The sequence below is a fragment of the Giraffa tippelskirchi genome, chromosome 11, assembly GCF_054371585.1.
Source record: "Giraffa tippelskirchi isolate mGirTip1 chromosome 11, T2T-mGirTip1v1.2.pri, whole genome shotgun sequence".
Lineage (NCBI taxonomy): Eukaryota > Metazoa > Chordata > Mammalia > Artiodactyla > Giraffidae > Giraffa > Giraffa tippelskirchi.
The window spans coordinates 101932854-102370702 of NC_137285.1; the positions used below are offsets into that span (position 1 = coordinate 101932854).

General features: G+C 46.4%; 5 protein-coding genes, 5 long non-coding RNA genes, 1 other non-coding gene and 1 pseudogene across 34 annotated transcripts; 6 read left to right on the plus strand and 6 right to left on the minus strand.

The window, feature by feature from the left end:
* Nucleotides 1–47500: 47500 nt before the first annotated feature.
* On the minus strand, nucleotides 47501–78883 carry LOC145527945 (uncharacterized). Of its 2 annotated transcripts, XM_081546428.1 has the most exons (6): nucleotides 77201–78883; nucleotides 76979–77113; nucleotides 53827–53987; nucleotides 50984–51055; nucleotides 47962–48027; nucleotides 47501–47714 (listed from the first exon to the last, which is right to left on the minus strand). In XM_081546428.1, exons 2-6 carry the CDS (start codon nucleotides 76983–76985, stop codon nucleotides 47688–47690), a joined length of 333 nt encoding a protein of 110 aa, XP_081402554.1. In that variant the 5' UTR covers nucleotides 76986–77113; nucleotides 77201–78883; the 3' UTR covers nucleotides 47501–47687. The 2 variants fall into 2 exon arrangements, with proteins under 2 accessions (XP_081402554.1, XP_081402555.1); XM_081546429.1 differs by lacking the exon at nucleotides 47962–48027.
* Nucleotides 78884–79714: 831 nt separating this feature from the next.
* LOC145527948 (uncharacterized) lies at nucleotides 79715–90510 on the plus strand. Its single transcript, XR_014070028.1, has 5 exons — nucleotides 79715–81857; nucleotides 84792–84902; nucleotides 86973–87042; nucleotides 88742–88804; nucleotides 90312–90510. It is a non-coding gene; the product is annotated as an uncharacterized LOC145527948 (long non-coding RNA).
* On the minus strand, nucleotides 83167–393294 carry BUD13 (BUD13 spliceosome associated protein). Of its 8 annotated transcripts, XR_014070012.1 has the most exons (13): nucleotides 393125–393294; nucleotides 388009–388102; nucleotides 386033–386117; nucleotides 381186–381989; nucleotides 379267–379571; nucleotides 377300–377405; nucleotides 376801–376939; nucleotides 376298–376482; nucleotides 375975–376056; nucleotides 226084–226193; nucleotides 183904–183984; nucleotides 181032–181138; nucleotides 83167–83730 (listed from the first exon to the last, which is right to left on the minus strand). XR_014070012.1 is itself a non-coding variant. In XM_081546416.1 (11 exons), the coding sequence occupies exons 1-11, from the start codon at nucleotides 393265–393267 to the stop codon at nucleotides 107826–107828; spliced, it is 2079 nt and encodes a 692-aa protein (XP_081402542.1). In that variant the 5' UTR covers nucleotides 393268–393294; the 3' UTR covers nucleotides 107611–107825. The 8 variants fall into 8 exon arrangements, 7 of the variants coding, with proteins under 7 accessions (XP_081402542.1, XP_081402540.1, XP_081402543.1 ...); XM_081546416.1 differs by lacking the exons at nucleotides 83167–83730; nucleotides 181032–181138; nucleotides 183904–183984 and adding an exon at nucleotides 107611–107851; XM_081546414.1 differs by lacking the exons at nucleotides 83167–83730; nucleotides 181032–181138; nucleotides 183904–183984 and adding an exon at nucleotides 224112–225724.
* Nucleotides 118012–165406, plus strand: LOC145527946 (uncharacterized). The gene is made up of 2 exons (XR_014070026.1): nucleotides 118012–118223; nucleotides 165029–165406. It is a non-coding gene; the product is annotated as an uncharacterized LOC145527946 (long non-coding RNA).
* On the plus strand, nucleotides 128123–128787 carry LOC145527949 (uncharacterized). The gene is made up of 2 exons (XR_014070029.1): nucleotides 128123–128200; nucleotides 128671–128787. It is a non-coding gene; the product is annotated as an uncharacterized LOC145527949 (long non-coding RNA).
* TRNAW-CCA (transfer RNA tryptophan (anticodon CCA)) lies at nucleotides 247971–248042 on the plus strand. Its single transcript has one exon. It is a non-coding gene; the product is annotated as a tRNA-Trp (tRNA).
* LOC145527947 (uncharacterized) lies at nucleotides 251178–269588 on the minus strand. Its single transcript, XR_014070027.1, has 4 exons — nucleotides 269524–269588; nucleotides 256396–256434; nucleotides 255105–255357; nucleotides 251178–252674 (listed from the first exon to the last, which is right to left on the minus strand). It is a non-coding gene; the product is annotated as an uncharacterized LOC145527947 (long non-coding RNA).
* LOC145525618 (uncharacterized) lies at nucleotides 323475–325113 on the plus strand. The gene is made up of 2 exons (XR_014068326.1): nucleotides 323475–323656; nucleotides 324618–325113. It is a non-coding gene; the product is annotated as an uncharacterized LOC145525618 (long non-coding RNA).
* On the plus strand, nucleotides 348154–359161 carry LOC145527944 (uncharacterized). Of its 14 annotated transcripts, none has more exons than XR_014070017.1 (8): nucleotides 348154–348240; nucleotides 353524–353601; nucleotides 355168–355301; nucleotides 357046–357190; nucleotides 357354–357394; nucleotides 357508–357696; nucleotides 358031–358216; nucleotides 358317–359161. XR_014070017.1 is itself a non-coding variant. In XM_081546426.1 (6 exons), exons 2-6 carry the CDS (start codon nucleotides 357134–357136, stop codon nucleotides 358379–358381), a joined length of 447 nt encoding a protein of 148 aa, XP_081402552.1. In that variant the 5' UTR covers nucleotides 348154–348240; nucleotides 357046–357133; the 3' UTR covers nucleotides 358382–358843. The 14 variants fall into 14 exon arrangements, 1 of the variants encoding a protein (XP_081402552.1); XR_014070019.1 differs by having other exon boundaries at nucleotides 357570–357696; nucleotides 358317–358843; XR_014070014.1 differs by lacking the exon at nucleotides 353524–353601.
* Nucleotides 393295–395261: 1967 nt separating the features above from the next.
* ZPR1 (ZPR1 zinc finger) lies at nucleotides 395262–404259 on the minus strand. Of its 3 annotated transcripts, none has more exons than XM_081546422.1 (14): nucleotides 404060–404259; nucleotides 403716–403877; nucleotides 403223–403313; nucleotides 402776–402846; nucleotides 401708–401794; nucleotides 401440–401562; nucleotides 401173–401220; nucleotides 400936–401002; nucleotides 400455–400525; nucleotides 399676–399765; nucleotides 399098–399208; nucleotides 398341–398427; nucleotides 396662–396727; nucleotides 395262–395879 (listed from the first exon to the last, which is right to left on the minus strand). In XM_081546422.1, the coding sequence occupies exons 1-14, from the start codon at nucleotides 404228–404230 to the stop codon at nucleotides 395745–395747; spliced, it is 1380 nt and encodes a 459-aa protein (XP_081402548.1). In that variant the 5' UTR covers nucleotides 404231–404259; the 3' UTR covers nucleotides 395262–395744. The 3 variants fall into 3 exon arrangements, with proteins under 3 accessions (XP_081402548.1, XP_081402549.1, XP_081402550.1); XM_081546423.1 differs by having other exon boundaries at nucleotides 401173–401216; nucleotides 401436–401562; XM_081546424.1 differs by lacking the exon at nucleotides 403716–403877.
* Nucleotides 404260–406592: 2333 nt separating this feature from the next.
* On the minus strand, nucleotides 406593–408524 carry APOA5 (apolipoprotein A5). Its single transcript, XM_081546425.1, has 3 exons — nucleotides 408473–408524; nucleotides 408235–408340; nucleotides 406593–407544 (listed from the first exon to the last, which is right to left on the minus strand). The coding sequence occupies exons 1-3, from the start codon at nucleotides 408519–408521 to the stop codon at nucleotides 406593–406595; spliced, it is 1107 nt and encodes a 368-aa protein (XP_081402551.1). The 5' UTR covers nucleotides 408522–408524.
* Nucleotides 408525–414784: 6260 nt separating this feature from the next.
* On the minus strand, nucleotides 414785–422951 carry LOC145525243 (splicing factor 3B subunit 4 pseudogene; annotated as a pseudogene).
* Between the last annotated feature and the right edge of the window lie 14898 nt (nucleotides 422952–437849).

Genomic DNA, 437849 nt, shown 5'->3' on the forward strand with positions numbered 1-437849 from the left:
TGAGTTCAAAGTTGCTTGTTTTCTTGCTTAACCTAGAAAGAAGAAGCAATGCTCCCTAGGAGATCTGGCATGTAGATAGGAGGCCCAGGCCTCAAACCCAGGAGCCCCACTTCAGCTGTGAGGTCAGGCTACTAAAACAGAGGGTGGAGGGGAGGGTTACCAGATTTAGCAATGAAAAATACACATGGCCTGATTACATTTGAATTTCAGGTAAACAAAAATAAAATAATTTTGTAATATAAGCGTGTCCCAAATACTCCATGAAACAGACATATCAATACTAAAAACAGTATCCACTATTATCTAAAATTTAAATTTGAATGGGCATTCTGTGTTTTATCTGGGAGCTCTACAGGGATGGGAGAGAAAACCACTTGGAAATTAGATACACTGTGATTCGGATGAGAGATGGTGAGAGATGCTGGGCCTGGGAGCCAGGAGAGGCTGCTGGAGCCCAGTGAGTGTCTCCTCCACTCCCAAGGGAGGCTGCCCCCACTCCCCCAGCCCAACGGCAACTTGAGCAGCCTCTGCAGCTGTGCTAACGAGAAGCCTCTTCCCCAAACAACAGATTAATTGATTTAAAACTTTTAATGCCAGATGCTTGGTGGAAGCATTTTAATAATCCTCGAGTCAGAATTAATCATGTCTCCTGATCTTTGAGGAGGGCAGTTATTAAATCCTTCAGAGGCAGGGGATGGGCCCAGGAAGGGGGGGGCCTGCTTCTCCTGGGTCCTCTCTCCTGCTGTGCTCTAACCTTAAGCTCTGGGGCCCCCTTGGTGGGATGGGGTGGGACCGGGAGCAGTGGCAGGCTGTGGTCTGGATCAGCCCCAGAGGGGCAGGAAGTTGGCCCGCTAGGCTCAATGGGTAAGGAGTCCGCCTGCCAACGCAGGAGACATAGGAGACGGGGGTCTGATCCCTGGGTTGGGAAGATCCCCTGGAGGAGGAAATGGCAACCCACTCCAGTATTCTTGCCTGGAGAATCCCATGCACAGAGGAGTCTGACGGGCTACAGTCTGGAGGGTCACAAAGAGTCAGACAAGACTGAGCGACTGAGCACACACATACCAAGGCCAAGGGGGACACGTGCAGGGGAGGCCTGCTCCAGAGGTTCCCCCACGACCTGGCCACAGTTAACTGCAGAGCCAGACACACTTGCTCAGGCCCGGGACAGGGCTGTCTTTCTCCCTGAATCCCTCTCCCTCCCTCCCTTCTTACTTCCAAGGAACCTTAAACGATTCTACTTCTCTGAGTCTAGGGATGAAGAAAAGGAAACCAGCGGCTCCTCTATCCCACTTACTGCAGACTATCTTCCTGCTTCTCAGCAACTTCTCCCCATACAAACTGCCCCTCCATGGGCCCCGATGCCCTTTCTCCTTCGCCTCTCTGCTCTCTCTGCCTGTGGGCTTGAACCTGTCCCTCCTCCATCCAGAAGCCACTTGAATTCCTCCCCTGTGTCACCAGACTTCCACCTTCCACCCCTCTCTCCTGCCCATCCAGTTGCTCTTCTCTGCCCCTAGCTTGTGCTCAGTTGTGTCCGACTCCTTGCAACCTCATGGACTGTAGCCCACCAGGCTCCTCTGTCCATGGAATTTTCCAGGCAAGAATATTGGAGTGGGTTGCCATTTCCTGCTCCAGGAGGTCTTCCCAACCCAGGGATGGAACCCACGTCTCCTGCAGCACCTCCATTGGCAGGTGGATTCTTTACCACGGAGACACCTGGGAAGCCCCCTTTTCTGCCCCTAATTCCTCTCAGTTCAGCCTCCTAAACTTACCGTATGCTAAGCCCATCACCAACACATGTTCCAGTGTTTATGATCCTCTATTCAGTAGATTATTACCACCCTTTGTTTGCAGAGGGATAAACTGAGGTTGGTTATGTTATGGGGCTTGTCCACAGCCACACAGCTGCATTAGCCTTGAGCCCCACCCCACCCAGAAGGCTTCTTGGTCCCCATTTTGTTCTTGGTTTCAGAGTTCTTAACATCGTAGTCAGAGAGACGTGATTTTGCATATCATGATATCAAATGCTTTGCCTATTCAAAGCTCCTAAAGGTTCAAAGCCATGTTGTGTGCTCCTGTGCAGAGCGGCAGCATGTCAGCTCATCTGGAAAGACTTGTTCAGTGACAACAGGAAGCTTTTGCCTGGGGGAAGATGTGTGGGCATGGGCTTCCCTGGTGGCTTAGTAGTGAAGAATCTGCTTGCAATCCAGGAGACTTGGGTTCAGTCCCTGGGTCGGGAAGATCCCCTGGAGGAGGAAATGACAACCCACTCCAGTATTCTTGTCTGGAGAATCTCATGGACAGAGGAACCTGGCGGGCTACAGTCCATAGGGTCCCAAAAGAGTCGGATAGGACTTAGAGACTAAACAACAACAATAGCAGGATGTGTGGACACTTGGGCTTTCCACTAACTGAACCAAACAACTCCACTTCTCTTGAGAGTTATACCATGGATGGTAGCCTCACTCCGTCACTCCCCCCTTACCTGAAACCCTCACACGGCCCTCAGCACTATCATGTAGATCCTATGCCCTGAGCAGGCAGGGTCTTGCCAATGGTCTCCACCACGTATGAAGTCCAGTGCCAAACAACACAGCCTAGAGGGTGACACAGTCTGCCCCTATTAATGCTGAGCACCCTTGGGCTCCCCTGGTCCCCTGCTGGCCCCCTGTCAAAGCTAAATCAATACTCCCTTTTTTCTCTGCAAGAACATCTCAGTAATCCTAATTGGTCACTATGGCAACCCCATCTGCAGCTCTTCGTGGCCTCAATGAAGAGACAGAAGGATGAGAGGGGGTGAGATGGAGGTTAAGCCTACTTATTGTATAATGCTCTGCCTTTGATATCACCTAGATCCACATGCTAAGTACCTGGAAAGAAACAAAATCCCGTGTAAATTAGAATGATACCATCCAATCCCCTGCTTATACCCTCACTAGTAGCAGCCGATAAGGCCATTGTCTGCAGCCGCTGGGCCCGACCTCCTCTGCCTGGCAACAGAAGGGGTTTCGGTGGAGGGTCACATTCATCAGAGAGGGTGGATGAGGCGGTGAATCCTGCAGGGCAAAATGGCCCTGCCGGCCACTGCCTGTAGCATCCCCACCCCACCTCCACCAGGAGGGCGTCCGAGGGAAAAGGAGAGACAGGAAGACCACTGCCCAGAGCTGGGTCCCGAGTCTCTTCCTTGGCAGAATCTTGACCCTGCTACTCCATTTCCTCGGTGGATGGATCCTCCCTTGCTTGATTGAGGTGCCTTCAAAACTCCAATCCTGCCTCAGGCTCTGGGGTGAGGTGTTCCCATTACACACACACATGCACACACACATGCACACACACACATGCACACACACATACACACTTCCTGCCTGCAAATGTATCTTCCCATCCAGCCACTCTCAGAAAAAGCCTCTGCTCTCTTCACTCCTCAAGGCTTCCTCCTTCCTCTCCCTTCAGCGTCACTGCCCCACACGGGCTGGGCTTTCCCTCTGTGGCCCAGTGATGTCACTCTCACCAGGGTGGGGATTGGCTCTGCAATTACCCACATTCACCAGTGACCTCCATCTCCCCACCTTGGCCCTCTGAATGGTCTTCTCGGAGCCAGACGCCTTCCCCATCCCAGGAGAGGTGGGTTTCAGCTTTCCTTCCTGACACACGTTGGGCTGATTCTCCTCCTGCCCCATGGAACTTTCATCCCATTTCCCACTTGCTTCAGCAGAAGACTCCCGTGGTCATAGTCCACCCTGGCTGGCACCAGAGCCAGATCAATCCTGCTATGAAGGATGGGGTGCATTGCAGTACAGCTTCTTTTCTTGGCCCAGCTGCCCCAGGTCCATTCAAGCAGAACTTTGTAATCCTATCCTGTGAACCCCAGAGAGACCTTTTTGCTGGGAGTTCCTCTGAGTTTTTCTAGGGTCCTCTCCCCCTAGGAAACCCATGGCTGGACACTGGATTTTTTTTAATTAATCAATTTATTTTAATTGGAGGCTAATTATTTTACAATATCGTAGTGGTTTTTGCCATACATTGACATGAATCAGCCATGGGTGTACATGTGTTCCCCATCCTGAACCCCCCTCTCACCTCCCTCCCCATCCCATCCCTCAGGGTCATCCCAGTGGACACTGGATTTTTCTTAATGTTAAACAGAAGGAGAGAAAGAAGTCTCGTCCATTCTGCCCTCCTTCTGTCTGCCCCTTTTATAACTTCTCCTCACTCCGTACATGCATCTGTGATCGACCAGCCATGTCTGAATTCTGATCAGCACCTATGGCTCTACCAGCCGCCTGCCAATTCACGGTCAACCATCTGTTGTAGGACAATTTAGGGGGCATTTTGCCACATCCCAGGCACAGTTAGAGACACGGAGAACCCAGAAGTTCCCATTTTCCAATCCAAAGAGGACTAGAGGGCTCACATTGTCCATATCTAGTCTGGAGAAGATAAGGCATTTCTCTCTGTATCTGGGAATGAGAGAAAGAACAGCTGTGGTGTGTGGGGAGGAGACACTACTTTGGAATCAGATCTTATTATGAAAACCTTGAACAAATTACTCACAGTCTCTGAGCCTAGGACACGTGGAGATCATAATGCCTGGCTTGGAAGGTTACTATGAGGAGTGAATGTGATACAGCCTGGAAGAAGGCTTTGTGGATGATGAAATATGGTACAAATGTAAGAAGGTATCATTATCATGGCAGTGATATGGGACCATAGTTCTTCTGACCTTGAGTGGATGATCTTCTGTGTCTCCCCTCATGGAGCCTGTTCTGGGATCCATGTCAGGCTGTGACCTGGGTCTTCTTGCCCTTCTCCCCCCAGGTTGCTCCAGGATAGATGATTGTTCCTAGAGAATATAAGGGGCTTCCCAGGTGGTGTTAGTGGTAAAGAACCTGCCTGCTAATGCAGGAGATGTGAGAGACACAGGTTCGATCCCTGAATCAGGAAGATTCCCTGGAGGAGGACATGACAACCCACTCCAGTATTCTTGCTTGGAAAAATCCCATAGACAGAGGAGCCTAGCAGGATACAGTCCATAGGGTCACAAAGAGTCAGACACGACTGATGCAACTTAGCAAGCAATCATGTGGGTGTAGGCACATTTCAGATATGTCCCTCGGGCCCCAACACCTCCTGTGACGCAGATAAAGAAAGCACTGTGCTTATCCTCCTTATGCCAATGAGGAAACTGAGGCAAGAGAGGTGAAATGACTTTTCCAAGGCCACAGAGCTAGCAAACTGCCGATCTGAGATGTCTGATTCCCAAACACAAAACCTGCCCTCTCTTCCACTGCGCAGCTGGCTGCCTCCTGGAAGCTGCTCCCCATGGCCCGCTCATCTGCTATTCTGGCAGGGTAAACACTTGAAGGAGGGCCTTTGCTCAGAGGGCATGTTGAGTGGAATATCAGGTCAGGGTTCATCTGCATTTTTGGCGACAGAAGGCTGCTGAGATAATAGTAGCCCCTTTGTGCTCTGTGGGCTGGATGGGAGCAAGCGGATGTCTGAAGGCGATTACAAGCAGTTATGGATATTGCTTGTCATGCTACCATCAGCAGACGCCTTTTTCAATTGACTAGTTGCTTGTATTTCCAGAATAGGGAATGCCAGATGTATTTACTGCGCCGAAAGAGAGTGCTGAAGGCCCTTGGAAAGATACCCAGCTGTTGGGTGTCAGTGGAGGTAGTTTAACCCCTCGTGGCCAGGTGATCAGAACTCCTGGAATGCCAAGGACAAACAGACAAGACAGCCCACATCTAACAAATGAATGGAGACTTGAAAGTCCTTTCTAAGTTGCTTGTTTGGAATTCAAAATTTACTTTCCCATGTAAACAGTGTTATTAGAACTAACGTTTATTGAGTCCTGTATGCACTGCATATGGGGTTCCCTGGTGGCTCAGTGGTAAAGAATCCACTTGCCAGTGTAGGAGACGTGGGTTCAATCCCTGGGTCAAGAAGATCCCCTAGAGAAGGAAATAGCAACCCACTCCAGTGTTCTTGCCTGGAGAACCCCATGAACAGAGGAGCTTGGGGGGCTACAGTCCATGGGGTTGCAAAGGAGTCAAAGATGACTTAGGGGCTACACAACAACAGCACTATATAGGATCAAGACATTCTATCTGCTTTCTTTTTTTTCTCATTACATCTTTACCTCCTCACCACCTTACAAGTTAGGAGTGGCAGACACTGACCTGTTCACCATATCAGTAACCCTTTCTTCTTAGAGACACAATGAGTCCTTCTTCAGTCTTCCTTATAGTAGGGACAGCCCTGTGACAACAGAGTGCAGATGGAAATCATGTGTACCACCTCTTCATCTAGGAGGTAAAAATACCTCCTGCCCAACCCTTTCTGTGATCTCTCCTCCTTCATCTGTCTACCGAATGCACAGATCCAGTGAAAGGCTCCCAAGCTCTGGAGAATTATGCAGTCCACTAAATGGAATGATTTATGGTCCCTAAATGACTGCATGGAGCCTACTACTGACCTGTGTTGGACTGTGACATGAGTGTGAATAAAACTTTACTGTGTTAAGCAACTGAGATTTGGTGGGTTTTGTTACTGAAGTTCACCTACCCAAATGAAATCAGTATCAGACTCTATCAATAGCCTTCATTTTACAAATTAGAAAACAGAGGCTCAGAGAAGGAGTATGATATGCCCAAAGCCACATAGCAAGTGATCTGTAGAGCGAAGATTAAAACCCAGATATCTCAGACTTTAAAGAATCCGTCTGCCAACATAGGAGATGCAAGAGACTCTGGTTTGATCCCTGGGTCGGGAAGATCCCTGGAGGAGGAAATGACAACCCACTCCAGTATTCTTGCCTGGGAAATCCCATGGACAGAGGAACCTGGTGGGCTATAGTACATGGGGTTGCAAAGAGTTGGACATGACTGAAGCAACTGAGCATGCACACATATGTATGTCAGACTCCAAAGTCAGTAATTCTCCATGTTGCCTGCCACAATAGGTGGCCAGGATCCTAAGCCGTCACAAAAATCTATTTAACCAATGAAATACCCAATGTACTTTCCAACTATTTTAGCCATTGCCCATAGCAATTTCTGTGGGACAATGATTCGGGTGCCAAACCTGACTCTGAGAACACATCTCATCACCATCACCTCATCCCTATTAATTTTGGACCACACTTCTGGGCCTGCATAAAATAAGATGCTTCTATAGATGTGGAGGCTTCTCAGTTAGTTGTTCCCTAAAGACTCTGAATCAGAGTTAAAGAGCATGTGTCTCCATGGGAATGAGGGGCCCATACCCAACCTTCGCCCGTGTATTCCATGTAACCCTTGCTGGGGCATTTGTTGGTAGATGAGAAGTTTGCTTATGACCTAGGACAAGTAGGTCAGTATAGTATACCAGTACTTAACAGGTATATTCTGAACTGATACATATATAGGTATATTCCTATATTGGTCCTAGAAGCATGGATCCTAGAACCATCTTTTTCTGAGCCTGAGATCCAAATGCATGGTCTAACCAGCTGAGGTACAATTATGGTGACAAAGGGAAGGAATATTTTAAATTGTAAATGACCTTGAAACCCTGAGAACTCTGACTGCTGTAGGCACAGGAAAACTCAAGCTTCTTTGCTGAATGGTGTTCAGCCAGAGGAAACAAACCATCTCTGCAGTATAGCCTGGGTGTGCAGTATGGCCCACCAAGGTACCAGTCCAAGGGAGGGCAGGAGGGAGAGAGGCAGAGGAGGCACCATGCCTTCCCCACAAAGGATGATAAACTGACTGGGGAGACCAAGCTGAAACACAGGAGACAAACTCTGGGCTCTCTCCCCTACCACAGCCAGGGAGAAAACTCTCCAGCCAGTTAACATTAATTTGCATGTGTTCACATGTGGAACACAGATCTCTGTCCCTTTCAGCCTTCTCTTCAAACCTCAGATAAATCCAGCTGTGTTTAGGTCTATAGTATGGGATTACTGAGTATTTGGAAGGGAAGATGGAGACCTACTTCACATGCTCCACTGAAACTTTTAAAAATGTTTTCCTAGTTCTTCTCTCTCTTTACCCCAAATCTCCTCTCTTCCTTGCCCACACTTGGGACCTCTCCTTTCTTACTACCCATATACTTGCTCACTCCTGAATCCAATTTATGCTGGGAAAGATTGAAGGCAGAAGGTGAAGAGGGTGACAGAGGATAAGACAGTTAGATAGCATCACCAACTCAATGGACATGAACTTGAGCAAACTCCAGGAGATAGTGAAAGACAGGGAAGCCTGGTGAGCTGCAGTGCATGGGATCACAAAGAGTCAAACATGACTTAGCGACTGAACAACAGCAAATTCAACTTAGTTTCTAAATCTCTCGCTCCTGCTATACTATGCAGAGAAATGGGACCCTTTCCCAGATCATGTCGTCAAATCTTCACCTTCAAAGATACCTCCCTTGCCCCAGCATTTGCATACTGTCCAGTCTTTAGCTAGTAGTTAACTAGTATTTTCTAGTTATCAGAATATATTCTAGGGGGAGAGGTGGGCATGTTGCAAATAACCCACTCAAAACATTTCCATACTAACAAGTTCCACTCCAGGAGCGGGTTCATAAGTCCAATTTGTTCGTAAGTCCAATGTGTTCGTAAGTCCAACAAAGTTAGCCTAGGTACTCAAGTAACACAATTGACTATATAGTCCTGCACTGTAATAGTCTTTTTGTAACACTTTTCACACAAATAACACATAAAAAAAGAACACAAAAAATAAAGAAAACATTTTTAATCTTACAGGACAACACCTTGAAAAGTACGGTAGTACAGTATACCAGCTGGCACACAGGGACATCTTGGAAAGTTCGCAACTTAAAGGCTTGTATGTAAGGGACTTACTGTATTCTGCTTGTGGAATTTCACCCACCAGAATCTTACTCAGGGTTTTTCCTGAAAGTGAGTTTTCTCTCCATGGTGCTAACCTGGGAGGCTAAAAATACAAACAAACAAAAAATTCAAAAATAATAATTCGTTTTTGACTCATCATTCAGCCAGAGAATTGGATGGTCTTGCTGCCTGCTCTGAGCCTCACTCCACTCATCTCTAAAATGGGATTATTCACAGCACTTACCACATGCAAAGCATTTAGCATCCTACCTGACACAGGAGATCCATAAATGGTAGTATTTATTATTGGTGTTATTATTATGTTATTATCCTACTGGCTCCTATATATGCACTGCCACCTTCCAGATATATTCTTTCCTCAAAAACCCAGCAAAATAGAACTTGGGTAAGTGATTCCAAACTTTTCTCCCCACACTTTGCTTCAGAATGAACACAATTTTCCCAAGATATTTTGCTTTCACAGTGAAAGAGAAGCAGAAGTTAATAAAACAACTATCTGGCTTCACTGGTTGAAATATGAGTGGAGCTAACTCCAGAATTTTTTCAGCTTCGGTTTTGTCCCTTCATTGATTCATCTCCTGGCTCCTCACATGGGAATAAAACCCACTCAAATGCTCCCTTTCTTACTGCCGTTCTTGAAAGCATGTGTTCCCAAGATTCTCTGTGCTTGCCTCTCTCATAGTTCATCTCATGCTCTGCTGAGATTGCCTCTTTACAGAGATTATGTTATTCACCTTTGTACCCTCAATAACTTGCAGGATGCCAGGTACATTGTTTGGACTTGAATGAAAAAATATATTAATAACCAAATAAAGAAGAGAACAAAGGGAGGGTGGTGGTTTGCAGCTGTTTGCCCCAATCTTTCACTCCTCCCTATGTCCACACACCCTTTTTCATGCGTCTTTGCAATTCTTCCCATTGAAGGAGTGGAGTAAATAATAGTGGGCCAGTTCTAAGCCCAAGCTTTAAGAGGTCTTGCACCTCTCACATCATTATTGAAAAGCATGCCCTGCAGAGCCCATGGTACCAGGCGGAAGATAAGAGACCTACCAGAGCTGCCACAACCCAAAGCAGAGGTGCCTCAGCCACTCATCCATCTGAAGCTCCGAAGTGAAACCATCTAGCTGAGCCCATTCTAAATGAGCCATATCTCAGCTGACCTTCAGAAGCGTAAGCAATAATGATTATAGTTTTAAGCCACTAAGTCTAAGGATTAATTTGTTACATAGCTTTGTTTAGGCAATAGCTAACAATACATAGAGAAAACACACAATGGATTTAAAAAAACAGAAGACCATAGCTGATGACGTTCAGCAGCTCACCGTCTCTGAGCTTTAATTCTTCTTCTATGAAGTTTGGATTACAATTTCCAACCAAACTAGTTTACACGGTCATGGTTAGTTGAAAATGATATAAGAGTGGGAGAGCACAGCAGTGAATCAACAGAACAGAGACAATGGAGTATTATGATTAGGGGCTGGTTTTCATAAGTCTTTTTAATATCTTGGTACAGCCATAGTCTCTAACCCTGGGTCCTGTAAACCCAATTGAAATGAAACACCAGATGGCTAACGATGAGTATCTGGGTCCACAAAAATACTGGTAAAATTAATTCTCTTCCAAGAGGCAACTTGAGACTGCCTCTTTCAAGTTCAACTGGAAATTCAACTGAATTTCTACATTTTTGCATTGGGAAATTCCCATTCTATCTACCCTGTGCTTAATGCACTTTACTATACCCCAACCAGGGTTTCCCAGCCTCCACTTAAATGCTTCAGTCAAAGGAAACTCAGCTGCAAACCACCTATTTCAACTTTGGACAGCTATGGTGATAAGAAATCTTTTCCTTATCTTCCTTAACCCCTAGCTTCTCATAGCACTCTATTCCTTCAGAGCGTATATTAAAGATTATAATTTGAAAGTTACTTGTATAATAATTTCTTCAGTGCCCATCTCCCACATGGCACAGTAAACTTCTCTGCAGGGCAGAGATTGTGTCTTCTTTGTTCACTGCTGTATCTTCAGTATCTAGCATGATAATAGTAAATTAATAAGCATTCAATAAACATTTAGTGACCAGATATACAAACAAATTGTTTTTAATCTTATTTAATAATATTATATGCATGCATGCTTGCGTGCTCAGTTGCTTCAGTCATGTCCAACTGCAACTCCATGGACTGTAGCCCACCAAGCTCCTCAGTCCACAGGCTTCTCCAGGCAAGAATACTGGAGTGGGTTGCCATGCCCTCCTCCAGGGGATCTTTCTGACCCAGGGATCAAACCTAGGGATCGAACCTACATCTCCTGTGGCTTCTGCACTGCAAGCAGATTCTTTACTGCTGAGCCATGGGGGAAGGCAATAATCTTATAGAGAACTTAATAATAAGGATTAAATCAACAATGAAGGAATGAATGAATAGAAGACAGTATCTTCCTAAACTTCCTCCTCACCAAATAGTATGAATTCTGTCTTTCAAGGGTCTAACAGAGCAGTTTATTTCCTGGGTCATCCCCTCACATTTCATGGTAGTAGAGCTGAATCCTGGGAGATTTCTGATTAGAAGAGATAAAGGATTAAGAGTGAAGAATTTATAATTTATATAACAAATATTTATAATTCATAACAAATATTAGATGCCAAACACATTTATGGGTATTGGAGATAGAGCAGTAAGAATAATAGACCAAAAAAATTCTTCCTTTATAGTTTTATGTCCTAAGGGGAGGAGAGAGATAACCAACAAATAAGAAAGTAAAACATATAGCCTACCAGATGGTGATAAGTGCAATGGTGAAAAATAAAACTGAGAAGGAGAATAAGGAACCCAAGGGAAAATTGCTATTTTAAATGAAATGGTCAGGGAAGGTCTTTTGGAGGAGCTATTTGCACAATAGATCCAAAGATGGTGAGGGAGTGAGCCATGCAGTAAGAAGGCTCTGGGCAGAAAAGAATAGCCAATGGGAAAGGTCCTGAGTAGGGAGCCTGCCTGGCGGGATATGAGAAAAGTACAGAGGCCAGTGTACCAAGGGAGAGAACAGCATGAGATGAAGTCTCGGGGGTCATGAGGAGCCTTGTAGCCATTGTAAGGACCTTGGTCCTCACTCTGAAGAAAATAAGAAGCTATTGAGTGATTTTGAGCAGAGCATTGAAACATGACTCAATTCACCTGGTTGGTTAGGTGGGTCTAGCGTGTAGACAAACAAGGGTAGATGCAGGTCACTTAGAAGGATCTGACCGTAATCCAGTCCGATGCTGACGGTCTGGCCCAGGGTGGGGTTTTCCCCAGCACCTCACATTTGCATCCTGCGTGCTCAGCCACTCAGTCATGTCTGACTCTTTGTGACCCCATGGACTGTAGCCCGCCAGGTTCCTCTGTCTATGAGATTTTCCTGGCAAGAATACTGGAATGAGTTGCCATTTCCTCCTCCAGGGGGGCTTCCCAGATGACACAGTGGTAAAGAAGCACCTGCCAATACAGGAGACGCAGGTTGGATCCCTGGGTCAGGAAGATGCCCTGGAGGAGGAAATGGCAACCCACTCCAGTGTTCTTGTCTGGAGAATCCCATGGACAGAGGAGCTTGACAGGCTACAGTTCATGGGGTTGCAAAGAGTCAGACGTGACTGAGTGACTGAGCACATACAACCTTGCATTTAGACGATGCTGAATAAATCAGTGAAAGAGTGGATAGACGGAGAGATGGAAAATGCTCTGGTTTTGGAGTCAAAACAACTAGTTTTGGGCTCAGGATTCCAGTTAAGTCTTGCCAATGTCATCTGAATAATTATCCCTAGAATCCTGTCTTCAGTCCAAGGATAAGAATTAAAGTTATTAAAGCATGTATAAAAGTAGCCAGCCCAGCCAGACACAAGAAATCACATCTTACAGGATTCCATTTACCTGAAATATCCAGAACAGGCAAATCGATAGAAAGTAGATCAGTGGTTGAAAGGGACAGGGGAAAAGGAGTCCTGGACAGAAAAAGGGCAATAGGCCAAAACTAAGGAAATGTGAATCAAGTATAGACTTTAGTTAATAACAGTGTATCAATATTGGTTCATTAACTGTAACAAGTGTACAGACTAATACAGAAGGTGAATAATAGGAGAAACTGGATATGGGGGTTATGGGAGCTCTCGGTATTATTTTCATAATTTTTTAATAAAATGGAAGTTATCTAAAATAGAAAGCTTAATTTTTAAAAAATGAGTGGCCATTCAGGCCTGGGAAATGGAAGAAAGAGTCTCAGTGGTTTACCAGCCAGGGAGGATGGGGTGTCCCATCCCATGTGCAGAAATGACCCTTCCCTGGAGGCCTGAGGGTACAGGGAGGCAGCCTGCCTTGCCCGTTCTTCCATAATCCATTCTTAGAGCTGTTCCTTTCGGTGTGCGCCCTGGGCAGTCACTGATTGCTTAAAATAATAATAATAAGATAAGAAAAGCTTGATACAGAAAATATTTCTAAATGACTTTAACTAATGTCCTCAGGGCTTCAGGGTGGGTAATCAGGCCCCTTCTGTGTACAGGCAAATGTGATTACAGCGGGGCCTATATTGGTGGGTCTCTGAGCTCCCAGGCCCCCAGGCCACTGCTGCCCTAACCACGTTAGCAGCACTAGAGCCATCCATCAGACTAATAGGGGGCCTGGGACTGGGCCTGGCCCTCCTGCAAGCAGCTAGGCTCTGCCATCAAGAGACATCCGGCTCCTACTTCTTCCTCATCGTTAGCAGATCAAAGCTGTGGCTATGGATGGACCCGCCTGTCTTGCCCCTTCCTCCTTCCCATCTTGGCCATGACACTGCATCCTCAGAGCTGCTTGGCGGGGGCTGGGGTGGGGGCTCCTTGCTGCCTGTGGACAGACCAAATTCGGCAGGGGTGAGAGACCACACTTCTAGCCACCATCTGCCTCTCACCCCCAGTTCAGGAGGCTCCCCCCCTCTTCTGCCCCCGCCATCAACTCTCCCAGTCTCCCTGGCCCAAGCCTGTCAAAAATAGAACTCGCTGGCAGCAGGAGCAGGAGAGTGGAAGGGGCAGGGGGTCTTGTTTACCTAACACCGTGCTAGTTGCTACAAAGGTCAAGGCCCATCTGCCAGGCAGCAGGTGCCAGGAAACCAGCTGCCTTCATGGCATGGGCACTAAACATTAGTGAGGGGCAGGTGGGCAGGCCGAGTAACACACACACACGCACACACTTCAGGCCTAGAACTGACTCGGTAAGCCATGGGTAATGCATTTGCTGTATGACTCGTGGCAAATGTTGAGACCTGCGTTGGCTTCTTCTTGTCATTTAAAATGCCCACATGCCACCATCCCGCTTCTTGGGCAAGTTCAGGGAACCTGTTTTAATATGAGACTAAATTCAGTGTAATTAAGAAGCCTAATCAGCTTTCGTGTTGGGGGAAAATAACCAACAACACTCTGACTCATTTTAAATCTGAACAGAATTTAAAAATTTGGGAGCACTTTGGCTTTGGCGATAAACTTCAGTCAACTGAGAGTTGCCTTTTCAGGAACCCATATGCCCTGACTCCCAGTTCTGCCCTTCCTCCCCACTGTGCTGCCTCAGTCCCTGTGGGAAGTCTGCTGAGACAGCTGATGTTGGGCAAGAATGGAGCCACGGCCTCCGGGAGCACGCAGAGGGCAGGTGAGGGCGGTGTTAACCAAGAGGAGTGGGCTGCTTCCAGCCTCAGTGTCTCCAGCAGAGAAACGGGTGGGATATCCCAGCCTGACCCTAAGAGGAAGAACTGGCTTTGAGGAACTTAAGGATGAGTCACCAGCGCATGTCCCCTGCCAGCCCCCACTTCCCAGGACCTCACCTATGGGCTCAGGGAGCCAGGAATTCGCGTGATGTCCCAGCAGGATCGCCCATTTTGGGGGTGTTTTATCTATACATAGGAAGGCTGAAGAGCCTATTGTTGTTGTTTAGTCACTGAGTTGTATCTGACTCTTTTATGACCCTATGGAGTGTAGCCCACCAGGCTCCTCTGTCCATGGGATTCTCCAGGCAAGAATACTGGAGTGGGTTGCCATGCCCTCCTCCAGGGGATCTTCCCAACCCAGGGTTCAAACCCAGGTCTCCTGCATTGCAGGCAGATTCTTTACCACTGAGCTACCTGGGAAGCCCTAAGTGCACATATTCCAGGCAAACAGGCCTTGTGTTGACAGCAAGGGTGGTTGCTCACTGCCCTGAAGGAAGTACTTAAAGGTGGACAAAGGCTCACCAGGGTGGACACACAGGTGGGTGCCTGCTGGAAGCTGCCAAAACCCACTCATATCCAGAAACATTAGCAACTTCAGGGGGAGGGAACTAGGGGCTCTGGGAAGGCTTGTGCCAGCTATGTGACCCTAACAAGCCTCTTCCCTTCTCTGAATGTGCTTCTAATCTGTAAACTGTCAGACTTTTCCCCGGAGTGTCAACCTTCACGGTGCAGCAGAATCACTTGGAAAGCATTTTAAAAGTATACATGTGCAAGTAAGTCCAGAGATCTGGGGTTCATTGGTGGTAGGAGGGTACCAGTAGTTTTTAAAACTCACCAGATGACTCTAAAGTTCAGCCAGGTCTAAGATACACCACTTAGCTTGTATTGGCCCAACTGGAGGGCATATTAAAACACAGATTCCTATGCTTCCCTGGTGGTCTAGTGGTTAAGAACCTCCTGCCGATGCTGGGGACATGGGCTCGATCCCTGGCCCAGGAAGACCCCATATGCCATAGGGCAACCAAGCCTGTGAACTGCAACTATACTGGATCCCCCACGCCAAAGCCTGAGACCCGCAACAACAGAAGCCACTGCAGTGAGAAGCCCGTGCCCCACAATGAAGAGTAATCCTGCTCATCGCAACTGGAGACAGCCCATACAAAGCAGCAAAGACCCAGAACCCAATAACTCATAAATACATAAATATTTAAAATAAAATAAAACACAGATTCCTGGGCTCTGCCCTGAGAACTTACATTTCTAACAGGTTCCCAGATGATACTGAGGATGCTGGCCCAGGGACCATACTTTGAGAACCACTGTCCTGGACCAACATCACTCAAAGTGTGGTCCCAGAGTGGCAGCAACATTATTCTTGGCAAGTTTATCAGGAATGCAAATTCAGATGCCTTATTACAAATTTTAAGATAATATGTCCTTTTAGGATGAAAAAGGGCTTCCCTCATAGCTCAGTTGGTAAAGAATCTGCCTGCAATGCAGGAGACTCCAGTTCGATTCCTGAGTCAGGAATATCCCCTGGAGAAGGGATAGGCTACCCATTCCAGTATTCTTGGGCTTCCCTTGTGGCTCAGCTGGTAAAGAATCTGCCTGCATGAGAGACCTGGGTTCGATTCCTTGGTTGGGAAGATCCCCTGGAGTAGGGAAAGGCTACCCACTCCAGTATTTGTTGGAGAAGACTCCTGAGAGTCCTTTGGACTGCAAGAAGATCAAACCAGTCCATCCTAAAGGAAATCAGTCCTGAATATTCATTGGAAGGACTGATGCTGAAGCTGAAACTCCAATACTTTGGCCACCTGATGTGAAGAACTGACTCATTAGAAAAGACCCTGATGCTGGAAAGATTGAAGGTAGGAGGAGAAGGGGACGACAGAGGATGAGATGGTTGGATGGCATCACCAACTGGATGGACATGAGTTTGAGAAAGCTCTGGGAGCTGGTGATGGACAGGGAAGCCTGGCATGCTACAATCCATGGGGTTGCAAAGAGTCGGACACAGCTGAGTGACTGAACTGAACTGAGGGTGAAGAAAAGAATGGTGATGATGATGGTGCCGATAAAGGAGCTGCAGAGAGGTCAAGGAGCAGGGAGCCTGGATGAGAGAAGGAAGCAGCTGACCTGAGCCAGCCCTGGGTTAATGTCTATGGAGTGACTGTTGCTCTTCTCAGAGGTCTCTTCTCTCCTCTTGCCTTTCCATACTATTGTGAAAAGCTTTCATAAGAGCTTCCCTTTGCCCTCAGGTATTAAATTTGCATAAATCACTGCTCAGCCCATACCCCCATCATCAACCATTATATCCAAGTCCATCACCTAGCTTGCATTACAAATAAAAAACATATATATATACATATATATGTATGTGTGTGTGTATATATATATATGATTTGAATGACTGCCTGAAGACCCCAGGGCAAGGCTTTAATTCACGTTTGATCCTGGCTGGTTGCTCTGTGCTGCAGCAGCAGATCCTCTCCATCAACAAGGACGGAGTCACAGACTGAGCATGCTGTGACTGACCCACCTTCCTTGGCCTGCTGCCTGATATCTAGCAACAGCCCTTCCTCAAACCCTGAGCTTCATAAGTGTTGTGAGATGCTAAGAAGAGAAGTAGTACAGATTGGTTGGGAGAACCCTGGCCTGGGAGACAAGAACCCTCAGGTTGCCGTGGGCTTAACTCCAATCTACTATGACCTTGACCCAGCCTACTCTCTCCAGATCTTAACATCACTCTCAGCAAAGTAGAAAAAGGCATCCTTGCTGGGTTCCTTCTGATGGGCTTGCAAGCTATCTCCTATACACCAGACTACCCTTTGTTTGAAGTCTTCCCCTCCAGTCACTATTGGGTTTCCTGTATTTAAAGAATATAGAGCAGACATCACTTGCAATGCCCCAAAGTCCCATTCCTTATATCTTCACTCTGTGGAATGAAGCTTGGCCATGTGACTGATCTTGACGACATAAACATCAAAGTGAGAATAAGACCTTCTTCCAAGTGTGGTTCCATTACTTACACATCATTCAGTTCATTCTGGGAACTGCCAGAAGAACCTGCTACATGTTACTTTAAATAGCCTCCTTGGTGGCAAATCTTCATCCTAGGAGGGTGGATCTGCTTGTTGGAAACAGCCCAAAGCTATCCAGAGCCAAGAATGGTGGATAGAGTGAGAGATTAAGGCTGGGAAATATCATTTTAGTCTAAAACAAGGTGTAACTGTAATTAAATCGATCCGGGGGTTGGTCTGAATGGCCTCTAATGTCTCTTCCAGCTCCAATACACTGTGATTTTCTTGTATAGATAGAAAATGGATTCTGAAGGCAAATGAAAACATTCCACAGGTGTCTTGAAGGAAGTACCTTCAAAGGAATCTGTATAAATTTACTCCTCCCAAGATGACTCTTTTAAGAGGCAGTTCTGCTTTAGATGCATACTTTATTTCATGGCTTCAGAGGTTGTTTTACTCTCACATTCTATCTCTGAAATCAGGATACAGAAGATGTTTAGGGGAGGGTCACCTTCTTAGTGGTACATAAAGTAATTTCTATCAATGGCATCTTGGATTCAGTGAAACACTGTAAATTTAAAACTACACTGATTTTCAGTTACAGCTGCTTTAGAATCATACTTCTTATATCTTTCTCCCTTCTCAGATAGTCTTGATTCTCAACTTTGAATGCACCAAAGACCAATTAAATCAAAATCTCTGGCGACAGAAGTCAGGCATTATTAGTTTTTAAAGTTCTCCAGGTGTAAAGGCCTATGACACCTTAAGGTAACTACAGCTCTCTTGTAGCTCCATAGGAATCCAGGCTTGTAGGGAAGTGAAGATCATGGCTGGTCAATCAGAGAAATGGAAGGTTTTAGGAATAAATAGTGTTGAGCTCCTGGGTTGAGCTATGCCTAAAGTCTTCCTCTAAACTTTGCAGTTTAGTAAGCAATAGATCTTCCGAATTGTTTAAGCTGGTTCAACTTCTATGTATGTCTTGCAACATCCATAAAACGAGGGATGTGTTAAAGGCAATTGATTGGGCTGAGAAAGTAAAGCCCTGGGCAATGAAAGTTCTAGTATCCTGGGCCAGGAGGTTAGTAATCCTTGTTCTGAGGTTGCAAATAGCTGATTAAATGATGACCTTTTTGGTTTTTTTTTCCTTAAGACTCTTACCATCTATTTGCCAAGTTTTCAGCACCCCAGAATTTGTTAGCTAAATTTCAAAATGTTATAGACTGAAAGCTGACTTTTGAAGACTTCATAAAGTCTTACAACTAGCTCATCTGAAAATGGCTCTAGAGAAGAAAATATAGATTTGCTAAGAGAAGCCCTTTTTAGCTTGTGGTCTGCAATATATATTTCTCAGGAGTCTGGCAATTAATAATTAGTCTTGCAGAGTTGCAAAAGCCACACTGTCTACTTTGAGCTCAATTTCCTACAGGTTGAGGCAAGAAGTAAGAAACTATTCAGCAAAAGACAGATTAGGGCCCCAAAGAAACTTAATCCCCCAGGTGTCTCTCAGATACTTTTGCTAAGTATTTCCCCAAGGAAAGGATTTATCACTTCCCTGGCTAAAATGTAGCTGTAAGCCAGACAACTTAGTGAGACGTTCTCACCCCAGTCGGAGGTTTCCAATTGCCCCAAAGTACAGAAAAGCAAAGCACTGATGCCAGGGCTGGTTGATCAGGGATAGAAATTTACAGAGGCTGTTCTCAAAAATAATTTCTCTCATTTTAATAGTCCATGGTCCAAAAACAACAGGACCTGTTAGGATTGAGTTTAGTTGCCTCTCTAAAAGACTGACTAGTGACTTCACCAAAATTTGTGTTTGCTTTTCCTATTATTCCCCTGAAATAAAAGATGCATCCCAGGCATAGAGCTAATGTTTGACATATGATGAATAAATGAGTGAATGAATCGGCCCCAAGCACTACCAACAGTATACAGCAAATAACACAATGCTTTCGAATTGAATTGTGGTGCTGGAGAAGAGTCTTGAGAGTCCCTTGCAAGGAGATCAAAGGAGTCCCCTGCAGTCAATCCTAAAGGAAATCCACCCTGAATATTCATTGGAAGGCCTGTTGCTGAAGCTGAAGCTCCAATACTTGGGCCACCTGATATGAAGAACTGACTCATTGGAAAAAACCCTGTTGCTACGAAAGATGTAAGGCAAAAGAAAGAAGTGGCAGAGGATGAGATAGTTAGATAGCGTCACCGATCCAAAGGACATGAATTTAAGCAAACTCCAGGAGATAGTGGAGAACAAGGGAGTCTGGCATGTTACAGTCCGTGGGGTCACAAAGAGTCAGACATGACTTAGCAATTGAATAGCAACAACATAACTCAAAATGAAGCAAAGGGACAGACAGTGGGAGTGGAGACCCTCATTTTAGCTTGTGAAAAAGGAACCCAGAATGAAAGATTTGGAACTTAATCCTATAGACCTCAGCTGGCCTCTTCTTCATCTCTCACAGGGATCTCCATTTTGCCAGGTAACAAACACCAGGGTCTTCCCTGGGGGTGTGGGTCTATGCTGAGGACCAGGACAGAGTCCTTTTTCCTAGGAATCTTTAATGTATTGGGTGATGGACAAGATGAATACGTCCAAAGTCATTCTCTACGGGTGATAAAAGGAAACAGGGTATCAAATTCATATGAAAACCCAAAGGATTCAAAATGACCAAACCAATCTTGAAAAAGAACAAAGAGGATTTACATTTACCAATTTCAAAACTTCATACATGACTACAGTAATCAAGATTGTGTGGTACAGGCATAAAGATAGACATATAGATTTTTGGAATAGAGCTGAGAGTCCAGATATAAACCTCTACTGTTATGGTCAATTGACTTTGGTAAAGGTGCCAAGACAATTCAATGGGGGAAAGAATAATTTCTTAAACAAATGGTGTTTGACCAATTGGATATCCAGGTATTAAAGTACAAATCTGTACACTTAACTCACACTGTAGTACAAAAATTAAATCAAAACCCATCATAGATATAAACGTAAGAACTAAAACTATAAAACTCTTAGAAGAAATCACAGGAGTAAATCTTTCTGACCTTGGGTTAGACAATGATTTCTTAGATATGACATCAAAAGCACAAATGATAAAATAAAAAAATTGGTTAATTGGACTACGTCAAAATTAAAAATTCTTTCTTTTCAAAAGACACCAAAAAAAGTGATAAGACAAACCATAGATTGGGAGAACATTTGTAAATATATTTACAAATCATTCATCTGACAGGGACTTGCATCCCTATGTGGTAGACAGAATTATGACCAGCCAAATATGCCCACATTTCAAACCCTAAAATCATGTATATGTTACCTCACATGGCAAAGTTAGCTTTGCAGATGTGATTAAGGTTAAGGATCTTAGATGGAGAGGTTATCCTGGATTATCCAGGTGGCGTCACTCTTAATCACATGATTCTTTAACATCAGAGACTATTTCTAGGTTGTGGTTAGAAAAAGATATGATCATAGAAAAATGACAACAGAAATGACATGTTTCTGGCTTTGAAGACCGAGGAAGGGGCCACAACCCAAGAAATGCAAACCTCTAGAAGCCAGAAAAGACAAGAAATAGATCATCCTCTAGAGCCTACCACCACTTCGATTTTAGCTCAGTGAAACCAGTGTCAAACTTCTGACCTTCAGAACTATTAAATGATAAATTTCTGTTTAAGCCACTGAATCTGTGGTAATTTTTACAGCAGCAATATAAAACTAACACATCAGAATACACAAAAAATTACTCCAACTCAATATTAAGACTAAAAATCCAATATAAAAATGGGCAAAAAATATAAATAGACATTTCACCAAAGATACATGAATGATCAGTAAGTACAAGGAAGAATGCTCAACATCATTAGCAATTAGGCAAATGCAAATCAATACAGTCTTCCCTCTGTATCCATGGGGTGTTGGTTCCAGAACCCCTGTGGATACCAAAATCCAAGGATGCTCAAGTCTTTATATAAAATGTCATAGTACAATCATCCCTCTGTACTCACATATATAGGACCCACAGATGCATAGGGCCAGCTGTACCATAATGAGATACTGCTGTACACCCACTAGGATGGCTATAATTAGAAAGACATACTGTAACAAGTCCTGGTGAGGATATAAACTGGAAAGCCGTACATTGCTGGTGAGAATGTAAAAGAGGGTGAAATGGCTTGGCATTTTCTTCAAATGTTTAATATAGATTATATGATAAATATAAATATAGAGCATAAAAATATGTGGACCAGTAATCCCACTCCTCAGTATCAACCCATGAGAAATGAAGCCATATGCATGTGAATATTGCATGTGAACATTTATGACGCATATTGTTATTTTTATTGAAGTATAGTTTATTTACAATGTTGAGTTAGTTTCAGGTATACAGCAAGGTGATGCAGATATATATATACATATATAGTCTTTTTCAAATTCTTTTCCATTCTAGGTTATTACAAGTTACTGAATAGCTCCCTGTGCTGTACAGTAAGTCCTTGGTTTTTTTAATCTATTTTATATATGGTAATATATGTCTTTAATCTCAAGTTATTTATTTATCCTCCCCTTCTTCCCCTTTAGTAACACTAAGTTTGCTTTCTATGTCTATGAATCTGTTTCTGTTTCATAAATAAGTTCATTTGTATAACTTTTTTTAGATTCCACATATAAGAGATATCATATGATATTTATCTTTCTCTGTCTGACTTCACTTAGTATGCAAATCTCTAAATTCACCCATGTTGCTGCAAATTTCATTCTTTTTTATGGCTGAGTAATATCCCACTATGTATATATACCACATCTTCTTTATCCACTCATCTGTTGATAAACACTTAGGTTGCTTCCGTGGTTTTGACTATTGTAAATAGTGCTGTTATGAACACTGGCACACATATATCTCTTCAAATTAGAGTTTTCATCTATTTTCCAGATATATGCCCACGAATGAGATTGCTGAATCATATGGTAACTCTACTTTTAGTCTTTTAGGGACCCTCCATACTGTTCTTCATAGTAGCTTCACTGATTTACATTCCCACCAACAGTGTAGGAGGGCTCCCTTTTCTCTACACGCTTCCATTTTGGGGTAATTAAAATGTTATAAAATTAGATTGTGAGAACGTAGCACAATTCTGTAAATAGACTAAAAATCATTGAATTGTACACTCAAAACAAGTGAAGCTTATGGCATATAAATTATGTCTCAATAAAGCTAAGGAGAAAGAGAAGGAACCAAACTTGGCACTGTGGAGCTGCCAAATTCCACCTTGTGAGCGCTTCCTGGAGGTAGCTTGTGGCGGGGATGGGTTGAGAATTCACATCCATGGAGAATTACCTGGGTTCCTCATTGTACTGATTAAATATAGAGTTTAATTTCATTTCAGGAGCCTATAGCATTGGGCAGGCTGGCCAGAACTTTCCAGTGAAAGAAAGGTATCTTTTGGGGGGAGCACTCACTGAGAGAGAAGAGATTGGGGAGTGAATTTGGCCAGAGGGAAGGTTGGCTACAGTACCCACAATTTCCAACCAGAAAATAAGTCATAGGCAAACATATTCAGAAGACACGAGACAAATTTTACAAAACCAGGCTGACCCAGAGGGTCCCCAGCCTCTGGGTAGAGCCATATTAACCTCGGTCTGCAGTCTGTCCCCTGAGGGCACAGGGAAGAAAGGCCAGGGCTGGGCTCCAGGGAAAGAATGCAGAGTTGCAGCCAGCATAATGAATGGCACCAACTGACCAGGCAGGAGACTCTTGCAGGAATCAGCCTGCTCTAAAAGCAAGACCTGGGCTGCTGCGTTCTGAGTACGTGAAGCTCATCCTCATCCATCTATCTTCACACCTGAGAGAGAGGTGCAATAACAAGCATCTTGATATATATGCGTCTACAATCTGGTTATGAGGTTATCAAGCAAGAAAGACACCCCCAGGGAATGCATATGCTTTTTTCATGGAGGAATTGGAGAGTAAATAGCTGAAATTTATCTTGAGAGAGATAATAGAAGCACTTTTTTAAATTGTGGAAAAAACAATATTTTTCCCCAGAGCATTCAAGCCCTTCCAGGTTTTGATCATGTTTCTCATTAATGGGCCTTCACGCCAGATTCATCTTAGGTTCATGGGAAAAAGAAAGGAAGTGGATCTGCTTTGGCCAGTGGTTTGAATCCAAGCCAGGTATAGGGAGGGGAGAGAAGAGAAGTCCAGCCACTCCGAACCAGGCCTCCGTTTTGCCCAACCTCAGGGAGTCTAAGAAGGTGGCCCAAGAGCGTACACTGCCAGTGACCTCAGGGCCACTGTACATTTCTGGAAGAAGGCATGGCTTCTAAGTCTGTCTGTCTGCTGTGATCTCTGTATGCCATCACTGCCTTGGTGAGGGACATTGGTCTCTTTGCCTGCATAAATGTAAATACTAAATGTATTTACTTTACTGACCTATTTGTGTAAGAACTATCTTTGCTGGCTGAAACAGTCAATGAGATCATCATTATGGAAGCTTTCGTGAACCAAGAAGAACTGGTGGCGGGGGAAGCTGGGGGTAGTGGTTACAAAGGAGGTGGTAGGGATAAGCATTTTATTGAATATGTTCAGGCACCAAGCTCTTTCCTTTTGTTTATTTTATAAATACTTATTTTTTAAAAAGCTCACAAGGTACCACTTACACAGAGAGAAACTGAGGCTTAAAAATTACACATGGCATGTCTGACCCAGTCTATAATTGGCAGTGCGAGATTTGAACCCCAGGTCTGTAGGACTCCAAATCCATAGCTGGTCCTGAAGACTGGCCATGTATGTTATTAGACTAAAAGTACCCTTGGGACCATGACTGGCACTGGACCCCTGTTTGGAGTTTCAAGCAAACCACAGTGCTGCCTGGGATGCAAAAATATCTTCTGAGTCACTAGCACAGCAATCCTGGTATCTCAGACTTGTCATTTAGAAATCCTCTTTGATCTCTTCTTCCTCTGTTTAGTGAGCAAGTCCCTAACTCAAAGCACTCAGATGGTCTCTTCCCCAGGAGAGGTAAGAACAGGGTGAGGGGGTGGGGGTGATTCCTGTCCCTGGCTTAGCCATCATCTTTTTTTGGGGATGGCAGATGCTTGTCCAGGCTCAGCACTCAACCTCTCTGAGTCTTGATCACCAAATTGAAAGGTTGGACCAGGTTGATGATTTTCAAACTTAGGTCACCACAAGTCTCAGTAAGAAATATATATTCTCTGACAACCCAGTTCAAGTGCAGGCATTTTTCTTTCCACAAAACAAAGCTAATCCATGCTGCACATGCACTCTACAATTTTTCTATTTTACTCTATTTTTTTAATCCTGGTCACAGTCCATTAATTGGTTTGATTTCACTTCCCGAAGGGAGCGAGACCCACAGTTTGGAAGATCCCATTCTAGACACTCTCTAATGACCATTCCAGCTGTGACGCTTGATGAATCTTTACCCAGCCTTCCCCTCCTTTGGAGGGGATCCTTCTGAGCTGATGAGCTACTGTGGAGCCAGCCAGGGCTCTGCCCCTCTCCCTGTCCTTGGGAATGCTTCTCCTGCCAACCTGTTTCTTGTGTACATGTTACCTTCATGAATTCCTCAAGGTAAAGAGACTCACTCAAGGTCACAGCACCAGTAGCTGGAGCAAAGACTTTAACCTGCACAACCTGATTGTATGTCCCAGCTTTTCACAACTGCCTTCTGACATGCACCCTGTGGCCTGGTAGCACCCAGGCCTTCCAGGAAGAAGTCCTCTACCCTCTGACTTGCATGCCATCAGACTCCCTTGTGACTCCCATCAGACTCCCTTTGGAAACCATGTGACTCAGATTGAGACTTGAACCTATGGCATTTTAACTGAGATCACACACCTGGTTCAGGAATTAATGAAGCTTGGGTTCTTGATGTCTCATCACAGAAAGAATTCAGTGAGAGACAAAGTGATAGGTAAGAAGTGGATTTATTTAGAGAGACACACACTCCACAGACAGAGTGTGAGCCATTTCAGAAGATGAGAGCAGCCCCAGGGTACAAGGTTGTCAGCTTTTATTGTTGTTCAATTGCTAAATTGTGTCCGACTTTTTGCAACTCCATGGACTGTAGCCCGCCAGGCTCCATGGGGTTCTCCCAGCAAGAATACTAGATTTGGTTGCCATTTCCTTCTTCAGGGGATCTTCCTGGACCAGGCATCAAACCCGTGTCTCCTGCACTGGCAGGTGGATTCTTCACCAACGAGCCACCAAGGAAACTCTTTTTATAGAGATGGGTAATTTCATAGGCTAATGACTGGGAAGAGTATTCCAACTATGTTGGGGAATGGGTTGGGATTTCCAGGAATTAGGCCATCACCCATATTTTGTCCTTTATGGTTGGCCTTGGAACTGTCATGGTGCCTGTGGGTGTGTTATGAAGAGCATATACTGAGGCTCAAGATCTAGTGGAAGTTGACTCATCTGCCATCTTGGATCTCTTTAGTTCTAATTAGTTTATGTTCTTGGGCTATGTAATCCTTTTAAAGGTTGTGTCCTGCCCCCTTCCCTCCTGTTTCACTTCTGCATCCAGCTCTTGTCGTTCTACATCCAGCATCCTCAGCTTTTTGATGCCTCTCAGCACACACTCTCCATCCTGTCTCTGATATCTGTCAGGGTACACCTGGGTCGTGTGTGCATGTTTAGAGATGAGGGACAGGTAAGTCAGCCCATTTTGATTTATCTTGTCCATGGGCGTATTTCTGAATTAGTCCCATGGGATAAGACATTCTGCCTTATGCAGGTTTTAATTGGTCAAATAGAATGTGTGTCATTAAAGTTGTATCTTCTAGTTCCCAAGTGGACCTTTGACTCCTCCTATCAAAGACTGACCCCATGCCATTTGTGATGTGGCCAGATTTTATTTTCTTGGAGTCCAAAATCACTATGGATGCTGACTACAGCCACAAAATTAAAGGACACTTGCTCCTTGGAAGGAAAGCTATGACACACCCAGACAGCATATTAAAAAGCAGAGACATCACTTTGCCAACAAAAGTCCATATATTCAAAGCTATGGTTTTCTGGTAGTCATGTACAGATGTGAGACTTGAACTATATAGAAGGCTGAGCACTGAAGAACTGATGCTTTCAAATTGTGGTGCTTGAGAAGACTCTTGAGAGTCCCTTGGACAGCAGAGACCAAACCAGTCAATCTTAAAGGAAGTTCTGAATACTCATTGGAAGGACTAATGCTAAAGCTGAAGCTCCGATACTTTGGCCACCTGATGTGAAGAGCCGACTCATTGGAAAAGACCCTGATGCTGGAAAGATTGAAGGTAGGGGAAGGGGATGACAGAGGATGAGATGGTTGGATGGCATCACCAACTAGATGGACATGAGTTTGAGAAAGCTCTGGGAGTTGGTGATGGACAGGGAAGCCTGGCATGCTGCATGCAGTCCATGGAGTTGCAAAGAGTTGAACATGACTTAGCGACTGAACAATAACAAGCCAGGAGTCTCACAGAGGCAGAGCTAGGGATGCTGGGAGAGGTGGAGAGATGCCATGTATGGCATCCTGGCTGTGAATACACAGGAGGCCATCATGGACATTGCCACTCATAACTTCACATGGCACGGATTTCCCTGATGGTCCAGTGACTAAGACTTTGCACTCCCAATGCAGTGGGCCCAGGTTTGATCCCTAGTCAGGGAACTAAATCCCAGATGCTGAAAGTAAGAGTTCACAGAGTGCAACTAAAGATCCCAGAAGCCACAGTGAAGATGGAAGACCCCAAGTGTCACAAACAAGACTTGGCACAGTCAAATAAATATATAAATAAAATATTTTTTAAAAAAGAACTTACATGGCAGACATGAGTCTCTCACCCCAGAAGGACATCTGTAAGCAAAGTTCTGGCTTGAGATTTTTAATGGCTATTAATTACTGTGTATGAGAGCTTAGATATCAAGGACAGATGGAGAAGGATAGCTAGATGACAGTTGGTGGCTGTTAAATAATAGATAGTAGCGGCTAGATGGTAGGTAACTATAGATAGTAGAGAATAAAAAGTAGCTGATAGATTAGAGCACATAGCAGATAATAGATAGTAGCCAATAGTAGATCACAGATAACAAATGGAAGATACTGGATAATGGTTTAAGATAATAGAAGCTGATAGTGGATAATAGTGGATGGTTGATAAGAGTAGCTAATAATGGATAATAGGAGCTGGGTGATAATAGTGGCTAATGGTGGCTAATAGTCGGTAAGTGATAATGGTTGCTAATAGAGGGCAGTGCTAATAGCAGATAATAGTGGCCGGCTGTAGATCACAGCTGATAGCTCACAGGTAGTGGCCTGAAAGATCACTGAATACCAAGCAGCGTGGAGTTCCATTTATAATCCTAAAAGGCTTTAGGACTCTTGTGGACATTCTTGGGTAAGCCTGTTCTGATGTCTCTGTAACTAAGATAGGGGTGGGATGGTCGGAGATACTCAGCCCCGTTAGCCACAAAAACTGGATTCCAGTTTAAGTTCCTTCATTAACCAGCTGCAGGATCTTGGACCCACCATGTAACCCCTATGATTTCTCATGTCTAAAGGAGGAGGCGGTTCCTATTCCTTGTCTATCCACTGCAGAGGACAAAATGAGGGTAAATGGTAGCTGTAAGGACACATCATCATTTCATAGTAAGATGCAGAATCAAACAGTTGGCAGAGCTGGCAAAGGCCCAGCTACAAGAGGCCAACCACTGGGCCCTGGTTTGTGGGCAGGAGGATAACAATGTTTTCCATCCTCACAGTGAGCAGGTTCACAGCCAGGGGCAAGGATGGCACATGATTGACAGGCTAACCCAACCACAGGAGGGCCAGAGATGCCCTCCCCTGGCCTTTCACCAATGCTCACATTCTGCATGTTCTCCTAACACTGCCCAGTGGTTTCTGTCACTTGCTGACGCCTTCCTCCATTCTACTTCATACAAAATCCAGACACTTCATCACGACCTACAAGGTCCTTTCTTTTCTACTTTTTTTTTTATTTTTGACTGTGCTGGGTCTTCATTGCTGTGTTCAAGCTTCTCTTGTTGCAGAGCACAGGCTCTAGAGTGCACGGGCTCAGTAATTGCAGCCCATGGCTTAGCTACTCTGTGGCAAGTGGGATCTTAGTTCCGCAGTCAAGGATCAAACCCACATCCCTTGCATTGGAAGGCAGATTCTTAACCACTGGACCAGCAGAGGAGTCCCAGGACCGATCAGGTCCTTTCTGATCTGGTCCTTTCCTAACCTTCTGACCTCAGTCTAGCCTTCTCCCTCATCCCTCACACTAGCTCAAGGGCTTCTGCTTGTCCCTCAAACAAGTCAGACTCATTCCCATGGGGCCTTTGAACTTGGTGGTCCCTCCTCCTGGAAAGTTCTCCTCTCACATCCACATCCCTGAGCTCTGAGCATGGCAGATTCCTTCTCAACTGCTGCCCCTCAGAGAAGACTTCCCACTTGGAATCACACTCTATCATATCACCCCATTTTATTTCCTCTGTAGCACTTAATCTCCATCTCAGATTAAATCCCCATCATCTTCTTTGCTGCTGTTGTTTAGTTGCTAAGTCATATCTGACTATTTGCAACCCCATGGACTGTAGCCCACCAGGCTCCTCTGTCCATGAGATTTACCAGTTAAGAATACTGGAGTGGGTTGCCACTGGAGTGGGTATCTTCCCAACCCAGGGATTGAATCCAGGTCTCTTGCATTGCTCCTGCTTTGCAGATGGATTCTTTACTGATGAGTCACCAGGGAAGCCCAGCATCTCCTTTATTTACTTGTTAAGTCACTCAATGTCTCTCTACCCCATTCAAATGCAACTTTTAAAGTCAAAGCCCTAGGTATCTCTTCATTGAAATCTCCTAGCACCTAGAACAGTTCCTGGCACAAAGCAGTGTATTAAGCAGAGTATTTATTGAATGAATCAGTGAATGAAGAAAAGGCCATTGCAACCGCAACAAGATGGCAGCTTTGGAGCCAGAGGGGCTGGGGTTCTGAGAGTGTTCCACTTTAAACTGGTGTTGAGATGTTGAACAAGTTACTTAACCCCTCCTAGTATCTTTAGTTTACTCAACTACGAACATCAAGATGATATTGACAATGTTGAACTTGATCTGAGCCTTGTGCTCCCTAAGATTGAGGAAGTCCTGCCACCCTTCTGTGTTTCTAGACATGACTAACCACAAAGGACCACCCTGCTCTCCTAATTCTGAGATAAGCCACACTTCTATCCTTCCTTATGACTCCTGTGAAATTTGCTGATGTCTCCCTTGTATACCTGCCCCCATAAAACCATAGGCCCCATGTCATTGCTTTGAAACTCTCCTCACTAATGTGCATTTTCCCCATTGCAAATAGTCTTAGTGCACTTAATTATCCAGTGCATTCTGTCTTCCACAAAATTTCTTCCCCTTGCAGAGTTAATATGAGGATTAAATGGAATAACATGTGTGAAAGTTGTATTGCACAGCACCTTCAGCATAATTTTCCCTCAGTGGGATTCAAATGATCTCCAGCCTTCTCTAGATTGAGGCAGAGTATTGGTCCACTCACAGGTCAGAGAAGAATTAACCATAAAGCATATTCAGTTACTCGGGATTCTAATCCTCATTATCTCTGCTCCCATGAAAAGGATGAGTGCAAAATTCTTACCCTGTTTTATATATATATGTGTATATGTCTATACATATACACATATCAATATATATCTATATATATAATTTCCAAATATGTATTTTCATATGTATATACAATCTTATGCATTAATATACAAATATAATACATAGTACATATTAAATATTAGGAGCCATTTTGGTGTCAATTATGTGCTGTGTGACAAGCACTATGTACTAATCATTATTATTCCCATTTTGAAGGTCTTAAAGAAGGTAAGGAATTTGTCCAAGATCTTACAACTAATTAATGATAAAACTGGGAACTGAACCCAGGTCTAGCTAACCCCCAAACGCATGCATTTTTCCACTACATCATCATCTATTACTCATTTAACATGTATCTTGAGTGCCTGCTCTGGATTTGTCATAAGTAGAATGTAGAAGAGTTGTTTATCCAGGTGTTTCCCTAACAAAGCTCCCGATCTGCTCCCAAGGCAAGACAGACTCTGGGAACTGTGAGACCACACAAGACAGAGTTAGCAAGGCTTGAGGGAGAGGTCCAGAGAAGAGTAAGGTCAGTGGGCACCAGGGAGGCTAGAGGGGCACCGCTTTGTGTGTGTGCTCAGACTGGAGGAACGCATGATCTAATTAAAGTTAAGGGGCATGATGGGATTTAATTTGATCTGTAAATATTACTCCCCCCACTACCTCTGGTCCTTTCATTGCCATAAAGATGGACACGAGGAGAATCATCCTGACCTCAGTGGACTTCTGTGTGTTTTCCACCTGCCAAGGCTCCCAGGAGAACCGGCTTTACCTCCCTGGGGAGAAGACTGTCAGTTAGGGACCCCAGTCCTCTCGGGGGCAGCACTGTTTCTCCTAGAAACACGTGACCATCTCCTAAGAGCCTCCTCCCTCCCGCTGAATATTTTTAAGTTATGGAAATGAAGGAACAGGCATATTCTTCAATTCCCTGCATGGCATGGTGGCCATTAACCAATTAATGGCTGGGCAGGTGCCAGCCAGTAGGGTAATTATTAGATGGTAATTACCGTATCATTACAAGGTAAATATAGGATCGGACTGTCATCCACCCCAAAGAGGGCAACTGGGAATTCATTTTATTCCTATTAAGCATAATTATTCCCTAGTCTCTGGGAACCTGTGATTTCCAATATAATTATATAGTATTTGCCAATTCTATCCACGTGGGAAGGGGGTTCAAAAGCAGACAATGAGGGGCGGCCTGGGGAGGCATTGGAGCAGGAGCTGGAAGCTCACAGCAGTGTCAGGGTTTAGAAGCTAAATCAGTTGGGCATATCTGAAGACAAAGGGGCACAGTAAGGAAAGAGAAAAAGAGATTTCATTGAGGTTTAATAGAATGCTCTTCTCTGAACTTCCAGAAAACACATAATAAAGGTCTTCATTACCCCCAATCTCCCATCCATGGGACCATTCACTCATCTCTTCCATCCAAAGCTGATGAGGGAATATGACCAAATGTCAGAGAGGATGCATAGCCCTGGAGATAGAGAGGAATACAGAGCAGGAAACCTTTTTTTTTGTGGCTATATCAGGTCTTGGGGCACTTGGGATCTTCATTGCCACTCGCAGGCTCTGTAGCTGTGGCAAGTGTGCTTGCCACATGGCATGTGGGATCTTAATTCCCTGACCAGGGGTCGAACCTGCATCCTCTCCATTGGAAGGCAAATTCTTAACCACCGGACCACCAGGGAAGTCCCCAGAAACCTGTTTTGTTTTGTTCTGTTTTGGGTATTCTTTTTTTTTTTTTACATTTTTTAAAACTTATTTTTAATTGGAGGATAATTGCTTTACAATGTTGTGTTGGTTTCTGCTGTACAACAACATGAATCAGTCATAAGTACACACATATCTGCTCCCTCTTGAACCTTCCTCCCACACCCCCTTCTCACCCCTTTATGTTGTCACAGAGCACTAGGTTGAGCTCCCTGTTTTACACAGCAACTTTCCACTAGCTGTTTTACGTATGGTAATGCAGATGTTTCATTGTTACTCTCTCAATTTGTGCCACCCTCTCCTACCCTGCAGTGTCCATAAGTCTGTTCTCTATGTCTGCATCTCTATTTCTGCCCTGCAAATAGGTTCATCAGCACCATTTGTCTAGATTCCATATATATATGTGTTAATATACTATGTTTGCTTCTCTCTTTCTGACTTACTTTCATTCTGTATAACAGGCTCTAGGTTCACCCACCTCAATTCAACTGACTCACATTCATTCCAGGAAGCCTGTTTTTAAGGAGCCAAGTAGAGGCAGAGCTCATGCTATCTTCATTTCTCAATTTACAGGTAGGGAAACTGAGGTTCCCTGGTTGGCTACACATGCTCAGCTCTCTCTAAGAAATAGAATTAAAAATCCAAAGAGCAGAAGGTTGTCTACAATGCCCAAAAGTGCAAACTGAGAACTTTTAATGCTTGACAGGAGCTGCGCAGGTGTGACAATTGAGACATAAAGTTGATAAAGCATCCTAGGTGCTGCAGAGTAAGGTGCTGGAGGCCAGGGTTCCCGGGCATGGAAGATGTGAAGCTCTGACCCGGAGTAATGTGGGAGCGATCCGGAGACACCACTTTTCATGCTAATGTGGAATAAGGCCATATATCACCTTTAAAGAGAACCTGACTGTAATAAACATTTACACCAAAACTATTTCCTATAAATCAAGCAACAAATCCCTAGTCTATCTGAGACATGCTTTGTGTCTGGGAGTCTCGCTTTTAAATCAAGCGTTATAATTTGCTTCAGAAATGTTTTGCCAAAAGGTTAAAATATACATAGTCATAGCTCATCAATCTCATGGGTGGGTAGGAAAACCCTTTAGGTTTTATTATTCAAGACTTCTTTTGATCTCCTAACTGGTTACCCTGTAGATTTCTACTGGTTATACTGCAGACTCTAGGGCACCAGACTGGGCATTACGGGTTGCTGGTTGAGTAGAAGAGGAGGCAGGAGAATTAACTAGATCAAAGGCTTTTCAGTACCTACCAGTGATATACCAACAGCAGCAAAGAGTTATAACAGCAACAAAAAGATTATGGGGTTGGCTGAAAAGTTCATTTGAATTTTTCCAAAAGATGTTACAGAAAAAATTCTGAACGAACTTTTTGGCCAACCCAATACAATGATCATTACAGTCATAAACCTATTACAAATGAGGCACCGAGGTGGCACAAGGAATAAAGTGGAGAACAAGATGGACAGGGTCCTGCCTTCATGGAATCTATAGTTGAGCAATTTATGAGAACGTTTACATTTTGTGTCACATTGAATCTCTGCAACCCGGTAGAATTATCCCCATTGTACTGATGAGGCCACATGAACTGCTCCACTCTGCACAGCTAGAAATGGGCAGAGCAGGGATTTCAACCCAGATCTGTCTGCTTTCAGTGTTTTTCTTATGCACTTCCTACCCCACCCCACCCCCCAGCACTCTCTGTGTACAGAGAAGCACACACAGTTCTTAGAGCACTAAAAACCCCCTCATCTCTGCTCCCAGGCAGCCCTGCAAGTGTGACATGTTGTCTCCTGTCTACTCCACCTGCCGATAACCGCTCTTCAATTGTGTTTATTAGCTTTGTGGCACACAGTTACCGTAGCGGTAAATTTATCCTCAACAATACAGTACTCCTATGATTTTTGACTACTAATGGAATTACTATTTTTGTTTGTTTTAAAGCTATAGGCATAAAATAGGCTCCCAACAATACTCTTGCAGTTTTTTTTAAATGTCTTTAAAATTTACTGGAAGTGATAACTGTAATAACAGAATGCCTGTAAACACACAAATGGTCTTCTCGGAAAAAGAGGGGTGGGGGGCTTTGGTTTCTATCACGAAAGATGAATGGTTGGGAGCATACGAAGAAAAGATGGAGGTGCCCTTAGAGGTTTAAAGAGGTCTGTGATGTTTGATGAGCCACCCCTTCTCCTTGCCAGGGGCATCCAAGAGGGTGATTCATAAAGAGAAAGGAAGCTGAAGGACAATTGAATATGCCAGTTCTGGCTCCTCCTTGGGAAGGTGGGTGTGAACAATGTTGGCCACAGCCCCTGTAGTTTCTAGGCACTGAACCCTAGTTTTAGTCCAGAGTCTGAGGACAAATTGCAAGGCAAAGGCAGACAAAAGCAGAAACCAAGATGGTAGACCTAATCTGCAACCTTCTGTAAGATTAAAGTGCTAATTGCCCAGTAGTGTCCGACTCTTTGTGACCCCATGGAGTGTAGCTCGCCAGGCTCCTCTATCCATGGGATTCTCCAGGCAAACATAGCCAAAAATGGGTAGCCATTTCCTTCTCCAGGGGATCTTCTCAACCCAGGGATCAAACCTGGGTCTCCTGCAGAGCAGGCAGATTTTTTTTTTACCACCTGAGCCACCAGGGAAGCCCCTCTAAGCTTAAAGGCATGTGAAACATGAGTTGTTTCAGAGAGATGTGCTTCCCAAGAATCTGAATACATGGTTTTGAAATTTTGGCTGGAGTGCTGACCAATTTATGGGTTAAGTCACAGCTTTAGAAGGGCCATGCCAGGACTTCTCTCATGGCCAATGGTTAAGAATCCACCTTACAATACAAGGGACATGGGTTTGATTTCTGGTTGGGGTTGCTCTGGGATGTCAAGTTTCATCAAGCTGGGCTTGACGTTTTAAGAGTGAGCCATTGTGTCAGCTGCTCAAAAGTGAGTGATTTTGTATTTGGTCTGCTACAGGCTTCCAAAGAAAACAAGGCCCACAATTCAAAAAGACATATGTACCCCAATGTTCACTGCAGTACTATTTACAATAGCCAGGACATGGATGCAACCTAGATGTCCACTGACAGGTGAATAGATGAAGAAGATGTGACATTTATATACAATGGAATATTACTCAGCCATAAAAAGGAGTGGATTTGAGTCAGTTATAGTAAGGTGGATGAACCTAGAGACAGAGTGAAGTAAGTCAGAAAGATAAATATTGCATACTAATGCATACATATATGGAATCTGGTAAAACAGTACTGATGAAACTACAGGGAAAGAATGGAGATGCAGATGTAGAGAACAGACTTATGGACACAGTGGGCAAAGGAGAGGGTAGGATAAATTGAGAAAGTAGCATTGACTTATATCATTATCATGTGTAAAACAGATAAGTAGTGGGAAACTGCCATATAACACAGGGATCCCAGCCTGGTGCTCTGTGATGACCTAGAGGGGTGGGATGGGAGCAGGGAGGGAGGCTCACAAGGAAAGGGATATATGTATATAATTATGGCTGATTCATGTTGTTGTACAACAGAAACCAATACAACACTGTAAAGCAATTTTCCTCCAATTAAAAAATTAACAATAAAAAAAGAAAATGAAGCAAACTGGGGCCATTGGGTGCATGTTTGAATACACTGGGGTACACATTTGCATCCACTACCAAGCTGATTCATGCAAGTAATAGCCAACCCCTCCTGCCCTTTGCCACCATTCAGCACATTTCTCAGGCTCTCTCCAGATGGTCCAAGTCCCTGCCAGGATTGCCCACCCACAATCTGTTTCTTCAAACTCCACTCATTCCTTTAAAGCCTACTCCAAGCCTTCCCACCTTCCATGAAACCGTCTCTAAAGGCCCCAGCGTGGGAAGAAGCCCCTTCTAAACTCAGGCTGCCTGTCTCCATACCAAGTTTTCTTCATACCCTCCCCCGTCTTTGAGACTGGTTCACTTTTCACAGAATGTAAGTTCGTTGAGGTCAAGGAAGACCCCATCACATACTGCTTTAATGTTCCCTATGCGCAACAAAAAACTTCCTTTAGAATCTATATCAATAAAAACAGTGACTTCCTTGGTGGTCAGTGATTAAGAATCTGCCTACCAATGCAGGGGACACGGTTCGATCCCTGGTCCAGGAAGACCCCACATGCCTTGGAACAGCTATGCCCGTGTGCCACACCTACTGAACCCATGCTCTAGAGCCCTTGCTCTGCAACAAGAGAAGTCACAGCAATGAGAAGCCTGCGCGCCACAACTGGAAATTAGTCCCCACTCAGCACAACTAGAAAAAGCCAGCACACAGCCACAAAGGCCCAGTGCAGCCAAAAATAAATAAACAAATAAAAAGAACAGTGATCTCTAACAGGTTCTTATAGAGAAGCAGTTGATTCAGCCCAAGTTCTGGCTCTTTCTCGCTAGGTGAGCTCAGGAAATAGGTTTAGCTTTTCTGAGCCTCTATTTCCCTATAGGGACAATGAAGAAATTAAACCCTACCTCACAGTGTTTTGAATCCAATGAAATAATGTGTGTTCAGTCTTGAAAACAAAAATGGATGTGTTATAGATACTCGAACAGGATTTGCCTGGTGCCAACCCCCGCTCCAATTTTTGTTCAATGCATTTAATAAAACTCTTTCTATACAGGGGCTTCTCAGGTGGCACTAGTGGTAAAGAACCACCCTGAAAAAGCAGGAGACATAAGAGATGTTAGTTTGATCACTGGGTCAAGAGATCTCCTGGAAGAAGGCATGGCAACCCACTCCAATATTCTTGCCTGGAAAATCACATGGACAGAGGAGCCTGGTGGGCTACAGTCCACAGGATTGCACAGATTCAGACACAACTGAAATGACTTAGCATAAATGAACACACACTTCCTATATATCACTTCCAAAAGCCTCACAACTACCCATGAAGTAGATTCTATTATATTGCTGTTGTTCAGTCGCTCAGGCGCGTTGACTCTTTGTGCCCTCATGGACTGCAGCAGGCCAGGCTTCCCTGTCCTTCACTGTCTCCTGAAGTTTGCTCAGATTCATGTCCATTGAGTTGATGATGCCATATTTTATTAGTGTGTTTGTTTTACAGATGAAGAAGCTGAGGTCTGGGAAGTTTGTGTAACTATAACCCAAGGCAGCACCACTAATGAATACTAGAAATAGCCTTCTAATGGGGTCCATCTGACTTTAAAGTCCAGGCAGCCTGGCTGGGGTATGGCACCTAGAGGCAATGCCAGTTAGGTCCAGGCACCTAGAGGTAATGCCAGTTAGGATGGGGGCTCAGGTCAGTGTGCAGTGAAAATGAAGATGGGGAGACAGGTGGGGTTCCAGGGGCTGTGGTGGGGCTCCCTGACCCACCACCCCATGACAGGAAGGGTAAAAGGCCAGAAGGACCCAGGCATGGCAGCACTCTGCATGATCAGCTTTGCCTCCATCAAGATGCTGAGGAATTCAGGTTATAGACAGTTACCATGGCGATGGCGGTGGAGAAGGCATCAAGCAGAGAGCTCCTCCTAACCCAGCCCTTCTTTTAGGGAAAGAGCAACAAGATTCTCCAGGTACTTCCTGATCCCCAAGCCTCAGCCCACCCCACCCCAGGCCCAGAGTCCAAGCCCTCTGTGGAATAGCATCATCACAAGACTATGGGAAGGGGGACAAAGTAAGGGAGGAAAATTCAGGAGAGCCAAGAAGGTCTCTGCTGACCCAGTGTCTCCCCCACCATTATGAATGCCACCAGCAGATGTTCAAGGTAAGGTTTCAAGGAGGTGAGGAGGGGGCAGGGGTGGGGAAGGAAAGTCGCGTTGGTGTCAAGCATTGTGTTACACCCTTGAGGTCCGTGATTTGCTTTGATTGCACAATATTCCTGATGAGGAAGGTATTAGTATCTCCACTTTTGTTGTTGTTCAGTCACTTGGTCATGTCCAACTCTTTGCGACCCCATGGACTGCAACACTCCAGGTTTCCCTGTCCTTCACCATCTTCCAGAGCTTGCTCAAACTCATGTCCATTGAGTTGGAGATGCCATCCAACCATCTCATCCTCTGTCATCCTCCACTTTACAGATAAAGAAACTGAGACTCAGAGAGGTCAAACATAAGTCAGGGCTTAGCTCAGCCAAACTTTGAGCCCAGCAGACCTGTCTGATTCAAAGTCTATGATTTTGAAGGGGTATCACATTCATGTTTGGGGAATGGGGCTATGATGGCTGTTGCCAAAAAACCAGCCTCTGTTCACCAAGGCAGAATATAAATACAGAGTTTTAGGGGAGTAGAAAGGAGTAGCTTTATTATCAGGCAAAAGGGGGACCACAGCAAGTTAATGCTTTCAAGACTGTGCCTCCCTTCCTGGGAAGTTGGAAGAGGTCTTATAGTTTTAGAATGGAAAACGGGGCTGAAGGTAAGGATCAGGGTTGATGCTGTCTTGTATCATTAGGGCTGGCATCAGGTGATTCCAGGACAGGTTCCTCAAGGTCATCATCCCATGACATTCTCTCTAGAACAAAGAATGTTACCAGAGGGAAGGAGTGTTAGAGTGTTGTCTTGAAAGGGTAAGCGTCAGGTGCAGCTAGAGGGCATCATCTTCAGAGTGCAATTAAGCCAGAAAGAGAGGGAGAACAAACATCTGCAGGTTAACTGGGTGGAGAGAACAGGGGCTGGATAAAGGCTAACATAATGGGGTGCCTCAATTAGTTTCTGCTACAGCATGGCTGGTTGAGAGGAAGGCAGAGGAAATGGAATATAATTCAGGGCAGGGCAGGTGGAAGACAGGTTGCTGGGGTGGGAGTGGGGGAGTCCTACAGCCAAAACTCAACTAAAGGAGCCTGTCCTTAAATCTAAAGCCTCTCCTTCTCCTTTCCTCTGTCCCCTGACTCTCCCTATCATATCCCTCCCCTGGGAATATGACAGGAAAAAGGAGGAGGGTGAAGGAGTTTAGAACACTGGTGTATATGCCCTGGTACCCACTTGGAGATGGCAGCTGGTGGGGGTGGGGCAGGGATGGGAGGGGGAAGACCCCCCCACAAATAGAGACTGTCCCTGACCCTCCTGCAGACTTGTATTAAAAAGAATCCAGGAAATAATTACAGGATGGAGAGGATTTATTAAATTGGATAAGTCCTGGCTACAGCCTTCTTTTTAGGCTTTGAGTAGTGTATGCATTTTTTTTTCATTAAGGCTGCATAATAAAATAATTGCATAATTAGTAAGGAATTTGTTTCCTCTCAAGGAAGAGTCTTTAATCCCCCTAAAGAACACCTCCCCTCCCCCAGGCTCTGCCTTTATGATGACTGAGGAAGACATAAGGTGAGAAGGAAGGAGGTTACCCTTCCAATGAACAACCCCTGGAGGTGAGAAACAAAGGTCACTCCCCACCCCTACCCTAACTCTAAACTTGAATCACTGCTGGCTCAGGCTGGCAGAATCTCCTGGGGGTCATTATGTCCATCCTCCTTCTCGACCTGGACCACTCCCATGGCCCAACTCGTGTTCCCCAAGTGTGTGGTTCTCAGAATCATCATCAAATGCAGATCCCTGGGTTCCAGTCCTGTATAACCCAGGAGAGTAGTAGAGTTTCAGTTTTCTACATTGAGTGTCACCTAACAATTGCTATTCATATTAAAGTTTGATAACTACTGGTCCATTTGTAACCCAGGGAACGAGATAGGGAGTCAGGAAGAGAGGTAGGGAGTCACGAAGAGGAGGACTTGATGCTGATGGAAAAGAGCTTGTGGAAGAGTTATGTGCCCTCGTCATTCTCTCTATACCATGAAGAGTTAGGGAAAGCCTCATTTACTGTCACGTCTAGCTACTGTCCCTTCTCCTATTTGGTCCTCACTTTTTCCATCTGTACAAGGGGGGGTTGTGCCAGATATTTTAAGCTCCCTTCCAACTATGAGATTCTTTGATTCAAAGACCTGTTATCAACCCACACCTTATGATCTGCCCTCTACTCTGATCTATTATCCCTCCCAGGTGCAGGCAGAAGTGACCCGATGATTCTGATGAAAGAAAACAGATGTCAGGACAGTTTAATCCTGGAAAGGACTCTCTTCTTCAGATTCCAAAATTAAAACTCTGGTCCCTAGTTGAACACAAACATCCCTGGGAAAGGTTGAGTTGTCACGAGCTTTTTTATTCCACACAGCAGGTTTTACTAGGAGGAAAATGGAGAGAAAAAATGTAAGACTGCTCAGCTAAGAAGGAGGTAAGAAGATGCAGAAATGAAGTGACATCAGTGGTCTGGGAGTTCAGGGTCCTGAATTCCAGTCCTAACCCTGCAGTGTCTAACTGTGTGATGATAATGTTGGACTTCACCTGGGCCTGTGAGCCTGGAAATCAGTGAAGACTAAGAAATCCCCCTTCCTTTGTGTTCCAAAACAAAGCAAGCTGTAAAAACTCCCACTTCCCCATGTGACTTAGAAAAAATTCACAGATGCCCTCTTGTTTCCCTATCACAAGGCCAGACACAGACCCACCAAATTCCCTTTCTTTGCTCCATCAATGATTATCTGAACTGCTCACTGCACTCATCAATCAGAACTAAATGCTGCTTAACCAAGCTTTGGTTCTGCCTTTCGCCTTCTGCCACGCCTTGAACTTGGCCCCAGTCTTCCTGAGACAGCCGCTCCTGAGGACCCAATGGCCTCAGGGTGAGCCACCCCCTGGTCTACTGTCCACACACCCCCTTTCCGCTGCATCCCCGTCATCCCCCTCCCATACCTGGCTCTTCTAGTTTGTTCGTTGCCGTTGTTTAGTCACTAAGTCGTGTCCGACTCTTTGTGACTCCACGGACTACAGCACGCCTGGCTTCCCTATCCTTCACTATATCCCAGAGTTTGCTCAAATTCATGTCCATTGAGTTGGTGATGCTATCTGACCATTTCATCCTCTGTCATCCCCTTCTCCTCCTGCCTTTGATCTTCCCCAGCATTAGGGTCTTTCCAATGAGTTGGCTCTTTGCATCAGGTGACTGAAGCATTGGAGCTCCAGCTTCTGTATCAATCCTTCCAATGAGTATTCAGGGTTGATTTCCTTTAGGATTGACTGGTTTGATCTCCTTGCAGTCCAAGGGACTCTCAAGAGTCTTCTCCAGCACTACAATTCGAAAGCATCAATTCTTTGGCACTCAGCCTTCTTTATGGTCCAATTCTCCCATCCATTCGTGACTACTGAAAAAGCCATAGCTTTGACTATACAGACCTTTGTTGGCAAAGTGATGTCTTTGCTTCTCTCTATTAAAAAAAACCCTGTTTGCCCCACTTTTGTGGCGCTTGCAGATCTCATGGACAGATCACCCTCCCTCCCGCAATGGCCCTCTCCCTGCCTCCCAGTCATCCTTTGGAAAGGCTCCAAACTCTCCCCCTATCAAATCTGGATCTGTTTTCATTTGACTATGATCATGGTGGGAAATTTATATCACTAGACTTCTGCGAAGTAAGAAAAATATGTTACAAAGTTATAAAATCAAAGACATAATATATGGGGACTTCCCTGGTGGTCCAGTGGCTAAGACTCCACACTCCTAATGCAAGGAGCCAGGGTTCAATCCCTGGTCAGGGAACTATATCCTGCAAGATGCTACTAGATTCCACGTGCTGCAACTAACACCCAACACAGTCAAATAAATAAATAAACAAAAAATAAGTTTGTTTTTTTTTTTAACAGCATAATGTATGTAAAAGTACTTTTCGCCATAAGAAAAGAAAATACAGGTCAAGGGGTGCTCAAGTCCCCCACTCTGGATTCCCCTCCAAGGACGTCCTCCAGCACCCACTCCCCTTATGCTCCACCCCTGCTCAGTCCATCTCTGCCCCCAGATCATTCCAGGTTCCCGCCCAAGTTTCCTGGGGCAGTTCAGCTCCTCAATCTCCATCCAGAAAGCCACCCCTCCCTCCCTTCCCCAGGCGCAACCATCCCTCATTCATCACTGTCACATCCCACAGAGGACTTTTATTTAACAACCAATTTATTTCCAATTTAACTAATCTAGGGATGGGCCATCTCTCTTGCACGCAAACCAACGATGCCTGGGTTGTAAATAGACTTACAAATGGGTGTGCTGGATAATAGAAACTCTCATCACAGCTACATCAGGAGAGAGGGAAGAGGAGGGAGGAGGGGTCACGAGATGGCACGGTGATAAAATATGCAAACCCCCAAGGCAAACAACCCTGGCCACCCTCCCTCCTGGCCTCTGCTCTCAGTGCCACCTGGAATTATTTATTTATTTGTCTCACTGATTCCACGGCTCACCTTGAGCCCAGACAAATGCTTCATAAACAATGCATGAGATGCCAACTCGGGGTTGGGTGGGAGCACACAGGTGCTCAAGGAGGTGGCCAGGATGTGGCCCGAAACCCAGCTCCCCTGACTCACCCTCAGCCCTGCTGGCAAAGCTGCTTGTACTTAGGTGAGACAGTGGCCCCAGACGAGGGGAAACTTGCTCTTGGAATGGGACAGCTCATCAGTAATCTACAAGGCCCAGCCTGCCCAAGGAACACGTATTGATCCACTGGACGTATCTGAGGGCAGAAGGGCTGTGTTTACAAGGCCAATGAAGCTGGATCAAGGCTCAGGGTATCTCCCGGGCTGGGTGGGCTGCAGTAGGTCACCAAATGGCCTGAGGTTGCCTCCATGCCTCAGCTCCCCTGATGTCCTGGTCTGCCTCTCTCCAGATTCTCAGCTTGTGTGTAGACCCCTGGAGTCCCATCCAGGACTGGCCCTAGCTGGGGGAAGAGGCATTAGGCCAGGAAACTGGATTTCAGAAAGAGTGGAGCCACTTTCTTATCTGGGCAATTTGGGGTAAATCGTCTCACCTCCCACGTCAGCTACCTTCCCTGAAATGAAGGCCTTAAACCAGACCATCTCTGAGGTCTTTCCAGCTCACCCTCTAAGAGGTGGAGACACAGAGAAGGTGGCTAGAACGATTCCTCTTCCACCTGGGAGACCGTCCAACACGACTCTAAACTACACCTCCTAAGACTCTGCTTAACTCAGCACTTTCCAGAGCTACCTTGGAGGACTGAGCGAGTTTATGCTAAACAAACAGCACTTGGTTATTAGAAACATATATATAGTGGTTGTGCAGCTGTGGGAATGGAGAGTCCATCCCAGGCCGGGGCTTTCGGGAGGATGTCCCCACTGAGCAGCCTCTCCAGCCCCCAGGACAGACTCCCTTGCCCATGCCAACCCTCAGTTCTTCTCTCTGCAGCTGCCATAATTCCAGGCCTGTATCATGCTCCCAGTGCCTGGGGAAAACCAGACTGGCAGGCCTACCGATTCCATTTAAAAGGATGATGCATGTGGAAACGATTTTTAGTTGGGTGTCCAACTCAATCCTAAAGAAATTAGGAGAGGGTGTGTTTATTAGGAGGGCCAGGGGCATCTGTTGAGAGCTTACTTCAGGGTGCTGGCTGTGTGTTAGAGATACAGGGGTGTGTTAGGTGGGAACCCTCTTTCTCGAGAGCAGGGAAAACCTGGGAGCAAGAGAGCAGGGAGAGGGCCCTTCTGGCAGAGCCATCATTCTCTGAGAAGGATGCCGAGGACCAAAAGGAGAAAGAAGCAGTAAGGCTTCCTTCCCCTCCCTTTCCCCACATCCACTGTTACATGGCTGGATGCCTCTAGCGGCCAGAAATATTTAATCGAATACTTTTGTTTGGATCTTGCATCCCTGGTAACCTGAAGATGTTACCATGGCAATCACTGAGTAATACATCTCGATTATTTATGGCCTTGCAAATAGGGTGGAGGACCTCTCCAGGCCCCACAGAAACAGCAGGGAGTTAGAGCCTCATTTCCTCCTTTCTCTGTTCCCCATCAGCCCCAGAGAAAGGGGATAAAGAAGATGCCAGCTTGGTTGGTTGGAAATAGCTCGAGGCAGTTTGGAATGGAAAATCTCTATCACCACCCCAACACCATTTCCCTTTTATGGCCTTTAGATCTTTCCTGTTCCCCAGCCCTTTCATTCTGGAGTCCCCACAGTTCTTCCAGGTCACCCACTCCCCAGGGAATAGCCAAAGATGGAGGAGAGTAGTTAGGAGTATCTAGTGACTTGGGCCCCCAGTGCTAGCAGAAGCTGGGCTAGAATCCTAGTCACACCATCTATTACATCTGTGACCTCAGACACAGAACGTGGCCTTCAGAAGCCTCTGGTTCTTAAGTGGTCAAATGAAGATAAGGATGGGTCTTATACTCACACAGTTATTGAGAGGGTTAAATGAAATAAGGCATGTAAAGCTCTTTGTACGGCACTTGGCGTTTAGTAAGGGCTCAATAAATCATAGCTATTCTATGGCCTTTACATTATCAACCATCCTAGCACACGTGTGTTCGTGGATAGATGTTGGGGCCATCAAAAGGGCAACAAGGGCAAGAGAACAAAGCTGGGAGCTGACAGGTATTGGGGTGGGGTGGGGAAGATAATTTTTAATTCTCTTGTCTGGAAAGAGTAACAGTAGGATTCTCAGTGGCCAAATTAAACCTGGACGCCCTTGCCAGGTCTCAGCAAGCCATCACTCTGCTCCTAACAACCAAATCCCTCTTCTCACAAGGTCAACCTCATATTGGGTTGAATTGTGTCCCGACACAATCCATGTCCACTCTGCCAACAGAACCTTATTTAAAAGTATGGTCTCTCTTTGCTGTCTACCTGATGCTGTCACAACATTGTTAATCGTGGGCTTCCCTGGTGGTTCAGTGGTAAAGAATCTGCCTGCTAATGTAGGAGACTCCGATTCAATCCCTGGGTCAGGAAGATCCCCTGGAGAAGGAAATGGCAACCCACTCCAGTATTCTTGCCTGGGAAATTCCATGGACAGAGGAGACTGATGGGCTACAGTCCATGGGGTCGCAAGAGTCGAACACGACTTGGCAACTAAACAACAAATACTCCAATACAAAATAAAAAGTTAAATAAAAATAAAAAAGTAGGGTTTTTGCAGGTTAAGATGAGATCATACTGGTTCATACTGACTCATTGGAAAAGACCCTGATGCTGGGGAAAGACTGAGGGCAAGAGAAGAGGATGAGATGGTTGGATGCGACTCAATGGACATGAGTTTGAGCAAACTTCAAGATATAGTGAAGGACAGGGAAGCCTGGTGTCGAAAAGAGTTGGATACCACTTAGCAATGGAACAACAAAGACAATACTGGGTTAGAGGACATCCACCCTAATCCAGTGACTGGTGTCCTTACAAGAAGAGGGAACCTGGGACACAGGCACACCACGTATTACACAATGTGACAAGAGACAGAGGCTGGAGTGATGCTGGAAGGGGACTATTTATGAGATCACATCCCTGATGGTGTTGGTGGTACAGTGGTCATGATGAGTATGTGTGCACACGTGTAACTGAGTTCATGCGTGTGTATGTGTTTGTGTGTCCTGGAGGACTGGAAGGAGTGTCAGGCTACTTATTCTGTCCCTGGCAGTGGTGGAGTTCGTGGGCAGAGGGGTGTCTGCAGCCCCCTCAGTGGGGGAAAGCTGCCTGAGAAGGTCACAGAGACACCGAGGCCTGAGCAGAGCAGATAAGCAGGGTCTGCAAGATCCACACCAGTGGCTCCAATCTGCAGTCCTCAGACCCCTACAGGTTCCCACAGGTAGTAATGGGGCCTCAGGAGCTATTTTTAATATTTTTGTATGCCTAGCAGAAATGACACATTTACCAAAGATAAGGCTGCACAGACTGCTAACTGAGACATCATTTCTTTGCTTTTGGCTGGAATCATATCAACTCGGTGTGATAACACTGCTAATCTCACACTGATCTGAACCCCTGATTGGCAGTCATACATGGCTTTGATTAATAAAAAATGGGAAAACAAATTATTACTTGATAAATGCAGTTTGTTTGGTAGACAAAAATCTTTAAAAATACGGGGTGCAAGGTGCAGAGGGAGGGAGAGATGACATGACTGTTAAGAATACAGGCTCTGGAGCCAGATGCTCAGAACCAAATCCTGGCTCAATCACCTGTCACAGCAAGTTATACTAGTCTTTGAACTCTCTAAGCCTCAGTTTCTTCATCTACAAAATGGGAGTCATAATAATATCCATCTTCTAGGATTAGTGTGCGGATTAAATGAGATAATATAGAGGCAGCACTTAGGTCCTTTTTTGGCACATCGAAAGTATGCATGAAATATCAGGTCTTTTTATTGTAATCACTATTACTAGTCTTACTATTAGTAGGGGACATCCCTGGTGGCTTAGGCAGTAAAGAATCTGCCTGCAATGCAAGAGACCCAGGATGGAGCCCTGGGTTGAGAATCTCCCCTGGAATAGGAAATGGCTACCCACTCCAGTATCCTTGCCTAGAGAATTCCACAGACAGAGGAGGCAGATGGGCTATACAGTCCATGGGGTAGCAAAGAGTCAGACATGATTGAGTGACTAGCATTTCACTTTAACTATTAGTGGGGTGAAAAAGTTGGGAACCACTAGCCCAGGTTTTTCTTGAGATGCAAGACACATCTGTCATCAATGTTCCCACAAAGAGGGAAGAACTGGAGGAAATGGACCCTCAGTTCATAGGTCAGAACTCACTCTGAGTGCAGGAGGTCTCTCGGGGGGACTAAAAGATTTGAAGAAGATGGGCACCCAGTTGACCTGTTCCCCACTGATAGGGAATCAGATTTTATCTGCCACCTAAGGCCTGAAATTAGGAAGGATGGAGTCCAGGCCAGGATGGACTTACTGTATTATTTTGTGTTGCTGGATAACAAATTGCCACACATTTAGCGACTCAGAAGCACACCACATTTACTACTGTCTCACAGCTTGTAGGCCCAAACTCCAGGCAGGCTCAACTGAGTTCTCTGGTCAGAATCTCACAAAGCTGAAATCAAAATGTTGGCCAGCCCGTCCCCTTACCTGGAGGCTCTGGGGAAGAATTCACTTGTAAGTTTCTTCAGGTTGTTGGCCAAATTCAGTTCCTGTGGTTGTAGGACTGAGGCCTCAGCTCCCCTTCTGGCCACCAGACAGGTCTGTTCTCCATTCCTACAGGCTGCCCACAACCCTTCTCCAGGGGCCCCTCTATCTTCAAATTGGCATACTCATCAATTCTTCTCTCAACTTTCACTGCTGCCACCAGCCAGAGAACACTCTACTTTTAAAGGAATTGCTTGATTAGATGGGGCCCACCCCAATCATCTCCCAATCTTAAGGTCAAATGTGTTGTAACATAATCATAAGAGTGATAGCACGTTCACAGGTGAGGCTGAGGGTCACTGGGGGTCTCGGGCGGTCATCCGTAGAATTCTGTCTGCTTTACACAGGATGCCAGACAGAGGGCAGCTTGCTTAGGATAAGGCACTGAGGGCTGAGTAAGTCACTGTTTGCCCCATGGAGGGATTGTGTATGTCTTTCCATTCAAGGGCAGCATAGCCATCATGAAGGAATATTATTAACACAGGTGAGCACTCACCATTGCCAGTTTGCTCCAACAACTGTTGGGTGCCTAGGGTTTCAGGGAGCAGGGCTGGTTTGTGTTCATGTCACCCAGAACCACATACTCTGAAAGCAGATGCTCATTTGCCTCCTGACTTCATTCTCCTCCCTTTGTTTTCCCCCAGCTTGGGCTGAGCCACTCTTGTCAGCTCCCCATCTCGCCTGGAGGAGGAAGGCCTTTTGTAATTCAGCCAGGTTCTTCCTCTTCTCTGCCTGCTTCTGTTCAAAACCTGATGACTCCTCTGAGGCCGTGACTCCAGCTCTGTCTTAGGAGAATGCTTCTGTCCCCTTAACCTGTGGAGTAAACCTCACATCAACCCTTAGTGGTCCAAGACCCCCATCTTTGGCTGGTCAATCTTGTTCTAGGGCCCTTTGTCCCCAGTGTGCGCTTCCATCCCACCTGCGCCCTGCGTGCTCAGCCAACCAGTAGGCCTTCCACACGGGGATCCCTGAAGGTGCTCCAGCTCCCCACGGTCCCCTGGGCCAGGTGCCCTCTGTGTAGTCAGCATCACCTACACAGCACCCAAAACCCTCCCAGCACCTGTTCTGCAGGTCCCCAGCACTTGGAAATGACCCGCTCCATCACACTCCACCTTACTCTCTGCATCTGTAACACAGAGGTATGCAGTTAGATCAGCAGTCTGAGTTCTGACTAGGCAGAAAATCACCTGTGGAACTGTTGAAATACAGATTTCTGAGCCTAACTTCTGAGAGGTGATGTGAAGCTCTGGGGTGGGCCCAGGGCATCCCCCTAGGCCATTCTCGGTGACCAGTTCAGGAGCCCTGGTCCTTCCAAGTCCTAAATTCCTGCGCTTCTGAAAATCTCTAGGCCACACATGAGCTAGACAGCTCACAGCCCTCCCTCTGCGAGGCCCTTAGCAGGGCACAAGCCCTCTTGAGGACGAGGCAGGGGCATTCTACAACATTTTAGGTCACTTCCAATGGCTGTTCGATCTGGGCGACGAGAATGCCTGAGTCCAGAAACATCCTCATTGTTCTCAGGATAAAGGAAAGGGTCCTGCACCATCCTTGATGGGGCAGTGTGTGTGTGCGCTTGGTCGCTCAGTCGTGTCCGACTCTTTGCAACTCAATGGACTGTAGCCCACCAGGCTCCTCTGTCCATGGGATTCTCCAGGCAAGGATACTGGAGCAGGTTGCCATTTCCTTCTCCAGGGGATCTTCCCAACCCAGGGATCGAACCCGTGTCTCCTGCACTGGCAGGCTTGTTCTATACCGTCTGAGCCATCAGGGAAGCCCTGATGGGGAGGGACGGGGGCCATTCCACTGGAGCCAGCCCCCAGGACCAGCCCCCTGCCTGTTCCCAGGGTTCCGGGAAGCAGCGACTTGACGCCAAAGTGCTCAGAGCAGCAATTGTCTCGTTTGCCCGGTTGTTATGGAGAGAACCGACACACAGGCAATCAAACCCCTTAGCTCACCTGCCAGAGGAAGAGAGAGAGCGACAAGTGTAAGAGCGGGGGTAGAGAACAGATCTCCCATGTCACTCGGCTCACATTATCCCCCGTAATGAGCTCTGCCCGACAGACAGCTGCTCACAGGGCTCACACAGGTACAGCGCTCACTCGCGGCTGCGTGGTGCCAAGGAACCCAGAGAAGGCTTCTCGGCACCCCAGCAAGTCTGGGGGGCTGTGCCAGGCTCCCTCCGGGGTCTCAGCCTCCCTGCACCCCCCCATCCCAGCTCGCTGAGTGGGCAGGAAACCAAACCTTCCTCAAGGCCGAGGCTTAGCTCCCTGTGAAGCAGACAGATCACAAGAGCCTTAAGTTCTCGTAGCCCTTCATTTCAGATGGGTAGAAACTGAGGCGCCTTGATGGGTCAGATAGGGGCTGTAAAGGACGTGGCTTGAGCCATGTGTGTGTGTCAGGGAGGGAAAGACAGACAGAGAAAGAGAGGAGGCTATAGAATGTTGTTCTCTGTGAGTTTCCACTGTGGTGGGGAGGGAGGGTGATAATCAAGCTCCCTGACCTTACAGCCCGTGATGAACAATACACAGTAGTTTAGAAACTGTACTGTGATGGGCTAAACGATCAGGCAGGACCAAGGCCTGAGTGGAGGCTGAAGGGAGGAAATGAGAGTCACACTAGGCTCTGGAGGAGAGACCAGAGGAAGCGACAGGTGTTAGGTGAGGTCAGAAGGGCGTGGGAAATAAAGGGACCCTGGGCTTCCCCTCTGGCTGGGGAAAGGGCAGCCCAGATCTCCAAAATGAGCTGTTCCCCCACTTAGGACAGGTGAGGGGAAGGAGCAAGATGGACTTGGAATCAGGTCTCTAAGTTCTCGGAGACCTTGAGATTTTCTAAAAGCCTCGTTGGTGGAATCAGGAGGGGCGGGTTCCAGGCCCAGCTTCTGACCAGGACGTGGCAGTGGGTGACCCTCTCAGTCTCTCTCCTCTAGCCCTTTCTAAGCCTTAACTTTGTGGGGCTGGGTATGAGCCAAGGGTGAGGAAGCAGGCGGGGAGAGGCAGGGGAGTGTCCCTCCTGCATTAATACAGGGTGGACTCAACAGAACTCTGTGTCCCGGAGAAGAGGAACCTCAGCTCACACACAGGGTTTCCCCAGAAGACCTCCCCAGGAGCCTGCAGGCAGCAAAATAAAACAAAACTATCAATTCTTTGATTTTTTTTTCTCCCCAGGGCATAGTAACCGCATTTTCAGTTAACACTGGGCCTCCTTCCCGCCTCCCGGCTCTCTCTGTTGCTGCTGGCAGCCTGAGAAGCCTAGATGTCTGAGGGATGCTCGGGAGGGGAGAACGTAGGCAGGGAAGGGTCGGGCCTGGAGGGGAAGCCAGCCGCCAATTCTTCCCAGCAGCGGCTCAAGATCTGTCCGCTGCCCTCTCCTCATTGGCTCCTCTCTCTGCTACAGCCAATGGGTGGGCTCCTCGGCCCAGGCTGGACCCAATGAGGCTGAGCCGCAGTCCGGCAGCCTGTCCAGCCCGACCAGTGGCAGGATGCAGGGAGGAGAGGGGAGAGGGAGGGAGAGAAACAACCTGGGGAGAGCAAGAAGCAGGGGGGCTTGGAAGAAACCTCAGTGGTTCCTGAGCAGTAAATGAGTTGGTGTTTAAATGAGATGCAAATGACATGCAAATGAGCCGCTTGTACTTTTGAAGAGAGGCATCGCAGTTTGGCTAAGAGAATAGCAGTTAATCTCGCAGCCCACCAGAGACATCCAGAGTGACCCTCTCCTCTCCTGGGGACTCTCCACTGCCTTTAGGAGCTGCCTGAGCTCCCCAAAGCGGTCCTCACCGTGTTAGAGCCACCCCAACATTGGCTGCCCACCTCTCCCGTGCTGGGTGCCTGCCACACAGCATCTTCCCGAGACTCCGCTTTCTTCCTTTTTCACAAGCTAAATGGGTAAAGGGTGAAAAAGTATTCCCAGATCTAGAATTCACAGCACCAGAGAAGTCCAGTGACTGCTGGGGCCCTGCTATCAATGCCTCCCCCATTCACACGTGAGGGGCCTGACCCATGCCACACAGCAGTTTGTGGCAAAGCCACACCTGGAATTCAGGGCCCCAAGACCCACCAATCCCCTGCTCCAGTTCACCAGCTCACCTGTGAGTGCAGCTTCCCTTCTGAGGCCTGCGAGCTGGGAAACTGCTCATAGGAGAGAGGGCCCAGCAGCATCTGAAAGAAAAAGCACCTGTCTCCTGTCTGGAAACTCAGCCCGAGTTTCCTCCCAACTCCAGAGCCCAGTTCAGAGAAAGTGGGACCACACTGCCCCAAGGATTCCACGCAGTTCTCAGAGTCTCTCCAGTCTCTGTGGACCCCCACCAACAGTCCCTTCCACTTTCCCCATCTTTGCCCAGACTGCTGACATTCCTGGCCCCGGGGCCTCCTCCTCCAACTGGGCCCCTCAGTGGGCCACACTGGGGTGTGGGGACACCAGAGGGAAAAAAGTAGGCAAATGGCAGAGCACAGTGTCACATTTGCAGATTGGATCAGGGGCTTGAGATGTCAGAAACGACCTCCAGAGGGCAAAGGGGAGCTGGCTGAGCACCCCCCACAAAAGGCAAACAGCTTGAGGAGGAGAGGGGAGTGGGTGAGGGGTGTGGTCCACAGGCTCTCCAGACCACAGAGTGCCAGGTGCCCAGAGGAGGAGTCAGCCCCCCACTCACATCCCTCAGCCCTTGGCAGGCTTTGGAGCCCAACTTCCCACCCTCAGCGGGCCTGGCCCAGCCCATCTCTACAGGGCACCCCCCCCCCCGCCACGTGCGCAAACCCAGGGGCTGGGGGGAAACAAGGAAGCAAGCCTGACATATACTCCCTGACAGGAACCCCTGTAGTTCAGAGGCCAGCCCCCTGTGCATAGTAAGTCTGATAAATAGACATGTTAATTGATTGGCTAATAAATTGATTCATGTTGGAGACAGCCAGTGACTTCTCACCCCCTCCCCAAACCTTTTCAGATTCAGATAGAGGACCCAAACCTCAGATCACAAGGTCACAGCTGGCCAGGGACCAGATCTGACAAGACACTTGCCCTCCCACAGGGGGCAGTGATTATCCCCGGCCCAGGAAGGGTCAAGGTATTTCCCAGATGGCTCAGCAGGTAAAGTGCATGCATGCTCTATGGACTGTGACCCTACCAGGCTCCTCTGTCCATGGGATTTTTCTCAGGCAAGAATACTGGAGTGTGTTGCTATTTCTTTCTCCAGAGGCTCTTCCTGACACAGAGATCGAACCCACATCTCCTGCACTGGCAGGCAGATTCTTTACCACTGAGCCACCAGGGAAGCCTCACTCTGAGCCTTAGTTTCCTCACTTGTAAAAGGAGAGTGATTATTTATTTTCAGATAAACAAAATAAAATTAGGTAATAAAATGTGTGAAATGCTCTCCACAGTGTCTGGCACAAGACAGGTACTCAACAAATCTTAATCCTTTTTTCTTTTATTTCTATAGAAAATAATATTTGGCTTTTACTCCTGCCAAATATTCTTTCCTTCCCATTGTCTATGTGGCAAACTCCTATTCATCCTTCAGTGTCCAGCACAGCAGCATGAAAGCCAACAAAAAGTAGCAGTTAGGATGATACAGTGATGCAGCAGATAAGAATCCACCTGCCATTACAGGGGACATGGGTTTGATCCCTTGTCCAGGACGATTCCACATGCCTTGGAGCAACCAAGCCTATGCCCCACGACTACTGAGCCGGTGCACTGCAGCTACTGAAGCCTGCATGCCTAGAGCCCAGGCTCTGCAACAAGAAAAGTCATCACAATGAGAAGCCTGAGCGCCTCAGTGAAGAGTAGTCCCCTTTCGCTGCAACTAGAGAAAAGACTTCGCACAGCAATGAAGACCCAGTGCAACCAAATATAAACATTTAAATAAATAGATTATTTTTTCAAGTAGTAGTTAAACAAGTACAAACTTTTGACCCACTGTTCCTGGGTTTGAGTTCTGATTCTGCCAATTACTGTGTGACCTGAGATAAATCACTTAACTTCTCTGTCCTTTAGTTTCCTCCCCTGTTCTACGGGATTATTATGGGGATATGATGTGCATGATGTACTTAGACCAGTGTCTACTACTTAGTAGGTGTGCTGGTGGTGCTAGTGATAAAGAACCTGCCTGTCAATACAGGAGATATAAGAGATGCAGATTCGATCCCTGGGTGGAGAAGATCCCCCGGAGGAGGGCATGGCAACCCACTCCAGTATTCTTGCCTGGAGAATCCCATGGGCAGAGGAGCCTGGGGGGGGCTACAGTCCATAGGGTCACAAAGAGTCAGGCATGACTGAAGTGACTTAACACACACAGGCTGTGAATTTTTTAAAATTAAATGGCCAGCTCAGATGTCATCTGGAAAATCTGATATGTTACTGATTGAAGCTGAGCTTGTGACACTGCTCTTAGATGTAAATAATCCTAGGCGTGGGCTCCCCTCCACATTGCCCAGGGTGGCCTGTGCATCGTAGAGCAGAGTGAAGGTCAACAACGAACTATAAACTAAGTGGAGGAACCAGGGCACGAGCTGACCTGGGCACCAGGAGTCTAGAACCAATCCAAACCCCAGACCTAACTACCTCTCACTTCTACAAGTACATTTCTGAGGAACTTAAAAACCAGACAGATTCTCCTCTCAAATGGCTGAGGCACTGTTCTTTCAGAGATGGTTTCTCAAGGTCATTGCAGACACAGGATCTAGCAGCCCCTCCCTGCAGCCTTCCTCTCTGGGAACATAGTGCCACCGAGACCTAACTCTTAGCTTCACAAATGCAAGATGTGTTCTGATCATTTTCAGGCTCCCTCCCACCCACCACCAGCTCTCTATCCCCTGAGCCAGGCAGCAGCGTAGCCACAGTCAGGAAATCCTATCTAGCCTTAGCTTGACATTTCAACAGTCCAAGACCTGGAGATAAAAGTTGTCACTGAACAAAGTTCATTTCCCCCCACCTTCTCCTTTTCAGAGGCTTGATAGGCATCAGTGTGGGTGCCGAGATGGTCCTCTGCCTCTTGCTGCCGCTGCTGCAATTCCTGCTTTTTAGGGAGGGAGCCTTCACAATTGATGATTACAAAGAAGCAGTTTATCACCTGTGCTTTTATGATTGCTGCAACTAAGGGGAAAAAGATGTCCTTTCAGATAAGCATTTGAAAGAGGGGGGAGAAAGATTTTCAAAGCTCCCTTTGTTCTCTTGAAGAGCCTTGCCATAGAGTTCTGGCAGGCAGCCCAGGAGAAAGGAGAATTTTAAAAACACAATCTGAGCTGACTTCCAAGCCACTACACCATCCCTGTCATCAATTAGGGATGTTACTTTACAAGGGGTATGGACCATTGTCTCATCTAGCCTACTCTCCCTAATTGGATGCGAACTTGTGATGAATTCTCCCAGGAAGGGCTCTGTGCTTAGAGGTCCTCTCTTGCCCCTTGGCACTCAAGGCCAGCTTGGACTGGGCTGGCACAGGCCTCTGGGGCATGTTGCTGGCAGGCAGATAAGAGAAGGACCTTTCTGAGACCCTTCAGTGCAGACAGAGAGCATAGACCCAGAATTCAGAGAAGGGCAGGCTGCCTGTCCATGCTGGGAACTGAACTTGGGTAGCCAGCGAAAGGATGGAAGGTCGATTCCGTGCCTCCTGCCAATTACATCCCTGCCCAGTTACAGCCTGAGGTCCTTCCCACCCAGCCCCAAACCCAGGTTCTGAATATGGGCCTCATCAGGGTGCAGAGAGCTTTCAGGGCCTCAGTCTTCAAAGGAATGGATTGAGCTGTTGCAGATCCAATAAATACTGTGCTCAAGAAGCCTGTATACCCTGAGTCACAACCTTGCCACTACTGACGATCAAGGAACAACCATCTTCCTCAGCAAAGTGAAAATCCAATCTGCCACAGTTTGTGATGAAGGAAACTGCTGGGGTGAAAGGGAAGTGGGATCTTGAAGTGTACGGGACCACCTAGGCCTTTGGAGAAGATGGGGCCTGGAGATCAGAGAGCCCTGGACCACCAACCCATCTGGAGAAGATGGAGCCTAGGGACCACCTAGCATCTTGAGAAAGTAAAGCCCAGGGCACAGGTGATCCCATTTCACCTTGCAACCCCAAATGTAGGAAGAACCATTTTCTTATTCTCTATAGTATAGTGAGATCAAGGTAGAAAGGTATAGAAAACTTTCCCAAAGCTTCAGGAAGAGCAAAAAGGGAATAAACACAGAATAATACAAAACCAGATCGCTGGTTCAAGACCTACTCCTGGCTCATGTTCAACATGGCACCCTCCTGAGGTTGCTGCCCACCAGGATGGACCCTGGATTGAACCCTTGCCAGAGGCTGCCTTTCTCTCAGCCAGGGTCCTGGAGGTCATATCCAAGCAATTGAGATGGGGTTTACACTACATCCCACCTTAGATCTGCCTTTTGAGTTCTAGGTTCTGTCCCAGAACCCACCTCTTGCCAGGATAATTAAGGCAAGGAATATCCAGCAAATATCTCCAGGAGGAGACCTCAGCAGGCCTTGGCATCATGAGCATCAAGAAATGCAATCCTATAGCCTCTCCTGTGAGCAAGAAACACAGAATTCAAAAGCAAAGGGCTGTTTTCCTAGTCTAAGAAGGTCTAGCCCACTTGAAAACTTGGTCTTCAGCCTAGGTTTCCTGCTCATCCCTCCAGTTCTCTCTGGCATTAAAGCCATGCCCTGCATGGCTGGAGTATTAATGCACCCCTGCCTAGCTCTTGCCAACTCCCTGTCCTATACACAGTTCTGGATGCAATTCCCTAGAACTCTTATTTGCCAGTTGGATCCCTATATTGACCAGATGGATCATCCATATCCATGATAAAACAACAAACTGACTTCCAGCACTAACTCCTGACCCCACCCTACTGCTGACCTACTCTCTGATGCCAACTTGAATAAATGCTAAAAATCATCCCACATTTACTTAGAACTTATGAATGGAGGGTCTAGTGGCTCTTTTACCAGCAGTCAGCCATATTGCTGAGTGGGATGATAACCATCAGGACACCAGAGATAAGAAAACGAGTACCCCAAGAGATCTGGAAATGAACAGAACTGTTCTATATGAGGCAGGAATTTACTTGATACTCTGAAGAGGGAAGATAAAAAAGAAAAGAAACAGAAAGAGCTGGCAAGATGGCCAATGGTTGTATGTCACCCAGTGAACTGAACCATCTCTTCAATCCCTGCCTTCTCTAATCTCCAACAAGTCGACAAAAACTCAGTAAATCTGGAAGTGATTACATGGTGGAAGTGATTACATGGTATATGGAAACCAGCAAAGGAGAGGATACAGACATGTCTGGGAGTGGAGCGCCTGAAGTATGAAATACTAAGTGAAGGAGCTCAAGAAATCACGGGGTAATATCACAGGCCACAGAATTGAGGCTCTTGCCAACTTCAATAAATCTCTTAAGTGTCAGGAGGTTTCAGTTCATACCTTAAAGTGTAAACATCACAGCTGCCATTTTATTAAGTACCTACTATGTGGCAAATTTTGCATAATTTGCTCTCTTAAGCCTATATAACCCTGTGAGGTAGGTATTATACCTATTGTAGTGATGAGGACACTGAGGTTCAAAGTGGTTAAATAAAGTCCCCGAGATCACACAACTATTTTGTCAGAACCAGTCTTTTGGGCAGATGAGTCCAAAACCCATGCTCTTTCCACCATGATATGTTGGACTCCAGAAGTGTCCTGATTCTCTTCCATCTTCGTCTCAGTCTCATCTCACTTTTCTTCAGTCTGCTCCTGAAAGCCCAGCTTGGGTCTGTGGCAACATCCACCGAGTTAGACCACAATCAGTCAGCCATTTAACAAAGATTTCTTAAACTCTTTCCATTTGCCAGGAATTGTGCAAGAGACTGAGAATTCCAACACAAGTACGATACAAGCAATGACCAAGTGCTGGGTGCCATGATAGATATGTACCTATGGTCCTATGGGAGAGTGCGGGCGGAGCCCAGGTCCTGGTTTGGGGCAAGTAGTGGAGATCAGGACATTGGAAGTGCCAGGAGGTTCTTTGACTGAAATGGTGAAATGGACCACACGCAGTCTCCCAGTGTCAAACAGCTGAGCCTAGAGATCCCTAGGGACTGTGACTCCCCCCCGCCCCACTTCATTCCTTTGCCAATCAGGAATAACCAGAAAACACAGAGGGTCTTAACAGACCCAACTCTACCTTGAAGGAAAGGAAAAATCAAGCTAACATTTTCTGAGTATCTATGTTCCAGGTACCCCTTCAGTCTACACAACTTCATTTTGCTATGAGAGTAACAGAGTGGTTGACTTAACTCAACCTAGGGTATCCAGCTGGAGAAGGCAGAGCCAGGATTCCAGACCCAGCCTTGCCTACTCCAAAGTCCATGAATGATCTTTACACTATGTCTGGCCTCACTGCCTCTGGGAAGAAGCTGCTGGATGTCCACTTGAATCTACTGGTAGATTAAATGCGAGCACAGCCGGTAGCACGTGCTGTGTGGGTCTGTGCCAACCTGCCCTGCCTGGACCCTCCCCATGTCAAAGGACACAAAATAATAAAATAAAAGGACCCAAGCGCTTGGGTCCATGCTTGTCCATGCTCTTCAGCCTCTTCTGCTCCAAAGACCCGTCCCCTGAGCTGCCATGATTCCCTACATCTCCACCTCCCCTGCCCAGCTGGGAGTCCTGAGCATCAGCCTCAGGAAAATGTCAGCCAGGCCTGGCCAAGCATATGCCTGTGTCATTGGCACTGCAGGGAGCTCCAGCAGTCGGGAGGTGGAAGAACCCGTGCCAGGGGCGGGGCAGATGGCTTCTCATCGGCCCCGCCACGGTTCTGAGAACCCTCCAACCTACTCTTGGCTTCCTCTCTGATACAAGGGCTGCCCACGAGCCTTCTTCCCCCCTGCTCATGGCAACCCACCCAGCCCTCAGTGCCCTGCCAGCCCACGAGCTGGCAGAGACTCCTGCGGTGCGATCCCCTCTGCCACCTGCTGGTTGTCACTCTTCATTGAGCATCGCTGCCCTTCCACGGGGCTGCGCTCCCAGGCTCCAGGCTCCCAATCTGCTCTCTGGGAGGCTGACAGAGGACGAGCAGGGCCAGGGGAGGCCTCCCTATCTCACTCCCGCCAGCTCCTTGCCCAGGGCTTGGATGCTGGAACAAGAGCTAGGAACCCAGATGGTGATTGCTGCCATCTAATTATGCATGCATATGATATTAGCCAAAAGCATTTGACAGTCTCCTGCAGGCTCAGGCAGATCAAATGGAGAGGCACACGGGTTCGAGGATTACTCCAGCAGGGCAAAGGCTGACAAGACTGCCTGCTGCCACTCGAGCGGCCACTGGCAGCCCATCTCCTCCCAGCAGACTCCTCACTCTTCACCCGAGGGAAGAGGAAAATCTGGGGCCAACAGCGGCTGGAGTCCCTGGAGGTGCCTGGTTCTTGGCCTTTCCCTAACCATGACCTGCCAGTCCCAATACTAAAAACCTTGAACTTCACCAGGAGAGAAGTGAAGGGTTGTTGTGTCCCCCAAGGGGCAGCTATGGAGAATTCTTGGTAATCAGGAAGCAGTCTCACGTTCTTTTGAGATAACCACCTCTGTCTCACCTGTTGATGACCCCTTATCTAGAGGGAAACTTCAACTCTTGTGGCACTTTTTAAAAATGGTATTTATTTATTTGTTTATTTTTGGCTGCACTGACTTCATTGCTGCGTGCGGGCTTCCTCTAGTTGCAGCGAGCCAGGGTTCCTCTTGGTTGCAGTGCACAGGCTCTAGGAACTTGGGCTCAATAGTTGTGACGCACGGGCTTCATTGCTCCCCAGCATGTGGAATCTTACTGGATCAGGGATCAAACCCAGGTCCCCTGCATTGGTAGACGGATTCTTATCCACTGTATCACCAAGGAATTTCACATGTGGCACTTTTTGCAATTAATCAAGAACTATTATTGCCTTGGCCTGGCCCAGTTTGCTGAAGGTTAGATACCGTTTGATTTTATTTTCTTTCTGGAACCTAAGAAATGTGCTAGTGTATACTTAGCACATACTTTGTATACACTAGGGGCTTAAGATGAGTTTCTTGAGCTCAGTTTTACAATTCCAGTCAGCTGTTTTCTGGTTATCTGCAATGATGGGTACCACGCCAGACACTGGGAGACAGACATGAACAAACTGCAGTTCCTGCCCTATAAAATTCTCATCTAGCCTGCTAAGATTTAATTGTGAATGACAGCAAGGGAAGAGGGATCCTCAAGAAGGAAAAAGACAGGTGGGAGCTGAAAGCAGAGATTGGAGTGAATCATGGGAACAGAAAGCGTTTAGGCAAAGTAAAGAAGGACTTGCTGACGATATCAACATTTACATTGCCAGTGTACATTCACTGTACCCACTGTGTATGAGGTGGGGGGTTCACAGAGGGTCTCCTATGTCAAGGGATGTACAAGGATGTCAAGGGAACAGGACATGTCTGTACAAAGATGGCATTGCCTCCTGTACTCATCATTTAAGAAGCAAGAGAATGGCATGGAGAAAGACCTGTAGACCACAGCAATCAGACTCATCAGCTGTTGGGAGTTACCAGAGCACAGCAGAGAAGAGCCAATCCCTGACAGCAGGATAGGGAAGGCAGGATGGAGCAGGAAGCCAGCATTCAGGTGCCCCTGGGTGGGCTAGATGCGATGGAAGCTGACCTAGCTGAAGATAATGACATTTGAGGCTCAGTCCGGTGAATAAGCACATACGAAGGGACACAGCTGTCTCTGTCTGGACCAGGGTGAGAGTTCCAAGATGTAGAGGTTCATGTTAAAGGACTGAGATTCAACTGAATCCTGGAACAAGGATTTGTGGACACACAGGACAGAGCGCTAAGGCCCTGCCAGAACTAGAATGCAGGCACATAACCAATGTCATCAGAACTGGCACATGGCATCGAGGTGAGGCCAGCAAAGAGGACTGCAGGCGTTCTCACTGGGTCCCCTTGGAGTAGCCCTCCTCACTCACTGATTCCCTCTGGCCTGGGCACAGGGTGAGACTTCCTTTCACAGGAAGGAACAGCTCTCCAGCTGTGGGCAGGATCAGCTCAAGGCTGGGCTCAGGAAAGTTCTTCCTAGAATAGGTAGGATTTGACTTGGGTTCTAAAGGAGGCAGAAAGAGAGAAGGGCAGTAAAGGCAGAGGCATGGAGTTAGAAAAAACATGGAAGTGGAACATTTGTTTAGCATGCTTCTGGTCCAGTTGGAAAATGTGTTCTACTGGAGTTTAATATTCAGATTAAAGAATATTGCTTATTTCATTGGGGAGGGTGGATTGTGGAGAGACTGTAGGAGGGAGTGCCCTGCTCACATCATCCATGGAAAAATTCAAGAAGAGAATAGCAAATCCTTTCGTATGTTGCTGGGAACCCCAGAGGAGAGTTCTAGGTAGGAAGCAAGGAAAGAGATTGACCCGGGTTGGGTGTGTGTGTGTGTGTGTGTGTGTGTGTGTAGGACTAGGTCCTGCATGAGCATGGCCACGTTTGCATTGTGCTTGCTGGGTTCACTCCACACCCGGCTTTGGGTCCAGGACTAAGCTTCAGAATTAGACGTGGGATAAAGATAAGGCAACACCAGCAGCGGGTCCCCACCTTTCCCTCCAGCAGCTTCCTTCTCCTTTCCCTCCCCTTCCCTCACTCTTCATCTCCAGGCAGAATTCCTCCATCTCCCCCACCAGCAGCCTGACTGCCTTCCAGCCACAGGGAAGCTGGTGTGTCGGGCTGTGGATCACCACAGAAGGGTTGATACCTCGTGGGTAATGAAGAGAGAAAATGCATCAAGGGTGTTTAGGGGAGATGACAGCTGATCACAGAGGCCTCCTCCTTGCCCAGATGTATTTTGTCAACTGATCACTCAGCAGACTGGAGAGGGAGCTCAGTCAAGACCCCTGGGTGCTCGGGAGAGACGGGGACTCTTTTGATCCCAGATGCGCTTAACTGTGGTCTGAGCCACACTCCTGCTGCTCCCCTGGTGGGGCAGAATGAGGAGGGGACAGACTCCCTTTGAAGCTCATTCTGGGACAGGGCAGAGCTTCCTCTCCCTGTAGAAAAATGAGAGCGGCAAGCTGTGATGTGCTTGGAAGTCAAATCCCCTGAGAGTAGAGAGGATGTTCTGGCCTGAGGTACTGTGGCTTTTTGCATAGTCCTGACTTTCTCACAGCTCCTGCATCCTGCGTAGACAACAATAGAGACGTGTGACCTTGAAAAGCCACCAAATCTCTCTGAACTTCAACCTCATTATCAACAAAACAGGAATGACTCTGTATCTTCTTAACTCTGAGATACCATCATTGTTTTATTTATCACTAAGCAAAAAAATAAACGCTACCAATTAAACTGTGACATGCCATCAATTGTAAGACACGTCCTGGTGTCAGAGATGTTAAAGTGAGAAAAAATGTCAGTGTGAAAAATTATGAAATAAGATAATAATGACTCTCACTGCACCGGGTTTTGGAGAGATCAAGTGAGTTAAGGAGCCGTGATTTACTTTGTAAACTCTGAAACCCTGTGACTGGCAGTGAAGAGACCCAAGATAGACCTGGGTTATGTGCTCCTGGGAGCATTTCTTGGCCTCTCAAATTGGGCGGGCTCATCCTTCATGGGTGGTCATGAGGCTTACACATAAAGCATGTCACCTAGTACCTGATCATTATTACATTCTACCCAGAATGGTTCTTTATCTGGCAAGGGGAGAGTAAAAGCACCTCCTAGGGTTGTCATGAAGATAACCTTTGTCGGACTTCCCTGGTGGTCCAGTGGAGTGGTTAAGAATCCACCTGTCAATGCAGGGGACACGGGTTTGCTCCCTGGTCTGGGAAGATTCCACATGCTATGGGGCAACTAAGCCCAAGTGCCACAACCACTGAAGCCCAGGTGCCTAGCGCCCATGGTCCACAACAAGAGAAGCCACCACAAGGAGAAGCCCGTACATTGCAACTAAAAAGTAGCCCCCACTCACCACAACTAGAGAAAGCTTGCATGCACCAACACAGTCAAAAATAAATAAACAAATTTTTTTTAAAGAGAGATAATCCATTAATATATTTGTATTGTAGGTATTCAAACATATTAGTTCCTTCAAGTTCTTTTTTGGGGCTTCCTATGTGGCTCAGTGGTAAAGAATCCGCCTATCAATGCAGGAGACCCAGGTTTGATCCCTGGGTTGGGAAGATCCCCTGGAGAGGGAAATGGCAACCCACTCCAGTATTCTTGTCTGGAGAATCCGATGGACAGAGGAGCCTCAAGGGCTGCAGTCCATGGGGTCACAAAGTCAGAAACGACTGAGCATGAAAACAATAATTCCTTTTTAGAACTTATTCTACAGGATCAAGTCTAGTTAGTACTTGGATGGGAGAACTTATTCTGCCATTTAGTATATTTATTGTGTACTTACCTCTTTTGTTCTCCATGGTGGAAGGACTGTGATTTATGCTCATTAAGTAGAGGCAGGATGGAACTGTGGCAATGGAATGGGTTTTAGGGTTGGACGAAAAGATCTAGATTCAAATCCAAGCCCACCACTTACACAGCAGTGATGTGACCTTGGCTAAATTGCTTCACTTTGTTAAGTCTCCATTTCCTCATCTAAAAGTATCATCTCTAAAAATACTCCCATGGACTTGCCTGGCTCATTCAACATGATTAGTACTATTTGTTGAGTATATGAATGAAGAGGCAAGAAGGAAGCTGCCTCCAACTGGACTCCTGTCCAGTTGCCCAAGTGAAACCCTGGTCACCCTTGACTCATCTGCTCTCCTATCTCCTCATCTGATTATCACCAAGTTCTGGTTTGCTGTCTCCTTAATAGTTTAGAATCTTTCTGTCTTGCTGGTAAACTCTCACCCCAGGCCACCAGCCTTCCTAGGCTGAGTTCCCACAAGAGTCATTAAACCACCTTCTGTAACAGACTGTGCTGGTTGCCTAGACAGAGTTTCTGTTCAGGCGTCCACCTCTCTCCCACATGGAGAAAAGGGAAGTCTGGATTCGTCAGAGCCAATCATGTAAATTCATTCCCCATGTCAGTGATTCATTTAGGACCAGGCAGGGGACCCACATCCGGCCAATGAGGAAGAAGAGGACGTCTGCTGGGGTCATCAAGGAAAGGCTTCCTTGTTGATAAAGAGAGACACCCAGGAAGGGACATGTCCTTCTGTTCCACCAGAGGCTATCCTGTCTGTGCAGGAAGCCAACTCCCGTTGAGAGGGGTCACAGCCAACATACCGAGGACTGTGGAGCAGGAAGATGAGAAGGACCTGGGTTCTCCATGGCAGGATGGAGCTGCCCAATGGGCCAAGCCCAGACGTCCCCTGATACCCTGTTGCTCTCCACGTGAGATGAATGTTTGCTGGCAGTCTTGGGCAATGAATATAAGTACACATCTTACAACAGTATCAGAACCAGAGTTGGAACATAATCAATGTTTGTGGAAGGTCCATCCACATCTCTACAAATGACCCAATTTCATTCCTTTTCATGTTTGAGTAATAGTCCAATAAAATAGATAACTAGTGAGAACCTAGTTAGCTCAGGCAACTAACTCTACTCAATACTCTGTGGTGACCTAGATGAGAAGGAAATTCAAAAAAAGAAGGGATACATGTAAACATACAGCTGATTCACTTTGCTGTACAGTAGAAACTAACACAGCATTGCAAAGCAACTATACTCCAAAAAGTTAATTTTAAAGGAGAAAGCAAGTTTTCTATATTTTTCAAAAAAATATTTGTGGAAGGAAGGGAGGAAAGAAAGAAGGAAAGAGGGAAAGGGAAAAGAAGGAAGAAAAGAAAACTGCCTTTTTACCCCAAGCTCTCCTCCAGACAGTTGTCAGTGGGGTTTAGGCTCTGGATATGGGGAGAGAGGGCTTCCCCAGCGGCTCAGTGGTAAAGAATCTGCCTGCCAATGTAGGAGACATGAGTTTGGCCCCTCAGCCAGGAGGATCCCCTGGAGAAGGAAATGGCAACCCACTCCAATATTCTTGCGTTGAGAATCCCATGGACAGAGGAGCCTGGCAGGCTATAGTCCACAGGGTCGCAAAAGAATCGGACACGACTTAGCGACTAAACAACGAAAAGAGAAGACTCCTTCCAGAGAGTGTTATAAACGTGTGCTTGATGCTTCCTCCTGAAAGAGAAAGTGAGTGAAGCCAAGGAATCATTTCCTTCTGAAAACAAAATAACATGAGGCTATAAAGGTAGAGTATCCCAAAGGTCTCATAAGCTCAGAGAGAGAATGAAATAGTTTAAAAAAAAATTAGAAGAGTCAGCCTGGTATAATTTTTCTTAAGTGTCTTCTGGGCACCAATAGGCTATAAATAGATGGTGCATCTGGTGTGGAAACTGTCTTGGTGGGGAGGGTAAAGAATAGGGTGATGCTCACTACTTTCCTTTCCTTGCTCCCTTTTCTCCACAAATACTGATCAAGTTCCAATCTGATACTATGGCTACAGGCTCTGCACCTTTCCAGATTGGTCCAGACCGTAGAGGTGGGGACAGGCTGTGTCAATGAGCTGAGCGCTGTGCTGAGCACCCTGGGAAGGGAGCTGCTGGGGCAGCGGGGAGCAGAGGCTGGATGCTGGGCTGGCTGACCTGCGGGGCGGCTGGAAAACAACAATCCCTCCCCCGAAGGCAGTGAGGCAGCTGATGGTTCACTGCTCCCCACTGGGAGAGAATTGTATTAGCTTCCTATGGCTGCTGTAACAAATGACCACAAATATAGCGGCTTACTGGAGAAGGCAATGGCACCCCACTCCAGTACTCTTGCCTGGAAAATCCCATGGACGGAGGAGCCTGGTAGGCTACAGTCCATGGGGTCGCTAAGAGTCGGACGACTGAGCGACTTCACTTTCACTTTTCCCTTTCATGCACTGGAGAAGGAAACAGCAACCCACTCCAGTATTCTTGCCTGGAGAATCCCAGGGACGGCGGAGCCTGGTGGGCTGCCATCTATGGGGTCGCACAGAGTCGGACACGACTGAAGAGACTTAGCAGCAGCAGCAGCAGCAGCATAGCGGCTTACGCAGACTTATCATCTTACTGTTCTGGATGTCAGATGGTCAAAATGGGTTTCAGTGGGCTAAACTCAAGGTGTCAGCAGAGGTGCGTTCCCTCCTGGGAGGTCTAGGGGAGGATCCATTCCCTGGCTTCTTGGCAGCTTCTAGAAGATGCCCACTTTCCCTAGCTCCTCTACCTTCACAACAAGTAATATTGGGCCAAGTCCTTCTCATGCTGCCATCTCTCTGGTTCTTCCCTTTCTGCTCTTTCTTCTACCTTTAAGAACCCTGATGGGGGCTTCTCTGGTGGTCTGCAGTTAAGAATCTGCCTGCCAATGCAGGGTACATGGGTCTGATCCCTGGGCTGGGAGGATCCCACGTGCTGCTGGGCAACAAACCTCCTACATCACAATTACTGAGCCCACGCACCCTAGAGCCCATGCTTCAGAACAAGAGAAGCCATTGCAACTAAGAGTAGCCCTCACTCACTGCAACTAGAGAAAGAAAGCGTGCAGCAACAAAGACCTGGTGCAGCCAAAAATCAATCAATCAGTAAACAAATATTTTTAAAGAGTCCTGATGATTGCATTGGACCCACTTGGATAATCCAGAATAATCTTCCTATTCTAAGGCCAGCTGATTAATCCCATGTGTAATTTTATTTCCCCTTTGCCATGTTAGATAGCATATTCACAGGCTCCAGGGATTAGAGTGTGGACAACTGTCACGTGAGTGTATGCTCCTTGGTTCTTGTCTCGTCACAACAAAGATTTGGAGTGACAGACATTAGAGCCCTCAGCCCTCGGCGGGTCACAGCTCTTGGGTCTTGGACAGACCGTGTTATAGCTCTTAGATGAATCAGTGTTACAGCTCTTTTATTTAGAAGATAGCAAGAGAATCCATCCTCGAAGCACGAGGGCATGCCGACCGTCAACCCAAAGACGTGGAGAGAAGAACATCCCAGCGTGTGGGAGAGAGAGAGAGAGAGCTTTGGCTCCTCTTTTTATATGTTTTTTCCCTACCCCTGGGCCTGCCCTATGCAAATCGGGCTTAGCCAGGAGTGCTGTTCTACCTGAAGTTCTCACTCCGGTCCTTGGACCTTCCTTTGACCTTCCTTTGTTCCATTTTCACGTGCTTTTCCCTTCCTTGTCTTTTAGCCACCGCCATGTTGGACTCCTGTTTCCTATTCTAACTACCTAACACAACTTTGGTGGCAGTTGGGGGACATTATTCTACCTACTTTTCTGCCTTCTGATGCCCAAAGATACACATCCATCCTACAAGCGAAACACAAATACATTCACTCCACTTTTGGTACCAAACTCTATATTGCGTGGATGTGTGCCAAGTCACCTCAGTTGTATCCGACTCTGCAACCCTATGGACTGTAGCTCGCCAGACTCCTCTGTCCAAGGGACTCTCTAGGCAAGAACTGGAATGGGCTGCCATACCATCCTCCAGGGGATCTCCCTGACCCAGGGATGGAACCTGCTTCTCTATGTCTCCTGCTTGGCAGGTGGGTTCTTTACCACTAGCACCACCCAGGAAGCCCACAAAACTCAAACACAAGTCAAGGCTTAAACAGAGAAGCAGAACAAGTAGGAGGTATGTGTATATTAAGAGATTTATTGCAAGGAATTGGCTTTTAAGACTGTAGAGCATGGCTAGGCTAGTCTGAAATCAGACCAGAACTCTGGGGCATGGCCTGAAGTTGCTGCCCATGGGTGGGATGCCTTCCTCTCTAAGAGAATCCTCAGCTCTGGCTTAAGTGCCTTTCAACAGACTGAATCAAACCTGCCCAAATTATCTAGGATAACCTCCCCTCCTTAAAGTCACCTGATCATAAATTTTAATCATATCTACATTAGACCCCCACAGCAACACACAGATTAGTGTTTGATTGAATAACTGGGGACGGTAGCCTAGCCAAGCTGACACGTGAAAGAGACCATCACATGGATGGAGGTAGCTTCTTAAGGTCCCTGTCCTCTGCCTGAGACTGTTCACCACAAGCCCCTATAAACCTGGAATGGATGCTCAGTCCTGAGGATGGTTTTCTCCATGAAGATAAATGGGCCCAGGGAATTCTAAAAGTTCATGCTGCTCTGCTCCACTGTTCCCTGAGATTAGAAGTTCCTAAGGACAAAGGCCGGGGTTTTGTATTTATATCTGTATCTAGCAGGACCTAAGCTAATGCTCCTTGTATAGGTGACACTCAGGGAATGCTGGTTGGAAGAATCTTGTCTTTGTTGAATAAATATTCTCCCCTGTTTCTAACCAGACAGCCCACTATGGCAGATATGAATCCGACTGCATTTTCAGCTACTAATTCAGATGATAGTATAGTGTCATATATACCCAGGTGGCATTGGTAATAATGGAAACTTATCCTAGGAATAGCAGTGGGGTGGGTGATGCTGAAACACACAAGTAGAGAAAGAGGCCATGGTATCTTTGTAGAGACATTTATAAGCAGGAAAGAGCCCAGTCTGGTGGCATCAGAATGAATACTGACTTATCCAGAGACAAGCTCCAACAGTTTGCCCACCTGATGCCAAAAGCCGACTAATTGTAAAAGACCAAAAAGTGGGCGATGACCCAACCTCTGGGAATTCCTGCCCCTTTCCCAAAATAGTTGTAATAATCCTCCCACTCATTAGCCTATGAAGTTACCCAGCCCATAAAAGCTAACCACACATTCCGAGGTTGCCCTTGCCATCTGCAATGGCCCACACTCTGTCTCTGTCTGTGGAGTGTGTTTCTCTCTGAATAAATCCACTTCTTACCTATCACCTTGTCTCTCACCAAGTCATGAACAAGGTTTGTAATCTCAGCTTAAAAGACCGCCAGTTCAAGTCCCAATATGAGCTACATGGTTTCATAAGGATTCTGGAGGCTGGGGGCCTAGACATCTTCAACCTCTGTTCCCACACTGCTTAGGTGTGATTATGGAGGACGCAAGCCTTTCTCTCGGTGGTCAGGCAGCCACCCTTCTCCTTGGGACTCCCCAAGCCTGTCTGGGCTCCTGTCAACCCTGCAACCTGGGCCCAGTGGATGGCGTGTAAACCCCTTGCCAGGGACCCACTAGTTTTGGTTTAAACTTTAATCAAGTTCCCTCCAAACCTCCCTCCTCTATTCCTCCCCAACCTCTGGTTGAAATCTTTATCTTTTTGGGGGCTGAGAAAGAGACTGTTATTCTCCACAGTCTGGTTTATGATATAAAATCTGTGCTCTGAGCCCTCTGGCTTTGGCTTTTGATATTTAAAGCCAAGCTTTTGAAATTCAAAAATACCCTTTTTTCTCTCAAGCACCTTGCCCTTAGAATTGAAATCCGTGGCTCTCAATACCGTTGCCTCTACAATAGGTTTACAAAAGGCTACTTAAGAGCTCAAAAGCCAGGAAAGGGACTCTTTGTTCTCTCTGTATGGTCCCTACCCTAAGGGCAATGCAGAAAAAGCACTGCTGCCACTGGAAAGGTGAGGTGGAGAAGTGAGGGGGTTAAAGGATTGGAAAAGCACCAGTTTAATATCAAAATTTTACTGTGAGGCATTTATAAAATGCTGAGGTGTGTTTCCCCAAGGCTTAGCTAAGTGTGGTTTTCATGACTCATTCCAGCAAAAGTACTTAGAAAAGCAAGCAATAGTGCCTTTATAAATATTGACACAGATCGTTGACAGGTAAATTTATTGTGTTCATTTATGAGCATTTGTTAACTTGAACTTTTTGAAGATAATCTTAGAATTTCTATAATGTGCAATTTTAAATTCATCACTTATTTTATACTTGGGAGAGTACATTAAAGTATTTATAAAAATTCACACATCTATGGTCAACTAATTCTTGACAAAGGTGCAAAGACACTCCAGTGAAAAAAGGATAGTCTTTTCAACAAATAGTGCTGGGATAATTTGATATCCATATTTTAAAACATTAACTTCTATTCATACACCCACCATTTATAAAAATTAACTCCAAATGAATCATAGTCCTAAATGTAAGACTAAAGCAATAAAACTTCTGGAAGAAATTATGAGAAATTATAAGTGAACTTAGAGTAGGCAAAAACTTTTTTGACACAACATCAAAAACACCTTTAATAAAAAAATGATAATCTGAACGTCATTAAAATTAAAAATTTCTGCTCTTTACAAGATACTGTTGGATGAAAAGACAAGCAAGGGACAGGGAGAAAATCTTAGAATATATCCTATAAAGGACTTGGATCCAGGGTGAATAAGGAGCTTTAAAAATTCAACAATACAAACAACACAATTTTTCCTCATGAACAAAAGATTTGAAGACATTTCACCAAAGGAGATATACGAATGGCAAATAAGCACATGAAAAGGTGCTCAACTTCGTTAGTCACTGTTGTTGTTCAGCCCTCAAGTCATGTCTCACTTTTTGTGTATCACAGCACGCCAGGCTTCCCTGTTCTTCTTCCTAACCCAGGGGTCAAACCCAGATTTTCCACATTGCAGGTGGATTCTTTACCAGCTGAGCCACAAGGGAAGCCCAAGAATACTGAAGCGGGTAGCCTATCCCTTCTCCAGTGGATTGTCCTGACCCAGGAATCAAACCAGGGTCTCCTGCATTGCAAGGTGGATTCTTTACCAGCTGAGCTACCAGGGAAGCTCTCTATCTCCCAGAGTTTGCTCAAATTCATGTCCATTGAGTTGGTGATGCCATCCAACCATCTCATCCTCTGTCGTCCCCTTCTCCTCCTGCCCTCAATCTTTCCCAGCATCAGGGTCTTTTCCAATGAGCTGACTCTTGGCATCAGGTGGCCGAAGTATTGGAGCTTCAGCACCAGTCCTTCCAATGAATATTCAAGGTTCATTTCCTTTAGGATTGACTGATTTGATCTCCCCTTACAGAAATGTAAATTAAAACCATGATGAGATACCACCAGCAGAATGATTAACAATGAGAAAGGCTGACCATGTTTAAAGTATTGGCGGGGAATTCTCATACATTGCTGTTGGGAATATAAAATGGTAGAACCACTGGGAAAAATAGTTTGACAGTTTCTTAAAAAATTTATACATTTGTTGTTGTGTAGTCCCTGCTGCTGCTGCTGCTAAGTCGCTTCAGTCGTGTCCGACTCTGTGCGACCCCATAGACGGCAGCCCACCAGGCTCCGCCGTCCCTGGGATTCTCCAGGCAAGAACACTGGAGTGGGTTGCCATTTCCTTCCCCAATGCATGAAAGTAAAAGTGAAAGGGAAGTCGCTCAGTCTTAGCGACCCCATGGACTGCAGCCTACCAGGCTCCTCTGTCCATGGGATTTTCCAGGCTAGAGTACTGGAGTGGGTTGCCATTCCAATTCTTTGCTATCCCATGGACTGTAGCCCACCAGGCTTCTGTGCGTGGGATTTCTCAGGCAAGAATACTGGAGTGGGTTACCATTTTCTTCTCCAGGGGACCTCCCCAATCCAGGAATCAAACCCACGTCTCCTGCTTTGCAGGTGGATTCTTTATCAGTGACCCACCAGGGAAGCCCCAAAATTTATACATTCACCTACCATATGGCCCAGCCATTTCCCTCTTAGATATTTGTCCAAGAGAAATGAAAGTAGATATCCATACGAAGACTCTCACATGAATGTTCAGAGCAGTTTATTTGTACTAGCCTCAAACTGGAAACTATCCAAATGTTCATCATCTAGGAAATGAATAAACAAAGGGTGGTAGAGCCATACAATGGAATACTACTCAGTAATAAAAAGGAATGAACGATTGACACTGTGGATGAATATGATGTTGAGTGAAAGACACTGGACAAAAAAGAATACCTTCTGTATTTAAAGAAAATCATAAAATTTCAGACTGATCTCCCGTAATAGAAAGCAGATCCATGGCTTGCCTGTGGGGAGAATGGGCAAGAAGGGATAGAGAGAGACAGATATGGGCAGGAGGAATGAGTCACAAATGGGCATAAGGAAGTCAGGGGTATGGGTGATGGATATGTTTATTATCCAATTATGGACAGGTAGATAGGTATGTCAAAACTTTCCAAATTGGACATTTTAAATATATGCAGTTTCTTGCATGTCATTATACTGCAATAAAGCTGTGAAAAAATTATGTTTATAAAAACAACGTGTGTTTCTGGGTCTGTCACTGTTAGAAGTGACAGACTTCCAACAATTAGTGACAGACTTCTAAGATAATTCAAGCATACCTTCCAAAGCCTAAACTTAGTCACACTCAGCTACTTATGGATCTCAAGGATTCACTCATTACTCTCATTAAATTTTGTACAAAAACTAAACAGTTTTATATGTGCTTTAAATAAAACCCACCTGCCAATGCAGGAGACGCAGGTTCGATATCTGGGTTGGGAAGATCCTCTGGAGAAGGAAATGGCAACCCACCCCAGTATTCTTGTCTGGAAGATTCCATGGACAGAGAAGCCTGGCAGGCTACAGTCTATGGGGTCTCAGAAGAATTGGACACAACTTAGCGACTAAACAACAACAACAAAATAAAATAGATAACTAATTTTAAAACGTTCATAACTTGTTAATAACTGAAATAAAGCAGGACCCTGTGGGGCCCTCCCAGGTACAGATGCTTTCCACTTTCTCCATTTTTTGTTTTCAGGAAAGTCTTCAGCCTCCTAGACCTTCCTGAATACCAAAGTGAAGATTCACCCTGTTAGCTCACTACCAACCAATGAGAAGAAAGTCACACACCCTGCAGCCCTCATCCCACATTTTGCCTATAAAACTCCCTAAAAACCATCCGGGAGTTCAGGTTTTTTGAGCGCGAGCCACCCATTCTCTTTGATCGGCCCCGTGATAAACCTTTCTCTGCTTCAAACTCCAGTGTTTCAGTTTGTTGAGCCTCCCTGTGTGTCATGCACACAAACTTGTGTTTGATAACACCCCAAGTCACAGAGCTACATGCATAGGGCTGTTAGGGAACCACTGACTAAGATCATTCACCCTTTCCAGGCAGGATGATAACCACTTGCATGAGTTATCTCACAACAAGAGTTCCTGATAAGGAACGCAGAACTGACAAGCTACCACCAGACAGAAGAATTCAGGGGGTGCCAAAAGAAGGAAGGAGATGCCAGCCCATAATATGTCCTGCCAACCTCCCAGAAATCCTCACACTGGAAACAATCTTGACTGAGAGATGCACATGCCACCAGGAAGTCTTGAATTGGACCAATGTGAGCACAGGTAAGATGACTGGCCAGAGACAATCTGCAAAGCTAACCCCATTACAGTAAAATCTGAGACTGTAGGTTATGTGGCAGAGCAGGTCTCCTGGGTCCCCTTCCCTGCGGCTCTGCATCCCGGCACCCCTTCCCAATAAAGTCTTCTGCTTTATCAGCATATGTGTCTCCTTGGACAATTCATTTCCAAGTGTTAGATACGAGTCTACTGTCAGACCCTGGAAGAGGTCCCCCTCCCAGTAACAGAGCCACAGAAGGAGAGAGTGATAAAGGAGAAAAACCGTACTAAAAATAGGTCAGGGTGGGGAGACGAAGGGAAGGTGAGAGTGGGTTACAGAGCCCCACATAGCCTGCTGGAATAATAATCCTAACATGCTGAGCAGGTGTGGGTGCTTCACTTGTTAAAATCCTATGAGTTGGACTTACCTGGCAGTCAAGTGGTTAAGAATCCACCTGCCATTGCAGGGGACATGGGTTCGATCCCTGGTCCAGGAAGATTCCACTTGCCTCAGATAAACTAAGCCTGTGCACCGCCACTACTGAGCCTGCAGCTGCATCTACTGGAGCCCATGCACCTGGAGCCACTGCAATGAGAAGCCTGAGCACTGCAACAAAGAGTAGCCCCCACTGGCCGCAACTAGCGAAAGGCTGCTCACAGAAACAATGATCCAGCACAACCAGAAATAAAGTTAATTTTTAAAAAAGAAATTTGAGCACTGTAGACTATTTCTTTAAAATAAAAAAATCCTATGAGTTAAGACTACTGTTAAACTTCTTAAAAGGTGAGGGGACTGGCATCTGATAGAAAATTTTAAAAACTTGCCTTAGGTTAGAAATCAAACAGCTGAGAGAGTTTCCAACTGTGTTAGTTTCCTAATATTGATTGGTGCCTGTACCAATCTCGTGGCTTAAACCAAAACAAATTTATTCTTTCACAGTTCTAGAGGTCAGGAGTTCAAAATGAGTCTTACGGGGCTAAAATCAAGGTGGTGGCTGTGTGCCTTGTGGAGGTTCCAGGGGAGAATCTGGTTCTCCTCACTTTGAGCTTCTCAAGGCTGCCATCATTCCTTGGTTTGTGGCTGCATCACTCCAATTTCTGCTTCCATGCATGGCCTTCTCCTCCCTTTGACTCTCTCTTATGAAGACCTGTGTCCTTCTTATGAGGACCATTGTGACTACATTGAGGAAAAGAAACAGCAGGCCCCCAAAAGAGTCATCCACACTCATGACAGCCAAAAAAGTCAAAGTGTTAGTCGCTCAGTGTGTCCGACTCTTTGAGACCCCGTGGACTGTAGCCCACCAGGGTCTTCTGTCCGGGGGATTCTCTAGGCAAAAATACCGGAGTGGGTTGCCATTCCCTTCTCCAGAGGATCTTCCCAACCCAGGGGTCGAACCCAGATCTTCCCCATTGCAGGCAGATTCTTTACCGGCTGAGTCACAAGGAAGCCCATGACAGCCAACCAAGACTTAATTGCAGAGTCAATTTCTCCAGGGATGTAGCCTTTAAACAGATGACCTTTTTTCCTTAAATTTTTTTAAATTGGAGGATAATTGCTTTACAATGTTGTGTTAGTTGCTGCTGTACAACAATGTCACAATCTGAAATTTCCTGATCAGCACTAGCACTAGTGAAGTAATATGCAGAATAAGGCCCCTGTCATTCCCTTCACCTCAATAAAGGTGACCTGGCCTGAAACAACTCTTTCTTTTCTCTTGATAATAGCTTCCTTGCCCCATCTTCCTTCTGTCTATAAAAAAATCTTCCATTTTATACAGCCCCTTGGAATCTCTCTCTACAACTTGCTAGATGAGATGCTACCTGATTCATGACTTGCATAACAAAGCCAATTAAACCTTCAAATTTACTCTGTTGAATTTTGTTTGTTTTTTTTTAACAGAGAGCACCTGGATAATCTCTCCATCTCAAATGTTTGATTTAATCACAGCTGCACAGTCCCTTTTACCATGTGAGGTAAGATAGTCCCAGGTTCTGGGGATTAGGACGCAGACATCTTCAGAATCATTGTCTGTCTACCACACCATGGTTGACATTCTTCCCTCACTCAAGAGGGAAGGCCCTTGCTGAAAGTGAAGTCACTCAGTCGTGTCCAACTCTTTGTGACCCCGTGGACTGTAGCCTATCAGACTCCTCTGTCCATAGGATTCTCCAGGCAAGAATACTGGAGTGGGTTGCCATTTCCTTCTCCAGGGGATCTTCCCAACCCAGGGATTGAACCCGGATCTCCCGCATTGGAGGCAGATGCTTTAACCTCTGAGCTACCAGGGAAACTCTTGCTGACCAGTCCCCAATCCCCCTTCCCCATCCTACCTTCTCTCACTTCCTTCCTATAGTTGGCACTGTAGCCAGACCTCACAACCTGCAAGCCTGTGGCATTTGGGTACCACATTCAGCCCTATGCTAGGTTTGTGAAAGCTTTTTAGGCTGGAATCATGTCTCATTCATCTGTGTAGCACTATAGCCCATAACACAGAGCCCTGCACACAGGGGGACTCTGTATTTATTCAGCACCTCAGTGGATCAATGGAGGGATGTAAGCCAGGACCCAGGTAAGTCATCCTCCGAACACATTGGTTCCAGAATGTACTGGTCATCTCAGAGTCCCCAAGCCTGGGGCCAAGGCAGTAGCCCTGCCCCAGAGCAGTACTGACTACCCCTGATGCCCACGGCCAGGCTCGGGGTATTTTCTTGGAGCTGCCTTAACTTGGCAGGTAACATAAATAGGGCTTTTGATAGCTCAGTTGGTGAAGAACCCGCCTGCAGCGCAGGAGACCCTGGTTTGATTCCTGGGTTGGGAAGATCCCCTGGAGAAGGGATAGGCTACCCACTCCAGTATTCTTGGACTTCCCTTGTGGCTCAGCTGGCAAAGAATCTGCCTGCAATGTGGGAGACCTGGGTTCAATCCCGGGGTTGAGCAGATCCCCTGGAGAAGGGAAAGGCTACCTACTCCAGTATTCTGACCTGGAGAATTCCATGGTCTGTATATTCCATGGGGTTGCAAAGAGTCTGACATGACCGAGTAACTTTCACTTTCTTTCACTTTGGAGAATTAAAGGAAGAAAGCAAATGCATCCCCATGGCTGAGAAAGGCAGGGCACAGAGGCACAGTTTGGGGATGTATTTTCTCTGACTGATTCAGGCTCCTGGTTAGCCTTCTGCCATTTGGGGCCTGAGGAGTGCCTCTGTAGCTGGAGCCACCAGCCCCCACCCCCACCCGGGAATATGCTGGACACTTACCCAGAATGGTTCTCAAGATCACTGGGGTCAGAACAGGCAGTGACACCACACTGCTATAGACTGAATGTTTGTCTCTATCTCCCCACCCAATTTATATGTTGAAATCCTAACCCCTCAGTGTGATAGCATTTGGAGGTGGGGCCTTTTAGAGGTGATTAGGTCATGAAGGTGGAGCCCTCATGAACAGGATTAATTCCCTTATGATGGAGGCCCCAGAGAGCTCCCTGACTCCTTCTGCCACATGAGAATACGGCAAGAAAACAGCCATCTATGAACCAGGAATTAAGCTCTCACCAGACACTAAATCTGCCAGCACCTTGACCTTGTACTTCTCAGCCTCCAGAACTGTGAGAAATAAATGCTTGTTGTATAAGCCACCCAGTCTAGGATATTTTTGTTATAGCATTCAAAACAGAGCTGACTATACCATACAGAGATAACACCTTTATTTTACCTACAAGCAACCCCAAGCTCAGGGAAGGGAAGCCTCCAGGCATTAGAACCACCACCACCAATTTCATCAACCAACATTTTTTTTTTAATTCATTTATTTATATTTCTTTTTGGCTGTGCTAGGTCTTAGTTGCTGAACTCAGGTTTTCTCTAGTTGCAGAGCACTTGGCCTACTCTAGTTGTGATGCGCAGGCCTCTAATTGCAGTGGCTTCTCACTGCAGAGCATGTGCTCTAGGTGTTTGGGCTTCAGTAGTTGAGACACAGAGGCTCATTAGTTGTGGCTCAAGGACGCTAGAGCACGCAGGCTTCAGTAGTTGTGGCACAAGGGCTCAGTAGTTTCAGCTTTCAGGCTCTAGAGCACAGGCTCAATAGTTGTGGCATACAGGCTTAGTTGCTCTGTGGCATGTGGGATCTTCCTGGATCAGGGATCAACCCCATGTCTCCTGTACTGGCAAGTGGATTTTCACCTACTGCTCCACCAGGCAAGTCCAGCCAACATTTATTGACACAGTGGGCAAAAGCCACAGAGTTAGATACTGGTTCATCTCCTCCTGTGTGTGTATCCTGCACACATAGGTACAGACAAGTGCGTACATGTCTGTGTGTATGTGTGTGTGTGTGCTGTGGCCCCTATGGGATTGGAAATAGAGGCCCTGAATATTCTTCAAGGCAGCCCTGCCTTTCCATTTCTTGTTAATTAAATCCATTACTTTGCTTATTTACCTCCTCTGGAGACAGAGAGATTTGAGGCCGAAGATTTACCCTTTAACTTAAACTGTAAGGCAGTGACTCTTAAACAAAAATATTCCAAGAGTTCCTCCAAATGTGTGAGCATTGAAATTTCCTGGTTGCCCAGTGGCTAAGACTCCAAGCTCCCAATGCAGGGGGTTCTAGGTTCAATCCCTGGTCGGGGAACTAGATTCCATATGTCACAACTAAGACCTGGTGCAGCCAAATAAATTTTTAAAAAGGAACTTGTGAGTATTGGGAACCAAGGAATTGGAAATCAATCGGGCCAAGTGTTTGGCACTTGCCCGAGTGGTGATGCTTTCTGTGCCCAGGATGAAGTAGAGAAAGAAATGGATAAGGAAGAGGAAAAAGGAAATGAGCTGCTCTTAGATTACCTTCCAAATCCTCCTTAGTCAGATTCTCACATGTATAATAGTATTATATAGTAGTATAATAGTATTAATCTCACTCACCCTCCATTAGAACTTTAGAAAAATATACTAAAACAAAAAAAAAAAGATGGCTTTTGGCATCTCAGGAGTTTGGAACCTGATAGAGCACGGCGTCTTTGTCTTGAGATGTTTGATGGTAGCCACTGTCCTGTGGATCTGCAACATCATTCACACAATAAACAATAGACCATGACCACGTTGTAGGCAAGGGGAGTGCTGAACAAAACTTAGGGCACCATTTACCGTCATCATGCAGAGTCCTACATTCACTGTGACAGTTTTCCAGCAGATGGCAGTGACGTGTCTTGAGGAAGGAGTCCTGGTCAATACCTTACACCAGGCACCATAGGAGCTGGGGACGGTGCTGCAAGACCCAGAGGGTCTGGTTCACCTACTTGACCTTGGGTTCTCTTCTTTAGAGATATGGTGCTGGGGATACAAAGCTGGTCAGAGGGCCAGACCATCCCCACCTGTGTCCCCACATGAAGTGGCACCCCACTCCAGTATTCCTGCCTGGAGAATCCCATGGACAGAGGAACCTGGCGGGCTACAATCCATAGGGTCAAAAAGAGTCAGACACAATGGAGCACGCATGCCCAGAAAGTAGAGCCTGTTATGTGACAATGTCCACTGTGCTAGCCTCTGTTTGGGGTCTGATGAAGGCAAACTGAGCAGCTAAGGGGATGCTAAGCTCCATCCTGGGCCATGACCATCCCCAGGTGTGGAATGAATGTCCTTCTCACTGCTGTGTCCCCAGAAGCCAGCCTTGTGCCTGATTCACATAGAGTGCACATGAAAAGTTAGTTGAGGGAATGAATGAATGAATGAAATCTTCCCAGCCATCCATGCAGTACCTGGTCTGGTGCATTCTCTCCCTTGTGTCCTCAGAGAGAGACAGCAGAAGCAATGCCCAGGGACTTCTCTGAGAGAAGGCAGAAACTACTGAAATGAATTCACTAAAAAGACCTCTCACCAGGAGGCAGCCCCCCGAGAAAGGGAGCAAATCTCGTCCTTCATCACCCTGTGCTGCCCTCGCTGCTATAGCTCACTCTGTCCAGCTGTCTGTCCAGCTCTCATCAGAGCTGACTCACTCGATCCATTTGCAAGTCTGAGATGTAATCACTGGCTTCCTTCTCAGAAAACCTCAGAAAACAATGTTCCAACAGGTCTTCCCAGAGCTGGCTGGAGCCCCCAGCTGGCCTGGCTGGGGGTGTCCCTGCCTCTCTCCTCCCATGCTGTCCCCGATCCCCACAAGAAATCCATAACTATGGCAGAAATAGAAATCAGGTGAAAGTCTGGGCTGGGGCCAAGAGACTCCTGCTGGGAATTGCCAAGGGCAGACTGGCCTTGGAACCATCAGCTTGCTGGCTTTAGGGAGGAAGGCTGGGGTGCCCCGGGGTCAGGCTTCAGGTGCACAGGGCTCCATCTTGCTTGACTCCCTAACAAGTCAAAATTCAGACTGGCAAGAACTGTGAATGGGAGAATAATGACAAGAGAGGAGGATCCCCAAGAGACTTCCTTGTTGACCAGCATGGAGTCTGCAATTGCCCCAGGGCTGGGGTGTCTGCAGGCAACAGCAACAGGGTTTGCAGGAATTTATGAGGCCAAAACAAGTTAGGGATGGGACAAGGGCATTGGCAAGGGAGGGACAATGAGGGATTTTGGCAGCCTGGAAACCATTTTTGAGCATTTAAGGCAAAATTCTATCCTATTCCTTCTCCCCAAAGTGACAGACACACTTGGGTATAAAAGGCTACAAATAATTCTTCATACTTCCCACTTCAGAAAGGATTTTCACATCCATCTCCTCGTGTGATCCTATAATAAAGTGGCAAGTAAGATCATTTTATTCTACTTTACAGATGAGGAAACTGAGACCCAGGAGGTAAAACGACTTATTGAAAATAGCACAATAAATATAGATGCATCAAGAGCTTTCTATTTTCCTAACACTAAGTTTTAACATAAATTCTGTGACACTCTAAGGTTAGGAAATGTGCTTGGGGCTCACTAGCGTAGATCTGAGCATCTTTTCACCACATCTCCCCCTCTGCCCAGAAGGAGCAAATGCCAAGTCAGGGGTGGACCCCAGGGTCCGAGAGCTGGCCCAGTGCCCTTGGCTTGGCAGACCACACAATGCAAGAGAGACCTCAGAAACCTCCTCCGGAGTCTGGGGGAAACAAGCAGAGCCCACATAACACATAAAACACTGGGGTCTGACATGAGCAGGTGTGGGCATAACATGCCAAGCTGTTAGTATCACACAGAGACCCCTGGAAAGTCTCAAACCCGCCCTGGTTTCCCACCCTCCCCACTCACTGCCTCCCAGCCCTGTGTTTTCAGATCCTGAGGGTGTTCACTTCCGGAGCCTCTCTTCTGGAAGCTGAGCCTGTCCTGCTGTTGGACACCCTGCTTCCCGTGTCATACCAGGGGCAGGAGCCAGTGCTCTTGGGCACGCCGCTTAAACAGGAAAATAAATAATCCCATTTGGAACAGCAGTGGCAAGCAGAGCCCTCTGTCTGAGGACCTTTCTGCCATTCTCTCCACTCCTGGGTACCTTCTCCACTAGAGATGTTTTTCTGGGGAGGAGGAAGGGACAGGGGTGTGGAAATGGACTCTATCCTTCTCTTAAGAGGGTCTTTGTTGCTGTTATTTCCAGCTTCTTCTGAGGACGGAGGGCCCCCGCAGAGTCATGAGGGTTGCTCAGTGCCATGGAGACAATTGTGATATCAAAGGGAGAGGATTATGGCTCCAGCGGGGAGGGAGGAGTGGAAGCTCCAGCCGGAGCCGGCGACTGACAAGAGACGATGACAAGTCACTTAGGCCCCAGGTTGAGAGCTGGTGGCAGAGTGTGAGATGCAGAGACAGGCCTTGTCAATTCTGAAGGATTGCTGGTGTCACAGGAAACAAGGCTCTCCATAAAGAGGAGCCGTCCCCCTGAAGCAGGGACACCTGGAAAGCAGCAGCCGGCGGTGGAGCTGGGGGTGGGGGCAGGACCAACAGCAAGAGGACATCCTGAAAATGCAGCACTGATGGCGGTGGGACCGGAAACAGACAAAGACGGGGGGAGGGGAGAGGCAGGTCTGGCCAAGGCAGAAGAGTGGAAATGAGGCCCCCAAAACGTGGATGTTCGGTGGCCAGAAGGTTTGGATAGACATGCATGTAGTTTGGGTTCAACAAGCAATTGCCAGAGAGGATGGTGACCCTGGAGACAAGTCCCTGGGCTCAATCAATTGATCAAGATGAGTTGTGAGCTTGCCCTATGCCCAGTGACATACTAGACAACTTGTGTGTGTGTGTGTGTGTGTTAGTCGCTCCATCGTGTCCAACTCTTTGCGACCCCATGGACCGTAGCCCACCCGGCTCCTCTGTCCATCCATGGGATTCTTCAGACAAGAATACTGGAGTGGGTTGCTATTCTCTTCTCCAGGGGATCTTCCTGACCCAGGGTTCGAACCCAGGTCTCCTACATTGCAGACAGATTCTTTACTACTGAGCCACCTGGAAGCCCTAGGCAACTTGGAGGACACAGCAAATATTAGCCATGTCCCTGCCTTCCTGATTGGCAGCAAGTACTTGTCAATGACACATCCATGCCTGAGTGCCCAGGGCTCGTGGTGAGTGGGTGGGCAGGGAATGGGTAAGTGGAGGCACTCTCAGGAGAACTGGCAGCGGTAAAGAAGACAGAAGGGACAGCAGGGTGGTCCCATGGGGAAAAAAATTCTACTTAATTTCCCTGGGCCTCAGTTTCCTTATCTGTACAATGGAGCACCATGAACTGAAGGTGCTGCTGCATTAAAGGCTCTCTCCCACTTTTCCACCAAGATCCAGCTTCTCCTCTGTGGCAGCAGGGAACAGTCCCTGATGTCCATATCTCTCAGAACAGAAATAACTCAGGCCATGATTTACTACCAAACAGAAGAAAGAAAATCATGGTGGTATCTTTGAGGCAGTGGGTAACACCTCCTAGGAGCGCCCCCTCCCACCAATACCCCACCCCATCACACCCAAAATAAATGGGGGAGACACATATTCCAAGCTCTCCCTGACACATCTAACGGATATCAGATGGGACCGTCCGCAAAGCAAATAGGAATCTAATCTATCCCCTCGTTCAGCCAAATGGAAACAGCAGGATATCCATGGCTGAGCCTCTAGCTTCTGGCAGAGGACACGAAGAAGGAAAATGGAAACAGATTACAGTCAGTCTGATATCCAAATAACAAATAGGTATCCTGGAGAGAAATTTGTTTTATTGATGTTCGGGAAAAGATCCACTGATTTCTTTGTCTGCTCTGCCTTGCCACTTTAATTGAGGAAGGTGCTAGTTAAAAGTCAAAGTAAAAATAAAATGAAAGAAAGTGTTTCAAGCCTTGCAGTCATCTGCTCCCAGGCACATCCAATCACACGTATGCACTGCACACGCTCTATAATGAATTCTCCCAACAACACAAAGTGTCCATTGGAACTGACCAGGGATTCAGCACAGTTCATTTTCCCAGGGGTTGACAGCTGTCTGGGCTTCAAGGAAGAAGGATTGCACAGGAAGGAATTAGCTTTGGGCCTGGCACTGGGGGGCTGGGGCCTGGGGATGTAGGTTTCTATAGGGAGGAGCTGAAATTGGCCTGGGGTTCAAGCAGAAAGGGGATGTGCCCTCCCAGAGGCCAGGGAGGGCAACGGGATCTTAACAACAACCCTCAGAAAAATCTCAGCTCTGGAGCCAAAAAATTGTAGAAGGAAAGGAAAACGAAGCAAAATCATGGCAGGAAGGCAAATAGTTCAAAGGGAAGGAAAGAAGAAAAGGTATTTAAAAGGGGCAAAGTGACTAAAGCCCTAGTGCCACTCCAGCTCTGGATGCTTCATTATCATCAGGACCACAGTCTACCTCTGAAGACGCCAGGTAGGAGGGAGATTTTTGTGATACTATAGATATAGTTTATAGACTTTGGTTTATCTTTATGACAGATCCAATAAATAATTTACTGGTCAGTAAAAAATCAAAGAAACTGCTAGAACTGCAGCCCGAAACATCAAAACCTCTAATGTTTATACGGAAGAGATACCGACCCTGCAAATTTACTGTTTGATGGGATAAGTTTATGGTCCTATGCCCAGGGCCCCAAAAGCTAAAAACTTTTAAGAAAACAGAATAAACACAACACTGGGCCAAATAGACATGGGAACAGACATAATAAGGAGAGAGTTAGAATAAAGCACCCGACATCACCACATCACTGTTACCATGGAAAGTTACAGTGATCCAGTCCCACCCTGTCTCCTCAGCTGCCACAAAGAACCTCAGAGGGATGTGGATACTTGCAACAGCCAACAAAATATATGTGATCAACCTTCTGAGGAATCACTGGAGACAAACCCCAGATCTGAGTGAGTGACGAGTGAATGGTCCCAAGCTAGGGAGACTGGATATGATTGTAGTTAAGGTCTGGAAATCCCAGGAGGGGAAGGCTGGACTAAGAGAAGATGCCAGACCTGCCTGAAATCCTTCTGCCTGAAAGCCCAGACACCCATCAACCCCCAGGATGCCAGACCTGGTTCCTGGAAGAGAAAGCCCCAAACAAGTCCCACCCCTTTCCTTCCCATCGCAGCTCTGTCCTAGAGCTCAAGCCATGGGTCCAAGTTCTGTCTCCCCATCTCCTGCAGAACAGTTGCTCCTTGGCCATCCTTTGTCTTAGACATCCACCCAGCCAATGGATCTGGGGTCAAGGTCCTGGGAGCCGGCTTGCAGCTGTTGGGACAGGAAATCCAAAGGCTCAGGTAGGGGACCTCTCTGCTGGTTCAGTGGATAAGACTCCGTGCTCCCAATGCAAATATGTATTGTGTTAGTTGTTCAGTCATGTCTGACTCTTTGCCATCCCATGGACTGTAGCCTGCCAGGCTCTTCTGTCCATGGAATTCTCCAGGCAAGAATACTGGAGTGGGTTGCCATGTCCTTCTCCAGGGGATCTTCCTGACCCAGGGATCAAACCTGGGTCTCTTGCATTGCAGGCAGATTCTTTACCATCTGAACCACCAATGCAGGTGACCCCCAGTGTAGGTGGTCTGGGTTCAATCCATGGTGGGGGAATTAAGATCTCATGTACTGCAACTAAGTCCACGTGCTGCAACTACTGAGCCCGGATGCCTCTAGGGTCCACGTGCTGCAACTAGACAAGCCTGTGTGTGGCAACAAATACCCAGTGCAGCCAAAATACATTTTTTAAAGGAATTTATTTATTTTAATTGGAGGCTAATTACTTTACAATATTGTAGTGGTTTTTGCCATACATTGACATGAATCAGCCATGAGTGTACTTTTTTTTTTTTAAGTCACACATAGGAGGAGGGCTGGACTAGGGCTCCCTGAAGCACAAGCTCAGGGCAAGGTCTATGGGTGGCAGGAGCCCCAGAAGCAAGTGTTTGTTGTGATTTATCCAGCATGGGCTGAAAGGGAGAGACACAGACGCCCATGAGTATTCCAGGCTCTAGAGAGGCATTTGTGACAGTGATGAGAGATGATTGGTTCATAGGGTCTCACGGTACACTGGCTTCCACTAGCTCCCAGTCCACGCTCACCTTTGGCCTGGTGGATCACTTTCCGTATCATCCTGGAACAAGAAGGAGCTCCAAAGAGCAGAGAGAAGTCTCCATCCACGGAAAAGGAACATCTGCTCTGTAAATTGTTCCAGGGGCAATTCTTAACTCTTGTGAGTTAGCATGAGTCAGCCCCCTTGAGCCCAGTTACCCTGGAGTATCTTTGATCCTCTTGCCCTAGACTTTTAAAAAAAAATTTTTATTGGAGTATAGTTGATTTACAATGTTGTGTTAGTTTCTGCTGTACATCAAAGTGAATCAGTTATATATACACATATATCCCCTCTTTTCTAGATTCTTTCCTCATATAGGTCATTACAGAGTATTAAGTAGACAGAGTTCCCTGTGCTATTACAGTAAGTCCTTAGTTATCTATTTTAGATACAGTGTATATATGTCAATCCCAATCTCCCAATTTATCCTCCTCCCCTCCCCCCTTGGTAACCATAAGTTTGTTTGATACATCTGTGACTCTATTTCTGTTTTATAAATTGGTTCATTTGTACCATTTTTTTTAGATTCTACATACAAGCAATGTCATAAAATATTTGGCTTTCTCTGTCTGACTTACTTCACTCAGTATGACAATCTCTAGGTCCATCCCTGTTGCTGCAAATGGCATTATTTAAGTCTTTTTTATGGCTGAGTAATATTCCATTGTATACATTAGGGTGGCCAAGAGGTTCATTCAGGTTTTTCCCTAACATCTTATGGAAAAACACAAATGAACTTATTGGTCAAACCAGGATATACACATCTTTATTATCCATTCCTCCATGGATGACATTTAGGCTGTTTCCATGTCCTAGCTATTCTAAATAGAGCTGCAATGAACCCTGGGGTGCATGCCCCTAGACTTTTGCCTTAGACTTTTAACAGGACCACTATTGGCTTTTGTGGGATGAGCCTTCTTGTGCAGGACTGTCCTACTCATTGCAGGATGTTTAGATGAGCCCTGGTCCAGACCCACAGATTCTTGAGAACTAGGAGCAGCCCTTAGTCATGAAGACAACCAAAGCCCCCTTTCCCATGTGCAACAATGTCTTTCTAGTTGGGAACCATGGCTCACACAGCCAATCGGGAGATGCAGACATGAGAATAGACAGATACAACAGATCAGACAGAGAAAGAGGCAGATAAACCATCCTGGGGGGCAGCCAGGACAGTTTATGATAAACCTGACATACTTCTGCAAATTGATACAATCAGCAAAAATGGCATTCGATTCTTTTCTTTCCATAAGAGAAGTGAAGACGCCTTTGAACCCAGCTGCCACCTTGAAAGAGACAATCAGCCGTTGCCCAGTCTACCAAGCCACCTGTCCCCGCCTCCCGCCCCTGAACAACACTCTGAGGTTTGGAAATCTGATGAGATGAAACAGACAGAGCTGTCTTTCTCTTAAGTTCTTTCCCCTAGCTGTCCCCCACCCCGCCTCACCACCCACCTCATGGGTTATCTTATCCCTAATGGAAGCCAATTGCTGACAGATTGGTGGCAGGTTGCTCTGCTGTCTTCCTAAGTGGCTTCCCCTCACTTAGAGTAGGAGGTGGCCGCTGGCAGGGCCAGCAAGCATGTCAGGCCGTAAACGAGCTGGCCAGCAGCTCCATTCATTAGAGCCACTCAATGCCATGTTTCAGGCCCGGACTGCAGCCCAGGCTGGAGCACATCAAAGTGGAGGTCTCTGTGCCCCCAACTCACCCCTTTCCACCTGGCAGGGGAAAGGTCCCTGAGGATGATGCCAGCACTCCAGTCCATCCCCCACCCACCTATTCACCCAGGACTCAGCCTCAGGAGAGCCCTGCTCAAGACAGGTGCTGAGGCAGGTGTGCTCTGGGGCCCCAGGAAGGACTCTTTCCTTCCACTGCAGAGATGAGACACAGAGCTGCAGAAGGAGAACCCATCTATCTGCACCCTGCTTCACTAGCTTTGTCCTCCTGTAGCACAAACCCAGAGTGGTCTCCATACATATCATAGGCTCCCATCCCTGCATCCCAGCACACATATCTGATCTCAGCAATCTGCTGAAGGGTCAAGCGGCCCAGAATTCCCCAAGGATGCTGAGTGGAGGCCCCAGGTGGGGTTTGGCGTGTGATCAGCACATTAGTTGTCTGGTCCCTTCCCCAATGTCACCTAAAATTTAGAGGGAAAAGTTTTTCTTTGGGACCATGGGAACACAGCTCTGCTTCCAGATCTGGCCTCTATTCCCCTCCTCTGCTCCAAAACAAATCAACTCTGGCATTCCGTGAAGCTATTGAGTGCAACAAACCAGTTCACTGACTCACTGGAACCTTGGGGTATGAACTACATATACATATAGAGCACGGAGATCAACAATTACTATCTTTACCATTTGCTGAGCACCTACCACCTGTGTGAGCATCTGAACCAAGCTCTTCATATACATTAATTTATTTGATGCTAATCACAATCCCATGCTCTCTGTACTTTTATTCTTCTTCCTTTTTAAAGTCAAGGCAACTGAGGCTTGGAGAGGCTAAATAACTTGCCGAGGGCCACATGTGTGCCATGCCCTACTCCATGGAGCGCCGCACACAGAACAGACACTTAATAAATACTTGACAAACCAAAGAGTGAATTAATTACTCGATTTTGTCTTCAGTGACTCAACTTTCTAACCCCACCCTGCAGCCAAACCCTGGCCAGCTAAGCTATTTGTTTACTCAGTAAAGACTTATTGAGCACTTCCTCAATTTTGTTCACTGCTGTGAGTGGGTACCAAAAAGCAGCCACTGGAAAAGTTAATGGAAACATTCAACTAATAAAAAGTTAGCAACATGTAACATTAACTTGAATTCATTTCAAGGTTATCTGTTTCCACTTTAAGCTAATTAAATGTTAGTGAAATGGTGCAGAACTATTGACTACAGAGTAATGTAGTAAAAAGAACTCTGGATCTGATGTCAGGGGTCTGGGGTTCCCAAACCTCACCAGCCCCCTTGGCACCTGAACAGAGCAAGACACCACCTTTCCGAGCCTCTATCTGCATTTTCAACCTGAGACCAAGAAGACTTCCCACATCACACAGTCACCATCAGGACTCGGGGAAAATGCACAGCAGCAAGATTTATAAATCTGAAAGCTCCAGAAACACATGAGATGGCATTCTTTTTTTTTGAAGGTTGAAAATTAGTCCATTGACAGTGTTTAAAAATGTTTTTCAAAAGCAATAATGAGCAATTTGTCCATAAGCTCATAAATTTACTTGAAACTTTCCCTGAAAACAATTTGTTCTTTCCACATGATTTGCAGAATTGCACTATAACAATGCAGCTAGACTACCATGTGAAGGATTTTTTAATTTGATGATAGCAGAGAAGGGAAACCATAATTAAAATAAGGCAGGATAGTAACTCGGGTTAGTGCCAACAACCTGATCACTGGTTTTGCATCTCATTTTTGACAGTTTTCACACTTGGTGACGATTTATAGGAATTGGGCACCTTCTTTCTGACTGGATGACAAGCTCCCTAAAGGCAAGAACAGTGTCTTCACTACCTTTTCATGCCCAAACCTCCTACCATCTAGCACAGCTCCTCTCTGGAAGGTGACAGGGTGGGAATGTCTGTTGCACAAACCAGAATAACAAAGGAAGCATCCAACCCCCAATCAAGGGTCACATTCAACAGGAGATGCTAAAAACTTCACGGTGAGGTTTGAGTTTTTATTAAGGAATTGATCCTTCAGGGGAGAAAAAGGAAAGGAAGGAAGCTGATGTCCTTGGAGTGAGGTAGTCACAGCAGGTTAGTTGAACCTGTCAAATCCCTACGGGCAGTTGTGATTCTAATCATAGATGATACCCATGGAGGGCTTCCCTTGTCCAGCACTAGGTGCAGCTCATCTAACTCTTTGGACAACTGTGATGTGCAGTGATCAGTCCTGCTTTACAGATGAGGAAGCAAAATACAGCAAGGTCAGGAAGCCTGATCACATCAGCAAAACAATACCCACAGCTCAAGAGTGGGCTGAGTTCCCGCTGGCCCTGGAGCCTTGAACTCTGGACCACTGTGTAAACTGCTGCTTCTTGATGCAGCAAGCAGAGCAAAAGTCATTTTGGTTTTCACTCCAAATGAGATCATTCTCCAACTTTCCAAAAAATGAGAGAGCCAAAGAGAACGATGATTTTTTTTCCTCATTCAGGTTAAGATCCAGATTTGTGCAGAGACTGACAGAGCAGCCCTTGGCTCTTGGCCAGAGTCAGCACGGTTGTCTTTCTACGGGCTGTGACTGATCCAAGTTGGGGCCTTGCTGACTTAATTTTGCAAACTTAACAAGTGAACTAGAGATCAGGGCCAGCACTGCTGTGCAAACTGGCAAGAGGTATTCCTTGATTGGGAATGTCTCTCCCTCCCAGTCATAAACAGGTACAACGTAGGAGTTAGGAGTTGAATGTGGGAGAAATTACTTGGCTGGTTACCAAGTATTTTTAACAGCAGCATCCTTCAATTTCTCTCCCTTGGCTTGACCTAACCATGGAGGAGATGGATGCTTGGCAAATCTTGGAGCTTGCTAAGAAAGTCACTCTCTGTAGCCCTGGTTGGAACCATGGGACTCAGGACTCTAGTACAGTGACTAGTAAACATGAAAATGCAGCAAATGGGGCACGTGTGTGCACACACATGACCTGGCAGTCTTTTATTTTTTTTTACTGGCTGCACTGGGCCTTCAATGCAACATGCAGGCTTAGTTGCCACAAGACCTATGGGATCTTAGTTCCTCAGTGAGAGATGGAATCCATGTCTCCTGCATTGGAAGGTGGATTCTTAACCAGTGGCCACCAGGGAAGTCCCCTGGCAGTCTTAACAGTGCTAAGGACCTGAGGCATTGCACTTTCTGATAGACTCAATCTCAGGATGGGGGACAGGGAAGTGGAGTCTAGTGCCCTCAAGCTCTCTCAAACAAGGTTTTCAGGAAAAAAAAAATTATTCCACACTGAGAATATTGAATGAATGATGAACATTAATCATTTATGAACTCCAAAACAACCTAATTCTTAAAACATTTTAGGTCTCTAACATACTTTTAAGCAAGTTCAAGCGAAGTCCTTTCAAACTGTTGAAAGTAGACATTGACCATTATTTAACTACAATGATGTCACCGATAAGACATTAATCTTTTAGCTCTTTTAAATCTTTTACTTCTAAATCTTTTACTGATTTATTCCTATACTCACAGGTGTGAAGGAGCACCTCTGTCCACAATGAGCTTGTGCCCTACTGGGAAAGAAGAGACATGTACGTAAGTAATCTCAATTCAAGCCTCCATGTGATCAGTGCCACATGTAAGTCAAAAGAGGCAACGTTTGCTTCTAGATGGGCAATCCCGGGAGACTTCATGGAGGAGTTACCTGGGAAAGAACTGAAGCACGAGCAGGATTTTTACTAAGAAGATTTGGAGGGAAAGGGGATGACAGGAGAAAAACACAAAATTGGGTTTGTGGAATGAAAAGTGGACCAGTTTAACCCCAGCATGAAGTTTATGCAGGGTGATGGGTGGGGCCTGGGATTGAGAATGAAAATGGGGACCAGACTGTGCTGAGCTGTGAATGTCAAGATAAGGTTTACAGGGTTTATTTGGGATACAATGGGGAGCCATTGAAGGTTACTGAGCAGCGAAGACAAATGATCAAATTAGTTTGTTCCCAGTCCCTGTTTTCTGAGAACATATGATATTCTCTGGCAGACACTATGTACAGCCTATACTGAAGCCAAAACTCCTCTCTGAGGCAGCGGTGAACCTGGCCATGCTCCCTGCCTGCTCTCCGTGCCCAGAAATCTCTTGAACGCACCCTCTTTCTGGGCATGCGGCCGGGGTCAGCTTCCCTGAGCTGCTCCCTCTTACTCCTGCTTTACTGAACACACTCCATGGTTCTTACACGAGGCTCCAGATTCTTCTGCAATGACAGCAAATCTTTCTCTATGCCTGGAAAAATAAGTTAATTGATGATTGCCTTAATTACAAATTTTTCAAGTACAAAATTATTTTTAAATGTTGGCCTCTGCTACAGCTTGCCTTTAATAGAATCTAGCATGAGATGCTACTTGATTTAGTACAAAATTGTGTTTTTAATTAGCCTGGGCTTTGAAGTTGGGCCCGTCTGAATAGGAATCCTTGGTCCACTACTTAACCAGCTCTGTGACCTTCAGCAAATCAATTGGCTTTTCTGAGCCTCGATACACTCATCTGCAAAATGTGGGCAATTATGCCTTTCCCACTCAGTGTCAGGAGAACAAAATGAGATTAAACCCAGGTGGAGTGCTGATCCAAGTGGCAGGGCTTGGAAGGACTCAATAAGAGCTCTGTCCCTCAATCCATTGCCCACTCCTTCCCACTTCCCCTGCCCTTGGGGGTGAGATGTGTGCTTCACGCCAAGGCTGGACTTGGCAGCATTTTCAGATGCTCTACAAAGAGGGAGGCAGTGCCAGCATGGCCTTAAGGTATAGAACAGTGTGTAGGCATACTAAGTCACATCAGCCATGTCTGACTCTTTGTGACCGCATGGACTTATCCCACCAGACTCCTCTGCCCATGGGATTCTCCAGGCAAGAATCCTGGAGCAGGTTGCCATTTTTCTCCTCCAGGGGATCTTCCAGATCCAGGGATCGAACCCACATCTCCTGCATTGGCAGGCAGATTCTTTACCACTGCACCACCTGGAAAGCCCAAGGTATGGGGCAGAACTAGGTTCAAATTCTAGCAGTTCTCACTGGCGGTGTAACTTGGACCAAATGTTTGTCCTTTCCAGGTTTCATGTTCTCCTCTGAGAAATAACAGCTCTGCAGTTACTGTGAGGATTCAATGAGCAGGTACATACAATGCCCCTCAGCCTCTCACTTAGTAGGGCTTACTGTTAGCACTAGAAGCTCTTGCAGCCAACCCTGGCAAGTTTGAGGAGTATTGGGCTCAGCGGCCTCCCCTCATAAATCCACTGATCTTGGCTCCAATTTCCTTCTCTTTTCTCTCTATTTTACATCCCCAGGCAATTCCATTTGCCCTAGAGGAGTATAATGAGTAATCAGGTTGTCATGCAAGACAGACAGACCCGCACAGAAATCCTGGCTTCATTATTCAGAAGCCCAGGGACCTGAACCAGAGGCTTTAGATCAAATGAGAAAACGCAGGGAAAGCACCTAGAACAGCGCCCCCTTGCGGCAGCCCTGTTGAGGGGCAGCCCTCTCAGCATGCCTGTGCCGTGTGTCTTGCTCCTGTGGGCACCCAGCTTCATCAGCTCTGCCATCACCGCCTCTTCCCGGTTCCCTGGGCTCCTGTCCAAATTCCCATTTACAAGCCCACAGCAGTATTGATTCTCTTATCTGCAACAGCAAAAATCAGGGTCCCACATATATACACAACTGGAGTGGGGGCCTCATTTCCTGGGGGAGATTGGAGGAGCCGGCAGCCAATACAGATGAAGGCCAGTGGGCCCAGCAAACTGGATGATTTCCTAGTCCTTCTCTGTCCCTTGTGCTTAAAGCAAAGCTCATAGCCACTTCCCCGCCTTAGTCAAAGCAACTGTTACTTCTGCCAACTTGCTCTGCAGATGTTAATTAACTCCCTGCCAGACATAGCCAGAGCCCGCAGAAGTCAGTGCCCCAGGAGACAGAAGGGGACCCTAGTGGTACCTCATCTCCCCTGCATGCACCGGGGAGGGGTGACTGTTTGTCCTCTGTCCCTGCTGACCCAGGAGAGCTGGGGACTTTAGCCCCAGAAATTCGGCTTCTGAGAAGGGAGTTAACCTGTCTTCCTAAAAAGTCAGAGATATGTCCTTGCTCCAGGAAGGATCTAAAGTATTAAAATAATCACTTCCATTTATATTTGCTCTGCTGTTTACAACTCGTTGACCCACTATATCACCTTACCTCTGAGAGTTGGAAAGACCTTAGGAAAAAAAAAGTCATCTGACTTTTTCATTTCACTGTGAGGAAATGAGGTTGGAGAGGCCGTGAGACTTCCAAGGTCATCAGAACTGCATTCGGCTGAGCCCAAATGAGGTCACAGCCCCAGGGTTCCTTCCACAGCTCCCCACGGTAGGACACAGTCGCTGCTCTGGAAGCAAGCTTGGGGGCACAGTAAACACAAAGTCTATCCACTTCTCAGTTAGCATTTATATTATATTGAGCACCTACTATGTACCAAACACTGTGCTAGTCACTCTCATGTATATTATTTCATGGGATTATCTCACCCAGTTCTGGACCCCTGCCCAGTACTGACTGGCAGAGAGTAGTTGCTCAATGAATGTGATTTTTCTTGTTTGCCTTGGGAGCTGTGTTGGGAGTAGAAAGAGACTGGGTTTGGAGTCAGTCTGGGTTTGAATCTCTTCTCTGCCACTTGTCAGCTTTTTGGCCTCTACCCCTGTAAGTCTCAGTTTCCATATCTGTAAAATGGAAATAACAACTAGATTTGAATATGGTGATAAGTTATTGCATGGGAAGGACTCATAATAAGTGCTCAATCAATTGTAGTCATCCTTGTCACTTAGTGTGGTGTTACTGATACTGTTACCTGCTTTTAAGGATTTCATGACCTCAGAAGATGCATATATACATAACCACAAAGCAAAGCAGAGTGGGGATCAGCAGTGGGCTATAAAGGTTCCAGGGATGCCCTTTTGTCTGGGGATGATGGAAGGGTTCCTAGAGCAGGTGCCATTGTAGTTGAAGGAGCTTAACAGATGGGAGGGGTGGGCAATGATGCTGGGGAACTTAACTAGAAAGCCTCCAGTTCCTTGCCCACCCAGCCCATTCATGATACCAGTTCAGGATCACTCTCCAGGTGGTTCTCTGGGAGACAGCCTCAGACCACAGTTGGAGAAACTGAACTAGAAGCTTGCAAGAGTTTGTTGGGTCAGAGCTGAGATCCCAAATTTGCAGAGGACCCAGGCTACATCCTTCATAGTCATCCTAGAAGTATGGGCATGAGGCAGTAGTGGGGCTCACCCATCATTGGGATGAACAAGGAAATAGCAGGGGAAGATAAGCGGGTGATTGTAGGAGTCACTAGGGAAACATTGCATATGGCCCAACTCTAATCTCCATTAGGCTTTGCACCCCCCACAATTCTGACTTCATCTTCCAACTATTCCCAACTCCTTAAAAACCTTTCTGGGAGTTCCAGAGAACTAGACTCCTAAGGTTTCTAGGCTTCCTTCAGCTCTGATATTTAATTACAGTTATACTTAACACATATCAGATCTGTTCAAAGGAGGAGACAATCTTCATGATAATGCCTAATGTTTGTGATGATTGTCACAGTTTTCAGAGCAATTTTATGCCTATTACTGTACATGATATTACATCAGCTTTCCTCCAAGTGTGATCCATAGACCACCAGCGTCAACATCACTTGGGAGCATGGTAAGCATGCAGATTTGTAGGTCTCTGCCCAGACTTGCGGAGAAGGCAATGGCACCCCACTCCAGTACTCTGGCTTGGAAAATCCCCTGGATGGAGGAGCCTGGTAGGCTGCAGTCCATGGGGTCGCTAGGAGTCAGACACGACTGAACGACTTCACTTTCACTTTTCCCTTTCATGCACTGGAGAAGGAAATGGCAACCCACTCCAGTATTCTTGCCTGGAGAATCCCAGGGACAAGGGAGCCTGGTGGGCTGCCGTCTATGGGGTCGCACAGAGTCGGACATGACTGAAGCGACTTAGCAGCAGCAGCAGCAGCCCAGACTTGGTATATCACTCACTGGAAAGCCAGTTCCCTGAGAGCTGAACTTGTAATATGTTCTGGGGTGATTCTAAAGAAAATGATAAACTGGCAATTTATAATCTGGTCTCCGTCCCTAAGTACTGGTACAGAGCTTCAGAGATCCTTGGAATTTTCTTTTGTTACTCATAGTGAGCATCTTTTGATCATCCCTGAGTTTATGCTAATTGTGAGCCCTTAGATAGTTCTAAGGGAGGGGCTGGCCATGCTGGAATGACCAAGAACTGGGCCCTCAGTCTCACCCCCTAACCTCTGAGGAGGGAGAGTGACTGGAGACTGGGGTCCATCCCGTAGCCATTGATTTAATCAAATGTGCCTACATAATAAAATTCATAAAAACCCTGGACACAAGCTCAGTGGACCTTCCTGGTTGATGAACATATTATGTGTTGGGAGGTGACTCAACCTGATTCCATAAGAAGAGAGCATGGAAACTCTGGCCAGCGCCCCCCACGTCCCCCCCGTAACCCGAGACCATTTGGAAATTCCTGAGCTGTATTCTTTACAGTAAAAGTGTAATTGCAAGCATAGCACTTTGAGAGAGTTCTAGCAAATTAGTCAACCTAAAGGGAGGTTGTAGGAACACCTGAATTTATAGCCAAGTCAGACAGAAGTGCAGCTAGGATGCCGCCCCATTTGTGGCTGGCATCTGGGGTAAGGGCAGTCTTGCTGAGGTCTTCAACTCTGAAACCTGACCTAATTCCAGGGAGTGTCAGAATTGAATTGGATTGCAGGACACTCAGCTGGTGTCAGAGAATTGTTGTCACAACATAGGTCCTATATATAAGTCAAACCACAATCTTGTAAGTTACAATCAATATCCCATGTTGCAGCTGAGAAGACTGAGACACAGGGAGGGTAAGTGACTCCCCCATAGGCAGGAATCCGTTCTGGAGAAAAGCAGGAATGTGAAGTTAGGTCCTTGGCCACAGGTCATGCCTCTTCCCTCCAGGGAACAACTGCCTTGTAGTCCACCATGCTCCCAGGATGGCAGTAAAATCACAAAGCTTGGGGGCTGGAACCAGCCTTGGGTTTGGGGTGGAAGGTAGATCACTTAACGCGGCTCAACAGAGCCAACTGCCAGGGAGGTAATGAAAAAGAGCTGAGGCTTTGAGACCTTTGAAAATTTAAGTCCTACCTTTCTGACTCTGTGTGTCTTGTGTAATCCTTGAAGATTTGTAATTGTGACAGCCTTGGAAAATTACAGGTGACTTGAAGCAATTTCATGATAATAAAAATAAAATAAAAACAGTAAACAGCACTGCTGCTCCCTCTAATTTCTCAGCATCTTTATCATTTAAATGCCTCCCATTCTTTTCCCCACAGACGATTAATGAATCTGCAATTGCCATACTGGATTCTGTGCTCACATCACTTTAATTCTCTTTCTGCTCTAGCTCTAGCACCTTCAGTGCCAGGGACGCCCCTCCCAGCTCCAATGCCAGGATGCTCACAGGGCCAGCCAGGCTGCAGAGGCAGCCCTTGGAGAGGCACCCAGGCCGCCTCCATGGACCAGACCTTCCTCCCTTGCTCCTCACCCCAGTGGCCCAGGGCTGGCTTCTCTCCAGCCAACTTTCTCCAGGAGCCCTGGTGATCTGAACAGCCACAAATTGACCTTCTCTCTGGGTGTCTCCTTGCCTCACTCCTGGTGTTAATATGCCCCTTAAAGAGCTGCAAACTCAACAAGTCTCTCTTATGCAGGTTAATTCAGAGGCAGCCAAGCTGTGATCAAATGACCTTTACTCACTTCCCTGCTAATTTTGATGGGCAGCTCCATTTTCCTTCTTGCTCCCGGTCCCCCCTTGCTCTAAATTGGAAATCTACCAATTTTCTAGGTAAATGGAAAATAAAGACACACAGGCACAAGTAACACACACTCACCCACACATACACTGACACTAACATACTCTTGTTGAGATGGGGCTAGATTCGGCTTGTTTTAAAAACAAAACAAAACACTGAATTTCCAGATCGTAGAAGAATGCTATAGCTAGATCCTGAGTTGATGTCAAAAGAAAAGGTTCCAAAAGAGTATTCCTTTTCCACAATGTTATCTCTTGCTTCATCAGTGGGGTACAATAACAATCATAAATAGGGAGAATAATAACAATAAAAAGTAACATTTAGCAAGTGCTTCCTGCTTGCCAGTCACTTCCCAAAGACTATCTTATTTTTTCAATACCTCTATGAAATGCGAACTGTTATTATCCTCATGTTATGGAAAAAAGAAATCGAGGCTTCAAAAGATAATGCAAAAGCTTAAAGATACACATACAGAAAGAGGCAGAGTGAGCATCTGAACCTGGATGGTCTGATTCCAAGGTCAAGTTCTTGCTTTGTTAATCCGCAGTGTGACCTGGGACTATCACATAATCACATTTACCTTCAATTTCCTCATCTGCAACATGAGGATAATAAGACTGACTCCATAAGGCTCCTGGAGGGTCAATTAAGTGAGTGGCACTAGTGATAAAGAAGCCACCTGTCAATGCAGGAGATTTAAGAGATGCGGGTTTGATTCCTGGGTTGGGAAGATTCCCTGGAGGAGGGCATGGCAGTCCACTCCAGTATTTGTGCCTGGAGAATCCCAGGGACAGAGGAGCCTGGGGGGCTAAGGTCCATGGGGTTGCAAAGAGTCGGACATGACGGAGCAACTTAGCACACACACATCCTTTAAAAGCTGCAAATCACTATCAGTTCACCATTAGAATTACGATTATTAATTCAGTTGGTGAATTCCTTGTACAAATATTTCCTGATCGCCTACCATGCATCAACCCTGTCCCAGGCCTGGGGATGCAGCAGTGATTGAAACAGAGAATGTCCTGTCTCCAAGGAACATGCATTCAAGTGAGGGAAACGGACTCACAAGAAACAAGTAAAATACGTGCTTTATCAGATGAAATTTAATGCGAAAGGGAAAAAAGGTGAGGAAGGGAGGACAAAAAGTGAGGGTAGGGGACTTCCCTGGTGGTCCAGTGGTTAAGACTCCACCTCTGCTACAGGGGACATAGGTTCAATCCCTGGCAGGGAAACAAAGAGCCCACCTGCCACACAGAACAGCCAAAAAAAAAAAAAAATTAATAATAATAAAATAAAATATAGCATGGCCAAAAGTTTTTTTAAAAATAATAAAATAAGGAAGTGAAGGTAAGGGGGCTGCTCAGGGCTGACCACAGAGAGAAGGTGATATTTGCACAAGGTTCTCAGGAAATGAGGGGAGCAAGCAGGGCAGTTATCCAGAGAAAGGGTGTTCTGAGCAGTGGGAAGAGCAAGTGCAAAGATCCTGAGGCAGAACCAGCAAGGAGGCCAGCGTGGATGCAGCAGGGGGGTGGAGGAGGGGGTAGCAAGGGATGAGTCCAGAGGCGTGAAGCAGGTGGTGGGTCCTGTAAGGCCTTGAGGGTCGTTAGCTTTTACTCTACATGCTGTGTCAGGGGTGCAGGCAGAGGACATGGGAAGGTTTTGAGCAGGGCCACGTGAACTAAAAGATGCACAGCGTGAGAGTCATGTGTTAGGTTTTATTTGGGGCAAAATGAGGATGGTAGCCCAGGAGACAGCACCTCAAATGGCTCTCAGAGACTGCTCCAAAGAGGCGGTGGGGGGAAGGTCAATACATAAGATTACCTCAAATGGCTCTCAGAGACTGCTCCAAAGAGGCGTTGGGGGAAGGTCAATATATAAGATTCTCCTAAAGGGGGAGTTCAGTGCAATCAAGCGCTTACTTTACAAAAGGTTTTCTGCAACACGAGGAGCTGATGTCACCATGAAGGGATTTAATGCTTTTCTAGAAATGAGGAGATACAAGGATTGGGATCGTGAAATCAATTCCTGAAAATTTCTAACTATGTGAAGACCTGCTCCGCCAGTTTCCCTGGAGCACAGAGTGCCTCACTCTCCACCCGGAATTCCCCTCAGAGGGTGTTGAAGTTTGGTAGCTGCAGCAGCACAGGGTTCAGCCTCCACAGAGGCAGATGGCAAATGGTCTTGTTGTTCAGTCCCTGGCAAATACTGTTGGCAAGTGCCAATTTGTCACTGACAGCCATGACGAAGTCTTAACACTTTTAAAGAGTTATTCTGGCTACCAAAGGAGGGCAAGTGCAGAAGCAAGGAGACAGTGAGGATGCTGTTGCCTCTAATGCAGATGACAGAAGACAGCGGTTTGGATCAGGGAGGCAGCAATGGAGGTGATGATATGTATTTGGATTCTGGATCTATTCTGAAGGCAGAACCAACCAAATATGCTGATGGATTCGATGTCAGTGGATAAGGAAGCAAGGTGTCGCCGATGATGCCAAAGTCTTGGACCTGAGCAGCAGGAAGAATGGAGTTTCCATTTAGTGAAATGGGATAAAGTAGAAGGAAGAGGTGTCATGGATTAAATTGTGTTCCTCAAGAATGATAGGTTGAAGTCTTAACCCCCAGAATTCTGAATGCGACCTCATTTGGAAGGAGGGTCTTTACAGATGTAGTCAAGCTAAGGTGAGGTCATTAAGATGGGCCCTAATCCAGTATGACTGGTATCCATATAAAATCAGGAAATTTGGACACAGATTCACGCAGCAGGGAAAATGTCATGAAAACTGGAGTATGCTGCCACAAGTCAAGGAAATACCAGAAGCTAGGAGAGAGGCCTGGGACAGAGTCTTTCCTGGTGCCTTCAGAGGGAGCAGGGTCCTGCCAATCCCTTGATTTGGACCATGGGACAACAAAAACTTTCTGTTGTTTAGGCCCTGCAGTCTCGTGGCACTTTGTCATGGCAGGTTTGGAGGGTAGAATCATTTCTAGACGTCCAAGTGGAGATGTTAACTAAGCAGCTGGGTGTGAGTCTGGAGTTCAGGAAGGTAACTGAACTGGACATACACATTTGCCAGTCTTATCTGCTCTGAACTTACAGCTGTGGGACCAGCTGAGGTCACTTAGGGTAGAGAGAAAAGAGATCCAAGAATGGAACTCTAGCATGTTCCACCATTAAGAGAACAGGGAGTTAAAAAGCAGTTGGTGAGTAAAACAGGTAAGATGTCCTGAAAGACAAATGAAGAAAATGTTCTGGGCAGGAAAGGGTCAGATGTCAAATTGCTGTCAGATGTCAGCGACAAGTCAAGTTGGATGAAGATGAAGAACTGACCATTGGATTTAGCGACTCAGAGCTCATTTGTGACCTTGACAATGGCAGTGTCAGAGGCAGGCATGCTGTTTAATTGGAATGAGTTGGAGAGAGAATGAGAGGAGAGATTGGAGGCACAGGCACAGATATCTCTTTGGAGGAATCTGCTAAACGGAGACATGGGGTCAAGAGAGGGCCTTTCTAAAGGTAAGAGAAATAACAGTCTGTTTTATGCAAAGATAAATGATGCTGCAGATTGGAGGAAACTGATGAGATGAGGAGACCAGGAAAAACTGCAGAGAGATGTCCTTAGGAATCTGGTGGGAGTGGGACGGAGTACACACTTGTCCAGGAGAATGGGTGATGCATCTGTGGTCACAGGAGAGAGGTAGGTGTAAACATGGGCACAGGTGCCCAGGTGGGTAGATGTGGTGGTAGATGTAGGAGGTTAAGTCATCAGCTGAGAGGGGAGGAGGTGCTGCAGCTTTGAGGAGGGAAAAAGGGAGAGACAGTGATGGGGGAGTGACTGGTGGGGAAACACGATAGGGTTGTCAGGCAGAACTCAGGGCATTTGGTTCATGAATGTGGAATAAAATCAGGTAAGAGTGCATTTTTCTCCAGCAGTGTTGAGCTGCCCATGTGTAAGCTCAAAGTCAACAGAGAGTCAGGGTTCATCTGAGCTGGGGTTTTGCTCCTAGAATGCAAAGACAGGGTGAACAGAGGAGGGATGATCATGAAGGATAGGGGAATTTAAGCTGAACATGGATAAAAGGGAGGATCTGAGAAGGGCATTTGGATCAACGGACTGTGGGTTCCCAGAAGGGGAAGGATTGTTAGAGTCAGGGTACTAGAGCTTAGGAGCTAGAAGAATAAGGGGGGATCCTTATCATGTACATCCTGGAGTGGTGGCAGTGGTCTCCAATAACAAAGTTTAGGGTGTGGCCATGGAGAGGGTGGTAGTGGGTAGGATGGAGAACATTGGAGGAAGTCAAAGAACTAAGAGGTCAAAGTACTGGAAAGATCATGGATACTGAAACCAGCAAGAATTTTGAGAAGGTCGTATTGGAGAGAGTGACCTTGAGCCAGAAGCTGAAATCTTAAAGGGACGAGAACAAGTCACCCAGAGTTGTTAGGCACCCACAGAGACTCCTGATGACGTATTTCAAAGCTGGGGGTGCTCAGAGAGGGGACTGAGAATAGCCTGAAAGCAGCAAAGACAAACCAGGGACTGCAGAAAGAAGAGACTGAAGAAAGTGGGGGTTGCTGACGGCTGGCCGTGTGTTGTACAGGGCAAGAGTGAAGGCTGGGAGGGGCCAGACAAGTCAGAAAAAGAGACATGCACCGCCTAATGGAAGGCAGGGCCCGGGGGTGACGGGGCTTCTCTTGTGATTGGCATAAAGGAGGATGAAAGGCATAGGAAGGGTCCAGAGACTAAGCCAGTGCAAGGTGGTGGGGCTGGGGCATGGAGAGGAGAGAAGGGTGGGAACACTTCCTGGGAGCTCCATGCATTCTAGAATCCTCCATCACTTCTGCCAAAGGGGATGCAGAGAGGTTTATAGCTATCCTAACATGAACATTACCATGACCATTCCTACAGTATCCGTCAGCCTCCTTAGGTGTAAAGAACCCAACCCACTTTGGCTAGTTCTCACACATACACACACACACCTTTCTATTAAAAACCTATTTATTAATGCATATTAATACTATTAGTGGACCCAGAGCTCCTAGCAATGCAGACCTGGCATCTAAGGCCATGCAGACAGGATCATGGTGGGTGGTCTGTGAGGCCTCCATCAGCTCAGGACTAAATGCCAGATGCTCTGCCACTGCCACCCTCAGGGTCAGAGACCCAAACGAGTCTACTCCTGGGCCATCCCAAAAACCAACTCCACCTCCTGACCACTACCACCTCCCACCTCCACTTGCTGCTTATTCTTTGGGGACCACTCTGGTCAACCCAACCTCAATCGTGACCCAGGCCTCAGCTGCATGGGAGGCTGACAATGAAGCTTCCTGGCCTCCACCTTAGGAAGAATTACAAAGTGTTAGCCTCTCAGTCATGTCCAACTCTGCAACTCTATGGATTGTAGCCCTCCAAGCTCCTCTGTCCATGGGATTCTCCAGGCAAGAATACTGGAATGGGTTGCCATTTCCTTCTCCAAGGAACCTTCCCAACCCTGGATAGAATCCGGGTCTCCTGCATGGCAGGCAGATTATTTACCATTTGAGCCAACAGGGAAGCCCCAAGAATTACAAAAACTTGGTGCAAATCACCCAGATCTAAGGAGGGTATTCAGAGATTTTAGTAAACTTCCAATGTCAAAAATTTATTAAGTGAAAGCAATAATAATAATTTTATTATCAGTTTGTCTAAGCTTTGCAAGAAAGATCTGGGAGGATTCTGCACAGCAATGTCACCCTTCAGCTCTCAGAGGAGGTTTCTAAGCTTTCAGAGGGCTTCCCTGGTGGTTCAGATGGTAAAGAATCTGCCTGCAGTGCAGAAGGCCCGGGTTCAATCCCTGGGTCGGGAAGATCCCCTGGAGAAGGAAATGGCAACTCACTCCAGTATTCTTGCCTGGAGAATCCCATGGACAGAGGAGCCTGGCAGGCTATACAGTCCATGGGGTCACAACAAGTCAGACACAACTGAGCGACTAACACACAAGCTTTCACCAGCAGTCAAGAACACTATTCCTATCGATTAGAGCCAAGGCCTCAATAAAACACACGCATGTTCTCAGGTAGGACCATGGGCCTGAGCCTTCTCAGATAAGATCAGCCCCATTTAGAGCTCACTCCACAGCAAAGCACACTCTTGACCCTGAAAAGACAAGATGTTAGTGGCTGCTATTTACTCAGCAGCCCCTGTGTGCCGGATCCTGTAATCTTCACTTAGCATGCATGATCTCGTTTAATCCTCAAGGTGACTCTGTGAGGAAGGGAGTGGGATTACCATATTGCGGATAAGGAAATAGAATTTTAAAGAAAATGTTAGTAACTTATTGTGATTACCACCCCTGCTCCCCACCCTCAGCAGCCACAAGATTGCTGAGTGCCATTGTACAGGTCGTGCACTGCACAAGTCCACAGTGTACAACTGTATCCGATGCGGATGGCACCACCTGGAGTTTCACAGTGTGCAACCCACGTGCTCAGTGTAGAGCCTTTGCTCACTGTTCCAAAGTCAATTTCCTCTATCTTACAGTGTCCAGTAATCAAAGTCTTTTAAGTCAGAGCCCCTTCAGGTCAGGGAAGATTTCTTCTTTGGATGAACAGAGAGTAGCACAATGCCTGGCACTTAGCAGGTGCACAATAAATGGCTGCAAGATTAAAGGCTATCAGAGACGAGCATGAATGGGCTCATCAACTTCTGAATCACTGGATCTACAGAGGCACCACTTGAAGCCTGAAATAGGTAGTTTAAAACAAATGAAAGGAAGAACTACTGCTTGGCACAGCTGGTTGTCGGCTTGTAAAACTCATTAACCCAAGAGGTGGTGTAGGCAGCAAACACTAATGGACTCCAGGTGCGTCTAGGAAAGTTCAAGCCTTCTACAACCACAGTGTTCTATTGAGAAGATTAGCCAAGGAGGGGCCTAACGTTTGACCATCCACTATATCCCAAGCACTGGGCTAGATTGAACCTGCTCTATTACTAATCTCTCGGAGTTTATTTCCTTTTATGTGAAATGGAGCTAATACTTACCTATGGGGGTGGGGGTGGGGTGGCTCTTGTGATCATTAAACAATAGATGTAAAACCCCTTAGCACAGACTTGCCACAGTGTTAATGCACAACAAATGTTCACTATTATTCCTAGAAATAATAATAACAAATGAAGTTGTGTGGACATTTCATTGGTAGGAAAGAATTTCACAAAACTTGCCTCTCATACCAAGAAACCAAGTTCAATTACTTTCTTCTATGGACACTTCAATGATCCAGACTTTAAAAAAAACCTAACCTTTAGCCTTTGGGATTTCATATAAGGAGAAGAACAATTTGATTTTCTTTCTCCATTGTGACTTGCAGCCAGGGCAATCTTTAACTAAAGCAGCAACCTAATGACAAACTCCTGCTTAGGGCATCCCCCACCTCCTATAATTTCTACCAAGAGCTTTCAGGGGACCAATACCGTGTCGGGCACCAAATACAATATTCAAATGAGACTTCTACCTTTCTATGTAGAGATTTGTGGGCAGAGCTTTGTGGATATTGCTGTACACAGACAAGGTGAAAACAGATTAACAGTACTTGAAGCCAGATCACAGAGAGAATCGGCTCAAATTTTCCTGCTTAAAACCAGCTTCCTTTCCTATAAATCTGAATGTAGTCCCTGGAGACCTGTGCAGCCCTTGGTCATTCAGTTATGTGCTATTTATTCTCTGGATCCACAAGCCCATCATGGTGCCTGGCACAAACTAGATCTTGCCAGAAAGAGAGAGGAAGACAGACAGAGAAAGAGAGAGAGAGAGAGAGGCTGGAAAGTTGGATGGAAGAAGCAGCATGGCATAAGTGACTGTAGCATCAGTTCTAAAATAATATTGTTCCAAAATCACCTCTACCATTGTTTGGTTGTGTGGCCTTGAAAGTTGCTTAATCTCTCTGGACCTCTGTTTCCTTAACTGAAGGATAAGGTGGGGATAATAATACTACCGACTCTGTAGGTTTATTACATATTAAGAGAATACACTTAAAGCACTTACCTAACCATCAACACATGTTTATTGAGCTCCTGCTGTGTGCCAGATGCTGGCCCAAGCACTGGGATGGCCTCAATAAACAAAACATAAAAATTCCTGCTCTGGGCTTCCCTGGTGGTACAGTGGATAAGAATCTGCCTGCCAATGCAGAGGACACAGATTCGAACCCTGATCCAGGAAGATTCCACATGCTGCAGGGCAACTAAGCCCCTGTGCCTCAGCTACTGAGCCCCTGCTCTAGAGCCCATACTCTGCAACAAGAGAAGCCACTGCAATGAAGAGTAGCCCCAACTCGCCACAACTAGAGAAAGGCTGCAAGCAGCAACAAAGACCCAGTATAGACAAAAATAAATAATTTTTAAAAAAATTCCTGCCTTCATAGAGTTTGCATTCTAATTGGGGAATCAGGCAAAACATAATAATTAGACAAAGGAAATCAACCCTAAATATTCATTGGAAGGAATGATGCTGACACTGAGGCTCCAATACTTTGGTCAGCTGATGCGAAGAGCCGACTCATTGAAAAAGACCCTGATGCTGGGAAAGATGGAGGGCAGGGGGAGAAGGGGATGACAGAGGATGAGATGGTTGGATGACATCACTGACTCGATGGACATGAGTTTGAGCGAACGCCAGGAGATTGTAGACAGGGAAGCCTGGCATGCTGCAGTCCATGGGGTCGCAAAGAATCAGACACAACTGAGCGACTGAACAACATTCATTATATTAGAAGGCAAGAGTTTCTAAGGAAAAAGAACAAAGTAAGGGCATGGGGAAGGATTTACAATTTAAATTAAAATGGTCAGGGTAGCCCTGACAGAGATGGGAATCTTTGGACAATGACTGAAAGGAGTGAGGGACTAAGCCAAGGGGGTGTGTGGAGGACAGCACTCCAGGAAGAGAAAACAGATGGTGCAAAGGCCCTGAGGTGAGAGGGAACCTCTTGTATCTACAGTACAAAGAAGGTCAGTATGGCTGGAGCAGAGAGTGGGGGAGAAGAGTAACAAGAGGTCCGAGAGGGAAGGAGGTCAGATTCCATAGGATTTTAGGGGCCACTGTAAGGTTTTGGCTCTTTTTTATGTTTTAGTGAAATGGAGATCCCTCTGGAGCAGCAAACAGACATGGTCTGATTTATCCTTTAACAGGATCACTCTGACTGTTTTGCAGAGGACCTGACACCTAATTGGGACACAATGGTAGCTATTATGAATGCCTGGCAGGAACAGTTACCTTCTTGGATCTTAGCAAAGCTGTTTGGCTTTCTAATTGCTTATACCATCTGTTTTCATAGATTGAAGCAAAGAGATCTGCAGGGTTGAATAGAAGGAGTTGGAAGCCGGCACTGCGACTTCGCGTGGCTCTCTGTCAAGATGCTTCCAGAGCAGAGGGCCAGTGCGCATGTATGTGGACACGCTGACCCCCACGAGGGGAACACTTTGAAATTGCTCCTCTTTTTCTACATCTGCTAAGGAGTGCTTCCTCTTCTGGGCCAGAGAGATGAGCATATTCTCCCCAAAGTTGGTGGCGAGGACATTTATAAAGTCTTTCACATGAGACTTGACCCCTTCTCCTCTTCCACCTTCTTCATCAACATCATCTTCATTATGTCCATTCTTATGATCTTCATCAGCATCATCATCACCACTATTCATTCACTGCTTATTCTACCCGCAGCTGCAATAAGCACTTTATATGCCTTATCTAACTCCATCGCCTCAATAACTACATGAGACAGATACTACTGCTATCTCCATTTAGCCTAGGGGGAAATCAAGGCCTGAAGAGGTGAGTTGCCCAAGGTCCCACAGCTTGTCCGTGGCAGAGAAGGCCTGTGACACAGACAGGTAGGCTCCAGAGCCTAAGCCTGCAGCCATTATGCTGCCTGCCTACAACTGCTTTTTTACTAGAGGCTACCATTCTTCTTTCAGCATATTTGAAGACGCTGTTCACTTGCTCCTCCATACGTACAGAAGAGGGAATGGCAATGTAGAGTGGACAGGACAAACAGTCATGGAAAGACAAATCAGCATCCCACTGCAGGGTATATGACTTCAAGCCCAGCTATGTCCTGATTTCCATCCAGGTGTGAGCATATGAGGAAAATGAGAGAGAGAAGGTAGATTAGGTTTGGGTATAGCCATGGATCTGGCCATAGGCAAGGCTTACACTGTCCTGGGAGGGGAAGATAGTTAAAAACATCAGCTCTAGGGCTTCACTGGTGGCTCAGTGGTAAAGAATCTACCTGCCAAAGTGGGAGACACAGGTTCGATCCCTGGTCCAGCAAGATTCCACATGCTATGGAGCAACTAAGCTTGTGCACCATGACTACTGAGCCCAAGTGCCTAGAGCCCATGCTCCTCAACAAGAGAAGCCACTGGAATGAGAAGTCCACACACCACAACTAGAGAGTAGCCTGCATTCTCCACAACTAGAGAAAAGCCTAGCCTGCAGTGATGAAGACCCAGAACAGCCAAAAATAAATAAATTTTATTTATTTATATAAATGAGACAAGTATTAAATTTATTTTATTTAAATAAATGAGACAGGCACTACTGCTATCTCCATCTAACCTAGGGAGAAATTTTATTATTTTTAATAATACAATGTAATAATTACTTTAATAATATAATTTAAAAATAAAATTTATTATTATTAAATTTATTTAAATAAAATCTCATTTAAACAAGTAAATAAAATGACTTCTTTTAAAAAATCACCAGCTACAGAACCAGAGCTTAGCTCTGCCCTTCACCAGCCCAGGGACCTTCATCTCCCAGGAAAACATCATTCCTTCCCATCTCTGTTTTCTCATCTGTAAAATGAGAGTGATAAGAGTACTTATCTCATAAGCTTGCTATGAGGATTAAATGTGCTAAGACACAATGTAATAGGAAAACCACTAACAGTTCAAATTACGAAATTTGTAGGCACTGGCTAACTTCAGATATTCAGCCCAGACATGACCATTGACTGGTCAGCATCTTAAAGAGAATTTGCACTATGCATCAAAAGGAAAGGATCCCTTGGAAAAGCCTGGTACCTGGAATTAAAAGGCATAGATGTGGGTATAAGGCAAGTCCAGGATGCTGGCATCCCAAGTTAGGGGCTTGCAAATTCCCCTCAGTGCAGGCAAGCCCAGGCTTCTGCCCCTGTGTGAGCTCCTCAAGGGAAAGACCACCTGCTATACTGGAATTGAAATGGGGGTGATTCACTCTCCCCAACAAGATCTGTTCAATCAGGGGAGGCGCCTACCAATCGTTCAGCGTGGCTGCGTCTGCATTAGAGCTGAGTGGCTACAAAGTGGTCTGCAGTCATGGATCCTTGTTTTCTTCACACTAAGCATGAAGGAACAGGGTAAACAGAGCCACCATGCAAGCAAAGGACCAGAAGGGACATTTTTTTCCAAAGACATACAAATGGCCAACAGGTATATGAAGGTTTTCAACAACACAAATCATCAGGGAAACACAAATCAAAACCACAATGAGATATCCTCACATCTGTCAGGATGACTCATATCAAAAAGATAAGTGTTGGCCAGGTTGTGGGGTAAAGGGAACCCTTGTGCACTGTAGGTAGGATGGAAATAGGTGCAACCATTATGGAAAGCAGTATGGCAGTCCCTCAGAAAACTAAAAGTTGAACTACTGCATGATCCAGCAATCCTGTTTCTGGGTCTATTTCCAATGTAATTGAAATCAGTATCTCAAAGAAACATCTGCACACCCATATTCACTGCAGCATTATTTATATCAGCCAAGGCATAGAAACAACATAAGTATCTGTCGGTGGCTGAATGGATAAAGATGTGAGATATACACATACACATATTTAATATATATGCATGTATATACATACATAAAATAGAATATTATTCAGCCACATGAAAGAAAGAAATCCTGCCATTTGCAACAAAATGGCTTGAACTTGAAGGCATTATGCTAAGTGAGAGAAGTCGGACAGAGGAAAACAAATACTATATGATATCATTTACATGTGGAATCTAAAAAAGCTGAACTTATAAAAACAGAGAGTAGAATGGTGCTGGGGGCGAGAAAACGGGGGAGATGCTGCTGAAGGGTATACCCGACAACCAGTAGATAAATTAGTTCTAGGGATCTAATGCACAGCATAGTGACTTTAGTCTATCATACTGTATCATAAATTTTAAAAATGCTAACAGACTAAATCTTAACAGTTCTTAACACAAAAAGGAAATGAGAAATATGTGACTTGATAAAGATACGCTTTGGCAGCAATCATACTGCAAATATAAATGTATCAAAACAACACATTGTTCACCTTAAACTACACAAACATTAAATGTCGATTATATCTCAGTTTTTTTTAAAAAAAGCCCTTTTAGGGTTACCCCACTTCATGGAAGAGGGCCATTGATCTCTGAAAGCAAGGACTGTGTGTATGGGGTTCTCTGCTGGCCCCCCAGCACCTAACACAGTGCCCAGCCTGTAGACATTCAATATTTTAGAAGAAGAGAATAAAGAAATAATAGAAGAAAGAAGGAAAACCTGAATTTTTAATAAATAATACCTTTGGTTTTTCCACTCAACCAAACAAGTTTTCCAAGCAGAAGAGACACTGATTTCCTGGTCAGGGGAGGAGTGTGGAGTATACCTGGGGGAACAGGTGTAGCCTCAGGTCCCCTATCCAGGATGGCTCGTCTTCCCATCACATCGGTTATCCCAGCCCCTTCTTCAGACAGTTCCTGCATCCTCAGGCGCTCCTCCAGAAACCCACCACTGTCAATTACAAATACACCAAACCACATTACTGCATGCGCCTCCATCTGTTAATTAACAAATAAATCAGCCCCGTCTCACCAATTAAGAAACAATATCTGGGACTGCAAAACGTGCCTGATTCCTCTCGGTGACAATAAATGGCGTTTGTCACAGGCCTGGAGGTGATGGCTGTTTTCCCTACCGTTCCCTCCAGCCCCTGCCTCCTTCACACAGCCATGACTCTCTCCCTGGGACCTGACAGAAGAGCCTGGGCGGCATGCAAATTGGGGAGCCTCCCCTGCCTTGGGCTCTCGGTGTAGGACCATAACTAAAGCCCCTGACAGTGGATCCAAACTGCTGAGGGTCAAGTTCAGACAGCTCTTCCTCCAGCCCTCTAGCCCAGCATCTACATTCTACCTCTTAAGAGAGGGCCATACCTGAGTCTGGAACAAAAAGCAAAGCAGAGGGCCTCCCTGGTGGTCCAGTGGTTAAGAATCTGCCTGCCAATGCAGGGGACACGGGTTCAATCCCTGGCCCAGGAGGATCCCACATGCTACCAGGTGACTAAGTCCGTGGGCCACAACTACTGAAACTTGCAACCTGGAGCCCATGCTCTACGAGAAGAGAAGACACTGCAATGAGAAGCCTGCCTACAGCAATGAGGAGTAGCTCCCACTGACCACAATCAGACCGGCCCAAGCATAGCAGTGAAGACCCAGGGCAGCCAAAAATTAATAAAGTTTATTTAAAAAAAAAAAAAAAGAGGCAAAGCAGTATTTATCTTCCCCCAAGTTTATTGAGGTGTAATTGACAAATTAAAATTGTACATATTTAAGGTGTATGATGATGTTTTGATATACATATGTATCATGAAAGGTGAAATATCTTAAACTGAGGCCCAAGGACCATTGACATCAGAATTACAGGAAGCTTGTAAAAACACAGCCAGTCCTCCCGGATCAGACTCTCTGGGGGCAGGACCAAAATGCTGCCATGTTAACCTGCTCGACAGGAAAATCTTAACAATTTGACGATGACTGACGCAAACCCTTTCTTTCTCCCTGTTTGGGAATTTATACTTTCCTTTGTTTACATTGGCAAAAATGCAGGCATGTTTCTGGTGAGTGGTAAAGGATCAACAAAGGTCCATGGTACAGGTGTCTACTTCAACCTTCATTACACAGGTTAAACAGGCCAAGTTCCATATTTCAGGTTGAACTCAGTCAGTTCAGTTCAGTCGCTCAGTCGCGTCCAACTCTTTGCAACCCCATGAATTGAAGCACTCCAGGCCTCTCTGTCCATCACCAACTCCCAGAGTCTACCCAAACCCATGTCCATCGAGTTGGTGATGCCATCCAACCATCTCATCCTCTGTCATCCTCTTCTCCTCCCACCCCCAATCCTACCCAGCATTAGGGTCTTTTCCAATGAGTCAACTCTTCGCATGAGGTGGCCAAAGTATTGGAGTTTCAGCTTCAACATCAGTCCTTCCAATGAGTACCCAGGATTGATCTCTTCTAGGATGGATTGATTGGATCTCCTTACAGTCCAAGGGACTCTCAAGAGTCCTCTCCAACACCACAGTTCAAAAGCATCAATTCTGCGGCGCTCAGCTTTCTTCACCATCCAACTCTCATATCCATACATGACCACTGGAAAAACCATAGCCTTGACTAGACGGACTTTTGTTGGCAAAGTAATGTCTCTGCTTTTAAATATGCTATCTAGGTTGGCCATAACCTTCCTTCCAAGGAGTAAGCGTCTTTTAATTTCATGGCTGCAATCACCATCTGCAGTGATTTTGGAGCCCAAAAAAATAAAGCCTGGTGCTGTTTCCCCATCTATTTCCCATGAAGTGATGGGACCAGATGTCATGATCTTAGTTTTCTGAACGTTGAGCTTTAAGCCAACTTTTTTACTCTCCTCTTTCACCTTCATCAAGAGGCTCTTTAGTTCTTCTTCACTTTCTGCCATAAGGGTGGTGTCATCCGCATATCTGAGGTTATTGATATTTCTCCTGGCAATCCTGATTCCAGCTTGTGATTCTTCCAGCCCAGCATTTCTCATGATGTTCTCTGCATATAAGTTAAATAAGCAGGGTGACAATATACAGCCTTGACATACCCCTTTTCCTATTTGGAACCAGTCTGTTGTTCCATGTCCAGTTCTAACTGTTGCTTCCTGACCTGCATACAGCTTTCTCAAGAGACAGGTCAGATGGTCTGGTATTCCCATCTCTTCCAGGTTGAACCATGACCTCTCAAAAAGCTATATTCAACTTCTAACTCCCAGCAGGTGTTATTAGGACCTTATTTGGTGACCTTATTTGGAAATGAGCCTTTACAGCAGTGTTCAAGTTCAAATGAGGTCATTAGGGTGGGTCCTCATCTGATAAGACAGGTGTCCTCTCAAAAGGGGGACCTTTGGACACAGGGACAGACACACACAGAGGGAAGATGATGTAAAGAGACAGGTGGAATGCCATGTGAAGGTTGCAGCTGTGTTATAAAGGCCAAGGAATGTCCAGAGATACCATAAGCTAAAAGAGGCAAGGAGGGACACTCTCCAGGGTTTCAAAAGGCACATGGTTTTGCTGACACCTTGATTTCAAACCTCTAGTTCTCAGCTCTGTGAAACAACACATTTCTGTTGTTCTAAGCCAGGTACTCTGTTACAGTAGCCAGAGCCAACTAACAGCCCAAAAAAGGATAATAACATGTCCAAGGTCAGATGGCTAGACAGTGGCCCAGGCATGGCTCTAAGAGATTTCAGGGGACTTCCCCAGTGGTCCAGTGGTTAAGAATCCCACTTGCAATGCAGGGGATGTGGGTTCAGTCCCTGGTCAGGGAACTAAGATCCCATGTCACAGAGCAACAAAGCCCACTTGCCACAACCATGGCGCCCCGCATGATTCAACAAGATCTCGCGTGCTGCAACTAAGACCCAGTGCAGCCAAATAAATGAAAAGAGGTTTGAGGCCCCCTCCTGGGCTCCTTTCACTCCAGTATCCTGCCACAGAGACTAACTCTCCCCTCTTACCCCTATGAGGCCTGACCCCGAGCCCTCTAGAGAGGCAGAGCAGATGGCGTCTCCCAGGCATTCTCCCAGACAGAAAGCAGAGCCAGCCTGCTAGAGGGGAACATTCACCCAGTGTCCAATTCACAGATCCCAGAGTCCATTCGACCTTGTAAAGACCATCAGGCCAGGCAAGTGCCCACAGTGCAGTACACAAAGGGTGCCATTCTTAGCTGCCACATACTCCTATATTTCTAACCCCCTTGAAGTCTGAATTGGCAGTTAACAAACACACCAAGGACCTTTCCTGCATGGGAAAGTTCCCACCATGGAGTCTTCTCAGAAGGAAAGCACGTGACTGGCTTATCAGGTTGCCCGAGGAAGTCAGTGGCAGAACACAAGAGTTTGCCCAGAACTCAGAAAATTCCCCTCTTACCTTGCAGTCTCAGAGAGGCCATCTCTAGGAAGACAGTGACAAGAACCAAGGAGACCCCCACCCTTACTTACAGACCCTTCCCCATGAGGCCACTGGCAGAGGGTCCAAGGCCTCTGGCACATGGTGATCCCTGCCTCTACTGCCCCCCTACCATGGTATACAGGTTACCGCACAGCCCTGACAAGATTGTATCACAAATCTCTGGTCTATGAGAACTGGGTTGGATGGGACAGGAGTCTAGGACCAGGGCGAAGAATTTCCTGAGGCTTAAGAATTCTGCATCAGGGGATAAAGTAAGACTCTTCAGAACTATGGTCCCTAAATTTTGCTCTGGCTGATGGGAGCAGGACACGGGATTTCTTAGCTCTCTAGGGAGACACCACCAGACAGAAGGCTAGAAGCCTTTAATGATCCTCTCCGACTCAGTGCCCTGAGGGCAGGGAAGCCGGCATCCAGAAGGAGGAGGGCTCTGTAGCCAGCTCTGGGAGACCAGAAGCCCCTGCACATCGCTACCACTGCCTATGGGTCCCCATGCCTGGAGACTTCTCATACCTAGGGTAACAGAACCATGAGAAGAGTCATCTGTGATGAGGAAGGAGAGAGAGAAGAGGGAGCACACACGATCCAATTAATCCTAATGACATTGATAAGAAGATGTGGAAGCACAGCCAATGACTCCATTAAAGTAATGACTCTGGGTCTCTTCTGTCATCGCCTAGGGTCCTCTCCCCCTCCCTTGCCCTAGATCTCAAGAGCGCTGGCAATGAGTGTGGTGCTGGGAGACAGGAAGGACAACTGGGATGGAGATCGATACCACAGAGAAGGGAGACTGTCTTTCTGTCCACTAATTCTTTATAATCAGTGGTCAGTCCCCTTGGTTGGCAGCAAGGGGGAGGGAAATGAATCCCATGATGACTATGGGAGCCAAAGACACGGATGGAGGAAGCTGGCCTGGAACTTCCACCATACCCCTCTCTCGGCCAGAGGCCCAGCAGCACACTATGGTGAACACAAGCCCAGTATGCTCCGTCTGCATGGACCACCATGGCAATGGTGTCCCTTGGATTTGTGTAGAGGGACAGCCTGGTAAACATCTACACGTATACGTGGGCAGCTTCATGAAACAGTTCAGGATGATGAGAAAGACAACCAGCAGAATTTACCCAGATCCCCTAGAAATAAGCCTACAATCTCTTTTCTGTTTGCCTGTAATTTCTTATCTATATGAAATTCATATAACAAAATTAATCATTTTAAAGTGAACAATTGGGGAAAGCTGGAGGGGGGAAGGGATAAATTGGGAGTTTGGGACTGACATATACACACTATATTTAAAATAGATAACCAACAAAGACCTGCTGTATAGCACAGGGAACTCTGCTCAACATTCTGTAATAACTTAAATGGGAAAAGAATTGGAAAAAGAATAGATACATGTTTATGTGTAACTGAATTACTTTGCTGTACACCTGAAACTAACACAACATTGTTAACCAACTATACCTCAATATAAAATAAAAATTAAAAAAATAAAAAACACCACACACACACAAAGTAAAGTGAAGAATTTAGTACATTCACAGTGTTGGGCAACCACTACCTGTGTCCAGTTCCAAAGCATTTCCATAACTCCCAAAGGAAACCCCATACACACACTCCCTCCTCCCAATCCCTGGCACCCACTGACATCCTTTCTGTCTCTATAGATTCACTGTTCTGGGCATTTCATAGGAATGGAATCATGTATGACTTTTGTGACTGGTTTCTTTCTTTTTTTAAAATTTTTGGCTGTGTTGGGTCTTCATTGCCATGTCTGGACTTTCTCTAGTTGCAGCAGATGGGGGCTACCGTCTAGTTGTGGTGCACGGCCTTCTCATTGCAGTGGTTTCTCTTGTGGAGCACAGTCTCTAGAGCCTGCGGGCTTCCGTAGTTGTGGTACACAGGCTTAGCTGCATGTGGTATCTTCCTAGACCAGGAATCAAACCTGTGTCCCCTGCATTGGTAGGTGGATTCTTAACCACCGGATGACCAGGAAAGTCCTGATTTCTTTCATTTAGCATGTTTTTGAGGTTCATCACATTGTAGCATGTATCACAATTTGATTCCTTTTCATAGCTGAATACTACTCCATTGTACAGACATACTACAATTTGCTTATCCATTTATCTGTTGAGGAACATTTGGGCTAAACCCACAGTTCTGGTTGGACACAGAGCTCTCAAAGCCACCTTCCCTTTGAACTAGCACACCAGTCCTGTTTCCTGGCTCTGAATCTGCCTCCCAGGTAGGCCTGTCTAGTTCCCATGCATGCCCTACTCTAGCACAGCCCTCCCACTGCATGTTTGTACAGCCCAAAGTCAACATGTCCTCGCCAAGGACAGTCCCTCCTCAGCAGGTGTTCAAGCTGTCTTCAGATGAGAAAGGTGAAGATGCTTTAACCTGAGCCCTCACATTGGACCTCCAGGAAAGAGAAGAGGATGTCAGCAGAGCTTGTCTTCAATCTGGTCTCAATTTTGCAATCCCAATATCTTGATAAAGGAGAACTTGGACAAAATTATTATTTAGCTTAAACTACTGTATTAGTTTGAACTACTGAATTAAATGCTTGCTTCTTGGGAAAAAAGCTATGACAAACCCAGAAAGTGTATTTAAAAGCAGAGACATCACTTTGCCAACAAAGGTCCATATAATTAAAGCTATGATTTTTCCAGTAGTCACATATGGATATGAGAGTTGGACCATCAAGAAGGCCAAGCACCGAAGAATTGATGCTTCTGAATTGTGGTGCTGGAGGAGACTTCTGAGAGTCCCTTGGACAGCAAGGAGATCAAAACAGCCAATCCTAAAGGAAATAAACCCTGACTGTTCATTGGAAGGACGGATGCTGAAGGTGAAGTTCCAATACTTTGGCCACCTGATGGGAAGAGCCGACTCATTGGAAAAGACCCTGATGCTGGGAAAGAGTGAGGGCAAGAGGAGAAGAGGGTGACAGAGGATGAGATGGTTGGATGGCATCACTGACTTGATAGACATGAGTTTGAGTAAACTCTGAGAAAATGAAGGACAGGGAAGCCAGGCATGCTGTAGTCGATGGGGTCGCAAAGAGTTGGACATGACTTAGTGATTGAACAACAACAACTATACTTGGTGTATTTGTTGCATCTGGGCGGATAGATATATGTGCATGCATTCTGATTCTCTTAACCCCACAGTGAGCCAGGCACATCCCAGAAGGCCATGCCATGGGCCAGGATTCACGTTCACCTAATACATCCTCACTGGTTACCTGCTTCACGCCAGGTACCACAACATACCCAGGGACATAGAGAGATCAGTGAGACATGGCCTGAAGCACTCAGGGGCTGGAAAAGGAGATAGATAGGTGCAGGAACAGAGTAAAACAGGGAAGACAGACCCTGAGTCCTACAGGAGCCCGGGAACGCAGAGGAGGGGAGCTATCTTCTGGCAGAGCTGGGCAGGGCAGCGTTCTCAGAAGATGTGACATCAAGATTGAAGGAGGGTGAGTGGTGTTTGCGCAGGAGGAAAAGGGCTTCCTGAGGGCCCCGCAGGAGCAAGAGAGGGAGGAGGGTGTGGTCCTCCACTTCCCCACTCCCATCCCAATGAGAAGCAGGGGCTCAGAGCAGGTGTGATAGATGGGCTAAAAAGGCACTTGGGGCATCAGGTTAAGGCATCTGTCCTAAAGTATCTACAGGTTTGTGACCAGAGGAGGAGGGGTCAGAAGGGGCAAAGGCTGGAGGTGGGAGGCTATGGCAGTGGCCCCCAATCAGACCCAGGATGCTGACACAGCAGCACCTGCAATGTCTGCACAAAGCCGGCTGAGGGCGGTAATCTTGCTGAAAGGTGGGGAGCAGGCCCGGAGGGATTAACGTGGTAATTTATGCAAGATTAAGAAAATCAGTGGGGGGCTTCCTGATTAAGAATCCACCTTGCAATGCAGGGGACATATGTTTGACCCCTTGTCTGGGAGGATGCTGCGGGGCAACCAAGCCTGTGCTCCATAACTACTGAGCCGCATCCTAGAGCCCGTGCTACACAACGAAAGGAGCCACTGCGACAAAGAAGCCCATGTACCGCAACTAGAGAGAGCCTACATGCAGCCACAAAGACCCAGCATGGCCAGATTTATTTATTTATTTATTTTTAGTTTTAAAAAAGAAAAGAAAACCAGTGGGGAGTTGATGGAGACTGGGAGGCTAGAACCCTCCACCCACCTCCATCATACCACCTGAATTAGCATCACACCATCTGAATGAGGGCTTCCCCACTGTCTCAGCGGTAAAGAATCCACCTGCAGTGCAGGAGCCAAAGGAGACACGGGTTTGATCCTTGGGTTGGGAAGATCTCCTGGAGAAGGGCAACCCATTCCAGTATTCTTGCCTGGAGAATCCCCATGGACAGAGGAGCCTGGCAGGCTACAGTCCATAGGGTTGCAAAGATTCAGACACGACTGAAGTGACTTAGCAAGCACGCACATCTGAATTTAGGCTGCCGTAGGAAGTGAGGAAAGAAGGGACTATGACAGGAAGACCTATCAGAGGAGCATGACAGCGTGTTCAAAAATAAAGTGTTAGGGGTCTTCCCTGGCAGTCCAGCGGTTAGGACTCCGTACTTACACTGCAGGGGGCATGGGTTCAATCCCTGGTGAGGGAACTAACATCTGTATGAAATGCAAAGAAGCAAAAAAAAAAAAGAAAAAGAAAAAAGAAAAATCAAGTAAGTAAACTGTTGGATACCTTTAGTACCCAGTTTGAAAATTATCAAAAGAACAGTTTCCCACGAAATCCAGACCTGCGAGGGAAGCCCGCCCTGTTTGACATCCCTCTTCGTTGCCCTTCTGAGTTCGAGGAGAACCTCCCAACTCAAAACCCAGAGGAGACGGTGTCCACAGTTCCCGGCTGGAACCCCCCATGCCCTCCAGGTCCCATGCTGCTTGGTTCATCTCTTCCCAGACAGAGCAGCTGAACTGCTCGGACAGGGTCCAGCCACATCTCTACCTCCTGCCCGTGCTGCCACTTGTCAGCACCAGGCAAGAGAGATGCCAGCCTCATCCTTAGCCTGAAAGCCCATTCGGGGCTCTAGAAGATGAATTATGTTTCATTTATATCAAAGAAGCAATCTCGGAGCCCATTTGTGATCAAATTTGCTGTCAGAGAAACTTTGCTTTATCTCATTACATCTGATATCTCTTGGCTTCTTGTCCTTGAGACTATTAAAGTTTAATGTCAAATTCAAGATGAAATGAAATCTTTGCTGTATCATCTCATCAGGACCTGAATATTCCCCCTTCCATCTAAAAATTTTTGACAACTAATTACAATGGTGGCTGGGGGGGAGAGGGAAAGAGAAAGACCTGCTTCCCTCCCATTTGTTGAAAATACCATCATGTGAAGGGGTGGCCTGTGAGCACAGGGGCCACGTGGGAGTGGAGGACAAGGAGAGATGCCCCCCGCCATGCAACTCCCCTTGTCGTCCCTCCTCCCCAAACTCACCATCCCTAGGACTAATGACATCTGCTTTTCATCCCTGTTCAGACAAGGCATTCCTGCCCAGGGCACACATCTTGGTGCAGAAGGAAGTGCACTGGCTTCAGGCAGTGGGAATGAGTACCCGATTCCAGGCTCTATCAGTTACATGACCATGGGCAAGTCACCCCTTCTCCAGGTCTCAGTTTCCTCAACTATAAAATGATGGGGTAGGACTTGAAGCATGTGATTCCATCTAGGGACCAAGAGGGAAAGTGCGTGACTGTTAAACCGTAGCATAAGGGACTGTGGTAGAGGTGAGCACATTCCCACCAATAGGCATTCAACTTAAAAACAATTTAACAAACACCAGAAAATCATGTCTGTGGAGCTTATTTATCATGACAACTCCGAGACAAGTTGATTTCTGGGGCTTTTGATCACCTCTAACTGGGAAAAGTACCTACAGAAAATGAGCTTTGGGTGGAGAATATGCTTTCCCCAGACTAGAGCTGGTATCTTAATTAATAACACTGATTAAAATTCAGGGCTGTGCAATGCAGTGCTGTCAGAATCTCAGGAGCACACAGGTCAGAACTCCTAAAAAACAACGTGCTTTAAAAAAAATAAAGGAAGGTTTACAAAAAACAATGCACTTGTAAAACAAAAATAATGAAAAAAATATGTATATATATGTATAACTGAATCACTTTGCTATACACCAGAAACTAAGACATTTTTTTCCTAACACAACATTTTAAATCAACTATACGTCAATTAAAAATTTTATTAAATGCATTAATGTATTACAATGTATTAACAAGTTCATTTATTCAACAAACATTTATTAAGTATCTCTTATGCTCACTTCTGCTATTCTAGGTACTAGGGATTCAGCAATTAATAAAAAAGAAAAATTCTTCACCTCCCCAGGCCTAGACACTGGTGGAAAGAGGACAATGAATATGATAAGTAATTAATTCATTTGTACTAATCTTTGAATTCTTAAAGTGGGCAGAGTCAAGGAGTGCTGAGGCTGCTAGGAAATGAGGATGGCTCAAATCCTGGCTCCACCACTAACTAGCTGTGCAACTTTGGTCAATTTGCTTCCCTCTCTGGGCCTTTATTTCCTCACCCATAAAATGGGGCCATTATGGTACCCACCTCTAGAGTTAAGTGAGTAGGTTTGTGTGACATGACCAATTCTATTACATCATAATCATGTTTCTCTGGGAAAGCTTTTTGAGGAAGTTGAGGTTTGACCAGCAGGCTCCAGTTCCCAATGCCCAGAGGAGCATAGCTGGGGGTAGGCAGGGCCCACAACTCAGAAGAAGGTCCAACTGTCATCCAAATAGCTACCGTGCAGGAAGAAGTCAGGCATCACCTTCATGCATCCAGCCAAACAAGGATGCTGTTTCTCCAGAAATGATTTCCCTCACCCAACCTTCTCCTCAGGGTAAGTTCTTCATGAAATCCAGCCTGTATCATTTCTATAGCAACAAAATGCCAGGCTTCTCCTATTCTCTTCAGAGGAATCTGAGAAAAACTTAAAGCCCAGTCTTTATCTAAGTCTCCAAAAGTTTGAAGGCAACGTTTATTCCTCAGTCCTTTTATTCTCTGGGGGGCGGCAGGGGAGACTTATAATCCAAAACATGTATAGATGCTTTCTTTGAAATCAGAATATCTGGGTGCAATAGTCAACATTCTTCTTTACAACAGCCCTGTAACGTAGGCACCATCCACCATGAGACAGGTGAGAAATTACCAGACACTTTAAATGACTACCCAAGGCAGCCCCGCTGGTAGGCGACAGAGCAGGGACATAAACTGCATCCATTGGCTTCAAATGGAATAATCTAACCACATTGTATTGACTCATCATTAGTGAATGACATATACCAGAATGAGGTGTGACATAAGCCAGGGAGACTGAGTCCTTTTAACAAACACTCCAGAGCTTAGGTATCCAAGTTAATGCTGTCCTTTGCAAGCTGATACTTTTGGAGTCTCTGCATTTATTCCAGCAGTGTTACCACTCACTGTGTTTTGGTTTAAGTTTGGGTTTTTTCCTTTTTTTTTTTTTTTTTGCTGTTTTGTATTCTTTGCTTTCATTGTTGTGAGTCTGCTCCAAGGTAGTAAATCTTTAATGTTTTGAGGGTAGATTCGATTTCTGGAAAAAAATCAAACTTATTTGGAGCCAAATCTTGCCAATACGGTAGACAAGTCGTTTATATTAAATTTTAAAAAACAACTAGGTGCCTGGGGCTCAATAAATATTTGTTGACTAACAATGACAACAAAATGAAAATTAAATACACGTTGTTTGAGTCTACAGAAAAGAGACTAGTTTTATTCTTTGGCTCATAAAATTTCTCTGAGAGTAATTCCAGGAAAGAAATTCCCAAAATATTTTGAACACTGGTAGGGTCATTAGAACAAAAGCAGCATATCAAGGAAGACAAGCTATGGTTACAGAAGCTCTAGATTTCAAATTGACAGACATTTAAAGAACCCCAAATACTTGCTGGACAAGACCTAGACTCTTCTGTGTTCTGCTCCCCGAAATCCGACATGGGAATGGGGTATGGTACCTCAACAAATGACTCTTCAGACACCAGCTGGGTGTCCTACAATTCAACTCACATCTGACACCATCTACCCAGAGATAGCATAAGAATCCACAGGTTAAGGGCTCCATCACACACACACACACACACACACACACACACACACACACACACTCCCCAGTTGAGAAGCCAGTTGAAAGTCCAGGTTGCACCTGTGCTTCTGACTGACAGGCTATAAATCAGTTTGCCACAACCTCCTCCTTGAGTCTGATTAGTTCGCTAAAGTGGCTCACAGAGCTCAGAGTACATTTGACTTACTAGATTACCAGTTTATTATAAATGGGTACAAGTCAGGAACAGCCTGATAGAAGAGATAGATGCACAGGGCAAGATATGGCAAAGGACACAGAGCATCCATGCCCTCTCCTGCCAAGACACTCCCCAAATTTCCACGTTTTCATCAACCTGGAAGTCCAAACCCCATCCTTCTGGGTTTTTACAGAGGCTTTATTACATGGGCATGATTGATTAATTTATTGGTCATTGGCAGTTGATTCAGCCTCCAGCCCCTTTTTTCCACAGGAGGTGGGGGTGGAGAACTGAAAGTTCCAACCCTCAGGTTGGTTCCTCTGGCAACCAGCCCCTATCCCTGAAGGACCTAGGGGCATTCTAAACACCATTAACGTAACAAACATAACACTATTAACATAACAAAAGACACCTACACCACTGTTTCCAATCCATAGTTCCAACTGTGTGCCTAGTCCTGTCTGACTCTGTAACTCATGGACTGTAGGCAGCCAGGCTCTTCTATCCATGGGATTTTCCAGGCTAGTAATCCTGGAGTAGGTTGCCATTTCCTACTCCACGGAATCTCCCCAATGCAGGATCGAATCCATGTCTCTTGAGCATCACCTGCATTAGCAGGAGGATACTTTACCACTAGTACCACCACTAGCAAATTCCTAGGGTTTTAGGAGTTCTGTGCTAAAAATAGGCATTGAAGACCAAACATATATTTCTCCTTACAAATCACTGTGTGTAGCTAAACAAAAACAAAAATTGCAAGATTCTTCCAATCTCTTGTGGGAAGGGACACAGAGAGGATGCCTATAAAAAGCACTAAACATCCATGATACAGAGCAGACTGTAAGGATTGTAACTAAGATACAAAGTCAACCATAAGGATTGGGTGACGTATCTGGCGGAGGGGTGGAGCCTTCTGACCAGAGGGCCTGGAAGGGGGTTTCTGAAGGAGATTGCATTGAGCTGGCCTTTAAAGAAAGCTTCCCAGGCTTTTCACCATGTGGCACAAACAGAAAATGGGATCAGCTGGCTGGCTCATTGGGACAAGTGGGTAAGGCTGCCCTTGGATGGGAGCACAGGCCAGGAAGGATTCCAGTGGCCCCAGCCCCATCTGGCTGCAACTCGGGGCTAAGGGGAATTAGCACCTCACTACACACCACTTGGGAAGCCCTGCCTTGAAGGAGGGGCAACCTCAGCAGGTGGGTGGGAGAAGGAAAAAGTTCACAGGCACAGGGCAGACAGATCGAAGTATCCAAGTATCCGGTGTATTCTGACAACATGCTAATATCCTGTTTGGTAGCAGCCCAAGGGGCAATCAGGGAGTTGTGACTGAGAAGGCAAGCTGAGGCCAGGGAAGTAGGGGCCTTGCGCGGAATGTTACAGCATAAAGAATTGATTCCACAGTCAACTAAGTGCCTTTCAGAGTTACTGATAGGGAGCTGAACGGTGTGTTTGGGGGGAAAAAAATCCTCACATTTCTAATGGTTTACTTAAAAACAGGCATAAATAATAAAACTTTAAACAAACAGACACATCCCCAAAGCTAGATTTCAGGCCTCTCTCCTGCTTCGAGCTTAGCAGGGTGCCCTGCTTTCAGAAAAAGGCCCAGGTGATTCAGAAATAAGATGAAAACCTCTAATCCCCACTGTTTTTTTTTTTTTTTTTTAATGCTGTGAAGCTAAAAAGTAAACACCAATGTTTCCTTGGGGGCTCAGGGCCCCCAGGAACTAAAAGCAGGCAGGCTCCTTCATGTAATTTTCTGTTCATCCTACTAGTAGCCTGAGTTGCCACTGCTGTTGTCCACCCCAACTGAAATGAGAAAAAATACACACACGACTTGTAAGCAAGCAAACACCCAGCCGTGTTGGAGATGGCAGAGAATGGAAACGCGGCCTGGAGAGTCCTTCAAGATGGCTGCCGGTGTTGCTATGGAAATTTAATTCCCCGCTAGAAGCAAATCATTCAAAAGGCCAAGAATGGCCATGTTAGGTCAAAAACGAACATGAACTGGGGGAAAAGATTGCTTTTCAAGAGAACCAGATAATTAATTTAGCAGAGGAGCCACCCTACGAAGAGAAAATTACAGATACCTCATGTGAGGGATCTTTATTCTGTGAAAGTTCAATTTTTGAAAAAGCGCCTATGAGGGATATGGTGCAGAGGAGTGTTCTCCATTTCAGTAGAGGAGTTTACATGGCGGCCAGAGGGATGGAGGTGAGGGGGTCAGGAGAAACTTTCCCGGCAGAAGAGCTGTTAAGACACTGATCCATGTTCCCGAGGAGAGTCAAGAATCTGTTTCTCTAGGAATTCTAAAGAAAAGTGAAATTAGGTACATGTCCCAGGTGGTTCAGGTTAACACCTGCCAACATTTTTTAGTTTGAAACCTTTGGAAGAGTCCGAACACCATTTGCTCAGGTCTAACTCAAGGTTAGAGACCCATGGTCTCTCCCCCGCCCCCCCGCCCCCCCCCCCCCGCCTCCGCCCAATCTCGTAGGTGTGTACACATAAAACTAGTGTAAGCCACATAAGCTGACCCACGCATAGATGTGAAACAGGAGAGAAGCGGGCAGGGCACAACCTTTAAAGAATGACATGGCCGTAGCACATGACAAAAACCAGTTAGAACCAAGATGGTGAAAGATTCAACTTCTGACAGACCTTGAGCCTCATCATACACTCATAATACATAAGCATGCTAAATGACACACTCACCCATGACAGTTCCAAGGCCCACCATAAGAGGCCAAAAAGTGGGTGGTAGCCCAATTCCTGGAAATCTCCATCCCTTCCCCAAAACAATTGGAATAACACTCATTAACCTATGAAATTACCCAGCCCATAAAAACTAGGCACATCATATTTCCAAGCTCTCTCTCACGCACCTTCTGAGATGTCCTACACTCTGTCTGTGGAGTGTGTTTCTCTCCAAATAAATCCACTTCTTACCTGTCACTTCATCTCCAAATTCTTTCACAACAAAGCAAGAACTTACATTCACTGGGAACAGATGTAGCGGCCTAAACAATCAATCCACAGGCCATGTATGGACGTCATCCTCTGACCCAGGCACTCTCTTCTGCTTTTCTCCTCTGTGTTTGCTCTCACCTCTACTCATCACTCTCCTGCCCACTGTCCAAAACTTTATTAAGGAAACTGACAGTTCAATCGGCAAATATTAATTGGGTTGGGTTTGAGGCCCTGTGTTAGGTTCTGTGGGGAAAAATGAAGAGGTAAAGACTGTATTCTTGCCTTCAGAGAATTTGTCTGAGGGCTTCCCTGATGGCTCAGTGGTAAAGAATCCACCTGCCAATGCAGGGGGGACACAGGTTTGACCTTTGATCCGGGAAGATCCCACATGCTGCAGTAAGCCCGTGCGCCACAACTACTAAGCCTGTGCTCTAGCCTGGGAGCCACAACCACTGAGCCCACGTGCTGCAAGTCCTGAAGCCCACGTGCCCTGGAGCCTGTGCTCCACAGCGAGAGAAGCCACGGCAGTGAGAAGCCTGCACACCACAATCAGAGAATAGCCCTGCTTGCAGTAACTAGAAAAAAAGCCTGTGAAGCAACAAAGATCCAGCACAGACAAATAAAAAAATAAAATTTAAAAAAACTTATCTGAAAAGAAGCTGGAATGTGAACATATAAAAACATAACAGGTCAGTTTGAGAGGGTAGCTGAGAAAAGGTAAGCACATTCAGGGTTCTGTTAAAGGAGAGCTTCTTTCTTGCTGGGCTGGTCAGAGAAGGCAGGAAGAGCCTTCAGTTATGGTTAAAAAATAACATAAATTTTATCATAGTAACCATTTTTAAGTGTACAGTTCAGTAGTAAGTTTTTTTTTACATTAGTGTGCAATAGACCCCTGGAACAATTCATCTTACAAAACTATAAAACTCTATATGCATTAAAAAATAACTGTTTCCCTCACCTCCAAGCCCCTGGCCACCACCATTCTGTTTCTATGAATTTAACTACGTTAGATACCTCACATAAGTGGAATCATACTTTAATTGTCTCCTTGTGACTAGCTATGTCACTTAACATCCACATATCATGTATCAGAATTTCCTCCCTTTTTAAGGCTGAGTAATATTTAATTGTAGGTTTATAACACATTTTGCTTATCTATTCTTCCATCTGTGGCAGGAAGGGGGACCCCTTCAGGGGCCTAAGAATGGGCTCTTGTCTAACACTTGGAAATGAATTGCCTGATGAGACACACATGCTGACAAAGCAAGAGATTTTATTGGGAAGGGGCACCCAGGTAGAGAGCAGCTGCTGCTGCTGCTGCTAAGTCGCTTCAGTCGTGTCCGACTCTGTGCGACCCCATAGACGGCAGCCTACCAGGCTCCACCGTCCCTGGGATTCTCCAGGCAAGAATACTGGAGTGGGTTGCCATTTCCTTCTCCAGAGCATGAAAGGGAAAAGTGAAAGTGAAGTCGCTCAGTTGTGTCCGACTCTTAGCGACCCCATGGACTGTAGCCTACCAGGCTCCTCCATCCATGGGATTTTCCAGGCAAGAGTACTGGAGTGGGGTGCCATTGCCTTCTCCGTAGAGAGCAGCAAGGTAAGGGAATCAAGGAGAATTGCTCTGCCACATGGCTTGACATTTTGGGTTTTACAGTGATGGGATTATTAGTCTCTCGGTTGCCTCCAGCCAATCATTCTGACTCGGAGATCCCTCCTGGTGGTGTATACATCACTAAGCAGAGATGTTTTTCAGTGAAAAGGATTTTTGGAGTTTGGTAGGACACGTGGACTGGCATCTCCTCTCTCCTTTTGATCTTTCCTGGATTTTCTGGTTGGTAATAGCTTATTAACAGTTCCACATTCCTTACCAGGACCTCCTGTTTAAGATAACTCATGCAAGTGGTTCCCATCTGGTCTGGCTGAGGTGGTCAGCCAGTGGTTCCCCCATCAGTGAATATGAGTTGCTTCCCTCATGGATACTGTGAACAATCCTGCTGTGAATGTGGGTGTGCCAGTATGTCTTTGAGATCCAGCTTTCAATTCTTCTAGATGTATACCCAGAAGTGGAAAAGTGGAATTGCTGGATCACATGGTAGTTTTACGTTAACTTGTTTACTTTGGGAAACCACCATAGTGACTGGACCACTGTACAATCTCACTAAAAGTACATGAGGGTTCCCCTTTCTCTGTGTTCACCTCAACACTTGGGTTTTTTGTTTTTGACACTGGCCATCTGGGTGTGAGGTGATATCTCATTGGGGTTTTGTTTGTATTTCTCTGATTAGTTACGTTGACCATCTTTTCATGTGCTTGCCAGCCATCTGTATATCATCTATTCCTTTTCCCACACCTCTGCAAGAGACCCTCAAACACTCACAGGCAAGTCTGGCTCAGTCTGTGGGAGTCACTGCTTCTTTCCCCTGGGTCCTGGTATGCACAAGATTTTGTGCCCCCCAAGTGTCTCTGGCAGGTATGGGGTTTGATTTTAATATGATTGTGCCCCTCCTACCACCTCATTGTGACTTTTGTCCTTGGACGTGGTATCTTTTTTTGGTGGGTTTCAACATCCTCCTGTCAATGGTTGTTCAGCAACTAGTTGCAATTTTGATGTTCTCGCAGGGGAAGATGAGCTCACATCCTTCTCCTCCGCCATCTTAAATCAGAGTTTGGGGTTATGCCTGGGAGGTTGTTATTAAAGGAAGGACATCTTGAGCAGAGTTTGAAGAGGAAAAAAAGTCCAGACAGGTAGAAAGGAGACAGGCTTTGCCAATTCAGGGTGCATTAAAGAAGGTGAGTCAGTGGGCTGTGCTGAGTTAGAAGGACAGTGTGTTTGGGCAGGGTCTCCAAACCAAGATCCTGTAACCCTTTGTTCAGCATTTGGAGAGGCGGCAGGCACCAGATGCACACCTTACTTAGCTCAACTGAAATTCTGCAGTTAAACAGGACTGGCTCCCTTGTTACTCCATCTCTCAGGCACATGATTGGGCAGAAAGGACTCTGGGCTCCATCCTCATGCCAAGTGACTGCTGGTGCAGCCCTTTACATTTCTAGCCTTATTTTGAGCTTCCAAGTGACTGGCACTGTGGCCCGCTCCCTGCCCCCGGCTTGCCTGCTGTGTCTGAGGCAAGAACCCAGGCAAGAAAAAAGCTGATGCTGGGAAGGGATCTCAGGTGAGGTTACAGGATCAGCCTGGCACTGTCTGGTGACAACCGAGGGATACTGCGGGTTGCACACTGCCCTGCCTCTTGGGCCACCCCTCCAGCCAATGGATTTTAAGGTCCTCTGTCTTCACTGGGAGTGGGGGAGGAGCTGGATCTGTCAGTGCTGAGACCCCCCCACCCCCCACCTTCCCAGTGTTCCCAAACACCTGGCTACACTTTCTGTGTGGCATTTGCTGCATGGGGAAATGTTCCTCACACACTATAATGAAGCAGGTGACAAAAAGAAAAGTATTACTGCATGAGATTCCCATTGAAAGACAAAGAGCAGAGAGAAAGGGAAGGCCTGCGAGGTGACACACCTCCCATATTAATAGTGGCTGCTTCCGGCTAGTGGAATATGGATGAATTTTTTTTCTTTGTGCTTTGCTGTATTTTCCAAATTTTTGACCATGAATATGTATTCCTTTTGTAATCAGAGGAAAGGACAGCACATGGTAATTTTTAAAAGCCTTTGTTGGGCTTCATGCCCACTTGGGCTTGGTGCTGTTACAGATTCCACACAAAACTGTCAAGTCCTTGACCCCTAGTCGGGCTTCCCAGGTGATGCAGTGGTAAAGAACCTGCCTGCCAATGCAGGAGGCATAAGAGATCCATCCCTGGGTCAGGAAGATCCCCTGGAGGAGGGCATGGCAATCCACTCCAGTATTCTTGCCTGGAGAATCCCATGAACAGAAAAGACTGGAGGGCTACAGTCCACGGGCTCACAAAAAGTCGGACACGACTGAGCGACTAACACATTTCTGACCCCCAGAGCTCCTCAATCCAATCTGCCCAAGAGGCCAAAGACATTCGTGGAGAGCCACAAAACAGCCCTTGACACCAGACCAGTCAGGGAAGAGAAGATTGACCCGGGCACAGGACAAAACATGATGGATCCATAAAGAGAGGTGGGCTTCTCTGGGAACTAGGGTTACCTTCATCTCTCCTCGGATCAACCCAGAGCACCTTCCTGGAGGTGCTTCCTCCCTTCCTGGAGGAAGGGACAACGAGAAGGGCTCTTTCAGAAGCTAGAAGGAGATGGCCTTGCAGATGAGACTGAAGAAAACCAGGTATGCCCGGATCTCCCCAGCTCAGGAGAAATCACCACACTTTCAAGGACCAACTCTTTCTGGATGGAGATGGGCTCGGTAAGGAAACTGGAATGAGTTCAGCCAGACGGAGAGGAGACTGAAAGACAGTATCTTGATTTGAATCACCAGTACAAAAACATGGCAAGTCTCTGGATTCTAACATCAGCCATTTCTCTTCCTCCCCCATGGGTCCTAAAGATAGTCCAGAGTGAGAAAGGAACCCAGGAGACAGCACCAGACAGGGTGGAAATAAAAGTTCTCCCCCGGGTGATCCGCCTTAGAATATAAAGCTAGACTGCGGACTGCTTTCTTGTCTAAGAGATGAAAGCTGTAACTCCTGTCCCTGGTGTGTGCAGAACACCGCACCACCCCCCAGAGCTTTGGCACAATACCTCTTGCGAAACGGAAGGAGAAACTGAGGCTCAGAGGAACAAGTGACGCGCCCAAGGCAGCCCAGGGCTGGGATACAGCCGAGGGCTCCAGATTCTGGAATCAGCCTTCCCATCCCTCCACCCACCAACAGGAAGGGCTCTCCTGTGGTCTGGGACCTGCTCTCTGAGAAACCAGACCCCCTCTCAGTCTGCTCTCCCCGCAGAGCCCCAGCGCTTCCATGTTGCCCATCTTGGCACGTCAAGCTTGACCACAGCCATTCCTTATCATTGGAAAGACATCATTCCCGGGGTCGCAAGCAGGAAATCCGTGGCGAGGGTCCTGTTATCCACAAGCCCTGTAGGACAACGACGACCGGTCCGCACAAGCCTCCACGGCCTCAGCTTGTACCAGCTGCCTTTGTTAACTATAGAATAGGGCGCCCCCTCCTGGCAGATGAGTTAGAACACAAGGCTCTTCTGGTGCCCACGCCTCCCACCCAGGGGCCTGTGGATTTCAGCTCCTGTTCAGCGCAGAGAAGGGGGCGACCACTGCAGGGCAAGCTATGGACCACACCCTGAGGATCTAAACGCCCACCCACCCTGTCCCCGACACCCTCTCCCCCGGCAAGAGCACCGACCCGGTTTTCTCTCAAGCTTCCCACTCGGTGATCAGGAAGGCTCCTCATCCCGCCCCCGCCCCTTGCCAATGGTCTGGATTGGATTTCTAACTCCCTCCGTGGAGCTGATGAGATCTCATTCCCAGGAGGAACCCAGCACTTTCCTCATCCTCTGCCCACCCACCCCCACCCCCACCCCCAGCCCCCTTGGAGAGCTCCTTTATGCTCTATTTTTAGTTTCTTGATTGCAAGTGAGAAGCTGGAATCAGAGTATGCCAGGAAACTGCGGCAGAAACCAACCCAGGAAAAAAATGGTCAGCAACGGGGGGAGGGGGAGTTAGGGGAGTAGGATGCCAAACTTTCCGGGGTGGGAAGCCGGACGGTGGTGGGTGTGGCATCCACCCACCTCTAGGCCAGAGCACAGCAAAGTAGCTTTGGTAAAGTCACAGGGCTAGATGGACCCCTAGAGGCCACCGAGGGTAGCCCCCTTTCCAGAGTCGGACACCGAGTCCCACAGTTGGGTAAGACAAGGCCGAGAGAAACTCCCTGATTTCGGAGGCTTCCTGCTCTGGCCCTGTGCGAGGAGAGCCGAGCTTGATGCTTCGGAGGTTTAGCACCCTTATTCCGAGGTTCATTCTTCAGGCAGGTGCCATCAGCAAACCAGCCAGCCAGGTCCGAAAGAAACAGGCCGCCGGCGTAGCCCGCGGGCCAGCCCGGACCAGATCCATCCCGCAGCCGGCCGGGCCACCCTGAAGCAGACCAGGGCTCCTTTCCCTTTCCGCAGGAGTCAGCGGCGGTCCTCGGCCTCCACCAGCTGCCGCATCTCCTCCCGGAGAACAGACAGAAAGGATGCGGGGGCCAGAGCGCTTCCCCGATGTGCCGCCGCACTCCCTAAATGAATGAACTGGCAGTTCCAAACGGCGGCGCAATTGGCAGTTATTGCTGGCAGTTTATCAGCATTAACTGATTAGGCCTGGGGATGATGGATCCCCTGTCTCGCTCTGCCTGCCGCCCCGAGGCCCGTGCTCCACCCTCCGCCGTCCCTGGCAGCCCTGAGCTACCCAGCTCCTCGGAGACCCTCCTTGCCCGGTAGCGGCCTCCCGCCCGCCCCAGCCCCTCACTCACCGGCTCCCAATCCCCACTCTCCCTCCCCCAAAAGGAGACACATTTAAATAAATAAAACAAAATTCAAATGAGGACACTAAATCTCCCCGGCGTTTAATTGATGATCATTATGCTTGGGAACCTAAACTCTTTTAATTTCACTGCGGTGCAGGGAGATGAATTATAGAATTACAGTCGCCAATTATCAATCACGCCTTTGCTCTGAGTCTCCTGGCTACCCAGCCGGCTCGCCCTCCCTCTCACAGGCCAGTGGGGGAAGAGGTGGGATAATAGCACTGGAAACAGGAGTTCAGCCTAGGGAGGTGGGTTGAACTCCGAGTTTTGAGGTACCCTGGGTGTCTGTCTCTCTCTGCCATCACCCCATTTCTGGCATACCACCTTTCCACTTAGTTTTGTTTTTTTGGACGCAACAGAGAAAGAAAACCTTTTGCATTTAGAGCTTGGTGTTTAATTCATTTTGTTCAGGGTATGATGTGCTTGTAGCTTCTGTTTCCACAATGGGCAGGGTTCCAACAGCAACTTCTGCCCCAATCTCAGCAGCTGCTCAGCTGGGGCCCACCCTGTTGAGGATTTAAAGAGACTCCCAGGCAGGCTTGAGAGCACTGCCCACCGCAGGCTGCCCGAGCTTGGCTTCCACCACTAGGGATGACTCCGTTGCCCCCTCCTTCCTGTCCTCCTTCACAGTGAAAATAATAATAATAATCTGAATAATAATTTCCACCAAAGCTGTGAATGATTTGCATTTGTATAGAGCTCTGCAATTTTACAAAGTGCTTTCATGTGCATTATCTCATTTGATCCTCCCAATAATCCTGAGAGAGGTCCAGAGAGCAGGTATTTTTGTTATTCAAACGTTTATACATTCATTTGACTAACATTTATTGAGTTTCTACTTTGGGACCAGTCCCTTGGGATACAAAGGCATGGAAAAAAAATAAGAGAGAGGAGTCCTTCCCCTAAAAATTCAGTCTACCGGGGGAAACTTCTAAGTGAACAGAAAAGGAAAAGGCCAAGAAGATGAAGAATTCAGCTTCTTGAGGGGAGGAACCAGGGTTCAGAGAGGCAAGAATTGATGCTTCTGAATTGTGGTGCTGGAGAAGGCTCTTGAGAGTCTCTTGGACAGCAAGGAGGTCAAACCAGTCAATCCTAAAGGAAATCAGTCCTGAATATTCTTTGGAAGGACTGATGCTGAAGGTGAAGCTCCAATACTTTGGCTACCAGATGCGAAGAGCCAGCTCATTGTAAAAGACCCTGATGCTGGGAAAGATTGAAGGCAAAAGGAGAAGGGGACGACAGAGGAAGAGATGGTTAAATAGCATCACTGACTCAATGCATGAGAGTCTGAGGAAACTCCAGGAGATAGTGAAGGACAGGAAAGTTTGACGTACTACAGTCCATGGGGTCACAGAGTCAGATAGGACTTAGCGACTGAACAACAACAAAGCAGCAACCTACAGTCAGTCAAGTGACAAACCTGCTGCATTGGGCTCTAAGTATGTGCTCCCCTACCCCTCGCCAGTCACCCCCCCAACAACACACACATGACTATAGTGTCATCATTCTCTTTTTCTGATCTATTTTTTTTAAGTATCCATATGAATTCATTTCTAGCCTTGGATCCAAAACAATTATCCTCATAGGTAAACAGTATGGGAACCTTTGACACCCAGTCTCTCAAGGGCTTCCCTTGTGGCTCATGGTAAAGAATCTGCCTGCAATGCGAGAGACCTGGGTTTGATCCATGGGTTGGGAAGATCCTCTGTAGAAGGAAAAAGCTACCCACTCCAGTACTCTGGCCTGGAGAATTCCATGGACTGTATAGTCCATGGGGTCGCAAAGAGTCGGACATGACTAAGCAACTTTCACTTTCACTCTCAAGTATCCTGCTGCCCCATAAAGAGAGATGCCCAAGTCCTGTCCTCACTGGGCACCTGGCACCTGGGGCTCCTTCCTATGGGATATTCTATTTTAGCTTCTGGTCAAATTTTCACGATTGATTGGTTGGTTGGCTGACTCGTTGGTTGTTTATCATAACCTGTTGTGTTCCAAAAAGAATTTGAGGTGGACCATGGCAGTGTGTTCTCTCCTACATGGGTCAAAGGAATAAGCTTGGCCTGTCCACTAGTCACTCCTGTATTCATCTAATGGCCCCATCCCCAGCTTTAGTCCAAGGATGGAAGTCAAAGGCTGACTCTGATCCATGGATTCCTAACCACCCCAGGCCCACTGACTGCAGGATCTGAGGGAAGTGAAATTAATCTTGGCCAGGTCGCTTAGCTCAGATTCCCCCTGCAAAGAGGCTGGGCCCTCAGATTCCCAGAGGCAAGGGAAACAGAGCAAGGGGACCCTCTCAGCAGAGCCAGACCACCCTTCTTACCTCTTGGCTGAGCTAAATATATCCAAGAGGAGGTCCTGCAGGGATCATAGGCTGGATCAGAACACACCAGTTTGCCTGTCCAAAGCCAGGACAGCTCTATTCTGTCACCAGCTGGCTTCCCTGGGCTCTGGGCCACTGGCCTCCAGCCATGGGCCAGGCACCCAGCCACACCAAGGAGCCAGCAGCTTTGGCATGGAGTAGTCATGTAACATTCTCATAGGCCTTGGAAGGCTGAGATGGAACCTGGACACTGTGAAAATTATGTCTCCACCCTTAGGTAGGGAGGGCATCCCAGCTTCTCCCTGGTCCTAAGGACTTCCTTCTTCCCAGCCACATTCCACTCCCATCTTCATGCTACAGAACACGGAAAGTTTACCTTTCAGCTACTGCATCCTTTGGGCCTCCCATCCCCTCTACACACCCCAGCTTTTTTATATCTGTGTCTCCAGGGTCCTGCCTCTTGAGCTCCATCCCAACCCTCCCTCCACTCCATCTACCTTGCAAACATCTCTGCAGCCTTCAATACTTCAAATACTCCCTCCTCTGGGAAGGCTTCCTAGCTACACCCTCTTCACCACTAAATCAGAATTCACCCTCATCCTCCAAGCATCCTAAATTTTGCACAGACTGCAGTCTGCCCCCAAATCACATGCTGTAACTGCTCCTCCCCTGTGCTCTGAGCACCTTCAAGGCAAAGCTGGCTTCTGTCATTACTGTGCCCTTGTGCCTTGCCCATATCAGAGCTTCAACAAACATTTATAGAACTGAACTTAAGCTTTTCCATAAGCTGAAGGTCCAATACTTTGACCACCTGATGTGAAGAGCCTTATGCTGGGAAAGATTGAAGGCAAAAGGAGAAGGAGGTAGCAGAGAATGAGATGATTGGATAGCATCACCGACTCAATGGACATGAATCTGAGCAAACTCCAGGAGATAGTGGAGGACAGGGGAGCCTGGCGTGCTGCAGTCCATGGGGTCACAAAAAGTTGGACACAACTTAGCAACTGAACAACAACAACCCAATTCATCCCAGTTTTAGCACTGGAACTTCTGTATCCTGGGAAACTCAGCAGTCCCTGGCAAACCAAGTGGCCGATGGCCCTGCTCTGTGAGTCCTCACTGAGAGCTGAGGGCTGCAGTCCTCTATTGATGTGAGACCTGTTTGCAAGGCTGGGCTATCCAGCCCATACTGTCTGCAAGGGAGGGTGAAACAGCTCAGCTGTGAGGCCTCCCAGCTTGGTCTCCACCATCCAGGCCCAAGAATCCACAGATGGAGCCATGTGACTTGCACTTTGTAGAAATGGACCACCTTGGAAATCATCTAGGCTGAGGACAAATGGAGTGGCCCACCTGAAGGGGCTCCAGGAGACTGAGAGACACCAAGGGGGATAGAAGGGACCCTGGACTGGGAGTCCTGGGAGTCCTAGGGTGTCCTAGGCCTTCTCATCTTCTCATCATCTGCCACAGCCTACCCTGCTGAGTTCACACCTTTGACCCTGAACACAGAACGGGCCAGTCAGATGTTTTCCACTGCCTCACCCAAGCAGGGAGAGGGAGACCACCATGTACTGAGTCCCAGGCTCAGGGGCATAACTTTACACCCATTATTTATTTAATCCCAACAAGCCTGGGTCATTTTTCAGATGAGAAAACTGAGACTTGGAGAAGTCAAAGAATCTCCAAGCTCACCCATGATGGAAGTGCTGGATTTCAAATCTAGGTCTCTGGCTCCAAAGCCCAAGTCCTTTCTACTTCACCACCAAGCCCCTGGTCAATGTGGTCCAGGTTCCCCCAAATCTAGCTTTGTTTTGCATCTCAAGGTAGCAGATGTCCAGGGCTCCATTGCTGCAAAGTCAGGTGCTCACTGTTAGGGAGAAGAAAGGAGATCCTGAGTGGTGCTTGGCTGAGGGCATCCAACCTAGGAAAGACAGGAGTCTGAGCAGAGGGGAGGAGGCCACCGTCCTCAGCATGCCTCTGGATCTCTGGGGCAGAACAAAGGCAGGTAGCTGTTTAAAAATTAAATCTTCTTGTTCAGAATGACAGATAGAAATGGAAAAATAGACCATGCTCTTGGATTTTCCAGAGAAGACTCTAATTCAAAAAGATATACACAGCCCAGTGTTCATGGCAATGCTGTTTACAATAGCCAAGACACGGAAGCAAAGGTGAGTCGAAAAAGATGATGTGGTATATATAGATAGATAGATAGATAGATAGATAGATAATGGAATATTACTCAGCCATGAAAAAGAATGAAATAATGCCATTTGTAGCAACATGGATGGACCTAGAGATTATCATACTAAATGAAGTAAGTCAGACAAAGACTAATATCATATGATATCATTCATATTGTGGAATCTAAAACATTATATAAATGAACATATCTATTGTTAAAAACAGAAATAGACTCACAGAGGGGAAAGGGTGGGAGGGATAAATTAGGAACTTGGTATTAATAGATCCCCTGGAAAAGGAAATGGCAACCCATTCCAGTATTCTTGCCTGGAGAATTCCATGGACAGAGGAGCCTGGCAGACCCCAGTCCATGGGGTTGCAGAGTCGGACACAACTGAGTGACTAACACACACACACATTAATAGATACACACTGCTATATATAAAGTAAACAAGGATTTACTGTATAGTACAGGGAACTATATTCAATATCTTATAATAAACCCTAATGGAAAAGAAATATATATCTATTTCCCATGACTTTGCTGTACACCTGAAAAAATATAACAGAATGACATCCAAAGAAATATTGCTGGGGAGGAAAGCATTAAAGAAGGAAGCAAGGGCTTCCCTGGTGGCTCAGTGGTAAAGAATCCGCCAGCCAATGCGGGAGACACAGGTTCCATCCCTGATCTGGGAAGATCCCACATGCCTCGGAGCAACTAAGCCCATGCATGAATCACAACTCTTGGGCCTGCGCTCTTGAGTCCAGGGGCCACAACTACTGAGCCCAAGCACCCTAGAGCCTGTGCTCCACAACAAGAGAATCCACCGCAATGAGAAGCTGGCATACCGCAACTAGAGCCCGAACTCTCCACAATCAGAGAAAAGCCCAAGCAAAGCAACAAAGACCTAGCACAGCCAAAAATAAATGAATTTATTAAAGGAGACAAAGAAGGAATAGAACAGCCTTCACAGAGGGTTGGATGGAGACAAGGAGGGGCAGGAAGGTCATGGGTGTCCAGGAGGTGAACCACCAACTGCCTACGAATTTCTTCCACCCAACAGCCCTTCAACAGTCACCCTGCACGCTGCAGGTCTGCAGGTGAATTAGACACTGGCTCTGCCCTGAGGATGCCCCCACCCACTCAGAAGGAGCCAAGACCCGCCCTCATCCTTGGACCACTATTCTTTCTACAGCTAACTCTGTAAGCAGCACAGGACGAATATTTCCTTCTAGCTAAGCCTGTAGAACAGCCTCACCCCAGCTCCCGTCCTGGTCCCCGCAGATGGTCAGAGGCTTCTGCCGTCACAGAAGATCGCCGCCTGGACCCTCCCCTGCCCCCACCCCGGTAGCCTAGTGGGTCCACTGCCTGAATTCCCCACGCACCCACCCACCCCCGTTTCCGGTGAATACTGCGGTGGTGGCTGCTCAGCAAGGACAGGGGAGTGGAGAGCTGTGGGCTCTCCTCCAGCTCTGAGTCAGCTTCCAAAGTGACGAATGAGCTCATTAACCCCGGGAGCCACCAGGCTGGGCCCCGCCCCTATCTGGCCCAGCCCTACTCTTCTCAACCCTCCCTTCTGGCCCCACCCCACATCTTCCTTGCTGCCTCCAATTGCTGCCTTTACCAAAGGTAAACTGTCTTTTCCCTTCTAATTATAAAAATAACAGCTGACAACCACGTGCCAGGGGACCCTCCTTCCCTCCCAAGCTAACAGTCCCATTAGGACAGATCCTGTGATTTTCAATGCCCTCCGTATATTCCATGAAACAGCTTCCAAAGTGCTCTGCGTCTTGCCCTGCCTCCCTCTCTCTTTTTCAAGACGATGGTTTTGTGAAAGCTAAGGGGAAAAATAAAGCCTTTTACTAAAATGTCACTCTGGGAAAAAGGGGGGGAAATTTTCTAATAGGCCATCGAAGGCTTGCTTTTTTTTAAGTGTGATAAATTTGGCCTGTCTTAAAAAGACAGTTCAGTGTTGCTTATCAACCGTGATTTGACCAGATAGCTGTTTCAAAAAACAGACACTGGTCTTCTCATAATAAATGAAAGCAATAAAACCAAGAGCTGGTCCAGAACTATAATTAAGAATCAGGAACTGAAAGCAGTGGGTGTGTCCGTGGAGGGCAGAGTCCAGACTTAGGGCCGGCTGGAGGAGTGGACCCTGCGGCTGGGGGTCCTGGGGGCCAACACCCGGTAGGAAGGAGAGGTGTCTTCTCCTCCCTAGTTGTCCCCACCTTCCCCTTCTTTTTCTCCTCTCATTCGGGAGGCTTCCTTCATAGACAGATGGGCGCAGGGGTGGGAAGGGTGGCCAAGGAGGGGGCATATCATCCACCCCCAAAGCCAAAGCAAACGCCTGTTTGAAATTCAGCCAGAAACCCCTCCTCCTTGCTCTGTCTGTGCACAATAAACGTCCCAGACTCGGCTGCTCCTAAAGAGCTGTCTGTTTAACACAATCTCCATCTCAAGCGGCTGTTTTGCATTTCCTTTTGGCTTTATTAAAACTGATTTTCTATTTGCACTATAAAAACTGATCTGATTAAATTTCCATTTTTCCCCAAAGAAAAGACTCTCTCCTCTCTCTCTCTCCCTCTCTCTCTCTCCTCTCTCTCCACTCTGTCTCTCCTTGCCTCCTTCTCTTTTCTCCTTCCACTCTCTCCCTCCTTTTCCTTTTCCCCACACAAGTCATTGTTGATTATTTTTCCTCCTCATCCCTCTCTTACCACTCCCCCCACTGGGTGCCCATCACGGTTTCCATGGGGATGGCCATGGATGGTGCTCCCTGGGAAGGGAAAGGAGGGAGATCTCTCCCTGGACTCTGGAAGGGGAGGGGTCATCTGTGACTCCAGCCGTTTCCCAGGCACCCCTTGGGAAGGGTCTCATACTCAGGGAGGCCCATGTGACCAGATGATATCAAGGGTGCCCAGCCACCGATTCTGCAGACCAGGGTTCTAACATAGCCAAGATCATGGGTTCAATGATTCCTTAGCCACGTAGCCTCTTCATTGTGTTCAGGGCCCCAGGGCAAACCCATCACCCTGGCCAAACTGTGTGTGACTAAGGCCATTGGAGGATGAGCCAAAAAGGTGCAAAAAAGGGTATGTGAGCCCACTGCCCTCAGGAAAATGGCCCACAGCTCCTTCTTTGCCTTTGCATTTTTGCTTCTCTCTCCTTCCTGACAAGAGAACCCATCATCTTTCCCACTTCTGAATAATGACAATGAAGGCTATCACTTGTTACAGACTCACTATGGTGCGCATGTAGTCAGTGCAGGACACACCGTGTCCTGGTCATTGGTATACCCACTCCCTAAGGGAGATGCCAGCTCAGAGAGCATGAGTAATTCGCTTGTGGGGAGAGGCAAACCTGGGCACACCTCTCTCAGCCTGTGTTTGAACCACTCCACGGTGCTATTTCATGAAAAGAGAGGAGGACCCTATTAAAGATAAACCCAGAGCGCCCAGGAGCTTGGCAGAGAAGAGCTCAGGAAGCAGGGTCTCCGACTAGAGGGTGGGCTGATGAAGAGCTCACCTCTGTGTCCCTAAGGGCTGCTCCCCGACACGCAGTTCCCCAGTTCACTGCCACTTTCCTGCACATTGCGTGTGCGCGCGCTAAGTTGCTTCAGTCATGTCCAACTCTGTGCAGCCCCCTGGACTGTCGCATGCCAGGCTCCTCTGTCCTTGGGATTCTCCAAGCAAGAGTACTGGAGTGGGTTGCCATGCCCTCCTTCAAGGGATCTTTCCGACCCAGGAATAGAACCCACATCTCTTAATGTCTCCTGCATTGTCAGGCGGGGTCTTTACCACTAGCACCACCGAGGGAGCCCCACCATCTCCCTGCATCCACAGCCCTAAAACTCCAGCCAAATCTCCTCCCGGTGGGGCAGCTGAGGCAAGCTGGCATTTTTTTTTAAGACTTTCATAAATATTCAGGGAAAACAAACAGTCAATAAAGACAGCAAATATAAACAACAGACACCAGCTGATTTCCCCCTGCACCTCAGTGCCTGGATCATGAGTAATTAATTGTTGAAAGAATGAATGAAGAGCCTGCTTGCTTACTGGGCAAAATCAAAAGAGGAATGGAGCTCCAGCTCCACACAGCTGGAGCTGTTCCCTCCGTGCTGGATTCTAGTCTGAGAGGTCACCTGGGTCGCTCAGACAGGTGCAATGACAGGTGGAGAGCTCTCACCTGTCAGGTGAGACACACCTCATTTCCCCACACTGGAGCTGCCCACTCTAATATCTTACCCGTGCATTCACCAAGCGTGCATGTGTGTGTGCTAAGTCACTTCTGTTGTGTCCGACTCTTTGAGACCCCACGGACTGTAGCCTGACAGGCTCCCCTGCCTATGGGATTCTCCAGGCAAAAATACTGGAGTGGGTTGCCATGCCTTCCTCCAGAGGATCTTCCTGACCAGGAATCGAACCCGCATCTCTTACATCTTCTACATTGGCAGGCAGGTTCTTTACCACTAGTGCCACCTGGGAAGCCCTCATTCACCATTTACCATGCCAATAAGAAGAGCTTGTGTGAGTTTGTAATAATTCATCCTTGGTTGTGTCCCTCGCTTCCTTACTTCCCTCGGATCCAGATCTACCTAGTTTCCGCACACCAGCCTCAGCTCCCATCTCAGTCTCTCAGCTCAGTCTGGCCCCCAGCATCTCCTCTCTTTCAACCACCATTGGCTGCACACAGACTTCACACCAGGCCCAGGGAGTCACTGGGATGACTGGCAAAGGCCCTGCCCTGCAATCCAGCAGAAGAAGCAAGTTATGCTCGAGATAATTATGATACGTGGGAGCTGCAGAGAAGAGTCACAGTCATTAGAGAAAAGTGCTGCGGACACTCAGCCGGGAAGAGACTGCCTGGTGGGAGGGAGGGGAGGAAAGCCTTCACAGGGGGAAGAAGCCTGTGACTCCCTGATCTTGAAGAATAGTTATGATCTTGACATTTAGAAACATAGAGAAGGCTCTTCCAAGCGGAAGGTCCACCTGAGTGATCCATGGATGCTGGAAAGCTGCAAGCGGTCCTGTCTGCCTGGGGGCAGAGCATGCAAAGCAAAGGAGGATGGCAGGAGAGAAGCTAAGGATGGGCTGGAGCCAGAACATGGACAGCTGCACTGCCACGGCACCCAGGGTACTCCTGAGAGCTTAGTGCCTTCCTCCTCCATGTCACCGGTGCAAATCCTCCATGCCTGCAGTGTGTAGCTGAAAGCCCGCCTCTTCCAAGAAGCCTTTGCTGGTCTCTCCAGAAAGACTCCCTCTGCTGAATGCCTCTGCCCTTCTGGTCACTACCACTCACTGGACTTGGCCTTTCTATACACCAGCCTGGCAGAACCATTTGGTTACCAACGCTGCCAGCTCATACTCCCTGTGTATTGCATGTATGTTGTTCCCTCTGAAGCACCCCACCACCACTGCCAACTGCCCATCTTCCACCTGCTGACTGATGCCTGCTCATCCTCAGGGTCAGCTCGGCCAGTCCCTTCTCCAGGAAGCCTTCCTTGCCCTCAGCCCCTCAGCCCTGCCCCCAGAGCATCCATGCTTCCTGCCTCCATTGCCCACCCATGTTTCTCCTCCATCAGAGCATGGGCTCCTTGAGAGCAGGGGCTGTCTCTTTAATCTCCTCATGCACTGCAATCAGCACAGTGTTGGGCATCTGTGGGGTCTTCCATAAATATCCTTTAAATGAATGGACAAATGAATGAGCGAATCCTGCCTTGTGAATGAATATCCTGCATGGGTGTTTCAGTTGCTACTTAACTCCCTGTAGATTTTCCCTCCAGGTTGCAAGTTCCCTAAGGGTGGGGGCCCCACATTCAAACTCTCAGCATTCAGTACAGTACTATGCTTACACGTGTTTCCCACATTTTTGACACACACACAAAAAAACTGGATCATATGTTTTAGATTGAAACCCCTGCTTGAAGACTTGGGAAGCTTCCCAGGAGAAGCAAAGCACTGTGTCTATGTCTGTGGACAAGGCAGCCCAGTTGGAGACCGGTGGCAAAGAGAACCTAAGCCCACCAGAACCTAAGCCCCATGAGGGCACAGAGGCACGTGGGCTTTGTTCACTGCTGATTCCTGAATCTGGCAGATAATAACTGCTCAATACACTTGCTGAAAGAAATATGATCATGCACAGGAAAGTACCGTGAAAACTGTAAACACCATATAAAGGTTTCTTTTGATTACTGCCTGGACATATGAAACGAAAGAGAGAAAAATGCATTAAAAAGAAAGAATGCTTGGGTCTCGGGGGGAAGCAATGATCTGTGAGAGAAGATGTTGAATGTTTGAGACGTTTTATGGTGACAGAAGACATTTAAGGAGAAATGTCCTACAGGCTGCTGGATTTATGAGACTAGAGTTCTGGTAAGAGGTCAAGGCTGGAAATGAAAATTTGAGCATCTTAGAAAAAGAGAGAATAGCTCCAAAATGAGCTCATGTAGGAAGTAAATCTAGCAGCAGGACTAGGCAGCATCAGAAGGGGCCTGAGGGGACAGTCCTAAGGATGTGGAAGGAAGGGAAATGACGGAGACAGAGAAGGCACAGCCAGGGAGGGAAGAAGCAACCAGAGGACACTATGGATAAAGGAAAAGGAGGAGGAGCAAAATCCTACTCACCTTGGGAGATTTTTGGTCTCCTTTCTGACAGCTTTCACCTCTGCCTCTTCTTGGAACAGTGCAGTTATATCCTGTTCCAACTTCCGTCTTGGTCCTGGCCAGATTGCCCCTCCCACCACACATCCACTCACCTTTCCCACTCTTCCTCTCTACAATCAAACCATCAGTAGTGGGACCGCAGAGTATCATGGGCCCCTAGCCTATCACAGGTTTAAAAAAAAGGATTCACAAAGCATCACATCGTTTGCTCTCATGCAACAGAGGAAGCACAGAGAGGGAAAGCAACCTACTGGAAGTCACACAGCTAGGAAGTAGAGAGCAAGACTAGATGTCAGGCTACTGCTCCTGGGTCTCTCCCACAGTGTATCCTACAGAGAAGCAGAGACCCAGAGGAGAACATCACTTGCCCATGATTCAGGACAGAGACCTGGCCAGGCTTAGACCAGAATCCAGAGACTGAATTTCCTGTCCACACTCTTCCCATTCCACCACCTGGGAAAAAGCAATCTGCCTGCTGGTCTCCCAGGTCTTCAGGCCAGCCTTGGTACCCACAGTGCTTCCCAGAGCAAGCAGACACAACCTTGCAAGTTGACACTGTGGGGCAAAGATCTAGGGCTCAAACCCAGGCTGCTCCCTTCACGGGCAGCCCCCTCTGTTCAGAAAGCTGAAGACCAGTCACCTTTGAAGGCAAAGCAATTCTGCTCCCCGAGCAGTGACTGTTAACCTCCCTTCATCCATATCTAAAATCTGAGCCATTCTAAAGACACAATTACACACCCTTTACCATCCCGGAAGCCTGTGCTACTAGCTGTTTAGAAACCCCTGGCCCTCCTTGTCCTGAAGCTGCCAATTTCCTCATCAGTATTTTATTTGTCTGTTTTGCTCATTTTTAAGCTGGTGGCAATTGCTATTTAAATTGTTTTGTAAAGTGTCTTTGCATTTACAATGCCGGCTGTCAGCAGCCCCACAATAGGAAATGAGATTTGGCATCAAAGGCAAAGATGCTACTAAAATACATTTTAATAAATATGTAAATCAATTAATCAATCACCCATCCAGGGAAAGCGCTTCAGGAACACAGACAGGCTGGCTGAGAGAGAGGAGCTGGAGAGAGCACGGGGTCCAAGCAGGTGGAGGATGCTCTGTGGGCATTGAACCCAGAGGTTATGAGCACCTGATTATGGGTCCTGGAGCCCTGGCCCAGCCTTCCACCTCCCCACTCCTCCTAAAGAAGCCCATCCCTGCCAAGGTCTTGCCACAGCAGCTCCAACCAAGAAAGCGGACAGAGTCCCATCAAGGTAAAGACTGAAGTCAAATCCTGGCCTGAAGCTGAGAAACCAGCCTTCTGGCTGAAACTCCCACCTTCCCCATTATTTTCTCCACTGATGCTGTTTCCCAGAAAACTCAGAGATTAGAAAGTGCCTGCAAGGTTTATGTCTGAAAGTTGGACCAGCCTGGAGGATGAGCATCAGGAAACGTCAGGAAGAAATGACCAGCTGTTCCTCTTTCCTTGAGACGGCACCAAAGGAAAGGAGCTTAGGCTGTGACAGGCAGCTGGAGTCCGTGGGGAGAGGGAGGGCTCCTGTCCACTGGGAGAGGGTCCTGACCAGGAAAAGTAAATATGACTCAGGGGACAGTACTGAGGGGACAGAGAAGAGGTATACCAGTGAAGAGCTTTCAAAACAGGAGCCCAAATACACACTGTAGCTAATGAGCAAGGTCGGAGTGTCTGGTGGCAAGGGGTTGGCCACACGGTCATAGATCCTTCATTTGTACCAAGGTGTGTTATAAGTGACATCATTGTTATTGCCGTTTAGTCACTAAGTCATGTTCGACTCTTTGTGACCCCATGAACTATAGCCCACCAGGCTCCTCTGTCCATGGGATTTCCCATGAATACTGGGCAAGAATACTGGAGTGGGTTGCTATTTCCTTCTCCAAGGGATCTTCCTGATCCAGGGATCAAACCCACATCTCCTCCATTGGCAGGTGGATTCTTCACCTACTGAGCCACCAAGGAAGCCCTATAAGTTTCTGGCCAGCAAAATCTGAGCTTGAGCTGGCACATATCTCCAAGCCTCAGAGACCCTAAGACAGACCCTGCAGAGTTTCTTCCAGCTCCTGGCATGCGGTGTGCTAACGAGGGTGCATCCTCACTCAGCTTCAGTGCGACCTTGGGAAAGTCACTTGTTCCCTCTGGACCTCTGTCTGCTCATCTTGGGGACTGAGCAAAATAAACTCAAAAACTCAATGACTCTCTTTCCCCATAATTGCAGAGATGGAACCAATATCTTTACATTATAGCTGCCAGCCCTTGTGGTCATCAGCAAAGATTGTCCTGACCCTGACAGGGAAGGAACTGAACATCTGGAGCCTGAAGTCCAGGGTGGGCCCATCAGAGGGGTCTAAATGCCTCCCACATGAAACCAGGATGTGGGAAGACTGATGCACACCCACAGAGAAAGCCAAAGGACCAGCCATCACCGTCCCTCCCCCTTTCTCAGCACTCCCTCCCCACCCTATCCCCACACCCCCCTGGGAAGAGCTAAGCCCTCTGATTGAAGACCTGCCTGATGCCCAAATTACCTCATTTTTTAAACTGCTGCCACCTGGACCAGAGGGCAAATGTTCCCATTAGGGCTAAATGCATGCACACATGTCCACCCCGGGTGCCTACGGACACATGGGTGGTGTTTCAGTAAGCACATGAATGCATGACTTCAGGTATATTTGTGTGTACTGCTGTGTGCCTAGAAATGTGCAGACCTCTTGCTCAGCGTGTTCACAATCAGGCCCCTACGTATGTTACATACATGTTACATGCACATACACATATATGTTTCAGCAAGTCTGTGTGCCTGAATGGTGCCTAAGCAGACATGCTTTGAAACACACCTGGGGTCCATACATCCTGTGTGCCAGGCAGGGGCTGGTGGTCACTGTGGCCAGAGATCTCGCTCTTCTTGCTCTCTTCCCTGGGAGCGTCTATTTCACAGCGTTGCCCAAGACCAGTGCCCAGTTGGCTGCCTCTCTCCCCAGCCAGGTCCATCAACCTGCATCTGCATCTTCTCAACTCCACTGAAGCAGAGTCTTGAAGATGGCAGATCTGAGCATGGATCTGGGGGCTCATTCAGCCAGGGGCCAGCTTTCTGCTCAATTGCCCTGACCCTCTACCTAGGACCAGCCACAAGAATCGGAGGAGCATTTGTGCAAGGAGTCCCTCTAAGCTCTCTAGAAAGATCCAGGAACCATCCTTAGAGAGTGGCCAGGTGGCATGACCCTGAGCCCTCGCTGCTACCTCTGTCCCCGCCATGCCAACCTCACACAATTGTTAGGATGAACTAGCTCAAAAGCAAACTTGACACCTTCTGTGTTACCCTTACGTGGCTTCCCATTCCCGTCTTCAGATGGCTTTGCATGACTCAAATGCCCCAATGTGATGTGTGTCTGTCTCCCTCTCCAGACTCTTCTGTGGCACCTTCTGCTTTACCCTCTACACACTAGCAGCCCCTGCAACATGTCCCAAGACTTCACACCTCCATGCCCTTGCTCCTGTTGTGCTCCTCTGCCCAAGTGGGGACCCCCTGCAACCTCCCTCCAACCTCTAATTGCCCAACTTCTGCTCAGTCTTAAAGATGGGTCTCCAGGAATCCCTCTCTCCCCCACCAGGTCCTTTTCAGTGCTCTCATAACCCTGGCAGTGCTCTGACGTCATACTGTACTTTTCTATTCCCTGCTTATGGATCTCCCTCCCCTACTGGACTATAAAGCTCCCACAGCCAGGCACAACATTCTAGTCACTGTGGAGAAGCAGACAGGAATGTCCATGAAATGACCTGATGGCTCTCTCTAGCTGGCCTTTCACGACAAGCTGGTTGAGGTGGGTGGCTCCCCATGGTCTCTAGAAGCTCTAACTCTGGGCAGTTGGCAGGCCTGGCTCTGAGATGCATCCTTCAAGCAGCTAGCACCCCAGGCTTAAATGGTTTTGCAAAGTTGCTCACAAGTTCTCCCTCTAAAACAATGGAACAACTTTAGTGCATGGCATTCCTTTCCTAGAGCTAACCTGTGATGCATCCTGGATGTCCAGCCCAAGTATGTAATAAACATGTCTTTTTATTCTGATGCTTTGACATCCAATTATTTATTATTGTCTTGCTAACAGTGGAGGGACTTCCTCCTCCAAGGGCTAGTTAACTCCTAGAAATAGTCACCACGCACTGGTGTTAATCTTTCACATGCAGATGAACCAATCCAGAGACCATGCCCCAACCATTTCCTTTATTGGGTTCCCACAGGGCTCTTACACTCTCTACCTACCAGTCACCCCCAAGGCCAGGTACCATACAACTAAGGAAAACCCCTATGCCCAGGAGCCCACTGAAGTTATTTAAACTAGCAGTGCTCAGCCTGCTTACCCTGCCTTGTCCATCCTTTCCCTCAGAAATCATGGTTTCCCCATCACTCTCTCTGCCTCTTAACTGATCCTGGAGCTTCCCCTTGCAGCAGTGTGACATGGCACTCCCCCTCTTCTTGGGAACTGCAACAAACTGTCTTTTCAATGACAGTCATCTCCTGATCTGTTGGCCTCATCACACCTGAATAATAATAAAAGCAACATTTAAGACAAGGCATACCTCTCCATGGGATGCTGAGAGACGGGAGGCACATGGGTCCTATATGTGTTAACCCTCTGCCCACGGTACAATAGTAGCTGAGATCTGCCCATGACTTTCACTCAAAATCCATCTTTGTATCCCAAGGCACAAAGCAGGATGGCTGGTATCTGAAATGAATAATGAGCGGGGAGCATCCTCATGGTACAGTAACTTGAGGGGTCAGTACTGACATTCTGAACATCGCACCTTCCTCATCTCACTTCAGACTAGTCTGTAAAATGCTAAGTAGGTCCATGGACGCCAGCCCTGGGAGAGCCACACACAGAGGACCCCCACCCCCACCGCAGGACCCGAGCCCTCTGACCTCAGTCCAGAGCTCTGTCTGTATTTCCAGCTGCCTCTCTGAGGATCAGGAGCTTCAGGGAGAGATGAGGGAAGGGAAAGGTGGTGAACTCACTCCATGACCACCAGACCAATGCCATCCAACAACATAGATTGACTGTTATTCTGGATGAAAGATACAAAAGTCCCCATCCTTTGTGCTTGTGTGTGGGTCCATCTGGGACGATGTCTTCTATTTCTGTTCCCCTAGCATCTAGCACACAGTAGGTACTCTGTACTGTTTATGAATGAAAATATAAGTGTTCCAAAGTCATTTTGTGCATGCACATACATCATATTTTCCCAAATATATTGCAAGCATCTCAAGGGCATGAGTATATCGTATGTCCCTCTATGTTTTTGGTATGTTCCTCTCATCCATCCCTTACCCCCAGCTCAGTGCTGGCTGGGCACTCAGAGGACCAAACCAGTCACACCTGATGACAGCATGACTGTCCAGCTTACTGGTAACCCCACAGCCCCAAACAGGCTGTCCACCTTGCTCCCTGAGGTTCCATCATCCCCACCCTGAGGGCGACACTATCTCTGGGGAGACTCTGAAGCACCAACTTTATTAAGATTGACTTGGCCTGCCCGCCATTCTGACAGGTCCAAAAGCAAACACAGCAGGGCCATGGGGGAGATTTGGTCATAATTACCATCTTTAATTACTGCTAAAACATCAATTGCTCTTGTTCAATTAGCAGTGCGGTTTCAGGCATGGCAAACTTTGCAACAGAAAATAAGCTGAAAATTGATTTCTGAACACTTAATGCAGATCTGAAATTGCTAACCTGATAAGGTTGTCATAGAAGAGCCAACGTGGCCAAGGAGGAACTTTGCCGGGCTGTAATTGCCTTGGTAGGAAGATTAATAACTTGTATACTTACATCTTGTTCATCAAGTAGGAGGCACTCGTGGGTGGGGGAGGGTTCCCGGCGCGGAGGGTGGGTGTGAGGCAGGAGGCAGAGGGAGGGTGTTAACAAGGACAAGGGCAATTAGGCAGCAGAGAGCGGCAGCCTGCACCCAACGGTCCGTGAACGAGGACATGGCCCTCTGGGACGGGCCGCGGGAGGGGCCGGCTGCCTGGGATGGCTGCCAGGACACGTGGACTTCTGCAAGGCAGGCAGCCACCATCGCAGGCAGGTGGGGAGAGGCTGCCTAGGCCCCAGCCACCTCCACTTTCTCTCCGAGCCCAGGCTGAGGACCCTACGGTCAACCACCCCCGCCTTAAAAGTTCAGTTGGCCTTTGGACAAGCTTTCTCTGTTCAGGACTCCTTGCAAGGGAAAGAGTTGATGGACAGGAGGAGACGGTCAGGCTGCTGCCCCCCTACCCCGCCCCCGCCCTCACATTTCTCATTCGATGGTCTTCCTGCCACGGAGTCAAGTGGATTTCTGGGTGCATGTCACAGAACGGTGGGCGGGGAGCATTTTATGAGCTACCAGGCGCTCCACAGAGTGTGCGATTGCTATTATTATTATTCTCCCTCGGGCTTAAGGCTGATGTAGGGGCACAGGTCAAAAACCTGAACAGCCTTGGAAGAGACCCCCCCTCTCTCTGAGGGAAATGAGGACAACATTACACTCTCTCACCTTACAAAACTAACATCTACTGAGCACCAGTATGTGCCAGGAACCAGGCAAAGCACTAGATAGAAAGATGGATCGATGGATCAGTAGATTCATAGATGGATAGACAGACGTAGCTAGATAGATGAAAGAGAGCTTATCAGCATTTAATCCTTTCAATACCACTAGGGGGTATTATTATCCCCATTTGATGAATCAGAAAAGTAGAACGTGACAAGAATAAGTAACTTACTCCAAAGGCATTACTGATGGTAGAACTGGGATTCAAACCCATACCTCTTTAAAGAAAGAGACAATACTCCTTATCTCTACTCTCTGCCCCTGAAGCATCCTTTAACCTGTTTGGTTCTGTCACTAGACTATGCTGAGCCCCAGGGCAGACATGGCTACAAATCAGCACTGTCCTTGTCCCAAGTCACCTAAGCCATAGAAATAGAGACAGACTCTCATTCAGTGAGCTGCGCTGTGCATACAGCCAAGAAACACACCACAGCTGCAAGCCCCAGGCAGCCCATCAGACTCTTTAGGACACGTCCTTGCTAAGGCCAGGCTTAGTTGAAGTCAGGCCCCTCTCTTTTATTTTCTACAGGCCCCTGACCCCTGTAGATCCAAAAGTCAACCCAATTCAACAAAAGTTTATTGAGGGCGATCTTGTTTGGCCTGAACCCAAAGAAAAAAGAGTAAGACCTTCCAAACACTCATTCTCCAATAGCTGCTGCTGCTGCTAAGTCTCTTCAGTCATGTCCGACCCTGTGCGACCCCATAGACGGAAGCCCACCAGGCTCCCCCGTCCCTGGGATTCTCCAGACAAGAACACTGGAGTGGGTTGCCATTTCCTTCTCCAGTGCATGAAAGGGAAAAGTGAAAGTGAAGTCGCTCAGTCGTGTCCGACTCTCAGCGACCCCATGGACTGCAGCCCACCAGGCTCCTCCATCCATGGAATTTTCCAGGCAAGAGTACTCTCCAGTAGAGGGACAATCATATTGATGTGAGTCATGTAGAACAAATGAATAAGGTGCTGAATGCATGCAAGAGGGAGCAGTCAGAAAAAGCTACCCAGGGGAGGAGATGTATAAGCTGGCTTCGCAGCTGGCCACACACAAGTTAGCCAGGTAGACAAGAGAGCCAGAGGATCCTCCAGTCAGGGACATGGAGATGTGCAGGGGCATGGCTATTAGGAGAAGTAGGATCTGTTCGATATCTCCAGAGCCTAAAAGTCTGAGGCTGAGTTTAATGTATCAGGGAGAGAAGAGGCAAAGAGGGGGTCAGGGGCCAGATGATGACAGGGCGGCAGACCATGCTAGCCTTTATCTTGCAAGTGCTGAAGAGCAAGAGAACAGCTCTGTACTGCAGAAAGCTCTCTCCTGCTGGAGGGGGAAGAGGGTATATTAGTCTGCTAGGGTTCCCGGAGCCTGGCGGGCTATAGTCCATGGGATCGCAAAGAATCAGATACAACTAAGCACAGTCTAACTAGCCATACAAACTACCACAGATGGGGTGTCTGCAACAACAAAAACATATTTTCTCACCATTCTGGAAGTCCAAGGCCTGTGATCAAAGTGTTGGCAAGGGTGGTTTCTTCTGAGGCCTCTCTCCTGGACTTGTAGATGGCTTGCCTTCTCCCTGTGTCTTCACAGGGTCTCCCCTCTGGGCCTGTGTCCTAATCTCTTCTTATAAAGACATCAGTGATACTGGATTAGGGCCCACTCATATGACCTCATTTTAACTTAATTGGATCTTTAATGATCCTACCTCCAAATAAGGTCATATTCTGAGGTACAGGAGGTTAGGATGTCAACAGGTGAACCTCGCAAGGACACAGTTTGGCTCATAACAGAGAGACAACAGGTATCAAGCCTGGACAAAAAGAGACCAAAAAGAGGCTGTTGCTATAATCTGGGCAAGGAGGGGTAGGCCTGAGTCAGCGATGACTATAGTCACCCTCTCAGGAAGGGGCTGTGTGAAGAACTGGTATAGAGAGAGAATAAACAGGACATGTGAATAACTGGACGGAAGGACTTCTTTAAAGTTGCAGATGCTAAAGGATCAGAGGCTGGGCCACCTGCTGTAGCAAAGGCCCTCTAAAATGCTGCTTTTTAGGACTCCTTGAGACAATGTGATGAGCAAACCCACAAAGTTAACACGTATGCAGTGTAAATCACTGATGCTGAGAAAATCCTCCACGTTGATTAGACAGGTGGTCAAGCATAGCAGAAAGGACATCAGACCAGAAGTCAGAGGCCTGGGTTCTGCAGCCCCTTCTCTGTAACATTAGGAAAGTCATTCTCTTTGGGCCTCAGTTTTCTTTTCTATAAAAGGGGAGGGTTGAACTAGACTGTCTTTAGGTACCTTTCATCTCTGACACTTGGTAATTCTGTTATTGCATAATACGTAGGGTGGGAACAAGAATAGTACAAGTAAAGAGAGGCCAGAAGGAGTCTGGGGTCAAGTGAGAGAGAAACAAGTCCCTTATTCATCACATTGACCACCCTCCAGGGACAGTTTGCATAGGCTTGGGTTGGAAGCCACATCTCATCAGTGCCACACTCACCTGGCACACGTGTTTCAATTACTAGTCACTAAAGAGAAAATATTTGCTGTAAAAAGTAAAAACCTGTACAGCAAACCAATTCATCTTATAATCTTAGCTACTTCAACAATGATCCTAAAAGTTCTTCCCTGCACTGATACCAGGCCCTGTATTTCTCCCCTGCTCCAGTTCATCCCTTCCACTTTCTGGTTTGGGTTGGTGGTACCATCTTTGATCACCCTCCATTTTGCCCACATTACTAATTAGCACCTGAATTCTGTGGCTCTGATTTAGCAGAGGATCTTGCCTCCATCCCTCCTGTCTTCCCTTCCCATTCCATCTCAAGTCTTAGGATTTTCCAACCTTGCAACTGTTGTAGTTTTTTCTTCTTGATTTCAAGGACTTGCACCCTCATGTTGAGGGGCTACAGCCTCCTAACTGGACTTTTCCTCCAGTTTCACTTTGTTTAGTGCTCCTTGCATATTTCTATTCCTAAACAACATCCTTCCAGGGCCCTGCCAACTGCTGATTCAATGGGTGCCACCCAGGTCCTGATCCAGTAAGAGTTGCTGCTCCCAGGTAAGTTCTCAAGACAGGGAGAAGATGGGAGTGAGAGGCTTGAGGCCCAAGAGTACCCCGTGAGTATCAGACATCAGCCATCCCATCTATTCCCCATGAGGTGTGCAGAACCAGATCCAGGGGCTCCAGCCTGGATCTCTGGATTCTCCTCTGAGTCTCAGCTTGGCAAAATCTTAGACTTAAACCTTGGCTCAGTCAACCAGGAGCCCTAGAACTGCCTAATTGCCCTCACCCCTATCCCCCAGGGCCAGAGACATCTTCTGCTTATCTTTGCATCAATTTGTATGCGCTCCCCTAGTCCTGTACTGGTGCTCTCAGAAGCCTCTCCTCTAGGCGCACGACTCAGATTGAACCTCCTGAATATCAACATTGCCCAGAGCAGACATAAATTCGTTGTTTCCACCTGGATCTAGTGATCGAGACTCTACCTATTCGCAAATCCTGCAGAGAATAATCCCTTCTATCTTGGTTACCTCTCTTCCTCTTTTCAGCGTGGTGGTGTTCATGCTGAGTCGCTTCAGTCATGTCCAGCTGTTTGTGATCCTATGGACAGTAGCCCACCAGGTTCCTCTCCATGAAATTCTCCAGTCAAGAATACTGGAGTGGGTTGCCATGCCCTCCTCCAGGGGATCTTCCCAACCGAGGGGATCAAACCCATGTCTCCTGTGGCTTCTGCACTGCAGGTGGATTCTTTACCACTGACCCACCAGGGGAGCCTTCAGTGTGTTAAGGGTATAGCACCTCTTCTTGAAACCCTTACTTTTGTCACATCATTTTCTCCAGTTTCCAGTAACTCCCTATAGCCTTCGATTCAAGTCCAAACTGCCCAGCACTGAATGTGAGATCTTCCCTAGCCTGCCATGCCCCCAACATATTCAACCTCATCCAGTACTACTCCTCAACTTGTTTTATTCCATCCAGGCTTCATTTGAAGGCTCCACCCCAAACTTTCCCAACTCAGTTCTAATCCCAAGTCACTGCCAGGGCTATGCTTGCCCACAGAAACCCTCATGCTCATAACCCCGCTAGGAAGACAGTCCAAGAGCGCGTATCTTCTACTGTGTTGTTGAAGACCCCTGGTCCACAGCTATTTGATCAGTGAAAGGAAACTGACCAAGGGTTTTCCCAGGATCTCTGAGAACAAAAACTATCCAAACAATGATTATGATTATTAGTTGGACCAATCAAATTGTCTCAAAAAGTCTGAACAGGAAAACACAGAGAGAGCATGAGTCAACTGGTACCAAAAGTGAAAAAAAAAAAGACATGTAGGAATAGGTATTGAGGTAAAAGGGTTATTAGTGTGCTTTGAGTAAGTAGAAATTAAGGTAAATAGAAACTATAAATAAACAGACAACAAAAAATAAAGAAATAGTATGTGGAATCTCAGGTTGGTGTTTCTCCCTCTAAAAGACAGGAAAATCACCTAAATGCAAGAAGGAGAATAATAAACAAACCCTATCTTTGACAAAGCTAGCAAAGTTCGATAAACTCAGATACAATGCGTAACTAGGGTGCGGAAAGACACAAAGAGAAAACAGCCATGGCACAGAGGTCAGGTATCGCCGGCCAAACTCAGCTCTCCAAGGTAAGTACTACACCCCAGGAGCAGCAAAATACCACTCTTTTATTAGGAATAATAAGGGTAGGTATGTGGGCTGGGAGGGGGAGCTTTCCTGAATATATTTTGGCATGAAATAAAACAGCAAAGGAGGGGCCAATGATGAATCATACAGAAAAGTCATATTTGCAGAAAGCAGTCTCTCTGTGAGGCAAAACAGAGGAGAAAGGTGCCATGTTACGAGCATATACACAGCTGTCACTACCAACTGACTAGAGAGAAATAAAGCTTAAAAGATCTTACACTCATGTCCTCATAGGAACATTTCTTGCAGCCTAGTTCATGGCCATTCCCTCCTTCACTCCAGAAACTTATTCAAACAACTGGTCCAAGAAGTCACTTCATTCAGAGGTGAATTAATAATCAAAAAGGAACTACCAAGCAATCTATACAATGAAGACACTACAGTGCACAAAGGGGAGAAAGAGAAAGGAAAAATAAATAGAAGATAAAAGCCAGTCACCACAAAAATATTGCCATGGAGAAAATGAACAAATATATTATCATGAAAAACTTTTAAACTTTATGAAGCAATTAACTCTTTCAATCAAAAGCACAAAGAAGAGATACAAATACTCAAGAAAAATGTGGTAAGACATGCAAAGGATATAAGTTATGAGAGGATAACTGGAAGAATATGTAAAACCAACCAGAGACACTGCTGAAAGCGTGGGAAGTGTATCAAGGAAAGGATTGTAAAACATGAGAAAAAACTGGAAAAGTAATCAGAGGTTTTAAAAACAAGATGAGAGAGAAAATGGAAGGTATGAAAGGCGAATATTCATGCAATTCATGTTTGTACAAAGAGAATAGATATGTAAAAATATGATTTATAGGAACTTTCCAAAATAAAAAAGAACTAAAAAATAAATGAAGCAGCAATAAAACCAGAAAGTATACAACATAAAACATGATTTAAAAGAAAAAGAAAACTAAGAACAAATATGTTTATCATATTAATTTATGTGAATGGGATCATTTTATCTACTAAAATATATTTTCACTATGAATCACAATATAAGGCCCAAATTTAGTCTATAGATTAAAACACTGTGTCCCAGAAAAATATTTGGAAAGGATGATCAAACCTAGTAAAGATTCTGGACTTCAAAGACAAAGACTCCTTCGAAACACCTGGACTTAAAAGTCAAGATGCCTTAAAGAAGGAGAAAAAAAATCAAGGTGACCTCAGATATCACTACAACATTATCAATACAAAGACATAAAGAGTGTAATATAAGATGCTATATCTAGGCAAACCATCACTTAAGTATAAAGGCAACGTTGAGGAACATACAAGAACATAGGAACATAAGTCTCATGAGCCTGAAGAATCTACAAGAGGATAATTTTCAAGCCAATCCAGAAGATGGGTGGAGATCACACAGCAGAACCGGGTCACACTGGAACCATTTGCCTAAGACTAAGGCCAACACTACAGCAATGCGGCAGCTGTGTTGACAGAACCAAATGCAAAGGTTACAAACTCTAACAATGTCGACATTTTATGATGAACAAAATCTGGCTCAAGGAAGGGAACATAAGGTAAAAAACAGTGCAAGTATGCTGACAACATTTTTGTTTATAGCTATTTGTCAACGATATCATTTAAAGCTAATAAAGTGACAGACATACATGAACATTTAAAAATATAAAAGGGATACACTGAGAAAAACAGTAATAATATAATCAACTAAAATAAAGTGGTGGGGTAGGGAGTTTGGATTTACTGGAAATGTAGCAATTTTTTCATTCTTAGAGAAAGTAGTTAATAGAGTCTAAGGAAAAATATATATGTGTGTGTAAAAGGAACTACCAGGGGCAAAATAAAAGCCTTTCAAATTATTAGAAGAAATATACACATAAAAACCAAGCAAATGAAACAGAATATGGAGTAAAAGATTGAAAAAATAAATGAAGCGGCAATAAAATCAGGAAGTATATAACATAAAGTATGATTTAAAAGAAAACTAGGAACAAATATGTCTGTCATATTAATTTATGTGAATAGGATCATTTTAGCTACTGAAATATATTTACTCTCAGAATGAATCACAAAATGAGGCCAAAATTTCTCATAGATTTTAAAATAAAATATTAAGGTTAGACTTAGGTTGAAAATGAAAGAATGGGCAAAGACATAACATGCAGCACAAACATAAAGGAAGAAGCACAATTTAGTAGCTGGTAAGATTTAAATTGGGGGCAGGGAGTGTGATGCAGAGGCATATTTAACTAGAAAAAAGGAAATGGTGTAACAATAAACAAGACCTTATAGAACTAACACCCCAAAAAAGATGTCCTTTCCAGTATAGGGGACTGGAATGCAAAAGTAGGAAGTCAAGAAATACCTGGAGTAACAGGCAAATTTGGCCTTGGAGCACAGAATGAAGCAGGGCAAAGGCTAATAGAGTTTTGCCAAGAGAACGCACTGGTCATAGCAAACACCCTCTTCCAACAACACAAGAGATGACTCTACACATGGACATCACCAGATGGTCAATACCGAAATCAGACTGATTATATTCTTTGCAGCTGAAGATGGAGAAGTTTTATACAGTCAGCAAAAACTAGACCGGGAGCTGACTGTGGCACAGACCATGATCTCCTTATTGCCAAATTCAGACTTAAACTGAAGAAAGTAGGGAAAACCACTAGACCATTCAGGTATGACCTAAATCAAATCCCTTAACGACTATACAGTGGAAATGACAAATAGATTCAAGGGATTAGATCTGATAGAGTGTCTGAAGATCTATGGATGGAGGTTCATGACATTGTACACGAGGCAGGGATTAAGACCATCCCCAAGGAAAAGAAATGCAAAACGGCAAAATGGTTGTCTGAGGAGGCCTTACAAATAGCTGTGACAAGAAGAGAAGTGAAAGGCAAAGGAGAAAAGGAAAGATATACCCATTTCAATGCAGAGTTCCAAAGAATAACAAGGAGAGATAAGAAAGCCTTCCTCAGCAATCAGTGCAAAGAAATAGAGGAAAACAATAGAATGGGAAAGTCTAGAGATCTCTTCAAGAAAATCAGAGATACCAAGGAAACATTTCATGCAAAGATGGGCTCAATAAAGGACAGAAATAGTATGGATCTAACAGAAGCAGAAGATATTAAGAAGAGGTGGCAAGAATATACAGAGCTATATAAAAAAGATCGTCACAATCCAGATAATCACAATGGTGTGATCAGCAATCTAGAGCCAGACATCCTATAATACAAAGTCAAGTGGGCCTTAGGAAGTATCACTAAGAACAAAGCTAGTAGAGGTAATGGAATCCCAGTTGAGCTATTTCCAGTCCTAAAAGATGATGCTGTGAAAGTGCTGCACTCAATATGCCAGCAAATTTGGAAAACTCAGCAGTGGCCACAGGACTGGAAAAGGTCAGTTTTTATTCCAATCCCAAAGAAAGGCAACGCCAAAGAATGCTCAAACTACTGCACAATTGCATTCATCTCACACGCTAGTAAAGTAATGCTCAAAATTCTCCAAGCCAGGCTTCAACAGTATGTGAACCATGAACTTCCAGATGTTCAGTCTGAATTTAGAAAAGGCAGAGAAACCAGAGGTCAAATTGCCAACATCTGTTGGATCATCAAAAAAGCAAGAGAGTTCCAGAAAAACATCTACTTCTGCTTTATTGACTATGCCAAAGCCTTTGACAGTGTGGACCACAACAAACTGGAAAATTCTTCAAGAGCTGGGAATACCAGACCACTTGACCTGCCTCTTGAGAAATCTATATGCAGATCAGGAAGCAACAGTTAGAACTGGACATGGAAAAACAGACTGGTTCCAAATAGGAAAAGGAGTATGTCAAGGCTATATATTGTCACCCTGCTTATTTAACTTGTTTGCAGAATACATCATGAGAAACGCTGGGCTGGAGGAAGCACAAGCTAGAAGCAAGATTGCTGGGAGAAATATCAATAACCTCAGATATGCAGATGACACCACCCTTATGGCAGGAAGTGAAGAAGAACTAAAGAGCCTCTTGATGAAAGTGAAAGAGAAGAATGAAAAAGTTGGCTTAAAGCCCAACATTCAAAAAACTAAGATTGTGGCATCTGGTCCCATCACTTCATGGCAAATAGATGGGGAAACAATGACAGACTTTATTTTGGGGGGCTCCAAAATCACTGCAGATGGTGACTGCAGCCATGAAATTAAAAGATGCTTACTCCTTGGAAGAAAAGTTATGACCAAACTAGATGGCATATTAAAAAGCAGAGACATTACTTTGCCAACAAAGATCCTTCTAGTCAAAGCTATGGCTTTCCCAGTAGTCATGTATGGATGTGAGAGTTGGACTATAAAGAAAGCTGAGCGCTGAAGAATTGATGCTTTTGAACTGTGGTGTTGGAAAACTCTTGAGAGTCCCTTGGACTGCAAAGAGATCCAACCAGCCCTGAATATTCATTGGAAATCAGTCCTGAATATTCATTGGAAGGACTGATGCTGAAGCTGAAACTCCAACACTTTGGCCTCCTGATGTGAAGAGCTGACTCATTGGAAAAGACCCTGATTCTGGGAAAGATTGAAGGCAGGAGGAGAAGGGGACGACAGAGGATGAGATGGTCGGATGGCATCACTGAATCAATGGACATTAGTCTGAGTAAACTCTGGGAGTTGGTGATGGACAGGGAGGCCTGGCGTGCTGCGGTTCATGGGGTCCCAAAGAGTTGTACATGACTGACCAACTGAACTGACTAACTGACATTTTACATAAGATGAAATAGAAACATAATAATAGAGACTATAGTTGACACCCAGCCCATGATAGAGGAAGTAAACAAAGAAAAAGATAATTAATGCTATAAAGGAAAAAACAATCAAATTAATAATGTAATTCTAATTCATATTCTGAAAATAATACTTTAATATCTTTAAATAAGAAAATTTTAAAAACTGAAAATTTTAGGTTACAAACACTACCTCAATAAACTCTTACCCCAAAGAGAAAATAATCAAACAATGTTCTGGAATTATAATGTAATAAAATTAGAATTCTGAAATAAAATCCTTATTACTCAGAAATTTTCATTTTTTCTCTCAAACAGTACTTGGAACAAAGAGGAAATCAAAGTTGAAACTGGAAAATATCTTTAAATAATCCTAATGAAAATATTATATATCAGTTCTTGTTTAGTCACTAAGTCATGTCTGACGTTTTGCAGCCCCATGGACTGCCAGGCTTCCCCGTCCTTCACCATCTCCCGGAGTTTGCTCAAACTCATGTCCATTGAGTCGGTGATGCCATCCAACCATCTCATCCTCTGTCACCCACTTCTCCTCCTGCCTTCAATGTTTCCCAGCATCAGGGTCTTTTTATATGTCAGAACATGTGCTCAAAGAATGTTCATAGTTAAAAATAAAAATGAATAAGCAACCAACTAAAGAAGTTAGGAAAAAAATAACAAACTCAAGCTAAGGAAAGCAGAAAGAAGACATTAGTTATATGAAAGCAGAATACAATGAATTAAATTAAAGAGTTGGAGAATTAATATATACTATATCCAGGAGCTGATTCTATTTGAAAAAAAAAAAAGCTAATAAAAGAGACAAACCATTAGCTAACATTATCAAGTCAAAGGGAGAAAATAGAAATATCCAAAATAAATAATTGCAATGGGGAAGAAAATAGAAACTGATAAAATTTAAAACATAATATGACACTATTTTGCTTACTGTTATGCAAAATAATTTGAATACATGGATAAAAGGATAAACTTACAGGAAAATATAAATTGCCAAAACTAACCATAGTGAACTTAGACAATCTAATGGGCCAACTGCTATAGAAAACTAAAGACAACTGTCAAAAGAGCACCAAGTCCAGATTGTGTCACAGAAGAACTTGCACAGATCTTTAAGAAACAGGTAATTCTGATGCTTTGTAGATTCCTTCAGAGTATACAAAAAGAAAAAAAAAACTTTCAATTACTCTTGATGTTGCTGAAACTCGGCCCCTGTCCACTGGTGCTGAATAGAAACACGGAGACAGAGTTTTGGGTGAAGCTAAAAAGAGTAGATTCATTGCCTTGTCAGGCAAAGGGGGCCACAGTGGGCTAGCACCCGCAAGACCATGTCCCATGCTGGAGAGGACAGTGAGGAGCCATACAGTGTTCAAGGAGCAGGGCATGATCAGCTTGTGGACATTCTTCTGGTCGGTTGGTGGTGAGGTAATTGGGAGTCAGCATCATCAAACTGGTTCCAAGTGGTCTGGGTTCTCAGTGCCTGTGGGCAGCATGCAATCAACTTCTACCTGGTGGGGTTTTAGTATCTGCAAAACTGCTCAAAGGACATGTCTCAGAATATTATTGATAGTCCTTAAGAAGGAACTAAAGGTCCTTGAGTTTAATGGCTAAAGTGTCATTATTTTGTCTTGCTTGCTTGTTTTCCTTTCTGCATTTTTTTACTTCTCTGATTGAATTTATTTTTTATAATTTTTTATTTTTGTTTATTTATTTGTTGTGGCTGTGCTAGCTCTTCGTTGCTGCTCGGGTTTTTTCTCTAGTTGCAGCGAGCAGGAGCTACTCTGTACTTGTGGTGCACGGTTTTCTCATTGTGGTGGCCTCTCCTGTTGTGGAGCACAGGCTCTAGGGCATGTGGGCTTCAGCAGCTGCGGTGTGTGGGCTCAGTAGTTGTGACTCCCGGGCTCCAGAGCACAGGCTTGATAGTTGTGGCACACTGGCTTAGTTGCTCCACGGCATGTGGAATCTTCCCAGACCAGGGATAGAACCTGTCTTCTGCATTGGCAGGTAGATTCTTTACTACCGAGCCACCAGAGAAGCCTCTAAATTTATTCTTTGAAGTTTTTTACAGACAAAAAGCAGGTGGAGAACATAGGTGGGGGTCTATTTTGGGAAGGCTTCATAGGGTCCTACTCAATTGTATTTATGAAGGTAGTATAACAGTGACATCAAAACCTGACAAATAGCACATAAATAGCCCATGTCACTTTGAATATCACAACAAAAACTTCATTAGAAAACAGAAATCAGCAGCACATTAAAAAAAAAAAATAACCAAGTAGAGTTTACTCCAGGAATTCAAGAACGACTGATTATCAAGACATAATTTTGTAATTCAGTGTATTAGTAGATCAAAAGAAAAAAATCACATAGATCATTTCATAGAAGCTGAAAAGACATTTGAGAAGCTCATATCCATACTTGATTTTTGTAAAGTGTCTTATAAAATAATAATGAGATGGATACTTCCTTAATATGATAAAAGATATGCTTGGGCAAAAACCACAAACATGTTTAGGGTGGAAGCACTGCAAGCATTCTCATTAAAGTCGAGAACAAGACAATATACACAATATAGCCACCATTACTTTGCGATGTTCCAATGGTGTGAGAATTGGAAAAGAGATGGTAAAATTAGCATCATTTTCAGTTGATGTGATTATTTACTTGGAAAACTCATGATAATGAAAAAAAACATTACAAATGATAAGAAAGTTGACTAAGTTGGCTGGTTGTAAAATCAACATACCAAAACATATTATTCAAACAATAACCAGTTAGAAGATATAATGGAAGAAAAAATCCATTTATAATAGCCATGGAAGAAGATCAGACACAGAGAATTAAACCAAGAAATGTAGACAATCTAAGAAGAAAAAACCTTGAAAACAGCATGAAGCACCAATAGAAGACTGGCATATGATGACTCAATGTCAAAAATATGAAAACTCTTATGTTAATCTAATGCTAATGCTAAGTCACTTCAGTCATGTCCGACTCTGTGCGACCCCATAGACGGCAGCCCACCAGGCTCCGCCATCCCTGGGATTCTCCAGGCAAGAACACTGGAGTGGGTAGCCATTCCCTTCTCTAGGGGATCTTCCCAACTCAGGGATCGAACCCAGGTCTCCTGCATGGCAGGCAGATTCTTTACCATCTGAGCCCCCAGGGAAGAACTTCTTTATCCATATGAAATTTATTCTTCTTTTATAATATATGTATCTGAATGTATGTCTGTCTTCCTCTCCCTACCTCTAACAGCTATCTAATTTTCCCCAACATCTCTTATTTGTAATAAAGTGGATCATTTTGTATTAGCTTAACAGCTGGCTTCAGAATTCCTCTTAGGAAACAACTGTCAGCATTTAGAAGATTCTCTTGATAAATGTAGAATAAACGGTAAACCCCTGAAGGCCCAAATGACAGTGGCACAAAAATTTTGGATAAGGCCACTCTGAATGAGATTCAAAAGGAATTGAGGTTAATCACATAAATGAGAGGGTGAAAGAGAATGAAAAACAGGAAGAGAAGATGGTGAAAAAATAAGCCAGAAAGATGGGAGGAGGTTAGAATGAGTCAGGGGTCAGTGGAGTATGTTGGAAACGAGGTACCCATACTTTAGAAGGTGGTGCTTGTTGTGAAAACTGAATCTCTTTTCATTTCAGCAGCATAAACCCCTCCCTATTTTGTCAGACTACTGTTCAAAACTTCTTGTATAGGTGGATTTTTCCAACTGGAATTTCTTAGAAGATTGACAAACAAATTATAAAATGGAAGAACCAAAAGCCACAGAGAACTAGGTAAAATTTAAAAGAAGAACAGAAAGGCAGAACATGCTCTATCATCTTTTGGAAATGGCACAGCCGTGGTCATTGTTGTTGCCAGGACGGGCTAGATTTTGCTGCAGAGACAAAAACCTCCAAGTGCCATCATTTAAAACAACCAAAGTCTGTTCCTCATTCACACTGCACGTCCACCGAGGGTTGCCTGGGAGATCTGGGCTGACAGCACCTACCTAGCCAGAGCATTGCAGGTTGTCATGGCAGGGGGAAGGGAACACAGTGAATTAAACACTGGCTCTGAAAGCTGCCTCCCAGAAGTGACATGTGTCACTTATGCTCAATGCTGGATTTCATTGTCCAAATCTACTCATATAGCCACACTGAACTTCAGGTGGACAGGGAAATGCAACGCTACCATTTTCCTGAAAGAGAGAAGAACTTCACTATTTGTGAACAGAACTAATGACTACAGTAAACTGTAGCACTGGCACAGGAACCAACAAACCAGTGAAACCAGAGAGCCTAGAAAAAATATATATGTTATGTGTTTATGTGTATATTAGACTGGGCATATGATATGGTGAAATCAGAAAGCACTGGGAAGAAAGGTGGTTTGCTTAGTGGGCAGTGCTGGGAACACTGGCTTACCATTTAAATGAAAAACAACTTAAAATATCTCCTTCTACTATATAAAAACTTGAACTCCAGAGGATTGGGACCCTAATACGTGATCTGTAAAACTACAAAACTAATGGAAAAATATAAAAAGAATATCTTTGTGACCTTGGTGTGGGAAGATTTCTTTAATAAGACCCCAAAAGACTCAAACCATAAGGCAAAAGAGAAATGATGCATTTGACTAGAATAAAATTGAGCCTTTCTCTTCACTGACAGAACAGGTAGGCAGAGTTAACAGTAAGATGACCAGCCAGGAGACAATATTGAAACAACAAAATAGAGAATAGGGACTTCCCTGCTGGCTCAGCAGTAAAGAATCCACCTGCCAGTGAAAGAGATACGGGTTCAATCTCTGATCCAGAAAGATCGCATATGCCATGAAACAACTAAGCCCAGGCACCACAACTATTAATCTTGCACCCTAGAGCCTGTGCTCCACAACAAAGAGAAGCCACCACAACGAGAAGCCCAAGCACCAGAACTAGAGAAAGCCTGTGCTGCAACAAGGACCCAGCATGGCCAAAAATAAATAAATAAATTTTTAAAAAGTAAAATAGAGAATATATATATACATCTAGTATATATCGTATATATTTTAATTCCTTCAAATCTACAAGAAACAAAAAGGAGAAAACTGGAAAAAGAGCAAAACCTATGACTAGGCAATTTACATAAAATAAAATCTACAGAGTCCTTTCCTGTAACAAATACATGAAGAAATGTACATCTGCACAGTAATCAGAGAAATGCAAACACCAGTGAAGTCCCCCATAAACCCATCAGCCTGGCAACAGTTAGAAAGCCAGATAACATCAAGTGTTGGAAAAGAGGTGGGGAGACAGGAGCCCACAGGCACTGCAGGTGGGAGGGTTTGCTGATGGAGCTGATCTCAGGAGCCAGCTGGCAGTTCTAAGTGAAACTGAACATGCTCAGCAAGCCCTCCCCTGGGTATGTACCCCTGACATCCATTAGAAGACACGCTTGAAACTGTTCATCACAGCAAGGAATTGAGGCAACCTGGATGTTCATCACTAGGGAATCAAAAACAACACTTATTGGGTTCTTCAGTGTGAAAAACTATGTACCACTCAGAACACTGAGACAGGTGTGTATACAGAAGCAAGAATTAATATGAAAAAAAGAGCTGAATGAAACAGACCTATATATATATGTGTGTGTGTGTGTGTGTGTGTGTTGGAATCTGTGTACAAATGTACACAGATTATATATATATAAACACACACATATATATGTGTGTTTCCACACACATATATACACAGATATATGTATTTTTGTTGTTGTTCAGTCACTAAGTCATGTCTGACTCTTTTTGACCCCGTGGACTGCAGCACACCAGGCTTCCCTGTCCTTCACTACCTCCTGGAGTTTGCTCAAATTCATGTCTGTTGAGTCAGCGATGCTATCTAACATATGGTATCTATTGGAGATAGGGAGGTAAGGATGGGATGAGATGGAAAGAAATTATGAAACAAAACAAAATAGGGGCCTTTCACAGATGAATGATGACAATTGCCACATACTGCAGGATATGATTAACTCAATTCCACACATCTGCCATCTGATAAATAGAAGGAAAAAGAAACCAACCACTCAGAATCACTGGGCTCCTGGAGAGTGGCACTGCCACTCCTGTCGATTGCTTACAGCATCTTCTCACACTTTAACCTTCAGGTTTCTGGGTTTGGCCCCCAGAGACGGAGGTTCAGTAGGTCTGAGGTGGGGTTACAGAATGGGGTTCACTTGCCTGACAGGCAGCAAGTAAAACACAGAGACCCAGAGGTTGGCAGCAGAGAAACGGTTTATTCACGGGGTAGCCAAGTTAGGAGATGGGAGAACAAATCTCAGTTCTGCCTCCCGAAGGTGAGGGGCTTGAGGTATTTATGGGATAATGAAGCAGAGTGGTGTTAGGTGGAGGAAAGGGGATTGGAGTTGCGGGAAAGGTGAGTAATTGGGGTTCTGTGCAGGTGCATGAGTTACATGCTTGGGAAGCACATTCAAAAATGGAGGTGCTTAACATATCTGAGGATGGAATTTTCAGCCCTCTGACATCAAAAGGTCATTCATGGAACACCTGCGTAAGCCCAGTTTTACAGGTCCCAACCAGTCCTAGCCAGTTTTAACTGGACAGGAGCCAACCCCAAGTCTTTGGAAAGCAACTGAAGTCCCCCAATTACCATAGTGACCAATACATCAGAGGCATTATCTATATGGGTGGTTAAGGAGTCAAAAAGTAATCAAAGTGAGCCTGATCAGTGAAGGCAGGTTACAACGGAGAAATTTTAAACAACCTGTTCCCTTACCTGCTGTTCTGTAGAACAAGCTCAAGAACTTCTGTTAGTCACCAGCTTCTATTTACCCTGTGGGGCATGGTTTCAGGGTGGGTTTTTTAACCCGATGGGGCACAGTTTCAGTGGAGCCTGAGAGTTTGCATTCCTCACCAACTCCCAGGTAATACTGATGCTACTGCCTAAAGAAAAATACCTGAACAGCAAGTCAAGATAACCACAGACCCTCTGCAGCAGCTGAACTTCGCTCCAGCTCCTTCCCCTCACCTAAGTCTGGCCTTGCTACTAGATTATAAGCTCCACGAGGGCAGGGTCCTGCCTCCCCGTACCCCTTTCCCCTACTCCCTAAACCCAGCTCAATGTCTGAGCCTAGGTCAATGCCTAGCATGTGGCAGAGACTCCATAAGTGTTTGATGGTGCTAGGCTGGGCATTTAAAGTTTTTGAGCAAGAAAGTGACTGATAAGAATTAAGGAGTCAGAATAGAAACATCACCAGCAACAGGGGCAGAGTGGCTCAGAGTAGGAGTACAGTAAGTTTAAGGGGAGGAGGGTCTAGACAAGGGAGGCTGCCATGGAAGGGGAGGCTGCTGTCTGCGTCTACATCATCAACTGCTTACTCATCCGAGTCACTCTCATCTCTCCCTCTGCCACCCTCACCTCCCCTTCCACCTCAATTCATAAAGAGGACAGCAAGGGCAAAATCAGCGACCACCCCATGGACTAGCCCAAAACCATGGGAGAAGGGCACATGGGGGGAATCTGGTCTGGAATTCATCTCTGTCCTACAAGTCCAGAGTGGATTAACCACATAGGGATGAACAGCAAGTTGGCTGGAGGTAAGGCCGTGTGCTGCCTCATATCCAAAGGGTCAGGGCAGGACCATATCTGGGGATAGGGGAGGTTCAGTTGACATTTGTCTCAGCGGCTCTTTCTGCCCTTCCATCACTTTCCCTCTTCTTTTGGTGCCCTGCCCTTGTGCTTCTGCTTGGAGAAGAACACTGAAGCAAGGCCTGTTCTAAGGCCAAGCCACCACATCCACTTTGATCTCAGTCCCCATACCTGTGCTGTGAAACGTGAAATGCCTTAAGATACATCGAAATGCTGTGATTTACTCTGTTCCCCTTCCTTGGAGTAGGGGCAAATCAGTTACTCTAATGGTGCAGCAGTACACGTAGAGGGAAGGGTCTAGGGACTGATGTGTTGCCTACCTGACCTGGTCCTCCGGCCTTGGAAATCCAATCTGTTCAATTCAGTGGGACCCTCTGCCAGCTGCATGGATTGTTGCAGGCTGGACAGAGAGGAGACGCCACATCTAGACACTGCTCAAATTTTTCCAGTTGTCATCCAGGACCCAGGCAACGGGAAAAGATATCCTTTATTATGCCTGAGAACCTGGGGAAGGGGTGCCTGGATCTGGCAGGGGAGAGGGTCTGTGGTCCATCAGCCAGTCTATCTCTGGGGCTGCAGGCTCCCACACCCCCAGACTGAGAGACTGCTGAGGGCCCTAACTCTGGGGAGCCCCATTCCCAACCCCAGACTGACCTCTCCTGGCCAGATCCCCAAAAAGCAGTTTGAAAGAGAGGGTGAGAAGTCAGCGAGAGCTCGTTGTCTTTTCACTGCCTAAGCCCTGAAAAGAGGGGAGAGAGGCAACCAAGAGGAAGAAGCAAGTTGGCTCTCCCACCCTCCAACCTCCTGCCTCTCCCCCAGACTCCAGCTGTAGGCCTAAAATCACAAAGCCTTTTCCCTCAAAACCCAAAGGAAAAAAAGAGAGAGAGGGGGGAAAGCACAGGGAAGGGAAGAGGCAGCAGTGAATTTCAAAAGGAGGCTAATTTGTGCAGCACTGGACAGCCGTATTTGCATAATGAAATGTGCAGAGGATGTTTGGCTCATGTATTTTTTAGAAGGTTTAACTTTAATTTTATTTAGCCTAAGAAGGGCATGTCACTCAAACTCCACTGGTCATTTATAAAAATATTTCAATTGTGTTTCCAAGGAGCTGTCTTTCTGGCCTAAATGGCTGGTGCCGGAGGTTGTGAATGCTAATGCAGAGGTCGGGATCGAAGCGGAGGGCATGCGAGGGAGAGAAAAACAGGAGGGGCAGAGACACCAGGAAAGAGACACCACTGAAGATGCAGAGAAGAAAGGACAGGCAGGAAAACAAAGGAAGAAAGAGACAGAGTGTGGCGTGGGACAAGGCCCCCTGGACTCAAAGAAGCAGGTCAGGTAATCATCTACGGCGGGTGTGGGGACAAACGTTCCTAGTGAACCACACCTCACTCATGCAGGTGGCCCCAGCTCTCCCAGCCCATGGCATTTGGATTTTGAGTATCGCTACTCTAATTGCCAATATATACCATTTCCTAGAAAAGCACTCTAAGACCAAGCTGTCTTCCTTTCAACTCCGGGGGTCCTGCACTGGAAGCATTTTCTCCTTCTGAACTGGAGTGATGGAGCCTGACTGTGGGTTGTTTGCCTCGAAGGTGGGCAGGGGAGGGCAGGGCTGAGTTCGGCTGTGTAAACTTCTTTCCTCCTGCCATTACAGCAACAATTACAGTTCTCCTCCCCTCCCGAGTTTCCACCACAAACACCCCAGCCTCCCAAATAAAACACTCTTCGATTTTCAAACCACATGGTACAGCATCAGCGCACAGAATAGATGAGAAGTGGGAGAAAGGAGACTGTACCTGCAGAACCTCTCTCCTTCCCCGGCTGGCCTGAAAGCTCTTCAGAGAAACCTCAGACTCAAGCCAATCTGGGTCTCTGATTTACTGATATAGAAACTGAGCTCACCAGGAGGGGAAAACTCCACCCAAGAGGCATCCAGGATCCCCCCTTCCCAACCTCCACCCCACCCCCATAACACCCCCTACCCGGCTCCCCACTCCCATCCCCCATTAGAGCTCTCCCCACCACACCTCACTGCCTCTGTCCTCCCCTTAACCCACCCCTGGGTTCCTTCTGCTCCCTGTCTTGGTGTCAAAGGCCACAGAAGAGATTTCCAGTCACTTGCTCCACAAAATTCCACCCCAGCAAAGCCATTTAGATCTCCTTAAACAGTTTTCTTTGATGGTTGCCTCATTTGAATGTTCAGCTCTCAACTTGATCTGTGGACAAAATCTGGGGACCAGGCATTCTGTGTCTGGGGCCATCTCCAAAGGTGACAGTCTAGGAGTTCACAATACCTGATCCAAAACATGGAGCAGAGGGTCTAGACATCCCACCCCAAGAAGTGCCCCAATAACTCCTGCAAAAGAAAAAAGAAAAAAATGACACAGCCAAGGCAGTCTAGAGCTGGCAGCCCAACTCTCAGAGTCCATGGACTTGGTTGGGGTGGGGGGGTAGGTACAGAGTGTGGAAAATAGCTCATATGGACTTGGTAGGGGGTACAGGGTGTGGAAACAGCTCATATGGACTTGAGGGGTACAGGGTGGGGAAAATAGTTCATATGTGACATGCGATGGCAGCCGGAGGTGGGCAGGGGACTTGGAGTTGGGTCGTCTGGATTCAAGTTTGCTTGCCTTAATGATTTAAACAAGTCCCTTAACCTCTCTGATCCTCCAGTTCTTCATCTTAAAAAGGACCATCTACTTGTCAGATGGTCAGGAGGTTGGACATCCTGCCTTCTAGTACATGTGGCCCTGGTGGTAGGAGGCGTGGAGGGGCTGTCTGCCAGACACTCCCCTGGAGAGACCGCACGTGCAAAGCCACCAACCCTGGGTAGGTTAGGAGACAGGAACAGAGAGCTGAGAGCAGAGCCAGCTCTTGCCGTTGGAGGAGGCCTCATGCGGTCACTACAACTGATTTCCCATTATTGTGTTGCCCTTGTTGTCAACAAAAGAGCTTTGACAAAGACTAGAGAATCAGAGACAGCTGGAAGCAGAGAGGTAGAAACAATCAAAGGCAATACTCCATCATACTCTCATTTCCAAGACAAGCAGTCTACAGCCCAGAGAGGGGACTGAACAGCCCTGGGTCCCCGTGCTGGTCATGCAGAGCCTAGACCTGAACCCACTTCTCCAGGTCCTTAGAATCCTCACCCTTTCCAAAGACAAGACTAACAGCTTCTGGGAGGTGAAACTTCCCAGGCCCCAACACACTCACTCACACACACACACACATATGCCAGAAAACAGCATCCAGTGCACCAGTTCCTGATGTGCAAGGGCAGGGGCAGCAGAGACCAGTCGGGGTGGGAGAGGAGCTTGGGGAGGGGCCGGTGCTGGCTACCGCAGCCCCTCGGGAGGTGCGGGCATCTGGCCAGCCAGGCCTGGCAGCCCAAGCACACTAATCCTGCTGTCAGCCAGGCCGGGAGCCGGATTAGGAAATGTCACGTTTCAAAGGAAATTATTTCCATTTTCTCCCCAGGACAGGAAAAGGCAAAAAGACAAGCAAACTCCCAGTGTCGTGTAGTAGGAGACAGGCCAGCACATGGGCCTTTGACAGGCATGTCCTGTCCCCTCCCCCTCCTCCAGCCCCTCTCCCCCCCATGGATGCCCAGAAGTGACAGCCTGACTGAGCTCATCCCAGCCAAGGACAAATGCATTTCACAGCTTATCAAGGGAGGAAGGGGCATGTCATGGGCGCATCAACCATGACCCACCCCTGGTCCCTGCTCTCCCGGCTGGGTCTCATCCACAGCTCCACACTGGAGCCCCCACTCGGCTGGCTCCCTGGTCCCTGTCTCCTGGGATCAGCGAGTCTGAGACAGAGTCGCCCTTGACCTTCCATGCAGGCGCCAGAACCTCTGCCCCTGTGTGGCCTGAGACCCCCACCTCTTGTCTGGGGCTCCCCACTCGGCAGGCAAGACAGAAAACTCCACAACCAGAGAATGAAATCATACATTTTTCCCTCTCTAGATTTCTCTATTATTTCTCTGCTTCTCTACCTCCCCACCCCTCCCCCACCCCATCTCATCTGAGACAATAATAAACACTTCTCATTCTCACTGCCACTGAAAATTATGGGGCTTCTTAATTACAAAAGTAATGTCACAATATTAGCAGTTAATTAATTCTCATCTGGCCCAGAAGACAGGAGGTCGGGCAGACAATCGCCTCGAAGCCTCAGGAGCTGAGGACCACCCCGAAGGGTATTGTGATTGAAATATATTTGTATGGAGTTATTAGATACTATCTGCAATCAATCCATTACCATAAACTTAAGCTTCTACGTTCTTTCATATTAAATGAATTTTCATATCACATTTTCCAATAAGTACTGCCTCAAGTCAACCCTTATTTATCTAATAACGCCATGCAAATATTTTATTATATTTCAATGAAATGTGTCGAAAACCATTACCTTGTGCTGCCTTTGGGGTGGGGAGGGAGCAGTGCTGAGTAGGGGTGGGGAAGATTTCCCTCTGTGTCTGCTCAGAGAAAGGCAGTCCCCTCCCACCCATTCCTCAGCCCCACCCTGCTTCAGGGAGGAAAGTCTGCAAACAAAGTGCTTCTGAGCCCCAGACAAACTGAGGACCTACAGGGGCAAACACAAGCCCCTCAAGTAGAAAAGCAGGGACCCCTCCTCAACTCTAAGAACTCTTTGCCCCACCCCTCCGTCATGGACCAAGATCAAGGCTAGCTCCGTGGACAGATGACCCATGAAGTCACAAAGAGCCCTACCCTCAGAGGCCACTGCACTTTATTTAATGGTCCGAAATCTCATGGACAGAGGAGCCTGGTGGGCTACAGTCCATGGGATCGCAAAGAGTTGGGCACAACTTAGCAACTAAACAACAAGAACAACAAACAACAATCTCCATTTGGAAATTCTTAATCATTTCTTGAACAAAGGGCCCCACATTTTCATTTTCACAGAGGGATCCCACAAACAGTATAGCTAGTCCTGTCCATGGTACATTTCAGTTCCACTTCTTCACGCCCTGCACACTCTAGAGGGTTTCCCTACAGTCTAGCAGCCAAACCTTTCCACCCTTCCTGATACAAACCCACTCCCAGAGAGCTCTCCATGGTGCTGAGGCCCCAAAGGCTAGTGCCTGAGGCCCCGCATCCAACAAGTAGAGAATGCAGACTGCATCCCCACTCCTGGACCCCAGAGTTGGGATGACTCCCTGACATTGCATGGCTGGTCACACTGTCACAAGGCCATCCTGGGCGTGGGAACAGGTGGACCAGGTGACAGCCCTAACAGCATCCAGTTCCAGTTCTGCACTGTGTCTCCCAGGACCCAGCCTCTATCCCACATCCATCTGTGGCTACTCCATTGTGGCTGAGTTAGGGGTGAGTCTGTTCCCACTGTCCCTGCTGTTCACGTCTAACTAATCTTGGAAGGACCAGCATCTTGGTGGTGTCAAGGCAGGACCTGGCTCCCCAGGACAGCAGAGAGGTGAGAAGGTAGGCTGGGGTGTGAGAAGGTTGACTGGCCAGCCACAGAGTTCTCAAAGATTAAGCTTCCCTCTTTCCAGGCCCATTCCTGTTCAGGCTTCCAGCCTTCTTCTCTCACTCCCAGTGTACACATTCATTCAGTCTCTGTGAAGCCATTTAACAGATGAGGAAATTGAGGCCACACACTGAGGACCACAAACTTGAGGTTCTAACTAGGTAGGATCCATCTGACTCCACCTGGTGCTCTGCATCTCACCTAGGCATTTGCATAAAGCTCTTGCTTAAAAAATAAAACCTGGACTCTGAAATCCTGAAAGGTCTTCATTCATTCATCCAAACAATATTAACTCTGCATGGACAGAGTGCCAGGTACAGTTCTGGTCACAAAACAACCAGACATGAGTCTATGCTTCCAGACTAATGTTCTGGCCTTTGAGCACAGCCCTCCAGGTGATCTGGAAGTTGCCCTGGGCCCAGCTCTGAGTCCAGAGCAGCCACCCCTCAGCATCTCAGCTCTCAAATCAAAAGCCACAGGAAGAGGAGCCAGGGCCTGTGGCCTGCCCACCTCCCGATTAGGCCCCTGCTCTCTTGGGCATGGCCTTGCCCCTAAGTGGCCGACCTGAGATCTGAGGAGAGTCAGAGCCGCTGGTCAGGGGAGAGGAACTCCAGACACTAGGATAGAGGAGAGGTTTCGTGATGGAGAATCTTCCCAGAAGGCCCTAAATCATGCCCTGTAGGAAACCACTCACTGGTTGGGTTAGTTTGAACCCAAGCCTCGTGGGTGCATGTGTGTGTGTTGGGGGTGGGGGGCAGCGGGAGCAGAGAAACAGACAGATACCCATCACTCAGTCCTAAGCTCCCTGAAGGCAGAGATGCCAGCTCCTGTTACTCAGGCACCTCCACTCAGCCTCATTCAGGGGATCAAAGGCTCTCAAGTGCAGCAGGGGGAGTCACCACTGGACAATCTGCCAGCCTGCCTGACAGGGCGCAGACCAACCCCAGGCCCCCAGGAGGACAGGGCTCCTCCTCCCTGTGTTCCATCCCCTCCCCCTCCCCCTCCTTCCTCTAATCATTCATGGTGACAGATTGACAGAAGTGCCCCCACCAGATAAAACTGCCTCTGGGCACAAGTACAAAACATAAAACATTTAGGGAAAATGATCCAAGAACAGTTGGCACCACTAGTAAACTGCTTTAAACACTCAACTCTAAGCAACCAGTTTAAAACTTTGGCTCCGCTAAGTTCTGGCATCAGCCTGGCCTGCTCTGCAGGGTCCCCCATCCCCAGCCCCCAGGGCCCTCCTGATCATAGCTGCCTTCCCCCGGTCTTCCCCGCTGACCCCCACCGACCAGACCCTCCCTCCTGAAACTGAGCAGTAGCCCCTCTTCCCCCGCAGGCACGTCCCAGGAAGTCCCAACACCGGAGGGCACAAAAGGGGGGAAATTCCCTTTTTCGGAATCCTTTCTCACCACAGTCTCAGCATACACACCCTGCTATAGGGTTGAGGACGGAACACGTCTGCCCAGGATTCATTTTTTGACCAGTGCACTAATTCCACACAGGCTGTCACAAAGCCTGGCCTCTCTGATCATTCTGTCCATGTGCATAATATTTATGACCCACAGAGTCGTTCCACATCTCACTACAGCATACGTGGAGGGTTTGTAGCTCCATTCTTGAGACAGGAAAGGTCTAGAAGCAATTGCCCAGGCCATAGAGTTGGCAGATGCTGGAGCTGGGACAGGAAGACAGGTCTCTTTTTTTTTTTTCAAAGCCTTCCCACCATTTTTCTCTTCCTGACTTACTTCACTCTGTATGACAGACTCTAAGTCCAGTCACATCTCTACAAATAATCCAGTTTATTTCCTTTTTATGGCTAAGTAATATTCCGTTGTATATATGTATCATATCTTCTTTATCCATTCATCTGTTCTTGGATATTTAGGTTGTTTCCATATCCTGGCTACTGTAAATAGTGCTGCAATGAACACTGGGGTACATGTGTCCTTTTGAATTATGGTCTTCTCAGCATATATGCAAATATCATACATTAATGCATATATGTGGAATCTAGAAAAATGGGATAAGTGAACCTACTTATTTGGAGGGCAGGAATAGAGATGCAGACATAGAAAAAGGACATGTGGACACAGAGGGGGAAGGGGAGGTGGGATGAATTGGGAGATTAGGATTGACATATACACACTGCTGCTGCTGCTGCTGCTAAGTCACTTCAGTCGTGTCCGACTCTGTGTGACCCCATAGATGGCAGCCCACCAGGCTCCCTCGTCCCTGGGATTACCATGTGTAAAATATACAGCTAGTGGGAATCTGCTGTAAAGCACAAGGAATTCATCTGGCTGCTCCGTGATGACCTAGAAAGGTGGGATGGTGGGGGTAGGGGGACCAAAAGGGAGAGGATATATGTATGGTTTAGTCGCTCAGTCGTGTCCGACTCTTTGCGACCCTATAGACTGTAGCCTGTCAGGCTCCTCTGTCCATGGGATTTCCCTGGTAAGAGTCCTGGCGTGGGTTGCCATTTCCCTCTCCAGGGGATCTTCCCAACCCAGGATATATGTATACATACAGCTGATTCACAGTCTTCCCTGGTGGCTCAGCAGTAAACAATATGCCTGCAATGCAGGAGATGTGGGTTCGATCCCTGGGTCAGGAAGATCCCCTGGAGGAGGGCATGGCAACCCACTCCAGTATTCTTGCCTGGAGAACCCCATGGACAGAGGAGCCTGGAGGGCTACAATCCATAAGGCTGCAGAGACTTGGACATGACTGAGTGACTGAGCATGCATGCACATAGCTAATTCACTTCATTGTACAGCGAAATTAACACATTATAAAGTAATCATCCTTCAATTAAAAAAAAAGAAAGCCTTCCTGCCATATAGATCTGCCTCTCCATCCTCACTCGGCGGCTTGTTTAGGTTCAGAGGTGTTCTCCTTGGGACTTTGAGCCCAGGATCAAGGGAGGACAGGCGTATCTCCAGGGAGAAGCAGCATTGGGAGCCTGGCAGGCTCAGAGGGGGGCCTCCCACAGGGACCGGGCTCTCCTGCTTTCCATCACCTCAGGCCGTGGCCTCCTCCCAGGGGACCGAGGCTGGGGTCTGCTCCCAGACCAGAACTGAGTCCAGGCTGCCCCTCTCCCCGCTGTGGTGCTCTGAGACCCCGCCCCAGACCCTTGGGAATGCTGCCCTCCTGCCTGTGTCTGACCAAGCAGGGCTGCCTAAAGTTGCCCTCACCCATGTCCCTAGCAAAGCTCAAGGGACCCTCCTCACACTTGCAAAATCCCTAGCACTTCCCACGACTCTGATCTCACTTCACTCTGACCCCCACAGTATGAGAGGGCAAGAATGACACCACTCAACAAACAAGAAAACCAAGGGCGTGGCAACTCAGAGGAGACATCGTGACTTACCAGTAGCTAAGAAATGGCTGAAACAGGGACCTCCCTGGTGGCCCAGTGGTTAAGACTCTGCCTGACAATGCAGGGGGTGTGGGTTCGACCCCTGGTTGGGGAACTAAGATCCCACATGTTGCATAGTGCAGACAAAAAAAGAAACAGCTGAAACATAACCTGAATCCAGGTTCTCTGACCCCGAGTTCACTCCTGCTTCTACCATCACTGATGCTGTCAAACAAGTGCCAGGTAGCCGTCTCTTGATAGTGATGTCCTCATTGACTGCCAGACTCTCAGAGCCCTTCTTTGCCCCTAGATGACCTTGTCTACTGTGGTCCTGTTGGACCCTGGAGGAATTAAGGCATCACCTCTCTCCTTGCCTTACTCACTCTTTTACTCAACATATGTATATTGAACACCTACTGTACCAGGCACGATGTGACGTGCCCGGAATACAAATGATGACCAACACACAACGCCTTCCAAGAAGGAGCTTCATGGTTGGAGAAGGGAATAGTGGGTAAAGCAGCTGTGAAATCACATTGTGGACTTCCCTGGTGGTCTGGTGGTTGACAATCTGCCTGCCAATGCAGGAGACATGGGTTCAATCCCTGGTCTGGGAGGATTCCACATGCCACAGGGCAACTGAACCACTGCACCACAACTACGGAGCTAGGACTCTGAAACTCATAAGCCATAACTACAGAGCCTGCATGCTGCAACTATTGAAAACCATGCACCCTAGAGCCTGTGCTCCACAAGAGAAGTCACCACAATGAGAAGCCCACGACAACTAGAGAATAGCCCCCACTCACTGCAACTAGAGGAAGCCTGTATGCAGCAATGAAGACCCCGAGCAGCCATAAATGAATAGGTGAATAAATAAAACCACATTATTCTGGTTTCCATAACAAAGCAAGCATAGGGTACTCTGGAATAGCTAGGCTGGTCTTAGAAGATGAAAGTCTCCTTGAGAAAGGGAACATCTAAGACATTATCTGAACCAGATAAAGAGGTTTGCCAGGCAAAAAGAGGGAGTCAGGGCACTCCAGGCAAAGAAAACAGCATGGCACACTTGGGACAGCAAGTATTTCATCCTGATGTAGACAGACCAGGATGGAGGCAAACCAGGAGAGAGGAACCCAGAGAAACAGCAGAGGCCATGTCCTACAAAGGCAGGTGCCTGGGAGCCTGAGGGCAAAGGGGATCTACTAAAGGGTTTGGAGCAACCAAGTAGTGAGAACTCTCTGGTCCTAACAGAGATAAGGGATTACAGGGGGCAAGACTGGAAACCAGGAAATGAATTTGGGAGCTAAGGTAGTAATACAGGAAGAAGTAGGAGTGGAGTGACAGGGAAGCATTTAAAAGAGACTGCAGAGGTAAATTTGGCAGAAGTTGGCATCTTTAGAAGGTAGAAAGCAAAAGCAGTCACAGCTGACATCAGGGTTTCTGGCTCAGGCAGCCAGGGAGAGGGTGTCTAGAGCCTAGCGCACTGCCAGGCACATAGCAGGCACTCCATAAACATGTGTGAAATGAATGACTTCCCCAAGGGGAAGGAATACAGCAGGAAGAGCAGGTTTGTCAGACGCAGGGTAGGCGATGAGTTGAGTTTTCTCCAAAAACAAAGAAGAGGATACACAGGTGGGCTAAGCAGAGGAGGTAAGATGCCAGAGTCATCCCCTGAGTGATGACAACTGAATCCACAGGGCTGGGTTCCAACACCCAGAAAGAACTGTGGCACAAAAGTGAAGGAGGCAGAGAACAGAATATTAAGAAATATCAAAAAGGTATTTGATAAGGAAAGGGAGAGGAAGAGGAGTTTACAGTGGAGACCACAAAGAAGCAGTCAGAGAGGTAGGAAGAGGACTAAAGAAAAATGGCACTGTGAAACCCAGGAAAAGTGAGCATTTCCAGGGGTAGTCAACTCATGACCTAATGATCTGGAGAAGGCAAGGCCTGCCATCGTATTAGTGCCAATGCAGGTCACAGGTGACCTCAGCAGAGTGGTGGGGTGAAAGCCCAGTGATACCAATGGAGTGAATGAGATGAAAACAGGACATTATGACAATGTTTCAAGAAGTCTGGCTGTAAAGGGGAGAAAAGAGCCGGGGTAATAACCAGAGAGGTGTGTGAAATCAAAGAGGGGTGTGGGGGAACTCCCTGGTGGCTCAGCAGTAAAGAATCCACCTGCAATGCAAGAGACGCAGGAGACTTGGGTTCAATCCCTGAGTCAGGAAGCACAGATGTAGGATTTCAGAAGGGGCACAGTTCTGAACAATAAGAGCCACATGCCATTGTGGGAGTTGCTGCTGAAAGTAGAGAGAAGATAAAGACCAAAATACATGTGAAGAGATGTGAAGGCAGCGAGCCCAGGATTCTGGATGAGTCTCCCACGTGGATGACATTCCCAGGACCTCAGGAGGCCTTGGCAGGAGGATGAAGATGGAGATAGATGCCATGTGTTCAGTGAACGAGGGAGGGAGAGTTACCTTTTGTGACAAGCCGTAGGGATTTGGGGGTTTATCGTTGCTGCTGCCTAACCACTCTTAAGTGGTAACCAAGGGTGGCAAGTGAGAAGAGGAGGAACTACACTCACCCCCACCCCACTGCTGCGTGGATGCGTGGATGCGTGGCTTCCCCCAGAGATGGTTCGTTTGAGAAGGCTTTGAGCCTGAACAGCTCTGACCTCCCTGCCTCCCCAAACAAAGCCTAGAGGCACACCTCTGTGCCCAGAAGCAAGCTGGGGACTGGAGAGCGGAAGTGTGGAGGGATAGAGGTTTGCAAGTAATGACATTTTTACTCTTTGGGGCCCTAGCCTCTCGGGCACTGTTGCTGCCACCCTCCGGGGTCCCCAACCTGCCCCCATGCCTTCTGTCTATCATCTTCCCTTGCATCATCTCTGTCTTCTCCACTCCCGCCCTCTGGCACTCTCTATTCTCCGGCTTCCCCTGCTCCTCCTGCTTCACTCTATGTGTCCTCCCCTCTCTCTCCTCTCTCAGTCTCTAACTCAGGCTCTGCCTCTCTGCCCCTCTTTCTTTCCCCTCTCTCTCCTCTCAAATCCAATCAACAAGTCTTTATTGAGTCTGAGCCCTCCATTCTCTCGCTCCTCTTCCCCGACTCCATCTCCTCTTGACCTCCACTCTCCACTGGCCCCGCTGCCCCGTGGTCAGTTCCACTCAGCCCGGAGCCAGCCCGCATGAGGCTGTCAGGGGCTGGACCCAGGGGATGAGGGACTAAGTGTGTCCCTCACACATAAACTGAAAACCAAGCCAGAGTCCCCCCTGTCCCTCAGCTCCTCCTCCCTCCAGGCAGCCCGGGGAGCATACATTATTTAGAGAAATTATTTAGCATTCTGCTTCTGTCATTCCTTGCCATGGCGCCAGGCCCTGAGATGTGATAAAAATATCAACGTTAAATCGACTCTGACAACGGCTGCTTACTGGCAGTGTCACTAGAGCCTGGAGCCGGGGGCAGAGCCGACAGCTCCTGCAAGACCCGGAGCACCATCGGCGCCGGCAGCCACTCCTGGCACAGTCTCCAGGCCCCCTGTCTGGGACGAGCTCTGAGACAGGAAGCCCCCAGGGACAGGCTGCTGCCCACACACCACGCCACAGACAGTCCACCCCCCAATCATCCCACCTTGCTCAAACTCCTCACCCTGGAAAGTGTCTATTTCACCATCAGTAGAAAAGTTCTGATAAAAAACAACAAGAAGGGGAACACATATACACCCATGGTGGATTCATGTCAATGTATGGCAAAACAAATACAATACTGTAAAGTTAAAAAATAGATAAATAAACTAATTTAAAATTAAAAACAAACAAACAAATAAGAGAGTCAAGCCACTATGTGAGCAGTAGGTCACATGGTATCTTTTTAAACTTTTTCATCAGTTCTGGCAGATAGAAATTTCATCCCCACAGTACAAATTTTAACACCAAAGCTTGGAGATGTTAAGTAGCCTTCCTGAGGACACACAGCTAACAAGCATGGAGCCTGGGTTAGAACCTGAGTCTGTCTGACTCAAGCCCGGAGCACCACGACATAATGAGCTGGCAGAGAGTATCCGAAGTGCAGCAAAAAGAATCCAGCTTAGGAGACTTCTCAGATGGTCCAACGGTTAAGACTTTATGCTCCCAATGCCGGGGGCCTGGGTTTCATCCCTGGTCAGGGAACTAGATCCCACATGCAGCTAAGACCTAGAGCAGTCTAATAATAATAAATTTTAAAACCTGGCACTTACTGAGCCCTGGGTATGGATACAGATCTTAAAGAATCCAGCTTGGGCCACTGATGCTGGGAAAGATTGAAGGCAAAAGGAGAAGGGCAGTAGAGGAAGAGATGGTTAGATAGCATCACTGAGTCAATGGCTATGAACTTGAGCAAACTCCAGGAGAGAGTGGGGACAGGTAAGTCTGGCGTCCTGCAGTCCATGGGGTTGCAAAGAGTTGGACACAACTTAGTGACTGAACAACAATTAGGCTACTGATAGAGGCTGTGAATATCCTCTGAAGGTCAATAAAGGATAGATCCTTCTCCCTAGGCTTTGAGCATCAGCTTAGGATGAACTAAGCTGGATGGGGGGATGACTTGGAAGGGGGGATGACCATGACTTGCCTTGAGGATGTCAGATAACTCTCATCTTAGAACCCTCCCTACTCTTTACCCTGCATCACCACATGGGCTAAGCAAGGCTCCATTGGGCAACTGTGAAGGAGAAGAGAGAGTGGAACTGCAGGGAGTGAAGGGTGGGGCACCAGGGCGAGCCGAAGGAAGAAAGGACAGAATAAGAGACCTGGAACCAAAGGCAGGGAGAGCTCTGCCCTCACAGGATGCTCCCATGACCACCCTCGCTCTTCCTGAAGAGTGAGGTGGGTCTCCCTCTTCTTGAAGCAGAAGCCAATGTCTCCTCCTTCTTTTGAACCAGCCAAAGGCTGAGCACAGAAAGACCACACAGAAAATGCTTGCTAGTTGGGTTTTCTTCACAAAGGGCAAAGAGTAGAGGTGGTAACAGCTTCTAACAGTCATTTCCAGGGCCATGGAGGATGGTCCTGGGGTATGGTCTCACCTCGTCCTTGTGAAAAGGACTTAGGGTCTCCAGGCAACAGAAAGTCAGCGTTGAGAAGGGGGTTCCAGTCAAGTGAATGGATGTGGGCTGCTTCCATGGAGACAGGTTCAAAATGAAGGAGGCCATAGCCTTGTTTGTCTCTGCAGAGTAAGCCCCCCACCCCCACCAGCCCCTGCCCCGGAACAAGCCTTAGTGCTAAGTGCTTTAGAGAGATTCAGACAGAGAAGGATGACCAGGATGCAGACAGACCTCAAATGATAGCACAGGAGACGCAGTAAAGGAGCTGGGCATGTTTAGCCAATAGAGGACTTACAGGGACAAACTATCCAATATTTAAACAGCTGTTACAGATGGACTTGACCATTTGGCCCATAAAGTGTGAAATTCAGACTATTGTTGGAAATCACAGGGCTGGGGGGGGGGCGTGGGGATGATATAGGCCCCACATGAGGACCCAGAAGTGATGGCTTTGAATCGTATCATACAGCAGTGCTTCCTGACCTTGTTCACAGTGTGGCTCACACAGAAACTGACCACATCTGTGCCACTTACCATGCGAAAAGGAACAGAGGAGGCTGCCCAAAGCCACAGGTGACCAGTGATGGGACGGTGACCCATAGAGCTGGGTGGCAGCTCTATGGCTGAGAAGAATTCACAAAATGCACCCAGTGGGAGTACACTGGAGATGCTCTGCTGCGGGGTAGTGAGCTTCCAATCACTGGAGGTGTGCAAGGAAAGACAAGACGAGGTTTGGGCGAGAAAGGCTGCCGCAGAGGGGATTTCATTATTAGAAAGCAAGGAGGTCCCTTTCAGCTCAGAGCTTCCAAGATTCTAGGACTGCCGGGAGGAGCCGCGGTGGGAGGCATGGGTGCTCCACGCACATGCCCAGATCGGGGTCCTCCTTCCGCCCCTCGCAGAGCAGAGGGTTTCTACATCAGCCAGCCCCTCATGATGATGACCAGTGTCAGCCCACTGGCATGCTGTAGGAGACGCAGGTGACCCTGGGTTTCAACTATCCCATCAGTCCTCTCCAGATGGACTAATGAAAACCCCCAAATTGAGTTCAATTGAGCAGAAGAAAGGAGGATGGATCCCATTCATTATCTCTAGGCAGACCCTCATGCATCATCCCAAACACTGAGCGGGGCCACTGCAGACAGACAATAGCAGTTAGCAATACCAGGCTTGGATGTTGTCAAAATAAAGATCTATGCTCTGTTCAAAGTGTGAGATGACGAGATGGCTCTAGGTCTCCCTGGCAAGACTGTCCCAGCTCATGTGGTAGGAGGGCGCAGACTGCAGAGCCAGAGAGACCTGGGCTTCTCCACTTGCTGGCTGTGTGGCCTTGGGCCAGTTACTTGACCTCTCTGAGTCTCTACCTCCTCGGCTGTAAGGCAGGTTGGATAAAGCCCACTTCACAGGCTTGTTAAAGGATTACATGAGCTATTCTGTAGCATTGCCAGGGACACTTTATGTGACCTTGGGAAAGTCATTGTTCATGAAGGCCCAGTGCCTCCTGTAAAATAAGGAGTCTGTCCATAGATCACTAAGGTTCCTCAGGCCCTAAGGGTTTTCACTCTCTGATTTGGGAACTCACAGCCAAGAAAAGCCACCAGTCCCTGGTACCTGACCATTCTCCCTCCCTCAACTCCAAATTCACTCCCTCAGGATGAGGGCCCCCATGTCATCGCCTCCCACTCTTCACCCCCAGTCAAACCCAGACACCAACTCTGCAAATGTCCATCCATCCTACAAGACCCTGACATCACTAGCTTTTGACTCATGAAGCACTTCAGAGTCCCCAGGTGCCCTCCACTTCTGTTCTCCACAAAAGACTGCCCACCTTTTGGAAGATAGAAAGTCACTAATTGTTTCCCTCTCTACTCCAGTATTGATTAGGAGAGTACAGGGTTATTGGTGTCGCATTGACAGCCAGCTGACTCTGTTGCCTGGGCTAGATGGTTTTTAACAAGACAGAGAGAAAGAGAAAGACTGTTGGATCATGGAGTCAGAGGCCAGGATGGACAGGTGTGGGGCAGGCTGGGTGACTGGATGAGCTGGGTGTATAGTTCTGCATTTCTGGGACAGGGGCTCAGGGGTCACACCTCCCCACCTCCATGTTAGCCCAGCCAGTGTAGGAGGGGAGGCCTGTGGATTCACATATCTCTTTGAGCTGATGCTCTCAGCTCGCCCCATACCTCTGCTCTGGGTCTTATCCATTCCCTCCCCTAATCCCAGCTGCAGCCTTTTCCACCCTGCCATGTGACCCCAATGGTCCACCTCTATGAACTGCATCACCCAAAACTCCTGGCTCTCTGGCTTCCATTTGAGTTCATCAGAAGTAATTCTGGTGAGGGACTGAAGGGTGGAAGGAAAGGGGTTATTTATCCCTGGCTCCCTCCCCGACAGGCTCTACCTAAGGCCATGACTCCTACAGCTGCAGCTGCCTCTCAGGCCTGGGTGGTAATATCATACCTGCTGCCATTGCTATGCCCTGGAGTCCTTTAAATCTGCCTGTGCTCTGTCAATAGTCCCTGCCTTAGATCCCTTCTTTAGTTACCCCTCTGGAGCAGGGACCAGGACTTGGCCTGCTCCGTGGTCCAGACTCTGGTTGCTCAGACAGTAAAGTATCTGCCTGCAATGCAGGAGACCCAGGTTCAATCCCTGGGTCAGGAAGACCCCCTGTTTCCCAGTCCAGTTTTCTTGCCTGGAGAATTTCACAGACAGGGGAGCCTGGCAGGTTACAGTCTGTGGGGTTGCAGAGTCAGGCATGACTGAGCCACTAATATTTTCACATTTTCACTGAAGCATGGACTAGGACCTGGCCTGCACCACAGTCCAGACCAATCAGAGACCCTGTCCTCAGCCCTAAGCTGCTGCGAGGGTGCTGTAACAAGAGCACAGTGGGGAGCGCACTATAGAGGCGCTTTACAGAGGACAACTGGTATCTCATGTTTAAGAGGTCACTGTGCATACACCCCTGCTTACGTCGCAGAATCAAGGTTCTTTTGTCTGGTCCCTTTCTCCAACCAAAACTGTACCCCCAATCCACCCATTCTTTCTCTCATTCAGTATATGTTTAGAGATCTCAATCTATGTTCCAGGCACAATACTAGGTACTGAAATATAAAAATAAATTAGGCACAGTTCCTGCCCCAGGGAACTCACAGTCTGCTGGGAACTGGACATTCATAGAATTAGGGATGTAGAGTCTTGGAGGTGCTATGTGAAGGGTCATTGCAGGCACGGGCACATCATCCATTCTTCTCTGAGACCTGGAAATCAGATGGGAGGATGTTTCTTTAGGCTCCAAAGACAGCTAATTACAACAGCCAGACAACACTAAGTTGAGTGGTCTAGAGCATGGATATAAAGTTTCAGGAAGGTCTCCTAGTGCTACTGACAATACATATTAAATAAGTTTAAAAAAACACCCAAAATGATAAAAAATTGAATTCAATTGAATGCTGTTATGTAGATTCTACACTTGAATATAACCATATTATAAATCATACTCCAAAAACTTCAGAATCTACATACAACATGCCATCAAGAGAATTCATTTCTGGCAGTAAAAGTTATAGGAAGGTCATTCTCACATTCAACAAACATTTATCAGGAACCCACCATGGACCAAGCACTGTGTTGGACACCGAGATCCCAAGATGAGCTGAAGATCACCCCTGCCCTGTTTACTCACAAGGTAGAGAGAGCAGACATGGGAACAGGTAGTGACAATACAGTGGGCCAGCCCAGCAAAGGCAGTGTGCTAGGACACAGCACGGGACAGTGACTCTGCCTGGAAGAATTGGAGAGGGGTCAATAGACAAGGTGAGCACTGCGATGTATCATAACAGGAGGTGTTGACCAGATGGAGAAGGGATGAAGGCTTTCTAAGCAGAGGGAACAGCATATGAAAAGATGCAGAGATGTGAACAAGCATGGTGTGTTCAAAGAGCAGCAAGTTATTCCTGGGCTGAAGCACGGAGCAAGGGACACTGTCAGGAAGGAAGGCTACAAAGGTGAGTTGGGGCCATATCATGAAGGATTTTGACTGCCAGGCTAGAGAGTGTAGAAGTTGTTCAGTAGCAAGTGCCAAGACAACAAGGCTTTAAACAAGAACATGATAAATTAGAGCTGTGTTTTCAAAAGATACATGGGGGAGGAAATGACCATGGGGTCCTGGAAGCAGTGAGGGCCACGGAATACTCCTTCCACTACGGTGGAGTCAGACAGATGCCCTTCTATTGGGAGCTCCCATGAGTCAAGCGCCATAGGAAGTAGGGCCACAATTTCAGGGGTCCTGGTTGGAAATCACCCCTTTCCATTTCCATTAGTGGTATGCGCCAGGTAGGACTGATAGGCAAATGAGCCCTCAATGGAAAGGGTTTCTAGGTCTTGTAATAACTTGACTAACATGGGGCCTGATCCTCTCATATAGAATGGACAGCGGTGGAGGAGCCAGTGGTGGCCCTCAGGGAAAGGAGCCAGAGACCAAGATAAGCATGCAAATCTCCAAATCGGTTGTTTTGGGAAAAGGTCAGATCCAGAAGCTTGTGAGACACAAAACAGGTACAAAGTTCTTATAAAACTTAAGTTGTGCATGTGTGCATGCTCAGTCACTTCAGTCATGTCCGGCTCTTTGTAACCCTAGGGACTGTAGCCCATCAGGCTCCTCTGTCCATGGGATTCTCCAGGCAAGAGTACTGGAGTGGGTTGCCATGCCCTCCTCCAGCAGACACACTGATAAATCCAGGTCTCAAGAATCAAGGTAGTTTTCCAGTGCTAGTGGATTGCAGAGGCCACTGCATTCCACTAAGTCTCTTAGTAGAGAGACTTAGTAAGTAAGTCTCTTCCAGTAAGTCTCTTCCCAAAATCTGGGACAAAATAGTCAAAAACAAAGATAACCATTTGAGGGCTCTGGAAATCAACCAAAGGCAAAACAACAAATTGAGAAGGCTTTGTTCACCAAAAACTAAACTGTGGGTGAGAAAATTGGGAGTCTGGAAAGTTCTGCCTGGGACCACCCCCATTTCCACGCCCAGCTGTGGTTCTTCTTGGGCAGGGATGACCACAAAAAACAACAACCCTCACCACAGGAGAGGGCCGATTTGACTTGGAGAGAAGGTGAGGAGTCCGTGCCCAGCATTTGGCAGTAGAATGCTTGCTCAGTGTGAAAACAAATGGGCAAGACCTGCAGCTCTGCTAGACTGGGGTTGCCACCCCAGCTGGGGAAAGCAGGAGAGCGCACACTTGCCAGAAACTGAACAGGACGCCCCTAGAAGTTAGAGATCCATGGTAGGGCTGGAAGAGCATCCTTGTCCTGTATCCTTGGAGGCTGCATACTTTCAGGGAAGACCAGGATGGCCTCAGAAAGTAAAAAGCAAGCGAGACCTGAAAACTGCCTGGACTTGGATTATACACCTCCTCCCCAGAATCTGCACACAGAGCTGGGAGATACACCTCACACAGAGGTGAGATCTGGCTCACGGTGTTTCTATATACCTCTGGCTGATCACTGGCTGACCACTAAGCTATGCAGACATGGAGAAGATCCTCAGGAAGCCAGGCTAAAAATAAAAAGAATTTTAAAAAAATTGAGTAGAGATAGCAGTAGTATGTACCACTGGAGAGACAAATTCCCTAGATTAAGTCCAAATAAGTTACTTAAAACCTAGCAACAACAACCCTCAAGAGTGAAAAATCAGAATCCACAGTTTGTACAACATATTATCTAAAATGTCTAGTTTTCAACAAAAAATACAACATGGAAAGAAACAGACTCATAATCAGAAAAGAAAAAAGAAGAGACTAGAGCAACTCTGAGCAGGCACAGATATTGGGTTTGGTAGATGAAGACTTCAAAACAACTATTATAAATGTGTTTAAAAAATTCAAAAAAGCCATGTTTAAAAAATTAAAAGAATGAATATTGACAATGACTTAACAAATGGAGCATCTCAATGAATAGGAACTATGAAAAAGAGCATACTAGAAATTGTAGAATTAAAAAATATAGTAACAGAAATAAAAAACTCACCCTACGGGCTCAAGAGCAGATCTGAGATGTTAGAAGAAAGAATCAGTGAACTTGAAGATAAATCAATAGAAATTATTCAATCTGAAAAACAAAGAGAAAAATTATTGAAGAAGAATGAACAGAGCTTCAGAGGCCTGTGGGACGGATGAACTGTACCAGCGTATGTATAATGGGAGGCCCAGAGGAGGGGAGGCAAAGAAAGGGACAGAAAAAATATCAGAAGAATCAAGAGTGGTTCCAATTTTGAAGTCCCCTTCACCACTCTGCTTTGGATGTGGGAGGTCCAGGGACACTGGGCAGTGATGAGAGGCCCCATAAGCCTCAGCTCCGAGCTGCCCCTTGAGGAGGGGCAGTTGTACCAGCAGTGTACTGGGAACCCCCCTCTCGGGTACATCAGCCCCCTGGCTGTCAGCCAAAGTCCGTCAGCGGTTCCACAGCCACAGTCTCACAATGCAGAAAAGGTTCAGAGAGGTGAAGCAACTGCCCAGTCCACAAAGCTGGGGCTAGAACTCAGTTCCCTCTTCTGCTCGCCTTTGCCACTGCACTAGGGCACGCTCACACCCTCGTGGCCTGTGGACTCAGTCGTGGAGGAAGGACAGGTGTGACTGCAGGTAGAGAGCAGCATTGAGTGGGGGTCTGGGGCTCAGGAAGGGGCAGAAACAGGGTGAGCACAGAGGTGTCTCAAGCTTTCAGTACCCTCTCCTATTTTCACTGTGAGATGGGCCTCTTGCCAGGTGTTGATTGATTCACGGCCGGGTGGGGGTTGGGGGTGGGTGGAGGGCAAAGCTGGGCAGGATTCCCAAGACCTACAGCCTCCCTTGATTCACAACCTTGAGCGCCAGGCCAAGCAGGCTCCTTCCTGAACTTGGCCAGAAGTCAAGCTGGGCCTGGCCTTTAGAGGGTCAGCATCACTCCCTGAGTTCCTCCCTCTCAGCTCCACTCCTGCTCCCGTTCATCCTCCCAACTCTCCTGAAAAGAGGAGGCCAGATGAGCAGAGAGTTTGAAGCCATGCATCTGATGAGCCAGGATTTGTGCCCTGTGCACTGACTCCAAAGCCCTGCCCTCCTCTCTACCTCTCTCTTGGGATCTTGCCCCAAAGAGTTGCCCCCAACTCCTCTCCTGAGGGGCTGGGACCAGTAGGGCACATGCTCCATGTGCAAAGCTCAGCTCTGAGAAGAGGGGAAATCTCTCCATCACAAAACAAGCTCCCACATCAGCCTGGAGACCCTCGCCCACTCCAGTGCCCTTTGCTCATCCTGCATCCCTCAACTGGGGCCAAAACCCAAGGAAGAAGATGTAACTGCCCTTGGAGGCAGAGCCATTCAGAGTCAAATAGTGACCATTCAGGTGTCCCACCCACGGCCTCCTCTGGACCTCCTCACCCTGCCCCAGGGCCCTGTGAACAAGAGCTCAGGGGCACATCCCCAGCACTCCAGGGCACCACTGCTGTGGTTCTTTCATCCCCACGTCCCCAGAATGGAGCTCATGGAAGGCACTTGGGGACTGACTGTGGAACCACAATTACTGGCCTCCTTTCATGTCTTCTTTTATGTGAATCAGAAGATTTGATGTTTAGACTTTCGAGAGTTGGATTATAAAGAAAGCTGAGCGCCGAAGAATTGATGCTTTTGAACTGTGGTGTTGGAGAAGACTCTTGAGAGTCCCTTGGACTGCAAGGAGATCCAACCAGTCCATCCTAAAGGAGATCAGTCCTGGGTGTTCATTGGAAGGAATGATGTTGAAGCTGAAACTCCAATACTTTGGCCACCTGATGCGAAGAGTTGACTCATTGGAAAAGACCCTAATGCTGGGAAGGATTGGGGGCAGGAGGAGAAGGGGACGACAGAGGATGAGATGGCTGGATGGAATCACCTACTCGATGGACATGGGTTTGGGTGGACTTAGGGAGTTACTGATGGACAGGGAGGCCTGGCGTGCTGCGGTTCATGGGGTCGCAAGAGTCGGACACGACTGAGTGACTGAACTGAACTGAACTGAAGCTTCAACTTCCTTATCCTTGAAAGAAAGGAGAAATCATTTTTCCCTGGTGGCTCAGATGGTGAAGAATGTACCTGTGATGTAGGAGACCCAGGTTCAAATCCCTGGGTCAGGAAGATTCCCTGGAGAAGGAAATGGTAACAAGCATCAGTTCTTTGGCACTCATCTTTCTTTATAGTCCAACTCTCACATCCATACATGACCACTGGGAAAACCACAGCCTTGACTAGATGGACCTTTGTTGGCAAAGTAATGTCTCTGCTTTTTAATATGCTATCTAGGTTGGTCATAACTTTCCTTCCAAGGAGTAAGCGTCTTTTAATTTCATGGCTGCAGTCACCATCTGCAGTGATTTTGGAGCCCAGAAAAATAAAGTCAGCCACTGTTTCCCCATAATTCCCATAAATAATTAACATCAATAATATTGATTAATAGTAATAAGATCATTATTATTGATAGCAAAGATAAATAGTCATATTACAAATAACAAAGGTGCCAGAAGAAGGAAAGGCAGGGCAGTAGGAGAGAGAAAGGGGTGAAACCTCAGGACTCACTGAGGACAAAAGGTTGGGAAGGGGGCTTCCCTGGTGGTCCAGTGGTTAAGAACGCACCTGCCAACGCAGGTGATTTGGGTTCGATCCCTGGTCCAGGAAGATCCAGTGCTCCGCAACATGAGAGGCCACCGCAGTGAGAAGCCCGTGCGCCACGACAGAGCAGCCCTCACTCACCATAACTAGAGAAAGCCTACAAGTAGCAGCAAAGACCCAGCACAGCCAAAAATAAACAAATACTTTTTTTAAACAAAAAGTTGGGAAGGACCTGAAGATGATGAGAGTTGGGGTTTGAGAGGTGGAAGGAGGCACAAGTAAAGGCTGGGTGGGTGCTGGGCACCCAGGTGGGACATACGGGCTGGAGGGGAGAGGGCTGGAGGAAGGTGGGATCAGCAGGAGGCTAAAAACCAAGGGCAGGGGCTTGCCGGGTTTGGTGCCCCAGCAGCTGGGTAAACAGCAGCAAGTCCACAGGCCCAGCCTGTTGCCGGCATGCTCCAAATTAAATAACTGCAACTCCCCTTTTATTTCCTCTCTGACAGCAACTTATTGCAAAGGCAGCCGCTTCTGACATTCTAATATTCAGAGTCACATCCTGTGGGATAAACCCATCGCTGTTGTCTAAGCCAGTGATTTGTACCAGGAGAGGAGGATCCGCGAGGGAGGGGGAGGGGCCAGGAGAGGCTGGCCGGGGGCTGATGCTGGCAAGGGAGATCAAAAGCCAGACCAGCCCAGGTCCCCCTGCAACAGGCCTCTGGCCTTGGAGGAGGTGGGGCCATCTCACCACCCCTCCCCTACCCACCAGCTCACTCAAAATGTTTGGGGGCACTCAATACAAGCCAGCCCCTGTGAGGCATGTAGATCTCGCAAAAGGAAGCTCAGACCCCCCATGCCAGTATGGGCAGCAATTACCCAAGTACATGGCAGAGCCCAGAGGTTAGAGACAGGTGCTTTGGAGATACACAAGACTGCTTCACATCCTTACTCTGAGGCTCACAAGCACACTAACCTCAGGAAACTTTCCAAGCATCAGTCTCCACATCTATCATCAAAATGAGAATAGCAGTTAGGTTCATCTGTACCATTTTTCTACACTGCATATATATATATATATATATATATAAATGTATATATATATATAAATGTATACATATATGCATATATATATATTAACATATGATATTTTTCTCTTTCTGATTTATCTCACCCTGTTTGACAGACTTTAGGTCCATCTACATCTCTACAAATGACCTGATTTCGTTCCTTTTTATGGTTCAGTAATATTCCACTGTAGACATTCCACCTAGACAACATATTAAAAAGCAGAGACATTACTTTGCCAACAAAGGTCCATCTAGTCAAGGTATGGTCTTTTCAGTATTCATGTAAGAATGTAAGAGTTGTACCATAAAGAAAGCTGAGCGCCAAAGAATTGATACTTTTCAACTGTGGTGTTGGAGAAGACTCTTGAGAGTCCCTTGGACTGCAAGGAGATCAAACCAGTCAATCCTAAAGCAAATCAGTCCTGAATATTCATTGGAAGGACTGATGCTGAAGCTGAAGCTCCAATACTTTGGCCACCTGATGAAAAGAACTCAATCATTGGAAAAGACCCTGATGCTGGGAAAGATTGAAGGCAGGAGGAGAAGGGGATGACAGAGGATGAGATGGTTGGATGGCATCACCGACTCAATGGACATGAGTTTGAGCAAGCTCTGGGAGTTGGTGATGGACAAGGAAGCCTGGTGTGCTGCAGTCCACGGGGTTAGGTTCATCTGTACCATTTTTCTACGTTGTATATATATATATATATATATTAACATATGTATATATATGATGGAGCGACTCACTCCATCATGTCCGACTCTTTGCAGCATAGCAAAAAAACATAGCTTTGACTAGATGGACCTTTACCATTACTTTGTTGGCAAAGTAATGTCTCTGCTTTTTAATATGCTGTCTAGGTTAGTCATAGCTTTTCTCCCAAGGAACAAGCGTCTTTTAATTTCATGGCTGCAGTCACCATCTGCAGTGATTTTGGAGCCCCCAAAATAGTCTGTCACTGTTTTCATTGTTTCCCCTTCTATTTGCCTTGAAGTGATGGGACTGAACTGAATATTCTACTGTATATACGTATCACATTTTCTTTATCCATTCCTCTGTATTTGCAGGGCAGGAATAGAGGTGCAGACATAGAAAATGGAAGTGTGGACAGCATCGGGGAAGGGGAGGGTGGGATGAATTGCTAGAGGAGGACTGACATGCATACACTACCATGTGTAAAATAGACAGCTAGTGGGAAGCTGCTGTATAGCCCAGGGAGTTCAGCTCAGTGCTCTGTAATGATCTAGAGGGGTGGGATGGGGGTGGGGGTCGGACGGAGGTCCCAGAGGGAAGGGATATATGTACACATATAACTGATTCACTTCATTGTACAGCAGAAACTAACACAACATTGTAAAGCAATTATACTCCAATTTTAAAAAGTAAAATGCAATGAACTAAAAAAATAAAAAGTGGGAAGAGCAGTGTGATCTACCTCCCCATGTCAGCCAGAAGATCAAGAAAAAAGGCAATAAGGACTGACTGACCCCAATGCAGAGCAAGTGCTTACAGTGGCTGTGAAAGTGACACCTCAATGCAGTGCTGCTAAGTGTGGGCATCCCGCAGAATGCTGTGGCAATGTTGGGGAGCACCTGCTTCTACATCAGACAGTCCTGGGCAGCTAAGATCCCCCCACAGTCCACACATCCCTTGCCTGGCTTCAGATGCATGTGGGACCCCCCAGGCAGCTTTGTGTATAATGGGATGATTCGTGAATTTTCTATGCACACTCCAGCCGAGAACCAGATAGACAAGCTCGGGCAGGAGAGAAGCAGATGAGACAGCAGATCTCACTAATGGGAGCGGGTCACTTCCAGGGAAATAGGAACAAGAAAGACTGGTTGACACCAGTCACCAGGCTGGTCTTAAATCTGAAGAATAAGGCAGAAGGCTCCAAGCTAGGAACAGAGAAAAGGTCCTCCTGACAACTGCGGGCTTCCAGCCTGTAGCTGGTCTTGCCCGAAGGGGTTTCAGCAGGGAGAGGTGGGCTCCCTTAAAGGACCAGCAGCAGAGAAACCCCAGAGGTGGGGCTGGAGGCAGAGACAAGCCAAGAGCCTGGGGAAGAGGGAGAGTGGGGAGGGCAGAGAGACCTTGGGGCTTGTGGGAGTTGCGAACGGACACAGATTTGGGTCAAGTCTTCCCAATTAGGGACTTCCCTGATAGCTCAGTTGGTAAAGAATCCGCTTGCAATGCAGGTAGACCCCGGTTCAATTCCTGGGTTGGGAAGATCCCCTGGAGAAGGGATAGGCTAACCCACTCTAGTATTTTTGGGCTTCCCCTGTGGCTCAGCTGGTAAAGAATCCGCCTGCAATGCAGGACCTGGGTCTGATCCCTGGGTTGGGAAGATCCCCTGCAGAAGGGAAAGGCTACCTACTCTAGTATTCTGGCCTGGAGAATTCCATGGACTGTATAGTCCATGGGGTCGCAGCAAGTCAGACACGACTGAGCGACTTTCACTTTCACTTTTTCCCAATTAGCCTTGAAAGGAAAAAAAAAGATTCTCCAAGGCCCGAAAGGAAGAACCAAACCAAAGAAAAGAGAAGCTTTGTGCATACCCTGAAGAGTTGCTGAGGACCCCTCTGGCCTTTAAAATGCAGAGTATGGTAATCTAATAAACATGGCAACAAAGCATTTGTCACCAAGCTAATTTTATTAGAACATATCTCAAATGGCTAATTTCCTTTTACTAATGAGCAAATTAGTTGAATCTCTGATCTGCTTTTAAGGCACTTATACTAATAAAACATGAACGACAGCAAAATATGCTGTGAGATGTGGTGACACGCGGTGAGATGTGGTTCCCTTCCCTTGGGTTGAAGGGAATCTCCAAGAATGAAGGGTTGTTCTAACACGGCTTTGCCCCCAGGTGCCTCTGGTCTACACAGGCAGCTTGGAGCCTGGCCCCACCCCAGGGAGGCAGGTGGCAGCCAGAAGCATAGCCCAGAGCTCAGCCCAGGGAGGAGAAGTGGAGGAGGCGGGGTCTGGCCTGGCAGCAGAGTGCGTGAGGTTTCTGCAGAACCCCCACGGAGAGGGGGTCAAGATAGCTTCAGTGATTCTGCATGCTCCCTTGAGGAGGGGTCTGCCCCCTGCCTCCCCACATCCCTGCCCCTGTGTGTACTGAAGAACTTTCTAAGATATTTCCAGGCCAGCAGTGATCCAGGCTGGCTCTCTGAAACCCTTGCTGCCAGGCCATCTTTTCCAGCCCTTATTCCTTCAGGCTGAGTCTGGGGAGTTACTGCCCCTCATAGGCCATGCAGGAAGTGTGAGGACAGCCTTGAGGTGACAGAGACAGCAGGGGGTGGGAAGTCCCAGGTCACACACATGGGTGCCCACATAACTGAATGGCAGCCTCTAGAGAAGAGAGCATCTCATCACCAGCATCAATCAAGTGTCTGGCAGGGATGCAATTGCAGAGAGCCCTCCATCCCCTCTGGGGATGGCCGTGTGAGCCACCGTTGTCCAGCACCTGCCAGAAGTCATGGGGACCACAGCCACCCTCCTGGCTTATGTGGCTCTTCTCCAGATGCCCAGAAAAAGCCTCTGTCCTTCAGCTCTCATCTTAGGAAGGGCTCCCTGGACCCAGCCTACATCCAGTCCCACAGGTAGCTTTTCTTGGGAGAGGGGTTCAGGGTGGGGGAACGATCAGGATGGCACCAGGAGGTGAGATTGTGACCAGCTGGAGGTTTGAGACACAATCCATGTGCACACGCTCATGGCCACTGTCCTCTGTGTGAGTCACAGCTCTGACCTGCAGCAGAAGCCGCAGCCACAGTCCTCATCAGGGCTCCTGGTGTCTCTCCACCAGCCGCCTTCCCTCACCCCCCAAATCTGTCCATGCCCCTCCCCCTGCCGGCACTGTCCCCGGGGCCACTTCTCTGAAGTGCTCTGGCCTCATTCATTATTCAGCCACTTCCTCAGTTCAGAAGCCCAGGGGCCAGAGGGTTGACAGTCTGTGTGCTCTTTCATCTCCCAGGTTGCTCGGGGAATGCAGAAACGCCGGGCGGGCATCCAGGCTCTCAGTCCTGGGTCTGGGGGAGCCCTCGTGCTTTATGTCCTGGGACCCACCCTTCGCAGGGCCAACCCCTGGGATGACTCCACAGGACTTTTACTCCCATCCTGGGGAGCCACAAAGGATCCCCCACCCCATCCCTGCCTCCAAGTGCAGAGCTGGGACTTGTGAGTCTGAACGCCAGCTCTTTACAAGTTGCAAGCAGAGAGACTTGCCTGTTCTGTAAATAGCACACGAGTCACCTGAGAACATGCTTGGGGCTGAAGGCAACATAAAAGCCTCAGCAAATGCCTGGGCAGATGGAGAGAAACCCCTCCTGTGATGGTGCCCAGATACACACTAAGTCAAATCCTCCAGGAGGACCCGCTCCTGAGGTTGTCCCCAAGCCCTGCTTGGTGGGCTGTGTGCGGGGTGGGATGGAGGGCGGAGGCCTCTCTCACGGTACCACTTACCTGTGATGTGACGTGGGAGGGTGACATTGCTCTGCTCCCCACTTCAGACTGCAGGTTCTGCCCTAGTCACTCAGGTTCCCCTCCCAAGATGCATGGCCCAGGGGCTTAGTCTTCCGTTACTTGAATAAACCAAGAGTTAGGGGAAGAGGGGACTTCCCTGGTGGTCCAGTGGTTAAGACATCATGCTCCCAATGAAGGAGACATGGGTTCAATCCCTGGTCAGGGAACTAAGCTGAATGACATGGCTTAAAAAATTAAAACAAAAAAGAGTTGGGGGAAGAGGAGAGCTATAGGGTCACATTGTGCTAAAATGTGCTCAGTCAACTTCAGCCATGTCCAACTCTTTGCGACCGCATGAACTGTAGCCTGCCAGGCTCCTCTGTCCATGGGATTTTCCCAGTAAGAATACTGGAACGGGTTGCCACGTACCCCCTCCAGGGGATCTTCCTGACCCAGGGATCAAACCTGAGTATCCTGCACTACAGGCGGATTCTTTACTGCTGAGCCACTGGGGGCTTCCCCATAGGGTCACACTGCCTGGTCTTAAATATTTCTTATCTCTTTGCTCCTGGACCCATTTCCCCCACAGCTTTCACCCTCCCCCAGGTCAAAACTGGAATCTCCTCTACACACCTGCAGCTACCCAAGCCTAGTGTTGGGTTCCTAAGCCAGGCCAAAGGAGACAGCAGATCTGGATTCCCACCGACAGAGGGGAGGGTTAACAGGAAAGCACCACCCCCCACACACACACACATTGCTGTCGATGGAAGAAGGCAGTGAGGGAGCTGGCACCGTCAGGGATGGTTTCCATCTCTGCTGCCCCTGTGCCTGGCACTGCAGGATCAAGCCAGGAGCCCGGCAGTGAAATGAGTCTTGGTTGCCCCCTCCACAAAGTCCTATTTGAGAAACAACCAAAGGGAACGTCAAGGGAGAAGTCTCTAGCGAGGCCACCAAAGGCAGAGTGGAAAGGAAGCAAGATGCCTGGGACAGTGGCCTCCACGGGTTTTAAAATCTGAGGATGATGGCTGTTTAGTACCCAGGAAACCAAAGAACCGGTGAGAGGAAGAGACCAGATGTCAAAGTAATGACTTTTCATTGACTCCTACAACCCACGTGGCTTTTTAAATGTATTTTTCATTGAAGGATAATTACAATGTTGCATTGGTTTCTACATTAACATGGATCAGCCATAGGTATAGATATGTCCCCCCTCTCTCTGGGGCCTCCCTCCCACCTCCCACCCCATCCCACCACAGAGCCCTGGTTTGAGTTCCCTGAGTCATGCAGCAAATTCCCACTGCCTATCTATGTTACATATGGTAGTGTATATGTTTCCACGCTCCTCTCTCCATTTGTCCCACCCTCTCCTTCTTCCTCATGGCTTTTTTAAAGCCTGACTCCCAGGCCTGCACTCTTTCCCCATGCTCTCTGCCGTGGTTCCCACGGAAGGTACCAGCCTTCATGTAGAAGATGGGGTGAGAGTTCTAGACTGGCCAGAAGAGATAAGGCCAGCCTGTCCAAGACTCTGTGTAGGTCCTGGCCTTGGAGGGCTAGAGATCTATATCCTTCTAAGGAGCAGGGGCTGGAAATCCTCACCTGGGCCTTCCCAGCAACTCCAGCCTCCAAGCTCCAGAAAAAACAGAGTTTAATAACATGCTGCAGGGACTTCCCTGGCAAGTCGAGTGGCTAAGAATCCACCTTCTAAGGCAGGGCATGTGGGTTCGATCCCTGGATGGGGAACTAAGATCCTACATGCCACAGAGCAACTAAGCTGGCACCCCACAACTAGAGAAAAGCCTGAAAGCCACAACAGAGATCCCGTGTGCTGCAACTAAGACTTGACACAGCCAAATAAATAAATAAAAAATAAATAAATAAATAATATTCTGCAAACACAATGCCTTCTCCAGCTCACCTGACGACGATGGAGTAGGCATTGCTGGGAGCTGGGATACCTGAACTACAGCCTCCATTATGCACCAAGAGCATGGTCTCACTCCAGCTCCTGTACCTGTATGATGAGAGGAGCTGACTTTAATTCCTGTGGTCCTCTCCCACTCTCCCACTCTCACATCCTGTGTGTCCTAGACGGTCTGAAGTCCCAGCCTGCTGCCAAGGGTGGTTTGAGAACCAAATTCAGTGTGGCTGTGGAGGTGCAGGATGGCTGGGGAACAGAAAGGATGACCTTAGGAGCCCCACTAGGAAGGAGAGGACAGACTTGCCCAGGCACAGCCTCCAGTGGGACATCAAAGAGTCCTGGATGGCTGAGCCAGGCTTCTCTCAAGGGCCTGAGGCCACCAGCACTATCAGCTTTGTGAGTGAAGTCACTCAGTCGTGTCTGACTCTTTGTGACCCCATGAACTGTAGTCCACCAGGCTCCTCCGTCCATGGGATTTTCCAGGCAGAAATACTGGAGTGGGTTGCCATTTCCTTCTCCAGGAGATCTTCCCGACCCAAGGATTGAACCCAGGTCTCCCACACTGTAGGCAGATGCTTTACCATCTGAGCCACCAGGGAAGTCCTTTGTAGCTGTTTCCATCTGAGTTAGAAATGGTGGGCTTTTTGTAGTTTTGACTTTAAGATCTTCAGACCCCTCCCTCTGCTCTTTTCCTTATGAAAAGTTTCCCTCACCCAGCATATGTAATATCCAAAAATCAATTGCTTTTTTCCTGTCTGTTTAGAAATGAAAGTGGGATTAGAGGAGGAGCCTGCAAGCCAGGAGACAGCCCCAGGCTGAGCCAGAGGCACTGGAAGAGAGAAGGCCCAGGCAGCTGGCTTCTAAGCTAGGTTGTGAAGGAGCGGAGTGCTTGGGGTCTCCGAGAGCCTCGGGGTTGGAAAAGGCCCCAGAGCTGAGCTCTCAGTTGACAGGGCCGCCCACTTGCCTCCCCTGCGTCCCTCACCCCCAAACAGGGTCTGGAGCACCAAGCTCCCTTGAGGCCACAGCTGAACCAGTAGCATGGGGCTAGATCAGCCGGTTCCAGCAATGTGCGTGCGTGCTCAGTCACTTAGTCGTGTCCGACTCTTTGTGATCCTGTGGACTGTAGCCCACCAAGTTTCTCTGTCCATTGGATTCTCCAAGAGTGGATTGCCATGCCTTCCTCCAAGGGATCTTCTTGAACTCACGTGCATCTCTTATGTCTCCTGCATTGGCAGGCGGGTTCTTTACCACTAGGGCCACCTGGGAAGCCCAGTTCCAGCAATAGTTGGTCTTTAAAAGAAAGCAAATCAAACTCGTATGTAGGCTGCCCACACACCCTCAAACCAGTTCACCAGGAACACTGCATCCCAAGAAATCTCTATGACTGAGTATGGTTGGGTCTAGAGAGCCAAGAAGGGAGACTTCCAGAAAGTTCTAGAGAGAAGTAAATAAAAGAGCTCTGGAAAAACTGTGAGAACAGTTAAAAGATCAACGGTTGGCAGAGGCCAGGAGGAAGGGAGGGATGTATAGAGAGAGCACAGGGATTTTTAGGACACTGAAGCTATTCTATATGATGCTGACATACATTTGCCAAAACCCGGAGAAGGTTCAAAGCCAAAGGTGAACCTTACTGTAAACTGTGAACTTTAGTTAATAATAATAATGTATCTATATTGGTTCATTAATTGTAACAAATGGCCCACACTAATGCATTATGCTAATAATACAGGTAACTGGGTGAGAAGGAAGTATATGGGAACTGTCTGTACTTTCAACTCAATTTTCCTGTAAATCTAAAACCACTCTAAACAATTAAGTCTGTTAATTAATAACAATAATAGCCGGCAAATCTGGAAACAACCCAATCGTCTATTATCAGGTGGCTAACTAATGGAACACGCATACCATGGAACACTGCCCACGCAGAAAAAGACTAAACTGTCCCCTCCCCCTGGGGACACACACATAGCCCTGGGTTCTAGGACAGTGCCAGTAACATGCCACTAACATGCTGTGTGGCCCCAGTAGGCAAGTCAGTTGTTTCTGGGTCTCGTTGAGGCCCCATGCAAACCTCCTCACTCCTGCCCATGTCCCAGCCTCACTCAATGCGAGATGAAGGATGAGATAAAGCTACATTTGACCCCTCTCTTGTCCCCAAGAAGGAATAAGCTCTCCACAGCGCCTGGCTCCTTGGCAGCCCTGATGGCTGCACCCTCTCAGCGAATACCCAGGGTTGTCCTCAAGCCCGGCTCAGCCAGCACCTGGCTCAGCAGGACCACAGGCCTGGCGTCAGCAGTAGCAGCGCGTGCCCCTCCCCGCAGCCTCTCTGGAGTCCCAGCTCACCTCTCCCTCCCCCCCCAGCTCTCCTCCTGCTCTCCCGACTTGTCCATACATCACCAAGAATGCAATACTCTTTAAAAAACCCATTTTGCTCTGAACTAACAGAGTCAGGCCTCATTGTTCCCAATATCACCAAGCAATTTCTGAGCTAGGGGAGTGCTGAATTAGAGCAGGAAGATGGGCAATTGGGCAAGATCAGCTGACGGGGTGCTGAGTGGGGGTCGAGAGCCCCGGGGAGGTGGGAGGAGGGACTCAGCTTGGAAGGTGGGAAGAAGGACGCTGGGGTCCCCGGAGGTGGAGGCAGAAATGACACCCTCATATTTTCCATCTCTGCCCTTCCAACCCCACTCACTGTGCTCAACTACGGGTTCGCCTGGAAGGTAACTTCTTCACCAACCGACAAAATCTCCTTTAAATTATGCCCACTTGCCCTAATAGCGCGACTCTCCTCGCTGCCAGGTTTTATAGCAGAAATCCAGCCAAAGAACTATTTGAGCAACTCCAGATCCTGGAAAATACTATCCGGCTCTGCCTGCTCAAGGACTACAAGCATCCTTCAGGGAAAGTCCCCAGGGTCCCTCCTCTAACCCAACCTCCCACCCTGCCTCTCCTGACATTTGGCTCTTGCACAAATTCAGTGTCTCCCACATCCATTTAGTTCCTAGATCACATGCTACAAACACAGCATGAAGCTCTGCACGTTAACAATCTAATGCTATTACAAACTACACTTATGAACAGGGACCATATTTATCTTTATATCTTCAGTCCCAAATATGGTTCCAGATACATAGTAGGGTCTAAATAAATGTAAAATGAACAGAATACTCTAGAGGTTGTACAATTCAGGGCACAGAGTTGATTGAATGCCATCAATTATCTAAAGAGACATCCAAAAACTCATAAGGGGAAGAAATCCATTTCCCACATCACAGAGCAGTGCTGTCTAGCAGGATTCTCTGCAATGATGGGGATGCTCTATGTCTGAGCTGCCCCACTGCCTAGCCACCAACTACCCTGGGCTATTGAGTACTTGAAGTGTGGCAAGTGTGACCAAGGGACTGGATTCTACATTTTAAGTAATTCTAATTACTTAAAAGCCACAAGCTGGATAGTGCGATCCTAGAAAAAGTTATCTCTGGAAATGGGCTCACAAATGAAACGAATGTGAAAGCTCCTATTAAGAGCTTGGTGCCACGGCATGGTGTGTAATACAGAGCGTGGTCTAGGGTTCCAACCCCATTCTCATGTTTCTAGTAGGTTATTTAACTCTCTGCACTTCTGTTCCTTGTCAGAATAACAAGAAACACATTTAGCATATAGGATTCCTACGAGGGTCAAATGAGTTACTACATCTAAACAGTATCTTGAATATTATGAGTACTCCACAAATATGAACGGTTACTATTACTGGCATTAAAAATATTTGTTGAAGATACACACTACTGGGACCTCCTTGGTAGCCCAGTGGCTAAGACTCCATGTTCTAATGCATGGGGCTTGGGTTAGACCCCTGGTCAGGAAACTAGATCCACACACTGCAGCGAGGAGTTAGCATGACACAACTAAAGATCCTCCTGCATACTGCCATGAAGATCCAAGATCCTGCATACCGCAACTAAGACCCAGAGCAGCCAAATAAATAAATATTTTTTAAAAGATACACACGACTTACACACTATATATAATAAACAACAAGGACCTACTGTAAAGCACAGGGAACTATATTCAATATCTTATAATAACCTATAGTGGAAAAGAATCGAAAAAGAATAGATATAAATATATGTGTATATATCACTTTGCAATACACCTAAAACTAATACAACATGGTAAATCAACTATACATTGTAAATCTTTAGAAAGTGTGTTTGTCTGAACGTGCATCTAGCAGAGAATATTTGCTAACATTTATCAATCATTTACTAAGTGTCAAGCACTGTGCTAAGAACTTGACAATCACCCTAAGAGTGAGGTATGATTGTCAACACACTAAAGGTGAGAAACAGAAGCTAAAAGTAGGTCAAGCGAGGGTCCAGATTCCAAAGGACAATATGCCTGATTCCACAATCCCTACTCAATCTGTTTCCTCATCTACAGAATGAGTCTTAGACTAATATCTGTATCACAACTTCAGCAGGTAGATACATAGGATAATGCAAATGGCCTGTGCTTAGTATAAAGAACGGTCCCCAACTAGGGGCAGTTTGACTCCCAGTGTATGGAGATGTTTGCGGTTGTCACAACTGGGGGCATTTGAGGGGCGGGTGTTGTTACTGGTATCTAGTGGGTAGAGGCCAGGAATGCTGCTAAAATTCCTACAGTGTGTGGGACAGCCCCCACAACAAAGAGTTATCTGACCCAAAATGTCAGTAGTGCCAAAGATGATAAACACTGGGCTAGAGCCTCATAGTGTTTAAGACAGTGCTGTCAAGGAGTCGAGAGAAGGCAACTGAATCTGCAGATTTCAGAAGATGCACTTTTTGTTTGGATCCTGAAACAGCAGTGCTGTAGCAGGGTGCTGGGTTCTGGAAAATGGCTTTGTTCTTCAACTCACAGATGGTTACCACTGGCCACATGACCGAGCAATGTGCCTGGCACCATGGGGGCTTGTGCTTAAAAAACAAGATCCCCACTCTCCAGATACCTGTGGTGAAGTTTTACCAATGCAAGGTAAGGAAATAGAGGAGGAAGAACCAGGGAGCTCTCATCCAAGACTACCGGGGTGGGGGTGGGGGGTGAAACTGTTACTGAAAGGAGTATGTGGGGTCAGCTGCTACTCCATCCCATGCCCTCACTTCCCCAGTGAGGAGCACAGAGGGTAGAGAAAGGGTCCTGAACCACAGACAACATGGACCAAAAGCGTGGAGTTCCTGAAGAGGTCAATCACCCCCCCATACCCCAGTTTTTTTCTATATACAAAGTATGAATGATACATTCTGCCCCTCCATTTGACTGCAAGCTGCCCAGTCTCCAACCAGGTGAGCATGTCCACCAAACACCATCATCAACATCAGTACCTTTTACTAAGTGTTTACCAGGTGTTATGTATTGCACTGAGAGAAAAACCTCATTTAACCTCACAACAACCCTATTTTACAGATGAAATAACTGAGTCTGGCCCCCAGACTACCAGACTCTAGAGCAACAATCTTAAGGCTATATTTAATCTTTATGTTATACTTCCTCTCTTGGCATCAGACTGGAGTCTATAAACCATGGGTCCATTTCACGGTCTGCCCCTCCACACAACACACACTGGACCACCAGCCCTTGCTGTGCCCTGACCCACTGCAGAAATCATAAGGGTCTCCCAGGTCCCAACATATCTCCTGGCATCCAGGATTGACATGGGAACTTGGCTTCTTTGGTCCATGGATAAAAGCCAAAGTCACAGCTTCTCCCCACTGGGCACAGGACCTGTGCATGGCACTCAAAATCCAACCCATGGAGATAAGAGGTAATGAAACAATAACAGTGCATGGAAGCATAAACGCTGGAATTAATAAAACTCTGTGGAGTTTGGTGCTCTCAACTTAAGTGCTTAGAGATCAGGAGACAGGGAGAGAGCAGAGAGGGTTTCATCAAACCCACATACCTGCCCTGGAACTTGAAGGAAGGGGAGGAATTCTCTTGACAGAGTAAAAAGAGGGGGGAAAGGCATTCCCAGCAGAGCGACTGGTGTGAACAAAGGTGGACATGGGCAAGGCAGCGAAAGTGGACAAAGGAGGATTCCAGTTCGGTGGGAACAAGATAGGATGCTCTTGTGATGTAGACAAATGAAGAGGGGCTAGACAGTGGGCAGCCCAGGGCATCCTCTAGAGGGGGGCGGGTTAGTGTGAGTGATACTTCAAAAGGGATTTGCGAGTGAATTATTTATGGTGGTAACAAACAAGCACTCATTTAGCTTATATCCCACATTATACAAACATGGCATTGCGCTGTGCAAGTTAAGGCCCTAATGCCACTCTAAATTAAATTCATCAGTGTCTTAATTAAGATCTATATTTAGTTCTTAATTAAAGGGGAAAGAAAAATCCACGATGTTGCATAGCAGAGATTTGAAATGGAGATAAATCGTCTTTCTGTCAGTATACTGGGCACATGCCCACCCACTCTCAAGACTCAGCCCCCTACTGGGGGTTGCAAACCTTTAATCCTTCCTTCTTTCCCTCCTTCCTTTATTCCTCTTCCAGTTCTTTCTTCTTTTATCTCTTCTACATCTAATTATTGAGCACCTACTACATGTCAGGCACTGAGCTTTGATTGTAGGACATAGTAGGGAATAAACTAGAGACAGTCCCCGCCCTCATGAACTTGCATTCCAGAGAAGAATGCCAATGGATACATACATGTCCCAGCTTTGAAACCTACCTGGGTCTCCATTGCTCTCCAGGCTTTTAGCCAGGAGAATCCTGGTGTTCAGACACCCTAGGTGACGCCATGGCTGATGCCTTCATCCTATCAGCTAGAGAGAGCCTGAAGAATGGCCACATGGGTCCTCCAGTCCCCTGTCCCCACCATGCTGGCCAAGCTCCCATGTGGACCAGTGCCAGGGCAGACCTTCAGTACCGAATTCTGCTCTCCCATCTTCTCTAGCAAAGGATGAAGGCTTGTCAGAAGGATGAGGAAGGGGTCACGAGCCTCCCTTCAACCCTAAGATTCTAGGATTCCCTACACCGAATGGGGTACTGCCCCCTAGGAGTGGCTTCACTGGACAGGGTTTATGACGGAAGATCACAGAACACAGAACATTACAGCCACACAAACCCAGGCACCTTGGTGATCTGAGTTCCTGGGAGGTCAAGTGACTTGTTTAAGGAGACAGAGAGTTAGCCAAGGGCAAGAGCTAGAATTCACATCTGCTTTGAGGCAAGGACTGTATCCAGAGGGACATAAGAGTGGATAAGGTAGGGTTCCTGCCCTCAGCCACTCGATGAGGATGGCGGGAGCTAGTGTAAATTGGAAGGAGGAGACCTGAAGTTGGAGGGGCAGCCGTGTGGATCAGCAATCAAATTCATCCATCCTCATCCCCCAGAATAGGGCGGCCTGGGCCATCCTAGAGCACAGTGCAGGTCTGCTGGGGAAGGGGGGTCAGATCAGATCATGACAGCACAATGCCAGGATGCCAGGACACTGGCTCCCCTCGCTGGCTGAACCCACTGGAAGCATAAGGACAGGCTTTCACCAGGGCAAGAGGCACGTGGGCTGTGCTAAAGATGTCAAAGTTGGTTAGAGAAAAGAAAAGGGGCACAAGGGCATCCCAGTCGGGGAAACCGACTGCACAAAGGTACAGAATCAAGGAAGCGGGGCGAGCTAAGCAAACCTCAGCATTTTTCTGTTGCGGGAGGGGATGGGGCGGGCGAGGTGTAAAGGGTTGGCTGGAGCTGGCCTGGGGAAGGCCTTGAACGCCGGCATTTCACTCCTCGGCTCAGCCTCAGGGCAGCCTCGGAAGGACAGCTCACGGCTCACTCTTCACGGCTCACTCTCGGAGCAGAGATACCAGGAGAAGGGCGGTCCCTCGGCAGAGTCCGGCCCGGGTCCCGCGCGGGCAAGCCCCACAGCTCTCTGTGCCTCCAGAGCAGAAAATCGACAGGCAAGCACTCCGCTTCACAGCACAGCCTAGCGCTGTCGCGGAGAAAGGTGGCGGTGAATTACGTTAAAGCTAGCGACTTGCTACCCAGGAAACGGCGCTAAAACCCAGGGACTCGGCGGCGGGTGCAGCGGATCCAGGGAGAGGGGAGGGCGGGTGCCTAACGCGCAGGGAAAGTGAACTTGGCACAATCGGCGCATCAAAGCGGCGCAGCTGTGGCTTGCGGAGCCCGCGCAGCTTTCTTCTCTCAGCTCTCCTCTCCCCGATTAATCAGCGGCTACAGCGCGGCGCTTTGATCCCCGAAATCAAACCCTCCGTCTGATGGGTGACTTGATGTTATGCTAATCCGAGCTGATTGAGCTGAGATAATTACACTTCATCCAGGTTTCCTGGGAGTTCCAAATAAATATTGATGCACATCTGTCCCCGGCTCAGGTGTAGCGGGGAGCTTTGCGCTGGCAACAGTTTCGGCCGGTCGGGGAGCTCGCGCACTGCCGCCAGCCGCCCGCAGTCGCCAGCCTCCGCCGGCTTTCTCCGCTGCGCGGGTATGCTGCGAGCCAGGCGGGATTCCCAGAATCTCGCTGCGCCCGGCCCGCTAGGTGCCCGGGGAGAGGGGACGAAGGTCTGGCCCTTTGTGGTTCAGGGCCTGGTTTGAGTTTCAGCGCCTCCGTGTAGGCTGTGTGGTCTTGGACGTGTTACTTAACCTCGCTGAGCCCCAGAGCCTACGCATTTCTCTGGACTGCCAGGGAGACTAAATGAGATGCTTGCGAAGAGGCTGACCTGTGCCAAGTTAGACTTGGCCTGTCTGCAGGGCCCTGCCCACGGAGCGCCCGGAGGCGCTGGGAGGAGGCATCCCAACCTGGGTATCCTCCCCGACAACACTCGCGCGCCAAGGCTGCGCGCTCCAGACTATAGAAATGAATAATAAAGCAAGCGTTTCGGTGGCGCCGCTCCTCCCCGCGGGCTAATTAGGTCGTGTTTGTAAAGCACTTCGAAGACAAAACGCGCCCGAAGTGTTAATTATCGTTAGCCTCTTCCCAACACGCTTCCTGAGCAGCGCGGGGAGCCGGGAAAGACCCCTTTGCCAGATTGCTCTGAAGGAACAGATTGGTCAGGACCCGAGACCCCGATCGCGTCAACCACCGCCGTCCGCAGCTCCCACCCCTCTGAGCTTTAATCCCTTTCCCAGACCCTCCAGAGAGCTTGACGCAAGAAGAAAGACAGGAGGGTGGGCAGTGGGGGGATCAGGCCTGGTTGGGGGATGGGAAAGCTTCGGCTCCCCTCTATGGGAGTGGTTTGGGTGTCAGAAGCTGCGCTGAAGACGGGCCAAGCAGAGGCTAGGGACATGGCGGGAGCGATGCCCAGAGCTAACACAAGTTTCCTCTGAGAACTTCTGCAGGAAGGAGCAGCGCTAGGTCCACTGGACGCCCCCCGCCCCCCAACCGCCCAACCCCGACCCGGAGATCTGTCACTAGGTCGGTGGGTCAGTGAGTGAGGAGGTGTGCAGTCAAGAGCTCTGGTTGGGGGCGGCGGGGGCGGGGGGTGGTTATTGAGAGGGCTGCCTTATCCATTAGTCTCAGGGGGCACAGAGCCCATTATACTTTCAGGGGCCGGAGGAAATGTTTTAATTTCTTTTAAAATCAGAAGAGAACAAATGAACTTTCAGAATAAAATGTTCTAACACATAATATCAATTTTTTCATCTTTATACCAATACAGTTGTAAAATAGAATGGTTTTTTATTTCTTTTTAATGAAGGAAGAGACCCATGAAAGCAAGAGTGCCAGGGGTCATAAAAGTTGGAGCGCAGCCTGGCCAGGAGGATAAAGGATATGAGGAGGGAAGGTGATGACAGGGCAGAGCCTAGGATGCTTCCACCAGCAGATATGACTCCGGGGGCAGCCAGAGCCTGCAGCGCCCAGGGCCCTGTGGAAGCAGATAGCCTCTGAATCAGCCCTAGAGTTACCATGGTGATCATGATTGACACTGGGGCAATGCTCCTTAAAGAGATGGAGCCCCACAGGCTGGGCCCTGCCAGGAATTAGCTGCTGCTGCTAAGTCGCTTCAGTCGTGTCCGACTCTGTGCGACCCCACAGACGGCAGCCCACCAGGCTCCCCTGTCCCTGGGATTCTCCAGGCAAGAATGCTGGAGTGGGTTGCCATTTCCTTCTCCAATGCAGGAAAGTGAAAAGTGAAAGTGAAGTCACTCAGTCGTGTCCAGCTCTTAGTGACCCCATGGACTGCAGCCTACCAGGCTCCTCTGACCATGGTATTTTCCAGGCAAGAGTACTGGAGTGGGGTGCCATTGCCTTCACCGAGGAATTAGCTGGCTGGGCTCAAAATGGGAAAAGGGAAGAGGACCCGCCTCCTGTGCCTTTGGATAGAAGTAAATAAATGTAAATGAGATCCAGGTGACTGCATTTATTTTATAGCCAGTATTTGGGCACTTTTTGATCCCGAGTTGGGAATCTTTATTCTTGTCCAGAAGTGAAGAGGAAGAGAAGAAACAACAGGAGAAGGACCACTCTGGCCAAGGCTCACTCTTCTCTTGTCCTACCCCCCTGCCATTCAAATGTGCTACAAGGTCCCAGATTTTGTGTGTGGTGAGCAAACGGCCCCACCTGTAGTCAGAGGCCACGTTCACTAATCCAGAAATTAAAGCGCCCGGAGAAAACAGGCTAATCAAATTATACATTCCTGAGAACCATTTATAAGCCGGGTACATTCTTTAATCTTAATTAGAAATCTGAGCGGCTCCCACCGTCTCTGTAATCAACATTTAAACAGTGCTGACCCCCATGGCGCTAACCTTGAGAGCCACACACGGGTAGGTGAGGAGAGCTGGGGGCTGCTCCTGCCTGCTCTCTGGAGAACGGGTGTTTATGGGGCTGCAGGCAAGGTCGAATCACTTGGCTGCCCCCACAACACAGCATGTCTGTCCCCCAAGGACACACATACACAGATTCTCAATCCATTTCACCGCCAATCACCCCCACCCTGAATCAAGACCAGGTTAAATGTCTCACCTATCGATTACAATACCTTTCTAATTGACTTATATACTGGGCTCCAAGCCGATGATCTTTCTACAAAGCACACTTGACCATGGGAATTCCTTCAAAACTCCTCCGAGATTTCTTGGAGCCTTCAAAACACAATACAACACCTCTCCTTCCCCAGCATAGGCTTTGTGATCTAGCCCCTCCCTACCTCTCTATCCCCATGATACTGAAGGGGTTCAAAGCATACCACCCCAAAACATGCAACTCTGCCATAAGGATTATTTTGCGCCGAAGGTAATTTTTAAAAAGCAGACACAGACTTCCCTGGTGGTCCACTGGTTGGGAGACTGCCTGTAAACCCAGGAGACACAGGTTCAATCCCTGGTCTGAGAGGATTCCACATGCCACGGAACAATTAAGCCCATGTGTCACAAACCCTGAAGCCCACAGGCTCCAGAGCCCAGGAGGTGCAATTACTGAGCCCACATGCATCCTAGACTCTGTGCTCTGCAAAAAGAGAAGCCACCACAATGAGAAGCCCACACATAGCAGCTAGAGTGTAGTCCCTACTCGCCACAACTAGAGACCTGCACACAGCAGTGAAGACCCAGCACAGCCAAAAGTAAATAAACAAACAAACAAAAAAATTTAAAAACCAGACACAAGGTAAACTCTCTGGCCTCCCCTTCTCTACCATGAAAAGCAGGATGATTCTTAATCACTGGAGACAACTCTAGACTCTTATCAGCCCAGAGATGACACTCGAGGAATCTACATAAAAAATCTTGCTAACACAAGCTTTATCTTCTATTAGTTTCCTCCATCTATTTACCTTCCCACAGTTTCTGCCTTCAAAGGGCTAAACCCTTGTTTCTTTGTCTTAGCACTTCTCTACAAACTTATTGTCCCCTGTCAAGATGCTATATAAGTCCAAGTTCTAACCATCCCTTTGAGTTACTCATCACTGAGTTCTCCTACATGCGGGCATGATTAAAACATTAATAAGTTGTCTTTTGTCTCCTTAATCTGTCTTCTGTCAGTCTAATTTCCAGGGTCCCAGGCAATGAACCCAAGATGGGCAGAGGAAGAGAGAGTTGTTTTTCTTTCCCTACAATACTGAACTACCATCATTCTCTGTGTATACCAGGCACTTTAACTTTCTGAGCTTTTGCACATATTGTGCATCCCACCAAGAATATTTTCCTCCAGTTGTAACAATCTAGTCAGCTGCTACTTAGCCTTTAAAATCTTGCAAAGAAAACACGTATCCACACAAAAGCTTGCACAGGAAGGGTCACAGTAGCATGATTCATAATAGCCTCAAACTGGAAACAATCCAAGTGTCCATCAACCAGACACTGTATAAATGAAATGCGGTATATCCACCCAATGAAATACAATTCAGCAGTCAGAAGAAACAAACTACTGTCATATGTAACAAGAATGAGCCTCAACAACATTATGCTAAATGAAAGAAGCCAGACATACAAGACCATGTATTGCATGGCTCTGTTTACCCGAAATTTCCAACATCCTGGATCATAGTCACTACCATTATTATGAATTCTTTTCCAGGAAGGTTGCTTATCTCCATTTCATTTCATTGCTTTTCTGGGATTTTATTTTATTCCTTCATCTAGGACATCATCCTCTGCTTTTTCATTTTGTTTAACTGTCTGTGATTATGGTTTCCATTCTGAAGGCTGTAGGACTGTAGTTCTTCTTACTTCTGTGGTCTACCCTCTTACCTGAAATTTCCAGAAAAGGCAAACCCATAGAGGCAGAAAGCAGACTGGTGCCTACCTTGTCCCAAGAGAAGGAGTAGTCATAGACAGTGTACTGGGACCCCAGGGGCTGGTGGAAGTGTTCTAAATGGACTTGTAGAGAGAATTTCACAACTGCTTAAACTTACAAAAATCACTGAATTGCACACTTACAATGGAGGAGGCTTTATGGTATAAATAAAATTAACAGCAAAGCTGTTAATCAGTCAAGCTAATTGATGGATGGATGCAGAGATGAATGGATGGGTTTGTAATGAAACAAGTATAATACATGGTGAGAATCTAGGGGGTTGGTGGAGTGTTCACTGAATATTCTTTCAGCTTTTCTGTATGCTTAACATCTTCCATGATACAGTGTTGGGGATGAGGAGTCCTTGCTGAGGCCTCACTTTTCTAAAGCCTTTCTCCTTTGTCTCTCTTCACTTCACACACCCACCCTGGAAAGATCTCATCACTCACTCTCATTACTAACCTTGTTTCCCTTATGAGGTTCTATCCTTGTAAAATTGATCTTGGGGCCCAGGGTCACTGGAGGAATTTGCAAAGATGAAGCCAGAGGATTTCACTGCTTTAGAGATCAGAATATAACAAAACCTGTATTTGGGTGGGGAGTTGTTTTGTTTTAGTTGTTTAGCAAAATTTGCTTTACCCTTTCATTTCTGGGGCAGATGTTCAGTTTACATAACAAGGCAGCACCTCTTGGGAAGAAAGAGATCAGTGAACAGCTAAATGTCTACTCCCCAAGATGCAGCAATAGGAAGATCTGTGGCTGGACTCATAGCCTACAAAATCTAGGTCCCTAAAATAGAATTATATTAAGATTATCATAAACAGGTGTCCACATGAGTAACCTAGCCCCAAATCAAGGACACAGAAGTGCCCAAGAGAGGACTAGTTTGGGAAAATTATGTAAGTGGTGCAGAACTTCTTTGAGATCCTTGGGCAGTTTCTACTTCTGGTAACAATGGCAGTGTATGAGCTTGATCCATAAGCATGAAGGTTTGAAGACTAAGTCTGGGGTCACACTGTTTTCTGGCAGGGGCCTGAGGAGCAGAGGACAAGAGCCTGTGGGTTCTGCAGGGCACTGTCAGCTGTGAGAAGCCACAGAAAGTCACAGCAGCGCTGGGCCCCTGGGATGCAGCTCTCTGCACCTGGCACTGGAAAGAGGACAATTCAATTTAGACTGAGTATATCACCAGGATTACCGTACAGTTCAAGGAGCTTGAGAGGACCTCAAGACAGAGGTCTCAGACTAATTGCTAATCAGGAAAGTATACTCTTGGGCAACCAGATTTTAAATTGTGCCCCAATTTTATGCAGTGGTTGACATCAGTTGCAACAGTACAGATCCCATGCCTATGTTTCTTCATGTATCTGTCCAAATGGAGAGTAAGGCCTGTGAAGACAGGGACAGCATGTCATTGATCTCTACATTCTCAGCACAGGTCCTGGCACATGGCAGATGCCAGTCTGGAAGCCATGGAAGCCAATCTGTGGGCCCTGCTCAGATACTTGCCCACTGCATGGCATCAAACAAGTTCCTAGAGCCTGGGTTTTCTCTATCCTGTGTCAACCATGCCAAGAAGGGAGCAGGGACAGCATGCTTGTGAAGGATCTGACATCTCAGAATGCCACCACATCTTCCAAGCAGTCAAATTTGAAACTCGAGAGGTCCTCATGACACCTTACTCTTCCATGTTCTTCCCATCTAATCAGGAACCGAGCTTTTCAGTTCAGTTCAGTCCAGTTGCTCAGTTGTGTTCGACTCTTTGCAACCCCATGAACCGCAGCATGCCAAGTTTCCCCATCTATCACCATCTCCCGGAGCTTGCTCAAACTCTTGTCCATCGAGTCAGTGATGCCATCCAACCATCTCACCCTCTGTCATCCCCTTCTCCTCCTGCCTACAATCATTCCCAGCATCAAGGTCTTTTCCAATGAGTCAGGTCTTCACATCAGGTGGCCAAAGTATTGGAGTTTCAGCTTCAGCATCAGTCCTTCCAATTAATATTCAGGACTGATTTCCTTTAGGATTGACTGGTTAGATCTCTTTGCAGTCCAAGGGACTCTCAAGAGTCTTCTCCAATACCACAGTTCAAAAGCATCAATTCTTCAGCACTCAGCTTTCTTTATAGTCCAACTCTCACATCCATACATGACCACTGGAAAAACCACAGCTTTGACAAGATGGACTTGTCGGCAAGTAATGTCTCTGCTTTTTAATATGCTGTCTAGGTTGGTCATAACTTTCTTTCCAAAGAGCAAGCGTCTTTTAATTTCATGGCTGCAGTCACCATCGGCAGTGATTTTGGAGACCAAGAAAATAAAGTCTGTCACTGTTTCCATTGTTTCTCCATCTACTTGCCATGAAGTGATGGGGCCAGATGCCATGATCTTAGTTTTTTGAATGTTGAGTTTTAAGCCAGCTTTTTCACTCTCCTCTTTCACTTTCATCAAGAGGCTCTTCAGCTCTTCTTCACTTTTTGCCATAAGGGTGGTGTGTCATCTGCCTATGTGGGGTTATTGATATTTCTCCTGGCAATCTTGATTCCAGCTTGTGCTTCATCCAGCCCAGCATTTCACATGATGTACTCTATATATAAGTTAAATAAGCAGGGTGGCAATATACAGCCTTGACATACTCCTTCCCAATTTAGGACCAGTCTGTTGTTCCATGTCTGGTTCTAACTGTTGCTTCTTGACCTGCATACAGATTTCTCAGGAGGCAGGTCAGGTGGTCTGATGTTCCCATCTGTTGAAGAATTTTCCACAGTTTGTTGTAACCCACACAGTCAAACACTTTGGTGTAATCAATAAAGCAGAAGTAGATGTTTTTCTGGAACTCTCTTGCTTTTCTATGATCCAATGGATGTTGGCAATTTGATCTCTGGTTCCTCTGTCTTTTCTAAATCCAGCTTGAACATCTGGAAGTTCACAGTTCATGTACTACTGAAGCCTTGCTTGGAGAATTTTGAGTATTACTTTGCCAGTGTGTGAGATGAGTGCAATCATGCAGTAGTTTGAACATTCTTTGGCATTGTCTTTCTTTGGGAGTGGAATGAAAACTGACCTTGTCCAGTCCTGTGACCACTGTTGAGTTTTCTAAATTTGCTGGCATATTGAGTGCAGCATTATCTTTTAGAATTTGAAATCCTAAAAATCCTAAAATTTAAAAAATTTTAAATTTAAAAAATCCTATAAAGCCAAGCTTTTAAACTCTCACAATTCTAATATTTGTCATGTCTTGACATAAATATTAATGGTTCCCCATCTATCTGTCGATAAAGCTCAAATTCCCCAGCTTGGCATCCAAGGCCCTCTGTGGTCTTCCCTAGCCTCTCCTTTCAGCTTTGTTCACTAGCACTCTTCTCTGGGTACCTCTCCCACTTTGTTCCTGCCACCTTCTTCTCCTGAGTGGTTTCTCTCCCCTGAATCAATTTGTCTATCCCTTGCCGCCTGTTTCAAATATCAGTTCCCTCAATGGGAACACAAAGAGCCACCAGCTTTAGTGCTGAAAGACTGCATTGGAAACATAGCTTGAATCTGCATCCACGGGTGGGCTCTTAATACTTTTGCTTGAAGATGAACTTTGCCCTCCAAACCTAGGTCTTTTCCCTTTGCCTCACTGAGGAAGAGAGGAATGCAGGCTCCCTGCAGACAGGGCAACCCTGACAGCAGAGAGAGGGAGGGTGCCCAAGCCTGTCCTCCCATCTCATCAACTTACTGGCAGAGAGGGAGTGATTGTGAGCACAGAGGGAAGAACAGAAGCTACTCTTATCACTGCTGCTGAAAGAGTCACAGTTCCCACACTACAGGCTGGTAAAATGCTGAGTGAGGGAGAAAGTGATTCCTCCCACACTGCCATATGCTCGTTCCAGGGCAGTGAGCCAGAGCTGCAAGACACGTCAGTCTGTATGGAACTGGGTCCATGAACAGCTCCCTTGTGAGGGGCACATTCATCCATTCTTTGCATGTCATAAACAACAGCTTCATCTACATGCAAGCTTGGCCACCCTGTGCTATTTCTATAAAGGTTCTAACTATGACTCAGATCTTTCCCACTCATTCTCTCCCATATTCAAGTTTCCAGAAGAAGACAGCTAGTACCAGTGATTCTAGAACTGACTGATTTCCAGTATCTGGTCCTGAATCAGCAGCCAAGACCCAAGGGTCTGGCCTCAGATGGTGGTGTAGGACAAGAGCCAAGATGCTTCTGCATCTCTGCCCTGACCTCTTCTCCCCTTCAAAAAAAAATTAATAAACTTCCTAAGAAATTAGGTGTCCTCTGAAGGTACTCTTTTTTAAAAATTTTCCAGCTAATAATTTCATTTTTAAAAAATTTTAGGCCTTTTCTTTCTAGTGCTCTCATCTGAGAAGTTGGGCTCTTTGCCTGGATCACTCTTCCTTCCCAAACTGCAACGGCAGTCTCAATGTGGGTGTCCAAGTCCCTGTGACTTTCTGGGGGTGTTTTGTGGCTCATGCTGACTCTACCTCCACCCCTTCACCAAGTGCACCATTTAGGTAGTTATGGTGGAAACAGAAGCTCAGCCAAATGATGTTAATCTGCAGTGTGGAGGGGCACTGCACACTAGGGCAAAACTCAAAGATAGCTCCCTAATTGTTACTGTTAACTGTGATCTTACCAGCTGGAAGCAGAGGAAGGTCAACCCATTATCAGAAAAAAATCTTCTACGTAGAAACAACCTAAATATCCATCAACAGACAAATGGATAAAGAAGATATGGTACACATATACAATGGAATACTACTCAGTCACAGAAAATGAAACAATGCCATTTGCAACAACAGTGATGGACCTAGAGATTATTATACTAAGTGAAGTAAGTCAGAAAGAGAAAGACAAATACCATATGATACCACTTATATGTAGAATCTAAAATATGAGACAAATGAACATATGTATAAAACAGAAACAGACTCACAGACATAGAGATCAGACTTGTGGTTGCCAAGGGGAGAGGGTTGGGGAGATGGATAGATTGGGAGTTTGGGATTAGCAGATGCAAACTATTATAGGTAGAATGGATTAAAAAAAAAAGGTCCTACTGTATAGCACAGGGAACTATATTCAATATCCTGTTCAGTTCAGTTCAGCTGCAGAGTCGTGTCCGACTCTTTGCGACCCCATGGACTGCAGCACACCAGGCTTCCCTGTCCATCACCAACTCCCAGGGCCCACCCAAACTCATGTCCATCTAGTCAGCAATGCCATCCAACCATCTCATCCTCTGTCAGCCCCTTCTCCTCCTGCCCTCAATCTTTCCCAGCATCAGGGTCTTTTCCAAGGAGTCAGTTCTTCACATCAGGTGGCCAAAGTATTGGAGTTTCAGCTTCAGCATCAGTCCTTCCAATGAATATTCAGGATTGATTTCCTTTAGGATTGACTGGTTTGATCTTCTTGCAGTCCAAGGGTCTCGCAAGAATCTTCTCCAACACCACAGTTCAAAAGCATCAATTCTTCAGCGCTCAGCTTTCTCTATAGTCCAACACTCACATCCATTCATGACTACTGGAAAAACCAGTTTGACTAGGCAGACCTTTGTTGGCAAAGTAATGTTTCTGCTTTTTAATATGCTGTCTAGGTTGGTCATAGCATTTCTTCCAAGGAGCATGCGTCTTTTAATTTCATGGCTACAGTCACCATTGGCAGTGATTTTGGAGACCAAGAAAATAAAGTCTGTCACTGTTTCCATTGTTCCTCCACTACTTGCCATGAAGTGATGGGACCAGATGCCATGATCTTAGTTTTTTGAATGTTGAGTTTTAAACCAGCTTTTTCACTCTCCTCTTTCACTTTCATCAAGAGGCTAGTTGATGAAAGAACTAAGTTGAGGCTTAGTTCTTCTTCACTTTCTGCTATAAGGGTGTCATCTGCGTGTCTGAGGTTATTGACATTTCTCCCGAAAATCTTGATTCCAGCTTGGGCTTCATCCAGCCCGGCATTTTGCATGATGTACTCTGCATATAAGTTAAATAAGCAGGGTGACAATATACAGCCTTGACATACTCTTTTCCCAATTTGGAACCAGTCTGTTGTTCCATGTCTGGTTCTAACTGTTGCTTCTTGACCTGCATACAGATTTCTCAGGAGGCAGGTCAGGTGGTCTGGTATTCCCATCTGTTGAAGAATTTTCGAGTTTGTTGTGATCTACATAGTCAAGCACTTTGGTGTAATCAATAAAGCAGAAGTAGATGTTTTTCTAGAACTCTCTTGCTTTTTCTATGATCCAACCAATGTTGGCAATTTGATCTCTGGTTCCTCTGTCTTTTCTAAATCCAGCTTGAACATCTGAAAGTTCACGATTCACGTACTATTGAAGCCTGGCTAGGAGAATTTTGAGCATTACTTTGCTAGCGTGTGAGATGAGGAGAAAAGGAAAGATATACCCATTTGAATGCAGAGTTCCAAAGAATAGCAAGGAGAGATAAGAAAGCCTTCCTCAGGGATCAGTGCAAAGAAATAGAGGAAAACAATAGAGTGAGAAAGATTAGATATCTCTTCAAGAAAATTAGAGATACCAAGGGAACATTTCTTGCAAAGATGGGCACAATAAAGGACAGAAATGGTATGGACCTAACAGAAGCAGAAGATATTAAGAAGAGGTGGCAAGAATACATAGAAGAACTATACAAAAAAGATCTTCATGACCCAGATAACCATGATGGTGTGATCACTCACGTAGAGCCAGACATCCTGGAATGCAAAGTCAAGTGGGCCTTAGGAAGCATCATGATGAACAAAGCTAGTGGAGGTGATGGAATTCCAGTTGAGCTATTTCAAATCCTAAAAGATGATGCTGTGAAAGTGCTGCATTCAATATGCCAGCAAATTTGGAAAACTCAGCAGTGGCCACAGGACTGGAAAAGGTCAATTTTCATTCCAATCCCAAAGAAGGGCAATGCCAAAGAATGTTCAATGTCCTGTGATAAACCATAATGGAAACCAATATGAAAAGAATTTATAAATATGTATAATGGAATCATTTTGCTATATAGTAGAAATTAACACAACATTGTAAATCAACTATACTTCAATAAAATAATTTTTTTAAAAAGGAAAGAAACCCAGAAGACCCACTCTCCAGCACCACTCAGGGGAGGCCCAAGTCCTTCTGATCAAGGTCCCCCCCCAAAAAAGAAAGAAACCTCATCAGACAATCAAGCACACAGGCTAGAGGCGAGCATAAGGCAATTTTCTCCTTTGCTCCGTGCCAAGTCCCACTTGACTGACATCTGGGGTTCTGTCCTGCTTCCCTTCCCCCTCAGGATTCAGGCCTCTCTTCTTCCCTCTCAGAGCCCAGCTGCCTCTTCCTCTGACCTCTGGCTCAGAAACTCAGGTAATAGGTTCCATCCAGTTTTCCCCTAGATAGAAATCAAAAGGGGCTCCAGGTTCTGCAAGTCTTACATGTAGGATGAAGAAACCAGCCCTCCCAGAAGCAATACCCAAGAAGAGAAGGCTTCTCTAGCTCCACAGGTCTTAACCTTCACTATGACTCAAAACCATCCAGGTAGTGTTTCCAGAGCAAAAACGACTGAGGTCCAGGCACCACCTTCAGTATCCAGGTAATTCTGAAGGGCAACCAGGGTCGAGAACCACTGTGCTGATATTGATCATCATTCATAGTATAACTGCATAATGCAACTGAAATACACAATTATTTCTAACAGAGTCTCTGTCATTTTCCCCTCTCTAACCAAAGTCCCCTTCTTCTGCTGCGTATAGTCCAGGTGCCCAGGATGGAGATAGGTCTCCATCCCAGGAAAGGGGTCCAGATCATCATCAAACAGCCTTCCATGTCATGCAGCTATACTAACCTGGGGCTAGAGGACAAGAGTTGATGGGTTTGTTCTTTCCAGATCTCAGTGACAGAAAGTAATACAAGGCAGTGTACAATAAGATGGTAAAAAAGAGATCACCATTGCCGGCACCTCCTCTTGCCTCTTGGCCTGTTAGAATCTGGTCAAAGACATCCACTGATCTGGGGGTTTCAGCCCAGCAAAAGGGCTGCCCCTCTGCTGGAACTGGAAGATGGAAGAGGGAAAGGGAAGTAGTTTAGGGCCTGAACAAAAAGCTGAGGAGGCAGGCCTAGAAGGCTAGACTCTCACTCTTCAGAACTCTTCCAGGCCCCCAGGGGAACTCTGGATTGCCCGCTTGGCCCCAGGAGCTCAGAGTTCTCCCATAGAGGGTTCTCAAGCCAGCAGCCCTGCCAGGGGCCCCTGTGTCCTGGAAGAGAAGACTGAATGCAAGGCTGGTTTCCTTGGGACCAGCTCAGGCATCCTCCTCCATCCTTGCCATTTACCTCCTTGGTTCTCAGCATCATAAATCTGGCCCAAGCTCCTGCAAATACAATTTCTTCTCAGTTATTTGCTGACAGACTCTGCTCCAGGGCTGCAGCAAGAAGGAGACCAGTGTGGTGCAGGGGGGACCACAGTGTGTGAGATGAGTGTGTGTCTATCTAGGGATCAAAGTTAAATACAGATGCTCGGGTTGTGTTTCTTGGTGTACTGACGCTCTTGGGCTGCTTTTTTCTGTAGCACTTTTTGTTCTATTCCCCCAGTTACCTCTCCCCTCGTGGGGAGGCAGTTGTGATCAGCTCCACTCTACAGATGGAGACTCCAGGAGGCAAGGTCATTCTCCCAGTTAATGGCAGGGTTAGGATGATAATCTGAGCCTCCTGACTCCCATCCCCACACCCTCCTTAATCTTTTCCCTGGAATACTCTATTGGGAGTATTCTCAATATGTCCAAGTGGTGGACACCAACACCCAGTCCAGAAAGATGTTTTCCCAGAGGCATATCTCCCCATGCCCAACCCCAACTCCACCCCACCCCCCCATTCTAACTCAAGGAACTGCCAGACAAAGTCCTCCACCAAAAATCCTGGTCAAGAGATACAAGTCTTGGGTCTCTTTGCAAGAAGGCAGTCAGTGGCAGGCCCTGTCCTTTTCCTGCCCCACCAGTGGGAACAGTCACTGTGGCTTCTACAAACATCTAGTCAGTCTTAAGGAAGCTGCTCAAATGTCACCTCCTATGGGAAGTCCTCCATGCCTTCAAGCACCTTCCTCTCTGCTCCCTCTGCCCTGGATTCCTGCTTCTCAACATTTTATGATTTTTTTTCTCCAGTTATTTTTTTACATATTTACCTCCTCTACCAGACCATGAGCTCATCAGATAGGATACTGCCTTACTCACCCTGATGTCCACTGCCAGATAGGCCAGAAATATCCCCAAACCAGCTCAGACTGGAGTTCCTAGCAGCCCTCCTAGAACACTTGCCCTGGACCTGCCATGCCATATCCCTGGAAAGCTTAGGATATGGAAACTTCCCAGTGGGGAGGGTGACCCAGGTCTACCCTGAAGCCCTTCTCCATCACTAACGATCCCATCCAAAGCAGACATCCCCAAGTTGAGCCTGTTGGATCTCAGGGTTAAAGGACAACATGAGGCAGGAAGGTGCCACCCCCAGGGTCGGCCAGAGGGCCACCTCCTATGACAGATCGGGTAACTGTTCAGTTCAAGATGAAATGAGGGTAGAGGACCCTGATGGGCAGTGTTATGATGATGGGGTTCCATGCATGGTCAGAGGCACACAAAGAATCAACTTTTGCTATAAGTCTACCCAGAGCCTCCCTCTTCCCCTCCTCCCCCATAAGGTCAAGGGCAGGCTCGGTTTCTAGATGAAGATAGGGACTCAGCTATTGGCAGAGTGGCCTGTGTATAACAGATGCTGGACCCGTGCATGGTGAATAAATGAATGATGAATGAATGAAACCTCCAACCTCACTGAGATCCAGGCTGAGCGCCTCAGCAGGGAAAGGAGGTCCAACCGTGGGATCCAACCCTGAGGATGCCCCGCCTGGGCTGAGAACAAGAGCACCAAGCGGCTTATTGGGAAATCAATAAGGAGGCGGGCCCCGTCTAGGTGGCTGACGTGCTGTATACAGGCCTTGTGCAAACACAATCATCTCCTCCGTTATTAATGGGCCTGCTCGCTGCCTCTTCATTAGTGCTCAAATATCAACAGAAAACCGTTTACTTACCATGGGCTCCTGCTCGCGCCGAGCAAATTTGGACAGGGCTAGTCAAACAGGGAGCTTGTTGTTGGGCTAATGACAGAGCCCAGTGTAAAGTTTAGCAGCGGCAGGGGCAGGCAGAGAAGGCACTGGCCCACGCCTGCCCCTGGGGACCCCCACAGGAGCCAGCTTGGGGAGAGAGGTGGGCCGGGGAGAAGTGTGAGCCACACAGCTGTGACCCCACACGCCAACTCTCCTGAGCCCCTCACACCACGCGGTCAGTTGTGATCTCCTGGGATTGTCACCTTTATCCTGGGAACCAGACTTGGCAGGGATTGCAAGGCACCATGGAGCAGTGGCAGAGGGCATGGGCTTTACAGAGAGAGAGCAAAGCACAAATTCCAGCCCTGGCTAACAGCGTGGCTAATGTGTGGCTGTGCATGCGTGCATGCTCAGTCGCTCAGTCGTGTCTGACTCTTTGCAACCCCATGGACTGCAGCCCGCCAGGCTCCTCTGTCCATGGGATTCTCCAGGCAAGAATACTGGAGTGGGCTACCATTTCCTTCTCCAGGGGATCTTCCTGACCCAGGGATGGAACCACATCTCCTACGGCTCCTGCACTGGCAGGCAGATTCTTAACCACTGAACCACCTGGATGTGGCTAGAAGCGAGTTATTTTCCTGGGCCTGAGTTTCCTCATCTGTAAAATGGGAAATGTGACAGTGTTTTTCTCCCAGAGTTGCCATGAAGATTGTGATATGGTGCCCAGCCCAGTGCTCAAGCCCCAGCATCCCATTTTGAAGATAAGAAAACTGCGACTTGAATGAATTTGAGACTTACCCAACGTTGTGTGCCTAGGAAGTAGCAAAACCAGCCTAGGGACCACAAGTTTCTGAACTGTCCCCAGGTATCTCCCCCAGGCTCTCTGCTGTCGATATGCACCTGGAGCCCAATCCCAAGACTTCACCCCACCTTGGGTAGCCTGAGCTGCCCTGCGTACTCAGCATGGACCACTCTAAGCTGATCTTCCCGGAGAGCCCTGCTCCCTGTTCTTGCCCCCATTCTCTGTCTCCCTGCTGGAGCGTTGACTGAGAGTGGGGGTCTCTGAGACTCACCTTTCGTTCTGACTCAGCCCTGGCCTTTCAGCAAGTGTTATCTCTTCCCAGAATCTCCCCAGAACAGTCCACCTGGTTCCTATGAGGAAGGAGCCTTGCAAGTGTCCTGAGTGGCCTGAGTTCTGAGTCCCTCTGCCCAGTGGCCCAAGCACATGCTTAAGGTCACAGACACCCATTTAATGTCTTCCCCGGGGGCATCAGAGGCTCTCAAGCTCAACCCAGGAGTCACCAGAAGGATTAACCTCTAATGGTTGCAAAATTGGGGGGGGGGGTGGGCGTTGGTGAGAGGAGTGGGTAGGGAGCAGAAGAGTCTGTTCTTAGAGCTGCACTCTTTCCCCCTTCCTGCTGGACCTTGCATCACGTGCCTGCTCACACAGCTGCCGAGCATCTGTCTGCGATGTTTGGGTTTGTTCTGGGGGTATGCAAGCAAACAGGCCGAGTGATCAGAGCTATGAGGCCCACAGGAAGGGCCCAGGGGGCAGGGACAAAGCGGGGACTTGGTTCTGCCTAGGGAATTGAAGACGACTTCCTAGAGCTCAAAGGATGAGAATGAGTTTCCAGTCAAGGAGAGAATAACACCTCCCACCCCGCTGACCTGGTCACAACAGCAGTAGTGCTGATGAGAGGCACGAAAGAGTGTGACACAGACAGCTGTGAGGCTAGGGGAGTAAAATGGGACCAGTCTTCAACGACCCTCATGTCCCACTTGGGTGGTAACTCATAGGTGTACGAAGCTAACAGCATTCACTCGGGCTTGATTTGAATGCTTTCCATGACAAGGAACTCATCCTCTCACCTGCCAATTTGCTCCGAGTCAGTGTTTTTGCACTGAAGCAATATCCACCCCCACCAAGACCTAAATCAGCCCTGGGCAGTGCAAGGAAGCAAGTCCTCATTCGTTCTACAGAGCAACGACTGAGCGCCTGCTGCATACTGGTGCTGGGCACAGGGAGGTGAAGAAGAAAGACCAGCCCTGCTCTCAGGGAGCTGCATTCTGCAGGGGATGAAAGGAGACCATCCTCATGAACAGACACACAGCAGGATAATTTCCATCAGAGAGAACGCTGGAAAAGTAAGGAAGTTTGTGCTGCAGTGGAGAATGCTTGTCGAGGGGACGAGGGAGTGATTTTGGCTTTTGTGGTCATAAAAGGTCCCTGTGAAGAGGAGAAATCTAAATGTGAGATAAAAGGCAGTGAAAGTACTTCTGGGTTTGGGGGCTTGTCAGCTGGGTGTGGGGTGGTACCCAGTACAGAGATGGGAAGACAGTGGACAGGTAGGGATGAGCAGAAGGGTGAGTCAGTTACCACCCACACCTCAGACAGACCACCTGTCAACCCATCCACACACACCTGGGTGCTGATGGGTGCCTGCCTGCACACACACGTGCACATGCTCCCATGCACACCTGCTCACTTCTTTGCTCTATGCCCACACTCACAAACGGACCCAAGTGTGAGTCTCTATCTCTACAGTAAGGAACACGCTTGCAGGGCATGTGTGCAGCCCAGGGCTGGCCATCATCACAGAAACCAGGTGGCTCAGATGCACAGAACACAGACATGCACGTTTGGCCTCTTGCGTGTCCTCATGCACACTCCTTAGTCCTCGCCACGCTCACCAGTTCATCTGCTTTTTTAACCTCGGCTAATGTGAACGTCCACCCCAGGGTGATTGGACTGGGTTTCTCCTCCAGAGGGAAAGAAATCCCGTTGCCTGAGTCATTTGAATCTGTGGCAATGAAAGGTCTCCTGACCAGAAAGAACAAGAAAATGTCACTGGCTGATGGGAACAATTTTAATGCAAAATGCCACCTTCTAATGATTGCACCTCTTGCCGTGGCTGCCAGCAGAAAGACACTCCACTCTTTCCCAAGGGCCAGGCTCTGATCAAACAGTTTTGTACTTCCCTCTGCCTCCCCTTTCCCCAGAACTGTGTGTGTCTCCGGCCAATCCTGGCTCCTCCCAGCACCAGCCCAGGCCTCCACCCGGAGAAGGCAGAAGGATGCCCCCTGGATGGCCCGTCATGGGCCCTCTGTCACTGCTCCACCTTCAGATCCCCAGGCAGGGACAAGGGGCTCCGGCTCCATCTACTTTGACCCAGGACCCAGGATGAGGGGCTCTCCTTAGGGCTCTCACAGTCCCCCTACCTCCCCGGATACCACAGTCCCCTCTGGACTGAACCTCCTCTCTGCTTCCTCTCCAGACTCTAAGCTGCACTTAGAGAGGGGGGCTGCTTCCCATCTTGTTCACCACTGTGTCCTCAGAACAGAGCCAAGGTCTGGCACACATCATAGGTGCTCCATGATATTTACTAAATGGGTGAAGAATAATGGGATGAAGGAACAAAGGAACCACGCTCCTCTTACGCAGGGCAAGGGCGAACGCGTCCCCTTTTTCCCAGACTGCTCTGGTCCAATGGGGCCCGCAGGGTGCACTCGTCACTCCCTCTTCCTAAACCATCCCAGGTGGTCCCTCCCACCCTTAAACACCCTCAGAGCCCTCCCCTCGGCTCAGTAGGGAGCTTCATTTCCCCTGGTCCCCCGCAGCCCCACCTCACCTCTTATCACAGCAACTCCACTCCACAAACATTCACCCTTCTCATTCTGGGTTCTCTACCTGCAATGTCCTTCTTCACTCTGAGAAATCCTGTTTATCCTTCAATCCTCAGTTTAAGGATACCTCCCATGGTATGCAGAGTTCTAAAATGTGCCCCTTTGATATTTCAATAGCACTCCAACCTAAGTGTTGCTATAAGGAATTTTGCAGAGGTAGTTCAAGTCCCAAATCAGTGACCTTAAAATACAGAGATTATTCAGGTGGCCTAATCTAATCATTAAGCCCTGTAAAAGCACAGCTTCTTCCCACTCGTCCCAGGAGGAAAGTCAGAGAGATCGGAGGCATGAACCGTTGGCTTCAAGGCAGAAGAGGTCTCAAGGACTAGACCGGAGAGCAGCCCCTGGGAGCTGAAAGTGACCACCAGCCAATCGCCAGCAAGGAGGTGGGGGCCTAAGCCCTACAGCTGCTAACAACCTGAATGAGCTTAGAAGCGGATTTTTTTCCTAAATTCTCAGATGAGAACTCAGCCCGGCCAGCACCGTGAGTTCAGCCTTGTGGATACTCTGAGCCAAGTTGGGCTTCCGACCTCCAGATCTGGGGAATCATGAATAGGTAGGTGGGGGAGGTGCAAGCTTTTCATCATTTCTGTTAACTGTGGTAAAATACACATAACATAGAATACACCATCTTAGCCACTTTTTGATGTACAGTTCAGTGGTGTTAAGCATATTTACATTGCTGTGCTGCCAATTTCCAGAGCGCTTTCCATCTTGCAAATAGAAACTCTGCACCCATTAAACAATAACTCCTGGTTCCCCCTCCCGGCAGTCCCTGGTAAACCACCTTTCTCCTTTCTGTCTCTATGAATTCATTTGTGCTGTTTTAGAGGACTCAGCATGTGTGATTTATCTTGCAGCCAGAGAAGAGCAATCCACCTCCTCTTTGAAGCCACGCTGATCTCTTTGATGATGCTTATGACTTTCTCCTCCAGGCTCCCCAGCTATGCAGACACTAGTAGGGGCAGCATCTGTGTCCATGTCCAGGTGGGGAAAGAGAACTTGGGAGTCCCCTTGAGAGTGGGACCGAGAATGTATTCATCATTGGTTCCCCATGGTGCCCATTACCACATGTGTGCTTACCCACTCAGTTGTGTCCAGCTCTTATGGACGGTAGCCCACCAGGCTCCTCTGTCCATGGGATTTCCCAGGCAAGAATATTAGAGTAGGTTCTCACTTCCTTCTCCAGGGGATCTTTCCGACCCAGGAATCAAACCCACATCTCTTGCATTGGCAGGTGGATTCTTTACCTCTGCACCCACCATGGTGCTCATTACCATAATAGCTAATAAAAAAGACAGCTACCATTTTCCCATTTGTTAGCCATCTATTGTGTTTGGTAATAAGCTCTTATATAAACCTCACTAAAAAAACACCAAAGTGGTAGTATTCATAATGAAAATAATAATCACTGTAATTTACAGCACACTAGGTAAAATGTTATATATATATATATATATATATATATATACACACACACATACATATATTCTCATTTAACTCGTGCTGCCTTATAATGTCAAATTTATTATTATCCCATAACAGTAATAACTTGCCCAAGATGACACATAGCAAAACCAAGTAGTAACCAGCAGGTTGTGCTTCATGGAATTATACCTGTTGGGACCAAGAGAACAAGGCTGTGTGGATGGGTCTTGCGGAGTGTGATCAGAGATGCTCAGGGCTGGAAGAGACCTTGGAATTAATCTCTGGAGGTTGGGCAAGACCCAGTGAGAATGCCAGAGGCCTGAAATGGGCGGGGCCTATGGGGTCTTCCCAGGATAGAACCACAAGTTTCCCCATCCTCTGCCTGCCTCTAGTCTGCAGAAAAATTTTAGCCAAAGAATAAGTTTAATAAGAGAAGTATAAAAATGCAGAAGCAAACGAAAGCAGTCAAACAAGACCAAATAATAATAGTTTAGTCATTAAGCAAAGTCAAGGACCTTTAGTTCCTCCTCAAGGACTATAGATAACATTCTGAGTTATAGCCTTTGAGCTGTTTTGTAGATATTGAAACCCCTACTTGGTGAAAGAAGTTAACTACAAGATGACCAGACTGTAGCCATGACATACACTGCCACAATTCCAAGAGCTGGCCTCAAAAAATGAGCACAAACTGACCTTGAACTAAAGAATGTGTGCACGTGCTAAGTCACTTCAGTCGTGTCCAACTCTTTACAACCCTAAGGACTGTAGCCCGCCAGACTCCTCTGTCCACTGGATTCTCCAAGCAAGAATACTAGAGTGGGTTGTCATGCCCTCTTCCAGGGGATCCTCTTGACCCAGGGATCGAACCCATTTCTCTTGCATCTCCTGCATTGGCAGGCAGGTTCTTTACCAACAGCACCACCTTGGAAGCCCCAAAATGAAGATGAACTGTACTTAAAACAATCACAATGATGCTGATCAGACCACTGCATGGCTAACTTCAAAATGGTTGTTGGACCTGATTTGCCACTCTGCATGTAGCACCCCCCCCCATATATACACCCCTGAAACTCCCCTTTAAAAGCTCTTGCCCCCTGATCAACAGAAGGGTGGTTGGCCTTTGGACACAAGTCCGCCTTCTCCCCCAGTTGCCAGCTTCCAAAGTAAAGCAAACTTTCCTTTCTGCCAACACTTGTCTCTCTAACGTTGACTATCAAGTAGTGAGCAGCTGGGCCCAAGTTCAGTAACAAGACCTGTAGTTTCAAACCAGGTGGAGGAAGATGGAAGGAAACTGAGAGGAGGGCCATCCAACCTCCAATCCTCTTCTTCAGTCAGAGTAACTCCTTTTTAAACTCTCCCAGGTGGCACTAGCTGTCAAGAGTCTGCCTGCCCATGCAGAAGACATAAGACACTGGGTTCGATCCCTGGGTCAGGAAGATCCCCTGGAGCAGGAAATGGCAACCCACTCCAGTATTCTTGCCTGGAGAATCCCATGGACAGAGGAGCCTGGCGGGCTCCAGTCCACGGGGTTACAAAGAATCAGACATGACTGAGTGATTGAGCACAACAGCAACCAAATGTTAGAGTTCCAAATAAGGTTCTAAGACAGTTTGCACTGCTAAAACAGTCTGAAAACCACTGAACTGTTCAAAACCTTTTTACTATGAAGATATTATACTTAATTATCAAGGTTCAGATTGGTGAAGTCTCTTGCCTAAGCTTATAGCCTTTGTGTGTGATCAAACCAAGACTAGACCACAAGTCTTCTCTCATATCACCTTTTGAGTCACCAGGAAGACCTTGCAGTCGACAACCAATTTTCCTAAATTCCATGGGGTTCTGCCACTGGACTTGAAGCTGTCCTTAGCCAAAAAGACGGATAAGCCAAAAGGACCCCATGCAAAGAACGAGAAGTGGCCTGGGAGTGAGCACCTGAGGTGTCAGTCTCAACTCTGTCCCCATCCATTTGTGTGATCTAATGCAACTCACTTTTCTTCCTTGGACCTCAGTTTCCCCTTCTGTGAAATGAGGGCGTAGGCTGGGTATTCCTATAATTTTTCCAGCATCAATGTTATATGAGGCTGTGGTTCTGTGGTCATAGGAAGGCCAGCAAGGAAGAAGCTCAGACCAGCGGCAGTGACTCAGCACTCCCTTCCAGCTCTCTCCATTGCCACCCCGCCCCTACTGAAAAATGACGAGAGACATTAAAATACAAAGCAGCCTCAGAGAGGGAAGTGGAGCGAAAGTACACAGACCCAGGCAGGAGGTGTCAGCACCAAAGGAAGTAATTTAATAAGGGCCCGCTTGGAAATTATATCTCCCCAAATAATATAATAAACCCTAATTTACTCACATTTATCTCCCAGAGTTTTTTGGGGGAAGCATAATCTTGCCTGCTCTACAGTGATGGATTAGCACAATGGAAACTCCACTGGGAAATAAAAAAAATACATCTTGTAGTTTTTGACGCGTTATTATTCAGTGTTATCTCATATGCCTCATTCCAGGCCCATTACTCATATTCACGTTTTCCCTTCTGTTTTTTTTCCCCCTCCCTTCCTTGAAAATCGGGGCCAGAGGCATGGCTGTCAGCAAATGGCATCACTCAGCCATTCGCCTGAACATCCCAACAGGATTCCTGGGTTGGGCAAAGGGTGGTAGGAGAAAACCAGGGTGGCTTTCTGGAAGATTCTCCAGGGGATGAAGGACATTACTGGTGATCTGTGGTGACATGCGACTACATCTTTGCCCCCTTCTCCTAGCCTGGAATCAGAGCTGCACCCACAGTTCTCCAGGAGCCCAGCTGACCCCAGCAGTCTGAATGGACACTAAAGCCCTCTAATCTCCAGCTGACCACCAGGGCTGGCCTCAGATGGTTCTGTCTGAGCTCACTAAGGGATAGGAAACTACCTCAAGCAAGTGAGGGGATTTTATCAGAAAGATACAGAGGGAGCCAGAGGGGAGGAAGCAGAGTCAGGCCTTGTAAGGAAATTAACCAGGGTAAAGAACCAGGGATGTGGACCTTCTGCTGTTCCCCATGCTCTTTGCTGTGGCTTCACATTCATATTCTCTCTCTCTCTCTGCCTCTGTGAATCTATTTCTAGTGTCACTCTCTAGAAACTGGCTTTCTTTGTATACTATTCTAACTGGTCCACCCAGGTTCCTGGTTCTCCATCATATCTGTGTCCATCCAACCTCCTTCCCCATCTCCATTCAACTAACTGGGTCCCAGCTCTCCATTTCCAGGAAACAGCCTCTGGGCGGCCCAGCTTGGTCAGGAATCCAGCCTGGTACAGGCAGCTATGGAGGCAGAGAGAGGGGAGGGGTGGGGGAAAGGGAATATGGTCGTTTCATGGCAGTCAGCTCCAAGGTTTCAGTGGGCAGTCCTGTAAGAAGGAGATGCATACCAGCTGGGCATACTAAGAGGTGACTGCTATTACTTAATCTTTCTAAGGCTCACTTTCCTTATCTATAAAACGGAGCTGGTGATAGAAGGAAAGAGGTAATATTGACAGAAGGAAAAGAATATTGTAAGGGGAATTGTGCTGTGCAGTTTGCCCCACTCAGGTTTTCCCAGTATATGCTGGGAGGCCCTTCCCTTTCTGCCCTCCAAGAAGAAGCAGATGGCCCTCTTTTCTCCTAAGCAAGTCCAGGCTGGGCTTCCCAGGTGGTACAGTGGTAAAGAATCCACCTGCCAGTACAGGAGATGTAGGAGACATGGGTTCGATCCCTGGGTCAGGAAGATCCCCTGGAGAAGGAAATGGCTACCCACTCCAGTATTCTTGCCTGGGAAATCCCATGGACAGAGGAGCCTGGTGGGCTACAGTCCACGGGGTTGCAAAGAGTCAGACACGACTGAGCACGCAGGCAGGGAAAAGTCCAGGCTACGGAGGGAGCAACAGGAACCACCCGTGTGGTTAGTGCTGCTCTTGCGGGCTCCTGAAGGCAGCAGTCCACAAACCTGCTGTCCCCTGGAGAAGCAAGAAAAACGGGAAGGCCCACAGCACCCTGGGAGATGCCATGCATAATTGCTAATAAGCAGGCGTGACCGAGTCTTAACAATAATTAAAGTTACCAACTGAGAACTTGTCCATTTCGGGGTCTAATGGTTTTTCGGCACATTAAACATTAAAGGAGTAATCACCTCACACACACCGCTGCCTACCCAGCGGTCCTGTGTCTTGCCTGCTGATGGCAGGCAGGGCCCCAAGCAGAACTTGGTGTGGGGTGTCTCTTCACCTACCCTGGGGTTCCAGGAACAAAACACCATGAGACCACCCTGCAAGTCCTGGGCGCTGCCTCCGAGAGCTGGCCTCAGCTTGGACGGGACATCTCCATGTGGTCCTCTGAGGTCTGAAAGAAGTCAAGCCCCCAGGTCAGCAAAGACCCTCCAAAGTCCCCTTGCCACCACCTCTCGTCCACTCCCACCACCCCACTGACCCTCACAACCATCTGCCTGGCAGACCTCATCCCTCGTGGAACAGGACAGGGCCTCCTGGACATTCAGGTAAACAATCCTCTGTAACTCATGTGTTTCCTCTTATTTCATACAATTCGTGGGGTAGATTTTGTTATTCCCATCTTGCAGCTGAGAAAATGTTGGCTCAGGGAAGCTGATGAATTTGCCCAAGGTCACACAGCTACGGAGGAAGTACAAACATTCAAACCGAAGTGTAACTTCTCCAGGGTCTGTCCTCTTTAGAGAAATTCTCCCAAATGCACTGGCCAGACTCCCATTGGGCAGACTCTTCATGAGCCCTGAGAAGTTCTTATGGGCCATAGGGGTGAGGGTGGTGGAACTATTTATTGGCTTCATCTGAGATGCAGTAGAAGAGACTCTCGACATGGAATTAAAAGAACTTGGTCTCCCGAGTCCCAGTTGTGCTCCTATTAACACTACAACTCTGGGCAAGTTGTTTAACCCTACTCATGCCTCAGTTTTCTCATCTTAGAAATGGAAAGAATGTTTTCTGCCTCATAGGGTTTTCAGGCGGGATCAAAAGAGGAGCCTGGCATGCTGCAGTCCATGGCGTCGAAAGAGTGGGACACGACAATTACAGCAAAAAGAGATAGTACATAAGACCTAGAAAGCTGAAAATCATCACCACTCTTGGCCTTCAGACACCATCCTGTAAGGACCAGACAATAACATGTATGTGGATAAAAGTGCAAATAGGCCCGCCCTCCATACATTTCTGTGCATGTATGTACATGTGTGTTCTTCAGTTCTGCTGTCTCCTAGCATGTGTGTGTACACCCTTTGCCTTTTACAGAATTCCTGGGAATGGGGAATTCACTGACAAAGATTTCCATCCCACCCTGGCTCCAGCACAGCTTCCAGCCAGAGGCAAAATTCTTCCCCACCCACTCCTGACCTCCCACGCTGCTCCTCAGTTGCCACAGGACCCCTTACTCCAGCAGACCCCAGCCCACCCTCCCTGGGAGGTGGGTCTTCAGACCTTTCCTATTTACCTTCTAAGATGCACCTAACCTATCGTACTCTCTTAACATATTTGCAAGTTACAAGGTCTTTTAAGCTTCTCCCAGACTCTCAAAGGCAATATATCTTTGGGAAAATGGGGACAAAATAGCCTGGAATCCCTCAGAAACACTTTTTTTTATTATTTTTTGGCTCGCTACATGGCATGCGGGATCTTAGTTCTCTGACCAGGGATTGAATCCGAGCCACAACAGTGAAAATGCCGAATCTTAACCACTGGGCCACCAGGGAATTCCCAGAAACACATTTCTTAATCCCCTCTGCTTCAGCAGATCTGTACCCATACACCACAGTCACAGATCAGCCCAGTAGTCTGTGAGCTGATTCACTGGTACCCCCAAATTATATCATCTTAGAAATGATAGTGTCCATGCCATGGTCCCTGGGTTTTGGAAAGGTCCTGGCCATGGCCCTGGACTACATCAGCAGATAGCTGAGCTCTGGACCCTGACTGGGCCCTTGGCCCTGTCCAAGGTGCTGGCATTTTTCTTGGTTGCTACAGACCCTTTGTGGGAAATGAAAGCCCCTTTGGACAAGAAGACCTATTGTCATGAAGCTGTTTCAGACAGTGGATTGAGGTGGGAAAGCCACAATCCACATTTCCTTGTTAGTTAGGTATTTCCCTCTGTGAAATGGGGGCAAGAATGAAGACTCACAAGAGCCACGATGAGAACTGTATCTGATAACATATTGAAGCACACAGCAGACATTCCTTTCTTTTGGAAGAAAACTGACCTGTATCAACCCCCTAGAAATCAATCTCTCAACTCTCTATGGGAGCAGTTCCACCTCTTCTGTGAAGCTTTTCCTGGCACCTCTCCCATCATCAGGAAACTAATCAAGAGCTTTCCCCCGGGATTCCCACAGTGCCGTGCACATGCCTCCCCCAGCCCCCAGCGCTGCGTTATATTTATCCATGTGCTCTTGTGCTCATCTCTCTTCCCCTCTGAATTGCAAGGTCCTCAAGGGTGGGGACCATGCCTTACTACTCGGCATGCCCATGCTGCCAGGTACGTGAACACGTGAGTCCAGCCATACAGAGGACAGTGCTCTTTCTTTATGGAGAATTTCTCATCCGTGCCCCCTATCTGTCCCACTCAGCTTGCACTGTCCCTGCCTGCCCTAGCCTCTCTGTGCTGAGCCCACTCATCTCCCACCCTTGAAGCCTCAGCCTACCCCACTCACTCGCACTGAATTACTCCAGGGCAGTTTCTTCCGTCATAAGGTGCAACTGATAATAACCTTGGATAAAACCTCTTAGAGTTCTTGGGGATGTAATTTTCAGTTCAAAAATGGCATCCAGCATGGCACAGTGGTAAAAAATCTGCCTGCCAATGCAGGAGATGCAAGCAATGTGGGTTCAATCCCCGAGTCAGGAAGATCCCCTGGAGGAGGAAATGGCAATCCACTCCAGTATTCTTGCCTGGAGAATCCCAGGGACAGAGGAGCCTGGCAGGTTATAGTCCATGGGGTCGCAAAGAGTCGGACACAACCTAGCATGCACACGCTATATAAACACTAGGTGTCACCCCACCCTTTTCATTCTCTGTGTTTCCCCTTCATCCTGTTCTTGTCCTAATGCCTAGAACCCCCACTCCTTTGCCCTGGACATTATGCTTTCCCTGTGTCCGGATAGGCTGGATCCTGCTGGAAAAATTCTTGATCAGGCCTCTGCCACCATCCCCTCCACTTTCCCTGAAAGTGGGGCAGAATCTCTTAAGAAGTGCCTAGACTTACATTGACTTCTGTGCAGAGAGTGGCATGTCGAAGCTAGCTCCAGGGCAGCCTGAGCCTCTTGGTCTCTGGGAGGCAGAGGAGCTGAAATTGCCTAGCATCACATCCCCCGACTTTCTCAGCAAGCTGCATTCTCAGCCAGGCAGTGCCCCCCTCCAGCCTCACCCTTTCTGCCTTGGCTGCTTTCTGCCACTGCCATGGCCACTCCTGCCCAAGAAAGCCTTTAACAGGTCCGCCCTAGGTCCAAACAGCCTCAGCTCTCTCCCAGTCTCTGGCCTCATGCCTTCCTCCCCCTCTTTCTCTCTCCCTTTCCTCCACCTGTCCCTCCTTCTTATGCAAAATCCCAGTCTTGCTCTTAATGCAGAAATGGAATTATCTACCAGAATTTAAAAGGACAAAGGCATAGAGAGCCAAATGGCAGTAGGCTTTCCTCTCCTTCCCTTTGATAAATTCCCTGCCTGATCCAGCAGTTTTTCAATTAGGTGGATTAAACTGTAATGGAGAGCTCTAGGGGATGGGGAGGAGCTGCCTGGAGGAGGCTATAAGTTCTATCAGAGCGAGCTGATGGCTCCAAGGGGGCTGCCCCGCCCCCAGAAGGCCAGACAACTTCCTTCGTATCAGCATCTCATGCACCTCTTATTACCACCCAGCAATTTACAGCCTGCAACCTCTTTTTCATTCTCATTACCTCATTTGCTCTTAACAGGACACTCTGAAGTATCTATCATAATCCCTATTTTATCAATAATAAAGCAGACTTAGAAAGTAGTTGACCAGAAGTCACACTACAGAGCTTAATCCTGGGAAATCAGGGTGCTCCCCATTGCTCCCTGCCTTGTCCAGGCTCATAGCCACCCCACCACTTGGGCCACAAAGTCCCCAGGGAGCTGGGAGGGTAGAGAACTTAGAGCAGAGGCATCCTTGGACATGCATAACTGCAAGTTTGGGCAGGTGACTCCATGAGTCTTGAGAAAACAAGTAGAATTCAAAGGCAACAAAAAATTCTTTTCTGTAGAATTCAAAGGCAACAAAACCATAGACTCCACAGAGAAAGCATCCTTGGTTTTCCAGGCTCCAATACTAGGGTGAGGCTATAGCCGGCTGAAGGATGATACATGGGGTAAAGCTGAAGTAGGTTATGTTGCTATGGAGGAGGGTTTTTCTATGAGCTCCACCTAGGTCTTTTCTGATGAGACTTCTGCATGGAAAATGATTGCTTGGAAGCAGATGGTTGGCACAGATGAGAAAACAAGTCGTTACCTAGGTGGAGTGAGGTAACTGGGAAGTGACTTACCCAGGGTCAAACAACAGAACTATCAAAGATCTCAGAACAGGATCTAGCTCTCCCAGCATCCTGTCCTAAATCCTTCCCACAGCGTCTTATATTGGGTCAAACTGATGAGCTCTGGGGGGAGTGACTTAGCCAGGACCTAGGAGAAACTCTGAAAGATTGAGAAATCTTAGAAATGTAGATATTACTTAGTTAAGATCTTTTACGTATGCTCAATTATATAAAATGAAATACCTTCCAAAATTGCAGGGAAAGTTTGCACTTAAACTTATTATTAATTAACTTATATGCAGGGTACATCATGTGAAGAGCCAGGGTGGATGAATCGCAAGCTGGAATCAAGATTGCCGGGATCAATATCAACAACCTTAGATATGCAGGTGATACCACTCTAATGGCAGACAGCGAAGGGGAACTAAAGAACCTCCTGATGAAGGTGAAAGAGGAGCATGAAAAAGCTGGCTTAAAACTCAACATTCAAAAAATGAATATCATGGCATCCGGTCCCATCACTTCATGGCAAATAGATGGGGAAAAAATGGAAACAGTGGCAGACTTTATTTTCTTGGGCTCCAAAATCACTGTTGATGGTGACTGCAGCCATGAAATTAAAAGATGCTTCCTCTTTGGAAGAAAAGCTATGACACACCTTTGTTTTCAGTTGATAGTCATGTACAACTCTTTGCAACCCCATGGACTGCAGCACTCCAGGCCTCCCTGTCCCTCACTATATCCCAGAGTTTGCCCAAATTCATGTCCATTGAAATGGTGATGCCATCCAACAATCTCATCTTCTGTCACCCTATTCTCCTTGTGCCTTCAATCTTTCCAAGCATCAGAGTGTTTTCCAATGAGTTGACTGTTCCCATCAGGTAGCCAAAGTGACAAACCTAGACAGCATATTAAAAAGCAGAGATATCACTTTGCCAACAAATGCCCATATTGTCAAAGCTATAGTTTTTCCAGGAGTCATGTACAGATATGAGAGTTGAATCATAAAGAAGGCTGAGTGCCAAAGAATTGATGCTTTCCAACTGCAGTGCTGGAGAAGACGCTTGAGAATCCTTTGGACTGCAAAGAGATCAAACCAGTCAACCCTAAGGAAATCAATCCTGAACATTCATTGGATGGACTGATGCTAAAGCTGAAGCTCCAATACTTTGCCCACCTGATGAAAAGAGCTGATTCATTGGAAAAGACCCAGATGCTGGGAAAGATTGAAGGCAGGAGGAGAAGGGGGTGACAGAGAATGAGATGGTTGGATGGTATCATTGTATCAGTGGACATGAGTTTGAGCAAACTCTGGGAGATAGTGAAGGACAGGGAAGCCTGGAATGCTACAGTTCACCGGGTTGCAAAGAGTCAGACATGACAGTGACTGAACAACAAAAACAACTGTTGCATGCAGGGTGCTTTATAACAGATATTATGGGAGATAGGGAAAAAGAGAAAGACATTGTCCAGTCCTCACCAAGTATACTCTATAGATGCATACTTAGTCATTCCATAAGCATTCACTGGGATTCATCCCACTAGGGATGTTAAGAAGATCAGTATGGATAGGATCCCTGTCCTCTGGGTGTTTATATTCTGGTGGATAATCACAGTTTACTGGGGCTTCCCTTCCTTGGTGGCTCAGCAGTAAAGAATCCACCTGCCAATGCAGGAGATCCGGGTTCAATCTCTGGGTCAGAAAGATCCTCTGGAGAAGGGAATGGCTACCCACTCCAGTATTCTTGCCTGGAGAATCGATGGAGAGAGGAGTCTGGCGGGCTACAGTCCACAGGGCCACAAAGAGTTGGACACAACTAAGCAACTGAGCAACAACAATCATAGCTTAATAAGCATTTACTACACGCTGGAAACTCTGCTGAGTGCTTTACCTATAGCATCTTATATAATCTGCACAAGAGATCTGCCAATGCTCATTTTACAGATAATGAAATTTGAGATCCAGAAAACTGAAAAAACATGCTGGAGCGCAGTTACTAGTGAACTTAAACAACCTGGGATTTGAAGCCCGGCAGTTTATCGTCAGTGATCATACTTTTACTTGCCTTACTACTGTGTTTTATTAGTGTGAAAAAGCTCCAAGGAATGTGTATCCTCCCAAACACAGCCATGCAAACCACTTGGCCCCCAGGCTGACAATATTCCTGGTCATTGCTCCCCAGGGGTCTAATGAACATCATCACATCATCACTATAATTTCTAAGCCTATCATGTTCGCCTTTAGATTCATCCCTCTGCAGCCCCTTTATCCTGGTAATGATTTATTGTTTTAATTGAGACTTCACTTAGGTAGAACTCATTGCTGCAAGCATGAGGGATTCCAAGCCCCCCCCCCCCACATTCAAGGCCAAGGTTGGCCCAAGCCAGCCCTCTCTCCCTGGCTCTTCTGACTACAGCTACGGAGTGACAGAAAGCTGCAAGCAGTCCTGGGGCAGGGGGGCGGGGTGGGGGAGAGGTGTCCTTCCAGAAAGACAAATGGCTTTGTATTCTGTAGAGATGGCCCTGACGCCCAGTGGCCTTTGGCTTAGTGAGTGAGCACAGCACACAAATAGGTCAGTGCTGTCAGGAGGGAGGGTGGGGTGGCAAGTAAGTGGGGGGCCCAGGTAGGGAGAGGTGAACCTTGTCACTGCAGGGGAGTGAGCCTGTGACAGTAGTTTAGCAGATCTAATGAGCAGCCAAGCTACCCCCCATCAACCCTGACACCTCTGTTTCTGCAGGCAGCAGCACCTGTCTATCTGTCAGACCGGGCCCTACCCCAACTCGTCCCCCTCCCTGGATGCCAGTGCCAAAGAAGCAGCCGTGAGACAGTGAGACAGAGAGCCAAATCGGGAGCTGAGCCAGTCTCCCACCTCAGAAGGGCACTTCTGCACAGTTGCATGGGCCCTGGGCATGGCAGAGGCCAGAGATGGGGGGTGGGGGTCCCTTTGATAAGCCAACACTTACCAAGGACCTACTATGTGCAGGCCCTGGGCCAGTCTGTTTCAGGGATTTGAGACTGAACAAGACTCAATCCGGTCCTATTAGGGCTCCAGTATAGTCGAAAGGCGGACTTTGATAGCTACAATCTACCATGGGAGTGCAAGAGAGAGCCACCACTCCAAGTTCAGAGACATGGGGAAGGCTCCATGGAGGAAGCAGCTCTGAGATGAGCTTGAATAATGGGTAGGCTTTTGATAGAAAAACACCAGAGGAAGAGAAGTAGGAAAGCATGGGATGTCTAGGGATCCTAGGAAATCAGCTTGGTTAAACCACAGGACACAGGAGGTATAACTAGAAAGGTAAGTAGGAATCCAGTGACGGAAGGTCTTGTATACCAGGGGAGGTAATGTTTCTTTTTACAAGATAAAAGTATTTGACTTGGGTAATGACTTGGTGAGAACTGGGGGGAAGGACCAGATGCGACCAGGAGGTTGCAAGAGAGAGGTTTATTGGAGAAAGAGCCACTGGACTTTACTACTTCCCAGTAAGGGAGCAGAAAACAGAAAGAGCAGTGTATCACCTAGGATTCAGTTCAGTTCAGTTCAGTCGCTCAGTCACGTCCGACTCTGCGACCCCATGAATCGCAGCACGCCAGGCCTCCCTGTCCATCACCAACTCCTGCAGTCTACCCAAACTCATGTCCATCGAGTCGGTGATGCCATCCAGCCATCTCATCCTCTGTCGTCCCCTTCTCCTCCTGCCCCCAATCCTTCCCAGCATCAGGGTCTTTTCCAATGAGTCAACTCTTCACATGAAGTGGCCGAAGTATTGGAGTTTCAGCTTCAACATCAGTCCTTCCAATGAACACCCAGGACTGATCACCTAGGATTAGGTATGGCCAAATATAACAGAAACCCAAGATAAAGTGCTTGTCCCTAAAAGAAGTCTAGAGGAAGCCAGTCCGGGGTTGACAGGCAGCTCTAGATAACTATGGACCCAGGCTCCTTCTCTTTCTGTTCTAACATCCTAGCACACAGTGTTCATTTCTAAGGTTACTTCATGAACCTGAATAGCTGCTGAATCTTCTCCCGTTGTTTCTACATTTTAGGCAACAGGAAGAAGGAAACAGAGAAGGCAAAACTTTCCCTCTGAGCCAGTTCCCTTTAAAGAACCCTCACACTTTCTCTTACATCACTTCCTCCACTCTCATTGACCAGAATTTAGGCACATGGCCAATACTAGCTGGAAAGAAGGGTAGAAAGGGAGTCTTTTGGATGGGGCCACTGTGCCCTGAATACATTTATGATCTGTCACTAGGGAAAAAGGACAGAGGGCTATTGGAGGCCAAGCAGTAGCCTCTAGCACAGGAATCAGCGATATCTCTGAGACTGTCAGAGCAGGGACCTGGGAGGATGATGAGCCCAGGGGCAAAACAGGGGAAAGAATAAGCTTTGGAGTGAAGCCGGAGCCTGGTTTTGATACTAGAGAAAAGATAGTTGCTTCAGGGTCTCTGCTCTACCCTAGCAGCCAGGGTGTCCTACTGGGCTCCCCACTGTTCTTGGGGTCAAGCCTTGGAGATAACCCTCAGCTACAGAGGATGAGTGGAGGAGAATGGGTGGAAATGAGGGCTTGAGAGGACCTGAATCCCTTGTCCAGACCTGACAGGGAAAAGCATAGGCTCTGCATCATCATATGGGGGTTGGCATGTGGACAGGCTAATACCACATGTCAAGAGCCACCCAACTGCAGGAGGAAACCAGGTAAAAGGGACTCAGAACTAAGTCACAGAAGGAGGTAAATACAGTGCACAGGATGGGAGGCTACCTCCAGGAAGCCTGTCCTACAGGGAACTGCCACACAGGGTGCTCCCCTGCCCAGCAGATTTGCCCCAATGAGCTTGGGATAGACAAATTCCCCTGTCCCAGGACACCAGGCCGGGCTTCCAGCGCTTGACTTCTGGACTGAGTCACACCCCACGTGACATCCCTGGGGGAGACTTGGGACATGGGGAAGGGAAGGCCTGGAGAGCTGCCTTCAGTTTCCTCTCCCCTCCGTCACTTAGGCAAAGGACGTGGGGCCACAGGCTGAATGCCTTCTGGCATGTGTGTGTCCTTTATGTACAAATGCATGCGAGTATCACCCCTTCTTCCATTCCCATTGGGATCAGCTATTTTTTTTTCCAAATGCACTCTCACCTTGAAATATTTCTGTTCACCCCAACATAAATTTATATCTTACAACAGAAATCTCTGGGTTTCCCCAAATGTCTAACATAGGGACGAGAAACAGATTTCAAGTCACCTTCCAGTGCCAATAACTCCTTAGTCACTATCTGAGATGCTGTATTGAGAAGGCTTCTGAGGACTCTTCTTGACTCAGTGGGGAAACGTGCTGTAATCTAGTTTGATGTCTGCCATGGGAAAACTGGAGAGGATAGTGCGGCAGACTCCAGCTAACTACCATCCCTGGTGTAGCACCTAACAGGTACTTAATAAGTGTTTAGTCAATTAATGCATGAGCTCCAGAGGGTCAAAGGAAAGGGTCATCCTTTCTTTCTGTAACTGCCTCCCTCAACCTGGGTCTGGAGTGACCTCGTACTGTTTCGTCCCAAACCACAGTCAGGTGTCCAGGCAGAGTGACCTCTAGAAGGAATTTGTTGGACTATTAAGTGCAGGGTTCTTGATAGGCAGCTCAACTTTGTCTCTCTGAGAGACTTTCTTCCTGCATCCAGGGCTCAATACCTTGGCCCAGAAATCCATGTCAGTCTAGGGGCGTTCTGAGGCCAGAAATGGTTGTTACAGGAAGGGACAGCCAGGCCTCTGTTCCCTGAGACTCTAAGTGGAGTCAGACAATTCTCAGAAGCCCAAATCTTGAGGGTTCAAGAGGAAAGTTCAACTAAGCTGGCCCAATTCTCATGCCCAGATCCAGCCAGCAGGACTATTTGAAGAGGTCATCAGGTTGTCCCCCAGTCCTCTCCTAGCAGACACCCAGACGGACCTCTCTGCTGGCAGGGTTCTGTTCCCCAGCCTCACAGAGCTTCTCAGCACCCCTGGTTCCAGTCACCCCACCCTCCCTTCCCCTGTCCAGGCAGAGTGCAGCCTCACGCTCCACCGGGCAGGCTGGCGCGCTCTGCCTCAACTCTCCTGAGCCCTCCGACGTTAGCCAGCTAACGAGAACGGATCTGACAGAGCAGGATTACCCACTCGGAGGGAGCCGACTGATTGTGTTTACTCCCAAACCTGGCCCTATTTAGTGGTCTGTGTGCATCATTAATCTTCTTCCACAATCCGTTCCCCATCTGCTCCCACTTTTTAATGAACTGCCACTTGTCGCACTCAATAAAATCAGCACTTTGCGAGAATTTCAGCAACGATGGACGGACAGGGAAAGGCAGGAGGCAACCCGCAACAGGCAATGGGGGAGAGGGAGGGAAAGGAGGCGGCGACAGAGATATATCCCCGCGGGTTCGGAAACAGCGTCCGATCTGCATGGGCAAATGAATCACAGCACGCCTGGTGCTCTGGGCAGCCTTGCCCCCAAGCAAGGCTCTAATAACCACATCAGACCAGGGCACTGGCAATTCTTACACCACACCCTGTCAGGCTGGGTTTGAACTGAGCCAGCCTGCTTTACACAATTATTTTCCTGGTCGTGAATGGCGTAGGAGGCATGAGGATGGAGTTTTCCAGACGGGGCTGCCAGCTCTGGGGATTCATCTGATACCAGGCTATTACCTCCTGATTACCTGACTTGGCAGTCGACCCACTCTGAGCTGTGAATCAACAGCAGGAAGGGCACGTGGGGAAGCTTAGGCTGCAAATTGCACTTTTCAATCACGTGTTAGAGGTGTAATGAGAGCTCCATCCAGGGGCTCCTAGGGTGGGGAAGGGTGGGTGGGGAGAGTGAAGTTGGGTGTCCCTGTTCTACTTGGGAATCTCAGGGCTGGAGAAGTCACCACTGGGGTCATCTAGTTTGAGGTTCAAGAAGAAAACTGAGGTCTAAAGAGGTGCTCCCCAGGTGGCACTAGTGGTAAAGAACCCACCTGCCAATGCAGGAGACATAAGAGAAGCGAGTTCAATCCCTGGGTTGGGAAGATTTCCCTGGAAGAGGGCATGGCAATCCACTCCAGTGTTCTTGCCTGGAGTATTCCATAGGCAGAGGAGCCTGGTGGGCCACAGTCCATGGGGTCGCAAAGAATTGGACACAACTGAAGCAACTTAACACACAAAAAGGTGAAGGAACTTGCTCAAGGTCACTGCCTCAGTCCCTGGGGTGGCTCTAACAAACTACCAAAAACAGGTGCCTGAGAAACAACAGACATTTGTTTCTCACAGCTCTAGAGGCTTGGAAGTCCAAAATCAAGGTTCCAGCAGATTTGGTGTCTGGTGAGGGCCCACTTTCTGGTTCATAGATGGCCATTTTTTTCCCGTGCCCCTGAGTGGCTGAAGGAGCAAGTGAGCTCTCTGGGGCCTCTTTCATAAGGGCACTAATCCCTTCATGACCTAGTCACCACCCACCAAAGGCTCTGATACCATTACCTGCAATACCATCACATTTGTTGTTGTTGTTGTTCAGTCATGTCTGACTCTTTGCAACCCCATGGACTACAGCATGCCAGGCTTCTTTGTCCTCCACTATCTCCCAGAATTTGCTCAAATTCATGTCCATTGAGTCAGAAATGCTATCTATCTCATTCTCTGCCACCCTCTTCTCCTTCTGTCTTCAGTCTTTCCCAGCAACGGGGTCTTTTCCAATGAGTCAGCTCTTTGAATCAGGTGGCCAAACTATTAGAGCTTCAGCTTCAGCCTCAGTCCTTCCAATGAATATTTAGGGTTGATTTCTTTTAAGATTGACTGGTTTGATCTCCTTGCAGTCTCCATCACATTGGGCATTAGTATTTAACATGCTGGGCATTTAGAGTCAGGGAGTGACCCAAAGAGTCAGTCTATAGTGGGGACACAGTGGCAGTCAGCATGTGGACCATTTGGGGAGGGTTGGGTCCCAGGGCTGACCTTCTCTCACATGGGGAGTAAGGCCTAGGAGTCAGACTCTGCCTTCTTGGGGACCCTTTCCTTCAAGATCAGAAGCTCTAATACCCTCTTCCTGAAGGCTTTGTCCCAAATAGTTTCTGGATATTTTCCAAGCAGGACAGAGAAGTATTGGGATCTAGAAGCAGTCTTGGCCTCACTGGCCCAGGTGTCTAAGAAGCCTGGGCCTCATGTGCCCACCGAGTCAATGGCTGCCCCACCCTTTCAGTCTGGGCCACGGAGCTCCTGCCTCAGAGTTTGGTCAGTCAGTGGATCTGTGCCCAAGTATGAATACCTATCATACCACGAGGTACTGACAAATAGGCCAGATGTACAGTCTGCCCGAAGCTCAAGGGGCTTTGGGCTTGCAGTTCAAGGAGTTTCCCATCCAGCACTTGAGTTCCCCACCAGGACCCTGGTCATCCCCTCCCTGACAAATAGGGTTCTGCCCCTGAGGCCTGCCAACACTGCATGGCTCTGCACCCCACGTCCCACCACCACCACCACCACTGGACTGCCAGCTCCATCAGGCAGAGTCGTGACGTGTCCTGTTCATGCACTATCCTCAGCATCCCAAACAGTGCCCACCAGGTGCCCAAATAAATATTTATGGAGGAAGCAGATGACCAAGGGCTTCCCTGGTGGCTCAGTGGTTAAGAGTAAGCTGATTGCCACAACTAATGAAGAGTTCACATAGCAATGAGGGTCAGCACAGCCAAAAATAAATTATTAAGTTTAAAAAAAAAAAGCAGATGACCAAATAGATGGATGAAATGAAGGCCCAGAACCACCTCACTTTGCATGTCATCTGCCTTTGGGGTCTTAGAGGCTCCTTCCTCCTCTCTCATCTCCTTGGTCTCTCTAAGGCTACTCCCATAACCCTCTTAGTATTTAGCTGGGGAGGGCTGGAGCTTGGGGGTCCAGCCCAGAAGCTCCATCCTTCTCCTGAGCCCAGCCTGCCCCTGGACCACTTTCTCCCATCCCTTACCCACCAGTGCTCCCCAGGTCCCCCTCACTCAAGGTGGAGTCACCAGGAGTGTGAAAGGAAGATGATCCTACTCACAGTGTTTGCTCTGGTCCCCAGAGTCACTCTAGCCTGGTTGACACTGCACAGCCCTGTTTCTGCTCCAGCCACCCTCTCTCTTCAGCACGGATGCTCTGGGCTCAGAAATAGTGTGCCTACCCCCAGATTTTGCCCACATCTGTGAAAGGAAGTACCACTTGAGACAAAGAGTCTCTTGAAAGTCACAACTGAGAGGGAATAGAAAGGAAAGTCAGAGTGCCAACTTCCCATTTGCAGAAATGTAGGGAACGACCAGGGACCAATGGCTCCCTCGTCCTTCCCCAGCCCTGGGGACATCAGAGAAGTAAAAGGGAGAAACGAAGGCAAGAATGAAATAGTGAACATGAGACAGATGGAGAGTGCCCCACAGTGCCTTGGGAAGGAGGCCCCAGCTCGCCCCGTCATCACCATGGGGCAGAAAACCTCAGAGCAAGCCCAGGGTGGGCCATCAGTAGAGTTATATCCAGGTGGACATTGAGAGCCCCCCCAACCACACACACACACTCAAAGACACACAACCCCACACCCCCACACACACCCATACACACACACCATAAAGACGAGGATTAAAACTTAAGGCAGTTCCCTGAGGGTCAGGGTCACCTAACAGAGAAGGGGATGGTAGTGGTCCATAAACAGTGATTGGACACTGGCTATACTACCAGGGCTCTGCACATTGATGTTCACTTATCCATCCCCCCACCACCCCAACATACCCTAAAGTTACCTGAAGCTGCACCAGGTAGGGGCAAGATTCATCTGCTCCCTGCTCAGTATGTGTAACAGCCAAGATGACTGACACCTCTGGAGAATATCAGTTCACAGAGGATAATGATAAAGTATCTGAGGAAGGCAACCCTTTTTTATTAAAAAAAAAAAAAGATAAGGAAGTACAGCAGACAAAAGTTGAATTAAAAGAACAAACAGAACAAGAATTTAAAATAACTTTATAATAATGATTCTCTAAGAGATAAGGGAAGGTACTGGTGAATGAAGCAGGAACACACAGCTTCTAAAAAGAGGCAATTGAAAATTCCAGTAGGATAAACATCATGGTTGAAATAAAGAAGTCAGTAGATGAGTTGAACAGCAGAACAGATTCAGCTAAAGAACTAGAAGATTAGATCAATGCTAAACAGTACCATAAAGGGATAAAGAGTTGTAAAATATAAAAGAAAAGTAAAGATATATGAAACACAGAAGTAAAAATGTCAATATATATTTAACAGGAATCCTCCAAAGAGAGAAAAATGAACAGAGGGGAGAAATATTTCCAAGGAATAATGATTGAGAACTCATAATTACAGGAAGTTGAAACACCTCAGATTGAAAAGGCTTCTACAGTGTCTCATACAGGATGAATCTGGGGGGGCGGGGAACTCTAGACATTCTATTGAGTAACTTAAGATCAAAAGTAATAGGTAAAAGTTTAAAACCTTCCAAGAGAAAAGAGCAGATAAACTACATATGAACAAGAATCAAATCAATGTCAGACTTCTCAACAGTGATCCTAAATACAAAAGAAAAAAAGAGCAATATAGTAATATTTTCAGTGTTCAGGAAAAAAAAAAACACCTTTAAACCTATCATTACATACCCAAGTAACTCCTATTTAAAAATAAGATCAAAATTAAGGATAGTACCATGCAGGTGAGATCTCAGACTATTCTCTTTAGAAACTCTTGGAGAGGGTCAGTCAGTCAGTCAGTCAATTCAGTCACTCAGTCATATCCAACTCTCAGCGACCCCATGGACTGCAGCATGCTAGGCTTCCCTGTCCGTCATCAACTCCAGGAACGTGCTCAAACTCATGTCCATTGAGTTGGTGACGCCATCCTACCATCATATCCTCTGTCAACCCCTTCTCTCCTCCTGCCTTCAATCTTTCCCAGCATCAGGGTCTTTTCGCAGGCGGATACTTTACCACTGTGCCACCTGGGAAACCAGAGTGCAACCATCACAATCTAGAAGTAAAATTTTAAGCAAACCTAACATGGTAAGACAAGCTTCCCAGATGGCACTAATGTAAAGAACCCACCTGCCAATGCAGGAGACATAAGAGACAGAGGTTCGATCCCTGGATCAGGAAGATCCCCTGGAGGAGGACATGGCAACCCACTTCAGTATTCTTGCTTGAAGAATCCCATGGACAGAGGAGACTGGTGTGCTACAGTCCAAAGGGCTGCAAAGAATTGGACATGACTGAAGCGACGTAGCACGCACGCATGCAACATGGTGAAACAAGGTGAGAATCATCACTAAAGTGAGAGATACCTGTTAAGGACTATATTCAGGGGAAGAGAAAAATATGAATATACTTCAGAACTTAAGGGAAAAAAGGTCATCAGAAGTCTTAAAAGGGGATTTCCCTGGTAGCACAGTGGTAAAGAATCAGCCTTCAATGCAGGGGACGCAGGTTTGATCCCTGGTCCAGGAAGATTCCATGGGGTCCGAGATTTCACGTGTCATGGAGCAACTAAGCCCTCATGCTGCAACTAAGCCCTCATGCAAATTTTAAAAATAAATAAAGAAGTCTTAAAAGGGCAACCAACAGAAAAATTAAAAATAGAATGAATTACTTTTGACCACTCAGCTTTTACAAGGTTATGCTACAGTAACAAGCAACTCCATCTCAGTGGCTTGCAGCAATAAAGGTTTATTTCTCATTCAGGCGTTGGCTGCAGGCCAGCTACTGCAGGTGTGTTTGATATATCTCCCCATTCCAGAACCTGGCTGAAGGAACAAGCCTTATCTCAGCCTCAAGGCAGAGAAAAACATGCAGTAAGGGAACCACACTATGGTACTTAATGCTTCTGCTCAGAAATCATGGTCAGATCTTTCTGACTCATATCCCATTTGTCAAGTAAATCTCAAGCCATGCTTGATGTTAACAGAATAGGAAAGTATAATCAACTCATAGAGAAAGGCAGCAAGTCACAGCACAAAAGGCAGGAATGTATAATCTTCCTGAGGGAAGGATGATCACATCTTTAAAACCAGGAAAAGAAAATTCACTCTAATTTATATAAGGCATAAAATGGGAGAGGGGCTAGAAAATTATATAAGACATGATGTAAGACAGTAGAAATGAGTACTAAAATAAATAAAAATTATAACTAAGATAGGGGGCTTCCCTGGTGGCTCAGTGGTAAAGAATCCGCCTGCCAGTGCAGGAGACACAGGTTCAATGATCCATGGTCTGGGAAGATCCCACATGCTGTGGAGCAACAAAGCCAGTGTGCCACACCTATTAAGCCTGTCCTCTACAGCCCATGTGGAGAAGGCAATGGCACCCCACTCCAGTACTCTTGCCTGGAAAATACCATGGACTGGTAAAAATATGAATATACTTCATGAATATACTGCAGCCTAGTAGGCTGCAGTCCATGGGGTCTCTAAGAGTCGGACACGACTGAGTGACTTCACTTTCATGCATTGGAGAAGGAAATGGCAACCCACACCAGTGTTCTTGCCTGGAGAATCCCAGGGATGGGGGAGCCTGGTGGGCTGCCGTCTATGGGATCACACAGGGTCGGAAACGACTGAAGCGACTTAGCAGCAGCAGCAGCAGCTACAGCCCATGTGGAGAAGGAAATGGCAACCCACTCCAGTATTCTTGCCTAGAGAATGCAGTGGCCAGAGGAGCCTGGTGGGCTGCTGTCCATAGAGTCGCACAGAGTCGGACACGACTGAAGTGACTTAGCACGCACACATGCGTTGGAGAAGGAAATGGCAACCCACTCCAGTATTCTTGCCTGGAGAATCCCAGGGACAGAGGAGCCTGGTGGGCTGCTGTCTATGGGGTCGCACAGAGTCGGACACGACTGAAGCGACTTAGCAGCAGCAGCAGCTACAGCCCATGAGCCACAACTACTGAAGCGCATTCGCCCAAGAGCCCCTGCTCCTCAACAAGAGAAGTCACTGAAATGAGAAGCCCATGCACATCAACAAAGAGCAGCACTGCCCCTCCTCACCACCCACATGCAACAACAAAGACCCAGCACAGCCAAAAATAAATACATACTTTTTTAAAAAAAGAAGTAAGTGGTAACATTCAACTTTTTAAAAAAAATAACAAAGATATGGAATCACATATGTGTTGAATTTTCTTGAAAAAAGCAAAAGCCAGTAGTATATTTTCTATAAGAGATATGTTTAAAAACAAAATTTAGTTCTCCAGTCTGGATAAGATATTATAGATCCATTCTCCTGCTCTTCCCCAACTCAGTGCTATAAACCCTGGAAATAATGTCAGAGGCAAAGGTGCTGAAAGGCTGAGTTTACATAGGACCCTGAGACTCATAACATAATATATAAAATGTCCAAGAAACAATTTAAAAGTCAACCATCATACCAAGAATCAAGAAAAATCACAGTTTGAATTTTAAAAGGCAATCAACTATGCCAACACTGAGATGAATCAGATGTTGGAATTGTCTGACAACATATTGCTAAAGAACTATCATAAAATGCTTCAGTAATCAATTAGAAATTATCTTAAACAAATGAAAACGATAGACAATCTTAGTTAAGATTAAAGTTATTTTTTAAGAGAACCAAAGGACATTATAGAGTTTTAAAATAATAGAAATATTTTTAAAGAAAACCTCAGTGGATGAGCTCAGTGAAAGAGTAAAGATGATAGAGGATAAAATCAGTGAACTTGAGCACAGATATATAGATTTCACACAGTTGAAACAATGGAGAGAAAATACAAAAAAAAAAAAAAAAAAAAGAGCAGAGCCTCCAGGATGTGGGGGAATAATAACAAAAGATCCAACATTCAAATCATCAGAGCCCCGATATAAAAGAAGAGAGTGTGGCTGAAAGATTATTTAAAGAAATATGGCTGAAAACTCTTCAAACATGGCCAAGGAAACAAACCGACAGATTCAAGAAGCTGAGCAAACAGAATAAACTCAAAGAAATTCAGGCCAAGCAGCATCATAATTAAACTTCTGAAAACCAAAGACAAATCAAATTTTTGAAAGCAGTCAGAGAGAAATGACACATGACCTATAGGGGAACCAATTCAAATCCACCAAAAGACAGAGGATTTTTCATCTGAAACCATGGAGGTCAGAAGGATGTGGCACAACATTTTTCAAGTTCTCAAAGTAATGAACTACCAACTACAAATTCCATGTCCAGTGAAAATACTCCTTTAGAAATGAAGAGAAAATAAAGATATTCTCAGACAAGGAAAAACAAAAAGAACGTTTTGCTACCAGAGCTGAGACCTACACTTAGAGATTGACGAAAGAAATTTTTTCAAACAGAAAGGAAATTATTTTAAAAGAAGAAGAATCTTGGAGCATCAGGAAGGAAGAACAAAAAATAATGGTGCATACAAAATACTATCTTATTCCTCATACTTGACAACTGAAACAAAAATTGTAACATCACCTGATACTCAAGCTCCTGAAATTTGGAGAATTCATGCAAACACTTCAAAAATAATTAACACCACTTTTACACAGCTCTACTAAAAACAGAAAAGGAGGAAAATTTCCCCAATTCTACAAGGCCAGTTTTGGTAACAAAACTAGACAAAGAAAGTACAAAAAAAAAAAAAAGGAAAACTACAGACCAGTATCTCTCACAACTAGGAAAAATCCTCAATAAAGTGGCAAGCTGAATCCAACAACATATAAAAAGAATTATACATATGACTGAGTGGGATTTATTCTAGGTTTGCAAGGCTAGTTCAGTATTCAAAAATCAATGTAGTCCACTATCAATGAGCATACAGAAGCAGAAATTTAAAAGCACAATACCATTTACAATCACTCCAAAGAATGAAATATTTAGGCATAAGTTTAACAAAATATATGCAGAATCTGTATCCTGAAATATACAAAATGCTGATGAAATACATTAAAGAAGATCTAAATAACTGAAGAGACATACCAGGTTCACAGAGGGGGAAGACTCAACATAGTAGAGATGTTAATGCTCCCGAAATTGATCTATAGGTTGAATGCAATTCTTATCAACACGTTTTTTTGTAAACAAAGAAACAATAAGATGAGAGAGAGAGAGATTTATTATAAGGAATTGGCTCACATGATTATGGAGGCTGATAAGTCCCAAGATCCACAGCTGAGAGGGAAGCTGAGAGGGGGACTTCCCTGGTAGTCCAGTGGCTAAGACTCCACGCTTCCAGTGCAGGGACCAAGGTTTGATCACTAGTCAGGAACCTAGATCCCACATGCTTTTTCCCAACTTTGGTTTTCAGATGTTTAATTATGATGTTTCTTATATAGTTCCTGTCTGAGTCCTAGTCTAAAGACAGGGGAAGATTGATGTTTCAGCTTGAACACTGTCAGGCAGAGAGAGAACAAATTCTCCCTTACTCAGTCTCAGTTCTATTCAAGATTTCAGTGCTTTGGATGAGGCCAATCCGCTTTAGGGGAGGGCAATCTGCTTTATTTGCTCTAGGGATTCAAATGTTAATCTCATCTGGAATATCCACACACCCTCACAGACACACCCAGAATAATGGTTAGTCAAATATCTGGGCAAGGTGACATAGAAAAAAAAAAAACCAAAATAAATTTTAAAAATTAACCATCACAGTAGACAAGCTTATTCTAAAATCTATAGTTGGCCCTCTGTATGCACAGATGTGGAACCCACAGATATGGGGAGCTGACTGTACGACACCAGTTGATATAAGAGAGGAGCAGCTGAGGATTCGGTATCTGCTGCAGGGGTAGGGGGTGGGGGGGAGGGGCAGAACCAATGTCCTGTAGATTATAAGGGATGACTGTATGTGAAAGGGCATAGGCTCTTGAATTGCTAAAACAATTTTGACAAAGAAGAATAAAGTGAGAGAAATCACTCTTCCTGATATTAAAAATTACTTTATAGCCACAGCAATCAGGACAATGTGGTATTGACAAGGAGATAAACACATAGATGAATGGAACACAAGAGAGAACCCAGAAACAGATCTACACAAATACACTTAACCGATTTTTGACAAAAATACAAAAGCAACTCAATGGAAGAAGAATAATGTTCTCAACAAATGATGCTGGAACAATTGGATGTCCATAAGCAAAAAAATGAACTCTGACCTAAATCTAACAGCGTATACAAAATTAACTCAAAATGGATCACAAATTTAAGTGTACAGTTGTAAAACTATAAAACTTTTATTTAAAAAAAAGTATGAGAAAAATCTCCTGGTTCTAGAGCTGGGTAACGTGTTCTTAGATTTGATACCAAAAGCAAGATTTGTAAAGGAAAAACCTGATATATTAAATTTCATAGATATTAAAAACTTTTGTTCCATGAAACTCTATACGACAAGTTACACAATGGAAAGAATATTTGCAAACCACAACACAATAAAAGAATAGCATCTAGAAAATATAAAGAAAATACACATATACAATTAGAAACAACTAATGTTGGAGAAATCGGATGCCCATAAGCAAATATATAATTAGAAAATGAGCAAACTACATGAACAAACATTTCACCAAAGAGGACAAACAGATGGTAAATAGGCACAGGAAAAGATGTTTAACATCATTAACCATCAAACAAATGCAAATTAAAACCACAATGAGATGTCGCTGCATACCTCTCATTATGACTAAAATAAAAACAGGAACAACCCCAAATTCTGGGAAAGATGTGGAAAAACTGGGTCACTCATACATTGCTGATGAGAATGTAAAATGGTACCGCCACTCTGGAAAATAGTTTCTTATAAAACTAAACAAGCAATTACCATATAGGCCAGCAATTCCACTCTTGATCTCAGAGGGGAAAAAAAATGTATGTTTACCAAAAAAAAATTGTACACAAATAACAGCTTAGTTTATAATAGCCAAACAATGGACATTTCAGATGTCCTTCAATAGATGAAGAACAAACTGCAATGCAGACATACCATGGGACACTATACTTAGCAACTAAAAACAATGAACTATTGGGACTTCCCTGGGGGTCCAGTGGTTAAGACTCCCTACTTCCACTGCAGGGGGCACAGGTTCGATCCCTGGTTGGGGAACTAAGATCCCACATGCCACATGGTCTGGCCAAAAAACAAATTAGAATATCAGTATATCATTAAAAAAAAAAAAAAGAATGAACTATTGATACACACAACAACGTGGATAAATTCTCCTGAGAATTATGTCAAGTGAGAAAAGTCAATCTCAAAATTTTATGTATTACATGATTCCATTTAAATAACATCTCTTTCAACAACAAATTAGTAGTTGCCAGGGATTAAGAATAGTTGTGGAGGGAAGATGGACATGGATGTGACTATGAAAGGACAATAGGGATCTTTGTGGTAACAGAGCTGTTCAACATCTTGACTGTGATGGTGGTTACACAAACCGACAGGTGTGATAAAACTTTACAGAACTAAATGTGCACACACAAAGATTTAACCATCCACACTCACACAAATGAGTACAAGTAAAAGTGAGAACATCTGAATAAGGAATAAGATCAGTGGATTGTATCAATGTCAATATCTTGGTTGTGAAATTATACTACAGTTTTATATAACATATATAACATTATTATAACATTATTATATAACATTACCATTAGGACTTCCCTGGTGGCTCAGAGGTTAAAGCATCTGCCTCCAATGCAGGAGACCCGGGTTCGATCCCTGGGTCGGGAAGATCCCCTGGGGAAGGAAATGGCAACCCACTCCAGTATTCTTGCCTGGATAATCCCATGGACGGAGGAGCCTGGTAGGCTGCAGTCCATGGGGTCGCACAGAGTTGGACACGACTGAAGCGACAGCAGCAGCAGCAGGAGAAACTGGTTAAAGTATACACTGAATGGATCTCCCCATATCTCATGTAATGTATGTGAATCGACAATTATCTCAAAAATTTTTATTAAAAAAACAAAATCTATAGAAAAGTTGAAAAATAAAGACATGATATGGCAGAAATGGAACACTGTCAATTATATTCATTCTTCCCTTCTTCTATATAATACAGTTTCAACTGGACACATGGGCTTCCAGGAATAGACTACATTTCTCAACTTCTTTTGAAACTAAGAGTGGCCTGTAACTAAATTCCAATCTTGGGATGTAAGCAGTAATAATGTATTCAACTTCCAGAAAGTATTCTTTTTTCCTTTTTCCAGGAAGTATTCTTAAAGAAAGGGTGGTACTTCCCTGGTAGTCCAGTGGCTAAGATTCCATGCTCCCAATGCAGGGGACCCAGGTTCAATCCCTAGTTAGGGAACTAGATCCCACACACTGCAACAAAGATCAAAGATCTTGTGTGCCATAACTAAGACCCAGCACAGCCAAAAAAAACAAATAAACAGAAATTAAAAGAAAAAAAAAAGAAAGCAGGCATGCCCTTCTCCTTCCCCTTCTTACTAAATCATGAGCACAAAGGACATAATCTAGGAAGGACTATGTCCTTGCAGAAAGACTCTGGGTCCCTAAGGATTTTATGTAGTTGCCACAACTGGTCTCATCTGCCTATGTTTAATTAAAAAGAAATAAACATCTATCGTGTGCAGTACCAGCCTAATCTTCTTCTGGCTTTTATGAAATAAATTTCTACCTTATTGGGACACTGGTATTTTAGGCTTTCTCTGACTACAGTTGAATCTGAACCTAATTAATACAAATAAAAGATATTCCATGGAGAAATAAATCACAGGTTTATTTTAAGACCAGGTAGAATTCCAGGCCAAAAAGAAAACTGCAAGAGACAAAGAAGGAAGTTAGAAACTATAAAAGAACAATCAGTTCAGTTCAGTCACCCAGTCGTGTTTGACTCTTTGCAACCCCATGGACGGCAGCACGCCAGGCCTCCCTGTCCATCACCAACTCCCAGAACTCGCTCAAACTCATGTCCATCGAGTCAGTGATGCCATCCAACCATCTCATCCTCTGCCGTCCCCTTCTCCTCCTGCCTTCAATCTTTCCCAGCATCAAGGTCTTTTCTAGTGAGTCAGTTCTTCACATCAGGTAGCCAAAGAACTGAAGTTTCAGCTTCAGCATCAGTCCTTCCAATGAATGTTCAGAACTGATTTCCTTTAGGATGGACTGGTTGGATCTCCTTGCAGTCCAAGGGACTCTCAAGAGTCTTTTCCAACACCACAGTTCAAAAGCATCAGTTCTTCAGTGCTCAGCTTTCTTTATAGTCCAACTCTCACATCCATACATGACTAATGGAAAAATCATAGCCTTGACTAGATGGCCCTTTGTTGGCTAAGTAATGTCTCTACTTTTTAATATGCTGTCTAGGTTGGCCATGGCTTTTCTTCCAAGGAGCAAGCATCTTTTAATTTCATGGCTGCAATCACCATCTGCAGTGATTTTGGAGCCCCCAAAAATAAAGTCTCTCACGGTTTCCATTGTTTCCCCATCTACTTGCCGTGAAGTGATACGACCAGATGCCATGATCTTAGTTTTCTGAATGTCAAGTTTTAAACCTACTTTTTCACTCTCCTCTTTCACTTTCATTAAGAGGCTCTTTAGTTCTTCCTCACTTTCTGCAATAAGGGTGGTGTCATCTGCATATCTGACGCTATTGATATTTCTCCTGCAATCTTGATTCCAGCTTGTACTGCATCCAGCTCGGCATTTTGCATGATGTACTCTGTATATAAGTTAAATTAGCAGGGTGACAACATACAGACTTGATGTACTGCTTTCCTGATTTGGAACCAGTCTGTTGTTCCACGTCCATTTCTAACTGTTGCTTCTTGACCTGCATACAGATTTCTCGGACGGTAAGGTGGTATGGAATTCCCATCTCTTTCAGAATTTTCCACAGTTTGTTGTGATCCACACAGTCAAAGGCTTTGGCATAGTCAATAAACCAGAAGCAGATGTTTTTCTGGAATTCTCTTGCTTTTTCTATGATCCAACAGATGTTGGCAATTTGACCTCTGGTTCCTCTGCCTTTTCTAAATCCAGCTTGAACGTCTGAAAGTTCACGGTTCACATACTGTTGAAGCCTCACTTGGAGAATTTTGAGCATTACTTTGCTAGTATGTGAAATTGCGTGCAATTGTGTGGTAGTTTGAACATTCATTGGCCTTGCCCTTCTTTGGGATTGGAATGAACACTGACTTTTCCAGTCCTGTGGTCACTGCTGAGTTTTCCAAATTTGCTGGTATACTGAGTGCAGCACTTTAACAGCATCATCTTTTATGATTTGAAATAGCTGGAATTGCAACTGGAATTGCATCACTAGATCAGGACAATAAAGATCATGACTGTATGTGTGCTTAATAATATAGTCTCAAAGGCTATAAAGCAACAGCTGACAAGTACTATGGGAAAACGAGACACATCAGAAACTGCAGTTAAGGAATTTAACATAGTCCTCTCAGAAACCAATAGATCAAGAAGACAAAAATGACAAGACAGACCTGAATAATAGAACTGATCATTTTGAACTGAGATATAATGAAGAACTTTACACTCAAGACATGAGGAATGTATATTATTTTTTAGCTCACATGTGCGGTGCTGTGCTTAGTCACTCAGTCACGTCCAACTCTTTGTGAGCCCATGGACTGGAGCCTGCCAGTTTCCTCTGTCCATGGGATTCTCCAGGCACGAATACTGGAGTGGGTTGCCAAGCCCTCCTCCAGGGGATCTTCCCAACCCAGGGATCAAACCCAAGTCTCCTGCATTGCAGGCAGATTCTTTACCGTCTGAGCCACCAGTGAAGCCCTTAGCTCACATAGGACACTCCAAAAAATACACCCTGAGGTAGGCTACAAAGGATGATGATTCAACCATTTACAAAGACCATGGTAAAAAGAGGAATCAATACAAAAGACAGGCTTTTATTAATCTCAAAGGTATAGATACTGAAAAAGCAAGCTACTTAATAACACTTTATATTAAACAGGAAATAATAGGGGAAATTACAAAATACTTAGAACTGAATGACAATAAAAACACTACATGTCAAAATTTGTAAGACTAAAGAAAGACTTTAGGAAAATTAATGGCTTTAACTATATTTACCAGAAAACAACAAAGATGGAAATAATGAGCTAAGTAACTCAGGAAGTTAGGAAAAAAAGATTACAGAGTAAACTCAAAGAAGAAAACTATAAAAGAAAAAAAGGGATAGAGATCAATAAAAATGACTTAAGTTAAAATGTCACCTTATTGCAACTCCTAATGAATTAATTGATCTAGCCATTTATCATCAATGGCTCCTAAAACCAATAAAAGAGAGTCAACCAGACACTGTCATTATGTTCCTCTTAAAGGAAGAGCATAACCCACTTACAAGGCAGTCATGTAAAAAAATGTGTGTATATATAGATATCAATATGGATAGACAGGTTAAATGTAGATATAGACAGATTTAGATACACAGGCATAGACAGATAGGTCACATTTGACCGACTCTCTACTTCTAACTGCAAATTTGATGGAAATTTCATGAAAGCTCAATCATCTCTAAATTCAATGAAAGTTCAATCAAAATTCTAGCAATTTCTTAGAAAGCTGATAAATTGATTCCAAAATTAATATGTAGAAAAATGAAGGTTCAAAGTCCACAAATAGCTAAATCAATTTTTTGAAAGAGCAAAGCATGGCGATTTGCTGTATCAGATATTAGTACATAATATAGAGCTACATAATTTTTTAAATGTTTGCTTATAACTCAAGAACAGACATAAATCCAATGGAGAAGAAGAGAAAATGCCTACATATATATAGGAACTTGATATATGATCAAGATAACATCACAAATAAGTAGGAAAAGGATGACTTATTTAGTTGATAGTTTGCCCAAAAAAGCCTCTATCTCATACCGTACATAAAGGTGAATTCCAGGAAGTTAAAGACCTAAAATTGAAAGGCAAAATAATAGGTAAAATAGAAAAAAAACTCTTCCTGTGATCTTCATCAGGGATGAAACTTCATCATCAAAACCGAAATAGCAAAAATCATGAGGCAAAAACTGATTGACTTGACTATAACTAACAAAGATTTATATTAATTGAAAGGATGCTACATTCATTTCGAAGGGCTGCCGTAACAGAATACCACAACTTAACAGCTTAAAACAGAAATTTATCACCTCATCATTCTAGAGGCGAGAAGTCTGAAGGCAAGGTGTCATCCAGGCTTTTTCCCCCTGAAACTTTTAGGGGAGAATCTTCCCGTGCTTCTTGCTTCTGGTTTTTGGCAGCATTCCTTGGCATGCTTTGATTTGTAGGTGATCACTCCAACCTCTGCCTTTATCACCACAAGGCCATCTTCTCCCTGTGTGTCTCTGTTTTTGTATGGTATTTTCCTCTTCTTATAAGACAGAAGTCATAAAGGATTTATAATCACAAGACCTGATTTCCAAATAAGGTCACATTCACAGATACTAGGGGTTATGACTTCAACATGTCTTTCTGGGGAACACTATTCAACCCACTACTGTCTGCCCTATACCCTCCACCCCAAATTTACATCCTACCCACATACAAAATACATTCACCCCATCCTAACACTCACAAGTCTTAACTCATTCCAGCAACAATTCTAAGTCTAAAACCTTATCTAAACATTATCAACTCGTGGAGTTCCAAATCTCATCATCTAAATCAGGTATAGATGAGATTCTGGGTATGATTCATTTGGGGACAAAATTCCTCTCCATCTGTGGACCTGTGAAACTAGAAAACAAGTTATCTGCTTCCAAAATGCAATAATGGGACAGACATAGAATAGATATTTCCATTCTAAAAGGGAGGAATTTAAAAGAATAGAATGGAGTAGGAAATGACAACCCTTCCAGTATTCTTGCCTGGAAAAGTCCATGGACAGAGGACCCTGATCGGCTACAGTCCTTGTGGATCTCAAAGAGTTGGATACAACTAAGTACACACATACAAAGAAATAAGAAGGTCACCATTCTCAAACAAGCCTGAATCCCAGAAGAACAAATTCAAGGTCTGAAATTAATTCTCTATGGCTTGATGCTCTGTCATCTGGGCCTGTAATGATAGCTGTTGCCTCTTTGGTCTCTGCCTTTGTATCTGTGGATCTGTGATCTCAAAGTCACTCGTCTTTTTCTTCAAGAGTAGCATGTTTGTAGTTGAATAGCTCTATCACCTACTTTCCTCTCTTATTAACAGAATCCCAGAAGACTGACAGCTTTCTCTGTTTTATTTAGTCTTTGTCCCTTTCAGTGCAAGCGGACAGTGTTTCCGCTGGTGTAAATTTTCACGAACCTTGTGTGTCTCCTGTGTATGTCAGACATCTATGCCATTAGACACAACTGTTGCCCACAGATGCTCTTGCATAATCCTGCCTCTATTTCTGGCTTCTGCTGAGATCAAGTTTGACCCGTTAGTCACGTACCTAACTCTTTTCAGCAAAATGCTATCCAAGGCACACCCTTGGTGCTCTCTGCAGACTGTGCTTACTCAACATTGAATTTTCTAATTTTGACAATCAGGAGGAGCCAAGAAACTCCCAAACCATTAAGCTCCGGTTCCTTTATTTTAAATAACATCTTTCTCAATTTATCTCTTTCCTCTTTGAACTTGCTATCAGCAGTAAAGAGAAACCAGGCCACACCCTCCACACTTTGCTTGCAAATCTAAATACCTAAGTTGAGTCCTGATTTTTACCCAACAACAGAACATAAATCAGCCAAATTTTTTACTGCTTTATAATAAGAATTGCTCTTTTTCCAATTTCCAATAACATGTTCCTCGTTTTCTTCTCAGGCCTCACCAGAAACACCTTTAATGTTCCTCTTTCTTGCACCGTTCTATTCATGATGATGATTGTGTTCTCTAAAATGATAGAAGCTTTCTCAACTGTGCACTTCTGAGCCCTCACTAGAATAGCCTTTAACATTCATATTTCTGCCAACAATCTCTTCAATTTAATATAGGGTTTTTCTATAATGAACCCCAATGTCTTCCAGCCTCTGCCCATTACCTAATTCAAAAGCCACTTTCACATTTTTAGGCTTTTGTTATAGCAAATACCTCACTACCCAGTCCCAAAATCTGGACTAGTTTCCTAGGGCTGTCATAAAATAGTTAAGTAAATTAGGTAACTTAAAACAACATAAGTTTATCCTCTCACAGTTCTGGAGTCTAGAAGTCTGAAGTCAAAGTGTCAGCAGGACCATGCTATCTCTGAAGGTTATAGAAAATAATCCTTCTTTGTCCCTTTTAGATTCTAAGGGCCTCAGACATTCCCTGGCATATGGCAGCATAACTCCCATCTCTATCTCTATATTTATGTGGCTTTCTTTTACATGTCTTTCTGTGTCCTCTCCTCTATCTCTAACACATAAGAAGACTGTGAATCAACAAAATAGAAAACCCTATAGAAAGAGGCAAAGGATATGAGTAGGCAATCCATAGAAGCAGAAACTCAAATGAATAAAACTTTTATAAGCAGCTATTAGATCTCATTAATAATAGGAGAAATTAAAACAAGTAAATTCTACTTTATAATTTTGGGTAGAAAAATCAAGCTTGGTAATACGAAGTATTGGCAAGAATGTGGAGGAATGGGACCTACAAAATTTATACTGACTTTCAATCTTGCTCAGTGTAAGACCCACAAAGCCTTCCATTTCCTGGTCCAACTCCTTCTCCAGCCTCATCTCCAGCCATCTTCTGTCTTCCTCTCTCTGCTGCAGCCCACCAGCCTCCATGATGTTTCAAGTGTGCCCAGGGTCATGGCACTTGTTTCATATGCCTAGAATATACTTACCCATTCATGGCATGACTCCTCTTTTCCTTGAAGTTTATGCTCAAATGTCACTTTTGAGGGGGGAGGCTTCCTTGACCACTCTGGTAACAGAGGTCCGAGGTTCCCTCTTTGCCTGATGTATTTCTCTCCATCACAGTTCCAACTCTCTGACATTCTCTATGTTTTGCTTGTTTGTCTGTTTATTGTCTGTCTCACTTTACTAGAATGTTCATTCTGCTTTGCTCACTGCTGCATCCCAAGTCTGGAACAGCACCTGGCATATTATAGGTGCTCAATAAATGTGTTGAAGGAACAATGAACAATTAATATTTATTGAGTGATTACTGTGTATCAAATGCTTTCATTTAATCCTTTCAACAGCCATATAAGTTAGTCATTATTACTTCCATTTTACTGACTTGGAGACTGAGGTTTAGAGGGTTTAGGCAATCTATGAGAGTCAAAGAACTAGCAAATGACTGGGCTGGGACTTGATCCCAGCCTGGTTGATTCCAAAACCCAAGCTCTTAAACACTTCACTATACTTCTGTCAATCACCTGTGGGTTCAGAATTCTCACACGGTGGCTGTGAATGTCCCTGGCTCAGATCTCCTGCTGTGGGAGACACAGCTGCCATTCCTCTAGATCCAAAACCACATACATGCCGAGGGCCTGCCTCCCCCAGACTGCTCCCAGGCAAAGCCAAGCACAGCTGATGGGCTCTTCTCTTGGTAGTTTTGGCTGGGAACTCTCCATCAGCCTAGCCGACACCTTTTTAGAGCTGTGCTGGGTCTCAGATTCTTCCTATCCAATCCTCCTTCCTCCCCTGTCTCCTTTCCCACAGTCACACTGCCTACTCCTGCTCTCCCCTCTTTGTCCTTCACAAAGTATCCCCCAGCGAATCTCTTGCACCCCAAATCCCACCTTGGTTTTCACTCCTTGGAGGTCCCGACCTAACATACTCTTGGGGATGATCAGCAGTCAGCCAGCACAGTACCTACCATAGCTGGGACATGCACCCTCCCCCAATGACCCAGCAATTCCTTTCCCATGTGTATGCATATATATATATATATAGAGAGAGAGAGAGAGGAGAGAGAGAGTGTATATATATATATTGTGTGTATATATATATATATATATATATATATATATATATATATATATACACAAAAGAAATGCATAAGGTTTTTCAGAGCAACTGTCAGAAGTGACTGCAGGTAAATTTGCAGAGGCTGGAGAGTTTAGAGTGCCTGTGCTAGTTGCTACTTTCAGTGTGAAAAATGCTGGGTCTGGCGACCACAAGCCTTACCTGCCCCATCTGAGTCACAAGAGAAGCCACTGCACCTGCCTAGAAACCAAGAAAGCACACGATGAGGGCATCATTGAGAAAGAGGCGCACTGTGGACAATTAACCGAGGCCCACAAGGAGTGCATGAGAGCCCTGGGACTTAAGATGTAAAATGCTGGGACTTCCTTGGTGGTCCAGTGGTTCAGAATTTGCCTTCCAATGCAGAGGACATGAGTTCAATCCCTCACCAGGGAACTAAGATCCCACCTGCCGCATGACAACTAAGCCTGCGAGCTGCAACTAGAGGGCCCACATGTCCTAGAGCACACGCACAGCAATGAAAGATCCTGTGTGCCACAGCTGAGACTCGACACAGCCAAGTAAATACATGTTTCTTTAAAAATAAAGATATGAAATGGTGGTCTGCTCTGGAAATGAATTCCTGAAAAATGAAGAAGATTCAATATTTGGGGGTTCTTTGATCAACACTGATAAATGAAAAAGTACTTATAATTTATTTTTTTTTAAAAGGAAAATATCTCTGGTCAAAAAAAAAAAGAAAGAAATGCACATATATTATCACCAAAAGACATGCACAATAATGTTCACAGCAGCTCTATTCATAATAGCTCAAAACTGGAAACTATCCAAATGCTTATCAACAGTCAGATGGGTAAATAAATCATGGTATATTCACACAATACGACATTACACAGCAAGGAGAATGGATAATCTACAATTACTCACAACATGGATGGATCTCACAAACAGAATACTGAGTAAAGGAAGCCAATGCAAAAGAGTGCAAACCATGAGATTCCATTTATATAAAGTACAAAACCAAGCAAAAGTAATGCATGGTGTTAGAAGTCTGGACACTGCCTACCTTTAGGGGCTGGGTGGGGTGAAGACTAGAAGAAGAGTAACAGGGACTTCTGGGGTGCTGGGGATGTTTTGTTTCTTGACCGGGATAGTAGTTAAGTGGTTTGATTCATTTTTTTTTTGAGAATTCCCCACTTACAGTATGTGTGTTTTTCTCTATGTACATTATACTGCATTTTTAAAATATTAATGAAAAATAGAAGATAGGGCCAGTGTTGAATAACACTCACCAGAAAGACAAAATCACAAGCCTGCTGATAACCTCTAACCCTATTCCCTGTTCCTGTCAGGGCTCCACCATTCTTAGGTCACTTCTAGACTCAAAAATGTCCCTTTGTCTTATCCTTGATGGCCAGTCCGCCACCAAGTCCTGCTGCTTATTTCTTCGCAGCGTCTGTCGCTTTTGACCTGTTTTTTTGCGTGTTCCTGCTGTCACTGCTCCATCAGATGCCAAGGCTCAGCAGAAGTTAGCTTCTAACTAGTCTCCCAGCCAGGGCAGGGACTAGGTGAGGCCAGCAAAGCGCCCAGGGGGCAAAATTTAAGGAGGCATCATTCTCAAGGTGCTGCAAGCATGCAGTTGACAGCAGAAAGTGATGTTTCTTTAAATTCCCCACCCAGGCACCTGGCTCACCTCCCACTAGTCCCTGCTCTGTCATGCGAGATTAATTTTATTTTCATGTCCCGCCCCTGCCCAAAGATTTGCCATTGTCGCATCCTCATACTAAATTAAGGATGACCCTGGGCAGATCATACCATCTCCCTTAGCCTCAGTTTCTTTATGCATACAGTGAGGAGCCTGGATCTAGAGATAGCAAATAGATTTCCTTTTTGAGTACCAAATCAGATTAGTTGTAACAGCCATCTGGAGCATTTGGTCAATGTATGGCAAAAACCACTACAATACTGTTAAGTAATTAGTCCCCAACTAAAATAAATAAATTTATTTAAAAAATAAATAAATAAAAAGAAAGATTCTGAGGACAAGTACAGATTCAGTAAAGAAAGGTGCTGTGATCAAGTCCTGATATTTGGCAAGAGTGAAAAAGAGTACAGCCTTGAGGGGAACTTCTCCAGTGGCGCAGAGGTTAAGAATTCCCCAGGATGTGGGTTCGATCCCTGGTCGGGGAACTAAGATCCCACATGCCACAGGACAACTAAGCCTACAAATCACAGCTAGAGAGTTTGTGCCTCACAACTGCTGAGCCTGCACTCTAGTGCCCATGCTCCGCAACAAGAGAAGCCCGCAAGCACAACAACAAAAAGCCCACGGGTCTCAGCAAAGACCCAGTGAGCCAAAAAAAAAAAAAAAATGACTATACAGCTGTGATACACATATCAGGTGCTTGCCTTCAGTAACTAAGAACAAAGGTTTTATCCTGGCATTCTAGACCCTCCATAATCTTGTCTCATCAGACAATGGTCTTATTTCCTAGGGAATCAACTCTAAAATGTTCAGCCTAGTTTCAAAATACAGTCAAGAGAAGCGCCCGGGGCAGCTGCACTGTGCTGAGTTGCAGCACGGTCACCTGCGCTTGTCACATCACCCTCAGGTCCACGCGGGCAGAGCTCCCATTGGTCAGTCCTTGAGCTCCCGCTAGGCTCATCTCCATTCCCAGAACCTAATTCCAAAATATTGCTCTGAACTCCCTCCAGAGAGCTGATTTATGCCCTGGTTAAGGGAAAAGGACCCCAAAATATTGTGCCCATTTGTTTGAGCCACGGATGGTTAAACAGGGTCATCTCTCACCTGCTGGCCAGCCTGGCCCTCTTGGCTCCTCTGGTAGCTGGATTTGATAGCTCAGCCCGGAAGACAAAACCCAGCCCACAAGCCCAGAGAAATGTCAACCCAGGGCCTCTTGAAGGTGCTTCCCCCTGCCCAGGACTTGCTTACAGAGTTTTCTGCATTCAGAATGCATGTGCACACACACATGCAAGCCCAAAGCGCATAACTCACTGAATGGAGAAATCTCCCTAGTCCTAATTTTCTTTTCTTTTCCCCCCTCTTTCCACTCAAAATGGAGATGGCTGGGCTCTGCCTGGGCTGGCACACCCAGCACTCTCTGGTCAGAGAGAACCCAGCTCTCTCCAACCCCTCATCTCTCCTGAGTGGACACCTGCATGCAGCTACCCAGAAGGCAGATATACATATAGACACGTAATTCAGAGAGATCTGTGCTCTGCTTAGGCCATATACCAGGAAAATGCAAAACAGAAGTGGTTAATTCTCCAGTGAAGTCTGGATGGCTTCTCAGAGGCAGTGACTGAGGTGAGTCTTACAGGATAAGTAATAGCTGGCCTGGAAGAGCAGAAAAGGAAGGGAAAGCTTGTGCCGAAGATGTAAGTAGGAATGAAGTCAACATATTACCCAGCACCTACTGGAGCTCAAAACCCCAGGACAGGGATCTACAGTCCAGGACCTCATTTCACCTGCTTAGGCATGAAGGGCAGAAATCTTTGCTCTGCCTTCACCAATCAGGAAGCATTTCCAATTGTTCTAGGAGCTCCCTAGGGTCCACTGTCAGACCCTCTCAGGGACATTCCTAACATCCCTGTTCAGGGCAGACCCATGTGGTACAGCACGGTGGGTGAAACAGTAGGGATATAAGATTTCTAGAGGTTGGAGGTCCCAGAGGAGAATGAGCATATCTGCCTCCCTTTCCCCTGGCCATGCCCAGCAAGTGGTCCTGTCCCGTCTGTTTCCTGCTGAGCTCATCACTGTCCATTCATTCATGGGCCATTCCTGTCTGCTCCTTGGTTGAGACCAGGGGATGGACATGTGATGGAGGAAATAATGGGAAGGAAGAGTGATCCCCTCCTGAGGCCATGCAACTAGTGGGTAGGGGCCCATGGCCCTCCCAATAAATGAATTGAATAACCTGATTCTCAGGAAAGGATTTCATGTAATGGAGTCAGCTAGAAGGAGGAGAACTTGGAAACTGCATAAGCAGTGTCTGAGCAGAGAGGGCAAGAGGGACAGTGGGGAGGGATGAGGGAAGGGGAGAAGCAGAAAACTTCTTTACCACCATCCAAGAGTTTTAGCTACTGGCTCCCCACCCCCAGCACACAACTACAGGCACCCCTCAAAGCCCTCCTCCTCCATGGAGTCTTCCCAGAGTATCCTAGCCAGAAGTGCCAGAAGCACAGCCAAGGTTGAGGACCACTCCCTCTAGACAGGTATCTTAGGAAGCAGGACACTGCAGCGGAATTAACAAGCACTCAGGAGGCTCAGGAGGGTTTCATTTTCAGTTTCACCTCAACTAGATAGGTGACCTTGGGCAGCATACTCCTCCTGAACAAGGACGACCTCCGCATCTGCCAGATGAGAAGTGACCATGATACGTACATCTCTCAATATTGAGAGGATTACATAAGATATAGGTAAGGCCCCCAAACTCAGTAGATGCTTGATACTTGATACATGTATTTCTCTTGTAATATGCTTCATTTTCAAGCACACACCTCACATCCTCATCTAAACTGCAAGCTCCAGGAGGGCAGTTTTATAAAACACACACACACACACACACACACACACACACACACACAGTGTCAACACAATGCCTGGCATGTGGACGGCTCAATATATGCCTTTCAGAAATAACAACTTCCAGAGCAAGAGGGAGGAAAAGGAAGCAAGGAGGCAGAACCTTGAGAAGAGAGCTTTGCTCCCCCCAAGGGTGGACGAGGCTGAGTCCCATCCTTCTCATCTAGTTGTAAAGTGCCTGTGTTCATTATTTTAACAGTTATTCGTGATCAAACGATTTGGTGTTAATGTGGATCTAATGTATAAATCCATACGGGTCCCACAGTCATTTAGCATTAATTAAACGAGGCCATTATAAGGCTGGGATTCCGCTGAGTTTATTGCACTTAGCAATTAATGGCAGGAACCACTTGGCCACTCTGCTTTCTGTCTGTGTTTGCCTGTCCCTTTTACCTCCAGAGGGCGGGGCTGGAGCAGAGTCACAGCTGCCCTGGGATGGAGAGTGGTGCGCAGGAGGACCCTGGCCGGGGTGCAGAAAGATGGCTGACAGGTGGGGAGTTCACTAGAGGCCCAGCCTTGCCCTTGAGAAGCTGACATTTCATTAAGAAGAAATAAGGGCTGCATTGGCAGAGCACTGGCCTGGGAGTCTGGAGAACGGGGTTTCAGTCCTGCTCTAATGCTCTTGACTGGCTCTAATGCTGTGCAAACTTGTACAAGAAACTTTCCCTCTCTATTCTGCATCAGTTAATTCAGGAGCCTGCACAAGCCAAGCTCATTCCCTCTGCCTGGAACGTAGCTCCTTCTGTTTTTTCCTGGCTGCTTCATTTCACCACCATCCAGGTCTCAGCTCACATATCAGCTTATCCAAGAAGCCTCCCGACCACCTATTCCCAACCACCCCATTAATCTGCAGCATGTTTTCTCTGCTTTATTTCCTTCATGGGATCTGTACATGCGTGCTCAATCGCTTCAGTCATGTCCGACCCTTTGTGACCCCATGGACTGTAGCCCGCCAGGCTTCTCTGTCCGTGGGGATTCTCCAGGCAAGAATACTGGAGTGAGCTGCCATGCCCTCCTCCAGGGGACCTTCCTGACCTAGGGATCGAACCTGTATCTCTTGCCTCTCCTGCACTGACAGGGGGTGGGGGGAGGTGGTCCTTTACCTCTAGTGCTGCCTGGGAAGCCCCTATGGGGCCTATAACTATCTAAATTACCTCAGGGAACTTCCCTGGTGGTCCAGTGGCTAAGATGCCTCGCTCCCAGTGCAGGGGGCCCAGGTTCGATCCCTGGCAAGGGAACTAGATCCCACACGTCATAACTAAAGGGTTCACATGCCACAGCTAAAGATCCCACATGCCACAATGAAGACTGAAAACCTGCGTGCTGCAACTAAGATCAGATGCAGCCAAATAAAGATAAATATTTTTTAAAAATTGTCTCGGCATTTGTACTCATTTGTTTGCTTGTATATTATGTCTGTCTCCTCCCACTATAAGCTCCACAAACCAAGGACTTCATTGGTCTTATTTATCAGTCTAACACCAATTTTCCGAACAGCACCTATTCTGTACATGGCACATGTGTCTGGCACATGGCAGGGGCTCAGAAAATAATTTGTCCATTGAATGAATCGTTAGGTGACCACTAGGTGCCCTCCAAGATGGGCACTCAATGGCCCTTGACATCTGGGCCCAGGAAGCAAGGGAAGACTGAGGGGCAGATAGAGATGGGTTAGCCAGGAAGGCAGGTGGGGGAAGGGTGGTTGGGATAAGCCCGAAGGGGCTGAGCAAAGCCGGTCTGGAGGGGAGGAAAAGACGGGTGTTGCCTTCAGCAGAAGTGAGACAGGATCCATGATGGTGGATAGCGCTGAGTCTCAGCAGCTGCTACTCCTTTGGGCTTCCAGCCAAGACCATTTGGTAAAACTATATTCATAACCACAATATAAGAATCTTCTGTGTACAGGGACAGTTTCTCTTTAAGGCACCACCACACATATCACGTCACATTATTCTCCTGCCATCTTCTTATTTTCTGCTGCTTACAACACTTACAAAATTAAAAACATTAGTTATCCATTTGTATGTCCTGAGTCACTTCAGTCGTGTCCAGCTATTTGTGACCCATGGACTGTAGCCCACCAGGCTCCTCTGTCCATGGGATTTTCCAGGCAAGAATACTAGTGTGGGTTGCCATGCCCTCCTCCAAGGGATCTTCCTGACCCAGGGATTGAACCCGTGTCTCCTGCATCTCCTGCATTGGCAGGCGGGTTCTTTACCACTAGCACCACCTGGGAAGCACTTTCCAATTTCCAGAAGACCCTTCCCTACAAAAGAATTCAGTACATGTCCCATCTTGCAGAGGAGAAGATTCAGGGAGATGAAGTAACTTGTCCAAAGTCGCTCAGGGAATAATAGGGAGCCTGAAAAACTCAAACTCAAAACTCAAAAATTGTCTACAACTCAACAGCCTGTTTTCCAGATGAGGAAACCGAGGCAGAGAGTACCTGGTGAGATTATGACCACCCTCACATATGCCCAGGGAGGCTAAGCTATTTGGAGGGTCAGGTGAGGCCTGATGAGGACGGGGGAAGGGAACAATCTCCTTTCAAACTGTAGCATGGAGATGGGGATTAGCCCAAATGAAATATTTCATTATTCTAGTTCAGGGAGAGAGCATCAGAAAATCATGGTCTTACAGATTTCAAGAATTTTTAAGCTGAAAAGGATGATGGAGATGTCTCTTATCTCTTTATACTAAGATCAGATATAGGGCTCAGTTCCCTGTTCTAAGCTCTTTGACTTATCACTTCTGAAATGAAAAACGTGACACCATGCACAAAGTGGGCCGGTGAATATCTGATGCAGGGTCGAGTAGTGAATGGAGACGAGTAAGGCAGATCAGGGCTAACAAGTCAAATAGCCACCTCTACTCAGTCTCAGTGTTAGGGTCCGATAGGGAGTGGTGGGGACTGTGGTAGAGAATATAAACCTGTCTGAGGTGGGTATTCCTGTAGCCAATCATTGCTATATAGGCATGCAGGCTCAGTGTTACCAATTCTTTTTTTTTTTTTTTTTTAAGAAATGCCAGAAATAAAGATCTTTACAAGAAAGAATTTTACACGCAACATAGCCTAAAAAAATTGTTTTTTAAAGTCTAGAATTTTAAATGTTGGCATGGAAATGTAAAGCACTGTGTGGGCCAGACAAAATATGTCTAACAGCAAGTTCCATCCACTGACACTTGTAGTTAAGGGGATAAATCAACCCTGTTTAGCTCCTTCATTGTACAGAGGGGACAACTTCAAGACTTAAACCATGGTCCTGAGATCACAAGCAATTAGGGGCAAAGCTTAGACCCTAAGCCTCCAGATTTCTAATCCAGTTCTTAAACTGTGGACTCAGGGAGCAGACATCTGAGAATCCAGCGGGTTTGGAGACACATGACTATGTGGTTTGACGTCCTGAATCTACACATTTCCATCTAGCCCAGTTCCTGGTCCAGAAGTCAGGTCCACTCTCCCACCTGACCTGGAAAGCCCTGTCCGCAGAAGATGGGCAAGGGTTGGAGGCAGCATCTCCTGGTCTTCTTCCACCCTACACCTAGGGAGGGTCCCCCACCCTCTTCACAATGCCCCATTCTCAGGCCACTTAGGATGCAGCACTGTGGCACAAGCCAGCTGTCACTTAGGCACTTACAGGCAGAACCGTGGAAAACCAAACCACTGTTATTACACTTCATAACCAGTTTCCACATCATCAACTCATTGGAGTCTGAGAGGCACTGTTAGGGTGTCAGCTCCCTCAGCCTCACAAGTCAGCACTAGTGGGGGACACAAGCGGGCTGGGCACCAGCCTCTGGGAGTTATTCTGTCCCCCTCCCACCCGTGCACACAGAGGACACTCACCGAAGGGCAGCCTGAGACTCCACCCTGCCCTCTCCCCCCACCCACAGTGCTCAGGAGTTTAACAGCTATACCAACAGCACCCAGGGTTTTGGAGTAAGGCCAGAACCCCAGAGAAGGGGCCTCTGGGCCCTGACCAGGATCTGAACAGGAAGAAGGAGCTAGGCTTGGCACCCTGGGGCCCGGGGTCCAGAGGAAGAATGTGCAAGACTGGGACTCCTGGGGTGGGATCATGACTCTGTTATGTGGCCTTGAGTAAATTACTTCATCTTTCTGAGCTCCCATTCCCCCGTTTGTATAAGGTGGTGCCTCAAAGCTTCTTATAAGGGATCATTGAAATGTATGCATAGTGACCAGGATGATGTCCATACTCAGTAAATAGCAGGTGGCTTTGATGGTAAAGAATCTGCCTCCAATGTAGAAGACCCAGGTTTGATCCCTGGGTTGGGAAGATCCCCTGGAGAAGGGAATGGCAACCCACTCCAGTATTCTTGCCTGGAAAATTCCATGGACAGAGAAGCCTGGAGGACCACAGTCCATGGGGTCACATAGAGTTGGATACGACTGAGCAACTTTCACTACTACTGTCAAACTATGATTGAGCAGAAAGATGTAGAGTTTGGGTGTCCAGAACCAGGGGAAAAAGGACAAGCACAAGGATTAATTAGAAATAAGACCACTAAGAGATGTTTCTAAAAAAAAATTTATGTTTCTGAATTTCTAATATACTAAGGAGAGGAGGTCTTTTAGAGTTGTGATTTAAACAGCTAGCAATAATAAAACCTAACATTCTTCTCACTGCCTCCTTTCAGAGAGGAGAGAATCCCGAGAGGTTAATTTACTTATCTAAGGTAATCCAGCAAGCAAGTCGTAGACCTGGGCTTGGAGGCCTGCCAGTGAGACTGAAACTGAGATTGTAGCCATCCTTGCCCGGCCTCCTCCCCTCTCCCCTCCCAGTCCTGGTATCTACAGGGAAGACCTGTTGCGGTGTGGGGTTGGCAGAGGGAGAGGATGGCAGGTGGGCCAGGCTACAGTTATCTGGGGACTTGAGGTCCTAACCCCAGACTGTTCTGCACTGAAACAGTAAATGACCCCGGAGGTTTAGGGAACAATTCTGGGACAGAGGCCAGGGCAGAGGCCTCCAGAATGCAATGATCCTCCTGTCGCTCTGGGTCGAGGCCACATGAGCCAGACCTTCCGTGAGGCCCAGCCAAAGCAGTAGTCCCCACTGGGAGCCCTGGAGGACAAAGGACCAGCCCCCTTCCCAGACCCTGGTGCGCACACACACCCTGCTGCACGGGCCCTTCCAGCAGCCCTACTGTAGCGCGGGCCTGAGGCAGTGTAGTGCTGCCACCTGTTGGCCACACGCTGCACTGCAGCCCCGCTTGCCCCATGGGGTGAACCCAGCCAGAGCCGCAGGCCCCAAGGGCACAGGCCATCAGCCTGTCTTGCAGGATCCGCGTCTGGAGGGGGTCCTCCTCTGTGAGCCCTGGTAGGATGGCTTCTCAGCCTCAACCACGGCCCAAGACTCCAAACCAGCCCAGACAGCCACAACGGGGCCCTCTGCCCTAGGAGAGGGACCGTGTACCCAGGTCTCAAGGGGCCCAGGGCTACCTGAGGTTGCCCTCTGCCGGACCCGATGTCTGGGCTTGTGCTGGGAAAGGCTGAGAGGGAGAGAGAGCATCTCCGCAGACCGGGGGGGGGGGTTCATGGCAGCATCTGTGAAGTGCCCAGAGAGCCAGGCACCCTTACCTCTAGAGGAGGGACTGCGGGTAATTAATGAGTATGTTTTTGTTAGTTTTTTGCCTATTTATTTGTTGGGCTGTGTTTATTTCTTTTTCTTCTTTATACTTAACCGGAATTTTACATTTTTCTACAATGCCCAAGTAAGCCTCAAGAAATAATGTGATATGTTTATAAACTTGTATGTGTTAGTCACTCAGTGGTGTCTGACTCTGCAACCCCATGGACTGTAGACTGCCAGGTTCCTCTGTCCACGGGTTTCCCAGGCAAGAATACTGGTGTGGTTAGCCATTTCATTCTCCAGGAGATCTTCCGAACCCAGGGACTGAACCCATTCTTTACCATCTGAGCCACCAGGGAAGCTTGTTTATAAACTTACCTGAAAGTAAATTGGCTTTTAAGTGAAGACACAACAATTCTAAAGCAAAAAGCGATCTTTTTCCAAACCCCTTTCTTTCACAGATAAGAAAAATGAGCTCAGAAATGGTGACTTGCCTGAGGGCACACCACGAGTCAGTGGAGAGTCAGAACCAGAACTTCTCTCTCAGGACAGGCTCATTCCTCTTTGCGAGTGGACTGTGGCTTGCCTGACCCCTCCAGTCATGGTGTGATCCCCATTAGTCCCACAGCACCCATTTTCCTGTTTACTGTCTATTCCTCTCATGTAAGCTTTGTGCGGACAGGGACCTCACTTGCATTGCTCACTAAGGTATTCCCAGTGTCCATTTTGAGTGAATGGAGTTAATCAGGGAAGGCTTCCAGGAAGAGGTGAGTTATACATCCATTTTTTTTGCAAAGGCAATGGCAGGAGATCAACAGAGAAGATGGGAAGCATCCCAGGAGGTGGAGGATGGCTAGAGCTGGCACACAGTAACTGTGTGCTCCCGAGTTCTTGTGGGGGAGGAGGAATCTGGAGAAAGGCATGGACTGTCCTCCCCCACACACAGGCGGGCTAGGGATGTTTTTGCTCATTCTGGGAATCTGGGACGGAAGTTGGAAAGAGCTCCTCTCTGGAACCAGGAAGGACTCACTAAGAACTGAAGCCTCAGGGCAGCCTAGCTCGGGGCCTGATGGGTTCTGGCTGAGCCTGGTTGACAGCACTGGATGGGGTCTGACCAAGTCTGAGCAGCTGGGCCTGGCTGAGCTAGCAGCTTCCTCCTCGCTCCTGTGTTCAGGAGCGCCTAGCACCATCATCTCGGTCTCATCTCCCAGGGCTCTAGCTTACAGCAGGGGTCCCCAACCTCCGGCATCTGATGCCTGATGATCTGAGGTGGGGTCGAAGTAATAATAATAAAAATAAAGGGCACAATAAATGTAATGCACTTGAATCATCCTGAAACCACCCCCCCACCCACCCTACCTCTCGGTCCATGGGAAAACTGTCTACCACAAAGCCAGTCCCTGGTGCCAAAAAGGCTGGGGACCACTGGTTCAGAGACTCATGGGAGAAAAGACCAGAAATGCTGAAGCTAAGGGGAAAACATGAAGAGGTCCAAATTTATGCAAGGTCTTGTTTTTAGGGCCCTTTATGATATCACTATTAGTTTAGGAACACAGATGCATTAAGATGTAATGATCATGTTGAAATATAGAAGCCATTTACTGTGTTTTAGTACAGATATGAAAGTCTGAGAGAAAAATGGAAAATTTTCAACAGAAGGAAATGGACATTTCCCAAAGGAGAAAAAATTATTCTCTTAATTCTTCTGGAAAAGTCCCTCAACGGGTTCTTTTTTGGAAGAAAGAAGCTTTACTTCCCCCCTAGAATGTCACATGACACCTATAAACAAGGAGGCGGAGGTGCCATGCAAGTCCCTGCTCAGGAGACACAGGTAGTAGGCACTACCATGCACCCGGGCTCTGAGCCAGGCTCGTCCTGTGCACCCCCTGATGTGACAAAAGGGACACCTGCAGACTACAGGCACATGCATCCAGCCTCAGCCGAGGGACAGCAGCACGGGCACTGGGCCGGTGGGCCGGTCGCCTTCGCCTAGGTGTAGGTAAGTGCGCCTGAGGCTGCAGGTTCCTGCCCACGCCCCTCCCCTACTCGCCTGGGTCAACTCTGGGCTTCGGTATTACAGATCCTCCCGCAAAGCCCTGAAACACCAAAATCTGAAGAGATGGGGTGCTGGTAAGGGCCCCTCCAGGGGTGGGAGCAGGGGTACCTCTTTTTCTGTTTCTGATTCAAAACCGGAACTCAAGAGGAGGGTACAAAGCCCCAATGACAGAAAGAGACTCAAAGATACCCAGAGAGAGATGGAAAGTGAGACACGGGGAGAAAAGGAAAGATGGAGAGAAAAAAAAAAAGAAGTAGGGAAAAAAGGAGACAGAGGATGAGACAGAAACAGGAGAGAAGCTTACAAAGCAGGAGCGACTAGGAAGCTTCTTGCGGGGAGGGGGGGGGAGCGGCGGGGAGGTGGTAGGGAGGGCGGCAAGAGAGGCCAGAGAAGGAGACAAAGGGATGAACCAACAGTGAAAGGACCAGGGAGGAGGAAGCCCCCACATCTCTCCAGGAGGCCCCAGCCCCTCTTCCACCCTCCCCGCAGGCACAGTAAGAAACGGGAGGCGGGAAGAGGAAGCAGAGTCGGGCAAAGTCGCTGGGTAACCTTGGAGACGAGAACCAGTGAGCCAGGCACAGGGTGGGGCGCCGCAACAGGAGGGAGGCAGGAAGACCCGCCACGGGGCCGCGCGGAGGGGTGGGGCGGGGCGCAGAGCCTGCGGAGGGGCCCTTGGATGAGCTGCGGGAAGAGGAGCCGAAGCTCCGGGAACAACCCACAGAGGCCTGAGGAGTGGAACAAAGAGAGATTTGACTGAGAACCAATTTAGGGAAGAAAGCGCAAGGAGTTTTGGGAGCTGCAGTAATAGGAATGGAGGAACCGAATGGAGGAACCAGGGTGGAGATGAGGCCAGAAGAAGCCAGAGCAGATGGCTGTTGAGCTGGAGCCAGGGGGGCGGCCAGGGCCCTGGGGCTGGGCAGAGGGGCGCAGGCAAAAACACTCACAGCCAACTGGCCTGGAGGGGCTCCGATTTCTGACCCTTTCCGTGAGACTGACTGGGGGCATCCCTACACATCCACCCCCAGCTGGGGACGCAGGCTCGCTGAATCCCAGCTGGTTGGCTGGGGGACCATTCCACTCACCGTGTCCTAAATTCTTGCTGAGCTCCTACTATGTGCCAGGTGTGAGCCGGGCACTCTGGGGACACAAGGACCATTAGACAAACATATGCCCTCAAGCACTCTCATTGGCTAACAGACACGGGCGGGTACTGACAGCTGGGGGCACATCACAGAAAGCCTCGCCTGGATGTTGTGCTTGAGTCTGGCTTCAAAGGCTGGAAAGGGCCTAGATAGAGAGGAAGGGCTTGTCAGCTGGAGGAGCCGCAGGAGGCCCAGCCGGAGGCAGGAAAGAAAGGCCTGCTCTGAATCCACAGCTGCTGGCGAGCTGTGTGTTCTTGGGCAAGTTACCCAACTTTTCTGAACCTTTCTCCACCTTGCAGAATTGTTTAAGGATTATAGATAACATCTGTAGAGTGCCTGACACATAGATGCTCAATAAATGTCAGCTGTTATTGTTATAAAGAATAAATAGAAAACATAGCATCAGATTAAAAGGAAATGGCTAGAGGTGGGCTGGAAAGGCAGGTTTAAGATGTAGCAAGGAGGCCTTGAATACCAAGAATGAGGAGGCTGGATTGACTAGAGGATGAGGTTGCAGACCCTCCCAGCACTCAGAAGCCACTGGGAGCGACAATGGGGTGGAAGTTCTCCCCCAAAAGCGGTTTGGTGGAGCCCTGGTTGGTATCTGGTAAAAACTAGGTAGTTATCACCCAGTTTTTACCAGATAAGGGTGGGATGGGAGAGTGGGGGTGAGAGGGACTTCAAGAAGGGATATATGTATATATATAGCTGATTCACTTTGTTGTACAACAGAAACTATCACAACACTGTAAAGCAATTATACTCCAATAAAAAAGTAAAAAATAATTAATTTTCAAAAACTGGGTGGTTTATCTTTACCAACAAAAAAAGCAGTGGAGAGTGTGGTGATTTTAAAATATGTTCACAATCTTTTATAACTCTCCTCCCTTCTAAAACTGAAGTCCCCTCCACTCATATGGGCCAGACTTAGTGACTTGCTTCTAACAACAAAAATGTGGCTAAAGTGACAGTGTGACTTCTGATACTAGGCCACAAAAGATGCTGCAGCTTCCTCTTGGCTCTCCCTTGGGTCACTCACTCAGGCAGCAGCCACACTGTGAAGACCCTCAAGCAGTCCTATGGAGAGGTCCACAGAGCAGGGAATCGAGGCATGTGAGTAAGTCGTCTTGGAAGTGGCTTCTCCGCCCACAGTCAAGCCTTCAGACGATGCAGCCCAGCTTGTGTGCCAGTCTTGGTTTTCAGCCAAGAGACACTGGAGAGACCTGGAACCCAAACCATCCAGCTAAGCCTCTCCTGAGCTCCTGGCCCACAGAAAGTGTGAGATAACAAACCTGTATTGTAAGCTCCTGCATTATATGCTAATGTGTTACAAAGCAATGAGGCTAACAAATACAGGCTTACAAATACAGTTGGTCTAGAGCCACACTCCCCCAGTGGCCCCTGGGGACCTGGGTTATAAACCCGGGAAAAGCAGGTCTCCATCATCCCGTCTCTTCCCACATTGACACAGCCCCGTGGCTTGCCCAGGTTAGCAGGCAGGTCAGGGTAGAAATGAGAACAAAATGGCATTTGCCTCACCCGGCCTTACCTCAGTCTACCACTTACTACCTGGCTTATCCTGCATAAATGACCTTGAGTCTTTGCCTCTATTGCTCATCTGTAAAATAATGATAAGCCTGGCTTCTTCAGGTATTATTCTCATGGCATAGAAAAGAGTTTCATTACATGAAAACCAAATGAGAAATAAACACATGACATCAAGTTCAAAGCTGAAGTCCTGGAACACCTACCCCTTAAAGACAGGAGAGCAGGTCTGGCTGAAGCTCTCCCATTTTTTATTTACCTTCTGACTCCCAAGTTGCCCATTTCCTTTGGGGCTTGAAATAATTTGCAGGAGGAGCTTAAAAGGAAAGGTTAAAAAAAAAAAAGAGGACACGGGTCCCTCCTGTCCCATAACAATTTTGAGTTCAGGGCTTGTTTACAGAACAAACTTTGATCTTTGGCTTTGATCTCACTCATCTCACAACCCTGGGTTACTCATCAGCCACTTTTGCTCTGCTAACCTCTCTAAGCCTCAGTTTCCTTCTCTGAAAAATAGGGCTAATAACAGAATCAGATCCACAGTGTTCTGTGAGAGTTAAATGGGGTCACAGGGGAACAGGCCTGATGGGCCCTCCTCAAATGTGCAGGATGATTGAGATGAAGATGACACTGGCTCCAAGGGGTGCACGCATGCTAAGTCACTTCAGTCACGTCGACTCTTTGCAACCCTATGGACTATAGCCTGCCAAACTCCTCTGTCCATGGGATTCTCCAGGCAAGAATACAGGAGTGGATTGCCATGCCCTTCTCCAGGGATCTTCCTGACACAAGGATGGAACCCAGGTCTCCTGCATTACAGGCAGTCTCCTGCATTGCAAGTGGATTCTTTACTGACTGAGCCACCAGGGAAGTCCCAGCTATGATACCGAATCAGGCCATGTTCTTGTAGCACAGAATTTAAATAGCTCAGACGGAGGTCCAGTCTTCTGAAGTGTTCTCCTCAAGTAATAATTGTAGGGAACCTCAAGAAATTCTGACATTGGGTAGACTCTATCCTCCTCCCTACACACATATGGCCCTCACTTTCAAGCATTCATTCATCTCTGTACCCATGAATACACCTCCCACCATGGTGCCTGCACAGAGTAGGGTAAGGACATGTCTGATGGATGTGTGGGTGGGCAGATGAATGAATGGATGGGTGAATGAAGAAAAATGAGTGGATGAGTGGATGGATGGATGGACGAATGGATGGACAAAACAGATGGACAAAAAAATGAATGATTAGACAATGGATGGATGTATTGGTGAATGGGTGAATAAATGGATAGATGGATGGATGGATGGATAGATAAATGGATGGATGGGTGGATGGATGAATAGGCAGATACAAGGATGATTAGAGGATGTCCTTCACCCTAGGCTTCATGCCAGACCTCACCCTAGTCCTTTCTTGGTGCTCAGTGTGGACAGAGAGACTTCCTCTCTTGCAGAAAAGAGTCAGAGGAACATCAACCATCCCACAATTTGTTCTCAATCATAATTAAGCACATTTCTGATGAGTTCATCAACCTCACCTAATTAGGCTGTCTTGGCGCCATCTCTGCCCTAGGGCGTGCTGAGGGAGGCTGGGCACTTCTCGCTCAGGAGAGAGGGAGGAAGGACTCTAGCTGGATGTCCTGTGCCCTTCACAGTTCAGGGGGCCCAGCAGCCTGAGGGGAAGGCCCAGGCAGCAAAGTGGGAGACTTACACTGTGTCCTCAATCTCCGTGGAGTCTTAGGATCCCCTAGGGTAAAGGCTGGGAAACAGGAAGGGGAGCAAAGATTCCTCACTGGGTACCCCACCACTGCCCTCGACCCAGTGATGCCTAGAAGACACCCAGAGAAGAGGTGGAGCTGGTCAGTGGCTTCTGGTGTCATGGAAAGAACCTGAACTTGAGAGTCGGAGGCCTTGGCCTGAAGACTCAACCATGTAAGTACTGGCTGCGGGCAAGTCATAGGACCTCTTGGAGCCCCATTTTGGTGAGGATGTTGGACTAGCTAATCTCGTAAGATCCCTCCCACCTCTCAAGACTCATGAGTCCAGGAGATAAGCTTCAAGGTCACTCAGGAACTCGTGATCTGGACACCAGGAGGGAGTAAGGAGACTTCCACCCCCTGGCTGGCTGTCCGGGGCCTCAGTGATTCAGCCTTCTGAGCCCTTTCTCCAAACCTGTAACTAGTGTTGGGAAAGACACCCTAACAGAGCCTGCACCTCAGACCAATGGGGAGGTGGAGAAGGTGCGGGTTGGCAAGGAGGCTGTGACAGTGAGGGAGCCTCTGAACAGGCCACACACCCTGTTTTCCCTACAGAGGTGCTGCCCGGAGGGAGCCAGTACCCTCCCCTCCCAGCCCTGCACCTTCTGGGAGATGGAAAGGCGGGCCGCTGCCTAGCGCCAACAAGGAGCTCCTGGTCACCTCCTCCTCCACCAAGTCCTCAAGGGCCAGGCAGAAGCTCCAGCCACAGCAAAGGAGGGCTGAGCTGCCAATGTAACCCAGTCACCACCTTGAACCCTGAGCCCCGCCCTCCCTGCTGTGAGTGCCACCTGGCCAGCGCAGACAGCCCTGGGAAGGACATGGAGCCAGGCCAGATCCCCAGCATGGACAGCGGCTCAGAGCACTTCAGCTCCACAGGGTCAGACTCCACCAATCAGAGGATGAGTCTCTCTGAACCTTGGCCTCAACAGCTCTAAAACAGAGCCAGGGAGGCAGAACGAGCAATGCAAATGGCTATAGCCCTCACCTTCCACCAAGCCCAGGGAAGGACAACAGGAGGCCAGCATCACCCAGGCATTTCTGGGAAGGGTGGAGACAGTATGTGTTAGGATACTTTGCCTCCTTCTGCACGCCAACCCAGGCTTCTCACTCTGTGGCCGTGAGCACTCCCTGCTGGCCACAGGCACAGCTCCCAAAGCCTGGTCATTGCACAGAGAAAGGGCTGAATCCAGGGAGGGGCAATGGCTTTTTCCAAGAGGCAGCAGTGGAGAGTGGAGAGCTCTTCAAGGCCAACCAGGGTGTGAGCCTCAGGGACAGGGGCTGACATGCAGGCTGCAGGGCACCGCATCAGACTCGCCTTGGTTTTGCTGATCCACAGGAGGGTCTCTAGGCAGACAAGGGACGGTGGCTTGAGCTGTGTCTGGCTTGGGACTGGTGCCACCTGCCCTCGTCTTGCTCCTGCCATGAACCTGCCACGTGGTCTTCCACAGGGCAACGAGCCCCTCTGTGTCTAAGTTTCCTGGTCTAATTATGTGGGCATCATTTCTGTCCCACATTCCCCTCAGCTCATGGCTTCCTGGGAAGTAATGGCTCTATGTCAATCAGAGACAGCCAGAGCTGCCAATAAGCCAGGGGAACACCCGCCCCTCCTGGTTTTGCAGCTGTGGAAGAGGCTCAGATAAGTTAGGTGACTTCTCCAAGGTCACACAGTTGTTGTACTAGAATATAGATCCAAAAGCTCAGTTCAGTTCAGTTCAGTTGCTCAGTCATGTCTGACTCTTTGTGACCCCACGGACTGCAGCACGCCAGGCCTCCCTGTCCATCACCAACTCCTGGAGTTTACTCAAAGCACATGTCCATTGAGTCGGTGATGCCATCCAATCATCTCATCCTCTGTTGTCCCCTTCTCCTCCCTCCTTCAATCTTTCCCAGCATCAGGGTCTTTTCCAATGAGTCAGTTCTTCACATAAGGTGGCCAAAATATTGGAGTTCAGCTTCAATATCAGTCCTTCCAAAGAATATTCAGGACTGATTTCCTTTAGGATTGACTGGTTGGATCTCCTTGCAGTCCAAGGGACTCTCAAGAGTCTTCTCCAACATCACAGTTCAAAAGCATCAATTCTTCAGCACTCAGCTTTCTTTATAGTTCAACTCTCACATCCATACATGACTACTGGAAAAACCACAGGCTTGACCAAAAGCTCACCACTGTACAAATAACAGAAACGATGGTTCCATAACAGGTGTTTGCCCCAGTGGTCATCTGATGCAAGTTACAGACCCTTCCACTGAAAAATACTCATATGCACCAACATGCAGACTGCTCATGTGACCTAAGGAGGCTTGCTCCTAAAGCTCATTCAGGTATTAGCTGGTAGTTAAGGATTCCAGCTCTGCCACCGTGTGACCTTGGGAAATTTACTTAACCTCTCTGTGGACTGCAAGAAGATCCAACCAGTCCATCCTAAAGGAGATCAGTCCTGGGTGTTCATTGAAAGGACTGATGTTGAAGCTGAAACTCCAATACTTTGGCCACCTCATGCGAAGAGTTGACTCATTGGAAAAGACCCTAATGCTGGGAAGGATTGGGGGCAGGAGGAGAAGGAGACGACAGAGGATGAGATGGCTGGATGGCATCACCGACTTGAAGGACATGAGTTTGGGTAGACTCCGGGAGTTGGTGATGGACAGGGAGGCCTGGTGTGCTGCGATTCACGCGGTCGCAAAGAGTCAGACACGACTGAGCGACTGAACTGAACTGAACTGAACTCTGTGCCTCATTTTTTCATTTTTTTTATAATCAAAGGGGTCAGTAATAGTACATGCTTCCTGGGTTGTTTTGAGGATTGAATGAGTCCTATACATGTCAATACCTGGAACAATGCCTGGCTCATAATAAATGCTAAATGACTGTTTGCTATTATTACTCCCTGAATAGTCTCAGTTTCCCAGGAGCAGCCATCCTTCTTGGGGGTGGGGGGAGGGGGCTCCTTCAAATGTCCAAGCGTAGTTGCTCAGGTCTGTCCCAACTACCAGCCTCACCCAGGCTGGGTCAGTAAATTCTGAGGGGTAAGGATCCCTCCACCACCAGATAAATCCCACCCCCTCCCCCAGGCCTTGACCATCCCCCACTTGCCCAGTGCCTACCTGGGTAGCTGCTGCCAGCATTTCCAGGAACCCAGCCTTTTTCCTCCCCTGCCCTCCCCACTGCCCAGGAATCAATGCAATCCCCTAAAAGCTCATAACTCGGAGGTAATTATAAGAAGCATCAATTACCCAGCAATGTGGATTTCATGAATTCAATTAATTTGCATGGCGATCGATACAAGAGGGTTTGCTAGGGTTCCCGGGGGAAGTTAGGACATTGTTCTGCACGCTATTGATTTTACAATGTAAAACAAAACCTCTCTCCTCGAATTCATAGATGCCCATTCATCCATATTAACTTTCAGATCATTTATTTTTGTATGTCTTTCAACTCTGTTTGTTGCTATCACACAGATGCAGAGTATTACATTGTAGGGAATAATTGAATCAATATAGTCATGCTACGCCAGGCTTCCCTGATTTGAGGAGATGCCGGTTGGCAAGCTACTCTTCCTCATACTCCTGCCTTCTGCTGTCCCCAGCCATCCCTTCACCCCACCCCACCCCACCCCCACCAAACACTCCCTCTCCCAACAGGCCACTCCCCGAACCTCCATCAGACTTATCTGCTTGATGCAAAATAGAGTATAGCTAGAGGGATGCAGTCAGACAACAGGCAGAACTTCTCAAGCCCAAGAAGGGTTGGCAGGAATACAGGACTCCCCTTTTCCAAAGGATCTTCTGAACCAAAAACATTCAAGCAGGATGGTGGCCTCAGTCAGGGGTATAGATGCAGTAACCCCTCAGTGACCTGTGTCTCTGCTATTCAGAGGACAGGCATTTATACCCTGGGCTGGGGGAAGAGTATTTCGTCTCCTTCCCCAGAGGCACTGAGGTCGAGGAGATAGTATTTCCCCAAAAGTTATCCCACCCCCATCTCACAGAAGAGGCCAAGTTTAATAGGAGGGGTGGTCATCAAAAAAGTAACGGGCCAGCTTCCCTGGTGGCTCAGTGGTAAAGACTCCACCGGCCAATGCAGGAGACATGAGTTCCATCCCTGGTCTGGGAAGATCCCACATGCTGTGGAGCAATTAACTCCGTACACCACAGCTATTGAGCCTGTGCTCTAGAGCCTGGGAACCGCAACAATTGAAGCCTGCGGGCCCTAGAGTCCTTGCTCCACAAGAGAAGCTACCCCAGTGAGAAGCCCAAGCGCCACAATTACAGAGTAGCCCCGCTCGCTGCAGCTAGAGAAAATCCCACACAGCAACGAAGACCCAGCACAGCCAAAATACCAAATAAATAAAATTATAAAAAAAAAGTAAGGGGCCAATCAATCTTAGCCCCCCATTCTCCCCGACTCAGGCGTCCCCAGCCCTGCTGTGTTCCTGAGGCCCAGCCCCTCCCTACCCCATGGCCAGCCTCCCCCAGGCCTCCCTGAAAGAGGCCAGGCTGTGTTCTCAACAGCATCCAGAAACCGACATGAATACGCAGGTGTGCGCACGCGCAAACATGCACACACATACACACCAGTTCCAGATACAAGGCTGGGGGCCCCCAACCCAGCCACACCCTCACGGACAGTGTGAGCTGGGGCGACCCCATCTCCTTCCACAAAGCTCCAACTCAGCAAAGCACCCTCAGCACCCCATGTCTGGAGAAGGAGAGAAGGCTTTTTTTAATTTGTCTCTGTCCCCCGCCCCTGTCAGGATATTAGACAGCTAAACAGCCCGGCGCCTGTTTCCTTCAGATAACCAGTTCCTGACGAGCCCCCTAATTGTCCCCAGAATCTCAGCGCCAGTGTATAGAGTAGGTCATTTAACCAACAGTACACACAACTAAATAAAAATCCATTTTCCAAGAGAAAATTCTATTCTTATCAGAGTTTTGCAAGAGGGTTGCAAGCGGTCCATGTTAATTGAAGCTTTGATGTTTGTAGGAGGAGGCCTCTAATCAACGCCACAAAGGAGGCTGATTCACAGCAGTGGGCCCACAGCGAGGACCAGACTCCGGGGAGCCAGTGATGGGGCCAAGGGAGAGGGGAGAGGGCTCAGGTCAGTCACTGGACACCACAGGGACCAGATAGTGCCCCAGGCCCAGGGCCAGCATGAAGACAACAGGAGGCAGGAGGCTGGGTCAGGAAGACCACTGAGGTTGCAGGTGAGCCGGGGCCCAGGGTCAGACACCACCTTGGGATTGTTCACCTGTGGCCTGGGGTAAATCACTTGACCTTTCTGAACCCCAGTTTCCCCTCTGGATGATCAGAACCCTCTTTACCTGCCCTGAGACCCATTTGATGACGATCAAACAAAAATAAAATCCAGAAAAGGAAGTTTCCTCTTTGAGGATTCTGTCAGCCAGCTAACCACCACTTTACAATCTACAGCAGGGGTCCCCAACCTCTGGGCTCTGAGGCGGAGCTGATGTAATCATAATAAAGTGCACAACAAACATAATACACTTGAATAATCCTGAAACCATTCCCTCTTCCCTGGTCCGTGGGAAAACCGTCTTCCATGAAACCAGTCCCTGGTGCCTAAAAGGTTGGGGACTGCTCACCTACAGAGGACACAGTCACTCTACGCTCACTGCTGACTGCTCTGTATTACTCCTTATCTCCCTAAATCTTCAAGGTGGGGAATCTTAACCTTTTTTGCAGATAAGGAAACTGAGGCTCAGAACAGCTAAGTGTCTTGCCTAAAACCTCACAGTAGAAAGTGGCAGAGCTGGGATTCAAACCTGCTGTCTTCATCTCCAGAATCCAAGCAGGTTTCTCTTATCTGAGCTGCTTCTCCTTAGATGAGGTGGGAGAACCTGTCCACTCTTCCTCTGTCTCCCCACCACTGCCCTCTGCTAAACCTGGTAGTGATTTACATAAAGACAAGCACATACATCATTTCCCTCGCTCCTCACAGCAACCTCCAAAGGAGGCAGGAGGTACCTGGAAACAAGAAGAGGAGCCTTGCAGGAATGTGTGCAGGTTAACGAGGTAATATTCACAGGGAGTCAGCTTCATCTGGACCACGGCAAGCTCTCAAGGACTGGCAGCCCCGGCACTGTGATGAGGTGACGACACTGGTGATGATGCCAATTTTCATACCTAGTAACCCTGGTGGCTCAAGTGTAAAGAATCAGCCTGCCAGTGCAGCAGACACGGGTACGATCCCTGGGTCAGGAAGATCCCCTGGTGAAGGAAATGGCTACCCACTCCAGTGTTCTTGCCTGGAGAATCCCATGGACCAAGGAGCCTGGCAGGCTACAGTCCATGGGGTCACAAAAGAGTTGGATACGACTTAGTGACTAAACAACAGCCAAGCACACCCGGTACCTTCCACACAAGGCACAGTTAGCAGTAGTAGCTAAATCACCCCCCATTTTCTGCATGCAGAAACTGAGCGCAGAGGATGTCAGTGAGTTTTCCAGGCCACATTGGCAGTGAGTGGCAGCACTGAGATGGTTGGAACCTCAGATTTTAGCCACAAACCCATGACCAGTCCACCGTGGCCCTATTTTCCAGTGCCTTACAAGGCTGCTGCTAATTAGGGTTGAGGTGGGAGGGAGGAGGAAGAAACCCAAACACAGGGCTGCCTGGATGCCATGGATGAAATCATGTCCCCCCTCCAAGTTCACATGCTGAAGCTCCAGGCCCCCCAGGGTGATGGTATTTGGAGGTGGGGGTCTTCAGGAGGTGAACAGGTTCAGATGAGGTCATGAGGGTGGGACTTTCTTGATAGAATTAATGCCCTTGTAAGAAACACCAAATCTATAGCCACTTTGACCTTGGACTTCCAGTCTCCAGAACCACGAGAAATAAATGTCTGTTGTTTAAACCACCCCATCTATGGTATGTCAGCATCACAATTCATGCACATGAGATGTGACAACTGGTCCTGGGGACCAGCTGAGCAGTCAGGGGTACGGATGGGACAGAAGAGATGACTGTCATCCTCAGGGGCCTCAGGGGCTGGAAGAGGGCAGAGGGTACACTAGAGACCTCCAGTCATGCTCAGACCCAAGCCACAGAGGCAGTGGTCCCTGGGAGGAGAGAGGGTAGGAGAGAAGGAGGAGGCAGGCTGGGGGGAAACAAGCTCGAAGTGTCTTCAGAAGAGGAAGGAGGAGGGGATTGGATGAATTTCCCAGGCCAGATTCAGTGAACAAGAGTTAACACTCATTGCTTCAACATCGTTTACCTAGGCCCTGCCAGGTCTACACCAGGGGCCAGGGCCTCAGAGATGAATAAACGTTGATGAGCAGCATCCACTCTAGTGGGAGCCATGTTTAAAGCTGTAAGAGTTTAGCAGAGGTCTCCCTGGCCCTCAGGAAGAGGAGGTCATTTTAAGCTGTCATTTCAAGGCTATGTAAGGATGTGCTCGGCAGAGAATCAAGAGATGAGAGGTTGACCAGGAACCTCCACACCTATGACATCATTTAATGATTTTACCTGCTGGGGTAGACCAACCATGAGAAAACCCAGGCATAGAGAGCTCCTGTGACTTGTTCAAGGTCACAGGGCTTGCAAGGAGCTAGATTAAGTTCCCAATTCAGGTCTTTGGACCCTAAGTACAGAGTTTTTCTCTACTGCACCAAGGCTGTTAGGTATGGAGTACAAAATGTAATGTGGCTAGTTTATAATCAGGAGTTAAAACCAGGTGTCCAGACATGGGCACTGGCCTGAGCCTTCCCTACAGGGTCCTGGGACCCTAAATCTCCAGCAGGCAGTCCTGCGCCCAGCTGTGTCTACAGAGTGTTGTGACCCCAAAAGGGAAGGGATTGTAGGGTGAGCTGAGTGATTTGTATCAGGGTAGAGGCCTCTAGCTTCTGGCTGTCCAGTTGCTGGTGGAGCCTGGAGAAAGATGATGGAGATTCAGTGGATCAACTGCTCTGAGTCAAGACCAAGGTGGGTAGGATGCCTCAGGACACATAAACGTCCTTATGCTTAACCAATTCAGCCGATCCATTTGCCTTGGTAGCAGTGAGACTTTTTGCTACATGCTGATAAGCCGAGAGATAAAGATTGCCCCACCAGGGGCTTCCCTGGTGGCTCAAATGGTAAAGAATCTGCCTGCAATGCAGGAGATGCAGGTTCGATCCCTGGGCTGAGAAGATCCCCTGGAGTAGAAAATGTCAACCCACTCCAGTATTCTTGCCTGGAGAATTTCATGGACAGAGGAGCCTGGTAGGCTACAGTCCATGGGTTCACAAAGGGACGGACACAACTGAGCAACTGACACTTTCAAAGATTGCTAAGTACTTAGAAAAACATTTATAAAAGCAGTGGAGGGCTCACGACCTGGGTCGCCTGATTATGAGATCAACTCCCAAGGAAGCCTGAGCAACTCAAAGTCTCCTAACTGGTCTCCTGACCCTCTCCATGTGTCCCCTTCACTCTGTTTCCTGTTCTGAAGCCAGAGCAGAGAACTCTGGTCATGTCAGTCCCCACCTTAAAACCCATCAGTGCTTCCCTTCTGCCCAGGGGATAACATCCCCAAGCTTTGCTCACAGATAAGACCCTTCCTCATCTCCTCGAGGCCTTTCCAGGAGCCTCCAGTTTGTAAGCCCTCCTCATAATCAATGCCCCTACCAGACAGTTCAACGTGTGCCAAACCTGATCCCCTGCATGCTGTTCCCTGACCCCACAACAGCCCACCACCACCACCACCCTTCTCCACCCATGCCTGATAGATTGTATTAATGGCCACTATTCTAAAGAGGTAGAGCATGATGCGTGTGTGCGAAGTCACTTCAGTCATGTCTGACTCTTTGTGACCCTATGGACTGTACTGCCCAGCTCCTCTGTCCTAGGAATTCTCCAGGCAAGAATACTGAAGTGGGTTGCCATGCCCTCCTCCAGAGGATCTTCCCAACCCAGGGATCGAACCCGCACCTCTTATGTTTCCTGCACTGGCAGGTGGGTTCTTTACCATAAGCGCCACCTGGGAAGCCCAGAGTATAATATTACCCCACTAAAGAGGAAGAATATATTTCTTTTCCCCTTGATCTTGGATTCAGAAATATGACTTGCTTTGGCCAATGGAATGTTAAAGGGAATGACATGACTAAAGGCATGAAAAGCTCTTGTACAAGTGAGCTGACTCTCTTGTGCTTTCTCCATCATACCCAAGCTAGCCTGCTGGTCCCAGGAGGAAGATAAGAGACTCATGGAGTAGGACTGCCTGATCAGGTCCAGCCCAGATCAGCTGACTCTCAGCCAGTCCACAGAAGCATGAACTAAATAAATGGTAATTGTTATGTGCCATTGAGATATTATAGATGCTTGTTACACAGCAGATGGTAATAATAGCTAATTGATAACATCATTTTAACCTGAATCACTTCTATCCATTCATCAGACCTCAGCTGAGGTAGATGTCATTTCTTCTCAGAAGTCTGACCTGAACCCCTCACCAATTTAAGGTCAGGTGCTCCCCCTTGGGCACCTGGCATTTACCCTTTTTCCAGCACTGCAGCACAAACTGGGTGACCATTTCCATTTCACTTTCCTGTCTTTCTTCCTGAAGTCAGAGATTGCAAGATGTCCACAATTTCTGACACAGAGGAATTCAATGACTATTTGCTAAAAGAAAAGAAAAAAAAACAAACCTGGAGCTGGCCTTTTCTGAGTAGTGGAAACACAGACTTCTCACTTTTCCACCCTGCCCACATCCTCATGGAAAGACTCATGTTGAGTCCTCTGCTCCTCTGGACGGCCACTTGCCCACAGGGATGTGCATACTCGAGCCCCACAGTTACTATAGCTACATGTTTCTACCCCTCTGCTCGCTTAGTAACGAAGCGCTTTCTGAACCACTTTGCTCCATCTTTCTGCAATATCCTCCAGCAAATCAAGCATCCCCTTCTTGGGATGTTTTCAATCTGTTTTATGTTGATTTTAATTAAAGAATTCGAAACTGAACAAACAGTTCCTAGCAGGTGGCCATACAAGTGTGAAATAAGCAAACTGTTTTATCTGCCACAAACTCCGCTAGTAAATTTCTTCAAATTAATCCAAGCTTCCGAGAGTCTGCTGATTCCAAGGAGAAAACTAAGCAATCCCAGCCTCCAAATATTTGCTTTTGTTACAGCTCCTGGCCAACGAGTGTTGTCCACCTTTACTCCATCCTCATCCACCTTGTCTCCCAGGCCCATCACTGGCACTCCATTGGTCGGATCCATCTACCCACAACAAGGCTGGTTTTCCCACACCACTAGGTTCCATGGCCAGAGCTCCAGTAAGGGGTCAGATGCCCAGGGGAAAGCTCCAAGCCCTCTCTCTTCTGAGTACCACCACCTCCAACCAGCCACACCCCTGCTTACCCTCCCACTTGAACTTGGTCCATCTTATCAAAGCTTGCCCACCCCCAGGAGGAACAGACGTTGGGGCTCAGACAAGGCTTGCTTTCCTCCCCCTGGTATAGCCCAGGAATGAACGGAGCCCAGGGAAAATTATATTACCTAGTGCTGACAAGGGCATAAATAGATGGGCCCTCCCCTTCACCACTGATGGGAGTGTAAATTCACCCAGGCTGTCTGGAGACCAGTTTGTTTTTGTGTATCAAAACCAAAATTTTAGGCTTTTTTTTACTTTTGGATCAAAAAATTCCACATGTAGGACTTTATCCAAAAAAAAAAATCACCAATGTGCAGTGGCAAATGCTTACCTCCAGAGCTTTTTACAACAGCAAAAACTGGCAATAATTTCTTGTTCAACAATAAGAGATAGGTTAAACAAATGATAGTACGGCCATACAAAATAGTGCAAAATAATATTTAATAATATAGAAAATAATCTTGTGATTTTTGTGGGAAAAGCAGTTTACAAGGCAATATGTGCAGCATGAATTCATTTTCCTTTCAGTTTTTATGTATATATACATATATATGTTATACATATGGTATAAATATGTTGCATATATACTATTCCACATATGTAATGTGTGTGTGCACACATAAGAAAAAATGATGGAATGATATAATCTAAAGTGTTAACAGTGTCTAGGTGTGAGGATAAGAGGCATCTCTCTCTTATTTCTTTTATTTAATCAGTATATTGTTAATTTTCTAATTTGGAGAACCCTGGCTGTGGAGTCAGGAGACCTGGGCTGTGACCAGCAATGACACTAAAGCGTCATGCCATCTCCTAGTCTAAGTCTAAAGCGGATTCTACCGTCATTAACAGCTAACTCACTGTGTCAAATTCCTAATCCACATACAATGCGGAAAAGAAACCTGGTCATCTCCAAGGCTGCACAGCTTCCATCTTATAGTTCCACAGTCTGTCTGGCACTACATCTGGGAGAGAAAGACGGACGGCGGGCATAGAAGGTACAAGCTCAACAGCACTGCATCATGTGTAACCTGGTTTCCCTGGTCACACCAGCCTCAGAGCCATCAGCATCTACACTGAGAGGCATTCACTCTGTGCCAGGCACTATTCTATTACACACTTACTGCAAAGGGACAGCACTAGAGTGACAACCCCCATTTCTGCCCCACTGCAATTGCTAGACCACCCCGAGGAGACAGTGGTATTTCTGACCATCTCCAAGAAATATGTCACGTGTGCCGAGTACAAAGTACTGGTCCAGTCGGCCACCCACGGGCATCCTCTCTGCCAGGTGGTGCCAACCTTTCCCCTGGATTCCCCCCCACTGGCCAGTCCTTGGGACCGACACTTGTCCCCTCTGCCCACTCCAGGCTCTCAAGCCAGGAGGGGCCACATCCGCATGAAGTTGGCCAGCAAGGAGAGAAAAATCTCTGTATTAGTTGACAGTAGCTGCTATGCAGATAAATAGCTAAATCTCATGGACCAAACACAATAAAAGTTTATCTCTTGTTCACAGCACACTCCAAAAGGGAGTTGGCTCCCTGCCAATTCATAAACCCAGGCTCCTTCCATCTTGTGGTTCCACCCTCCTCTAGGACCCCAGAGTCTTCCCTGTTTTACAGCAAATGGAAGAAGAGAGCAAGGATTGCACAAGGGAGGTTCTAAGGGGCCCTGGCTAGAAGTGGCCGCATTACCCCTGTTCATATGCCATTGGCCAGGACTCAGCCACATGGTCACATCTAATCGCAGTTCAGTTCAGTCGCTTAGTCGTGTCTGGCGACCCCATGGACTGCAGCACGCCATGCTTCTCTGTCCATCACCAACTCCCAGAACTCGCTCAAACTCATGTCCATCGAGTCGGTGATGCCATCCAACCATCTCTTCCTCTGTCGTCCCCTTCTCCTCCTGCCTTCAATCTTTCCCAGCATCAGGGTCTTTTCTAGTGAGTCAGTTCTTCACATCAGATGGCCAAAGTATTGGAGTTTCAGCTTCAGCATCAATCCTTCCAATGAATATTCAGGACTGATTTCCTTTAGGATTGACTGGTTGGATCTCCTTGCATTCTAAGGGACTCTCAAGAATCTTCTCTGACACTACAGTTCAAAAGCATCAATTCTTCGGCGCTCAGCTTTCTTTAAAGTCCAACTCTCACATGCAAGGGAGGATCACATCTAACTGCAAGGGAGGCTGGGGAATGTGGTCCAGGCATGTAGCCCAGGGAAGAGTAGCTGTAGGCTCTGGTGAGCAATAGGCGGTTCTGCCCCTCTTCTGTCTCCACTTTCTGAGTGACACTCCTGGGGGCTTCCTAGCAGTGCAGTCTCACATTTCAATGTCATGTGGAGTTTCTCAAAAGCAGCTCTTTCTCACCAGTCTCTTCACTCTTCCCTGGGGCCCAGACACATCCTGGGGGGGAAGGGGAGACCAAGGATGCAACATATCACTGAGGATACAGTGGGCCCTCCAACCCGCCTACTGAGAAGAATTGAATAAAATGTCCCCCTTAGTCCCTCACATCCCAAATACTTAGAAACTGTAGGTCTCCAAGGACCACAAACAAGAGAAGGCAATGGCAACCCACTCCAGTGTTCTTGCCTGGAAAATCCCATGGATGGAGGAGCCTGGTGGGCTGCCGTCTATGGGGTCGCACAGAGTCAGACATGACTGAAGTGATTTAGCAGCAGCAGCAGCAGCAGCAAGGACCACAAAATTGCCAGGAGCAATGACTTTGCTTTAGTCTTTCTTCTGGGCTTCCCAGGTAGTGCTAGTGATAAAGAACCCGCCTGCTAAGGCAGGAGATGTAAAAGATGCAGATTCAATGCATGGGTCAGGAAGATCCCCTGGAGGAGGGCATGGCAACCCACTCCAGTATTCTTGCCTGGAGAATCCCATGGACAGAGGAGCCTGGCGGGCTATGGTCCACAGGGTCACAAAGAGTTGGACACAATTGAAGTGACTTAGCATGCACGCAGTTTTTCTTCCAGCCTTTCCTCTTCTCTTGGCTGCAGGACTTGTCCTCCCTGGTTTTCCTTCTGCTCCTCTGACCTCACCTCCTCTGCCTCCTGTCAGGGGTCCTTAGCCTCCTCCTTCAATGACAGTGTTTCACAGGCAGCAACTTCCACCCTCTCTCCCTTCCTTCTCCTCTTCCAGCTCTCCTTCCCTGACAGACTCACCCCCACCCCCACCTCAGGCACTGCCTGTCCTCAAGCTCTCATTTCTGGCCCGGACCTCTCTCCTAAAATCTGGACCTGAATTTCTAACCACCTGCTTGTCACATGCACCCGCACGTTCCAACACAGCATACCCAGAGCCAGCTCACTGTCACCTTCATGCGGTCTCCTGTCCCCCTCTCTTGGTTAAGGAGTCCACCACAGACCCTTGCACCTGGGAGAATCCTGGGAGCCCCCCAGAGTACAGCTCTGCCTGACCCCATGGCCAGGTGGCAACAAGCCCACCAGGCCTGGCTCCAGCTACCTCTAGGCACCATTTTCTCAATACCTTGGCCACACCTTGACCCAGAACATCCATGAGACTCCTGTCTGGTGTCTTCCCTACCAGCCTTCTCCCTCTAACCCACCCTCCTCAGAGAGACCAAAGCACAAATTTCACCATGCCACTCCTTCCAAATACGCAAGATGTGGGGACCTCCAGGAAAGGCCAAATTCTAGTGAGGCAGGAAACACAGTCACCATCTGGACACCCTCCCCACTTTCCGCTCCAGCTCACCTCTGTCAGCTTCTCCTCCTCCTCTAACTGCATCCTCCACCACACCCTCCCCCAGGCCCACTATACCGAAGACCTTTGTAGTCTTGAGCCTCACATCTGCGCTTTCCTGTGGCTTGGTAGTAAAGAATCTCCCTGCCAATGCAGGAGTCATGCCCTGGAGGGATCAACTGGGTCAGGAAGATCCCTGGAGAAGGAAATGTCAACCCACCCCAGTATTCTTGCCTGGGGAATTCCATGGAGAGAGGAACCTGGCAGGCTATAGTCCATGGGGTCACAAAGGGACAGACACAACTGAGCAACTAAACAACAACGCATCTCTACATTCACACCTCCAGGACTCTGCATGTGGAATTGTTTCTTTTCCATCTAGAAAAATTCTAAATATCTTCCCCAAACAGACTCCTCAACACACCCTAATCAAACAAGGCAAGTACTCCTAGCACTAGGCAAGTACTCCTAGCGCGCTGTGGTCCCCACACACTGCTCTCTTCCTTGCAGCCACTGTTATCACTGCTGGTTACACTTGATCGTTTCTGGTCTAATTCTACCACTGGACAGAGAGTCCCTGGTGGCCCAGCACAGGGGCCAGTGTTTGAAAGGGCACATGAGGCTTTCGAAGGAAATGAGGTCCCCTGCTGAGGCCAGGGCACTGCCAGGGGCCACACACAAACTGGGAGGTTTAGGGAAGTCTGGATTTCTACCTGGACCCTGTTTCCCAGTGGGGCCTGGTGAGGCCTAGCTAACACCTCTCTCTGATTCCCTGCCAAAGCCACCTTGGCTGTAACCTTGTAGGCACAAAGCCAGCAAGGACGCTCTCACAGCAGCAGGCCCTGCATGTTGATGAGCAACCAAGGGGCAGGAGGGGCAGGTGGCTCACACCCTCCCCTCCTCCTCCTGGGGGGAGACAGCAAGAGGGAATAGCAACAAACAAAAGAAATCCTTCCCCTTCATCTCCTGATCCCTGCTCTCTCTCGGAACTGCTCTTTGGCATCTTGCAAAGATCACTGAGCCAACAATTTCCAGGACTACTGCTCCCATGTGTAGCTGCAGGCTGAACTCGGAAGCCAGGCCCACCATCCTCCATGAGGTTGCCAGGCTGCATTCCCAGCCCAGGGGGGCCAGACCCTGCACCCAGCCAGGGATGGGGGGTGGGGGTGCTCCTTTCCCAACCTGGGATCAGGGAGGCTTAGGGATCCACTGGGGTGAACCCACAATTGCCACACAGGTACACAGCATCGCCCCCACCTCCACACACCCACACTGGGTCCCAGGTATGGACACATATTACCTCATGCATAGGTAGCAAGTACAGAGGCAGACACACACCCAGGATGGAATTCCAATCTCCCCACTCACCTGGAGCAAAAGCCTTTCTGATTTTCAGTTTCTTCACCTAAAATATGTGAGTAATCATACCTCCCTTGACTCAATAGTAAAAGATATTTAAGAAATGAAAGTTGGAACTTCCCTACCAGTCCAGTGGCTAAGACTCCACACTCCCAAATCAGGTGGCCTGGGTTCAATCCCTGGTCAGGGAACTAGATCCCACATGCCGCAACTAAGAGTTCATATGCTGCAACTGAAGATTCCACATGCCAAGACCCACGGCAGCCAAATTAAATAAATAAATAAGTATTTAAAATATATATACATATATATGATGGAATACTATTAAGCCATAAAAAGTGAAATACTGTCATTTGCAACAACATGAACAGACCTTGAGGCTATTATGCCAAATGAAATAAGTCAGATGGAGAAATCAAAGATTGTATGAATTCACTCATATGTGGAATATATTAATAAAAAACAAACAACAACAACAACAAATAAATGAACAAATTGAACCATACATAAACAAACACACAGATACAGAGAACAGAGCAGTGGTTACTTAAGGGGCAATGGTGGAGAGGGTGAAATGGGTAGCGAGGATCAACAGGGTAGTGATGGATGGAAACTAACCTTTGGTGGTGAACACACTGTTGTGTATATACAAGCTGAAATATAATGTTGCACATATAAAACTAATATCCTGTTCTAAGTCAATGTTACCTCAATAAATTTTTTAAATTTTAATTCAAATGATATAATAGAACATAAAATAAAATCTAAAAGTCCCACACAAGAGAAAATGGAATAGGCAAATGGAAGCTCAGAGTAATGCAATGTGAGAAGAACTCAACTTCCTTTTGCTGGCTTTGAAGACAGAGAAAAGGACCACAAGGCAAGGAAGGTGGGTGACCTCTAGAAGCTGGAAAATTCAAGTAAATAGATCCCATACAGAGCTTACATAAAGGAATGCAGCCCTGTCAACACCTTGATTTTAGCCCAAAGAGACTTGTCAGATTCTGACCTACAGAACTGTAAGATAATGAATTTGTTATGTGGGCTGCTGAGTTTGCAGTAATTTGTTACAGCAGCCACAGAAAACTAATAGTCACTCAGTATATGGGGCAAGCAGGATCCCAACCCAAGTTGGAATGAGTCCACAAGAACTGCTGACTTACAGGATGAGTGGTGTGAGAAAAAGAATGAAGTCAAGGATGACCTCAGGGGTTTTTCCTGGGAGCTGCATTTAGGGAAGTAAGAAGACTATGGGATAAGAGGGTTTGGAGGAGAAAATTAGAAGCTGAGTTTTGGACATGTCAAATTGGCAATGTTAAGTATTGAACTGGAGATATTGAGTAGGCAAGTGGATATAGGAAGCTGGAGATCAAAGGTTAGAAATATAATGGAACCATGGTCGTGAAGAAGGTGTTTAAAGTCCAGAAACTGAATGAAATCACCCAGGAAGAAAGAGAAGTCCAAGGACTGAGTCTGAGAGTTTGGGGAGATGAGGAATCATCAAAGAAGACGAGGAGGGGCACCGGAGGGCCAGATGAGGTTCACTGGAGCCTGAAATCCCTCTTCTTTAGAAAACAATCTCAAAATTTTGGAAGCTAGAAGCGGAAAGACAAGATAAGTGATGAGTGACTTAGTGGACCCAAGAATGCTGAATCCCCAGCTAGCAACTGGAGAAGCTGAAAATCAACACAATTTACACTGCAAAAGCCTCAGGAACTGATACCATCAGATATCTTTGCAACCAGAGGTTGGGGGTAAGGGGCGGGGACACCTAATAAAAGAAAGATTAGGTGAATGCTGTTTTGAGAAGCACCTAGCTGTGAGGCCATGAGCACATTCATGTAGACCTCTCTGAGACTGCTTCCTAAAATACAAATCTACTCGACAGGGATGACTGCCTATCACACAGGGTTATTTTAAGAGGAATGAATCAAATGGGAAGAATTGTCCATACTCAAGGTCACCGCTTGCTCTCCTACCATTCTCTCTAGAATTCATTCCAACCAGGCTCTTGTCCCCACGAGCCCAGGAGACAGCTCTGCTCAAGGTCACCAATAACGTCTGCATTGCCAGGCCCAATGGTTAGTTCTCTGTGCTCATCTTATTCATCAGACTATTTGTCACAAGTGATCCACTCCCTCTTCCCTAAAACCTCTTCTTCACCTGCTTAGGGCTACCACTCTCACCTAGTTGTCCTTCAACTTCATTGGTCACTCCCTCTCAGTCTCCTTTTCTGATTCTTCCATCCCTACCCTGTGCTGCTATGCTCCTGCCCCACCCCCATCTGTGGCAGAAGACTGGAGGTTTATTCTCTAGAAACGGGGTACAACACAATCTCTGGACTAGGGGTCAACCAGCACAATTGAGGGGATGAGCACCAGACCAAAAACAATGAAAATTACTTATTGTGTAATGTTAAATACAGGGTCCTGAGACTTCCAGTCCTGATCATCCACGTGGTTCCAGACTTTTATCCTCCAGGCAGAAGTTTGGTAGAGACTCTCTGGGGACCAGCCAAAGGACAGACCTAAGACACTGACATTCCCCAACAAACAGCCACTGAAGCTGACAAGCAATTTCCTCAAACTCAAAGTTTCTAATCAGCTCTTTGATTTTGCTACTGGAACCTGAACAGACAGTAAAGGATTATTAGATACTTGAAAGAGGAAAAAGCCTCTAATACAAAAGATGGAAGCCAAAGTCAACAAATGGGAAAAGGTAACTCAGAGGAAACTATGCGGAGGAAGAAAGAAAATGTTTAAGCATCAATAGTCTCAGAGATAAGAGAAGATACTGCATCCACAAAATAAGAATAGGATGCTAAAAGAAAAAATACTGAAAGGGAAAAAAAGACCTTTTGGAAATTTCTGATAGCAAAAATGAGAATACAACAGAAAATATTGAAGATAAGATTGAGGAAACAGCCCAGGAAGTACAGCAAAAAGGATGGAAGGCAGGAGAAAAAAAAGAAAACTAAAACACTATTTCAGGAGACTCAACATCAAATAATGAGAGAACAAGGAAAAAAAGGAGAGAGAAATTACCAACAAAAGAATTTATGAAAATTTCCCCAAAGAGTATGAATTTTCAGACAGAAAGGGTATACCATACACTGACCACAACTGATGAAATTCAATTCACACTAAGACACATAACTGAAATTTTGGAATACTAACGAGGTTAAAGAGAAAACCCAAAATGTAAAAGGAAGTGTGGTATGGAATATTACTCAGCCATTAAAAAAAATACATTTGAACCGGTTCTACTGAGATGGATGAAACTGGAGCCCATTATACAGAGTGAAGTAAGCCAGAAAGAAAAACAACAATACAGTATACTAATGCATATATATGGAATCTGAAAGATGGTAACGATAACCCTATATGCGAGACAGAATAAGAGACACAGATGCATGGAACAATTTTATGGACTCTGAGGGAGAAGGTGAGGGTGAGACGTTCTGGGAGAATGGCATTGAGACATGTGTATTGTCATATGTGAAACAGAGCACCATTCCATGTTCGATGCATGTGACAAGGGCTCAGGGCCGGGGCAATGGGATGATCCAGAAGGATGAGAGGGGGAGGAAGGTGGGTGGGGGGTTCGGGAAGGGGAACACATGTAAACCCATGGCTGATTCTAGTCAATGTATGGCAAAAACTATTACAATATTGTAAAGTAATTAGCCCCCAACTAAAATAAATAAATTTATAAAAAAAAAAAAAAAAAAACATTAACAAAAAAAAATAAAATAAAATAAAAAATAAAAGGTGGATCAGATGTTAAAAAAAAAAAAAAAAAAAAAAGAAGTGTGGTCACAGTAAAAGTACCAGGAATAAGCATGGTTTTAGACTTCAATGATACTAAACTCAAGAAGGCAATGGAGCAATATGTTTAACATTCTTGTTCAGTCGCTAAGTTGTATCCAACTCTGCAACCCCATGGATGCATACTAGGCTTCCCTGCCCTTCACTATCTCCCAGAGTTTGCTCAAACTCATGTCCATTGAGTAGGTGATGCCATCCAACTATCTCATCCTCTATGGTCCCCTTCCTCTCCTACCTTCAATCTTTCCCAGCATCAGGGTCTTGTCTAATGAGTCAGCTCATCACATCAGGTGGTCAAAGTATTGGAGCTTCAGCTCTAGCAACAGTCCTTCCAATGAGTATTCAGGGTTGATTTCCTTTAGGATTGACTGGTTTGATCTCCTTATAGTCCAAGGGACTCTCAAGAGTCTTCTTCAGCACCACGGTTCAAAAGTATCAATTCTTTGGCACTCAGCCTTCTTTATGGTCCAACTCTCACATCCATACGTGACCACTGTAAAAACCACGGCTTTGACTATACATACCTTTGTCAGCAAAGTGATGTCTCTGCTTTTTATTTAAAACTTAGAATACTGCATCAGTTGAGATGGGCTTAGTTATGCTGTAGTAATAGAAAACTCCAAAATTAAAGATGCTGCATGTCCATTTCAGTTCAGCAGAACCTAGACTGTTGTAGTTACTACCTATTTCTATGGCAGAAAAGAAAACATGACAAATGGGTCACAACTCTTTAAAGAACTCTATAGTAAGGGGTATACACCATACTTGTTCATGTTTCCTAGGCTACAGTTAGCTACATGCAACACTACTGTGTACCCAGAGAAAGGACTAAATACACGTAATTACCAGTCTACTCTCTGGTCGCTATCTAGTGAGCGACCTCACTCTCCTTACCAAGGAACATATACTGACCATCTCCCCAAAGGGCAACAACCCAAAAGTTCCAGGTAGAAATAGCAACAAATACAAAGCTCAAGATCCCTCAAAAAAAAAAAAAATGATCCCTCAAAGTACAACCCCAATATATCACAGGGGTTACAAGATCCTCCTTTCTTAATCTATAGGCCCATGAACTAAAAATATGTTTTATGCTCCACATACCCAATATACAGTGGTGGAACAAGGATAGGATAACCCCAATAACCAGTACCATTCAGAAAGAGAAAGAATGGAATTAGCAAGAAGATACTGGTCCATAGCAATTCTGAAATCCTGCTGGGCAGACACTTTCAGGGCCCCATTCCTGGGAGGAAGGATGTTGCTGGACTAGGCTCCCATTAGGCTCCCACTATGCTCCCTGGTAAGTCCTCTGTCCATTACACTCCATTGCTCCTGGCTCTTTCCTCTATAAAATTCCTTTCCATTATTTTCTTTGGCCACAGCTGAAGTAAATGTAGGAGAATATGAACATTTTGAGAGTTAAGCTTCTTTCTCAGATCACTTCCTACTAATAGATAGAATTATTTTAGGTTCTTAAATAGTCTTCCTCAGAAAGACAAATACCTGATGACATCACTTACACATGGAATCTAAAATATAATACAAATCAATGTACCTATGAAACAAAAACAGATTCGTTTGTGGCAGCCAGGATGAGAAGGGAGTTTAGGGGAGAGAGGATTCATGTATATGTATGGCTGAGTCCCCTTGTTGTCCAACTGTTGATATGTTATACTCCAAAGTAAAAAAGTTTTTTTAAAAAATGGACTCACAGAGAACAGACTTGTGGTTGCTGAGCAAGGGGGCAGGGATAGATAGGGAAGGGAAGGAATGGGAGTTTGGAATTAGCAGAGGCAAACTGTTATACATAGAATGGATGGACAACAAGGTCCTACTGTACAGCACAGGGAACTATATTCAATATCCTGTGGTGAATCATAATGGAAAAGACTGTGAAAAGAGTATGAAAAAATAATGTATATAACTGAATCACTTTGCTGTACACAAGAAATTGACATGACATTGTAAATCAATTATATTTGAATAAAATTTTTGAAAAATAGACTTAGTATAGATCAGTGATTCTTTTGGCAATACTCTTTCAATATCTTATATTTTTACCTATTTGATTCTGTCAGCAATAGAATCCAGTAATCGTGCCCACATTTCTTCCTAGAGTTTTGGTCTCAACTTCTCATCTCCATATTTTCTCTCTTTACCTAAAGATCAGTGTGCCTTGAGCCTATCCAAATTTCAAGGGAGATCCATGGCTTTACTCTTTCCCTTGAGACATTGGTCTTATCAAAGTAATAACTGGGTGCCACATCCTTGAAGGATCTTTACCTTAAACACCTTACCCTAGTCAGTTTCTAACAGTGGGAGTGATGACCATGCCCTTATTTTGGCCTTTTCCATAACAATCAACTTTAAGTGGCCTTTTTAATTCAAAACTTCTGTTAATTTTATCTCCTACTATTTAGACTCCAAAGTTAAGTGGCTTTTCTGACTATTTCAAGGCTCTAAATTTTTGGAGGGGCTTCCCCTGTGGCTCAGTGGTAAAGAATCTGCCTGCAATGCAGGAGCCACAGGAAACCTGGGTTCAATCCCTGGGTTGGGAAGATCCCCTGGAGGAGGAAATGGCAACCCACTCCAGTCTTCTTGCCTGGAGAATCCCATGGACAGAGGAGCCTGGCAGGCTACAGTCCATGGGGTCGCAAGGAGTTGGACATGACTAAGTGATTAAACAGCTGCAGCAGCAGATTTTTGGAAGCTCTCTATTTACTTTTATTTCTGCTTCTATATCGGACAATTCTCTTTTGAGAATAACGATTTTGCCAAACATAGTCAATAATAACCAACCAAATGCTAACATACAGTTTTCCCATACCTTCATCTTGAGTTTAAATTTCCTTAAGAATGTGATGTGATCCCCAGACAATTTTATTAAATATTTCCCACTGCATAATGTAAAGTGTCACCTCTGTACCCTCCAATAAAGTTTTCTTGTAGTTCACTGCACAACCACTAGGCCAGGTCATTTATTACATAGAGGGTTGTTTTTTTTTTTAATAAGTACTCCATTTCTAAGCATCTATATTGATCTGTCAGGATGAGCTAGATTATAACATGACAACAAACAACTCCTAAATCTCAATGGCTTAAAACAATGAAAGTTTTACTTCTTTTTCTACTATATGGTGGGGAGATATATATATATCAATTCATTCTCACTCAGGGACCCAGGCTGACAGCACCTCCAGCGTCTCAAATGTATTAGTCACAACAGCAGAAAGGAAACACAGTGAAGTACACACCATCTCTTAAGGTCTCTGTCCAAAGACAAATCTACTCACACTTTGTTATCAAAGCAAATCACACTGCAAAGCCTAACTTCAAGAAGATAAGGGTATGCAATCCTGTAATGAATTTGTGCATAACATTAAATGCTAGTGTAAATTCTATACCCAGATAGGCTATCATTTGATATGAAATATAATAACTAAAATGTTCAATTCTGTAAAATCTCAAAAAGTTTATCTTTCTTCTACACTTTTTCATAAGGCTTCAGAGCAAAACAATCGAGTAAGTCAAAAAAAAGGGGGCAGGCATAGACAAAAAAGGGAATCTCCTAGATGAAGATAAAGAGAGATCCTAGAATAACAAGTATCTACAACACACAGAGGACAATCAGTTCATATTGGAGCAATGAATTAAGAGATAGAATGTCCTCACCATACCTTTCCATTTGCACCATGTATCCAAGATTACCAGAGGATGTACTTTATCAAAACGAAGAAAAGCAAGACAGAAAAAGACATGAGATTTGGAAACAATTAATCCAATCCAGGAAAGAGACAAGGAAAACCAGAGTGGTAGCAAAAGAAACACCCAGGATGACTGGGGAGCAGCCTGATGACAGTGAGAGTCATCAGCCCAAGAAGAAGGGAAATAGAGGCCTTCAGAAGGGATGTCTCTAATTTTTTTTAATGAAAGTAATAGATCGCCTGATGAGCCTGGCCTTGTGGTAATAATACTGAGAGGCTATAATAAGAAGTAGAAGAATTAATAATGAGTAAACATAAAACTAAATAAATTAAAAAGCAGGGCAACTTTAGGAGAAATTAGAAGAAAGAAATAAAGTATACCATAATATACATTCAGTTGTGAATAGTTGTATAGATATATGATGTATATACTAAACGTTGATATATTTAAAACTGCAAAATAGTGATATTGGTGAGTTAAGATAAGTAAACTTTCATCTATCATAAATAAAAGTTGATGGATGTCTTCTGCTGCTGCTGACGCTAAGTCACTTCAGTCGTGTCCGACTCTGTGCGACCCCATAGACAGCAGCCTACCAGGCTCCCCCGTCCCTGGGATTCTCCAGGCAAGAACACTGGAGAGAGTTGCCATTTCCTTCTCCAATGCATGAAAGTGAAAAGTGAAAGTGAAGTCGCTCAGTCGTGTCCGACTCTTAGCGACCCCATGGACTGCAGCCTACCAGGCTCCTCCATCCATGGGATTTTCCAGGCAAGAATACTAGAGTGGGTTGCCACTGCCTTCTCTGGATGGATGTCTAAAAGTAGTTAATTAAAAGATACTAGTATTTACAGATAATTCAGAAGAATGAATACATGTTTACATAATACAAATATAGTGCGTGTGTGTATATATATGGAAAAAGAGCTAAAACAGAGATGTTGCCTCTGGGGAGGAAGATTGGGGAGAGCAGAGAGGGATGGAAGAGGAAACCACATATTTGATTATAAACTTTCTGGTATTATTTGACTTTGTAAACTATAGGCACATACTGCCATCAAGAAAATTAAAATTAAAGCAAAAAAAGAATCCCACACATTTAGGTAATTCTGATGTGCAGGCAAATTTAGTCACCACTAGAGTAACCACTGTCCTATCCACTTTTTTTTTTAATATTTATTTATTTGGCTGTGCCAGGTCTTAGTTGTGGCATGTAGGACCTTCGATCTTCACTGCAGCATGTAAGATTTTTAATTGCAGCATGTAAACTCTTATTTGCAGCATGTGGGATCTAGCTCTCTGACCAGGGATTGAACTCGGCCCCCTTGCACTGGGCTCGAAGTCTTAACCACTGAACAACCAGGGAAGTTCCTGTCCCATCCATTACTGAAAACTATGCAACTTTCCTTGCTAAGTAGTTGTCTGACTCCAACTTGAATATCTCCATAATAAAAAAAAAAACTCACTATACAAAATTCTACCTGTACTTCTTTACAACCCTAATTTTTATACTATATCTGTTACAGATACTGGAGGATAAAAATACAGAGATCCTACAAGACTATACTGGTCCAGTCCACTTCCAGGGGTTAAAGTAGCTAGAAAAGTAACAAATGTCTCTTAATTCTCCAGCAGTGAGTGATTATTCAAGAGGTTGGGGATTTTCATTGGGCTAGGGCCCATTGCCCTAGCAATCACAGTGGAAAAGACCTGTCTCTCAGAATGGAAGGGAGGGCTGAGGAGTTCTAGGAATTTCACATTTTAGGTCTCTTCCTCTGGCTTTGACTAATGGCACAGCTTATACTACCCTGAAGACGCCCAGAAGCTGAGGTGGTGAGATGTCTCAGAAGAGAGGGAGCTGGATGAAAGACCCTTATAAATTGTACAGGCTTTTGGATCTACAAAGTAGTTATTTATTTCAAGATGTGAGACCTATTTTTAAGGCATTATTTCCCTTGTCATATCCCCAGGCAGCCTACTCCATCCCCAGGAGCTGTTTGAAGGGTTTCATGAGAGAAGTAGTACAGCTATTTAAAGCACTGATTCTCAATAGTGCAGATTAATGAATTGTACTTCTTAAAACTCAGTCCAAAAGAAAATAGGAAAGTAGTAACAAATAACAGAAATGACAGAAAAAAAAAAAAATAGCAAGGATGTAGATTTAAACCCCACTGTGTTGACAAATTAATAACATTAAATGTAAATCGTCTAAACACCCAAATTAAAAGACAAAGATCATAAAGCTGGATGAAAAAGCAAGACCCAACACTTGAAACATAAAAGACACAGCTAGGTTAAATGTAAAAGAATGGAAAGAAATATAGCATGTAAACACTATATAAAAGAAAGCTGAAGTGGCTCTGTTAATATCAGACAAAGTAGTTTATTGAGCAAAGAACATTAACAGGGAAACAAGGACATTTCATAACGATAAAGAAGTCAGTTATTCAAGAGAACATAGAAATCCTAAATGTTCGATCCCTAATAAAGGACATCAAAATATATGAAACAAAAACTAACAGAGATCTATAAGTATAATGCACCACATTAACAAAACAAACACAGACAGTACCCAACATATAATTCAATTTAAGATTTTTCAAGTTTGGGATGGTGATAAGTGATATTCATTCAGGAGAAACTGTGCTTCTAATTTTGAAGTCTGATCTTTTCCTGGGCTGTTGATATATAGCATGCTACTTTCTTGTGATTCAGGGTAGCAGCAGCAAGTCTTACCTCATAGTCAGCCATGCAATCATAAGGTAAATAACCATTTACAATGATACAATTAATCTGTTTCTCATTTTTGGTATAAAATTCAATAAATTAGAAGAGTTATTTAATAGTTTATTATAAAATATGCTCTGTTAGATTATTTTTTCCCAGCTGTAGGCTAATGTAACTGTTCTGAGCACATTTAAGATACGCTAGGCTAAGAAGAAATTCCTTAGAAGAAATGGAGTAGCCCTCATAGTCAACAAGTGAGTCCGATTGGGTGCAATCTCAAAAATGCCAGAATGATCGCTATTCGTTTCCAAGGTAAACCATTCAATATCACAGTAATCCAAGACTATGCCCCAACCACTAATGCCAAAGAAGCTGAAGTTGAATGGTTCTGTGAAGATCTACAAGACCTTCAAGAAATAATACCAAAAAAAGATGTCCTTTTCTTCACAGGGGCTGCTGCTGCTGCTGCTAAGTCGCTTCAGTCGTGTCTGACTCTGTACAACCCCACAGACGGCAGCCCACCAGGCTCTGCCATCCCTGGGATTCTCAAGGCAAGAACACTGGAGTGGGTTGCCATTTCCTTCTCCAGTGCATGAAAGGGAAAAGTGAAAGTGAAGTCACTCAGTCGTGTCCGACTCTTTGCGACCCCATGGACTGCTGCCTACCAGGCTCCTCCGTCCATGGGATTTTCCAGGTAAGAGTACTGGAGTGGGGTGCCATTGCCTTCTCCACATCATAGGGGACTGGAATGCAAAAGTAGGAAGTCAAGAGATACGTGGAGTATCAGGCAAGTTTGGCCTTGGAGTATAAAACGAAGCAGGCAAAGGCTAACAGAGTTTTACCAAGAGAAGGCACTGGTCATAGCAAACAACCTCTTCCAACAACACAAGAGATGACTCTACACATGGACATCACCAGATGGTCAATACCGAAATCAGACTGATTATATTCTTTGCAGCTGAAGATGGAGAAGCTCTATACAGTCAGCAAAAACAAGACCAGGAGCTGACTGTGGCTCAGATCATGAACTCCTTATTGCAAAATTCAGACTTAAACTGAAGAAAGTAGGGGAAACCACTAGACCATTCAGGTATGACCTAAATCAAATTCCTTACGATTACACAGTGGAAGTGACAAATAAATTCAAGGGCATAGATCATATAGACAGAGTTCCTGAAGAACTATGGACAGCAGTTCGTGACATTGTACAGGAGGTGATGATCAAGACCATCCCCAAGAAAAAGAAACACAAAAAGGCAAAATGGCTGTCTGAGGAGGCCTTACAAGTAGATAAGAAGAGAAGTGAAAGGCAAAGGAGAAAAGGAAAGATATTCCCATCTGAATGCAGAGTTCCAAAGAATAGCAAGGAGAGATAAGAAAGCCTTCCTTAATTATCAATGCAAAGAAATAGAGGAAAACAATAGAATGGGAAAGACTAGAGATATCTTAAAGAAAATTAGAGATACCAAGGGAACATTTCATGCAAAGATGGGCACAATAAAGGACAGAAACGGTATGGACCTAATAGAAGCAGAAGCTATTAAGAAGAGGTGGTAAGAATACACAGAAGAACTATACAAAAAAGATCTTCATGACCCAGATAACCACGATGGTGTGATCACTCACCTAGAGCCACACATTCTGGAATGCGAAGTCAAATGGGTCTTAGGAAGCATCACTATGAACAAAGCTAGTGGAGGTGATGGAATTCCAGTTAAGCTATTTAAAATCCTCAAAGATGATGCTGTGAAAGTGCTGCACTCAATATACCAGCAAATTGGGAAAACTCAGCAGTGACCACAGGACTGGAAAAGGTCAGTTTTCATTCCAATCCCAAAGAAAGGCAATGCCAAAGAATGTTCAAACTACTGCACAATTGCACTCATCTCACACACTAGCAAAGTAATGCTCAAAATTCTCCAAGTGAGGCTTTAACAGTACGTGAACCATGAACTTCCAGATATTCAAGCTGGATTTGGAGAAGGCAGAGGAACCAGAGACCAAATTGCCAACATCTGCTGGATCACAGAAAGCAAGAAAGTTCCAGAAAAACATCTACTTCTGCTTTATTGACTATGCCAAAGCCTTTGACTGTGTGGATCACAACAAACTGGAAAATTCTTCAAGAGATGATAATACCAGACCATCTTACCTGCCTCCTGAGAATCTGTATGCAGGTCAAGAAGCAACAGTTGGAACTGGACATGGAACAACAGACTGGTTTCAAATTGAGTAAGGAGTACATCAAGGTTGTATATTGGCATCCTGCTTATATATGCAGAGTACATCATGCAAAACGCTGAGCTGGATGAAACACAAGCTGGAATCAAGATTGCTAGGAGAAATATCAATAGTCTCAGATATGCAGATGACACCACCCTTATGGCAGAAAGTGAAGAGGAACTGAAGAGACTCTTGATGAAAGTGAAAGAGGAGAGTGAAAAAGCTGGCTTAAAACTCAACATTTAAAAACGAAGATCATGGCATCTGGTCCCACTGCTTCATGGCAAATAGATGGGGAAACAATGGAAACAGTGACAGATTTTATTTTCTTGGGCTCCAAAATCTCTGCAGATGGTGACTGCAGCCATGAAATTACAAGATGTTTACTCCTTGGAAGAAAAGCTATGACCAACCTAGACAGCATATTAAAAAGCAGAGACATTACTTTACCGACAAAGGTCCCTCTAGTCAAAGATATGGTTTTTCCAGCAGTCGTGTATGGATGTGAGAGTTGGACCATAAAGAAAGCTGAGTACTGAAGAATTGATGCTTTTGAACTGTGGTGTTGGAGAAGACTCTTGAGAGTCCCTTGGACTGCAAGGAGATCCAACCAGTCCATCCTAAAGGAAATCAGTCCTGAATATTCATTGGAAGGACTGATGCTTAAGCTGAAGCTCCAGTACTCTGGCCACCTGATACAAAAAATTGACTCATTGGAAAAGACCCTTATGCTGGGAAAGATTCAAGGTGGTAGGAGAAGGGGATGACAGCGGATGAGATGGTTGGATGTCATCACCGATTCAATGGACATGAGTTTGAGCAAGTTCCGGGAGTTGGTGATAGACAGGGAAGCCTGGCGTGCTGCAATCCATGGGGTCGCAAAGAATTGCACACGACTGAGCAACTAAACTGAACTGAATTGAGGTTAAGCTATGATATTTGTAGGTTAGAGGTATTTGAACACATTTTCAACTTTAAGTATTTTCAACTTGCAATGAGTTTATCCGAATGCATCCCCATCATAAGTCAAGGAAGATCTGTATATAATCATCTCAGTAGATACATAAAGAATCATTTAACAAAATTTAAATCTATTTCTGTTTTTTTTAACACTCAGCAAATTATAAATAGAAGATAATTTCCTAGACCCAATAAGGGCATTTTAAAATTCCTGTATTTAATATCATACATAGTGGTGGAAGACTGAATGATTTTCTATAAAATCAGGAACAAAGCAAAGATGTTAGCTCTCATCACTTCTATTTAATATTGCACAGGCAATCCAAGCCAGTGCAATAAGACAAGAAAAAGGAATAATGGCACTCAGATTTGAAGTGAATGTTAAAACTGTCTTTATCACATGGCAAGATAGTCTTTGTAAAAAAAAAAAATTTCAATTTACAAAAAAGCTATTAGAACTATAAGTAAATGAGATTAATAGAGGCAAGATACAAAGCTAAATAGAAAATTATATTTATTTTTGTGTATGTGCAATAATGGTCACTAATTTTATTTCTTTAAATCATCGCCATGACCTTAAGTGGTGCCATGACTGAACTATTATTTGCAACGACCCAAGGCTCAGAGAAAACAATTGTATTTCTATATACTGAGAATAAACAACTGGAAGATAAAATTGAAAAAGTAATTGTGCTAGAAAAGACTTCAGGGATAAATTTAACACATTGCTGAGAGATACAAAGCAAGCCTAAATAAATAGAAAACTGTAACATGTTCATGGATCACAATACTCAGTATTGTTAAGACGTTCAGTTCAGTCACTCAGTCATGTCCGACTCTTTGCGACCCCATGAATCACAGCATGCCAGGCCTCCCTGTCTATCACCAACTCCTGGAGTTTACCCAAACTCATGTCCATCGAGTCGGTCCTCCCCAAAAAGACCTATAGATTCAATGCATGCCTTACCAAAAGACCAGTGGGATGTTTTTAGAAATCAACAGCCTAATTCTAAAGGAAATGCAAAAGACCTAGGATAGACAGGGGGGACATTTGGAGGACTTACACTACTTGACTTCAAGACTTATGATAAAGCTACAGTAATCATGGCAGTGTGGTAATAGGGTAAGGATAGACATAGAGTTTAATAGAATAGAAGAGGCCAAAAATATAACCAGCACATATGTCCAACTGATTTTTCACAAAGAGACCAAGTAAATTCCAAGGGAAAAGAAAGTGTTCTCCACAAATGGTGCAGAAAGAGAGACAGGAAGACTGAGAGTGAGACTGTGAAAGAGAACCTCAACACATATCGTATACCTTTTATTTACAAAAGTTAACTTGAAACGAATCATGGACCTACATGTAGACCTAAAACTAAAAAGTTCTAGAAGAAAATATGTATTACCTTGAGTTAGGCAAAGAGTTCTTAGGGCACAAAATCTAACTACTAGAGCTGAAAGACACCTTTAAAATTAGATCAAGGCACGTTTTAGGCAAATAAAAGAACTTCTTTACATAGTTGATTCCAACTATTTTCAGTCCCTCTCTGCTTTCTCCTGTAACACCCTCCCTCTTCCATTATCCAGACTTTATCGTAACCAACTCTCACTTCCTGTCCTGTCTCAGCTTCAGTGTCATTTCCTCCAGGAAGCCTTCCCTGACACCCTAAACGGGGTCAAGTACTCCTCCTTTGGTTACCACTTAGCCCTCTCTATTGTATTGGCCTGTATCACTCTCTAGATTGGAAGCTCCAAAAGGAACTCAGATGGTGTTTGCCTTGCTTACTCTTATTCTCAGTGCCCAGCACATGGTAAATCCTCAGTACATTTTATTGGATGAACAACTGTGTGATCATATTCCTTTTTTCAGTTTTTATTGTGATGAAGTAAATATAACATAAAACTTACCATCTTAACAATTTTAAGTGTATAATTTAGTGATATTAAATACATTCATAATGTGCAACCATCAACACCATCCATCTCCATAACTATGTACGTATGTAGTGATATATATAGATATACCAGTTTTCATTCATTGATGGACACTTAACATTGTTTCCATATCTTGGCTATTTCAAATAACACTGCAATAAACATAGGAGTGCAAATATTTCTTCAAGACTCTGCTTTCAATCCTTCTAAGTATACACTCAGAAGTGTGAGTGCTAGATCACGTGGTACTTCTATTTTTGTTAAGGAATTTCTGTACCGTTTTTCTATAGTGGCATACCAATTTACATTTCCACCAATAGTGCACAAGGACTCCCTTACTCCACAACTTCACCAACACTTGTTACATCTGATATTTTTTATGAAATCCATTCTAATTGGTGCAAGGTGATATCTCATTGTGGTTTTGATTTGCATTCCCTGATGATTAGTGATGTTGAGAATTTTTTCATGCACCTCTTAGCCATTTGTATGTCTTCTTTCAGAAAATGCTTATTCAGTTTTTCCATCCATTTTTTAATTGGATTGTTTGTGCTTTTGCTACTGATTTGTATCAGTTCTGTATGTATTTTGAATATTAATCCCATTATCAGATACATGATTTACAAATATTCTTTCATTCCCTAGACTGCCTTTTCATTTTGTTCATTGTTTGTTTTGCTGTGAAGAAACTCTTCAGTTTGATGCAGTCCCACTTACTAATTTTTGCTATTACTGCCTGTACCTCTGGTGTCATATCCAAAAAAAATAATGGCCAAGACTAATGTGAAGGAGCACATGTCATTTTCTTATAGGAGTTTTATGATTTCAGGTCTTATGCTTAAGTGTTTAATCCATTTAGAGTTAATTTTTATGGATGATATAAGACAGGAGTCCAATTTTATTCTTCTGCATGTGGGTATCTACTTTTGACCTACTGTCTTCTAGCCTCCAAAGTTTCTTATGAGAAGTCTGCTGATAATCTCATTAAGGATGCCTTTGGATAGGCCATACTTTCTTATTTTTTTGTATGTCTTGTGATTTTTTGTTGTTGTTAAACACTGGACATTTAAATCTAATAATGTTGGAACTCAAAATCGGATTCTCTCCTTACCCCAGGGCTTGCTGCTTCAGTTATTATTCTGTTTGATTGTTGCAGGCTGTCTCTGTGTCAAGGATCACCTAAGATGCAAACTTAAAGTTTTCTTGGGTCTTTTCTGAGCCTTTCCAAGGGCAGGCACTATTGCTTTCTAATTTTCCCCATATACGGATTTGTTTCTGAATGTCCTCGTTTTTAATACCTGGCTCCCAAAAGGCAGAAAAAAAAGGAAGATTAGGGCAAAAAAGGTACCAGCCCCTTAAATACCCTGTAAGTCACTTCGGTCAGAGGGCAGGGGCTTGAAACAACACAAGTACAACAAAAACGGCCACCAGTCCTTTTGTTCACACCTCTGTGATCAGAAGCAGCAATCAGAGCACAGATCCCCAGTATTTGGAGGACAGGGTCCTTCTGGCCCACTCTGGCTCCTGCAGGCTGTGTGCAGGCTACTCCAAAAACATGTGCACAGCTGCCTGTTGAGACTCTAAGAAAGGTGAGGTGATTTGTCCAAGGCCACACAGCTAGCAAAAGTTAACCTGAGTTCTCATCAGGTTCTCCTCCTCCTTGGTAGACTGCACTATCTCTCAACTCTGGCACCCCAAGCTGCCCCCAAGATACATAAGGGTGATGGGATGGACACCCAGCCTCTGTCATTCACTCTCTTACCTCTTACTCTCCTTGCCTCACTCACCCTGATCCCCTTCTTCTTAACCAGAATGCCTAGGTAATGTGATGGGTAAGAATAGACATACAGGGTTTGTATTTCATAGTCATTGGCTGTGTGATCTTGGGCAAGACAATCAACTTCCCTGAGCCTCAGTTTCCTCAACTCTCAGATGAAGATCAAATAGGACTTACCTTAGAGGGGTACTGTAAGGACTTCGCACAGTACCTGGCACAAATCAGCTCTGGTTATCTGCTTTTTACTGTTTCCCTAAGACATGGTATCTGCATGTCTCTCTTCCTTGGTGCCTTTCTCTCTTTTCCTCCCTCTGTATGCCTGTCTGCCTCCCTCCCACACAAGCTGCAGTTTCCTTCAACATGCTGGGCCCTGCCCGGGGGATGCAAATGGGCCTGGGGCCCAGACTTCCTGGATCAGAAAAAGAACTTATTCTAGGAAAGGAACCACAGTGAAACTGTACACATGAACACCTTCTTCACCTGCAGCAGGTAAGGCCTTAGAAGAAAGATTGGGGGAGGCTGTGGGGCAGGGAGAGGCTGAGGCTGAGGGGTGGGGACAGCCCTGAGAAGACCTGACGCGAAGTGAGCTGGGGGTCCCAGAGCTGGGTGAGAAGAAACAATATGGGTTGAGAGTGGCCAGCACCCAGGCGTCAAGGGCACCACCCTCAGGGAGGAGCAGAGGGGAAAGGTTAGCTTCCTGGCCAATGCCCAAGGGTCAGCTCACCCATCAGCAGGCACTAACTGTGGGACCTCTATGCCAGGCTGTTACCAGGGTGAACGGCAGGGGCTCCAGGGCTCCTGTAGGTGGAGGGTCATCAGACCACTGGAGAGGCATCATGACCTCAGCATCCCAGGGACAAGGAAGAACTAAGACTGGTCTCAGAAGACCGAGGTTTGGAGGAATGCAAGGCCATTAGTAGTCATGAGACCTAGAAATCATACAGTCACTCTGAGCCTCAGTTTCCTCGTCTGTAAAATCTAATAACAACATCTGCCCCCCTGGATTGCTGAGGAAATTAAATATAGAGATAACAGGTAAGAGAACACTTGGTAAACGACAAGGGGCTCTGTGATACTGGGTGTTATTATTGGGTAGGCTGGGAAGCCGAGCTCCAGAGCTTCCCTTCTGGATGGCCAGTCCACCCCCATCTCCCTGTCACACAGGACCTGTTCTCAACCGTGATACCAGGAAGACAGACACACTCCAACTCATTGTGGCAACAAAGACCAGCTGAGCCCCTCAGCAACTTGCTATGAGACCTTGGGCTATTCTACATTCTTTATACCATGGTGGCTGGACCACAATGTTAAATGTTCAGGAGATCTGTCAGCCCATTTTGTCTTCATGTAGACAGCATGAAACCAGCCATGGTGGGAGTCCTTACACCACAGAAATGGGCAAACACTTCAAATCCAGGTACCACTGTTGAGACTGACATTCCAGAAGCTCCTCCTCCTGGTGGCTGGACACGAAGGGAGCAGCTGGCCCTGACAGCTTGCCTGGCGCACTCAGCATCCACTGCTTCCCAGGGACTCGCCCCTGATAAATATGGATGCACACCTGGCAGCAGCAGGCTCACACCCCACAGACACCCCCACCCTCTGCCCGGTGGATCGCTGGGTGCAGGGAGGAAGAGAGGCGGCCGTGTGCTTGTCACTTACAAGCTCTGGGCCCCGCCTAGCCTGAGTATTACACGAGGCCCTTGCTCCCCCCCGTATTCCTGATCTCGCCTCTCTTCTCAGCCAGCATCAAGACAGGAAGGGAGCTGGCCAAGCCTGCAGCATCCTACCTGCTCTCTAACTGAAAGGTACCACCAAACAGACCCCTGTCCCCTCCCTGCTGTCCCCCTCAGGACCCCCACACCGTGTACGAGTCGCGCTCAGGAGGCGTCTCCTGCATTGACTGCAGTGTACCTGCTGCTCCTAGAGCTGGACCATGGACACTTTGTCCCCCTCATGTGTTGTCCCACACCCCCCACCACACCCACATACCTCTAACCTGGAAGGCAAACCAGCTCCAGGTGAGAAGGCAAAGGGAGGGAACTGTGCAGCAGGCAGAGACCAGGCTCAGCCTCCACTCCGTTCCCTTCCAGGGTTTGGCGGGGGGTGGGGGGTGGGGTGGGGGTGGGGGGACGGAGGCGGGGTGGATGTTCTTACTGCTCTTTTCTGAATCAATCCCTTGGGCACTTATTCACTCCCCGTTACGCATTGAACTGTGTCCCCTAAAACTGCTACATAGACATTCCAGCACCCAGTACCTCAGAAGGTGACAGTATTTAGAGATAAGCACTTTACATGCATGCATGCTCAGTCGCTTCAGTCGTGCCAGACTCTTTGCGACCCCATGGATTATAGCCTGCCAGGCTCCTCTGTCCATGGGATTTCCCAGGCAAGAATACTGGAGTGGGTTTCCATTTCTTCCTCCAGGGGATCTTCTCAACCCAGGGATCAAACCATGTCTCCTGCATTGGCAGGCATATTCTTTACCACTGAGCCACCTGCTCTACAGAGATAAGTTAAAATGAGGTTGCCAGGTGACTTCCCTGGTGGTCTAGTGGTTGAGAGTCCACCTGCCAAAGCAGGGGACATGGGTTCGATCCCTGCTCCCACACGCAGTGGAGCAACTAACCCCATGCACCACAACTCCTGAGCCCAAGTGCTGCAATTATTGAAGCCTAGGCACCTGGAGCCAGTGCTCTACAACAAGAGAGAACACACTGCAATGAGAAGCCCACACAGCACAAGGAAGAGCAGCTCCCCACCCTGCTGCCCTGGTCGCTACAACTAGAGAAAGCCCGTTAATTAATTTTGAAACACTGAGGTCACTAGGATGGGCCTGAACCCAACAGCACAGGTGTCCATCTACAAGGGCACAGAGAGGCACACACTGCTGAAGAGGTTGTGAAGACACGGGATGAGACAGCATCAAAGTCAGCTGGCCTAGAACAGGACCCCCCACCACACACACACACAGCCCTCAGAGCAGCCAGCCGTGCTGACACCTTGATCCTGGACTTCCAGCCTCCAGAACCAGGAGACAGCACATTTCTGAGTTTAAGCCACTCCATCTGCGTTACCACAACCTTAGGAAATTAACTCACTCCTTTTCTCTGAAAGGGGAGCGAGAGAAACCGCATCACGGTTTCATGCTTTCCAAGCATGCTCACTCTCATGTCCATGCCGGATCCTCACATCACCTGACTCCTTAGGCCCAATAGGTGCTCCTCAGCCCATCTGATGGATGAGGAATCTGAGATCCGGAGGCAGGGGGCCTCTCAAAAAGCCTGCACAGAGTTAACCACCAAGCTGGGACTACAACCCAGGCCTCCTCACCAACACCCAAAGGGCTTTCCTATATCAAGCCAAACATCTCTAAGTTTATACAGCATTATGGGAGGCTGCAGGGTTGGGGGGCAGGGAACACCTCCCTTCACTTGGCCCTCCAGCCTGCACTCATTCTCTGTGGCATCACCCCGGCAGCCTTTAAGCACCATGATGCCCGGACACCACCCCAGACCAAGTGAATCAGAACCCAGGGGGTGGGGTTCAGGCAGTGATAGCTTTTACAGCACAGCAGCACGATTCTCGAACAACAGACTGGTTCCAAATAGGAAAAGGAGTACGTCAAGGCTGTATATTGTCACCCTGCTTATTTAACTTATATGCAGAGTACATCATGAGAAACGCTGGGCTGGAAGAAACACAAGCTGGAATCAAGATTGCCGGGAGAAATATCAATAACCTCAGATATGCAGATGACACCACCCTTATGGCAGAAAGTGAAGAAGAACTAAAGAGCCTCTTGATGAAGGTGAAGGAGGAGAGTGAAAAAGTTGGCTTAAAGCTCAACGTTCAGAAAACTAAGATCATGGCATCTGGTCCCATCACTCCATGGGAAATAGATGGGGAAACAGTGTCAGACTTTACTTTTTTGGGCTCCAGAATCACTGCTGATGGTGACTGCAGCCATGAAATTAAAAGACGCTTACTCCTTGGAAGGAAGGTTATGGCCAACCTAAATAGCATGTTTAAAAGCAGAGACATTACTTTGCCAACAAAAGTCCGTCTAGTCAAGGCTATGGTTTTTCCAGTGGTCATGTATGGATGTGAGAGTTGGACAGTGAAGAAAGCTGAGCGCCGCAGAATTGATGCTTTTGAACTGTGGTGTTAGAGAAGACTCTTGAGAGTCCCTTGGACTGCAAGGAGATCCAATCAATCCATCCTAAAAGAGATCAATCCTGGGTGTTCATTGGAAGGTCTGATGTTGAAGCTGAAGCTCCAATACTTTGGCCACCTCATGCGAAGGGTTGACTCATTGGAAAAGACCCTAATGCTGGGTAGGATTGGGGGTGGGAGGAGAAGGGGACGACAGAGGATGAGATGGTTGGATGGCATCACCGACTCGATGAACATGGGTTTGGGTAGACTCCGGGAGTTGGTGATGGACAGAGAGGCCTGGCGTGCTGCAATTCATGGGGTCGCAGAGAGTCGGACACGACTGAGCGACTGAACTGAACTGAGCACGATTCTCATGTGCAGCTGGGGTGGAGAAGCCCAGCCAGAGGGTTCCAAGGTGGGTCCTGGATTAGGAACCACTGGCTCACAGAGCCAGCAACCAATGATGTGGCAAGGGGGATGTGGACCACTCCATGGCCCCACTCCATCCCAGAGGGGCCCCAGGGGGCCCAGCAGGCAACGACACTCAGAAAATGTGAGATATAAATTAAGGTTCGAATTGGCACTCACTCATTCTGTACAAAGGTGAGAAATGGTCAGGGTTGGGAGAGATTCTTCCAACTCTTTTACTTTACTGGGTCGTGGGGGGATCCTTTAACTATCAACAGAAAGAAAAACAGTGTTTTTGCTTTAAGTCTGAGGCCTTTACGCTTCCATCTAAATCAAACGTAATTGCTTGTTATGAAAATGAAAGAGCTACACTGGACTGCATGCTGGGTACAAGCTAAGTGGCTTTACAGTGTCTCTTCTTCCAATAACCCTCCAAAGTAGGTACTATATAATATCCCCATTTTACAGAAAGGGCAATTGAGGCTTGGAGAGGTTATTTCACCAATCCAAGGCCACTCAGCAATTAGATGGTGGGGCTGGGATTCCAACCAGGAAGTCTGGCCCCAAAGCCCATGATATTGACCACTAAATACATGGTATTCTATAGTCTTTTAATGTTCATACCCACTTTTGTAGAAGATACTAAAATAAGTATCATATTAAAATGTTTAAACAAAATGTTTTTTCCCATTTCTTCAAAATTTCCAGAGATTTATTTTTCTTCCCTAACTCAGGACTGAGGAACTCAGGCACTAGGAGGACCCAACCCAGAGAGGCAGCAGTACAGGCACCCCCATGCGCAGCCCTAGGAACCCAGTACTGTCACCCCACCAACACCAGTTCCCATCCCTACGAGGACCCTTAGCTTTCCAGAAAAGACGGAAACATGGGCTGGGACTGCCCTCTAGTGGCTGAGAGACTAACCGCAACCAACACTTTCACATTTTCCAGGTCCGGTGCAAGAGCCCAGGGCCCCAGGGAAAAGGGGAGCCTGCACACCCCATGTGGCAGCACTGGATCCCCAAGACTCTACCAGGGACTGGAGCTCCGAGGCCTAGATGATGCGGCCCCAAGAGGCCAAACCTTGCCAGGCTCCCACTCACCCCATCTGATGTGGGCATTAGAAATCTGGAGGACGGCTCCCCTGGAGGGCAGGATTCTGGCCCTGGGGCAATGATGGAAACCCTGAAGGAAGTTCCACAGCATTCCCCAAATGGCCTTTCCCTCCCTGCAATGTTCTCAACCACTCCTCTCCAGGAGCGAACTCAACCCGTCCCCTAAATCCTGCCCGCCCAGCACTCCCCGCCCCACGAAGCCTGCTCTGAGCCTTCGGTCTCCCACCCTCCCCTAGGCCGACAGTTATCTCCAGAGGGGACACCAGGTACTAGAACACTGTTAGTGACATCAGTCTTGCCTTCCCCCAGCCCTCCTCCAGCAGACTGGGAGCCCCTGAGGGCAGGATTAAGACTTGGATGTCTGGGGTACCCACCTAGCCACAGCAGGGCACACCAAGTCCACCAAAGGACTCGGCTACAGGCACCCACATGGGAGGCTCCTGCCCCATCCTCTCCATGACCCAGAGGAGGGAAGGAGGGTCCCCAGGAGTGCGCACCATGAAGCTGGAGGGAGGGCTGGCTCTCAGGGCCCTGCTCCCCACTGAGCTGGGGGGGGGGGGGCGCTGTGCCTGAGGGCTGGGGGCAGTCCCCTCACAGGGGAGGGAGGAGTCCCAGGCCACCCCCAGCCCACCTCAGGCAGCGGGGACCCCCCACCTCAGAAGCAGGCAGGCTCCCAGAGTGTCCACTCCCCCTGGAGCCCAAGGTCCCTCCCACCCCACCCCAAGGCCTGAGAGCAGGAGCGGCCTGAATGTCGCGAGCGATGCCAAAGGCCCCGTTTATATCCCTAAGTGGAGGACTTGTTAATATGGAGCCTGCCTCTGGGGACATGGGAATGCTGGGGTGAGAGATAACAAATTGGCGCCCAGTAGCCAGGCTGAGAGCATGATATTCACTTACATCTCATTCATCAGGGCCTCCTCCACAGGCCTCCCAGCCACTGGGGCCCCGACCATCTTAGGGGCCATGAGGGTCGGGTGGGGGTGGGGGAGAGTCGTCAGCCCTGAGAGGCCCCTCTGGGCTCCAAGACGCCCTGGGATGATGGAGGTGTCCAGGGAGTCAGTCCTATGTATAGCAGCCAGGGGTGGGCCCCTCAGCAAAGGGGAACAGGGGTGGGGGGCAGAGTGGGGACCCAGCCCCGACGCAGACATGTGTGTGCACACGTGCTAAGTCGCTTCAGTTGTGTCTGATTCTTTGCGACCCTATGGACTGTAGCCCAACAGGCTCCTCTGTCCATGGGATTCTCCAGGCAAGAATACTGGAGTGGGTTGCCATGCCCTCCTCCAGGGGATCTTCCCAACTCAGGGATCGGAGCCACATCTCTGAAGTCTCCTTCATTGCAGGCAGATTCTTTACTGCTGAGACACCAGCGGAGCCCACGAAGACATGAGTGAGGCCCAAACCTGAACACTCCTTGGGACAAAACCCCTGCTTCTGGTTCCTGTGTGAGAACCAAAGAAAGCCTCCAGGCCCGTCTTAGGGCCAGCTGCTACCTAGAGAAGGACATCCAGGGTACTGGGTCTAAAGGGGGTCAGGATGCTTCCTCCTCAGTTCCTGGCCCACAGGATGGGCTCAGAGCTCTCCACACACACTGACAGACACACATGAGCACACGCACACACCACAACTCAGACACTGGGCAAGGCACACAGCCGGGCACTGCGGAGCGGCGGGCGGGGGTGCGGTGTGAGTAATGGCGGGTGCAGGATGCACCCGAATCCTGATAAGGGAGAATAATAACTTGTCAAAGATATATATGATATGTGTTTGCTTTCCCGACGGAATATCTATGGGGCTAATTCATCAAGCCGGCGGCGGGCTGGCTGGAGACCCACAGAGGGAAGAGAAAAGAAGCACGTGACCGCAGGCCCCAGAGTGCAAGGTGCTGGGGAAGGGAGCTTGCCTGCCCAGGCTGGTCTCCCGCCAGGGACCTGAGAAGCACTGAAAGCTGCCCATCCATGGGTCCCCCGGGGCCCTAACGCTAACCCCCGGGACGTTTTGGGTTGGAAGCCAGGGCAGATGCCCTGCACTTGGCAAGCCCACTGTTTGTCCCGCATTCCTTCTCTCCTCCCCTCCTCTCTCCCTGCTGTGCGGCCTGCGGAAAGCCTCTGGTCTAAGAAGTTGGAAGATGATCAGAAAATGTCTCCATTCTTGGAGAGGAGAAGATAAACAGAAAGAGCTCTCGGGGAGAACAGAGCTGAGAGAGGGGTCCTAGCTGGTTCTCCCTGCCCTCCTCATTACCCTCCACCCAGCCCCACACTGCCCCATAACCCTCACACACCCCCACAGCCCACCAACTTTCCTAGGCTCCCATAGAAGGAGGGAAAGAAAGAAAGAGGGCCTGCTCCCTTTACCCAGGTCGTTTCAAGGACATCGAGGCCAGAAAACCTACCTGAAAACACAGGATGCTCTCCCAGGAGGCAGAAACCTCCTCCCCAGAGAGATCTTTCATCCATCTATGACTTCACATCCCCAGGGATTAGGGCTTCCTCTCTAATCCTATCTCTTCCTTTCCTTCCTCCTCTGTCTTTGTCACAATAATTTTAAAATCTGAATTAGCTTGCCTCATGGAAGGCCTCCCCCGGGCCTCTGCCCGGCCCCTGCCCTTACCCATCCTCTGTCCTGCAGGCCCTCGGAGGGCAGCTCCCCTGACTCGCTGTCACCCAGGGCTGTGTTCTGCCATGTCCCACTGAGGTCGGCTCCCTCCCCTCAAGCCGTCAGCGCCAGGCTGACATTCACCCTCCCCGTGTACCTACTCACTCAACAAAGACTAGAGCAAACAGACCGAGAGCCCAGCCACTGCGGAGCTGCTGCTGTGAAAATACTGAAACACCTCACCTGGGGCTGGTGAACGTTTACCAAGACCGGTTCTTCCCTCCCCTACCCCCCCACGACCCAGCAACCAAAGGGTTAACTTCTGGTGCAGCTCAGGGGCCTCCAGGACCCTGCCCAGCTCCTGGCCCGCATCCATCCCAGCTAGCAGGGCTGCTGCTCAATCCTGTTAAACACTGTGGCTCCCACCCTGGAGGGTACACCTGTGGTCCATCCTGCAGGGATTATGCCCTGAGAGTTCGAGCAAGAATCTCCACTGGCCTCCTCCCTCCCTCCCTCCCCTCCTTCCTTCTCTCCCCCTCCATCACAGCTTTCCTCCTTCCCGCCTGCTTTCTTCCCTCCCACTGTTCCTTCCTTCCTTCCTATTTGAAGCCTGAGGTCTTCCTGCCAGCACCCCCTCCTGGCCCTCGGTTCTGACACAGATCTGAGAGGCCACCCAACAGTGCTTACAAAACAGCCCCTCTCCCTTCCCAGGACCACCCTGGCAGTGGCTGGCATCTCCCAGATCCCAGGGGCCAGGAAATATGGGGACCAAGCTCCAAGAGGGTCAGCCCCGCTCCACTTCTCCCTAATGGACAGCGATAGCCAGCCCCTTCTCTGCTCCTCAGACCCTCTCCCCAACCCCCGCCATGTCCACAGAGGGCAGGCCCAGGGCTAGGGAATGCTGGCCTGTTCCCCTCCCAGGGCGTGGGGAAGGGTAGAAGAAAGGGGGGGGCCATGCCCCTGCCAGTGCAGCTTGAAGCTGGAGAGCAATTAACTTGGCGTTTTCAAACAAGGGCAGAGGAATCGGGAGCCACAGGACTGAGTCAGCACATCAGAGAGGCGGGTGCCAAGCGGCTGGCTCAGCTCGTTAGCAGGACAGGGCTGAGCCAACGAGAAACAAGGTCAGGGAGGAGGGGGTGGGAGTCCCCCAAATGGAGATGGGGGGTGAGCGAGGAAGATGGCTGCAGGCCCCTCCCCATCCCCACCTGCAGCCACGCTGGATAGGTCCTGGCTGCCAAGGCCCTAAGACCACCCTCAGCTTCTTTCCCCACCCCCACCCCTACAGCCCCTTCCCACCATCCACAAATCAGCCAACATCCTCCATGCACTGTATGCGCTCCATGACTGGGAGTAAAAGTGACAGACACTTCCCTCCACGCTCCCCCCAACAACACAAACATATGAGCTGGCTTCCCAGGGGGGTGTCACCAAGGGCCTGGGGCTGAAGAGCAGCACGGGGCTAAAGAGGATGACTTCATGGAGGAGGTGGACTTTTTAGCAGCTACATTTAAAATAAAGTCTGCACACCCAGTCTTTTTCCAAAAAGGAAACAAAGCTGCTGAATCTAGCCATCTGCTGAGTGCTCTCTCAGATGCCAGGGGCACTACCCACATCACCTCTGAGCCTCACATCTTCCTGCAAGGTTCCTTTCACCTACAGGGAAGCAGAGGCCAGGGCTTACGTGACTCGCTCAACTCTTACAGAAAAGGGCAGAGTTGGAGATTTGTACTTGCATTCATCCACTCCAGAGGCTGTGTTCTTTCTGACTTGGTGCTTCCGCAGGTTGGACTCAATCAGTTAAGCTCAACAGAGGAATGTACTGGAGCAAAGGCCCAGATGCAAGAGTGAAAAAGTGAGTTCTAGCAACTAGGCAATCCGATCCAGTATTCTTGCCTGGAAAAATTTCATGGACAGAGGAGCCTGGTGGACTACAGTCCATGGGGTCACAAAGAGTCGGACATGACTGACTGACTGAGCACACACACAGCAACTAGGCTGTCGGCCAGGCTGGAAGTGGGGCTGAGCATGTGTGATGGGTGATTTTATGTGTCAACTTAACTGGGCTAAGGAATGCCCAGATGGCAAAACACTGTTCCTGGGTGTGTTTGCAAGGGTGTCTTTGGAAGATTAGCATTTGAATCAGTAGACTAAGTAAAGAAGATCGCCTCCACCAATGTGCTGAGGACCTGAATAGAACCAAAGGGCAGAGGAAGGGAGAATTTGCTCTTAGCCTGAGCTGGGACATCTACCAGTGCTCCTGGTTCTGCGGACTCAGACTCAGACTGGGACTTGCACCATCGGGTCCCCAGTTCTCTGACCTTCTGACTTGGCCTGACTTACACCAATGGCCCTCCTGGTTCTCCTGCTTGCTTACAGCAGATCGGGGACTTCTTGGCCTCTACAAGTACATGAGCCAATAAACACAATAATTAAATAGATAACATTTCTGTATCCTATTGGTCTGCTTCTCTGGAGAACCCGGACCAACACAGCATCCCCAGGACAGGGTGCGGCTCTCAGAGTTACTGATGCTGCCCTGTGGGTGTGTCACAACTTGGGGGGAGGTGGATCTCCTAAGCCACCCAGCAAAGCATCCTTGTAGACAGGATCCAAGAACTTACCAGAACACCACACAGGGCTGTATCACCATGACTGCCAATTCTACTGGCCTTGACTAATCTTGACCCTTGAGAGAGGGGCTATTTCCAAGAGGCTGTGTGTAGTTCTCTCTGGTCCTGATGCTACTGCTTTTTGCAGGACAAGGAAGGTTTAGGGAGAAGGCTCAGGGGCCACAGGCTGCGGGGGAAGGTCAGTGATGGTCAAGAATGGGGCAAAATCTGGAGTCACCCAGGCCACAGCCATGTCGGCCATGAGGTACAAGGTCCCAGCTGGATGAAGGAGCAGGAGCCAGGGGGAAGGGGACCTGCTGCTAGGCTGAATTCCTGGCCTGAATTGCCCATCAGCATCAACCTAAGAAACTGCCTCCTCCAGAGCTCGCAGCAGAGCTGGGCACCCTGCTGTACCATTGCCCTTGGTCTCATGACTCAACCTGTCCCCACAGCCCATCTCTCCTGATCAAAATGTGGATAGATTTTCCCTTTCCTTCACAGTCTGCCCAGGCAAGGTTAAAACATTATACAAAAGACTTTTACTAGAAAGCACAGGGCAGGTAAATACAAAATCACGCAATGGACAATGCCCCGAACATGTGTTGAATGATGAAGAAATCTCACAGGGTTTCGGCAGAGTAAGTCCCGTGGCTAGTGCTGTATCCCTGGTGTCTGGAACTGTGCTCAGAGCACTGTGAATGCTGAGAGCACCTTCACTCAGTGAGCAAGTGCATGGAGGGATGAGCAGGCCCCCTGAACATCCCGCCTGATGCGAAGCATGGCTCTCCCCTTCACCCAGGCTCATCCTTCTCACTCTCAGCTCCCCACAGCACTGACCTGATGACCCCCCGCTGCCCTCCACCTGACTGACAAACCAGCCTTGCCACAAACCCACCTGCCTTCCTGCCAGGCTCCTCTCTCCACATTCTTATCTGCACCCCTCCTGCCCGAGTGACCACACCACCCAAGCCACCATCTGCTGTGGACTGAGCAGTTCCTGGCATTCACTATGCACCAAGCACAGTGCTGAGCCCTCTACGTGACCCATCTCATCTGATCCTTATGTGCTGTACACAGGCATCAAAGACACTCAGTTTGGAGATGAAAAAACTGGAGATTAGAGAAGGCCAAGGTCACACAGTAAATGTAAGAGCCAGGACTCAGACCCCTAACTGTTTCCAAAACCCATGCTCTCCGCCACCAAGAGTAGTGATGGTGGACCCCCTGACACCACCAGCCTGCCTCCTCAGATCTTCACCAATCATCAGATTCAGTAATACCAATGACACTGAATTTGTCCCAAAGACACTTGTTCAATAAATACTGAGCACCTACCACGTGTTCAGGGCTTCCCTGGTGGCTTGGTGGTAAAGAACCGTCCTGCCAAGCAAGAGACTCAGGTTCAATCCCTGGGTCAGAAAGGTCTCCTGGAGAAGGAAATGGCAATCCACTTCTTGCCTGGAGAATCCCATGGACAGAGGAGACTGGCAGGCTATATATAGTCCATAGGGTCACAAAAGAGTTGGACACGACTTAGCAACTAAACAACAACAACCATGTGTTCAGTGCATACATAAATGACAGGCATCAACTCCCTCTCCTGGAGTTGTCATAGTCCTTGAGGTGGACACCACCTTGCCTGGGGCGGGTGGTCCCTGACCAGGGACCTCCCATCTCCAATGCTGGGTTCTCAGCATCAAACGGTCAGGAGAAACCCCTCTTATTTGTCCCCACCTCGGGTAACCAGCAGTTCCCAGCTTGCTCACAAAGCTCGTCTGCCCACCAGGTCCTATCTACCAAGAACAATCAAACACAAGCGACCCTGCTTCCCCGAGGCCTCTCCAACAAGTCCTCATTCAGGTAGCCCCCAGGGAGAAGGCGCTCTGGAGCCCAGACACTGTCCTCTTGCAACATCAAAAACATTTCACTCACGTCACCAATGAGACACCATCTTCACTGAGACAAAGCAGCATGGTTTCCTAAGAATGGTACCCAGCAGGTGAGGGTCAGAGGTGAGCAAGTCATTCCCCTTGGAAGGGCCAGACTGTTCTACGTGGAACATTCTCATGGGATGACTGTTCCACCCCTGACTTTGGAGACAAGGACACCTCAGACCCATCAGAGAAGGCTAGAGCTTCTCTGTTCCCAAGTTCAGGCCTCCTTCCCTTATCATCACGCACTTAAAGTTACAGGGAACAGGCCAGTGTGGGTGCAGGGCAGGGCAGAGTGAGGCCGTCCTGATGGCCACTAGAGACATGCTGGCCAGTGGTGCCCTAGCCCCAGGAACTTTCCAGAGGGTGTTGCTGCCACACACACCTGTCCTGGCAGCTGGCTGGGATGGGGCTTGTCTGGATATGAGTGTGGGGTGGTGGATACCTCATGTGCCTGGGGCCCAAAGGTTTTCATCTGAGGGAGGGTCTTTTTCTCACAGCCTGCCCAATGCAGAGGCCCGGGGCTGGGTGGGAGGGTGGGGGCAGTATGCGGCCCAGATTGTCTTGAGAGGCCCACAGTCTTGAGCAGCAAGGTCTTGTGGACGAAGTGGTCACCTACACCCAGGACAGGGGGATTAGCAGCAGCACCTGATTCGCTCCCTCTCCCTCTGCCCCACCCCTGCCCCCAGCTGGACCAGCTATCTTCTTCTCCGGCTCAGTCTGCGGAGTTTCTCATTGTAAATATCATGCTGCGGCCATCCTCCACACACACACTTCTCCAAGCACCTCTCCCCTTGACAGCACTGAGCCTCCCCTTCCTCACTTCTTCCTTCCCTGTCTCAGCCACTGGAGACCTGGCCCATCATTTAAGAACCAATTCAAAACTCGCCTCCTCCACGGCCATCTCTCCCCCAGCGGCTCTCCCGTCACACCGTGCCCTTCCAAGGCGCTCACCTCGCTCCATCCTGAGCTTCCGTGACATCTGTACGTGACTTTGTTTCCTCCAAGCACAATGTCCCGCACAAAGAAAGCTCAAAACTAATTCTCACTTGAATAAGTCTAATGCATTCATCGTCATGTTACAGACAAGGAAACTGAAGCTGGGAGGACTTGAAAGGCTCCTCGAGGTCACATGTTGGCCAGCCGGTGCTGGAGGCAGCTTCGGAACCCATAAAAGCCCGATTCCCACCCTGTCCTCTTTCCTCGACCCCACACTGCCTCTTAGCACCTACTGGAAACAAGCCCGGGCCTCAAGCTCAGCATGGGTGATTTGTGATCATAGGCATCGCACATACAGAAGAGTATAAATATGTATGTGCTTGAAAAAAGCAACAATCACCTGATTCTCCACCACCTGGGTTAGGACATACAATGTTATTAGTGCCTTAGAAGCCCTCATTTCCCCAGCCCCCTCTCTTGTGACCCTCCCCATTAACCACTGGAGTTAAGCACTATCCTAACTCTCATATTAATCATCCCCTAGCTTTACTTTATGGCTCTGTCACTTTTATGTGTCTCCCTAACAATGCACTGCCCTTTGCTTACACAGCTAGGTTTGTGCTTGCTACTCAGTTTTTCAAAACTAAACAGGATCTGTGATCTCTTCAATGCTTAACAGTGTTACATTCAAGTTCTCCCAATGTGGTGAACTCTGAGAAGATGCCTATTATAAAATCAGACCACACACACAAAAAAAATCAGACCACAAAAGCATGTATAGAGTTCTCCTATCAGATAGCACCAGCTCTCTCCTAAAACCCACTTTATTTTAGGCACTGAATTAATGATATACAAACGACATTCAGAGTAATGGGGAATTAGCCTATGTCTTGAATTTTTTTCAGGATTTTGTATGTGTGTGAAACAGTCAACTGCTCAGACCCTTGCCTAAGAGGGCTGTTTTGATCCCAGCTGTCTGACAGCAGGGACCTGCTCTTGTGTTTGGAGACAGAAAAGAGGCTCCAGAAGGATGTAGAGAGAAACAGGCTCAGAGGGTCCCCCAGATCTCTCCTCACTTCCCGCACAGCCAGCCCTCACCACAGTGGCTTTGGCCCACAGCTGCCCTAGCCCAGGGACCTGGTGGCAGACAGAAACAGACCTACTTTGGTTTCCATGGCAACTGCAGGCATCGGGAGGCTAACCGAGTGAGCCGCAGCCAACGAGGCAGCTGGTTTGAAGGGTGTTGATCTCTCTGCGGACCAGCAAGGCAGAACCACCAGGGACCAGAGGCAGCAACCAAGCCAGGATGAGCCGCAGGAGCTGGGCATTCAGAGTCTGCAGAGACCTGTCTTCAGAGCTTGCATATTGGGGAGGCATGTGTGTCCACTCACCCACGACCCTCTCTCACCTACGACCTCTCACCCACCCAATCAGGCAGAGGCACGTGCTGAGAAATGCACATCCACACTGCACTGTGAACACATGCTCACAAACTCAGACACCTGTTCACACCAAATACGCCCCACTTTCACCCTGCACCATTTCCACACTCAAAAACATAGACCCCTGCATACAAATGCACATTCGTCCACAATATATAAGCTGTACCCCTAGAAAGATCCATACTCACCCCAATGCACATTCTCTACACACACCCACATGCACAGATGGTGCACACACTCACCTTTAGACACACACAGACCCACATTTACAGGGAGAAACGCACACTCACGTGTATGCTCGTGGGGACATTCACAGCACATACACATGGACTGAGATCAGAGCCTCTGGATGCTAAGACTCAGAAGCTGAGGAGCCCAAACTTCCTGCAACAACTCAGAAACGAGATATGGTTCCAACTCAGCAGCATCACAGAACCCCAGCAACAACTCTCCTCACTTGTTGTCTCACGAACGGTGCCCCCCACTGAGGAAGCCTCTAATATTCTCTGTTTATTTACTCAGAGTAGTTCCTTTTTATGTACTCCATAAACACCAAAAGGACAGAAACCCAACAATCCTCACGTCGTGCAGACTTGACATAAAAATTCTGATAACAGACTCAGAGATGCATGTTCCTTGTGCTGTTCAGCTCTATGAAGAGGCTGCCCATCCCTGGTTCACTGCCCACTGGCCCCAAAAGGCAAGTAGAAGAGGTCTGCTGGTTGCACTCCTAGGAAAAAGGGACAAATTTACAGAAAAAGGGACAAAATCACAGAGCTAATCAGGGCTTAGCTTCTGATCTAGTGGGGAAAACTGACAACCGCAGCCTCCACCTACTGAGGCCCTTGAGAGCCAGAGGTCATGTGGTCACTTGGGGGAAGGATGGGGGACATTTTGTTGAGAATTTCTTGAAGCATATGTGAACATTAGTGGCATTATTTCAATACTGCCCTAATGATCATTTAAATAATATAGAGAAATGGAAAGATTATATACCTGAGTATATATTTCTGGCTTCCTGGGTGGCTAGTGGTATAGACAATGCAGGAGATGTAAGAGACTAGGGGTTTGATCCCTGGGTCAGGAAGATCCCTTAGAGAAGGAAATGGCAACCCACTCCAGTATTCTTGCCTGGAGAATTCCACAGACAGCGGAGCCTGGCGAGCTACAGTCCACTGAGTTGCAAAGAATCAGACACGACTGAAGTGACTTAGCACAGCACAGCACATATATTCCTATTACAATAATGATAGCTAATGCAGGCACAAAACGTCAATAAATGTTAAGCTACTGTTATTATTGTGATTTTAAATTGATACTGAAAATCATCTAGAACTTAAAATTTGGGGGTTGTGGAGATGAACCTCCTTATTTCATAGGGTTTTAAACACTTTTCAGTTTTAGCAGCAGCAGGATTGGCACCATGTAGTACCTCACCAAACAGTTTCACACACACCATCTCCTTTGAGTCTCTGAGCCTCTCCTGTGGGACAGGCATCAAGCTGGAGTGTGTGCGTGGGGTGGGGGGCGGGGGGGGGTGTCACAGATTAATAAGACCCAGACCCAGATATTGCGAAGCCCACAGTCCAGCAGGGAAGGAGTTGGGGAGCCACATCAAAACTGCAGACTATGCAGCCTTGTGCATCACAAAGGCCAATGCAAAGGGCATTAAGCATAGGGAAAGGGATCATGTGTTGATGGGGAAGAATCAGGATGAATCAAAGAGGACTGAGAGGAGGAGGTCACACTTGAGCCAGGCTGAACTCACAAAGTGGGTTTAGACAAGCCACATTCATGGCTGCAAAGGAGAATTGAGGTCCAGGTACAGTTGTAGAACAGTGGGGTGGTCGACCTGGGCAGCTAGACCCAGGGGTCCAGGAGGGTATGGAGAAGAATGGAGCCACAAAGGTGGCTCAGCAGTAAAGAATCTGCCTGCAACGCAGGAGATTTGGGTTCTACCTCTAGATCCAAAAGATCCCCTGGAGGAAGAAATGGCAACCCACTCCAGTATTCTTGCAGTAAAAGCCCATGGACACAGGAGCCTGGTGGGCTACAGACCATGGATGGGGTCGCAGAGTCAGATACAACTGAAGCAACTATGTATGCATAAAAGTAGACTCAGGTCAGATTCAGAAAGGCCTTGCACCACAAGCCAAGGAGTCTTCCCAGCGAATCATTAGGTGTGTGAACCCTCCAGACCTGCGCAGGTACCTGGGTGTCCAACGCATGTTTGACGCAGGGCTGTGGGATATGACTGGGAACCTCGGGGCCAAAGAGAAGGGTTCAAATTGCACCCTCCCAAGAACACAGCCAGAGCACAGGTCTGCACCCCCGCACCCAGCGCAGCGCCTGGCCCATACAAGGCCCTCCATAAACGTTTGCTGAACTGCACGGCGCCGCGGGTCACGCGAGGAAAATGAAATTAAGAGTCGGGTGACCTGGAGGGCTGGTTCAGGCCCATTATTGACTGGCTCCGGGACCCTGGACCGGAGATTTAACCTCTGGTTCTTGATTTCCACGCTGGTAAAACGAATCCGATAATGCCCTGACCTCCCTTGCTTAGCTGTTCTGAGGCTCACAGGCGGGAACAGGCTGAAGGCGCAGGAAGGCTCAGAGCGTGGGCCCAACGGGGGACCATGCGGGCCGCTGCCGCAGCCGGGGAACCATATACCGCAAGAGCTAGCTCAGCCATTAGCAATTACCTATGCCCCAAACCCACACCTGCGCTCCATTTCCGTTCAGGCAGATGGTGCGATTTGGCCGCGCGCCAGCGCGTAGCCCTGATCTGGAAGCTCGCGCACGCGCCCTGAAGCCGGCGGGGGTCGCCAATGGAAGGGGCCTCTGAGGGAGCGGCTGGGCGGGCACTTTGGAGAGGACTGGGACCAGTCAGACCACGGGATGCCCAAGGCATCCTTTCCGTTCCTGGAACAGCGCCCCTCTCCCACGGCCAAGGCAGCGGCAAAGCCAGCCCTTCCCCAATTCTCTGAAAGGTGAGCAGGGAGTGAAGCTCTCTGTTTCCCACGGTGGGAAACTGAGGCTCTGAAAGGTTAGGGGACTTTAGGCTGGACACACGAGATGTTAATAAATGGAGCCAGATGGAAACCCAAGTCTCCCGAGCTCCAAGCCCACCGTTGGCTGGCACTGCCCCAGTTCCTCAGACCACTTTGGCCAATATCTGGTGAGGACAGGAATTCTTCCTTCACCCAAGGTTAGCTTTGCCTCTTTCGCTCGAGCGCAGCCACCTTGCCATTTCCCATGCCAGGCGGCCAACTCCTGAACCACCGTACCACCTCACATCCCGCAAGGTTAGTGGGGATCTGAGCTAAGCATAAATCAATATGTTCCCAGTAAACTACCCAACTATTCTTGTCCTGTTACTGGAAATGATTGGGAGCTAACCCTACTACTATGGAATTTTAGACTCTGCTATTTGGAAAGAACATTTAAAGAAATCTCGTCTAAATGCCGAGCCTGGGCAGTATCACCACCACCAAGGGCTCAAAGGGCCTCAGCCTGCATGGCTCCCAGAACCCTGAGCTCATCTTTCCCCAACGCTGGTGATTAGAAAGTTCTTGCTTCTCTTCAGCTGAAACCCACCAGTCTCCTTAAGGATCCAGCTGTCCGTCTTGAGGCCACAGGGCACAAAGCAAATCTCCCTTTCTTTTCACAACCCAGCCTCCATTAGAAGGCCGCCTTCTCTCTTCCTGATTCAGAGGCCCCAGTTCCTTCAACCATTCCTCAAAAGGCATGGTTGTGAGTTTCTTTCTCAGGCTCCAGACATACACCTGTCTGGTCCTGTCCTTCAGAGCTCAGTACAAACATGTGTTCTCATCACGTGTCAGACACCATGCTGAAAGGGCTATCAGTGTCTTTCCTACGGCATCTCACTTACTCCCTCAGTCATCTCACTAACTCCTGAGGACAACCTCATCATTATCCCCATTTTTGCAGATGAGGAAACTGGGAAGTGAAGAACTTGCGGACACAGACAATCGGCAGAGCAGTCTCTGCTGCTCTCTGCTGTCCTTGCAGCTCCAGCGAACGAGAGCACTGGACTTGGGGTGGGGACTTCTGGCTTTGCATCCCACTCTCCCACTTATGACTGTGTGCCCCGGGCAAGCCATGCATATGATTCTCCTGATCTGTAAAATGGGGGTCATTACAGTGCCCATCTGCTAGGCTGTTTGGAGATTAAAACAGATTTCCAGATGTGACCCTAGGCCTGATACTCCCCACTACTCCCCCCCACCCCGCCCAGGAGTCCTGTGTGGGGACTCAAAGGGACCACAGCAAGTGAGGGAACTCACGTCCTATCTGGGGGTGCTGGGGCCACTCTCCAGGAGGGAGCCAGGTTCAAATCTCCAGGTCCCCCACCCGGCCTGGAGTCACTCTCTAAAATGATTTGTCAAGTGACAAGCAAAAATATATTACCAATTTAAGAGTGTGATTTGCCTGCAACTTTTTAATCCTCGGGCTGTTGTTGAATAGATTAAAGTGTCTGCTTTGATCCATGCATTTAGATGGAAACATAAATATAGCCATCACTTATTCTCTCAGCCGCCAGGATGGGTGTCACGCTGTATCACGCCAGCTTCCGACCCAACCGGGGTAATGTATGAGAATGACCTTTTTGCCATTCAAATCCCTCTTGACTTTTCTGCTCTGACCAACCTGAGCTGGCGGCTGCTGCCTACTGTGACCACTGCTCAGCTGGGAAAGGGTGGAGCGGCAGCTGCCCGGACGCCCCGATGCCCAGAACTTCCCCCCAGCTCGGCAAGAATAAATCTCCAGAGAAATAGATTTTGAAGAGGAATTTGGTACATAGATCTTCTGTCAGCAGAGCAGACTCTGGCTCAGCCGTTTTTCAGGCTCGCTGCTTATCCAGAAATACATCTATTTTTATGTGGATCTCTAGTGAGATTTCCTCTTTCCTCCTGGGGTGGGAGGGGGCGCAGGCAACCCAACAGGTCCAGGAGTGTGGGGGCAGGGCCTGTGGTGGCCTCAGGGGGCAGGCCAGGTCCAGGGTCTGTCTGGGGAACGCTGGGGCTCAGGCGGAGGGAAGCGGTGCTGAACCCTGGGCCTCCAGGCCTTCCTCCAGCCATCCGCAGGCATCCTGCCCCAGCCCTTAGTGGGACGTGGGCCAGCCTCCCGAAGTCTCCATCACTGCACCAGCCCCTCTGCACCCCCTATGCCCACGTCCCTGACCCCGGATCCTGAAGTCCACTGAGACCTGGGCTGTGGACACCTCCCAGACCCACAAGTCCACGCAGACTCGCACGGACACGCACACATCGAGGGCCCCCATCCGGTGCCTGCAAAGACTGCGCTTGTCCTTCGCTGCTGGTTTATTCTGGGCCTGCCTGTTGGCACTCGGCCACTGCAAACAGTGGGAGCCGGCTCTGAGCAGCCCCACGGACCAGCAGGTGACATGGCTGGCGGGGGCTCTGAGCAGTGTGCTGTGGCAGGCAATTAGGCCTCAAACAATGGCTCTGGAAATGTCAGAAGTAGCGGGGAGGCTGGGATTCACATGGGCGTTTGGCACATGGAGGGCCCAAGGGGTTGACACTGTGCTGATGGAGCCAAGAGGAAGAGAGGAGACATCTCCCAAAGGGTGCTCTCCATCTCCCAAAGGACCCTTTGCCCAGGGAGACACGCTTATGCCTCCTTTCCCCAGATCCCTGGAATCAGATAACTCCTTTCACTCCAGGAGCTTTTGTGCTGTGGAGAACGACCCCCCACACACACACCAGATAATCAGGGGAGAGAAGATGGTTCCAAAATAAGAAGGACCCCAGGATGGCTACCTCTGGTGCCCTACTTGGCCTGTCCTCTGTCCCCAAATTCTGTTCTAAGGAGTCCAAAGCCCTTGCCCAGCCAGGCCCACCCAAGGCCCTGGCTCTGGACTCCAGCCCCTGCTACTTTGGGGACTTGTTCCTGAATCATGCCCCTCCCTCTCCTCCAGCAGTGCCAGTTACTGCCTCTGCTGTTTTCCTGGCCTTGCCCCCTCCCTCCATGCTGACAGTGCCTGTGGGCCCCACTGAGCCTGGTGGGTGTCCCCACTTTCTCCCTCCACACCACCGAGTCTTTCCTCCTGGTCTCACTGAGAAATACCTGTCCCCCATAGAGAACAGACTTGTGGTTGCAAAGCCTGAGGGGAGGCAGAGAAGGGATGGATTGGGAGTTTGGGATTAGCAGATGCAGACTATTATACATAGGATGGATAAACAAGGTTCTACTGTGTAGCACAGGGAACTATATTCAATATCCTGTGATAAAGCATAATGGAAAAAATATGGAAAAGAATGTGTCTATATGTATGTGTGTGTGTGTGTGTGTGTGTGTGTGTGTGTGTGTGTGTATAACTGAATCACTTTGCTGTACAGCAGAAATTAACACAGTATAGTATTGGAAATCAACTATACTTAAGAAAATAATTTTTTTAAAAAAGAAACACCTGTCCCCATCACCACAAACATCCCATCACTGACTGCCCGGCCTTCATCCCACTCTCCTGCCCACCCTCTGCCTTTTCTAACCCTGAGCACCAGTGCCGCCCAGCCCCACAGATGGGCCCTCTCCTAGCTCGTCTCCTTCCTCTCCAGCTGCCCAGCTGTGTCTGCTCTTTCACTCTCTCCAGTTCTTCTTCCTCCTCCCATCTCTTGTCTGGTCATCTCCCAGTGTTCTAGTCCAGTTTCCTTTCTATCCTGTCTCCCTTAGACATGACAATCTACCCCCACACCCCCTCCCCAAGCCATCAACCACTGCTTTCATGGGAATAGTTCACAAATGAGTATCACCTGGTCTAACATTTCTGGTGAGTGTTCTCTCCTGCTCATAGGGCCTTCCAAGTGGGCAGGTGCTGTCATCCCTAAGTCACCTGACAGAAACAAATGCATCATCTGCCCTCCATAACCAGGGCCTCTCCCAGAGTGACTGACGAGTTACCATCTTGCTCCTATTTCCTAGGCTGCTGGCTCAGTTGCTCAGTCATGTCTGACTCTTCACAGTCCCATGGACTGTAGCCCGCCAGTCTCCTCTGCCCATGGAATTTTCCAAGCAAGAATACTGGAATGGGTTGCCATTTCCTATTCCAGGGGATCTCAAAGGATAACTCCTCCTTTCCCCTTCACTCCCTCCCACCCATCCACACACATGCGACCAATCACCAAGCAGCCTCTAGGTTCCTTTGAAATGATATGTCCCCTTCTTGCCTTTCCATTCTCATTACACCCAGGTTCCAGCCCTTATTTCCATTCACCAGGCCTAATTCAGGAACCACCTAATTTGCCTTGCCCCATGGGATAGACAGAATAACCCCCTCCCCAAAAATGCCCGTGCCCTAATCTATGGAATTTGGGAATGGTACGTTACATGGCAAAAGGACACTGCAGATGTTGAAAATTAAGGTTATGAACCTTAAAATAGAGATTATCCTGGATTATCTGGGTAGGCCCCCATCTAGTCATATAATCCCTTAAAAGCAGGAAACTTTACTCAGCTGAGGTCAGAGAGATGCAACAAAAGAGAAAGCAGGAAAATGGTCAAAGAGATGCAGCAGAAGAGGAAGTCAGTGAGCATCCAGGAACAGAAGGATTTGAGACACTGGTGCTGATTCTGAGATATAGGGGCCCACGTGCAAGAACTGGGGAGGGGCATCCAGGACATAAGGGTGGCCCCAACTTACATACAGCAAGGGAATGGGGGGGGGCCTCAGTCCTACAACTACAAGGAACAGGATTCTCCCTACCACCTGAATGAGGCTAAAAGTGAATTCTTCCTAGAGCCTCCTCATAGGAGCCCAACCAGCCAACACCTTGACTTCTTGTATAACCCAGAGCAAAGAAACCAGTCAAGCCAACCTGGACTTCTGACCCATAGGACCATGAATAATAAATCTGTGTTATTTTAAGCTGCTGATTTTGTGATATTTTGTTACAGTAGCAATGTAAAACTAATACACCCCACCATTATCCATTTAGCAAGCCACTGCTATGAGATCACCCTCACACTGCAGTACCTTTCAGGATTCCCAACCAGATATCCAGATATCACATATGTCCCAAATCTTGAGATGTTCAAGAGTCAGCCTTCAACTATACACTAGCCACATTCACATCCTCCAAAATCGCCTCAAGCATTCCTACCTCTGGGCCTTTGCTCACACTACGCCCTCATGAGGAATTCCTTCTCCTGTCCTCTCCCCTGTTATCCAAATCTGAGTCCCCCTCCTCCATGAAGCCTCTCAAACCTCCAGCCTGAGAAGTCTTGCTCCCCTGCTCTCTCTGCCTCACCCCTGGGCACTGGGTACACACTGCCTTTTGTTGGTGTCTGTCCCTCCTCAACACCCTTCCCAACCTGATGGCAAGACCACACCTGTCTTTTCTCTTAGATCCCCATGGTGCCTGGTACAGTTCTGAGTATAGAGTAGGGGTCAACAGAAACTTGCTGAGTAACAAATAAAATGGAAATGTTGCAGCCTCTGTGCTATTAAGCACTTAGATCCCAGGTGGGAGGACATGAGGGACTGTCCAGCCTGGACATAACTGCCAGGGACCAGGAGAAAGGGGCACAGCCCTCAGGCCAGGAGGCGCCTCTGCCTGTGGTGAAGTGGTAGAGGGGCAAGAACAATTCCAAACTGCATAGAGCCAGGCAAAATGACCCTGTGTCAGGAGCAGGTGAGCTAAGAAGTCCCCAGGTCAGACTGGGGAGGTCCAGGGACAGGGGAGGGGAGCACGAGGGGATATCCAATCTGAGCTCAGCCAGGACCTGCAAACTAGCTATCACCTCCCTGCCTGGCAGTGCCAGGGGACAGTGTGGGCTGTCACCAAGGGCCATCAGACACCCACGGAGACCAACAAAAGGCTGAGGAGGGAGGGAAAAGAGAAAAGAAGAGATTAAGAAGGCAGGGAAAGAGGGGGCTGGACAGAGGAGGGCTGGAGAGGAGAGTGGGAGAGAAGACAGGGAAAGGTTGTGAGGAGCAGAGAGAAGAGAAGTGGGAGGAGAGACCTGGTCTTCTCCCTCCACGGCCACTGTGGAAATACCACCATCCCTAGAACACCCCTAGCCCATGGGGTTAAGGTGAGGTGAGGGTAACACCCCACCCCCTTGGCCACCACAACTAAGAAATTATGTAGAGTAATTAATCAAAAGCTAATGAGAAATGTGTTTTCTCTCCCAGCCTAGCCCCACATCATATTCTTATTAGCTGAGGTTATTACAATAGTAATCATGCATGCTCCAGGCGCAAATTGGGTTTTTTGCTCCACTGCCACCAATTTAGAAAACCATTAATGGCAAGATAAAGCCCCCATGGCTCACACCAGGCCGAGCTCAAGGAACTGGCTGCCAGTTCCTGTTCCCACTCCCACACACCCACTGTCCAGAGAGGGTACCCGCCCCCCTGCCACAGGGCAGCCCCAGGAATCAGAAGGTCTGACAAGCAGACGGAGCCAAATATTGGTGGGATGGGAGGGGTTCTGGGCCTGGAATGAGAGGACCTCGGACTTTACACACACACCCTCCAGTACAATCACTAGGGCAGGGATAGTCCTCATGAAACAAAACATAAATGTGAGTTTGCCTCTGGGGTCCAGGTCATCCCAGGTCATCACCCCAACCTGTTCTCTAGAAAGAGTTGACTACATCTGTGATTCTGAAACACAGGTAGGCAATCAGGTATGGACTCTTGATGAAGTTTCCACTAGGAAAGACAAGGGTAATGCCTGGTCTGGTTATTTTTTTATCACTTACGATTTAAATGTTTGAACCTGTTGTCTGTAGTTCAGTTCAGTCGCTCAGTCGTGTCCAACTCTTTGCGACCCCATGAATTGCAGCACACCAGGCCTCCCTGTCCATCACCAACTCCCGGAGTTTACCCAAACCCATAGTGATAAAAAAAATAGCCAGACCAGGCACTACCCTTGTCTTTACTAGTAGAAACTTCATCAAGAGTCCATACCTGATTGCCTACCTGTGTTTCAGAATCACAGATGTAGTTTGACTACCTTAAAACAAACCTGATTTTGAAGTCTCTATCTACTTCTCATTAGCTGTTTGACTTTGAGCAAAACTCTTTGCCTCTCTGATCCCCAGTTTCTTCATCTGTAAAATACACCTTCAAAGACATTCTTGCATTTTTTGGTGAACTTTGTTGAGCACTTACTAAGTGTCAGGCATAGTGTGATGTGCTATTGATGAAGGGAGTCTCCCAAGAATGCTGGAGACAGAAGAAACAGCCAACATGGTGATTCAAAGGAGAACAGAACATGTGTCACAATATGTTCACATATTGTGAGAGGTATGAACCAAGTACTATGAGCATTGAGAAGAAGAAGGTACTACTTCCAACTAGGAGAGAGGGCAGATGTGTTGGAGAAGATGTCTGCTCTGGTTTGGAAGGACAGATGGAATGCAAAGATGAAAAAGTATGGCATTTCCTGCAGAGGGAATGGCCCAAGTAGAAGTCTGGAGACAAAAACACTAAGAGTGAAAATGATACAATAGACCAGTTGGACTTAATTGGTAACTATAGGGCATTACATCCCCAAACAACAGAATACACATTCTTTTCAAGTACACATAGAATGTTCTCCAGGATGGGTCACATACTAGGACACAAAACAAGCCTCAACAAATTTAAAGTGACAAAAAGAGATTATATCAAGCATTTTTCTGACCACAACAGTATGAAACTAGAAATCAGCTACTGAAAGAAAAAAGAGAACAGAACAAACACATGGAGACTAAACAACATGCTACTAAAAAACCAAAAGGTCCATGATGAAATCAAAGAGAAAATCAGAAAATACCTTGAGACAAACGAAAATGGAAACACAACTTTCTAAAAGCTATGGGATGCAACAAAAGCAGTTCCAAGTGATACAGTCCTTCCTCAAGAAACAAAAAAACAATCTAAAATAAACAACCTATCCCGCCTAAAGGGAGCTTCCCAGTGGCACCAGTGGTAAAGAACCCACCTGCCAAAGAAGGAGACATAAGAAAAGTGGGTTCAATCCCTGGATCAGGACGATCCCTGGAGGAGGCCATGGCAACCCACTCCAGTATTCCTGCCTAGAAACTCCCATGGACAGAGGAGCCTGGCAGGCTACAGTCCCTAGCATCATACAGAGTCAGACATGACTGGAGCAACTTAGCATGCACACATGTATATTACCTAAAAGAATTAGAAACAGAAGAACACACAAAACCCAGTCAACAGAAGGAAGGAAATAATAAAGATCAGGGAGGAAGTAAACAAAATAGAGATCAAAAATAGAAAAAAATCAATGGAACTACAAGCTAGTTTTTTGAAAAGTAACGAAAACTTATAAAACTTTAGCCAGAGTCACTAAGAAAAAAAGAGAGAATGCAAACAAACAAAATGAGAAATGAAAGAGAAGAAATAACTGATACCACAGAGATACAAAAATCATGAGAATACTATGAATAGCTATATGCTAACAAATTGGACAACCTAGAAGAAGTGGACGAATTTATAGAAATATACAGATTGCCAAGACTAAGTCAAGAAGAAACGGACAGTATGAACAGACTAATCACTAGAAGTTGAATTTGTAACAAAAAATCTCCCAGCAAACAAAAGTCCAGGGCCAGATGGTTTCACAGGGGAATTCCACCAAACATATAAAGAAAAACTGATACCTATCATTCTCAGACTATTCCAAAAAACTGAAGAGGAGGGAACACTCCCAAATTCATTCTACAAGCCCACCATTATACTGATACCAAAACAAGACAAAGACACTACAAAAAAGTTATAGGCCAATATCTTTGATGAATATAAATTATTAGCAAACTGAATCTAACAATACATAAAAAGGATTATACACCATGATCAAGCTGGATTTATTCCAGGGTTACAAGGATAGTTCAACATTTACAAATCAATGCAATACACCACATTAACAAAAGGAAAGACAAACATCACATGATTATCTCAATAGATCCAGAAAAAGTATTTGATAACATCCATTCACAGTAAAAATTCTCATCAAAGTGGGTATAGAAGGAACATATCGAAACATAACAAAGGCCATTTATGACAAACCCACAGCCAACATAGTACTCAATGCCAAAAAGCTGAAAGTCTTCCTGTTAAATTTCAGTTCAGTTCAGTTCAGTTGCTCAGTCATGTCCGACTCTTCGCGACCCCATGAATCGCAGCACGCCAGGCCTCCCTGTCCATCACCAATTCCCGGAGTCTACCCAAACCCATGTCCATCGAGTCGGTGATGCCATCCAACCATCTCATCCTCTGTCGTCCCCTTCTCCTCCTGCCCCCAATCTTTCCCAGCATCAGGGGCTTTTCCAATGAGTCAACTCTTCACATCAGGTGGCCGAAGTATTGGCGTTTCAGCTTCAACATCAGTCCTTCCAATGAACACCCAGGACTGATCTCCTTTAGGATGGACTGGTTGGATCTTCTTGCAGCCCAAGGGACTCTCAAGAGTCTTCTCCAACACCACAGTTCAAAAGCATCAATTCTTCGGCGCTCAGCCTTCTTCACTGTCCAACTCTCACATCCATACATGACTACTGGAAAAACCATAGCCTTGACTAGACAGACCTTTGTTGACAAAGTAATGTCTCTGCTTTTAAATATGCTGTCTAGTTCGTCATAACCTTCCTTCCAAGGAGTAAGCGTCTTTTAATTTCATGGCTGCAATCACCATCTGCAGTGATTTTGGAGCCCCAAAAAATAAAGTCTGACACTGTTTCCACTGTTTCCCCATCTATTTCCCATGAAGTGATGGGACCAGATGCCATGATCTTAGTTTTCTGAATGTTGAGCTTTAAGCCAACTTTTTCACTCTCTTCTTTCACTTTCATCAAGAGGCTCTTTAGTTCTTCTTCGCTTTCTGCCATAGGAATAAGATAATAGTGGCCACTCTCACTGCTTCTATTGAACATAGTATTGAAACTCCTATCTACAGCAATCAGACAAGAAAAAGAAGTAAAAGGTATCCAAGTTGGAAGGAAAAAGGTAAAACTGTCACTATTTGTAGATGACATGATAGACACAGACCACCCTAAAGTCTCCACACAAAAACTATTAGAACTAATAAATTAATTCAGCAAGGTAGCAAAATAAATATACAGAAATCTGTTGTTTCTTTATACTAGTAAAGAAATATCAGAAAGAGAAAGTGAAAAAATCCCATTTTAACATCAAGAAGAATAAAATACCTAGGAATATATTTAACCAAGGAGGTTAAAGACCTATACTTTGAAAACTATAAAACATTAGTGAAGAAAGCTGAAGATGATTCAAAGAAATTGAAAGATATCCTGTGCTCGTGGATTAGAAGAATATTGTTAAAATGCCCATACTACTCAAAGCAATCTACAGATTTAATGCAGTCCCTATCAAAATACCCATGACATTTTTCATAGACCTAGAACAAATAATCCTAAAATTTATATGGAATCACAAAAGACCCAGAACAAAAGCAATCCTGATAAAAGAAGAACAAAGCTGGAGGTATAAATCCTACCAGACTTTAGACTATGCTACAAAGCTACAGTAATCAAAACATCATGGTATTAGCACAAAAACAGACACATAAATCAATAGAACAGAATAGACAGCCCAAAAATAAACCTACACACCACACCTATGGTTTATTAATCTATGACAAAGGATGTAACAATAAATAATAAAGAAAAGACAGTCTCTTCAACAACTGGTCCTGAGAAAACCTGGCAGCCACATGTAAAACAATGAAATTAAAACATTTCTTGGAAAAAAAAAATTTCCACACACCATATACAAAAATAAACTCAAATGGTTTAAAAACCTAAATATAAGCCTTAAAACTACAAAACTCCTAGAAAACAAGATAGGCACAACATTCTTTGACATAAATTGTAGCAATATTTTCTTGGCTCAGTCTCCTTAGGCAAAAGAATAAAAGTAAAAATAAACAAATGGGACCTAATTGCACTTAAAAGCTTTTGCACAGCAAAGGAAACCATCAACAAAACAAAAAGACAATATATGGAATGGGAGAAAATAACTTCAAATGAAGAGACCAAAAATGTGTTAATATCCAAAATATACAAACAGTTCATATAACTCAATATCAAATATAAAAAATAAATTTAAAAGGACCCAATTTAAAAAATGGGCAGAAGACCTGAACAGACATTTTTCCAAAGAAGACATATGAATGTCTAATAAGCACATGAAAAGATGCTCAACATCACTAATTATTAGAGAAAAACAAATCAAAATCACAATGAGGCATCACTTCACACCTGTCAGAATGGCTATTATCAAAAAGTCTACCAATAACAAATGTTGGAAAGGATGTGGAAAAAAGGAACTCTCTTACACTGTTGGTGGGAATGTAAATTGGTACAGTCACTATGGAAAACACTATGGAGGTTCCTTAAAAAACTAAAAATAGAGCTACTATATGATCCAGCAATTCCACTTCTGGGTATAATCCCAGAAAAAAATAAAAACACTAATTCAAAAAAATATATGTACCTCAATAGTCACAACAGCACTATTTCTACAGCCAAGACATGGAAGCAACACAAGTTCCCATCAACAGACAACTGGATTAAGAAGATGTGGTATGCATACACAATATGGACTGTTAGCCATAAAAAAGAATGAAATACTGCCATGTGCAGCAACATGGATGAACCTACAGAATATTATGCTTAGTGAAATAAGTCAGACAGAGACAGATGAATACTGTATGTTATCACTTATATGTGGAACCTAAAAAATAATACAAATGAATGCATATGAAAAACAGAAATAGTCTCACAGATACAGAAAACAAACATATGATTACCAAAGGGAAGAGGGGAGGGGAGAGGGACAAATCAGGCATATGGTATTAACATATTCAAACTACTATATATAAAATAGATAAGCAAAAAGAATATACCATATAACACAGGGAATTATACCCATTATCTTATGATACCCTATAAGGGAGTATAATTTGCAAAAATACTGAATCACTAGGCTGTACACCTGAAACTAGCACAACATTGTAAATCAACTGTAATTCAAGTATTAAAAACACTGAAAGTGAGTAGGCTCCCTCCCCTGAATCTGGAGAAGATCACTGTTGGAAGGGTCTTCCCTCTGGATCATCCTCTTCCTCCTCTACCATAGTTCTACCCTCTCCACTGTGCATTCACAGGTGACACTGGCTGGACACAGCCAAGGGTGGCATGGGAGAGGGGTTACATCAGGACCAGTCCCTGGAGAATCTATGACACCCTCAGCAGGAGCACCCTCATACTGTACACACACACACACCCCTCCCTTTATCTGCCTCTCCAGCTTGGCCAAGGTTCAGTGCTGCTCATCAGTGTCAATCAGCTCAGCTCTCCCCTATGCCCCTCTGCCAGGACTGGGACACAGCTGATCACCAAGGCTTCCTTTTCCTCCCACAGGGACAGCACAGCTGGAGTGGCTCCAGGGCTTAGCTGAGGTGGATAACAGGGAGGGAACAGAGGAGTTTGGGACTAAACACTTTGAATCATAGGTTCAATAACCCGAAGGCTTCTCTAGCTCTTGGGCTTCCCTGGTGGCTCAGATGGTAAAGAATCTGCCTATGATGCGGGAGATCTGGGTTCGATCCCTGGGTTGAGAAGTTCCTCTGGAGAAGGAAATGGAAACCCACTACAGTATTCTTTCTCGGAGATTTCTCCTATGGTCATAGGAGTCTTACGGGCTACAATCCATGGGGTCACAAAGAGTTGGACACGGCTGAGCGGCTAACACTTTCCCTTCCACTAGCTCTTGGTTGGACTGTACCTCTGTAATAACAAGAACTCCTGCCTAGAAAGCGCTTCATAATACAAAGCCCTTTCCCACAGTATCTCATTACTTTAGTCTCCAAACAACCTGGGAGACAGATTTTTTCCCCATGTCTTCCTTTGGTCTATTCCAAGATTCACAAGGGAAGGGACCATGTCAGCCTTGTCATTCCTATATAAGCCCACTGCTGCCTACAGCACCCATCTTAGAGCTGGCATTCAATAAATGTTGCTGCCTGGATGGATGGATGGATGACAGATGGGACAATAATGGGTGGACAGGCAGATGGATGGTGGATGAATGGATAATTATCCCATTTACAGTTTAAAAAACAGAGGCCTTAAAGAGAGAAAGTAACTTACCGAAGACCTATCAGACAGCTACCAGCAGACCAGCACCAAGCCCCACTTCACCAGCTCCCCATCTGGCACACTTCCCAACACCCAAAACAGTCTCTCTTATTTGGTTTCTTGAATGTGCTCAGCCAAGAAATGCCATCCTTCTGACGCTCTGATTCTAATCCTTTCTCTGGCAATTTTTCAGAAACCAAGCTACTGCCAACTGGGCTCCCACAATAACAGCAGGGACGCCAAAGCCCAGTGATCATGGATTAGAGACAAGGAAACCCTCTGACCATCGTTCTGAGCACACCTGACTGCTGACTGTAGAGGAAAGATAGACAGTGGCATCTGGAGCATGAGGCCCCACGGAAGAACCAAGAAGCAAGTACAGACAGTGCAGGGTGGACAGAGCAGGGCTTGCAGCCACATAGACTTGACTCAAAATCCCAGCTCCTTCCCTCCACAAGTGTCTCCCCTCTGTCTCACTGAATCTGGCTCCCAACCTCTCCAAGTCTATCTCCCTGTCCACACTGATCGCACGTTTCTCTGAAGTGTGAATCAGTGAGGAGATGAAGTCATGGTCTTGTCTCAGTTCCCTGGTTGCCTCTAGACTCCTGGCCTCTCCACTCTGAACCCTGAAGCCCAGGTGTTAACTTTCCAGGCCTCCCCCACCCTACTCTGGAGGCCTTCTCACCACAGCCTCGTGACTCTGCCTGGGGCCTCACCCACCATCCCAAGGACGGGGCATTCTTCCTTGATCCTGCTTCCATCTCCACCTCTGCCCCCACGGGCCACATAAGGGCCCTTTCTCCTTCAGCTCCTGTGTTTCTGCTGCAGCAGCCTGCTTGCCCTTTGCCCCCAGGGCCACTCCTTGGTCTTCAGAGAAAACTTCTTCCCATGGTGAGTTCTGTCCCTCCCTAGGAGACCACCTCAGATACCCAGAGAGACCGTGGGCAGGCCCTCTGGCTCTCACTGTACCTGTTTTTCCCTCTGGTTTTCTAAGACCCCCAGATTTTTTTTGCCAAGACCAGAGTAGAGTCCTTTGCCTTGGGTCCAAGAGCCCCAAGAAGGCCCTCAATATACTTTTGGGCTTATAGGAACATATACACTTTTTGTAGGAATTGAAGTCCATAGCTGAAGGGTTCCCTGATCCCAGAAAGCTTGAGATTCACTGCCTAGAAAACCCAAACCCCCTTCCATCTCATCCATGATAGCTCAGATTCCATCCTTTGTAACTCAGTGTCAATTTTGCCCTTTCAAAGCCCACTTGACAAGATTCCTCCTACCTGGCCCGACATCTACATGAATTTTGGGGACATCACAGACTCTTGGTCCCTTCTCCATGGCCTTGGCCTCAGTACAAGCCATGGCCTCCACCAGGGGCTTAGTCTGTGAAGCATTCTTCCTACCACACCATTCTTCCTACCATATCTCCCAGAAAACAGAGCCCTCTGATGTGTGGGTGCAAGGCCCTGGAGGGTCTCCTTGTTGAGGACGGGGTTCTAAACACAGTGGATGCTGCATCAATACTGTGACCATTAGAACTTAAAGGGCCCCAACTGGTGGCCCCAACTGTGACCCTGTAGTCCAGCCTCTGCTGCCCACTGTAGATATGGGGTGATGGGAGGGTGGCCTGGGAGTGGGAAAGACACTGGAGTTACCAGGTCTCCCTTTTGCCTGAGACTCACAGAGGGCTCCTGCAGAGGAAGGTGGGAGAGAAGATGGGAAGCCACAGCCCATGCATGCAAATGAGGCAGCTGCATAATTAATCAACATCAAACAGTTTCATTAAGAGATGGAGCTTTGCGGCTGTTTGTCTTGAAAAAAAAAAAAAACCGAAACAGCAGGAAGGGGACAAGAGAAGGGAGGCTCAGACTGTTGAGGTCCTACTCAGAAGATAATGATGCTGCCCTCCGGGAGCCAAGGGGTCTGCAGGTGGTGACTAGGTCTATAGGGAGAGCAGGCTGACGGCCCCCAGGATGGCTTTAGCCCCCAAATCTTAGGCTTGGAGCTCCCAAAGTTCATCTTATCCCTCCTGGACAGGAGCGGTGTCCCTCAGCAGTCAACCTGCTAAGAACTGCATCACCCACCTGCACCCAGACCTCTTGCAGGAGCTAAAGAAAGTGGGTATCACCAGACCAAGCTCAGGGACCCATCTTGGAATAGCAGATTCTCTGGAAACAGAAAGTCCCAGCCTCTGAGCAGGGGGTTCCCCAGGCAGGGAGCAGAGGCCCTCACACACTCTGGGACTCATTGTTCAAAGTCTCCAAATGATCGCAAAGCACTGTGTGACAGAGAGAAACCAAACCAGGGGACCTATTTATCCCAAAATCTCTAGCTGTCCCCTCACCCCATGCACCAACTTCTTCTTTTACTCTAAAAAAAATGGAAAGAGGAGAGCAGGACAATGAGAATTCCTTGCCAAACCTTCCTGGAGCTAATGTCACAAGGCTGGAGTCTCCCTAGGCACCCAGCTGTGGCGAAGTGGCACCCCTGGCTAAGTTCCCATGAGCCAGGAGGTCACCTCTCAGAAGAAATCCTAAACTTTTCATGATCTGGCTCTGCTTCTCTTTCCAGCTACTTCCTCATGCCTATATTCACTGTTCCATCCATATCAAAGCACATTCCCCCAGCAGCCATGCCCTCTCCTTCCATGCTATTCTTTCCGCTGGAATGGTCTTCCTATTCTCTGTGTCCCCCACTGAGCAGACTCTTCCATACCCGACAACATCCAGTTCAAATACCCCTTCCTCTGTAGAGCCTTCCTGGATTCCCATGCCCTTATACAAGGTCAGGTATCTTCCTGCCTGCGCTCTATGTGATTTATGTTCTAATTATGTGTTTACTTGCCAGATTCTGGCCATCAAACCACAAGCTCCTTGAGGACAGGACCATATCTTTCCTCATCTTTGTATCACTAAGACCTGGGCTGCACTTGGTAAGTTGTCAAATGAATATATCTTTTGAACTGAAAAAGACCACAGACTCCTCATCCAGATGTTTGACTTTTGACAAATGTTTAACCATCCAGAATGAGAAGCTTATTCTCTTTCTGAATAAATCTCAAATCCCTAAGATTGGGAAAAAGTGGAGGTGGGAGAAGAGACCATCACTTAGCAGGTTGTGTTTCCAGGATCATGAGTGACAGTTCCTAAGAGGTCAATGCCTTAGGCTGAGTACCGGACCATAATAAAAGCCCAGTGTGCTGGGCCCTCGAGCTCTCTTCCCAAGCTGAGTGCTGCTTTGGGGTGACACAGGGTGTCATCTGGGAATGTGGTGGGCAGAAGTGATTTCAGTGCCCCTGGACTCCCACGGCCATGAGGCCTCTCCTGGTAAGGAGTCTCTCCTCTCCTGCAGGCTGAAGCTCTGACCAGGAACTCTGTACACCCACCCAGGTCCTCTTACCTTCTCTTCTGTGGCCCCTGCCACCTGGTCCCCTTTCCTCCAAACCGCTGACTCCTTGTGACTTAAGTTTTCCTTAGATGGCCAAAAGGGAGAGGATCCATTTTAAATTAACAAGGTTATTAGTAGTTAATTACCTGAGGTATCATTGTAATTGAAAAGAAAAAGAGAAGCAAGAGGCTCACAAACATTCCCAGGTGCCTGGTCTCTTCACTCTCACTGAGGGGAGGGCGAGGCGGGAGCAGGGAGCAGAGCCCTCTACCTGACGCAGCCCTGCTCACACCGTGGCCTTTTTTTCTCTCAGTATTTCCCCATGTGCTCCCGCTCATTTTCCAGGGGTATTTGGTGAGGGAACTAGACCTGGGGAGAGTAAGCTGCCTGCCTCACAAGCATTTCTTCTGTTGAGAAATGCTCAGCAGAAGCTATACAGGTGCAGGGAGATTCATTTTATATTGAGGGTGTGGGAAGGAGGCACAAATCTGAGGCCTCCGGTCAATATTTTTAATGATTTTTTAAATAATTTATTTATTTTTGGCTGCACTGGGTTTCCATTGCTGGACAGGCTTTTCCCTAGCTGCAGTGAGCAGGGGCTACTCTCTAATTGCAGCGCATGGGCTTCTCACTGCGATGGCTTCTCTTGTTGTGGAGCACGGGCTTAGTTGCTCCGTGGCATGTGGGATCTCCCCGGGTCAGGAATCAAACCCATGTCCCCTGCAAGCAGGCAGACTCTCCACTACTGAGCCACCGGAAAAGCCCCTTTTGAGTGAGTTTTTTATCTCAGATTGTCCTTAGTTATTCTATAATTAAGCATGTCTGGCATACATCAGCATTATTGATTTTTAGTCCTAAATTCACTGTCACCAGAGATACCACTGTGGTCAGGGATCGTCTCCCTCCCCCCCACCTTCTCCTGTCCCTGTCAGGGCGAAAGACTGCAGGGAGGGGTAGGGCGCAGAGAGGACACAGGAGGAGAAGCCCCTCCCTCAGAATGGCCAGCCAACCCCAGCTCCTGAGGCCAGGATGCCCCACCCCAAAGCCTCTTAGCAGAGAGGCCTCTCCTGCAGAGGCTCCCAGAGGCCATCCTGTCCCTGACACCTCCCGGAAGGAGCAGCGACGCACAGACTCCATCAATGCCTGCCTCACAACTGTCTCCCATTCTCACCAAATTGTTCCCTGTTTAGGGTAAACCAGCTGGAGGAGCTAAGCTGAGAGAGCCCAAAAGCCCTCTACCACTGCAAAAAATCTCCCTCCAGAGGCAAGCGGCAGGTGCAGACGCCCACACTCCTGGGCCAGGGCCCTGACAGAGGCACTGCTGGGTCTTCCGTGAGGAGGATGGATAGGTGAGCTCCAGCAGGAAGGCAGCCACCCAACTGCTTCAAGCCTCTGCGGCCTTGAGATGCCTGCTACACCCCTGGCCACCCTCCCAGTCCTCCTTCTTCCCCACCCCCTCCTTCTTCCCCACCCCCTCCCCTCCCTGGCAGACCCTGGCTCCCCTGCCCTAGGCTAAGCTCCCTCCCGTCTGTACCTGACTCTCCTGAGCAGCATTTAGCGCCTCCAGCCCCCAGGAGCCAGAGTGGTCAGGAGATTCCCACCTCTACCCAACCCTCTAGAGGCAACAAGAAAGAGCAAAGCAGGGAAGGGCCGAGCACACGGAAAGCCCACACACCACAGACACATGCAAGTATGAGTATCTCAAGTGTAACATCCATGTGAAAAAGTGCACCTTCCATTAAGATTCTTTTAACTGAGCATTTACTATGTGACAAGTAAGTAACATTATTGGCTGCAGTTAATGAATGAAGAAATTGGGGCTCTGAGACTCTAATGTGTCCAAGGTATGAACTGAGAGAGAGATATGAACCTAGCAGTCCATCTCTAAACTGCCTAAACATCTCTAAATTGCCTAAACTGCCTCCATGACATGCATGGTTTGGGGGTGGTGGGGAGGAGATGGTTAGGGAGCCAAGGTGTAATAAAACGTTCCTTGTCCACTCCACGTGACAAGGCTACTGCCCATTATAGGACCTAAGTCCTTTCTCCTCTCTTCTCCCTGACCCAGGCAGGAGCAGGGGGTCAGAGCCCTTGGTCAGGGGGAAACCAACCCAGCAGCAGGTCCATCCGTTCTCAGCCGCTGAGTTGTATAGGACTCTTTGCCACCCCATGGATTGTAGCCCACCAGGCTCCTCTGTCCATGGGATTTCCCAGGCAAGAATACTGGAGTGGGTTTCCATTTCCTCCTCCAGGGGATCTTCCCAACCCAGGGATCAAACCCAAGTCTCCTGTGGCTCCTGCACTAGCAGGTGGGTTCTTTATCACTTACCAAGCTGGGAAGCCCAACCCGCCAGCACAGACACCCCCAATCATGCCCTCAATCTCTGGCTCCCTGTCCTCTCTGGCCTTCCATTCACGCTTCCAAGGGCAGAGGGACCCAGCTGGGTCAGGAAGGAAAATGTCCAGTCTGGTCTCCATTTTCCTACCTGCAGGGCTGCTCCCTACCCACTCCTGCTGAGTCTGCACTATTCAAAGTCACCTTCCAAGTGTCTCCCATGCCAGGGAAGGCAGCCAGTGGGGGAGAAGTAGACGGGCCACTGATATGGGCAGCAAGGAAAGAGCAGCTCTAGTGAGCAGGGGGAGGAGCAGGGAGGCCGCCACACCACCTGGAACCTGGACTGTGGGCGGGTTCCAAGGGTGAGCCCAGAACCTTAGGCTGACCCCGGGACTCGCCTGTGGGTCTGGTGGGCCACGGTTGTAACATCTGGAACCCGAAAGGGCTTGGGAAACTGGAGGGGGTGGATCTGACACCTGCAGCTTGCCTGAGAGCATCGATGCTGCCAGGAACCAGAGATTCACTCCAAAGAAACTGCAGGCCCCGTCCTTTCTTTCCTGGGAATGGAGAAAACAAAGTAAGGTGGGAAGGAAGGGGCCTAGAGCCCACTGCCCCACCCGGCCCCCAACCCCCATGCGTCTCTGGTCGGGATTTGCCTCCTCCCTGGTTCTCTGAGGCAGCGGTGGAGTCGGAGCCCACAGATCTGCCTTCAGATTGCTCCCTGCCACTTACTGACTCTAAGAAAAGTCACTGACCTTCTCCAGGTAACAGTTTCTCTAACGTGGGAAACCACCCACCCTGTGGTTAATGGCAGCAGACAAAATGCTTGAGACACACACACACAGTTGGCACTCAGCAAACGTTAGTTTCCACCCCCTCTCCTCCCACCCCTTCCCACTGGAGAAACTCTCTCCCCCTTGGTGGGCAGGGCCGGGCAGTGGAGGGGCCACAAACCCTCCTCTCGGCACCATCCCTAGCTGGCACTGGCACTCTGGGAGCTAGAATCTACCGGAAACCCTGCAGGGACAGTGGGATCTTGGGGCCCTGTGTCGGCACGTTCTTGGGAACATGCTGGATCATTCGGGGGGAACACCGCGTCCTCCTGGGCACACGCCGAGATACTGTGAGGCGCCCGTGGTGGGAGCAGCCTGGGCACAATTGGGAGCTTCCTGGCAGTTACTGCAGTGTTCCTGGGATCCCCACCACGAGTTCTGGGGGCCTTACGGGGTCTCCACTGGAGAGATACTGGGGCACAATGAGGACACAGAGGGGCCACTGGAGACATACTGAAAGGTTACTGGGAAACTCTCTGGGGTGTCACTGGGAGCAAAATCACAGCCCCAGGCATCCCCAGGGCAATCTGGGACTGCAGGGGGCACAGCGCCCACTGGGGTCTCCTGGGGGCCACCGGGGCTCCTCACCCGGAGCTTACAGCTTCCATGAGGCACTCACTCTCAGCTGCTCTTCTCTTGATGAGGAGCCTGGTGGGGCAGGAGGTGTGGGAGGGAGCCTACCCGGGAGCCGAATGCCAGCCCGCACTGCCCCGGAGGAGGGAATAAGCAGCTGGACCTTGGGCAACAGTCACCAACTTGCCTGGTTCAGAAAACCAGTCCTGAAGGAGGAGCAGCTCCACTTGACTGCTGGGACTCTGCCTGGTGTCAGGGCCCCAAAGTCGGACCCCTACAGCCACCTCAGGTGAGAGAATACCCAGGGCTCCGGGAGGCAGGACTGCTGGCAGCAAGGACCCTCTCAGGGCTGAAGCTGTGAGACCTGGGGGGCGGCTGGCAGGGGCCTCATCAACCACAAGGCCTCCTCTGTGTTCCTGAAGCTGGAGCACAGGGATCTGGAAGGTACCCATAGGTAACGGCCTCCTTCTCCGTGACTGCAGCACTAGGGGGAGGTTAACAGCAACCCACGCCAGGCCACAGGCTCATGAGTGGGAACCCACAATCCCACAGGAGCCTGCGGAGAGGCGATGGGAACGCAGGCACAGCTGAGTGTCAGAGGGCTAACCTCAGAGTCCTGCTACACGCAGGCAGGCAGTGCAGATAACCACTAACAGAAAGGTCGAAAGGGGAAGGTTGAGGTCAGGTTCCAGGAAAGGGTCAGGCTCCTTTTAAAGATCTAGATATGATCAGACAGAGGAAAAAAAAAGGCAAGACAGACAAAGCCCCGAACTTGAGCACGTTCAATATCAATGAGCAGGTTTTCAACATCTTCTACATCCCAAGTGACTTCATCAAACATAGTCCCAACCTCCAAGGTGTCCACAACACCACCTTCTGCCCCACATCCCTCTTCTCAGAGAATAGCACCCCTCCACACCAGAAGCCTGGACCCAGCTCTGCTCATGACTACTGAGAGGCCAGATCCTGCCTTTTCTGCCTCATGACATGTCTCCTCCTGCTCAGGCCCCAGGCCACAGCTACAGTTCATCACTCACAGGCAGATTGCTGCAGGGGTGGGACCCTGCCTCTGGTCTTGCCCATCTCCAGTGTTGCTGAAGCGATCTTTCACCACTATTCTGGTCATCCCTGCCTCCTGCACAAAGCCTGCTCTTGCCACCTCATAACCCACAAAATACTATCAAAATTCCATGGGATAAAATGCCCTTCAGCCCGATGGCTCCCTAACACAATCTATCCTCCAGTCACCCGTAACTCCTTGTCAATCTCTAAATTTCTGTTCCTCTCGCTCCTCTGGGCCTCTGCGCATGCTTTTCCCTTGTTTGTCTCCCACAAATCCTCGAGATCGTCTGCAGCTTTTCATCACCAGCCCTTGGAACATGGAAGTGACTGAACGAATGAGTGGGTACTCATGGGAAAGGGTAAATTTAAAAACTCATGAAGGGATAAATCGACCTCTCAGGAGGTTGTAGTATCTTCTCCATCATGACAACGAAGAAACAGAAAGTAGAGCGACTTGCCCGAGGTCACACAGAATCAGCACCCTCATCAGAAAATCCCTGATGGGAAGGCCCAACACAAAGGAGAAAAGAGAGTAAGAACCCAGGATGGGGACTCCCCTGGCGGTCCAGTGGTTAAAACTCTCAAGCTTTCACTGCAGAGGGTGGGGGTTTGATCCCTGGTCAGGGAATCAAGATTCCACATGCCATGAGGTACAGCCAAAAGAAAAAGAAACCAGGCTGGGTTCAGGAGCATCCAGACAAAGAGGTCAAGGAGATGGGGCGCGAGGGTTGTGAAAGGTCAGTACTTGGTGGTCAAACAACTCCCAGTGAAGGAAGGGGCTTCAGAGCCTAGGTGGTTTCAGGAAGTTATCACTGGAGTCCCAGTAGGAAAACAGTGTCCTTCTCCAGGAATCAGAATAGGGATGGAGTGAAGACAGGATACTAGGATGGGGGGACATTAGCCAGTGCTGGACATGGTGACATGGGTGTGTGCAGGGCAGTCACTAGGCCTGCACTAATGGGGACTAAGCTCATGGGGGCCAGGGGTGGATATGTATTCCAGACTTAGGAAGAGAAATTTGGGAGCACACAGACTAGACCTCCAGCCTGTGCAAAACAAATGTCAGCTTATTAGCCCTGCGTGGTAATGGCTACCGGGGAATCTGGGATCCTTGGGAGGAAATGAAAACTTGGATGACCCTGCTGTCCCTTTTCCCCACTTCCTACCCTCTTTTCTGCATCCTCCTGACCCAAGCCCTCCCCAGGAGCCTTCTCTGTTTCCAGCATGCACTGCCCCTTTGAGTGATCAGAGCCCCTCACCAGGCCCTTGACCTGCTGGCCTGTTCTGTGGTCTTCTCTGAACATGGAAGATCACCTCCTTGAGGCCCATGGTGACTGGGGGAGAGCTGACTGGGGGAGAGCAGCAGGATGGATCAGTCACCTGCCCCAGGTCTGGCCCCAGCCCCATCCACACCTGCTCAGGGCTCTGGGCTCCGAGGCGGTGGGAGGCAGCTGTGCTCCAGCTAAAGGGCATGTTTTGTTAAACAGAATCCAGCTGCTGCCCTATTTCAGCGGATGGAGAGGGGCCTGCCCTAGAAAGCCCCAGCGGTGCTGCCAGGCCAGAGAAGCTTGGCCACTGAAGCAGCTACTACGCATGCCTGTCTGGGGAGGTGTGGCCTTGGAGAAGAGTCACTCAGCTCAAGGTACTGAGTTAGTTCCTCCTTGCCCCACCCCCCAGAACTGGGGAACCCTGGATCTAGGCAACATCGTGTACCTGTCCACCCTCACTTGAACTTCCAGGACTGCTGTGTGTCCCTTCACTAGGCCTGCGTGGCTGAACCAGGATATGCCCACCACCCAGAGGCCTGCTCTCCATCACCTCTGACCCAGACCTGAGGGAGCAGCTGGGACAGGCAGCAGAGGAGCTGTCAGCGCCCATCCTTTCAGGGTGACTGGCCTGCGTCCCCAACCTCCACCCCTGTCCAGCCAGTCCAGCGCGGCCGCCGGGCACTGAGGAGGAGCAGGAGGGGGCCTGCAGATCAGCACGGCCAGCCCCCACTCCTTCGCCCCTAGCAGCACTGAGCCCCATCATCGGGTGCTAATTAAATCCTCCTAATGAGGAAATAAGGATCCAGGAGCGGCTCCGCCATGGCCTCCCCAGCCCACCACCCTCGCCTCTCCATTGGACTTATCGCTCGTCACAGGATGTTTACAATAATTTTTAATTTGTGCAATTATTAATCACTTTTCTATCTGCCTCATTTGCATAATAATTAGTCATCTCACTGTTTGGCATGCCTATGAATGACAGTGCTTTAAATTGAATTAAGATTTTAATATTCTATTTTCCTGCTTTCTTCCCCCTCCACATGCTAATCAAAGTCAGATTTGGCAGCCAGAGGGAGGGTGGGGAGGAGGTTGGCAGGCACTGGATTTGGCCCACTCTGTACTCCTGAGAACTGTCTGGGAGGAGGGCTTGTCTGGAGAAGGCAACAGCAGCCACCCCTTACCACAAACCCAACACTTAAAGGGTTAACCCAGGCATGCCTAATCTGTAGAGGTAATGAATGAGGAGTGGGCAAAGACACCGTGGAGGGAGGGGTCTCACTGGCCCAGTGGCCCCAGAGATCAAAAAAGCATTTTCATTCCTTTTATTTTTCCAAACAGGCTGCTTTTTGTTAAGGGGTAGATGGAAAGCACATTACAGGCATGTAATTGATCCCCAGTTGCTAGTCTAGGTTAACTTTGATGGCTCAGGGTCCCCCAGATAGGAAGGCGGCTGGAGCAGTCTAAAACCCATGGCCATTCTTCAGATGGATCTAGAAAACAAATCTCTGCCGCTGAGTTTGGTTCCCCCACTCCCCTCGAGAGCAGCCACCATTCCACACACCAGCAGACCCCTCTGCCCAGGCTTATCAGGGCGCTTTTGTGGACCATGCCAGGAGTGTGGGTTCTGATGGACCATGGGCAACAAGTAGGGGCACACTGCCCTCTGTCAGGAGGCTTCAGGGGGTTTCTCTCTCCTTCTTACCCTCTAGCCCCTCTCTGACCACCCCAGGAATTCAGCTCCAACCCCGCCTCCCCACCACTGTCGCTTGTTGCCATGGTAATCCCAAGGCTGCCCTGGATACCCATTGCTGCTCCAGAATTCTCTGCTTAGGCAGGCAGCGCACCCCACAGCCTGCTGAGAATGCCTCCCCTTTGCCATCACTGAGCACAAAAGGGCGAGGAGCTGGGGCATGATCACCCACACGTGGTCTGCAAAATCAGACACTGGCCTCTCCCTTCAGGTGGGTGGGGAGGGAAGATGGAGTGGGGTGGGGCTGGGAGGCCTTCCCCAGGCCAGAGTAGGGGCAAGGACCTTGTCCCACCACAGAAATTCCTTCCTCCCAAGGAACAGGGTCTTCCAACCCTGTCCTTAGGTTCCAAGGGAGGGAAGTCCCTCGGACAGAAAAGAGGGAAGTAGGGTCTTGCTGCCAGATTTCAAGCTGGGTGAGAGGAGGGAGGGCTGCATATTTCCAGGGGAGCCCTTCTCCTTCTCAGGACCCCAGCTGCTCTGTGTTCCCCACCTGCAGGTCAGTCAGGCCGGTCTGGCAGAGAATTCGAGACATCCCAGGGCCCTCCCCCCACCAGCCCAGGGTATCCATGGGCCCTCCAGTCAAGTGCTCACTCACCTAGGAGGGCACCAGTCTCCAGGACTGGTAGCTCCAGAAACCACTTGCCCAGTCTTTGCCTGAAGGGGCAAGATGAGAGTTGCCAGGACTCAGGGGAGGTACAGTCCAACCCACGAACTGCAAAGAGAAACTGGGCCTCGGGGCTTTGGGCTTCAACCCCGAGGACAGGGTGCACACAGCCCTCTCATCACATTGTAAATCAGGCTCAGATGAGCCAGATGGACTTCACTCTCTGTTCACTGTCACTCAGGGGACCCCAGCCCTTACCACACCCAGCTTCACCCACCACATCCAGCTCTCTTCCCCCCACAGCCCCTGAGTGGCCAAGGGGGCCCCCAAGACAGTGAGACCTGCACACATAGCTAGTGCTTCAGTGGCCTCTGCTGGCCACCCTCATCTCCCACACCCGACCTTGGCACGAAAGAAAGCCCCTCAGAACCAGGCCCACCATGAATTCCAGTCATTGACCTGGGAGAGGCCTGGTTTACACCCGCTGTCTCAGCACAGTTATTAAGAGCTCACATGCCGTTCACTCTCACAGTGGTCCTGGTTGGGATGATAAACTAAATGCTCTCCCTAATCACAGCCAAGTTCAGGTTCCCAGAGAGCCTGGGAAGAAGGTAGAGAAACTCCAAGCACGGAGATAAGCAATTTCTCCACCCCCTCCCAGAGTTACTCCCTTTTAGGCTACACAGGAGCCCTGTCCTGGGCCAGAGCAGAGGTGTCTTTTGACAGTCCTGCCTGGGGAGAGAGGGAAAGTAGGTCCTTTCCATCGGAGGAAATGCTTGACAGAAGGAACCTACAAAAGATACTGTAGAAAACTCAGCAAAAGGGTAGTAAAGTGCTGTTTCCATATGTGCCCAGCAGGTGGCAACACAGAGCAGCCTGCAGCCACCCATGCCCAAGGCAGCAGGGCAGCCCGACACAGCGGGTTGCCTTCTCTGGTTCTGAGGTGTGGCCTCTGCCCTCTACAAAGCCTCCCTCTCCCCTTTGCTTTACACCCGCTTTTCCCCAGCTGACTCCATAGCCTGAACTGCAAAATTCAATAAATGAAGACACTGCGCGCGCACACACACACACACACACACACACACACACACACATCCCTCAACCTAAGAAATGAAGGAAGGAAGTCAGAGCCCAAACTGGGGGTCACAGGCCTCCTGGATCCCTTCCTCTCATGCTGTTGCCTGGTTGATGCAAGGTTCCTGGGAACCCCTTCTTCTCTAGGAACCCCTCCTTCTCTACCCATCTGGGTTAGGATACCTATGCACAGAGGTATAGAGACCACTGTGTTTCTTTGTGGGATGGGAGTGGAGTCAAGGGGCTTCCCCGGTGGCTCAATGGTAAAGTATCCACCAGCAATGCAGGAGCCACAGGAGATGGGGGTTCAATCCCTGTGTCGGAAAGATCCCCTGGAGGAGGAAATGGCTACCCACTCCAGGATTCTTTTCAGGAAAATCCCATGGACCGAGGAGCCTGGTGGCCATAGGGTCACAAACTATAGTGCATAGGGTCACAAAGAGTCAGACAGGACTGACACAATGGAGTCATAGAAATCAGGGAATTTCTATACCTTCTGTCATTTAGAGAAGTTAATACAAATTGGGTATAAAGTAATATACAACCACCCACTATCTACACCAGGAACCAAGAGTGGTGGCATGAGGGGGACTCAGACAGCAATAACTACTCCACAGAACAGTGTGAGATTCGTGGGAAGAGAGAAACCGGCAGGTACACAGGGCTTCTCCTGCACTGCCTTCCCACTCTCAGGTACCTGCCGCCCACCCCCACATGAAGCACATGGCCAGACCCTGCTGGAGGCAGAGGAAGTCACGTCTTGCACTCAAGTGGCTCTTGGTCTGGTTGGCTGGCTCAGTCTGATGCCTCCACCATTTCCCCTCCAGCCTAATGCCAAGGCTCTCCCAGCATGTATGTGCGTGCTAAGTCGCTTCAGTCGTGTCTGACTCTTTGTGACCCCAAGGACTGTAGCCTGCTAGGCTCCTCTGTCCATGGGATTCTCCAGGCAGACACTTGAGTGGGTTGCCATTTCCTCCTCCAGGGGATCTGCCCCACCCACGCATCGAACCCACATCTCTTACAGCTTCTGCATTGGCAAGCAGGTTCTTTACCACTAGTGCCACCTGGGAAACCCTGGCCAAACTGGGATTGTTTTCCCCCTTTGCCTCCTGCAGCAGAGGATTATGATGAAAAGGAAAAATACGAATCACAAAATCCTTACAAAGATTTCCAAAAACGCTCTACCTATACTTGCATATCATTTGTTGAATTGTGGAAGTTCACATTTGCCCAGGTCTTATGAAACTTCAACTAAGCATTTAGTTGAATTCAGCAAATATTTATTAATATTTAGTTGAATTCAGCAATATTTATTTCCTATTTAGTAAAGCCTAGGCCAGGTTTCATGTTGGATGTTGCTGACTGCGGTCTCTGACTTTAGAAAGCTCTAAGTTGGGCTGGGGGGAAAAGCCACGTTCACTGTCATATAAAGAGATTAATACTAGAGTCAGATATGAACAAGTATTAAGCCTGAAGAGGAGGCATTTCATTCTGCCTCTCTGTCCATAGCTAAGAGGCCAGGGAAAACTCCACAAAGGAAATGACATCTGAGCTTGGCCCTGAAGGAGAGTAAGGGAGGAGGTTCTACTTGGGGAAGGAAGAACAGGGCAGAAACGGCAGCTTGGAAAAGCACAGAGGCCTGAACCAGTGGCACTGGACCAAAGGATGTGACAAGTCCAGACAGTACAGAGGAAGGGCTCACAGGTCAGGTCCAAAGGGCCCTTGACAGAACACTGAGGAGACTGGACACATCCTGCAGGCAAGGCTTGGTCCTCAGCCTACCTCCCATGTGACCCCAATATCCTCCGTGTTCCCTGCTGACACTGGGAAAATCATGCTTCCCATCCCTGGTTCCCACAAAAGCTACAAGCTACCTGTCACTGGGCCTGGGATGGCTGGCAGAGCCACTCCATGAATATATAACAGGAGGCCCATGTGCTAATTAGGCATTCATCTCTTGTTGCAGACATGATCATCAGTTAGCAAGCTGGTCAGAGATTAAGCTGAGGGGAGGTACCTGAAAGCACTGGGCCTGTTCTCACCTACAGCGACTCCCTCAAGACTCATTCACTCAACTGGACAGAAAGCATAGGCTTTGATAGCGCTGTGGTCTTTAGCCTCACCTTCCTCATCTGCAAAATGAAAATATTAGCATCAAATTTGCTGGGTTTTTATGAGATTAATGTATGGAGAGGCTTGGCGCATAGCAGCCCAAATTAATGAAAGCTATTAGTTCTGAGGTGTAGTGCCTCAGGCTACAAGCTGGAGATTTGAAAGTGAGTAAGAGACCTGAATAAGCAAATAATAAATAATAATCAGAAAATGAGTAAGAGTTCTGGCCATAGGAGCTCACAATTCATAAAACAGCATGATGAATGTTGGGTCCAAAGTGCCATGGAGACCCAGAGTCTGTATTCTTTTATTTTTAATATTTTATTTATTTGGCTGTGCCAGCTCTTAGTTGCAGCATACAAGGTCTTTGATCTTTGTTGCGGCATATGGGATCTTTAGCTGAGGCTTGCAAACTCCTAGCTGTGGCATGTGGGATCTAATTCCCTGACCAGGGATTGAACCCAGCCCCCCACACTGGCACCATGGAGTCTCAGCCGCTGGACCTCCAGGGAAGTCCCGTGAGTCTGCATTCTGAGTTCTGAAACAGAAGTGGGAAGACAGGCCCTTCCAGCCTCTGCCCCATAACCTGGGGGTCTCCCAGCACCTCAGGAGGTTGCTTGAGTTTGCCTTCATCAGCACTTTCTTCTTAGTACACATCAAAAGGCTCCTCACATTGTGACTCACAAGTTAACTCCTCTCCAGCATGAGGCCATGCTGGCCGGGCTAGTCTATTGAATTGTTCCTCCAACCTATTGAGTTCCCCCTGCTCTTTATTTATGACTACTGAGTAAATAGTTCCTCTAACCTATTGAGTTCCCCCTGCTCTTTATTTATGACTACTGAGTAAATAGTTCCTCCAACCTATTGAGTTCCCCCTGCTCTTTATTTATGACTTGGGACCCACCCTGAGACCACCTTTCAAGGTTAACTTGAGCAGGCCTCCAGACCCCTCCTATGACCCGCTTGGTCCTCTCCTCCAGTCCTTCACCCTTTTCCTCCCACCTCCTCCTCTCCTGTCGGCCTCTAGCTGGGCTGTCATGCTTAGTTCTGCTGCCGGGTTGGGTGTGACAGGAGGGAAGAGTCCTTGCATAAAGCATCTGTAAACACAATTAAACCCTCTAAGTATGAAGAGTAATTTCCTACCATCTTATTATATAAAAATTGTTTTGTTTCCTTTCTTACACAAATTTCAATACATAACTCTCCTCCTCGTACCTTAACGTTATGGCTCCAGGGAGGGAAGCAGGTAGGGCATGAGGAAAGATGTGTCCCAACACATTCAAGGTGTTGTCAGGTAGAGAAGGGGCTCTGAGTCTGTTTCTGTAAGCCCCAAGACGGAGAACTCAGACAAATGGTGAAGCCACAGGAAACACGAATGGAATACATTCTGTCCCAGGAGGAGGAGACAGGGAGGAAAGTGCTTAAACACAGGTGGGTGTGGCCCTTCCCACAAATACGACTTGCCTTTACTCCGGCAGTAGAGTGGGTGTGAGGGTTAGACCTCTTTATGACACTTTCCAACTCTGATTCTAGGAGTAAGACAAATAGCACTGCCTCTCCATGAGACCAGAAGTTGGGACAGCAGTTGAGCTAATAAACTGAACTGATGGAAAATACTTTTAAATTAACTGGTGTGATAGAGGGTAGTGTATGAAGTCCTTTAAGGTATCTTCCAACTCTGAGATTACCGTTTTGTGATTACAGGTTCTGAAAGAGTGTCAGCCACTGGCAAATCTTTACAGCTAAGATGCCAGTCAATCTTCTGTCTCAAGACAACACCTGGTGTGTGTGTGTGTGTGAGAGACTCTGTGTGTGTGTGTGCACGCACATGTGTGTGTGTGTGCTGGGTGGAGAAGAGGGCAGGAAAGGACAGGCATCTGAAGGGCCAGAGCTTGGGCTCACATACTTCACACACTCAGTGGAGATCCAGAGTGTGTGTGTGTGTGTGTGCAGAAGGCAGGAAAGAACAGGCATCTGAAGGGCCCCAGCAAAGGACAGGCATCTGAAGGGCCGGAGCTTGGGCTCACACACTTCACACACACAGTAGAGATCCAGGGTGGGACTTGAAGCTGGCAGCAGACACCAGGCCTGAGCAGGCCCACGCCCACCCCTCCCAAGCTGCAGCCAGAGCAGCCTGTTCCTGTGTTGGAACACAGCAGCCTCCACCTCCCCTGCAAAGCCAGTGCAGTGGCTCTCCCATTCACGGAGGCAGACCACAGCACTCTAAGACACCAGAGCTCAGAACCATGCCGATACGCCAAAGCACAGGCACTCAGTCGGGAGCGAGGGATAGAGGACAGGATCAGGCAGAGACACTGGTGGCAACAGAGCCCAGAAAGCCAGTGGGCCCAAGTGCCCACCTGCAGCCTCTCTGTGGGCTCCTATCGCAGTGGGTGAGGGTCCAGTTACCCGCCCCCAGGACTGCCATCCCACTCCCATACCTGTCCCCAAAGCGCCTGCCTCTCTTCTGCGCTCTGATGTAGGGTTGACAGGAAGAGGACACAGGATACTCCCTGTCCTGGGTATGGTTCTGGCCCAGGACACACTCTCACCTCGATGCTTCGAGGGAAGTCCTCTCGTAGAGTTCTCATTACCTGCTCCCCACTACCTACTGGAGGTAAAACAGCCCTTCAGCAGCCTTTCTCCATCCTAAAGACACCACATACCCTGCCCTGCCTCCTCCATCTCACACTGGCCAGTCAAAAATGTTCTTTCTTCACCCGTCAAAAAGGTGCTTAGAAAGAGCAGCAGCCCACCCTCTCCCCATCTGCCACCCTCAACATTCAAATGCTGAGTCAGTGTAGCCAGAAAAGAGGCCACCTTCCACCATCTCTGACGATCTGAAGGGCCTTCCAGTGGCCCCATGGGGGTGTATCCTTACTCACAGCTTCAGAAGCAGGCAAGGAACAAAACCCCTGGGGCTCTCACCTTCCTGGGCTCCTAGACCACTCTTTCCTCTGCCCCTCAGGAATCACAGACACCACCACAAACACAGCAAGCCCTGGAGCTGGGTAGCCGCCTATCTGCGGCTCCACCCACTTTTCAGTGAGTCCACCCCTCCCTAGCCAGCACTACTCCCAAGGCCAAAAGAAAGAGAGACAGAGTTGAAATGCTCATTAAAAAGAATTGCTTTTGAAATGCTGTATGTCCTCATATGCAGAGAAAGCCCCCCACCTAGTTCTCACTGATCCAACCACAAATAAACTAAATCTAGGTCCTGCCTGGACATACTACCAGCAGCAGCCCACTCCTTCCCTTAATGCAGTAAAGGGTGAGGTAAAGCTGCCAGGAGGTGGATGGGGAAGAATCATGGGAACAAGTCAATCACGACTCCTCCCCTTGCCCTAGACACTCCCTCTCCTGGGGACAGAAGACCCGACCCATTTCAGTACCCTGCTTCAAATGGCCTAGCCCTCAACCCCACCCAGCAAGAGATGCTGGCTCACCAAGCCCTGCCAAGGAAAAGCCATCCTGCTGCTCAGGTAAGGGCAGGAGTGGGGTGAGAATGGAGTCAACAGGGGCACATGCCATTGATGCAGCAGGCACCTCTCAAAATATCTTAACAATAACATTTTAAGAGAAGATACTATCTATGAAGCACCTATTACATGCCAGGCACTATGCTAGGTACTTTATTTCAGATCCTCTCAAATAAGGACACTGTGGCTCAGAGAATTTAAGGAACTTGCTAGATGGGAGCACCCACCTAGTTTCTGCCAACCTTTCATTCCCCACCTTTCATTTCATGCCTTTTCCCACAGACAGTAGGCCCTCTGCACACTTTCTCACTCCCCTTAGGTGACCACTACCTGACCACTCCTCATCAGATTGCCTTCCAGAACTCTCCACTTGGTCAGTCGATGTTCCCAGTTTACATTCGGGGCAGAAAAATTGCATCAGTAATGCATCCAGACTACATGGACTATATCAACCAGTATCAGAGAGACTTCCAAGCTCCAGGGTGGAATCAAGTCCTCAAACCTGACCCAGACAAGAGCAGCCAGGGGATCAAGTTGAGTGGCCTGAACTATGGGCAAACTAGTAATTTTGCTATGGGGGGAGGGGCCAGAGGAGGGCTCTGTTTCCCATAGGCAGTAACTTCAGAACTGTCTTCTGCCAGTTGACAGACATAACTGGAGAAGGCAATAGTGTGAAGAACTAACTGATAATCTTGCATCTCCATCTAGTTCAGACCTCTAACCTCAAATAAGTGTTGAGCAAGGACAAATTGCATGCTGTTCATAACCAGGGGTGGCCAGCTCTTCTCTTAGGCATCTTGGGAGATGTGAAGTCTAATTGCAAGTCAGGAGGTAGGGCAGCCAGGCTTATCCAGTGCCTGTGAAATTATTGAGAATCGGACATTCCATTTGTCCAACCTTGTCTTAGCTTCTCCGCTATTAAAGCCTGATTCTCTGGGGGCTTGGAATGGCCCTCTACATACCTCTGACTCACCCCTGAAAGTTAGAAGGCCCAGCTCCAACCTGAAGCCAGTAACATGCACACAATGTTATATAAATGTTATAGAAACAGCCATCCTATTCTAAGTGGGTAGTCACTTCAGTCGTGTCCGACTCTTGGAGACCCCATAGACTATAGCCCACAGGCTCTGCTGTTCATGGGATTTCCCAGGCAAGAATACTGGAGGGGGTTGCCATTGCCTTCTCCAGGGAATCTTCCCAACCCAGGGATCAAACCCACATCTCCTGCACTGAAGGTAGATTCTTTACTTGCTGAGCCATTGGGGAAGCCCTTCTAAGATGGTAGATGAAAATATATAAATCTTCACTCCAAAGTGATCAGGACCACCAGCCTAGCAACAGAACCCCCCCTGCCCTGCCCCCTCCAGCAAACATACTTCCAAGCTCCTGTTTCCCAAGACCACATTCTCTAAGCTGTAGCCTCAAGCTACCCAACAGGGTGATTCAGAAATTCCCTCTCTTGCCCTATCCTTCAGCTGCAGGTATCACATCCTCTCTGCCGGGTCTCAGCCTGATAACCGAGGAGTGTGACAACAAACGGAGATAAAATAAATTAAATTTTTGTTTTCAGAGAAGAAATAAATTTTCATTTGAAATGATCTGAAAATACACTGCATAATTTAGGCAGGCACACAAATGACCTAGCAAAGCAAGCTCGCAAAGGCCCCGTTGCCTTTGTATTTGGCATCACTGGACTGGCTCAGAGTTACAGACTCAGACCGACAGAAATATTTTTTACCCCATGCAGCAAATATATCCAGACCGTGCAGAGGCTCCTGTCTCCTGTCTGGCAGCCCACTACGCACAGGCATGAGAAGCTGAGCTGGCCGAAGCAGATGCCCATCCTGGGTGGGAAGAGGGCTGCCAAGTTTGATGGAGACACAGTGACCAGGGTAAAGTGCCCAAGTTCTCTGTCAAAGGGAATCACATAAAGATCCTAGCAACTCCCTCATCCCAAGATGGCGTGCAGGGAACAAAAAAAAAATTTACCCTCTAAGATACCCCTACGCCACTTTTCTTGGGAAATCCATAAATCTGACCTTCCCAAATCCACAGCCACTTACAGACTCTGAACTCTTCCTGACCACAGAGGTGAGGTATGTATGCACTTAAGATGTGCCAGACACATGGTAAGTACTTAACAAAAGATAGCAATTAAAATCATTGTTGCTGCTGTTATTTCCCCAGACATGCATTCCTCTCTTCCCAGATGTCTTTTCTACCTCCTCCCCAATCCCTGGAAAAAAGAGTCAAGGTTAACTGCCCCTCTAGTACATTCAGGGTCTTCAAAGCCAAGCTCCAAGCCGAAACTCGCAGCAAGCAATGCTTCCAGGACTGTGGAACTGAGCCCAGAGTATGCCATGGAGACCCTCATTACAGAGGAGATGAGAATGCCCTGGTAAGCACTCCTTCTGTCGGCAGGGGCCTGTCCCGGGACTCTCCCTTGACCTCTCACCTGGCCACTAGAGTGAGGAGGGATGGGGGAAGAGCTGCTGAGAGGAGTCAGATGTTTAAATCCAGGGTCCTTTGCAGTTCAGAGAGATTCTGTGCAAGTTAACCTCTCTTGCCAAAAGAAAAAGAAAACAGGCCCTGCTTACTAAGAACTAGCTAGACATTGTACTTTGCCCTGTGGCTCCTTTCAGTTCCTCTGCTGACAGAGGTGCTGAACATAATACGCAGGAGGAAGAAGACGGATTCCTTTTTTGGCTCACTGCTCTCTGTCCCCTCCCAAGGGTACGGCTTCACAGGCACCAGCTGAGGATCAAACGACCACCAGGACCTCCTACCTGCCCTTATTTTCCGAAAGGGTGAACCTGTGTAAGCCCAAGGTCAACAGCATCAAATGTGAGACACACACACTTCCTCTACTGAGCAAAGGAAAATATTCAGGTACAAACGAGACACTGAGTCATTCCCAGGTAAGTAATGTCACTGGCACACGGCAAAAAGGCCAGCGCCATGGGGGAGACGTGACTCGGCTCCAGCCTGGCCCCATGGTCTCTCTACTTGTTTTCACAGGTCAGTCCAGCTGCTCACGAGCCAGCTCCAGATGTATTTATGCCAAAAACAGGACTCAACACTAAAAAAAGAGGGAGAGAGAGAAATTGGGAGAAAGAAACTACCCAAATAACCTATGCAGAAATGCACAGTTCAGGACACACATGTCTTAACAAACTCAAACTTAAAACTCAGGCCTCAAGATAGCTACCTCACAGCCTAGACTCGGCCTTCTCACTGGCATTTCCCAGGCAAACCCCAACCCTAGTCACGCTCTTTGACTAGGGTGAGTAACCTCTTTAGACAGGAATGACACCCTCTGTGTCCTAGAAGGTCAGTGTATTCCAAGAAACTTGAGGAAAAAAGAGATCAGAGTTTTTCCCTCTTGCTAATAAGCCAATGGCAAAGCAGTAAGGCTTCTCAAATCAGTATCATCAATTAATTATATTCTATTTGAGATACAGCCTCTGCTTACTACTGTTTATTTCCCTTCATATTTTTGAGATATATTTCACATACCATAAAATATATTCTTAGAAAGTGTACAACTCTGTAGTTTTTAGTATTGCTCACTGCTCCTTAAGTCTAAACTTCAAACTGAAGAAGGACTAGGAAAAGAAAGAGAGCAAGAAGGTCTGAATATGATTAAAAATTTAAAAAATAATAAGTCTTCCATGTAGAGAAAGGTTTCCAAAGCTCAAGTAAGGTAGATTCTGTTCAAAATCTAAATAGTAGGTTTGTCTCTTGAAAATCTTTACCAAATTGAAGTCAGGATTATGTTTCCGAATCTAGGGTAGGAATAAGAAGTAGAGGACTCTGCAGCTGAATTTAGCACCTGTATCTTTGAAAGATTCTGTGTGTGTGCTTAGTCGCTCAGTCGTGTCCGATTCTTTGGGCTCCTCTGTCCATGGGATTCTCCAGGCAAGAATACTGGAGTGGGTTGCTATTCCCTTCTCCAGGGGACCTTTCTGACCCAGGGATCAAACCCAGGTCTCCTGCATTGAGAGCAGATTCTTTACCATCTGAGCCACCAGGGAAGCCCCAGAAAGATTCTAGGGCTTATTATTTTGAAAAAAACCTGCATGGACCCAGGGCCCTGCTTCTCCAGTCCAGAAAAAGTGTATCACACTGCCCTCTAGCAGCCAGCCTAGGGAATAACATCCAGCTTTCAGCTGCACAGGCATGGAGGTCTCTGCCCTAAGGATGTACTGTGCTCATACATGAAAAGGCAGAGAAACTCGGGGGAGGAGGAATTCATACATTTTCACCAATGTCCACTAAACATAAAGCTTATCTGGGATAGACTCTGCTTCCCTTCTACCTCAGTATCTGCTTGAAAACAGGTGATAAATTCTTTTGTTAAGGGGAAAAAATTTGATTGTTTAAGATTTTCAAAGTATCTAACTAAATCTCTCAGTCCATTCAGGCTGCTGTAACAAAAATACCATAGCATGGCTTTAATAACAGATATTTCTTACAGTTCTGGAAGCTAGGAAGTCCAAGATCAAGGCACCAGCAGACTCGGTAACTAGTGGGGCCAGTTTCCTGGCTCACAGACAGCTAGCTTCTTGCTGTGCTTTCACATGACCAAAAAAAGCCAAAACAGGCAAGAGATCATTCTTGGGTCTTTTTCATAAGGACTAATCCCATTTTCAAGGGTTCCACCCTCATGACCTAATCACCCCCTAAAGGCCCTACACCTCCTAATACCACCAACTTGGGAGCTAGGGTTTCAACAAATGAATTTGAAGGGGGGATACAACATTCAGTCCATAACAGCCTCTTAAAGTGAGTTCTTCCCCAGAAACAGTGTAGAGCCCCACAAAAATGAAGTTAAAACCTGAACCCATATGGAAATAAAAGCCAGCTGCAGACAAGAGATGTGACAACAGGCTAGAAGTTGAATGTACTTTCTGCCACTCAGAGGAAAGGGACTGGCTTCAACACAGCTTACGAAAGGATAAACACAAAAGGTAGTAACTTAGAGTGGGATCCAGGGTCCAAAACCTATATTCCCTGGGGCCTTTTTTAAAAAGAAACTTTTTATTCTGCAAAAATTTTAGACTTACAGAAAGTTGTAAAGGGAATACTCATTACTCTTCACACAGATTTCTTGACTGTAAACTTACATGCATTTTTCAAAACTAATATTAACAATGGCATAGTTCTATGAACTTCAGACTTTATTTGGATTTTACCAGTTTCACCAAAATGTTCTACCCTTGGGCCTTTTTAAAACAGGTTTACAGCAAGGAGCCAGAGGACCAGATAGGCAGTGTAGAGCCCAGTGTAACACTGGGTCCTAGTTCCAACTCTGCCCTATGCTAACTACAGAACCTTCAAGTTTATTTTCTGAGCTGTTTCCTCTCTAAAGTACCTTTTCTCACAAATGCTGATGCTAGACACAATTTAAGTTTAGCCTTCATCTCCCTGCCTAACTTCTTGTCTGACAGCCACTAACCAACTAGAGAAGAGATATTCCTCACTTGGTAGTGACTTCAGCTGAGACTCCCCAGTTAGAGAATGGAGTCCCCCTGGGATTTTCAGATCTTATTTTAATAAAATCCATGCATTTCTCAAATGCCTGGGGGTCAGAGAGCCTTTCTTCAGGACTGCAGCAGCGAGAATAGCTATCCCAACAACATTCATTTTCCCCTTCTTCCTGGGTGTACATTTCTCAAGCTCCTTTGCATTAAGGGGCAGCCATGCAACTAAGATGTAGCTAACAGTATGTGAGGGGCAGCATGCCACTTCTAGACCTTGCCCTTAATATCCACCAAGTAACCCTCCAAGCTCTGCTCAACTCACCAAAATGGCGACGCCCCAAGCAACCTCGGAAGCCATGTTAATGTTGACATCAGCCTGGTCCCTCAATGACTGCATGGAGTAGGGATCCCCCCTCCCTCTGCCCCAATCTGAAACTTCCCTGGACATGAGTGAGGAGGGAGAACACACTTTCATTGTATAAGCCAGTGCATTTGGCTGTCACAGCAGTTTAGCCTACCCCAACTGATACAGGTACTAAACGTCAATTCCATTCAAGTAAGACCTTGCTTCCAGATGTGTGCTTAGAACTGCAGGCACAGAGAACTGAGTGGATCGCATGCCTGAGCTTAGGACACACTATCTCATTCATCCTCCTCTGTTCCTCTTTCCCTCCTTCATTCCCCACTCTAGTCCCATTCTGTTTCCTACCACAGACCCCATTCTCGTGAGTTAAGGTACAAATTCTCCTTTAAAAATGCCCTTTGTAAAAAAAACAAAAATGCCCTTTGTGTTTCCATTGTTTTCTGTGTTCAATTTACTTAGCTAATTTTTGCTGTAAATTCCATTATTCCTTCCTTTCCTCACCTGGAGTCTATCATGTCCTAGCGGCTGCATCTGACTGCTTTTTATAATATTTCATCATATGCGTATACCACCTTTTACTAATCAATTCCTTTAGAGACAGGCATCTAAGCTGTTTTCAGCTTCTTGCTACCCACATATAGATAAACATCCTTATACCTAACTCCTCGCGGATCTGTGCAAGTTTCTCTGAAGGATAAACCCAGGAGTGGAACTGCTTTGATGAAGGGTATGCACAAACTTAATGCATCAGTTATCTATTGCTGTGTACAAATTACTTCAAAATTTAGCAGCTTAAAACTAATAACAGCCACAGAATGAGAAGAAATATTTGCAAATCATCTGATAAGAGACTTTTTACCAGAATATATAAAGAATTCTACAAAAGAGTGTGTATGTGTATATGTGCCTGTATCTGTGATAAACAACCCAGCTGAAAAAATGAGCAAAGGATTTAAATAAACATTTTCCAAAGAAAATATATAGATATTCAACAACATTAGGCATTAGGGAAATGCAAATCAAAAACACAATGACATACCACTTTATATCAATACTTACTATCTGTCTTTTTGATTACAGCAAGCTTTATACCACTACGATAGCTATAATCAAAAGACAGAAAATAAGTATTGGCAGGAGTTCCCTGATGGTCCAGTGGCTGAGACCTGGCACTTTCACTGCCATGGCCTGGGTTCAATCCCTGGTTGGGAACTAAGATCCTGAAAGTCATGCAGTATGGTCAAAAACAGAAACAAGAACTGGCAAGGATGTGGAGAAACTGGAACTTTCTTACACTGATTTGGATGTTTGGTAGTTCCTTAGAAAGTAAAACATGGAGTTATCACACGCTCATGTGTGCTCAGTTGCTTCAGTCATGTCTGAATCTTTGTGATCCTATGGACTGAACCCCACCAGACTCCTCTGTCTGTGGGATTATCCTGGCAAGAATACTGGAGTGGGCTGCCATTTCCTCCTGACCCAGGGATTGAACCTGCAGCTCCTGCATTGCAAGCAGATTCTTTACTGTTGAGCCACCAGGGAAGTCCTGGAGTTGCCATATCAAACCAAAAATTCTACTCCAAGAAAAGTGAAAACATTAAGTCCATACAAAAACTTGTATATGAATATTCATAGCAGCATTATTCACAAGAGCCAAAAAGTGGCTATGCATCTATCAACAGATGCATGGATAATTAAAATGTTATACCCATACAAGGGAATACTATTCAGCCATAAAAAGGAATGTAATGCTGATACATACTACAACATAGATGAACCTTGAAAACATTATGCTAAGTGAAAAGAGCTACATACAAAAGGCCACATGTTGTATGATAGTCCACACACACATTATATGAAATGAATCTAAAACATAAAGACTGGCGGTTGCCTAGAGCTGGGGGAGATGGGGACACCTAAAGAGTGACTGCTAATGGATACAAAGTTCCCTGAATCCAAAATGTTTCAAAATTAACTATGATGAAGTTATAGTTCAACTCCACAATCTACTAAAAACCACTGAATTGTTGTACACCTTAAACAAGTAAACACTATAGTTATGTGAATTACATCTCAAGCTGTTAAAAAATAATAAACAACTACTATCTCAGTATTTTTGGGTCAAGAATTTGGAGCTGGGTGATTCTGGCTCAGGATGTCTCATGACGTGGTGGCCATGTTGTTGACAGCTGAGCTATGCACAGCTAAAGGCCTGAATGGAGTTGAAGGACCCACTTTCACAGTGGCTCACTCACATGGTTGATAACTTGGTGGGTCTACCGGTGAGGCCTCAGTTACTCTCCACATGGGTCTCTCCCAAGGGCCACATAAGTGTCCTCATGACATAGTAGCCAGCTTCTTCCACAGCAAGTGATCCAAGAGAGTACAAGGCAGAAGCCTTCAATGTGTTTTTCTGACTCAGTCGCACGTTTCCAGGACATCCTATCAGGTACCTAGGTCAGCCCTATTGACTGTAGGAGGGGACTACACAAGGGCTTAACTACCAGGAGTCAGGGATCACTGGAGGGCCATCTTGGAAGCTGGCTATCAACACGTGATGGCTAGGAAGACAATGACAACAACAGCTAACAATTTTGTGATACATACTAATGTGCCAGGCACTGTTCTAGGTGCACAATAAACCTGTAAGGTAGGTAACATCTCCATTTCAAAGATGAAGAGACTAAAACACAGAAAAGTGGCTTACCAAGGTCACACAGTTTTAGTAATAGACACACCTGGGATTCAAACTCAAGATAGTATTCTATCAAAAATTCTGCAACACTGCATCCCTGATAGTACTCATTTTCAGTTAAGTGTTGCCCATTTGTTCTCCAGAATGGATGCACTAGCTGAAACCTCCCCTGAGTTTTCATTCCCCGTGAGAATCCAGTCTCTTGCTTACTTTTACTAATAGATACAAAGTAGAAACTCATTAATGATTTGATTTCTATTTCTCTCATTACAAGTGGTAATATACTTGCTAGCCATTCTGGTTTTCCCTTTAGATTTCACATATTCATATCCTTTGCCTATTCTTATTTTGTGTTTTTTTTTTTCCGATTTGCAGTAGTTCCTTCTATATTCAATCTCTAATAAATGTAATCCTTTGTCAGTTTTAGATATTGGTATATTTTCTCCTAATCTATACCTATCTTTAGCTTTGACTATGGGGTGACTTGGTGACTAGAAATCTTTAAATATGAATTAGGCAAAGTTATCAAACCTTATGGATTGTGATTTGGAGATCTAACTTAACAGATTTATCCTTATCCCAAAGTCACAAATACATTCTCCATTTTTTTTCTTATTGGCCTTAGTATTTTACCTTTCATTTAGGTAAGTTCACTTTGGAATTTGTCTTTGCTTTATGTGGTTTAAGGGAGATATCCAACTTTATTTTTGCCCATATAATAAGCCAATTTTCTGAGCACCATTATCCACCTCTTTGCCACTAATTTGTGACACTACCTCTATCAGATACCATGTCTCCAAATATCCATGTCCATTCCAAAGTCTAGTTTAGCAATAATTCTTATTTTCTAAATGGAAGGATCTATCATTGTGAAAGTTATTACTCATCCTGCTTCCTAGATGAATGAAAAATCCAACTACCAACCCCTAAGACCCCTGGGGGATCAATAGTAGCTTGTATTCTTCCCCAAAACAGAATATCCAATTAAGAAAATTATTTTAAAAAAATAAATGTGTGTTTATTAAAAAAGAAAATACCCTAACCAAGAACAAGCCTTGGGACACAGAGAAATCAACGCTTCCTCTGAAAGCCAGCAACCAGCAGTGTTAGCACACCTGAGATGTATAGGTCCTTCATCCAAATATTACGTCTCAAATATTCTTCTGTAGTCAAAATTGGCATTCGACAAGTTGCTGGTCTGTGTGGCCCTGATTATTAGCATAGACGACTGTTACAGTTGAATGTCCTTAACAGCTGCCCTATGTCCACTACCACAACCCACAGTCACTCCCACAGCCTCAGAAAAGTTACATATCCTCAACACTCCACTTGTAGGCAAGTTCCTCCACCGCCTTCTTGCTGGCAAGCCTGGCAAAGCGCTTCTGTTCAAATCCATTGGATCTGCAATCAAGAGATACTGATCAGCCAGAATCCTGAACTGAACACGTATGTTTGAAACAAAGAAGAGTTCACAATCTAACGGACAAAAAGGAAAGTGAAAATATTTAAGACATAAGCAACAGAATCAGAAAGACAAAATACACAATCCACCCTTTTATTAGTCCTTGTTCATAGCCTTTTCATTTTGATAACTGTTTCAAATATTTACCACTCTCTAAAGGTCCAACTCACTCTCAACTGATGTCTACACATTATACTTTATCCATGCATTACACAAACATTTAGTGAATTCTTATTATACTAGGTACTGTGTCATGAAAACTAGTGTAACATAGCACCTGTCCTGATATACTTATAGACTCGTGGAGGAGATTGACATTTAAACAAATAATTAAAACAAAAGGCACAGGTTATGGTAGAAATATGCACTGGGTATCACAGAAGCAGAAAGGGGACCTTGCTCAGCTTGGAAGGGGGGTGGACAAGAATGATCAGGAAAGGCTTCATGGAGGGGGCCCTTATGCTAAGTCTGAAAAGACAGAGTGAAGCAGTCAGAAGGGTCAGGAGGGCATTTCAGCACACAGCACAGCAGGAGCAACAAGAGCAAAGGCACGAAAATAAGAAATGGTATGGTACACGCAAGGAACCAAAGTCAAATTATATGGCTGGAGCTAAAGTACAAATAGAGTAGCACGAGCCAAAGTTAGAGAGGCAGGCAGAGGCCACAACATAATGAGCACTATGGGCCAGAATACAAAGCTCAGATTTCACAGAGTAAGGACAAATTCTTTTAAAAAATTTTCATTGGCATATAGATGATTTACAATGTTGTGTTAGTTTCAGGTATACAACAAAGTGAATCAGTTATACATATACATATGAAATGAAAAATGAAATGAAAGTCGCTCAGTCATGTTCAACTCTTTGTGACCCCATGGACTATACAGTCCATGGAATTCTCCAGGCCAGAATACTGGAGTGGGTAGCCTTCACCTTCTCCAGGGGATCTTCCCAAACCAGGGATCAAACCCAGGTCTCCCACTCATGTATCATGTATCACCTCCTCGAGGTAGTATTCATTCCCTGATCACAATCTCCCAGGGCTGAATCTACTCTTCCTTTGTGCTCCCAAGGCACCTTAAACACCCTCTATAGTAATACTTACCAAGTAGCACGGAAATTATTTACTCATCTGTCTTCTTCTGTAGAGAGAAAGTGAGTTGGCATGCTCCAGGACCGTCTTTTACTAATTGTGAGACCCTGGCACCTAGTACACAGTTGCTTATGTTATAACGTGTGCTAAGTGTTACTGAACTGATAGGGATGACAGGTTTCCCCCTTTCTTCAGGCCTTACCTAAGGAATGAGTTGGGTGAGTAATGAAAGGCTCAGTAAGAAGGGAAGCTTATCAAGAATGGCATCATCTCCAACCTTAGAAGCATGCATGGTGTTCCAGAGCCCAAGGAAACCACTGCTTCTTGCTTGAGGAATAAGTACTTAAGAGAATCAACACTAATATGATCATACAAACAAAGGGCCTATGAATAACAAGCCAAACTCTAAATAGAATCAAAAAAGCAAACTGCAAAAGAACTTACAGTGGAAAGAGCTTTAGACTAAAGAATCAGATGTCCCAGGTCTAATTCCAGCTTTTTCAGGTGAGCTGAAAAACTCTAAGTAAGTTGTGAAATTTATCAAGGGCTCAGTTTCTCTTTAAATAATGTTAAGTTAGATTAACTGACCTTATGGGTTTTTCTAACTATAACATACTACAGATCTGTTCTAGAAATATTCACTTGCCAAAAATATACAAGAGTAGAGAAGGCAATGAAAGAATTAATAATCAGAAATAAAGCAAGGATGAGAAAGAAAACTAAAAAGGAAAACTCTAGGAGAAAATATTAAAAGTGTAGGAAAACTACAGGGAGAGGTGGAGATAAATTATACCAGTAAAAAAACAGGTCAAGGAGAGTTCTAAGTTTTGGGTCCAGAAATTTGAAAAAACTAAAGAAAAGAAAGAACTCAGTATAGCAGGGAATATCTTTAGGGCTGTGGCTATAAAAAGATCCTACTTCTGGCTATACAGCAAATGAGTATTCTGAAAAATCCTCCTGCTACCAAAGAGCTGACATACAATATCCTGCAAACCAAAGCAGGAAACAAGCCTGAAGCCACAGCCAACCTGACAATACCTGCCAATATCAGGAACTAGAGCTCTGGGTTTAGATGGCAGCTTGAGGCACAGAAGATAATGCCTTAAGCCCATATACAGCAGCGCAGTAGATTCCAATCATGGCAGAGAACTCAAGCAGACTGACCTACTCTCAGAGAACAATTATAAAATCTGGACAAACTATAAAGATACAGTATGTGAAGCACTTGAAGGCATGAGTGACCAAAAGCAGGCAGAACTTGAGTGGGAGTTTACTGTAGGAAGAGATTTGTGAAGCTTTTTGCTGGAAGGACTTCCCAAACTGCACAGCTCATGGAGGCAGAAGGCCACATGCTTACTGGCTTTAGGTATGACTGCAAAGTGGGCAGAGCAGCCAGAAAAATCAGGGACAAAACACTGAACAGGAGGAAGCTTCAAAAGGGATGACCCCCCAAATCTATATACAAACTGCATCCAAATTTTTGGCTAACTGCTAACCTGTGCTTGTGCAGGGGAAACCCCAACGGGCCCACTGAAAAAGCAGCAGCTAGAACCAAAAGAACTGGGCAGAGATTCAGTTGCTGCCACTGTGAGAGAGATAAGTGTTTGGAGTTCGAATACAGTCAAGTTAACTGTCTGCTGGAATAAATTCAACACGCCTCAAAGGAATTATGAGAATTCAAAGTCTCCATAACGTATCATTCATAATGTCCAGTATAACATTTTAAAATGACCATATATGTAAAGAAACAGTAAAATGTGATCAAACGCAAGAAAAACTATGAATAGAAACCAATGTTGAGATAACCCAAATGTTGCAATTAGCAGACAGGACTTCAAAGCACCGATTATAAATATTCTCAAGAGAAAATAAAATGATTCACAATGAATGAATAGGTAGGAAATCTCAGCAGAGAAATATGTCAAATGGGAATTCTAGAGTTGAAAAATATAACAAACTAGCTGAAACAAAAAATTCAGTGTATGAGCCTAATAAGCTAAAGATGGCAGATGAGTCAATCAACTTGAAATGAGATCAATAGAAATTATTTCATCTTAAGAACAGAGAGGAAAATCATGATAGAAAAATGAACAGGACTTCAGACAACTGTTGTATAATATCAAATAGTGGAAATAGTACAATTGGAGAAGGGAAAGTGGTTTTAAAAAAATAATAACTGGGCAAAAAAATAGCCAGATGTGAAAAACATGGACTCATAAATCCAAAAAGCTCAACAAACTCAAAAAAGGATCAACACAAAGAAAAACCATACATAGGTATATCACAATCAAACTGCTGAAAACCAAAGACCAGAAGAAAATTTTGAAAGCTGCCAGAGAAAACCAATGTTATAATGTGTGTATGTTGAGGCTGGGGGAGTGGGACAATGAAACAAACTGACTTCCAATTGGAAACAATGGTGGCCAGAAAGTGATGAAAGATCTTTAAAGAGCTGTCACTGAAGCCTGGAATTGTCAATCCAGAGTTCCACTTGTTGGTTTGAAACCTCAGGAGTTTCCTGGGTGTAATCTGAAATTGGCTCCCATACAGGTAGGACAAGGAAAGACCAAAGAAAGAGGCAGACCAGTCCAGATTGGCAGGTGGCAGGTTTAATAAGCATGGGAATTTACATAAAAGGTTTTTTGTCTTGGGCAACCCCACAAAAAAACAGATCTCTGCACCTGCCTCTTAGAACTTTAAATGTTTATATACAGCCCTTATGGGTTCAGTCCAGACGATCTCAACACCCTACTCTCTCAAGGCTGCGTCTTTGAAAAAGCTGCAGTATGGGAAGAGTAGTCACAATGTACATTCCAAGGACAGGGGAGAGGTAAGGGCCTCCAACTGCCCGGGTCCAGTTCATGGGTCACCCCGTGGTCACATCCTCTCAATAACCTCCTCCAACACTGCCAGTGAAACAATCCTTCAGAAACAAAGGTGAGAAAATGTTCTCTAATTTAATTAACAGAACTATGCCAAAGCCAACTCCTGGCTTTGATAATGTACTATGGTTATATAAGATGTTATCATTGGGAGAAGTTGGCTGAAGGGTACACTAATAATATTTTTTCAGGTTTTTGTGAGTCCAAGACTATTCCAAAATTAAAGCTTTTAAAAAATAAAGGTGAAATAAAGACATTTTCATTTCAACAAAACTGTATGTGTTGCCAATGGTTCTGCATTGAAGGAATATTAAAATTTCCTAATTTCTTTAGGAAATAGGGAAGAACACCAGAAATGGTAACTATGTGAGTAAATACTAACAACTACATTTTTTCCTTTGGTTTTCTTAGTTTCTTTAAAAATACACAACTGCAAAGTAAAAATTTTACCACTGTATTATGGGATCTATTATATTTTTTAAGTAATATGTATGAAAATATGTATTTTTTATGCACAGTTTCAAAGAACAGCAAGGAGAGATAAGAAAGCCTTCCTAAGTGAACAAAGCAAAGAAATAGAGGGAAACAACAGAATGGGAAAGCCTAGAGATCTCTTCAAGAAAATTAGAGATACCAGGGGAACATTTCATGCAAAGATGGGCTCCATAAAGGACAGAAACAGAATGGATCTAACAGAAACCAAAGATATTAAGAAGAGATGGAAAGAATACACAGAACTATACAAAAAAGATCTTAATGACCCAGATAAACACAATGGTGTGATCACTTATCTAGAGCCACATATCCTGGAGTGCAGTCAAGTGGGCCTTAGGAAGCATCACTACGAACAAAGCTAGTGGAGGTGATGGAATTACAGTTGAGCTATTTCAAATCCTGAAAGATGATGCTGTGAAAGTGCTGCACTCAATATGCCAGCAAATATGGAAAACTCAGCAGTGGCCACAGGACTGGAAAAGGTCAGTTTTCATTCCAATCCCAAAGAAAGGCAACGCCAAAGAATGTTCAAACTACAGCACAATTGCACTCATCTCACATGCTAGCAAAGTAATGTTGAAAATTCTCCAAGCAAGGCTTTAACAGTACATGAACCAAGAACTTCCAGATGTTCAAGCTGGATTTAGAAAAGGCAGAGGAACCAGACATCAAATTGCCAACATTCACTGGACCATAGAAAAACCAAGAGAGTTCCAGAAAAACATCTATTTCTGTTTTATTGACTACGCCAAAGCCTTTGACTGTGGATCTCAACAAACTGGAAAATTCTTCAAGAGACACGAATACCAGACCACCTTACCTGCCTCCTGAGAATCTGTATGAAGGGCAAGAAGCAACAGTTAGAACCGGAATTAAAACAATGGACTGGTTTCAAATAGGGAAAGGAGTACGTCAAGGCTGTATATTGTCACCCTGCTTATTTAACTTCTACGCAGAGTACCTCATGAGAAACGCTGGGCTGGAAGAAACACAAGCTGGAATCAAGACTGCCGGGAGAAAAATCAATTATCTCAGACATGCAGATGACACTACCCTTATGGCAGAAAGTGAAGAAGAACTAAAGAGTCTCTTGATGAGATAAAAGAGGAGAGTGAAAAAGTTGGCTTAAAACTCAACATTCAAAAAACTAAGACGATGGTATCTGGTCCCATCATTTCATACAGATGGGGAAACAATGGAAACAATGAGATTTTATTTTCTTGGGCTCAAAAATCACTGCAAATGGTGCCTGCAGCCATGAAATTAAAAGACGCTTACTCCTTGGAAGGAAAGCTATGACCAACTTAGACCGCATATTAAAAAGCAGAGACATTACTTTGCCCACAGAGGTCCATCTAGTCAAACCTATGGTTTTTCCAGTAGTCATGTATGGATGTGAGAGTTGGACCATAAGAAGGCTGAATGCCAAAGAATTGATGCTTTTGAGCTGTGGTGTTGGAGAAGACTCTTGAGAGTCCCTTGGACTGCAAGATTAAACCAGTTACTCCTAAAGGAAATCAATCCTGAAAATTCATTAGAAGGACTGAAGATAAAGTTGAAGCTTCAATACTCTGGCCACCTGATGAGAAAAACCAACTCATTAGAAAAGACCCTGATGCTGGGCAAGATTGAAAGCGGGAGGAGAAGGGGACGACAGAGGACGAGATGGTTGGATGGCATCACTGACTCAATGGACATGAGTTTCAACAAGCTCTGAGAGACGGTGAAGGACAGGGAAGCCTGCTGTGCTGCAGTCCATGTGGTCGCAAGGAGTCGGACACGACTGAGTGAACAACAACATGAAAATAATAGCAACAAAAACAGATTAAGTGGAACTATAGTGTTGCAAGATTCTTACATTTCATGTGAAATAGAACAATTATAACTATCAGTAGGCTATGATAAGTTAAAGATATATATTGTGATCCTTATAGCAAAAACTAAAAAAAAAAAATTGCAGAGGTATAACTAAAAGGAAAACAAAGCAATTAAGGTTCAAAACTAAATCCACACACCTAAAATCTAAAACAGTGACAATATCAAATTCTGGATAGGATACGGAGCAACAGAAATCCCCATCCTTTGCAGTAATGTAAAATGATATAGCCACTTTGGAATACAACTGGCAGTGTCTTATAAAAGTGAACATAATCTCAACAAAACAAAATAGCAATTGTTGGGCATTTACCCGAAAAAACTGAAAACTATATCCACATTAAAAGCCACACACAAATGTTTATTGCAGCTTTATCCACAACGTTAAAAACCTGGAGCAACCAAGATGAACTTCAACTGGGGAATAAACAGACTGTGGTATACCCATACAATGCAATAGTACTCAGCGATAAACAAGGAATGAAGTACTGATTCATTCAAGAACACAGATGAATCTTAAATGCATTTTGCTAAGTGCAAAAAGTCTGACTCAAGCGTTGGGGGTATGGTGGTGAGCATAGTCGCCTTTCAAAAAGTCTGACTCAAAAGGTTACATACTGTATGATTCCATTCATGTAACATTCTGGAAAAGATAAAACTATAGGGATGGAAAACAAGAATAGAAATTACAAGGGGTTGGTGGAGGAGGAATAAATAACCAAAAGGTGACTGACACAGGAAATTTTAAAATGATGAAACTATTCCATACAGTACTAGGGTGGTGAATAAATGACTTTAATCATTTGTCAAATCCAATAGAACTTACACCAAAAAGAGTAAACATTAATATAAGTAAACTATAAAAGAAAAAAATTACCCAAGATGTCAGGGGGAGGCGGGGGCAGGGACTGACTCTTTACATCTACACATGGAAGAACTACACATAAATCCATGGTTAGATGGTAAATGAGTTTCTCATTTCTAAATTTCTCAATTTTGAAACTGTTTTACGTGCATCTTGGGATGAGCAAAATGAAAAGTGGACGGTGGATACCCCTTTCTCAATGTTGAGGAGGGAATTTATAGGTAAGCAAAAAAGAAAGGTAATACTTGGCTAGAGTCAGCTACATCAGTATGAACTCATATTTATATATGTGTACATATAGCATACTTTCAGATGGACACAGAAACAATTACAGATGTGTGTGTATACACACACACAGACTACTGTACATGCATTACCTAGCTCTGCCTGCTGAGAGGATCTAGAAGCAATGACACTCCAGTAATAATAAGCATTCTAGCAGTCATATCTTGGTGTCCAAATACCATTCTCCATTAAAAGCTGCCAGGGTTTCTTAGAGAAATGGCAATTCTTTAGGGCTGGGGCAGAGAAAATACAAGGAAGTAGAAGAATGCTCAAAAAGAAAACGGATGGGGACACCTGACAGAATTTCCAGTATTCAAGGAATGGAACAAAAAAGATAACATAAGCAACAAAATAAATAACATACCACTAGATTACAACACAAAGCATAATATAAAATATACATGAGTCCATACTAATACAAATAAATGACTGAACAAACAAATGGGGAGGTAAAATAGATCTTCCTTACGGAAAAAGTCTAAATAATACATGGAGATACCCTTCCATAGTTCTTCTTCTGCATATAAGCTGAACTCAGCGACTTACTTCCAGAGAAGAGGGTATAAAAGAAAAACAAAGAGTAATTTTAAAGTTGAGAAACCTGGCAAACACTCACTACCTTAACCAAGTGATCCCGGTTAACATTACTAGTGATGTTATGCAGGTATCATGTAACCCCTAAAATGACGTGATGAGAAGGACATTTCACTACTGTGGAATTCTTTGCAAAAACCCATAACCTCCAGGCTAACCATCAGAAAAACATCAAACAAACTCAATTCGAGGAACATTTCACAAAAATACCTGACAATACCCCCACAAAACTGTTAAGGTTACAAAAAGCAAAAAGACTGAGAAACTGGTACAGAGGAGAAGAGACTGAGGCGACAGGACAGCTAAGTACAATATGGGATACTGAAATGCATCCTCGAACAGGAAAAGAAAATTAATAGAAAACTGATGGAATGCAAATAAAATCTGGTACGTTAATAATATGCCAATGTTGGTTTCCTAGATTTGATTACTGTATCATGGTAATATGGTAACAAAATTAGATAAGGTATGTACAGGAATTGTTTGCAAATTTTCTATAAATCTAAAACTATTCTAAAACAGATAGAATACAAATGCTTTTTTCAAAACACTACCCCCAAACAACTGCAAAATACACATTATCTTCAAGTGCAAACGGGGTATTCAATGAGGTAAACCATATACTGGGCCACTAAACATGTCTTAACAAATTTAAAGAGATCAAAATATTTTAGCATTAATTTCAAAATATTAGAGTATATTCTCTACCCTCGATGGAATTACATTGGAAATCAATAAGATATCTAGACTAGTCTAAATGTTTGGAATTCTAAAATATACTTCTAAGTAATTCACGGGTCAAAGAGTGAGCCAAAAAGAAAATCAGAAAATATTTTGAACAAAATCCAACATACATTCCTGAAAAAAGACTTTCCTTAAGCCAATTAAGAATAGAAATTTCTCAACTCAATAAAGGAAATTTATCCCCCCCCAAAAAAAAACTATAGTGTACAAAATATTTAATGGTGAAAAGACTGAATTTTTTCCTCCTAAGGTTAGAACAAGGTAAAAGATGTCTGCTCTGACTACTTCCACTCAACATATGCACTGGAAGTTCTAGCTAGTGTAATAGGGCAAGAAAAAGAAACAAAAGGCATCTGGATTGGAAAGGAAGAAGTAACACTGTCTATATTCGCAGAAGACACAATCCTCAAGGTTCAAAATCTGGTAGAAGCTACAAAAAGCCATTGTATGAAGTGACCTTCGCTTCAAGCAAAGTGGCTGATATAATATTGGGTTGTTGCTAATGATAAAATTGGAGCTTTCAAGCATAAATTAGAATTTTTTTAAACTTTAGCTTTGGTAATATGGTAACAAACTACCACTGGACTCCTTTAGCTTCTAGTTATTTAAAGATTTTCTGTGATGAGATCAAAGTTAATGTTAGTATATAATCATTATCTGATATTGTACATGAAATATGTCAACATTTGAAAGGCCTGAAAAACTCAGCAAACCAATGAATAGTAGATGACGCTAAAAGTCATGCACGAGTAAAAGGTCAAAGCAAAGTAGAAAAAAGACCAATAAATTTTAATCTAACAGAATGAAAAGATTTTTGATATGGTTTCTGATTCCATATTACAAGTAATCTTTACGAAACTTACTGAGTTTTTGTGGAGTATTAAAAAAAATTTAATACACCTTCCATTCCTAACTGCCTGTGTATAAAGTTGAATTTTCCTCCTATATTTCAACTAAACATATTGCAACAGACTAAAATCCCAATGTATTCTATTAGCCCAGACATTAATGAGGTTTGCAAAAGTGCAAATCAAAGCTATTCTTCTCACTTTTTCATTCAGAAAATATAGTTATTTTTCTTTAAAAACAGGGTAACTATGCTATTGTAATGGTTTTTTTAAGAGTAAATACTTTTAAAACTACTTAATTTCTAATATGGTAAATATTAACAGACATAATCCACATAAAACTTCTTGGAGTCCTAAATAATCTTTAAGAGTATAAAGGGGTCTTGAGATTACAAACTTTGAGAGTCACTGTGCTACATGATAGAACAATGTCCTTCAGCAGGCAAGAGATGGAACCTAACAGGAAGTAGAGGGACTGACTGCAGATAGGGGCACATACAATTCACCCATGATAGCATACAGAAAGTTAAGTGTATGTGGGTACAGACGTGGGTAGGTGAACAGGTAAGGTGGTAGGGGTCAGTGCAACATTACAAGTGACTCACTCCAAAGGCAGTGAAGAAAAGGTTCAAGGGCTACACTTTAAAGATACAATATACAGAAGGCTATAGACTAGCACCCACCACTCAATCCCCTCTAAACCTTAGAAAATATCACCAGAAGTGACCAACATCAAAAAAAAGGTATCTATCTGGACCACCTCGGTTATTTACCCAGAGCTTTAAAAAGCTTTGAAAAGGAAAAGAGGAGAAAGAGGAGTGTTATGAGCATGGGAAATGGAATTTGAGAAACAGAACCAAGTGAACTGCACATTACTAACCTTGTGATTAGAGCAGAGAATGAGGCAGAGTGTACAATGATTTGAGAACAGTCGGGGAAGGTTAGGGTTACAAGGAAAAGAAAACAAAACTGTAGGAAATACTCAGGCTTACCTGTCCACTCCATCCCAGCGATATCCTGGCCAGATATTGAATCTGTTGGGAGGGGGTGCAGGGCCACTGTAGCGAGGTCTCACTAAAGATAGGAGAGAGAGAAAAGTTAGTTACCTATGTAATTTAATTCAGAGCTGAATGGCAGTGAGGAAAAAAAAATTTATATGGAAATCTCTGATCGAGTTCAACTTAAATTTCCAAGTACAAGGAATCTGAAATTATACGGGAAAGCCTTCTTTGCACATATTTATGTATCATCACTCTAAAGATTCTCTCTCTTCACATACATCACCTCTATCTATGATGATTCCCAGAAGGCTCACCTTTCTTATTCTTGTTCTCCTTGGCCTTATTCTTCTTGATAAAGTTGGCCATGGGGTCCCCCTCTCTTTCCTGTTCTCTCAGCATCCGATCCAGATCTTCATCATCAATATAGCGAGCCAGAGGCTTTTGCATTTCCTTCACTGCATCCTCCACATTTTGTTGCTGCTGCCGGGTCTGGGCAAGCCTGGAAAAAAAGAACCAGGAGTGTCTGCTATTCTGTTTAACATCTCCACTTTTACACTGATATGGACCATATTGCTACTCGTGGAGAGCCTCCTCTTCCTAGCAGTCTAGGGCAAATACTGAAAAAGGTAAAATTCCCAGAATACCAACCAGAAGTGTGAAATACGTCAGCATTGTAGGAAGCAGACTGAGCACACTGTTATTTCCCATTCCTGAAAATAGCTTTAAAGGCAGAACAATGAACTAATTGGTCAGGAGAGTAGAGAAATTACTTCCTCCAGTAACTGCAGTCTTGTGTTCCTTTCAGTGGCTCTCTTACCCTTTGCCCCACTGAGCATACAGCTCATCTCTCTCCGAGTCCTTCTCTGCTTTTCTCCTCTGCTCTAAACGTTCCAGTTTCAAATTCCTCTTACGGCCAGACTTATCTCGAAATACAGTTTCAGCATGTTGGAATTCAGCTGCAAAGGAAAAGTACACTTTTGAAAACAAACGAAAAGCTGTCAAAATCAGAAATAACATTCTAACAGCTGAAATCAACCACTTGGTGCTCTGATGCAGGATAAGAACTTTCACAGCCAGACCACGAGTAGTCCTTACCAACATCTAAGTGCATATTGGTGATGATTCTGAAAATTAACATTTTTTTAAGAAGGAAAAAATACACTCAAACCCAATGAGAAGTTAAAACAAAGCAGAAAACCAGAGCTGAAATTTGATAGCAATTAAAAATCTTAAATATCAGGTATAATAAGCTATATTTTTAAAAAAAGTAAAAGCTACGTGAGCCTCAACTTGTCTCTGCACTTTCACATTTTTACCTTCAAATGCCATGGTCTCTTGGTCCCATTTCTTGAGCTCCTGCTGCTCTCGCTGTATGTCAGTTAACACCAAGCCAGTTTTAGCCCCAGAATACATGTGTGCAGCCTATACAATGGAAAAGGGAGCATCCAACATTAATGAGACAATGTGGCAACAGGCTCTATGGGTGAACACAGTTATGTCTGAGGATCAGCAATTACCAAACCAAAAACGCTACCTTATATTCTCATTATCAACCATAGGATCCACAAAATAGAAGAAATAAAACTGAATTTCATGGAAAATTAACAGTACTGTTAAGTTTAAGAGCAAACAGACACACAAACCAATAATTTACTAAAGGGAAGGCTGAAAAAAGTGAAAGTTTTAGTCATTCAGTCGTGTCCAACTCTTGGTAACCCCATGGACTGTAGCCTGCCTGGTTCCTCTGTCCATGGAATTCTCCAGGCAAGAATACTGGAGTGGGTAGCCATTCCCTTCTCCAGGGAATCTTCCCCACTCGGGGATCAAACGCGGATCTCCCACACTGCAGGCAGATTCTTTACCATCTGAGCCAAAGGGTAGGCTAAGCATCTGTATCTCTGACTTTTCAGCATATAAACTGCATACATGAAGACTCTCAGGTCACCTGATCAGAAACCTCTATCAAGCTCTGAGCCCTTCAGTAGAGATCAACACTGATAAAACACTCCGTTTAAATCACAAAGTCAAGCAAACCTATCAATTTCAAACCTGAAATTGTGGCTATATTTCAGGATAATGACAAGATATGACCAAATCCAAACTTTTTACTAAAACCCACCCTGTATCAAAATAAACCGCCCCGCAATCAATGTATATAAATTATATCCTAATATCTTTAAGCAATGTGCTAGGGACTTCCCTGGAAGTCCAGTGATTTTCAATCCTTGGTTGGGGAACTGAATAAAGATCCTGCATGCCATGTGACATGGTCAAAAAAAAAGCAATGTGCTAAATCTGATTACTATTAAATTGTCCATGGACTAAGCAGATACATAAAAATGTCACAAGGTCCAGCTGAAACACTGACCTCACTCTGCTCCCCACACTCTGGGTTAAGGACTGACTGGTCCACCCTACCAGGACCACATGGACTACAGAGGAGACTTACCTGAAAAGTCTGTGTTGGAGGTAACGTGCACATCACAGGCTCTGTCATTCTCTTTCTTAACCAACTCACTGGTCTAACACTTCTTTTTAATCTTTTTGGAATAACATTTCTGTACTAGTAGTGGTGCTCTTTATAACACAATTACTTAGAGTTCATGTGGATTTTGTTAATTCAGCCTTCATCACAGATTTACAATAATACAAAACACTTAATTCCCAGGCGATATGATTTCTAAAAGTCGTTTTATATTTCAAATGCCTCTCTTTAAGCTCTGGATACAGAAACCTACAGTCCAATTTATAATAGTAAATGGCTTAAACTAAATGCTTACTTTGTCCAAGGCCCTGGGCTAAGAATTTTACTTACACTACCTCATTTAATTCTCAAAAGAACCTGAAGTATGTACTACTATCATCTACATTTTAAAGATGAAGAAGCTGAGACTTAGAGATATTATGTATCTTGCTCAAATCTCACAGATAGTACACATAAGAAGTAGAATTCCATGTGTGATCTGTTTGACACAAAGTTAGTGCTCCTAACTCCACTCTGTAAACTACATTCTCAGTTTGTTCATAAGCAATAGGAAGTTTTGTTTAAACTATTAAAATGAGATTTGTGGAACTGAAAGGATATAAAGGCAGGTGCTATTTAGGCAATCTGCTACTTGCAAGTTCCCCTGGGCTGGGTTAGGTAGTCTTGCCTTCAGAGAGAAGAAAAGAGCTCTAGAGGTTCTGTGAGCTAGATTTCTCCTCCGGCTTGGATCTCTGAGACCTGTACAGAGCTAGAAAATGAGTTACTCTAAACGAAGACATGGCTCCTCAAAGTTCTTACCTTCTTTCCCAGAGGCTGACTCCTTCGAGGTGGAGACAGATCAGAATCAGAAGATTTGGCCCTCTGCTTTCTCCTTGGTGGAGAGAGGTCAGAATCAGAGCTCCGATGCCTAGGTCTATTCCGCGGAGGCGACAGATCAGAATCGGAATCCTGGGGCCCTGAACTCTGTTTGTGCCGTGGAGGAGAAAGATCTGAATCAGAAGTTTTCCTACTGTCACCTGGGTAGGAAGAAGAGTCCAATGTGTGACTCTGATGTTTCCTGGGTGGAGAGCTTGTGTGATGTTTCCTATGGGTGGGGGAAGAGCCTAGAAATTGAAGAGTAAAGATTTAATCCCCTTGGCAGAATCTAAAAAAGAATGCACCAGGCTATGTTCAACATTCATTGAGTCCTCCTGTGAGGAACTATCACAAACCTAAACATCAGTACAAATGACAAGGGAGAAGAGCAAAGTCAGAGACACCTTTTAAAACCAACGGGTGGGGTTCTATCCCCAAGTTACCTGTTACGGTGACTAGCACAAGACATCTCAACATCCTCATCTGTGCCATATTTATCCACACACACAGTGGCCAAAACAAACTGCACTCAGGTCTCAGTGGCATTGTTAGTCGCTCAGTCGTATCCGACTCTTTGCGTCCCCATGGACTGTAGCCCTCCAGGCTCCTCCTTCATGGAATTTTCCAGGCAAGAATACTGGAGTGGGTTGCCATTCCCTTCTCCAAGGGATCGTCCTGTTCCAGGGATTGAACCCAGGTATCCTGCATTGCAGGCAGATTCTTTTACTATCTGAGCCACCCAGGAAGCCCTATTAAGTTAAGATGACCTAGAACATATTCTGGGTTTCCCTGGTGGCTCAGATAGTAAAGAATCTGCCCGAATGCAGGAGACCCAGGTTTGATCCCTGGGTCAGGAAGGTCCCCTGGAGGAGGAAATGGCAACTCACTCCAGTATTCTTCTGGAGAATTCATGGACAGAGGAGCTGGTTGGCTACAGTCAGAAAGAGTCAAATACAACTGAGTGACTAACACACACACACAGAATATATTCCGATGTCTTTTGACTAAAACACAACAATGCATTTGAATTAAAAATTAAAGCAGTACCTAGGGACAAAAGATGGAGCAAACAAATTTCATCACACAGGTGAGCTGTAGACATAGGCATTACAAATCACCTCCCCCAAAGGCAATTTGCAATATATATCAACAGTCCTATAAGCAAAGAACTCCCCTGAGCCAGTAAATCAATTTCTACTTTGTTTCCTAGGAAACATATCTAGAAGCACTTCAATTTCCACCAAGTCTATCTAGAAATAGATAAGGAAATAATCCAGAAAAGAGCAACAGTTTATGTATAAGGATGTTCATTACAGAATTACAGAGGGAAAGGTTTACAAATAACCTAAAATATGCAACATTAGGGGAATGGTTAATGGAACACCAACAAAAATTATATTAACAAAGAGATATTTTATGACATGGGAAAGATAATGCTAAGCAAAAAAACCAGGCAAGATTACACAGGCAATATTTACTTACTGCCTAGACAAGTCTCAACTACATCAAAAATGACTATAGAAAAAGACTAAAAGAACATTGGCTACAAAAGAGAGACTGCCTCTGACTGGACAGAATTTTGTGGGATCTTTCTCTACATTTCTATACATTCCTAAGTTTCTGCAACAAACATGTAGTATTTTCATGAGGTGGGGAAAATAAACAAAATATATATAAAAACTTCCACCCTACTACTGTTGATTTTTAACTCTCCTCAGCCCAACCTCGCATCATTTTCCTCCAGTTTTTAAAACCCCAAACCCCATTCTCATTTCTAAAGACCACAAATACCTAGCAAAGCAACTAAAAGATCCAAAAGAAAGCACCCTGGGAACAAGTCCCTCTCATGGACAAACACTCACCTTTAGAATCATGCTGCTTACTTCCAACATGTGATGTTGCTTGCTTTTTTCGTGAAGGAGAGAGGTCTGAGTCATACTCATATTTGCTGTTCTTTGGGAGTGATGGATGAGAAGGTCCTGGCCCCTTTCGATGTAGAGAAGTTTTGCTAGAGCTTTCTGGGGTTTCACTGCTTTTGGTTCTGGGCAGTGAGTGAGGAATGTTAGAAGCCAAGTCAGTGGAATTACGATGGGCCCTCCTGAGCTGTGATCTATCCACAGAGTCAAGAGTCCTTCTAGGTTGAGCTGTGTCAGGGGAGCAATCACGGGCCCTTCTTGCAGGAGAGAGATCTGAGGAACTGTGGTAGGCTCTCCTAGGAGGAGATGAATCTGGGGTGTCATGACGGGCCCTTCTAGGAGGAGATGGATCTGGGGTATCATGACGAACCTTTCTAGGAGGAGATGAATCCGGGGTGTCATGACGAACCTTCCTAGCAGATGAATCCGGGGTGTCATGACGGGCCTTCCTAGGAGGAGATGAGTCCGGGGTGTCATGACGGGCCTTCCTAGGAGGAGATGAATCCGGGGTGTCATGATGGGACTTTCTAGGAGGAGATGAATCCGGGGTGTCATGACGAACCTTCCTAGGAGGAGATGGATCCGGGGTGTCATGACGAACCCTTCTAGGAGGAGATGGATCCGGGGTGTCACGACAAACCCTTCTAGGAGGAGATGGATCCGGGGTGTCATGACGAACCTTCCTAGGAGGAGACGAATCTGGGGTGTCATGACAGAACTGTCTATGTGAGGGTATATCTTCACTGTGGCCTAAACACAAATAGCAAAGAATCAGATTCGCACGAATGTTCTGTCATCCCTATAACCAAAGTTTCAAAAGACACCCCAGCAGGACACATCTCAAAACTACTAAGAAAGCCCAAAAGGTATGCACAACTACTTCAGGGCAGTAAAGTAGCACTCATGAATATCCTAAGAAAAACCACTCAAATTTGCCTACAAGTCATAAATCTACAAGGCACTTTAAATTTATTTTTCATGTTGTGTCTTGTCTGTGTGGATCACAATAAACTGTGGAAAATTCTGAAAGAGATGGGAATACCAGACCATCTGACCTGTCTCTTGAGAAACCTGTATGCAGGTCAGGAAGCAACAGTTAGAACTGGACATGGAACAACAGATTGGTTCCAAATAGGAAAAGGAGTACGTCAAGGCTGTATATTGTCACCCTGCTTATTTAACTTATATGCAGAGTACATCATGAGGAACGCTGGGCTGGAAGAAACACAAGCTGGAATCAAGACTGCCGGGAGAAATATCAATAACCTCAGATATGAGGATGACACCACCCTTATGGCAGAAAGTGAAGAAGAACTAAAGAGTCTCTTGATGAAGGTGAAAGAGGAGAGTGAAAAAGTTGGCTTAAAGCTCAACGTTCAGAAAACTAAGATCATGGCATCTGGTCCCATCACTTCACAGGAAATAGATGGGGGAACAGTGGAAACAGTGTCAGACTTTATTTTTTGGGGCTCCAAAATCACTGCTGATGGTGATTGCAGCCATGAAATTAAGACGCTTACTCCTTGGAAGGAAGGTTATGGCCAACCTAGATAGCATATTTAAAAGCAGAGACATTACTTTGCCAACAAAAGTACGTCTAGTCAAGGCTATGGTTTTTCCAGTGGTCATGTATGGATGTGAGAGTTGGACGGTGAAGAAAGCTGAGCGCCAAAGAATTGATGCTTTTGAACTGTGGTGTTGGAGAAGACTCTTGAGAGTTCCTTGGACTGCAAGCAGATCCAATCAATCCATCCTAAAAGAGATCAATCCTGGGTGTTCATTGGAAGGTCTGATGTTGAAGCTGAAACTCCAATACTTTGGGCACCTCATGCGAAGGGTTGACTCATTGGAAAAGACCCTAATGCTGGATAGGATTGGGGGTGGGAGGAGAAGGGGATGACAGAGGATGAGATGGTTGGATGGCATCACCGACTCGATGGACATCGGTTTGGGTAGACTCCGGGAGTTGGTGATGGACAGAGAGGCCTGGCGTGCTGCAATTCATGGGGTCGCAGAGAGTCGGACACGACTGAGCGACTGAACCTTTGAACCTTGTTGGTAAGCAGGGCAGGTATCCTTGCTTTACAGACATGAAAACAGAGACCCTAAGAAGCTAAGTGGTTTCCTACCTAGGGGTCACTGCTACTAAGATGAAGAGACAGGCTAGAACCCCAACCTTTTAATCCCAATCCAATGCCCTTCCCCAAACCTTATCTGTATGGAATTCTCCATGAGAAGCTCCCACTGATATCTAACTTAGGCAATTCAGTTTGCACCCACTCTTCTCTCAAAGGCAAACTGACTAAATCTGTGCCACATCAAAATGAAATCCTGTGAGCTATTTAATTCATGCCATTGTGGTCCTTATTAGAAGCAGCAAGAGCACCAGAAAGAAGGATCAGCACTTTACTGATCAACTGCTGCGTGCCCATGTCTATATAGATTATTTCATTTAATTCTCACAACAAGCCTACGAGATAAATATTGCTCTCCTCATATTATAGACAAAAGAAGCTGATACTTAGAAAGACTAAGTAATTTGCCAAAATCATACTGTTTATAAGTGGTGAAATTAATATCCAAACCCAGATCTGACTCAAGAGTCCACAAGCAATCTTTAAAAAGGCAAGTTTGAGACTTTCTATATTCAAAGACATAACAGAATGAAATGTTTATAGTAAATCCAGAGAGTGACAAAATCCAGTTTCTCTTCTCCTTCTATCTCTTATCACTGAGCTCCCTAAGCAAATATAAACAACTAAAAGTTGGGTGGGATCCAGTGAATATTTGTTAATGGGTGAATTAAACAAGTCACCTCCTTTGCTTTGGAGAATAGGCTCCTCTGACCAGAATCCACCCCTCAGAGAAAACTAATGATATCTGTAGGGTGTATGCATGTGAGTTAAGTTGCTTCAGTCGTGTCCGACTCTTTGCAACCCTATGGACTTTAGCCCGCCAGGCTCCTCTGTCCACGGGATTCTCCAGGCAAGAATACTGGAGTGGGTTGCCATGCCCTCCTCCAGGGAATCTTCCTGACTCAGGAATCAAACCTGCATCTCTTCTGTCTCCTGCATGGCAGGAGGGTTCTTTACCACTTGCATCACCTGGGAAGTACCTGACAGTAAATCTAATCCACATGGTTGATAAGTCCCATGATATTTATAAAAAGTGGGAGGTATAACCCTCCAAGACTTCAGACTATACTACAAAGCTATAATAATCAAAACAGCATGGTCCTGGCACAAAGAGGAATATAGATCAATGAGACAGAATAGAGAGCCAGAAATAAACCCATATACCTATGGTCCATTAATCTATGACAAAGGAGGCAAGAATATATAATGGAAAAAAGACAGTCTCTTCAATAGGTGGTGCTGAGAAAACTGGACAGCCACATGTAGAATAATGAAATTAAAACATTCCTTCACACCATATACAAAAATAAACTCAAATGGTTCAAAAACCTAAATGCAAGCCCTAAAACCACAAAACTCCTAGTAAAGAATAAATATAGGTGGAACATTCTTTGACATAAATCATAATAATATTTTCTTGGCTCAGCTTCCTTAGGCAAAAGAAATAAAAGCACAAATAAACAGATGGGACCTAATTACACTAAAAGCTTTTGCACAGCAAAGGAAACTATCAACAAAACAAAAGACAAGCTATGGAATGGGAGGAAATATCTGCAAATGAAGCAACCAACAAAAAATAAAACCCAACCCAATCAAAAAATGGGCAGAAGACCTAAATAGACATAATTCCAAAGAAGACATACATATAGCTAACAGGTACATGAAAAGATGCTCAACATTGCTAATTATTAAAGAAATACAAATCAAAACCACAATGAGGCATCACCTCACAGCTGTTAGAATGGTTATCATCAAAAAGTCTACCAAGGGAATTTGCTGGTGGTCCAATGGTTAGGACTCTGCATTTCCACTGCAAGGGGGCATGGGGCCGATCCCTGGTCAGGGAACTAAGATTCTGCAAGTCATGCAATGTGACCAGAAAAAAAGAATACAACATATATATTTTTTTTAATTCTACTAATAACAAATGTTGAAGAGGATATGGAAAAAAGGGAACCCGAATGTAAACTGGTATAGTCACTATGGAAAACAGTATGGAGGTTCCTTGAAAAATCAGAACAGACACACACACACACACACACACACACACACACACACACACACACACACACACACACACACACACACACACACACACACACACACACACACACACACACACACACACACACACACACACGAATATTATTCAGCCATGAAAAAGAATGAGATATTGCCATTTGTAGCAACACGGATGGACCTAGAGAATATCATACTAAGTGAAGTCAGACAGAAAGATAAATATTATATGACAGAATTTACATGCAGAAACTAAAAAATAACACAAATGAATCTGTATACAGAACAGAAACACACTCACAGACATAGAAAACAAACTTATGATTACCAAAGGGGAAGGGGGAAGGAGTAATTTAGGAATATGGGATTAACTGATACAAACCACTATACATAAAATAGATAAGCCATGAAGAATTACTATACAGGCCAGGGAACTATATTCAATATCCTATAATAACTTAAATGAAAAATTATCTAAATATACATATATATACACACATAACTGACTTTGCCATATACCTAGAACTAACACAATATTGTAAATCAATGATACTTCAATTTTAGAAAAAAAAAAAAAAAGGAGATAAAAGGCTTCCTCTATTAATGAGAAATTCAGATTTATCTGTTACTGGAACTCACTCCCCAGAAGCTTCCATTTAGCACTGGAACGAAAGGCTTCCATCTGCTTTACCTCTTCTGGCCGCTCATCCACAAACTCAGCCACCTGTGGAAGTGAGAACAACATTTTAAGGAAATCCACAGGATCCAGCCAAGTAGCAGTGCTATCCGAAGAACCTGAAGCTATGACTATTCCACTCCTAACAACACATGGCGTACAAAGACTCAAAACAGCCATGAAGAAACAGGCAGTGGTCCTCAGTTACATGTGTTCCATAAACATGAATGTCCCTGGATGGTTTAATTATAGATCTTTCTCTGACTCATCAATTTCCCTCCAGATGTTCATTTCTTTTATTACAAACCTTTTTATTAACCTGCCTGGTATAACAACTGCCACTTAAAGCTAAAAGCTAAACTCCTTTTAGCTGTTTACCACTCCATTCAGAGTTAAAAACACAGGCAGGGTTCCTGTCATACTTAACATTCATTAAGGAATTTGGACTCCTTATGAAAGCTTTACTGTAGATCACAATGATAGTTTTTCTAGATCCCACCAAAAGAAGTCATTAAAATGTACAAAGACTTATAGAATATTTAAGGGATAAGACCATATTTCATATCACCCAAATTCCCAAATAAATCTGGAATCTTCCTTACAGTATCCTTGATAAATGATCACTCACGTCGTCCCTCCTGACAGAGAACCAATTCACTGACAGGGAACTCATGTTACAAGGCAGTCTGCTGCATTTTGCGGCTAGGAAGTTCTTAGTTGTATTGGACCCACATCTACCTTCCTGTAACTTCTTCCCATCCACCCAAGTTCTGACCTCTGATGCAAATGATCCTCTTTCCACATGACAGACCTGCAACTATGAGCAAAGCACTGTTTTGCGCTTTACTTATATTATCTCACGCTTCACAAAAGCTCTGCCAAGAAAGGCTCCACATTACTAAGAGCAAATCATGGCTCAGAGATGTAACTATTTCCTTTCCACCTTGTTTCTCAGCAATTCTAAGCAAGAGTCCCATGGCCATACCAATGCTAACTTATTTACCTATGCTTTTGACCACCTGGCTCTTCCTTATCCTTCAAAACTTAATTCAGATATTTCCATCCTTCAAGGAATCTCCCATCTTCATGGGCTAAAAACTGTGCTCTCTCCTTTGGGTTCTAAGAGCACTTGGCACATATGTGAGGGGCTTCCCCACTGGCGTAGCTGGTAAAGAATCCACTTGCAATGCAAGTGATGCAGGAGACACAGTGCAATCCCTGAGTCAGGAAGATCCCTGGAGAAGGAAATGGAAACCCACTCCAGTATTCTTGCCTGGGAAATCCAGGGACAGAGGAGCCTGACAGGCTACAATCCATGAGGTCGCAAAAGTCAGACACAACTTAGCAACTAAACAACAATAACATATGTGAACTATATCTCCGACATTCGTTATATTGCTGAAATTGATAAATGAATTTTATCAAATGAATTTATGAATTTATGAAATGAATTTTATCAAATAAATGAATTTATTTGAAATTCAGTCTCCCATTCTAAGGGTATGACCTCTAAAGTATAAACACTATATTCTATTAATCTACATCTCTGCTGTACCTAGGCAAGAGTATACAATTTTAAAGCTTAGTTGAATCAGTAAATAAAAGGAGCAAATAACATTTTCTTTCATTAAAACCAAACAGTGTTTTTAAGGTAAGTTCCAACAAATTGAACCATGGCTAATTCTAATCACGACTCTTTATCACGGACACTGAGGAATCCTGTCTCTCTGTAATCAGTTCCCACTTCTGGGCAGATGGAGCCCTCCATATACAAAGATTGTATATAGGCATCATCAAAGAAAACTATTTTAAAATAGCTCCTGAAAAATGTCACCTCTTCTCCGACCTTAACTTTCCTCCTTACTATCTACCCTGCATTGGGAGTCGAGATTTAGAGGCTTGCATTTCAAAGTCCTCAGAGGCTCAAAAAGATACACACCACAGGCAAATCTCCATCGTCTTCCTCTTCCTCCTTTTCTGCTTTAGTGGTTGAGATAGATGTCCAGCTCACGTCATCATCCACAATTCGCATTCTAAAGGTGAAAAATAAAAGACCAAAAAAAGAAGAATCATTCTTGGATAACAGCCTACAAACATTCATCTCTGGTTTTAGGCTAAAGTTCAAAATCCTATAAGATCCTATGGTCCTGGAGAAGGAAATGGCAACCCACTCCAGTATTCTTGCCTGGAAAAGTCCATGGACAGAGGAGCCTGGTGGGCTGCAGTCCATGGGGTTACATGACTGAGCATGTGTGCATGAGGGTGGAGGGAGATGGGTTGGTAGCAATAAACTGGTAGAACTAAAAAAAAAAAAAAAAAAAGATCCTATGGTCCATTCTTTGCCAATATGGCCAATTTCTCTCTTTTTTTTTTTTTTTAATTTTTTATTTTTCTTTTTTTTTTTATAAATTTATTTATTTTAGTTGGGGGCTAATTACTTTACAATATTGTAATAGTTTTTGCCAAACATTGACATGAATCAGCCATGGGTTTACATGTGTTCCCCTTCCTGGACCCCCCACCCACCTCCCTCCCCATCCCATCCCTCTGGGTCATCCTATTGCCCCGGCCCTGAGCCCTTGTCTCATGCATCGAACATGGAATGGTGTTCTGTTTCACATATGATAATATACATGTTTCAATGCTATTCTCCCAGAACGTCCCACCCTCACCATCTCCCTCAGAGTCCATAAAATTGTTCTATGCATCTGTGTCTCTTATTCTGTCTCGCATATAGGGTTATCATTGCCATCTTTCAAATTCCATATATATGCATTGGTATACTGTATTGTTGTTTTTCTTTCTGGCTTACTTCACTCTGTATAATGGGCTCCAGTTTCATCCATCTCAGTAGAACCGATTCAAATGTATTTTTTTAATGGCTGAGTAATATTCCATTGTGTATATGTACCACAGCTTCCTTATCCATTCGTCTGCTGATGGACATCTAGGTTGCTTCCATGTCCTGGCTATTGTAAACAGTGCTGTGATGAACATTGGGGTACACGCGTCTCTTTCAATTCTGGTTTCCTCGGTGTATATGCCCAGCAGTGGGATTGCTGGGTCATATGGCAGTTCTATTCCCAGTTTTTTAAGGAATCTCCACACTGTTCTCCATAGTGGCTGTACCAGTTTGCATTCCCACCAACAGTGTAAGAGGGTTCCCTTTTCTCCACACCCTCTCCAGCATTTATTGCTTGTAGACTTTTGGATAGCAGCCATTCTGACTGGTGTGAAATGATACCTCATTGTGGTTTTGATTTGCATTTCTCTGATAATGAGTTATGTTGAGCATCTTTTCATGTGTTTGTTAGCCATCTGTATTTCTTCTTTGGAGAAATGTCTGTTTAGTTCTTTGGCCCATTTTTTGATTGGGTCGTTTATTTTTCTGGAATTCAGCTGCAGAAGTTGCTTGTATATTTTTGAGATTAATTGTTTGTCTGTTGCTTCATTTGCTATTATTTTCTCCCATTCTGAAGGCTGTCTTTTCACCTTGCTTATAGTTTCCTTTGTTGTGCAAAAGCTTTTAATTTTAATTAGGTCCCATTTGTTTATTTTTGCTTTTATTTCCAATATTCTGGGAGGTGGGTCATGGAGGATCCTGCTGTGATTTATGTCGGAGAGTGTTTTGCCTATGTTTTCCTCTAGGAGTTTTATAGTTTCTGGTCTTACGTTTAGATCTTTAATCCATTTTGAGTTTATTTTTGTGTATGGTGTTAGGAAGTGTTCTAGTTTCATTCTTTTACAAGTGGTTGACCAGTTTTCCCAGCACCACTTGTTAAAGAGATTGTCTTTTCTCTATTGTATATTCTTGCCTCCTTTGTCGAAGATAAGGTGTCCGTATGTGCGTGGGTTTATCTCTGGTTTTAGATATCTCTGGTTTATCTCTGTTATCTCTGATAACAGCCTACAAACATTCATCTCTGGTTTTAGGCTAAAGTTCAAAATCCTGTAAGATCCTATGGTCCTGGAGAAGGAAATGGCAACCCACTCCAGTATTCTTGCCTGGAAAAGTCCATGGACAGAGGAGCCTGGTGGGCTGCAGTCCATGGGGTTACATGACTGAGCATGTGTGCATGAGGGTGGAGGGAGATGGGTTGGTAGCAATAAACTGGTAGAACTAAAAAAAAAAAAAAAAGATCCTATGGTCCATTCTTTGCCAATATGGCCAATTTCATCTTGCACCACTGTCTCCTCAATCACTACTCACTAGTCATCTTCTGATGCCTAGAATTAGCCAAATTCCTGTCCATATCAGTTTCACATATTTATTTCCTTCCCTCTGCCTGACCTACTCTTCTTAATTCTTTACTGAGAAACTCTTAGCCATTCTTAAAATCCTAGCATATATATAAATTCCTTGAGCAGACCGTACAAAACTATTCCCCTTACCTCTCCTAACTAAGAATCCCTGTTACACATTCTTGGAGTACGTTCATTTATCACAAAGGAAATAAATCAACTAGTTGCATAATTAGTTGTTTAAAGACTGTATCCCCATTAAACTATAAGCTCCATCAGAGTAGGGACAGTGATATCTCATTCACAGTGATATCCTCACTGTGATAGATGATGTACTCAATAAATGTTACATGGATCAACTATGGATGAGTCCAAAGAATAAAAACGACTGTCTTGATGTAAAGCGTTATTATTAACAGTTATTATTTGAAAAGCCAGATTAGTAATCACAGCTCAATTCAGTCGCTCAGTTGTGTCCGACTCTTCGCGACCCCATGAATCGCAGCACACCAGGCCTCCCTGTCCATCACCAACTCCTGGAGTACACCCAAACTCACGTCCATCGCATCGGTGATGCCATCCAGCCATCTCACCCTCTGTCATCCCCTTCTCCTCCTGCCCACAATCCTTCCCAGCATCAGGGTCTTTTCCAATGAGTCAATTCTTCGCATGAGGTGGCCAAAGTATTGGAGTTTCAGCTTCAACATCAGTCCTTCCAATGAACACCCAGGACTGATCTCCTTTAGGATGGACTGGTTGGATCTCCTTGCAGTTAAGGGACTCTCAAGAGTCTTCTTCAACACCACAGCTCAAAAGCATCAATTCTTCAGCACTCAGCTTTCTTCACCGTCCAACTCTCACATCCATACATGACTACTGGAAAAACCATAGCCTTGACTAGGCGGACCTTTGTTGGCAAAGTAATGTCTCTGCTTTTTAATATGCTGTCTAGGTTGGTCATAAGCTTCCTTTCAAGGAGTAAGCATCTTTTAATTTCATGGCTGCAATTACCATCTGCTGTGATTTTGGAGCCCAAAAAAATAAAGTCTGACACTGTTTCCACTGTTTCCCCATCTATTTGCCATGAAGTGATGGGACCGGATGCCATGATCTTAGTTTTCTGAATGTTGAGCTTTAAGCCAACTTTTTCACTCTCCTCTTTCACTTTCATCAAGAGGATTTTTAGTTTCTCCTCACTTTCTGCCATAAGGGTGGTGTCATCTGCATATATGAGGTTATTGATTTTTCTCCCGGCAATCTTGATTCCAGCTTGTGCTTCTTCCAGCCCAGCGTTCCTCATGATGTACTCTGCATATAAGTTAAATAAGCAGGGTGACAATATAAAGCCTTGATGTACTCCTTTTCCTATTTGGAACCAGTCTGTTGTTCCACATCCAGTTCTAACTATTGCTTCCTGACCTGCATACAGGTTTCTCAAAAGACAGATCAGGTGGTCTGGTATTCCCATCTCTTTCAGAATTTTCCACAGTTTATTGTGATCCCCACAGTCAAAGGCTTTGGCATAGTTAATAAAGCAGAAATAGATGTTTTTCTGGAACTCTCTTGCTTTTTACAACCATTTAATATAAGTGATCTAATTCAATATTATTCTGACTTTAAACATGAAAAAACTGAGGCTTAGAGAGATGAAATACCTTGTCCAAGGCCACACAACTCAAAGTGGCACAGCTAGGACTGAAAGACTGATCAATGTTACTTCAAAGCTCAAGACAATTTCACTACATGGCACTGCCTCCAGGAAATCCACACAAGTCAGAGGGGTCAGAAGACAGCAAGAATAACGCAACAACCAAAGAATTAACTAACTAAATTGGTTAGTTATTTGGAACTATTTGTCTTTACAGGATATATTAGTTTCTTAGAGCTGCCTAACAAAGGACCACAAACTGAGGGGCTTAAAACAACAGAAATGTATTCCCTCACAGTTCCGGAGACTTCAAGTCTGAAATCAAGGTGTGTGCAAGGTAATGTCCACCAGGAAAGGCTCCAGGGGAAGATCTTTCCTTGACTCTTCCAACTTCTGGTAGCCTCTGTCGGCTGCATAAATCCAGTCCAGGCTCAGCCTCCATCTTCACCTGGTAAGTTTTCCCTCTAAGCCTGTTTCTGTATCCAAATTGGTCTTTTCTTAAAAGGACACCGGTTTATACTGGACATCTTAACTAATTGTATCTGCAAAGACTACTTCTAAACAGTGTCACATTCTAAGGTTCTGGTTCGGAGGGGAGGGGCACTACTCAACACAGTACACTAGGCCACATAAGTTTTCTCGTTTGAAAAGTGGGGATAGCAAAAATACCTACTTCTTAATACTGTTATGACTCTTAAATAAAGTCATGTCTAAAGTACTTACAACAGTACCTGGCACATGACAAGAGCAGTATAAACGTTAATTGTTAGTGTTGGTAGTAGTTAAGAGTAACAGGAAGTGAGCATAGATCAGGACCCAAGTCCTTGGCTTAGAAGAACCCGCAAGGGCAGGTTCTGGGCCGCTAATGTCCCAGCACAGAGCCTTTTAATTCGATTCACCTTTATTCTCAGCACACAATATTCACTCTCTGCGGGAGAACGGAATGCTACAAAGGCGGGAAAAAGAGTAATGAAAGTTACAATACGGCCAGAACACGCTGGAGATACTGCCCAGGGGCGCGAGCAGCGGCCTGAGCACAGGCAGGGTTGGGCGAACAGACAGGGGCGCGGGGCCGCCGGCGAGGAGCCCAGCAAGAGCCGGGCCGAGGGCGGAGCGGGAAGGGGCGGCGGGCCGCGCGGACCCCACCCTGCCAGGGCCAACTCACCCCTTGCCGCCGGCCCCGCTAGGCTTCGGCCGCTTTTTGCGACGCTTGCGGCCGGACTCAGGGCCCCCTTCGACGCCGGCATCTGCCCCAGACAAGTAACGCTTCAGGTACTCGGCCTTGGAGAGCAGCGGAGCTGCCGCCATGGCAGCGGCGGGAGACGGGTCGGGGCTGGGGACAAAACTGTTGAACGCGAAACAGAACAGCGGCGAGCTGGAGGGCGGGGCCATGGCCGGAAGTGACGGTGTGTTTGGAAGCGCTGGGCTGACAGGCGCGAGTCTTGGAGTCTTGGAGGACTGGAGAACAGGAACACACACACTTCCGGAGCCCACTCTACATCCCCTCTGACCCGGCAATTGTGTTTCTTCTCTTCGTTCTTCCATCTGCTCAAACTGTGCAGCAAGCGCTGTTGTGGTCGCGAGGCTACATCCACGACTCCAGCAAGACTTCTGCCCCCAGCAGCTTCAGAAGCACCAGAGAGTAGTAGTTAGGAACGTGGGCTCTGGAGTTGGAGTCCCATCTACGTTTGAGTTCTGGCTCGATAACTTGCTGTGAGACCTGGGGCAAGTTACTTAACAAAATGGGCATAATAATGACGTGAACTCAATGGTTAGGTGGACTAGGATAATATTACTGTGCAAAGTGCTTCTAACAACTGGCACATCATGTTTATTTTTATTAATATGTTTAGGAGAGGAATCTGCTTTAAGGGGCTTTTAAGAACCATTCAAGAGAGGAAGTCAGGATTCCAAATCCAGTATAATTACTATGAATAATATGGTAGTTTCTAACCTATGTAACTTCCCGCATTTGATACTGGTTGCCCCTAGATTTTGTGCAAACTCTTCCCAATGAAAAGAACCTGGATCTATTGATGTTTTCAGCATGGCAAAAGAGAGAAGCTAGAGAGAATAAATTCTAACACTCAAGTTTGGGAAGATTTTTCTTCTTGAGGCTTTAAGAGCTGTACTTGAATTATCTCATTTAACTCTCACATTTCTCAGATGGTTTAATTACCCTTACCTTACAGATGAGAACACTTAAGTTTGGAGAGGTTAAGTTGCCCAACTTCACATAGCTAGAACATATGACCCTTGGGATCAGAGACTAAAAAAGTGGGGTGCAAGAGGTAATCCAAATGTTTTGAAAAATAAGTTAGTTTGTATATTTTACTTATCTCACCATATGCTCAATTTTTTTGTCACTGTTTTAAGGGATATATGTTAGTCAATGAGGCATTATTATACTTCATAAATAAAATCACATATCTTGGGACACAGGTTCAAAAAATATACATGATAGAACAGGTTTGAGATTACTGCCCTGAGGCCTGAACTTTAACCCACTGGAATACTGACTGGTCACAGCATAGGCCCAGGAAGACATGAAGGCTGAGTCTCTTAGGGCCTATGAGAAGGGGGCACTGGATTGATAGGGCCTCACTAGCTGAAGGCCCCACAGGTCCATTCACAACACCGCCTTGGCATCTAGTCCACTTTAATGTATCTCAAGCTTAACTCCACAGCCTAGCGTCCTCCCCGGTGTCAGCAGGCATTGGGAAAGTCTCCCAGTTCTGCTCCAGGAATGTCACCAGTAGTCTTCTCAACCCCATCACCTCCTGCCCATTTCTGTCTTCAGTTCCACCTCTAACCATTCTACTCACTACCACACCTTAGCCTGACAAGACCAAGCTCAGGTTTTAAGCCTACCTCACAGGGCTCAAGGATCAAATGAATTCACAACCAGTGGCATGGCCAAAGAGGGGCATGTAATCCCTGGTTGGCCCTTTCTCTGCAGTTGCATCTAATAAGGCAAATACCCTGCCTTCCCTGGCACTACCCAGACCCCTTCCCTGCTTGACATTCCTCCATAACATGGTGAATCATCTGACACTGTTCTCCTTGTTAGCTTTGAAAACCCCCACCCACTCTATCAACTCTCCCCACTACACTTGAAGCTCCACGAAAGCAGAGCTTTATTTTCTTCAGTTCTGTGATGTACCTGGCACAAAGCAAGCACTCGAACATCTACTAAAGGCGTGAATGAAATGCCAGCTCCACTCCCCAAGTTACAGTTGCTCCACTGGAGAAAATTTTCTTCAGGAGGTTGAATTCTACCAGCATATCAAACAAGGACAGAGTGAATTCAGAGGCCACTGCCACCACTTTAATGAGAACTTCTTCACCTGTCCTAGACTCCCTCCCCTCAGAAGACTCTTCCTGTTGAAAGTCAGTATTTTATATACCCAACCCAACTCCCAAACTCCAGATGTAGATGTCTTCCACCTTCTCCCAACTCTGCAGAGTTCCAGCCCTGTATGAGAAAGCACTGTGTGGAAGGAGGGTAAAGACTTGAAAGGAAAAAAGTGACAATGACATGCCCGATGGTTCATTTCTGGGTTTCTTTCCACGCCAATTCAAATCCTTCAAAGTAAGGTCAAGCAACCCAAGAGGTTTGTATTTCCATCACAAACTGTTCGAAAGTGTGCCCAGATCTCCGACTTAGACCAGGTGTCCTCCCTGCATGGGTAAGGCCTGGTAGGGGGGCAACTCCAGCGTTTTCCAAAAGCAATAAATAACCCTGCGTCTGAGCAGCACTGGAGGCTGGCCAGGAACCGCCACTGCTACCGCTGGGCAGGCAGCCCTGTCTCATAGCCCTCTGTCTTCATGTCGTTGAGCCCCAGCTCCTCGTTTTGGTCAAATGTGCGCTTATAATGCTCTACCTTCATCTCGGGATCATCTTCAGGTGCATACACATTCTGCAAAGCCAAGGACAGACCATCAGTGCCTCTGCCATCCTACCATTCCCCCTCCCCCTTGCAACTTCCCAATTTCTACTTTATCAAGACCTTAATGAGTTTTTATTCTTTTTTTTTGCCAGGCAGCACCCAGGATCTTAGTTCCCCAACTAAGGACTGAATCCATGCCCCCCTGCAATGGAAGCACAGAGTGCTAACCACTGGACAACCAGGGAATTCCCTTCATTGTTTCGAAGGGCCTTCAACATCCAACAGCTAGGCTCAACTCGTGGGCAGCAATAGAGCTCACATGGGCTGGGAGTGGGACTGCAGGGAGAAAAACTTTCTATCTGCACCTCCTTACAAAGAAGGTAGCATCCTCTTAATTGTGGGGCAATCTTAGAAAAGTTTTGCCTGATCCATAGTAACTACTCAATAAATGTTAAAGTTACTATCAATCACCAGAGTATCTCCCTTGTCAGCTTAAAGTTTCCCATCTTGGCCTCTGGACGAGGCACCATTTCTCCTCGCTCTACAGCCAGATTTACCAAATGAAAACTCCATGTTGTACTGAGAGCTGGGACTCCAGCTAGACTGGATGGAGAAGGAACTTGGGAGTCTCTTGACACACAGTCATTTCCACCTCCCCGCTTCCTCCCTTATGTTCCAATTTCTGCTAAAAGTTTCCTTGATAAAAAGCAGTTCATTTAGAATTGAGTGTCTCAGTTTCTGGAGAAGTGACATGTATTTAAGGAAGGTCAGAAAAGACATCTCTATGAAATACCAGGGGAGGTATACTGTACCTGCAAGTAGCTGTTTCCTGCTGGATCATCCATAATAAAGTGAGCCTTCAAAATACCCTCGAGGATCTAAAGGAGACAGAATTCAGCATGATTATGTAAATCTTACATAGCTCCTTGCAGTAAAGAGCTGTGTCTGCCAGCCTAATTTACAAGCAACCTAATTTACACTGTAGAATCCCCCAAAGTTTTAAGAACTAGTGAAATGAAGGTACCTCTAGAGGTAGAGTGGAGAGGATCTAAAAGAAGAATCTTAGACAGTTATTTAAGAAGCATCCCTATCTCCTCTCTCACCCCAAACAGATCAACAATTGCCCTTCCTCCATCCCAACAGCAGATAGAGGATGCTGTGGAGAAGGGAGCACAGAGCACTATGGCCTGGGGGACACTGACCCAGTGGAGGGTAGAGCGGAAGGACTTAAGAACAGGAAGTAAGTGAATGTAGCCTTATTGGAAACATACACACCCCCGTCCTGTTCGGACACTCTGCTGTCGGAACACTGCCCGCCAAGCCTTCACCCTCAGGCCAGGAAGTGCAACACCCACTGCTGGGAATCTGACCAGCCCAGAGGAAACATGCAACGACTCAAGCATTGGAGTCACCTCAACAAAATGGCTCAGCTGAACCCCCTCCAATGACCCAATGTCAACAAGACTCACCCCACTCAGGTGGTTTAGTCCTCTACTTTTAAATAGACAACCAATGATCACCAGACATCTGAGCAAAGCCCCTAACACTGAAAGACAGCAATCAAATGGGGAAAAAAAAAACCCTTAGGAGGAAATGGAGCCTATGCAAGGAAATTAAACCTAAGAAAAAAAATTAATATTCTCAAAGAGAAAAAAATACTACATCCTTAATACAACAGGACGCTATTAAAAAAAAAAAAAAAAAAGCAGGCAGAAAGTATTGAAAGACCAAAAAAAGCAACTTGGAAAATCAAAATGTCAATGGAAATGAAAAACTCAAAGGGCTGGAAAATTATTCTCCAACAGTGGAGCAAACACAAAAAAACTAAAAATAGGACAACAAAAATTACAGACAACCAGACAAGTCAGTCTAACATCCAAAACATAGAGATTTCAGAAAGAGAGAACAGAGAAGAAGCAATAGAGCATTTTTTTACAAGCTCCCTAGAACTGAGACACATGACTTTCCAGATTTAAAGAACCCACCAAGTCCTTAGCAACAGTGGTTGAAAACTGACCCACACCAAAGCACATTCTGAAATTTCACATCACCGGAGACAGAAAGGTATCATAAGATAGGTCACAAACAAAAGATCGGGAAGCAGAATGCCTTCCAACCTCTCAATAGCCCAACTGAGAAACTGAAAGACATTGGCAGGAAATTGGAAGACTTTAGAAATTCTGATAAAAAATTATTTCCACCCAGAATTCTATCCCCAGTCATTCAGCTAGTACAAGAGTAGAATAAAGAAAGTTTCAGACATGCAAAGTCCCAGGAATTCTACTTCCCACGCACTTTCTCATGATGCTACTGGAAAAGATGCTCTAACAAAAAAGGGAGAAAACCAAGAAAGGAGATGGTGTGGGATATTGGAAACAGCAGAATTCCCAACATGTTAGATGTTTATATGTGGCAAGAAGGGGTATATAGCCTCCTGTTTGTTCACTGGAACCCCAGGACTGTACACACTGACCGACCAGAGTCCTCTCACCTGGTCCAACTTCTGACTAAACTCCTGCAGTTTCTCCGTCTGGCCAGGACTGGAGCTGTCACCCAGTGTGAAAGGGTTCTTGGTTACCTGCAATAAATGGCATCCAAATTGCTAGAATACTGGCTCACTGTTTGTAAGGTTTAACCATAAACCTGATTGGGTGGGGAGGGGGAGACCAGGGATGCCTGTTGGGGAGGTTTGGTGTCTATTTATTCTATACCACCTTCTGACCTAGGCAGCCACTCCTAAGACTGTGTGGATTAATCTGCCCAAGTGATAATGGGCAACATGAAACAAAAGCTATAGAAAGGTTCTTAAATATGAACTCTAGTCCTTGTTTGAAGAAGCACAAAGTAAAGTTCAATTACAAAGACAAAATACCTAACAACTGAGAATCAATTAAGTGAAATGATTCACTAAGAGAACAAACATATGGGTTAAGTCAACACATACATATACATGTATGTTCAGGAGTTTCAGGTACTAAAAGGACCCTCATTCCATCTTACAGTAAAATAAATGACTTACTCAAAACCAAAAAATATCTATATCAGCCCAGAGTCAGGCCTGAGATTTTCCACTCTGAACTTTCCATAAACTTAATGTCATAATCTAAAATAATGTTTAACTCAAATCAGCTTAAAAATAAAAGAAACCTCGGTTATCAGCTTCAAAACCCAGGACCTTTGAGGCCTTCGAGCCCATTCTCCCTCAGCCACACTGCAGAAGCTGCATGCACTATACTCAGGGGACTCACCAGTTCCCGGATGTCTTTCAGCATCCCCTCCAGTGTGGTGAACTTGCCCCCAAGGACAGCCATTCCCAGTTCAAATTCCAGCTCTGGGATTTCCACACTGCATGTCTCAGACTGCAAGGTGAGAGATCAAATTAGGCTTTAAATCAGGAGCCCCTGGAGAAAGCTAACCAGAGTCCTCCTGCCAAATTAATACCACCAGTGACAGTTTGGGGACAAAGTCAGCTGTCCCAGTTTTCTCTGAATCTCCAATTAAAGCCAGACTCACTCCTGGAACCAACTTTAAAAGGGGACATTCTGAGTCATGGCTCCAAGCTGGCAGGCATCCTGTCATTAAGAGTCCAGAAACAAGGGCCCTTACAGACACTAGAGGCAAAAGGCTGCCAAGTCATCAGAAAGCGCTTCTGGGTCACCTTCTGAATCTGCACTTCTGACCATCAGTTAACTCTACTCAGGGATCTTCAAACCCAAGGGAGTAAGGAGGTACCTCACAACCCCAGGACATGATTGGGAGAAGACAAATTTCCCTTTGACACAGAGCCATGTGTGACAGAGAGTCACATCCCCACGCAGGCTGTCACCTTGAGCAGATCTCTGGTCATATCTGAGGGATCGGTGATGTGGAAGGTGATCCTGGTGCCCAAGGGCTCCACAGCTCCTCCAGATTTCACCTGCACAGATGGTAACAGTGTCAGCAGCAGCAGCAGAGGAGACTCCATCCTCACCTAGCGCAGGGAGTCTGGGGAGGGGGAGGGGATAAAGGCTTGGACCTCCACTCAGGCCCACTAACGGCTACCAAGGACAGTGCCTTCTATACCCACAATGGCAGCAGTCATCCATACTGAAATCAGGGAGAGCTGGCCAGGAGCAGAGTGCCTAGCACCAGCAGCCTGCCAAAACGTACCCCAGATTGCCAAGAAACTTAATTCACCTTCAAAAAAATGACTTGAGGTTGAAAGGGACTTTTAGCTGCATCTAATGGGTAGATTCCCTTTACAGTTTTTCTGGTTTAAGAATTTAAAATTTATGCTTGAATACACTCAGGAAAAAGGAATTTACAACCCTCCAAGGCAGACCGCTCTATTTTCAGACAGACTCAGAAAGCTTTTTATTACTAAGCCAGAATCTGCCTCCCTGTACTTTCACCCCTCTGAGAGGTGAGTCATAAAATGGGTCTCTCTCTTCCATATAACTAACTTTGAATGTCTTCAACAAGTTATGTTATTTCTAACTTTTCTCCTCGAAGCTACTTTCTAGTTGCTTCAAGAGCTCCTCACTCTAAGCAGCTTTAGAAAGTAAGAAAGTTAGATAGGGGTTACCCTCAAGTTAAGCTTCTTCCCAAACGATGAAGCCCACCCACCTCATTGGTCCGATGGCCGCAGTTCTCGCAGTTGGTAGCCATGATGATAACCTCCTTAAAGTGAGGGATTTCTGGAAGAGGGAATTAAGGAAATCTGCTTCCAGGAGAGCAAGACCACCCTCTGGGAAAGAACAAACCCAAACCTTCCACACACAGAGATACTGGTCCCAGGACTGCAGGAAACAGATCAGAAGCCTAAATCAGACAAGCCCCCAGAAGAGGGCAAGGTCACCACCCACAGTGATCCCCGCTCATCGATGTTTGACAACATGGCTCAGACCACACACAAGAGCCTAGAGACCATGGCCTAATTCTCTCTTTGAACCCAAAAGCCAAAGTGAACAGTCTCATCAAAGGCAACATCCTCCTCATCACTCATAATAAAGCATATGCTTTCTTTGAAGGAAATACTTTCCAGACTGAATATAATGTTCATGCCTGACTCAAGTGAAGAGCAACCCAACAGCCCGATGAAAGATACGAACTAGCTTCATGTTAGTCTGGGCTGGAGCATTGCATTCTGGGCAATTTGTGTTGAACTGGAGTACCTGGAACACAACATGGGGATGTAGGGTGAGCCCTCCCAGGCGGGTGAACCCTGCTCAGGCTAAAGACATTCTGCTGGTACGCTGGTGGCCACCCATGTTGTTGGGAAGAGACACTGAACAGTCAGTCTCAGCCCACCACTCCTTCCTCCACAAAAGCCAATGTGACTCACTTCGTTTCTGATATCTTCCTCTTCTGGCTTCTCTTCTGGTGCTTCTGCCTAAAGTAGAAGAGACACAAATCAAATGTTGGCACACGGACCTCAGCCTCCCCTGGAGGTGAGAGAAAATGCTCTGGCTTGCTTGTGTCACCTGCCACCTTGTGGGTTTAACAAGCAAGTCAGAGCAAAGCCTTAGTCACAGGAAGAACAGAGCTGACGCCAAGTAATCCAGAGTGCATGGTAATTCCAGAGCATTCTTCGCTTCTTCAGTGCACTAACCTGGAGCCCTAGCATCTCCTCCTGCTGCAGAGTCCGATTATAGTGTGTGATCACCAGGGCATCATCTTTCCGGGGAGCATGTGGGTTTTCCACAAAGCTGTTCCCTGAGGGATCATCAATGACCTAACATGGGTAAGAGAGAGCAGTTACAACAAGAAATCACATACAATCCTCCATCTAACACTGAGGCACCACGGGAAAATCTCAGACAGTCTTACTGGTCGCTCCTCACCTAAGTTTAGGGCACCTGGAGTCCCTCAGTACTCACTAATGTGAAAGGAGAGGCCACTTGCTTTAGCTCTTTCAGTTTGGCAATGAATTCATCAATTCTTTCAGCCACGGCTTCTTCGTTCGCCTGACAGGAACAGAGAGTAGAAGATCAGCCCTGATGATGGACCTTATGCCCCCATCACTTCCAACAAGAAGTCACAACCCATCTTAGTGTAACTGAGGACATACTCGGGCTTCACAATAAGAAGTAGCAAATAAGGACTTCCCTGGGGGTACAGAGGATAGGAATCCACCGCCAATGCACAGGACATGGGTTCGATCTCTGGCCCAGGAAGATTCCACATGCTGTGGAGCAACTAAACCCACGCACCTAGAGCCTATGCTCGGCAACAAGAGAAATCATTGCAATGAGAAGCCTGTGCACCACAACGAAGAGGAGCTCCCACTTGCCACAATTAGAGAAAGCCCACATGCAGCAGTGAAAACCCAGTGCAGCCTAAAATTAATTAATTTTAAAAAATAAATAAATAAAAATAGCAAATAAGTTTGAAGTTTATGGTGGTGCCAGACAAGTCTCCTTTTCTCACTCATTCAGCTATTTAGTTCAGGCATTTGTGGACTAAATGCCCACAATAAATAAATTGTAAATAAACAGTACATAAACAGTAAATAAACGAGAACCCTTTCATGGGGCACTGGTTAAAAAAACCCAGAGACTTATCTGTCCACTTAAGAAGACAAATGACTAAATTTGTATTTATATTATTTCATATATATATATGTATATATAAAATGTCATAATAAATATAAGACACAATGGAGCACTCAGGAAGCACAGATAAACCCAAGGGTGTTAGGAAAGGCTCTTCAGAGGTAACGGTACAGTGTCTGTCTGAGAAGAGGCCTCAATATACAGTGGAGGAAGGGAAGCGGAAAGGACAGTGGTACAACATATGTAACAGCCAGGCAGCTATAGCATCACCATTCGCTTCCCCTCAAAGTTCTCCAACATTCAGTCAGAGACAGTTCAGCCACATGGGAAGGTGAACAAGTCTACAGAAGAAATTACTCCCTGAGCTGCTGCAATGAGAAAACCCCAGCTCACCCTTCGAGTGGGCTGATCCTGCTCCAGGCCAGAGATAGCACGGCTGATCAATCCTTCAACAGTAGTCAGAGCTGGTGAGTAAGAACAAAAGACAGGTCAGGCTTCGCTTTGCCATCAAGTGCCTGTATGACCCTGGGCAGTTCACTGAACTGTCTGGGCCTTGACTTCACCTATAAAATCAAGAGGGCAGGGAATAAAGTTCCATTCACCTCTAGTTAAGAGTGATTATTACAGACAATTCTATAATAAGTACGTCACAGTGTTACTACCACTATATACTACCTTAAGCTACTTTATCTAAGCTCTCTGCTTAGGTTAAACCAATGAAGATTACAAGGATGTGGCCAAATCCATACATAAGCCACTACACCTGGCACCAAGACTTTTGCAAGACAGTAAGATTCACGCCAGGCATGAACAGCACAAACATTCTGATCTTAAATATACCTCCTTTCTGGCTGAAGGCAGGAATTTCAAAATCCAGCTCTGGGATCCTTGTGGTGGCAGAGTCAGTCTTCACTACTTCTCTGTCCATGTCCTGGGCAGAACGAAAAACCTTCAGTTCACAGAGGTCAACAATACAGGAGCCCCCGCCCCAGCTGTTTTCTTTCCTCTCCCCACTGGGGGCAGTCCAGACTGCTCCTGTGGAATAGCACCTTGCTGTGAACCAGCTACCCAAATGGTTAGAGTACTATTCCTAACTACTGCTCATCTGATACCTTCTGATACTACTGCCTCATTTGATACCTTACAAAGCATGTTCATAAGTCTTACCGCACCTGAGCAGCTGAAGGCACCAACGCCATTTTACAAAGAAGGAAACTGAGGCTTGGACACTTAAGTGGATATATTTAAGGTCCGACCTCCTGGACCGAAGCTCCGACTCAAGTCCCCAAGCTTTCTCTAGGACACCAGGGTAACTGCCCTAGGCCCTTCTCACCTCCTGAGCCCTGACAGTCAAAGTGTAGCGCACTCCCTGGTCCTGGATCCTGCCCGCCGACTGGATCTCCGTGTTGTTCCAGCCACAGTGCTCGCAGGAAAAGGAGCTCACGATTATTTCTCTGAAGAAGGGGATCTTGGTGAGCAGGAGGCGCGTCATGCCCTGAGGAAGCAGAAAACAGTTAAGGAAAGTACCAATGAAACTCCTAACCCCCCATCTACTGAGCCCCAAGTGTGCCTCGCCTCCAGGTCCCCAGTTAGGCCAGCCTGGCAGGATCGCCGACCCCCGCTCCTCCCCGCCTCTGCCCAACTCTCCAGCTGCCCGCGGCCGCACCCCCGCCTCACATTGCGGTAGCAGTTCATGCACAGCGATTCGATCTCGGTGGGGTGCTGCTCCTCGTCCTCAGCACTGATAGGCCGGAACAAGTGCCCCGGCCCGGGATCCCGAGCCGGGGCGGGCGAGGGAGCGGCAGCTGCCCCCGGCAGCCCAGGCTCCACAGCCCCACCGGCCGACATCACCACGCGATGATCGGGCCTCAACTTCCGGCTTTTGCCTCCCTCTCTTGGCCCCACCCCTTCCTCCGGCACTTCCGCCAGCTACGCCCACACCCTCCCGCCCCGCCCCTTCTTAAAGAGGCCGCGGACTCCTCTCGGAGAAATATCCGGCCTGGTTTCCGTGTTGCCAGATTATTCGGTCCTGACTTGCAAAGCCAGCCGGGTCCAGGCTTTGCCTCCACCTCAATTCCGGCGTCACTGCCCTCCAGGGGGTCCTCTAAGACCCGGGGGAGTTTTATTGATACTTTGCAATAGCTCTGTCGCATAGGGTTCTAACTATTGGTCCACAAGTCTAACTACAAGAGCCTTGACCACAGGGGGCCTGGCCATCCATAGGTATCCCCGAGGAGGTGCATTCCGACATGGATTTGCTTGGATCCACTTTGGGCCACATGCTGCTTCAGCTCTAGATCATCCTCCCTTAGTCCCTTGATCACTCTCTCCCTATCTGTTCTTCTCACTCCCTATTTCTGTCCATGGTAAACCCCTGCCCAAATTCCAGTCTCAAATACACAGCCTTCGCCTTTACTCCTGCCTTTACTCCTGCCGGATCATCCCCACCACATTTGACCTCAGCTGACTCACCCCTCCTGGTTTCCTAACAGCCACCACCAAGAACACCTCTTTGGGGGGTAAAATTTCCCTGGGCATGTTTCCCCCAGTTCGGTTGCTAAATCGAGGGTGTCATGGGAGAGATCTAATCTGCAGGTTTATGAGGCCAGACTGAGGTGGGGTTCATGCTGTGAGGGAGTGTGGCGGCGAGAACCCTGTGCCAGGCAGGCTGAGCTGGAAGGAAAGAATGCTGCCCAGGATGTTCCAAGGGTACAGGACTGGGTGTGCTTACCCTCTCCTCTTCCTTCCACTTCACCCTCCCTCGATTTCCCAGGGAGCTATAAGGAGCTGGGTTGCTCCCAAGCGGTGAATCTGTACATAGGGAATGGTGGAGGTGGGGGGATGTAAGATTTTGAGGGTTGTCAGTTGAGAAGATTGTCAGTCATAAAAAGAGACATTGTCAAAAAAAGAGGCCATTCAAAATCTGGAACAGCAGGGACAACATAGACAGGCCACCTCAGGAGCCTGTATCTTATGCACACTGTCCTGTGATAAGCAGATGGCTGAACCATGCAGATGCAAAGGAAGGGTCTCTAACGTGCTCAGTTGCGTCTGACTCTCTGTGACCCCAAGGACTGTAGCTCGCCAGGTTCCTCTGTCAATGGAATTTTCCAGGCAAGAAAACTGGAGCGGGTTGCTGTTTCCTTCTCCAGGGGATCTTCCTGACCCAGGGATCGAACCCACGTCTCTCGAGTCTTCTGCATTGACAGGCAGGTCAATGGCCTTTACCACTAGCCCAAAGGGAAGCCCAAAGGAAGCCCAAAGGGTCTCTAGCCCAGGCACAAATGCTGTCAGCCCAGGCAGAGCAGCAGCCCTCCAAAAGAACTGGACTGGGAGGGGGTCAATGAGAAAGAGTAGTGGACTGGAGAGGGTGATGGAGTGCTTTGGTGATAATGGTGAGGCCACTGCTTTCAGACATAGTCCAAATGAGAGTCACACCAGGCAAATAAGCTTCCATCATAATAAGCATCTATTTCACTGTGTCAGAAGTCTAGGCTTCCACCTGGAAGTCAGGAGGGAGGGGCCAGAGATGGGGAGGGCACACAGTAGGCTCCCCAGAGAGTTTAAGAAGCCCCCACAGTTTGGAGGGCTTGAAGGACTGTTTAGATGTAGTGTTATGTCAGGAAATCCAGGCTCAGCTCCCTCCCATCACAACCCACACCATTTGTTCCCACCAGCATCAGTCAGCAGAGATACACACACACACACCCCATCACAAGTTCCCCTCGTCATCTTCTCTTTCTCCCTTCTCTTCCTCCAGCAGAAGCTGTCATGACAGCCCTGGGGAGAAAAGAGCTCCTCTTTGTGGACCAGCTGTAGTTGTGGCCACCAGGTGGCCAGAAGTGATCAGAGCCAGACCCTGGGATAAAGAGACACAGGCCTCCAGCACCATGGCAACAGGCTTGCAGGTCATGAGCTCTTACATAGAGTGTCTCTTTTCTGCCCTCTCTCGTGACCCCAGAATGAGCATCTCAGGAGGATTCCCAAATGAGCACGGGAAGCCGGGTTTGCAAAGCCTGGTGAATGTAATGCATCCGGATGGGGGAATTGCAAGAGGCCCCACGGCCTAGGATGACAGCCCTTTGGGTGGCCTCAGCTATCCTGTGCAGGACCCTCCACCCTCTGCCCAACTGGCCTCTGACACGCACATAGCATCTTGTTAGAGGCTCAGATCGCGGGCTCCCCAGAGCACGCGTTGACAAGTAGACCCTCAGGGCTCTCCCCGATGGCCCGGACTATGGTCACGAAGGCTGTAGTTGATGTCTTCCCACAGGTCGTCGAGGCGGGCCTGCAGCTCACCCCGGGCCTTGCCTCTGTCGTCTTGGAGGAACTCCGGAGCAAAGGCACTGTGGCCTGGCGGAGGCAGCGCCAGCTGCTGCTGGACCTGCTCAGTCTCTCGGTCAATGGCGTGAGTGAAGGCAGCAATCTGCCGGAAGGTGTCGTGGCGGAAAGCCTGGAGTCGTTGGCGCACCTCCTGGGACAGTACCTGGGGATCCGGTTGAGCCGCTTCCTCCGCATCGTCAGCGCGGGCGCCAGCAAAGGCGCTGAGCTCCTCGCGCAGCTGGTCTAGGTTCTGCTGGATGCGCTCGTGCAGGGCCTTGGCCTTGAGCGTGAGCTTGCGCGAGAGCATCTGCACGCAGCGGCTGAGGCGTGCGGGGCTGGCGATGGCGTGCGGCGCCACGCTGCGGTGCAGCTCCTGCACGTGGTGCCCGATGCCGGATACCAGGCGCTCAGCGTAGGGGTGGAAGAGCGCCTTGACGCGGCCGGTGTGGTGCACGACGCGGTTCTGCAGCTCCTGCAGCAGGCCCCGCGCCTCGTCCACGCCCCCCAGCAACTGGGCCTTGGTGCCCTCTCCGACCACGCGCAACTGCTCCTGCAGCTCGTGCACGCGCAGGGCCACCTGCTCCATCAGTTCCACCGTGTAGGGCTGCAACTGCCGCCGCAGCCCCTCCAGGTTCCAGCCCACGCGCTCGTGCACCTCCGCCATGTAGGGCTCCAGACGCGCCCGCACCTCCTCCAGCTCCTCCTGCAGCTGCTGCCACATGCCCACCGGGTCGCGTGGGAGCCCAGGAGGCTCCCTCCCCTGCCCGTTCAGAGGGCCCAGCTTTTCCAGGAACTTGTCCATATCGCTGAGGTCTGGCTCAAGTCTGTCTTTCAGGCTCCTGGGGGAGGGGACAGACAATCGAGCCATCAGTCGGCTAGCTCACTCACCTCTGCTCCAGACATCGCTCACTGATCCTCTGGGGAAACCAGGGATGCAGGGCGGTGGTCCCAAGCCAACAGCAACTCCTAAGGCAGGAATTACAAATGTGGCACAGATCAACACCGATCTGGACAACACATGTCCAGATCAACACTGCTCAATTCCTTGTGCACAGAGGCACCTGGACTCGCTCCCCTCCCCTGCTCCCTGGTCCCACGTTCCAGCGGGCATGGAGGCAGCAGATATAGAGAAATCAGAGGCGGCTGCCGGCAGAGGGTGCCAAACAGCCCAGGACCGCCAGGATAGCCGGCAGAACTAGCACCTCTTTGTTCTCTTCCCAGGTGGCGCTAGTGGTAATGAACCCGCCTGCCACTGTAGGAGATGTAAAAGACATGGGTTCGATCCCTGGGTGGGGAAGATCCCTTGGAGGAGGGCACAGCAACCCTCTCCAGTATTCTTGCCTGGAGAATCCCATGGACAGAAGAGCCTGGCGGGCTATGGTCCATAGGATCACAAAGAGTCGCACATAACTTAGCAGGCATGTTCTCTTTCCAGGGAGTAATGGGAGGTTGAGGAATGGGGCAGCAGCAGCCATCCCACCCTCTGGTGTCTTCTCCCTTCTCCTGCACCCCTTGCCCTGGCCACTCACGCAGGCTCTCGTGCCAGCTTCTGCTGCTGTTCCACCTTGCCTTTGTCCCCGCTGCTCTGGCTGAAGTAGCCCCAGAAGCCTTTCCGTGCTTCCGTGGCTGAAAGCACTGTGAAGAGGGAGGGGGTAAACAGGGGCTGGGTTTCCTCCCTCAGAGTGGAGAAACCCCTCAGTTCACCCACACCTCCAGGGAGAACAGTCCACCCACACCTCCACAGAGAAGTCAGTGTTGGAGACTCACCTGAGAGGAGGGCCAGAGCCCAGGTCAGAACTGCAGCCATGCTTGCCATAATGTTCTCTGAGAAGAAAGGTGAATGGAGGCCTGACACGATTGAAAAAACAAAGATGGGACACTTCCCAGGGGACTTGCCCCAGGGGACCCTGCCCCCAAATCTGTTAACCCTTCCCTGGGGTGTAGGGAGCACAAGCTGTCAGGGCTCAAAAGGAATGACCTAGTTGAACGTGGCTGCAAGGGAAAGGATGTCTTCCTGGGATGGGGTGGGGTGCTCCTTTTTCATCTCATCAGATCATACAGAGTGTGGAGCTCAAACTGCTTAGTAAAATTTCCCTCCCATCCACTGCCCCCAGACCCCAGGAGCAGCTCCGTCAGCCACTTCTGCCCCCATTCCCCTGCTCACTTATTCCTGCCCCCATTTCACTGTTGGGAAAACTGAGGTATCCTGGGATGAGGTTGAGGGGTGGGGGGGGAGAAGAAATTCTGCCACAGTGCTCCAAGAGGAGGTCCTTAGTTCTTAGTCCCCACCCCGAGCTCTGCTCAATCCCCTCCCTTAGGACACCCACCCACGTCCCTCTGCCCCGGCTGCTCACCTGCTCAGTTCTGGGCACAGAGAGCAGACATTCCGCTTTATAGTCCAGGGCCTGGGCCTCTGGCAACAATCGCTCTGAGTAAATACCACGTGGAGGTTCAAAGAGGGATGACCTCAGCTGCCTCCCCATGCTTACCTCCTGCCCTTTTCTGGCACCTAGGGGGTTAAGAAGTGTCCTAGTATCTGGGTGCTTCCCCAGTAGAAAAATGCTTTCTGGAAAGTTTTACAAGGAGTGGGCCTGAATTCCTCATGCAGTTCCCCCTAAACCCATGACCTCCAACCTTCCTGCAGACCTGCTGGCTGGCCCACTGATAGAGACAAGCCTGTCTGTTGCTGAGGGCCCTGCTCTTACTCAACTGCCCAGAAGCACTGTATCCCCAGACAGACAGGGACAGTGTCTAGCTGCCAGCCTGAAACTGAGCAGCCCTTGACAGCTCTACCAGGGGCTACTCAGACAGCCTGGAAGAGCCAGCATCAGTAGGCTTGAAGACCCATCCACCTCCCACTTTATGAAATAATCCTGAGACAAGCTGGGGGAGTCAGATGTAGTGAGAGGCACCTGGGCCAGGGGACATTGGGCCCAAAGAGTGGGAGCAAGAAGAGGATTCTCCCTGTGGGGAAAAGCTGAATCCTACCCACAGGGCCCCTGAGGAAGAGAAGCCAAAAAGCCCAGACTTCCTCTGATGACATGCCCACTCCGTGTACTTAAACACATACCTTCATAAACTCCTGTTGCTTCTAAATGTATCTTTCTTTTAAAAATTTGTATCTGTTTATGGTTGTGCCGGGCCTTTGTTGCTGTGCAGGCTTTTCTCTAGTTGCAGCGAGCAGGGGCTACTCTCTAGTTGTGGTGCATGAGCTTCTCATTGCGGTGGCTTCTCTTGGAGGGGGTGCACAAGCTTTAGGTGCTCCGTAGCATTTGGGATCCTCTCGGACCAGGGCTCGAACCCATGTCTACTGCATTGGCAGGCAGATTTTTTACAACTGAGCCACCAGGGAAGCCCTGTAGATGTATCTTGAATTGATCTCTTCTCCTCCATTTCCACCACTGGTTGCATCACTGCCCACTCACCTCTTACCTGGACCACATTTGTAGCCCCCGGCAGGTCTCCCTGCCACAATCCTACCTATGCAGTCTTCTCTGCTGCGGCTGTTCCCAACCCACCTCCAGCCTTTTCTTCTGCTACACAAACCCTTAGCATTCCCTGAGCATACCACCTCTTTCAGGACACTAAGCATTTGCACCTGCCATTCCTTCTGTTTGAAATATCCCTTGGTGAACTTATATCCATTTTTTTCAGTGTTAGTTTGTATTAGTTAAGGTTAGGCTCAGCTGCAAATGACCAAAAAAAGGAGAAAACAAATAGTTTAAACACAATGGATTTCTATTTGTCTCCCATGTAAAACATAAACCAACTAAACCTCCTTCTGTCTTGTTGCATTATCATCTTCAACAAAAGCTCATGTCCAAGTTTCAGCAGCTTCAGCTCCAGCCATCAAGTCTACCTCCCAGCCAGCAGGAAGGACATGTTCCTTCCCTTTAAAGACACATCCCAGAAATTGTTCTTACCACTTTTAATGACATCCCATTGGTCAGAACATAGTCATGTGGCTATACTTAGCTAAAAAGGAGAATGGGAAATGTAGTCTTTATTCTGGATGGCTGTATTTCCAGCTGGGAAAGAGTTGTATTATTCAGGAAGAAGAGAAAAATGCTTTCAGGAGGACAAGAGTAGGCTCTGCTGCACAGCTCCAATATCACTCTAAATGCCCTCTTCTGCCCTCACCCTTCTCTGGAGACAGACAATTCCATACTAACCATGGAATATTTTGTATATTCCTGGAGTATAGCACTTACTATCCTGCAGTGCAATGGTTTGTTGACATATATGAGATTTCTCTGAGTACAGAGACTTTGTCTAATTCATCTTCATGTCCTCCTATTATGTTTGGCACATCACATAATACATAAAACTGAGTGATTGAATTCATTTATTCAATTGATTAAGGAGCTAAGGTTTAGGGATACTAAATGAGTGTCCATCATCACCCAGTAAGAGATGCAGCCAGAATTGGAACCCAGGTGTTTATCTCTGATAGCTCAGGACAGCATGGGATGGGGCAGAAAGGGTAAGGAGACCCGAAGCTGGTTATGAAGGGCCTTGTGCAAGCGGTCACTGAAGGTTACGTGGTGGAAAGATCACTCTGGAAGGCTGGAAGACAGAAGGTGAGGAGACTGTTTAGAGGCTGTTTTGAGTAACCTGAGAGATGATGAACTTTCTGAACTCAGGCATGGAAGTGAGGATTGGTAGGAGATAATATATTTGAAGGAACTGAAGTAGTGAAATGATAGTACCTACTGACGGGTTGGATGAAAGAGGTGAATGAGAGGAAGGGATCCAGATGTTTCCCAGGTTCCTGGGCAAGCAGGTAGATGACTGCATAACTTGTATCCATTCAACAGATGAACAGGAACAGTTAAACAAAATATGCTATATACATATATACAAGGGAATATTGTTTATCCTTAAAAGGGAATTAATTCTGGTACGTGCTACAAACATGGATCGATCTTGACAACACTATGCTAAGTGAAACAAGCCAGACAAAAGGACAGATCTTGTGTGATTCCACTTATACATGGTACCTAGAATAGCCAAACGCAGAGACAGAAAGTAGATCAGAGGTTATCAGGGACTGAGGGAGGGAGGAATGAACACACATATACCACTCTTCTTTAGATTTTATTCCCATATAGGTCATCACAGAGTATTGAGTAGAGTTCCTTGTGCTATACAGTAGGTTTTTATTAGTTATCTATTTTACATATGGTAGTGTGTATGTGTCAATTACCACAATATTTTTAAAAAATCCTTTCTGGTACTCTAGTGCTTTTTGCTGAGGCTATGCTATAAAAGGTGGCAAGAATACACAGAAGAACTATACAAAAAAAGATCTTCATGACCCTGATAACCTCAATGGTGTGATCACTCACCTAGAGCCACACATCCTAGAATGGGATGTCAAGTGGGCCTTAGGAAGTATACTGTGAACAAAGCTAGTGGATCTAATGGAATTCCAGCTGAGCTATTTCAAATCCTAAAAGCTGATGCTGTAAAAGTGCTGCTCTCAATATACCAGCAAATTTGGAAAACTCAGCAGTGGCCACAGGACTGGAAAATGTCAGTTTTCATTGCAATCCCAAAGAAAGGCAATGCCACAGAATGTTCAAACTACCTCACAATTGCACTCATCTCACATGCTAGCAAAGTAATACTGAAAATTCTCCAAGCTAGGCAATTGAAAATTCTCCAAGCTAGGCTTCAACAGTATGTGAACCATGAACTTCCAGATTTCACTGGATTTAGAAAAGGCAGAGGAACCAGAGATCAAATTGCCAACATCCACTGGATCATAGAAAAAGCAAGACAATTCCAGAAAAACATCTACTTCTGCTTCATTCACTATGTCAAAGCCTTTGACTGTGGATCACAACAAACTGTGGAAAATTCTTCAAGAGATGGGAATACCTTTCCTATCTCCTGAGAAATCTGTATGCAGGTCATGAAGCAACAGGTAGAACCAGACATGGAACAAAAGACTGGTTCAAAATTGGGAAAGGTGTACATCAAGGCTGTATATTGTCTCCCTGCTTATTTCATTTCTATGCAGAGTACATCATGAGAAATGTCTAGCTAGATGAAGCACAAGCTGGAATCAAGATTTCCAGGAGAAATATTAATAACCCCAGATATGCAGACGACACCACTGTTGTGGCAGAAAGCAAAGAAGAACTAACGAGCTTCTTGATGAAAGCGAGAGGAGAGTGAAAAAGTTGGCTTAAAACTCAACATTCAAAAAATGAAGATCATGGCATCCGGTCCCATCACTTCATGGCAAATACATGGGGAAACAATGGAAAAGTGAGAGACTATTTTCTTGGGCTCCAAAATCACTACAGATGGTGACCGCAGCCATAAAAGAAATCAAAAGACGCTTGCTCCTTGGAAGAAAAGCTATGACCAACCTAGACAACATATTAAAAGCTGAGACATTACTTTGTCAACAAAGGTCCGTCTAGTCAAGGCTATGGTTTTTCCAGTAGTCATGTGTGGATGTGAGAGTTGGACTGTGAAGAAAGCTGAGCACCGAAGAATTGATGCTTTTGAACTGTGGTGTTGGAGAAGACTCTTGGGAGTCCCTTGACTGCAAGGAGATCCAACCAGTCCATCCTAAAGGAGATCAGTCCTGGGTGTTCATTGGAAGGACTGATGTTGAAGCTGAAACTCCAATACTTTGGCCACCTCATGCAAAGAGTTGACTCATTGGAAAAGACCCTAATTCTGGGAAGGATTGGGGGCAGGAGGAGAAGGGTACGACAGAGGATGAGATGGCTGGATGGCATCACCGATGCAATGGACATGAGTTTGGGTAAACTCCGGGAGTTGGTGATGGACAGGGAGGCCTGGTGTGCTGCGATTCATGGGGTCGCAAAGAGTTGGACAAGACTGAGCGAATGAACTGAACTGTGGTGAATCTTTGTTGCAGCACATGGGCCCTTTGTTCCTGTGTACAGGCTTTCTCTTGTTGCAGCAAGCAGGGACTTCTCTCTAGTTGCGGTGCTCGGGTTTCTCATGGCGGTTACTTCTCTTGTTGCAGATAATGGGTTCCAAGGTGCCCAAGCTCAGTATTTGTGACACACAGGCTTGAGGCATGTGGGATGTTAGTTTCCAGAACAGGGATCAATCCTATGTTTCCTGCATTGGCAGACGGATTCTTAACCACTGGACCACCAGGATAGCCCCCTGGGTGACTTTCTTAAGAATCACTCTCATTGGTTTTGCAAACTAAGATAATTAGGTGAGCTTCCCATTTGTAGAGGCTTCCCTGATAGCTCAGTTGGTAAAGAATCTGCCTGCAATGAATGCAGGAGACCCCAGTTCAATTCCTGGGTTGGGAATATCCGCTGGAGGAGGGATAGGCTACCCACTCCAGTATACTTGGGCTTCCCTTGTGGCTCAGCTGGTAATGAATCCTGAGGGAGACCTGGGTTCGATCTCTGGGTTGGGAAGATCCCCTGGAGAAGGGAAAGGCTACCCACTCCAGTATTCTAGCCTAGAGAATTCCATGGACTAGTCCATGGGATCACAAAGAGTTGGACACCACTGAGCAACTTTCACTTTCACTTTCACTTTCCGTCACTTACAGGTAAGTTTTTGAGAATCACTCCTTCAGGAACTAACTGAGATGGTCACTCCTTCAGCCCTTCCAACAGTTTTATCAACCTTTAATTTTCTACAATGTAGCCTTTCACACTTGAAAAACTGAGTGACTTCTGTTTTTCTGACCGAACCTAGAATAATACACTAAGTAGATGCAAGACACACCATGCTTCCCTGTTTGATGATATCTTAGAGTTTTAGTTTTTAAAATGTTTGGGTCAGTTGGAGATATTTGTATATGTGTGTACATGTTAGGTGTACACATATGTGTGTATGCAACCATTTTATTTTATTTTATTTTATTTTCTCTGTGTATTTGCAAAACACATAGGGCCAACATAGAAAAAATAAATAAATAAAACCTCCTGTGAAAAAAATTACATTTACAAAAGAAAGGCCTGCGAGGGATTAGTGCCTTAGCCCCTCAGTGCTATAGCAACTCTGATTGGTCCAAGGAAGTAAACAGATGTTGGGAGGCTATAATACAAGGAAGACAATGAGAAATCACTGAGGGAAAAGGCCTCGAAGTGGGCCTCAAGGGGGAACTGGAGGCCAGGGAGTGGGTCTGGGTGGAGGCAACAGCCCCCACTGGTAGCCATAGGGTGGAGGTCAGGGAGGGCCAGTGTATCCATGAGAAGGCATCAGTGGAGGAGGTCCATGCATACCATGTGGAGGCATAGGACCTGGGGGACCCACGATAGAGCCAAACAGAGGCCCTCGGCGGGGGCGGGGCATGCCCCTGCGAAGATGTCCAGGGTGAGGTATTCCAAGTGGTGGTTGGGGTGGTGGCTGCCCCCTAGAGCCAGGAGGCCCAGCGTGGGGCTGCCCCAAGCCATGAGGGCTATGGTGGGCCAGCTGCATCTGAGACATCTCTAGATGGAGCATCCCACCTAGTGGGAATGGGTGAGGATGTGAATGTCTGTGTCCAGGAGGTCCAGTCCCTGGGGTTCCCGCTAGTGGGGGGCCATGTCCTCCAGCCCCAGGAGGTATAGCTGGTGGGGGCATGGCTGGGGGTATCCTAAGTGGAAGGGTTACAGGAGGTGGTTATGGGAGTGGGACGGAGCCAGGAGGAGGCATGCATGGAGAGGAAGCCCAGATTCCAAAGATTATACCACAAGATTGGGTGCAGAGGGTGGAGGGGGTGCATGGGCAAATAGCTGATGAGGGTGGTCAACCTGGGAGAGTGGGTCTGTGCTGCCACAAGTCATTCAGCTGCTGAGCCATGGCACTCGCCCTTGGACTCCTTCTTGTGTCCTTCCACGGTGATGGGGAGGTTATAGAGGTACTGCCCATTCATGGCTCAATCACTGCATCCAAAGCATTGAATGAAACTAAACTAATAAAGGCATAACCTTTGGAGTTGCCTATGTCAGGGTCCCACATAATCTTGGGAGTTTGCAAGATGAACCCATAGGCACTTAAAGTATCATAAAGCAACTTCTCATGGATCTTTGGGTCTAGGTTCCCAATGAAAATGTTGGCCCCCACATCCAAGTTCTTGTTGTGAGCTGATGCCTTGTTCACCTGTATTGGCTTCCCATAGAGTTTGATCACGTTCATGATCTTTATGGCAGAGTCAGCATCTTCCTCACTTAAGAATTCCACAAAACCATAGCCTTGGTGCTGACCAGTGACTCTATCCTTTGGCATGTGGATGTTGACTACTGGCCTTGCCTGGAGAGATAGTTCCCACAGCAGTGGTTTACTAACCTTCTCATCAAGGCCCCCCACGCGGCATCCTGGTTCCACTTGGACAGAGATCAGCCTAGTGGCCATGGTGGAAAAGCTTCCGCTGTCTCCCATTTCAATTTTTTTAAGTTTTTTTTTTTAATATATAAACCATTTTTAAAGTCTTTATTGAATTTGATACAATATTGCTTCTGTTTTATATTTTGATTTTTTGCCTGCAAGGTATGTGGGATTTTATCTTCCTGACCAGGGATTGAACCAACATTCCCTGCATTGAAACGTAAAATCTTAACCACTGGACCACCAGGGAAGTCCCTAGGAACCAGTTTAAATAATTGTAGATGGAGTGACACTTCACCCTGAATACTTCAACATATATCTCCTAAGAATAAGGACACTGGACATAAACAGAATACCACTATCACACCTATGAAGATTAACATAATTCTTCAACATCATCTCATGTATACCATATATTCAAGTTTTCCCAGTTTTCTCAAAATGGCTTTTATAGCTGTTTTCTCTCTCTCTGTCTTTTTTTTAAAATTCAGGATCCAACACACTTCCTCAGGTTGTTATGTCTCTGTCATATCTTTACATTAAGAACAGTATTCACCAGCCCATACACTGACTTCTTTTGAAGAGTCCAGAGAAGATGATATGAATTTAACTAATTTCCTCATCATTAGATTCAGGTTAAACGTTTTTGTTCAGGTCTTTGGATTCAAAACCCAATACCATAAAAGCTCTTACTTATAGAAGAGAACAGCTAATACATGCGAATGGAATGATGTAATTTTCCTAAATTGCTATTTTGCAACCCTCAGGGAATATTTGATTCAGGCAAGGTTCATCAATAAATGCTAAAACCATTAAATGAAACATTATTGAGGAAAGGAATGCATACATGCCTTCCCCACAGATTATGTATCAGTCAGTAAACTTTACTTTTGTAGTGGAGAAATCTGGTGGATCATCTTAAACAAGTGATTAAATTTAACATCATGAAATAGTGGGACAACCAGATATTTTGATAATACAACAAGGAGAGTCAGATAACACTATGAAGTGTCTTGAACCAGATTATTTCCACAAAACTTGTTTAAGCTTCCTTGTCTTCACTGTTTCCTGTTGCATAGTGTCTGTGTGCTTAGTCACTCAGTTGTGTCCGACTCTTTGTGACCCCATGAACTGCACCTGCCAGGCTCCTCTGTCCATGGAATTCTCCGGGCAAGATACTGGAGTGGGTTGCCATTCCCTGCTCCAGGGGATCCTCCCAACCCAGGGACTGAACCCAGGCCTCCCGTATTGCAGGCAGATTCTTTACTGCCTGAGCCACCAGGGCTAGCTGGGTTTCACAGACAGCTACATTTTTGGAAGAGAGTTAGCCATCTGGTTTTTTTTTCCAGCCCAATAATTGACAACATAACCTGGATGTAGAGTAACAAAAAGTTTTAATGTATATTTATAAAGATGAAAAGGTACCTTGTTCTTGGACTTCCTTGGTGGTACAGTGGATAAGAATCCACCTTGCAAGGCAGGGTATATGGGTTCGATCCTTGGTCCGGAGAGATCCCACATGCCGTGGGGCAACTAAGCCCATATGCCACAACTACTGAGCCTGTGCTCTGCAGCCTATGAATCGCAACAACTGAAGCCTACATACCCTGGAGCCCATGCTTCATAGCAAGAGAAGCCACCACAATGAGAAGCCCTCATACCACCAGGAGAGAGTAGTCCCTACCCTCTGCACCTAGAGCAAGACTGTGTGCAGCAACCAAGACCCAGAGCAGCCAAAACTAAATAAATACTAAGAGACATGAAGAACAGAGTTTGAAGGCCCAGTATATTCCTACTAGGATTTCTGCAGAGATAACAGAACAGGCAATATTCAAAAGATGATGACTGAGAAATTTTGAAAATTGAAGATGTGACCTGAATCATCATATATAAGAAGCAACTTGAGTCTTGAGTAGGATTAAAATTAAATTAAAACAAATACAAATCAAGACACGTTTTAGTGAATCTGCAGAATATCAAAGAAAAGTATCTTAAAATCAGCCAAAGAGAAAAGACTAATTATCTACAAATGAAAACTATTAAACTCTCAGCTGGCTTATCAGCAATATATCTTCAAAGGACTGAGGTAAATGAATGGCCAACTAAGAATCATACTCAAGTAAACTGTTATTCAAGTGTAACAGGTTAATTTCAGAGAAGGATTTTTATCACTTACAGATCTTCATTCAAAGAACTACTCAGGGACTTCCCTGGTGGCTCAATGTAAAGAATATACCTGCCAGTTCAGGAGACATGGATTTTATCCCTGATCTGGCAAGATCCCACACGCCGCAGAGCAACTAAGCCCATACGCCACCACTACTGAGCCTGTGGTCTAGAGCCCAAGAGCTACAACTACTGAGCCCACGTGCTACAACTCCTGAAGCCCACTTGCCCTAAAGTCTGTGCTCCACAAAAAGAGAAGCCACCACAATGAGAAACCAGTGCACCACAACTAGAGAAAAGCCCATGAAGCAATGAAGACCCGGTATAGCCATAAATAAATAAAACTGTTTTTAAAAAGAACTACTCAGGATATGAAATGGAAACAGACCCAGAGAGGAATGGGATACAGGTAACATGGAAGCAATAAACAATGAAATTAGTAACTGTTTAGGTATATTAAAAAAGCGTTAGTGATTTTACGTGTATTTATGTAAATATACATTTAACCAACTTGAAATGAGTCTTTTATAACTAAAAATTTGCAAAATATTGGAAATTTCATATAGTTCAACCTAACATAAAACATTTTTGGGGACTTCCCTGGTGGTTCAGTGGCTAACACTCTGTGTTCTCAATGCAGGAGGCCCAGGTTCGATTCCTGGTCAGGGAACTAGATCCCACACACTGCAACTAAGACCTGGTACAGCCAAATAAATAAGTAAATAAATAAAATTTCTTTGAAAACATTTTTATGAGTAGTTTTGTCTCTCTTATTCACTGCTGTATTTCTAGTGCTCAGAACACCACTTGTCACATGGCAAGGAGTTTCAATAAATGTTATCAATGAAGGGACTGCTTAACAGGAGGTGTTGGAAACAACGAAGAAAATATTAGACCAAAGTAGTGTGGAAAGTGGGAAAGGAGAGGTCAAAGTGAAAGCTTTCTGCAGTCTTTGCATTAGTCATAAAAAAGATAAGAATATTGATTATCTTTAGACTTTGTTAAGTCAAACAGAAAGATTAAAATTTCAAGGACAACCCATTAAAGAATACAAAGAAGAGATAACTTTCAAACTAGCATATGGGAAAAAGAGGCTAAAGAACATCAGATTGACTTCCAGTAAAGGCTGATGGATTGATTACATGCATTAGTCTCTGCTCTTTTCTCAAATCCCAATAAAATGTCACAGAAGTGCACTTAAAAAAAAAAAAAAACATAAACCCACAAAGAGAATAAGAGACAAAAGGAGTTTTGGAAGCTGGAAGACCTGTAGGTAGTCAGACGATAATAACTGAACGCACCTGAGAAGATGGATTTTGAAGCAGCAGTGGAGAAAGGTCAGGAAACCCCCAGATCTGTATCACTAAACTCCCGAAAGCTCAGTCGTTAGCAGCCACAGATTCTTTTCAGCTGGGTTACAGTCCTTCCCCCAATGCAGCAGGAAGCCAGAGGTTTATTCTCTGGAAAGAGTGAAAGAGCAGGTCTCTGGCCTGGGGAAAACGAGATATTGTTGTGGCCAGGATTTCTATACCTAAAAACAGAAGATTTAAGTAAAACTTCATATATCGAGTTATAAGACTCCTCTCTCCTCACACTATCCTTCCTTTTGGTCAAAATGTTGGCCTGTTTGCCTAAACAGAAAAGAGACTGGAACATTCTCCCTGTGTAATTAGACTAAGCCAAGAAAATATTAATAGGCCTGTTAGGTAGTTAGAATAGGAAACAGGAGTCCAAAATGGCAGTGGCTAAAAGACAAGGAAGGGAAAAGCCCGCGAAAATGGAACAAAGGAATGTCAAATGAAGGTCCGAGGATCAGAGTGAGAACTTCAGGTAGAACAGCACTCCTGGCTAAGCCCAATTTGCATAGAGCAGGCCCAGGGGGAGGACAAAAAACATATAAAAAGAGGAGCCAAAGTGCTCTCTCTCTCTCCTGCGCGCTTATGCGCTCCCCCACTCTCTTCTCTTTGCGTCTTTGGGTCGGCGTGCGTGCCCTCACGCTTCGAGGATGGATTCTCCTGCTATCTTCTAAATAAAATAGAGCTGTAACACTGATTTGTCTAAGAGCTATAACATGGTCTGTCCAAGACCTGAGAGTTGTGACGCGCTGAGGGCTTTAATGTCCGTCGCTCCAACTCTTTGTTGTGACGAGGAGCATACACTCGCCTGACAGGCCTAAAGACACACTTTAGAGGGGTTTTGTGGTCAAGATGAAACACTATAAAGTTACCCATTGACTCAAGGCTTCACATCAGCTTCATATATTTCTTCTAATTTACCATGAAATTTTTCTAACATATAGAAAAATTGAAAGAACACTACAATGATCACCCTAATACTCTCCATATAGGCTCAGTAACTGTTAACATTTTGCCGTGTTGACTTCCTCTCTCTATATATATATTTTATATGTATGCTTAGCTCTTTGAAAATTGCAGGTAGCATGTGCTTTTCCTCTAGACAACTTCAGCTTGCATACTCTAAAAATTAAGGACACTCTTCTACAAAGCCACGATACTCTTATCATAGCCAGGAAAATTAATAATAATTCCATAATATCATTGGATATACAGTCTATGCTCAAATTTTCCCATTTTTCATTTAATAAGCTTTTTATTTTTGCTGTATTATTTTCTCAATCAAGATCCAATCAAGGTGGGGGGAGGGATAAGTTAGGGTTTGGGGATTAACATACACATACCTACTATATATAAAATAGATATCAACAAGGACCTACTGTCAACAGGGAACTCTACTCAATATTCTATAATTATGCACATGGGGAAAAAATCTGAAAAAGCACAGATAACTGAACCAGTTTGCTATATATCTGAAACCAACACAATATTGTAAATTAACTATACTCTAATGTAAAATAAAAATTAAATTAAAAAAGAAGATCCAGTCAAGCTTCATGCATTGCCCCTGGTTGTCACTACTCTTTAGTCTTCACTAAATTATTCCCACATTTTTAAAAATGACGTTGACTATTTGAAAAGACCAAGCCAGTTGTCTTATAGAATGTCCCATATTCTTAAACTGTCTGATGGTTTCTTTGTAGTGTCATTAACCTTGTTTCTCTATCTTCTATATTTCCCATCAATTGGAATCCAACTAAAGACTCAGTTATGTTCAGGCTATGTTCAAAGTATTTCTGACAAAAATGTGCTAAAGAGAAAGCAGGAACTTCACATTATATCACATCAGGAGAAATGCAGGGTCCAGGTGTCCCACTGTTAGTAATCCTAAGTTTCATCACTTGTCAAGATGGTGACTAAGAGGTCTCTTAGTTGTGAGGACATGCTATTTTCCTTTGTAATTAACATACGATCCCTTGGCACTCTGTTGTTCCTTGGCAACCTGATGAATTAGCATACATTAAGATCTTTGTTTGAAATGATTATTTTATTGGAAGAGCTGCAAAATGGTGATTTTCTATCATTTCTTCTACATGTATTAGCTGACATTCTATAAAGAAAAGCTCTCCCTTATCAATGGGGGTGAACTACAGTTCTTCCTGAACATCAGGGTAAATGCTTAACTGTTTCCTTTGATCAATTTATAGAAGAAAGTGAAAGTCACTCAGTCATGTCCGACTCTTTTCGACCCCATGGACTATACAGTCCATGCACTTCTCCAGGCCAGAATACTGAAGTGGGTAGCTTTTCCCTTCTCCAGGAGATCTTACCAACCCAGGGATTGAACCCAGGCCTCCCACAGTGCAGGCGGATTCTTTACCAGCTGAGCCACAAGGGAAGCCCAAAGGAAATGTTTAAATATTCTCCTCAATGGTGATAAATTAAATTTTATCTTTTTCTTTTGGTTGTCACTTTGGACTCAGGGAATTATTTTCTTTTTCAATTTTTGTGACAATTCACACTCATTACAATACAGTATAGCCAAATTTGAAGCTCAGTCTCTTCTTAGAAATTTGGCTAGTGTGAGCCCTTTCAAGCTACTCCTGTGTTCTTTTAACACATCCCATTTATAAGTCAGGTTTCTTTAGAGAAAAAGGACCAATATCTAAAGAGATTTATTATCAGGGATGCTGAGAAATCCCACAATTTTCTATCTGTAAGCTGGAGATCCAGGGAAGCTGGTCTAAGCTCAAAGGTCCAAGAACCAAGGGAGCCAAGGGTGTAAGCCCTGGGGTGAACTCAAAATCCCAAGAAAAGGAGGTAGAGTGGGGGTGCTGATCGTGTTAATCCCCAGTCAGAGTTTGAAGTCCAGGAGCTCCAATGTACAAGAGCTGGAGAAGGTGAATGTTCCAGCTCAATTAGAGAGATGGAATTTGCCCTTCCTCTGCTTTTTTGTTTCATCCATACCCTTCAATGATTGGATGATGGACTCTTCTCTGGTGGTCCAGTAGCTAAGACTCTGTGCCCCTAATGGGGGAGACCTGGTTTGATTCCTGGTCAGGGAATTAGATCTCACATGCTGCAACTAAGATCAAAGATCCTGAGTGCTACAACAAAGACTCAGTGCAGTCAAATAAATGCATAAGTATTTTTTTTAAAAAAAGACTGGATGATGCCTACCGACATTGGGAAGGGAAATCTTCTTTATTTACTCCACCAGGTCAAATGCTAGTCTCTTTCAGAGACAGCCCTACAGACACACCCAGAAATAATGTTTACCAGCTATCTGAGCATTCTTTAGCCAGTCAGGTTGACACTTTGAATGCTTCCTTGATTTCTGATGCAATTAAATTTCCCAAGCTCACCTTGTCCTTAGTTTGCCCCAGATCTGGATCAGCCATTTCTGCAAGGGGACTCAGTTTGTTTTAGTGAAAAATGGTATTTATGAGCCAGGTTCTGGTGCTTAGCATAGTGTGCTCATTGCCATTGGGTTGTCTTTGCTTGTAAGTTCTTACAGTTAATGAAAGGTAGGAGATTTATGAAAAAATTGATGACTTCATATAGATACTTCTAATTCAAATTTTTAACTGCAGGATCTTGCTTTTAAAAGATTGTTTTATTCCTTTTTCTCTTATGCATTAATTTGCTTTAAACTACAATACACATAAAATAGTTTCTTTTAGTTTATCATGTGTCTTTTGACTTTGTTTATTGGTAGAAATTTGATCTTTTGTCCTGCAAAATATTTTTATTTTTGTATAGCCATAATTAATCTTTTCATTCACTGCTTTTGGATTTAAAGTCATAATTAGTATGTCACTACTCTCAAGTTATAAAGTGAATCACCTATTTTTTTTCTTTAGTACTTGTATGGCTTCATCTTTTCATTTAGATCTCTCATGCGTTTGAAGTTTATTCATCTCATTTATTTTTCATGCTTTGGGAGTGCATGGTATGAGCAGTGAATCCAACTTTATCTTTTCCCAAATAGCTATTTAGTTGTTTCAATACTGTCTCCCCATTAATCAAGATCTAATGTTTCTCACATACTAAATTTCCATTTGTTCTTGGACCTACTCCTGGACTCATCATTCTGTTCTATTTGTTTGCCTCTTCATATGCCAATACCAGGCTGTTTTACTTTAGAGCTTTGTAGTATGCCCAATGAGCTCTGTAAGAGTTTCCCACTTACAAGCAGACCGTCAAGAATCATAGTACATCTAAAGAGAGTCTCTCATATGAAGAATGTGGGCCAAAATAAAAAGTAGAAAGCAGCAATGTACAGAGAAAGAGTCTTTACAGAGAGAAGAAAAGAAAAAAGGAAAAATGCAGAGAGATGTAAGAAGAGATATTTTAACCATAAAACAGGAATAGAGTTTTTCTTTAAATGACAACATGGATGGTCAGGGGGTAAAAATAGCTCTTGGAAATTTAAAACATTACAGAAATAAAATAAATCAAAATAAATAAGCGAAAACACAAAAGGAGGATTACAAGATAAAGAAAGTTGGTAAAGATGAAAATTTAGAATGTGAGAGAACCAATCCTGGAGCTCTAACTTTCAGACAATAAGAGTTCCAGTAAGAGATGGAATAAGGGAAACTATCAAAGAAGTTACTCAGGAAATTTTCTCTGAACCGAAGGAAATGCGTTGCTAGATTGAAAGGGCCCTTTGAGTTCTCTTGTGCCTAGTGCAGTGGTCACAAACAGACCCACACCAGAGCGCGACCACAAAGAGAAAAAGACATTATGGGACGCCAGTTCCTGTGCCTGACACACAGCGAGGCCAAACAAACGGAACGTTGGAGTTTGGAGCAGAGAAAGATTTATCACAAGAGCCAAGCTAGGAGAATGTGTGACACATGCTCAGGAACCTCAAAATCCCCTATGCTTTTGGGGGACAAGCTTTTAAAAGCAAAATAAGGGTTAGGGGCTGTGGGGTATGTGATTTTCTTCTGATTGGTTGGTGGTAGGGTAACAAGGGCAGTGTTCCAGGAATCTCGTGCTCAGCCTGAAGTTACCATCCTCCACCTGGGAGCTGACTGTGGCTCAGATCATGAACTCCTTATTGCAAAATTCAGAGTTAAATTGAAGAAAGTAGGGAAAACCACTAGACCATTCAGGTAAGACCTAAATCAAATCCCTTACAATTAGACAGAGGAAGTGACAAATGATTCAAGGAATTAGATCTGATAGACAGAGTGCCTGAAGAACTATGGATGGAGGCTCATGACATTGTACAGGAGGCAGTGTTCAAGACCATCCTCAAGAAAAAGAAATTCAAAAAGGCGAAATGGTTGTCTGAGGAGGCCTTATAAATAGCTGAGAAGAGAAGTTAAGGCAAAGGAGAAAAGGAAAGATAAACCCATTTGAAGGCAGAGTTCCAGAGAAGAGCAAGGAGAGATAAGAAAGCCTTCCTCAGTGATCAATGCAAAAAAATAGAGGGAAACAATAGAATGGGAAAAACTAGAGATCTCTTCAAGAAAACTAGAGATACCAAGGGAACATCTCATGCAAAGATGGGCACAGTAAAGGACAGAAATGGTATGGACCTAACAGAAGCAGAAGATATTAAGAAGAGGTGGCAAGAATACACAGAAGAACTATAAAAAGAGATCTTCATGACCCAGATAACCACGATGGTGTGATCACTCACCTAGAGCCAGACATCCTGAAATGTGAAGTCAAGTGGGCCTTGGGAAGCGTCACTACTAACAAAGCTAGTGGAGGTGATGGAATTCCAGTTGAGCTATTTCAAATCCTAAAAGATGATGCTGTGAAAGTGCTGCACTCAATATCCCAGCAAATCAGGAAGACTCAGCAGTAGCCACAGGACTGGAAAAGGTCAGTTTTCATTCCAATCCCAAAGAAAGGCAATGCCAAAGAATGTTCAAACTACCACACATTTGCACTCATCTCACACGCTAGTAAAGTAATGCTCAAAATTCTCCAAGCCAGGCTTCAACAGTACATGAACTTCCAGATGTTCAAGCTGGATTTAGAGAAGGCAGAGCAACCAGAGATCAAATTGCCAATATCTGTTGGATTATCAAAAAAGCAAGAGAGTTCCAGAAAAACATCTATTTCTGCTTTATTGACTATGCCAAACCTTAGACTGTGTGGATCACAACAAACTGTGGAAAATTCTTCAAGAGATAGGAATACCAGACCACCTGACCTGCCTCCTGAGAAATCTATATGCAGGTCAGGAAGCAACAGTTAGAACTGGACATGGAACAACAGGAGTACGTCAAGGCTGTATATCGTCACCCTGCTTATTTAACTTATATGCAGAGTACATCATGCGAAATTATGGGCTGGATGAAGCACAAGCTGGAATCAAGATTGCCAGGGGAAATATCAATAACCTCAGATATGCAGATGACACCAGCCTTATGGCAGAAAATGAAGAAGTAACGAGCCTCTTGATTAAAGTGAAAGAGGGGAGAGAAAAAGCTGGCTTAAAACTCAACATTCAGAAAATGAAGATCATGGCATCCGGTCCCATCACTTCATGGCAAATACGTGGGGAAACAATGGCAACAGTGAGAAATTTTATTTTCTCAGCCTCCAAAATCACTACAGATGGTGACTGCAGCCTGAAATTAAAAGACGCTTGCTCCTTGGAAGAAAAGCTATGACCAACCTAGACAGTATATTAAAAAGCTGAGACATTACTTTGTCAACAAAAGTCCATCTACTAAGAGCTATGGTTTTTCCATTAGTCATGTATGGATTTGAGAGTTGAGCCATAAAGAAAGCTGAGCACCAAAGAATTGATGCTTTTAAACTGTGGTGTTGGAGAAGACTCTTGGGAGTCCCTTGACTGCAAGGAGATCCAACCAGTCCATCCTAAAGGAAATCAGTCCTGAATATTCATTGGAAGGACAGACGCTGAAGCTGAACTCCAATACTTTGGCCACCTGATGTGAAGAAGTGACTCACTAGAAAAGACCCTGACGCTGGGAAAGATTGAAGGCAGGAGGAGAAGGGGATGACAGAGGATGAGATGGTTGGATGGCATCATCAACTCAATGGACTTGAGTTTGGATAAGCTCTGGGAGTTGGTGATAGACAGGGAAGTCTGGTGTGCTGCTGTCCTTGGGATCGCAAAGAGTCAGACACTACTGATCAACAGAACTTAACTGAACTGAACTGAACCTAGGGCTTAATCTTGCAGAAGAACTCCAAGATATATATGTATATGTATATTCCTTGAGGACAGCCAGGACACTGCTTTATTGCTGAACTACTGTTGGCTCCTCCTTTCTTTCTGCAATATCTCCTTTCCCTAATTAGTAGCTGTTTAAATCTGCTCTTTGGAACTCAAGCTGGTTTTAGAAAAGGCAGAAGAACCAGAGATCAAATTGCCAACATCCATTGGATCATCGAAAAAGCAAGAGAGTTCCAGAAAAACAACTATTTCTGCTTTATTGACTATGCCAAAGCCTTTGACTGTGTGGATCACAATAAACTGTGGAAAATTCTGAAAGAGACGGGAATACCAGACCACCTGACCTGCCTCTTGAGAAACCTGTATGCAGGTCAGGAAGCAACAGTTAGAACTGGACATGGAACAACAGACTGGTTCCAAATAGGAAAAGGAGTATGTCAAGGCTGTATATTGTTACCCTGCTTATTTAACTTATATGCAGAATACATCATGAGAAACGCTGGGCTGGAAGAAGCACCAGCTGGAATCAAGATTACCGGGAGAAATATCAATAGTCTCAGATACGCAGATGACACCACCTTTATGACAGAAAGTGAAGAAGAACTAAAGAGCCTCTTGATGAAAGTGAAAGAGGAGAGTGAAAAAGTTGGCTTAAAGCTCAACATTCAGAAAACTAAGATCATGGCATCTGGTCCCATCACTTCATGGGAAACAGATGGGGAAACAGTGGAAACTGCGGATGACTATTTTTTGGGGCTCCAAAATCACTGCAGATGGTGATTGCAGCCATGAAATTAAAAGATGCTTACTCCTTGGAAGGAAAGTTATGACCAACCTAGACAGCATATTAAAAAGCAGAGACATTACTTTGTCAACAAAGGTCTGTCTAGTCAAGGCTATGGTTTTTCCAGTGGTCATGTATGGATATGAGAGTTGGACTATAAAGAAAGCTGAGCGCCGAAGAATTGATGCTTTTGAACTGTGGTGTTGGAGAAGACTCTTGCGAGTCCCTTGGACTGCAAGGAGATCCAACCAGTCCATCCTAAGGAGATCAGTCCTGGGTGTTCATTGGAAGGACTGATGTTGAAGCTGAAACTCCAATACTTTGGTCACCTGATGCAAAGGGCTGACTCATTTGAAAAAACCCTGATGCTGGGAAAGATTAAGGGGAGGAGAAGGGGACAACAGAGGATGAGATGGTTGGATGGCATCATGGACTCAATGGATATGAGTTTGGGTAAACTCTGGGAGTTGGTGACGGACAGGGAGGCCTGGTGTGCTGCGGTTCATGGGGTTGCAAAGAGTTGGACACGACTGAGCGACTGAACTGAACTGAACTTGGAACTCAGGAAAGGTCTAGGAAGCTGAAACCTTTTTCCTACAAGCAATAAACAGGAGACAAAGAAAGGATTTGAACCCAGGAGGGCCCCACAGAGTCCTGCTTGGTTTCAGAAAAGCAGGGGATAGAAAGTATGTGTGTATACAAGATGTGCATATGTGGAAAAGAACCCAATTTTCTTTGACGATTAATGGATAATCATAAACCTGGAGCTAAAATAAACCTAAAACTGAAAACTCAAGAGTAATAACACAGGATTTTCTAAGAGCCAAAATTTGTTTTTGCAGAGTAGAAAATGGAGATAAGCTTGAGGGACTTCTGTCATTTCATACTAACTTGTAGACTTGTTGGACATTTAAAACTCTGTACTCTGGTGAAGTAAAAACAACATTTTAAAGTCCATAAAAAAATTTTTTTAAAGAAGTACAATACAACCAGCAGAAGTACAAGCAGAAAGATAAAAGAAGCAAAGAAGTATTGTGGTAAATAAAAAATGTAAAATAATATGATAGAAATCAGTCAATAATCACAATAAAAGAAAACAGATTAAACCAGCCTATGAAGTATCAAATCTAGAGCTAGACTGACTAGGTTAAAATGCTAACATAGATTAGCTCTGGGACCTTGGGCAAGTTATTTAACTTCTCTGTGCATCAGTTTCCTTATAAATAAAATGGAGACAACCATAGTATATAGTATAATTGATAGGTTCTGTGGGAAATAATTGCTTTAATATATTAAAAAATAAAGGCACACATAGAAATCCTTGGCTCGTAGTAAGTGCTATGTAAGAATTTATTATGGTAATTATTATTATTTTCACATCAGATTTCACATCAAAAATTCCAGTCATTTGCTATTTAAATAGGCAAACATATTACAGAAGGGCTTCCCTTGTAGCTCAGTTGGTAAAGAATCTGCCTACAGTGCAGGAGACCCGGGTTCGATCCCTGGGTCAGGAAGAGCCTCTGGAGAAGGAAACGGCAACCCACTCCAGTATCTTTGTCTGGAAAATCTCATGGACACAGGAGCCTGGTGGGCTGCAGTACATGGTGTTGCAAAGAGTTGGGCACGACTGAGCAACTAACACTTACTTACTTACTATATCAGAGAAAGTAACTTTTAGCAAAGGGTAGGGGGAGGGTAGAAGGCTTTAAAAAGACATAAAAGACAAAAATTAATCAAAAGAAAGCAGGTATAACAATATAATATCAGAACACATAAGCTTTGGGGCAACAAGGATTAGTTGAAAGAAAAAATCACCAGGAAAAGATGTAATCTAACAGTATAGCCTCAAAAGACAGAAACAAAAAATTGCCAAGTCTCATGAAGAGCTTGACAAATTTGATAGGTGATTTTAGTTCCATTTTCTCAAAATTGATAGATGCATAGTAAAAAGATGTGAACAGTAGTCGAAAAACTTGATGTTTAGGGACTTCTCCAGCCATCTAGGGCTTAAGACTCTGCCTTCCAATGCAGAGGGCTCAGGTTTGATCCTTGGTCAAGGAACTAAGATCCCACATGCTGTAGGGTGTGGCTGAAAATTAAAAACAAAAACAACAATACATAAAGAACCCTGCACACCCCAGGAAACAAAGGATCTTTATCATCACAAGTACACACCTCAAGGGAAATCCAAGCATTATTTGTAATAGCAATAAAGAAAAAATTAGAAAAGCATGTACAAGATCTTGCTGAAGACAGCCATTGACACTGAGACCAACATGGTTGGGACCTGGAAGGGTGGGATCACTTTCTGTGTTCCAGACACTCCACTAGTTCCTCGAGGCGAACTCGGCATCACCTGACACTCACCTGGATAACACTGTGAGCCCGGGATTTTCCAAGTGCTACATAGCAAAGGACAAGTTCTCCGGGTGACAAAGGGAGGAGGCGCGACGCCCAGCATGAGGGCAGGCATGGAGGCCGGAAGCAATGCAATCCATAGCTTGTTGGGAAAACAGCGAAGTGCTCAGTATGGCTAGAGCATGGTGGTAGTAAGCAACAGGGTAGCCTGGGCACATCTGCACGTGTCAGTGCCCCTCGGAATCTGGCCCAGTAGGATTTGAAAAGACTTGATAACAATAATCCCTCTATTGAGAACTTCTCGTGGGCCTGGTGTTTACCTTTACTGCCTGTAATGCTCAAGTCAACACTCTGAAATAGGTATTGTTATCCTCATTTTACTTACAGCAAAACTGAGGCTCCGAGAGATTTAGGAACTTGCTCGGGGTCTTGCCCCGGGCCCATCCTCGGTCTGTCTGACTCTGAAGTCCATGCCAAATACATCATCTCACGTTCAGGGATAAGACACAACCCTGCTCGTGGGACCAGAACCACACAGAGCCTCTACATACCTTACTGGGGGGCCCAGGCACCTGTGAGCTTAGTAGATGGTCAACTAGGTGTTGGGTATTTATGATTCAGTAGAAAGAGGGCTGTTGACATGGTATTGTCAGGCTCCACGTGTAAGCTGATGTGGGCATAGGAACAGTAGCTCAGGGCCAGCCAGGAGAGGGTCAGCCAAGCCTAGGGACAGCTGTCAAGTCATCACAGGGGATGCAATCCCCCTCCCTTCTTGTTCCATCCCACTCTTAAATATGCCACCTCCAGTGCCCCCTTCTTTCCTGTCTCCTATAGAGGTAGAAGCAGCTTTAGTTATGGCTAGAACATCAGGTTCTTGGGTCTTTAATCTTGTCACCATGGTCTCCACAGGCCGTGATCCATTGTGCCTGAGAAATGCCCCGCTAGATGTTTGTGTCAGGAAAGCCTGCTGGTGATGCAAGAGATAGGTGGGACCAGTGACAAGGACTCTGATACCACAAAATGTACTCAGCACATTTTGAGTCAACACAGAGATGGGGGCCAAGAAAGATAAGGATTTTAGTTGTTTGAATGTTGTTTATGTAAACCCTCCTTCATCATCAAAGATTTGAGGCTGCTGGCCATGAAAACTGAAATGATGATGATGATAAGAGAGGGAGAAGACTCTTAGGATCAGTGAAAATAAAAATTGTGGAAGAAAAGCATGACCTGATAAAGCACAAGACCTGAAGGACACAGGCATGGGCAACAAGGGATGACAAAGTTGCAACAGTTGACTTCCACGCTGGCTTTGGGTTTCTTGGAAATCCACGCAGAGGGAAATTCAGCCAGTTACATAATTGTTGTAAGCAGAAGAAAGAAACAGGTCAGAATCACAGGGAAAATAAAGCTTTTCCAAACATTGAGCAGCAAAATAAACATCTCAATGAAACTTTATATACACAGACTTCTGAATCATATTAAAAAGTCACTGAGAATTGGCAATTTTGTATAACGTCAAGGTGAGGTAGTTCAAATATCTAAGCATCTGGTGACAAGATCTATGGATAGAATAAAGAGTGCCTGAAATTTTTGAGTAGGAATTTTTATCTTTTAAAATATAGCTAACATTAAGAAATAGCTTTTTTATTAATATTTAAGAGTATATTATAGAGAAAGCATACATTACAGATAAGTAAATATATTATCTTAGACTCCCCAGTGGCTCAGTGGTAAAGAATCCACCTGTAATGCAGGAGACGTAGGAAATGCAGCTTTGATCCCTGAGTCAGGAAGATCCCCTGGAGGAGGGCACGGCAACCCACTCCAATATTCTGGCCTGGAGAATCCCCATGGACAGAGGAGCCTGGCAGGCTACTGTCTACGGGTTGCAAAGAGTCAGACACGACTGAGCGACTAAGCTTGGCACAGCATATTATAATTTAACAATCTCTACTTGTACATTGTGTTTTTTTTAATTTATAAAATTATAAACAGCACTGTAGTGAACATCTTTACAGCAAAATGCATGCATTCTGTAGTTATTCCTTTTATGTTAAATTTTAAATGGAAGAAAATTTTCTGAACAGGTACATCCCTAGTCACAGATCCTTTGTTGTAATACTGAGACCTCCCAGTATTAGGACCAGGTAACCTCCCAGGTTAAAACCAGTGGTTTAGACTCTAAAGGAAAGATGCACCACAAAGCCTTCAGCCATTTTCTGTCTCTGTCATGGACTCCCAGATACACATGGCAAATTGAGTGCATATATCTAATATATTTTTCTCTGAAATCTTCCTCAAAATATGGTAAAGAGATCTTTTATTTTTTTAGAAAAAAAATCCATAGGGACAAAAAGAATGAGAAAAAAAAGACCACAGCAAAATTTTAACAGCTAGAAATCAGGTAGACAAGTTGCAATTAATTTAGTAGGACTGAGCAAGCTGATCTGAAGTTGGCAATGGGGAACAATAAGTGCCAACCTGATTTATTGCACTCAATTCGCAAAGGCTAAGGAATTGTAATAAATCTGCTGTTAACCAATGTTACACCCATGTATGAACTGACAATAGCCTCCCTTTTCTCAAGACACTCTACAGCCATCTACCAGAAGTTTGTCATAATAAATATACAATTCCATTATGCCTACAGTGTGGGAAAGGTGCCCTCAGAATTGTGCAGTGCACAGCTTGCCCAGCTGTACATATCAGCCCTGACATGGATGCACCAGGGACCACTAAAAATAGAGATGAATGACGAGACTGTTGTAAAATATGAAAGAATGGTTACAACTACTTAAAAAGAAAAGTTAGCGTTTCTTTCTAACCTTGGCAGAAGGCTGTAGGTTTATCCTCTGGAAAGGGAAATACTGAGTGTTTGTGGAAGGAGAATGCCAGGCAGAGTTGAGGACAGAGATATTATACCAGAAATAAAGTGTGCCCTGTAAATGCTGAGTCCCATCCTGCTTCTTCCACTTGGCCCCAAAAACACTGGTACCCAGGCCTTTACTCTCCAGGCAGGAGAGAAGAGGAAACTGCCTTGGAAAACATAACCAGCTTAAAGGAAAATACCTAAATGTTTTTACATTGGGGGTCCCCCAACTAAACATCCCAGTGGAACACCCAACAGAGAAGCTCACAGTACGTAGCGCTCCAAATCAGCTTTTAAATCCCCACTTTGCAGTAAGCAGACAAGCAAAAATTACCAGTCATTTGAGGAAGAAACCTAACATGAAAGATAGAGACCAAAACAAACAGACGTTAAAAAAGAAACTTGAGGGGACTTGCCAGGTGGTCCAGTGGTTAAGAATCCACCTGCCCGTGTAGGAGACACATGTTTAATCCCTGGTCCAGGAAGATTCCACATGCTTGGGGCACCTAAGCCTGTGCCTCACACCTACTGAAGGCCCTGAGCCCTGGAGCGCATGCTCCACAACAGAAGCCATTGCAATGAGAAATGCCCGCACCGCAACTAGAGAATAGCCCCTGTTCGCAGCAGCTAGAGAAAGTCTATATGTAGCAGTGAAGACCCAGCACAGCCAAAAATAAAAAAGTAAATAAAAGTTTTAAAAAGGGAACTTGGAGAAAATGAGACCATACAGGCAGAAGAACTTTTAAACATATTATTAATATCACTAGAGAGTTAAAAGAATGTATTACATTGATGAAACAAGAACATACCGTAAAAAATTCACAGAATTGGAAAAAAAAAAAAAAGTAACTCTTGCAGATTAAAACACAGTTGCATAAACAGAAAACTGAATAAAGAGTGAGGCTGTCTCCCAGAAAGGAGAGCATGCAGAGATGGAAGAAATGAGAGAAAAGATAAGAAAATTAGAAGACCTTGTTCAAGAAGTTCCTATTATTAGGAGAGATAGGAAAAAAATGGCATAATCACCTTAGAAAACAATTCAGCATGATAAAGATAAACATACACATACTGTACAATTGAACAGGAAAAAATATTTGTTAAATTCATTCATTTATTCAACAAATATTTACTAAGCACCTACTAAGTCATTGTGCTGGGCACTGACTATCCAAGAATAATAAACAAGATAGACAAGACCTCTGCTCTCTCAGAAACTAACCAAGATTCTTCATCCCAAGGCAGCTGTGGAGTATGGCAGATCTCAGACTCAATTTTGTCTACAAAGTTTGATGTTTCATGCAAGGAGTATCTGGATAGATGATGTGTGGGCAGAACATGTGTATGAAGGAATTATAATCATTCTGTAACTCAAAAGAGGAGTAAAAATGAGAACAAAGCTATGTTTAGGAAGAACCAATTTAATTTTGGTAGTCTTGAACAGAGTTGTCCAAAGATAGAATCCATTGTTTCGGGAGGTGGTGAGTTGGTTGTCAGTGGAGGCGTTTGGGACTAAGCAGCAGGGACTTTCCTGGTGGTCCAATGGTTGGGAGTCTACCTGCCAATGCAGCAGATACAGGTTCTATCCCTGGGCCAGGAAAATCCCATATGCCTCAGAGCAACAAAGCCCATGAGCCACAACTACTGACTCCACACTCTAGACCCCATGAGCCGCAACTACTGAGCCCTCTAGAGTCCACGCTCTGTAACAAGAGAAGCCACCACAATGAGAAGTCCATGCACCGCAACAAAGAGAAGCTTCCATTCGCCACAACTGGGGAAAGCCCACTAGCAGCAGCAAAGACTCAGCACAGCCAAAAATAAATAAATAAAAATTAAAAAATTATGAAGCAGCATTCATTCACTCAGTGATTGCATGATGGCCATGTTCCAGGCACTGGGGTATGCACTGTGTATTCATTAGCTATTGCTGCAAAGCAAATCACCCCTAAATCTAGTGTCTTATGATGTCTCATGATTTCTGCAAGCCAGTGGCTTGACTGTGTGGTTCTGATTCAGGATCTGTCATGAGGTTGCAGGCAGAACGTTGCCTGGGTCTGTGGTCATCTGAAGGCTCCACCAAGGCTGGAGGATCTGTTCCAAGGTGGCTCACTCACACAGCTGGCAAGTTGGTGCTGGCCGTTGAGGAGGGGCGGTAGTTCCTTCCTATGTGGACCCTCCACGGGGCTTCCTATGATGTCCCTCATCACAACATGGTGACTGTCTCCCCTCAGAGTCCAAGAGAAAGCAGGATGGAAGCCACTGTGGCCTTTATGCTCTACATTTGGGAGTTAGATACCATGACTTTCACAATAGCCTATTGATCATGTTGGTCAGCCCTCTTCAATACGAGAGGGACCACATGAGATTATGAGTACCAGAGATAAGGATCAATGTCAGAGGCTGGATACCACACTGGATACAATGATGAATGAACAAGTGGGGTATCTAACCTCAAGAGACTGTTAATGTAGAGTTAGGATACTTGTTATAGATGATGTCAAAGGAACTAGACTGAGAGACAGGTGGATTCCTTCAATCTTAACATCCTGTGATTTTGTTCTTCTAGGTCTTAGTCCTTTCCTCACCGTATCACTAAGCCACCATCTCAGAACCAGCAACTCCTGTCCTCATTCCTCTGACATGGGCAGTTCTGAGGTCTCCATTATTAGCTGCTTGTCACTACACAGCAAGATAACCAGGGTCCCACCCTTGGGCTCCCAGATACAAAAGTCCCCAGATAACCTCCCACTTGTTGTTTCTGTCCCCAGAATCTGTCACTGCCTGCGTTCCTCCTCCCAGAGCACAGCATGTCCTATGATGATGCCTGGAGGACACGGTGTCCCCATGTGGGAGCTGCTTTTGACCAGCCCAGCAGGCCCTCAACAGCAGCGATGCCCTGTGGTTTCAAGAGGAGATCGTGCCTCCCCACCCCCCCACCACCCGCTTTTCCCTGTTGTGTTCTTTTCTCACTAATCAGAGCCATGCCAACCACCAGACCCTTCAGAGGCAGTGACCCCTCGGACATTCTCAGAGTACTTTTGACCTTTGAGCTTTGGGGATGGACGCAGGGATATGGTTAATGTCTCAGCCTGGTCCACGCCAGTCCTGGCTGATGCTCCTTTTAGGGGCACTAACCCATGTGCACAGAGGAGTCTTTTATCTTTAGGTCACCCAAGGACCCAGAGGTAGCTGGGGGAGCTTCAGCCCTGAAAGTCTGGGGGGACTGCTGTGATATATTGATGTGGGCTGCATCAGAATCCAGAAAACGTCCTTCCATGATACTCACAGAGGACTCTAAATGCAGTTTTCCGGTGTGTAAGTGCTGCAGTCTCGCCAGGTGGTCAAAACTGGATTCTAGAGAAACTCTGGTGAATATTTATTAATATTTGTTTGTTTCTAATAGCTAGTGGGAAGTTGCTGTAATGCAGGAAGCTCAACTTGGTGCTCTGTGACAACCTACAGGGGTGGGATAGGCTAGGGGGTGGGAGGGAGATTCAAGAGAAAGGGGACACATGTATACCTATGACTGATCCGCATTGTTGTATGGCAGAAACCAACACTGCAAAACAATTATCCCCCAAAGAAAAATAAAAAAGGAATGAAATTCTGATATATACACCACAACACAGGTATACCCTGAGAACATTATGCTAAGTGGAAGAAGCCAGACAGGAAAGTAAAACTATTGTATGATTTCATTTACATGAACTATCTAGAAGAGGCAAGGTCTGAGACACAGGACAAGCCATCAGCAGAAACTGGAGTGGGGGGAGTCGTAATGGGTAATTGCTTTATGGACACAGGGTTTCTGTTTGGGTAACGAAGAAATTTTGGAGATAGTGGTGATGGTTGCACAACATTGTGAATGTAATTAATGCCTCTAACTTGTACACTCAAAATGGCAAATTTTATGTTATATACATTATACCGCAATAAAAAAATACTAAAACATCATAAAGTCCCAATACTACATAACTCTATAAAGTAGAAAACAAAATCCCATTCTCCCACAAACAGACCTGTTGAACTTACCATCTAGGCCTAGCGATTTCTTTCTTCTGTGAGAGCCCCTTGGGCAGTGTGCATCCCCCCTTCTCTCTGGGGTTCTGGGCGGGGCTCACTGTTCTCCTTATGCTGGGTTCACCCTGGAGGCACCACAGCCTGGTAGTTAAAAGTCATCTCTCGCTGGATGGCCCAGGTTCCAATCTCATTTCCACCACTGCTAGATCATGTGTTTCACCATCCTGAACTGCCTTTTCCTCACCTACTGTGTCTTTGAAGTCTCTGTCTGTTGTGAGGATTGTATGAGTCATTGTGGTACAACAATTTTTAAAAGCACCTAGCATTAATGCGTGTCAACTTTAGGGCCATCTCTGTATTTAAAGGTTCTATAAGCTTCTGCCACTGGTTGCTCCTCATGGCCACCATTTTGGGGGGTGGGGCAGGGTATAGCTTCCTCTTTCATTCCTTGATGTCCCTTGGTGTTGTTCCCTTGAAAGGCCTATACTCCATTCTGGGAAGGAAAGAGCAGATGTCAAGTTATTTGGGACAAAGGCTTGAACTGGCTCTTCTCTGGGGTTCCCTCCTGGGAGAGCCCACCTCAGTCCACAGCTGGCTGTGCTGGTGAGACTGCTTGGGGCCAAATTCCTCTCTTCCCCTGCCTCCTACCCCATTTACATTTTTTCACATTTAAAATCTCTCAGTTGTGTCCGACTCTTTGAGAACCCATGGAATTCTCCAGACCAGAATACTGGAGTGGGTAGCCTTTCCCTTCTTCAGGGGATCTTCCCAACCCAGTGGTTGGCAACTCCAGCCCCAGACCAACAGGCCCCTTTGCAGGAGGCTCCTGGGCAGAGTTCACCAGGGCCCCCAGGCACCTACTTCTCCCCACCTCAAAGGACTCTGACACGTCTCTGGGCCCCATTCCTCGACTCTGGAGATCATGGGTTTAGCAGTCAAAAAAACCTCTGAAATAAGCATGAATCAATTTTATAATAGAAGTGAGGAGGGGTGGGTGGAATAAACCAAAATTCACCCAAATAAGTCAGATTAAAGGCACAGAAGATCTTACCAGGAGGGACAGTCTTCCCCACTGTGTTGTGAGCTCCCCA

Coding starts and splice junctions, on each gene's coding strand:
- BUD13 (XM_081546414.1), bottom strand. CDS start 393,267: ATGGCGGCAGCTCCGCTGCTCTCCAAGGCCGAGTACCTGAAGCGTTAC. Junction 379,572..381,185: donor TAAGCAGCATGATTCTAAAG/GTGAGTGTTTGT, acceptor TTCAATTTCTAG/GCTCTTCCCCCACCCATAGG. Junction 377,406..379,266: donor GTCAGCCTCTGGGAAAGAAG/GTAAGAACTTTG, acceptor TCCATTGTATAG/GCTGCACACATGTATTCTGG.
- LOC145527945 (XM_081546428.1), bottom strand. Junction 51,056..53,826: donor AAGCCTCTGAAAAGGAGAAG/GTGGGGGGAAAT, acceptor TTTTTCTTTCAG/ATGCTGCTGGGCCCTCTCTC. Junction 48,028..50,983: donor AAGGGAAGCTGCACTCACAG/GTGAGCTGGTGA, acceptor TCTGTGTTACAG/ATGCAGAGAGTAAGGTGGAG.
- ZPR1 (XM_081546422.1), bottom strand. CDS start 404,230: ATGTCGGCCGGTGGGGCTGTGGAGCCTGGGCTGCCGGGGGCAGCTGCC. Junction 403,878..404,059: donor GCATGAACTGCTACCGCAAT/GTGAGGCGGGGG, acceptor CTGCTTCCTCAG/GGCATGACGCGCCTCCTGCT. Junction 401,003..401,172: donor AGGAAGATATCAGAAACGAA/GTGAGTCACATT, acceptor GTTGTGTTCCAG/GTACTCCAGTTCAACACAAA.
- LOC145527944 (XM_081546426.1), top strand. CDS start 357,134: ATGCCCATCCTGGGTGGGAAGAGGGCTGCCAAGTTTGATGGAGACACA. Junction 357,697..358,030: donor GAGGAGATGAGAATGCCCTG/GTAAGCACTCCT, acceptor TCCCCTCCCAAG/GGTACGGCTTCACAGGCACC. Junction 358,188..358,316: donor GAGCAAAGGAAAATATTCAG/GTACAAACGAGA, acceptor TTGTTTTCACAG/GTCAGTCCAGCTGCTCACGA.
- APOA5 (XM_081546425.1), bottom strand. CDS start 408,521: ATGGCAAGCATGGCTGCAGTTCTGACCTGGGCTCTGGCCCTCCTCTCA. Junction 408,341..408,472: donor GGCTCTGGCCCTCCTCTCAG/GTGAGTCTCCAA, acceptor CCCTCTTCACAG/TGCTTTCAGCCACGGAAGCA. Junction 407,545..408,234: donor AAGCTGGCACGAGAGCCTGC/GTGAGTGGCCAG, acceptor CCCCTCCCCCAG/GAGCCTGAAAGACAGACTTG.